Below are 576716 nucleotides of genomic sequence, written 5' to 3'. Positions count from 1 at the left end.
GACGGCTGCCTAGGGAAAAGAGAGTGGATGCCACCAGCATTAGGAACTTGAATCGCATAATTTCTTAAATTCGCCTCCTCATTCAGCGCAAACTCTTCCGCCTCCAGAATATTCTTTGGACCTCGAACCAAGACGAAACGTCCTAACTCTTCTCTTAATCCCGAAAGAAATTGAGATAAAAGTCTGTGGTCAAAGATAGCTTTCGTGGATGCTGAATTTGGGTCTGGAAAAGTTTCCCTTAATTGGCGAATGATTTTCCGAAGTCTGGTGGAGAACTCACTGACGGGTTCAAGCGGGCGCTGCACGCAAGTTGTAAACATACGCTCGAGCGAGATGGGAGAAATTCGAACTGAAAATCTGCGCTTAAGACAAGAGGAAAAATTTTCAAAGTTGTCCACTATATGTGGGTTAGTGGTAACGTATTCCGCTGCAGAGCCACTGAGACGCAATCGCGCCACGCACAAGGTTTGGGCCTCCGTCCAAGCATTAAGATGACTTGTGATTTTCAAACATTCCAAGAAATTACTTACGGACGATTCGTCGTCCCCGCTAAAATTTGGAATAAGATATGCTTGACTCCCGATTGTCGTGGCGTATTGTGTGGGTGCACCGGAGGTCGAAGTACTGTCGGTGATGGTATTAACGGTCGGCGTAAACTCCACAAAAGGATTTAGGTGCAATGGGTAAGTTGGGAAAAGATGGAGGTCTGAAGGACACGAGTGAAAAGGATTGTAAGACGCCATGACAGCAATTGCTTAACCCACAATGACACGAACGTTATAACTTATTATAAGGTGATAAACCTAAGGTAGTCTGAATCTGGTGCCCGAAAGGCATGGTAGCGTGCTGGTAAGAAGGATAGCATTCTTACAGCAAAAATCAGTTAATTGAAAGTTTAACTGTTAAAATTCCGTTCGGGTGCGATCCATCCGTATTGAATGCAAAATTCCCTGAAATGTTCGTTCCTCAAACACACCTGACACCAATTAATGTCGTCGGGGACATTAAGGGAGGAAGAACCACCACTCTTTGGTTGGACGTATTTATTGGTACTTACAACAATGCAACACAGATGCTCGGAGCCCAAGGGTAGTCACGGGGAATCAGGCAGGGAGTCGCGGGTCTCGCGAGGGTACCGACCGGCGTAGGGAAGGTAGGAGCGGTCTTGCGATGGCGCGGACCGGCGACGGAACTGACTAGCCCACCCCGTTGGGTCCCCCTTGTATTTATCCGAAATACCAGGGACCAACGGGCGCACGAGGAGGGCTGAGAGTGCGGTCGACGGCTAGTCCCAAGGAGTCCCGTTACTGTTCTCCCCTCACGCACGAGGAGGGTTGAGAGCGCTGGTCGACGGCTAGTCCCAAGGAGTCCCGTTACTGTTCTCGCTCCACCCCCCCACGACACCAGCAAGGGCCGGCCGGGACTTCCTGCGTGGATGGACGGGGATTTTTCTCGTCGGGGGTTCTGTTTCTGTTAGGAAGGATATTTCGGCGCTCAGTGGAGGTGCTGGTGAAGCCTTGTTTGGGGGGGCGGTAACCGAGTGAATTGGGCAATGGAAGGGGTGGCAGGGGGTAACCACCCCCCTGAGGATACGAATCAGATCCCAAGAATGGAGGCGCTGAATGTGCTCATCTGTTGGTTGGAATCATGGTTCTTTCTTCCGCGGATTCTGGCAGAGAGAAGCAAAATCGCGATCCCTAATCCCCTGTCACGTAATGCACTCTGGAGCTAACAATTTAGTCTCTATCAAGTAAAGAAATACTGTTTCAGGGGGAAATGTTTGGGAAAATACTTTTTCAGTGGAATGTGAATGATACGTTTTATGATTGCCATGCGATAGATTTATGATTATCGCTTCAGTTGACATTTTCGGGCGCGTGGAATCTGCGATAGGCATCGAGAAGAGTCATTGCAATCTCATGGTTACTTGACTTTATCGATTATCTCCTCTGTCTTTCGTGCGGCTCTATATTTATGCGTCTTTTTCTGGGTCCATCCCCAATGTGCGTGGCGATACGGGCCTTGTTTATCGCCAATGGTGAAGAGGCTTCGTGAAGTTTGCAATATGTAAATTAACGACATGATTCATTATTGTACATTAAAATTCTAATTCCTTATTTTCTTATTTTTGTATTTCAGCAGTAATTAAGCAAAGCGTTTTTGAATATAAACCCATATATCAAATGGCAAGGAAAGCCACTGCTGGGTTCATAAAACAAAGTGTGAAAGAGCTAATTTGGGGAGCATTTTGTTCCATCAACTTCGAATTCCAAGGCTGTGGTTAATTTAGTTTAATTTCCTCCTGAATTGATTTTTTCCATAATTAATGGTAAATGGAGTTACGTATAAGGCTCTTAAGCAAAAAGTAATATTGTTGCAATATATTTTTCGGTTGAGGTGAGCTTTCCGAATAATCTTTTTCAATTCTTGTGTTTGAACTCTTCCCGTTCGTCGCGAGCCGATCTATGCCCGTCCATTGACCGGCCGACTAGCGGCGCGATGTCGACCTTGAGCATCGGTAGATTTCCTTACTGCCTCGCCCTCAATCAACATCTCCGTGAGTATCGTTTTTTAAATGTATTCCGCCAGCACACACATGATCATGAAGTGGTGGACGACCTGGCTTGGTTATACAAGGGTAGCCTCAAAAGTAATGCGCACATGCTAGTAGGCCAAACACAAAATGACCTGCAGAAGCACTCCTGATGGCATGTGGAAGTAACATCCCCCCTCAAAATGCGGAGGTTTGAGGTCGTTTTATTCATCCGGGGTATTTTGAGAAGTGGAAGTATGGAGACGTGTTCCAGTGCTATGTCAACGCGAGTTAAACTGCGTACTTTTGTCGAATTTTTAACTGCTGACAAAGTGACGCCTACTGAGATTCATCGTCGTTTAAAGCTCTTTATGGTAATGATGCTGTTGTTGATAGGTCTACTGTTAACCCATGGGCAGTAAAATTCCGTTGCTGCGAGCCTGGAAAACCCCATAATTGTTGATGAAATACGCAACGGACGTCCGATCATTCATTAGACACATGGGATTTATGAGACGCATTGTCGGCAAAAGTGACTCGAAGGTCAAGGAACGTTGTTACCACGCTTTTGTAAGGTCTCATTTAGAATACGCATGTAGCGTGTGGAATCCGAGTGAAAAAGGCCTCATTCGGGAAATTGAGATGGTTCAACGCCGGGCAGCCCGTTTTGTAAAAAATTGTTACGATAAAACGCAAAGCGTCACCGAAATGCTCATGGAGTTGGGGTGGGAATCTTTAGATGAGAGACGATTCAATACAAGATAGAAATTATTAAATAAATTCAGATCCGCATGTTTCAGCACCGAGGTCTCGCAAATTATTCGTACTCCTACATACATTGGTCGCTTGGATCATGCATATAAAATTCGGGAAATATAGTAGATGCCAGAACTAGCCGACTCAAGGACTCCTTCCCACGGACAATACGGGATAGCAACTGCAGGGTTATAGATAGCAAAAATTCCACTTGCCACCCTCAGCGTCTAGGGAATAATTAGTTCTACTTAAATGCAAGCTCTTCCACTAACCTTATGTGTTTTGTTATAATAACCCATTCTTTCCGAATGACCTCATTCGTGTTCTGTTCATGTGTTTTTAAGTTTCCCTTTCAATCCCTCGTCCCTCTCCGCGGGGGGAAATTCCTGCTACCTGCAACGATGGGTCGCATTCCATGCCTTTTACAGACTCTTTGGGGGATAGAGTGTTTCGTGGTGCATTTTCATGTGGTAGTGATGTTTCAATTTCTTGCTTGTTGTGTCCTGGCTTGCGTGTTGTAGGATGGCTTTCGTGCTGCAACATGGGGTGCAGTTTTTTAGTAGTTTTGCGGTATATGTGTTTGCATGAGTATTGGATGAAGGGATTTTTGCATGAGTGTGTGCGCTGCTGTGGATGTAATTTTCCGTGTTGTTTTTTTGCATGTGTTATTTTTTCTTTTTTACGGTTGGTGACCTAACACCCCCCGCAACACGCCCTTGCGGCGGCTTGCGGGATATTGTGTATATGTAGATGATCACTGCCACAGATAATAAACATCGCAAACTCTTCGAAGATTAGATTAAAACTGACCGGCAAATCACTCAAAAGCGTATCGCAAACCATAATGGAGTATCCAAGGAAGAAGTTTGTCGTGTTAAATGGAGCCTGGCGCCAATAATCTTGCAACATGACAACGCTCGTCCATACACCTCGCGCGCAAATGGACAGGCTCTGCGAAACCTGAAATTTGAACCGATTCCACGCCCTCCTTATTCCCCCGATTTTTTTCCTCCATTCAAGAGACACCTCTAGGGTAATCATTACACCTCGGACGATAAGGTGAAGGCAGCTGTCAAGTCCTGGATTCGAGAAAATTTGGAAGATTTTTTCAGGGATGGAATGAAAAAACTTGTTAAAATTTGGGAGAAATTTGTTAGCTAAACGGTGACTATGCTGAAACAAATATATGATTTTGAAACTTAGCTATTGTAATTTAATGCACTTTTTGGCCGATTTTGCTATTTGGTTTAGTTCGTCCTCTACATGCATATGTGCTTTACTTTTACAAATGCCTCATATGTTCCCTGGAGTTCCGCCGGAAAGATAACCTTAACCGCAATATGGGTCATCCGCGTCGGGAAGGGAGAAAGACGGAAGTTAGTCCGCGCAGGTTGGCGAAGAGGCGACGGTGGGAAAGCTCAATCGTTTGCCCCCTGGAAGTACGAATGACGAAAGGAGACATGTTGCTAGCGAATTGTGGGTGCGTGGGTGTCCGGCAGCAGGCCGCGGAAGTGGGGTCGTGCCGTGCGGAAGGTGATGGGAAGCGATGCGGGGCGATGGGAGGGAGGGAGTTGGACTTTTGGACGGCTCGAAGGACGGGAGAGAGTACAAGAGCATCGAAATCACTCGTATGTGTAGGGTGAACAAGGTTTGGGAGAAATCACTTAGAAGTGCACGATATAGTAATGTGCTGGTATTGTTCTTAAAGGGACATCACGAAATGCACTTCAACCGCCGGATGACGATCATAACCATCTCGATCCTGAAGATCTGGTATTTCTCACAACTTGTTTGTGAGAAACCATTGATGTTTATTTCCTGAAAACCGTTGTTTATAAATAACAAAGTGTGACGTGTTTTCATTGTTTCGTGCCTTAATAATACCTACTATTATTTGGAGAATACATATTCATTCTTGTGTCATGTGTGCCACGGAAAATCAGAGTGCATATTGTGACTGAGATGAAAATCCTCGCATAAATATTATGAGTTAAGTTTTCAGCGAAATTATTAGGCGGCTTCAATGTTGAGTGATTTCCAGTCACTATGGATTCCGCTCGGGAGCATGAATGACGGTTGCCTTCCTCCAAGCAATGGCCTTCATCTACTGGTCAGGTCACATGTCAACAAAAAGACATTGCATCGCCGATATGGTATAAACATTGTGAATGTTCAGTGTAGAATGCCCGAAAGATAATCGCCTTTATTCGTCAATTCAACCGTGAAACTTGCATGTTTGCCGAGGCTATATTGGCATTGGCGAAGTCGTATTATGCTTACAGGTCGTTTCTTTGTTAAATGGCAAGCGTTTAGGAAATGGTGGAGAGTAACAAAATGGCCAATCATCCACAGTGCACTTTCTTTTCTAAGGCTACTTACGCGGGTAGCCCCTCGTTTATATGGGCTGCATCCCGGAGTGTACTTGCTCCTCCAACCGCCATCCTTATGATCGCTCGCACAAGTGACCGTTGTTCCATCCCACAAATTGTCATGCCCGGTTATTTAGTGCAGAATTTTTATATTATACTCTAGGTGATGTGAAATAGTTTGCAAATTGGCTGAGAGAAAAAGATCCCGGGTCGCGTACGTACTGTTCATCGGGGAAAATTAATGAATGAAATAAATATACGAGGGCAAGTCAATGAATAACTCGCAAAACTAGATAAGAGTCAATAATAATCGAAGTAACTTCCTGAAATTTATTTAACTTATTTACATATTCACGCTCAGAGACACTCGCCTCATCCCTTCGAAAGTCCTTGATAGCCGGCAGTCGCAGCCAACCTGTTCCACCCGCGGCATTATCATTTTCAACACATCAGCCACACGAATGATTTTCAGGGACCCCCGAACAGATGAGAAACCACCGAGGGGCGGGTCACCAAGGGCGGTGGATGGCCCAGGGATTCTCAATGAAATATCCGCAACAGCTACGGCGATTGCCTTGCTGACGCGTGTGACTTACCCCCGTCTTTCGATTTCCGGTCAAAAATGAGGTTGATACCATTTTATGTTAAAGAAATAAAATAATCTAGCGCTCAAGTTTGAGAGTTGGGCCCTTTAATGAAGTTGAGTGGCCGTACAACCATTGCTCTAGAGTTTCAGTCCTTCACTCTAGCGAGGAACGCTCAGTGGGGATGCCGAAAATTTAAACTCTATAACTTAATGTGAAATAATGTTTTTTTTAGGTATTTTACACATATTGTGCCTTAAACTAAATTAAATTGAGCGAAATGTCGGCCAGACTCAAACTTTTGCCGCAATTAGAGTAACGCAGTTCCTATTCTGAGAACTGCATTAGCTGTTAAATCTTCGACTACTTACGCGTACCGTGCGAGGCAAAGGGGCGCGAGTCTGGTCACCTGGTCCCTCGGGCCAGTGCTGAGGTCACGCGCCCATGATTGATAGAAATATTGGACGACGCGGGGCACTCGGATCGCCTCCACCTCATTGGCTCCCAATCTTCTACTTTGCTGGCAAGAATTTCGCACACAACTAGTCAAGAGAGCGAGGCGCTTGTTAAAAGCCAATATGAATATGTAGGCTCTAGGCGCTGCAGAAACCGTAACAGACTTATCGCAAAGAGGAAGCACTATTTTTTTCCATTCATGCAGAAACCTCCCTTAAACCTTTGACAGCGGAGACTTTGGGCCGCGAGTGGGATTGGTACAATCTTCGCTCGGGGCGCCCTTTCGCTTCGGTTGTTCCGACCGCCCTGCCTCAGATGTGCAATAGGAATCCACTGTGAAAGAACGTGGCAAACAATGCTTACAGCATTCTTCCCAAGCAGTAGAATTAAATTATTTTTCGTTGGAAAATATTCGGCAGTTCTTTTCCGTATCTCAATTTTGTAGTCTTTGCTTTGGCTTGGGCGCCTCAGGATATATTGTGATGCAATTCTCTATGTCACACGTGGAATGTGAGCGTATATAGGTCTGTGCAATAAATGCGCGAACTGCTGCAATCCGGCGGCCATGACGTCCACTAGCGGCGGTAGTCGCCTGAGGCCCAATGAGCCGTCTGTGCTTGGCGGATCGTCGATCTGTGCGTATGGTGCCAGTTATGTTCGTTTATGTTGTCCTTGTTTTTACTGTTTGTCGAAAATGTAAATTGACAAAATCACGGAGCAACGAATCAACATCAAGTTTATTGGTGGGGTGCAGTTAAAGTTGTCAGGAAATTACTGAAACGTTGACAGCTGTTTACGGTGATAATGCTCTGAATAAAACATCCGTTTTAAAATTTATTTAGCGTTTTAAAGATGGCCAACAAGACGCCACGGAGGATGCAGGGCCGGGACGACCTTCGACCTACGATGTTGACGGCAACATTGATCGTGTGAGGTCCCTTGTCCTTACCGACAATTGAAAAACTTTCCGAATGATAGCTGATGAACTGAATTTAGGAAAATCAACAGTGCACACTATTTTAACAGAACGTGATGGATGGATCCTTCACCATGACAATGCACCCGGACATTCAGCATTGATTGTTCGCCAGTTTCTGGCAAAAAATTCAATCGCCGTCCTTGGTCATCCTCCTCATTCGCCAGATCTCGCCCCATGTGACTTTTTCCTGTTCTCAAAATGCAAAACTGTGATGAGGGGACATCACTGGGAAGATGTGGACACAATAAAGCAAGGAACGAGTGGAAAACTAAAAAGCCCAACTGCCGAGGACTTCCGAGGGTGCTTTTACAGTGGAAAAGAAGAAAGAATAAGTGCATAGCTAAGAATGGAGAGTACTTCAAATGGAAAAAAAATATTTACACTAAACTTTGCAAAATGAAGTTTCCATGGCCTCAGTTCGCGTATTTATTGGACATACCTCGTATGTCGTTGATCTGTGGACCATTTGTTCTAAAAAGAGACCTTGGGCTGTCGTTCCTTGGTCGCCACGCATCACTAATGCTCTTTAGCCAGTGTCCAGGTCTAAGCGGAAGTTAAGTCTGTGAAGTCTCTACATCAGAGGACCTTTGAAACCCAGAATTATCAGTTATGAAAATCACATTCGGAATTAGTTGAAATATAATTAGCGAAATAAAGACCGCACAATTTACCGTGTGATTGAGAAATATTGAGGGGCATTCAGGAAACACCATTGGTCTAAGAAGGCGACAGAATATTACTTTTTTGCCGAATTTAAGAAGAGCTCTCATGAAATAACCGCAATGTTTGATGAATTATTTCCTACTATTCTATTCGGTACTGCATTACCCGCGTCTATATTTTTCATTTCTTATCCTGTGATAATTTTTATTTATGAAATTAATTGTGGAATATTTTCGATACGGGTGTGGAGATTATGTGCGTTGCTGTCGTATTCCGCCTTTTGCTTTCACTGTGGACGTGTGACAGCATATCGCACACCATTAAGTTATAACCAATACCAATTGAGTTTTCAGATCTTCACTTCATGCTGTTCTATTGCATTTTGCCTAATACTGTCGATTTAGCTGACTTTCACGTTGAAAATTACATTCCTTACGAAGAAAAGTTAATGATAGTATCTAAAATGCTGTAATCGAGGAATTTCAAGCGGTAATTTCTGTATGCAGCTAACATTTAGTTCATCAGTTTTCACGGACGATGTTTATTAGATTTTAAAAATTGATGAGATCTTCAAGGAGCCTTATTTATCACGTGATTCATACGATTTCTGTAGAAATCTTCCTTTAGTAATATTAATGCTCCGACCATTTGTTCCTCGCATTCTCAGGATAATGAACTTTAGGGTAATTTTTCGTAGGGAAGCAACATTTTCATTTGTGGGGCGTTTGGGTTGGTGAGTCTGGAAGGACAGAAAGAGAAATTAACAAATTGTGGCCATTGGATAGAGAGGTCAAAGACGGAGGGGAGAGAGAGAGAGAGGGGATGAGGGGGAGAGAGAGAGGGAGGGATAGAGAGGGGGATAGAGAGGGGGGGATAGAGAGAGGGGGGAGAGAGATGGGGGGATAGAGAGGGGGGGATAGAGAGGGGGGGATAGAGAGGGGGGGATAGAGAGGGGCGGATATAGAGGGGGGATATAGAGGGGGGGAGAGAGATGGGGGAGAGAGAGGGGGGGGGGGAGAGGGGGGGAGGGGGAAGAAGGAGGAGGGAGGGAGAGAGAGCGGAAGAATGGGAGAGAGAGAGAGGGAGGGATAGAGAGGGGGATAGAGAGAGGGGGAGAGAGAGGGGAGAGAGGGTGGGAGGGGGAGGGAGGGAGGGACACAGGGTGAGAGGGGGTAGAGGGAGAGAGAGAGGGGGAGAGAGGGTTATGGAGAGGGGGAGAGGTGGGGTGAGATGGAGAGGGAGAGAGGGGAGAGAGGGGGAGGAGATATTAGGGGCGAGAGGGGGGGGAGAGGGGGTGAGAGGGAGGTGAGAGGGAGGTGAGAGAGGGTGGAGAGGGGGTGAGAGGGAGGTGAGAGGGAGGTGAGAGTGGGAGAGGGGAGGAGAGGGGCTGGGGTTGAGAGGAGGGGGAGATGGGGGAAAGAGGGGGAGAGGGAAAGGGGGGCAAGAGGGGAGGGGGAGTGGGAGAGGGGGATGGAGAGGCAGGGAGAGGAATGGAAGAGCACAAAGAAGGAAAATATATCGCTATTGATCGCCGAAATGGATTAATTGCTCCGCTTTTAAGCCCTGATTTATCGCAAATGAAAGCGTCAAAGTCGACAAATATCAGTGATGGCTTTTCCTCCGTGTTATTTCTGTCTGTCATAGAATGGATTATTCTCACTTCCGGCAATGTTGCCGCGTGAAATGAAATAAATGAGTCCGGCTAGGTGGTGATGCGAATTGTAATCACGGCGAATTCGAAACGCGAATATGGTTGGTTAGAAATTAATACGAGAATTGAGCTCCTATCTCGCGTGAAACAGTTACTCTGGGTTACCGAAGGATGTGATGCCGAATGAAGTGATGAGGCCGCCCGAAGATACATGAGTACTTGTTGCATCAGATTCTCGGGGTCGCAGTGCGCTATCTATCTTGTGGCGAATGACTTTTAAGCAAAGAGTGTTTTCAGCTACCACGGAAGTCGACTCGAAATTTGGCCGTTTGATGAAGCGAGGGAAGAACTCAAATCTACGGCTTTGCACGGTGCGACGCAATATTTAGGGCGCTTGGTGATTCCTTTTGCCTACAATTTTGATTTTGGTGTATGGTAATGCATGTCTGCAGTGCCACATCAGACGACTGAAGTCAAACTGAGCTAACTTGGAGCCACGTGGCCACGCAACAATCCTCTCTGAAGTCGAAAGACGGGGACCCGCAGTGGTTACAACCGAAGTTAGCTTTGAAACCGGAAGTAGCTCTCTCCGCGGTCTATGCCTTTAGGACATGTGAAACTCACCCATTCGGGGTATAGGTAATCGCGCATTTCCTCTCTCTGTGTCACCATTCGTTTTCGCAGAAACTTCTAACATTTATGAAATCACCACTGCAAGCCCACGGGAAGGTATCACCCGGATGCCGGAGTCGGTAGTCTCCCGCCGGTGACCGTCTGTCAGACACGTCGCCTTGAAAGTAGGGAATGAAGATGAAATCGTCACCCAGACGAACGGTCGCCCAATATTCAGAGAGTATTTCAAAATAAAGGATGAAAGAGCAATTTTTTTTCACCGCTGAGATTCGTTTTGAGTCCACTGGGCTGTTGATTTTGGGTCCACGAATGCCATATTAGTTTATTTCATACATTTTAAGGACTGCAGTGAAAAATATTTGCTTTTTACCAAAAGATATCAACTATTTTTTAGAATTCAGCGACATTTGAGAGATTGCATTTATTTTAAGTTATAATTCATTTTTAGATCCAGAATTGGACTGAAGTTGGCTGCGACTGAACCTGAATTGGGTGAAAGTTCTTAAGGGTCGGGATTCTTTATTATAGGAATATATTTCCCTCCTCGCGCAAACGAGGCTCATGAAATGAATTCTGGGAATCCGTCGGCTTTCCGTGAGCCGGATTTTATTTTAACGCTTCATTCAATGAGATCCAACACGCAATCGCACGATTCGCCAAATGAGGGAGCCGGAATGTGAAGATGGGAAAGAAGTCACCGTGCCATTTAACCCCAGTGTGTCTCATCCTCCGAGGCCTCCGGCTGACAACGATGAATGCGGCAATATATATGATGTTGGGTCGAATGTTTTAACGATCTCGCCTAATGAAATAACGCACGTCTTCGTGAGGGCAGGTCACCAAATGGAAATTATGAAGCGGGAAACCTTATTCTCGCGTTTGGCAGTTTCTGTTTCATGAATTTCGATTTGCGTTTTAAAATTCAAAAATGAGCAAATGTGGATGAAAGAATGCGGACCGGAAAGGAAGACAAGATGTCATTGGATGTACGTGCATGACAACTGATGAGAAATATCGCCTGGGAAGGAAGTTGCGGATTTACCTCGTCTTCGCAGATTAATATTGATTGCTTCGTGTCTGTGTATGACAATGTCGGTCAGTCATTTTTTGATATTATTGCTAATAGAAAATAGTCTTCAAGTCTACAAAAATATCATGGGATTGCGAACGCCCTATGACCCTCTTCGGAGTCACAGTTGTCGTGTGCACGGGGAGTTTTTTATTCATAGTGTACTGGTCTCCGCCCAGAAACGATGGACGGGACCCAGAGACATTCTGACAGAGGACAGATGACCAGCGATAAGTTGGGAGTGGTAAACCGTTTTCGCCTCTCGATAGATATCGAAGTGACGACAGATATACCCAAGAGTCTGGACCAAAGATAAGAAGCGAGATGGTGGGAGATGTGAACCATACTCCCTTATCACCAGACGCGAGGAGGGGTCAGCAGGCCAAAGGCCACCCTGGAGCGAGAGACCATGCACTCCCCTCCCCCGTTTTCCTTTCACCCCCACCCCATCTCTCCCCACGGTGGATGAGTGTATTTAAACGCCCCAAAAAGGGAAAGAAGGGGCGTTCTCTGATTATTAGACTTGTAGCTCTTGGACGGGTCACGTCAGACCCAGAGGGCAGCCATTGTACTCTACTGTAACTCTAATAAACTCCTTGTTGATTCTAATTTACTTTGGGTAATAACTCTTAAGTGTCCAAAGACCCTACCGGAGATTCTTCGCAGCCACTCGAGATGAATCTCCTCTTCCATGTCTGATCAAGAGATCACTACATAGGGAAAAATTTGGTGTCAGGTGTGGGGTATTGGCACAGTAAATTAGGATTGAGTACCGGCGGACCGGACCAAGGAAGAGAGAAAGAGAGAGACAAGGCGGAGTCCCGGAGAGTCGACGGCAGAAAGACGCAGAGCCCCGGCAGGTGACCGCTGCACAGCCGATCGACAGACCGAGAGCAAGTAGAGACCACGGGACGCAGAAGGGAACGGAGAAAGGAGCTTGGGAACGCAGAAGACTGCGAAGATAGAGGGTAAGTCACACCCTAACTTTCCTTTCCTTTTGCTCCATCTCAGATTTCATTACTGATTAGTGATGGCTCCTCCGGAAGCCCACGTTAGCGCAAGCCGTGAGTCGTATTGTGGCATAATGGACGCCATAAAACTAATTGCTTCTCCATTTGAGGGAGATAAAAAGAAATTGAAGGAATTTATAGAGAACGCGGACGTTGCCTTTGAATTAGTCAATCCTGAGGAACACGGAAAATTATTGAAGTTTGTTAAAGCTAAAATAACCGGTGAAGCTCGAGCCAAACTTATGGTGAGAGACGAGTCCAATTCTTGGGAGCAAGTTAGGGCCATTTTGGAAGAGAACTATGCGACCAGGCGGACACTTGACTACTATGCATGCACTATGTTCAATTCGTGCCAACATGCAAAGGAGAGCATTGCTAATTGGGCAAGTAGAATTGATACGATGCAAACAGATTTGCGAGATGCTGCGGCAAAAGTAGTCGGAAGTAGAAATGTTGCGGGAGCCATATCCCTTATAAATCATTTAGCTAAAGCATGTTTTGTGCAAGGGCTTGAAAATGAAAGAATTCAGACGATTGTAAGAAGTAGAGGGGATGGAATTTTCCTTCCCGAGGCCACTGAAGTAGCCTTAGAAGAGGAGAGTGCAATACTCTCAGCAAAAGAGCGGATTAAAGTTAATCCGAGAAGTAATTCCAAATGTGAGAATTGTAATAAAATGGGACACGTAGTTTCGGACTGCTACTTAAGGAAGAGCAAGGTTGAAAATAAAGCAGTTAGGGCATTAAGTAGGATTAAATGTTTTAATTGTAATAAAATGGGACACTTAATGAAAGACTGTAGGGCGCCGAGGAAAAATGGTGATAGGAAAAGATGGGAGAATCAGGGTGAAAGAGCGCGCCAATCGTATGGCGAAGTGCGCCAAGTGAGGTCCGTTAATATTGAAAGAGGGTGCACTGTCACTTTCGAAGCTAAGGACAGTAAAAATGGAAGGCTCAAATTATTAGTTGATACGGGCGCTGAGGTAAGCTTAGTAAAGGAAACCTCATTGAAGAAGGGCACAAATTACCTCTATGGGGGAAGGGTAACCTTAAAGGGGGTTACAGATAAAAAATTTGAGACGTTGGGCATTATTAAATTAGGGCTGATGACCGGAGCAAAAGTAAGAAGCCACAGTTTCCAATTAGTGGATGAACAAGTCGCCATTGGAAACGATGGAATAATTGGTAGCGATTTCTTTAAGGAGACAAGAGCTCAAATAAACTTTGCGCAAAGAATGATCAAAATGGGGAATATTGTGATACCGTTTGATACGGAAATAAACAAAGAGATACGGGTAAAAGCGGTCAGACGGTTAAAGCTGCCTGCGCGAAGTGAAGTAATAGTGAAGTGTCCGACTGAGAGTGTTGGGGAAGGACTTATCGAAAAACAATCAGTTGCTCCTGGAATATATTTGGCTGAGTCGCTCACCATAGGAAAGGACGGCGAGTGCATCACAAGTATGGTCAATACAAATGAGGAAGACGAGGAGATAGTGCTCCCCGAAATAGAGCTGAAAGCGGTAGAAACGGAGAAGGAGATTTTGCGGTTAGAAAAGATTGACCCAGTGTCCGAGCGGAGGGCTTTAATGATCTCCCTTCTTAGACTGACTCATTTGAACGCGGAAGGAAATTCACCATTGTGACCGATCACAAACCCCTAGTGTGGATTTTCAGTGTGAAGGATCCGAGTTCGAGACTTATGAGATGGAGATTGAAGTTGGAAGAGTACGATTACCATATAGTATACCGAAAGGGAACTCAAAATGTAATCGCGGACACACTCAGTAGGGTTCATCATGTTTCCACCCCGAATAAGCCTGGAAGGGAAGAGAAGGAAAATGATAAAAATGAAGAAGGAAGGCACGAGAAGGAAGATGATGAAAATGAAGAAGGAAGGGAAGAGAAGGAAGGTGATGAAAATGAAGAAGGAAGAGAAGAGACGAAGATCTCGGAAGAAAGAAGAAAGAAAATTCTCCACGAGTTCCATGACTCACCAGTAGGAGGTCATCAAGGCGTAGCGAGAACGTACGAAAGAATAAAAATGTATTACGATTGGCCAGGTATGAAGACAGAGGTAAAGGAATACATTAGAAAATGCGAGAAATGCCAGAAAAACAAAGGTAGCGACAAGAAGACAAGAATGCCTTTAGAAATCACCAGCACGCCGGAGATGGTAATGGAAAAATGTGCAATGGACATATGCGGACCATATCCAGTGACAGAAGGGGGAAATAAGTATTTACTTACTTTTCAAGACGAATTGTCAAAATTCACCCTAACCATCCCCATCGAGCAGCAAGATGCTCAGACAGTAGCAAAGGCATTTGTGAAAGAAGTAATTTTGAAGTTTGGCATTCCTCAAGTGTTACTGACGGATCAAGGAACAAACTTCCTAAGTGCAATATTTAAGGAAGTTTGCCGGATGATGAAAATCAAGAAGATTCAGACAACGGCATTTCGACCGCAGAGCAACGGATCTTTGGAGCGCACGCATAAAACCTTGACAGAATATTTAAGACACTTCATAGCAGAAGACCAAAGGAACTGGGACGAATGGATTGCTTATGCAATCTTCGTTTATAACACAACTCCTCATACGGCTACGAGATTCACGCCGCATGAACTAATGTTTGGCAGAGCAGCCAACATACCTGGATATCTTCAAAAGGAGACTCCTGCGACGCAATATTGCCATGATGACTACTTGAAAGAATTGAAGTCCCGATTGCAAACGTGCTATCATAAAGCAAGAGAAAACCTGCTGGCAGCAAAGGAGAAGAATAAGCGATATTACGACAGATCAACGAAGGTTGAAATATTCAAACCCGGTGACAAGGTGTTACTGTTCGATGAGTCGGTCAGAAGAGGTAGGTCCAAAAAGTTATCCGCGCAATGGATAGGGCCGTATCTAGTCACTAAAGTGGAAGGGGTGAATGTAGTAATATCTAGAAAGGGCAAATGTGTGAAGGTACACGCGAACAGATTGAAACTGTTTTTCTAATGTTTGGCAGGAACAATGAAAGGGATCGCCGCCGTGCTGATAACGACAGCGTGGATCTTTTACCTGGTGGCGGGATTCGATGATACGGTTACCAACATCCGAGTTTCCCCTGGGTTATATTATGAGCACGAGGGAGAAGCTCAGTTATATCATTCTGAGTGGAAGTTAGTTTGTTACGTTGATTTAAAAAACCTAAATGAACAGTTTAATCAAGTAAAACAGTATGTCAGCGCGACGGAGGGATTTTGCAATAGATATCAAAATACTTCCTGGGCAAGTCTAACAGACTGCGCGACCTTAATACAATATGCTGCGCACAAATTAGAGGAAATCAAACAAATTAAGGGACTGATTGCGCAGATAGCTAAACCGAATGAAGAACCGTTAAGGATCAAAAGAGGAATTCTCAATTTTGTAGGAGAATTGGGAAAGGTATTGTTTGGGACTATGGATGACGAAGACGCTAGCTATTACAGCGAAAAAATAGGGAAATTAGAGGAAGAACAGAAAGACGTTTTGCAATTGGCAAAAGAACAAATGACGGTAGTTAAGTCCACCCTGAAAACAGTGAACACGACCATTAGAGGGTTGGAGCGGAATGAGGAATCCCTGATGGAAAATTTAAAATCAGTAGAGGAACACATTAGTCAAGACGAGGAAGAAATACGAAGGAAATTCGGGATAGTTTCTGTTATGATCACTGTTAACAAACACATGATCCAGCTGAATAGGCTAATGGAGGAAATAAGGAGAAGGTATGAGGTACTGCTGACCTATATTATAAATGCACAAAAGGGTATAATGCAACCTCACATAATAAGTCCGGCCGAAATAGTAAGGATAATGAAATCTGAGGATACCCATATACCTAAAGACCTATCCTTACCCTATCCTTCGGGTGTGACTATAGGCAGTGTCTTACAAAAAATTGTGGAATTTGATGTGTTTGTAAACCATAATGTGCTGGCCTATATCCTGAAGATCCCGCTGACGGATCGAGTACAGTTCAATGTGTATCGTGTGATTCCCTTTCCCATAGCCCTAGGATCTAAATTTATTTTTATTCAACCGGAGAAACCGTATATTTTTATGGATGTTAATAAGCAGTATTACTGCAAAGTTTCCCATAGTGTGTTTGCCAAGTGTAAGGTAGTGAGTGAGCATTGGAGGATGTGCAAGCAAGAATTCCCCGTGCATTCTACCCACTTCAGGGAAGAATGCGAAGCTCAACTACTACAACCCATCAGAAAAATACCTTCTGATTGTTCTAAAAGAATTGTAGAGCTAAATGAGACCCTATGGACCAAATTAGATGGTAATGAGTGGTTATTTGTAGCACCAAAAACTGAAAGATTAACCATACTTTGTGAAAATGAGGAGGCCACTGATGTATTGTTAAAAGGTTCGGGTAAATTGAAATTCTTGAACAGGTGTAGAGGATATAGTAACAATGTAATGTTTCAAACTCAAATACGTGTAGCCTCAAATACCACCAACAAGGATGTGATACCTGATATAAACATTATATATGACTGTTGTGAGGACGATGGGGTCAAACTAAAGTTTGAACAAGTGGAATTGTATGCACCACTTAAACCTGTCACTAATAATTTAGAAGACTTACAATATGCTAGCCATAAGGTGGATGAAGTAGAGAAATTAATATTGGAACAAGAATGGAAACTACACCATTCTGACAGAGTGATGCATCTGTCCTATTTAACTATTTTAGGATTAGTGGTGATTGGATTGATGATTTTATGTTATTGCTGTAAATGTTGTCACAGATGTTTTCCAAACCATTTCAAATCCTGTAAAGAATGTGAATCTTTTAAGGCCATAGTGTTTAAGCCAAAGTTTGTGAATAAGGTAAACCTGTCGGATGAAAGATTTCCTCAAATAGAAGAGGAAATTGAGCTAACTTCCAGTGTTGTGCTACCATCCCCTGGGAGAGAGAGACGATCGGTTTCCGAACCTGCCCGAGGGAAACGCTAATGAAACAGAGGAAAACACCTGGAAATAGGAGTTTCCTCTTCTCTGAGGAGGGAGGTGTACTGGTCTCCGCCCAGAAACGATGGACGGGACCCAGAGACATTCTGACAGAGGACAGATGACCAGCGATAAGTTGGGAGTGGTAAACCGTTTTCGCCTCTCGATAGATATCGAAGTGACGACAGATATACCCAAGAGTCTGGACCAAAGATAAGAAGCGAGATGGTGGGAGATGTGAACCATACTCCCTTATCACCAGACGCGAGGAGGGGTCAGCAGGCCAAAGGCCACCCTGGAGCGAGAGACCATGCACTCCCCTCCCCCGTTTTCCTTTCACCCCCACCCCATCTCTCCCCACGGTGGATGAGTGTATTTAAACGCCCCAAAAAGGGAAAGAAGGGGCGTTCTCTGATTATTAGACTTGTAGCTCTTGGACGGGTCACGTCAGACCCAGAGGGCAGCCATTGTACTCTACTGTAACTCTAATAAACTCCTTGTTGATTCTAATTTACTTTGGGTAATAACTCTTAAGTGTCCAAAGACCCTACCGGAGATTCTTCGCAGCCACTCGAGATGAATCTCCTCTTCCATGTCTGATCAAGAGATCACTACAATAGTGTTGGAAGGCTGTGCTGTGGCCCTGAGCACAGCTCCAAAGGTCATGGCCGAGGTACTTTTGAAGCGCACTCAGGCAACAAGGTCATTTGCCCTCGTCTTTCATCTTTACCGCAGCACTTTCCTCCCGGAAGGGCGTCGCATATTTACCGGAATACTATTTTAATAACGTTTCCATATGCTCCACACTCATTGCTAGAGCACTCTAAATGCTCCCCGAAGGTGATCCTCTGTTCCGTATCAAACGAGTTGTTTTTACTTCACATGATGCGCTGGAATACCGTGCGTGTATCTCCTGTGAACCATAGGGCTGCTCAAGTGCGGATTGATCGATCATGATGGCGACTGCACGGAACGCCCCCCGGAGGAAGACTCATTGTGTGGAGGGACGTGCTGAACCGGGTGCAGGAATAACATCCGGGCCTTTCCTTGCGTTTGGCATCTGCGTCGAGGAGATAAGGAAGAGGAAGCCCCGGGAAACTGATTGAAAGATAATGTGGAGAGGAGAATCCGACAAAAGTACTCATAAGTGTTAGCGTTTATGGAAAACTGCGGAAAGAACCAGATTATTCGGCGGCCAAAGCAAAAAGCCCGTTGGAAAACATGGGGGGCGGTTGGGCGGGGACATCATCAGTGTCGAAAAGGCACTTGCGAAAATTATGAGAAAATTCACATTTTACATTTGATTTTTAAGTACAACAAAAATATATTGCGTATGCTGTGCCTTTAAAATAAGCGAATTAATGAGCTACAAGATTATATTATTTAAGCAAAGCATTTCGTGGAGTGTAAATTTAAAAATGAACGATTAAACTAAGTATGCACGTGAGTCAATGATAGGTGTGGAAATAAGTGGGAAAGAGGGCTTTCAACTTTCACGACTCAGCGATTAATGACAACGAATTTAAGCGGCATATTTCGGAATCTCCTTACGACAAAACAATCGCAAAAAATAGTCATTGTACAATATAATAATGATATGACAAATTAAATATACAAATAATGATATAATATGTATAATGATCGTCCAACCTGGCATTTAATTTTGCACGGGGAAGAGCATCTGTTGAAAGAAATAAGTTGGGAGAGCACCAGGTCGGAGGCTTTCCGGCCGGCGGGGCAGAGAGTGAGTGGGGGCGGGCGAGGGTCCGGCCATTCCGGGAGAGGCGCATTCCAGGAATGCGAGGAGGGAGAGGAATGCGGGAAGATGGAGGAGGGCGGGAAAGGAAAACGAATGGGGGCAGGGTTTTCCTTTCCCGCTCCCCCATTATCTTCCCCTCATCCTGGCAGCGACGGTGCCGGTGGCGCCTCCTTCACGCACACACGCGAGCACCCCCCCCCCCCCCCCAGCACCCCCCGCCACCCTAACGGCCAGCCCACGTGCCCTCCGGCCCCCGACCTCCCCCTTCCTTCGCCCCCTCTGCCCAGGAACCCTTTTGCAGCATCTTTATATCCCACCCACGCCTCCGCCCCCTCTCCACGCCCCCCTAGTGAAGAGGAGGGGCGGCACAGCCCGCGAGCACCATTGGCCACTCTCATGGTGCGCGTTTGCAGCGACTGACCCTAAACCGTTTGCTGTTCGTCCGTTGAGCCTCCGACGCGAGGCACCCATCAATTTAAATGTGGTGACCCCTGGTGTGCGCCACGGCCCCTTCTGCTTTCCACGCTGCGCCCTCGCCCGCCGACCTGTGCGCCACGCGGGAATCACCCGGAGACCGAGGGAAACGATGAAATAATTCTCGTGGTGAGGGCGATCTAAATATCGAGGCCTTTAGCAATTGCCTGCAATAAATATTGTGTGGAAAGACACAGAAGAACAGCTGTGCATGTGATCGGGCATTAGCGTTTTAGGACATCGGGTTCCGTTAGTGATGCGTGATTAACAGGAGCAATGCGATCAGTGCGACCTTAAGTATTGCTTCAAGAAAACCAAAGATATGACCTACTCGAAGGAAAACTAATTGAAACATACAAGCATGAAGGAATAAACTATATTAGGTATCGCATCTCACATATTAAGGCATTGTTTTGGAGAAAAATGTCAAAATTTGGGGATGAAAAGAATAGCGTTTGGACAAGGCGAATTTGTGAGAAAGAATTGTTGGAGGATACACAAAGGACTAATGTTTAAAAAAGATTTGTTGAGGCTTTAATTCGGGGCGTAAAGTGTTTTGGATGTGAGGGCCGGTTATTGGAGGAATGGGAGAAAGGAGTTTACAGTCTCAATACGGTGGAAACATTGTGAAGTGATAATGATGGAAGACGTTAAAAAAGAATTTCATTTGTTACACTGGTTTTAAAACTTACTCAAGAGAATACCCATGTATAAAATCTTTGCTTTCATTACTAAATTTTTTCTCCAGTTCTTTTCCTTATTGGGATTAAAATCTTGTGGAAGAGGTGGTTATCTGCAATTTCGATGCTTTTGAAATGGTCACTTCGGAAACTTGATTGTGTAATCCCAATTTAGTAGTGGTTATTACGGGAGGTGACAGACAGCTGAGATGAGTTGCAAGGCATTAGGGGTGGATGGGAAAGGATGTAGGGTGGAGAGAAACCCAGTGCCGGTATTAGCGTACTCTTAATTCTAAAGGCGTCAAGAGTTCCGCAGTTTATCGTTCCGTCCGACGGACGGCGTACTCACCCAAAGTGCTCTCGCCAGAGTACTTCAAGTAGGGATCGCGATACTACCGGAAAAAATTAAGCCGTCTCCAGGATTCGAACCCGGTCTCTAGGTTGAAATATTATATATTTATAATATTATATAATAATTAGATAAACAACTTCTCCTATTGTTTGCTTTCCTTTAAAAGCGGCATAGCACGTCAAAAGAGTACGCGTCCCATATTAGTGGCAGTATCCGGGGTCGACCCGCCCCATGGCGTCGTAGGGCGGACCTCGAATAGAAGGGCATCGGGTGGGCAGAGGGCTCGCGACGCTTACGTAACCAACCCGACTGGAGCTCTCTTAGCCGAATGAAAGGCCTGGAGGTTGGAATGGCGCGATGCAGGGGAAACTATTTCAAATGAAACCGACTGAGCAGGCCTGATTGGAGTCTAGGTAAACTGCACCCCAGTGCGAGTTTTTATAAGACGAATTATATCTTGCCATGATCAATTTCACAAGATACCGTTTAAAGTGCCACGGCCAAAATGGACAAGTTTGCGAGTTTCACGCCGTTTCAATGGTATGAAGTCACAGTTCTACTGCACAAAGCATTTCCAATGCAAAACGAAATTGTGGGGAAATGGCATATTTCAAAAATGTTTAGTATTTTCCACATGGTACGCCAAAGTGTGCTAAGTTTATTTCCAAAATATATAAATAAATATTCATATTAATAAGACGGGAGATAGATAGAGGAAATTTAAATATTTAGGACTGTGTTATATGAGATTGGAGAAAAGTGAGAAATGCTGGAGTGGTAGTTATAGGGCAGTAATAGGAGGTCTCTTAAAAAAGTATCGCGAATTTTGAAATTCCGCATATTACGCATTTGATTTTCGATTTTGTTGGTACTTTTGTCTCTCACATATGCCGAAAACTTCGGCCATCCTGAATGTTCAGTTAATTGCTGGCTGCTGCTTTGCTTGGACGTTTTTTGGCTTGTCTTCTATTTTTGCCGGTTCCAAAAAATTGATCAAAGAATCTGTATCGAATTTTTATGAGGAAAACGAAATTAAGGGCTCGGACGCATTCCGCATGTTGACTGTGGCACTTGGAAAAGCTACCTTGGACTGAAGCAACGTTTATCGGTGGTACAAAATGTTCTCAAAGGGCCGAGAAGATGTGAACGACGAAGAGCGTGCCGGACGGCCGAGCACGTCAACAACAGACGAAAACATTGATGAAGTGAAGAAAATACGTGAATTGGCCAATCATCAAATCACCGATAGAGAAGTTGCTTAGAACCTAAACATATCGATTGCCTCGTGCCTTTGATTTTTACCAATGATTTGGGCATGGCACGGGTCGCCGCGAAATTCGTAACAAAATTGCTCAATTGCCAGGGGGTCATGACTGGTGAAGAATCATGTATTTATGGTTATGGTGTGGAAACTAAAGCTCAATCATCCCAATGGAATCTGCAGCACGAGCCAAGACCGAAAAAAGTGCGCCAAGTTCGGTCGAATGTGAAAGTTTTGCTCACAGTTTCCTTCGATTGCAGTAGGGGCGTGGTGAATCATGAGTTCTTGCCTCGGGGTAGAACGGTAAATAAGGAATATTACTTGCAATCCGCCGAAAACGCCCCTGTGGATTTGTGGAAGAAAAAAAATTGGCTTTTGCACCATGGCAACGGCCCTGCTCACACATCGTTACTTGTGCGCGAAGTTTTGGCCAAAAACAACACAATAAAGATGTCGCACCAACCGCATTCCGCAGATCTGGTGGCCCCCAGTGACATTTTCTTGTTTCCGAAACTGATGAGGCCCATGAAAGGACGACGCTATGCTACGATTGACGAGATATAGACTGAATCGAAGGAGGAGCTGAACAAGATCACAAGAAATCATTTTTGAAGTGCTTCGAGGATTGAAAAAAACTTTGGCGCGAGTATATAATATCTAATGGGGAATACTTTGAAGGGGACAAAATAGATATTCATGAATAAATAAATAATTAAAAAACACAATGGTTGTTTTTTTTAACAGACCTCGTACAAAGTGGCACGGGAGATCCAGCGAGGGGTGGCGGTAGTATTGAAGGAAAAGGTAGTGTAGTGGGTAGTGAACATGGAGCGAAAGACTGTTATTAGTAGAAAAAAAAGCTGAATTGACGAACTGCTTGGGTGCATGTCGTAGGTCACCAAGAAATCCTAGGGATGAAGAAGCCGATAGGCTATACGATTAATTAGAGTAAGTAATTGTAGATTTTTCTGGGGTAAAATATTTTATAGTACCAGGAGAAAGATTTGAAAGTGATAGAGGATGGAGAGAGAGATAGTGCGAGTTCAGACGGGGGTTGTGGTTTAGAAACGAGAAGTGACCGCGAGGGGTAAGCAATAGTTTTGCAGGAGACAGAGCTTAATAATAGGGAAGACGGTCGAAGATATGAAGTCGGGAAATGGAACAAGGTCGGTTTGGTAGGTGATGATAAAGTTCACCCAGTACTAAGCCCTATGCGGTGTGGGAAATTGACACATTAGGGGCCATTAGATAAGGGGGCCAGTTCCTTTCCTTCTACCGGTAATGGATTCCCAGGAAGATCTGGTACCCGAAAACTCTCAAAAGTTTGGGTGGAGCAGAGGGTGCCCAGAGAGACTTGCGCGGGAATCAAACCCGGGCCCTCCGATCAGTAGTCCAATGCCCTAGCCCTGGAGTACCGCGACATACATAAGCATATAAATAAATAAATATATATTATATATATATATATATATATATATGTGTGTATATACAAATATATAAAAACACAGATGTAGATTTTTAGAATATAGAGACACAAAGAAAGGACACTCACAATTTGTTATTTTACGTTTCGACAGCACGGCTGTCGTCTTCAGAAGCCGTGCTGTCGAAACGTAAAATAACAAATTGTGAGTGTCCTTTCTTTGTGTCTCTATACTATATTCTAAAAATCTACATCTGTGTTTTTATATATTTGTGTGTCGCCGATGAGCGTTCCATTTCGAAGATATTTTATATGTGTATATATATATATTTGTGTGTGTGTGTGTGTGTGGGGGGGTCGCGGTAGTCCAAGGGGTAGAGCGTGGGTCTACTGACTGGAGGGGCCCGGGTTTGATTCCCGGGCTAGGCACTCTGGGAACCTGAAGCTCAACCCAAGCTATGTGATTTTTCGGGTACCATCACCTATCAAACCGACCTTCGTGTTGATTGTTATACACATTGTTCTGTGTTTATGGTTTATATATGTATATATGTATATGTATATATAATAAATTGGACAGCAACAAACAATATAGAAACACATAAAAAGATCCCTCTCACGTTATTTCTTGATCATTTCGACGGAATTCTGCTCCGTCTTCATCGGAAGATAAAGAAGTAATGATTACACAGGGTGCGGCGCTTAAACATGGACAAAAATACGTTTCCTCGAATGAGATTTCCTTGCAGGGTTAGCGAAACCTTCCCCAGACGTCTTCAAATCATTATACTCAGCCACAATAACGTAAACAGTTTATCTGAGCTACCAGAAGAATCGAACTATTTCGAAATATAACGCCCAACGCGAACACTTTCGATAACAGCGGCTCTTAGATTGCACTCCACACTCGTACGTAACATCTCGGCCTTTCGAGGTTATGACTGTGCCTTTGGTATCTAAAGCTTCCATGAATCTGCATCGCGACCACCAGTGGAACTATGACATGGCGGAAAATTCCAATTGAAATACATCCGGATTTATGTGCCGCACCCTGTATGTATTTATGTGTTTTTTTGTGTTAGTGTGTGTCTGTGTGTGAGGTCTTCGCTTTTGGAACATATCTTCGGCTAATTGTATCCGGAATCGTCACGGACTTTGGACTCACGGTATCGCTGCCACTGTCTTGTTACCTGCAGTTTCTTATCTTTAATCCAAATATTCCGTATTTTACCCTGGAATTTAGGCTATTAAAAATAACATTTTATACGTCTACAATCTAGTTATGAAACGTCGCCTCAGCTTCTTTGCTAGTATCTGGATTGGCAACGCTGCTCCCGTGCACCTGGGTTGCCTTGGAGTCGCCCTCCCCCACCCCGCCCCCCCGCTGCACACGCACAGGGCGATTAATGAGTGCGTGGTGTTTGGGCGCCCTTTCTTTGCGGGAATGCCATCATCGCCCCTCCCCCTCGCGCCTCCGGGTGCCTTCCTCCGTATTCCTTCTGCGTCCTCTCCGCCCTCCCTCGACCCCCCCTTCGCTTTCCACCCCATGCCTCCCGGAACCGAGATTGGGTCGATACGGGTGACTCGGGGGTTCAAATGAAGGGCAAAGGAGAATGAATCCAAGGAGGGGCCTTTTCTCTCCTGCGCCTTTCCGGCAGGGGCGGCGAAAGTACTCTCTCTCTCAGTGGGCGCGGGGGAGCTCTCTCTTGGGAGCACCACGCGTCCGCGTGCGAGCGTACCGTTGCGTGTAGCGGGGGAGGATGGAATAAAAGAAACAGGAGGGGATTGGGTGCGGACGACCGGAGACAAAGTGTCCTCCGATGGCAGGTTAAGTTCACGGCTCCGATTTTCAGCGATCAACTCACTTACTACTCCTCCCCCCCCCAACTTTCCCTCCACTCCCCAAACTCCCCTCCTCCTTTTGTTAAATGTCCCGCGTGAATTAATTGCGCGAATTAATGCGAGGCTGGGGATGATGAAGTTGGAATCGGAGAAGGGGAGTGTCTTTACAAGTACCTTCGAACGACCCGGCTCACACGTGAAATTACGTGGTGGACTCTTACATGTCTCGCCATTCTCAAGATTATTTTTCGCATTCAGATTTTGCTCATATTACATAATTTTTTATCTGTACTATACCCTTCTATAGTTATTTGAATAGTTCATACTAAGCCAACGTTTTTGTTTCCTAATTATGGGCTTCTAAGATTTACGAATAATTTTCAGGAAACAATTTTAAGAGAGGGGCAAGTTCAATTGAAAAGATAATGTTTCTTCTAAACATAGAAGGCAGAGGGGAGTTGAGTTACCGGGTTGAGAATAGTGAAGGTTATGTCTAAGAACGGGACAATGTAATGGAAATTATTGTCAATGGATCAAATTTTTATTTTTATTCATTCTAAAACTCTCCCCATCGACCTTGACGTGGTGAAAATCAGCTGTGCTGAGGGAGTAATGTCGACTGCTCCTGATAGGATCACCCAGAAAGGTCGAAGGTTAAGAGTCAGACAAAAGGTAGTCCGCTCAGCGTCTGTTCCTCAGTGAGACGGCTGCAAAGGCGTCAGACCCCAGTGGGGAAATCATTGAGTGATGGCCATGGAAGCGGCTGTTAGAATATTACTGGTAGAAATCAATGCAAAACGGACGAATTTGGTAAATGTTCAGGTGTACAGGCCATCAGGCAATCATATGGAAGGAGAAATCGATAGGATATACGATCAGTTAGATGACATAATCGCGTGTGTTCCTATAGGAAAAATTTGATAGTGATGGGGGAACGGAATGCGACGGTAGGCGAAGGAAGAGATGGTGATGAGGTGGGGGACTACGGTTTAGGTGCTAGCAATGACAAGAAAGAGCAGAAACGACAAATTCATATCAAAGTGTTATGTGAACAGTGGTGAAAGTATTAGGGGTGTAAGACGAAGAGTTGGGGTGGGAAATGATGCTTTTACCAGGAGGAAGGAATGTATGGTATGGGCGTTGAGCAAGGATGAGTCTCAAGAAAAGACTCGTCAAAACTTAGATTTGGAGTGTGGTTTCGTACGGTGCAGAAACATCGTCTTTGAAGCAAGATGATAGCCGTGGATTTGGAGGGTGTAGAAATGTGGGTGCGGTGAAGGATGAAATAGGTATAATTGGCGGAAAGAAAAACTAACGAGGAAGTATCAATTGAAGGAGATGGATTTTCTGGAGAGAGCAGAAATGTGGACGTTCAGTACTTTAAATGGGAATGGAAAGATGCAAAATGTGAAAGAGGGGAGGATGGTAGGCCGGAGAGAAAGGGGCAGCAATAAGATAGGGGCGTCGGAAGGAATAGAGGGAGAAAAAACATGTATTGAGCTGTAGAAGGGTAAATGTCACTCTTGGGTCAGGTTGAACGACACTGTGAAATGTTGCGACGATAAAGTCTTGTGTCTATCCGATGCCTGCGAATCAACGGTACATTACTGATTATATGTATATATATATATATATATATATATATATATATATATATATATATATATATATATATATAATTTATAATAATTATTATTATTATAAGGTAATCTAGCGGTAAATATAGGTTTTTGGATGGGCACAACTATCAAACAAATATTTTATTACTCCTAACAAAACACAAAATCCATCATCCTACTCTATTTCAGGTCCCTCTTCATCTCTGAGTACTTTCTTCCTCCCTTCATCCCGTCCAACAACCCTATCCTGTTCCTTCCCTTTCCTCTTTTGCCCAACATTCTCCCCTCTATCACAGTCTTCAACATCCCACTGCCGGTCAACACCCCCTTCATCCACTTTTCCTGCCTCCATAGGATTGCTCCCAACAAACCCCTCTCTTCGCCCACCATACCAAGTACTTCCTCATTTGTTTTCTTCTCTGTCCATTTCACCTTCTCCATTCTTCTCCACACCCACATTTCAAAAGCCTCCAATCTACGTCTATCCTCCTCCTTCAATGACCACGTTTCCGCACCGTACATAGCTACGCTCCATATCAAAGTTTTTACGAGTCTTTTCTTAACGTCCTTACTCAAAGTCCCCGTCATCAACTCCCTCCTCCTTGTGAAAGCCTCTTTGCCTAGCGCAATTCTTCTCCTTACGTCCCTACTACTTTGACCGTGTTGGTCCAAAACACTTCCGAGATACGTACACTGTTCTAGCCTCTCTAGTTTTCGCCCTCCTATTTTGATGTTTATCTTAGCCTTTTTCTTTCTAGAAAGTCGCATAACCTTTGTTTTATTAATATTGATTCTCATCCCATATCTATCGCACTGAGTTTCCCATTCACTCAGCAATGCTTTCAATCCCTTGGCCGACTGACAAACTAAAGATTGGTCATCAGCAAACCTAACTGATTTTACGAATCCTCCACCCACTTTCATTCCTACTTCCAGTTCTTCCCATGCCTCTTTCATCATTTCCTCTGCATTCCGGTTGAACAGCAACGGTGATAATGGGTAACCCTGCCTTACACCTCTTCCGAACACTGCCCATCCGGACTTCCCGTTCCCCGCCCGCACCTGAGCAGTCTGAGACATGTACAGGTTGCGGATTAGCCTCCTTTCCCTGCAATCTATTCCTATTTTCTGCAATATACTCATTAGTTTTTCCCAATTCACTCTATCAAACGCTTTTTCGAAATCTACGAAACAGGCAAATACCTCCTGGTTGTGTTCTAAATTCCTCTCGATTAATAATCTCATTACTGCAATTGCATCACGCGCACATCTCCCCTTCCTAAACTCAAACTGATAATCCCCTGAGTAATCATTTGCCCTACTCTCTATCCTTTTGTTTATGATCCTAAGAACAACTTTAGCTGCGTGGGATATCAAACTAATTGTCCTATAGTCCTCACATGACGTGGCCTTTACCTTTACCGGAATACGAACTAAAACTGTCTCACGAAGCTTTCCGGCCAGATTCCTACAGTGATAAATTCGCACAGCTTCCCGGGGCGGATGCGGACGAACAATAAATTGATGCGGGCAACAAATAAAGCAAAAGAAGCATGGTGGAAGACGCAGTGCGAGGATATGGAAAGTCTGCAGAGGAAGGGTGAAATCGGTGCGCTGTACAGCAAAGTTAAATCGTTATCGGGAAGGAAGAAAGGAAGAGCTATGCTAACAGTTAGAGATAAGGCGGGTAAGGTAATAGTTGACACAGGAAAGATCCAAGAGAGATGGAAGGAGCATATAGAAGAACTGTATAGTAAAGAACTTCGACCAACAAAGTTAGACATTGAAAAGGAAAATGACGTAGAGGAAGACAGCTTAGGTCCAGGCATACTAGACAATGAGATAGAAAGGGCATTAAGGGAGATGAAACTAAATAAGGCCGTGGGGGTAGATAACATTCCCGTGAAACTTTTAAAATGCTTAGGAAAATGTGGGAGGAAGAGGCTAAATGGGCTGGTCCGTAGTACTTATGAGGAGGGAATCTGGCCGGAAAACTTCGTGAGATCAGTTTTAGCTCCTATTCCGAAAAAGGTAAAGGCCACGTCATGTGAGGACTATAGGACAATTAGTTTGATATCCCACTCAGTTAAAGTTGTTCTCAGGATCATAAACAAAAGGGTAGAGAGTAGGGCAAATTATTACTTAGGGGATGATCAGTTTGGGTTTAGGAAGGGGAGAGGTACGCGTGATACCATTGCAGTAATGAGATTATTAATCGAGAGGAATATAGAACACAACCAGGAGGTATTAGCCTTTTACGTAGATTTCGAAAAAGCATTTGATAGAGTGAACTGGGAAACACTAATTAGTATATTGCATCAAAAAGGATTAGATTAAAGGGAAAAGAGGCTAGTCCGCAACCTGTACATGTCTCAGACTGCTCAGGTGCGGGTGGGGAACGGGGAGTCCGGATGGGCAGTGTTAGGAAGAGGTGTAAGGCAGGGTTGCCCATTAACACCGTTGCTTTTCAACCTGTATATAGAGGAAATAATTAAAGAGGCATGGGAAGAACTGGAGGAAGGAATGAAAGTGGGCGGGGAATTCGTAAATTCAGTTTTGTTTCTACATCTACATAATACCCCGCAAGCCGCCGCAAGGGCGTGTGGCGGGGGGTGTTAGGTCACCAACCGTAAAAAGGAAAAATACCACATGCAAAAAAACAACACGGAAGATTACAGATGTTTGCTGATGACCAAGCATTAGTTTGTCAGTCAGCCAGGGGGTTGCAAGCATTACTGAGTGAATTGGAAATTCAGTGCGACAGGTATGGGATGAAAATCATCCCATCCCAAATGAAATTAATAAAACAAAGGTTATGCGATTTTCTAGAACGAAAAAGGCTAAGCTAAACATTAAAATAGGAGGACAAAACTAGAGCAGGTAGATCAGTTTACGTACCTCGGTAGTGTTTTGGGCCAACACGGTCAAAGTAGTAGGGACGTAAGGAGAAGAATTGCGCTAGGCAAAGAGGCTTTCACAAGGAGGAGGGAGTTGATGACGGGGACTTTGAGTAAGGATGTTAAGAAAAGACTCGTAAAAACTTTGATATGGAGCGTAGCTATGTACGGTGCGGAAACGTGGTCATTGAAGGAGGAGGATAGACGTAGATTGGAGGCTTTTGAAATGTGGGTGTGGAGAAGAATGGAGAAGGTGAAATGGACAGGGAAGAAAACAAATGAGGAAGTACCTGGCATGGTGGGCGAAGAGAGGGGTTTGTTGGGAGAAATCCTATGGAGGCAGGAAAAGTGGATGAAGGGGATGTTGACCGGCAGTGGGATGTTGAAGACTGTGATACAGGGGAGAATGTTGGGCAAACGAGGAAAGGGAAGGAACAGGATAGGGATGTTGGACGGGATGAAGGGAGGAAGAAAGTACGCAGAGATGAAGAGGGACTTGATGTAGAGTGGGACAATGTGTTTTGCTGGGGGTCACAAATGTTTGAATGGGTAATTTTTGTCCATCCAAAAACCTACCTTAATTGGTAGATTACCTAATAATAATAATAATGATATATATATATATATATATACATTCAAACACGAAATCCCGCCAAACGGCGAATAAATGTGTAAAGGTGTTCGAGTCCCGGTTGAGGAGATATTTTTACTCTTGTGATCCGTTCGATTCCGCCTTCCCCACCTCCATATTGTTCGTCCTTTATACGTGTTCCTATCCCTTTTCCTTATATATTTTTCTGTGTATATATGAGTATTTATTCGCCGTTTGGCGGGATTTCGTGTTTGAATGTGTATTTGGCCAATGTGGCTCATCTCTTTCTTCTGGCTATGCGTGCCACGAAACGCACTGTTCTTTTCCTGTATGATATTGTATGAATTCTAACCACTCTCCTTTCCTCTTGTGTATTGTCTATTTCTCCTTTGGTGGGTGAAACAGCCCCCTGACGCCATCTCTTGGCTAAAGAATCGGGGCGCTTGGCGACATATAAGACCCACGGATCTCAGGGTAAATTACATGTCCTCGATAGCTCAAGTGGTTAAGAGCATCCGCCCGGCAAGTGGAAAGATCCGGTGTTCGAGTCCCGGTTGAGGAGATATTTTTACTCTTGTGATCCGTTCGATTCCGCCTTCCCCACCTCTATTGTGTTCGTCCTTTATACGTGTTCCTATCCCTTTTCCTTATATATGTTTCTGTGTATATATGAGTATATATATATATATATATAAGAGGCATGGTGTCTTTGATATCCACCAGTGGATACCTGAATTTATTCCCTTCATAAAATACCAATCGTTTTATCTTTTTGAGCATCTTTTGAATGATACTTGTGTGTAACGGCTGAAGGGTTGATTCCTCCCACGTGTCCGAAAATATAAAAGCCCTCGATTTTTTTTTAAAAGTATCATTGTATTGTCATAATTTCTATTATTATTATTCACCACAATCCAAGCATTAAAATTGTATTTTTTTGCGTTGGGACGAAAGGAAATATTAATACGCCAACGAATTCGTCAATTTCAATATCCTCAAAGCAGTGTGTTCATATTATTTATTATATTCTCCATCGTTACAGCTGAACCTCAGAAGATGAAACCGTAACCAAAAGTTAGCGTCCTCTCTGATTTGGGTATTTATATTATTTCGGACATTCTCTGGGACTCCGCTTTTATTGCTTTGAGGTAAATAATTGTGGTTTTGCGTTAAAATTGTCCAATTAGGTATGATTACCTCACGGGATATTTCCTTAGTTGACTTGTGTGAGTGTAATGACTGGGAGGTGGGGGACGCACTATAGCGAGGGCCCCCTCTCCCCCCCTCCCCCCGGGGACACTGGGGGACCGTGGGTCGGGCGGAATTCGGCACCATGCCGAACTAAGAAGTCTCGCGCCTCCTGGTGGACTTGGCCCCGAATCACGAAGTCTCGAGGAGATCGCGAGTTTCACAGTGCTGTCGTGTCTCTCCCTCGCTCTTCTCATGCAACGCAAATATTTTCCGAGGGTCGTAATTATTATCATAGCTGCCGCACGGTCTTGGATTGGTAGACGCGATTTATTCATCGGCGTGGGCGAGGCGTAAATTAAATGATTGCCCACGGGGGAGGAGAAAGGAAAATTCATTTAGCGTTCGGCGAGGAGGTGGTAGGTCATCCGGCGGAATGGGATCCTTTCCCATTTCGCCTCCCGACTCCCTTCGCAATCTTTTTTTAAGGACGTTTCTGGGGGGGCGCTGGCGGGAGGGGATATCGGCCGCCGTGGAATGGGAGTGCGGTGGGAACGGTTGGTTTTAGGTGGGGTAGGGATGTTGAGGAGGGGCGGCTGCGGTTAAGGGGAGGGAGGGCGAGATTTTTCGCGGGAGATAAACAATGAGGAGGACTTTTATTATTCCAGCGCGTTCGTTCGTTCCCACTGTGAACACGATGCGCAGTAATGAGATTGCAAGGATTACAGGAATAATAGCACACTTGTGTAATTCATTTCCGACATAAGGAAGAGGGAAGCCCTTTTCCTCGGGTGACCTACCACTAATGTTATTAATAGTATTATTTCTGGGGGCCGTTGACCTGCGGGAAATTATGGGAAGGGGTGAGGGGGATAGGGGTGAGGAAGTGCCCTCTGTGGAGAGTAGGCGCTGCAGTCCGCCAAGGTGCGAATCCCTTCGAGTGACCCTTCATGTACCAACCCCCCCCCCAGACTCCCCCGACCGCTCTCAGTAACAATCTTGTTGCTAGGACTGTCGATTGGAAGCGTATCTAGTCCCTCATAACTGTACTTTGCATTCTTGCGACAAAATATTTTGCTAGAGTTGAAATGCTGTCATATATTTATTAATTTTTTCTTCTTAAATATTAAAACTTAGTGTTGATTTTTATAGCGAAGGTGCGTTAAAAGTTAATGCCACGTCATCTCCCGCAGTTTCTTGGAATGTATCATTTAGTCATGCGTTGTTATGGTTCAAGAAAGAGTTAATTTTAAGCAGGCGCAGACAGGGAATATGTGGGCAAGCTAGTAAAAAATTAGGATTTATTAGAAGAATACTGGGCAAATGTGATGAAAAGGTCAAAAAGAAATGCCATCTGTCGTATGTTAGCCCTCATTTAGAATGATGCAAGTGCATGGGATCCTCACGAAGTTGGGTAAGTTGCCGAATGGGATAGCGTGCAGCGGAAAGGTCCTAGATTTGCTAAAACGTTATTATGATGAACTTAGCAGCATATCCAATATACTGGAGGAGTTAGGCTGGAAATCACTCACGGAGCGAAGGTTAAATTATCAATTGAAGCCCTTGCAAGAATTGGAAGGAGGTCTCTTTAACAATGATGTGAAAAATGTATTATTACCCCCATCGTAATACGGTAGGAGAGATCATGTCAATAAAATAGGAGAGAATATTTGTAGAACAGATACATTTAAGATGTCATTTTTTCCACGAACGACAGGGGATCATAATAAAATTGTCTGACCGCGGTAGGGGTAAACATATTCGGGCAAAATTAGTCTGGTGTGTATTCAACCCCCGCCACACACCCTAGCGATGGCTCGCAGGGCACTAAAATATCAAATATCAATGTTTCTAAATCTAAAGATCCTGAGCAGAAAAGTGATTCGTGCTGTGATTTGATGGAAAGTGGCGAATATCAAAATGAAAAAACCAAACGACCGAGGACCGATGGAACAACCGTTTTGGACTCTGTATATGATCAAACCTGGATGAGGGCACTCTCCATCCGCTATCCAGAGACCTTGTCCTCGCTGGGTAATGGGCGAACGGAACAATGGCATGACTCAGTGGGGAACACCGAACTCAATGGATCCGAGCAGAAGGACATCATGGTATTCACTGTCTCGCAATGCTTCTCTCGAGTCAAACGAAAATGCTACGTGTATTTTCTGTTTGTCCTTTGCAAGTCATATATCGTCGGTGATTTTTAATAGTGCGGACTGGGTGCCTTGATCCTTACGGAACCCCGAGTGCAAATAACAAATAAGTTATTGTTACATGGCAAGGACTCTAGTCAAAGCATTATGCCCAATGGCCCAAGAGGTTTTGTTGGCGTGCATAAAATGGCCATAGGCCGGTACATATACATCTACATAATACCCCGCAAGCCGCCGCAAGGGCGTGTGGCGGCGGGTGTTAGGTCACCAACCGTAAAAAGGAACAATACCACATGCAAAATCAACAACATGGAAAACTACACCCACAGCAGCGCACACACTCATGCAAAAATCCCTTCATCCAACACTCATGCAAACACAAACCATTAGCCAAAAAACAACTGCACCCCTGGATGCAGCACGAAAGCCATCCAACTACACGCAAGCCAAGACACAAAGAAGCAACAATGTGAAACAGCACCACCACATGAACATGCAACAAAAAACACTCTACCCCCCTGTGAAAGGCAGGGAATGTGAGCCAACGTCGCAGGTAGCAGGAATTTTCCCCGGGGGATTGAAAGAGGGACGAGGGATTGAAAGGGTGACTTAAAAACAGATGAACCGAACACTAATGAGGTAATTCGGAAAGAATGGGTTATGATAACAAAACATACGAAGTTATTGGAAGAGCATGCATTTAAGTAGAACTAATTATTCCCTAGGCGCTTAGGGTGGCAAGTGGAATTTTTGCTAGCTGTCGGAACTAGCGCCATCAAGGAATACCGTCTGTTCCCGCTCTTAAAGAAAATCTTCAACCCAATTTATTACGCATCTGGTTTATACCCGCGACCTTTAATTTATGAATGGGTTGATCATGGGGAACCTTATCAAATGCCTTTTGATAATCTAAAAAAGATCGTATCCATTTGCCTACCTCTCTCACCCGATCAAAGTATGTCATACGTAAATAATCCAAATTGGGTTTCGCATGAGCGGGTTTTCCTGATTCCATGTTGATTTTCACCTAAAAAGTTAATGTTATCAAGGGATCACATTATTGAAAGGTGAATTGTGCTCAAGTGAATTATGTGCTCTAAAATTTTGCAACAGATACAAGTTAGAGAGATATAGGTCTGTAATTACTGGGATCCTCCCTGTCACCACTTCTAAAAATAGGCGTTATTTGCGCGGTTTTCCAATTCCTAGGGACTTTGCACTCGGTGAGGGGTTTGTTAAATATAAATTCAAGGTACAGGGCAATAATAGGAGCTAAACGTTTTATCACCCTAGCTGGAATATTTTCGGGTCCCGGGGATTTGTTGGATTTAATCTCGTCAAGCAATTTTAAAATTCCTTGTTGGTCCACTGTTATTTTTTCCATGGGTGGAGTATGTATTGTGTCTTGGAGATATGCGGTGGCAACATCGTTCGTGAAAACGCTTTTGAAGAATGAATTTAGGATGTTAGCTTTACCCTCACTGTCTGTATGAATTATATTGCTACAATCCCTTAAGCAAGCCACGGTTTGTTTACTCCCATTTACTTTCCTAACATATGACCAGAAAGCTTTAGGGTCAGTGTCCAAGTGCTCGCAAAGTACTTTGCGTTTAAAGTCTAGTAAGGCGCCACGTAATGTTGTTTTGGTTTCAATTTTAGAGGATCTATATGTGTCCCATAATTGTTTATTCTCAGGGGATGATGTGTTCACGCCTGCCCTCTTTACCCTAGAGTGTAGCATTCTCTGCTTTCGAAGGGCTTTTCTAACGTCTTTATGGTACCACCTGGGGTCGCGATTTGCTTTAACGCATTTTATAGGGATGAAATCTATGATACCTTTTTGCATAACACTGACAAATTCTGTCAAAGTTTCTTCCACGTTGACATGACTTAAGCGGGTTTTGAACTCGGGTAGTGAAGAGTTTAATTGATTGGCAAAAGTTTCAAAGTCTGCTGTATGGTAATTATAAATTTTTCTTTTTGGTTTAACAATCTTTTTTATTTCTATTTCCAAGTGGATATTAACTGCTTTATGGTCACGCTAGCTCTGGTCAGTAGATACACCAATAATACGTACAGGCGTGTTTGTAAGAAATAGATCCAATATGTTCTTTCCACGGGTGGGCATGCGTACTGCTTGATGGATGGAGTTTGTTTGAACCAATTCAATGAAGGAATTGTAAGATTTGCGATCGCGGGTCCCAGATTTAACACTATTGCTGTCCCAATCGATACCAGGGAGGTTAAAGTCGCCACCAATTATGTTGATGCTGTTGTGGGACATTTCCGTGGGATTTGGTTTCCATTTCACCGCTCTCAATTGGACAGATTTCTAAAGAGATGGTATGACGTAATAATGAAGTAGGACATTAGATATGCCTAGGCTAATTCCTGGTAGTAATTGCACATTGGCACGTGAGGTGTTGTATAAATTGCAGTAACATATGATCACATTGCCGAAAGGTCTGATCGAGCCGCGCAATCTCCACACACCTACTCTCATATTTTCCATTGTATTTAGGACTGTTTATTTTTACGCTGTAGCAGTGAGTGTGTTCGTTTGAAATGGAAGCGTGAGCGGACGCTGGCGCAGAATGAACGGGGTTCCGAGAGCGAACTCCGGATGTGAAGGAACCTTGGAGTAACCCCGTCGATAATCCAAGCGGTGCGGGCGGCGGACGAAGTGGTTGGGAGCCGAGCGGAGGATTCCCCAGGAAAGGAACCCCTTGTGCCCAAGTTCCATCCATGAATGCCTTTCAAGCGCCTGCCCCTGGCCTACGAACCTACCCCTGCCTATATATAACAACACACTTTGAGAAATGAATTTGGTAGTAGTTTTGAGGGGAGGCGACCGATAACTGAGGTCATTTGCGCTATAGGGGATGGACAGGAAAGGATGAAGGGTGGAGAGAAACCCGGCGTCGGCATTACCCTTCTCTTTACATGAATTTGCCTTAGAGTTAGAAAACTAGTAGTACTTCTGGTAAAATATTAAGGTGTTAAATAATGTTAAAATGATGCGGGATACGTTGTTATGGGTCTTGTTGATTTCAATTTTCTGTTGGCAAAGGGCATTTGTAACGGGGAAATTGGGACAATAACTGAGAGAATATTTGACCGGGACACTGAATAAAGACAAGGTTACTAAATTTAAAAAGTACTTAAAAATTATTTAAATATGGAGCGTAGTACTTCGTGAATGTGAGAAGTGATCGTTGAGGTCAAGGGATGGACGGGAAGCAGAGGCTTTCGTGATGTTGGTGTTGCGGGGAGTAGGGAGCACGAGTTGGGCGGAGAGGAAGACGACGGCTGTGTGGCGCGGGCGAGGGAAGGGTGGGAGTTAGGGGTAGAAGTTACTCTCCGAAAGAAAGGCAGAGAAAGTTGATGGAGGAAATATGCAATTGAAAGGTAGTGCTTTCTGGAAGGATGTGATGGGAGGGACGACTTGTTACAAGTATGCCGGTTTTTGAAGCATTGATAGAGGAAGAAGTGCTTCGAAGTGCTGGGGCCGAACCACCCTTCCTCAATGAGTTTATGTCACTATTGAATTGTGTGTTCAACAAAACTATTTCCAGTTCAACAAGGAATGCCACAAAGAAATGGAAGGATTAGTAATGGGGTCTCCTTTAAACACCACTCCTTGCTCACCTTTACATGGTCAACTTTGAAGAAAAAAATATTCAGCAGTCCCTCATTTTTTACAAAGAATATTCTCAGTTATCTTTGCAGAATGGACATGCACTGGGAGACACATAGACAATTATCTGAAGAACTAAAATTCTCAGTGGAGAGAAATCAATTTAACATGTGAGATAGAACAGAATGAGAAACCAAATTTTCTAGATATCACCGTGTCGAAAAAAGGACGGGTTTTTGAATTTAATATTTTTCGTAAAAGTGCCACAACAGACAACTGACGAATATCCTCTTCGACTCCCGCCAACATATATCTCAAAAATTATTCACCATTCATTTTTTGCTAAATAGACTGCTAGACATACCTCTCTCTAAAAGCAATTTCGTTCAAGAACAAAAGACGATGAAAGATATTGCCGTGAAAATGGGTGCATAAAGATTTAATAGAAAAAATACCCCACAGAAAACTTTCCTCTGGAACACACAATCTTTTGTTTAAACCAGTTAATATGGATATAAAAGATTGCAAATATGTATACTCCCTTATAATCTACATCTACATAAGACCCCCCAAGCCGCCGCAAGGGCGTGTGGCGGGGGGTGTTAGGTCACCAACCGTAAAAAGGAACAATACCACATGCAAAAAAAACGTGGAAAATTACACCCACAGCAGCGCACACACTCATACAAAAATCCCTTCTTCCAACACTAATGCTAACACAAAGCATAAGCCAAAATACAACTGCACCCCAGGATGCAGCACGAAAGCCATCGTACAACACGCAAGCCAGGACACAACAAGCAAGAATATGAAATACCACTACCACATGAACATGCACCACATAACACTCTACCCCCGAAGAGACTGTACAAGGCAGGGAATGCGACCCAACGTTGCAGGTAGCAGGAATTTCCCCCGCGGAGAGGGACGAGGGATTGAAGAGAACTCTTAAAAACAGATGAACAGAACACGAATGAGGTCATTCAAGAAAGAATGGGCTATTATAATAAAAAACATAAGGTTAGTGGAAATGCATGCATTTAAGTAGAACTAATTATTCCCTAGGCGCTTAGGGTGGCAAGTGGAATTTTTGCTTTCTTTAACCCTGCAGTTGCTATCCCGTACTGTCCGTGGAAAGAAGGAGTCCTTGAGTCGGCTAGTTCTGGCATCTATTTCCGGAATTTTATATGCATGATCCAAGCGACCAATGTATGTAGGAGTACGAATAATTTGCGAGATCTCGGTGCTGAAACATGCGGGTCTAAATTTATTTAATATTTCAATCTTGCATTGAATCGTCTCTCTGCCAATGATTCCCACCCCAAATCCATGAGCATTTCGGTGACGCTTTGCGTTTTATCGTAGGAATTTTTTACAAAACGGGCTGCCCGGCGTTGAACCTTCTCAATTTCCGAATGAGACCTTTTTCACTCGGATCCCACACGCTGCATGCGTATTCTAAATGAGGCCTTACTAGAGCGTGGTAACAACGTTCCTTGACCTTCGAGTCACTTTTGCCGACAATGCGTCTAATTAATCCCAATTTTTTATATGCTTGACCGCAGACTTTACGTATGTGAGTGCCCCAAGTTAAGTCTTTTGTGAATGTGACACCTAGGTATTTTACCGTATCAACTACTGCTATGTCACCTCCAGCTAATTTGTAAGCAAATCCCGTTGCTCTTTTAAAGAAGTTCACCACCAAACATTTATTATAATTTAGTGTCCATCCCGAGTTAGAACACCATTTAGTAATGCAATCTAAATCCTGCCCCAGAATAAAACGATCCTCATCCCCAGATATCTCCCGATGGATCACCGCGTCATCCGCGAACATCCTAATTTTACTTTTCACTTCGTGGTTCAAATCGTTAACAAAAATCAAGAAAAGCAACGGCTCGATTACACTTCCCTGAGGTACCCCCGACGTGACTCGAACGCTGCCGGAACTAGCACCATCAAGGACTACCCTCTGTTCCCGCTATGAAAGGAAATCTTCAACACAATTTATGGCGCCCTTGTTTTACCCGTGACCTTTAATTTATGAATGAGTTTACCATGTGGAACCTTATCAAATGCCTTTTGAAAATCTAAGAAGATCACATCCACTTGCCTACCTCTCTCACCAGATAAAAGTAAATCATGTGTAAATAATTCTAATTGGGTTTCGCAGGAGCGGGTTTTCCTGAATCCGTGTTGATTGTCACTTAAAAAATGAATGTCAACAAGGTGTCTCATTATTGAACTGACAATTATGTGCTCTAAGATTTTGCAACAGATAAAAGTGAGGGATATAGGTTTGTAATTACTGGGATTCTCCCTGTCACCACTTTTAAAAATAGGCGTAATTTGCGCGGTTTTCCAAATCTAAGGTACTTTGCACTCTGTGAGGGATTTGTTAAATATAAATTCAAGGTACGGGGCGTTTAAAGCCCAGTAAGGCGCTACGTAATTGTGTTTTGGTTTCAATTTTAGAGGGTCTATATGTGTTCCATAATTGTTTATTCTCAGGGGATGATGTGTTCACGCCTGCCCTCTTTACCCTAGAGTGTAGCATTCTCTGCTTTCGAAGGGCTTTTCTAACGTCTTTATTGTACCACCTGGGGTCGCGATTTGCTTTAACGTATTTTATAGGGATGAAATCTATGATACCTTTTTTCATAACATTGACAAATTCTGTCAAAGTTTCTTCCACGTTGACATGACTTAAGCGGGTTTTGAACTCTGGTAGTGAAGAGTTTAATTGATTGGCAAAAGTTTCAAAGTCTGCTGTATGGTAATTATAAATTTTTCTTTTTGGTTTAACAATCTTTTTTATTTCTATGTCCAAGTGGACATTAACTGCTTTATGGTCACGCTAGCTCTGGTCAGTAGATACACCAATAATACGCTCAGGGGTGTTTGTAAGAAATAGATCCAATATGTTCTTTCCACGGGTGGGCATGCGTACTGCTTGATGGAGGGAGTTTCTTTGGACCAATTTTATCATGGAATTGCAAGATTCGCGATCGCGGGTCCCAGATTTAACGATATTGCTGTATACCAGGGAGGTTAAAGTCGCCACCAATTATGTTGATTCTGTTATTATAATTACGTGTAAAATTTTAAATATGATCGTTGAGGGTATGCAGTGTTTTCAAATCTGAGTCATCGCACAGCCAACTCTCTGTGCCTAATACTCTATCAGCGGAATGAGTTTGGATTATGTGTTCTATATCCGCTGATTTGTTCTTGAGGCTTCTGCAATTTATAACAAGTATAGTTAAATTATTTTTATTTTGAATAACGTCCTTATTTGTGACTGATTAATTTAGGACGCTTTTGTGGGGAAGTGCGTGTCACATGTCTTTCTGGGTTGATGTCACAAAAGATATCCAACCTCTTCCTAGGGAACAATTTCAGATATATTTTTACAATGTGAGCAACCTAAAATCATTCATGTATGCTACGAAATACAAAGTGGAAATACAAATGAAAGTATATACCCTTCAATTCGCCGCTAGGGTATGTGGCAGGGGGTGTATACACACCAGAATAATTTTACCCGAACACGACCCTAACGATCCTCTATCGTTCGTGGAAAAAGTAACATCTAAAATCTATCTGTTCCACCCTTAATCTCTCTAATTTTATCAATATGATATGTCCTACCGTAGAAAGATGGGGGTGATAATGCATTTTTCATATGACCGCTAAATATACATGCTTACAATATAAATAAAATAAAACACCAGAGAATGTTTTGGTTGTGGCCTCACGCCGGCCCATGGGGGGACACACATCCTAAAATCATCGACCCGACTCCAAAGGCATTGGTTATGACAAAAATAGAGACATATTGTGTATATACAGTCTAGCGGATGAATTCATGGAAGACATTTTCCCTCGCGCTTGATTCTAAACAAATTCAAAGATTTCAATCTCTCTTTCACTGGATTTCAGTAGACTCGCATAAGTATGTCGTAGCATCATGAATGCCCCAGTTGTGCTCTATTACTGGGGCCGGAGATATGGTAAAACGTGCAAACTATCGACCGCCCTCCAGGGGACAATCCTGTGAGAGAAGTCACGTGAAAAAATCTTTTGTTGAAATCAGGTATAAACCATTTTTTTCCTTTTCTTTCGAACAGACTGTAATTTGAGAAATTTGAACGATGTTGTTGCACGACCCGTCGCTACCGTGTATTTGTAAAGTTCAAAACTTGATTGAAGTTTAGAATATAACTCAAATCATCCGAATACATTCAACAGATTGAGGCGAGAGGTAGTGGAAGCTCGTCATAATGATGAAAACAAATCTGCACCTTCCCAAAAGTTTATTGGTAACATAATACGCGTTTCGGTTCATACAACCATAATCTAGTCTTGTAACTGAGGATGGATCTATGGACCGAAACGCGTAGCAAGTTTCCAATAAACTTGTGGAAACGTGTACATTTGTTTTTCCCATAAATGCACTCGACACTATTAGCATTACTAACGTCCTCGTCGGGTCATCGTTATCGATTCAAAAGAAGTCACAAGAAATAGCCGTAGATTGGGATTCTTATAAAAAGAAAGGAAACAAAGTTGGGAAGTCGGGATCAGTTCAGAGAAGCTTCATCATGAGCCAGTGTCTCGTGTGTGTGTTTGCGTAAGAGAGAGGGAGGGAGGGGGGGAAGGGGGTGGGTTGTGTGGAGTTGCGTCGTGGGCGAAGGGGCGCTCAGGAAAGACATCGAGAAGAGAAGAAGTTTCGGCCGGATCGGATGGATGCCCCCCCTGTCCCCCCGCGACCCCCTCCTCCTCTGCGGAGGGGAGAGTGGCATTGCACCCCGGGGCACAATATGGCGCGCTCCGCAGTGGCTCCACCGGCGCATTGCGAGGAGGACACCTTGCGGACGCTCGGCGAAAAAGAAAACAATGCGAAGCACGGAATGCGAGTCGGAGGAAAGTTGACTGCGGGCGCATTTCGAGTTGGGGGGGGTGGAGGGGGGGGATGGTGGAGGGGGGGGTGGAGGGGGGTGGCGGGGGAGGGCCGTTGGGGCGAATTAAACCCGAAGCCAAGACGACGGCGGGGGAATATGGGAGTGGGGAGAGATGTCGGAGGGAGATTAATAAATAACGGCAGCACATTGCAGGAGGAAGGAAGAGCGTTACCGTTTCCCGGGTAATGGGCGGAAGGCAGGGGGGAGGGGGGTGGCGGGGTGTAGGGTGGGGGGTGTGAAAAATGGAATTGCCGGAAGCGGCGGGAGAGGTCGGCCGGAATGGGCGGATGGCGCCTGCCTCCCTCGCCGTCGGGAGCGCCGCGGGGGGGTCGTCCTTCGAGCAACAAAGGGCCCCGGCGCCCCTCCTCGCAGGAATGGGCGGCCGGGGCTGGATTGCAAGCCCGCCACCCCCCCCCCCCCCCTGGGTCTTGGTGGGAAAGAGGGCCCAATGGCGGGAACGCGAGTGCCATCATCGACTTTTAAAGTGGGATTTGAGGCGTCGTGATGCGGGGAACATCGATTTCGGCGAGAACCCGCCGTGAGTGGAAGGATGGCATGGCGACTTATTTCGCACACATTTCACATTGAAAAGTGTGCCAAACCCGGTGTATTATAATCTTGACGCGAGACGCCGCCCACCGTCTTCACCGCCTGGAAGGTGACTTCTGTCAATGAAATGCGCTCTGCAGTCGGGGTTCACGACGAGATCCGATTTTGTGAAGGTTGTGCAGGTCTTGTGGCTGGCCGAGTCCGGTGACGAGATCAAGGCCGGATTCTTTCACTGAAACGCTTGTTGCGGGATTTTGGCGAAGTTCCGTGAAGTGGATCAATTGGTTTGGGAAATGGCGTCGCCGACGCCGTCGGCCTTGGGCTCCCCCCACCCCCCCGCTCGGAAGTGGAATCTCCCATCCATGCGGGCGATGCCTCTCTGCGGTCTATGAGAAGCACTTAGGACTACGTTTCATGGGGAGTGCCCATTCGGGTGATGCCAAAGGTGAAGAGGACAGCGCACTGCAAGCAAAAGGAGTGCACGAGTGGGTCAAGGGAAAGAGAGAAAAGGCGGAGTGAGGATCCAACCGGTGCATTACGTGAGAGAAAAGGGTAAATCGCGAAGGAAATTCCTTGGAGCCGAATTGAACGAGATAACTTGCATGAGAAGCCCTGTCGGATTGGCAGGAACACAATTGATAATTGCACATCGAGCGTGATAATGTGAATGGTGATAAAACACCCAAACTGATGACGATTCCTACCCCCGCCTCACTCTCTAGCGGCAGTTTACGAGATATTATGTGGACCAGACTATGCTTGGCTGGCAGAACAGAGAGAGAAGCAAACCAGCAGATGCAATGGCAAGGAATCATACGCAATTGAGATTTGAATTCCGTATATGTGCGAGCTCAGTGAGGAGGGGAATTGTCTGAATCAAATTAGGCAATGGAAATCACGTATTAAGTTTGGAGCAGGAGTTAGAAATATTGATGATTTTAAATCTCCAAATGAATCGAAATTGCGGATAAATATTTGGTCTTGGCATTTGAAACGGTTTAATTTCAGACACAACATTTTCGTCAAATATCACGACCTTCGGCACTGATTGAGCAAGTATGTAATTCTGGTTTTGACGAGTTCAATTTCAACTACCTAGCCTTTCTATGAAAAGGAAATCTATTTCCAAGTTTTCCACAAGTGTAGTTATATACATATTCAAGTCTTAGTAATAAAGTCATGACTGCTACTTATTTTTCAATTAAATATCAAGGCTTGACTGAGCAATACACGGACCTCTTCCGAACTGCGTTCGACGATTAAACTTCCTTCAGGTAAAGTGCCTTAGTTGTCCTGCAGATTTCGGAAATGGATCCAAAATGGATATAGTATGGATCCAAAATGGGTCTATTATTGCCTAGATGGTACAACGCGGATGTTAGAAAGGCATTATGACGTCAAAAGCCATGTCACGCCAAGATGAAAAATATTAGGGATGAATTCCCTAGTGACAAAAAGAATGAGATCACTTATGATAAAGAGATATCCATGGCGAATGCCAAGAACGAATTTCGAAAAGCGTTAAGTGAATTCAAAAGGAAAAGCTGGGCGAAAAATTTAAAGGAGAATCCAAAATCATTTTTGTCGTACGTCAGAGAAGTTCAGGGAAATAAGTCAATTGTCAATTCATTTGAAAATGATAGAGGCGAAATAGTAACCTGAATTTAGGAAAAAACTAGCTCATCAAATTCATTCTTTCAAAGCGTCTTCACCAATGTCTCACAGAATGCCTTCGATAGCTAACAAAAGCGTGCCGGTCCGAAATTGAAATCTCATATAATGGAAAAGAACTTTTGCTGACAAATATCAATCCTAATAAATCCTCCGGGCCTGATTGTATATTAAAGGAACTGGCCTCGAAAATTGCTCCGTGTATAGAAATAATATTTAAGAAGTTGCTGATAGATCACAAGGTTCCCAGAGATCGGAAAACGGCTAAAGTAACACCAAAGTTTAATAACGAAGACAAAAAGGAACCGAGTAATAACAGACCTTTCCCTCACATCCATTTCGTGCAAGGTTAGTTGATTTTGGAAAAATTTCACCGTCGACATTATTTGTGGAAAACCAGCTTTCTGTCCCAATAATTATATCTGTGCCTGTTCTTTGAAAAAGGTGATGATATTTTTTGACTTTGTTTATTAAAATTCGGCAATTAACTGCCAATACAGATGATGTTCCCTTGACATTATAGTTTCTGGAATTTTGAACGAGGATCATCTTCTTATTGATATTAACTCCTTTGTAAAATTTTCCGTCCGATGTCATCTGATTGGTGTTAAATGAACTATTGCTAGCTCTGAGCCTCACTATATTTAAAGCTACATAATTTGGCAGAGAAGACTTCGGAGACCCACCAATTGACCTCCCCGCTGACCCACACTTTGATCTAAAAAAGCCCTGCAGTGGTGGAATATCCTACCCGCTACACACCTGTCGGCTTCAGCCGTGCAGTGAGCACCAGTAGGGTTAAGGGGGTGTCTACACGATTGGATCGCCGGCTGAAGATCAGCGAAGGACGCCATGCGATATCCCTGCATTAAGGAGGGGGGGGGGTGCTCTCCTTTACCCTTTGGACAATTTCCAATTGTTCCATTGCGCCTAATATCCTACTTTTGTTACGGACATGTAGCACTTGTAATTGGAAGTCACAGGCATGGCTGGTCTCAAGTAAGTGTTCGGCGATCACTGATTCAGTGTTCTCTAGGATCTTGCACTTCTTGTGTTCTTTGATTCGGGTGGCAATATTCCTCCCCGCTAGGCCCACATCTTTGCACTTTCAATGAATCAAGAATGACTGACACCGCGAATGAATCACTGACGCAGTTCCTACAGCCTACATATTTGAGATTGGTGAATCACCCATATGGGCCTCTGAGAATTTGGGCGCTTAATCTTCAACGTGCTTCAAACTATGTATTTCGCATTCTTTTGGTTGGTTGTCACACCTCCCCCTCATCTCCGTTCCTTCCCAGAATGCAAAAATGTATACAAGACGGCAATTGGATTCATTTTCTTGATAGAAGATGACGTAATACATCAAAATCCGGTCGTACTATTAAATTTATATAGTGGAAAACGGTCGCTTTTTTTCTTTATTATGTTTGAATTCCACCACCTCACGTTTGAAATTACTCAATTACAATAACGGTCCGATTAACTGACTTTTAATTAATTTATCACAGCTGTTAAAAGAATTATATTTGAATAATGTTTCAAATATTTTCTATGTGTTCAAATATTACATATATAATAATAAGCAAATGAAATTTAATTCGTCGATTGGTATTTTTAAAGCTAAAGTATTGTATTTGAATGCAAATATTTGGTCCCCCTTCAAGAATATTTCTATTTTTTAAGCCATCCTATTTACAATAGGAAATCATGAGGAGTTTATGCGCCATTCCTCCAGAATTAATTGTAATTTCCTGTAAACAAAAGAGGGACTCGTTTGGTAACATGCCTGCCACCCCACGGACAAACTCAAAGCGGTCTCTTGATTTGGGATCGCGTCAATGAGCGACTCGTTCAACGAATCGACGCTCTCGAGGTCTCGATCCCGAAGAGCTTTGGATTATTTTGTGCCGAGGAATGTCGAGCGAGGGGTGAAGTGAAAAATCTCATTCTCCAGCCGGAGAATTAACTGAATCCATTTTTCCCTAACTTGTGTTTGGAGAAGGAACGACTCCGCGCCTGCTACTTCAGTTTGTGTGCAGCACTCGTTCCACTAGCAACTTAGTGTCACTAATGATAACAACTTTTTCCAGACTTGGGTTCAGATATTTTATTTGTGCTTTTTGTGCAAAATTCAATAAAATTTTGGCCAAAGTTTGTAAAGTATCCCGGGTGAGCAAGAAGAGCGCCATGAAATATGAAAAAAACCGTAGAAATGAAAAACCAGTCCCATGGATTACTACAGACTTGACGTGGTGGAAGGGCTTGTGCTATCCGATGACACCTAGAGCTGTGCCGGCGGGAGCAATGTTGATTGCTCCTGGTAGGGACACCCGTGCCAGATAGGTCGAAGGTTAGGAGCCAGACGAAAGGTAGTCCACGCAGCGTCTGTTCCTCGGCGAGGCGGCTGCAAAGGCATGTGACCCCCGTGGGGCGGCCATTGAGTGATGGTGTCACGTTAAAAACACTATTGAGGAAGGCAACGGGAAACCACCTCAATTATCATTCCCAAGATTACGAGGTTACTCATAATGCAAGGGTAGGCTGAAACGTTGCTGCACAGATGCTTGTAGAGAGCGAACAAACACAAATAGCAAGATCTGGCGAAAAGTAAATCAAAGTACAACCCTAAAATGTTTCAAAATGATGTATTTATTTTTCAAAATTGTCACCATTAATGCTAACACATTACTACCAACATGTAACACGTTCTCGAATTCAGGACATGAACGCTGCCTTCACCTCATCGTCCGAGGTGTAAGGATTACCCTTGAGGTGTCTCCTGAGTGGAGGAAAAATATCGGGGGAATAAGGAGGGTGTGGAATCGGTTCAAATTTCAGATTTAGTAGAGCCTCTCCAGTTGCGCGCGAGGTGTGTGGACGAGCGTTGTCCTCTTGCAAGATTATTGGCGCCAGGCTGCTTTTAACACGACAAACTCGAAGTCGGAAATGTTTTAGAGTCTGTTTATGCCGAGAAGAATTACCGCTGCCCACATAAACCCGGTTAGCATCCCAAAACACAGTCAAAAGAAGATACATCTACACTTTCGGGTTTTCCAGGCTCGCTACCCATCGATTAAGAGTACACCTATCAACAGTATCGTTGCCATGAACAGCCTTTAAAAAATGATAGATCTCAGTAGTAGTCAATTTTTTAGCATCTAAAATTTCGATAACATCATGCTGTTAACGCGGCATATTTCCGCTTCTCGAAATACCCTGGATGAATTAAATGACCTCAAACCTGCGCAAGCGTGTTGAGAGATATAGTTACTTCAACATGCTACCAGGAGTGCTTCTGGAGGTTATTTTGTTTGTGGACTATAAACATGTGCGCATGTATCAGTCTACCATGGTATATATATAAATATATATATATATATATATACACACACACACATTCAAACACAAAATACCGAATAAATACTCATTTATATGGAAACAAATATAAGGAAAAGGAATAGGAACACACATAAAGGACGAACACAATAAAGAGTAAAAATATTTCCTTGACCGGGAGTCGAACACCGGATCTTTCCACTTGCCGGGTGGATGCTCTAAACCACTTAAGCTATGGTTCAATTTAGTTTTATTCGGTCTAGTATGTTACCCTGCTTGTGTTTACATTTTACACATTGTCAGCTTACAGATTATGGTTACAGCATATTTTCTTTCCTTATTATGGTTACACACTTATATAGACATACATTTATATATATTGCATAAAACATTTGTGACCATGAACAATACTATGCAAGGAAATAATGATGGCAGGGTTCACAAAACATAGAAGGGAATATTTGGATTAGCAGCGGAACATTACATTTGGTTGGAATTATTGATAGCTTTGAAGTACAGTTATTCAGAAAAAACACTTTTTAACCACGGACGAAGTGTGTCCGGTACCGGGGGAACCCACATCCGTTCCACCAATGCTTGCATGACTTTAGCAGAATGTTTGGTCGCGGTTATCATCTGTGTGAATTCCACGATAAAGGTGGTCATTATGAAGGATTTGAAGCTCGAAAAGAGCCGAAAGTTCAAGGTGATCAAATTCATGTCGGTAATGGCACCACCACCGAACACTTCCCAGGTTTTGTAGATCTTTTTCAGAGCTTCCCATTCTCTGATTTTATCGTTCCATCCAAGGATCAGATCGCGACGTTGTCTATTCGACCGCATGACGGACAAAGGGCGCATTGGCTAGCTGAAGGTGGTGCCTCACTTCCCTCGTCATGACTGTGTTCGCGATTAGGTTAAATATTCCACTACGTGCCTCATCGTTCGCCCTGCTGGTCACCTAGGTTTTCCAAAAAATCGTTCTTTTGGTGTATTTTGTTGCTGCTTGGTAAACGCTCTGACATACAGGCTCTTGACCCGAATTGCTTCTCCATCTCGCAAGAGAGAAGCGACCTTTTTCGTTTCATCAAATGCCCTTCGGTGGCATACGTCGCGCGCGAGTTCCTGCCACGCGTCCTTGAGGAGGGTCTTGCGCCACGCGTCGTCACCGCTGAGGATGCGCAGGCTAAGCTTCGCGTAGACCACCTTCGCCTCTAGAGCTGTATCGGTTAAATTGTGACCACCCTGCTCAAACGGGCCATAGAGCTGGTTTCGGGACACTTTCTTTACGTAGCCATTCCAGATCATTTGGCTGGACACTCTAATTAAGTATGCATCGTATTTAGTGGGTAAGGGCCACAGATGAGCCACATACCATATCTTTGGGAAGACAATCTGGTTGAGGAGGCGGACGCGTGTCACGATCGGGAGGGTAGGGAGTGAAAGCTTTCCAACACTCCATTTTATATGATGGTCAAGAATTCCCCAGTTTCGCTCAATCGAGGGAGCCAACTCCTTCTCCCACCAGAACCCCAAGATTTTTAGCGAGGGCGCTTCTGACCAACCGAAGTAGGTCGAGGGCCGGTCGCTCCTGAGCAGCAAAAACCCGAATTTCTGGTTGTTGAGGAAGATACCACCCTGCTCATATGACGTTAATATGTCGTGGGCTATAGCCATGTGGGACAGGTCGTCTACGAAGAGGGTTATGTCGTCAGCGTATGCGACACACAGGCAGACGGCGCCGTGACGACGTAACCCGATTCCACTGCTCTGCAGTCGTCTGAGTATGGGGTCTAAGGCAAGGGCGAACAGCAGCATTGACAGTGGGTAGCACTGCCGAACGGAGCTCCTGACGGGAATGGGCGGGGAGGTGGCATTGTTTATCCTATTTATAGAGTATGTTCCGTTGTACATCGTTGAGACGGCACGAATGAAGTACTCGGGGAAGGCCATCGTCTTGAGCAGAGTGAGGATCCATTCGACCCGGACCAGGTCAAATGCTTTCTCAAGATCGATAGCCAGCAGTGATAAAAAGCGATCGCCATACAAGAGCGCGGAAAAAATAATGTCGCGACTTAAAAGTGCTGCATCGAAGATGCTTCGCGTTTTAGACACGGCGTACTGGGATGGAGAGAGGACGATGTCGGCAGCAGCCGTCATTCTACATCGTAGGACGTGCGCCAATATTATATAGTCTGCGACATATCATTTCTCCCGCGGTGATACTTTCTTGAGTTTCCGTGATAACGGAATCGAGGGGCCCGCCGTTGAGGAATGGGGACAGTCGCAATCGGATACATCCTCCCCCGCTGTCACTCGTGATTCTCGGGGAGTTGGAAGCCCGTGATGCAAGTATTGCGGTTAGAGAGCGTCGGTGGCGTGGCCAGAGAAAGGAAGGACGCAGGATGATCCGTCCTCTTTTGACGGGGTCACGGAGAGAGGGGCCGGTGGTCGTGAGAGTATATCCGAGCTGGTAGGGACCGCAGCTTGATCGATGTTCGTAATGCAGTGCAGTGTCGTCCGTCCTCTTCTTCTTTGGATCCCTTTCTTCCGCTGACGACTTTCGAACCCTCTGAAATTTCCCTCCAAGTGGAGGGGTCCGCGGGGGTTCGGCGGGAAGAGCTGGGGGCGCACCCTCGATAAGTATCAGGGACCGCGCCCTCTCCTCCACAGTCATCTCGGGCTCATCTATCTCCTCGGCGGTGTTCGGATTGGAGGCAAAAAAAAATGCCTCCGTATAGCTCTTCCCTCCCTGGTTCCGAGGGCAGGTCTTGCGCTCGTGGCCTTCTTGGTTGCAACGGGCGCAGGTTCGGCGCTGACCCTCGTAGGTGATGATGGCCCGGTTGCCCCCGATATGGAGGTACGAGGGGATATTTCTTTCGACCGTCATCCGCACCACTCTCGTACCTGTCAACACGGGCGTAGAAAGGGACAACCAACTACCTTTCCTGGACGTCTTAGTCAAAAAGAAGAGTTGTGGGAAGCTGGATTATGCTGTTTACAGAAAGAAGACGCACACCGACCGTTATCTAAACGCAACCTCTCACCACCATCCGCTCCAGAAGACATCTTTGGTGGACACACTAGTTCACAGAGCGTATGAAATCTCTGACGCCGATTCTTTGCTGACTGAAAAGAAACATCTCCTGAGAGCACTAAAACAAAACGGCTATCGGAACGATATGGTCCTAAAAAGGACCGCCAGGGAAGAAAGGCGAAGACCAGATTCTGACAAGTCAATCAAGCAGACGGAACCGGACCCAAAGGCATACGGGACTATCCCCTTCGTATCGGGAACATCCGAAGATAGCCAGAATCCTTAAAAAGCACGACGTGGTGACAAGATTCAACTGCACCAAGAAAATAGCGGACGCGCTCCCCGGACCGAAGGACAAAATCTCGAAAGACCTATACGAAGGGGTCTATCAAGTACCGTGTTCATGTGGGAAAGCCTACATCGGGGAAACATGCCGAGCTATGAAAGTTCGGATGAAAGAACACCTCCTCTTCGACCGGAAGACGCCGGATGAAACTTCGGCGAAACTGTTGTCGGCTTCAAACAACAACGCGGTGAAAACCCGGACATGCAGAATTCTTCAAGCCACCGCCGCGAAAATCTACGCAGCCATATACCTAGACAATCTACATCTTGCACTCATCAAACACGGTTACCCAGAAAAGCTACTACAAAATAAAATCCACCGCTCCACCCGACCATACACACCACATAAAAACAAGCCCACATCTGACACAGGAGTCAACCTTTGCACCACCTATTTCCCCGAATCACACAGACTGAAAACCTTCCTTAAAGAACTGTTTCCAATTTTACATGACAATGACGCGACCTCATCCTTACTACCCCAATGCCCATCTATCGCATACAGACGACCCGCCAATCTCAAAAATCTTCTGAGATCCACCAACCCTTTGGCTCCCCCCCCGTGACAAATTTTCTAATATTTCCCCTACTTGCAACCGCCCCCGATGTAAAACCTGTCTTCTTATTAGTTCTACTCCCCTCTCCCTACAACCCCTCATTGCCCCCTCACCTCGTAGTAGTAGTCGTATTTTTGTTTATGGGGTGCATCGACGGCTGAGGTCATTTTGCACCACGTCGAAACTTTTAAAAACCACAGTTAGGGTTTAATAAATAAATAGTTAAATATTAAAAACAAATGACATCGATAAGAATAAAAATACCATGGCTAAAGTACCTCATTAGGCCAGTTTCCTTTAAAAATAATAAAACCTTGCTTAATGAGTTGGGATCATCTCCTAATATTTGTATCAAATCTCCCCTTACATGGAACTTTTTTCTGGCCCTTCGATATTTTTGGCACTGCGTAAGAATATGAATCATTGTAAGGGGCAGGTCGCCCTCATTGCAGCGCGGTTGCACTTTTCCCTCCGTGAAGAGGTACGAGTGCGTGAGGGCAGAGTGCCCTATCCTCAAACGCGTAATCGTGACCTCTTCCCTTCGATTCTTTCGGATGGAAGAGGGCCATGCCGAAACAACCGGTTTTATCTCCTTAACATATTGAAATGTAATGAAATAATTGACTTTGTAATTCCACACACTTTACAAAGTCAATTATTTCATTACATTTCAATATGTTATGCAAATTCCACAAAGTTACGCCTGAGACAACAAATATTATCTCCTTAAGTTTATTATTTATTAGGGACCGCCAAGCTTCTTTCCACTGGTGTAGGGCATTATGTCGCAAAGCGGCCTTTATGTCCGGACTCTGATCCGGATAATGATCGGACTCATTTTGGTCCAGGGCTTCCTTCGCTGCTATGTCGGCTTTTTCGTTGCCAGGTATTTCCACATGACCAGGAATCCGCATAAAGGATACCCTGGTCCCCTTTCTCTGAAGGGATAAGAGGCTATGGTGGATATCTTGAACTATCGGGTGCCTTGATGAGAACGCCGATATGGATTTTAAGGCGCTCAACGAGTCCGAACGGATGAGAAAAGAGCCGTTATTATCATTTAGTTGTTTTAGGGCGGTTCTTATGGCTGACAGTTCGGCTGTGAATATACCGCAAAGCGTGTTCAATTTTTCCCTCACGACTCCATGGTAGCGGGAGACGACCGCATAGGCACATGCGGACTCCGACTTCGACCCATCGGTGTAGACCGGGACGAAGTCCGGGTGCGATCCGAGGAAGGCGTTAAAGAGTCCTTGGTATTCTGACTCGGTCGTGAACGCTTTACAGTGCGTATGAGGCAACGACTTCATATCCAGCTTTGGTGTTAGCCAAGGAGGATGTTTAGCATAGGCGACAGGGCACACTTTAGGTAAGGTAAAATTGAGTTCCTGGATAAAATCAGTAAAACGAACGGCCAAGGGCCTAGTTGCCCTTCTTCGCCAGTTAAATATATCTAAAAATCTTGGTTTAAAAAGAATGTTAAAACATGGGTGCTTGGTCAAGGATAAAACTTTACAGGCAATATTTCCCATCAAAATAGACCTTCGGGTTGCTAACGAGGGTTCACCTGCGTCAGCAAGTAGGCTTGGGACTGGGCTAGTTCTAAATGCCCCAGTGGCCAAACGTATCCCGGCATTGTGGGCACATGTCAGGGGTCTCAAATAGGACTCTCATCCTGACGAGTATATTATAGAACCGTAGTCCAGCTTCGAGCGGACCAAGCCTCGATATAATAAAAGCATGGTAGAGCGATCTGCTCCCCATTTGGAGTGGGTTAAAAACCTTAGGACGTTTAGGGTCTGGCGACACCTCTCCCGTAATACCCGTATATGCTCCCGCCAATTTAGTTTTTCGTCCAGGATCATGCCGAGAAAGCGGACGGACTCAACAAATGGGAGATTTCTGCCCAGAAGGACTAAGGTCGGTGGTATGTGCTGTCCGCGAAGACGGTGGAAATGAACACATTTCGTTTTCTCCGTGGAGAAGCGAAACCCGTTCCTTCGCGACCACTCTCCCAGTTTGTTCAAGGTGACCTGGGCTTGCCTGGAGGCGTATGCCAGTCTTGTAGACCGGCAGAAAATAGCCAGGTCGTCAACAAATAGCGATGCCATCACCGGAGCATTGATGCATTCCGTTACGTCGTTGATTGCGATGGCGAACAACGTCACGCTCAGTACTGATCCCTGAGGTACGCCGTTCTCCTGAGTGTAGGATCGGGAAAAATGATTGCCCGTCCTTACTCTAAAAAGGCGGTTTGTTAAAAAATTTTCAATAAATATGGCCATAGTGCCCTTAAAACGCCACTTGTGCAACGTGTTTAAAATCTTTCGTCGCCACACACTGTCGTAGGCCTTCTCGAGGTCGAAGAAGACTGCTACGAAGTGTTGGCGTAACAGAAAGGCTTCCTGGATGAAATTGTCAGTGCGCACCAGATGATCTGTCGTGGACCTCTCACGCCGGAAGCCGCACTGAGCGTCGGAGAGGAGGTGTCGTCTCTCCAAGCACCAAACGAGACGTCGGTTAACCATTCTTTCCATCACCTTGCACAGGCAACTGGTGAGAGAGATGGGTCGATAGCTGTTCGGGTCGCTCTTGTGCTTACCCTGTTTCGGAACGGGTATAACCAGGGACTCCCGCCAGGAATTCGGGAAACTACACTCAATCCACAATTGGTTGAGGGTATTGAGGACCTCCCCCAACGCTGACTTCGGAATATTCCGAAGAAAGGCGTTGTGGATCTGATCCATTCCCGGTGAAGTGTTATGGGATTCCGTGATAGCGGACTCGAGTTCCCAAGGCGAGAATGGCTCATTGTATGCTGCAGGATTTCCAGCTTCGCGAAAATTGAGAGGGACTCTCTCACATTGCCTCTTGAAGTTTGCGAAGTTGGCGTCATATGATTCGTCACTGCTTCTGGCCGCGAACTGCTTGGCGAAAGTTTCGCTTATTTCTGTGGGTGAAGTCACCACCCGTCCAGCAACAAGCAGTTGCGAGATGACGGAGGAGCCCTTGGACCCAGAGATTTTTTTGACTTTGTCCCATACCTGCGCAAGTGGGGTTCTCTGGTTAATGGTAGAGACATACTCTATCCAGGAAGCCCTCTTGGCCTGCTTCACCGCCTTCCGGGCTCGCGCTCGTAGGTGGCGGTAGGCTGCCAGGTTTGTTGCCGTGGGGTATTTCTTAAAAATATTCAACGCTTTTTTCCTCGTCCGGATCGCCCTGTCGCATTCCTCGTTCCACCAAGGGACGGGTGCTCGATGAAGGGTGCCGGACGTGCGAGGAACACTCTCGGTAGCTGCGACTACGAGCGTTGAAGTCAGTGTCTCGACATTTTGCAACGCGTCGAGACTTGCGTTATGTTTAAAATGAAAATTATTCTTAAAAAGCGACCAGTTGGCACGGCTGATACGCCAGTTTTCCGGAGGTCTGAAGGTGTTTGGCGAACGGTCTACTTTCTCCAGTAGAAGAGGAAAGTGGTCACTCCCACAGAGATCGTTGTGGACGATCATCTTCAGCTTCGGGGCTACGCTTCTCGAGCATATACCAAGTTCTATTGCTGAAAATTCCCCATTGAAGCTGTTGAAGCGAGTTTTTTCCCCGCTATTTAATAAAAACAAATTAAAATCCTCAATAAAATTCGATAAAATTCGGCCTCTCCTATTGCTCGGGGTGGATGGGCCTCCCCATAGTGGATCATGGGCATTAAAATCGCCCATCAAAATAAATGGCCGAGGTAGCTGACGGACAAGGGCTTCCAAGTTAAAACGAGTTACCGGTGCACCCTCCGGCAGATAGACGTTGCATAACCTCATCGTCTCTGGGGTGTGCACTGTGACAGCCACTGCCTGGAATGGGGTGTTCAGTTGGACTCGGGAGGTGTAAAGGGCCTCGCGAATCGCAACTGCCACTCCTCCTTGGGCGCGTTGACCACTCGTGTCGTCCAGTCTAAAAACAGTGCACCCCTTTAAAACACCCTTGTCTGTCGCCTTAAAACGCGTCTCTTGCAGACAGATGCAAGAGGGATCAAAAGCGTCCATTAAGACGGCCGGCTCCTCCTTGTGCCGATAAAAACCGTTGCAGCTCCACTGCAGTAAAAAGGCCATTAAAAATAAATTATAATTAAAATAAATAAATATATAAATAAATGTGTTTTAAAATTTGGGAGATGACCGGTTGTTAAGAAATCATCAAGCGATGTTTCCTCCTCCACTCGGTTGCCAGGACCTCCGTATCCGAGATACTCTGGTCCTCCAGAACCTACGGCCTCCCTGGTTTTGCGGGAGGTGTAGGGGAAGGTGTCTTCTCACGCCGTATCGTCTTTGGTGCTTTTTTGTTTTTTGCTTCGCGTGTCCAAAGCGGTAACTTTGGGGCGTCTGTTTGCGTGGCGATGGTGCACTTTGGCAATGGGGTAGACGCGACTGAAGCGAAGGACCGGGAGAAAGTTGGGGCGACGAGTGCCCTGTACTTTCTCCTCGCTTCCAAATACGTTGTCTTTTCCAGCGTCTTTATCTCCATGATCTTTCTTTCCTCTTTCATCTTTGGACAATCACGGGAGTACACTGGATGTGTACCCTCGCAATTGACGCAAAGAGCTTCCGAGGAGCACTCTCTATCCTCGTGCGCGTCCTTGCCACAGCGCGGGCAGGTTGCCTTGCCCTCGCAGCGCGACGCGACGTGGCCGAAACGTTGGCACTGAAAACAACGCACGGGATTTGGAATGAACGGCCTCACTGGGACCGATTCATATCCAATGAATACCTTGTCGGGCAGCCTATCACGCGCGAACGTCAAAATCACGGACGTGGTGTTAATGTTCTCGCCGTTGCGCCTTGTCGTTAGTCGACGACAATCCGTCACTCCCTGAGAGAACATTTCTCTCTTGATTTCGTCGACGTCGACATAGAGGAGGTTGTAATGGCTGATGACTCCCCGACAAGTGTTGAGAGTGCGGTGCACCTCCACTTTTACCGGAATGTCATGGATCATTCCCATTGCCAATAGTTTATCGCTTTGTTTGTCATTTAATGTCTCTATAAGCAGTGTACCGTCCCTGAGTTTCTTGACGCTCTTTGGGTCCCCAGGTACTATCTGCGACAAAACTCTCCGTATAAGGAAAGGAGAGACCTTTTTCAAGGTGTCACCTTCCTTAGCACATGACATAATAAGATACCGCTTGCAAGCGCCTATACATTGATCTCCCCCGCCCGAGTCCGGACGGGATCTCTTTGTTGGTGGAAAGGGTTTTTCCTCCATAATAGTTAATAATTCGTCCCTCGGCCTCCCCACCCACCACGGAGCCACACATTCGGGACGCCGCTCCGCTGAACCGAAGCGGTCGCCAGGGCTAACGCGAGGGATATAGCGCTTCAGGAGTGGTTGTCTGTTTCGGGGTGGATCTTCGATACAAGGGCCCACCAAAACCCTTACATCTCCGACCTCCCTACGCAGACCCCCACAACCTTGGCACTCGCCACCGGAGCGAAAACGCGACGGAAGCCGATTGACCGGGAGTGGCTAGCTCCCGGCCTCCCGTTTACACGAAATCCGGGGCCGAAGAGGGGTATCACTCCCCGGTCCATACAGGGCATCCGACACCCTGCTGGGAACCAGAAAGCTCACCCTCCAGGATCCCCTTCTCTCCCTTGCGGGTATCCAGGCACGGCAAACACCTGGGCGGATCGCAGGCCAGATGGTATGGCCGCTCACAGACAGTGGATCCACAGCACTGTCCGGACGCATCCCTTGCTGGCTTGGGGTTTGTTTTCGGGGTTTTCTCCCCGCCCTTTTAGTCGCCTCTTACGACAAGCAGGGATACTGCGGGAGTATTCTCTATCCCCCTACCCGCAGGGGGGCCCCTCACCTCGTTCCCACGCTAATTGCCTCTCAAAAAACATCATTTACCTTTTGTCGTGCAAACATTGCACTTCCTTTTAGATAGGCGAATGCATTACCCCCTTATCCATCCGAATGAATAATCACCGGTACTCCTGCAATTCTGCCTCACTCTCTTCTCTTCCTATCCCTTCACACGCCAAATCCCACAACCTTTCATTCGACCAGTGTTTTGCTCTCAGCATCCTAGAATCCCTACCTGATTCATCCACCAATATAGAGCTCGTGCTCGAGCTAGAGAACTCGTGAATCCGCCCGCATACTAGCTTTCCGTTCTTTCAAAATTCCCACCCTTAACCGCCATCTTTAATTTCCCTCCCAGCATTCCCTCAACACATCCCCTCCCCGCCCATACCTCTTTCCCCTCTCCATAGCAACAGCATATTTTCAGTCTCACTTGAAGAAGGCATCTGAGAGGGCCGAAAGCTCGAACAATTTACCGTGTGAGTGTTCTTTTAAATGTGTCTATTCTTTTCTATTTGTGCTATATTGTGTCAGCCCATTATTGTGCCGCTCGTGTGAGTTTTTCCTTAATATCATTAAATATATATATGTATGTTTATATATATATATATATATATATATATATATATATATATATATATATATATATATATATATATATGTCTGTTCCCTAGATCCTCCCTCTGCTATTTCGAGTATGTTAGGTAAATACTCATGAGTACACCATTGGCCGCATTTAAACCATTTTTTTTTAATTTAGCAAACCTATGCATTCATCCTCCTACTATGTTCAACGAAATATTACTCCGCTGTCACATAGATACGAAGATGAAGGTACTATAAATATTAAACCCCTAAATGCAAGGTATTAAAATCAATCACTACGACGAAGAACAAAATCATACAAATCGGGTTTGATAACGAAGAAAACGAAGATAAAATGAAGAATTGCAAAGGATTTGCCGATAATAACCTACTGATAAGAACGCATGTAAAGGATCTCCCTAGAATGACACTATTTTATGCAGTTAATTCAAGCGTAACACCAGAAGATCTTGAGAAAGGTTTGAGGAACCAAAATGACCAATCTGCAGATAGCCACGTGAAAGCATTGTTTAAATTTAGGAAAAGTGATAAACAAAAAATAAACGGGGTAATTGTGGTGTATCATAATAGCAGAACAAAGTTGATAGATAGAGAAAGAGCTTTTCTTGAGTTTAGCTCGTAGAGAGTGAAGGACTTCATTGTAGCGGCGAGGTGCTTCACGTGCCAAAAGTTCGGGCACAATGCCAAAAAGTGCCATGCAGACCAGGATGCATGCGACCATTGTTCCGAAATCCATGAGTCCAGGAAATGCGACTCTTTAGAAAGAACTGCCCCGCTGTATGAATTGCAAGAACACAAACATCACAGATTGCTGCCACAAAGCCAGTGACAAGAAATGCCCTTGCCTAAGGCACTAGAACGAATCGTAGACTAGATATAATCGATTATGGGGACCAAAAACCACTTCATAAAAATAGGGCAAATCAATCTTCAACGGAAAAAGATCAATACTAATGAATAGAGAAAAATAGCAACGGATCTTGGGGTAGATATTATATTAACGCAGAAACCATATATGTACAGCAACAGTTAAGGAAGCAAATGGAAAAATTAGGGATTCGGAGAACAAACGCGCAGTACACCAGCAAATGTCAAAAAAATTCTTTGTTTGCATCCGAAGTAGCAGAAACCGTGGGTGTGTCGACTGAAATGGCAATTAATATTTTACATGAAGAGTTGGCGATGAAAAAATTGTCGGTGCGATGGGTGCCGCGATTGCTCACGGTGGACAACAAGCTGATCCGGAGTTGTTGCCGCCAAACTGCATGAACTACGCTATGAATTGCTGCCGCACCCCCCATATTCACCCGATCTGGCTCCCTGCGACTTTTCCTTGTTCCTCAACATGAAGAAATGGCTCGCGGGAAAAAAATTTAGCCCAAACGAGGAAGTTATCGCTGAGACAGAGGCGTATTTTGGAGAGTTCGACAAATCCTATTTTTGGAGGGGTTAAAAAAATGGCCGGAACGTTGGAAGACATGTATCTTTCTAAAAGGGGACTATTAAGAAAAATAAAAAAATGTTTTTGAAAAAATGGTTTCTTCATTTCTAACACGGGTACGTATTGAACCGCCCTCGTACTTGAGGAGGCACTGTAAGGTTCCGCTCTAGCCTCGATCCCTCTGACCCGAGCACGACGAAACAAAACAGTGTGGTGGAATGAGGAACTTCAAAGGTTTAAGATAAATTGCAGAAATCTACGAAGATCCTACCAGGAAAGTATTTGTCACGAAGAACGTACTTTCAACGAAAGGAGATACTTTGAGGCAAATGAGAACTATCAACAAGTGCAAAAAAGCTGGGAGAAATTCTCGAGGTCAAATATTGAGGAATACCCTTGGGGGTTAATATATATAGTAAAATGGCCAGAGAAAAATTAAAAAAAAGACCCCTCTGATCCTAAGGCATACAGACCCATAACACATATACCCAAAATGGGGAAAATGTTCGAAAGAATAATCAAAATGAAAGCATATCTTAATATTTACCACAAAGTTAATGTCACTTAGGTAAGGGGGGAATTAAAAATGATATAAATCACTTTTCTGGGGAATATATTAAGTGACTCTTACGATACACATTAAAGCTAACACCATATATTGCAACGCTTTGTACCCGACTATTTAAAGAAAGTTTAATCCAATCCAGGATATTTTTATCTCTACCATAGGCTTCCAGCTTTATAAGTTTTATACAATGAAGTACTTTGTCGGAATTATTTTCAAATCCTAGAAAAGTCACGTCCACTGGAGGATTACTCTCTCTTATATGTCATGAGCCAAGGCACGAAGTTTTGTCTCTAAGGATTTACCATTTTCGAATCCGCACTGGTTTTTATTAGACAACTCTTAACTATCGAGGTGTCTTGTAGTCAAACTAACAATTTTATATTCCACAGTCCTGCAGGACATGGCGGTACTCTTTTATTCACTTATTTTATTCAGTATTTAACCAATCCTTTTTTCCTCATGTGTCAATCTTAATGTAAAAGTTTGCAAAATGCAAAGTACCAATGTACATCTGTAGTGTGCTCATAAACTTATTCCTTCTTAGTTATCGTTACGCTCAAATTATTTGTATTTATTCAGTTATTCCACGAGGAACTTTCGACCTTTAGCACCTACCAACCCAGGCAATGCAGTTACAACCTGTCTCTTTAAGTTTCTTTCATTCAACGATTCTGTATCCCGTCATCAGCATCCAGTTGATTCCGAAAGCGAATCCTCCTGTCTCGTAGACGCGTGGTCCGTCGACATCGGTGGGTGGGGGCGTTTAAATAAGAGAACGGTAATAACTCCATGGGGCAGCATTTGATTCCCTCATCATATTCGGGAAAATCTTAACAGTAGCTCGGGGGTTCAACCCGCCAACTCCCTTCAGTGATCACGGGCTAGAGCACCAATATGCGCGCTTACCCAAGCTGCTTTTACAGGACTCACTTTTTCGGAACCCATGTTATTTGCGAGTAAAGAAACTATAATTGCTTGGGAAAATCATGACGTTGCAATTATATGCTCAGGTAAGTTACTTGAGAGGAATAATAATGATTTAGTTTGGTAATTTAATCGGGATGCTATTTATGTTCGCTTTGAGGTTTTGAGTCGTCGCTATTTTACGCGCTTTCGAAAAATCCGTTCAAGACTTTTGCGGTACACAAGGGGGTGCATATAAAATGTTTGGTAATAATTTCTTCTTGACGTCTGCGTGAAGTTCTGAATTCAGACTACCGTCGGTTAAGTGTGCGCAATGATCGCAGATCGTATTGGAGTTGATCAGACAGTGACAGTGCGCACACCATTATATCACTGCAAATTCAGCGGTACGAAAGATCTGCCAGCCAGGCAGAAAGACCAGCAGACTATTTCCTATTCTTTGCAGTTAAATCCTCCCACCATGTGACCCTGAGTGCCATCAAAGAAGCTTGTACGCATACCCTTAAGGACCTCCCGGAATCCGCCAACCATGTCGACACTCAAGGGATGTACTCGCGTAGGGAATAATTAGAATTGGTAGTGTATATATCTGTCGATATTCTGCATGTTTATTCCAGTATGTTATTATTTTTATTCAATAGACCCATCTTCTTAACAGCTCTACTGCATTATTTGAATATGCGTACCCTGGCATTGAAATTTGTTGCATGCAAGCACTTTCTTTCTTGGGATTAAAATTTATCGAGTTCATTATGAAATTAATATTTGTGTAGAGGTAACATGATTTGGTTTTGCGTGTGGTTTTATTCTAATTTGCGGGTGGTTCCCTGACACCCCCCGCCACACGACCCCGCGCTGGCTGGCGGGATATTATCTAGATGTAACTCCAGAGTGTAAGAATGAACATTAATTTGAGTGTCGTTCAAATAATTATTTCAGTATTTCTTTATTGAAATGATGATAGCCGTAATATTTCGACTCGCTCTCTTCCTCGTCGTCATATTTTCCCTTGCTTACAAATCAAGTGAGTTCTCATGAGATCAAGTTGAATTTGTTAACGCGGTATGTTGTCATTCCCCTTTTGCCCCAAGGCCCTTTCACGGTGAGTTTGAGGAAATTTGTTTGGTGGGAACGTATCAATGCCATGGTTTACTCTTGTTTATGGGACTAAATTATGTTTCAATTAATCCATAGCGTTCGCGAGTTGCATAAAAATCTTCGTTTTTCATTTAAATCCCAATGCCATAAGGTTGCATGTTTCGATAGCGTGTTTTCTTTGGCCCTCTACTAATAGTTCAAAATCTTAGGGTGACTAATCGCCAGAAAATCTGTGACTGCTTCTCATTTCAGGGGTTAGTTCACCCTCGGTGCTTCCTCACTGCCGTGCAAGTGCCGGCAAATGTTTCGGTGGACATGCGTGCTCGGCATCCGGACACTTCCCGTGCCACGACGCCCTCGCCGTAACTCCACCCTCGCGTTCTTTCTTCCGCGTCACTCGGTGCCTGGGCATCCTTCTGGGACATCCGAAGGATGCCATCCAGGCACCGCTCGGGCAGCGATGATTCTTTTCCCGCGCCGCCCCTCCCCCGGCATCCCCCGGCATCCCCCCCAGCCCCCGTAAGTATGCGCGTGTGTGTGTGTGACGGGGACGAAAATCGAACATGGCGTGGCGAACGACTTGTAGGGTATAACGAAGGGGATGGGCCGTGGGAAGGGGGATGTGATGCTGGGAGGGGGATGAAATGTGGGAATGGGGATGAGACGTGGGGAGGGGTCCGGAATGGAGGCTGCGAATGTGTGGAGCATTTCGACGGAGGGACGTGCGGGTATTCTGGAATTGGGACGAGTGGGGGGCGGGGGTGGGGTCGGCCGTGTGGCGATATTTGCCGAAGGTGGGGTAGCGGGGTTGAAGGGGGCGGCTGGGGGTGTGTGTACTCACGTGTGCACTGGGATGATTTGGGCCGGGCGACGAGGAATGCGATGGGAGGATATGGGGCACGGGAGACGGAATATATATATATATATATATGTGTGTGTGTGTGTGTGTATGTGCCGAGGTGCGGAGGTGTGGGAAGATTCGCGGCGGGATACGCAGGGCAACGCTTCTGAGCCTAAATTATCGCGATCGATTATCGAAGGTGCCACTATCGACCGGATTACTGGAAACACTTGCGTCCGGTAATATTTCATGTGCCATGAGCCTCTATGGCATCTTCCAAGTCGGGCATGGCTGTTAGGTCGGTCCAGATTCACCGCGTACTCTTATGTGCCGGAGAGCAACTTACCATTGAAGCGGCCCTTCGGTCCAAAGACGCCTCCTGCAGAAACTGTTGTCGACACACGCATTGCAATGGATGTTATAACTTCGAAAGGCTTCGGAAGCCTTTCCACTCCATCATTCTAAATGCATGAACAGATTCCACTTGATACACTAATATAGTGACAAGATACTTAAGGTACTATATGATCACTATAGATACGTACGATTAATGTCAAATGTCCTGGCAACTACGGGATTGGCCCAATCGGTCCCAACAGCGGGAGAGGCAAGGCTTCCGCGGTCGCCATCACACGAAACCCTTGCGGAGTAAAACCAAGAGCAGGAGCACAAAAGACGAAGAAGAAGAATTTGTAAGAACAGAAAACTGGATTGTTAGGACAATGTTAAGGACAGGAAAATTAGAGAATATAATGCGAGAGGTAGAAAGAGCAAAGGAAAGCAACGGATAGAATATTTCTAGTGGAGACAAAAGTAGAACCGAAGAACTTGGCCGTTATCCAGTTATACATCCCACCAAGCAACCATAAGGAGGAATAGGTCGATAGGATATACGATCAGTTAGAGGACATTATCGCGTGTGTTGACCTGCAGGGAAATATTTGATAGTGATGGGGGATTGGAATGCGACGTTAGGCGAAGGAAGAGATGGTGATGAGGTGCGGGACTACGGTTTGGGCACGAGTAATGACCGCGGGGAGAAAGCAGTTGAGTTCTGCAGGAGACAGGGGTTAGTCATCACCAACACTTGGTTTAGACACCAAAGAAGGCGTAGGCATGCATAGAAAGTTCCAGGTGACTCAGAAGGGTATCAGTTAGATTAAATTCTGGTTAGACACAGGTTTAGGAACAGTATGATCAATTCGCACAGCTTCCCGGGAACGGATGCGGACTCTGACCACAATTTAGTTGTTATGAAATGTAGCGTCCGTTTCAAAAAGATAAGGCAGGGGGGGCGAGTTAGAAAATGGAATGTAGAAGCATTAAATGGATTGACAAGGAAGGGGTGTCAGCAGGCTGTAGAGAAAAAACCATGGATGGAGGAAAAGAGCTGAGTACTATCGTGGAGAGACATGGGAAAAGTATCAAGGAAGGGTTATCGAAAGCCGCAAAAGACACTATTGGGACCATTAACGCGAAAAGAACTAGGAAACTATGGATCACGGATTTGATGGTTAGAAAGAAACATGAGAGAAGAAAATGGAAGAATGTAAACACAGAGTTAGGCAGATTGAAGTACAAAGAGTTAAGCAATACATTGAGACGGATAACAAATAAAGCAAAAGAAGCATGATAGAAGACGAAGTGTGAGGATATGGAAAGTTTGTAGAGGAATTGATGGGAAGAGAAAGAAGGTTAAAACAATGTTAAAACACTATCGGGAAGTAAGAAGGCAAGATCTGAGCTAATAATTGGAGATAAGTCGGGTAAGATAATAGTTGACACAGAAATGATTCAAGAAAGACGGAGGGAATATGTAGTATAGGAGAACTGTATAGGAAAGAACTTAGGCCAACAAGGTTAGACATAGAAAAGGAACATGACGCAGAGGATGATAGTTTAGTTCTAGGCATACTCGACGATGAGACAGAAAGGGCATTAAGGGAGATGAACCTAAACAAGACCGTGGAGGTGGATAACATTCCTGTGGAACTGCTTAAAGGTTTGTGAAATGTGGAATGAAGAGTTTTTATGGGCTAATTCCCAGGTTTTATGCTTTCATGCCAATATCGTATTCACCGGCATTACATGGCGGACACATTTCAATGAAACTGAAAAATATCACCAATTTACCTGCGTTGTTGAGAAGTAATGGTGAGGACACCAAATTCTATTATAATTAGAACATAATAGACAACTACCGATGTTTGGATCGGTTTAAAATAGCGAACGTTGCACTTGCCTATTATGATAAAGTTTTGTGCGAGAAAAATAAACTGAGTCACGTCTTTATTCTTTCGAGGGGTCGAGTGGAAGGGAGGGAAATGAAAGGGAGTGGGAATAAGGGGTGGGGGGACCCAGGGGGTCGGCGGAGGAGGGGATGCTTGCCTGAGGAAGGGTGGGAATCGTAGTTGCATTCATTCACTGGATAGGGTTGACGTAATTGGGAGGATAGGAATGCATACATTCACAGTTGCGTCGCTTGTTTTAGCCATTCGCATCACTCGAACCTCCCAATTCCCGTTTTTGGAGGATATATGGCACTATAATTTAATTGTCATGGATAAAATGAGATATAATGCAATTCCTTTGTAAATTCAGCCCACCCATTAGCATTTATCACCAGAAGGGACAAGGGATCATTCAAGATTCATGGCCAAAATCGGGAGGGAAACGTTTGTCTTGGTTCCTTAAAACTCGATTAAATTTCTAAGAGTTTCTCTGATTGTTGAAATAAGGAGTATTATTTGCATGCATTTGAGCGAAATTTGAGTCTGCATGGTACTCTCACTCATGATGTTCACTTTTACGGCAAAATGAATCCCTCAGGTGTCCGTTATATTCTGTGCGTCAATGAGAAGATACGAGAATGCGTGGCTCGATAGCGATAAATATCATAAAAAAGGTATGACTGTCCTAAATCCTTGTTTATTGTCCCCCTTTGCAACGAAGTAAGTGTCTCAGAAAGAATATATATGGGCGGGGGACGAGGGGAGGAGATGGGTGGGTGGGGGAGGGGGTGAGCGGGGCGCGCAGAGGATAATATAATGATGGGGCAGTGGAGGTTGCAGCTCGAGGAAGGGTCGGAATGGGATGGGGGTGGGGGCTTTTGTTTTTTGTTCAAGGAGAGGGCGTGGGTGGATGTGGAAGGGGGGAGTACTATTAAATGCGACGTAATCCACTCTTGAGAACAGCGACCCCTTCGAGGGAGGGGTCCCACTACCCCCCCTGCCACCCTCCCACGGGCGCGTCCTTTGTCGGAAATTCGGAGTAATGGGATAACCACCCCGGAAGAGTTCAAATAAATTAAGTCGCGGGCTTATAAACAGCGTGGACGTATTCCTTGGCCAAGGGGGAAACAAGGCGAGGACGCCCTTAAATCATCTCAAGCGCAAAGTGAAGAGAAGGAAAGAGAGAGATAAATGAATAAAAGGAATGAAAAAAAAATTTTTATGGAGTTTTTGGACTGTGAAGTCTTCTCTCGCCCTAGGCCATCTTGAAAAGTCAAAATTGGTGATGAAGCGTGACAAGCATAACATTAAAGTAGGGCACACATTTTGCGTAAAGGGTTTTAGGAAAATATGAATCACATCAATGTGTGTTTGTTTGTATTATTTAAGTTAAGTAGCGCATATACCATGTGTGTGTGTACATATATATGAATATTTTTTTAGGTGCGCGTGACTTATTTTTCACAGCCTTTGGGTAACCTTATTATTTCATCAGTAATAGAATAGCGAGGAGTTTCGCTATGTAGTCGTAAGAAATATTTTTTTCCTTTCTCTCATTTACTATTCTTCATATGGACACAGTTGTCAACACACTCATTCCTTGGATAGCTGTGGCACGAATTCAAGGAAATTTGTGCTCAATCATTGGAATGAACACTCCGTGGAGGCAGGGGGAATCTACGTGGAGGAAGCCACGGCGAAAGAGGAGCTATTAGTGAAAGGGCTGGGCGCGCCGGGTGGCGCCCCTCATCTAAATCTTGGTCTGACAGATTAGCGTAAGGGACGGCGGTGACGTTCAGCACGCGGTGGGAATCAGGGGACGGAAGTGCCTCCTCGCGAGAACTTCAAGAGGGGTGATCGGAGGGGGGTAGGTGGCGGTAGGAAAGAGGAGTTAGGGTGGGGGAGGGTTGACTTTTTAAACAAAAGGGTTTCCGCTTAAGCGAGGGAAATTGATTTAGTTCCGCAGAATTGGAGGAAGGGACCAAGGGAATTGGCCCTTTTAAACGAATTCAGTCTTCCGCTTGAAGGGAGACGAAAGCCGTGGTCACCCATTGTGGCTGCGGCCGCCTAGGCTGAACATGCCCTGGGACCTTTAATACACTTTCACCTTTTGGATAATTCAAAAGGGAAAGTTCCCTGCTACGGCAGTCAAAGTCGATAAAACTACTGGGAAACAGAATCGTTAGTGCTCGGGCTGATTCCAATCTTCTTTTGTGCAAAGTTTACTCCGAGGGATGAAAAATATCTCTCAATAACCCGGAATGGACTGGAATATAAATTAAGCTTCAAGAAAATGATTTTTCCTCACTAATGGACGTGCGAAGGAATGCACCACTACACAACTCGATAAGAAATCTCTAGCACAACACTAAAAAATGTGAACTTCCGCTATTCTCAAACGACCAGAAAATAGAGTTAAACGATTTGCTTTACAAAGAATTACCAAATTTGATCAAACTCAGATCTTTTGAATTCGTAATATGAATTATTTGTCAATCGTACATTTTGATTCAGATTTGTAGGATATTTTTCTCGACATGATTTCAGAACAAATATCACAGGAGTGTGTGCATGTGAAAAGTTAAACCACACGCATAAAGGATGCCAACTAGGGCCGAGAGTATTGCGGTTCAATGTGATAGGAGAGACACTCGACGGCGGAGAATATTAAAAGTCTAAATGGGGAAGGTTAAGATAGTTTTTAATGTGACGTAGGTGAATGAAAAATGCCAAGATGGGACAACTTTGAATAAATTGCCAATATTAGTGATTCAGTGTAGTTTCCACTCAGTGCCAACTGAGGGTGGCTTTGTGGATTTCGCGGAAGTGGGTTTCGCTGCATCACAGCACACTTCCGCGCATTCTTCTGCTCCGCGCACTTGCCCCATGTCACTGCCATCGGCCCCTGCTGCCCGCCACTCTCCCCTGCGCACGTGTGCCACCCCCCTTTCCGCATCCCAAAACCCTCTCAACTGCCTCTCTACCGCCTCAACTTTTTCATTAGCCAAGCAATTTTAATGGGCCGAAACTTATCAGCGTCTGCAATTTCATTTTCCGGTACAAAGAATTAACCCTAAAAAATATAATTTTAGCCAGGTGCTCCGTACGAAACACCCTCGCGGAGGTCTTCGGGGATTTCTTTACGTGTGGGTGCCATCTGCGCATTCGAATGTGGGGCTTGTATCACCAGATTCAATGCATAAACTTGTGACAAAAACAAATTTGCACTTCTCCGCAGATTTTTAAATCTGTAAAAAAGTGCAAATTTGTTTTTCTTAAAATGACGAACTTCCACTACATCTCGCCTGAATCTGTTGAATGTATGAACTTGTATTTAATTTTAGGTACGCTGCATTGCGACTCTTTAAGACTGAATTGCTAAAATTTCACTCCCTTATTTATTGTAAATTAGTATTTTAAGCATTTTCAGACGTAGTGATAGCATAATTGTAATAACTTTAAAAGAAAAGCATAACTCTTTTCATATCCTATATAAAATTAATCATCTTTCAAATCATTTGACTTTGATAGTTCATTTTCTTTGATCCAGTTTATCAGGGAAGATTGTTGTAGTCTCATCCCTGAGCTGAAAAGATACTTGATTCACCAAAGATTAATGGCGCGGAAGAAAACTTGCCTTCAATGCTGTCATGACAAATATATTCCTATCCATCGAGCGTCGCCCTAAAAATAAGTCCTCTGATATTCAATTTGTGAAATCGAAAGAAAGAAGATCATATACGTTTCGAGGATCATGACATTTTTTCGTGGCTCGGGAAGGCGCCGTTTTAGAGTCTGCATAGCCATTGTGCATAATTGACCATTCTTCTAGAACTACACGGTCATGTATTGCCTGTTGAACCGTTGACGTATTAATGCTTTTCCTTATCAAACTTGGGCGGCCTTACCTGGAATAGGTGAGTACCCTTAAATACGTGTAGTAAGCTCTTCCGAGTATTTGCATGTCCAATGCTGATTATGTGAAAGCTAATAAACACATTGATTTTTGGCGAGGTCCTAAAAAACGAGCAATTTTACCTCCAAATACGGCCACGGCGCCACTGTTGGCTCACTCATGTGACTGGTCGCAATCATTATGAGCGTTATGCGTTATGCATAACGCTCATAATGCGTCGCAATCATTATGCGTTATGAATCCAGGGATTGGTTTCTAGCGGTTACTCTCCAAACTGCCTCTCTCTCTCCATCTCTCGTTACAATTGGTCAGTCTCTGCCACGCTCTCGTATCTTCTGGTGTTTATATGTAAGGGTTAATATTTTTCCGCAAACGTTCTCTTCGATTGTAAGAAATGTCAATTTTGGGCGTCGGTGGGCGGGAACGATTTGGTAAGCTATCGGAGACATTTGCTGGGACATTAGTGAAGACGATTTGAAGGAAGGAATTTGATAAGTTATTGTACAAAGGTTAACTGTAACTGCTGGTTACTCTTTCGCCTTTATCATTTTAAGTGAATTAATAGTAGAATTATTACCCTGAGCCTCTCTTTCATACGAAAAAAATGCTTTCGCACGCTCTTTTTAATTTTTTGCTTATTTTTTCCTTTTGACTTCGCAGTTCGTCTCGGCGTGACATACGTAGTCTTTGACGTCATAATGATTTTCTAGCACCCATGTTTTACCATCAAGGTTCCATTTTATCTTTTATTACTTTATTTGGAAAGAACTTCCTGACTGCTCAGGGCGTGGAGTCAAGAAACTCTCGACCATCGATGTTCCTCATTATCAAACTGACAGTATGTTCCTTAGACTTGCATGATATGGATGTGAGGGAAATAGGTTTGTAATTATTCGGCTCCTCCCTATCTCCGCTTTGGAATATAAGTGTTCCATGCGCCGTTTTCCAGTCACTGAGGATCATGTGATCTACTTAACAATTTTAAAATACGATTTCTAGATACAACATATCTTCCGAAGTTAGTTCACTAAATATACGATCTGATATTTGATCGGGACCGGAGGATTTATCAGGGATAATACGTTTCCGCAGGCGTTATTTTCCATTACAGTTGGTAGCAAATCTCATATTATTTACTGGCAACACAGTGGTATAGAGGGGAATGAGGACCCCAGCAGATTTCGAGCTACTCTCTAGAAACTCAGGCACAAGATCGCATTCGTGCAAGGGATGGGCATTACTGCTAAACATAGGCAAATGCGCAGTTTTTAAATTTTGGAAAAAAGGAAGTGGCAAACAGGACTTGGTGAGTGAGTGCGATTCACAAAGGTCTAACACAGCCGAGTGATTACAAACGTCAACTTGGGCCTTTTTCTTTTTGATTTTTATTTCAATTTGTATTTCATTCCTGTGTGAGTACAATTTGTCCCTGGCGTAGGAGATATCCTTGCAAACCCTGAATGTGAATGCGATTCACGAGAGTGACTGTTATTTGTAAGTTTGCCTCCTTATTTACTATTTTTGCATACGTTTGTGTGTGATTGAGGTCCACGTGGGTCACTGTTTCCCAGACACACCCGAGTGACCTGTGAGTGCGTGTTTCCCATCTTCCCCTCACTTGTCGCTTTGTTTTTACCTCCCCCCCTTTAAACAACCCTGGTGCCAATCAAGTCCACGGTCTCGCTATTTCGTTTTTCATTGCTTCACGTCCGTAGGTACGTTCATTTTATATTTACATTATAAATATATTGTACATTTGGATCGTAGTCTTCCGTGGCGTTCAGGATTCGTGGATGTCTCCATTTTTCGGGTTCCCGCCGCGTTGGTAGTCATGCTTGACGACAGTTTCGCCTGGATTCCACCAGGCGTCTTCAGGTCGAAGTGCCGATATCATTTTGGCTGCGCTTATATAGCCCTCGCTCTCTCGCTGCTGCGTTATGATTGGCTGGTTTCTGGAACACTCTCTTCCAGGCGTTCGTCAGGTGGTAACCGTCTTCCCGGTTGAAATTTCTCGGCGTTTTGGTGATCTCAATTGATTCTCTAATCAGCCGAGGATAGTATCTTCTTTCCTTGGCAAATCTCGGCTTCGTCAAATTTGATGTCGTGTCCGGGTTCGCTCCAGGCATGCTCGGCGACTGCTGATAGACTGAATTTCTTATTCTTTGTTGCCCTCTTGTGTTCTCGCAGGCGGGTCTTCATGGACCTGCATGTCTCGCCGATATACGATTTGCCGCAAGAGCAGGGCACGCGGTACACACCTTCGAGAAGACCTTTCGGGATCTTGTCCTTGGGCCTTGGAATTATCTGGCTTATTTTTGCCACGCAGTTAAATCTTGTGACAATGTCTTTCTTCTTCAGGACCCTCGAGATCTTTTCGCTTGTGCCGGCGACGTAGGGGATGATGGCATAGGTTCCTGGCTTTTCAGTTTGGTGTTTCTCCTTGTCGAGTGTCTGGTGGCGTTTTTCCACTTTAGCGGTCCTTTTCCGAACCAATTCTTCTTTGCATCCATTCATCTTCAGTGCCGTCATCAATGTCCCTTTTCCTTGGCCAATGATTTTGCATCCGAAAGTTTGTATGCGCGATGCAGGAGTGTTGCCACCAGTGATGCCTTCTGGGACGGGTGATGATGTGAGTGGGCGTTCAGGGAGCGGTCAGTATGGGTGGCCTTCCTGTATACTGAGTGGCCGATACTCCCGTTGGTCCTCCTCTTCACCATTATGTCCAAAAACGGGATTTCGTTGTCTTTTTCGGTCTCCATAGTGAATTGTATTGCCGGATGCTGAGAGTCGAGGTGCTCCAGGAATCTCTGCAGTTCTTCAGGCCCATGTGGCCAAATTACGAACGTGTCCTCCACGTATCTCAGCCATAACTTGGGTTTCTTATCGTGGGATTCGATCGCCATTTGTTAGAATCTTTCCATATAGATGTCTGCTATCACCGGGGATAGGGGTGAGCCCATTGCCGCTCCTTCGCGTTGTTCGAAGAAACTCCCGTTCCAAAGGAAGTAGGAGTTCCGTAGGCAGTACTCTATCAGCTGCGGATAATTCTCTGGAATACCGGATGTTGTGAGTTCTTTGATAATGTCCACCAAACTGTCGTCAAGTATGACTACCAACGCGGCGGGAACCCGAAAAATGGAGACATCCACGAATCCTGAACCCCACGGAGGACTACGATCCAACATTATACGCCTCTACGGGGAGGAAACGTACAGGAAGATACGAAGATTTGAGAAGCTGCGCAAGAAGAAGGGGAGGCTTCTCTCCTCCTTAGCCTTTCTCCAACGCTTTTCTCCTGGCTCTTAAAAGCTTTCTTTATGAAAATATTGTCGTATGCATTTTTAATTTTGAAATTAATAATGTAATGCTGTGTTCGACAGACCTGTCCACTCTTACCAGTTGCAATCGCACTCAAAGTATTGATCATAACTATGCCCATGCGTGAGTTTAAAACTCTTGCCAGTTAGTCGCACTGCGGATAAACACTTCATGCTATATTGCGTTGATATTAGGTACTGCGTTAATAAACCCAAGCCGTCCGACTGCTTAAAACAGGCCACATGCCTCGAAAGTCGGGAAAACTCCTTGAGTTTACCAGTTGCGACATCGGGAAGCCTTCTTGATTTGGATATATTATTTCCCATTTTCGACACGGAACAGCAACGTCGATTCGCCGCCGCGGAAATCACGAAGTTACTTCTAGTTTTGCCGAGGCTTTATGCTTACTCATCTAAGCACTGAACATTTAGGACTCAGCCAGTGGTTACGGAGCCCACGGACCTTTGGCCCTTCCTTTAGCGATTGAAGTTCCACTGTTTGGAGGATATGACTTGTCTTCTTCTTCCTCCCTCCAGCAGCCAGTGACGTCACTCTACTCCTGCTGCGCCGATTCCCCATTCTCGTTCTCTTGTCATTCGCACCTCCACCACCGCCTTCTTCAGCCTCTTCACCTCCTGCCTCTTTATACAAAATTATTTGCACAAGCCTTTTTTTCAAGTGCGTTGCTCAAAGGGGATAAAAGTAGGTGTGTACTTAAAAATATATTTATTTGGTGCAATTCGAGAAGCAAAGACAGCGGAGGATGCAATTGATTGCACATTAGAAAAGCCCTTCGAAAGCAGAGAATGATACACTCTAGGGTAAAGAGGGCAGGCGTGAACACATCATCCCCTGAGAATAAACAGTTATGGGACACATATAGATCCTCTAAAATTGAAACCAAAACACAATTACGTGGCGCCTTACTGGACTTTAAACGCAAAGTACTTTGCGAGCACTTGGACACTGACCCTAAAGCTTTCTGGTCATATGTTAGGGAAGTAAATGGGAGTAAACAAACCGTGGCTTGCTGAAGGGATTGTAGCAATATAATTCATACAGACAGCGAGGGTAAAGCCAACATCCTAAATTCATTCTTCCAAAGCGTTTTCTCGAATGATGTTGCCACCGCATATCTCCAAGAAGCAATACATACTCCACCCATGGAAAAAATAGCAGTGGACCAACAAGGAATTCTAAAATTGCTTGACGAGATTAAACCCAACAAATCCCCAGGTCCCGAAAATATGCCAGCTAGGGTGATAAAACATTTAGCTCCAAACATTGCCCCGTACCTTAAATTTATATTTAACAAATCCCTCACAGAGTGCAAAGTACCTAACATTTGCAAAACCGCGAAAATAACGCCTATTTTTAAAAGTGGTGACAGGGAGGATCCCAGTAATTACAGACCTATATCTCTCACTTCTATCTGTTGAAAAATCTTAGAGCACATAATTGTTAGTTCAATAATGAGACACCTTGACAATATTAACTTTTTAAGTGACAATCAACACGGATTTAGGAAAACCCGCTCCTGCGAAACCCAGTTAGTATTATTTACACATGATTTACTTTTATCTGGTGAGAGAGGTAGGCAAGTGGATGCGATCTTCTTAGATTTTCAAAAGGCATTTGATAAGGTTCCACATGGTAAACTCATTCATAAATTAAAGGTCGTGGGTATAAACAAGGGCGCCATAAGTTGGGTTAAAGATTTTCTTTCGGAGCGGGAATAGAGGGTAGCCCTTGATGGCGCTAGTTCCGACAGCGTCCGAGTCACGTCGGGGGTACCTCAGGGAAGTGTTCGTTAAGGCCTCATTTAGAATACGCATGCAGCGTGTGGGATCCGAGTGAAAAAGGTCTCATTCGGAAATTGAGAAGGTTCAACGCCGGGCAGCCCGTTTTGTAAAAAATTCCTACGATAAAACGCAAAGCGTCACCGAGATGCTCATGGATTTGGGGTGGGAATCATTGGCAGAGAGACGATTCAATGCAAGATTGAAATATTAAATAAATTTAGACCCGCATGTTTCAGCACCGAGATCTCGCAAATTATTCGTACTCCTACATACATTGGTCGCTTGGATCATGCATATAAAATTCGGGAAATAGATGCCAGAACTAGCCGACTCAAGGACTCCTTCTTCCCACGGACAATACGGGATAGCAACTGCAGGGTTATAGATAGCAAAAATTCCACTTGCCACCCTCAGTGTCTAAAAAATAATTAGTTGTATTTAAATGCATGCTCTTCCACTAACCTTGTATGTTTTGTAATAATAACCCATTCTTTCCGAATGACCTCATTCGTGTTCTGTTCATCTGTTTTTAAGTCTCCCTTTTAATCCCTCGTCCCTCTCCGCGGTGGGAAATTCCTGCTACCTGCCAAATTGGGTCGCATTCCCAGGCTTTTAGACTCTCCTCGGGGGGTAGAGTGTTTTTTGGTGCATGTTCATGTGGTAGTGGTGTTTCGCATTTTTGCTTGTTGTGTCCTGGCTTGCGTGTTGTAGGATGGCTTACGTGCTGCATCCTGGGGTGCAGTTTTTAGTTGTTTTGCGCATATATGTGTTTGCATGAGTGTTGGATGAAGTTGTTTTTGCACGAGTGTGTGCGCTGCTGTGGGAGTAATTTTCCGTGTTTTTTTTTTGCACGTGGTATTGTTCCTTTTTACGGTTGGTGACCTAATACCCCCCGCCACACACCCTTGCGTCGGCTTGCGGGGTATTATGTAGATGTAGATGTAGATGAAAAGGGAACTGGCAGCACGAAAGAATCGAACATAGGCTCCCGATAGAAATGTACGTGACAAACAGGAATTGACAAAGGTAGAGAAAAACCGGTTTTAGTAGCAGAAGTAGAAGCACATTCGTCAACCACCAGCGAAACATTTCCCGGCATCCCCGATGGCGGATGACCAGAGGGAAACGGACGGCGGGAAACGAGAAATCAAGGCATCTCAATATAGTCGAGTTATGGTACACTTGGTAAACTGTGCCCATATAATATGGCATTCACAAATGCAGCCAATGAAAAATATAGGACATACCTAACGATAAAGATATGAAGATGTTAATAAGCTCTGCCACCATTATTTTAGGCAGATAAATAATTAGACCTATTCTCAATACGCATCGAAAACGCATTCTTGATTCGACCCGTACCCCTTGAGAAATAACCATCATTGTGAACGCAGATTGTGAGTTACAGCCGAGGAAATCGGAGCCATAGGCATTAAGTAATTGAAGTAAAAATCAAATTGCATCGATTTAAAGGCTAGAATACATGCCTTCAATTTGAGCCACTCAGAGTAGTTGGAAGGGGCGATGAAATAAAATATTATTACTTCAGGTCACCTCCAACCCAGCGAAACAGTATTGACATTTCAAAAGCATTCGTGAAGCCCTCGAAATTACGATGTACGAGAAAATAGTGATGGGGAAAACCACCTGCATCTAAATTAGTGGACAGTCGGCGAGATAAGGCCCATAGCTATTTTTACGTGGAGGCTGTTCGGGTAAATCCAAAAAAAAACTTGCAACCTTTTTATTGACGTCCCCTAACAGCAAAAATATTACGCATCTTTCATGGGATTATGGAAAACTCTCTGTTGACTGACTGAATTACATGATTAGCGAAATGTTATAGTAACATATTAACATAACTGTTAACCAATCGCATGATATCCACACGAAAGAATGTTCAAACAAATTTCCAAAGTGAATTGGGTACCATATGTTTTCAGATGTTTCTTTGAAACAAATAGTAAAAAAACGATCTTTGGTTTTTAAATATAATTAAAAAAATGGACTTTGGAAATTTAAAGATATATCTATTCCATGCATTAATTACTTAAAACTAATTGCATTGTACGAAGTGTAGGGGGAGTCCATAGCAATCGGACAAGGCTATGCTCTACTATCGTTGATCCTAATAGTGCTTGGAGTCGACAGTTAAACCTCTTCTCGCTTATCTGGCATCGGGGTGTACTCATTTTAAACCCGCTAGGGTCCCTCGACGGCAGTTTGAGCGTGTTATCTCCGTGATATGTTGCTCATGAAAAGCATGATTTCAATTGTCATCTTCAACACTTACTTGCGATGACCGCTTCCATTTTTGATGAGTTACATTGCATGTCAAACATTGTTAACACTGATTCATGTAACAATACTCTATGGACGCTTAATAATAGCGAGTGATATCACAAAATTCCACAAAATTTAATCAGGTGAAAACGCTTATTATTTGAGCAAGATTCTATTATTGTATTCTTATCAGTAAACTCAATAATTTCTTTAATAATGAGTCTTGTCGCACTGTAGCTACAAGCATTTATTGCGATATGTATGAATTGAATTTCTGAAAGTTATAAAGAATGAATTTTATGTCGTAAAACTTTTATTGCGGAGCAAAAGTAGAATGGTGAAAGTAGCTCCGTAAAATATATTTTTTGATAGGATATCGCCGTACAGCAATAATCGGTCGTAATAGATATCGGTGTGATTATTACAGTAAAATTTATTGCCGAATAACCAGAGCATTAAGAGGCGGAACTGATAATAGTGTTCTCTATACCCGCTTTTGAAATCTTAACATAGACTCCTTGATACTTAAACTGTCACACCAAATTATCAGCAGCGAATATTAGCGAGGCGCTACGCATGAAAACGTCACTCGCGGTCTTATCACGCCGCCGAAAAAGTGCAACAGATCGTCAGTGAGACGCAATATTCCATCGTCGAATTGATACAAGTTGCGCCGGGAGGGATTTCATATTTTATGCTGGGAATCGAAACACCAGTGAGGGTTTTTCTACATCGAAGTCGAGGAACATCCAAAAATTGTAGCAATTGCGCTGCGTTGTAAATTATAAATGTAAATAAAAAGCGCAGAATAACTGTCGTCCATGAAATGTAAATAAAAACGTCCTCTTTGACGAAGGCTTTTATGGGAGACGAGGCGAGATTGCGCACCAGTCGGTGGTGTTTCCCATTTGGAGCCCCGCACCGCTAGTGGTGCGTGCTTTAGAGAATCGGGACACACAGCGACTGCTTCAATGCCCCAGTGTCCCCTCAAAAAACTCGATGCAATAGTAGTTCTTCCGGACTCCTCGGAGAAAACGACGGACAGCCGCCACCAAGGGTGAACGGCGAGCCGTCAAGAGGGCCTAGATGTCACGCACGGAGTCACGTCAGGGCAAGTGGGGGGAGAAGTCCTCAAAAGGGGAAACTTGATGATATTAATTTGCTAATACATCTCTGCATCCGCTGCTGTGGTGAATTGCCCTCGGTCGGCGAATGAATCCCTCCTTATTCGGACATCGATCTACTTACAAGCAGATCATGGGCTCATTCCTAAGGGTTATGACTTCCATGGGTAGCGATTGATTGACTTGGCTCCGTTTTGTTTTCTAAGGAGTCGTGAGTCAACCTCTTGCTTGCGAATGATCTTCTCCCGGGCGACGCAATATCGTGGAACGGCTTTTGCTCTCGCTCTCATGACCGGTTTCCTCCGGTGGCTCTTTCCGGTTTTCGCCAATTTCGAATCGACATCGACACCCCGCGATCCATCAAAAAGGTGTACGGCAGGGGCTGCAAGCATTAGGTGGGAAGGGTAGGTCATAAGGGGGGAAATATGGTAAAGGAAGGAAAAACGGAAAAACATTCAGTAAAAAACTGTCAAATGACTTGCATATTTCTATACATTTTGTGCTAGATTCGATTCAAAATAAGGGTTTTGTTCTATTTTATTAATTATTTACCGACTAAGGTAGGTTATGGAAAGGTTACTTCAACCAAAAGTTATTTATTTGTTATAATTAAACAAGGGAATAAAAATGAACTAAAATAATTGGTACAACAGGTCTCCACCAAACAAGACAGGCCATGCACAACAGAAAAGTGGGAAGGGGATATATCGCCATTCCATGAACATGTAGCTCATGGTCTCCGCTTCCAAAGACACCGATTTTTACAATCTATAAGACTGCAGTTTCTATTCTGAATGTTCCGCGGGAAGAAGGAGTCCTTGAGTCTGCCACTTTTGGCATCTGTTTCCCGAATTTCATATACATGATCCAAGCGACCAATGCACAGTTGCATGTTGGAAAGCGAATAATTTGCGGGACTCCGGCACCGAAACATGCGAATCTGAATTTATTCAACAAGTCACACCTGTCATTGAATCCTTATTCTTCCAATGGCTCCCAACCATTCGACGTCATCGGCTGATCCCTGATGATCGTAGCGCTTGGGAATTGAGCTCGGACTTGTGGAGAATAGCACGTTTCCTCTACTTGTTCATCACTACAGTCTCCTGCTTCTTTGGTGTTTCACAATCCATGTTTTCTCAAAGGTGGCTCTTCATGCCATGAGTGTGTTTTCCCTCAAATAATGCCACGACGACAAACCCAAAAATTTAACTTTTCAGCAACTCTTAGACTAATTCTTCCGAGGTTTTTAGCCAGCATGCATTTGTTTATCTGTTCTCCTTTCGAGGGGTTCTTTCCCGCGATGCATTTGATGTTAAAATCGAGGCTTTCTTCAGTGCGCCATTTGAGAATGATTTTTAAACTACTCTAAAGGCGGTCGTTTGTGGTATTTGATGGTTGTAAAAATGTGTAGAAATGGCGTTATTATCGACGAGACAAGCTTGATGCTGCACTTTGTTTAATGTGTGTTACCATTTTTTGAGATTTATCGCTCTCTCCCTTAAAGTCGTGAGCCGCTTAAACTTTAAAGACCTTCTATTACTTGGGAAATCCAAGGCAAGGCATGCCTTGTTCACGTCTGCAGTACGGGCGCTTTTGATCAAATTGTTTAAATCATTGTCTTTATTGGTCCTGTGTATGACTCTCCTCGATTGAGATTCCCCAAGTGAACATTCCTCTGATAATCTCATTGTATTAGTTGTATCTAAAGGTGTTCTGATTCCTCTAAATAGAGATGAACCAGCAACAAAATCGAAACACGAAACTTTGTACCAAGCTACAGGTTATGTTTTGCTGCATCCGTATTCTCTCGTTATAATTGTAAGATTTTACTTCAATAAACCATTTCAGTTCACCGCGTGGATGACCTTGCAGCATTAATGGTGAGGCTAAAAGGCTATGCAGCACAGTCCATGGCAGTAGGTCATTTTTAGGTCTAGCTGTTCTTAATTGGGATTTTAGAAAGTATTACAGGAAAATTGTGTTTGACTCTTCGAAGTTTTGTATCAAAACCATAATATTTTGTGGCAGTATCTCAAATCATTCAAGTCATTGGGGAACCGGGTTGGTGCGGTGGCTAGTGTATTGGCTCTCCCCTCTAGAAGGTAAGGGTTCCAACTCCGGCAGTGGCTCGATTTTTCAATGGCACTGGCTTCACTGGCATCGTCCGACCAATCGGAATAGGATAAGTGGACTGCTGGTTTACGTAAGAAAAATATGACCGTATTCCGAGCGAGTGAAGAGGTACGAAGAAGTGATTGGATTTTCAAATACAGGGTCGCACCCAAAAGTGGTAGGACTGATTCTCTCTGGCGCGAACGGAGCGGTGGAGGGGGGTCTGCTTGGCAGGGTAAGGTGTCAGGGGCTCTTAGCAACAGTAGGGCTGTAGGGCGGTAGCGGCAGCGTTGCCACGCCGTGCTTGGCCAAGAAGACCGACACCAACCTCAGTCGCCTGCGGGCTGTCGTTGAGTGAGGACACCGTTTTTAGTGAAGCAAGTTTTTTGTCCGCGTCGAAAAACAAAATGAATCTGAATTTAGAGCAACGTTAATCCGTGAAGTTTTGTGCGAAACTCGGGAAGACGGCAACTGAGACCCTCGATATGATCAAGCAGGCTTATGGGGACACTGCCTTAAGCCGTTCCACAGTATTTGAGTGGCACAAGTTGTTTAAAGAGGGTAGGGAGCTCGTTGAAGACGACCATCGCTCCGGACGGCCGTCGACGGCAAGAACCGACACGTACAGGGTTCGTCCGGAAAATAAGTGTACTGAGCTCAGGAAAAAAAATGTATTACACTTTTACATATCTTAAGCTAATATTCCTCAAGATAGGACCCTTGTGAGTCGATACACTTGTTCCAGCGGCGTTCCCATTCCTGGAACGCTCCCGCGAAGGCATCATCGGGAACCTCTCGAAGACACGTCGTCACGGCCTCTTTGACGGCGTCCAAAGTCCCGTATCGCGTTCCTTTCAAACTCCTCTTTATCTTCGGGAACAGAAAGAAGTCCGGTGGTGCCAAGTCCGGGCTGTAGGGCGAGTGCGGCAGCGTTCCCACGCCGTGCTTGGCCAAGAAGTCCGACACGACAAGCGCGGTGTGAGACGGCGCATTGTCGTGATGCAGCCGCCAGATGTTTTTGATCGCTGGCCGGACGCGGGCGACTCGTTTTCGAAGCCTGTCGAGCACTTGGACGTAAAATGCAGCATTTACAGTTTGTCGTTCAGGTACAAATTTGTAGTGGACGACTCCCCTTTTGTCAAAAAAGACAATGAGCATCGCCTTGATCCGAGATTTGCTCATGCAAGCTTTCTTTTGACGGGGTGATGATGGGGTGTGCCACTCCGCACTTTGTCTCTTCGACTCCGGGTCGTACTCAAAGATCCACGTCTCGTCACCCAAAACAACGTTCTCTAAAAAATGTGGATCATTTTTGCAGTGATCCGCAAGTTGTGTCGCGATTTCCAAACGATTGAGTCTTTGATCATCACTGAGCACTTTCGGCACCAACTTTGAACAAATTTTTCGGATCTGTAATTGCTCCCTAATAATCTCGTGCACTATTGTTTTTGGCACATTACACTGCTCTGCTATCATCCGAACACTAAGACGACGATCAGAGTTCAGTACATCGCGAACGTTTCGCACATTTTCGTCGGTGAGTGTCGTTGATGGGCGTCCAGGCCGTGGTTCGTCGTCGACCTCTTCTCTGCCCTCCACGAACATCTTGTGCCACCGAAAGATCATGTTTCTGGACATGGCTGACTCCCCGTAAGCCTGGTTAATCATACCGACAGTTTCGGTAGACGATTTCCCAAGCTTTACCGCAAATTTGATGGAATAACGCTGCTCCAAAAACTTCGGCATCGCGTTCCGTGACGTGGGTCAAGCGTGGAGGTTCGCGTTAACAGAGCTCCTCACTACACCACAGCTCAGAGCCGACTGCCTTTTTCAGCGTCGCTTTCCAACATACCGCCCTCCAATCGCAGCCCATCAGAGCGGTGCTGGGCGCGCCTGGAGCGGCGGGAAAAAATCAGTACACTTATTTTCCGGACGAACCCTGTATGTGGACAGAGTGAGGACACTGCTGAACACAGACCGACGCTCAACCAGTGAAGAAATTGCAGACCAGTTGGGTCTGTCTGCATCCAACGTCCAACGCATTATTTCACAGGATTTGGCCATGCGCAAGGTGTGCGCCAAGATGGTGCCGAAAATTCTGAGTGTCGACCAACAGGCAACGCGTGTGCGCATTTCCGAAGAAGTGTTAGCCAATTTGCACCGAGATGAAAATTGTTTGGACAATGTGATAACTGGTTATGAAACATGGGTTTTTCAATATGACCCCGAAACGAAAAGACAATCCGCGGAATGGCACACTTCCGCGTCCTCACGTCCAAAAAAGGCTCGCATGAGCAAATCAAAAATCAAAACGATGTTGATTGTGTTTTTCGACCGTCATGGAGTGGTTCACAAGGAGTTTGTCCCACCAGGGGAGACTGTGAATGCGAACTTTTACGTGCAGGTGCTCACCCGCCTCCGAGAACGCGTGAAAAGAGTCCGACCGGCCATCGCAAACTGCTGGGTGCTTCATCATGACAACGCGCCGTGCCATGGCGCGATCGTCGGCAGACAGCTCCTGGCCAAATACAGCGTTGCCACGTTGCCACACCCGCCCTATTCTCCCGATCTGGCACCGCCGGACCTCTTCTTCTTCCCCCTGATGAAAAGACAACTCAAGGGACGACGTTTTGACTCGATAAAGGCCGTTCAAGAGGCTTCGACGAGGGTCATCAACGGCATCCCCAAAGAAAATTTCCAGTGGGCGTACGGGGAATGGGAGCAACGTTATACTAAGTGTGTAGCAGCTCAAGGAGCATACTTTGAAGATTATTAAGTCGATGTAAGTATATCGTCAATAAAATTCTTGTAAAGAAATCAGTCCTACCACTTTTGGGTGCGACCCTGTAATATGCATCATGGATATCTAATATCTGTCTATCTAGCTTTAATCCAAGCTGGGCGAAAGGCCTCAGCTTTGATAAGTTATAAGTTCCAGCTTTAATAGAGTATATGCGCAATTCTCGGTGATGAAATACATGAATATTTTATTTATTTATTTATTTTATTTATTTAGTAAAAATTGTGCACATACAGCAGGATTGCCAATTTACAGTGACACATATAACAGGAACATATAAGGACACAAACATACAAACATCAACAAGACTATACTATTGAGGGAGGTGTGAGAGATGTGTCAGAGAAAGGTTTATAAATGTGTTGGCTGGGAGTGAGAGGGGGTCAACACTTTCGGGAAGGGAATTCAGTAAAGCGGGGAGACGGAAGAAAAGGGACCGTTTGGTGAGGGACAATCTGGGAACGGGTTGGTGGAATAAAGAGTGATCGCGGGTAACTCGTACTCGTAATGCTACTATTTAACTGGATGAAATATTCAAAACATAAATATAAGCTTGGAATAAGCTTGGAGTAAGCTTGAAATAAAAATAAATGCGTATCCATACATATGAAAACGTAATGAAATGAAATGAAATTAGTGATTTTGTAATTCCACACACTTTATTTAAAAAAACATGACCGACGTTGGATATCATCAGGTGGACGGACACCTGATGATGTCGTTCAACGTCGAAACCTGGGTCTTGTTTTTTTTAAAATAAAGTGTGTGTAATTATAAAATCACTAATTTCATTTAATTTCCATATACTCTGCAAACTCCATAAAGTTACGCCGTAGACATCAAACGTGAAAACGTATGGAAACATTAAAAAGGAATAGTTTAATAATGGTAATAAGGATAAATGGCATTAATGGTAAAACGGTTAGCAGAGATCATTTGAACGGTAATTTTATAAATTAGGCGTGTTTGCCTCGCCTATGAGAGCATGATAAAAGTCTGGAACGGCCTCGCGGTTGTCCGGTGGCTACACTCTTCTGTCCGTAGCTCGTGCGGGGGTGGGATCGCGATTTACATCCCCCGACTGCAACCCTCTCCGAGTTCATCACGAGTGATTTCCGGAACGCCCCATTTTAGTGTAAATATATTAGGGTGCATCACTTCATCGAAAGGTGTGAGGGGAGAGGAGCGAGGCTGAAATTACTCGAATAAATTGATATAATTACGGCGAATCTCATTAAACATTATGCTTACTCTTTTGAATGCATTTAGTTTCCTCAGCCCACGTTTATCGATTTCAAGGTGTCGCCGCTCTTGGTCATGCTGTCCAGGAAATAAAATTTCCCTGTAATCCATAAACCAGCGAATTTCAGAACACATCAGCCAACAATTTCTCTGTCTAAACTATGCATATAAAGAGAACATATTCTTTACTTATCTAATTAACTCATCCTGCCCAGTCTTTGTGGTCCTGTGGTAAAATTATTCCCCCTAAAAACCCCGTTGTAGATCCTTAGGATGCGTGAGGGTAGATCTCATGAAGAGGGCACCCCTCCTTGGCTTTAATGTTCCGTTGAGGAAATCGCGAGAGTTTTATCAGAAATCTAAAAAAATATTAAACTTCTCTTTCCAATGTTTCCTTTGAAGGTAATGCACTCTAAAAACATCTAAAAGGTAAAATTGGATTTCTAACGCACTGTGTTTTGTAAGCGGAAGTCATGATAATGCCGGCCCGTTGTCTTAGCATAAGATGAAGTTATTGCCGCCGTAATGAATACCTGAGTCTGAGTAATGGTACTTTCCCGAGGTAATTAAGGCCATATTTTACGTCTTTACTGGGGATGAACTTTCCATGCAGACATTTCATAAAGAAGAAAATACGTAATAATGTCTGTTATGCATCTTTCTTCATTAACTGAGATAATTGTAATAGCACAGAAAATGTTGCATAAGATGGATTTTCATGGGGAATTCTGGAAGCATATTTCACCAAGTTGTAGCTCTTAGGCCGTGTTCTTCTCCGGTAATATTGCATGGAGGGAAAATTTTTTATTGAGTTTTCGTTTTGGAAAGGCCGCATCTAATATTTCTCTTAGACGGGACTCCCTTTCCCAAGAAACTCTTTTCATTCGGTCTCCGCTGGCAATTGTTTCCTAGATTTCAGCAAATTCAGGGGGTTTGGTGTGAAGTTTTCGACCCAGATATGGCGCCTACAGATCATATTTTTAGCTTGCATTCTAAAGCAATATATTTTTTATTATATTGTATACACATTTTGAGGTCGATTGCTTTGTTAGTGTACATTTGAGAGCCGACTGAACAAGACATCTCGAATGCTTGCGTGAAAGTGGAAAAATCAGAGAAGCTTTGGCTCATCAAATACTTTTATTTCAAAGGCCTAACACCGCTTTAAATGAAAGAGCCACTGGATTCAACGCTTAAGTAATCTTCTCAATCATATTCAATAAATAAAAAGTGGGTTTCTGAATTAAAAAAAGGGTCGCAGGAGCACTTCTGACGAACCGCGTTCAGGACGCTCCGTTGAGGTCAAAACTCCCAAAATGATTGAAAGAATGCAATGCATGGTGATGGAGAATGACAGATTAAAAGTGACTGAGATGGCTGAACTGTCAGGGTGTCAGCTGACTGTGTACGCAATTTGTTACGTAAACTTTTGGCCATGGAGAAGCTCTGTGCTCGGTGGGTGCCGCGCTTGCTAACGAACGATCGAACATCGGCGCTTCAAAAACTGTTTCACTCGAAAATTCGGCGCCTTACAAGCGAAACCCGAGAAATATTTGCGTCAATTCATAACTGCGGATGAAACTTGGATCAGTATAAACACTCCTGAAGGTAAAATACAGTCAAAACAACGGATTGGACCCGGCGAACCAACCGCAAAGAAGGCAATAACAATTGTATGGGCGAACAAGTTGATGGCAACTGTTTTTTAAGATACGAAAGGCATTATTTTCGTTGATTACCTGGGAAAGGTTAAGGCCATCGGAGGTCAAACCTAAGCAGAGTTGTTGCATTTTATTAAGGACGAAATGAAAAAAAACGACCTCACGTCGTTACGTTGCCTAAAATCTTCGAATCGTTCCCCAATCCACCATATTCACGAGATTTGGCCCTCAGTGGCTATCATCTGTTTTAAGCCTAAAGAACTGGCTCGGAGGTTCAGATTTGAAGAGCGACGAGGAAGTTATAGATGCTGTGAATGAGGGTTTTGAGGGACTTGAGAAATCGGCTTATGAAAATGGTATCACTCTTTTAGAGCACCGTTGCGAAAAATGTATTCATCTTGATGAGTTTATGTTGAAAAATAAATCGAAAAACGTTTTCTCCTATAAGGCCGGAAAATTTTCACCCCCCCACTCCCGCATGTAGACGACATACGCAACAGTACGTGGACGACAATCAGACCCTACGGCTCTGATTTTGAGTTTTCCCTATTCGTGTTTCTAACGATAAGATTTAGTTTTCGTATCCTTCACTCTAGCCTGCCGACTAGACTCTTGGTTAATTTTTACACCTGCGTCGTTCTGTCGGCCAACGAGCAGGCAAATAGGTGGTTGCTATATACTCGCGAATGGATGCGGGCACACTAGAATAATTTAAATAGGGATGTATTCTAATGCTGATTTGACCCAAAAGTGGAAGAACACCGCGAGTGTTCTGAAAATTTAATCCTAGCATTTTTCGGAAAGGTTTCATCCATTGTATGTTGCGCTGTTTTTATATAATATACACGTAAATGCATGGAAAGAAAGTAAAACCCAAAGCCGTACACTTAAGGGCACTTATAGGTGGAATATAGAAGGGGGTGGGAAAGTTATTGTTTGGCGGGAAGCCAGAGGCCAGTGACCCGTCACTCAAACAAATGAAATTTAAAATAAATAGTTCTACCAATTACTCCCTTGATCAGGTATTTGCACACCAAATTGACCTTCACAAGTCGCAACCACACACACACGCAGGGTTTACGGGGCGGGAAGCCCGACGCCAGTGACCCGTCACTCAGACAAATGAAAAAATAAAATAAATAGTTCAGACAATTACTCCCTTGATCAGGTATTTGCACCACAAATTGACCTTCACAAGTCGCAACCACACACACACGCAGGGTTTACGGGGCGGGAAGCCCGACGCCAGTGACCCGTCACTCAGACAAATGAAAAAATAAATTAAAATTATATAACACTTACTCCCTCGCTCAGGTATTTGCAAACAAATTGACCTTCGCAAGTCACAAACACTCACACACACAGGGTTTACGGGGTTGGAAACCCGGCGCCAGTGACCCGTCACTCAAACTCGGACGACACAAAAGTACAGTGCTGGAGGGGAAAGTGCCGAAAAACCTGACACCAGGTGTTTCGCCTGCTAAGCAGGCCTCTTCAGAGAAGAATGATTAGTCGGAGCCAAAATATGTAAGTAACAGTTAAGTAGGGGAGGGGGGGCCTGGTAACGGACGGGGGAAGGTTATGGGGGGGGGAAGGAGGGGAAGCACGGGTGGGTGGGCGAGGGGCCAACAGGAGAAGGTACAATTCTTGGGAAATTTGAAGGTCGAAGGGGGGGGGGGTGGTCGTTTGACCGTTGGGGAAGGGACGGTCATGATTCCGGAAGGGAGATTGAAAACAAGGATGACGATATTGGGCCTTTGTCACTGTTCATGAGTTTTTCTTTTGTTTTGTTAATGTACAGACTTTCGTAATGGTCGAGTAGGTGATTAGGCACATGTTTCAATAGCTGTAGGTCTTCAATTGTGATGTTGTGTGAGTTTTCGTGTATGTGTTGGGCGACGGATGATTTGTTGAAATTTCCCAGTCTGTAACATGCAGCGTGTTCTTTAAAGCGTGTGCGAATATTTCTGCGAGTTTGCCCGATGTAAGAAAGGTCACAATGTGGGCAGGAGATTTTGTAAATTCCAGATTTGTCTAGGGTATCAATAGGATCTTTTGGATTAACAAATAGGTGTTTCAGTTTAGTTTGACTAACAAATGTGGGTGTGTAATTGATTTTTTTGAAGATAGAAGGAAGACCTTTTGTTAGTTGTGGGTGGTGAGGTAGTTTGACAAATTTCTTGTCACCTGGTGTATACAGTGTGGTGTTATTTTGGAGATGTCTTTTGTTCCTGTGTTTTTTTAAGATGTTATCAATGAGCTTTTCTGAGTAGCCGTTCACCACAGCCGTGTGTTTTATGTGTTTTAATTCTGTTATGAAATCCGCTTTGGACAAAGGTACATTGAGGAGCCTATGTACTAGGGAGTGGTAGGCAGCGAATTTGTGTGTTTTGTGATCGAAAGAAGATTCGTGTATGCAATTGTTGGTGTGGGTTGGTTTCCTGTAGATGTTGAATGAGAGGTGGTTGGAGGGGGTTCTGGATATCTTAAGATCAAGAAAGGGGAGGGACCGATCTATTTCAGATTCGACCGTGAACTTGATTGAGGGGTATTGGCTGTTAAGTTGGTTTTTGAAATGCTTCTAAAGAGCATGAGTTGGTATCAAAGACTGCAAATATGTCATCCACATATCTAAACCAAACTTTTGGGAAGTAGGTAAATGTAAACGTAAATGCATGGTTTTCTCGTAATTCTTTCCGAAGAAGAGTGTATTTTACGCGTAGGTTAAATAAAATGATGTAATAATCAAAATAATGTCAGCGACCTCTGCGTTGCCCACCCCCATTCTCATGGGGAGGCGGCGGCTAGTTGGAAACCCAAAAGTGCGCTATCGCGCGTGCTTTTGCATTCTATATATATTGTCAACAAAATGGGAAACTTTAGGTCGTTTCATATGACTGAATGCCATCACCAACACTTGGTTTAGACACCACAACAGACGCAGGTATACATGAAAAGAGAAAATGGAAGAATGTAAATACAGAGTTAGGCAAAATGAAGTACAAGGAATTAAACAATAAATTGAGGCGGGCAACAAATAAAGCAAAAGAAGCATGGTGGAAGACGCAGTGCGAGGATATGGAAAGTTTTCAGAGGAAGGGTGAAATTGGTGCGCTATACAGAAAAGTTAAATCTTTATCGGGAAGTAAAAAAGGGAGATCTATGCTAACAGTAAGAGATTAGGCGGGTAAGATAATAGTAGACACAGGAAAGATCCAGGAGAGGTGGAAGGAATATATAGAAGAACTGTATAGTAAAGAACTTAGACCAACAAAGTTAGACATAGAAAAAGAAAATGACGTAGAGGAAGATAGCTTAGGTCCAGGCATACTCGACGATGAGATAGAAAGGGCATTAAGGGAGATGAAACTAAATAAGGCCCTATCCTTTGTTTTATGGTCCTGAGAACAACTTTAGCTGCGTGGGATATCAAACATTGTTCTGTAGTCCTCACATGACGTGGCCGTTACCTTTTTCGGAATAGGAACTAACACTGATTTCATAAAGTCTTCCGGCCAGATTCCTTCCTCATAGATACTACGAATCAGTAGTTCCGTAGGAATGTTATCCACCCCTACGGCCTTATTTAGCTTCATCTCCCTTAATGCCCTTTCCATCTCATCGTCGAGTATGCCTGGACCTAAGTAATCTTTCTCTACGTCATGTTCCTTTCCTATATGTAACTTTGTTGATGTTAGTTCTTTACTATACAGTTCTTCTATATATTCCTTCCATCTCTCATGGATATTTTCTGTGTTAACTATTATCTTTCCTTGCGTATCTCTAACTGTTAGCATAGATCTTCCCTTCTTACTTCCCGATAGTGATTTAACCTTGTTGTATAGCGTACCAGTTTACTGACACACGGTTTATGTGTAGACCCTTATTACAATATTTCAGAAAAAATAAAACGTTTTCCACGAATCAGGGTTCTTCAGAACAACACGTGGAATTTCTTGTATCGTCAGTTGATAATTATAAATGGTAATTTAGGAAAATTTTCTTTCAGATTACACTCGATATTAGGTATTGAGTGAAACATGTACGAAAATTAATTTCTTTTGTTGTCATGAGGAAATATTTTTCTCCATGTATAGAATACCTTGCAACGCAGAATTGGCATCAGAAGAGGAGAAGAATACAACAAGGAACCACATCATGCCTAAAACTACTCAATTTGAACAAGATAGGACTTTGAGGAGGCATTGAAAGAGTAATTATGGACATTTAGGAGAATAGGAAATTTAGTGCTTTGCGAGGTTAGACGGAGGGAGATATGTGATTACTGGAGCGAGGGTTATGAGAGTAATACGCAATGGAAGGAAAGAGAGCCATGGCCATATGGTGGAGTGGCTACTGTGTAAAGGCAGGAAGGTGCGCTTTACGTAGAGAGCAGGTGAGTGATGGAGCATGGTATTATTAGTAAAATCAAAAGCTTTACCAACGGAACTGGTCATTGATTACATCGACAACGCAACAGACGTAGGTAAACATTGAAAATACTCGGTGAGAGAGGAATCAGGTTGGTTATGTAATGGTTTAGAATTTACAGGGTGCATTCCGAAAGTAAGTATTATTTTTTTAAGTAATTTATTGAACAGATTTGCACAAACACTAAAAATGCTTCAAAGCACTGTCCTTGGACCTCTACACATTTTTTCAGCGACTCTGCCATGACCGGTACGCGCCCTAGAAGGCGTCTTCGGGGGCCTCTCGCAAGATCTTTGTCACGGATGATTGGATCGCTTCTATGGACGAAAAACGGGTTCCTTTCAGGACTTTCTTCATCCGAGGGAGCAAAACGAAGTGTGATAGGTTGAGGTCAGGACTCCAGGGGAGGTCGGGTAGCGTTGACACCTGGAGTTTGGCCAGGAACTCGTGGACTCATAGCACGTTGTGGCAAGATGCGTTGTCGTGATGGAGTTGCTAGGTAGCGGAGATATTTTCCTCCTCCTCATGACCCTTTTAACCAGTGACAATGCAAAACGCAACAGTAGACGACAAGTTCAGTTCATTGGCAACCATTTTGATACTCAATCGACGGTTAGAGTCCAACAATTGTCGAACACGAGCCATATTGTTGTAGGTTTTGCTAGTTGACAGCCGCCCAGGGCGTTGTTCGTCGTAAACCTTTTCCCGGCCCTCCTTAAAGGCCTTTAACCACCTTGAAACTTGTACGTAGGAAAGAGGAGCAGAGTCCCCGTAAGCCTCAAGAATAATTTTTTTAATGTCAAGAGAATAAATAATTGAGGATAAATGTGGAAAGAGGGTTGTGGAAACGTATTGCATGAAAGGTTGAGAAGGAAGGAATACCTGGAGGCAATCGGAGTATTTATGAGCGTGGGAAGGAAAACGGGAATGGTTGAAGTATATTGGGAGCGTATAAAAAGGGGCATTAGAAGCCACTAATTAATCTTTATCTGGTATGATGAGGATAATTAAACCAAATGAGATCAGACAATATGTTTTATCGAGGATAGAGACGGCAAAAGGAAATGGAGGAATATAAAAACCGAAATAAGGTGAAGAAAGAATAGTGGGAAAATAAAATTTATAAACTCTAGTGCAGGAGGGTAAAATGGTGGAAGAAACGCGGTGTCGGGCAAGTAGCGAGGGTTTTCAAAGGAAGGGCGAAATGAGTGAAGAGGAAGGTGAAACGTCCATAGGACATACGAGATCTGTTCAAAACGAACAGCGAATTTTGAATTTTTGCGGGTTGCGTATATTTGAATTGCGATTTTTTATGGCGTTATGTTGGTACTTGTGTCTCTCACTTATGCCGAAAGGTTTGGCCATTTTGAATGTTCAATTATTTGCTACCAGCTGTTTTGCTTGGACGTGTTTTGGCTTCTCTTCGATATTTGTCTTCCAAAAAATTGATCCAAGAATCTGTATCAAACATTGTGTGAAAAAAGAAAATAAAGTGGGCGGACGCATTCCGAATGTTGAGTGTGGCATATAGAGAAGCTACCTTAGACCGAAGCAACGTTCATCGGTGGTACAAAATGTTCTCAGAGGGTTGAGAAGATGTGAACGACGAAGAGCGTGCCGGACGTCAACAACAGACGAAAACATCAATTAACTGAAAAAAATAGTATTGGCCTATCGTCAAATCACCGTTAGAGAAGTTGTTGAGGACCTAAACATATCGATTGGCTCGTGTCAGTCGATATTACCAATGATTTGGGCATGACACGAGTGGGCGCGAAATTCGTACAAAAATTGCTTAATATCGACCAAAAACTGCAACGCTATGAAAAAATTGCTAATGAGGTGTTGGACTCTGTCCGCGACGACCCAAATTCACTCCAGAGGGCCATAACTGGTGACGAATCGTGCATTTATGGTTATGACGTGGAATCTAAAACTCAATCATTCCAATGGAACCTGCAGCACGAGCCAAGACCGAAAAAAGCGCGCCAATTTTGGTCGAATGTGAACGTTTTGCTTACAGTTTTCTTCAGTTTACAGTTTACATGATGAGTTCTTGCCACGGGGTAGAACAGTAAATAAGGAATATTACCTGCAAGTTATGCGCAATTTGCGCGAAGCAATCCGCCACAAACGCCCAGAGTTGTGGAAGAACAAACATTGGCTTTTGCACCGTGACAACGCTTCTGCTCACACATCGTTACTTGTGCGCGAATATTTGGCCAAAAACAACACACTAATGATGCCGCAGCCACCGTATTCCCCACATCTGGCTCCCAGTGACTTTTTCTTGTTCCCGAAACTGAGGAGGTCCATGAAAGGCCTCTCGATCATCCCAAATTAGGAATTAGGATACGACCGAAAAATCCTGTCATCATCCGGGAACGTAGGGTGAGAAGCCTGCTTGCCAGCCAACTCACCAACCCGAGAACTCGTATTAAAGTTATCTTGATACTGGATTATCAGTATCGTGAAATTAGCCACTTTATTTAAGCCTTGTGTTCCCAATAGAATTTACCAGTCGTCTTGGAAGGGAATGTAATTTGTATTAAAAATGTTCGGATGCTTAGTAATCTACTAAAATAGATGAAATTATTTCAATTGATTTCCTCTCTTAAAAAATTCAATTCAACATAATGGAAGATTTTCAGTCTCCCTAATATAGGATAAATGAACATAAATGCATTTAGCTGAATGGACATTTTGGCGGTGGAGAAATCATCTCCTGAAATGCTTCTCGCGGACATTTGGCGTTGCTTTTTAATGGATGGTGTACGAGAAAAATAAATTGCATGGGTAATTGCAAATGAAATGAACTGGTTGAAATTCAGGCTTGATTCTATCTTGGAACCATTGGCGGTATCAGTCCTCGAAAAAATACCGCGATGATGGATCGAATTGCGGAACAGACACCATAGCGATTAATTGAGGCCGCAGCGATAAAGCCGCCGCAACGGAGGGCAACCGGCACGAGTCCGGATGACATCGCTGTGACGTGTCGGACGCCTGCTTGAAGGGTGGGCGAGACGCGTGATTTGGCTGGACCCTCGCATCTTTTCAATTCTTTTCACGACGCCCGGTAATATATTAAAACTTCTGTCCGCTCCAATCATCTGTGAGGTGTTACGTCTCCCAGCTTGAACGTGTGGGCGAGTGGATTCCATGTTGCGATGCTTGGTATCGTCTCTTTGGTTTGAAAATTTCGGGATTGTGACGGAGCATTGAAGACTTTGAAGTCTGCATTTTACCTTGAAGTCTGCCACTAGGGCGCACGACGCGACCTGTTCGCTCACGCTGTGCTCATTAAATGTCGCCTCGTTTAATTTCTGCATTGACTAGACACTCCCTGAATTTGCATGGTTCGCGATGTTTTTCGAGGTGGGAAATTATTCCTAGCACTCGTATGTTAGTCACTCATAGTCCTTGGACTCCTCCTTCCGACACTCGCCAATTCAATGCAGGGCTGGAGTTACCCATTACTCCTCTCTGCCTGCGTATACTCGTCTGATATATATGCGATACTTATCCAATCAATTTTCTGCCTGAATCATCGGGCTCCCGTTGGCTCCCACCCTAGTAAATCCTCTCTGGTCACTCATAACGCTTTTAAGATGCTTCTTATAATGTGCAATTCTGAATCAAGGTCCTTCAGCGCAGGGTCCCGAATCCTACGTGGGTTTTATAATCAAGGTGCATTCTAAAAGTGGCACGAACGTCCAGGACCTCAAAACGCGATCGAAACCTAGCAAGGCTGAAGGCTTTGTTGGACAGGGATCGCAGATTAAGAGTTCACGTGTTGTCTTGTGAACTTGGCATCCCTAAAAGTGATTTGCATCCACTTGTGACCAAAGGTGTGTGTGCGAAGTTGATACCGCCAGTGCTCTCGGACGAACAAAAGGAAACTCGCACGTAGACCTGCCGGGAGCTTCTCAGCCGTGCCTCAGCCACCCTACAGCCCTACCTTTAGCCCACCAGACTTCTACCTCTTCTGCCGTCTCAAATGCGTGCTGAAAGGACGTCACCACGGTTCGGTGGAAGCGTTATAACAGGCCGTGACGAGGGAGCTTAACAGCATTCCGGGCGCTGCCTTCCAGAATGCGTGGTAAGCCCGCAGTGAGCGGTGTGTGGACGCGCATGGATGTTACTTCAAACACCTTTGAGTGAATGCATCAATTCTGGCAATACATCTTTTTAAATGGATTTAGTCAAACTACTTCTGGGACAGGCCTTGTATCAACAGTGATGAAAAGTAAGGTATACCGGCAGGCTGAAAAAAAATATTAATTAGTAGTGTCAATCGGGTCCAATAAAATAAATTAGGAACGGTCAAAAAATGGAGTATCAGGAAATACAAACACAGCCTACATAAGAACAGTGTTAAATAGGCAGAGGAAAAGAAGATGATGGGAGGAGATGAGTCGGAAGAGGAGGAAAATGTAAGAATCTAGACAAAGAATCAGGACACGTACATTACATGTGCATATCACATACACATCATACTTTTTGAGCAATACAACTACTGTAATCTGTGTAATAAATGAAACCCCAAGGGGTGAAGATAGTTGTGTTGCATTTATTAATTACTCTCCCCTCCACATCACAGTCTTTAGCACTTCATTCCCACTAATGGAAAGAGATACAAAAACCAAACTTTCAGGGAAAAAACGACCATAATTTTAAAATAAAAAAAAGAGCACAAAAAATGAGAAAAAATACGCTTCTTTAAATAGAACCATTATTGATTGGAACCAGTGCCTGGAGGTTTGTTTGAGCCCTTTCCATCCAATTTTTGGAGTTTTAAGAATAAGTGTAAAGAAGCCACTGGGTGATAAACTTCATTGGTCAGTGATTATTATACTATTGTACTTATTGAAATATTGTTTTTATGTGGTGTGGACGGAGTGCAAGTTATATGGTATGATATTTAAACGGTACGTGATTTTGAACGGTATTTGGAATTGAAGAGTGCGTGATTATGGACTGAGTACGGCGATGGACGAAGCGTTGTACGTGCGGTGTGAACCTAGCCCATGTGTGATGGTAAAGGTGCGGTTGGTAATTTTTATGCGTCATTGTATGTAAGAATGTTAAGCGAGAGATGGAAAGGGGAAAAATAGATATTTTAGGTCTATGCGAGGTGAGATGGAAGGATAGCGGGGATTACTGGAGTGATAACTATAGAATAATATACAGCGGCGGGGACGACAGCCAACGAGGGGTTGCCATAGTATTAAATAAAAAGGTAGGAAGAAGCGTAGTCAACATAGAGCAGGTAACGGATAGAATACTGCTAGTAGAGATAAAAGCAGAACCGACGAACTTAGTTATTATCCAGGTATACATGCCACCGAGCAACCATAAGGAAGAAGAGGTCGATAGTATATACGATCAGTAAGAGGACATAATCGCGTGTGTTCCTGCAGGGAAACATTTGATAGTGATGGGGGATTGGAATTCGACGGTAGGCGAAGGAAGAGATGGTGATGAGGTGGGGGACTACGGTTTAGGCACGAGGAATGACCGCGGGGAGAAAGCAGTTGAGTTCTGCAGGAGACAGGGGTTAGTCATCACCAACACTTGGTTTAGACACCACAAAAGACGCAGGTATACATGGAAAATGCCAGGTGACTCAGGAAGATATCAGCTAGATTATATCCTGGTTAGACACAGGTTTAGGAACAGTGTGATAAATTCGCACAGCTTCCCGGGAGTGGATGCGGACTCTGACCACAATGTAATTGTTATGAAATGTAGCGTCCGTTTCAGAAAGATAAGGAAGGGGCGGCGAGTTAGAAAATGGAATTTAGAAGCATTAAATGGTTTGAAAAGGAAGGAATACAAACAGGCGGTAGAGGAAATCATGGAGGATGGTAAAGAGCCAAGTACTATCGAAGAAAAATGGGAAAATTTCAAGAAAGGGTTGTCTAAAGCCGCAAAAGACACTATTGGAACCGTTAACGCGAAAATGACTAGGAAATGGAAAAGGAAAAACCATGGATCACGGATGAGATGATTACAAAGATGGATGAGCGGCAAAAATGGAAGAATGTTAACACAGAATTAGGCAAAATGAAGTACAAAGTTAAATCTTTATCGGGATGTAAGAAAGGGAGATCTATGCTAACAGTAAGAGATAAGGCGGGTAACGTAATAGTTGACACAGGAAAGATTCAAGAGAAATGGAAGGAATATATAGAAGGACTGTATAGTAAAGAAATTCGACCAACAAAGTTAGACATTGAAAAGGAAAATGACGTAGAAGAAGGTAGTTTATCTCCAGGCATACTACACAATAAGATAGAAAGGGCATTAAGGGAGATGAAAATAAATAAGACCGTGGGGGTGAATAACATTCCCGCGGAACTTTTAAAATCCTTAGGGAAATGTGGGAGGAAGAGGCTATATGGGCTGATCCGTATTATTTCTGAGGAAGGAATCTGGCCGGAAGACTTTCTGAGATCAGTTTTAGTTCCTATTCCGAAAAAGGTAAAGGCTACGTCATGTGAGGACTACAGGACAATTAGTTTGATATCCCACGCAGCTAAAGTTGTTCTCAGGATCATAGGGAAAAGGATTAGAGTAGGAAAAATAATTACTTAGGGGATGATCAGTTTGGGTTTCGGAAGGGGAGAGGTACGCGTGATGCCATTGCAGTAATGAGATTATTAATTGAGAGGAATATAGAATACAACCAGGAGGTACTTGCCTTTTACGTAGATTTCGACAAAGCTTTTGATAGAGTGAAATGGGAAAAACTAATGAGTGTATTGCAGAAAATAAGAATAGATTGGAGGGAAAGGAGGCTAATCCGCAACCTGTACATGTCTCAGACTACTCAGGTCAGTTTGGGGAACGGGGATTCCGGATGGGCAGTGTTAGAAAGAGGTGTAAGGCAGGGTTGCCCATTATCACCATTGCTGTTTACCCTGTATGCAGAGGAAATGATTAAAGAGGCATGGGAAGAACTGGAGGTTGGAATGAAAGTGGGCGGGGAATTCGTAAAATCATTTATGTTCGCTGATGACCAAGCTTTAGTTTGTCAGTCAGCCAATGGGTCGCAAACATTGCTGAGTGAATTAGAAATTCAGTGCGACAGGTATGGGATGAAAATCAATATTAATAGAACAAAGGTTATGCGATTTTCTGGAAATAAAAAGGCTAAGCTAAGCATTAAAATAGGAGGCCAAAAACTAGAGCAGGTAGAACAGTTTACGTACCTCGGTAGTTTTTTGGGCCAACACGATCAAAGTAGTAGGGACGTAAGGAGAAGAATTGCGCTAGGCAAAGAGGCTTTCAAAAGGAGGGAGTTGATGACAGGGACGTTGAGTAAGGATATTAAGAAGAGACTCGTAAAAACTTTCATATGGAGCGTAGCTATGTACGGTGCGGAAACGTGGTCATTGAAGCAGGAGGATAGACGTAGATTGGAGGCTTTTGAAAAGTGGGTGTGGAGAAAAATGGAGAAGGTGAAATGGACAGAGAAGAAAACAAATGAGGAAGTACTAGGTATGGTGGTCGCAGAGAGGGGTTTGTTGGGAGAAATCCTATGGAGGCAGGAAAAGTGGATGAAGGGGGTGTTGACCGGCAGTGGGATGTTGAAGACTGTGATAGAGGGGAGAATGTTTGGCAAAAGAGGAAAGGGAAGGAAGAGGATAGGGATGTTGGACGGGATGAAGGGAGGAAGAAAGTACTCAGATATTAAGAGAGACCTGATTTAGAGTAGGATGAGGGATTTTGTGTTTTGTTAGGAGTAATAAAATGTTATTTTGGTAGTTGTGTCCATCGAAAAACCTACCTTAAACGGTAGATTACCTTAAAAAAATTATATATACATATATATTTATATATATATGCTAGCATATATGATCTGTTGACCTAATTATGGTTAAATAGGGTTATATTGTTGCTTTTGCAAAACCTAGCCGGGGAATTTTTCATTTCCTTTGTTAAATCCATTTAGCTAAGTTAATGTGTACTTTTCTAAAATTCAGAGCTCCTCATCCGCCAATATAATGGACACCGGCCATATTTCCCTGATTATTAATGCACACTGCAATAATTATCGAATCTTTTGATATGCTTCCTCTGTGTGAATCATTGGTCCATTGATTTTAACGTGAGACGAACTTATGGTTCACAAGTGGAGAGATAGAGGGAGATAGAATGATATGGTATTCGAATTGCATAAAAAACTCATATATGTTAATCACGAACGCTTCTCAAATAGTCGAGTGTTGACGAGGAGGCGGGGCTTGTCGGTCGGAATAGGAAATTCGAACTTCCATGGAGAGAGGACGCCGAGATAAAAAGGATATTGTGGATTCCCCCCTTCCCATCGGTAATGATTGAATTACGGCGTGTGCCCCGTGCGAATTTCGATTTCGGGCGGGCGTCGTCGGATTGGAGGGTGGGGTTACCGAGGCTGCGTCCATCTCGTCCCCAATGCCTCGACGCTCGTGTGCGTTCGTCACGGCTAATTTTTTTTCATCTTTCGCATATCGAGAAATTTCACAACCCGAGTGAAATTTACGAGTGGTTATCGGAAGCGGCCAGTGCATCGCCCGTCCTCTGTTCGCAGCAATTTCAACTGCGGCGGAATACTGTCATACCCGAGTCTGATGAACTGGTTGTTGCCCCGTCGATAACCTCGGATTTATGGTCCCGGAGAGAGGAGCCGTGAGCAATTTGCTTTGATTACATCTCGACAATAATTTTTGAAAGTGTAAACTGAATTTTCTCGGCACGATTTTGGTCGTTTTATTCTTGTTTTTTTTGCATCTGAAGGAATAATTTGAAAATTACGAGATTCATAGCCGCCGAACAATACTAAAAAGCAATATCGCCGAAAGTAGTCCCGCCATGCATATAAATGTTGATGTGATCGGGTACTCACTCCATGTTTCGTTTCCCGAAGTTCGGGGAACTTTAAAACCTGAGTGATAAATTATTCGGCGAAATTCGAGAGCAATTGAGAGAAAGTATCCTTCTCCTTATTCATTTCAAGCAATGCACCTTTCTTTTCTAACGGGACTGAAAGATCTTGCACTGCCCGGGGCTAGAGACATCCATGGAGTCAAGGTCCCGAGACAGTTGGTCCATAGATAGCCAAGCAAATGGTCAAAGCCATGGTAGATAATCAACCGACTAGGGATAGTTACGAGCTGAAATTTCCGTGGGAACTATTCCACAAAGACGTGGACTGCTCATTCTCTTGTTTCCGCCTCTATACCACGTACGCCTCCTGGAAGGCGGCGCTCCGAATTCAGCCAAGTCCCCTCGTCACGACCCGTTGTAACGCTCCCACCGAGCCGTGGTGACGTCCTTTCAGCATGGATTTGAGGCGGAGGAAGAGGAAAAAGTCTGATGGGGCATTGTCAGGGCCGTAGGATGGCTGAGGCATGGTCGGGAAGCTCTCGGCAGATCCGCGTGCGAGTTTCCTTTCGTTCAACCGAGGGCACTCGCGGCACCAACTTCAAACGCACCTTTCCAATGCCCATGTTTTTGGTCACAAGTCCATGCACATCACTTTTAGGGACGTCAAGTTCACCAAAAACACAGTGAACACTTAATCTGCGATCCCTGTCCAACAAAGCCTTTGCTCCTGCAAGATTTCCGTCACTTTCTGAGGTCGAAGGGGGTCCTGAACGTTCGGTGTCTTTGCCACCTTCTCTACCCTACCGAAAACATTTGTCACTGAAGATTACCCCATCTACTCTTGGCATTATCACAAAAAGTTGCCTTGGGCAGGTCATGAATCTCTTTCCCGGTTTTGTCCATTTTCACGCAGAATTTGATGCCGTAGCGCTGTTCCAATGACCGGTTCATGAGGAAGCGTAACGAAGTCACGTTATAGAGGCTTCGCAAACGAACAAGTCGCACACCGCAAAGGCTGGGGGCCAACTGCCACCGGCCTTCAGCCTTTTCATAAGACTCCTCTTCCTCGAATCCAGTCAGAGAGACTGCCCCCCGTCCGTCCGTCTACGTATAAGGGAAAAAATCTTATTAAGTAAATACAAGACTTGTAAGTCCTACTACATTTGGAGCAGACCATATTTGGATGCAGGAATCGCTTCATCGACAGTGATAAAAGAAGGTGGTGAATAGGCTGCAGGGATTTAGAATACATTGAACCAAGTAAAGCGGAATAGAATGCTAATTTGAGCTACCCCGGGCGCGCTAAGTGGGCGAATTGAATAATTACGGAAGGGGGGAGTCGGGGGTATGATCGCCGGCCCAGGGAGAGTCCATCCTGGACGCCGTGAGATGGCGGTGTGGCCACTTGCCCACCGAAAGACTGCAGTTGGAATGAGAGATAGCCAATGGCCACTCGAAAAGTCCTCTACTTGGTGCGAAGGTCCACCCGCCTTCCTTTCAATGCAGCCGCTCGAACAGCCTTACCTCCGCGATCTGGCGGGAAGCGAGCGCTTACCGTCCAGGGGAGGGAGTTTAGCTTTTGCCACTTTTTGCTCTCACGAAAGGCGAGAAGGGGCTCGAGGAGAATATTTAGGAGATGAACCAGTCTCCTACTTGGTTACTCAACAGCGGAGGCCGACCATCCGTGGGGAGCGTACCTCATTCAAGTTGTCCGAAGAAGAGATTTGGAACATGGATCGATGGATGAGTTTGGAGGACCGAAGAATCAGGACTCAAAATGCGGAACAAAGATATTCAAGAAACTTTCCCTGGGAGTTTCATTTGAAGGCTGCAGGATTGTTCGCCGAGCGGACGAATATACGCGGTGCGTGGATATGTAGAGATGAGCGCAGTCGGCGGGAGCGTCTCGCGAGCGAATTCTGAAATTATCTAATGGATTCGGGCGCACTCAGAGGCCAACCGCCTATCCAAGAGTCCTCTAAGAGACTCCCGCTTAGCGTGATTTTAGCCGGTTTAATTGTGGTGATGTCTTGGAATCCCTTCAGCCTGTTTGGACTCTGGTGAAGTAACATTGAATAAAGTCGACGGAAAGTTATGTCTCTTTACATGGTACTACCATCACCTCTACGTACATGGCACCCTTATGACCACCAGTAAGGTTTGTGAATGGCACATCGCGGATTTACTATCTACGTGAAATGTTGTCTTAAAGGAAGGAGCTCACGGAGGACTTTGTTCTTGATCAAAAAATGGTAAAGGTAATGGTGGCAACAAATAATTTTCATGCGCTAAGGCTGGGAGCCAACTGCTCCCGGCCTCCTGCCTTTCTTGGGACACCCCTCCCTCGAACCCAGTCAGAGAAACCGCCACCCGTCCGTTCGTCTTTCCGATAAACTAGATTTGTATAAAAAGTATTGGTAAAAATGTTTTCCTGACGTGAGCGTGAAGTATTGAATTCAGACCGTCTGGTAATCGTCCGCATAACTGCAGATCGTTCTGGATAACAGTGCACACACCATCATCACTGAAAATTTGGCAATGCGCAAGGTCTGCGCTAAACCCATTCTTACGAAGGTATTTGGACGGATGACCAAGAGTAAAGTCGAGTGTGTCTGCTTGCAAAAAGACATTCTGCTACGCCGATTCCCCAACCACTTTACAGTCCCGACTTGGCACCAGCAGACCATTTCCTATTCCCAAAAGTGAAATCCTCCCTTAAAGGACAACACCATGGCACCCCCTAAGCGCCGTCAAAGAAGCTTGCACGCGTACTCTTAAGGACCTTCCGGAATTCACGCGCCAGGGACCCTTCGAGTCGCTCTAGCAAAAGTGTATCGACGCCGTAAAGATTTACTTTGAAGAATTTTGAGGCAATATCTGAGATCAATCTTTTTTTTTCGAAAAATTTCCCGATACTTTTCATACATGCATACATATGTGTGTACATGTACACACACACATGTGTATGGGAGGGGCATGGGTGGGCATGCAGGGGTAAACCGGTTCGGGCTCGCCTCTCTGGGCGCCCTCAGTATCGCCCGAGCTGTCTGATTTTCCGGTCACTGCGCTAATAACTTTCTCTGGAAAGCAATTTCCTTTCATTACCATGCACACGGAATAAAGAACGGGCGCCGCACCCTGATTTCTGAATATCACACCCCCTTGCTGTTGCCTATTGCTGGGCGAACCCTGCCGACGCCTAGTAGACCGACCTTCGAATTCATTACTGTCCTCTTGGTTTTTTTATAAAGATATATGAAATTCACGTATTAAGTTAGGGACTTGTTCTTTATTGTACTTCGTAGAAGCGATAGTGATTTCTTCAACAGCAGGTCATTGAGGATTCGTCCAATTCAATCCATTCACATCCGAGATGCCCACTCGAATGCTATCAATGACCTACTTGACTAACACAATTAATGTAAGAAGTAATAAAAATGACCTGGTGAAAAAGGAACGGAGAAGACAAATAGGGTCGAATCAGCATCGGGAACGAGGGCAACCGGGAGTCTAAAAAAGTGTGAACTGCGATAATTTAAAAGGAAACTTTGAATTGAGGATTGTGCCAATCAAAGGAGAAAGTAAAATAAGCTTTAATTTAAAAAAAATATAAACAGTTGATGTTAATATTTTCAAAGTGTTGGTTCAATGGAAGCCCTTAAATGAAGCCGGTTTGAGTTCGGCGGGAGATTGCTTAGGGCGGCTCACCCGGAAATTAGAGCAAGCTCTGTGTCGCCTTTCTTACCATATCTCAACCAGCCACGCATATTCTCAACACATATGCATTTTTGGCGATAACAGCAGGTCGCAATTTTATTAGTATGAATAATTCGTAATCAAACTTATTTATCGGCTCTCTTTATGGGAAACTCCGAATGCTTTCTGATCATGTCAAGGCGAAGAAGACCTTGTGATCCGATAGCAATGCCACTCGGTGTTTGCAATGCTTTCCTCACCAGCCCGTTTCTCTGAATGCCAATGTATTTCCGCCGGTCTAGGCAATTCATGGTGCAATTAATTTTACCTTTTATATTTTCAGAATAAGTATATTAAGCCTCCTTTAATTTTCGTAATCTTTGAATAGTGACTAAGTTCGTTACTGCATTACTGTTTTATTTTTTACGTTATTTATAATAAATTAAAAATAATGTGAATGGCATGCAGTTAAATTATTGCGAAATGAAATTTTTCGTCATTTATGACATTTGTTATAATTCTAAAGTGATCATGTTTTTATGAAGCAGGTATGGGTACATATGCGCGAGGCCTTCTTCTAGGAGCCCCTGATTCTGGCATCAACAATCGTGGGAGTGGATATTTCATGTTTCAGAACCCTGAGTGATGGGATGGACTGGTCATTTACAGGTGGCATTCGCGCGCCGGAGGGCGGAGTGACCTCGCCCAGCGACATCCGCGTTGCTGACTGTGGAGGAATGGAACAATCTTCAGTATTTGCTATTCGCTCCAAGTCCATCGAATATTTTTTCAAATACTTGATCATTCGGGGATGTCAGAGGCACTATTTTCTGTATTCAGTATGTTTTATTATAATTCTAAGTGTTCTCATTACAATTTGTGGTAAATTACAAATTCGTGTGAAAAGTGCATGCGCTTAGGTAACTCTAATAAGAAGGACGGAAGGACTCTTCTGGGTTTCTCTGTCTGTCAGAGGACGCCTGCACCGTGTCCTCTTGGTTCCGCAATCCCCGGCCTTGCCAATGCGCGTGCCCTCTCGGAAGCAGTGCACCCTTGCGCAATCATTCCCGTAACCACCCTTGGTGCGTCTCTATCGTTTCTTTCGCAGCACTGATTGGAGGGTCGATTGCCGTATCGTCAAAAGTGGACGTCCGTCGTCGGAGGGCCGCCAGGGACCCCCAGGGGGTTTGCTGCGGTCGGGTGTGGGGGTAGGGGTTCTCCGGCGAGAAGGCCCCTCGTGGGCAACGCCACCCCCACAAGGCCGGGTGGAGAGCGCGATTTTAATTGGCTGCCGCTCGCAGTGCTAATCAGATTACTGGTGGGGATGCGGAGATCATCAAAATTCAGGGGTTTAGTTGGACACCAACTCGCTGGCGGCGCTCTCTCCCTCACCCGAGGGACGAGGTCGGCCGGGAGTGAAGCAGAATGTGAATTCTCCGCCCCCTCTTGCCCCCCCCCCCCGCCCCTGGCGATGGTCAAGAGCGGTTGGGGGAGAGGGAAGGGGACACGGTGGTCGTGTGACCGGAATCCGTCGATGAAAGCAGCGAAAATTGGAAATAAGTCGTGGGGAAAATTCTGCCAAATAATGAACGTAAGTAATTTCATTTCAGTCTTGATTGTTTCGACCTCGCGACGCCGAGAGTGCTAATCAGTGAGCATTATGTGTCGGACGCGTCCGATATTGGCGGAGGGCAATTCGTGGAGGTGGAACGAACGGAGGATTAGGGGAAGTAAAGGCCCGGGCGGCAAATGAAGGAATTCGTAATGTTCAGCTTCAGGGAAAAATTAAAGTAAGATGCTGGTTCAGATTGGGGAATCCCTCAAATTCACAGTAAGGTTTATTCACTTCCGTACTTTTAATCCGTTTCAAACAAAATGGATCGCCATCGCCCGCTGTTTTAAGAATTAACAACTTCGCACCTCGTCTGCCGAAGGATTGGTCAAATCCTGAAGCGCATGATTCGGATATTCGTAATATTTCAATATTATATGAATAAATTCTTCCGTTCCCCTTTACCGGGTCTCGTTCTATTTCTTACCTTTCTTATCTGTCTTCTCACTGCACCAAAAGGCTCTATAGGGGCTAGATCACTCCATGCAATCCCTCTCCTACCCTAGCGAAAGTGGAAGCTCCGAGAGGGACTGAATTCAGGTTACGAAAAAGCCTTAGCGTGGAGTTCTCGGGTCCCCTGCCTGGTGGCGCTGTTAATAACCGATATCACAATGGGTAACTCAGCCCTTGAGACGTCTGTGCGGAACAACGCCACCCAGCGTGGTTCCCGAGAACTCTGCGTATATTTGATTCGCCTGGGAGGAAAGGAAATTCACTCTTGCCATTAAACTGCCCTACCCTTCTCCACTTCGTTCGCCTCCGTCTTTCATTTCACGCATCCGTTCCTAATTTGTTTCCTCCGTCAAGAAGTCATTAAGCCGCATTCGCAGGTGACCGAGGCAACCCTGCCGCTCAAATTCGTATTTCATTTTGTGACAAACAATGGCACCTACAAGGGTCCCGGGAGTCCAGGGGTAGAGCGTCGGATTTATTTATGCGATACATTTTCGGTGAGCTAGAAAGTGCATTCTGGCGTAAGGGAAATTGCAGACATGATATATATGGGGGACGTAGTAGTCCAGGGGATAGAGCGTTGGGCTATCGAGGGCCCAGGTTCGATTACGGGGCAAGTCCTCCTGGGCACCCTGAGCACCATTCAAGCTTTGAGATTTTTTGCGTACGAGTCAGTTTAGGCAAACGAGGAAAAGGCAGGAACAGGGTAGGGACGTTGGACGGGATGAAGGAAGGATGGAAGTACACGTAGTTGAAGAGGCACTTATTGCAGAGTATGATGTTCGATTTTGTTTTGTCAGGAGAGAAAAAATACATGCACATTTGTTCGTCCGCTTTTAAAATCACGGCTAACCATTGTCTAACCTTTCCTTCACTCATAACGGTAGGTCCATAAACTAGGCATAACTCCCGATGAATTTCAGCAGCCGACAATCCTTTTGCATACAAGAATCGTATGGCAGAACAACGCACTTCACAGCTGGCGAGATGAACGGTTGTCGCGGACATTGTTGTATGAATGCACGGACAAGCAAACGACTTCTGAAACCAAACAAATGCTGCTACAGCTTCTCAATGAATCAGTAGATGGTGCGGCAGGAGTAAAACTGTGGCCTGGAGCGCCGATATTTAAATATAAGCAAACGGCCCGTACTTTATGAACTTGCCTCGTAAATTAGCGGGGAATGTTTCCACACCAGTTATGCAACATCACAGTTGTTCACTTAGTGAATGTTAATTCCTGCCGAAGTAGTTATTTAGTTCCGTTAACTGTTCCGTTAACAGTAGGAAAAGATTAGATTGGGAAAATTACACTTCTGCCAATTTTGCTCCATTGCTAACTTTCAGTTTCAATAAAACTCTCGGCATCAAATAGACTTGAAATAATGTTTCTTGAAATTTTGCAACGGAATTATTTTTTGAAAACGAGTCCCCAGTTAATCACATTAGTGGTTTCAAAATGTGGAAATGATAAAATGCGTGCGACGGTGTCTCTCGCCTACTCCCCGGCGGCGGACGGGGGGCTTCTCTCCCCGCCGAACAAAGCACTCCTTTTGCCATTCCCTCCCGGCACCGGTGGCAACTGGGCCAATATATAGTACATACGAGCGCGCACATTAATGTATCGCATACGATACAGCTATCTCCACCCGGTACGAGAGCAGGCCCTCGCCCCGGGCGGCTCCCCACTCTGCCGTGACACGTCCGTCTTCCCGCCCAGCTGCCGTGGCCGGGCTTGATCCATCTCTTCCCTGGCCACGAGAGGATTCGGGGGCGGGGGGGGGTGAAGAAGGGTGGTCCGCCAATGGCTCCATTCCGTCCAAGTCTCACCATCGCCCCCGCACCCCGTCCCCTTCCCCCGCCCCCAAGGCCTCGTCCCCTCTTCGACATGTGACGCTCCCTCCCTCGCGAGGTCCCTGGGTGGTGGCTTCCCTCTGGGTGTGGGAGGCGGCCACCATCCAGGTGCGTGAATCACCCTGAAATGTTTTTACTCGCCGACATCCCTCCCTCCTTCCAAGGGAGTCCTATGATGGAGCCAGCACCTCTGCAGCATGACGCCGAGTGCCATGACTACAAATGAACAATCTTCAACTCTCTTCCTCTGCTTGCCATTCCGTGCCTGCTCTAACTGACCTCCCTCCCACACCCCGAATCCCACCTTTTTTATCATTTCTCGACATTCCGATGCCACGCAGCATAATCCCAGTTCCTCTTCGCTCGCCTCTCTTTCCCTCCGTTTCAGTATTCCATCCTACCGCGTCTCGTAATCCTTCAACCTACGCTTATCCTTTTTACCGAATGCCCTTTCCTACGCCCACATCAAAGATTTATCCCGTGTTTGCTTCACATCCTTAATCAAAGTCCCTCTCATGAACTCCCTTCTTTTTGCGAACGTTTCTTCAGCTGACGCTTTCACGCTGTCCATTTCTACATCTACATCTACTTAATACCCCGCAAGCCGCCGCTAGGACGTGTGGCGAAGGGTGTTAGGACACCACCCGTAATTTAGAAGGGAAAAAAACCGCATTCATGAACCACAAATTCATACATTCACAAAAAAACATGGCATACATTCATGCAAGAACATTTACACCCCACAATCATGCAAACACTTAAACTACCAACTAACATACACATGCACCTGAAAGTATACCTAACAGCTTTGCAGTGTTTAACTTTGCTCCGACTTGTAAATTCAATGTTTTTAATATTTCTAAAGTGACTTCGGTTTCTTACTATTATGATTTCTGATTGTTCGGGGAAAGAATGAGTATTTGTACCTATCTGTCCTGGAATCTATCTCCCTTATTTTATCTTTGTGGTCTGATCTACCTAAGTAGTGTGGGGCCATTATAATTCCTTCAGTGTCATAGTTAAACTCGTTTGTTCTGAACCTTTCTAAAAGTCTAAGCCTCGCTTGTTCTCTCCGCACTTCAAGTGGATCCCAGCCTAAATCCCCTAGGAGACCTGTCACACTTGTGTTCCTATCATAACAATTTTTAACGAATCTAGCGGATTTTCTCTGGACTTTATCTAATTCTTTTTGCCAAATTTTCTCCCACGGATCCCAAATACTTGCGGCATATTCCAAATGAGGTCTAACTAGAGCAAAATAACACCTCTCTTTAACTTTTTCATTACATTTCCCCACCACCCGTTTTATGAAGCCAAGTTTCTTTAAAGCTGATTCGCATATTGTCCTGATATGTGCTCCCCATGAAAGGCGTGGTGTTAGAACAACCCCCAAATATTTAACTTGATTGGGCGTAGTCAATACTGAACCCTCTATTTTGTAGTTTATATCCTGTTCCTCGCTTCCTTTATTCCAAAATTTCAAAACTGCGCATTTATCTATATTAAGTGTTAATCCCCATTTATTGCACCATTCCGAGATAGTGTCTAAGTCTCTAGAGAGTAGCTCGCGATCTAGTTGACTCCTTATTTCCCTGTATATCACCGTGTCGTCAGCAAATAACCTCAGATTGCTACCTACGTGTGTGCTTACAGCAAGTCATTAATGTATATTAAGAACAGAAGAGGCCCTATTACACTTCCCTGGGGGACGCCCGAAGTTACATCTCTATCGGATGAGTACAACCCATCTATGACTACTATTTGTTTGCGGTTTGACAAGAAGTCTCTAATCCAATTAATTATTTTCTCATTGATTCCATATTATTTAAGTTTATGTAACAATTTATTGCGTGGGACTTTGTCGAAGGCTTTTTTGAAATCCAGGAATACTGCATCGACTTGTGTTGTTTTCTCCCGATCTAAGTATATCGTGAATGAAGAGACCAAGTTGTGTTTCGCAAGATCTGCTTTTCCTAAATCCGTGCTGGGTGTGGATTAGTATTTTCCTACCATCAAGAAATCTCATAATGTAAGTGACAATAATGTGTTCCAATATTTTAAAAGAGATCGATGTTGAAGACATGGGTCGGTAATTGGTTGGTTTATCCCTATCGCCACCTTTATAGATGGGAGTTATATGGGCTAGCTTCCAGTCGCGAGGCACTGAGCCTTCTTCTATCGATTTTAGAAAAACAATATGTAAAAATGGAGCAATGTCTTCAGCTAATATTCTAGCAGGTATTTCTTCCGGACCAGGTGCCTTGTGTGCTTTGATACTATGGAGCATATGTACTATTCCCTGCTTGGTCAGTGTAAGATCCCTCATGTGTCCCCCGGGTGGGTGTGGAGGATCGTTTGGTGCGTTTGTGTTTTTATTGTAGACGCTCTGGAAAAAAATGGTTTAATATATTTGCCTTTTTCACGCTATCTGTAATGATTTCTCCATTTTCCGTCTTCAAAGAATGAACAGTTGGACGTTTACTATATACTTATAGGGCCAGAATGACTTTGGATTTTCCTCAAGATATTCGCTTAGCATTTTAGATTTAAAAGAGTGTAGTGCTGTGCGCATAATACTTTTCGTCCGACTACGACATTCTTTTAGTTGCTGTTTAGATGTATTCACATGAACTATATCGTTACTTTTTAAACTCTCCTTGAAATTTGACTGTAGCTTTCTTTGCCTTCTTAATGCCGATCTGACTTCCCCGTTGTACCAACAAGGTTCCTTACTGTCGCATTTGAGTTTGGACGGGATGTACGCCTTCATTCCTTCGCGTAAAATATTTAAGAAATAATTCCAAGTGTTCTCTGTATTTGTTATCAGTGTTTTTGTCTTGTATTCTGGTATTTTTATGTTTAAATATTCTCTTACTCCGTTAAAATTTGCCTTGTTGTATAGGTATATTTGACGCTTTTCTTTGTTTATTTTGACGAACTTAGTTTTTAACTCTACAAGAATAGCCTTATGGTCACTGATTCCGTCTATTACTATATTTCAATGTTAGTAATGATTTCGGGCATAGAAGTCGCAAAGATGTCTAGTATGATTTGGCCCCGTGTTGGTGATTTAACAATTTGATCTAAGGAGTGTTTTGTGAATATATGAAGGAGTTCTTGGCATGAATCTCTGTTTTTGGCAGATTTTCCTACGCAGTAGTTGTCCCAGTCAATTGACGGTAGATTTGTGTCACCAGCGATTATAGTAATACTGTTGCTTTGTCAGCTGCTGATAGTGGATATTTGTTCGTCGAGCTTGTGTACATCTACATCTACATCTACATAATACCCCGCAAGCCGCCGCAAGGGCGTGTGGCGGGGGGTGTTAGGTCACCAACCGTAAAAAGGAAAAATACCACGTGCAAAAAAAAACACGGAAAATTACACCCACAGCAGCGCGCACACTCATGCAAAAATCCTTTCATCCAATACTTATGCAAACACATATACCGCAAAACAACTTAAAAAACTGCACCCCGTGATGCAGCACGAAAGCCATCCTACAACACGCAAGCCAAGACACAAAGAAGCAACAATGTGAAACACCACCACCACATGAACATGCACCACATAACACTCTACCCCCGAAGAGACTGTACAAGGCAGGGAATGCGACCCAACGTTGCAGGTAGCAGGAATTTCCCCCCGCGGAGAGGGACGAGGGATTGAAGAGAACACTTAAAAACAGATGAACAGAACACGAATTAGGTCATTCAAGAAAGAATGGGCTATTATAATAAAAAACATAAGGTTAGTGGAAATGCATGCATTTAAGTAGAACTAATTATTTTTTAGACGCTGAGGGTGGCAAGTGGAATTTTTGCTATCTATAACCCTGAAGTTGCTATCCCGTATTGTCCGTGGGAAGAAGGAGTCCTTGAGTCGGCTAGTTCTGGCATCTATTTCCCGAATTTTATATGCATGATCCAAGCGACCAATGTATGTAGGAGTACGAATAATTTGCGAGACCTCGGTGTTGAAACATGCGGATCTAAATTTATTTAATAATTTCAATCTTGCATTGAATCGTCTCTCAACCAATGATTCCCACCCCAAATCCATGAGCATTTCGGTGACGCTTTGCGTTTTATCGTAGGAATTTTTTACAAAACGGGCTGCCCGGCGTTGAACCTTCTCAATTTCCCGAAAGAGACCTATTTCACTCGGATCCCACACGCTGCATGCGTATTCTAAATGAGACCTTACAAGAGCGTGGTAACAACGCTCCTTGACCTTCGAATCACTTTTGCCAACAATGCGTCTAATGAATCCCAATTTTTTATATGCTTGACCACAGACTTTACTAATGTGAGTCCCCCAAGTTAAGTCTTTTGTGAATGTGACACCTAGGTATTTTACCGTATCAACTACTGCTAGGTCACATCCAGCTAATTTGTAAGCAAATCCCGTTGATCTTTTAAAGAAATTTACCACTGAACATTTATTATAATTTAGAGTCAATCTCCAGTTAGAACACCATTTAGTAATGCAATCTAAATCCTGCTCTAGAATAAAACGATCCTCATCCCCAGATATCTCCCGATAGATCACCGTGTCATCCGCGAACATCCTAATTTTACTTTTCACTTCGCGGTTTAAATCGTTAACAAAAATCAAGAAAAGCAACGGCCCGATCACACTTCCCTGACCATGGTAGGACATCTGTGTTAGAATCTGGGGGTCTATAAAATGAACACACGAATAGGCTTCTGCCGTTGTAGTCCTTAATGTTGCACCAAACGCTTTCTATGTCAATTACGTGGCATTCATATCGTTGGCTACTAAGATGTGACTTTACTGCAATGAATACTCCCCCACCCAACCTATTTGGTCTGTCCCTTCTGTAAATTGTGAAACCGTTTGGAAAAACCACATTGTTTGCTATATCTCCCGTGAGCCAACTTTCCGTTCCAACTACTATGTCTGCGTTTGTACTGACATAAAATATGTTCAATATCCGATATTTTGTTTCTAATGCTACGGCAGTTTAATGTTATAATTTTAATATGGCTAATAACTTCTTGTTTTTTGGTTTTATGTACGCTAACAAAACTGTTTTGAGACGATTTGTGGTGAACAGAGACAAAAGTATTACATTCACTTGCATTGCTATCTGTTATGTATGTAGAGGCAGCAATTTTATTAAATTTACGTGGGTTATATGTTGTTTTAACGCAAGTGTTTGTTTGTTCAATTTTTTTGGGGATTTGAGAGGCATTACCTGAACTGAATTGACAAAAAGCGCTGGATTCTACTTTATTTTTCCCTATATTTGACCTACGCTCTTGCCTACCAGCTACGCTAAACCCTCGACACGTGTTCGTGTAACCTACGCGCTACCAACTGCGATGCCTCGGCAGTATAATGGACCCCGAGCGATTAAGGGTTACCCGACACGATGAGAGGACGGGCCTCATATCAACGAAGTCCGCTCCGATTTCCCGGCAAAATCCCAGCAATCTCTGATTTAAACCCTCAATGCGGCTCCAAACGAGCCTTCCGCGGTCTACTCGCGGCACAATACTACATATACTTAATTTAATTTGGACATTAAACTCTGCCTCGACTCGTTTCACCTCCGAGTGCATCTCCTTAAAGGAGCGCAGGATCTCTTCAGATCCACGTTCCGAGGCGTCGTTTGTCCCGACATGAGCCACAATGCGTAGCTTGGAGCAGCCCGTATTACTGACGGCCGCCTTCACCGCCAGCGTCGCCTGGGGTACGCCGCCGCCTGGTATACACCAGGACGACAAGAATCCAACACCTCCCTCCTGTTGGACACTGCGGCGCAGCGGATTCATTATACGCCGGACATTTGAACTACCTAATATAACGGTTCCCTCCCTCCCCGACCGCTGATGCCTTACCCTAGGCAGTGCCCGCGGAGTAGGGGTAGGGGCTGCAGGTACGGTGGTGCTGTCATCCGACAGCACCTGCTACCTGTTGGAGACGGGGATGGTATCTGCCTCCGCAGAGTCCAATCCTCGCCGCAGCGTTACCTTCCCCTTACCCCAAGAGACGACCCTCCAATCGTCCGACCTACGGACGTGAGACACTCCCTCGTTGAGAGATGGGACACGGGGTAAGTCTCTAATCGCCCAGCCACGTGTTGCATTCGGACGAATCCGTGCATCCCTATGGGCGTGGCGGGTTTTCGTATTCCCACCCTGAGCACCATCTCTCCTGAGGGGAGCCCTCCGGCCGGCGATCTCCGATCGAAGCTCCCGCACCATTCTCTCCAGCATGACGATACGGGCCCTTAAAGCCGCGCATTCGCCAGTGCCTTCGAGCATGGCAACAGGGGACCTGGATGAAGCCACCCTAATTTAACTACCGAGTTCCCAACAAAAGCTAACCTGTATACACTATGGTAAAATTTCTAAAAGGGGTTAGCTAAATTTAGCTCAAACAATAAGTTACGATTTGGAATTGAATATGAAGCCTAAGTGGAAAAAACGATGCTTGAGTAAGGTCTGGTTTTCAGAGGACCAAAAAAAGATAGTAAGGAAAAGGAAAGCACTCACCGGTCACCAATCAGAGTCGAAGGACAAAAACGAACACAATCCACTAAATAAATTACTACTACCACACAGTACGGTTAAGAAACCACACACAAAACGAAAACTATATAAACGAAGCAACGTATACGTTGACACTACACTACACTTCACTAAAACCAAAAGCCCCAAGAATCAAGCTGGCAGGCAGGTAGTCTCTGGTGGGTCAAACCGGTTACCAGGAGCGCTCAGTAGGCAGGTCCGCTCAGGTTGAGGGCCAGAGAGAGAATGATGATAGTTCAAAGCAAGTACAAAAAAATGTTTTACACGTTGTGACCTAACACTCACCGCCACACGACTTTGTGGAGGCTTGCGGGGCTCGTTTAGGTGCAGAATTGTGATTCTTGAATTACACGTATTAATTAAAGTCTCAGGCTCTAGTTTTGTTGAGGACACTTCAACAGTTCACCTAGAGGAGCCTAATTAAGCCTTTACCTTCAATTTTACCGCTTTTACCGTGTACACCCTCGGGTTTGCTTGAAGAGCCACTGGGCACTCACTACATATCCCATCGTTCCTCGCCATTCCCCGTCTTCCTGCTGGTCTACATCTACATCTGCGTAATACCCCGCAAGCCGCCGCAAGGGCGTGTGTTGGGGGTGTTAGGTCACCAACCGTACAAAGGAACAATACCACATGCAAAACAACAACGTGGAAAATTACACCCACAACAGCGCATACACATATGCAAAAATCTCTTCTTCCAACACTAATGCAAACACAAAGCATAAGCCAAAATACAACTGCACCCCTGGATGCAGCGCGAAAGCCATCCAACTACACGCAAGCCAAGACACAAAGAAGCAACAATGTGAAACACCACCACCACATGAACATGCACCACATAACACTCTACCCCCGAAGAGACTGTACAAGGCAGGGAATGCGACCCAACGTTGCAGGTAGCAGGAATTTCCCCCCGCGGAGAGGGACGAGGGATTGAAGAGAACACTTAAAAACAGATGAACAGAACACGAATGAGGTCATTCAAGAAAGAATGGGCTATTATAATAAAAAGCATAAGGTTAGTGGAAATGCATGCATTTAAGTAGAACTAATTATTTTTTAGACGCTGAGGGTGGCAAGTGGAATTTTTGCTATCTATAACCCTGAAGTTGCTATCCCGTATTGTCCGTGGGAAGAAGGAGTCCTTGAGTCGGCTATTTCTGGCATCTATTTCCCGAATTTTATATGCATGATCCAAGCGACCAATGTATGTAGGAGTACGAATAATTTGCGAGACCTCGGTGCTGAAACATGCGGATCTGAATTTATTTTATAATTTCAATCTTGCATTGAATCGTCTCTCAACCAATGATTCCCACCCCAAATCCATGAGCATTTCGGTGACGCTTTGCGTTTTATCGTAGGATTTTTTTACAAAACGGGCTGCCCGGCTTGAACCTTCTCAATTTCCCGAATGAGGCCTTTTCCTCTCGGATCCCAAACGCTACATGCGTATTCTAAATGAGACCTTACAAGAGCGTGGTAACAACGATCCTTGACCTTCGAGTCACTTTTGCCGACAATGCGTCTAATAAATCCCAATTTTTTATATGCTTGACCGCAGACTTTACGTATGTGAGTGCCCCAAGTTAAGTCTTTTGTGAATGTGACACCTAGGTATTTTACCGTATCAACTACTGCTAGGTCACCTCCAGCTAATTTGTAAGCAAATCCCGATGATCTTTTAAAGAAATTTACCACCGAACATTTAATATGTGACCGCCTGGTGTATACCAGGCGGAGGAGTCCCTCAGGTGACGAAGGCGATCGAGGCGGCGGTCAAAGGCACGAAGTGCTCTAGGCTGCAGGTCGTGGCCCATGTGGGCACCAACGACGTCACGGACCGTGGATCCGAGGAGGTCCTCCGTTCCCTTACGGAATTGAGCTCCGAGGTCAAGCGCGTCCAGGGCGTCGAGGGGGTTCGGCTGGGACTAACGGTCTGCAGCATCGTTCCGAGGGAGGATCGCGGGTCTCTGGTTTGGAGCCGAGTGGAAGGCATAAACCAGAGACTATCGAGATTCTGCTCGGACATAGGAGCCTCCTTCGTCGACCTCAGACCAACCCTTCGATCTTGCAGGACTCCCCTTAACCGATCTGGGGTCCATTACACGGCGGAAGCGGCGAGTAAGGTAGCGGATAGGATACTCGACCACTGTAGGCCTTTCTTAGGATAGAGGGCAGGGCACTTAGTGGGTCAATAACATCCGGGGATAGGGCGTATAATATTATTAATAAAAATATAAAAGTCACCGACAACACTGGCATTGATTTAGAAAGACATGTGACACGCACTTCCCCACAAAGGCGTCCTAAATTACAGTCAGGCACAAATAAGGACGTTATTCAACATCAAAATAATTTAACTATACTTGTTATAAATTGGAGAAGCCTCAAGAACAAATCAGCGGATCTAGAACACATAATCCAAACTCATTCCGCTGATATAGTATTAGGCACAGAGAGTTGGCTGTGCAATGACATAAACGACCAAGAAATTTTCCCAATAGATTTCAAAGTTTACCGACACGATAGAGATACAAGACCCGGAGGAGGGGTTTTCGTGGCAGTTAAAAGTCTTTTGAAAGCAGGCCAGTTTCATTTGAAAATAATAAAATAGAAAGTGTTTGGTTCACCTTAATACGGACCAATCAACCCAACATAAATTTATGCTCTTTCTACAGACCTCCTGACTCAGATTTGAAAACACTTCACACCCTCAACGATCAAATTTAGAATTTTACACGTTACTATAACAACAGCATAAACATAATTGGTGGCGACTTTAACCTCCCTGGTATAGATTGGGACAACAATATCGTTAAATCTGGGACCCGCGATCGCGAATCTTGCAATTCCATGATAAAATTGGTTCAAAGAAACTCCCTCCATCAAGCAGTACGCATGCCCACCCGTGGAAAGAACATATTGGATCTATTTCTTACAAACACGCCTGAACGTATTATTAGTGTATCAACTGATGAGGGCTTGAGTAACCATAAAGCATTTAATGTCCACTTGGACATAGAAATAAAAAAGATTATTAAGCCAAAAAGAAAAATTTATAATTACCATAAATTAGACTTTGAATCTTTTGCCAATCAATTAAACTCTTCACTACCCGAGTTCAAAACCCGCTTAAGTCATGTCAACGTGGAAGAAACTTGGACAGAATTTGTCAATATCGTGCAAAAAGGAATCGTAGATTTCATACCTATAAAATACGTTAAAGATAATCCCGACCCCAGGTGTTACAAGAAAGACGCTAGAAAAGCCCTTCGAAAGCAGAGAATGATACACTCTAGGGTAAAGAGGGCAGGCGTGAACACATCATCCCCTGAGAATAAACAATTATGGGACACATATAGATCCTCCAAAATTGAAACCAAAACACAATTACATAGCGCTTTACTGGACTTTAAACGCAAAGTACTTTGCGAGCACTTGGACACTGACCCCAAAGCTTTCTGGTCATATGTTAGGGAAGTAAATGGGAGTAAACAAACCGTGGCTTGCTTAAGGGATTGTAGCAATATAATTCATACAGACAGTGAGGATAAAGCTAACATCTTAAATTCATTCTTCCAAAGCGTTTTCTCGAATGATGTTGCCACCGCATATCTCCAAGAAAAAATACATACTCCACCCATGGAAAAAATAACAGTGGACCAACAAGGAATTCTAAAATTGCTTAATGAGATTAAACCCAACAATTCCCCACGTCCCGAAAATATACCAGCTAGGGTGATAAAACATTTAGCTCCAAACATTGCCCCGTACCTTGAATTTATATTTAACAAATCCCTCACAGTGTGCAAAGTACCTAAGATTTGGAAAACCGCGCAAATAACGCCTATTTTTAAAAGTGGTGACAGGGAGGATCCCAGTAATTACAGACCTATATCTCTCACTTCTAACTGTTGCAAAATCTTAGAGCACATAATTGTCAGTTCCATAATGAGACAACTTGACAATATTAACTTTTTAAGTGACAATCAACACGGATTCAGGAAAACCCGCTCCTGCGAAACCAAATTAGTATTATTTACACATGATTTACTTTTATCTGGTGAGAGAGGTAGGCAAGTGGATGCGATCTTCTTAGATTTTCAAAAGGCATTTGATAAGGTCCCACATGGTAAACTAATTCATAAATTAAAGATCGCGGGTATAAACAAGGGCGCCATAAGCTGGGTTAAATATTTTCTTTCAGAGCGGGAACAGAGGGTAGTCCTTGATGGCGCTAGTTCCGACAGCGTTCGAGTCACGTCGGGGGTTCCTCAGGGAAGTGTGATCGGGCCGTTGCTTTTCTTGATTTTTGTTACCGATTTGAACCGCGAAGTGAAAAGTAAAATTAGGATGTTCGCGGATGACACGGTGATCTATCGGGAGATATCTGGGGATGAGGATCGTTTTATTCTAGAGCAGGATTTAGATTGCATTACTAAATGGTGTTCTAACTGGGGATTGACTCTAAATTATAATAAATGTTCGGTGGTGAACTTCTTTAAAAGATCAACGGGATTTGCTTACAAATTAGCTGGAGGTGACCTAGCAGTAGTTGATACGGTAAAATACCTAGGTGTCACATTCACAAAAGACTTAACTTGGGGCACTCACATACGTAAAGTCCGCGGTCAAGCATATAAAAAATTGGGATTTATTAGACGCATTGTCGGCAAAAGTGACTCGAAGGTCAAGGAACGTTGTTACCACGCTCTTGTAAGGCCTCATTTAGAATACGCATGCAGCGTGTGGGATCCGAGTGAAAAAGGCCTCATTCAGGAAATTGAGAAGGTTCAACGCCGGGCAGCCCGTTTTTTAAAAAATTCCTACGATAAAACGCAAAACGTCACCGAAATGCTCATGGATTTGGGGTGGGAATCATTGGCTTAAAGACGATTCAACGCAAGATTGAAATTATTAAATAAATTTAGATCCGCATGTTTCAGCACCGAGGTCTCGCAAATTATTCGTACTCCTGCATACATTCGTCGCTTGGATCATGCATATGAAATTCGGGAAATAGATGCCAGAACTAGCCGACTCAAGGACTCCTTCTTCCCACGGACAATACGGGATAGCAACTGCAGGGTTATAGATAGCAAAAATTCCACTTGCCACCCTCAGCGTCTAAAAAATAATTAGTGGTATTTAAATGCATGCTCTTCCACTAACCTTATGTGTTTTGTTATAATAGCCCATTCTTTCCGAATGACCTCATTCGTGTTCTGATCATCTGTTTTTAAGTTTCCCTTTCAATCACTCGTCCCTCTCCGCGGGGGGAAATTCCTGCTACCTGCAACGTTGGGTCGCATTCCCTGCCTTTTACAGTCTCTTCGGGGGTAGAGTGTTATGTGGTGCATGTTCATGTGGTGGTGGTGTTTCACATTGTTGCTTCTTTGTGTCTTGGCTTGCGTGTAGTTGGATGACTTTCTTGCTGCATCTTGGGGTGTGATTTTATTTTGGCTTATTGTTTTTGTTAGCATAAATGTTGGAAGAAGGGATTTTTGCATGAGTGTTTGCGCTGCTGTGGGTGTAATTTTCCACGTTGTTGTTTTGCATGTGGTATTGTTCCTTTTTACGGTTGGTGACCTAACACCCCCCGACACACGCCCTTGCGGCGGCTTGCGGGGTATTATGTAGATGTAGATGTTTATTCTGAACCTTTCTAAAAGTCTAAGCCTCGCTTGTTATCTCCGCACTTCAAGTGGTTCCCAGCCTAAATCCCCTTAGAGATCTGTCACACTTGAGATCTTATCATAACAATTTTTAACGAATCTAGCGGATTTTCTCTGGACTTTATCTAATTATTTTTGCCAAATTTTCTCCCAATTTTGCTTGCTGCGTGGATATTTTATATCTCTCCTTGAGTGATTGATGCGAAAAAATAGTCGAAATATCTTCGCTCTATCCCACTTTTCAAATATCCCACTATTCCTTCTTCCCGCGCTTCGCGGTTATAACGGTTATTTGAATTTTTAAGAGGATTTTCTTCTTATTAATATTGAATTATTAATAAAATGTTCCTTCCGATGCTATCTGATTCGCGATGAAGTTCTCTCGGGTCTTCCACCCGGTCAGAGGGGCTCCAGATACCGCTAGGCTATCCCCTGATAGTACCTGATACCTGCCCATCACCGTGTCCTTTCCGCGGGTGTACGAGGAGAAGTGAGAGAGCGCGCACTTTTTGTCCGGGAACCCTGGCGACCGAACCAGCGCACCATTAGGCGACCTCAGGATTCCGACCTTTAGGGTCGAAGGCAGCGGGCCCTTTAGTTCACTCTCGGCCCTGCGCTCATTCTTCTTCCTTCCTTCCTTCCTCCCTTCACCCAATAGAGTTCCGATTCCACCCCGATCCCTTTCCTCGATGTAGTATCTCGCTGAGAAGGCGTGCACAAGTGGGTGCCCTTCCTCGCACGGTTGCATTCGATCCCGGGAATGCATTCCCCGTACGTGGCTCGCACGATTCAAGAGAGCATGCACAAAGAGTGCGCATCCCCGGCGAGGGAATCCGCTCCGTCCCACCTGCATTCTACTCCGGACGCACGCACGCACGCGGTCGGACGACGATCTCACTCTCGCCTGATATTTCACTTCTATTCGCGATTTCGTCAAACGGGAGAAAATTTGATAAATTGAGGAAAACTTCATTCAACTCTTATTTAAGTCTACATATAAATCAGGTATCCGTATGTAAATTTGGAGAGAGAAATTTAAGAAGAATTTAAACATAAATTACTTAAGCACATGCCCGAACATGAGTATAACAATCAGCGGTCAAGGTTTTGCCCCAAGAGCTATAATATATTACAGAATGAATAAATTACTGAATGAAGGAAAGATCCAGATTTCGATCATTACACCATTTCATTACTCATTAATTATAAATATAACTCTTCAAAAGATTCAGGTTAGACACAGTGGAAGTTCGTCATTATGAGAAAAACAAAATTTGAACTTTTCAACAGATTTCCCACAAATCTTGGGAAAATTGCAAATTTTGTTTTCCTCATATAACTGTATCCTAAAATCACATTTCTAATAATGAAATCACATTTACTAAAATATTTAAGGGCTAAAACCTTGACGTGGGGGAAGGGCTTGTATGTTCCGATGACCACTAGAGCTGTGCTGGCGGGAGTAATAATAATTGCTCCAGATAGGGTCACCCGTGCCAGATAGGTTAGGAACCAGACGAAAGGTAGTCCACGCAGCGTCTGTTCCTCAGCGAGGCGGCTGCAATGTTGTCTGACCCCAGTGGGGCGGCCAGTAAGTGATGGTGTCACGTTAAAAACACTATTGAGGAAGGCAACGGGAAACCACCTCAATTATCATTCCCAAGATTACCAAGATAGACTATAAAGAGATTTTGAGTCCTGGCAACTACGGGGCTCGGCCCAATCGGCCGTGTGTCGTGCCCGGCAGCGGGGGAAGCAAGGCTTCAAAGGTCGTCATCTCACGAAACACTTGCAAGGGAAAACCAGCAGCAGCAGGACAGAAGACGCAGGAGAAGAAGACCATATTAGTTAGTAAAGGAACGTGGAATGTTAGGACAATGATGAGGACAGGGAAACTGGAGAATATTAAGCGAGAGATGGAAAGGGGAAATATAGATATTTTAGGTCTATGCGAGGTGAAATGGAAGGATAGCGGGGATTACTGGAGTGATAATTTTAGAATAATATACAACGGCGGGGATGAGAGCCAACGAGGGGTTGCCATCATATTAAATGAAGTGGAAGGAAGAAGCGTAGTCAACATAGAGTAGGTAACGGATAGATTATTACTAGGAGAGATAAAAGCATAACTGACGAACTTGGTTATTATTCAGGTATACATTCCACCGAGCAACCGTAAGAAAGAAGAGGTCGATAGGATATACGATCAATTAGGAGACATAATCGCGTGTGTTCCTGCAGGGAAACATTTGATATTGATGGGTGATTGGAAATCGACAGTAGGCGAAGGAAGAGAAGAACGCGGGGAGAAAGCAGTTGAATTCTGCAGGAGACAGGGGTTAGTCATCACCAACACTTGGTTTAAACACCACAAAAGACGCAGTTATACATGGAAAATTCCAGGTGACTCAGAGAGATATCAGCTAGATTATATTCTGCTTAGACTCACGTTGAGGAACAGTGTAATAATTTCCCACAGCTTCCCGGGAGTGGATGCGGAATCTGACCACAATTTAGTTGTTATGAAATGTAGCGTCCATTTCAAAAGGATAAGGCAGGGGCGGCGAGTTAGAAAATGTAATGTAGAAGCATTAAATGGTTTGAAAAGGAAGGAATACAGACAGGCTGTATAGGAAATCATGGAGGATAGTAAAGAGCTAAGTACTATCGAAGAAAAATGGGAGTTTCAAGAAAGGGTCTAAAGCCGCTAAAGACACTATTGGAAACGTTAACGCCAAAAGGACTAGGAAACCATGGATCACGGACGAGATTATTACAAAGATGGATGAGTGGAGGAAATGAAAGAATGTAAATACAGAGTTAGGCAAAATGAAGTACAAAGAATTAAAAATTAATTCAGGCGGACAACAAATAAAGCAAAAGAAGCATGGTGGAAGACGCAGTGCGAGGATATGGAAAGTCTACAGAGGAAGGATGAAATTGGTGCGTTGCACAGCAAAGTTAAATCTTTATCGGGAACTAAGGGAGATCTATGCTAACAGTTACAGATAAGGCGGGGAAGATAGTAGTTGACAGAGGAAAGATCCAAGAATGATGGAAGGAATATATAGAAGAGCTGTATAGTAAAGAACTTCGACCAACAAAGTTAGACATTGAAAAATTATATGACGTAGAAGAATCGGTAGTATTTCGGATCAACCCGGTCAAAGTAGTAGGGACATAAGGAGAAGAATTGCGCTAGGCAAAAAGGCTTTCACCAGGAGGAGGGAGTTAATGACAGGGACATTGAGTAAGGATGTTAAGAAAAGACTCGTAAAAACTTTGATATGGAGCGTCCCTATGTACGGCGCGGAAGCGTGGTCATTGAAGCAGGATAGACGTACACTGGAGGCTTTTGAAAAGTGGGTGTGGAGAAAAATGGAGAAGGTGAAATGGACAGAGAAGAAAACAAATGAGGAAGTTTAGGTATGGTGGTCGCAGAGAGGGGTTTGTTGGGAGAAATCCTATGGAGGCAGGAAAAGTGGATGAAGGGGGTGTTGACCGGCAGTGGGATGTTGAAGACTGTAATTGAGGGGAGAATGTTGGGCAAACGAGGAAAGGGAAGGAACAGGCTAGGGATGTTGGACGGGATGAAGGGAGGAAGAAGGTACTGAGAGATGAAGTGGGACCTGATGTAGAGTAGGATGTTGTGTTTTGCTAGGAGTCAAAAAATATTTAATTAGTAACTCTGTCCATCAAAAACCTACCTTAACCGGTAGATGACCTAATAATAATTTATGTTTGAAGATTCTTTGTTTTTACGCAAATTATAATGTTATCACTGAGCAATTGTTTCAAAGTTCATGATCTAATCTTTTATAAAACTTTAAGTATTTACTTATAAAAAACTAAAATTCTATTAAAAAAAATGAAAGGTCTAATGTTGTCCATTAGCCTAACTGAAACATTATATGTATGATTAATCAGGCACCGGCGATAAGTCGATGATAATATTCGGGACGCCATTACGCTGCTTCAATTAGAGGACGATGCTAAAGCTATCTTCTTGAGCTTAGGGAATTTATGAATAACCTTATTCGAAATGCAAAGTGCACTTTTTAATTTCAATAATAAACTCATAGCTCACCTTTCTTGCAAGGTATCTCAAACTCCGTGGAATATATTTGATAAAATAGCGTTACGGTGATAAGGATACCACTAAGATACTCCAAGATACCACTAAGCCCTATGCAATGTGTGAATTTCACACATTGCATAGGGCTTAGTACGTATTGACGAGAAAGAGGCCGCCCTTCGAAGATATGGCAACGCGGAAGTATTGCAGCCCTTGGTAACGCGGAGTGTTCAAATCCTATGCTAAAGAAACGTATCTATGAATTAATCATTTTCCAAACAAAAATAACGATGTTTTACAAATTCAAAAAACGTAAATGTTTTTGTATAATTCCACTAGATCAATGATTCAAAGTTGCCTAACAGTGATCCACGTCCGCAAGGCGATAATTCTATATTCGTAAGGCGAAGTTGGGAGTTCGTGGATCTAGGACCTAAGCTTTACAACTTATTATCCATGGACATTATGTTTGATAAGAAAAACTAAAATCAACGCCTAAAAACATTTAACGAGTAGCTTTTAACGAAACAAAAATTGTTTACATTTATATTAATAGATTTTGCATTGCAGGCCCATTTGACGCTTCCATTGAATTGTTGAATTGGCTAATTTTAATTTCAGTCGCATTACGTTGTACATTTACAATTGCTGCGTGTGATTTTTCATTTTTACTCACATCATTATACGAGGGTGGTCTGAAAGGTTTCCGACCCAGCAAAGGCACAAGACATTTTTTCTGAAGTTTTATGAAATTTTCTGAGTCGGAAACTTTTCAGACCACCCATGCATTGTTGTTGTTGTCTGCTAATGATAGCTGTGCGTACTTGTATGGGTGTACCGGACTAATTTATCTCTTTACTTAATTTTGTAAACTATAATATTCGGAGGCAGTAAAACTTTGTCTCTTCTAAATGTTAGCCTCGGTCGAGGGCGAGAGTACCCTTCAAGAGAATCACCAACCGAATTCCCTGGGACCCTGGCCCGATATCCCCATCTCCCGTCCGTCGAAGCGATCCTACCGCCAACAGACTCTCCAGAGGCACTTCTCCTTGCGAAATACCCGAGAAAAGTTCTCCGGAGACTTTCTTGGGGTCAAGAAACACTAATTTGTGGTGGGGTTGCGAAACACTAACGGGTGGTGTCCTAACACCCCCCGCCACACGCCCTTGCGGCGGCTTGCGGGGTATTAAGTAGATGTAGATGTAATTTTCTTTCAAAGAGCTGAGGGTTTGAAAGAAAAACAAATCCAGCCTAAAAGTAATGTCCAATTTGTTTCTTTCTTTTTAATTCAAATTTTGGTTATGACGCCAAAAAATAACTGATCTCCTGCTTCGAGGATATAAGTTTTCGCGACAATTTTCATTTTGTGGGCAAATATTTCCGACCATTCGGTCGCTGTGACTAATTAAAGCGCCCAAGCGCGATCTGCTCCATAATTGCTGTAAGGGTGGACAAGTTGCTCACTCTCTCATTCGATCTACGAATGGATTTAAGTAACAATTATCTGACAAATGTCTCCATAAAGGAAGACGTATTCACGTAATCGAGGAATAATTGAACGGACATCCATTATCGCTAAAGTGGCGAGGGGACTGGAGAGAAGGCGGTTCTTCAACAGGCGAATTCGCGACCGGACAAGTCAAAATTTTTCGGATGCATTTATTTTATCGCGAACGTAGAACTTATTGCCCAAAAGTAATGTCACATACGTAATGAACGCAGAGAAAGCCTAAAATCTTGTTTTCGAAACGGGTTACCTGCCCCGATGGCGACGGGGAAACGATCTCGTCTGTCAACCTAATGGTCACGGGTTCGGTTCCCTCAACGGTTTGGGTGTTTATAATTGGGTCCATTGTTATCACTGTTGATAGTCCAATGTAAAGGCCAAAAAGTGCTGTTTTTCGGAATAATGCTAAATAGAGAAATAAATAGAAATAATTTCACGTGAAGTGACCTCGGTTTCATGCTTCATTCGATCGACTCCATTGCTGCGAGTGAAGTTGAATCACACTGTCACATCGGAGGATTCCCAATCATTGAAAGCTTTCGAAAGATGAGCACATTTAGTTCGGGCATTCCGGCTGGAAAAATCAAGTGACAAACAACGTGTACACGAACAAGCAAGGCAGGGAGATTTAATGGTTAGAGATTGGTTTTCTTTCGCATGCAGTATTCATTAGATATTACCGAAATTCTGGAATTATTACTATAGAACGGACGTGGCCGACGGATTATGCACGTATCTGCATTTGCTGGCAACATGCGGGCCTTACAGAACAGCACCGCGGGAGAGAATTTCCAGAGGCGAAAGAATTTCTTCGGGGCGTCTGAAATAAACAAATAATTTGTGTCAATATTGCAATTAATAAGAAGCACGCACGCATAAGCCCGGAATCGCGAAAGGCGCCTGCTCTAACCACGCGAGGTGAAGACTTCAGCCCCTCACCCCTCCGCCCAACCCCTCGCCCTCCCAGATCAATATTTCCAAATCCGCCGCCAGAAGTCATGTCATCGCGCGGGCATCCGCGCTGACGGATGTGCTTCTTCCAGCCAACCCTCTCCCCCCTCCCCCTCTTCCTGCCCCCTCCCCCTTCCTATTCTCCCCCCTCCACCTTCGGCACGATGACGCATGGAGGGGAGCCAAGCGCGCTATATTTAACCCTTCGCAATTGCATTTCACGCAGCCAGACGTTTCGAATGGCGCCGAGCTCTTTTCATCGGAGTCAACATCTCACCCCTCGGCGCATCCCGGTCAGGTCACTCCGTCGAGGGCTCTCTCTTCCGCCGGGCGACGGATGCAATTTCATCAAAATGCTCTTGAAACGGCACGAACGAGGTTTCACCGTCTATTTCATTAATCTACAGTTAACAAACACTCAAAGACAATGTAATTAGGCACATTTTTCTCTCTCCAAAAAACATTTAACTAAAATTGTGGACCAAATTGCTTTGCCTCCGTCGCTGATCCGCCCATTGGCTCAATCATGGGGGACTGGAGCAACGTGTTAAATCCGGAGCTTCCGAGGTGAAGGGGCATAAATCCAGGTCTGATTCTCGCGCGAAATATTTTCAGCATTTTGTCGTGCAATGCGGGTCAAGGGGGAAACCCTTTCACAGTTATTTTTATTATTCATGTATCAAATAGATTTAACAAAATATAACAAACTTCTTTTCCGTGAGAGAACATGCCAGCTATCAATCATATTCTTTCGTACCTGGTCACCGAGAGTGGACATGTTTTCTCATCGCTTCGAGGGAGGGTGAGTTTGCGGCCGAAATGCCTGGAGAGGTCATTCCGGAGGGTGAGATGGTGATAAAATGCAAGGTATGCATGATTTTTTTTAAAACGGTGCCCAATTCATGGATGTTGGTTTCACTTCGAGTGCAGTAAGAAGACCATTAAAAATGTATTCAAGAAGGGTGGAAGAGCGAAGAATGTGAAAAGAGTGTTTCAAACGAATTAGGCAAGAAAAACTCTACTATAGAAAATCTAAGGAGTGAATTTCAAACGGCAAAGGAAGTGATAGCAGCCCTAAGGGATGAAAACGAGAGTTTAATATGTCAACTAGAAAACAATTGTAAAAATTTCGAGGCCTTTAGAGAGAGGATAAGTAAAAGACGCACGGAAACGAGATTACCATGGAAACGAAGCAATGCAGATTTTTGTCGAGGAGGCAGCACAGGTGAAGGAAATTCATATAGGGAAGGTCCTAAACAACCACAAATAACGCGTGAACTAATGCAGAATAAAACAAAGGTAAGAATCATGGGAGAATCTGTGATAAAAAGGAGGAGATGGAGGGTGAGCGGGAAGAGGAATTAGTGATCCTACACGTTGGCACAAATGATGTCCGAGGGGTCAAAACAGGTGATCACGTCGTTGGATTTGGCCACGGCAGCAAAGAAGAAATTTAAAAAGGCAAACATAGTGATAAGCAGAATCATGAGAAGAAAATACATTTGTGACCGCAGAATCGACTTTATTAACGATGGAATAGACTAGGTTTATTCTTTGATGATACGAACTGTTGGATTAACGATGGTGATCTAGGGATAGATGGCGAGCATCGTAACAGAAGGGGTTCCAATAAGAACGGAAAACTACTAGGCGACTTAATAAACACAAACAGGAAGCAAAGGAACTTGTAGGTGTCAACCGAGGTGATTTGTAAGAGGAAATCAAACACCACCGCTGAGGTCAAATTATTAACTGTACGACAGCCTCATTCTATTGGAGAGAGTTCTCAAAAGAGTCTGCCGGAAGAAGAAGAATAACTGAAGTAGGTACTAAAAGTGGAGAGTGGATGGCACTCGAGCAAAAAATACAAATAATATATAATCCAAACTCATTCCGCTGATATAGTTTTAGGCACAGAGAGTTGGCTGTGCAATTACATAAACGACCCAGAAATTTTCCAAGGATTTGCTTACAAATTAGCTGGAGGTGACTTAGCAGTAGTTGATACGGTAATATACCTAGGTGTCACATTCACAAAAGACTTAACTTGGGGCACTCACATACGTAAAGTCTGCGGTCAAGCATATAAAAAATTGGGATTTATTAGACGCATTGTCGGCAAAAGTGACTCGAAGGTCAAGGAACGTTGTTACCACGCTCTTGTAAGGCCTCATTTAGAATACGCATGCAGCGTGTGGGATCCGAGTGAAAAAGGCCTCATTCGGGAAATTGAGAAGGTTGAACGCCGGGCAGCCCGTGATGTAAAAAATTCCTACGATAAAACGCAAAGCGTCACCGACATGCTCATGGATTTGGGGTGGGAATCATTGGCTTAGAGACGATTCAATGCAAGATTGAAATTATAAAATAAATTCAGATCCGCATGTTTCAGCACCGAGGTCTCGCCAATTATTCGTACTCCTGCATACATTGGTCGCTTCGATCATGGATATAAAATTCGGGAAATAGATGCCAGAACTAGCCGACTCAAGGACTCCTTCTTCCCACGGACAATACGGGATAGCAACTGCAGGGTTATAGATAGCAAAAATTCCACTTGCCACCCTCAGCGTCTAAAAAATAATTAGTTCTACTTAAATGCATGCATTTCCACTAACCTTATGTTTTTTATTATAATAGCCCATTCTTTCTTGAATGACCTCATTCGTGTTCTGTTCATCTGTTTTTAAGAGTTCTCTTCAATCCCTCGTCCCTCTCCGCGGGGGAAATTCCTGCTACCTGCAACGTTGGGTCGCATTCCCTGCCTTGTACAGTCTCTTCGGGGGTAGAGTGTTATGTGGTGCATGTTCATGTGGTGGTGGTGTTTCACATTGTTGCTTCTTTGTGTCTTGGCTTGCGTGTAGTTGGATGGCTTTCGTGCTGCATCCAGGGGTGCAGTTGTATTTTGGCTTATGGTTTGTGTTTGCATGAGTGTTGGATGTAGGGATTTTTGCATGAGTGTGTGCGCTGCTGTGGGTGTAATTTTCCACGTTGTTGTTTTGCATGTGGTATTGTTCCTTTGTACGGTTGGTGACCTAACACCCCCCAACACACGCCCTTGCGGCGGCTTGCGGGGTATTATGCAGATGTAGATGTAGACCAGCAGGAAGACGGGGAATGGCGAGGAACGATGGGATATGTAGTGAGTGCCCAGTGGCTCTTCAAGCAAACCCGAGGGTGTACACGGTAAAGGCGGTAAAATTGAAGGTAAAGGCTTAAATAGGCTCCTCCAGGTGAACTGTTGAAGTGTCCTCAACAAAACTAGAGTCTGAGACTTTAATTAATACGTGTAATTCAAGAATCACAATTCTGCATCGAAACGAGCCCCGCAAGCCTCCACAAGGTCGTGTGGCGGTGAGTGTTAGGTCACAACGTGTAAAACATTTTTTTGTACTCGCTTTGAACTATTATCAAAAAAATTCCAAGCCCATGCTTGCCAAAGTATCTTTACGCGTATTCATAGACAGTATCTCTAGCGTAGACTTCTAGGCCAAATACAGCTAATTTGTAAACGAATTCCGTTGACCTTTTAAGGAAATTTACAGCCGAACATTTATTAGGGTTAAATGAAAATCCCCATTTTGAAAACCATCTATGAATGCAATCTAGATCCTGTGCTAGAATTATGCGATATCTCCCGATAAATCACCGTGTCATCCGCGCTTACGCTTGCATTTCACTTCGCTGTTCAAATCGTTCATAGAATTCAAGAAAGCAACGGTATATTTGGCGGACCACAAAGATAAACTAAGGGAGATAGATTCCAGGACAGATAGGTACAAATACTCATTCTTTCCCCGAACAATCAGAAATCATAATAGTAAGAAACCGAAGTCACCTTAGAAATATTAAAAACATTGAATTTACAAGTCGGAGCAAAGTTAAACACTGCAAAACTGTTAGGTATACTTTCAGGTGCATGGGTATGTTTATTTGGTAGTTTGAGTGTTTGCATGTGTGTGGGGTGTAAATGTTCTTGCATGAATGAATGGCATGTTTTCTTGTGGATGAATGAATTTGTGGTTCTTGCATGCGGTTCTTTTCTCTTCTAAATTGCGGGTGGTGTCCTAACACCCCCCGCCACACGCCCTTGCGGCGGCTTGCGGGGTATTAAATAGATGTAGATGTGTTTGCATGAGTGTTGGATGAAGGGATTTTTGCATGAGTGTGTGCGCCGCTGTGGGTAGAATTTTCCACGTTGTGGTTTTGCATGTGGTATTGTTCCTTTTTATGGTTGGTGACCTAACACCCCCCGCCACACGCCCTTGCTGCGGCTTGCGGGGAATTATGTAGATGTAGATGGGAGCGGAATTCCTCAGAAGGCGATAGAATGTGTTCATTGCTTTTTCTTTGGGCTGATTCCGAGATAAAACTGAAAAGGATAAAAAGAGTGGCGAAGGTGAAAAAGTGGGATTTGGATAAACAAAATGATCGCTCTACTACAGAATATACTGCAGTGGAGATTGTAGATGCTGAAGGGAAAGGTAGAAAGGGGGCAGGCAAGAGGGGTCAAGGTGACGGGCGACATGGTGGGTGAAACGGAAATGAAGTAAATGGCGCAGGGAAAAGAAAACATGGCGGAGGAGAGGTCTCCATGGATATGCCAACTACGGCAGATGACCTAGGATGACGGCCTCATTTGCATTATCAATCCAACGGTACTGCTTCGATTACTTTAATCGGAACTAACAATTCACTAGCACCAAATTATGATCTGAATTGGCAGTCATTCCTGGAAAACTACAATTTATTTTTTGGCCATTGATGGCTTCCTAACCGACTAATGTAATGTGATCATAATGGTGATGTCTCCTTGAAATCAGTGTGGTTGATATGGGGCTGGGATCTATTTAAGCAAAATAATGGTAATGAGGTGTTCGAGAAAGGTAATAGCTAAGGTAAATATTATAATAGGAGGGCAAAGACAAAGCAATGATAGAGCAAGTGGGATAGATGGCTTGTCTCCTAAAAGTGCCTTGGGTCGTAGTAGTAGGGATATTAGAGAAAAAAATGCTCCAGGGAAAGAAGCTGTCAAAATTTGGTGAGGAGCGTAGTTTTTTATGGCTCAGAAACTCGGTCGTTGAAGCATTCTGATTAGCACAGGTGGAGACTTTAAGATGTGGCCGAAGAGAAAAATGGCAAAGGTAAATGGAAGGGTAAGAAACCAAACGGAAAAGTGCAATGGGAGAGAAGAGAGCCTGGAAGAGTGTTGGAAGGAATGCAAAGGAGGCGTGAAAATGGATGTACCATAGAGCGTTGGAAGTGGAATACTGGAGACTGTTATAGAGCTTGGAGCAAGCGATAAACAACAGGGGGTTAAACGTGTTGTGCGGAATTCTAAGTATTAATTAGGATGCAAGTGCAGACAGTTTCAGGCGGAACATAAATCCCTGGCATCACAATCAAACCTGAAACAATGACTTAAACAACTGTAGGAAATCAAAACCAAGCTGTGACATACTACCAGCTCTTTTTCATTTTTGGGGACAAAAAGAAGTCTAGGGGTACCACACCTGGTCTTTGGGGCGGATGGGGCGAGATCCAAGAGATTTAACGCGAGATTGTCACACGAGCAGCCTTCCTATCTTCCGACCCACACCTTAGGGGCCATCTTGGCACACACACACACACACACACAACTCACTCTCATGGCTCTAAATCTTCTTTATGCATGCGATACAATGTGTTTTTACGAATACTGTTCTCTTCTGCTAGCATTGTGACACTCCTGCGTCGATAGGAATCGTGGATAGCTCTCGCTTTCTCACTGCACTGTGCGCTGATGGACGTCCAAGGCGCTCCTCGTCCACCGTCCACCTCCGCCCGGCCCTCCCGGGACATCTCGCGCCACCAGAACACCCTTCCTCCGGACATTGCTTTTCCCCCGAACCCGATTTTTCCAACTTAACACAAAGTTTAATCACATATCGCTGCGCCATGGAACGTGGCATCGCCAAGTCATGAAGCGTTCCCGACAGGGGTCCAATCTAGCAGCGATCCGAATATTGCAACGGCCCGCAGAAAACTGACGCGAGTCACGTTGCTTTCCCATGACCTCCCACCACTTTTCCTGCTCCACTGCAGCCGTCCGCGTCGGCGGGAATACTCATTCTGCGAATTTTTGGGCTGCTATATTCGGTCTGCTTATAATCAACAATGAAACTTTTTTATCTTTTTTTTTGGGTTCTTATTTTAGTTTAAAAATTGTGGTCCCTATTCCTCCTTGAAACTTGCTATTTCTAGTTCCTTCTTTAACCTTTCTACTCTTCGCCATTTCAACTATTCCGTACATCGCATCTAACCTACTCCTCTTTCTCCCATTTCGCAAACTCTCCCATTTCAGAATACCCAACATGCCCGTTACGCTCTTTGAGCCACCGTGCCTGCCGAGTGCCTACACTATACCTAGCTGCCGCACTTTTTGCATCTTTTTGACTATGATCTCCTCATGTGGGTCCAATACTTGGGAAGAGGATTCCGGGATGGGGCGACCCAGGAGTACATAAGGAGTTATAGGGTAGGGGTTTAGGGAGATGAGGAGTTTTTTTGGGTTACGCTGCTTCCTTAAAATGTTTTATCTACCAATGAAATACTTTAAATGCCTTCCGATTTGCACCATTCAGTTGTTCTCCCCACCCAACAAGTTCTCTAGTTAGGTAAACGCCGAAGTATTTGCAATTACTGCTGATTGTGATTATATCTCCAAAAGGAGTGTAAATATTCCGAAGTACGTTCTTTTTATTTGAAAAAGTCATTTCCATTCTCTTACTTTGGCTGATGCCAATAGTATTTTTAATGTTTAATTGCCCACAGGATAGCAGTCGGCAAGTGTCATTTTGGATTATCCGACGGTGTTTTACTTGCTCTGTCCGTCTGTAGATAATGTGATAATTTGCAAAGTATATTAAAGTCGAAGAGGAATGATGGGAGATAAAATCTATGCGCCATTAAATATAACAGTTTATTGTCGTGTGAAATGCCTGGTTTTGTCTTCTTAGGGGAGGTCACTAAATGTAGAAGCGAACCGTCCGTGTCTATAGGAAAAATACCCACTGAAACGGTGGACTACTTCTATACATACTACCTTGATCAAAAAGTTCCCGGAATAACCACCGTGTGGCGCTCCCATCGTTCCGATTTGAGTTCTGTTTTTTTTGTTAAATTGGTACATCTGTTGTTGATATTCCCTTTAAATCTTAGTGTCATAACTTGACATTTGCAAAAGTTACGGTCGGTTTTCGGTATGCCCATCAGTGCTTCCTGCGATTTTTCCATTACTTCCTCTCGGCTGCTAAAACGCGTTCTCCGTAATGGTTTTTTAACTCGATTGAACAGAAAGAAGTCACAGGGAGCCAAATCAGGTGAATTCGGTGGTTGTTGGATGGTATTTGTTGCATTTTTCGTCAAAAAATTACGAATAATGATAGCACTGTGCGACGGTGCGTTATCATGGTGCAAAATCCACGAGTTTTCTGCCCACATTTCTGGTCTCTTTCGGCGAATTGCTTCACGCAAACGTCTCATAACGCCCAAATAATACTCTTTGTTTACTGTCTGGCCTTCTGGCAAAAATTCATGATGCACTACACCGTTGTAATCCATGAAAACCGTCAGCATTGCCTTCTTTTTTGACTGAAAACGACGTGGTTTTTTTGGTCTCGGCTCATTTGGTGAACGCCATTCACTTGCCTGATGTCTGGATTGCGTGTCGTACTCATAAACCCACGTCTCGTCTCCAGTAATGATCCTTTTGATGAATGTGGGATCGGATTCAGCCTCGCAAATCATGTCTTTTGCGACGTCAACACGGTCTCTTTTTTGCATGAAATTGAGGTCTTTCGGCACCAACTTTGCTGCTACACGACGGAAACCCAAATCATTAACCACAATGTCTTGGGCGGATCCATAGGCAATGTTCAAGTCCTCCGCTATTTCTCTGATGGTTAATTTGCGGTTATTGACCAACATTTCTTTTACTTTATCAATTTTTTCACCGACTTTCGATGTCGATGGTCTGCCACTGCGTTCATCATCTTCGATTGACTCACGACCACTTCTGAACCGCTCGTGCCACTGGTAAACGACCGTTTTTTTTTAGAGAATCTTTGCCGAAACACTTTTCCAACATTTCCAACGTCCGTGCGCCACTAAATCCGTTTTTTACGCAAAATTTAATGCAAGTTCGTTGTTGCAAATTTAAATCCATTTCTGAAATTGTAAAAAATCGCCAACACACACAGAGATAGATGTACTCTTGGCTACGTAACTTTTGCAAATGTCAAGTTATGACACTAAGATTTAAAGGGAATATCAACAACAGATGTACCAATTTAACAAAAAAAACAGAACTCAAATCGGAACGATGGGAGCGCCACACGGTGGTTATTCCGGGAACTTTTTGATCAAGGTATATTCTCTCTTTGGGGCCCCTGACATTCGCCCCACATGAGTATTTCGAATCTGGCTTGTTTAAACTCAGCGCTCGTTATGATGGAACGATCTATCTTGGAGGAACTTTTTGCGTTTTTTATTCGTATTGATTTCTTGTTCCTAAATCATGGCCTGCCTGCCTCTCTTATGCACCACTTCCCCCTTCGCCTCCCGTCGCTCTCCTTATCCCCCAACGCAGTCTATTGTTGCCACCCTCGGACACGTGCAATTATTGCCTCCAATTGATCGCATGCCTCGTTTGTTCCTTCATCCCTTCGTATGCTCGTTGGAATGTAAAACTGAATAATGTTCTTTGATTTATCCTTAGGGTCCAATCATTACATCTCTCAGCAGCTATATGTTTACTACGCTTCTTCCTGACGTTTCCCAATGCAATCCACTCCAATCGCTGGCACTATTCCCCACCGATGTATATCGATTCAATAGCTATCCTTCCGAGCTCTTCGCCATCCTTCCATCTCACCTCGTTTGGCCCTAAAATAACGACATTTCCTCTCCCCATTTCCCACTAAATACTTCCTATTTATCCTCAGGCCCCCAGCGTCGTCCTAACACTAAATCTCTGAACCAACTATGATCTGATTATGAATGCGCGTGTCAAGGCTTAAATAATGCCATGCAATGATTTCATAGAGTATAACATATTACATCAGGTTAGGTGTTTCGCCTTAAGCAATATTTCATCCACGGGGCCGAAATGTACTCGTACTGGAAGTATGTCATCATGAGAATGCTCGGAAAAGTCCTTCAGTTTTTTAGTTTTACATTGCGCTTCCAAGATATACTATATTGTCAAATATCTCTAGATTAATTCGATTAAAGCCTACAGCCGAATGTTCAAAGACTTTTTGCGAATTGTCTCTTTTAGGTAATTATTTTGAAGTGAATAGGCCTTTTAGAAGATATTTTCGCCGTTATGAGTAAAATACCTTTTCCTCAATGTTTCGACCGAATGAATGTTATATTCTCTCAGCTTTTGCAACCATATCTAGAGAACGCACAGTTTCTGAGTAAATGATCTTTGGTTCAACGGCTCTCTCTCGGTATCTTTGACGTAATATTCTTGGGTCAACTGCACGTAATATTCTTGGGTCAACCGCGCGCTTCGGCACTGTTTTCCAGTCTCGCCCCGAGAAAGTGTAAGCGTCTTTCCTTTCCTCTGTATCCGGCGCCCCCCCCCCCAGGGCCCTAGGCGACGGAGGAGGCATGTGCGGAAGGAAGCGCGCCGCGAAGAATCCGGTTGCGAAGGTGTTGACTATATTCTGCGGACGAGGCGGCCTCCGGTGCTTCGGGAGAGGGGGCAGCCCACCGATTCTCCTCTGCGGCCCCTGCAAAAGATTTCAGCCCCCCTTCCTCTCCGCACGCTCGCTCCAGGAGCATCGGGAGGGTGGTCCCCTTGCCGTGTCCCCTTGACAGTCCGCGTACCCTTCGTCCCCCGCCCACTCCCCGGAAATGGGCCCAATCGTCCCCACCCACCGCTCTCTCCTCACCTCACCGCGTCATGGACAGGGGGTGTCCCCACCCCCTTGGCACCACCCTCTCAAACTGGCCCTACCACCCCAGGGTCCCTTCTTCCTAACTCTTCCTTTTCCTCCGGGCGCGCGAGAGATGTATTCGGCCGTAGTGTACCGCCCCTACCCTCGCGCCTCTTTCCGGGAGTCGATGCCGGAGTGGCCGGGCGCGGTCCATCAACACCGACGAACACCGCAACAACCATATCGCCCACTCCGCCCCCCCCCCGGCGACCGACTTCCCCCTCCCCTCCTGCATTTATCGCCTTGGCAATCGACCGATACACACACACACACATTCGAATTAATTCATCCGTTTACGCGGACCCATGCGGCATCTTTCAGGCGCACCTCTCTTCGTTCTCCTCCCCTCGCCAACAGTCCCTGCAACCCCTAGAACCCTGGCCACGTATCATCTCCTCGCCACCTCCCTCTCTTCAACCCCTCTCCCCCCTCACCCAACGTGAATGACCCACACCCCCCTTCGAGCACCACCATCCCCCCCCTAGAGCCTCGGAATGGAAACGGCGGAGAGATGGCTAAGACACGGGACATCTCCTTAATATGTAATTCGCCGGACATTCCTCCTGGCCTCCGCCGCTCCTCGTGAGTGGCGGGCGCGGGATCGTCCAGCGCCTCGCTCGGTCGGGGAAGGGGTCCCGGGCGCTATTCAGATCCCAGCGTGGGAGGAGACGGGCCCAAGGGAGGCGGGGAAGAGTGTTTGGGGCCCCTTCGTGTTTGTGGCCAACATGCGAGGGGCCGATTCGCCTGGCGCGCCCCCTACTCGCCCCCAATCCTACGCCCCTCCGCCCCCTCTCCGGGAGGCCATGGCGCCTTGGCGATCGATTCGTCGTCCTCGCAACCCCCTTCCTCCCGCCCACTCACCCCACCGCCGACACTCGCGCAAATACTTCACAAGCACACACACAAGCGCGCCAACTTCCGGGCCGCTTCACCCCACTAGCGGGTGCGTAGTGCAGGTGGCGGCCCCTGGCGTCGCTCAATTGCGGCTCGCGCCCCCCCTTCCGAGAAGAAAGTTAGCCGGACGGGAGACTCGCCCCGAAGAAAGTAGGGATCTCATCCGCGAATGCAAACCGATTCGATCCGCCGTCTTTCGACTGCTTCCTTTCATCGCACCCCCTCGACGCCCAAAACACTTCCCCTGCGCCCCCCTTCCGCTGCGACCCCCTTTTCTCCTCCCCATGCGGGACACGGCGAGGAGAGGACGCCCCAGTAGGAGAAGCGTCGCGGGGGATCATTAGGAGCGGGGGGTGGGCGATAGGGAAAGGAGGGGGACGCGCGCACCTCCTTCCCCCGGAGGGAGCAGGGCACCTTTCTCCCCCGAATCCCATCCCTCGCGCCTTGAATCCGCGACCTCCGCAGACCGACCGCTTCGACTCCCGCCGCCCCGACTCGCGCGCCATTAACTCGCCGCGGGGCCCGATTTGATGAGCAAGCCAGCGGCGGAGTTTCGCCGCCCCTTCGGAGAGAGAGGGAGGGGAAGGGTGGGGAGAGTGCTGCGCGCGTCTCGGGCGCCTCGTGGGGAGGGGGACCGCCGCCGCGCCGCCTCGCTCTGTCCGTGCCGTCCGCCGCCGAACGAGGACACCGCGCGCGCGGGGCGCTATTCCGAGGGAGACGCAATCCAGTCGCGGTTGTGGCGCTTCCCCCGAGGGCAACGAGGAGGCACGCGTGAGGGGGCGGAGAGGGAAAGAGAGAGAGTGGGGGCGGAGGCCGCGTGCTTCCCGAGGGACACGGTCCGAGGCAAGGGCGCACCCGGGAAGAGGGTCCCCCCACCCACCCCCGCGAATTCTCGCCAACCTGACCCCCCGCACTCTTTGAGTTCGCCCGTGTGCGTCGCTTCCGTTTCCGAAGGCCCAGAGTGTGGAGCGCGCTTCCCGCGGGAGTGTGTTCCGCGTGGATGATGTGTTTCTATGTGTGTGTGAGTGCGTGTGAGTGTGGGCGCCCTTCCTGTCAATAGTCCGATGCGCGATGAGTCGATAGGAGTTCGAACTCTCTCTGACGGGGCAGAAGTGCGAAGACTGAAATACAATTGATTTAGGGGGAATGCAGACAGAACGAATAACACTAGCCCCCATCCGAGTGACCAACTGCCCGATGTAATCTCTGCATTTCGGAATCTCAGTTTTCTCTCCTCTTCCACACACACACACCCCAATCGCAAATACCCCAAGGCCGACAGCCACTGGATACTCTATCGGATTTGAGAGTGAAGAAGAAGGCGCCAGGCGTTCCTTCGACCCGCCTTGAAGGAAGGACGGTCCGCACCGTTCTATTGCCCCCATTATCTCTGTCCGGCCTCCCCGGGTTCGCATCCCGACGTGACAAATCGACACGCGACCCCGCCGCCGCAGAGGAGGCCACCCCAGGGTCGCCGACGGATAGTATCGGTGAGTGCCCTGCGCTTTCGGTAATTCCTTCCGCCGACGTCTTTGTGCCCTTCCTTAGGGGCCTCGCTCTCCCGGCCTCTGACAAGAGGGGCCGCAGCCCTTATTTGCGCCCCCTCCACCCCCGTGCATTTCTCTCCGCTCCCTCCGTGGCCTTCCGGAGCGGCCCCCGCTTGCTCCAAAAGGCGGCGCTGCGTTCCGGAGGGTTTCTTCCCACGTGAAATTCGTCCATCTCCGTCCGTGACGCGTGGTCCTTCCGTTCGTGACGCGCCGTCACTCTTGTTTTTCATTCGGCCGAAGCCTTATACGGGGAGCGAGAGAGAGGAACGCGTTCGCTCTGGTGCTCGCGCGCGGATGCGAATGCCCACTTTTCATTCACGATCGCCGTATTTTTGTCATGGTTTCTGAAAGAAGCTGGGTGGCATTTTGAAGACGAAGGAAAGATTTACGCTCCAGTGGCCATCTTCACTGTTTCTGTCAGCTTTGAAAACATAGGCCCGTAAACACGGTGACGCTCAAAGTCATCGAGGAAAGATTTTCAGCGTGTGATCGCCTCGCTCAAGAGTCTATTTCTAGCGCCCAAACAGTGTGATTTCTGGGATTTAGAGACGGAGGGCACGACATTTGATAATTCGTCGTTAATAAGGGTGAAATTTCGAAGTCGGGAGCCCGAAGCAATGTCTCCTCGTGGTCTCAATATATTAGCCTAAGCATATAGTAACATTTTCTGCATGCGACGCTTTCTGCATGCGACGCTTAGAAGCATTTTCCGCAACTGCATGCGACGCTTCAATCTGGGAGGGTGGATGAAATAGATGCAGGTTGCGGGAGCCACGGAGGAACAGCCGATAAAATTCCCGTGATCGTTTGGAACTCCAAAGCTATGAAACGACACCTTACCTCCCGCCATTATCTTTTCGCATCCTGAAATTAGAAAAATGAACACGCTCAAACCACGATGGTGATTGATGATGATCACTGCTGTGCGATGAAAACGGCCGTTTTGAATAGATTTCAGTGGAACATACTAAGTTTTACATTTTTTAAATTTCCTCATGAAGTTCCTCCCATAAAGTGAAACCGAGTACCATGGAATTTTCCGCATCTCCTCAATCCTCTTTCGAGGCACGACGGGGCTGCCTTCTTCCGCCCAATGCCCCTCGTCGCGATGGCTCTTCCGGCGGTCGAGGAAGTGTCGTCCGATAACATCCACCCCCTCTATCCACCACCACCACCTGAGAGCCCCCTCCCACCGAGGGTTCCCTCGCAAGGGCGCCCTCCGCCCGAGAGATGACCTTCCGCAGCCACCGTGTCGCCCCCTCGGGTGACTCCACACTCGGACGGGGTTGCCCTCTCTGCTCTTCCGGCCAGTTCGTAACCTTGAGGAGGAGGCGACGCCCGTCTGTGTGGCGTTTGTTTGATGCTGAGAAGTTCGTTCGGAATCCCTCTGCCTTCTTCGGGATCTCTGTCCCTGAAGGGACCGTGGCTTCTTAAAGCACCCTTGCCCTAAAATCAATGGCTCCGTCCTATCGATGAGAGAGAGGACCTAAACGCGAATCGCCCTGGCCTATCAGAGGAATGAGACCAAACCGACCGCTCGAGGGCCGAGTGCGGATTTTAAAAACGTGACGTTTGGTGGTATGTGCCTGTGCTTAGAGTCACACGCACTAAAATCCTCCATAGCCAAATCATTTTGTCGTCGCATTCTATGGAATGAAAATCAGGGAAGTGGAAGTACCTTTCCCTTATTTCCGTTTTAGATTCCTACTCATAATCATTTCCACTTCCGTGATCTCCATGCGTGTTCCTTTCGTTAAAATCTCAATTCATTCATTCGCAATTATCATAAGAATCACTAATCATCGCATCTAAGATCACTAATGATCGCAGTGAAGGGTCCGAAGAGCTCTTCCATCGAACGGAACCCATCCGATAGAACCAGCATGTGCACACTCGACTTTGACAACGCTGTCTCAGCCTAAAATCTAAACTCTGCAATTAATATCGGCATCAGAATTAATTATTAATAAAAGTATTTGAAATGAATTCCAATGAATAATTTCCATGAGTACATTGTAGCGCATTCTCGAAGGTGCGTCGCAACGCTCCGTCGCCCCCCCCTCCTTTTCCTCGTGCTCTTGAATCTTGCCATTTATTCCAGAGACATGTTCTGATGCTGGCAAAATGCCCCGGTGCTGGTGATGCACGCCTCTTTGCTGGCTTTGCACTCTCCCCTTTTAGTGTGCACGGGGTTATTTGAAGAATATCCGAACTTATGATTCCATCCCCAATTCTTGAATACTATTTATTTCACTTGCATCCTCGGAAGACGCACTCCGGTATTCTTAATTAGCGCAATCATTTTGCTGACTGCGAATACATTCTGTAATTGGTGCTGTTTTTATTGAGTTATAAACTGGTGACTATGTAGTTTATTTCTCCAGGAAAGGGACAAAAGGGCGGAAAAAGTAGCTTTTTTAATTCTTAATTGATTGAATTACGATTAAAATTACAGCATTACAAAAAATTGTCAGAATTAAGTTGCCGAAATGTTCTATTATAGAAAACCGAAAAATAGCTATGATCAAAAATATAGGACGAATAAAAGTTTTTCCCAAGAACTATCTCTATCTAAAAGTAAAAAAGGCAAGTGGTTTGATAGGCATAATATATATAATTTTTTATATCAAATTATTGGAAAGCGTTTTATTTGATATCAGTAACGAAAAATTGTAATTATTTGTTCCTTTCTGATCTCAAACTTTGGCCGAAGTCTTCTCCAATTTTTTCCTATTCTAACACAAATTGCGTGTATAGAGTTCCAAATTTCTCAGATTGATAGTTTATGAATCATTTCTTGTTCACATTCCCAGTCATGTGGATATAATTACGGCCAAGGAGTGCCGGTAAGGTACCCTCGATGGCAGGCGTGTTTCCTCATCAAAAATACTATGATATTTAGGAATATTCTTCTAAATAGTGCAAACGTTTATGATTTTATAACCGCCACTTTTCGGCATTAGTTTGTTTAAGATTCGCCTTTTATTTATTGCAATATGGAGAGTGTATGATCGAGGGAGTGATGGGGCAAGCATGTGGTCCAAACGGAAGCAGAATATCGCGACATCATTAGCCTCCATACCCATCCATCGCAATCAAATAAAATTATTTGTTATTTATGCATAAGACTGCGGGCAGGGAACGAGGTTTCAGTCATTTTCCGCGCCCCCTCCGCTGAATCGATATTGCGACCAATGAATGCTGCAGCAAATCGCGCGAAAATATTGATAAATCACTGTAATTTTGGCGAGGGATCGAAGGTGAGAGGAATAAAGTCCCTCGTCCCGTCTCACTCTGAACTCACCCATGGAATGAGGAAAAGTACAAGAGAGCAAAATAATTGAATGATGCGTTTGTGAAACCGATACGAGCATACATTGGCGCCAAAATTTCGAAGGCTAATCAGAGAAACAGAATGAGGGGAGAAAGTGAGCGAGCTAGAAGTCCACTGAGACAGAGGTTCGCATATGTCAACATTAGTGAATTATTTTGCCAGATATAGAAAGAAATGTCAAAAATGAACAGGAAAAATGAATAAAATATTAACAAGTTAGCCAACAGGGATAGATGGCGTAATTGTAGTGAGCACAAAGAGGTTATACGCCGTAGCATTCTCTTTCCCTCGCTCTCGTGGGATCGGACATTGGTTTGGGTTCTGTGAAGTTTGGAAGAACCGGGAGGCTATGGGCGAGAGCACTGGCAGCTGTGATGAAGTCTTTCAGAGGCACGACCACGGAGGCCGGGAGTGCATGCTTCTACTGAGGCCCGTCCCTCCCGCGGGCGTTCGGATGCAATTCCCCGATGGGAAACACTCCCCCGACTGCAGTTGCCCCGCTCTCCTCCCAGAGACCTACACCACTTTCACTGCCAGTTCAATCCTTTTTCGATGAACGACGCATTTCGACGTGAGATCCCCGACAGGTTTTTCTGAAGAATCGTGGTTAGGAAAGTTAGCCTCCCGTGGCCGTCCTTTCGTGATGCACGTCATAAGGATTACCCGATTGAAGGCCCATCATGAGGAAGAAGGGGGCGGGGTGGGGGCGGGCATCTACGGTCGAGTCTTAATTCGGCGATGGAAAAGAAGGCCAAATCTTCATCGTCGACAAGAAATCTAGCACGTTACGTGTACAGGTGAATCGGATCAGTCTGTCAGCGTATATCATGGGAAATATTTACTAAATGAGATGTCACCGTGATGGATTTTTGTTAAATGTTGCTATTGAATTATGTACGTTTATCATCACCAGATTTCTATGAGGCAGTTTTCGAAAATTAAAAGAAGTATTATTTATGACAGGGGAATACTCAGTAGCAATAGCTATTGTGATGAATGTGAACTTATTAACGCGCGTTCGTCTGTCTAGCCAACTTTAACGTCGAAACCTGGGTCGTGTTTTTTTTTAAATAAAGTGCGTGGAATTACAAAGTAAATTGTTTCATTTCATTTCAATATGTTATGCATATTCCATAAAGTTACGCCTGAGACAACAAATTCGCCTGTCTTTTTAAATGCGTGTCTGTGTGTAAGTAGTAATTATATCATGGAATACAGAAAGAGAATTGGCATTTAATAATTAAGATGACTGCCAATCTTGCGATATTTAATACAAAATGCTAAATTTTGCCATATATTTTGTTGATTTCGTATTTTGTAAGGATTGAAATGAATAAGGAGGGAGCATAGTGTAGTTAAGGAATATTTGCCTCTATCGACCCATGACAGCTCCTTAGGTGAGTATTAAAAGATCTTTTTAAGGTCTGTATTCTATTAAGAAGTATTTTCAAGATTATTTAGAAATAATGTTTTCGAATGATATTAATTCTGTAGTTCAGACACACATACATACACACACACTATAAGAGAGTGTAAAATAATATGATCGCAAAAGACAGCGTGTTCCTGAAAGGTTTGACCAAAGTTGAGGAGAGTACTCTGGAACATCTGGAAACACTTACTGGCAACGAAGGTGGTGTGTATCTCCACCAGCGGCACTTCGGATGGCGAGCGTTCGACCGACTGTGGAGTGCGGGCGCATCCGTGGGCCTCCGAGAATCGTAGTAGTAGTAGTAGTTTTGAGGGGAGGCGACCAACAGCTGAGGTCATTTGCGCCATAGAGGATGGACAGGAAAGGATGAAGGGTGGAGAGAAACCCGGCGTCGGCATTAGCCTACTCTTTACGAAAGGCGCCAAGGGGTCCGCAGTTTAACATCCCATCCGACAGACGGCGTACTCCCTCAAAGTGCCCTCCACAAAGCACCTCAAGTAGGGATCGAGATACCTCTGAAAAATATTCAACACCGCCGGGATTTGAACCCGCGCCCTCAGGGTGGGAAGCCAGTACGTTAGCCCCCACACCATCTCGATCCCCCTCCGAGAATCGCTGTCCGGTGTGGAATGCTACGAAGACAATTGCCGTGCTGCAACGGTTGAAACGGTACGTTCCAGGACTAATTTTTTGAACAGTCGGTGACGAAATCTCAGGGAGCACGAGATTGCGCTGAAAAATCTCTAATGAATCACTCTGGAGACTGCTGCGCTTTCTGGGAGAAAAGCACGCGTTTTCCATGGTGTCCTGAGGTAAACCAGAAATATTAGAATATCTGGAAATAGGAGAGCGTGTACAAACAATCCTGGCCTTATGCCCGGAATTATGCAGAGAAATATCTATGGAAATAGGGAAAGGGAGTTTCCTGAAATTTTTAACAATTTAGGTCAACCAGAAAAGAGATTAGTGAGGATGTCTTTAAGTATATTTGCGCTGAAGTTACCATGCTACCGGTTGCCTCTTGAGAGAGAAGTATACTACGAGGCAAATTCATAAAGTAAGGGCCGTTTTGTCACAAGAAAAAATATACTCATATGAAACACATTTTATTGGCACTTTTAGTTAGCTACAAGCCTACTTCACTTCTCTACATAATCGCCGTTCACTTCTAAGCATTTTTCGTACCGCTGCACCAGCTTCTTTAACCGCTCAGCGTAGAAGCCGCCGGTGAGCATTTTCGGTACCCATCTTGAACACAATTTGTAGTATCCGAGGTTTTCCGTGACAATATTGTAGATAGTAGTGCGTCCAAGTTGAGGAAATTGTTCAGCCAGGCCATTAATCGTCAATGGAATATCACATCGCAGTTTTTGTTCCACTTGCGAAACAATTTCATCGGTCAGAATACTGGGCCTGCCACTTTGATATTCGTAAATGGACATTTGTTCGCCCATTTTTAAAATCACGGCTAACCATTGTCTAACCTTTCCTTCACTCATTACGGTAGGTCCATAAACTAGGCATAACTCCCGATGAATTTCAGCAGCCGACAATCCTTTTGCATACAAGAATCGTATGGCAGAACAATGCACTTCACAGCTGGCGGAATGAACGATTGTCGCGGACATTGTTGTTTGTATGCACGGACAAGCAAACGACTTCTGAAACCAAACAAATGCTGCTACAGCTTCTCAATGAATCAGTAGATGGTGCGGCAGGAGTAAAACTGTGTTCCGAAGCGCCAATATTTAAATATAATCAAACGGCCCTTACTTTATGAATATGCCTCGTATTTCCCGACAAGCACATAGGAAACCCATTTATATACCCTCTATATTATTTATAGATCACCCTCTCAAAGTTCACCAGGGATTTCTGCCACACGCCTCCCGCTGTTGGGTTCGCTTTGTTTTTGGATTTTGACGACAGGGGTACTCGGTGCATGGGTCTCCGTCGCCCGGCAGCGTCATCGGCTTCCCGTTCCTTGCTGCTGCTCGGGAGTTGCGCGATCGCCTGCATCGGGCCAAAACGCCGTCGGGAATGGTTTCTCGGATTCCCTGGTGGCGCAGAATGAGTAATGGGAGTCGTAGAGGGGGGTTTCCGCTAGCGTAGCGGCTGAGTGTGAGGATGAACTAAATTGTGAACTCGGCTGCATTGAGGCGAGTGAACACTGCCAATTGATTCCGTGAAAATTTCGGTGTGAAGGGGAGTTCATAATGGAATCTCATCTCCCGACGAAGGCCCTCCAGGAGAACTATCTGACGCCAAGACTTGATGGATTAAAGTTCTCCCTAATGCGGCGAAGATTTCTTCCAAGATGATTCTGATTCCAGTTTTTGTCACTTTGATTGACGGTCACGGGCGAAGGAGAATTACTGAAGATAGTTTTTTAAGTTTTTGGATCCATTTGTAAATTAACAATAAACACTTCCCATTAAGCAATTATTTGGGGCATAAAATTCAATGGGCTAGCTTTTTTGTTGCTCGAGATGATTGCCAATCTTAATAAGAGGATAATCTCAAGTGCATTTCGCAGTCCATGGAAAAAATATGCCATCAGCATGCATATTGTGTTCACAAATCCTCGGATATTTATAAGAATTTTTTTTCGGGAAATTGGCTTGAATTAGTCTTATCCGTGATTTCAAATAATACGTGCGAACTTATTTTCAAGGTTTTACGCGGGTCGTTCAATAGGTTCTTAGGAAAAAAATTTTGAATACATTTTTTTTATTTTTCAACATCATCTCCTTTTAGCCCAGTTCACCTTTCCCAGAATTAGTTCAAATTTTTTAAGTCATCCTAGAAGTAGAACCTTGAAAGGCTATCAAAATAGGCATCTCTGTTGCACAATGTACAAAGCGAACGGTAACTAGGGCCGTATGAATATAATGGGGAGAGTCAACCCCAGCCGTATTCTTATAAATGGGCAAAGGATGGGTGAGGGAAATTAGAGAAGATACAAACAGTAAATCAATAAAAATTATAAAAATAAATGAATAACTGAAAATAAAACCAATAATAAATATAATAAAAAACTAAAAATAATAGAAATAATTAGATACCTCATACGGTTGGAACAATGAAATGGAAGACTGCGAATAAATCACGCACTCTCTAGCTTGGATGTACTATGCAGCATTGATCCTTGCTAGTCTCAAGCACTCACACTCAATCAGGGCTTAGGAGAGGTTTCCCTCTGCGCCAGTGGCCCGCCAATCACTCACTTGCTTGGGTATGCGAAGACGCCTTAACCCTTGCAAAACTCACTCACAGGTCTACCGTGGAATTTCTTCCGACGTTAGTTCTGTGACTCGCACTTTTTGGAAGGGTAAGGGGAGTGCCCAGAAGCTGACACAAGTGTTTCGACTGCAAAGCAGTCCTCTTCAGAGAAGGAATGATGCCGTCTCATGTGTGGTGACTTACGAGTACATATGCATCAACACTCTCACAAAATTGATTTGAAAAATTTAAAACTCATTGGCACAGCACCGAACCACTTATTAGACTATCACGAAAGCATCCACATCCACTGCTCAAGAAAGAAACTCATAAACCAGGGCCCCATCTCATCATCCTTAATCTCCTTAACAAAACAGGAGCAAACTCAACAGAACCTCTCAACTCGAAAAATCACCTCTAATGACTAGGCCCCCATTGTCACCCGCGCACGGCTTATCGCCCCCTCCCACCCACCCTTCCCTGGTCACCAAAACAACTCATATCCCTAACATAACCATTCCCCACACCCCCCCCCATCCTAGCCGTCTTTTCATCACAACTCTCCCCCCTCACCCCCCCCCTTTTTGACCGTTACACTACACACAGTATATATATACGAGGGTCATCCGGAAAGTAGTACCCGTTCGTGCCGCATGAAGTGCTGACGACGCGAGTAGCCGCTGGACGAGGTCAGATAGCTTCAGTGGCTTGTCTGCCTTCTCTAAGCCAAGTTGCGTGACGCTAGCATTGCCTGTGTTGTTTCTGTGATTGTTTACAATGTTTAAAAAAATTGAGAACGCCGCCAGTTGTGAAGTGAGGGCAGTGATTAAATTCCTCAATGCAAGAAACGTTCGCCCATGTGATATTCATCGCCAATTAAAGGAGGTGTATGGAGACAATGTAATGGACGAGTCGTCTGTTCGGCGGTGGTGTCGCAACTTCAACATGGGGAGGGGGAACACACACGACGATGAGCGTTCGGGGAGACCGTCTGTCATTACAGACCAACTGGTGAGCTCAGTTGACGAATTCGTGAGGAACGATCGGCGCGTCACAATTGATGACATCTGTGAGCATTTTCCCAATGTTTCTCGAACAATTGTTCATGAAATTGTTAAACACCATCTGTATTATGCAAAAATTTGTGCAAGATGGGTCCCTCGCGTATCTCAATGAGCTGGCGGCGAAGGACTATGCAGCAGGAATACAGAAACTTGTCACACGTTATGACAAATGCCTTAATTTGCTTGGAGATTATGTTGAGAAGTAGTTTAATGTATCCTCTTTCAAATAAAATTTTTTATGTTTGTTAATATTTACTTTTGTGTCTTTATTTCACGAACGGGTACTACTTTCCGGATGACCCTCGTAGATGTAGATGAAGTCAAACCTTAATAAAATCCATCCCAACTGAAATAAAGATTCCCCCTACATCACCCTCAACGCTCACTCCGAAACCACGACTGCTTCTACCCAAAGGCGGATAAAGGAAATAGTTGTGTCATTTTAGACAAGGACACCCACTCTCAAAAAATGAACAATCTCATTGACAATGGACCATACACCAATGTCCCTAGAAATCCGCTCAACAAAATGGTCCAAGACACAAAATCCGCAATCGCCAATTGCAAACTGCGAACTCCTTATTGACAAAACACTCAAATTTAAACTGTCCATATCAAATCCTATCCTGCCACGCCTCTACGGCCTTCCCAAGGTACACAAAAAGATTGCCCCATGCGTCCCATCGTTTCCGCGATCAACTCTCCCGTACACAATATATCACAATGGCTCACTCAACAGTTCACCAACATCGGTTTCCAGAGTACGTCAAATGTTAAAAACAGCCTCGATTTTATTAAAGCTATTAAAGACATCACACTAAATAGATGTAGATGTAAATAACCACCACACACTAACTAAAGGACTCGCTCCCATTTTCAAAAAACTCGGTAGAAAACCTATTTTCGTCACCAACAACAAACTCAAAACACTTTTAGGAAACCCAAAAGATGCCATTGGTCCACTTCAAAAACCAGGCATATACGAGATAAACTGTCCCGAACGTGACCAATCTTACATTGGACAAACACGTAGAAATATCCTCACATGATTTAAAGTGGCTTGACTGGCTTGCTACAGACTAGGACACACCGAAAGATCGGCGGTTGCGGAACATACATACGAGGGTCATCCGGAAAGTAGTACCCGTTCGTGAAATAAAGACACAAAAGTAAATATTAACAAACATAAAAAATTTTATTTGAAAGAGGATACTTTAAACTACTTCTCAACATAATCTCCAAGCAAATTAAGGCATTTGTCATAACGTGTGACAAGTTTCTGTATTCCTGCTGCATAGTCCTTCGCCGCCAGCTCATTGAGATACGCGAGGGACCCATCTTGCACAAATTTTTGCATAATGCAGATGGTGTTTAACAATTTCATGAACAATTGTTCGAGAAACATTGGGAAAATGCTCACAGATGTCATCAATTGTGACGCGCCGATCGTTCCTCACGAATTCGTCAACTGAGCTCACCAGTTGGTCTGTAATGACAGACGGTCTCCCCGAACGCTCATCGTCGTGTGTGTTCCCCCTCCCCATGTTGAAGTTGCGACACCACCGCCGAACAGACGACTCGTCCATTACATTGTCTCCATACACCTCCTTTAATTGGCGATGAATATCACATGGGCGAACGTTTCTTGCATTGAGGAATTTAATCACTGCCCTCACTTCACAACTGGCGGCGTTCTCAATTTTTTTAAACATTGTAAACAATCACAGAAACAACACAGGCAATGCTAGCGTCACGCAACTTGGCTCAGAGAAGGCAGACAAGCCACTGAAGCTATCTGACCTCGTCCAGCGGCTACTCGCGTCGTCAGCACTTCATGCGGCACGAACGGGTACTACTTTCCAGATGACCCTCGTACATAATACCCCGCAAGCCGCCGCAAGGGCGTGTGGCGGGGGGTGTTAGGTCACCAACCGTAAAAAGGAAAACTTACTGAGAAAGACTTAATGACACTTTCGCAGATCTTTCGGACTTGGGTTCTCGAATTGATGTCTAGGAATTTAATCGAATCCGTCTTCGCCTTCTTCGGAACCGGATCGCTTTTAGATACCCGCTGTTCCCTTGTCTCTGGAGTGTAGCGTGTACTTCGTCCAAGTATCGATGCAGAAACTCGTCGGGATTGTGACGAAAAAGCGCCAAATCAGCCTCCGAGTCAAGGACACAATCACGCTTATTCTCCACTCAGAGCAAACGCGGCACCTGTCACACAGAGATTTTTTCTAACCCCATATTTCGCGCAAAACTGAAAACACTTAACCGTATTGTGATATTCCTGTGGCTTCAAATATTTGGTCCTTCGATCACTCTAAACCATATCGTGGATTTTGTCAATAATTTCGGAGGAAGTCAATTCCAGCGGACGCCCCGGGCGGTGTTTAATATTTGTGGATGTACGGACGCGTGTAAACTCATTTAACCAAGTGTAAACAGTCACAAACAAAGGAGAATATGTTCCATGAATTCCATTTAAATTGGCTTTCGTCTCGCTCGGTGTTAAGTCATTTTTTAATGTTATGCAAAGTCTTTAATCACCGCACGAAACTCATTTTTACCATTTTTATAATCACAAAACAGTTAGTTGTTTCAATGGACTATGAAATCGATACCACTTTTTTAATATAGCTGAAAATTTAACTGCAATCTAGTTAGAGATGCCAAAAGAATAATTTGGACAATCAAGTCCACAGGTTTAATATTTGGTGGTGCAATGATTTGTAACCGTTTTGATTGGTTTTCGGCTATCATGCCTTGTCACGATAGTGAAGGGGACATTCTGAGTATACATGAGGTAAACACATTATTCAGCCCAAATATTGGGAATAAACTCTTTTTTTCACTTACAACATCCAGAATTCTAATTTATTTGACAAAATCTAAGTTTTTTTGATTTATTAGGCTGATGTTTGGCTTTTAAGTGAATCTGGTTAATTATTTTCACCTTCCCGCGATCCTAAACCAAATTATTATCAGCAATCCAATCTGATCTTTAGTATTTAATAGTCCTCGCTGAAGTGAAATATTTTACGTACAGATAGATACCTTGTGTGCCTTCCGTATTCGCAAACCGAAACTCGGCCAAAGGAAAATGATTTAAAGAAAAAAATTATTCTTATCTTTTGGCATTATTGGTAAGGTAAAATTTGCCGAAGGGATATATGTTTGGTGTGTCCGCGACCCAACTCCAGATACGCCCGTGAATATCGAAGTAAGGAGCATATTCGCTGTCACTGTTGCGATAAAATATGATTGCCATTGTATTTTTCGTAAAACACTGAAGAAAGATAAATGGAAACTTAATAGTAATATTTTGAAAAATCTCCGCTTTTAGAACTGATATGCAACCTGTAAACGCGAGTTTCCTTTCGTTGCTTTTGTCGCATCGTTGATTCGAGATTCACACGGGGCGAAAGGTGAATGCCGGCGTCACTAAATAATGACGAGTGTGCCATATAAGAAAACGACATTACAGAAATGTTCACTCTTCATTCGCAATTTGTTTAGGGCCGACAGAAGTTTTTTTAGGGCTCACAAAGCCCAAACGGAAACTTGGCATGGAATTAATCAGCGGGGTTGATAAGTGATTGATCAGCCGTTTTGTTTTCTATTTTCTCCCCATACCTCTTCCATTCTCCAAAGCAGTGTGAATAACAAAGTCAAGTTCCGAAATCAACGCCTTGTTTTGAAAGTGCCTGCCGTTTGAATGTATCTAATTGCAGAGAAACGTAAGGGCTCGATGATAAAATGCAGAACGCTAATGCATTGGAAGTGACCGTTGTGATTGCTTGAAAGGCATGCATTCACTCCATTATGATTTCGTGAAACACAGAGGTGAATCCGTTTTCTTTTTTGCCTAACACAGCCGTAAATAGTCGCCGTTCATGCATTAGTCAATGTTCTCATTGATCGAGTCCCTAACTGAGTCTTCTGGGGAAGGTCCCCGCTGGAAGTGCGCCTGGGGGATGGATTCGATGGCGGAACCCCTTTGCCTCGCCATTCATTTCGTTTTCGGGCGTTACCGCGGTCACTGAATGTAATTCGGGGCGAGATGATTTCAACCCCACGGCGTGCACCTCGCGCACCAGGCACCACTGCGGCCACGCCCGCATTTTGGATGCCCAAGCAATGAAGACGTTGCGAGTGGCTCATTCATGACACCGATTTAATGTCCCGATGGCACCCTGGGGGAAGTAGAGGGAGTGCCGGTGGTCCATCTCCTCCTCGCCCGCCCGGGAACCCCCGCGCAATCCCCCTGGGACGTCCCTTCTCGCTCGGCATTCAATTGCGCCCGGAGGCGGACGCATCTTCCTACGGCATTTCGAGGAAAGGATAATGCGTCTCGCTCCCCCCGATCGCCTCCGCTGATGCGGCCAAGCTCCCTCGTCCCCCTCGAAGTCGTCTCATTGGTCGGTACTGCCATCCGCGGCGCTCTGCTCTTGTCTCGGGGGACAAGCGCTGCCCCCAGCCCAGCACCATCGGCCGCCCCCGCCGGGCTCGAATCATGGCACCGAAAAATATCGACCTCGAGACATCTCTGAGAACAAGGAGTGAATATAGGAACAGTCTGGGAATCACTCGTGACAAAGTGCGCGGCAATGAAAATGTGACCGAGGCAGAAGGAGAGATGATCTCGGTGATCGAGAGATCAACGGTAAGGAAGAAGTAAATAAAAGTTGGCCTTTGCTGTGTCTTAAAATGTCACAACCTGATCGAGAAAGAATTATTCGATGAATGGGTGGGAACGATGGGACATAAGAATTTCGTCTGCATTGTCTAATATTTGGCAGGAAATGGTTTGAAATGAATGAACGTTTTGTTATTTTTGTGTGAATACATTTTCAGGCAAAATTTGAAAGATCCGTGTCAAACTAGATTTCGTGTATAAATTTCGGGACGTACATTCCGATTTCCTTGATGATTGGTGTACCACGACCTCCACAAATATTTTGATAGGTGACTGGCACTAAACCGTGGCAGTTTGTCAATTAGCATCGCCAGTTTGAAAGTCGCACACTCAGAATGAGGCCAATTCCCTGTACCACCGGCGGTTTCCCTGGAAGAACCTGTCCCCGGAGAATTTCCTCTTGCATCTCCGCAGTGGGGCGAGGGGGCGGATGAGAGGGCTAGGCATACCCTTCTTTCACAATGGATTTCCACGCTGTCAAGGCCGATGCCATGGAGGGAACACTTCTCTTCCCACTGAACCCCTTCAACACGTAATCACTTCACGATATTTTGTCCTGCCTGTAAGATGTAATGAATAGTCAGTTAATTAAGAGATGACCAAAGGAAATTTCCGCGGAAAAGAAACAAACATCGTGATGCCATGCGTTCGTAGCTGCTCATACTCCACGAACCGTTTAGCTCTCGTGCGGCCCTTCTCTCTCCGCCTCCTCTCCCTCTTATCACCTCTCCTCTGTCGGTGGGCGCCTTCTCTAAATCCGTCCCTCCCCTCAAGTAACCGCTGCACCCTCTCCCCCCACACTTCTTTGCTCTTAGAAACATGTTTAGGGGTGGTGAAAAATGCGAGCGAGCCAGCGTTAGAAAGTTTCAGCATATTGTTTGCATTAAATATTAAGGACATCAAATAAATTTAAATTAGCGTCGAATAATCCAGAATTCTACTTTTTCGGGTCTTTCTAGTAATTGAAGTGCTTAGTCAGGTCATAGTGGACGATTTTAAAGTGAATAGAACGGAGCAAAAACAAATATTTAACAGTGCCTTTGGATCATTTCACACAACTTTCGCTAGCTCTTTCATTGGAGTCTTCCGTCCGTCTCAACTTTCGCCACTCTCATAACAAGGTATTATCTTTATAATATAGCGGTTAATTTTAATGCTTGATAATTGAGACGCGTATCTTTATTTTGTGCCTTGATTATTATCGGGCCCTCTGCAGTTGGCCAAGAGTCCGTAGATGCGATTAATTTACAATAGTACGCCTCTCCCCATTACGAAGTAAAGATATCTTCTTTCAAGTTTCTCATTTTCCGACCTTGATTTCGGTGAGATTTCAATTTTGTTTGTTCATGGACCAAGTCGTTAAGGTAGTCCCAAAAATTAATTTGTGTCTTCCAGTGAAAATGAAATTCACGAACACTGAATATCGCTCATCCAGTGATCGAAATCTGTGCCTCATAAATTGAAATTTGCTTGGTACAATTTACTCTTTGAGTTTTTAATTCCGCCACTATGGCACCTTTCGGCACATTCCATAATCGAGGCGCCTCTCCGAGTGCGTGTTCGGCTGAAGTCACGAGGACGCTGCAAGCAGCCAAGGTGATTTCATCGACGTGAATTTCGTTAACTGCGGGAAACTAATGATATAGAGTTAAAAGTTTTACCCAAATTCTCCTTCGCTGGCGAAATCTCTGTGATTGTGTTTCGCAGGTTATTTTCCCCCCTGGCCAGAGGGGAAAGCAATTCAAATCGCGAAATGAGATAAGGAGCGGCTCAATACACTCACCACTGTAACAAAACGTTGCCTTGAGGTCTTTTAATGCTTTAAATTAATTTCGATGTCTTTACTCCGTGGGGAAGAAGTTTACTCTCGCCGCGTCGTGAATCGAAATGGAGACTGAGGACAAATCAAATCGGATTAAAAGTCGAGTGTGGGAAGGAGAGCCCAGAAAACGTCGCCCCCGAAAGGACGGATTACGTATTTCCCCCATTCACGGTTATTTAAGTGCTCGCCTGTGAAGAGATTCGTGCGAGGGGGGATTCGGCTTGCATATTTCCTCCCTAGACTGACCGGTGGCGAGCCTTTGCTGGACTCACGCCCGTGTTCGCGCCGCTGTTCTGCAGCTCCAGCTATGCAAAAGTATGTGTTGTTCCCACTTCGCCGCGCGTTTTCATCTGCCGCGAGTGTGTGTGTGGAAGAGGGGGAGGGAAGAGGGTGTCATTGATTTCGCGCTCCCAGGAATGAGGCCATCGAACCGGGCTGCACTGGAGCGGGAGGGGATGGCTGGAGCCGGACGTGGTCCGGAGGAGGCGAGGGGACGGGCCAACCGCGAGTTATTCCTGGCAATCTTGGAGACGAATCCGAGAGGGCACCGCTCTGGGGAGTTAGGGCGCTCGTCACGAGCGCGATTACCGCCCGTTCCTTATTCCGCCATCCTCTCGGGCAGTTGAGGTGACCTCCTTCTCGCCGTGGCGTTAAGGTCAACAGTTCTGTTCCCGCACACAAATCAATTACACGGTAAATGTCCCTGGTTGGGGAGTGGCGCGACCCCATGGGGGGCACCCTCTACGTGATCACGCCGTGAATCGCCATCTACGGACTGAGGACGGCCGCCCGCCTTCCCTCCTTGGCACTTCCAATCATTCGCGGGTTCGGAAAGGGAGTGTAGCCTTGAGCCGACCGAATTCCGCCCGTCTACGAAATTCGTCGCTATGTCGGGGGCGCCCCACGGCTTAACTGAGAGCGCACGACGGCCTGCGACCCGCGGAAAAATATCGCATCGTGTAAATCTCGATTGAAATTAATTTATGCAAACTGTATGAAGATTATGTCCATCTTTGCTATCGCAACATATTGGTACATTCCAAAGTGAAGTATCTCCTCTATCCTAAGGTCAATTTTCTAATGGCGCATTGCTGTGACCTTGGCCAGCGCTGGTGGAAGGCGTCGCCCGACAGCCACTGATCTCTTGGAAGGTGCCTTTAGCGGCGCAAAAATTTCGGAAAATGTGCTTTGGCCAATTCGTCCTTTTTCATATTTTCCAAATTTAACAACCCTCGCCCCTGGCGGTTTCCAGGCGCTCTGATGTGTAAAAGATGCCGGCCGCATTGCAGCTCCGGAACACATCCGGAGGTTTTATCGAATCGCCGGAATATAGGCCATAAATGTAGTGGGTGCACATTTTGAGCATTTGAATCCAAGTCAGCAGTAGTATTTTTATGTTTTCCAAACTCTTTTAAGGATGGAGGTTCGCGGATGACACGGTGATCTATCGGGAGATATCTGGGGATGAAGATCGTTTTATTCTGGGGCAGGATTTAGATTGCATTACTAAATGGTGTTCTAACTGGGGATTGACTCTAAATTATAATAAATGTTCAGTGGTAAATTTCTTTAAAAGATCAACGGGATTTGCTTACAAATTAGCTGGAGGTGACCTGGCAGTAGTTGATACGGTAAAATACCTAGGTGTCACATTCACAAAAGACTTAACTTGGGGGACTCACATACGTAAAGTCTGCGGTCAAGCATATAAAAAATTGGGATTCATTAGACGCATTGTCGGCATAAGTGACTCGAAGGTCAAGGAACGTTGTTACCACGCTCTTGTAAGATCTCATTTAGAATACGCATGCAGCGTGTGGGATCCGAGTGAAAAAGGTCTAATTCGGGAAATTGAGAAGGTTGAACGCCGGGCAGCCCGTGATGTAAAACATTCTTACGATAAAACGCAAAGCGTCACCGAAATGCTCATGGATTTGGGGTGGGAATCATTGGTTGAGAGACGATTCAATGCAAGATTGAAATTATTAAATAAATTCAGATCCGCATGTTTCAGCACCGAGGTCTCGCCAATTATTCGCACTCCTGCATACATTGGTTGCTTCGATCATGGATATAAAATTCGGGAAATAGATGCCAGAACTAGCCGACTCGAGGACTCCTTCTTCCCACGGACAATACGGGATAGCAACTGCAGGGTTATAGATAGCAACAATTCCACTTGCCACCCTCAGCGTCTAAAAAATAATTAGTTGTATTTAAATGCATGCTCTTCCACTAACCTAATGCATTTTGTTATAATAACCCATTCTTTCCGAATGACCTCATTCGTGTTCTGTTCATCTGTTTTTAAGTTTCCCTTTTAATCCCTCGTCCCTCTCCGCGGGGGGAAATTCCTGCTACCTGCAACGTTGGGTCACATTCCCTGCCTTTTAGAGTCTCCTCGGGGGGTAGAGTGTTTCGTGGTGCATTTTCATGTGGTAGTGATGTTTCAATTTCTTGCTTGTTGTGTCCTGGCTTCCGTGTTGTTGAATGGCTTTCGTGCTTCATCATGGGGTGCAGTTTTTAGTTGTTTTGAGGTATATGTGTTTGCATGAGTATTGGATGAAGGGATTTTTGCATGAGTGTGCGCGCTGCTGTGGGTGTGATTTTCCGTGTTGTTTTTTTGCATGTGGTATTTTTCCTTTTTACGGTTGGTGACCTAACACCCCCTGCCACACGCCCTTGCGGCGGCTTGCAGGGTATTATGTAGATGTAGATGTTAAGAATGTTTCCTTTTCGAGTGAATATTACGCAATGAGAGTGATCCGAGGGACGTAATTTCGTGTTTTAGGAATGTAATTAATGTTTCCACTTCTTAAATGGTGCCTTTTGTCATTACATTTTAATTTCCATAACTACCTTAAACCCGACTAGCTTCAGAAGCAGACGGCATGTGCACCCTTGACCTACATGCCAATCTGTAGCGGATATGCGTTCGCGTGTTCTTGTTTTCGTAAATACTTTTCATCGTCCCATTCATCTTATTAGTACCATCCTCTAGCTATCTTCACTCTTCGGGTTCATTTTAAGAAATTTATTTCGTAATTCGTGCGTATCTTTGTTTTATATCGTAATAAACCCCATCCAGCGTACCTCCTTCATCCCTTAATTACAACCAACACACCTATCCTATTCCTGCCCCTTCCTCACTTACCTAACGTAAAACCCTATCGCAATCTCCAACACCCTATGTCTTCCACGTGCGATATACGTTGAACGCCACCGGTGATAATGGCAACCCTGCCTTACACCTCTTCCTAACACTGCCCATCCGGTCTCTCAGTTCCCCACTCGCACCCGAGCAATCTGAGACATGTACAGGTTGCGGATTAGCCTCCTATCCCTCCAATCTATTCCTATTTTCTGCAATATACTCATTAGTTTTCCCCAATTAACTCTATCAAACGCTTTTTCGAAATCTACGAAACAGGCAAATACCTTCTGGTTGTGTTCTATATTCCTCTCGATTAATAATCTCATTACTGCAATGGCATCACGCGTACCTCTCCCCTTCCTAAACTCAAACTAATCATCTCCTAAGCAATCATTTGCCCCGCTCTCAATCCTTTTATTGATGATCCTGAGAATCACTTTAGCTGCAGCAGATCTCAAACTTATTGCTTCATGCTCTTCCGATATTGCTGCCTTTATCTTCTTTGGGTTGTGCGCTAAAGCTGAGCTGAAGAAAATTCCCGGTTAAATTCCTCCTGCTTTCGTGCTACGAATTATTCCATAAAATATATTTCTCCCATGTTCCCCCTCTAAATCCAAAAGTAGTTTTGTGTATGCTGAAGGCCTAACCCGGGAAGACGCTTGCGAGTTGTGCAAGCCATTCATAAATATGCTGGGCCCGCCTCCGGTACGCCTTGTTTATAGCTGACTGTTATAATGTATATCGATAGTTAGATCTGTTCTTCTTTATTTATTGTTTGAGATTTTTCGACCGATTCTGGAGATAACGAGTGCAGAATGACAAAATGCCGAAATTAATGCATAGTTTGTCGCAGTGGACCTCGGCGCTGCTTAACCTAGGATGGGAGCCAACATACGGTTAAATGCTCGCCTTAGACGCTGTTGCAAGTTGAGCGAAGGTTTTTGAGGTCTCACGACTTAAATCTAACTCAAACAAAACCTTCAACACAAAGGTGACTATAGTGAGGGGCCAAGCTGCTGCAAACCGATTTCTTGAACAGCTTGATTTATAAACGCTCTGCAAAATGTTAGAACACATCGTTCTTAGCAAGAAAGACCTTTCTCGACAGTAGAAACATACTCTGCCGGAACCATCAAAGGTCTAGGAAAAGCAAATCATTCGAAAAATAACTGGTTATTTTTAATTCATGATATTCAGAAGTCGGAGTGATGGAATACCAAAGTTAATGAAATTTCAGTGAAAAATTTGACAATTCCTCTGACGAGAAATTGATAAACAAGCCTAGGTATCAGGGTATTAGTTAATAACTTAATAAGGGACTTCTTATCTAACTGTAGAGAATACTTAGTCGTCGACAGGTTGAGTTCATAGGAGGCAAGTTAAAGCTCACGAGTACCGCAGGGAAGTGGTATAGGGCATTCACTCTTCTGGACATAAAATAACGTATTAAGTTTTTATGCTGGCAGCAATATTTTATTATCAATAAATGCCAATAGATTATATGCTCCCATCTAACGGCTTCAGCATGATATCAGAATGGTGTTAAGAATTGGGGTTTGAAATAAGTTTCAGGAACTGTGTATCACTGGAGTTTTGGAATAAAAGAAATATCAAACAACACGTAAATTATAAAATAGATGGGACCCAATTAAGTATTTAAGAACAGATCAAATACTTACAAGTCTTACTGTCAAAAACATGTTGAGCACACATCCGAAGAAATTGTCAGTCAGCCTGAAAGAAGCTAGGTTTGTAGCAGAGTAACTGCCTCGGTATCTTCTCGCAGTTCTTTGAATTTATCAAGGGCAATGGCTAGGTGTCATAAGACGCGTGGTAGGAAAATAAAATGGGCAAGTAAGGTGGAGGCGTCACCGCAATTGGAGTTGAACACTTTTGGAATGTGCGGCAACTATTTTGGATTCGTTGGCAAAACCTTTAAGTAGAAATTGGAAGAAGTTCGAAAAAAGTCTTCTTAATTAGTAATAGTTGCAGTGTGAGAAGAGAGTAAGCATGATGCGCACGTTGGAGTGGGTGGGCTTTTTGATTCACGATGAGAGCAGCAAAACTTGGAATGTACAGAGCGCCTGAGTTCCTTGCCTGAGACGCTCGGGGGACGACAGCGGCACCCGGCTGCATTCAGACGAGGCGCGAGGTGAGAGAGGAGAATTGGGCGGCGGCAGCGACTGATGACTTAAGTGCAAGTCTTCTTCGCTGGCGCCACAAGCAACCATAAAAACGTCGAACCCAAGCATCCGAATGCACTTACTTCAAGACAAGACATTTAAGAACTTACAAGCCATTGCAAGGTGTACTTAGGAAGCATATGTGCAGACGTACCGCAACCGCGCGTATCGCAGCGCCCTTGCAAGCGGCTTCCTGTCCACCACTCTTGACGGAGCCCCTCTCCCATTCACTCACCCCCGCACCATACTCTGGTTGCCCTGTGTGTTCAACCTTTCGCCCTCCCGAGGTTTATGAGACTCGTACACCGCGATAGTTTTATTGACTCTCACATTTGTGGCCCTCCTCCCGGGAGGGGGCGCATTTTTCCCCCCAACTCGCTTCCCACCCCCTTCCCCTCCCTCCCGTCCACGTCGCCTTCCATCGCACTCCTTCTCTCCCCAATGTCTCCCCTCCCCGTCCCATCTCTCCCTCCCGTCTCCCTTTTTTATGACCTCGTCAAATTCCCTCTCCCCCTTGGCTGCCGCCCGCACCCGCCGCCCTCCCACGTACCCTCTCGCCCGCGCTTTTAATAACCTCCAGCCACGTTTTGCTGCGGCGCCTGTTTACCCACTAGTCTCTGGAATACCACCCGGCCTCTTGTGCTTCCGAACGATTTATTTGAGGACTATTTGCTTATCTTCGTGGTCAGAGCAACCGTCTCAACTCTACGGATAATTTTTAGAATGATTTAAATGTTATGAACTTAATGCTGCTTTTTCCCACTCCGTGGAATGCAGCCTTGGCCCGTTTTGGGAAGGATGCTGCTTTTTGAGGGAGCTTGGAGAGCAAGAGCAAAGTTGATTTGCTACTTTGACGGTCGCTCATGCCTCGAAGGGCGGGGCGAAAGGTCGTCCCCGCGGCGACTGTGCGCTTGATGAGGCGGATGCCAAGTTGTGTTTGCCCGGGGTGCGGCGATTATTTCGGTGATAATGTAATTAATTGGTTGTTTGAGACGTGACCATAAACTCGCTATCCGAAGTTTGCGAAATCGACGCGCTAGGGATTATCAATAAAATAGGCAAAGGCTTTCCGTGCGTCGCCTTAACTTTCCCAGACACCTTTAGTAGACAAAAAACACCAAGGCTAAGAGCCGGACTAAAGGTTGTCCACGCAGCGTCTGTTCCTCAGTGAGGCGGCTGCAAAAGCGTTTGACCGCAGTGGGGCGTCCAATGACTGATGATGTCACGCTAAAAACACTATTGAGGAAGTCAACGGGAAACCACTTCATTTATTATTCCCAAGAATTATGTCATGGCCACAACGGAGAATATGGGTCTTGGCAACTACGGAGCTGGCCCACCAATCGGCCGTGTGTCGTGCCCGGTGCGAGGGAGGCAAGGCTTCCGCGGTCTCATCCCACGAAACCCTTACAAGGGAAACCGACGGCAGCAGAACAGAAGACGCAGAAAAAGAAGACCAAATTATAGGAACTGGAAATGTGAGGAAAAGGAACTGGAAATGTTAAGAAAATGTTGAAGACAGAAAAATTAGAAAATGTAAAGGGAGAGATGGAAAGGGGAAAAATAGATATTTTAGGTCTATGCGAGGTGAGATGGAAGGATAGCGGGGATTACTGGAGTGATTGTTATAGAATAATATACAGGGGTGGGGACGAGAGCCAACGAGGGGTTGCCATAGTATAGGGGACCCAAAAGTAACGGGACTTTGGCTGCGGTTGGGAGCGAGAGTGGGGGAAGCCTTTGTTCGGCCGGTCGTACGTCAGGCTCACGCCACCTGCGTCAGTATACGCAGCGCCGTCGCTGTGATAGAATCGGTCCGTATGTGAGAGCGGTTTCAGTGAAACAATTTTTTTCATTTTAGTGAAAAACGTGATGGCGGATTATCAAGAGCAACGCGCTGCAGTAAAATTTTATTTCCTGTTGGGGAAATCGGCCGCGTAAACTATTGTAATGCTCAAGACTGCTTATGGGGAAGCTGCCCTAAGCAAAACCAGAGTCTACCAGAGTGGTTTACACGTTTTAAAAATGATTGTCAATTGAAGACCAACCCCGTTCAGGCCGCCCTTCATCATCAAGAACTGACGAAAGTGTCAACAAAATCAATGACCTCATTCGTGAAGACCGTCGCAGAACCATTGATCAACTCTGTGAGATGTCTGGAGTTTTTGACAAAAAAACGGCATGACATCGATTGTCCATCCCCCCTCCTTACCGGATTTAGCTCCCTGTGACTTCTTTATGTTCCCCAGACTCAAAAGGGACATAAAAGCAAAGCGTTTTGACACTGTGGGGGAGGTAAAACAAAATCGTTGGAAGGCCTAAAGGATATCCCGATTAATGCATTTCACAAATGTTTCGAACAATGAAATCACCGTTTGGAGAAGTGCATTGTGGTCAATGGGGAATACTTTGAAGGTGAACAAAATTCAATGTAAATATATTGAAAACTACAGAATCTATAACAACATTCCTGTTATTTTTCGGTCCTCCCTCGTAGAACAGGCAACGGATAGAATATTACCAGTAGAGATAAAAGCAGAACTGACGAACTTGGTCATTGCTCAGGTATACATGCCACCTAGGATATGCGATAAGTTTGAGGACATAATCGCGTGTGTTCCTGCAGGAAAACATTTGATAGTGATGGGGGATTGGAATGTGACGGTAGGCGAAGGAAGAGATGGTGATGAGGTGGCTTCGTTTAGATACGAGAAATGACCGTGGGGAGAAGGCAATTAAGTTCTATATTAAGACAGGGTGGGGCATCACCAACATTTGGTTGAAACACCACAAAAGGCGTTGGCATATATGGAAAATGCCAGGTGACTAAGAAATGTGTCAGTTAGATAATGTTATGGTTAGGCAAAGGTTTGGGAACAGTGAGATCATTTCGCACAGCTTCCCGTGAGGGGATGTGGACTCTGCCCACAATTTAGTTGTTTAGTGTTTGTAAAGTTTAGCGTCCGTTTCAAAATGATAAGACAGGGGCGACTGGTTAGGAAATTAAATATAGGAGCATTAAATCGATTGAAAAGGGAGAAGTATCCGCTTACTGTAGAGAAAATCATTGATAAGGGTAAAGAGCCGAAAACTATCGAGAAAAAATGGGAGTACATAAAAAAAGAGATATCGAAAACCGCAAATGAAACTATAGGAAGCGTTAATGGGGAAAGGACAAGGAAACCATCGATTACGGATGAGATGATAAGAAAATGGAAAAGTGTAAACAATAAGCTAGGTAGAAGAAAGTATAAAGAGTTGAATAATAATTTGAGACGGGTAACAAATAAAGCCAAAGAAGCATGGTGGAAGACGAAGTGCGAGGATATGGAAAGTTTGCAGAAGGTGAGGGAAATTAGGGCGGTATACAGCAAGGTTAAATCACTATTGGGAAGTAAGAAGGGAATATCTGTGCTTACAGCTAGAGTTACGTCGCGTAAGACAATATTTGACGCAGAAAAGATCCCAAAGAGATGGAAGGAATACATAGAAGAACTGTACGGTAAATAACTTAGGCCAACAAAGTTAGATATGAAGAGACAACATGACGTAGATGAAGTTAGCTTACATACTGCCATAATCGACGATGAGATGGAAAGGGATATGAAATCAAATAAGGTCGTGGGGGTGGATAACATTCTGGCGGAACTACTACAAGGCTTTGTGAAGACTCCGGAAGACTATGTGAGATCAGTGTTAGTGCCTATTTTGAAAAAGATAAGGGCTACATCATATGAGGCCATAAGAACAATAAGTTTTATTTCCCATGCAGCTTAAGGGGTTCTCAGAATCATTAACAAAAGGATAGAGTTGGGCAAATGGTTACTTAGGGGATGATCAGTTTGGCTTTAGGAAGGGGAAAGACAAACGCGATGCCTTTGCAGCAATGAGACCACTAAACGAGAGGAACATAGAATACACTAAGGACGTATTAGCCTGTTTCGTAGATTCCAGAAAGGCGTTTAATAGAGTGAATTAGGAACATCTGATGAGTATATTGCAGAAAATAGGAATGAATTGGATAGACAGGAGGCTAAAATTCAACCTGTACAGGTCTCAGATTCGTGAAAACGTTTACATGGAAGGGAGTCATGTGAAACACGGAAATGTTGTCACTGAAGCATTATGATAGATTGGAGGCTTTTAAAATGTGGTGGTGGAGAAGGATGGAAAAGGCGATATGGACCAAAAGGAAAACAAATGAGGTAGTACTCGGTACTGTGGGTGAGTGGGCGAGAGGGGTTTATTGGGATAAATACTATGCAGGCAGGAAAAATGGATGAAGGACATTTTGATCGGCAGTGAAAAGTTGAAGACTGCAATAGTGGGGAGAATGTTAGGCAAGCGAGGTAAGGGAAGGAACAGGATAGGGATGTTGGACGGGTTGAAGGGAGGTAGAAAGTACTCAGAGCTGAAGAGGGACCTGATGTAAAGTAGGATTTTGTGTTATGCTAGGGGTCACCAATTATTTAATTAGTAATTATGTCCATCCAAAAACCTACCTTAACCGGTAGATTACCTAATATATATATATATATAAATATATATATATATATATATATATATATATATATATATATATATATATATATATATATATATATATATATATATATATATATATATATATATACACTCATTTATACAGAAACAGATATAAGGAAAAGGGATAGGAACACACATAAAGGACGAACACAATAAAGGTCACTTGCCGGGCGGATGCTCTTAACCACTTGAGTTATCGAGGAAACGTAATTTACCCTGAGATCCGTGGGTCTAATATGTTGCCAAGCGCCCCGATTCTTTAGCCAAGAGATGGCGTCAGGGGGCTTTTTCACCCACCAAAGGAGAAATACACACGGCACAAGAGGAAACGAATGTGGTTTGGTTAGAATTCATACAACATCATACAGGAAAGGAACAGTGCGTTTCGTGGCACGCATAGCCAGAAGAAAGAGATGAGCCACATTGGCCAAATACACATTCAAACACGAAATCCCGCCAAACGGCGAATAAATACTCATTTATACAGAAACAGATATAAGGAAAAGGGATAGGAACACACATAAAGGACGAACACAATAAAGGTGGGAAAGGCGGAATCGAACGGATCACAAGAGTAAAAATATTTCCTTGACCGGGACTCGAACACCGGAACTTTCCACTTGCCGGGCGGCTAGCTGTATTTGATGCCTCACTTCCCTCGTTATGACTATGTTCGCGATCCGGTTAAACATTCCACCACGTGCCTCATCGTTCGCCCTGCTGGTCGCCCAGTTTTTCCAAGAAATCGTCCTTTTTGATGTATTTTGTCACTAATCGGTAAGCGCTCTGACATACAGGCTCTTAATCCGAATTTCTTCTCCATTCTGTAGGAGAGAAGCGACCTTTTTCGTTTCTTCAAATACCCTCCAGTAGCATTCGTCGCGCGCGAGTTCCTGCCACGCGTCCTTGAGGAGTGCCTTGCGCCACGCGTCGTCACCGCCGAGGATGCGCAGGCTAAGCTTCGCGTAGACCACCTTCGCCTCTAGAGCTGTATCGGTTAAATTGAGACCACCCTGCTCAAACGGGCCATAGAGCTGGTTTCGGGACACTTTCTTTACGTAGCCATTCCAGATCATTTGGTTGGACACTCTAATAAACTATGCATTGTATTTAGTGGGTAAGGACCACAGATGGGCCACATACCATATCCTTGGGAAGACAATCTGGTTGAGGAGGCGGACGCGGGTCACGATCGGGAGGGAAGGGAGTGAAAGCTTTCCAACACTCCATTTTATATGATGGTCAAGAATTCCCCAGTTTCGCTCAATCGAGGGAGCCAACTCCTTCTCCCACCAGAACCCCATGATTTTTAGCGAGGGCGCTTCTGACCAACCGATGGAGGTCGAGGGCCGGTTGCCCCTGAGAAGCAAAAACCCGGATTTCCGGTTGTCGTGGAAGATACCACCCTGCTCATATGACGTTAATATGCCGTGGGCTAGAGCCATGTGGGACGGGTCGTCTACGAAGAGTGTTATGTCGTCAGCGTATGCGACGCCCAGGCAGACGGCGCCGTGACGGCGTACCCTGATTCCACTGCTCCACAGTTGTCTGAGTAGGGGGTCTAAGGCAAGGGCAAACAGCAGCATTTACAGTGGGCTCCCTGCCGAACGGAGTTTCTGACGGGGATAGGCGGGGAGGTGGCATTGTTTATCCTAATTATAGAGTATGTTCCGTTGTACATCGTTGAGACGGCACGAATGAAGTACTCGGGGAAGGCCATCGTCTTGAGCACGGTGAGAATCCATTCGATCCGGACCAGGTCAAATGCTTTCTCAAGATCGATAGCCAGCTGTGACAAAAAACGATCGCCATACCAGGGTGCGGAAAACATAATGTCGCGAATTAAAAGTGCTCCATCGAAAATGTTTCGCGTTTTTGACCCTGCGTACTGCGATCGAGATAGGACGATGTTGGCAGCAGCCGTCTTTCTACATCGTAGGAAGTGCGCCAATATATTATATTCTGCGTTTAAAAAGGCGATTGGCCGGAAGTCGTTGAACGACTTTGGCCGCGTCTTCTTTGGTATAAGCGTTATCACGGCAGTCCTCTGACTTGCAGTCAGAGAGCCGCTAGCTAAAATGCAGTTAAAAAGGTGGGTTAAAATAGGTTTTAAAACATCCTAGTATGATAAATAAAATTCAAAGGGTAGACCGTCCAAGCCGGGTGCTTTGCCCTTCGGGAACATGGAGGAGACGCAGTCCAGTTCGTCTGAACTTATGTCTCGACAAAAATCGTCTTTTTGATCCGTGGGAAGCGAAGGGAGAGGGGGTGTGTCTCCCTCCTTCCATGGAGGATACCTGTTAAAGGTGTTTTGAAAGTGCCGGCCCCCATCCCTAAGAAGGTCGGTGTCACCCGCGGCAGATTCTCTGATAGGGATTCATCTACATCTATATAATACCACGCAAACCGCCGCAAGGGCGTGTGGCGGGGGGTGTTAGGTCACCAGCCGTAAAAAGGAACAATACCACATGCAAAACAACAACGTGCAAAATTACACTCACAGCAGCGCACCCACTTATGCGAAAATCCCTTCATCCAACATTCATGCAAACACATATACCGCTAAACAACTGAAAAACTGCACCCCATGATGCAGCACGAAAGCCATCCTACAACACGGAAGCCAGGACACAACAAGCAAGAAATTGAAACATCACTACCACATGAAAATGCACCACGAAACACTCTACCCCCAAAGAGTCTCTAAAAGGCAGGGAATGCGACCCAACGTTGCAGGTAGCAGGAATTTCCCCCCGCGGAGAGGGACGAGGGATTGAAAGGGAGACTTAAAAACAGATGAACAGAACACGTACGAGGTCATTCGGAAAGAATGGGTTATTATAACAAAATACATACGGTTAGTGGAAGAGCATGCATTTAAATTTTTCTTTTCTGTTCCCGCCGACATTTTCTTTCTAGAAAATCGCATAACCTCTGTTTTATTAATATTGATTCTCATCCCATACCTGTCGCACTGAATTTCCGATTCACTCAGCAATGCTTGCAACCCCTTGGCTGACTGACAAACTAAAGCTTGGACATCAGCGAACATAACTGATTTTTGTGAATTCCCCGCCCACTTTCATTCCTACCTCCAGTTCTTCCCATGCCTCTTTATCCATTTCCTCTACATACAGGTTGAACAGCAACCGGCAACCATACCTTACACTTCTTCCAAGTATATCCCATCCGGACTAACCGTTCCCCACTCGCACCTGAGCAGTCTGACACATTTAGAGATTTCGGATTAGCCTCATATCTGCTTCCCCTCGTAATGCTCCCCGTCCTAAACCCAATGTGGTCATCCCGTAAGTAATCACTTGCCCTACTCTTTATCCTTTTTTTATGATCTTGAGGACAACTTTAGCTGCGTTATATATCAAACTTATTGTCCTGTAGTCCTCACAAGATGTAGCCTTTACCTTTTTTGGAAAAGGAGATAAACCTTATCTCATACAGTCATATATATTTGTATATGTATATATATATATATATATATATATATATATATATATATATATATATATATATATATACATATTATCAGGTAATATTACCGGTTAAGGTAAGTTTTTGGCTGGACGTAGCAACTAATTAAATGCTTTGTGACCCGCAGCAAAAGGCAGCATCCTACTTTACATCAGGTCCCTCTTCAGCTCTGAGTACTTTCTACCTACCTTCATTCCGTCCAACATCCTTATCGTATTCCATCCCTTTCCTCGCTTGCCTAACATTCTCCCCTCAATTACAGGTTTCAGCATCCCACTGCTAGTCAATAGGCCCTTAATCTATTTTTCCTGCCTCCATAGGATTCGCCCACCATACCAAGTACTTCCTCATTTGTTTTCTTCTCTGTCCATTTCACCTTCTCCATTCTTCTCCACACCCACATTTCAAAAGCATCCAGTCTACGGCTATCCTCTTGCTTCAACGACCACGTTTCCGCACCGTATATAGCTACGCTCCATATCAAAGATTATACGAGTCTTTTCTTAACATCCTTACTCAACGTCCCCGTCATCAACTCCCTCCTCCTTGTAAAAGCCTCTTTGCCTAGCGCAATTCTTCTTTTTACGTCCCTACTGCTTTGACCGTGTTGGTCCAAAACACTACCGAGATACGTAAAGTGATCTACCGGCTCTACTTTTGGTCCTCCTATTTTAGTGTTTAGCTTAGCCTTCTTCTCTCTAGAATCTCGCTTAACCTTCGTTTTATTAATATTGATTCTCATCCCATACCTGTCGCACTTAATTTCCAATTCATTCAGCAATGCTTCCAACCCGTTGGCTGACTGACAAACGAAAGCTTGGTCATCGGCGAACATAACTGATTTTACGAATTCCCCGCCCACTTTCATTCCTACCTCCAGTTCCTCCCATGCCTCTTTAATCATTTACCTCTGCATACAGGTTGAACAGCAAGGTGATAATGGGCAACCCTGCCTTACACCTCTTCCTAAAACTGCCCAACCGGACTCCCCGTCCCCACTCGCACCTGAGCAGTATGAGGCATATACAGGTTGCGGATTAGCCTCCTTTCCCTCCAATCTATTCCTATTTTCTGCAATACACTCATTAGTTTTTCCTAATTCACTCTATCAAACGCTTTTTCGAAATCTACGAAACAGGCAAATACTTCCTAGTTATGATCTATATTCCTCTCAATTAATTATCTCATTACTGCAATGGCATCACGCGTACCTCTCCCTTTCCTAAACCCAAACTATCATCCCCTAAGTAATCATTAGGTCTTCTTCCTTTTTTTTATGATCCTGAGTACAATTTAGATGCGTGGGATATCAAACTAATTTTCCTGTAGTTCTCACATGACGTAGCCTTTACCTTTTTCGGAATAGGAACTAAAACTGATCTCACGAAGTCTTCCGGCCAGATTCCTTCCTCATAAATACTACGGAACAGCCCATATAGCCTCTTCCTCCCACATTTTCCTAAACATTTCAATAGTTCCGCGGGAATGTTATCCACCCCCACGGCCCTCGTTAGTTTCATCTCCCTTAATGCCCTTTCTATCTCATCGTCTAGTTTGCCTGGACCTACGCTATCTTCCTCTACGTCATGTTCCTTTTATATGTCTAACTTTGTTGGTCTAAGTTCTTTACCATACAGTTTTTCTATGTACACCTTCCGCCTCTCTTGGATCTTTCCTGCGTCAACTATTACCTTATCTGCCTTATCTCTAGCTGTTAGTATATATCTCCCTTTCTTACATCCCGATAACGATTCGACTTTACTGGACAGCGCACCAATTTCACCATTCCTCTGCAGACTTTCCATATCCTCGCACTGCGTCTTCCACCGGGCTTCTTTTGCTTTATTTGTTGCCCGTATCAATGTATTGTTTAATTCGTTGTACTTCATTTTGCCTAATTCTGAATTTGGCTCATCCATCTTAGTAATCATCTTATCCGTGATCCATGGTTTCCTAGTTCTTTTAGCGTTAACGTTTCCAATAGTGTCTTTTTCGGTTTTAGAGAACCCTTTCTTGATACTTTCTCATTTTTTTTCGATAGTACTTAGCTGTTTACCATCCTCCATGATTTCCTCTACCGCCTGTTTGTCCTCCTTCCTTCCTTTTCAAACCATTTAATGCTTCTAAATTCCTTTTCTAACTCGCCGCCCCTGCCCTATCTTTTTTAAACGGACGCTACATATCATAACAACTAAATTATGGTCAGAGTCCACAGCCACTCTCGGAAAGGTGTGCCAATTTATCACACTGTTCCTAAACCTGTGTTTAACCAGGATATAATCTAGCTGATACCTTTCTGAGTCACCTGGCATTCTCCATGTACTATATACCTGCATCTTTTGTGGTGTCTAAACAAAGTCTTGGTGATGACTAACCCCTGTCTCCTGCAGAACTCAACTGCTTTCTCCCCACGGTCATTCCTCATGCCTAAACCGTAGTCCCCAACCTCATCACCACCTCTTCCTTCGCCTTCCGTCGCATTCTAATCCCCATGACTATCAAATTTTCCCTTTGGAAACACACGCGATTATGTCCTCTAACTGGTCGTATACCCTATGGACATCTTCTTCCTTGAGGTGTCCTGGTGGCATGTATACCTGAATAATAACCAAGTTCGCCGGTTCTGCTTTTGTCTCTTCTAGTAATAATCTATCCGTTACCTGCTCTATGTTGAGTACGCTTCTTCCTACCTCTTCATTTAATACTATGGCAACCCCTCGTTGGCTCTCGTCCCCGCCGCTGTATATTATTCTATACTTATCACTCCAGTAATCCAAGTTATCCTTCCATCTCACCTCGCAAAGACCTAAAATCTCTATATTTCCCGTTTCTTTCCCTTGCTTAACATTCTCCAATTTCCCTGTCCTCATCCTTGTCCTAACATTCCACGTTTCTATTCTTACCAATGTGGTCTTCTTCTCCTTCGGCTGCTGTCCTGCTGCTGCTGGTTTTCCTTTGCAAGGGTTTCGTGGGATGACGACCTTTGAAGCCTTGCTTCCCCCGCTGCCGGGCACGACACACGGCCGATTGGGCCGAGCCCCGTAGTTGCCAGGACTCAAAATCTCTTTATAGTCTATCTTAGTAATCTTGGGAATGATAATTGAGGTGGTTTTTCGTTGCCTTTCTCAATAGTGTTTTTAACGTGACACCATCACTTACTGGGCGCCCCACTGGGTTCAGACACCATTGCAGCCGCCTAGTTGAGGAATAGACGCTGCGTGGACTACCTTTCGTCTGGCTCCTATACTTCGACCTATCTGGCATGGGTGACCCTACCAGGAGCAATTATTATTACTCCTGCCAGCACAGCACACACACACACACACATATATATATATATATTAAAGATTGTTATATATATATATATATATATATATATATATATATATATATACATTCAAACACGAAATCCCGCCAAACGGCGAATAAATACTCATATATACAGAAACAGATATAAGGAAAAGGGATAGGGACACATATAAAGGACGAACACAATAAAGGTGGGGAAGGCGGAATCGAACGGATCACAAGAGTAAAATATTTCCTTGACCGGGACTCGAACCATATATATATATATATATATATATATATATATATATATATATATATATATATATACATTCACCCCATAATCACAGTAACCCGAAGTTCGGCTTGGTAGGTGTTGGTAGAGTTCACCCAGTTTTAAGCCTGAAGGAGTGTTAAAGTCACACATCATGGTAAGGGGGCCAGTTCCATTCCCTCAGCCGGTTATGGCCACCCCGGAAGATCTGGTACCCGAAAAATTACATAGCTTGGGTGGAGCTCCAGTTGGCCAGAATGCCTTGCTCGGGATCCCCCGGTCAGTATTCCAACGCTCTACCCCCTGGGCTACCGCGACCCTCAGATATATGTATTAAGAATATTATATTGATAATAATATTTAAAAAAGTTCTTGTATCTTTGTTAGGTCAGTCCACCGTCGTTTATGTGTTTGTATATATATATTTATTTATTTATGTAGATATATACCAATATATATATATATATATTTATATATATTTATTTTTATGTATATATGCATGTTAAACAAGTACATAATTACAAACACGCAAGTCGTAAGTTGAGGAAAGGACCCCCCATACATGTGTGTGTACGTATGTGTAAATTTATACCAAGGTATAGGCAGAGACATACATTCATTGCTAACAATCCGTTGCTAAAGCGAAAAAAGTGCTATTTTTGGATAAAAGCGAAATAAATGAATATTTATCATGGCCGAAAGCAAGGCCCTATTTAGCCGCCTTTTAAATTAATCGAATCGGGATGAGGAGACAGCGTTTGTCAGTCCCTAGTTAATTCTTTTGAGGCGATGTCTCGATTTACAAATGAGGAAGCCCCTCTCTGTGATCGCTCGCATGTGACGTGCAACGGCCACCCATAGTCACACTGGTAACCAGTGCACGCATCAGCAGCAGGGTGGATGTCTATGCCCACAAAATCCCTGAGGGTTGATCCCCCCTGGAGGCGCCCCATGCATGGCGTCGCCTTTAAGCGCCATACATATCAAATAGGTTTAAGTTGGAGGCGTCGCCGTTACTCAGCGGCTGGACCGGAGGAGGGTCGGCTCCAAGCACGCTTGCCGAAATAACGCCATGGGGCGAATACTCGAGAGCACCACATATACTGCGAGGAAGTCATCTCTTTCATCACCCCCCTCGGTATTCGATGCCGTGCGCTGCAGTCGCCCTCGCCGATTCTGCGCTCGCCATTCGGCTTACCTTGAGAGGGCTTGGATTTGAGTGTTCCTCTATGCTTCGACGCGGGGTATAGGGTCTGGTCTGAAGCTAATGGTCTTCATATTTTCAGCGCTGATCGACATTTTCTCCTCGCCGGTCGCCCACCCCCACCTTCCCGGGACTCCCCTTCCCGAGACCCCGCTACCCCCTTCCCGGATCCCCTTTCCCCGCATTCGAATGGTGACGACGGAGGCACCCCTCCTTGGTTCGATTGGTCCGCTCACTCACTCCGTTCCTCTCTCCCTCGTTGCGATTCAGGCCGCGACCTGCGTCCCCGACCGCGGTGTCCTCCGGGCCATTGCGACCCTCCCCGATATCAGGCTGGTCGCCGCGACTCCCCTCCCTTCTCCATCTCCTCCTCCCTCGCCTGCTTGATAATATGACGTAAGCGCCTCTTTTGGCAGAATTTATTCCTTCTGGTTTGTGGGAATATTTATCGGGTAATAGTAATAGCTGTTTATCCGCAATGCCTGGGGTGTTTGCATTTTTGGATGATTTTTCAAACGTTTGTTAAATATGAGAGGCTTCATTTCAGGAGTATGATTTTTTTGGAAAATTTACAGCTTTAATCCGCTGTTAAAATAATATAATTATTAATTATATAATTATGCTTTAAAATTTGAATTTTTGCATAAATGTTTTATGGATTGAACTCAAAAAAGAAGCGCCTTGAGTCAAGCACATTCATCTGAGTCTTCTGATACTCGAGATGTTGCCCCCCGAATTCGACCATTTTTGAGCATCTCCTCGTGAATCAAAAGCCATGATCGCCAGTTGCCCGGCTCTCTCTCTCCTCCGACGATTGTTTCTCCGAGGTCTCCAATCCCGCCTGTATGATACGCATTCCTCCGGTCGCGATTGCCTCATTTCTCCCTTCAGTAGTTTCTCTTGGTTACGTCCCTCAAGGATCATTTAAACCCCGATTACGGTTTCTGTAGGGATTCTAGATTTCGCGCCTGGATTGACTTTTCCGTTTCCTTAATCCAAGTGACCTCATCCATATTATTTCACCACAGAACGCGATTCAATCTCCCACCTTAATCAAACTGACGAGCAGAACTGCCGGTTTGGATTTCCTTGGGGTGATATAGGCTATTGGCTTGACCGTAAAAGCCCGACGCGACCGATTGTGCGTGGTTTATTGCCCGCGAAGGAACCTTCCGCGCGTGGATCTTCGTTCTGAGTCGATTTCGGTGCATTTCTACGATTCTCTCCTGCCATTGCGATTAAATGGGTTCCTCGGATTGCTTTGAGTGTCTATTTCCCCATCTGAAATTCACGCTTTCTAATTTTGTAACACCCTGGGCGTACTATAATCACGTTTTCTCATTCCGCTTCCCCCTCACGGATGCAGTTCCTCCGGTGGCGACTGCGACATATATTCATAATTGCGAACGCAAAATATTCCATGTGAGACTTAATGGCTTTTTCCCAAGTGTCACTTTCAGGACTCCGCATTTTCCCAAATGCGAGGGTGGGCACCGCATCCCACTCTCGGTAGAATTTTTTAAATGTTTTCAGTCGCAGGTCGAATCAAAAGAGTTATTACTTTTTTGCATTCAGATTTTGTTTTTACCGAAATAAATTTTTATTAAATTGAAAAATATGTTCAGGTTATATATATATATAATAATGGGCTGACACAATATAACACAAATAGAATAGAATAGCAACATTTAAAAGGACACTCACACGGTAAATTGTTCGAGCTTTCGGCCCTCTCAGGGGCCTTCTTCAAGTGAGACTGAAAATATGCTGTTGCTGTGGAGAGGGGAAAGGGGTATGGGCGGGGAGAGGAGATGTGGAGGGAATGCTGGGAGGAAAATTAAAGGTGGCGGTTAAGGGGGGGAATTTTGAAAGAACCGAAAGCTAATATGTACGCGGATTCACGAGTTCTCACCTCTATATTGGTGGCTGAATCAAGTAGGGATTCTAGGATGCTAAGAGCAAAACACTGGTCGAATGAAAGGTTGTGGGAATTGGCGTGTGATAGTCCCCGCCCCGCCCGTGATGTCTCCGCCCATACCCCTTTCCCCTCTCCGCAGCAACAGCATATTTTCAGTCTCTCTTGAAGAAGGCCTCGGAGAGGGCCGAAATCTCGAACAATTTACCGTGTGAGTGTCCTTTTAAATGTTGCTATACTATTCTATTTGTGTTATATTGTGTCAGCCCATTATTGTGCCGCTCGTGTGAGTTTTTCCGTACAATCGTTATGTATATATATATATATATATATATATATATATATATATATATATATATATATATATATATATATATATATATATATTTTTTAAGTAATCTACCGGTTAAGGTAGGTTTTTGGACTGACACAACTACCAAACAAATATTTTATTACTCCTAACAAAACACAAAATCAATCATCCTACTCTATATCAGGTCCCTCTTCATCTCTGAGTACTTCCTTCCTCCCTTCATCCCGTCCAACAACCCTATCCTGTTCCTTCCCTTTCCTCTTTTGCCCAACATTCTACCCTATATCACAGTCTTCAACATCCCACTGCCGGTCAACACCCCCTTCATCCACTTTTCCTGCCTCCATAGGATTGCTCCCAACAAACCCCTCTCTTCGCCCACCATACCAAGTACTTCCTCATTTGTTTTCTTCTCTGTCCATTTCACCTTCTCCATTCTTCTCCACACCCACATTTCAAAAGCCTCCAATCTACGTCTATCCTCCTCCTTCAATGACCACGTTTCCGCTCCGTACATAGCTACGCTCCATATCAAAGTTTTTACGAGTCTTTTCTTAACATCCTTACTCAAAGTCCCTGTCATCAACTCCCTCCTCCTTGTGAAAGCCTCTTTGCCTAGCGCAATTCTTCTCCTTACGTCCCTACTACTTTGACCGTGTTGGTCCAAAACACTACCGAGATACGTAAACTGTTCTACCTGCTCTAGCTTTTGCCCTCCTATTTTAATGTTAAGCTTGGCCTTTTTCTTTCTAGAAAATCGCATAACCTTTGTTTTATTAATATTGATTCTCATCCCATACCTGTCGCACTGAATTTCCAATTCACTAAGCAATGCTTGCAGCCCCTTGGCTGACTGACAAACTAAAGCTTGGTCATCAGCAAACCTAACTGATTTTACGACTTCCCCGCCCACTTTCATTCCTACCTCGAGTTCTTCCCATGCCTCTTTGATCATTTCTTCTGCGTACAGGTTGAACAGCAACGGTGATAATGGGCAACCCTGCCTTACACCCCTTCCTAACACTGCCCATCCTGACTCCCCGTTTCCCACCCTCACCTGGGCAGTCTGAGACATGTACAGATTGCGGATTAGCCTCCTTTCCCTCCAATCTATTCCTATTTTCTGCAATATACTCATTAGTTTTTCCCAATTTACTCTATCAAACGCTTTTTCGAAATCTACGAAACAGGCAAATACCTCCTGGTTGTGTTCTATATTCCTCTCGATTAATAATCTCATTACTGCAATGGCATCACGCGTACCTCTCCCCTTCCTAAACCCAAACTGATCATCCCCTAAGTAATCATTTGCCCTACTCTCTATCCTTTTGTTTATGATCCTGAGAACAACCTTAGCTGCGTGGGATATCAAACTAATTGTCCTATAGTCCTCACATGACGTGGCCTTTACCTTTTTCGGAATAGGAACTAAAACTGATCTCACAAAGTCTTCCGGCCAGATTCCCGCCTCATAAATACTACGGATCAGCCCATATAGCCTCTTCCTCCCACATTTTCCCAAGCATTTCAAAAGTTCCACGGGAATGTTATCTACCCCCACGGCCTTATTTAGTTTCATCTCCCTTAATGCCCTTTCTATCTCATTGTCTAGTATGCCTGGACCTAAGCTATCTTCCTCTACGTCATGTTCCTTTTCAATGTCTAACTTTGTTGGTCTAAGCTCTTTACTATACAGGTCTTCTATATACTCCTTCCATCTCTCTTGGATCTTTCCTGTGTCAGCTTTTACCTTACCCGCTTTATCTCTAACTGTTATTATAAATCTCCCATTCTTACTTCCCGATAAAGATTTAACTATGCTGTAAAGCGCACCGATTTCCCCCTTCCTCTGAAGACTTTCCATATTCTCGCACTGCGTCTTCCACCATGCTTCCTTTGCTTTATTTGTTGCCCGCCTCAATTTATTGTTCAATTCTTTGTACTTCATTTTGCCTAATTCTGTATTTATATTCTTCCATTTTCGCCGCTCATCCATTTTTGTAATCATCTCATCCGTGATCCATGGTTTACGAGTCCTTTTAGCGTTAACGGTTCCAATAGTGTCTTTTGCCGCTTTAGACAACCCTTTTTTGATACATTCCCATTTTTCTTCAATAGTACTTAGCTCTTTACCGTCCTCCATGATTTTCTCTACCGCCTGTTTGTATTCCTTTCTTTTCAACCCATTTAATGCTTCTACATTCCATTTTCTAACTCGCCACCCCTGCCTTATCTTTTTAAAACGTACGCTACATTTCATAACAACTAAATTGTGGTCTGAGTCCGCATCCGCTCCCGGGAAGCTGTGGGAATTTATCACACTGTTCCTAAACCTGTGTCTAACCAGGATATAATCTAGCTGATATCTTCCCGAGTCACCTGGCATTTTCCATGTATACCTGCGTCTTTTGTGGTGTCTGAACCAAGTGTTGGTGATAACTAACCCCTGTCTCCTGCAGAACTCAACTGCTTTCTCCCCGCGGTCATTCCTCGTGCCTAAACCGTAGTCCCCCACCTCATCACCATCTCTTCCTTCGCCTACTGTCGCATTCCAATCCCCCATCACTATTAAATGTTTCCCTGCAGGAACACATGCAATCATGTCCTCTAACTGATCGTATATCCTATCGACCTCTTCTTCCTTATGGTTGCTCGGTGGCATGTATACCTGGATAATAACTAAGTTCGTCAGTTCTGCTTTTATCTCCACTAGTAGTATTCTATCCGTTACCTGCTCTATGTTGACTACGCTTCTTCCTACCTCTTCATTTAATACTATGGCGACCCCTCGTTGGCTCTCGTCCCCACCGCTGTATATTATTCTATACTTATCACTCCAGTAATCCCCGCTATCTTTCCATCTCACCTCGCATAGACCTAAAATATCTATATTTCCCCTTTCCATCTCTCGCTTAACATTCTCCAATTTCCCCGTCCTCATCATTGTCCTAACATTCCACGTTCCTATTCTAACTAATTAGGTCTTCTTCTCCTGCGTCTTCTGTCCTGCTGCTGCTGGTTTTCCCTTGCAAGGGTTTCGTGGGATGACGACCGCGGAAGCCTTGCCTCCCCCGCTGCCGGGCACGGACCCGGCCGATTGGGCCGAGCCCCGTGGTTGCCAGGACTCAAAATATCTCTATTGTCCATCACATTGTTCTTGGGAATGATAATTGAGGTGGTTTCCCGTTGCCTTCCTCAATAGTGTTTTGAACGTGACACCATCACTTACTGGCCGCCCCACTGGGGTCAGACGCCATTGCAGCCGCCTCACTGAGGAACAGACGCTGCGTGGACTACCTTTCGTCTGGCTCCTAACCTTCGACCTATCTGGCATGGGTGACCCTACCAGGAGCAATTTTTATTACTCCCGCCAGTACAGTTCTAGGGGTCATCGGAACGCACAAGCCCTTCCACCACGTCAAGGTTGTAGTCCGGGGAGGGATATATATATATATATATATATATATATATATATATATATATATATATATATATATATATATATATATTTTATACTCATATATACAGAAACAGATATAAGGAAAAGGGATAGGAATACATATAAAGGACGAACACAATAAAGGTGGGGAAGGCGGAATCATACGGATCACAAGAGTAAAAATATTTCCTTGACCGGGACTCGAACCTCGGATCTTTCCACTTGCCGGGCGGATGCTCTTAACCACTTGAGCTATCGAGGAAACGTAATTTACTCTGAGATCCGTGGGTCTAATATGTCGCCAAGCGCCCCGATTCTTTAGCCAAGAGATGGCGTCAGGGGACTGTTTCACCCACCAAAGGAGAAATAGACAATACACAAGAGGAAAGGACAGTGGTTTAGAATTCATACAACATCATACAGGAAAGGAACAGTGCGTTTCGTGGCACGCATAGCCAGAAGAAAGAGATGAGCCACATTGGCCAAATACACATTCAAACACGAAATCCCGCCAAACGGCGAATAAATACTCATATATACAGAAACAGATATAAGGAAAAGGGATAGGAACACATATAAAGAACGAACACAATAAAGGTGGGGTGGTTAAGAGCATCCGCCCGGCAAGTGGAAAGATCCGAGGTTCGAGTCCCGGTCAAGGAAATATTTTTACTCTTGTGATCCGTTCGATTCCGCCTTCCCCACCTTTATTGTGTTCGTCCTTTATATGTGTTCCTATCCCGTTTCCTTATATCTGTTTCTGTATATATGAGTATTTATTCGCCGTTTGGCGGGATTTCGTGTTTGAATGTATATATATATATATATATATATATATATATATATATATATATATATATATATATATATATAGAAACATATATAAGGAAAAGGGATAGGAACACGTATAAAGGACGAACACAATAGAGGTGGGGAAGGCGGAATCGAACGGATCACAAGAGTAAAAATATTTCCTCAACCGGGACTCGAACACCGGATCTTTCCACTTGCCGGGCGGATGCTCTTAACCACTTGAGCTATCGAGGATATGTAATTTACCCTGAGATCCGTGGGTCTTATATGTCGCCAAGCGCCCCGATTCTTTAGCCAAGAGATGGCGTCAGGGGGCTGTTTCACCCACCAAAGGAGAAATAGACAATACACAAGAGGAAAGGCAGGGGTTAGAATTCATACAACATCATACAGGAAAAGAACAGTGCGTTTCGTGGCACGCATAGCCAGAAGAAAGAGATGAGCCACATTGGCCAAATACACATTCAAACACGAAATCCCGCCAAACGGCGAATAAATACTCATATATACAGAAACATATATAAGGAAAAGGGATAGGAACACGTATAAAGGACGAACACAATAGAGGTGGGGAAGGCGGAATCGAACGGATCACAAGAGTAAAAATATTTCCTCAACCGGGACTCGAACACCGGATCTTTCCACTTGCCGGGCGGATGCTCTTAACCACTTGAGCTATCGAGGATATGTAATTTACCCTGAGATCCGTGGGTCTTATATGTCGCCAAGCGCCCCGATTCTTTAGCCAAGAGATGGCGTCAGGGGGCTGTTTCACCCACCAAAGGAGAAATAGACAATACACAAGAGGAAAGGCAGGGGTTAGAATTCATACAACATCATACAGGAAAAGAACAGTGCGTTTCGTGGCACGCATAGCCAGAAGAAAGAGATGAGCCACATTGGCCAAATACACATTCAAACACGAAATCCCGCCAAACGGCGAATAAATACTCATATATACAGAAACATATATAAGGAAAAGGGATAGGAACACGTATAAAGGACGAACACAATAGAGGTGGGGAAGGCGGAATCGAACGGATCACAAGAGTAAAAATATTTCCTCAACCGGGACTCGAACACCGGATCTTTCCACTTGCCGGGCGGATGCTCTTAACCACTTGAGCTATCGAGGATATGTAATTTACCCTGAGAACCGTGGGTCTTATATGTCGCCAAGCGCCCCGATTCTTTAGCCAAGAGATGGCGTCAGGGGGCTGTTTCACCCACCAAAGGAGAAATAGACAATACACAAGAGGAAAGGCAGGGGTTAGAATTCATACAACATCATACAGGAAAAGAACAGTGCGTTTCGTGGCACGCATAGCCAGAAGAAAGAGATGAGCCACATTGGCCAAATACACATTCAAACACGAAATCCCGCCAAACGGCGAATAAATACTCATATTTATTCGCCGTTTGGCGGGATTTCGTGTTTGAATGTGTATATATATATATATATATATATATATATATATATATATATACTATTTTGTAAGCTTTAATTACCTTTTTCAGTGTCCTATCCTTCCCTTCACCACTGTTTCTCTATTTTTCCTCTTCCACTTAATCACCGTCCGAACACCCTTCCTATTTATTTTTCACCCTTCTTATGATGAACGACTTTGATCCCACATCATCTTGGTTACGCCAGGTTAAGAAATATTCTCTCTCTTAATACACCTGCCATTCTGAATTCCTTTCGGCATGCATTGCATTGGGTATCATTCCCAATGGTTTATGCATTAAGTTCCCTGTATCAGGCCTACTTTCCGTCCTACATCCCAGTCTACATGCACTCAAGTTTCAACAGTCATTTCTTTTTTGCACGTTCATCCGAGATCAATACAATAGCCTCATTCACAACTATCACAATTCCACACATTCCCTCATCAACATTCTTTCTCTCACTTCCCCACATCTCCTCCTGAATGTAAACCGAATCCTTAAATCGGCTCTCCGCTCCCTTGAGTTCCGACGCAGAAAAGCCTTAAATAAATTGTCCAATCTGTGCACTTCTTACTTCCGCTTACTTCCGCCTTGCCTTATCTCTCAAACTTGTCAAACCTAACCCTCCTCCCCCACCCCTTTACCTACACAAATCGGATTTAGCGACTATTTTCCACCTTCCCCACCAACACCCCGAATTCCACCGAGCCGTTTCCACTCACAAAACCCTTCTCAATCTGCCCCTTTCCTACCGGTCGACCAAACAATAGATCTACATCTACTTAATACCCCGCAAGCCGCCGCAAGGGCATGTGGCGGGGGGTGTTAGGACACCACCCGTAATTTAGAAAAGAAAAAAAACCGCGTGCAATAACCACAAAATCATATATCCACAAAAAAAACATGGCATACATTCATGCATGAACACTTACACCCCACACACATGCAAACACTCAATCTACATCTTACATACACATGCACCTGAAAGTATACCTAACAGCTTTGCAGAGTTTAACATTGCTCCGACTTGTAAATTCAATGTTTTCAATATTTCTAAAGTGGCTTCGGTTTCTTAATATTATGATTTATGATTGTTCGGGGAAAGAACGAGTATTTGTACCTATCTGTACTGGAATCTATCTCCCTTAGTTTATCTTTGTGGTCTGATCTACCTAAGTAGTGTGGGATACCTAAGTAGATACTGCCGAACGCGTGCTGAACCTCTCTAGCAGCACGTTGAACGAGCACCAAACCTCACTTCTGGGAAAAGGCCTCTCATGCTCCCCCACCCCCAAGGTTAATCACGTGACCATCCTCGCAGACGTCATAAATTTTGCCAGAAATCTTAGATGGCGACATTTCTGGGCGATGCCACTCTTCAATTCCCCGCCCACATACACAGTGCCCTCCCTATGTTCCGGCCGCCTTCCCACCTTGAACCTCAACTGCTCCCTCCAAATCACCCGGTCGAAATCTTTATCAATCTTCTCCTGTCCAAAACCTCTAGTCCTTCTTTCCTTACATCTCCAAACCCGAAACCTAATCTTTCCCCGGCCGAAGTAGCTGAGTTAAAAAAACTCACACGCAACCCCAACCTAGTCATCACTTCTGCCGACAAAGGTTCGACAGTTGTAGTCCTTAACACGGCAGACTACCTACAAGAATGTAACAGATTACTCTCCGACACTTCTTCCTATCAACATATTCCTGCTGACCCTAACCCCGCATTCCAAAAAGAAATAATCGCTTTCCTCCGAGACAACGGCCTTAAGGAGAATCTATCCCCCAGGGACACCTCCCTCCTTTCCCCTTCCCAACCTCACACCCCTCACTTCTACATCCTTCCTAAGATCCACAAACCCAACAACCCAGGCCGCCCCATAGTCTCCTCTCGTAGCTCTCCGACTGAGAGAATTTCCGCCTTCGTGGACCACTACCTCCAACCTTTAGTTAACTTCCTACCCTCCTTTATAAAAGATACCTACCACTTCCTCAGATTGCTCCACTCAACTTCCCTCCCTCCTGATACCCAAATTACTATGGCTACAATCGATGTCACCTACTTGTACACATCCATTCCTCACCAAGAAGGCCTTTCTTCCCTACGTCACTTCCTCTTCAAACGCCGTACCCCTCACATCCCCAGGACTGAAGCTCTCATTCTTCTTTCTAATTTCATTCTCACCCGCAACTCCTTACAACAATAACTATTAGCTCCAAATAAAGGGCTTTGCCATGGGTAGCAGATTCAGCCCTTCATATGCAAACCTCCACCTCGGTGTCCTGGAAGAGAATTTCCTTTCCAACTATCCTCTACAATCCCTCCTTGGCTCCGATACATTGATGACATCTTTCTCCTCTGGCCACATAGCATATATTCCCTCAATTCCTTCATCTCCCAACTCAATGATTCCTCATCTCTGTCTTTCACCTCGACCATTTCATCCTCTCAGATCACCTTCCTCGATGTCAATATTTCCCTTCGTAATAACAAATTCCTGACCTCTGTTCACACTAAACCTACTAATAAGTAGCAATACCTTCATTACAGCAGTTGCCACCCCTCCCATACCAAGCGCTCCCTCCCCTACTCTCTCTCTATCCGCGGTCACCGTATTTGCAAGCATCCCGAATCCCTTAACAAATACCTCAACAACCTTCACCACTCCCTTCTCCAACGAGGATACCCTGATTCTCTCTTAGAGAAGGAAGTCCTCCCTGGTAGAGTTCACCCAGTACTAAGCCCGACGGCGTGTGAAATTCACACATCAGGGTAGGGGGGCCAGTTCTTTCCCTGTGCCATTTATGGTTTCCCAGGAAGATTTGGTACACGAAAAATCACATAGTTTGGGTATAGCTGCAGGTCCCCAGAGTGCCTTGACCAGGAATCGAACCCGGGACCCTTAGGGCAGTAGTCCAACGCTCTACCCCTTGGACTACCACGACTTATATATATATATATATATATATTATTAGGTAATATACCGATTAAGGTAGGTTTTTGGATGGACATAATTACTAATCAGATAACTTGTGTCCCCTTGAAAAACATCTACATCAGGTCCCTCTTCATCTCTGAGTACTTTCTTCCTACCTTCATCTTGTCCAACATCCATATCCTGCTCCTTCCCTTCCTCGGTTGCCTAACATTCTCCCCTCTATTACAGTCTTCAACATCCTACTGCCGGTCAATGTCCCCTTCATCCACTTTTCCTGGCTCCATTGAATTTCTCCCAACAAACCCTTCTTTTCACCGACCATACTAAGTATTTCCTCAATTGTTTTCTTCTCTGTCCATTTCACCTTCTCCATTCTTCTCCACACCCACATTTCAAAAGCCTCCAGTGTACGTCTATCCTCCTGCTTAAATGACCACGTTTCCGCGTCGTACATAGCTACGCACTACTATATATCAAAGCTTTTACGAGTCCTTCCTTAATATCCATGCTCAACGCCCATGTCATAAACTCCCGACTCCTTGCAAAAGCCTCTTTGCTTAGCGCAATTCTTCTCCTTACGTCCCTACTACTTTGATTGTGTTGGTCCAAAACACTTGCGAGATACGTAAGGTGTTCTACCTGCTCTAGTTTTTGCCCTCCTATTTTAATGTTTTGCTTAGCCTTTTTCTTTCTAGAAAATCGTATAACATTTGTTTTATTAATATTGATTTTCATCCCATACCTGTCGCACTGAATTTCCAATTCACTCAAAAATCCTTGCAACCCCTTGGCTGACTGACAAACTAAAGCTTGGTCATCAGCAAACCTAACTGATTTAACGATTTCCCCCCCACTTTCATTCCTACCTCGAGTTATTCCCATGCCTCTTTGATCATTTCCTCTGCATACAGGTTGAATAGCAATGGTGCTAATGGGCAACCCTTCATAACACCTCTTTCTAACACTGCCCAACCGGACTCCCCGTTCCCCACTCGCACCTGAGCAGTCTGAGACATGTACAGGTTGCGGATTAGCCTCCTTTCCCTGCAATCTATTCCTATTTTCTGCAATATACTCATTAGTTTTTCCCAATTCACTCTATCAAACGCTTTTTCGAAATCTACGAAACAGGCAAATACCTCCTGGTTGTGTTCTAAATTCCTCTCGATTAATAATCTCATTACTGCAATTGCATCACGCGCACATCTCCCCTTCCTAAACCCAAACTGATAATCCCCTGAGTAATCATTTGCCCTACTCTCTATCCTTTTGTTTATGATCCTAAGAACAACTTTAGCTGCGTGGGATATCAGACTAATTGCCCTGTAGTCCTCACATGACGTGGCCTTTACCTTTTTCGGAATAGGAACTAAAACTGATCTCACGAAGTCTTCCGGCCAGATTCCCTTCTCATAAATACTACGGATCAGCCGATATAGCCTCTTCCTCCCACATTTTCCTAAGCATTTTAAAAGTTCCGCGGGAATATTATCCATCTCCACGGCCTTATTTAGTTTCATCTCCCTTAATGACCTTTCTATGTCATCGTCTAGCATGCCTGGACCTAAGCTATCTTCCTCTACGTCAGGTTCCTTTTCTATGTCTAACTTTGTTGGTCTAGGCTCTTTAGTATAGAGTTCTTCTATATATTCCTTCCATCTCTGCTTGATCTTTCCTGTATCTACTATTGCCTTACCCGCCTTATCTCTTACTGTTAGCATAGATCTCCCTTTCTTACTTCCCGATAAAGATTTAACTTTGCTGTACAGCGCACCGATTTCACCCTTCCCCGGCCAACTTTCCATATCTTCGCACTGCGTATTGCACCATGCTTCTTTTGCTTTATTTGTTTCCCGCCTCAATTTAATGTTTAATTATTTGTACTTCGTGTTGCCTAATTCTGAATTTGGATTTTTCCATTTTCGCCGCTCATCCATCTTTGTAATCATCTCATCCGTGATCCTTGGTTTCCTAGTCATTTTCGCGTTAACGGTTCCAATAGTGTCTTTGGCGGTTTTAGACAACCCCTTCTTGATACTTTCCCATATTTCTTCGATAATACTTGGCTCTTTACCATTCTCCATGAATTCCTCTACCGCCTGTTTGTATCACTTCCTTTTCAAACCATTTAATGCTTCTAAATTCCTTTTGTAACTCGCCGCCCCTGCCCTATCTTTTTTAAACGGACGCTACATTTCATAACAACTAAATTGTGTTAAGAGTCCACATCCGCTCCCGGAAAGGTGTGCCAATTTATCACACTGTTCCTAAACCTGCGTCTAACCAGTATATAATCTAGCTGATACCTTTCTGAGTCACCTGGCATTCTCCATGTATACCTGCGTCTTTTGTGGTGTCTAAACCAAGTGTTGGTGGCGACTAGATCCTGTCTCCTGTAGAACTCAACTGCTTTCTCCCCGCGGTCATTCCTCATGCCTAAACCGTAGTCCCCAACCTCATCACCACCTCTTCCTTCGCCTTCCGTCGCATTCTAATCCCCATGACTATCAAATTTTCCCTTTGGAAACACACGCGATTATGTCCTCTAACTGGTCGTATACCCTATGGACCTCTTCTTCCTTGAGGTGTCCTGGTGGCATGTACAACTGAATAATAACCAAGTTCGTCGGTTCTGCTTTTATCTCTACTAGTAGTATTCTATCCGTTGCCTGCTCTGTTTACTACGCTTCATCTACATCTACATCTACATAATACCCCGCAAGCCGCCGCTAGGGCGTGTGGCGGGGGGTGTTAGGTCACCAACCGTAAAAGGAAAAATAACACATGCAAAAAAAACAATACGTAAAATTACACCCACAGCAGCGCACACACTCATGCAAAACTCCCTTCATCCAATACTCATGCAAACACATATACCGCAAAACAACTAAAAAACTGCACCCCATGATGCAGCACGAAAGCCATCCCACAACACGGAAGCCAGGACACAACAAGCAAGAAATTGAAACATCACTACCACATGAAAATTCACCACGAAACACTCTACCCCCAAAGAGTCTCTAATTGGCAGGGAATGCGACCCAACGTTGCAGGTAGCAGGAATTTCCCCCCGCGGAGAGGGACGAGGGATTAAAAGGGAAACTTGAGAACAGATGAACAGAACAAAAATGATGTCATTCGGAAAGAATGGGTTAGTATAACAAAACACACAAGGTTAGTGGAAGAGCATGCATTTAAATACAACTAATTATTTTTTAGACGCTGAAGGTGGCAAGTGGAATTTTTTCTATGTAAAACACTGCAGTTGCTATCCCGTATTGTCCGTGGGAAGAAGGAGTCCTTGAGTCGGCTAGTTCTGGCATATATTTCCCGAATCTTATATGCATGATCCAAGCGACCAATGTATGTAGGAGTACGAATAATTTGCGAGACCTCGGTGCTGAAACATGCGGATCTGAATTTATTTAATAATTTCAATCTTGCATTGAATCGTCTCTCGGCCAATGATTCCCACCCCAAATCCATGAGCATTTCGGTGACGCTTTGCGTTTTATCGTAGGAATTTTTTACAAAACGGGCTGCCCGGCGTTGAACCTTCTCAATTTCCCGAATGAGACCTTTTTCACTCGGATCCCACACGCTGCATGCGTATTCTAAATGAGGCCTTACAAGAGCGTGGTAACAACGTTCCTTGATCTTCGAGTCACTTTTGCCGACAACGCGTCTAATGAATCCCAATTTTTTATATGCTTGACCGCAGACTTTACGTATGTGAGTGCCCCAAATAAAGTCTTTTGTGAATGTGACACCTAGGTATTTTACCGTATCAACTACTGCCAGGTCACCTCCAGCTAATTTGTAAGCAAATCCCGTTGATCTTTTAAAGAAATTTACCACTGAACATTTATTATAATTTAGAGTCAATCCCCAGTTAGAACACCATTTAGTAATGCAATCTAAATCCTGCGCTAGAATAAAACGATCGTCATCCCCAGATATCTCCCGACAGATCACCGTGTCATCCGCGAACATCCTAATTTTACTTTTCACCTCGCGGTTCAAATCGTTAACAAAAATCAAGAAAAGCAACGGCCCGATTACACTTCGCTGAGGTACCCCCGACGTGACTCGAACGCTGTCGGAACTAGCGCCATCAAGGACTACCCTCTGTTCCCTCTTTGAAAGAAAATCTTTAACCCAACTTATGGCGCCCTTCTTTATACCCGCGACCTTTAATTTATGAATGAGTTTACCATGTGGGATCTTATCAAATGCCTTTTGAAAATTTAAGAAAATGGCATCCACTTGCTTACCTCTCTCACCAGATACAAGTAAATCATGTGTAAATAATCCTAATTGGGTTTCGCAGGAGCGGGTTTTCCTGTATCCGTGTTGATTGTCACTTAAAAAGTTAATATTGTCAAGGTGTCTCATTATTGAACTGACAATTATGTGCTCTAAGATGTTGCAACAGATGGAAGTGAGAGATATACTAGAGGTGAGAGTAGGTCTGTAATTACTGGGATCCTCCCTGTCACCCTTTTTAAAAATATGCGTTATTTGCGCGGTTTTCCAAATCTTAGGTACTTTGCACTCTATGAGGGATTTGTTAAATATAAATTCAAGGTACGGGGCTATGTTTGGAGCTAAATGTTTTATCACCCTAGCCGGTATATTTTCGGGACCCGGGGATTTGTTGGGTTTAATCTCATTAAGCAATTTTAGAATTCCTTGTTGGTCCACTGTTATTTTTTCCATGGATGGAGTATGTATTGTTTCTTGGAGATATGCGATGGCAACATCATTCGAGAAAACGCTTTGGAAGAATGAATTTAGGATGTTTACTGTTAGCTTTACCCTCGCTGTCTGTATGAATTATATTGCTACAATCCCTTAAGCAAGCCACGGTTTGTTTACTCCCATTTACTTCCCTAACATATGACCAGAAAGCTTTGGGGTCAGTGTCCAAGTGCTCGCAAAGTACTTTGCGTTTAAAGTCCAGTAAGGCGCTACGTAATTGTGTTTTGGTTTCAATTTTGGAGGATCTATATGTGTCCCATAATTGTTTATTCTCAGGGAATGATGTGTTCATGCCTGCCCTCTTTACCCTAGAGTGTAGCATTCTCTGCTTTCGGAGGGCTTTTCTAACGTCTTTATTGTACCACCTGGGGTCGAGATTTGCTTTAACGTATTTTATAGGTATGAAATCTACGATTCCTTTTTGCATGATATTGACAAATTCTGTCCAAGTTTCTTCCACGTTGACATGACTTAAGCGGGTTTTGAACTCGGGTAGTGAAGAGTTTAATTGATTGGCAAAAGATTCAAAGTCTGCTTTATGGTAATTATAAATTTTTCTTTTTGGTTTAACAATCTTTTTTATTTCTATGTCCAAGTGGACATTAATTGCTCTATGGTCACTCAAGCCCTCATCAGTTGATACACTAATAATACGTTCAGGCGTGTTTGTAAGAAATAGATCCAATATGTTCTTTCCACGGGTGGGCATGTGTACTGCTTGATGGAGGGAGTTTCTTTGCACCAATTTTATCATCATCGCTTCTCCCTACCTCTTCATTTACTACGATGGCAACCCCTCGTTTGCTCTCGTCCCCGTCGCTGTATATTATTCTGTACTTATCACTCCAGTAATCCCCGCTATCTTTCCATCTCCCCTCGCATAGACCTAAAATATCTATATTTCCCTTTTCCATCTCTCGCTTAACATTCTCCAATTTACCTGTTCTCTTCATTGTCCTTAACATTCCACGTTCCTAGTCTCACTAATTTAGTCTTCTTCTCCTGCGTCTTCTGTCCTGTTGCTGCTGGTTTTCCTTTGCAAGGGTTTCGTGGGATGAAGACCGCTGAAGCCTTGCCTCCCCCTCTGCCGGGCACGACACACGGCCGATTGGGCCGAGCCCCGTAGTTGCCAGGACTCAAAATCTCTATAGCCCACCATGGTAATCTTGGGAATGATAATTGAGGTGGTTTTTTGTTGCCTTTTTTAACGTGACACCATCACTTACTGGGCGCCCCGCTGGGGTCAGACGCCATTGCAGCCGCCTAACTGAGGAACAGACGCTGCGTGGACTACCCCTTGTCCGGCTCCTACACTTCGACTTATATGGCATGGGTGACCCTATCAGGAGCAATTATTATTACTCCCGCCACCACAGCTCTAGGGGTCATCAGAACGGAGAAGCCCTTCCACCACGTCAAGGTTGTAGTCCGGGGAGGAATATATATATATATATATATATATATATATATATATATATATATATATATATATATATATATATATATATATATATATATATATATTTATTTATTTATTTACAGTATTTCTTCTTCCCTTTTACGTTTAAAACCTTGAACAATTAGGTGCGATGTATTTTAGTATCCTATGACGAGCGCGTCCAATACTCGCCAGCCCATGAATACGTCAGGGTGCACTTCTTCGCCATGGGGTCGTTTTTTTTGCGGCCCTCCTTTCGGTAGACTCTCATCCACCACTTTTGAATCGCTTCTTATTTTAACGTCCTTGCATTACGGTCGTATTTCTTTTGGCGTCAATGCGACGGAGGAAGTGCGCGCGCGATGCATGGGGATCGCCGGGCAACATCTTCCCGAGGGTCCTCGCCGGACCCGACGCTAGCCTCACCCCCCGACGTGTTGCTCTCATTAGTCCCTGCGAGGTCGGTGGCCCCCGGCGGGGAACGGAGAACCGGACCGGTTTCGATGGATTGCCCTTTAAACCAGTACACCTTCGTTGATAATCTTACTTTTAAAATTCTTAGATGGATTGCGGTCCACTGGTTTGAACTTCATGCAACACTATCGGGCCGTATTGAATCAGTCGTTTGTCAACTGTTAAGTGATTCTTCTAACTTCACAATTTCCGCCTTCGGTCCTTAGACAGAAATGCATCGACTAACATCATAAAATCTTAGGTTAAAATTTAATTGAAATCTGATGAACTACATTCAGCTTTCTCGCCATCTACAAAAGAAATCGTTTCCACGATTGCCTTCTATTAACTGTACATATTTGCTTTTAATTTATTGCGAAATATTTCGACATCCTTAGGAACAACTGTGCAATGCAGGAGCACATTTACATACAAAGAACCCAAATTGCGATATTAAAATAGAAAATATAATATTAAAATATCTGGCGGGCATTAGTGTTCTTCAAGGAATTACTTTAATCTTTTGTCAATAGCCATGAACCAAAGGAAATGACGGCTGCGGAGCTCTCTTTCACTCCTGACCTCAAATCCGATGCACACAAATGCAAAATCACGTTCGGCTGCAGCCGTTGCGTGTCTTCGGTTAATCTATGTTTTAAGCCTACGCCCAACTTACTCCTCTCATCCGACCAAAACTGCCTCGGCCGTTTCCATTTAGCTGTGTAACCCTCCGGCCTCCGGTGCTCACGCCGGAGTAGTAGGGTTTAATCCCACAAGAGTCGTCCGCTTGCGAGAATGGCCCCCGCAATGCGTCGCGCCCCCCCCCCTTAGCACGATTCACGTGGGCTGGTATTGAAGGCTACTGCCCGTCGGCGCCCCCATCCCCCACGAACACCCCTCCCCTCCCAGGGAATGGGCAGGGGGGGGGCCGAATGGGTTACTTTTGGAAAATTGAGGACCAAACGCGACTTCGGCATTAGTTAACTCCTTGACGTAAATCGCCACTACGACAAAAAATGTTCCCGTCCCGCCGAGTGAAGGGGGCTTGGGGGAACACGTCTTTCCAACCGATGGAATCAACTATGGTTGATTCCAGCGATAAGGGAAGCCCGAATACGCAGGTTAAATGATTCCCCTCAGGGCACCCAAATGAATATGACCTTTTGAACAGTTTGAACTTCAAAGCAATCGTCTAGGTAAAAAAGTTTCATTTTCAATGTTACTAATTCAGTAGACCCGTTCATATGACACACTGAAGTATTTTCCGGTCCCGGTGGCAGCGGGGCAACGCCCTCTCCTGTCAACCCAGAGATCGCGGGTTCCATTCCCGCCCAGGTGGGGTTTTTCTCCATCTAGAGTATGGGCGTTTGTAATTGTCTTTGTAATATAATTGTTAAAAGTCCGATGTAATGCCGAAGTTCTGTTTTTGGAATAATATTAAATAAATAAAAATATTTTCCTTTACAGTCGTTGGGAATTTTTATGATAGGGATTTTAATTGAGCTGAATATCGCCATGATTCTTTGAAAGTTAGCAAAACAATTTTGTCACTACTATTCAAGACTTTTAAGGAGGACCGGGTTTTTCCTTAGGAAGTCATGGTTAACTTGCTTAATCTGATTTCGAGCTTGGCACTCTCACTGGGATATATAGTAATATTTACTATATTTTTCTGCGTTCAAAATGATTCTCCATTTATTATTGGTTCAAAATTCCGTGATGCCGGACTGGGAGCGAAGTTTGGATCGAGATTGCAATTCTGTATATCATCTTGCTGCTTTCCGTTGAGGAAGTTGTTCTTGGGTATTTCTCCACGAGTTACTTATTTTTAATGGACAAGGCTAACCATCATGTCGTGTCAGCTAATTTTAGAGCACCGCAATCCCTCTCTCGATTGACTTCCTTCGACGCCACAGAGTTAAAAAAATGATACTTCTGCGCTGGCCAGGGAGGATTCCCAGTGCCCCAGCTTCGATGGAAGCATTGCACTCCAGGGGGATGGGGTTGGGTTCCGGAGAAGGGAGGCCTCTGCTCAGAGGGGGCCGTGCCGGAGTCGTCCTCACTAGTCGTGGCTGGCATCCCTCCGCAATAATTGGAGTCTCTCATTCGACTCCCTCTCGGGAGCGATTCGGGTAAGAGAGTCACCCACCCCCTCCCTCCTCCTCCCCTCACCTCTCAACCCCCTCACCCCTAAACCCCCTCACCTCTCAACCCCCTCACCTCTCAACCCCCTCACCCATCAACCGCCTCACCCCTCAACCCCCTCACCCCGTCAAACCTTCACCCCCTCTTAGCATTATTCCCCACGTGAACCTTGGGCTCTCCTGTCGTCGTGTGCTCCATTGGATTCACAACAACGAGAGTGTTCCTTTAAAAAGTGAACACTTGAACACTGGGGATCAGTAAGGACGAAACTGACTCGAATAGTATCGTTTCGCCCCGCATGTGTGCCACGGTGCGACTTCTCCTCGATGACCCTTTGAACATAGATTTGCCGCTTCGTGAGCCTGCTATTCCAGGGAATGAATCATGTTTACCCTCCTGTATGTATTTCAACGTTGTGTGTTTGAAGACGGCTTCCGCTTCGCGACTAAGCTGATAGTATATGTGTGTGCTTAAACTACGTATATCCTCCTGATTCAATGACAATGTTTCCGCGCCGTACCCAACCACGCTCCATACCAAAGTTTTGGCGAACTTTTTCTTAATCTCCTTATCCCTGACGTCCTTTCTCTTCTCCTCGTGAAAAATTCTTTGTATGACGCTATTATTCTTCTTATGACTCTACTACTTTGATCGCGTTGGTCCAAAACACTGCCGAGATACGTCCACTGTTCTACATGCTCTAAAGTATTAATTACTGTTTAATAATTAACATAGCTTTTTTCTGGAAAATCGCATACCCTTTGTTTTATTAATATTGATTCTCATCCCATACCTGTCGCACTGAATTTCATATTCACTCAGCAATGCTTGCAACCCCTTGGCTCACTGACAAACTAAAGCCTGGTCATCAGCAAACCTAACTGATTTTTACGAATTCCCCGCCCACTTTCATTCCTACCTCCAGTTCTTCCCACGCCTCTTTGATCATTTCCTCTGCATACAGGTTGAACAGCAACGGTGATAATGGGCAACCCTGCCTTACACCTCTTCCTAACACTGCCCATCCGGACTTCCCGTTTCCCACCCGCACCTGTCTGAGACATGTACAGGCGTCGGATTAGCCGCCTTTCCCTCCAATCTATTCCTATTTTCTGCAAAATACTCATTAGTTTTTCCCAGTTCACTCTATCTAAAGCTTTTTCGAAATCTACGAAACAGGCAAATACCTCCTGGTTGTGTTCTATATTCCTCTCGAGTAATAACCTCATTACTGCAATGGCATCACGCGTACCTCTCCCCTTCCTAAACCCAAACTGGTCACCCCCTAAGCAATCATTCGCCCTACTATCTATCCTTTTGTTGATGATCCTGAGGTGCACTTGAGTCTCGTGTGAAATTGAACTAACTTTTTGGCAGTGTTTACATCATGTAGTATTTCCCCTTTTCGGTCTGGGGAATACGAACACTCCTTTTGCTACCACTCTTCGCGACATTGGTCCATGCTTTCCGTTGGGTCTTCGAAAGTCTTTAAACCTTAAACGAATCAGCCGCAGAATTTCTTAATATCCCACTTCAACTTGATGGTTAATCTGACCAAGTGAAAGTTCCAAGCAAAAGGAAAGTGACCAGATTACATGCCCTCACCGTTTCATTTCATACGCTCTCCTCTGGGGACTTGAAGAAACCATTCCTAGATATGGATGGCAATTGGGCCATCAATTATAGTAGTCTTTCGCACTCCTTAGCCATGTCGACCTGTCTATCATATCATTTATGCCCCTTGTCCCCCCGCTTTGACCCCTTCACTTCCTTACTTCCTCATTTTACTCGAAACGTTTCGATGTATTCCCTCTTGACTCCATTACCTTCCTTATATCCATTTCCTCAACCATAATTCCCCCCCGCCACACGCCCTTGCGGCGGCTTGCGGGGTATTATGTAGATTTAGATGTAATTCGCTTAGCCATCATTGCATTATCCTACTCAAGTAGCATGGAATATCCACATGCGAATTGAACGTCCCAAACTTTTCGTCACATCTAACTTGTTGCCTGCTTCGTTCGCCAGCTATTTCTCTTCACCCAGCGTTGGCACCAGTAAGACGGCAACTGCCTCTTTCGCGTTGCCCTTTGGCCTTTCTGCTCTGCGCGCATCACCGCCGCCTCCTCTCTTTGCCTCCGTCAACGGAAGCGTCTACAGACTGCGTCTTCTGGGGTTCCTTCCTCCCTGATCCATTCTGTCATGGGCCTATTTCGGAAGCATACCAGAAGTTCCGATGGGCTCGTATTTCTCCGCGTAGGCTTAGGAGCACACACTTTTGGAGGGGGATAATTTCTTATTAGACGCGCGAATTTGCATGGAGATCTGGAGAAACCTCTCATTATTCCCTGTCACCGGGCGTTCTCTGAAGGAGACGCGAGTCTTGATGCTTGAATTTGCACCAAGCGGCTCTCTTGAATTTAAGGAGCCGAGTGGAACGCATTAGAAACTCTGACCTAAGAAACAAGCCACGAGGAAGGAAAGATATCCGAAATCGTTTCCACACTCCACGGGGAAGATCCTTGCCACCTCATACATTTTTGGCCACGCGTAAAGCACCCTAGTAGAATGTGACCGGATGGTGGCAAGGCACTGTACCCCTAAGGGTAGTTAATGATTTTATCATGCATGGGTTGGTGGCGATTATTTTTCGAGTATTTAGAGTTACTTTTCGTTTCCTTACTTACATGATCATGGATTGTACCAAGGGAAAGTGATTCTCTATGCCGCCTGTATTATTTTCATACATTTTCTCGCATTGCCTTCCAGAAGAAAACAACTTTTGGTTTGCTTTCTGTGTGATCCTGCACTTCAAGAAGGTTCAATTAAAATCTCGATGCCTGCCGAAATCTTCAAAAAAACAAGGGTAACGCGACCAATGTCACCATCGGAATTACTGCTCCGGATTACTATGGTACGAAAACAGCATACTACGACCTACCGGAACGTTTATGCAGTTGATCGGGGTGCAAATGTGGAATAGCATTCCCCACGAGGTCAAGGACTCACCCCCTGCCTCTTCATTTACTGAGAACACTTATCCTTCCACATTTGTGTCGCGGTGTGTTCAAAATATTCATCCATGGCGTTTTCTTTTCAGCATTGGTATTCCGTGACCGACTGATGCTCCCACCTTTCGCTCCCTACCTCCACGTTCGACGCGTTCGGCGTTGCCGCAGTGGGCGCAGCGACCTTTCACCCCGCGATGTAGCAGCGGGCACTGTAACCCCTCGAGCGCCCCCCAGCCCCCACGGGGCCACCGCGAACCGGCTAATGGCGTTTCGCAGCCATTGCGGGTCACCTCGGCGAAACTGGTGGCGCCTCTTTCACCTCACTGATATCGAGGGCTGCGAGGGGTAGGAGCCGAAATAACGTTTCTAGAGTGTCCTCTATGACCCGGTTTCATTCTCCCGCTGCACATATCCTTTGCCATAGCTCTTTCGGGTCGTCTTCGGGAGACCACATTTTGTATAATTTTATGCCATAGGAAATTGTATGTACCCGCGGGAGTAGATTCTGATTAGAACGTGCCTCATGGATATTTATGGTGTACTAAGTTTCTGTTGATGAATACAAGGAAGCTGCGGGAGAAGCCGCGACGATGGCTTGTAACGGAGTCATCTAACAATGCGCATTACGATGGAGTATTTTGATTGCCAAATGTACTCTTACGTTGTTACGTTACTTGAAATGTTATCTTACGTATGGGATTGCCTTAACTGCATAAAAGGCTGATCGCTTTAAAAGTATTGTTTCGGAAAACGACGCCTCTTCAATTACTCCCCGGCCACATCTAGTTAGATAGGATAACGCTCATTTCCTCTCCCATTTTCAGTAACTAGAAACGATTTTACCCAAAACCAACTTCGTGGGTCAGGAAACTCGTTCTCGACCCGATTTCATTTTTCCGCGCGGGTTAGATTGCACGGCCCCAATCTTTCCGCTGGCCGCTGCCGCTCATTGATGCATCATAGACACCCCCCGCCCCCTCCCTTTCCCCCTCGCCTCACCCATCGTCTTCCTCCCCCGCCCGAATGGACGGGTAATCGCCAGTAATATCCCCGCCCCTCCCACGATTTGAAATCTCGCCAAACACGAGAGTGGCGCGCGCGAATGGCCGGGTGGGTCCCAACCCTCCTCCCTTTCCTTCCATCCTCCCCCCCTTTGCCTCTCCCCCTCCATTAAGGGGGGTCAGGGATGCTTCGAGTCTTCTCTCCGCTTCTATTTCCATGTCTTCGAGTGGTCAGTTCTAGACGGCTCAAGCACAATAACAACGAACCTCAGTCCTAAGCTTTGAAAACCCTCTTCCGTCCAAGAGTGCACACCACGTTCGCAGATCCCGCAATGAGCTAGCAGGGAGAGAGCCCGCGGGGGGGGGGTCAGGGGGAACGAGGCCACGAGGGGATTACTGGGACTCGGGGGTGTGTGCCCTTTGTCGAATTTCCCCCCCCCCCTCCCTCGACCCTCCACACCCTCCCACTTCTCATCATGTGGTGATTGCCGACCTGGCAGTGGTCCAGGGGACAGAATCAAGAATGCATATCGCGTCCGCAGGACTCCATCCAATATCCACCCGAGGTCATATCGCGGAGGCGGATCTCCGTTCGCGCGGTCAATGTGCACGCTGGAAGCAGTTGTGGGTTTCAATAAAACTCGAACTCGTAAAAGGCCAGAAACGTCCACCCAAAAGGACAGACTTCCTGGACCCGCAAATTAGAAATATTAACGCGATCAATGGCATAGGTAAAGCATCGTTGGGCTGAATTTTTACCATTACCCCAATCTCAACTTTGCGTTGTCTAGCGAGTCCCGAGAGTTCTTGTCCTTCTCGGGTCAGAACAACCTCCCCCACGCGACACCCCCGCCCCCGGGAAACGCACCCCCCTTCTCGACAACACGCAATAATCGCCCTCCATGCCTGGTTTATATAAATCGTGGGTAACTCTAATCCAAGATCGTCACGCCTACCTCCAATGCAAAAATGCCCAGCCTGTCTTCCCCTGCCTCGCGCCCCCAACCACCTTGCCCCCAACCCCCCTACCCACTCGCGCCCCTCGCCTAATGGCCCTCCCGTCTTGAGCCCCCCCGTGTCGGCGGTCGTCCGTGTAATCCCCCCGTTAAGCGACCCCTCCTCTCCAGCCCCTCGACACCGCTGACCCCGCCACGCGGGAGGTCCACGAGAGGTAATCTCGAGGGTTCGTCGCAATGATCGAAGGGCCGCCGGCTCCAACTCTTTGGCGCCCCCCCCCCTCTCCTCCCCCCCCAGGACATGCACCGCGGACAGAGACGCGTTTTTTTGCGGCCGGGATATTTTTGGGTGACAGGATGCCCCGAATGATACAAATTTCTGGCGTGGAAGAGAAGAGGAGGGGGGGAAGAAATCTCCGTAATCCTCTTGTAAGTTACCCCGGACACTAATGCCTGCTCGGAACACTCCCGCCCACGAGTTAGTCCGAGTGGTCGCCCATGGATGAGGCGGCCCTTCGAGGGGAGGGGAGGCGCCCATGGTTGAGGCTTTGGTGCGGCCCCTCCTCATCGCCGCCTCTTTCATCGCTTTCATTGCTTTCATTTTTCCCGGCTATTGATTGCCTGATATTTGCGCAGTTCCCCCGAGAGGAGACCGTCCCAGGGTTAAGTCTTCGATGGTGTCGTGCCTCCCCTCCCCCGTTTGGTGTTCTCCGTTTCCGTTAAAAAAAAGGCTCACATCTTTAAGGGAAGATATCAACGATGGAAGGAATATGTGAGGAATCACCAATCCATAGATCGAGCGGTTGCCTCACCTCCTCCTTCCGGGATGCCAGGTCGCGGCGCACGCCGGCTGAAGGGAAGGGGGTGCTGACAATTTCGCATGCTACGCCGCAGCATGACGGAAATGAAATCCATTCCTCTAATATTACCCACATCAACTGGGATTTAAAATATCAGTTGATAACAGATATTACTGCCATTGCCTCAGTGTATCTTTTTACTATGTCTAATACGATTTATTTTGTAATAATGTTTGTGGAAGTCACTGCTCCCCTGACGGAAGTTTGAAATTTCTAGGGCATATGAGAGGTAAAAATAGACAACATGATGTCTCAATCTGAATCGTGACACTTTTGTGTGAGAGGTAGGCTGCGTCCATTACAGTTCGCCATGCAAATCTTATCTACCTCTATTCTTCCATAATACCCACGGAAAAACTGAAAAACAAAACAAATTGTGGCAGATTTTTTAAAATTTAAATTAAATTTAATCCTTTTAATTAATTGTTCTATTTTTTATCTTAAAAAAATAATCTCCCTTTAGTTCTATGCATTTTTCCCAGCGTTTTTCTTTTCTTTTCTATGCTTTCCAAGAGGTAGGAATTCGGAAGGCCCCCAAAATAGGCAACTCTGTTGGTGATCACCGCATAGTTAGACGTGAATCGATACCCACCAAGCCCTTTTTTTCTAGTTTGGAAATCACTGGTGGAGAACTCTCGCCAACGAAATGGCGCAGGTGCATTGCCATGATGGAAGAGGATTTTATTCTTTACCAAATGAGAAAACTCTCCATTTACTCTTTGTCCTTTTTGCAATTGATCATTATACTTAGATGATTCCGCATGAATCCCAAAAGAACCTAGGGTATCACCTTGTCGTCTCATTTCGCCGTCTCCGACTTTTTCAGAGTCGGATCGCCTTTAGAAACCCACCGCTTGCTTCGTTCCTTCGTCTCTGGAGAGTAGTTACTTATACATGGTACGCCCACGTTGCGCCGGAAAGCTTCTTGAAATTTTCTACGTTGTCGCACAGACTGCTCCCTGTGTTCGCGTGGCGTCGGTGAATACCTCCAGGGTTGCTTCGGGTTGTTGTAACTGGACCCCCTTGTCGATAATGTCCAGTTCCAGAATCCGTTTCCAATCAGAGTCTTCCCGCCTGTAAACTTGGGAAATTATGAGTAGCAAAAATAGTATTTGAACAAGGGAAGGAGGAAGAAATGAGGGCAGAATCTGAATGGGAAACTGCTTTAGATCAATGTTAATTCCTTTTTCCAAAAAAAGGAAAGGCAGCCATATGTGAGGACTGCAGAGGAGTAAGTGTGACTTCGCGCGCAGCTTAAGTGGTTCTCAGGATCATCATTGAGAGGGCGGAGGGCAGGATGTGTGATTGCTTAGACCCCCGAGGAAGACAGGGCTGAACAAATTGAGAGTCGTCCCGCTCGCGAGGAGCGACTCGTGGGTTGTAGTGACCTCATGGACGCATGGTGTGCCCGCGGCAGGCAAGGTCATACCTACGTGATGCCTCGATCCTCCTCCCAGCTAAACAGTTCCCGCGTACCGACGAAAGTCGTACGCAATGCAAAATATTGTTCTACTACCGGATTCCTCCTCGGATCATAGAAGTATTTTTATTCGAGGGGAAATGTTTCCGCTACAACAGTCACGTCTGTCAAATCACTGATGACTGGAAATGGAGATTCACGGGGCTTTGGAGATCTAAAGAGGAAGATGTTGCTGATGTAACGTTGTGCCTTGATAAATACTGAAAGATATCTAGTGCCATTTTTAATTCCGTAAAAAATAGCGGTTCGGAGGGGTGGCCAGAACCATGGGTGAGTGGAATGGCAAGTGGTTGCACAGAACTGACAAACCTCTAGGGCTCCGCTGGACGGATAAGATTCCTCGGTCTGTGGCTTGTTGACATGAAAACGACTGAGGCACACATATCACTCAAGACTACAAAATGAAATACTAATTTAGTTTATGTGGACCAACACACGCACCTACGGGGTCTGTTCAAAAAGTATCGCGAATTTTAAATTTTCGCGGGTTATGTATATTTGATTTTCGATTTTTTTTGTGGCGTTATGTTGGTATTTGGGAAAAAGAATTAGATTAAGTCCAGAGAAAATCCGCTAGATTCGTTAAAAATTGTTATGATAAGAACACAAGTGTGACAGGTCTCTAAGGGGATTTAGGCTGGGAACCACTTGATGTGCGGAGAGAACAAGCGAGACTTAGACTTTTAGAAAGGTTCAGAACAAACGAGTTTAACTATGACATCGAAGGAGTTAAAATGGCCCCACACTACTTAGGTAGATCAGACCACAAAGATAAACTAAGGGAGATAGATTCCAGGACAGATAGGTACAAATACTCATTCTTTTCTTTTGCACCAGGACAACGCCCCTACTCACACATTGTTACTAAGTAACGATGTGTGAGCAGGGGAGTTGTCGCGCACAAGTCTTGTGCGCGAAGTTTTGGCCAAATACAACACGCTAATGATGCCGCAGCCACCGTATTCCTTATATCTGGCTGGATCAGTGACTTTTCTTGTTCCCGAAACAGAAGAGGCCCATGAAAGTACGACGGGACGCTACGATTGAGGAGATAGAGACAGCATAGAAGGAGGAGCTGAACAAGATCACAAAAAATTATTTTGTGAAGTGCTTCAAGGATTGGTAAAAACGTTGGCACAATTGTAGGATATCTAATGGGGATCTCTTTAAAGGGGACAAAATAGATATTCATGAATAAAATCACAAAAGTCGCGATACTTTTTGAACAGACCTCGTATACTCTTTCGAGGCCAGGTATCAGGTTATTAACTAAATTATAGTTCCTAGGCTGTGACATATTTTGATGATTTTCGTTACGCTGGATAATTGGGATAATTACTTATTTGCAGTGCTTGAAAAGCTTTAAATTCAACCAAAATAGTGTAACCAGTAATGCACAAATTGCAGAGGTAAGAATCATTCGCTCTGACCGGGTTGCGAACCCAGATCACTCAATATCCGGACGATTGCTTAAGAAAGTTAAGCTATGGTTCAATTTAATTTTATTCGGTCTAATATGTTACACCGCTAGTGTTTACATTGTACACATTGTCAGCTTACAGATTATGGTTACAGCATATTTTCTTTCCTTATTATGGTTACAGACTTACATAGCCATACATTCATATACATTGCATAAAACAATTGTGACCCTGAACAATACTGTGGAATGAAATAATGAAGGCAGGGTTCACAAAATATAGAAGGAAATATTTGGATTAGCAGCGGAACATTACATTTGGTTGGAATTATTGATAGCTTTGAAGCACAGTTATTCAGAAAAACAACTCCTTAACCACGGACGAAGTCTGTCCGGTACCGGGGGCAGCCACAGCCGTTCCACCACTGCTTGCATACATTTAGCCGAATGTTTATTCGCAGTTCTCAACTGTGTGAAATTCCACGATTAGGGTGGTCATTATGAAGGATTTGAAGCTCGGAAAGAGCCGAAAGTTCAAGGTGATCAGATTTATATCGGTAATGGCATCACCACCGAACACGTCCCAGGTTTTATAGATCTTTTTCAGAGCTTCCCATTCTCTGATTTTATCGTTGCATCCAAGGATGAGATGCGCGACGTTGTCTATTCGACGACCGCATGACGGACAAAGGGGCGAATCGGCCAGCTGTAGGTGATGCCTCCCTTCCCTCGTCATGGCTGTGTTCGCGATTAGCTTAAATGTTCCACTACGTGCCTCATCGTTCGCCCTGCTGGTCGTCCAGTTTTTACAAGAAATCGTCCTTTTTGATGTATTTTGTCACTAATCGGTAAGCGCTCTGACATACAGGCTCTTGATCCGAATTTCTTCTCCATTCTGTAGGAGAGAAGCGACCTTTTTCGTTTCTTCAAATACCATCCAGTAGCATTCGTCGCGCGCGAGTTCCTGCCACGCGTCCTTGAGGAGTGCCTTGCGCCACGCGTCGTCACCGCCGAGGATGCGCAGGCTAAGCTTCGCGTAGACCACCTTCGCCTCTAGAGCTGTATCGGTTAAATTGAGACCACCCTGCTCAAACGGGCCATAGAGCTGGTTTCGGGACACTTTCTTTACGTAGCCATTCCAGATCATTTGGTTGGACACTCTAATAAACTATGCATTGTATTTAGTGGGTAAGGACCACAGATGGGCCACATACCATATCCTTGGGAAGACAATCTGGTTGAGGAGGCGGACGCGGGTCACGATCGATAGGGAAGGGAGTGAAAGCTTCCCAACACTCTATTTTACGTAATGGTCAATAATTCCCCAGTTTCGCTCAATCGCGGGAGTCAACTCCTTCTCCCACCAGAATCCCAAGATTTTGAGCGAGGGCATTTCTGACCAACCGATGGAGGTCGAGGGCTGGTTGCCCTTCAGCAGCAAAAACCTGGATTTTCTGTTTGTTGAGGAAGATACCACCCTGCTCATATGACGCATATATGTCGTGGGCCACAGCCATGTGGGACGGGTCGTCTACGAAGAGGGTTATGTCGTCAGCATATGCGACGCCCAGGCAGACAGCGCCGTGACGGCGTTCCCCGATTCCACTGCTCTGCAGTCGTCTGAATAGGGGGTCTAAGGCAAAGGCGGCGAACAGCAGCCTTGACAGCGGGCAGCCCTGCCGAACGGAGTTACTGGCAGGATTGGGCGGCGAGGTGGCATTCTTTATCCTAATTATAGAGTATGTTCCATTGTACTTCGTTGAGACGGCACAATTTAAGTGCTGGGGGGAAGGCCATCGTCTTTAGCACGGTAAGTATCCATTCAATCCGGACCAGATCAAATGCTTTCTCAAGATCAATGGAAAGAAGTGATAAAAAAATGATCGCCATACAAAGGTGCGGAAAAATAAATGTCGCCAATTATAAGTGCTTCATCGAAGATGTTTCGCGTTTTCGATATGGCGTACTGGGATGGAAAGAGGACGATGTCGGCAGCAGCCGTCGTTCTATATTGTGGGACGTGCCAATATTTTATAATCTGCGTTTAAAAGGGCGATTGGCCGGAAGTCGTTGAACGACTTTGGCCGCGTCTTCTTTGATATAAGGGTTATCAAGTTGGTTCACTGACTCGCACCCAGAGAGCCGCTAGTTAAAATGCTGTCAAAAAGGTGGGTTAAAATAGGCTTTAAAAATCCAAGTAGAAGAAATAAAATTCAAATGGTAGGCCGTCCAAGCCAGGTGCTGTGCCCTTTGGGTACATGGAGGAGACGCAGTCTACATCTGCATCTACATCAATACCCTGCAAGCCACCAAAAAGGTGTATGGCAGGGAATGCAGCACCAGGAGGAAAGGGTAAGGGATGAGGCGGTTAGGGTTTTTCAAATGGATAACAGTCCAGTTCGTCTGAACTTATAATCCTATAAATACCTATTAATCGTCTTTTTGATCTGAGAACAGCGAAGAGAGAGGGGGTGTCTCCCTCCGTCCACGGAGAATACCTGTTAAAGGTATTTTCAAAGTACCGGGCCGCTTCCCTAAGGAAGTCGGTGTCACCGGCGGCAGATTCTTAGACAGGTATTCTGTCTACATCGGAGCCGGAGTGCGATTTCATCCAGCGCCGAAGCTCAGATAGCGTTAGGGGGCCCCGTGTAACCGTGCCCAGTTCTTTTTGCAACTTTTGGGGAGCGTATTTTTGGAGCTCGTGGCACAGCATAATTTTTTTAGGGACGACACTTGGGCGTGGAAACCCTCCGACGCAACATCCTTACGCAGGGGCTCTTCCAGCTCCCGGTGGTAGAAGGAGATGATGTAATTTTTTTCCTTACGTCACTCAAAAGTTTGCCTTTTGATGTGGGTGACAATGCGTGTTATGAAAACCTCGTCCCACCATGGAGCGTGGTCTGCACCAGGACGGAGTGCCGCGATCAGTTCGCACACCCGGGTGCGGATTGAGTAGTGGCGAGTCGCGTCCTCCAGCACGCGGAGGTCCATGCGCCACACGGAGCCTTGTGTTGTGTCCGGGCCCGTAACTCTCATGATCAGTGCGCAGTGATCAGAGAAGGACACCGGGAGGGTGTCCACTGTCTGGACATCATTCTTTAGGGATGCCGAGACGAAGAGGTAGTCAATCCGCGTCCGAGAGTTAAGCCCTTATCGCGTGAAGGGGGCGGGACCGGCGCAATAAGAACGCACTGCGTCAATCGCTCCAATGGAGTCGAGCATCAGTGAGAGCGCCCGGCTTGGATAGTATGTCACCCTATCCCTGTTCGAGGCACTATCCTCTCGGCGGTAGATAGTGTTAAAATGTCCCCCAATATGGCCTTCCCCGAGAAGGAATACAGGTAGGGGAGGAGAAGTTCATTGAAATATGTTTCGCGCTCTGCCCTCACACTCTCACCGGAGGGAGCGTAAAGGTTTGTGATAGGGATACCATTCACGATAACGGACGTTATTCGGCCCGAGGGGTGGCGGCGAATATGAGAGAAAGGAATACCATTTCGGACTAGGGTGGTGGCTCCAGAATGACTTTCGGCGAAATTGCCGATAGCCTGAAATATGTTTGCATCCTAGACTATGTCCTCCTTTACCTCTTGAAGGAGGATTACATCAGCCCTAAGATCGCGGAGAAAACGTTGGAGGACTGCAATTTTTAAAGCCCTATAAACGCCGGCAATACTGAGCGAAATAATATTCATTGGTGGAATGAGAGAACAGCTATGGGCACCGGACATCACGTACCAGAGTCCTGGTCATGGCTTACGTCGCTTCGGTCGCGGATCGAACCCGGGCGACGAGTGCTTCCCCGCTTCCCGGGACGCTTTGTCCGACTGGTCGACGATCGAGGTCTCGAGTTGTCGCCGCATCCCTCCCCCCGACCTCATCCGAAGAGGAAGACCCAGCCGTGGTCTCTACGAAGAGCGGGTTATTTGGCAGCGTTCCACGGGGGGCCCTCATCGAGCGAGCAGAGCTGTGGGCCGTCCTAGCCCAGGAGGTGGCCTCAGGGGGGGGCGGGGTCGCAGACTGGTGGTCATCCGCCGAAGGGGTCCCGTCGGGAGAAATTAGAGGAGATCGGTCGAATTGGTCCGCCTCTAGAGGAGCCCTGGGAAGATCGTTGACACCTTGGCTGTCCTCAAAGGAGAAGGGCGATGGAATGTCTGGGATTGTTGACGTCGACAAGGTTTTACTCGTACATGCGTCAACTTCCGCGGCCGGTGATACTTTCTTGAGTTTCCGTGATACCGTAATCGAGGGGCCCGCCGTTGGGAAGGGGGACAGTCGCAATCGGATGCATCCTCCTTCGCTGTCACCCGTGATTCTCGGGGAGTTGGAAGCCCGTGATGCAAGTATTGCGGGGAAAGGGCGTCGGTGGCGTGGCCAGGGAAAGGAAGGGTGAAGGATTATCCGTCCTCTTTCGACGGGGTCACGGAGATAGGGGCCGGTGGCCGTGAGAGTGTATCCGAGCTGGTAGGGACCGCAGCTTGATCGATGTTCGAAATCAGGAGTGCAGTGTCGTCCGTCCTCTTCTTCTCGGATCCCTTTCTTCCGTTTAGAACTTTCGCTCCCTACGAAATTTCCCTCCAAGTGGAGGGGGACGCGGGGGCTCGGCGGGAGCAGCTGGGGGCGCACCCTCGATAAGTATCAGGGACCGCGCCCTCTCCTCCACAGTCATCTTGGGATCATCCACCTCCTCAGCGGTGTTCGGGTTGGAGGCTGGTTCCGAGGGCAGGTCTTACGATCATATTGTTCTTGGTTGCAGCGGGCGCAGGTGCGGCGCGGACCCTCGTACATGATGCTGCCGCTGTTGCCGCCGATGTGGAGCAACGAGGGGATATTACTCTCAAACGTCATCCGCAACACTCTCGTACCTGTCAGCACGCGGGACATCTTGTCGCCCTCTCACCTGTTCTCCCACGAGCGAAGGATTTTCAAAAAAACGTTGGAGCTCGCCTGTTATGTCTTCCAACGGGGTCTCCAAGGGGAGACAAAGAACCCTTACATTACAAGGGCTACCGGAGGTCTCGTCAATTGTAATCGTCATTATCTGATCACGTAGGGATGGAAACGGTAGTTTTCGTGGGATATTATGTAGAATCCACTTCATAGTAGCTTCAGTTGCCAACTTCAGGAATACCAAATGGCGATTATATCCAAATTCGATCGTCACAATCTCTTCGGGTGTGAGGCCCAGAGACTCTAGTGTAAAGAGGTGGACCTCCAACGGAGTAGGGGGCATCGCCTTCTCATCAACTTGCAAGGCGAGCGTGTTCACGCGACGCACGAACATTTCGAAACAAATGAAATTTTCCACCGAACGCACTCCAAGAAGGAAAAAACACTCGGGTGCACTCCCTCCCCGTTAAACGCACCCGGCGGTAGCAGATAAAAAGGAGCCTAAGCTCTACACCAGGAGTCAAGGTCAGTCTAGATCCAGTAAACAAAACGAAAGCACGGCCTTCCCGGCGGAAGAAGATGAGAGTCAAACTGCACGCTTCTTGATGAACTAGGCGGTCAACCGCCGCTCGACACAAAACACGATCGGAACCTCGATTTCCGAGAGAGTTCGACAGTGCCGCTCTCCAAATCCCGGCAGCCGAAGCCTCGGACGCCGGCGAATTTTAGACTCTCGGTGAACACAGGTACGTCCTGCTATCGAGTCGTTCTCTTAAACTCCGAAATTTTTGGGGATTTTTTAAAAGAACAAGATGTTGCATTGTAATACATAATAGGGGATGACTGTTTCAAAAGTTACTGCTGCGGCTTCTCCCGTTGTGTATTGCAATCGGTTCATTTGTATTTGGAAAGCGGGAAAGAAGGTGGCTTTTGAATCACATTTTTTTTCAGATCGTCGTGCATTCTGCGTTCCAGAAGGCGGGCACGAAAAATGAAACACTGAAGACGATATTGATACTTGGTAAATTTCGGACAGCAGTAATTTCAAAGGTTGCGCGATAGTCAGGGATCACCCAAACCCTCCTTTTAAAGGGAGACTTCCAAGCCTAACCAGCGAGTGGACATTGAAGTAAACCTTATATCGGCTTCTTATAGTTTCCTGGTGCTTACATATTTATTTGCATCGCTTATATTTATTTTATCTCTCCATGTCTTTAAATCAGATGTTGATCCCATCTTACCAGTAACAGGCTGGGATTGTCATTATTAATGCCAAGGGGAATTTTTTGTAGAATGGAAATCAAATGAATATCGGCGCAAACCGCAGAAGTGGGAATGCATCAACTGAGGAGGTATCTTCTCGTATCTCGGTAACTGTTATTTAAAGAAACAGCATTTTCAGCCTTTGGTTGGGCCTCCGTTGTTTCGGGCCATGCGATAAACCTTAAATGTGCGGTGCGTACACGATCTCTCCAATGAAACCTTCCGCGGTGCAGGCGATAGATTCGACCCTTTTGATTGGACTGCGTGATGGAGAGGAGAGATGCAGTCTAGCCTCGCTCGGGTCGCCACCCTCGGAGTGTCTTAAGCTGGAAAATTGGAATGATTCCACACGGAAATGCACCTGCCTGATCATTCTTTTAATAATAATAATAATAATAATAATAATAATAATAATTGGGCCCGTTCGAGCAGGATCGGGCAATTTATTGTTTCAATTTCAGTTTTTTTTGGGGTGCCTTATGTTTAAACTCCCAATACAATTTCGTTAATTTTACAAAATACAAAATATGAGTTACATGCCATTCCTTTCCGTTACTCTCCCCGTTCTTACTTTATCTTTTGTTGATAAATCTTTCCAATATTTTCCTAATCGGTTCCTCATGTAGGTATTGCCCAATTTGTTGGACGTTATGCAAATATCCAAGGATAGCCTCCAGTTCGCGTCTTTCCTCGGCATAAATTGGGCAATAAAGGACTCTGTGTATTGCCGTGTCTTCCTCCATCATGCATTCACACGTCCCCTCCTTTTTTTCCTATTTTCTTGAGGTATGATGTAAACTCCCCGTGGCCCGTTAAAATTTGTGTAATACCGTTGTAAGTTTTAAAGTTGATCTTCATTCTTTCCTTCACGCTAGGTAAAAATTGTCTGGTTGTTTTACCCTTTTCTAATGTTTCCCGTTCCCACATATCCAGGAAATACGCTCTTATAAAATTCCTGTTCCTGCTCCATTTCTCAGTTGGAGATAAAGCTACATCTCCCAGAGTAGCCTCTTCCATCTGCTTCATCCGTACCTTGATTCTTCTTTCCTCTATTGAGAACCTTATCGGCTGTATCCCAGTTATTATTTGTAGAGCTTCATTACAGACCGTATTGTAGCTCCCGGATATTGCAATTAGGCAAGATCTTGGGGCCTCTTCCAGTTTTCTCCGGATTCTGCTGTAATTGAGTCTCTCTCCCCACACCTCACAGCCGTATGCCAATATTGGGATGGTGACTCCGTTGTATATAGTTCTGAAGCTATTAGTGGTGATGCCAAATGGGTTTCTGCACAGCCTTCTTAAGCAGTTAAATATTTTCTTGACCTTGCCTGCTGCGTAATTTGCGTGCTCTTGGAATGTTAGTCTCTCGTCGAATTCAATGCCCAGGTATCTGAATGTGGAGGATCTTTTGATGTTTTGACCATAGATTTTTATAGTTGGGTTTCGTGACAATTTTTTCCCGAATACGACGTACTTAGTCTTATTCACAGAAATTTTTAATTTCACTTTCGTACTCCATGACTCCACTATATGGCAACATTCTTTTGCGAGTTTTTCTATTTCTCTCCTGGAATTTGCAGGCATTGTGATCACAACGTCATCAGCATAGGCTGTCCATCTGCAGTTTCCAGGAAGGGGCTGATTCAGTAAATCGTTCATGGAGATGTTCCAAAGAAAAGGACCGAGTATGGATCCCTGTGGTGCCCCTTTTTCAATGTTCTTTTCAACTTCCAGATTATTTAGTTGTATTTTGGTGGTTCTATTCAAGAAATAGTTTTTAATAAGTTCTACTATTGGTCCCGGGACTTTATACCTTTTGAGCTGGTTTATGCAATGGGGCCACCATAATGAATCGAATGCTGCTTCGTAATCTATGAATTAGGCCACCTTATACTTAAATTTACGATTTTTGATTTCTTGCAGAAGTTTTATTGCAGCGGCTGCGGTGGATTCGCCTCTTCGAAATCCAAATTGGCTTTTGTGAAGTAGATCCTCCTCACCAACTGCTTCTTCAATTTTCATTTTAATGATTCTTTCGAACATTTTCCCCATTTCGGGTAGTATTGTTATGGGTCTGTATGCCTTAGCATCAGAGGGATCTTTTTCCTTAGATTTCAAGATGGTGCATAGGACACCCTTTTTCCATACCGCAGGGAAGTACTTGTTTCTGCAACAGTCCTGTAGCAATCAAGTTAAATAGTTGAGGATTAACGGCTCTGCTGCTTTGATCAATTCAGCGTTTATGCCATCAAAGCCTGGGGCCTTTTTCATTTTCATCTCTTTAATCGCGGTTCTAAATTCCTCATCGGTGATATCTATCTCCGTACTTTGCAGACAAGGGAGGTTAGCCTCACGCCTAATTACTTTTTGCTCTTCAGTTTCATTTTCTGCTGTGTCATCCGGTACTAGCGTGTTGATGATGCTGGAAATGGTTTCGTCCAGGAATAGAAGCTCCCCTCTGGCGTTGGTCTTAGCTGAGTATGCTGGTAGGGTTTTAAATTTTTCCCTCGCGATTTTATATATTAACCCCCAGGGGTTTTCCTCAATATTTGACCTCGAGAATTTCTTCCAGCTTTTTTCCTTGCTTTTTTGCAATTGTTGTTCATAGTTCTCCTTTGCCTCATAGTATCTTCTTTTGTTGATGGTACGTTCTTCGTGACTAATGCTTTTCTGGTAAGTTCTCCGTAGGTTTCTGCAATTTATCTTAAGCCTATGAAGTTTCTTATTCCACCACACTGTTTCGTTTCGTCGTGTTCTGGTCAGAGGGATCGAGGCCAGAGCGGAACCTTGCAGCGCCTCCGTAAGAGATCTAACTCGAGCATCGATGTTGTTATTGCTTGGATCCCATGGCAACAATTCACATTTGTACCAGGTGTTCTTTGATAATATCTCCATAAATTTTCTCCAGTTTGCTGCACCGATATTAAATCTTCTTCGATGACAGCGTTCATTTTCTGTAGTCGTGCCAATCTGGTATGTGACTAATCTGTGATCGCTGATTGATAGTTCGGCATGAACCTCCCATCTGTACACGTCTCGTATTAATGCCGAGTTACTGATGGTTAGGTCTATATTTGAGCAGCCTATTGTCGAACTAAACGTGTACGGTTGCCCCGGTTCGTTCATTATATACAGGTCCTCGGAAGCTATTAAGTCCTCCAATGCCCTGCCTCGGTCATTGGTTTCCTTACTAAGCCATATTTCGTTCTTTGCGTTCGAGTCAATTGCGACTAGTATCCTTTTATTTTTGAATTTATGTATCAGGCTCTTTAGCTCTGTGATGTATTCTTGGATGTCCTCCGATGGTGGCATATATCCGGAAATCAATATCATTGGTTTCCTATCAGCCCGAATTTCTGCAGCGATCATTCTTTTGCGATAAGTGTAAAATAGTAAATTAAATCGGATCGATGCGATGGAAGCGGTTTTGGTAGCGACGAGAACGAAGAGATTAGAGCGGGCCAGTGGGGAACAAATGGAGCACATTACAGAACGGTTGCGGAAGCGTGAAAACATGGAGATCTTACGTGGGAAATGAGAATAATCACGTCACTTAAGTGCGTTTAGTAATCAGCGCGAATGCTGGGCATTGAACAACGAGGACGCAATGCGAACGAAGCCTGTGCTGAATTCACTGAGACAGGTTCTCATTCGTGGATTTCAGAATGCGCAAACGTACGTTTTTAGTATGAAACGAAGAGTTCCATCAGAAATTGTAAATGACTCAAGGTTGATATTTAATAATATTTTAGTAATTGGCGTCTGGCAGGATATTTTGTTTCCTTTCCGCATAAAAATGTGTGTCGACGCGAGTTTGTTGTCATTCAAAATAATTAATAACTTTTTCCGCCGCCTCAGAGTGTTTGGGCTTGGTGGTGAACCCAAGGACCTGATTTCCTCCGTTGCAGTGTTATTTGAACTCCTCTCGCGTGGGCGTCATTTGCGGATATTATTTATTCCCGCGGGGGGGGGGGGGGGGGAGAGGGGGGAGCGAAAGTAAATTGCCTTCCACAGGTCCGAATAAATGAAATCGAGTTTTTCAAAGTTTCAGCGCGTGGGTTGCATTGCCTCGATTCCGCGGGGGTTCCACTCGCCCCCCCTTTCATCGCGCCCCCGCGAATCGGTCATCGTTCCACACCCCCCTACCCCCTGCAACCCCCCCCCCCCCGCCCTCCCCCTCCTTTAGCGGCGTCGCGGGGCAAACAAGCTAACTCCCTCGCCCGCCATGCATTATTTGTGGAACTCGGCCGGTTTCTACCCTCGCCTCCCCCTCCCCGCCCCCGCTCCCCCTCGCTCTCCAACCACCGCCTTCGTCCTATTTATACACACCCCCTCCTGCCTCCTCCTTTCTTCGTTCCCCCCCAACTCTCCCTCCGCCCCCCCCTTCCCGCCCCTTTCGCCACTCCCCACCGAGGGCCGTTGCGTGCGGCGGCGTTGCTCTAAACCTTATCGACCATTTAAAGATACGCACTCAAAAAGAGTTCGTGCTCACGGGTAATAAATAATAAATACGCTAATTAATTATATTAAGATCAGCAGTTATTATATATTTGTACGAGACTCTGTTTGGAGTTAAAATTAACCTTTCGTTGAAATACTCAAGGGAAATGAAAATGTCGTGTTCCTGATCACATATTTTCTTTGGGTCTGCTTACGTAAATTCATGCATTTTAGCTGCCTTCGGTTTCTCAATGAAAGCCTGAAATTTTCAGAAGCCATTAGCAATAAATTTTGTCGGATATGCATCGGCATTGTGTGCTAAGTAAATGATAAGAACTGTTATGGCTATAAATTAAGTTATCATAAAACTCCCTGCGAATTGTTAATATTAATATACATTTTAGCTTTGCAACGGCTGGGAAATCAAGTGTATGAGACTACAATTTGGATAATTTTACAAGTATTATGGATTTCTCCGACTTAAAAACCATTTAAGGTTTCTCGACATTAATTTTAGTTGTCCAGTTGTATTGTGAACTCTTTGTAAATTATCGCAAATGACGGATGACACGAAAAATGCAATTAAAACCTTTTTTGCCATTTTATGCGTTGATTATTTCAGGTCACGTGGTTTGATGCCAGTTGAAACAATAGTAGTTTGCTTAGGATAATTTATTTTTAAAGGGGAAAGGTAAAGCGTCTCCTAGGGCGTAAAGCTGTGGACAGTGTGTGAAATTCACTCATTCAAGAGGACTTTCCTTCACTACTTGTAGTCATGCACTAGTTCTTATTCCTGAGGGGAGAAGACACTTGGATTTCCCACAAAAAGGAAATATTTTTATTACAAACTAGGTTCCGGTACAGGGTAATATCTTCAGATGGGACACCTGAAGATATTACGCTGTTACGAAACCTAGATCGTAATATTTTTTTGTGCGGAAAACCAAAAGTCTTTTCTGTTCTAGAAGGATTTCCACCATGTTACTCCTGAATCTGAGTGCATTGCTTATTCCGAAGCCGATTTATATATCACTTCAGTGTCCAGATTATTCATCAGTAGGTACGCACATTCTGAGTGGTTCTCGGACTAAACACATCCTAGTCTCATTGAATTGCATTTTAAATCCAAATATACCACATCAATATTTCTTTTATCCGATACTTCCCTTCGAAAGCAGTAACCGTCCGTTTCTTACCAATATTTACTAGCCTGACGGGTTTATTGTAGCAAGTGTGAGCCTTTTGAGGTAATTGGTTTTGTTTTAATGGCTCATTTAAATGGAGTATGAAATATGAGAATGTGCAGTATCGCGCGCTGAACGTTTAACTTAACCTCCGTTCCGGATTTCAAAATCACTTGCGGGTGGGGTTTTTCTCGTCCGTTCGCCTCCCGCTGCTTTTGCCTCTTCAGATCACGGGCGAAATGGAATGCGAATGAAGGGTAAAAGGTTTTCGGGTGTACGTCGCCAATGAAATATTCATAGATTGCATCGTACGTGCACTAACATTTCCATTCAGTAAATTCGAAACCTATGCATTCAATACACTTCAGGCAATCCCTTAAGAGGGTTATTGGCCCTTCAGAGGGTTAATCACTGTCGGACAAAGCCTACTTAAGTGTACAGGGTAATATCTTCAGATGCATGGAACCAACCAGCTGGCACGCTCTCTTGCACCTCCACGCTTCCTTTCCCGCAGCCACGCGTTCATTCTTCTGCTTCTAAGACTCAAAAAGTCCTTGATCCAAGATTCCCTTCGCATTCAATAGTGATATCCTACGGCCGCATGTGCCCTCGATCTCAAACCATTCTCTCATCTGTTCGTGGGATTCGGGCTGAAACCCAGGCTCTCATTGCCGCCACACATCCGCGGCAATTTCATTCGATCATGTCAATCACCTGTGCATAAATTCCAAATTCCGTCATGGCCCTCACACTCCTCCCGGTAAATTTTATGATTAACCCTCGTAAGATATCCTACTCCTACTCGTAAAATATCCTGACGTAAATCTTGATTGATGTAAATAGATAAGATCATTCAAAGCATCAAGTTAGCTCAAATGAAATGCACATGAACATCTGAGGGTCTTAGGACTAGATTTTTGGAGAGTTTCGTTTCACTCCAGAGTGATTCACTTCAAGAAATATTCACGAAAATGAGCCGCACACAGTAATTTCTCATGCACCACCAACGTGGTGTTTTAAGGAGAATTAACCCTCAACGGGGTCATACGGGTATCCACACACAATCTTGCGCGACCTTGATTGCCTGCAGGAGCATGAACTCCTTGCCGGGGACAAGTACATGCCACAGAAGCCGTTTGGTGTTTCCATCTCAAGTAACCTGCCTCAAATTGACGAAGTGAATGTACCTGTTTTTAAGCATACGGTCAACTAGTGGCTCCCATCTTAATTCTTCCAATAGTGTCGTGACAGTGCTACCTTGTCCATAAGAACTTTTCACAAACTTAGCTGCCCTTTTTTGCACTCGATCTAGTTCCAAAAGTAAGCCTACATCATGAAGATCCCATACGCCCGCAGCATATTCTAAATGGGGCCTAACATACGTGAAATAACATAGTCCTTGACTCTCTCATTAGAATTTCCAAGTATCCTTTTCACGAATCCTAACTTTTTTATTTGCTATTACGCAAATTCCACGAATTTGTTTTCCCCAGGACATATCCTCAGTTATCGTTGCACCCAAGTATTTGACATAGTCTACATTTGTTATGTTGTTCCTCTGTGTGGTTTAGGTGTTTTTGAATGAAATAATCTTCCTCCAAAAATTAATCGAAACTCATTTATTCAAATTTAATTCTATCTCCCATGTCTCGCACCACTTTTGAATTGCATTTAGATCATTGGCTAATGATATCCTATCTTCATGAGTAGATATTTCCCTGATACATCGCTGCATCGTCAGCAGATAGACAAAGTTTACTGGAAATCTGAGACCCGATGTCATTAATGCATAAAAGGAACAGTTGAGGATCGATAGCACTTACTTGTGGGAAACCCAATGCTACGCTTACTGTGTCGGACGATTCTCCGTCTATTACGACTCTTTGCCCGCGGCCTGTTCACAATGAATCTATCCAGTCCATTGCACATTTATCTATTCCGTAGCTTTCCTACTTGTGGAGCAACTTTTCATGAGGGAATTTGTCGATTACCTTTTTAAAATCTAGAAACATTTCATCAACCTGAACATTATTTTCACCCGAGGCCAAAATATCATGAACGAAAAGTGCCAGTTGGGTCTCGCAAGATCTGCCCTTCCGGAAACCGCGCTAGTTTTATGCTGGTAAATCATGAGAATTTAATTTAAAGAGAATATTTCATGATTGAATATATAATTTTGTACTCTAAGATTTCGCATGAAATGGGTGTGAGAGAGATTGGTCGGTAATTACACGGATCTTCTGTGTTGCTTTTTTTTAAATATGGGAGTGACTTTGGCTATTTTCCAATCTTAAGATACTGCACGATCATTCAGGGATTTAATGAATATCGTATTATTTCCAAGAAAGGAGCTCTTTCTGAGGCCATCGTTTTGCATACGCTAGTAGAGCTTTGATTAGGGCCTGGCGTTATATTTGGACTGATGTCTTTAATTTGGTCATTCATTTACAAAAGAAAATATTACAATTTCAGACATAGGATCATGGGAGCGATCGGGTGACGAGTCGCATTGCTCCTTAAAAATGCTATGAAAGTAGAGGTTTAATGTACTAGCTTTCTGTAAATTTATGGTAAGTTTTTGGCCGTTGCCATTTAGCACTGTAGACTTCTATCCCTGAGCCCCCGTTTATACGACTGAACGCTTTTGGGTTATTATCCTAATGTTCACCCAATCTTTTATTTTTAAATCCTGTTAACGCCTGATTACGTGTTCTTCTTGCTATTGCTTTAGCCGTTTGACTGTTATGTATAATTTCATTTTTTAATTGCTAAACACGTCTTTGAGTGATCTCCTCATTTTTACGAGTAAATACCATGGTATTTGGTGTTGTACTTCTACATTGAACCATCTTGGTTTCGTCCAGTAAATTTTAAAATTACTAGGTATTACCTTTTTGAATATTGCAGCTCGTGTAACGTCGAGGAAAGCACTCCCCAAACTCTCACTGTCTCCGTTCCTACTACTTTCATTGAATGAAAAATAAGACTACTGCAGGTCACGTCTTAATTCTTCGTATTCGACCCGGTCAAAAAAGTAAATCTTTCTTTTATGTTTCTGATTTTTCATAGTCATCAAATTGATTCTAACTAGCTCTCAGTCCTTTGAGTGCTGCTGCAGTGCTCAGGACGTCTTCGGATGAATGTCTGGCTACCAGATCAGGTATATTGTTTCCTCTGGTGGGCGTTGGAACTAACTGGTTTAACCAATGTGATGTAAAAACACGAAGCAGTGGCTCGCATGACTCCTTGTCCGTTCCTCCTGCTATGAAAGTATAGTTTTTGCCGTCTGTGGATGTAAGATTGAAATCCCCTCCGATCTTAAGGCTCCTATTGTGGAAATGGGGATTCAAATTGGCGACCTGTCTTTCTAATTCTAAAATTGATGTTTCTCCGGAATCGGGAGGTCTGAAGTAGGCACAAATGTGGACTCTTCTCGACCCTGGGCTTCTTATGGAGCTCCGAACGCTTTCTGTATCGCTATTAGAGAAATACTCATTTCCGCTTTCGTGAATATCTTTAACAGCTATGAACACATCTCTTCCAATCTTATTTTCTCTCTTCCTTGTGTGATTTCTAAAACCCTAAGGAAAAATCGTCTCGTTTGCGATGCCTTGCGTTAACCAGGTCCCGGCTCCTATAATGATATCGGCTTCCGCACTTCTCTTGGTATGATTAAATTCGGCTGTTTTGTTTTTGAAACTTTGGCAGTTGATTACCACTTAGGATATAGCTCTACTCTTGAAAAATCATTGCAATTACCCATTCTGACGCTACTTACTGTAGGAATTATTATTACCTGCTCATTTTTATGATCTAATTCTAATCTTTCACTTAATATACCGGGATTCTTGCCGCAAATCTTTTGTGAATAGCCCGTGTAAAGCGTATTTAGTAAATTCCTTTTCGTTGACCTACTCTCTATTCTAACAAATATGCTAAACTCTCTTCATAAGCTCCTCAATCCTAGTCGCTACCTTCTGCGATGTCTCAACCGTATAATGTACTCCCGGACGATCAAGAGACACCGGATACGATGCAAGGACAGACCGAAAGTCTATGAATTCTAATTAAATTCTCCGACAAAAATGTCACGATGTATTATTCACCCCTTCAATCCGACTCCAAACCATACTACCAAGGTTAAATCCCAGGACAATTGAGCAAATACGTAACCTTACTGGGAATTTAAACTCTGCCCCGACCCGCATCACCACCGAATTCAGTTTCTCAAAAGAACGCGGAATATCCTCGGTGCGTGGCGTCGTTTGCCCCCCGACAAGTGCTGCAATTCGCAGCTAGGAGCAACCCACGTCACGTGCAGCCGTCTTCGCCGCCTGCGTCACCTGAGGAACCCCACCCCTTAGTATCCACCTAGAGGACAACGATCCACCGCCTCCCTCCAGTTGGACCCTGCGTCGTTAAGGAAACGCTCCAAGGCTGACATTGGAACTGCCCGTCATAACACGAGTCCCTTCCTTCCCGTCCGCTTCCCTGTGGCAGCGGCCGAGGGACAAATCGAAGAATGCACGCGTCCCCTCGAAGTGGTCAATGGGGATATTATTCCCGATTGCTCCACGGGCTGTCTTATAGGAATGCATATATACACAAACTGACCCTCGACACTCTTCCAAACACGCTTTCTTGGCATCAAATTTGGAAAGGAAGGATAACATTACTGGCGGCCGTCGAGTGTCAAATAATGCGGAGGTATTTTAAACGAATTCGCACGCGTATTTCAGCGAAGGCTTCAGCGTGCCGAGAGAAATCTTCACTCCGAGTGGAGTCAAAGTGAGACTAGTTCTACGCAAAACCTATGAAGATTTAATTTAAAGAATGTTGTCATTTTAAATTCCATGGTTATTGGATATTCATCTTCTGTGGCGCATTTGGTGAACTGAAATTTACGATTATTAAGGCATACCCACCCTAGTTTCAATTTCGTACTAGTTTTTTGTTTTTTTAAATGTGGTGTTTTTGAATCTCACTTTTTTGTTTCTCTGTATTTACCTTATATAGTGGAAACCGCAGCAGCGTTGAGAATTCCATCATCTGCCGTTGCAGAGGATCATTTTCCATACGCCTGCGGACATTTGTTCTTTATACTCTTCGCAGAGAGGATCGTGGATTCCGCGTGATTTGAGGTGGAGTTCCATCGCCATACGACCAAGGTATGTGCTCCCAAGTCGGATCTTTGTATTTCTTAATGGCGCTCTCGAGAGCCAGGCGCATGGCATAATTTAGTTCTCTCTCTCTCTCTCTCTCTGCCCCTTATGTGGAATACATTCCTGAAACAAGAATATCAATGTTGGAAATCGCTTTTCAATGCCATCATCAATGGAATTCTTGAGCCTTGACAAACGCCAGAGAGCCCTAATGTTTATCTGTCTTTTTGAACCGTCAACTCTGTGTGCAATCAGTGAAAACGAGACTGCCATTGCGTAAGACAACTTCATAACCTTATTGAAGCCTTATCTGAGTGAATGTGATGTCGAAGAAGTGCTTGGAATGAGAATGCGCATCTCCATTTAGTACATTTCATGCCTCCTCCCTTTATTGTCATCAAATTGCCTTTTTCAGTGTTATGAGGCTGCAATATTTTATGCACATGAGATGAAACGTAAAGATTTGATGTACTACCTTTCGTATCTCTTTGCAGCCTCCGTTGGCACGCACAAATTTCAATTCATCGATGTTTACACCAAACTTTGTTATCGGTAAATCTTGAATCTCGTTCATAACTAATTGAATTTAAATGGATCAACGTTTATTCGAATATTACCAATTTTTGTATTTCCATTGGTAAATAAAATCTAGGAGTTCTCGCACGCATGCGCTTACAAAGAATTGCCAAGCCGAGCAGAAGTATTAGCAATAACACAATAGCATGCTGGCATGCCAACGTGGCAAGCGATGCTACTTTGACGCGGGAAGGGGAGGAAATGAGGCGAAGGACACCCAGAGAGGCGTGGGAGAGCGACTCCATTTTCAAGAATTGGAGCCTTTTGCTTGATTCTCATTAGTTGAAACTCTTCGTCTTCTTTTTGCCAAAACGTTCCCTCTTGACGCTTGGCTTTCAGCTGCCCGATGATTTAATCATTCAGCTGCCGTGTTTGCGGCTTCTTAGCCCGTCGATGAAGGAGGGTCCAATCAACTTCTTTTCCTTTTCAATGGTGGTTGGTCGTCGTCCCGTCCCGTTGTTGCACTTGGGCGTTTGTGCCTTTCCCAGGAGACAGGTTCTACGCCGCCGATCGACCCCAAGTGCTCTTCTTTTTTGCCTTCAAGCTCCTCATAAAAGGCCGTCGCGCGAGTCTTGATGACATCTCCGATGGGCGCAGTTTCAGTTAAGGCGTGGAGAATTTCTGCGGCATAGTTCCATCCGAGCCCAAGTACACTGTTGAGTGCCCCTCTTTCCGTCACCTCCAAGTGGTGGAAGGCCGTCTGAGTCATTCTGCCACTCCATGCCAGTGAAGCGTACATCAAGATTGGGCGAATTGCCGCCACGTACAGATACGTCTTTGTCTTGATAGAGAGGGACGGTGAACGCAGCAGCGGCGAAAGTTGCAGTCGTCTTCCTCTTACCTTCCTGGTGGCAGCGAGGGCGTGACTTTTGAATGTCAGTCTTTTATCCAGTATGACGCCTGGATAGGCCACCTCTTCCTTCCATGTCGCCTCCTCGGTGCCCACGAGGATTTGTCCTGGTTCTCGCAGTCCTCCAGGTGAAAAAAGAATCGTCTGCGTCTTTGCGATGTTGACACTGATTCGCCACAGGGCGTACCACTCTAGCAGTTTGTCTACTGCTCGCTGCAGGTATGTTGCCACCATGTGTGCTCTCCGCGAAGTGGTCACTATTGCTGCGTCATCAGCATACAGGGCAACCATGGTATGTGGCCCATAGTCCACCGGGAGGTCCGCCGTGTATAGATTAAAAAGTATCGGTCCGATCACCGATCCTTGCGGCACGCCGGCGTGAACCTGTTTCGGCTGTGACAGCGCGCGTCCCCAGGCGACACGGAAAGCCCTTCCTGTCAGGTATGATGTTAGCAAGCGGCGCTGCCAATTTGGAAACCACTGTTTTGCAAGTTTTCGCCTGAGGCCAGCGTGCCATACCCGGTCGAAGGCTTTCCTGATGTCAAAGAACGCGCCGTTGAGCAGCATCGCCAATTGAATCCGGCCGTAACCTATTCCACGAGACGGACGAGCTAGTGTGTGGTGGAGTGTTCCTCTATAAAACTGTACTGTAATGCCGGCAAGATGGAGTAGACCGCGATATGCCTCAGGAGATGTGGCAGCAAAACCCATCAAGTAGCTTTCCCAGGGTCGCTAGCATGGCGATCGGGTGGTAGTTCTCTACGTTCCGAGCGGACTTCGGCGGCATCGGCAATAGAATGACTTTTGCCGATTTCCAGTTAGCCGGAAAATGTCCCATGGAGAAGCAGGCCGTAAAGAGCGTAATAAGGTGAGTTGCGAGCGAGACAGGCATCTGTCGAAGGGCCTCGTTCGGGATGTTGTCCTCTCCTGGTGCTTTCTTGGGGCTTAGTCGTCCAAGGGCTGCTCTCAGGTCATTTTCGGTAACCTTCGTTACCGTCATGGTGTCCTCCTTCGTTGTTTCATCCTCATCAGGAAAGTCACTAGGTTCATCTGGTACCAGTGGATCCGGTGTCGACTTGAAAGTGGTCTCCAGCATATTTGCTGCAAATTCAGCCTTTTCCTCTTCCGTGATAAGAGGGCCGCTAGGTGAGTCGATCGGTGGGTCGATCCGAATGTTGTGGCGAAGAGAAGCTGCCATTTTCCAGGTGCTCCCATCTTCGGTTCGGATGGAAGCAACCTTCCTCTCCCAAGTCGTCTGGCTGTGGTTCTCGATAAGCTGCCTCACTTCGGCTCGTTTTCTTCTAAACCGTGCCTCATCCGCGGGACATTTGGTTCTTTGAAATCACCGTCGAAGCCGATTTCTTTCGCGGATGCGGCGAAGGATGGAATGCAGCAGCGACAGATGCCCAGAAGGGCGGCTAACTTTTATTGGCACGCTGTTCTGTAATGCTTGGTCCACGCCAGATGTTATGACAGAAGCATATTCGTCCAGCATAGCTTGTGACGTCAGTGATGGCGGCTGTTCCGGTAAAATGTCGGACAGGATCTGCCTGTACCCTGTCCAGTCTGTTGTATACAGGCATCGCACCTGCCGTGGGGGAAGTAACGTTGGGCAGCATCCCAGATAGGCGCAGACTGGGTAGTGGTCGCTGTCCAACGTCGGTGTCGCCACGAGAGAAAGCGAACTCGTGAGCCTACGGTGCAGCGCAATATCTAAGACGTCTTCGCTCCTGCCGTGGCGCTGATGCCTTGGCCCATGTGGACCCGCGACGCGTACTCCGTTGTTCTGAGTCCATGTGAGCAGCGCTTCACCCCGAGGGTTCGGTGCAATTAAATGCCATGCAACAATCTTTGCATTTAGATCCCCGAGAAAAAGCGACGGCCGTGACCCGGAGAAGATGACTACGAAGTCCCGTGTGGCTAGAGGTCGTTTTGGGGGGAGATAGAGTGACACCACTGTGAGAGAGCCGAGCGAAGTATCTACTTCAATTGCAGTCGCCTCTAGATGCAGTCGAGCTGGTAGGTCAATTTTTCTCGCAATCAGGTCAACGAGGACCAGCGAAACGAGGACCGCCGTGCCCCCTCCTCTTGTTTGCCGGTCATCTCGGTAAACTGCATAGCCTGGAACGGCGTATGAAGTTCCAGGATGGGGATGAGTCTCTTGCAGACAGGCGATTGAGATTCTTGCCTTCCGTAGAAAGGCAAGCAATTCAGGGGACTTTCGCTTCAAAGCGCCGCTGACATTCCATGTGGCTAGGATAATAGATTTATTTGATTCCCGCCTATGGTCCATTTTGGTTTGGAAAAATAGCGGTAAAGGCGACAGTTAAAGCTTGCAGCTGTTGTTGAAATAGTGCAGCAGAGGACGTCAATGCTTCCAGGATGGATGAGAGGGATGTAACCAAAGTTGGCGCCGGCATCTGCGAGTCTGCAGCCCGTCTCTTCTGGAGAAGAGGAATTTTTTATTCCTTCCGCCGTCTCCCTGGCGACCGAAGCCGGCGTCGAGAGTGGAGGAAAGTCAAGGCGCTTGCACATGATTGGACGTTAGGTTGCGTTGATCGGGTGTCCCGGCTTCCACGCGTTGAAGGTACCAAGCGTCTTCTGTTGATGAGAAGGCAGCTCTGTTTCAGCGGCGGTGTTCTTCGCCCCCTGGGTTGGTGCGCCTTTCCTCCGGAGGCTGGCCATCCTCATCTCCTTCTGTTTGGCGTAGACAGGGCAGGTCCTGATAAATGCAGGATGGTTTCCTCCGCAGTTACGGCAACAGGTCTTCATTCTTTCCTTGTGCGGGCATTGGGTGCTTTCATGTGCACCAGCACACTTGTAGCATCGCGGGGCTGCCGTGCATTTGGAAAATGTGTGTTCGAATCGGGTGCACCGGTGACACATTTGTGGCTCCGTGTGCTCATATTTTGCCACCCTGACACGGGAATTACCGATGTATCTTATGGCAAGCATATCTTTTGTTTGTCATTCAGGGTTTACCTTGACTACGACAAGGAATAAGATTCCCTGCCGCACCAGATGCACCCGTTCCCCTGGAATCTCCATGGCATCGATATCCTCTTTCAGTAGCTCAGCTGGGTAGGTGCACGGAAGCCCAAGAACCGCGTAGAAATTGACTCGTTGCGTTTTCGGGCCCCAGGTCGAGAATTGTGCATTTGACTGCACCAGGAGCTGCTTTACGGCCGCATAATCAGGCGCAGTCTTTCGTTGAAGTCTCGTAGAGTCGGCTGTGTGGATTGCAGTAAAGGATTTGGCCGTTGCCTTGGATCGGAAAAGTTTCAGCAAGGCCGCGTGGTCTACTACATCGTATATGATGAGTGCCGGGGGGCGTGGTTCCTTGTTTCGGCTTGCCGGGGATACAGATGGTGCAGATGAATCGTCAGCCTCCATCGCCACGGGAGCAGAAGAGATGTCCGTGTCCTGGTCCGTAAGGAGCGGTGAGTATTCGGCATACCGGGCGCTTATTAGTTGCTCCTTCAATGGAGAGGAATTGTGCGCTACGCTTCCCGGATCCTCTGGGATCCTTGACGTGTCGCCAGTCGTCGTTTAATTTCGCTGCAGGGGCAGACGGCCCGTTCTGATGCATGGGAACGTCCATATTTAGAGCGCCGACACTATGAATAGGGTTTGAAGAAGTGTTTCCCGGCTGCTGGTCGAGAAGAGTCCTAATGTCCGCTGGCGGCGGCACGATTTCCATATTGGGAGCCACGGGCATCTTGCTGCGCTGTCCCTCGATTATTCAATGATGTCAGCAACCAGGGTTAGAAGTATCCAGGAGAATAGTCCAAGGGAGGCGTACGTCGAAATCTCAGTAGGTTGTCCAGTGGGTTTTCCTCAGTAGGTAGGTTGTTCTCCAGGTATCCTTCCTAGCTCCTTCACCGTAGGTCGGATTCAGGTGAGGTGGTGGTCTTCCAGGTCAGGTGGTCTTGTTGAAGCTTGATCATGTCATCTGCTGCTGGTGAGGTTCCCCCGCATGGACGTTCGTGCCTAGGCATGCTATGGAAGTTGCAAAAAAGTCTCTTATTTCCTTATGGATTCGTGGATTCTTCCGTCAAGGTGGAAATAATGCCGATACTCAAAATGCTGAGATTAGGATGAATACTTTCTTCAGACATCGCCATTATTCGAGTAGTCTCGAGTGATGACAATTGCCGAAAGCCAACGCCATCTTCCGGCACCGCCAATATCGAAAGACCCTTTTGCCTTTCCTTCCCTCCACCTTGTTCTCAAAAGCCCTCTCTCTCTCTCTCTCTCATTTCCTTCTCTCATCTTCTCCGCCGCCCCTGACCAATCACACACTCTCGCATTCATAACATTCCCTCAGATTCATTCCCCGGGCCACGTGCTTCGTTTATAGTATAAAGTAGTCATTCCATTGAAAATATTATTGATTTTTACTGATATACGTTTATTCGTCGCGATTACAGTAAAAGTTGGGAATCTAATGTATATTTTTGATTGAAAATTGTTCTTACATTTGCTCCAAACCAATTTTAACTCAAATCCGCAGAGAGTCAACGCGAAAGAGTCATAGCAAACTGTTACTTCCAAGGAAACATTATCTGTATTTGCAGTTAATAGCCGAAGTTTAGAAAACAAAGTCGTAGAATATAATCACTTTATTCAAAACAAGGCGCAGGTATAATTATTTGGACAGAAAGCTGGTTACCCGTTAGTATTTCTGGCGGTGAAAGTTTTCCAAAATCCTTTTCCTTATACAGAAATGACCGTGGAAATTGAATTGGACTAGTGACTTTATTGTAGTTTAAAATCCTTGCGCCATCAGAGCTTCGAAGCTTCGAGAAGGAAATTCCAGCTAATGATTTGGAAAGCGTTTGGTGCTCAATTAAAAGTCGTCAATCCAAAAGAAATTTATTCATGCGAATTTTCCAGGCCGCTGGATAACAAAGATACTCGTAATACAACACTAGAATTAGATCAGAAAATCAAAGGTTTCTTATCCCAATACAACGATCATGGCGTTATAATCGGTAAAGATGTCAATGTCCCTGCTATTGACTGGAGCACATATATTTTTAAAACTGAGGGTAGAGACAAATATATCTGCGAATCGCTATTAAACTCTTTTACGTTTAACTCATTGCATCAAATTGTCACTTCACAAAATAGGGGTGATAATATTCTTGATTTGTTAGCAACGAATACTCCCGAACAGTCTTAACGATAGAAACTATAAAAGGAATTAGTGACCACACGGCAGTAAATGCTAAGTTTTCGTTTCATGGAGTCCGAAATAAGAAGCCTAAAGGGAAAATTTACTTGTTTAAAGTAGGGGACTACAGTGGCATAAAGTACGTAATACAGAGTCAATTTGCCAGTTTTTAAGAAGATATTAATCTCCAAAATACTGAGGATAGGTGGACTCACTTCCTTGAGATCACGCGCTCAGAAGTCAACAAGTTCATTCCCAGTGAATTTATAAATGATACCACGGAACCTAGATGGTACAACGCGGTTGATAGAAAAACATTGCAACGTCAAAGGCCATGTCATGCCAAGATGAAAAATATTAGGGATGATATCTTGAGTGACACAATAATTGAGAAATTAAATAATAGCGACACATAATGATCCCTTATGATTAAAAAATATTTAGGGTGAATGACAAGAAGGAATTTTGGAAAGTGTCAACGAATTCAAAACCGATTCAACCGATGCCCAAAATTGAAATGTCGTATAATTGAATAGAACATTTGCTGAAAAACAATAAGCCTAATAAATCTTCCGGGCCTGATGGAATACTCGCTCGTATATTTAAGGATATAGCTTTGGAAATTCTCATTCTATTTAGATCTCATATTTAGGATATCACTGGGTAAATGTGGTGAAAAGGTCAAAGAAAAATGTTATCTTTCGCAGGTTAGGCCTCATTTATAATATGTTTCTAGCATTTGGGATCCTGGATTAATTGCCGAATTGGAATGCGAGCAGCGTAGGGGAGCTGGATTTGTAAAACGGGTTTACGATAAACTTCATCCACATCTACATTTACATCCATACCCTGCAAGCCACCAAAAAGATGTGTAGCAGGGGGTGCAGCACCAGGAGGAAAGGGTAAGAGATGAGGGGGTTAGGGTTTTACAAATGGATGGGGAAAGGTGAGGGGAACCTGCAAAAAAATATATAAATATAATCGTATAACCACGCGCATTTGCTACCTTGTAGGTTAATACTTATCATGTCGAGCCGGCTCCTGGGGGATTTCGATTATAAGCATTCTGGTCTCTTACTGTTCTTGGAAAAAATGACCATTTAAATCTGTCTGTCTTGCAGTCAATCTCTCTAATCTTATATTCGTGATCCCTCCGCCCGTAATATGTTGAGGTTCGTATTATGTTCTTGATGTCATCGGAAAAGGACCTATTTTTAAATGTTTTTAATAAGTTTAATCTATATTGTAAACGCCGCTGTGTAAGGGAATCCCAGCCTAAATTTTCTAGCAAAGTAATTACGCTACTGCGTTGGTCATAACAATTTTTGACAAATCTAGCCCCCCTCCGCTGAACTCGTTCCAATTCCGAAATTAAATTTATTTCTTGAGGATCCCATATACTGGCGGCATACTCTAGGTGGGGCATGACTAGGGCAAGGAAACATCGTTCCTTCACTTTTTCGTCACATTTACCCATCACTCATTTTACAAATCCCAATTTTTTATTAGCACGAACGCATATATCCCGTATGTCCTTTCCCCAGGACTGATCGTGAGTAATTGTTACACCCAAGTATTTGAAGGAATCTGCCCTCGCAATTTCTTTTTGTTTCAATTTGTAACGAAATGGGAGGGAATTACTCCTTTCCCAAAAATGTATTACTACGCATTTTTTCAAATTTAATTCCAATTGCCATGTTTCGCACCAAGTCTGGATTGCATTTAGGTCGTTAGCTAACGTGACTCTGTCATCGCGACTTCGAATGTCCCCGTAAAACACCGCATCGTCAGCAAAAAGACGGAGCTTGCGGGCTTGTTGCAGTGACCATGTTCTGCGTGGTATCCTGGCAGGCAGCTCGGAGTGCTGCAGTAGTCTCCTTCCCACCCGGGAAGGCACACTTGGTGTCCAGCCGCGGAGCAGGTGTAGTGACCGAAATTGTCGTGGCGTGGACGACACAAATTGGCACACCCCGGGCCGCAGTAATGAGCGTTGCATGCCACACGGGCTCCGAAGCGAAGACTAGCTTTACCCCCCGGAAGGATATCGCCAGAAGGAAGCGTTCCCTCGCCGTTGGATCTGGCGTCGACACGAGACCACGCCGCTCCCACTTCAAGGTGGCCCTGGGTCGTCAGTCTCGCCAGGGGCGTGTGGTTGGTATCATTGTCAGACACCGACCCATTGAGAGCCTCCACGGAGTGCGAGTATGTTCCCTGTTAAGAGAGAGAGAGAGAGAGAGGAAAAAAGGATTAGTACAGGGGTACACGCGTGAACTTAGTAGCGTAGCCAAAATATAAGAGCAGCTAGGTTGGAAAATCACTAAATAGAGCGTAGGTTAAATTACAGATTGAAGCTCTTGCATGAATTGGAAGGGGGTATCTTTTGCAGTGATGATGAACATTTATTATAGCCGCCATCGTCCGAACGCGGAAGGATCATATTCGGGTCAAAATTATCCTGGTGAGTAATCACCCCCTGCCACACACCTTAGTGGTGGCTCTCAGGTGTCGCTTTGGAGAGGCTGTTATTTTCGAAATAGTGGTAAGAGTAGAATATTGCGTAGAATAGATTATAGCAACTAAAGCACTGCATACGAGGGTTACAATGTACACATACATATATACTGGGATATGGTTTCACGAATTGAACGAAATATCGAGAAGGGCCTCGTTCTACTTAAATCATTCGAAGCAGAAGGTAAGTATTACGTGTGGTGCACGTTTGGAAATGACTTATGCACCATTTCTGACCCTACCGTGAAAAATTGACGAGAGGCTAATCGTGGAAAAGATGGAGCCAGGGGTTCGTTCCTCTCTCGCAGCACCATTCATTCCAAAGGGGTATTGTAACAAATCAGCGCATCACAAATGCGTTGTTGTAATATTATATTGTAATAGCATGTCTCTCCTGTACAGATAAAGAATGCGGACAGACGGTGTTAGGTTTGTGAGAAACGGGAAGTGCTTGGAAGGCTAGGCCTCAATCTATGAGATAGATTGAGGTCTTTATTTTGGCGAAATTGAGACCTAATGGTCCTTCCTTCCTCTAATCTTGGCTCTAATCTTATCTCTTCTTTGTGACCAAGGGACGCGAGGGGAGAGGTTAACCCTTGCCTGTAAATCATACACCAGAGACTATAACGCACCGGCGTCAATTTAGGAGCACGTGTCGCGGTCCATCTAAACTCGGCGCCTCTCTCAGATACCTGAACCCAGCCGTCAATGAAGAGTGTGACGCGCTCAGGAAGAATCAAATCCGAGATAAAACCCGGAGGAGATTCGTCCACGAGGACGCTATCGTTTCTTGAGCGTGCTGTTCCTTGCTGAGTGTTGATTAACCTCGGGACAGTTTCAGCTAAGAAGGAAGTAATCCTTGAAGGTGGAGCCCCGAAGGCAGCGGGCTTGAATTTGAAAACCGGAGGTGGCACGGCTCCGAGGCTAATTGCTGGACCTGGATCCGATTGGCGCCATGGAAGCTTCCTGGCACTTCTGGAGACCCCCCCTCCCTCCCCCACGCACACACCAACAAGGATGCCCCCGATCACCCTCGCCCTCCTTCCCTCCAATCAGCCACCTCTGCCCAACACCCCAGAGAAAACCTCGCCTGCATCATTTGAAAACTCTTCCTCCCCCCCACGCCCTTCTCCCCGACTCAATTAGCCACGCCATTTGAACGCTTTCCAAGAAGAGACGGAGGAGATATGACGCCCAATCCTGGAGTGAATGCTCCCCCTTCCACCGCCCCCCACTCCCGCCTCGCCTCCTCTTCCCACCCCTTCACCCAAACTATCCCCCGCCCCCTCCGCCACGCCCTCCACGTCTCCCCCGTCGACCATCGCGCTCTTTCCAATAAATTTCCGAGTCTTTTGCGTGGGTGGGCGCAAAAAAAGCCCATTAGATAATTAAGTGAAATTCGAGGCAGGGCAGGGAAAATAATTTGAAATCTTTAATAAAATATGTGTGCTCTCCGATTGGTCCGCCGAAGACATTTCTCCAAATGAGAATCGAAGTTCCTTCTCATTATCTCCATTCCGTCGACGAGAGAAGGTCCCTAGCCATGATTATCAACTCTTACCACGTAAAATAATCCCATATTAATAGGCGGAGGGTGGGGATCCGACGGTGTCCCTTGTGGCTCTCATTGCCCCCTATAGCGATTTCCCAGCAGAGGAATGATTCGGAGGGATATTTTGGTTTTTGGTTCAATGTGATGGAGGTGCCTGTCATCACGGGATACGCTCTTCGCTTGATTTCCTCGGAATCTGAATCAGTGACGCCCAACCTCTTAGGTGCAAAGGAGTTCGTTGACGTTCCTGCCTGACGCGACGGGTCCCCCCCCCGTGGATTCGTTGCTTCCCCTGATTACCGATGATGTTTTATCTCAAGATGCTGATGGTGCCAAGTTGTGCCAACCTCCAGGTAAATAACTTCAGCCCCTCTAATATTGGAAAAAGAAAGGATTTCAGGTCACTCCTCAGTGCATTAGACGCAAAAGCTACTAATAGTCAACTATAGAAACCAAAGTTTGATTTCACATGCTACTATGTCTGGAAAATGTTGCGTGCATGAAATTTGGATAAAATAAAGCGAGAGATTGAAAAGGGAAATATAGTTCATTTAGGTCTATGCGAGGTAAGATGGAAGGATAGCGGAGATTACCGGAATGATCGTTATAGAGTAGTATACAGCGGAGGGGACGAGAGCCAACCAGGGGTTGCCATAATTTTGAATATTACGGTAGGAAGAACACTCATTTTCTTCAAAATCGGTCCAAAATTCTCAACTAAAAAATAAAGTAGATCAGGTCCAACTGTCGAGATACATTTTAACAGTCAGCTATTAACAAGGCGTACCGAAGACGGGCCCAGCATATTCATAAATGGTTTGTACACATCGTATGCGTCTTCCCGGGTTAGGCCTTCAGCATACACGGAACTACTTTTGGATTTATTTATTAATTTATCGTCTTTATTTGGCGAGGCTGAGACTCATACATAGTCCTTTCTGCCACCTAGCCCTAAGGCATTATTAACAATTAAGCCCTAGATGGAGGAAAATCCATCTAGGCAGGAATCGAACCCACGAACTCTGCGTTTGAAGTTCAGGACGTTACCCCGCAGCCACCGGGACCGGTATTGTAGGGAGGAAACCTGGAAGAAATAGATTTTATAGACTAATTCGCAGCATTAAATCAAGAGAGATTGAACCAAGAATTTTCTTCGGATCAGTTTTAGTTCCTATTGCGAAAAAGGTAGAGGCTACATCATATGAAAACTACAGAAAAATAAGTTTGATTTCCCATGCAGGTAAAGTGATTCTCAGGATCATCAACAAAAGGATAGAGAGTAGGGCAAATGGTTACTTATGGGATGATCAGTTTGGGTTTAGGAAAGGGAGAGGTACGCGTGATGCCATTGCAGTAATGAGATTATTAATCGAGAGGAATATAGAAAACAATCAGGACGTAATTGCCTGTTTCGTAGATTACGAAATAGAGTTTGATAGAGTGAATTGGGAAAAACTAATGAGTATTTTAAAGAAAATAGGAATATACTGGAGGGGCAGGAGGCTAATCCGCAACATGTACATGTCTCAGACTGCTCGTGCGAGTGGGGAACGGGGAATCCGGATTGGCAGTGTTAGGAAGAGGTGTGAGGCAGGGTTGTGTTGGTTATCTCCGGTGCTTTTCGCAGAAAGAATCGATCGCTGGGGCGTAGATATAAAGGACCTCATGTAGCCATTTGGACGCGGGGGTTCCTGACTAAATCCAGGGGAGGACGAGTGATTGAATGAATCGTAGCCTGTTAGCGGAGGTCTCAGGACAGTTCGCTGATAAGACACTCGGCTGAAAGATCGAACTGGCGTCACCGCAGACCTACAGGAAGAAGGTCAACTTCCTAAAGTCTGTGCCAGGAAGTTAGATAATCAATCCCAGTGGCAAACTCATCCTTGTAGGTATACTTCCTCAAGATTTTTTTTAAATTGCCAGACATGTTTTAAAGGGTTGACCTGTTAGCCTAGTTCACCCACTCTGCTATTGGTCAGAAGGGCCTGGTTTGAATCCTGGAGGCAGCAAGCTTGTCCTTGATGGTAGATAGCGAATTCATAGGAAAATGATGGGAGAGAAAGCTTGGGAAAGAAAACTATCAGAGGGAAGAAGAAAGGTGAGCAGTGTGAGAGCAATCTGAAGACATGCGACTCACCGCACTGGATGAACCAGAACGGAAGAAGTAATCAGTGAGCAGATTGTTTATTGCACAGTATGATTAATGCATTTTGCTCACTGAAGGATCGCACAGAAAAACAGAAGCACTACATAATCGGCGAAATCTCAGAAATAACCGACACCCCCTCTCTCTCTCTCTCTCTCTTCGTTTTCACGACGGCTGGCGTGCGAAAATGAAAATGTACCAAATACGTTTTGTTTCGTTTTCTCCAATTTCCTGTATAATTTATCCACTATCCATTTTACCATTGTATTCTTTAGTTTTATGGAAACTATTCAAATAAATAGGCATGTAGTTTGTTTAAATAATATTAACATTTTCAAGAGAGCAATTCAGAATATTAATGAACCTTGGAGTTGGTCAAAGTTTTTTAAGCAATTATTATTTTTAGACCGTAAGGTGGGAAATATGAGTCGATTCATACAATGTGTTGTAATATTTTAAAAATATACAGTGTGTCTCCTTAAATAATATACGGCCGTCTCCTTAAAGGCCACCTCGAAACTTGTAATTAGGACAGAGGAGCAGAGTCCCCGTAAGCCTCACCAATCATTTTGTTAGTGAAGAGATTTTTTCCAGTTAAGCACAAAGCTTAGTAATCGCGTGAAGTTGCCCGATCGTCGATTCCATGATTTCGTGACACAGTCGGCGTGCAGAGGTCTAAAATAACTGACCTCCTGCCGATCGTACGGCTTGGAGGGCACTGAGACCGGTGGCAAAGCTTAGAGCCCCCCCCAACCTACTCCAAGTAATTTGATCCCACTCCGATTAATAGGAGCGGCGCGAAAATTCGATTGCATTAATTTTGGAACGCACCCTGTATGTCGATGCATCATTTCATTAGAGTAAACTGCCCGGTACACCAGTAAAGCGGTTTTATTGATAACGTTTAATTTACCCAAGTTTGATCGTTGATTTAAGGTCGAATTCACCTTAAAAATGAACTGCTATTGATATTTTTGAAATCAGATCAAACTCAGTGATTGCAACGAATTCGACAGCAAACATTACCAAGTGTGTGTGTGTGTGTGTTAAGTTGCTATGTCAATCAAGAGTAAGGCTTTTTTTTAAATTTATGTGCGGTTAACGTTTATCCTTTTCGGTGACAACAGTCCAACCTCTCTTGCCTCTCTGAAGTATTCTATTTTCCTCCTTCGTGGGTCCAAATACGAGAGGACTCGCACTCCACCGGGAACCGCTTTCCAGAAAAGGACATCGTCTCACGTCCTCGCCAAAATCGATATTTACTGAGCAAATATTGATATTCGACGGCAGCCTTTTCGGGGAGCGAGCGCCGGCATGGAAGCATCCCCGCACGCCCTTCGCAACCCCCGGAGAAGGGAGGGTGGGGGTGAGAAGAGGCCATCCCGAATGGCACATTTTGCACGTGAGCGCCATCTCTCCTTGAATTACGGCGCCCCGCGAAATTTCATCGAACCCCCTTCCCCCCCCCCACCCCCCTCTCTTTTACGTCTTCTCATTTCACTCCTGTGGGCCTTTTTCACGAGGCGCTCTTCAGTTGTTGCTCGCCGGTCCAATCAGGTTAAAAGCATTGGCCCACGGCGAGGGAAGGAAGGCCTCTTCAATCGTCATTTGTGCGTTAGTTTTTTTTGTTTCGGGGTGCGTGCTTTGGCGGAGAGAATAGCGGTGGCGCTTCATTCACTCGGTTGATCGGTGCACAGCTGGCGGCAGCACCGCGCCGCCGAAATATTCGACACCGCATTGGAGAAGGAGCGACTCCGGGAAGGGAAATCGTTTTTTAGTTCATCGGAGGAGAAGAGTTGGGATCCGAAAGAAGTCTCTCGGGTCTGTTTCATGAGCTCACCCACTGGAGTGGCTCACTGCCCTCGACAAACGGTATAGTCGTGGAGGACTCGTATTTTGTAAAAAACTAAGGAGGGTGAGGAGAAATACGTTAGTGGGACCGGATAATATCTCAATTGACATTCTAAAACTGGGTGATATCGCAATAGCTTTATACCTGAGTCATCTATTCAAAGTAACTTTAAATAATGATGCCTTCCCCAATGATTGGAAAAAAGCAAATATTATACCAATTTTGAAGAAAGGGGATAAAAAAATAGCCAACAATTATAGACCGGTAAGCATAACCTCAGTTGTTTGCAAAATAATGGAAAAAAGAATCGCTGACCACATTCGGGAATGGTGGACAAGACATAGATGGCTATTCAAACACCAACATGGGTATAGAACGGGATACTCGTGTGAAACGCAGCTTTTGGGATTAAGTCAGTACATCGGCGACGCAATAGACGAAGGAAAGGAAGTGGATGCAGTAATTGTTGAATTTTCGGCAGCTTTTTACCGAGTGCCTCACGATAAATTATTGTTAAAGTTGGATTCGTTACCATTGGACTTGAGGGTAAAACAATGGATAAAAAATTTTCTCTGAGGCAGAACTCAAAAAGTAAAATTAGGGATGTATTTTCAAAGGAGATGAACCTTATAGCCGGAGTTACACAAGGCAGTTTTCTAGGGCCAATACTCTTCATAATTTACGTAAACGATCTACCAAACAATTTACATTCCCAAATAAGACTCTTTGCTGATGACTGCATTATATACAGACGGATAGAGCATGTAAATGACCACGTAATATTACAAAATGACATGGATCGCCTTGGTGACTGGGTTACAAATAATAATATGGGCATTAATATAAGTAAAAGTAAGCATATACATTTTTCAAATAAAAAGAATGCACAAAAGGAAATTTACACCCTCTTTGGAGAAAGAATCCCATGCACCAGTCAATGCAAATATTTAGGCATTTATTTAACTAGGGATCTTGGGTGGGGAGTCCAAGTAGATAATTTGACACGGAAGGCATTTAAAGTATTGCATTGGGTGATGAGAAATTTAAAAGAAAGTAGCGTAGCCACAAAAGAAAAAGCATATAAGGCACTGGTTATCCCTATCCTAAAATACTCCTCCATAGTATGGGATCCATATGAGGTGGGGCATATTAAAAAGATAGAGAAAGTTCAAAGAACGGCAGCAAGACATGTACTCGGAAGGTACAAAAGAACAGATAGTGTCACAGACATGTTAGATGTACTGAAATGGGAGAGTTTGAAAAATAGAAGAAAAAGGAATAGGCTAGGTGTGATGTATAGAATTGTTAAAAAGGACGAAGCGTGGGAAGATTTATGGCAAGGGATCGAAAAGGCTAAGTTTAAGGGAAAAAACGACCATAGTTTAAAAATAAAAATAAGAACGCAAAAAACAAATAAGAAAAAACACTCTTTTTTAAATAGAACTATTATTGATTGGAGCCAGCTGCCTGGAGGTTTGTTTGAGCCCTTTCCATCCAATTTTAGAAGTTTTAAGTGTAAATGTAAAGCAGCCACTGGGTAATAAACCGCTTGCTCCGTCGTCGTTTGAATCGGAGTCATATCCACTTATGCTCAATTTACTTCTTGAATAGTACTGTAAATATCATTTTAGTTGAAATCATTAGATGCGTTTGCATGGAAACGGACATGTCAGTTTTTTTTTAAGCCAGGGAATACAAATAATTCTCAACCGTAATTATTTACACTCCAACCCATTTGTCATTCTCGAACGTATTTTATCATTTAAGTTCTATGGCTGTAAATAATTCAGTACCTGGATTTTAGGTTGTCAACACTCGAAATTATTTGGATATAGTATAGTATGTCGTCTGTTTCCACAATTTATTCAAACATACTACGCGTTCCAAATCAGAAAGAAAGGTTCCCGAACTTTTCAAATAATGTACCTACATTTGGTTATTAGCTAATTTGCTTGGGGGCGCTGTATTTTTCGGAAACTTCCCAAATAACCGCCTCTAACCACATTGTTGATTAGTTACAGCCGTTTATTGTTAATGGGTGTTCATAGTATCGCTCCGGGCACACGAATAAGTAATACGTAATTTGAGAAATAAAGTTTAGTTCAAATGAAGTGGAACGCCAGATTATGGAGAATGATGCAGGGAAGGTGGATGAGGAAATGGAATGTAGAAACTTCAATCCTAAGGAAAAGGAAGGAGCACAGCAGTAGAAAAAATCACGAGTGAAGACCAAGAGACATGCGTAGATGGAAAATGAGGAGGTACTATCAAAGAAGGGATGTCGGGAGCCGCAAACATATATATATTGACTCAGGAAACGGTCAAGGAGACATGGAATGCGAAAATGATGATTAGAGAGTTACACGACAGAAGTAAATGGTCGAATGCGAACGCGGCATTGGGGAGAAAGAAGGAGAGATGTGATTAACTGAGGCAAAAGACAAATGTGGCGAATGAAGCCTGATTGAAAACGCAGTCCGAGGGCATGGAAAATTCAAAATGAAATTGAGAATGTTTGAGTTGTAGACGAGGGCAAACAAAACTGTGAGGAAGAGGAAACCCGTGCTCGCTACTATGGCAGGGAAATTATTAATAGATCCGTAAAAGATTCAAGAGAGATGGGAAGATAACATAACTCATCTCTATGGTAAGGGGAAGAGCAGGAAGTTTAGTAAGAGAGTATTGCGGCAATGGTAATGTCTTACGTCCAGACTTACATACTTGATTGCGAAATAGAAATATCGAGAAAGGTTTTGATATGAAAGTCTGTGGGGATGAATAACCTCCCTATGGAACGGTTCGGGAAAAGGTGGGCGGAAGACTTATTATAGGATGACTGAAAGGGAGATCGAGGGAGGACATGTGTGGGTGGATCATATTCGATCACATTTGAAGTAAAAGAATACATTCCGATCGTATTCTATTAGTGGTCTCATCACCGTAATGGCATCACGCCTAGTTATCCTCTTCCTGAACCGCAAATTGACCATTCCCTAAGTAATCATTTACCTTCCTTTCCATCCTACGAATTGCTGATGAAGTGTCTTCTTCAAAAATGACGTTCCTGTTTCCGGGTTGGTGTTAAAGTATTTTCTCTTCCTACTTCGTGAAAGTGCTCCCAACTTCATGTATAACGCACAAATTTCACATTGCAGTCGTGGATTTTCCATATACTCGCTCTGCGTCTTCCAACGCGACTCTTTCGCCCTTATAGTTCCCGCCTCAGTTCATAATCCAACTCTTTCCAACGCTTCCTTCAACCTAACTCTAAGGGCCTCCAATGACCTGCCTCCCTACTTACTCCTCTTGGATCTGATGGTACACCTCATTAGTAATAAATCATTATCCAAGTCCCCATCCACTCGCGGGAATCTGTGCGCATCAATGAAACAATTCCTTAATTCGTGCCTTACCGTTATATAGGGCTGGAAACGGGTTCCATGCAGGGCTGCCTTAATCCGAGGGAACAAAAAGAAGTCTGCTGGGCCGACGTCAGGACTAAAGGTTGGTCGGGCAGCTTGAGCACCTGGTGTTTGGCCAGGAACTCGCGGACCAATAGCGGGTTGTGGCAAACACATTGGGCACCAGCTCGGCGTACAGTTTCCTCATCACTAAAACTTCAGTAACAATGCGAAACAACTTTAGACGACAAGTTTAGTTTATTGGCAACCATCTTGATGCTCAATCGAAGGTCAGAGTCCATCAATTGTTGAACGCGAGCCACATTGTTGTCGGTTTTGCTGGTTAACGGCCGCCCAGAGCGTAGTTCGTCGTGAACCTCTTCCCGCCTCTCCTTAAAGGCCTTTAACCACTTCGGAACTTGTGGGAAGGGCAGAGTCCCCGTAAGCCTCACGAATCATTTTCTTAGTCTTCTAAAGAGATTTTTTTAGTTTAGTATAAAACTTAGAGATCGCGTGACGTTGCTCGACCGTCGATTCCATTTTTTTCGTCACACGGTCGCAGAGGTTTACAATAACTGGTGTCCTGCCGCTGCCACAGCTTGGAGAGCACTGAGACTTCCGGTTTCGCCGCAAAGCTTAGAGGCCTCCCTCACCTACTCAAAGTGTTTCGATCTCACTCCGACCAATAGGAGCGGCGCGGGAAATTTAATATCATTACTTTTGGAGCACACCTCATATACCCTAATTGATATCTTTCTGAATCCGCGACTATTTTTTGTTCATCTGTTGCGTTGTTTAAACCATGTGCTTGTTATCATTAAATCTCCCCTACCGTAGCATTTCCTGCTCTTTCCCTGCAGTCAATCCTTGTTCATTTACAGCTGTTCCATACCTCACTATCGTTTCTCCCTTTGCATTCTGTTCCGTTCCAATCTTCCCACGCATTCATTTATTTCCTACAATGTGATCGGATCATCCGGATATTATTCCTCCCTATTATTGCTTGGTGGCATTCAAACCCGATTAATGACCCATGTTCGTTGGCTCAACTTTTATGTCTACTTATATATACTATTCAATGACTTTCATTTGCTCTCTTTGCTACTTTTCTTCTTCCTATTTTTCCCTCAATCGTGCATTGCCTCCTACTTCTTTCCCTCCGCTGCTTATTAAAACTCCAGGAATCCCCGATATCCCATCTCACCTCGTGCTGCCCACAAAGATCTACATTTCCCCTCTCGATCTCCCGCTTTATATTTTGTAATTTCCCAGGTATCATTTCTCCATTTATTTCTTTACTGAGTGTAACTGCATTTGGCAGAATACTGTTAAGTTGAAGAAACGTGACTCATATGTTCTTCAAATGCCACCTTGAATTTGCAATTGAAAGTCCTCTAGTGGCTGCTATGGTGCGACCGCTGCGCTCCCTGGCGGAAGGAAGTCACGGATTCGCCAACAGTGCCAGTGACTCATCGCTAAGCCTAAGGATCGGATCCTCGATCTCATGTACGAAGGAGTACATGAGATCACATTTGGAGAATCTATATTAGGCAAACAGGAAGAAAGGTCCATTAGATTCAGAATTAAGGAGCACCAAAGGGTAAGGGAAAAGGGATCCTGACACGCTCAGATTTACCATCGCTTCTGAACTCGTTACTGAGTTTTCAGTCGCTCTCACACTCTCCCTTCCCCAACATATCGAACAAAAAAGTCACTCCAAATTCAGTTTCCAAAGTAGCAGTCGCCTGAGGTCATTGGAAATGAGCGTGTCCAAATACTCCAGATAATGATTGAGTCTGTCGGTGTTTTCTAGAAGGAGATGATGCGATGTTCGCCGTCGTTATTCCGCATGGAGTGCGTATTTTTATTTATTATTTAATAATTTATCGTTGAAATTAGGTAATTGTCCGGGTGGCAACGGCCGAGTCTTATCAATGATCACTCTTACAATGAACATACATACACGTACAAGAAGAACAGATAAGAGACAAAATATTCTTACATACAATGACACTTCCAAATCACATACCAACAAACTTCCACACCACATGCAAAATTCCGTCTGCATCACAAACAAGCAATATTTTAATAAGTATAGTAGTATCAATGATAGGAGTATGAATGGAGGCTTCCCACAGGACGTTAGCCCCGATATTTGAAATCGATGGTAAGGTTGCCTCAGTTAACTGCTGCCAGGTCCGACTTTTAAGACGACAAGTAGGCGAATAATACTAGTCTGGTCACCATTCTCAAACCGTAGTCTGCTCTGTAATCACGTGCAAGGCCTCAGCCAAGATCAACGTCGAGTCCCGTCGGATCATCGAAGTCGGGGTCGGTCGGGTGTTTGATGGGTCTCCTCCATGCTTCTACCGTGGTGCACTTGCCCCCTGTCTGCAGGTCGGCACAGGGGACCAAGGAGCCATAAGTTCTCGGGGATCCTTTTGATATCTCATCTGCCACCAATTAAGCATTGCCAACAGTCTTATGCCCGAAAGGTGGTCAGATACGTGTAATTCTGTACAGCTGACCTCAACGATTTATTCTGGAATTGTTTTTGTACTTGACCAGCATATGTGGAACCAAGGATTTGGAATTTGAAGTGAGGGATCCCATCCATTCAAATGATCTATTTTCGTCATCTCTGAATGAAAGTTTAGACCTGGATCGGTGGGTTTATGTCTGCTACTACTCTATTTGATTTTACCTCGAAGACTAACACCATTTTGAAATGGAGTTCGTTCCAGTGCTATTTACGTTGCCAACTAAAGCGAAATCAATGAAAGCACCGAAATCAGTGCTTTGCAGTCTTTGAATGTCATGCGGCTAAAGTGTCTCTTTTTTCAAGCGCCTCAATGAAAATCGCTCAATAGTATAACACTCCGTTGTCACGTATTGGGGTCATCCACAATGTTTTAGAATGTTTGCATGTGGCCAAAGAAAGGAAGTTGGAACGTGGGAAGTAGTTGCTGAAAGGAAGGCCAAAGACGAAAAACATGGGAAGAGAACTGATGTATGCATGGGGAAATATTTATTTTAACAAGGAAAGTATATTATCGTCACATGATGTTTGTGAGAGAACGTGCAAGATAGGTACAGCGGTGCTCCAAATTAATTAATATGAAGCGATAGATGTGGACGAGAGCAGGCAAAGGGAAATGAAGGGGCGCGGGACATGCCGCGCCAGTAAGAGTGACGGAGATGTAATCGCGGAAGGTTTCGTGTCTTCGTATGGCGCCGGGAGAGTGACGTGGGCGCAGTGCTGGGCACGGTGGGGGGAGGGCGTGCAGTCAGGGGCGTGGCGCATTGCTTTGCAGATTCAGGGGTGATAAGTTCGTTCGCGGAATGTTTCGAAGGCCAAATGCGTCGCCGTTTGCCTTGAAATTTGTAATCTTACTCCGCGTGCGTTTTCTTAGAGAATCAAGTGATTAGGCGACGTCATTACTGAAGGGAGTTTCTCCGAATTCTTAAATAGACGCCATTTTGGTAATAATATCTAAATTGGTGAAATTGAGCTCTCATTTTGCCACCTCGCCCATTGCAATTCTGTCAAATCAAATGTTTCGAACTTTCCTTGGTGACAAGATTCGATGTCAAGGGGATGAGTGTGATGATGTATTCCCTGATTTGCTCGGTTTCACTGACTTCAAGAGACCATAAAATACTTTTATCCGTTTCATATCGTGAATTTTTTTGTAAAACGTGCATCCCAAAGAGTCAACGTAATGCAAACGTTATAATGACGCCAAAGATCGGAAAAAAGTATTTCTTACTGAATTCTGAGTCTTTGACATTGAAATACATCATATGCGATGTATTGATATTTTATTTATATCTGTGATAGTTTTGGCTGAGTAGTTACTTGCATTGCATTGGAGGTGATTCATGCTATATTTAATATTCAATGCATTTGCATAAGAATGCAGATGCATTTCAAAATGTGAAAATCTGTCGTCGTCATCAAAGTGGCATTTTTTTATTTGAGTTTTTCCCGGGGAACTGATTAAGTAGCACGGAGCTGTTTGTCAGGGGTGAATGGAATCGCGCCACCACTCGAGTGCGGTGGTGAGATGTGCGAACCGCAGTCGAGGGGGACCCACCTGGTGGGGAATTCGCAGCGCCGCCGTGTCAATGTGTCACGAATCAGTCGTGCGTGCCGTGCTGCAACTTTCAACGTTCTCCGCTCTCGCGGGCGAGTGCGCGCGGCCTTCGGGCGCGCCGAGAGATCCGAGGATGAGGGAGACATTCAGACTCTCCCTCCCTCCCTCTCCCCGGGGGGATTAATTAGTGACGCCGCTCATTTCCCTCGGACCACCTCGACTCGAAATAAATGTGCGAAATGAATTCCGTCGCCGATATTTTCAGCACCGTCGAATGAAGGATTAGCAATTGCAGTTGGCTCTGGCTCCATTTCAAATCCCAATACGTGACCCTTGCGGGTATCCTGAAAATAATGTGACGTTTTGTCACTCGAGTCGCCACGACTCCGTCGCCATCCCTATCGTAACTGTGAGGAGCGGTGCATGGCCTTTCTCTGTTAGGGGCAATGCAGATAGCACCATTTTGCTTTTGACCCATGTACCTCAGTATTCCAGTTTCCCATATTTATCACGCCAAGTAATAATTTGTATCCCACAATATTTTGCGTATTCGTATTGTTAATACATGCAGGCTGTGGAAGGATATCATGTTGATAAGGATAAGTACTGATATGATGTTACTTAATATCGAATGCTGGAAAACGACTTGTTATAGCGTTAGAGGACCCTTGAGACTTCGTCTAAAAGCAAGCATTCGTCGTAACATTAAATTATTATTCCATAAACTTAAGGATTCCATCACTTAAGGGTTTTTGAATGGAGGAACCTCAGTCAATGGCACAGGAGCATTGCTACGGACTCAATTTGTTTTCGCGGTCAGGCATGTTTGAGAAGGCGTGGCTTCCTGGAGTCCAAGGTGAATCCAACGCTCTCTCGTGGCAAGGAGGGACCTGGCAACCGTTGCTTTTATCGGGAGAGAGGGGGGGCTGGGATTCCCGTTCGCTCCAATGGTCAATTCCAACGGTTTCATTTTTCACGTTATGATAATCCTAACTTAATCCATCGACGTGCGAGCGTTGAACGCGAATCCGTAATTACGGAATTCATCCCGCTTCTTCCCGCCTCGTGCGCCCTTAATTATCCCGACACGCAGGGATTAACTCGCTCGCTGCGGTGGCGATTGGCCAGCGCGTTCGGCGATGGGCGGCGCCTGCCCCCCTCCCCCACCTCCCGCTGATATTGGCGCGAGGGATTACGAAGCAGCCAGGCTAATCCCCCAAGACGCCCCGAATACGTATGCATAGGGGTACACCACGCGCGTAGCCTTGACACTGCTCCCTCCACGGACGGCAAAAAGCCTGATTTAAGGTTATTTCAAGCGATACCCTTTTTATTTTTAAATTTATTTCATTCAAATATTATGCCTCATGCATTGATGATGTGACGCTAGGCATAGCCTGGCAACGGGACATTTGGAAAGTTTGTTGAAGACCTGGTTGAATTGGTCAATAGCAGAGCATGCAGCTCAGTATCATTGGTCTACATCCATGATATGCATAAAAGATATAGGTAATATGGTATTATGGCTCCTCTCTCATTCTTCACTCTTATCTGTCCATTCAATCTTCAGCATTCTCCTCCCGCGCCACGTTTCAGAGGCTTCCATTCCTCCCTGTTCCACTTTTACAGTGTCCCATGTCTCTGATGGCAATGCGTAAGAAGAACGTCCACACAAATTACTTCCGTGTTTGCAACCTCAGATTAATTTAGCGTAGTAGTTGCCCCCCCCCCCCTGATATGCACGCCTTCTTGGCTTGAGATGTTCCTTGCTTGATGTTGGTGTAGCTTCCTCCATCCCAAGCTATACAGCTGCGGCCCTGTCACAGGTAGATGAAGGATTCCACTCGCTCTAATTTCACTTCTCAAATTGTGATATCTGCCTTCAGCTTCTCTCTTTCACTCAAAAGGATTTTATTTTTTTTTGCCGAGTTGGATCGCATGCAGCGTAGAGCAGCTAGATTTGTAACACGTTGTTATGAATAACTTAATAGCGTATCCAAAATATTATAGCAGCTATGCTGGGAATCACTCACGAAGCGAAGGTTATATTAAAGATTTAATCTCTTCCACACATTGGGACGTCTCTTTGGCAGTGATGTTGAAAATACATTATTACCCCCATCGTTCTACGGTAGGAGGGATCATGTCAGTAAAATTAAAGAGATTGAGTTTAAGAGAGAGGTATTTAAGATTACACGAGTTTTTAAACAGTTTTTCCATGCACAATAAGGGATCAGAGTAACGTCCGAACGCACTAGGGGGCAAAATATTCGGGTCCAAATTTGTCTGATTTCACCCCCTGCCATGCACCATGAAGTGGTTTACAGGGTAGTTATAAGTAATAAAAATACTATTTTTCTTGTTATTGATACTCATGCATATTATATTCCCCAAAAACTAGAACTATATCAACCAGACTTGCTTGCGGGCCCCCTTGCGTTTCCGCAGCTACTGCAATGCCATCTGTGAGCTTTCTCTCGCTATTCTCCGCCATTCACCTCGACTCCTTTGATGCTCAATTCTCGTGTTTATTTTATTGGCTTTTCTAGGTGAAACTTGAATGGCGATGACGAGATATTGCATCCTCGTCCATTATCACCTTAATTTATTTTAGCTTCTGTTTTCCTTCTCTCTTTTTCATTTGCCTGGTTGGTATATGATCTTCGTAGAGGTGAGGAATTATTCTCGTCTTTGCTTCCAGTCCCTTGAACATCTTGTCCCATTCGACCGAGGCCACGAATGCCCCATTTGAAGGCTCGCGTAGTATGCGTACATGTTTTTGGCCAATACCCAGTCATGTTGCCTCCCCCTCCTCCTGCTCGTCTGTTTCCCTGAATCCCAATTGGTTTTTCCATGAGGCTTTCTTCTCTACTTACTTCGCATGATATTAATCAGAGTATTTACAATGCGCGGGACACCTTGCTCAATCTTTTGTGTTCTTCGCAGAAATGCAATCTGATCTCGGATACTTCGGCATTGCAATCGTCACGCTCTCTCCTCGAAGCCCTCTGCTAGTTTTTCGCTGTCGCAGCTTTCTTTGATTATTCCAAAGAGGGCGTATCGTTCGCTTCGACCCCGAGGGCCTTGATTCTCTCTCCGTTTATTTTTTTTTTAATTCCGCGTGCCATGCTGTTATCTGGGTCTATCACAACTCTCTCGAATTCGCTTCCAAGTATTTCCGGGTCGCGTTCGTCTTCTTCCATCAAGGACTCTTCTTTAATGAAGTCGCCTTCAAGTGGTTTGGGTCCTTGGGAGAATACTTCAACGCATTCTCTCCATCTCTTCCCGGCGTCTTCATTGGGGAGAGATGTGCTCGGATTTGGAGGAGAGAGAACATTGTTCGCGTCACCAGTTCATAAGCCCTTTCGCGCGGTCCCTCTTTTTTTTGTTCTAATTCATTTCTTCGCACCAGGTGTCTCTCCATTCGCTCTTCCTTGCTCTGCTCTCGGATGACTTGGTTCCGCAGCTTTATATCTCGGGCTTATTACTTCGGTGTTGCATCGCTTTCATTTCTTGGATTTCCTTCTTGCCTCCGCTCAATTCCCAATTTCTCAATCGACAGGTTGGTTCCGTGCCATTTCTCATACCACACTGTGTTGAATAGATTATGGAATTTTTCACGAAATATTTAAAGGTTCATATCTTTCTACTAGCCTATTTCACGAAATTAGGATGGATCTATGCCTGTAATTATGTGTATTGGTTGGAGAACCACCTCCATGAATATTTCTGAATATAAAAGTTTTAGAATATTAGAAACCACAGTTTGGTTAATGCTTGAATAAATAATTTGAGCAATCATGGGGCACAATGCGCTTTTTGGCAGTGCCATTTCTTTCATTCTGATAATGTCCATACCTGGAGATTTATGAATATTCATATTGCCTATAATTCGACCGGGCGGCACAGCGCGTATGTTTGGAACGTGAAAATAGACAATACTTATTGCCTTGGAAGTCCTGGCTGGGAAAATTATGAGGACACATATGATTGATATCATTACTGTTTTTAACGGAATGGTTTTTAAAGCTGTTTGGCAGAAATTATGCACACATTATCAAGGAATTCTCTTCTCGCATATTTTTTCCGACAGGTAAATTATTCAAAGTCTGAAGATTGAAGCAACATTGAGTGGATACGGAACATCAGTAAGAAATGGGAGGAATGGGAAATTTCCGTTTGCTAATTTGTGGAGTTTTCCAGTTTTGTTATCTCTCGGAGGTTAATTGCTTTTGGCTGGTTTTTATATCACCGGCGCTAGGATTTTTTACTTGTTCATTCATGCTCTTGCATTGACGACTTCGATTGCTAGCCCTTATTTCTATCGGCAAAAGAGATTGCATTTGCGGGAGAAATTTGCCATTTCTTAAAATGCCCTTTCTTTCAAAGAAATATATAATTCTGCGTTCAATCATTATTTTGCAAAATTCGCAATACCTGGTATCCCATCCAGAGAAAGTATTTTGGCTTTTACCAATGCTTTGACATGATGAACTGTACATCTTGTCTAATAATACATTATTGTGTGCACAAATAAATACGACCCAGGCCGGAAAACTCTACTTGTGTCCGAGCTCTGTGACTCATATCTTATTTTAGTTTCATTCCATTGGATATTGTTAATTTGAGAAATATTAATCTTTCTAGTAGACGAAGGAAGTAGGAAGAGGATATCACGGCCAGTCAATAGTGGAATTTGACATCTATTTTGGGTGGATTCCTTCTTCAACATGATCTTCATTTAGCTCGATAAACTTTCCCCAGCATATCTTTAACTTTTTTAAACAACCCAAAAAAGTAGGATTTCGGATGATCCCAAAAATAGGCATCTTGTGTTGGTGATGACCTCGTTCGACGTGAATGATTTCCACCAAACATTTTTTTCAAATTTGGAGATTAAAAAAGTCTCAGGGAGCAAAATCTGGTGAATACGCTAACCGTTGAAATAATTCGAATTTTAATTACATAATCTTCTTCATCGAATCTGCGGAAGTATGAACCTGTGAAAGGTCTTGATGGAAGAGAATTTTACCTTTGCCAACGAGGACGTTGTTTTCTTGATTTGTTCGCTCAACCTATGCCATAAGGTGCATACTACTCCCCAATTACCACGTGGGCGTTTGAAAATACGCGGTTACGTATAATAACGCGTGAGAGGGAACGGGGGGGGGGGAGGATCCTTCCTTCCCTATGCCACGATGGATCTGGTTAACGAAAACTGCAGATGAAGACTGGAGTGTGAAGTTAATTACTCCGGCACGAACCGAGGCCTTCCGGTCAATATATTTGCCCTCAGGAACCTTATGCCCTTATGTGTGTGCGTGGGTGGTGCTTAGTACGGGGCGTCTGCTATCGGTGGGCAGCTGATGCGAGCGGTGGGCGAGGTGGGGCAAAGCTTTTTTGTCTCGAGCAAGTGTTCGTATTCGGCCATTTTGTTCATGTTTGATGCCCTTCATAGAGCCCACAACGCCACGCGGACACTGTTTATTAGGCTGCCGGTTTTTTCACTCCTGTGAATAAACCCCTTTCTCCACTCAATCCTCCTCGCTCTCCCTTCTCCCCAGATTCAATGTAATTCTCTCCGGGACGTGCAGGCAAACGTGCGTAATGAATGTAATTTGACGAACACATTGAACGATAAAATAATAAACGCACGGGATGCACCAGCAGGGGTATACTAATGGCTTTTAAATGCCACTAATCGCTTTCCCCGTAAGCCTTGTCGACATTATCCGAATTAACTTATTTTTTATACGGAATGCACGGGTCTCTAGCCCATCACTTGCCCCTCTGAATGGCGGGTGAAGGGTTTGAGGAATCGACGGGCTCAAAAAAACAATTGATGGCGTTTATTTGCCGACAGAAACTTAAATCTCTAGGAAGAAAATTATTATGTTGGTGGCATGTTGCAGTTTTAGAAACGTACATCATAAAAAATGTAAGATTGGGGAAATTATGCACCTTGTTGCGCTGAGGAAGTGCATTTGAAATGATGTAATTCGTTCCGTTATGGATTCAGTGGTGATGGCTCAACCCAGGAAGTTCAACGAAGAGAATACTAGAATGTTTGTTGGGCTGCGAGTTCTCAGATCTGTAATGGCGGCTGATTTGAGGCGATATTCGACCTTGGTTTGGATGAAATACTGATATGAGCAATGTTGGTATGATGGGCGGCGTATAAATTTTACCTACAAACATAAATTGTGGAATGCAATGGGTTACCTGTGCAGTGAACATTGTCTTTATTCATTTACGAAGATGATTAATTTTAATTCTTTTTAAGATACGTAATGGTCTTAAATGTAGTTAAATTTCAGCCTAGTTTAGAGAAAACACGACTTCCTTCAAAATAATATCCATGAATCAAGCTATCTTTTCTGATTTTGAATATTGGAGGTATTACATGAAGCCCATGGCCTTCTTATTTTTACCGATTCTCTGACATGCTCTGGTCATAATTTTTTCATTTGTTTTGTTAAGATGGGTTGGGTTAGACGATGACGTTCCCTCCTCCCCCGACCTATGGCTCCACGCTGCATAATGGGGCATCTGGGGCCCAAAATTCATTGATTACGCAATTTAAATTTCAATAAATTGGTAATACTACGTGTTAGTTCTAATAACTGTTGTAGTTAGGCTTTGATCCAAATAATATTGCAGCATTTTGATAATACAGAGAAAGGCGATTATGTAAAATCCAATAATATTTTCGATCTTAAAATGAAGGAAGTAGCTTTGTAATCCCGCGCACAATTTAATTAAAACACGACCTAGGTTTCGACGATGTTTAAATAAAGTGTGTGTAGGGAATTACGAAGCTCCTTCCTTCGTTTTAATGAATTGTCGCCTGAAACAACAAATTTCATTAAGTACGATTTATTCAATACATTTTACAGAAGAGTCAATAGTTGCTAGTTTCTGAATCTTAGAGCGCTCATTTTGAAAGATTAGCTTCGCTCAGCAGTCAGCAGCGCGCCTGAATGCGCCAAGCACTGACTATTTCTCGTTTCATAGTATGATTTGTCATTTGGCATTGCATCGATCATCTGGTACCAAATTGTCGCCTGGCTCCTTCCCTTCGACCCATCTGACTTGGGTGACCCCACCAGGGGTCATCATCTCATCGCTCCCACCATTACATCTCAATGGATCACGCAAAACCTTCCGCCACGCCAAGGAAGATTTTTTCCCGCGTAAAACTCCTACGGATCTACAATATTTTTCATATGGTGGAGCTCATGCGTTATGTTTTCGAAGGGAAAGGTCAGATAAACCTTGTTCAATGTCACAGAATCCATTTAAGCCAACCGGGAATATACATAAATCTAGGATAGAGCTGGTCCATTGGGCACACACCCGCCCATCCGTGCGTGCGTGCAAGTCGTCGCCGAATTGCGTGGTGTCGTCCTTTCTCCGCTCGACTATAATGGATGCGTCCAAAGAAATTCCACACTCTCGATTTTGCAGAAATAAGACGATTTTCGCCTTGTAAATGTCTGCCTTTTCTCCTCTACGTCTTCGGAGGGAGTGAAAGTGATGAAAAGACGCCGGAAAGGAGAAGGGACGGGAGAAAGGGAGAGAGAGAGAGAAAAGGGGGGGCGCAATCACCCCACGGAATCAAATTGCCTTCTTCGCTTTTGCGGTTGAAGAGGGGGGGATTAAAGTGCGGTCCCCGACAGCACTTGGTGCGGGGGGGGGGGACCGGGGGGGTGCGTCCCCTGCCACTCCGACCGTGCAAGGGGGTGGAGGTGGTCGTCGGGAGTGCTTTGCCAATCTTCGATTCTGGGGATGATCACTCTAGGGGGCGCGAGTGGGGAATCACGGGAGGACATTCCAGGGGTATGTCGGACAAGTTAGTGGAAACTCTAGTTATAGCAACACGTCAAGGATGGATGTGGGAGGGGGAATGGAGGGACGATGGACCAATGAGACGGCGTGTAACTTGCATGACGAACTGCAGGAGGTATAAGGAAACATTCCGGGCTAAACGAAGTGCTCTCGGTGGACGCATGAGCGGTGGCGGAAGAAAAATATGATTCAGGAACAGGAAAAGTCAAGAGTGATAAGTTATGAATTTACCTGATTGAATAATGTAATGTCAAGCATCAATTCCAGGCGTACTTGGGCATGAAAAGTACCAAGGCGCACAGGGATCAAATATTCTAATTTTGCGGTTGCATTGCACGGTGCATGTATTCGGGAGGGGCGTTGTGAATTGCCACCCCGCGTGGAGGTGGATGATTAAATGTTATGACGAGAAACTCAAAGCATAGGTCATATCAAAAGAATAAGAGTTCCACTGCATAATGCAGAATATTTAGCTATATTTGGAGAGAAGGTATATGTGTATATGAAGGGTGCGCCGCTGGAGGAAAAATTAAAGTGGGAAAAGAATGGAGGAAGCCGAAAGTTTGGAAAAATTATGTGCAAAGAAATGAGTGATATCTCGGTCGAGGGTGGCGACGACGTGAGGGCTGCGAGTGACTGCGATGGGGAAGCAAAGGCGGCAGAAATATCAAAGGTTAACGGGAAAATATGCGATTCCAACGAGATTAAACAGGAAATGCATTGGGTGGACCAAAAAATATTCAAGGGAAACGGAGGCTGTAGGTGTAAGAGGACATTAATGGTACGAATAAACGCATGTTGGAGAGATGACCAGGAAGAAGGGAATGCGCGATGACGAGTTTGGGTTCAGGAATACTGCCTTGTATTGGGAACGAACGTTGGTGAGGCAAGCAAAATACTGCCTGCAGTGACATCCTCGGAATCCCTCAAGGGGTTTGCGGAGAATGGAAGCCGGGAGTTTCTTTGCTGAAGTACGAGGCCGGAAGTGGAGATATCCTGTTTCGAATTCCGTGCCAGGCGAATGATATCTCCAGGAAGAAACTTCTTGAAGTTACCCGAATTACTTCATGGAACTGAAAAGGAACGAGTTTTGTAAGAAGAAGACTTGTAAAGGTAAGGTTGAATCTCCATTCCGGAACGTAAGAACGCGAAGTGGAGACTTGACTGCAGAACGCGTGAGAGACGAAAACAAAAGGTGAAGTACAGATGGTCCAGGTGTCATCGTGGGAAGTAAAGAGAAGGTGTAAAGTATTTGCAAACAGCAATATAAAGGCATGTGGGAAGTGACGCGAATGTATTTGTCGGCCGATTTTAGAGATAATGGAATGGGAAGCGTAAACGGAAGCATGCGGAATGTTGAAATGAATTGGAGGGATAGCTGGTCCATGCACACATTCAACGTGGATCGGGTTGTGAGGGTTGCGATCGCAATGTACAAGATCAGACGCGGATGGAAGGCTGGCTGCTTGGCGTTGTATCGCATGCGGGGAGGGACATCCAAAGAGAGAGTGGAGGTGTGGGTCGGTTGGATTCCAGGGCTCTGTGGCTTTAGTTGTGCTGTCCGACGAGGGATCACTCATCATTGTTATCCGTATTATGGCCAGGGAAAAAATGAAAGGAATTATGTTTTCTTCGGAGGATGAAGGCTAATCAATCAGCATTTTAAATTAGTAAATTTGAAACTCCAATAGCCGTAAACAGTTTACCTTTCTAAACAAAGTGAAAATGAAATTAAATGGCTAGCGCCACAAGTCAAAAAGGGGTAAAGGTAAAAAAGGATAATGAGGTAGGTAAAAGGGGTAAAAGGTAAAAAGGAGAGGATAAGAAAGGTGAATACGAATACGCGTATTTCGGCCACAAAGTAGCCCTCTTCAGCGTACTGAAGGGTAATCGTCACTACAACACAAGTCGAAGTGAGAAAGGGTAAGGGCAATCCGAAGAATATATAGTGTTACATGTGTGGGGGGGAGGAGGGGGGGTGGTGAAAAAGACAAGAGCCAATGGACGAGGCTGATAGTGGAGGAGTTTGAAACGATAGGATATGTAGTGAGGGGGAGGGGGAATTACACGGTCAAAGAAATGACCGTTGCAAAGAGGGGGAAAAAGTGAAAGGGAAGCTTTACACAACCGTTAAGCGAACGTAGAAGGGAGCGTAAATACGCGTATTCGTATTCACCTTTCTTATCCTCTCCTTTTTACCTTTTACCCCTTTTACCTACCTCATTATCCTTTTTTACCTTTACCCCTTTTTGACTTGTGGCGCTAGCCATTTAATTTCATTTTCACTTTGTTTAGAAAGGTAAACTGTTTACGGCTATTGGAGTTTCAAATTTATTATATATTACTAGCCGTAAGAGCTCATTTCTATCAATATTTTAAATTAGGATTACGTATGCGTAAAGAAATGGAACTCTTCACGCATATTGGGCTCCATAGTACCCGCATTCGTAATCCGAACCCTCTTCGATATACTTACCCTCTTGACCTCTCCCCCTGATCGGCCGACTGCCCCTGAGATTGGCTCACCTCCGAAGTTGGCAAAAAATTCAGTTACTTTGCTCTGCAATTCATGTTGAGTTAACGAATCCTAGAACCAAGATCCTATTTTTTTATTATGAATGAAATTTGCTGTCTCCGGCGTAACTCTATGGGATTTGTATAAAATATTGAAATGAAATGAAATAATTGACTTTGTAATTCTTCACACCTTATTTAAAATACATGACCCAGGTTTTAACATTGAACGTCATCATCAGGTGGTCTGATGATGATGTTCAACGTCGAAACCTGGGTCGTGTTTTTTAAATGAGGTGTGTGGAATTACAAAGTCAATCATTTCATATATTCTATTGTTTCAGGCTTCACTTCGTGGAAGTAATTGATATCCATTATTAAAATAGCAAGAAATACTCGTACTTTTCCACAGATTTTATTATACGGTGAAACGCGTTGTACCGTATAATAAAATCTGTGGAAAAGTACGAGTCTTTCTTGCTATTTTAATAATGGATATCAATTATTTCATTTCATTTCTACATCTACATCTACTTAATACCCCGAAAGCAGCCGCAAGGGCGTGTGGCGGGGGGTGCTAGGATACCACCCGTAATTTAGAAAAGAAAAAGAAAAAAAAGAAAAAAAAACCGCATGCAATAACGACAAAATCATATATATAAAAAAAAACATGGCATACATTCATGCATGAACACTTACACCCCACACACATGCAAACACTCAATCTACACCTTACATACACATGCACCTGAAAGTATACCTAACATCTCTATAGTGTTTAATTTTGTTCCGACTTGTAAATTCAATGTTTTTAATATTTCTAAAGTGACTTCGGTTTCTTACTATTATGATTTCTGATTGTTCGGGGAAAGAATGAGTATTTGTACCTATCTGTCCTGGAATCTATCTCCCTTATTTTATCTTTGTGGTCTGATCTACCTAAGTAGTGTGGGGCCATTATAATTCCTTCAGTGTCATAGTTAAACTCGTTTGTTCTGTACCTTTCTAAAAGTCTAAGCCTCGCTTGTTCTCTCCGCACTTCAAGTGGTTCCCAGCCTAAATCCCCTAAGAGACCTGTCACACTTTTGTTTTTATCATAACAATTTTTAACGAATCTAGCGGATTTTCTCTGGACTTTATCTAATTCTTTTTGCCAAATTTTCTCCCACGGATCCCAAATACTTGCGGCATATTCCAAATGAGGTCTAACTACAGAAAATAACACCTCTCTTTAACTTTTTCATTACATTTCCCCACCACCCGTTTAATGAAGCCAAGTTTCTTTAAAGCTGATCCGCATATTATCCTGATGTGTGCTCCCCATGAAAGGCGTGGTGTTAGAACAACCCCCAAATATTTAACTTGATTTGCCGTAGTCAATACTGAACCCTCTATTTTGTAGTTTATATCCTGTTCCTCGCTTCCTTTATTCCAAAATTTCAAAACTGCACATTTATCTATATTAAGTGTTAATCCCCATTTATTGCACCATCCCGAGATATTGTCTAAGTCTCTAGAGAGTAGCTCGCGATCTAGTTGGCTCCTTATTTCCCTGTATATCACCGTGTCGTCAGCAAATAACCTTAGGTTGCTACTAACGTGTATGCTTAAGTCATTTATGTATATTAAGAACAGAAGAGGCCCTATTACACTTCCCTGTGGGACTCCCGAAGTTACATCTCTCTCCGTTGAGCACAACCCATCTATGACTACTATTTGTTTGCGGTTTGACAAGAAGTCTCTAATCCAATTAATTATTTTCTCATTGATCCCATAGTATTTAAGTTTATGTAACAATTTATTGTGTGGGACTTTGTCGAAGGCTTTTTTGAAATCCAGGAATACTGCATTGACTTGTGTGTTGTTTTCTCCCGATCTAAGTATATCGTGAATGAAGAGACCAAGTTGTGTTTCGCAAGATCTGCTTTTCCTAAATCCGTGCTGGTTGTGGATTAGTATTTTCCTACTATCAAGAAATCTCATAATGTTAGTGACAATAATGTGTTCCAATATTTTACAAGAGATCGATGTTGAAGACATGGGTCGGTAATTGGTTGGTTTATTCCCACCGCCGCCTTTATAGATGGGAGTTATATGGGCTAGCTTCCAGTCGCGAGGTACTGAGCCTTCTTCTATCGATTTTAGATAAACAATATGTAAAAATGGAGCAATGTCTTCAGCTAATTCCTTTAATATTCTAGCAGGTATTTCTTCCGGACCAGGTGCCTTATGTGCTTTGATACTACGGAGCAGATGTACTATTCCCTGCTTGGTCAGTGTAAGATCGCTCATGTGTTCCCCGGGTGGGTGTGGAGGATCGTTTGGTGCGTTTGTGTTTTTGTTGTAGACGCTCTGGAAAATATGGTTTAAAATATTTGCCTTTTTCACGCTATCTGTAATGATTTCTTTATTTTCCGTCTTCAAAGAATGAACAGTTGGACGTTTACTCTGTACTTATAGGACCACAATGACTTTGGATTTTCCTCAAGATATTCGCTTAGCATTTTAGATTTAAAAGAGTGTAGTGCTGTGCGCATAATACTTTTCGTCTTACTACGACATTCTTTTAGTTGCTGTTTGGTTGTATTCATATAAATTATATCGTCAATTTTTAAACTCTTTTTAAAATTTGACTGTAGCTTTCTTTGCCTTCTTAATGCCGATCTGACTTCCCCGTTGTACCATCTAGGTTCCTTACTGTCGCATTTGAGTTTGGACGGGATGTACGTCTTCATTCCTTCGCGTAAAAATTTAAATGACAATGAATGATTAAAGCGATCTATTTATTATAGGGGACGTGTCTAGAGAGGGACTGTTTCTTGCATCATAAATCCCTTATTTTTTAGCTCCTTAAAGTCGCTGCGTGGGTCGCGGTAGTCCAGGGGTAGAGCGTTGAGGGCGCGGTCTCGATTCCCGGGCATACCTTTCTAGGCACCCTCAAATCCACTCAAGCTATGTGATTTTTCGGGTACCAGATCTTCCTGAGAAACCATAACCGGCACAGGGAAAGGCACTGGCCCCCTTATTACCCTGGCTTACGAGTAGTACTGAATAGTACATGTAGTACTGGGTTAACTATACCATCACCTTCCAAATCGACCTTCGGGTTGATTTCTGTTCTTGTGGTTAAATATCGCTGTATACCACTGAAATTAATGTTTTCCGCTCTTGCGCTTCTTCATTTAAATTCATATCTATCTACGTATTGTTCACAAAGACGACCGTGCGGATTTGTCAATTGTTGTAATGCATCTATATCCAAAAGAACGGGTCATTACGATTCTTAGGTGACCAGTTTCAACGGAAATTTCAAATACATTGTTAATTGAAGCATAAAACATTGACGGAGATATATTTTAACGTAGTTTGTATGAGTAATTTGTGTATTTATCGCCTGCCATTTGAAATGTCTTCGAGGTGCTAGTAAAAGGTTGGCGATTGCTCATGCCTCGCCCTCGGGCATTCCGTTTAAGGGCATTGCCTTCAAAACGTGCATGAGGAACGTCCCTCCCCGTTGTCACGCCGCCGATGGTCTTCGTACCTTTTCCTTGTGTCCTTCCATAACCAGCGGATGAGACTCCTTCGAGCAAATGCAAGCGAGTCGACTCCGATGAATCCGAGAGCAAGGCGTTGGTCATTCTCAGTCTCTCTCTGCAGACTAAGTTCTGGGAAAATCCATCTACATCTACTTAATACCCCGAAAGCAGCCGCAAGGGCGTGTGGCGGGGGGTGTTAGGACACCACCCGTAACTTAGAAAAGAAAAAGAAAAAAAACCGCATGCAATAACCACAAAATCATATATCCACCAAAAAAAAGAACATGGCATACATTCATGCATGAACACTTACACCCCACAAACACTCAATCTACATCTTACATACACATGCACCTGAAAGTATACCTAACAGCTTTGCAGTGTTTCACTTTGCTCCGACTTGTAAATCCAATGTTTTTAATATTTCTAAAGGGACGTCGGTTACTTACTATTATGACTTCTGATTGTTCGGGGAAAGAATGAGTATTTGAACCTATCTGTCTTGGAATCTATCTCCCTTATTTTATCTTTGTGGTCTGATCTACCTAAGTAGTGTGGGGCCATAACTCCTTCGATGTCATAGTTAAACTCGTTTGTTCTGAACCTTTCTAAAAGTCTAAGCCTCGCTTGTTCTCTCCGCACTTCAAGTGGTTCCCAGCCTAAATCCCCTAAGAGACCTGTCACACTTGTGTTCTTATCATAACAATTTTTAACGAATCTAGCGGATTTTCTCTGGACTTAATCTAATTCTTTTTGCCAAACAACAACATAACGCCTCAAAAAAAATCGAAAATCAAATAAACATAACCCGCGAAAATTTAAAATTCGCGATACCTTTTGAACAGACCCCGTAGGTGCGTGCTTTGGCGCATCTGGCGCATTTTCTCTGGACTTTGACTAATTCTTTTTGCCAAATTTTCTCCCAAGGATCCCAAATACTTGCGGCATATTCCAAATGAGGTCTAACTAAAGCAAAATAAAACCTCTATTTAACTTTTTCATTGCATTTCCCCACCACCCGTTTTATGAAGCCAAGTTTCTTTTAAGCTGATCCGCATATTGTCCTGATATGTGCTCCCCATGAAAGGCGTGGTGTTAGAACAACCCCCAAATATTTAACTTGATTGGCCGTAGTCAGTACTGAACCCTCTATTTTGTAGTGTATATCCTGTTCGCCGTTTCCTTTGTTCCCAAATTTCAAAATTGCGCATTTATCTATATTAAGTGTTAATCCCCATTTATTGCACCATTCCGAGATATTGTCTAAGTCTCTAGAGAGTAGCTCGCGATCTAGTTGGCTCCTTATTTCCCTGTATACCACCGTATCGTCAGCAAATAACCTCAGATTGCTACCTACGTGTGTGCTTACAGTAAGTCATTAATGTATATTAAGAACAGAAGAGGCCCTATTACAATTCCCTGGGGGACACCCGGAGTTACATCTCTCTCCGTTGAGCACAACCCACCTATGATTACTATTTGTTTACGATTTGACAGATTGGATCCACTCGCGATAATTGCCGCCAACCCCCATCATTATCGGCCTCAACAAATATTCAAGGAAGTGAAAATTTCATTGTTATTCTTTTCCAAGAATTCGCCGATTAGTATTGCGGGACAGCAATGCCTATTAATTTATGACGTGTTACTTCTCACGTAATCCAAAGACCTCTGGCAATCTGTTCATTTGCCTCCCTCAGCGTCTCCAGTAATGTTCCCTCGGTCTCCCTCATCGGCATCTACATTGAGGAGAGCTTTCACTTCCTCTCAATGAAATATCCAAAGGGAACAAAATCTCGTTCATTAATGCCGCCATGCTCGGGTTTTTTTATGCCATGGACGTGTGCCACCTTTACATATGCCCTTCCATGGGCCGCGATGGATCGCTGCTTTTGGGCTGCAACTGGGAATGCATTCATTGCCGCCCTCCGCGTCAGGTGAGACGGAGCGCTGCACCATCGGCGGTAATTGCTGTGATCCCCGCCAGCGAAAAGCAAGGAAATGGACCAAACAGCTGGGATCTATCTCTTCTCAGGTGATCCTTGGCTGATACTTAAGGGTTCCGCATCCCAGAATAAATCCTCATTCATCCTCTCATTTCCACCCTCATTCCCCCTAAACTTCCCTCCCCGTCGTCTTTTGTGGGGTTTTAATGAGCGGCAATGGTTGATGGAGCCCCGGGAAGAAAGGGGGTACCCCTTCAAGGGGGACGCCCGACGCACACCAGCAGCAGCGCCGCCACTCCGCTCCAACGGCGGACGAGCGAGGAAATATAAACGCCGTGGTTTTATCCCTCCTCCAACCCGGAAAACAATTATGTTTGCCCGTCGAGAAGATTCCGTGGCGCTCTTTGAAGCAATTAAACCTGAAACGGAATTTTCTTTTTCTTTTTGTCCTTTCGTCGAACGCTCGCCTTTTTGCCACGTTCGAATGCAATCGCGAAAAATAATAATAAATATAATGGACGTAGAAAGAAAAACGGCGAAGAGTGAAACTTTGAGACTGTTTTTTGACAAATCAATTGAGAAAACTGATGTTGGAAGATGGTGGACGCATCCGCAGCTTCTTTTCTTCTTTTCTTTTACGTGCTTCATTAAGAAAGGTTTCGTGATTAGAATCACTCTCCCTTAACATTGCCCTCATTGCAATCGCTTTAAAAAATATAGTGATTCATTTTGAAATGCGTGCGTGACATATATCAAGTTATTTCGATTCACTGGAAGCGAGGATATTGTGTTCGAGGTTCACGGGTCCCGAGTTTCGCCCGGAAATGACGTCACGCTGTTGTTCCGCTCTCAGCCCTCACTCACTACCGTGTCGTAATTCAGCACGGGACATCCCCCCCTCCTAAAGTTATTTCTAGTTATTCACGTGTAAATTCTCTTAATAACTGGTTTACTGTCGAGGAAGCGGACCCGCACGGTGACGTAAAGGGCAGGGAACTCTCAGCGTCTAGGGAATAATTAGTTCTACTCAATTGTATGCTCTTTCACTAACCACGTGTGTTTCGTTATCATAACCCATTCTTTCAGAATTACCTCATTAGTGTTCTGTCCATCTGTTTTTTAAGTCTCCCCTTCAATCCCTCGTCCCTCTCCGCGGGGGGAACTGCCCGCTACCTGCAACGTTGGGTCGTATTCCCTACCTTTCACAGTCTCCTCGGGGGGGAGAGCGTGTTGTGTTGCATGTTCATGTGGTGGTGGAGTTTCGCCTTCTTTCTTGTTGTGTCCTGGCTTCCGTGTTGTAGGATGGCTTTCGTGCTGCATCCTGGGGTACAGTTCTGTGTTGGTTTAAGGCTTATGTGTTTGCATGAGTGTTGGATGAAGGGATTTTTACATGAGTGCGTGCGCTGCTGTGGGTGTAGTTTTCCATGTTGTTGTTTTTGCATGTGGCATTGTTATCTTTACGGGTAGTGACCTAACACCCCCCGCCACACTCCCCTGCGGCGGCTTGCGGGGTATTATGTAGATGTAGATGAAACCAGCCAGAAAACGATGATCCGAAACGTGATCTGAAAGTCACAGACCAGGAGGACTCTGCGATCACTTGCGATCCCTTGTCTTTCGAGTTGCGTGACGTCACTCATTGACGGTCCCCGCTTGGCCGTCTTCCCTCGATCGCCCCGAGAGTCACCCTCCCCTCTTCGCTCCTTGGCGGTCACCGCTCTTTGCTCTCCCTAATGACCTCTGACACCGTCTTCAGCCCCGGTCTTTTATCTCGTAATTACTGCCTAATGATACTATTTTTGAGCTAACTTCCGACTTTTTTTACCCATTATTATTTTCCCCACTCTTGGAAGGCATGAATGATTGCTTCTTCAGGTTTGGAGAGGTTTATGAAAATAATCCTTGGCGAGAATTATAACTAGCCCTCTTCAAGAATGCGAGCCAATCCGAGGGCTATGAAAGGTAGCCTACCGAATTCCGGATGCAGATACCATATGGCTCAGTTTTCCTTCATTTAATGATGAAATCACGTTCGTAGCTTTCCACTGGCATAAAATCATTCTATTTTATATTCAACAAATTCAGGCGAGATGTTTGTAGTGGAAGTTCGTCATTATGAGAAAAACAAAATTTGAACTTTTCCACAGATTTATTTCTAACGCATAACGCGTTTCAGTTCATTGAACCATTTTCAGGTACGGTTAGGTGGGGGGGGGGAAGAAAGTGAGGAGTAAGTTAGGGGGGGACCCTTCCTCAAACTGGTATGAACGTTGTACGTCGCAAATTTTGTTTTCCCCATCATTATATTTTCATCATATTTGCCTCGTTCATCCAGGATGATTGCTGGCGTGTTTTCATAATCGAACGAACGATTCCACCTCATAACAACGGGGGAGGGGGCGAGTTATATTCTGGAGTTGAACGGAGCTGAGAAAACCGATACGGCACCGAGTCAATGCTTCAGCTAACCAAATCGACTGAGTTTCGATAGCCGGAGAGTCCCTCCGGTTGGTCATTCAACCGTATAAATCTTCAAGGACGTATCTAATCGAAATATCTAACGACCGATTTCATTGGTAATTAACATCTACTAACGGGAGGTGGGGTTGCGGATGAAGCACCGAATAGTTCCTTGTAAGCGGACGGAAACCAAATTGTTTTCTCGGGAATGAGAGACTCTTGCCCAAAGAGGCAAAGCAGATGAAGCCTGCAGTCGTACAACTCGCAGGATATGTTTACAAGTAACATGGATTTTTCTTTGAGAATCGCTCACAAAATATGTGACGAGAATAGTGAAATATTAATGGTAAAGTAATAATCACGATGGTGCTAAGAGTGTACACCAGACCTTTTACTGAACTGCTCCTGGGTTAAGGAATACATTTCTGTTAAAATGCCTACGATGTTACATATGATAACGTATTAAAATTATACTATTTTTCCAAGCTAAACAGAAGAACGCTTATTCAGCATTCACGCGCTTTGTATGCCAACAAGGTGCGTTTCATAAATATTGCATATATGCATGATTCATTTGAATGAGAGAATTAAAGTTCAACATGCGCGACAGGATTGATTCCGAACGGCCAATAATAACAAATAGTCAGTGTAATTGTCAGAGCAGCCCTAACGTGTTAAAGTGGTGGCAAGGGTACATACATGCGAGTTCAGTACGGAACATAACATGTTTTGTTCGGAGAGCCAAAGGTATTCTCGCTGTACTGTTTGGAAACTTGTATCCATCCAAGAGATACCTTAACTGGTAGATTAACTTTAATAATAATAATAACAGTATTAGAAATAACAATGGTAATAATAAAAACAACCAAAAAGAGTAAATAAACAATTACATCAACAGTAATAATAGCAGCGCTAATATCAATAGCAACAGCATTAATAATGACATCTACAAAAACAACGATAATACTAAGAATAATTATGTTATTTAGATTGAGGCTAACACTTCCGAATGTTTGCGAATTAGATTGTAAGAGTATATGGTTAGTGTTTTATTTATTCAAAATTCATTCCGAAAGCAATTACCGTGGGTGTCTGTGCAATGCTTGTCTAACCTTTTCCGCTGTTTTACTTCGAGACTGTAAACGTGTCTGTCTGACTGTGAACATTGTGCGAAGGAAATATATTGTCTCTCTGCTGCTGTAGCTATTCAATGTATACTTTGACTACAATGGCCCTTGGGAGACTGCAGTTCACCGCGTCAGTCAAATCGAGTCAATCGCAGCCGAATAATAAATCACTACCGAATCTGTTGCTGTAGTCTCGTAAGATTCCCTAGTAGCAAGTTCGCGGGTCATCCGTTCAACAGAGGATCGATGGATTCGGACCAGTGACCACGATAACGCCCCGTTATGACTTCAATTGTATTCCCGTAGTTCCCAATTATATGGAGGGTTTTAAATTATCGTGAAATTCAAATGTTCTCCATTGTTTCCATTGCTAAAGTTTTCACCGTTTTTCTGTTGACCCTTAGGATGCATCGTCAAATCATGATGGTAATCAAGTCGCTTGTTGTTTTTTAATGGATGCACTACATTTCTAGAAGTTTGATATTTTGCACCCCCCCCCGGGACTACGAAAAAAGCAGTGTGAAAGTCGCCCATTAAAAGACTAAATGATACCAGTGCCATTTCCCACGAAACTGTGTTAACCAGAACACCCCGTGGTAAGTTTTCTAGATTGGCTTGTGCCCGAATGTATGGCCAATGATCAGACCGCTGGTCCCTTTCCAACAGTAGCCCTGCACCCTGCCCACAATGCCGCCTGTCGAAATGCAGTAACTGGAATAAGCAGAGGTGGAGGATCACCTGGGACTCAGCTCATGAAAGCCATGCCTGGGCTGCGGTTGCGCCCTGAGCCCCCGAAGACCCTCATCGGGGGTTCGCGCCCTATGCGCCCTCATTTTCATTTCATTTCCGTGTTTCCTGCAAAGATGTCTTAGAGTCGAATTAATTAGTTTTTTACGCTCTCAATGCAGTTTGGATTCGGCTCGGAAGACGAGTGGTCGCCTTTCTCGGCAGCGAACGGTTTGTTCGGCGCCATCCGGCGAAGGGTTTACTGGAGGAGCTGGCGCGGATGTCGGGTGCGGGTCCTTCGGGTCGGGCTCGGATGGATGCGGGGGAAGGCTGCCCAAAAATCAATCCATTGCAGAGGCGGGGTTGTTATTTTTGTAGATTAAAGGGACTTCACCTATCTGGTTGCGTTTATCTCTAGGTCATTGGTACTCCGAGTACACGTACGCTAATTATTTTCGTTCGGAGAGCTGAGCATGAGATAATTTTAAGGCATACATTTCTTCAGGTAAGTTAGGATTAATATCAAGGGCATTCATCCTCGAGAGACCTACTTGACAATCTCATTCTCTTATCATTTCTTCCCCTCCTTCTGTTTTTCATCCTTCATCTAATTGGAAAATGTTAGGATGTTCTGAGCTTAAGTCGAAGGGGGGGGGGAAGAGGTTTTGCCTTTCCCGCATCCAAGAACCTTTGTCCCGTTTTCCTATGAAACGAGGATATTTGAATGCATATCTGGGTAGTTTTTTGAATTGTTTTATATTTTAAGATGCAATAAAAGATCTCCAAAAATACGTCGAGTGAAATCGCTGCCATTGCAATCTCGCACCGCTGCTCCCCCCGACGGAAGCGCGGCAAAGCATAGAGCCGAGGCGATTGGAATCGATCCTTTGAATGGAGCGCGATAAAAATCGAACCCGGCGATGTTATTTGCACTGGAATGACCATTCGCTAAGACACGGACACCTCCCAAATGAAACCCATGAACTGCCGGAAGTGTCCCCGAGTCCACTACTAAGCTGCATGGCGTGTCCTTCGGTTCCTTCCCCTGAGGCGCCTCTTGCGCCGCTGAAAGTTCTCCTGTGCAGAAAACCGCACAGATCACCCGGACAGGAATCCGACCGCCCCCACCCCCTCCCCCGTCAGCTTATGGAAATTCGGTCACTTAAGAATTTGCCTGCCTAATCCATCTGTTCCCATCTCCTGCCTCCTTTATGACGCTTATCTCAATCGTCATTTTTATGTTTAGTTTAGTCGTGCGCTTTCATCGCCCTCTTTTATTTTGATTCGTCGGTAATTAGAGATCCTCTCACCAATTGCTGCATTTAATGAAAGTGAGGCATTAAATGGTTGAGGAATACGCAGGCTTCCTTGCTAGTGCTTGAAGCGACATTGCCGTCCATGCTAAGCCTGGCAGGTACCAGAATGTTTACAATAGGCCTGGCTCCAGGCCTGCCGACTTGAAGGAGCTAGCATCCCTTCTGAATAGTTCGTGGGCTGCATACGGCTCACTCGGACTTACTCCCTCGGTATTTCCGATTTTATTTTTATTCGCGGTCGTTTCGCGCACGCCACCCTGGGAGAGCAAGATTTTTCCGCGATTCGCGCAACTCCATGATTGCATTATGTTTCCGCATCTTCCTTGAGCGCAAGTTATTCGGATTTTTCGAAATTAATGCAAGCGTTGGCTCACTTACGCATTTCGTCCTAAATTACAGTCAGTCACAAATAAGGACGTTATTCAACATAAAAATAATTTAATAATATTCACATAATCCAAACTCATTCCGCTGATATAGTATTAGGCACAGAGAGTTAGCTGTGTAATGACATAAACGACAAAGAAATTTATTATTTTCCCAATAGATTTCAAAGTTCACCGACACGATAGAGATACAAGACCCGGAGGAGGGGTTTTCCTGGCAGTTAAAAGTCATTTTGAAAGCAGGCAAGTTTCATTTGAAAATAATAACATAGAAAGTGTTTGGTGCACCTTAATACGGACCAAACAACCCAACATAAATTTATGCTCTTTCTACAGACCTCCAGACCCAGATTTGAAAACACTTCACACCCTCAACGATCAAATTTACAATTTAACGTAAATATAATAACATCATGAACATAATTGGTGGCGACATTAACCTCCCTGGTATAGATTGGGACAGCAATATCGTTAAATCTGGGACCCACGATCGCGAATCTTGCAATTCCATGATAAAATTGATTCAAAGAAACTCCCTCCATCAAGCAGTACGCATGCCCACCCGTGGAAAGAACATATTGGATCTATTTCCTACAAACACCTCTGAGCGTATTATTGGTGTATCTACTGACCAGAGCTAGCGTGACGATAAAGCAGTTAATATCCACTTGGACATAGAAATATAAAAGATTTTTAAACCAAAAAGAAAAAATTATAATTACCATACAGCAGACTTTGAAACTTAAGCCAATCAATTAAACTCTTCACTACCCGAGTTCAAAACCCGCTTAAGTCATGCCAACGTGGAAGAAACTTGGAAAGAATTTGCCAATATAATGCAAAAAGGCGTCATAGATTTCATCCCTATGAAATGCGTTAAAGCGAATCGCGACCCCAGGTGGTACAATAAAGACGCTAGAAAAGCCCTTCGAAAGCAGAGAATGCTACACTCTAGGGTAAAGAGGGCGTGAACACATCATCCCCTGAGAATAAACAGTTATGGGACACATATAGATCCTCCAAAATTGAAACCAAAACACAATTACGTAGCGCTTTACTGGACTTTAAACGCCAAGTACTTTGCGAGCACTTGGAAACTGACCCCAAAGCTTCCTGGTCATGTGTTAGGGAAATAAATGGCAGTAAACAAACTGTGGCTTGCCTAAGGGATTGTAGCAATATAATTCATACAGTGAGGGTAAAGCTAACATCCTAAATTCATTCTTCCAAAGCGTGTTCACGAACAATGTTGCCACCGCATATCTCCAAGATATAATACATACTCAACCCATGGAAAAAATAAAGGCTGACCAATAAGGAATTCTAAAATTGCTTAATATGATTAAGCCCAACAAATCCCCGGGTCCTGAAAATATACCAGCTAAGGTGATGAAACATTTAGCTCCAAACATTGCCCCGTACCTTGAATTTATATTTAACAAATCCCTCACAGAATGCAAAGTACCTAAGATTTGGGAAACCGCGCAAATAACGCCTATTTCTCAAAGTGGTGACAGGGAGGACCCCAGTAATTAGAGACCTATATCTCTCACTTCCATCTGCTGCAAATACTTAGAGCTCATAATTGTCAGTTCAATAATCGGACACCTTGTTAACATTAACTTTTTAAGTGACAATCAACACGGATTCAGGAAAACCAGCTCCTTCGAAACCCAATTAGGATTATTTACAAATGATTTACTTTTATCGGGTGAGAGAGGTAGGCAAGTGGATGCCATCTTCTTAGATTTTCAAAAGGCATTTAATAAGGTTCCCCATGGTAAACTAATTCATAAATTAAAGGTCGCGGGTATAAACAAGGGCGCAATAAGTTGGGTTAAAGATTTTCTTTCAGAGCGGGAACAGAGGGTAGTCCTTGATGGCGCTAGTTCTGACAGCGTTCGAGTCACGTCGGGGGTACCTCAGAGAAGTGTAATCGGGCCGTTCCTTTTCTTGATTTTTGTTAACGATTTGAACCGCGAAGTGAAAAGTAAAATTAGGATGTTCGCGGATGACACGGTGATCTATCGGAAGACATCTGAGGATGAGGATGGTTTTTTCTAGCGCAGGATTTAGATTGCATTACTAAATGGTGTTTTAACTGGGGATTGACAGTAAAATATTATAAATGATCGGTGGTAAATTTCTTTTAAAGATCAACGGGATTTGCTTACAAATTAGCTGGAGGTGACCTAGCATTAGTTGATACGGTAAAATACCTAGGTGTTACATTCACAAAATACTTAACTTGGAGAACTCACATACGTAAAGTCTGCGGTCAAGCATATAAAAAATTGGGATTCATTGGACGCATTGTCGGCTCGTGAGTGACTCGAAGGTCAAGGAACGTTGTTACCACGCTCTTGTAAGGCCTCATTCAGAATACGCATGTAGCGTGTGGGATATGAGTGAATAAAGCCTCATTCGGGAATTGAGAAGGTTCAACGCCGGGCAGCCCGTTTTGTAAAAAATTCCTACGATAAAGCGGAAAGTGTCACCGAAATGCTCATGGAGTTGGGGTGGGAATCATTAGAAGAGAGACGTTTCAATGCAAGATTGAAATTATTATATAAATTCAGATCCGCATGTTTCAGCACCGAGGTCTCGCATATTACATCTACATCTACATAATACCCCGCAAGCCGCCGCAAGGGCGTGTGGCGGGGGGTGTAAGTTCACCAACCATATTATTCGTACTCCTACATACATTGATCGCTTGGATCTTGCATATAAAATTCGGGAAATAGATGCCAGAACTGGACGCCTGAAGGAGTCCTCCTTCCCACGGATAATGCGGGATAGCAACTGTAGGGTTAAAGAAAGCCAAAATTCCATTTGCCCCCTCAGCGTCAAAAAATAAGTAGTTGTATTTAAATGCATGCTCTTCCACTAACCTTATGTGTTTTGTTATAGTAACCCATTCTTTCCGAATGACCTCATTCGTGTTCTTTTCATCTGTTTTTAAGTCTCCCTTTCAATCCCTCGTCCCTCTCCGCGGGGGGAAAATCCTGCTACGTGCAACGTTGGGTGGCATTCCCTGTCTTTTACAGTCTCTTCGGGTGTAGAGTATTTTGTGGTGCATGTTCATGTGGTGGTGGTGTTTCACATTCTTGCTTGTTGTGTCCTGACTTGCGTGTTGTAGGATGGCTTTCGTGCTGCATCACGGGGTGCAGTTTTTAGTTGTTTTGCGGTATATGTATTTGTATGAGTGTTGGATGAAGGGATTGTTGCATGAGTGTGTGCGCTGCTGTGGGTGTAATTTTCCATGTTGTGATTTTGCGTGTGGTATTGTTCCTTTTTACGGTTGGTGACCTAACACCCCCCGCCACACGCCCTTGCGGGGGCTAGCGGGGTATTATGTAGATGTAGATGTACAAACCTGAAACAGCGAACCGCCTACGACGAGACTCGTAAATAACTTTATTTAAATGTTGGCAATCTCAAAAGAAGTTAACTTCACATCGGAGAGTGTCGATAAATGGTTTTTAATAAAAAGCGCAATGGAATAAATTTAATTGACTAGTATAAACAATTCCTCCTCCATCTTTAGGAAATTACATTATGTGAATATTTTTTAGACCTCATTGAATAAATACATTCGGCGATCGAACCAATTAATGGTTTACGAGCAGATTACATTATCAATAAGTACTCAAGTGATTAAATATGTGCACGAATGAAAGAATAAGCACATTACTGAATTAATTAATAAGAAGTTTGATTTTTGTGCGGGCACCTCATTAAATGCGAGTATATTGTTGAAAGAAGTTTAGGGCGTTTGCCGCCGCAGCGATACGCGGTGCGCTCGAGATGGAGAAAGGGTGTGGGAGAAGGGGGTGGGGGAAGGGGAGGGGGGGTGCTTACTCTCTTCCTCTTACTTTCTCCGCAAGGCGTTACATTCAATCGAATAGGTTGAAGAGCGGACTAATTAATTGTCGTTAATGCATTGCATGTCTCAAGTCAATCAAAAGGTTTTGTTGTAATCTTGAGGCGCACCGATGGAGCAGTCTCGGCATTGTCTCCTCCTCCACTTTATTCTTAAATACATAGTTTTTTACAAACCTTTTCTCCTCCGCCGAGCAATGAATTTCGCAGTCGCCCTTCATCAGGACAATGGGCCAAATATGATGATAGGATTTCAATAGGTACTATGTTCGCGAAGGCCATTGAAACTGTGAAAATCCACTCTTACCCGATGTTTTGTACAATTTACGTGCACGAAATTCTATCAATTCTTATCAATGTAACGTTTGAAGTCCTACGTATTACGGCGATGACTTGAATCTCCCATTATTTCGCGAGAGATACGAAATTGCACTTGAAGGATGCCTATGCATGTTTGAATGAGAAATTGAAATGGTGTTTTGCGTCACTGTCTCGCGTTGCAATAGATCTCGCATCTTCCGCTCGTTTGAAACGCTCGCGCTTAGCGTTTTAAGAGTTATCGTGCCCACGAAATACCCATCGAAGTCACATGTCATCCGAAAATTGGTCGAAAGGTGTCCCGAGGACCTTGAGAAAATACTCCACCTGTCGAATATCCCATGAAAAGAAGGAGCCGCGTGCAATGGAGGAGATGGGAAGAAGCGTCGGCAATAGTTATTCAGATCCGGGAAGGGGTCGCGGGGGGGGGGGGTGGATCCAACCCGTCCCCTCTACATTTAACATGACCGTTGACCTCGCTCGCGCCCCCTCGCTCCCACCTTCTCGGTGCCGCCGGTCGCTTGGAGACCACCTTGGAGGGAAGACCCCTTGGAGACCCCCAACACATAACTGCCTCGGGGAGAGGAGAAGCGACACCCGGTGCTCTTCGGCCCCGCCCCTTTAATTAAGGGGGCCCATGGGATTCCTTGGGGGGCCGCTGGTGAAGAGGGACTCGGTTACGCAGTCCTTCCCTCTTCTCCCTCGTGGTGCACAGCCCTCCCTGAGAGAGCCACCAATCCATGCGTGGCCACCCATTGTCAAATCTTGTATTTGATATTTGACATAAAATAAGTGCCCAAAAACGGTGAAAAATGTTGATGGAAACATTGCGTGATTATAAACACTCTATCTCCCAGGGTATATTTATTTTCTACCAAATTTAATTTGAGAATTTAATTTTTTCTCCCAAAGGAAAAATGTTTGCTTTTATTTGAAATTGCAAGGCACGCTTGGTTTTAATTCTTGGCCTTGAACTTCTTTTCTAGATAGCCCAAGCCCAGTGGTATTATTACTTGGTTGATGTGTTCAATGAATGGATTCACAGTGTGATAGATTTCGGTTTCGGATATCTAATTTTTGAAGTAACTCCATGTAAGTTATAAATGAACATTGGTCCTAAGGCCTATGTGAATCACAATAAATGAAAACTATGATTTGATGTGACAAACAAATAAACGGTTTACCACGATTTAAACCACCTCTGGATGCATAACGAGTCGTTAAAAATAAAAGAGACATGATTCAAGGCAGTAACTTGTAATTACTTGCGTCTATGTTATGTCCTGTACTCAAACTAATCATTGTCGGATAGAGAACCGAAGGGCAACTTCGGCCAACCTATTATATTTTCTGAGTAAAAGACAACTTCCAAACTAAGTATCATTCAACAAGTTTAGCAGCTAGATATAAAATTGTAAAATGATGCGAATAATCCAGAAGTGGGATGGAATTACGAAAGCTAATTACGAGTGGCAAAAAGTCGCAATATTCGACTGAAACGATAATGCGTTCCAATTAATGATCTATAAGTATTTTTTTAGATTTAAACCAATAGGGTCATTATGCACGAGTCAAATAAGCGATCTAATCAAGAATACGAGACATTTTACTCCATTCCAGCTGAAATATGCATAAATATCTGTAGTTGGTATCCCTGAAATCGAATACTCTGTTTTTACGTCGATTCTTATCTTCAGCATTTTATTCGCAATTTTGAACATCTCCTGTCACTCGCCCATATTCACTGTTTAATAAATAATTGTTGCGCCGCCATCACAGCGTGCGAGTTGTGGAGAACGACTCGGGAGATTAGAGTGAGTGATATTTCCAATTCAAAACATCGGTTAGGAATTTGGTGTGGTTCAGTCTACTCAAACAGTGCTTGGCAGACTTCATAAATACTTGGATATTTTTCTTAACATTTAGTATGCTTAACTCTTTCTTTGAGTCGCGGGTATTGTTAGGGCCGACCGACTTCCTTCGCTCGGGGAGGGGGGTGCTAGTGGAGGAATGGTCGTCCTTGTGGCGGGCGTTAGCAGCAGGGCATCCCCTGCCACCTATCCCCCCTTTCCCCCGCCCCCTTAACTTCCTCAATCCCCCCCCCCTGCCTCCCTGTCTGTGCGTCCTTGTCCACGCCCCAAGACAGTCTTTGTGTGCCAACCAATAAGCGGGGAGACTAGGAATGGCCAAAATAATTCCCATATCGATTATTATTATTATGTAACACTGGTTAAGGTAGGTTTTTGGATGGGACACAGCTACTAAAGAAATATTTTGTGACTCCTAACAAAACAAAATCCAGTATCCTACTCTACTCCTTCATCTCTGAGTACTTTCTTCCTCCATTCATCCCGTCCAACATCCCTATCCTGCTCCTGCCCTTTCCTCGTTTGCCCAACATTCTCCCCTCTATCACAGTCTTCAACATCCCACTGCCCGTCAATACCCCCTTCATCCACTTTTCCTGCCTCCATAGGATTCCTCCCAACAAATACCTCTCTTCGCCCACCATACCAAGTACTTCCTCATTTGTTTTCTTCTCTGTCCATTTCACTTTCTCCATTCTTCTCCACACCCACATTTCAAAAGCCTCCAGTCTACGTCTATCCTCCTGCTTCAATGACCACGTTTCCGCGCCGTACATAGCTAAGCTCCATATCAACGTTTTAACGAGTCTTTTCTTAATATCCTTACTCAACGTCCCTGTCATCAACTCCCTCCTCCTTGTGAAAGCCTCTTTGCCTAGCGCAATTCTCCTCCTTACGACCCTACTACTTTGACCGTGTTGGTCCAAAACACTTCCGAGATATGTAAACTGTTCGCACTGAATTTTCAATTCATTCAGCAATGCTTGCAACCCCTTGGCTGACTGACAAACTAAAGCTTGGTCATCAGTGAACCTAACTGATTTTATGAATTCCCCGTCCACTTCATTCCTACTTCCAGTTCTTGCCTCCCATGAGTCTTTAATCATAAACTCAATTCTATATCGGAGAAAGAGCGTGGAATTTATTGCTCCCAATCTATGGCAAGTGCCACATTGAAATACTAAGCGATACTTGTTCAATAAACACATAATAATAAAGTATTAGCAGTCAAAGGAATGAGAGTGCCGTGGTGAAAAGCGCCTCCTTCTCTTTTCCGTGGCTTGCTTTTCACGATACATCGCAACGAATGGCGGCGTCGTCAAGTGTTTTTAAGCGCCACTAGCTTGAGTTTATCTGCTACGCGTAGGGCCCACTCGGGTATGAATTCATCTTCAGTTTCTTCAGCATTCCATGGAATGGAGACGTGGGCTTGCCAAGAGCTTCAGTTTAATAAATTAGGCTGTAAATACTTAACGCTACCGACTTATAATCCCTTATTGACGCCAAATTTGAGTTCTCAATCGTCCATGTCAATGGTGTTGACGCATTATTAGTTTCCACATCTCTCCCGCCGCAGCACCAAAGAAAGACGGCGACCGCCTCTCGGGGGGCACGGATCTCACGCACCAGACGGGAGGTGCTGCCGCCACCATCCCCCGCAGCAGCACCTCCCGCCCCCGACGCCCTCGCCTCATCCTCCCGCCAGCCAGCCGGCACTCGCCCCGACGACGGGCGGCGTGGACCCGCAGGGGGAGGGAGGCCTCCTCTCCGCCCGAACTATTTAAAGCGACGGCGGGGGGGGAGGGGATTTAATGTGCCGTGACCTCCCTCCGACGCAGCCCCCCTCCTACCCCCACCCTCGAGTCTTTCTCCCACCCCGTACCTCCTACGGCACTGCCCCTAATTTCACCGAACGGAGACGTAATAATTTCCCCCATTTCTCTCTCTCCATATATTTCATCTTTATGCTCACGGAGGGGGCTGTGAGGGGACGGGGCGTAGCTTGTGAGGGAACGTGCGTGTCGCGGGTCGAACCCCGGCCCGGTTTCATATTTTTTTTAGTGTACATTTAATTGCATTCACTGTCCATGTACTTTCTAGTTTGGCGACGGGAAGAGTTTATCGAGGGAATACATAACGTTGCGAATTTCCATCTTGTCGCCTGTTCAACGTCGCCCTACATTCACGTGGGCATTCCACCGCTCTCTCATATTCCGCTCCGATACGGTCCGCAACCTCTGTGAAGGTATAAAGGCGCACTGAACACCCACTGAACACCATAGCATTCCCTTAAGACAGTATTGGCTCTAAGCGAGTAACCCTACTCTTCTCGTCAACGTTGAAGACACTCCTAAACGGACACTTTGTTCCATCAGTGAAATTTTACATCATTAGTGGCATTCCTTAGAAAGTATATCTTTTTGTGCGTCTATATGTGTCTATATATGTATTATTAATAATATTATCATTGGTATTATTATTATTATATTGACATTATTATTAGAGTAACGGTTTTCTTTAATATTCAATAGGTTTGAATTTGTTTTAAGTTAACGTGCATTCGCCATGGAGGTGGCCAACCTGTTTTCGCTAGCTAGCACGCCAACCCAAATTATTTTTCATTGGTATCGACTAGTTCGGATGATTCTTGTCGTAAATCAAGGAAAATGTCGTCGACACACGCAAATGGAAGTTAGATGAGGCAGCGAAGTTTTCACTTCCCTCCCCCGTCACGAGGAGGAGAGAGCCGAGTGTATTCCCGGGAAGCGGATTTGTAGGAGAAGCGACTCCAGGTGTTTCCACTTCATGCTGGCTCGTTTCTGAGTATGGGCCTAAAACCTAAGTTTTTCTGTTTTGGATTAGCGCTGCAAAGCATTTTGCATACCGCGTTGCCGTGCGGAAAACCGTAGGCATTATTGGCAGGATACGTCCCGTGTTCCCACTCTTTATCGAATGCATCGCGAATTTCCGTCTTCGAGCGTACCTCCCTGACTCGCCCCCCACACAGATCTACAGGGAGGGGCGCGGGAGTGATTATCATCCTGCACCCTGGGGGCCCAGCCCTTAGGGGGGGAACTCAAAATGCTTTCACCTGAATTCATAAATATCTCTCCACTGATTGACTATGCTAAATGTCTGTTCCTTAAGCAACTCAGGATTTTTTTACAACGCTGTAAAGGGGAAAAGGGGAGTGGAATTTGGAGAGATTGGTGTGGCGCTTAACGGGGAAAGTTAATCCCTCGCCATTGGCCAGATACACGTTCAGAACACTAGGTTTACACAGGGGGGGGGAAGGGTTTCTCCCGAATATTTTAACAATAAATACATCCTATTGCCAGGGACCGTGTTCGGGAACTTACAAATACACCTGCACAGTCACACTGATTAGCCTAAAGCAGTTTACGGGGAAGATTTTTCCAACGCCAGGGACCGGCTCTAGGCTGCCTTAACCACTTACGCGTTAACTAGAAAGAGACCGAATAGGTTTGCGAAGAAATCAATCCCGACGCTCGGGGACGCACTTCGGGGGAATGATGCAAACACTCGGACCCACTCACTCGGGCTCATTACAGAATAGCGATACCAATACGCGGGAATATATGCAGTGGACAAAACACTCGATGACCAGGTGGCGTTGATAAAATCGAAAATGATTGGGGATTGAGCCCTGCAGTCGAAAGAAAGAAATAAATGAGAAATAAAGGAGAAAGACAAAAAATAATCACGAAATAAGAAGGGAAACGCAATGGCGTGAAAAGCGTGTGTGCGCGGTGAGCAGAGAGGGAGGACATGGTGGAGCAAGGCGCCCGGGGATCCTGTCGAGGCGCCCCGTTCTCGTGTCGCCCGCGGCGCCTACGATTGCACTCCATGCGGGTGAAGGACCGCAGAAAATAAAACTGAACAATAATGATGTAAACGAAGGATTGGATGGTACGGACCGGGTCGGGCGTATATTATGGGATTAGTTTCTGTGCAATACTGACTGAAGCAATTCTATTTTCATATTGAAAATAATTTTAATTTTACGATTTCGCAGTATATAGTTATACCAACCCCTTATACTAAGTATTTTTCAAATAGCTGAAATGCGCATCCGTTGGGCCTAGGTTTTGACGTGAGCCGATCACTCATGAATGAGCGCCGCGCGAAACGGAGTCGAGGCTCGAAAGAGACAACGTCCACGGCTCATCGGTTACTGCGCGATTGAGGGAGTCCTTGCAAGGAAAAGGCTATTTTGCAATCCGCGTCGAGGCGTACCTCGATTGCTTCTCAAACTTTCATTCAAGGAACGCAGTTGCATTCCATTGGGAAGTGAGCGATTCCCTTAAACATTTACCCGATACTCTCTCTTCATTATTCGGATATCCTAATCGACTTTTCATTGTTTTCTTTGTTTCTCCCGCCGCGTGTTCATTTAATCGTTGCCATAGTAGCGAATCCTAGCTGCTCTTGGAACTGTCATTAATCAGCATCGCATTCTGGACGTAACGTGAAATTTTTGAGGCGCTAAGTATCTCCTGACAAAGCAATGAACATTATTTCCATTTTGTTCAAAATGCTTATAAGCATGTCTCGTTGTAACAAATCTTCTTCTCCCACCATTTGAAATAATAATTTTTGCGAATTTCAGCCCTTGGTAATGATCCGCAGGAAAATTGCATCGTGTAATTAATGATTTATCTCTCACTTTAAAAATTAGTTGGAGACTATTTCATGCTCAAGTTCTCTGAGGAAATCGCGTTGTAAGCTTACCGCTTTCTGCCGACGCCATCCCACTCCAGTCGCTCTCTCCCCTCCTCCCCCCCATTCCATTCCAACCCCCCCCCCACTCCCTCCCACTCTCCCTTCCTCTCTCCGACGAAGGATCTGGGTTCCTTTATTCCCCAACCGCGGGATGTGTAGAACCGGGGGTGAGGCAAATCAGATTTTGAGGCATGTGCTTATGCATGCATATGGTTGCCCCCTCTCTCAACGGGGTTGGGACTGGAGTCGCTGGGCCCTTTGGGTTCCGAACAGCAGCCTGTGCTCCGGATATGGAGGAATGAGGATCACACACACGGCATTATGTAAAGGGAGAGAGTTCTTTACACCCATTCATTTCCAAATACAACATGAGAGTGAATAGTTGGAATTTAAGAACATCCATGAGAAGAAGAAGTTCTCAGTCATCATTGTCATTGCTATTATATATATATATATATATATATATATATATATATATATAATAACTATAAAATTACTACAACAGTTAAATGTGCATGGTTTAATTTAAATGAAAAAGCTGAAAATTATATATTAGGCTCATTAGGAATACCCACATCAAATTAAAGAAAATCTATTCACCAATAAATTAGTGATTAAATGTATGGATACGAGTAATACGTGCATGTGTGTGAGTGCAGTTAAAATGCTTATACAATGATTAAGTTACAATACTACGTGTTAATTATTTTATACTTCAATGGCTTAAAAATGTAGCAATGAAAGCATTGTTGGATTATGTATTATCTTTGAACAATGTGGGGATAATGATAAAATGTTCGACAGTCGTTTAACTGTTTTATATTTCAGCTAATTTTTTTTGTGAAAACATCGAACTCTATACATAGATGCTATCAAGTTTCCGTATCTCCTTGAGTTGATTAGTTTACGGGGAGTGGTAGTAGTAATTTAGTCCTTGGGGTACCTCGAAGAGAGTGGTCACCTGCACCAAACAAAGTCAATATTAAGAAAACTAAAGGGAATAGAAGAGTTTGGGATGTGATTATTCTTTTAATGTACGTTAGTAGCCCACGCCTAGGATAAAAGGTATTACTCAAGCCGGAGTAGGTGGGCCTCTTTGAAAACATAATAAATCTGTATATCCTACAGGGTTATCACCAAGGGTAACGCTAGGGTCTCCCCTTATATTTAGAGATTAACGTCCCGCTTCGATGTTTGTTGCGTGTCATCAGAAGGCTAAGAATAGTCCGGAGGGCATCGCAGACATCGCACTCCGGTTCGACTTTCTCTTCTGCGAAGAAATGTGCGTGGTAAGTGAAAGGGGGCGTTGCCCTCGCCTTACGCACGTGTTGATGACCTCCTGCCGCCGGCGTCTCCTGACGGAAGGCACCCGAGGAGAGACTTGGGGTTTCACAGCCCATAGCGCGCTATTCTTCGTTGCATGCAATGTTGTGCTCATCTCAGCACACCGATACACTCTCAAACTTAATTTTTAATGTTTTACCGGTACGGATTACGGCAGAAAATGGCACTCATTTAGGGCTTCGCTGTATCGGCCCTCTCATTTCCCGCAATTCCCAAGGGAATGCTATTTTAACTTTCCGACCTTCGAGGTCTTAGAATATAAGTAGAGGGTAAAAAGGTATTCTCTTAGGTATTCTCTCCCGATAACCAGTGACGTTTTGAAATGAACATTTTCTATAGACATTAACCCGTATTTATGAAGCCGTGTCCATACCAAATGTATCTTACCTCCGTGTGAGGAGGGCAATAGACGTTAAATAGAAACCGATAGAAAAAACTCCAATTGGGCTCGCGATAGTGATATTTTCATATTTATGCAATAGAAAAACATATCACGTTTAGCCATTCATTTGATAAGGATATTGTATAATACCTAGTCTATAAATGACAGTTATTGAAAGTTATCAAATAAGCTGTTGAAGACATGAGGTGAACAGTTGATGGCAGGGGTCGATTCCATCCTCGCTATTTCGCACGCTTTTAAGAAAGGCCCTTCGAGGGACGGATCGAATGTTTTGCGAAGGTGAAGGGCCCTTTTGGTTTCCGTTGAAGTCAAGTATTTACGCAGTGGATTCGATTGCCGCCATTTAAACCTAAAAAGATTAAAAATGTTTGCAAGGTGAGAGCTATAAAAATATGCTTCGATTCCTTTGGAGCCGGAGAGTAGGAGCGGGGAGTGTTACGGGCGCTGACGGTGGTTTGGGGTGAGGAAGGGGAACGTGTGTGACGCCATTTGAGGGCATGGATTAAAACCATTAATTGAACGTCGGTGAGGTTATTCTTTGACGTTTCTTGCTACGAGAATTTTGAAAATGTTACTGTCGGAGTAGACGGAAAGCGTTACTTACTCGTAACGATACTCGAATATGCGTGATAATGCGAATGAAATATGGTTAGTCAAAAAAAAGTATGGATGAAATTATTACGGGCTAAAGAATAAAATGGAAAGAATAAGCGTTTAATTGAAGGAAACGTCTTCCCGAGGAAAACTCCTTTAAAAAGAAGGAGGATAGAGTGAAACATATCAGTTCCATAATCTTCCATGCATTTGAACAATTGCGCAGAGGAATTGGAAGAGAGGGAGGCAAGGTAAGGGCGGAAGTCGAAATAGTTTCAATTGAATTTGGACGATTGGCGGAAAACGAAGCGTGAGTTGTGGAGCACGGCATTGATTGGTGAAGTTTAACTTGAGTTGTATGTCTGGCTGGGAGGAAAAAGGAACGCGTGTAATGCATTCCCTGGAAAATGAAATCAATGAGACGAAGGAGAAGTGAAAATAGTCTTTTAAATACTTAATTTATGGCACATAAGGTGTGACTGGTGAAAACTTTGATCGTATTTTCGTTATGTTCGTGGAAAAATATCTCTTAGCAGCAGCCGGGAGACTCAGAGGCCTGCGAAGGGAGGGGGTTAGGGCGGATTGAGGAAGAGGTGGAATGATGGGGGTGGAGCTGGAGGTGGAGGTCGAGAGTTTCATTTGCTTGGATGTCCTCGAGTTCTTTGAGAACTTGGTAATTGCGAGAGTAGGAGAGTGGGGAGGAGGCCTTTTTAAGGGTGGGGTGGAGAGAATGGCAGAGGGTGGGAGCGGGGGATGAATAGGGGTGCAGGTTGGGGGGGGGCAGGGGTGTTGTTTTCGGGGTGCGAGCGTCTGCCACAGTATGAGGGGCGTGGCGCCGAGTGGGGAAAGGAAGCGAACCTGACTTTTGAATCCCTATCGAGAATTTTGTGACGCAGGTAATTAGAAAGATAGATTTTATTTCAGAGGCAGTTTAAACTGTACTTCTCGCTGCAAATCACCTTAATAGTAATGTAAAATCATATAATAAATGGAGTATAATTGAAATATTGTACGCAGCATTAAGTAAAACTTATTGGTGACAGGGGTGCCCATAAGCACCTCTAGATGTACTGTAGGTCACCTAAGATGGTTGATGAGGTGACAAAGTATTTGGAATTGTGACTCCATTTACGAGTATATAAAACGAATGCACTCCCATGCATCTTATTTATTACTATCAGTGTGACCTCTTACTCACACTCTTTAGCCTGCAATCAATTGCTATCGGGTAGTAGTAGTAGTTTTGAGGGGAGGCGACCGACAGCTAAGATCATTTGCGCCATAGGGGATGGACAGGAAAGGATGAAGGGTGGAGAGAAACCCGGCGTCGGCATTAGCCTACTCTTTACGAAAGGCGCCAAGGGGTCCGCAGTTTAACGTCCCATCCGACGGACGGCGTACTCCCTCAAAGTGCCCTCCACAAAGCACCTCAAGTAGGGATCGAGATACCTCTGAAAAATATTCAACACCGCCGGGATTTGAACCCGCGCCCTCAGGGTGGGAAGCTAGTACGTTAGCCCCTGCACCATCTCGATCCCCTGCTATCGGGATATGCCCTCTGGAACATCGAGGTCACCATAGAAGTGCTCACACGTTCCGAACCCCTAGGATATCTCTGCTGCCGCTCAGAACACTGGCACGGCGGGAACCCTGGCAGGGTCTGAAGTAGCAATTGCGTTTCTTTTCGCATTCCGGAAGATAGAATCTTTATCAATGTTGACTCCATCCTTGTAGCACTTTTTTCGATGCCACTTCTTGGAAGTTTCACGCCTTCTCCAATCCTAAGGGAAAAATAAATCCTCTCCGTGGAAACTTCTTCGCCCCTTGCCGCAAATCAGGTTTCGTCGGCCCAGAAGAAGAGGGAGAGGGCCCGCCGATTATTTTTCATTTGCGCAGTAACTCCCTCATCTCCTTCCCCCCCCTCCCTTCCCCCTACTTCTCCACCCCTCTCCCCTCCCTCCCCCCTCCCCCTTCGCGCGTTCCCTCCTCTTCCAAAATTGAGTGGGGCGTGGCAACAAAGCCGTCGGTGGCGCTTTGTTGGTACCTCCCGACCCCAACAGAAAGATTGCAAAAGTTGTCGGCACATTTCCAGTGAGTTTCCTGGGAACCCGTTTGTACAATACGTAAGTCTCGCCTGTCACGAGAAAGATCCATTCCTCTTCAATCATTTCGCCAATTCCTACGAGTTAACTTTGAATGAACAGAGACAGCGCCCCTCTCCCTGTTATGCCTACTGCGGCCCTTGGTCAAACATGTTGATTGTCGTCAGCTGTCAACTTGTTGGTCTCCGCTGGCGTCGCACTTAACTCTCTCACCAGAAGGCAACACTTCATTCGTGTGCATGTTGGTGTTGTAGAATTGGGTGCTTCATGATCCAAACGATTTCGTTTATGAAGTCATGAAACCTACGCGGGATCAGAGGTAAATTTGAATTTACGGGAAAAGTGCGAACTGCAACCTGGAGCTGACAAGGGCGTGCGAAGGGGGCGGGGAGCGCCTTCGCCGTCGGTGCGAGCGTGCCTTTCACTCATAGTGGGGGCGAGCTGGGCCGGTGAAACGCCCACGTGTTTACTCGCATTCAACGGCTGAAGATTTCACCGCGACGTCAACCCAACTGGATGACTGGGATTCAAACACGACAACCTACTTGTGCAGACGGGGTTGAACTAATTTCAGCTTTGTAATAATACGCCAATTTGCCCACTGACATGTAGGTCTTTGAAAATCCATATCCAAATCGATCTTTTGCCATATTCTTTCCGTATCTACCTAGTGAGGTGTACGACCTCAAGAGGAATATTAGAAGGTACCATACTGGATCCTAGCCAGAAAAAATAATAAATACAGTCTTCCAATTGCAAAGATGAAACGGGGGTCCTCGATTTAAGCTCGCCTCGAAGCTTCGTTCGACGATATCGCCGTATTTTAGCTGTATTTAGGAAGAGGGAATATGAATGGGTCCTTTATAGAATTCCGCCGTCAATTTGATCGGCGGAGGACTTGCACAGTGAAATTACATAAATCTGCTATATTTCTAATACATGTGTTTGCAGGAATTTAATGAGACAAGAAAAACAAGTTTAATAAGTTAACTCTAGATCGAAATTAATAATGCCAATGCCTGTGTCAATAAGATTTTTTCAGAAATAGGTATTTTCTCCTGTTAGAAAGGGAGACATACAGGGTCGCACCCAAAAGTGTTGGACTGATTTTTTTACAAGAATTTTATTGGCGATATACTTACATCGACTTAATAATCTTCAAAGTATGCTCCTTGAGCTGCTACACACTAAGCATAACGTTGCTCCCATTCCCCGTACGCCCGCTGGAAATTTTCTTTGGGGATGCCGTTGATGACCCTCGTCGAAGCCTCTTGAACGGCCTTTATCGAGTCAAAACGTCGTCCCTTGAGCTGTCTTTTCATCAGGGAGAAGAAGAAGAAGTCCGGTGGTGCCAGATCGGGAGAATAGGGCGGGTGCGGCAAAGTGGCAACGCCGTATTTGGCCAGGAGCTGTCTGACGACGAGCGCGCCGTGGCAGAATTTTCGGCATCATCTTGGCGCACACCTTGCGCATGGCCAAATCCTGTGAAATAATGCGTTGGACGTTGGATGCAGACAGACCCAACTGGTCTGCAATTTTTTCACTGGTTAAGCGTCGGTCTGTTTTCAGCAGTGTCCTCACTCTGTCCACATTCGTGTCGGTTCTTGCCGTCGACGGCCGTCCGGAGCGATTGTCGTCTTCAACGAGCTCCCTACCCTCTTTAAACAACTTGTGCCACTCAAATACTGTGGAACGGCTTAAGGCAGTGTCCCCATAAGCCTGCTTGATCATATCGAGGGTCTCAGTTCCGTCTTCCCGAGTTTCGCACAAAACTTCACGGAATAACGTTGCTCTAAATTCAGATTCATTTTATTTTTCGACGCGGACAAAAAACTTGCTTAACTAAAAACGGTGTCCTCACTCAACGACAGCCCGCAGGCAACTGAGGTTGGTGTCGGTCTGTTGCTAAGAGTCCCCTCCACCTTACCCAGCCAGGCAAACCCCCCTCCACCGCTCCGTTCGCGCCAGAGAAAATCAGTCCTACCACTTTTGGGTGCATCCCTGTATATGAATCGGTCGGTCGGTCAGTGGAAAGTTTTGGAATCAAATTCTTCGAATGTTCAAGAAAAGTGTTTGTCGGTCCATCTGTTTAATTCGGCAAGGTCATCCCCTCAGTTCAGAAATCAGTCGGACTCTTACTGTCTCAGGAATCATTATGAAATATGTTGACCAAGCATAACAATCCAACTCTCTATTTACCAATTAGGTAAAGCAAGTCATATATTTATTTTTATTCACTTGCTACTGTGAAATAGTTATTCATCCTAATGAGAATGCGGTTATCATATTTATGATACACGCCTTCTCTGCAAATTATTACTCTTTATTCATGCTTCTTCATCCATTTAGAATGATATTGCAAATAACAGTTAATTAAGAGAAAGTACAATAAGAGAGTGCAAAACCTTCTCTGATTAGTAATATCATTTCCTTTCTTTCTGATATGTCTAAACAGAAGTTTGCCTTTAATATCATCACGCTGTCATACTTCTGGAACGCTACGGATTCAATATATTATTTGGAGACAAACTGCTGCTCTTTTCCGATATCGGTTAGAAAATGAATACGTCACCTGTTACATATCAAAGCGTTCGTTTCTAAAAGCCGAAAAGTTTGGTCCGTGCACAAGTCCACTGAAAGGTTGTCAGTGTTATGTGTACCATAATAATAACATATCCGGTGATATGCAAGCTTGACGAGTTTTGGAACAAACGTATTACAGGTCGATCCTTAAGACGGTTCTGCATTAATGCATGGGTAATAGAACCAAATGGAGGCGCGCTATTCGAAAATCTCTGGGGCTTTTGAAGAGAAGTCTTACCCTCAGAATATTGCTTGGCGATTTCCTTTTGAGGGGCTACAGTGGCGTGGTCAGGGCCAGTGGCTCGTCTTTCCCCGAGTCGCTCACGAATGACGGCTCCGGTCGCTCCGGGCGGAGAGAAGGCCCTTCGCGAGGGCCCCATCACGTTGCGTGAGCCGCCATACACTGGTCGCATCCCCTCCCCCCCTCATTCATGGTCATCGACTCCCCCGTTCCCCCCCTGCCACCCACTCCTCTCTCCCCCCCGCCCTACCTCCGCTTTGATGAGTCAGTCGTGTCCCTCCCCGCGACTCCTTGTTTCGCGTTCGGCTCTGGCAGACGAAAAACAAATGTAAGACAAATGCACTTCGGCCGACTCCTGTGGAAAATACAACGGATTAAATGAACTCGCCCTGCTTAAGAATCTCGATCGACTATTTTCGTCCGAAATGTATGTCGTGCTTCTCGACAAATGACGAGCATATTTCACTGCCCTCCCATCTCTTGGAATGATCAAAAGATGACTTGATAGTCTCAGGCTTGACCTTGTGGAACTTATCAAGTACGGGGAGAAAAAAGCAGCAATTGAAGGACACATGTTCATTCCTTCGCTTCATTCATTCATTCACATTCTTTAAGTTCATCGTCCCTGAGCGTGCTTTGACATCTCTAACCTGCAAATTTGACGAGAATGCTATCAAGTTAAGATTAAAGTTTCGTGCTTATCGACGATCAGAAATAAATCACGGTAGTCAATGTTTTATTTTGCCTTCGGATGAAGAAACGGGACGTCGGGTAGTCCGAATTCAATTTCCTTCGGGTGATCCGTATCCAAGGCGGAGGACCCGTGTGCATCACTATGGCTTATGGATGGCATTCCGTGAAGGTCGTGTTCTCAGTATCGTGCAGGGTTACTTAATGGCGAGGCCGTGCGTGTGTTGCCTGGCTTACAAGAATGCTATAGAACTGGCTTTGGTCGTTTCTTAATATTCGTGGTGTATTTGGTTTTGGCTCGGTGTCAGTGTGACGGAACCATCGTTTGATAAACTTACTTATGTCCATAATTCATTCGTTGATATCGAGTAATAGTCGGCAGAGATAGTTTAGTGGATAAATATTTATTAGAAAAGTTATGGTGAGCATAGTTTCGTATAGGGGCAAAATTTATTTCGAGTTTCTTAAACATGTCATTTTTGACTAATAAATGTTGTCTATTATATACGCGGTATATGCGATTTTTTATCGATATGTTTGTAAGAAATATTAGAGAGAAGTTGTGGATTGTGTAGGTCGCGGAAGGAAATACATGAATGAGTAGAAGGATGAATGAGGTGTGCGAAGGCGGTTTTATTAAGTGAAGCGAAGAGAAGGGACGAGAGTGGAATCGACCGAAAAGAGAGCGAAGGCTCGGAGAGAGGCGAGTGGAGTGCGGGCGGTCGAAGAGCATCTCCAGGCGAGGGCTCTGGCAAGTCTCAATTGAACGGGAGGGCATGGACCAGGCACAGAGTGGAGAGACGAAAGGGGGAGGGAGAGGGTGTTGCGGGATGGGATATCAGTGCAAGAAGGTTGCCTGCTATGACTAAGTCGGGCTTTTTGACTTGATGTGTGTACGTGTACATTGCATATTTCAATTACAAGTCACTCTGTGGAAAACTAACTACACAATTGCATGTCCTTTGCGTAAATGGGCTTTGGGTTTCAACGGGATTGCTTACAAATTAGCTGGAGTTGACCTAGAAGTAGTTGATACGGTAAAATACCTAGGTGTTACAATCGCTAAAGACAACTTGGGGGACTCACATACGTCAAGTCTGCGGTCAAGCATATAAAAAATTGGGATTTATGAGACGCATTGTCGGCAAAAGTGACTCTAAGGTCAAGGAACGTTGTAACCACGCTCTTGTAAGGCCTCATTTAGAATACGCATGTAGCGTGTTGGATCCGAGTGAAAAAGGTCTCATTCGGGAAATTGAGAAGGTTCAACGCCGGGCAGCCCGTTTTGTAAAAAATTCTTACGATAAAACGCAAAGCGTCACCGAAATGCTCATGGATTTGGGGTGGGAATCATTGGAAGAGAGACGATTCAATGCAAGATTGAAATTATTAAATAAATTTAGATCCGCATGTTTCAGCACCGAGGTCTCGCAAATTACTCGTGCTCCTACATACATTGGTCGCTTGGATCATGGATATAAAATTCGGGAAATAGATGCCAGAACTAGCCGACTCAAGGACTCCTTCTTCCCACGGACAATACGGGATAGCAATTGCAGGGTTACAGATTGTAAAAATTCCACTTGCCACCCTTAGCTCTTTCACTAACCTCGTGTGTTTTGTTATGATAACCCATTCTTTCCGAATGACCTCATTAGTGTTCTGTTCATCTGTTTTTAAGTCTCTCTTTCAATCTCTCGTCCTTCTCCGCGGGGGGAAATTCCTGCTACCTGCAACGTTGGGTCGCATTCCCTGCCTTTTAGAGTCTCCTCGGGGGGTAGTGTTTTGTGTTGCATGTTCATGTGGTGGTGGAGTTTCGCATTTTTGCTAGTTGTGACCTGGCTTGCGTGCTGCATCCTGGGGTGCAGTTGTTTGTTGTTTTATGGTATATGTGTTTGCATGAGTGTTGGATGAATGGATGTTTGCATGAGTGTGTGCGCTGCTGTGGGTGTTATTGTCCATGTTGTTGTTTTGCATGTGGTATTGCTCCTTTTTCGGTTGGTGACCAAACACCCCCCACCACACACCCTTGTGGCGGCTTGCGGGGTATTATGTAGACGTAAATACCGCCCGGAGTCACCTTGGCAATCACGGGCCAGAAGTGAGGGTGGAAAGACGAGAGGCATGCCGCTCGCAGGAAAAGGGCGAATCGTGAGCCTTGGCCCGGTGATGCATTCCAGGCCGATTCGTCGCCCGCCAGACAACCCCCCCATCCCCCCAAAACACCCCCTTTTCATTCACACGCGACGCCTCTTTCCCACACCCTTTACAACTCCCCGGGTGGACTGACGCCCAGTATTATTTTCCTCTAGGGTTGGTTCCCTCCCCGAGGCGGGGCGGGCGTGTCTGCCGGGGGGGAGAGGGAGGCGGGCAGTTTGAAAGAGACTGGGATAGCTCGCACCCCGTCCTCCCCAACCCCGTCCCTTCCTGATGTTTCCGTCGCCTCTCTCCGCCCGTCTCGCGCTAAACATAGAGAGGAGGGCACGAATCCTCCGCCCCCCGCCGTCCCACCCTCCCCCGGTCTCCTCTCTCCCACCCCAAATCCGAAATGAAGTCCTCGAAGGCGAAGCTGTCAGTGTCCCGTAATTGCCTTTTTATGAGAGCCGCTGATGAGATGGAATGCGGAGCGCAATCTATGCAATCTGAGGAGAGCGGGAGTGGGGAGAGTCTGGAACCCCCCTCCCCCTGAAAAAATGTGTCCTCGCCTCCTCCCGCTGCGGCTCGCGCTCGTAGCTTATGTGTTCTCTGAAAGAAGGGGCGCTGCTGCTAATTATTGCCGTCGACTGCGTATTAAACGTTCAGTTTTCCCTTCACCCGCCAGCGGAGAGTGTTGGATAAAACCTGTCATCGACTGGTTTTATTCAACGAGTCAGTCATCGACTCCTCCCGCCATTTATTACATCATGCCATCACTCTTTTGCCACCTTCTTTATTCCATTATTGGCATTTCCGTGCCGCAGCCACGGAGCCATCAGCCCGGCCTGTCTCAGAAATGCCCTTGCCAAGTGCGAGTGGAAACAAGATAAGAGTTTGCACAATTAATATTCACGAGTTAAATTTTTTCTGGCTCCCATATTTCACCGTTTAGAGCCAATATACGTAGTTGGCACAAATTGTGACCGTCGAGTTAATTGATGCAGGTGATTAATGCGACCCTTGACATAATAGAACCTGAAATATTGCCGCTACGGCCGATGTGAGGAATGGGCTTGACTCTGAAGAGGAACAATTTGAGTTCTCTTCCCGTTGCATTAAATGCTTCAAGAGTGGCGTGCATTTAGATCCAGTTCCATGGGGATGGGGGCTGATTTCTTCGATCCTTATTTCCCCTCCATTGTGTTCACGAATGGCGAGTGGGGCTGGATTTCTATGAGCTGACTTCATTAAGAAAAATGCACTGCTGACCACGAGCAAAAACGCATCACCATGGCAAATTGTGTCTGTGCTGGTCTGATGCGTTGATTTCAGCTGAATGTATTTGTGTTGTGTGTGCCGAGACGTGATGTGCTTGCGGTGGTTGTGATATAAACATTGGGGAAACTTGAGTGCAATACTCAGCGTGTTTTGTTTTGGTCTATCAACGTGCTCGTCCATTAGTTTGGTTTCGCGGCGGTTGTCAGTCAGCTTCAGAAGCAGAATGTTCGTGGAAATGCACTTGGAAGAAAAGTACATTTGGATTTAATATTTTTGTATTCAGATTTAAGTATATAAAGTTAGATCTTGACTGCTGCACAAAATACTCGCGAAGATATTCCTTGTTTAAAATTGCATGCCATACAGTGACATTCCCTTCCATTTCCCAGACCTATTATAGGTTCGGCTTGACTTCTTGCCATGCCTAGCCACCGAAAATTTTATGATAAATGCGTATAACTTTCAAAGAGTAAAAATAGTTCGCCTCGAACCCGGGTAGCCCTCGATGTCCGGCCGAAATTTTCTCCCAAGGATCCCAAATATTTGCGGCATATTCCAAATTAAGTCTAACTAGAGCAAAATAACACCTCTCTTTAATTTTTTTTTTTACATTTCCCCACCACCCGTTTTATGAAGCCGAGTTTCTTCAAAGCTGATGGTTTTACCTTTGGATAATCCCGGACGAGGCAAATGATTTTCACACTTTGAGGCAATTGTAGCATTGTAATGCAATTTAACGGATGACTCCGTTGAAAGCTACTGCTGCGGCATCTCCCGCAATTTCTTTGAATATATTTAAAATGTTTGACCATCAATATGCCACATGCAGTTTTTGAATGGGAATTTCATGGCATAAAATAAACATCTCGCTGGGAAAAGATTTCTCTGATTAAACATTTGCTTCACAATTTGATTTGCGAAACATTTATAAAAGATTCGCCATCGTGGAACCAAAGGGGGTGCGTGGTTAAGAGGGACGCACGCACACTTGGTGCGTACATCTTCACCACGCTCTATTAGTCAGTGGCTTAATAATAATAACGAACAATTTTTATTGCTCTGGGAGCAAAGTCCCTTGAAGCAGAATACATGTTACATGAGGTTTTGAAACCTATGGAGTGAAACAGGTTTACATAATGCATAGAATAAGGTAATTAAACCAGCCACAAAACATAATTTAACATCATTTGAACGAAACATATAGTACAATACATACATACAAATACAAAGAACAATAGTTAAACATTTAGCTTGATAGATAGTAATAAGGTCATTTTGGTAGTGTGGTAGACAGATATTCCAACAAGTTCATGTTGAATTGGGATGTGTTCCTTGATAATTTTACTTTATTAGGCAAGCAGTTCCATAGTTTACAGGATGATATACTGAATGACTTTTCATATATAGCCGTGAGGTATTTGGGAAGATGGAATGTTTTTGTAATGCGGGTTGATCTCTTTGTCGTAAGTGAATTGAATATCAAATTTTCATATAAATATGAAGGGGTTTTAGAATTCAGAGCTTTAAATAATTGTGAGGCCTTTTGAAGCATTCTCCTCTGTTCGAGTTTTAGCCAATTCAACATTTTATAGTAAGGAGTTACACGTTCATTAAAGATGAATCGTAGACAAGAATTTTGGAGCCTTTGTAATTTTGTACTTAGCTCCTTGTTCACATCAGCGTATACAACCGAGCAATAGTCGAGATGTGGTGATACTAACGTTTGAACAAGCTTCTGGCGTAATTTTATAGGGATTAGGTGTCTGAAATGCTTCATTGAGTAAAGAGTTAGGTGAACTTTTTTAGAAATGGCATTTACTTGCTCGCGCCAGGTTACGGTGCTGCTTAAATAAACTCCTAGGCTTTTCACTGTCCTTGAGTAGTCAATTTGAATATTTAAAACACAAATTTTAGGGAGATCACTTGCGAGCAGCATATGTACATTGGCGGTGCTTCCAAAGATTATCGACTTGGTCTTTTGGGGATTTTTAATTTAGCCGATTTTCAGTCAGCCATTCACAGATGAGTTGGATATCCTTGTTGACCAAGTCGATGGCATGGTTAAATTCAGAGGGGTAGGACTCAAGATATATCTGTAGATCGTCAGCATAAAAGTGATGCTTACAATGAGTTATAATGGTAGCTAGTTCCTTTATAAAAATAGTAAATAATAAAGGTCCGATAATTGAGAAAAGGCTTGGGAGGAGATGCGATATGTAGCCGAAACCTGATATTGGTGTAACTCTTTTTTCAGCTAGTTGAACTGAAACATAAGTCTTACGTTTTTAGGAAGGTGAGAAAGAGAGTTTGCAAGTATGTACCAAATGTGTAGAAAGTAAGTGAATACAAAACAGGATGTCGCATTTTGTTCCTTTTTAAAATGAAATAATGTAACGAAGGGAATTGTAAATGCTTTATTGATGTATTCATGAAATTGTGGAGATTTCAACCTAGTTATCCCTAATTGGCTCATAAAAACTACATTTATTTTATGAGCTGACATCAAACAACGCGATTTGCATCTTACTGTGGATAACTAGTTCTTTTTTTATCCTTGAAATATTCAGAAAGCGATATCCTCCTCCTGGGATGACACCTGTTAATTTGACTTGAATACACATTTCTCGTAATTAGCGAAATTTGTTGTCAATTTTAACAAGAAATTGTAATATATTTATCTACATCTACATCAATACCCTGCAAGCCACCAAAAAGGTGTGTGGCAGGGGGTGCAGCACCAGGAGTAAAGGGTAAGGGATAAGGGGGTTAAGGTTTTTCAAATGGATGGGGAAAGGTAAGGGGAACCTGCAAAAAAGAAAATGTAAATATAATCGTATAACCATGCGCGGTCGCTACCTTGTAGGTTAATACTTATCATGTCGAGCCGGCTCCTGGGGGATTTCGATTACAAGAATTCTGGTCTCTTACTGTTCTTGGAAAAAATGACCATTTAAACCTGTCAGTCTTGCAGTCAATCTCTCTAATCTTATATTCGTGGTCCCTCCGCCCGTAATACGTTGGGGTTCGTATTATGTTCTTGATGTCATCGGAAAAGGACCCATTTTTAAATGTTTTTAATAAGTTTAATCTATATTGTAAACGCCGCTGTGTAAGGGAATCCCAACCTAAATTTTCTAGCAAAGTAGTTCAGCTACTGCGTTGGTCATAACAATTTTTGACAAATCTAGCCCCCCTCCGCTGAACTCGTTCCAATTCCGAAATTAAATTTATCTCTTGAGGATCCCATATACTGGCAGCATACTCTAGGTGGGGCCTGACTAGGGCAAGAAAGCATCGTTCCTTTACTTTTTCGTCACATTTACCCAGCACTCTTTTTACAAATCCCAATTTTTTATTAGCACGACCGCATATTTCCCGCATGTGCTTTCCCCAGGACAGATCGTGAGTAATTGTTACACCCAAGTATTTAAAGGAATCTACCCTCGAATTTCTGTTTGCTTCACTTTGTAACTAAATGGGGGGGTGTTACTCCTTTCCCAAAAATGTATTACTAGGCATTTTTTTAAATTTAATTCCAATTGCCATGTATCGCACCAAGTCTGGATTGCATTTAGGTCGTTAGCTAACGTGACTCTGTCATCGCGACTTCGAATGTCCCCATAAATCACCACATCGTCAGCAAAAAGACGGAGCCTTTAACATTAACCACGGCGCTGAGGTCATTTATGGAAATAAGAAACATGAGAGGGCCTATGACACTTCCCTGTGGTACACCCGACGTGACCTTAACAGCATTGGATGATACACCATCCAGGACTACTGTTTGAATACGATTTTTTTAAAAATTTCTAATCCAGCATATAACACTCCCGTGTATTCCACAAGTTTCCAACTTCGCGAGTAAGTTGTAATGAGGGACTTTATCAAAAGCTTTTTTAAAATCTAGAAATATCGCATCAACTGGAATGTTACTTTCACCGGAATGCAATAAATGTTAAACAAAGAGTGCGAGTTGAGTTTCGCAGGATCTACCTTTACGGAACCCGTGTTGGTTATTAATCAATAAATCTTGGCTATCGAGGTATCTCATTATTGAACTAACAATGATGTGCTCAAAAATCTTACAGGAGATGGAGGTGAGCGATATTGGCCTATAATTACTGGGGTCCTCCCGGTCTCCATTTTTAAATATGGGTGTCACAGAAGCTATCTTCCAGCCGCTTGGCACGCTTTCTTGTGCTAATGATTTCTTAAATATTATATTAAGATAAGGAGCAATTTCAGATGACAGTTCTTTATACACGCGAGCCGGTATCTCATCAGGACCCGGAGATTTGTTGGGGTCGATGTTTTTCAGGAGTAACTCTATTCCACGGGTGGAAAAGTCGATTGCATGAATTGGCTGTGGAAATGTTTTCGGAAGGTTCTCTGGTATATTTTGGGAGCATTTGTTGAAAACACTGTGGAAGAATGAGTTTAATGTGTTGGCTTTATCTAAACTACCTGTTACTTTATCCCCTTTTTCGTTGTTCAATGAGTTTACGGTGGACTTTTTCCCCTGCACTTCCCTGACGTAGGACCAAAACATCTTGGGGTTATCGTTTAACTGTTCACCTAATTTTTTCCTTTACAATTCCGCTAGCGCCTTCTGGAAGGCCTTCTTGGCAGTGGACCTAGATGCTTTGTAATTCTGTAAGGTTTATCATTGTTTTTAAACTCTCACATCTTTAGCTGTGTGCTGATACTGTTAATGGAGCCATTTCCGCCGCTGGCTGCAGCATCGTAAATTTACGGCTAAGCATAGCCAAGGAGTAGCCTCACTCACGATGTTTTTCATCGTGAGCATCGCTCCCGCTGCTCATGAAAGGAATTCGTCACTCTCATTATAAATTACTACTCCTAATCATTAGAGCCAACAAGTCTTGAAATTACAGGCTTTCTTCGGAACGTTGTGGTTTTCGACTTTAAATATTATCGATTAGTATTAGTTATACTCAATAACCGTTCCGATCAGACTTTGAAATTCCCGTTGCAGTTTCCAGGTTAAAGCAATATAAAACCTGCTTAAGTATCCTGAGGTCAATGAAATCTACCCTCCAATTGTAATAATAATGTGTCCGACATGGCTATCTTGTGGACAACTCATTTTTCCGTCTGGCCTCGACCGCGGGTTTATAACCCCACATTGTATGTCCGTGGACGTGCAAGTCAGTGAAACTACGGGTGGTGTTTTATCGGGGGGGAGCTACATATCCCCACTAGCGATAATCGGGTCATTTGTGGTGGGGGAGCATGGGGAGCCGGGAAGTGAGGGGGGGAGCAGGGGGCGTCGGGGAAGGGTGGGGGGGAACTGACATCGATTCTAAGCTCACACCGAGCCGAGCTCTTCATTCACGTTGGGAATCCGCATTCAGCGAGAGAGGCGAATCCCGTGCCTGCATTCGCTCCATGCTCTTCTGCCATGAAATCCGCGGCGAATCAAGGGGTTTTAGAGAAGCATGCATCTGTGTATGACCTTGTAAGCCGCCATGATGTGGCGCTAAACGAACTGTTAGGTCTTTAGCCATCCATCCACTGTCCGAAGGCCATTGAGACGCCTGTCACTACTTTTGATGGTGCTCCGCTGGTGTTCATTCATTAAATCAAAGTTTTTATGAAATTTTTCTCTATTTCTTTATTTTCAGATCACTAAAGTTTTTTTTTAAGTTTTATTGAAAATTTCTTTCGTAGATATTTAATGTAACTACAAATGTTTTAGGATAATTCAAATTCTCTAAATAATATAAATATTTACAATATATGCGTCCCGAAGGATCGAATTGTGTCTCTGTTTGGCGATCCATTGACGGAAAAGCAATCTTACGCCATTCGGGAATATCGTATCACGTATTACCTTATCACGTCTTACTACTTAGATAACAATTATTTTCTGTCCGTTTGGCATTCGGTGTCCTTCGTGACTGCTAGTAGTGGTATCACCCAGCAATGCAATGATGTTGCAAACATATTATTACGTATGTTTAGCAGTGATTTTGAAAATGTATTATAACCCTCATCTTATTATGGTAGGAGAGAGTGCGTCAATAAAATTAAAGAGATTAAGTGTAGAACAGATTGGAATTAAGAAGTCATTTTTCCCAAGAACGATAAGGGATGAGAATAACATTGTCCGTCCTCGGCAGGGGGAAAAATTATTTCGGGTCAAAATTAATATGGTTTGTATTCACCCCCTGCCACACACCCTAGTGGTGGCTTGCAGGGTAACAATAAATACATGAGAATGCACCGCGGTATACTCTTCGGCGTCACTTCGTTGGGTTTCTTCCACTTCACATGCGGTGAAAATGAGGATTTCACCCAACATTTTCAACTAAACGACGCAGGCACTAAAGGCTCACTCGTTTTCTCACCAAAGTGCCTCGAACGTGACTACACGAACACACCATGACTATTTGGCACAAAATCTACATTTTAGGTGTCTTAAAAATGGCTGCGGAAGCGTACAATTCTTTGGGCGGTTAATTCTCCAGTGCTTCTTCTGTGTAGGAGTCCGATGCCGTGGTGAAATTATTTCCTCGGCGTCGGTGTTGAAATTGAAATCTTTCCCATCATCTGATCGTTTAAGTCGCGAATGTAAAGAATGGCATGGGCTGAGAGACATTCCCTCTCAACACACGCGATTGTGTGAGGTCCTTCTACGAAGAGTTCGACGCTTACGTTAACGATGCGATCTCTCCTCTAAGTCGACGGATGTCACTCGGATTCAAAGCCGGGCCCCTCACATTAATATACAGATGCTCTCCGCTCACGGTGGACCACATCGCCCTATTGCGTTCCGCGCAGCATCCGAAACGACACACCGACTCCAGGCGCGTGTTACGCACCCAACGGCGTGCCTCGTGCCGGTTCAAGGGTGACCCCCCTCCCCCTCGCTCCCGTGGAAGGAGGAAACCATCCAAAAATCCACGGCCCCGGAAATATCCGGCAAACATCACGGTCGTCTCCAGATGCGCCCCCCAACCCCCCAATCCCCTCCCTCTTCCTCCAAGTGAAAGATGATTTACGGCGGTACTGATGCCAGCACTAACAACCCCTCCGCCCCCCTGCCCCCTTGCCGCTCCCTCCCTCCTGCCCCTCCCGAGCGGGTAGGAGCAAATGGGGGGAGGGCGGACTGCGAGTGGTGCGGTTCATCTATTTCTGTCGCACCGCGACGGAAAGGAGCCACCGGCGCATGGAAATTCCGAGATTCGTGACCGGGACGGCGAGGGGCGGGAGGGGTTCTCTTCGCCCCTCTGTACGCCGTCCCTCTCGGGTGCACCCCTGGCAGCACGGCCTCGTCCGGATGCACAATTAAACAGCAGCCTCCCTCCACACTCCTCTTCACACTCCATGTAATTCGTCGGCAGAAGCAGGGCTGAAACCCGTTTAACTTCCAGAAATGGAATTAAAAAATACAAATTTTTACTGGCGCGTCAAAATACTCGTGATTTAACATAAAACTAGCAATCATGTTTCTTTTGGGAATTCACCTTACTATCAATTGTGAACTGGTGGAATTGGATGGACATGATAGACATTTGTAGACAGGGAGTATTCTTTTTGGACGGAAAATTCAGTTTTTTGTTATGATCTAGACTTCACGGATAACGTGATGGATGTATCTCAATGCAACAACTTCAGAGTTTAAAAATCATTCGCCTTGACTGAATTTGTGATGGGTGTATTTCAAGCTTCATACTCAGAGTGTGATTTTAAATATTTTTGAAATCTCTACCTACTCCGAAGACATTTAAACTTGATGTGATGGCTTGAGGAGATCCTCAAGGACGGCTGTCAAAAGGCCACCTCACTTTGCTCAAGTAGTAGTAGTTTTGAGGGGAGGCGACCGACAGCTAAGGTCATTTGCGCCATAGGGGATGGACAGGAAAGGATGAAGGGTGGAGAGAAACCCGGCGTCGGCATTAGCCTACTCTTTACGAAAGGCGCCAAGGGGTCCGCAGGTTAACGTCCCATCCGACGGACGGCGAACTCACTCAAAGTGCCCTCCACAAAGCACCTCAAGTAGGGATCTAGATACCTCTGAAAAATATTCCACACCGCCGAGATTTGAACCCGCGCCCTCACGGTGGGAAACCAGTACGTTAGCCCCCGCATCATCTCGATCCCCACTTTGCTCAAGGAAGACCTCATAGCAACAGGGAATATGCGCATGCGTATTTCATTTTTCCGAGTGATAAAAAAAAACTAAAAGCAGTTTTTGATGCGAATTTGTTTAATAATGCACACGACCTACTTTTGTTGTGGTGCTGTTTTAACCCTCTCCCCATGGACTTCAACCTTGGCGTGGAGGATGCGTTATGGATGGCCCCTTGAACTTTGCTGGCGGAAGCGTTGATATTACCACATGTTGGAGTCACCCACACCAGATATGACGTCGAAGGGTAGTAGCAAGACGAAAGGTAGTCCGCGCATCGTCTGTTCTTCATTGAGGCGACGGCGAAGGCCTTTTGACCCCGTTGAGGTGGCCAGTTTTGCGATGGTGCTACGTTAAATGACTGATCAGGAATGCAATTGAAATCCACTCCAGTCCTCCAAAACAAGGATGAGCATCGATTTGTGTACAAGTCCCGGTAGCGACGGGACTCGGGTGCGTCGTGCCCGGCTGCGGGAGAGGTAACGCTTCCACGGTCGACATTTCACGAAATGTTTGCGTAGCGAAGCGGAACGCAACAGCAGAGAAGACGCAGAGGTTGATCGGAAAACTTTGAAATAATGATGAATTTTCTGATATTGTTAAAAAAAGGTAAATTAGAAAATATAAAATTTGAGTTGGAGGAAGGAAATATAGATATCATAGGGGGGATGCGAGTGAAGATTGGATATTAGTGGGGATCCCTGGATCTATATATAGAGGGCAACATTGAGCAGAAGTGAAGAGAGTTAGTGAGAGGTGGCAAAGGAATAGAATTAAAAGATAGGAAGAAGTGTAGTCAACATAGAGCAGGTAACGGATAGAATAGTACCAGTTGAGATAAAAGCAGAACCGACGAACTTGATCATCGTTCAGGTATACATTCCACCGAGCAATCATAAGGAGGAAGAAATCGATAGGATATACAATCAGTTGGAGGACATGATCGCGTGTGTTCCTGCAGGAAAACATTTGATAGTGATGGGAGATTGGAATGCGACGGTAGGCGAAGGAAGAGATGGTGATGAGGTGGGGGACTAAGGTTCAGGTTAGAGGAATGACCGCGGGGAGAAAGCAGTTCAGTTCTGCAGGAGACAGGGCTTAGTCATCACCAACACTTGGTTTAGACACCACAAAAGACGCAGGCATACATTGAAAATGCCAGGCGACTCAGAAAGATATCAGTTAGATTATATTCTGGTTAGTCACAGGTTTAGGAACAGTGTGATCAATATGCCCTCGATTTCGTAAAATAAATAGGGGGGTAAAATTTATTCCAATTCAAACTATAAATGGCTTAAGCTATTTAAAATATCATCTTGATTCATTCACTAGCGTCGCCGGACTACAACCTTGACGTGGTGGAAGGGCTTGTGCGTTCCGATGACCCCTAGAGCTAATCTGACGGGAGAAATAATAATTGCTCCTGATAGGGTCACCCATGCCAGAAAGGTCGAAGGTTAGGAGCCAGACGAAAGGTAGTCCACGCAGCGTCTGTTCCTCAGTGAGGCGGCTGCAATGGCGGCTCACCCCATTGGGGCGGCCAGTAAGTGATGGTGTCACGTTAATAACATTATTGAGGAAGGCAACGGGAAACCACCTCAATTATCATTCCCAAGATTTAAATGATGGACAATATAGAGATTTTGAGTCCTGGCAACTACGGGGCTCGGCCAAATCGGCCGTGTGTCGTGCCCGGCAGCGGGGGCGGCAAGGCTTCCGCTCCCACGAAACACTTGCAGCGGAAAACCAGCAGGAGAAGCAGGACAAAAGACGCAGGAGAAGAAGACCAAATTAGTTATAATAGGAACGTAGAATGTTAGGGCAATGATGAGGACAGGGAAATTGGAGAATGTTAAGCGAGAGATGAAAAGGGGAAATATAGATATTTTAGGTCTATGCGAGGTGAGATGGAAGGATAGAGGGGATTACTGGAGTCATAATTATAGAATAATACACAGCGGCGGGGACGAGAGCCAACGAGGGGTTGCCATAGTATTAAATGAAGAGGTAGGAAGAAGCATAGTAAACATAAAGGAGGTAACGGATAGAATACTACCGTGAAGATAAAAGCAGAACCGACGAACTTAGTTATTATTCAGGTATACATGCCACCGAGCAACCATAAGGAAGAAGAGGTCGATAGGATATACGATCAGTTAGAGGACATAGTCGCGTGTGTTCCTGCAGGGAAAATTTTGTAGTGATGGGGGATTGGAATACGACGGTAGGCGAAGGAAGAGATGGTGATGAGGCCGGGGACTACGGTTTAGGCACGAGGAATGACCGCGGGGAGAAACAGCTAAGTTCTGCAGGAGACAGGGGTCAGTTATCACCGGCGCTTGGTTTAGACACAACAAAAGACGCAGGTATACATGGAAAATGCCAGGTGACTCAGAAAGGTATCAGCTAGATTATATTATTGTTAGGCATAGGTTAAGGACCAGTGTGATAAATTCCCACAGCTTCCTTGGAGCGGATGCGGACTTTGACCACAATTTAGTTGTTATGAAATGTAGCGTCCGTTTCAAAAAGATAAGGCAGTGGCGGCGAGTCAGAAAATGCAATGTAGAAGCATTAAATGGTTTCAAAAGGAAGGAATACAAACAGGCGGTAGAGGAAATCATGGAGAATGGTAAAGAGCTAAGTACTATCGAAGAAAAATGTGAAAGTATCAAGAAAGGGTTGTCTGAGCCCGAAAAAGACACTATTGGAACCGTTAACGCTAAAAGGACTAGGAAACCATGGATCACGGATGAGATGATTACAAAGATGGATGAGCGGCGAAAATGGAAGAATGTAAATAAAAAATTAGGCAAAATGAAGTACAAAGAATTAGACAATAAATTAAGGCGGGCAAAAAATAAAGCAAAAGAAGCATGGTGGAAGACGCAGTGTGAGGATATGGAAAGTCTGCAGAGGAAGGGTGAAATCGGCACGCTGGACAGCAAAGTGAAATTTTTATCGGGAAGTAAGCAAGGAAAATCTATGCTAACAGTTAGAGATAAAGGGGGTAAGGTAATAGTTGACGCGGGAAAGATCCAGGAGATATGGAAGGAACATGTAGAAGAACTGTATAGTAAAGAACTTCGACCAACAAAGTTAGGCATTGAAACAGAATATGACGCAGAGGAAGATAGCTTCGGTCCAGGTATACAAGACGAAGAGATAGAAAGGGCATTAAGGTAGTTGAAACTAAATAATGCCGTGGGGTGGATACTATTCCCGCGGAACTATTGAAATGTTTAGGAAAATGTGGGAGGAAGAGGCTATATGGGCTGATTCGTAGTATTTATGAGGAAGGAATCTGGCCGGAAGACTTTGTGAGATCAGTTTTAGTTTTTCTTCCGAAAAATGTAAAGCGTACATTATGTGAGAACTACAGGACAATAAGTTTGATATCCCACGCAGCTATAGTTATTCTCAGGATTATAAACAAAAGGATAGAGAGTAGGGCAAATGATTACTTAGGAGATGATCAGTTTGGGTTTAGGAAGGGGAGAGGTACGCGTGATGCCATTGCAGTAATGATATTATTGATCGAGAGGAATATAGAACACAACCAGGAGGTATTCGCCTGTTTCGTAGACTTCAAAAAAGCGTTTGATAGAGTGAATTGGGAAAAACTAATGAGTATATTGCAGAAAATAGGAATAGATAGGAGGGAAAGGAGGCTAATCCGCAACCTGTACATGTCGCAGACTGCTCAGGTACGAGTGGGGAACGGGGTGTCCGGTTGGGCAGTGTTAGGAAGAGGTGTAAGGCAGGGTTGCCCATTATCACCGTTGCTGTTCAACCTGTATGCAGAGGAAATGATTAAAGAGGCATGGGAAGAACTGGAGGTAGGAATGAAAGTGGGCGGGGAATTCGTAAATTCAGTTAGGTTTGCTGATGACCAAGCTTTAGTTTGTCAGTCAGCCAAGGAGCTGCAAGCATTGCTGAGCGAATTGGAAATTCAGTGCGACAGGTATGGGATGAGAATCAATATTAATAAAACAAAGGTTATGCGATTTTCTAGAAAGAAAAAGTCTAAGCTAATAATTAAAATAGGAGGGCAAAAACTAGAGTAGGTAGAACACCTTACGTATCTCGGTAGTGTTTTGGACCAACACGGTCAAAGTAGTAGGGATGTAAGGAGAAGAATTGCGCTAGGCAAAGAGGCTTTCACAAGGAGGAGGAATTTGGATGACAGAGACGTTGAGTAAGGATATTAAGAAAATACTCGTAAAAACTTTGATGTGGAGCGTAGCTATGCACGGCGCGGAAACGTGGTCATTGAAGCCGGACGATAGAAGTAGACTAGAGGCTTTTGAAATGTGGGTGTGGAGAAGAATGGAGAAGGTGAAATGGACAGAGAAGAAAACAAATGAGGAATTACTTTGTATGGTGGACGAAGAGAGGGGTTTGTTCGGAGCCGTCCTATGCAGGCAGGAAAAGTGGATGAAGGGGGTATTGACCAGCATTGGGATGTTGAAGACTGTAATAGAGGGGAGAATATTGGGCAAATGAGGAAAGGGAAGGATCAGGATAGGGATTTTGGACGGGATGAAGGGAGGGAGAAAGTACTCGGAGATGAAGAGGGACCTGATGTAGATTAGGTTGCTGGATTGTGTTTGTTAGGAGTCACAAAATATTTATTTAGTTGCTGTGTCCATCCAAAAACCTACCTTAACTGGTAGATTACCTAACAATCATATTATTTAGTCAGATCTGTACCTAGATTATAGAGAAAAAGTGCAATCTTTAATTATTTTCGCCACAGTTCCAATCTGGATTACTTTTCCATTGTTTTGAAGGTATGAAATTCGCTCGTAGCCGAAGAAAAGTTTGCCACCTCTGATTTTAAGCAATACATTTCCCTGGCCTTCTTCCTATTTGCTGCTCCCGCTCTCCAAGTTTCACATCCGTTTAAGAGTAGGCGCTATATATAACTTCGTGTCTTTCACGTGCCTCACTTGGAGATTTTCATCTCTTCTAAGAGATGCAGATCGTTACATTGGTTTTGGTGATGCTATAACTAAGGTAGACGGCATAGCTACCCTAGCGGAGAAGAAAGAAGATCTGATAAGGGCACTGCCCCTTGTGGCGAAGGGGACGACGAAGCATCGTCGTTCCCTCCGCCACAAGGGGCAGTACCCTTATCATGTCTTCTTCCATCTCCGCTAGGGTGGCTATGCCGTCCACAAGTCGCGGCATACTTATCTTTTCTCCTCGAATTTGTGCATTACTGTCATTGAACCTTCCCTTGAACATCAATGGCAATACTTACCAGCCCTGCCTTATTCCTTTCTTCATTTTATCATTATTCCTTCTGTCTTCGCTTCGATATTCACAGTTGCATCATCTATCTGCATAAATTGTGACTCAATCATTTGACGCTCCAGCAGATTCTAATGCCCTTTATGGCACACAGCGCCAGATTCCGGTCCACGTCGTCACTGGCCTCTTCAGATCTAGGAATGCATTGTGGGTCGGTTGATTTCTTTGCATTCTCTTCCCAACGATGATTTTGAGATCGCGAAAAGCCACTCTTGTTTTTCTGCTTCTTCTTAAGTTCAAATTTATCCCCACTTTAGTGGTACCTTTCTTCTTTATTCCTCGCAATACCATTGCTGCCAGAATTTTGAATACTTGGCTCGTCTGACTGAATACTCTCTACTGTTCACTCTATCCTCCCTCTTCATTTTTTGGCACGCTTACGATTACACCCATCTTAATGTCCATCGGTGCATCCCTACAATGGCACATCACGCGCTAGGTTATATGGCTGTGTCATGTTCTTATTTCCTGAATTTTTATAATGCTCGATGGCATTATCGTCCATCTCTGGTACAATTTTCACCCTTAAGTTCTCCACTGCTGGGGCCCAATTGGTGATGTCTTCTTTCTCATCAAAAACGACAATATACTCCACTTAAAATTTTCCAGCATGGATTTCTTTTTATTTTATTTTTTTATGTATAGATACCCTGCAAGCCACCGGAAGTGTGTGTGGCAAGGGGTGATTATACACACCAGACTAATTCTGACCGAATTTATTTGCCCCTACCGCGGTCGGACAATGATATTTTGATTTCTTTTTGCTTGCGGAAAAATGACATCTTAAACCTATCTGTTCTACACTTAATATTTCTAATATTATTGAAATGATATATCCTACCGTAGTACGATGGGGGAAATAATACATTTTCAATATCACAGCTAAATAGATTTCCTTCAAATTTATGCACGAGCTTCAATCTGCAATTTAACCTTCGCTCCATTAAATGATTCCCAGCCCAGCTCCTCGAATATTTTGGATACGCTACTAAGTTTATCATAACAACATTTATCAAATCTAGCTTCTCTGCGCAGCACGCGATCCAATTCGGCTATTCTTTTCCATCATAACGCTCTCCAAATCCTTTTTACACCTCCTTCCCTTGTCTTCAACTTCAGGGCGAATTTTTTCAATGTTATTCTGAACGGTATTGCTCATCAATGGCGCAGTGAAACTCAATATACCTTTGCGCCCGTTTAAATGGCGTCTCACGGCTAGGCATTCAACTTTTCAACTATTCCTTGTTCAAGGCCACGCTGCACTTCTGGGCACGACATCCTCATCTATTTTTCTCTGCCTCTTTGCGCTTATTGCTGATTTCATTTCTCAACATTCCATTGCAAATCTGTTCTTCCTCAGTCCTTAAGATTTGTACATCATCACTCTTCTACAAGTTCCAGCAATTCGTCAGTGGTCCAGTTTTCTCTTTCACCTCCAACTGCAATTTTATTCGCGGATACTAACAGTTTCCTGCAATTATGGCCATCGTTTTTCCGTCGCATATTTTTTGCTGCGTATTTACATTGAAGTTTACAACTGTTACTGAAAATTCCACCGCGGCTGAAGTTCCATCTATGCAATTCCAATTTCTTCTCCACTTCTTGAGTTTGAAATATCTTTTCTGTATTACTAAATTTTGGTTGCTGTCCTCGGCTAGATTCGCAGTCCTTTGGGGTCCCTTCCAAATCTCCGTCTCGCGAGTACTTTGAGGTCAAATTGGCCTCCAGACACCTTCCACGTGTTCCGTCTTTCATGGGCTCTTCTGAGAGATTGTGCGTGCCACCGCTAATTTGTCATCATAATTTCTAACGCCTGTCTGCTCTTTCGATACGCGACTCTAGACCATATATTTAAAACGTCTTTCCTGCTTGGTCCTCTCCAACGACTTCATTCCAGTCTCCAAGTATAGTCAGATTCTTTTCCCACGGTGCAACTTTTATTGGATCAGTGACATCTTAATACACTTTGGGTTTAGTTGCTATGTTCACCGTAACGATCCTTAGATTTATTATCAGAGGACTAGTTGAGCTACGAAATATTTTCGCCGAGTTCGAGGATTACGTCTGTCATGTAATTAAATCAAGTAAAAGAGGGCATTTGGTGACCTGCTTGTCTTCGGCATTGTAATGTGTTGTCTCCCGTTGTCTCCCGCGCAGCCAATTATCTTCCTGATAACCAGGACAATGTGATCCGTCGAGTCATCTTGCCGTTTCCAATGCTTACGCAGCCGATTTCCCAGTCTTCTGTTGCATATGTCGATGTTATTTTCGGCGTGCTTCAGTTTGCCCTTCAGTGTTGCTTATCTCTGTCGGAGAGTAAAATAAATCAATGCTAACCCAATAACTCTTTTCGAAACTTGTTACAATTATCTTTCTCCGAGTTCCAAGAAATAAAATAATAATGCTAATAATCTATGAACCGTTTTATGTATTTAAAATATTTTTAAATTCATAAAAAATAACGTACACGTATAGGGGCTATGATTTTATCCCGCTAGTATTCAGTAAATTCTAAAGAAAAAGTTAATTTTCTTTAGAAATTTCTCAGTAATGGAGGTGGATTCAGATCGAAATTTAGTAGCCATAAAGTGAAGCGTCCGATTGAAAAATTTAAAGCAGAGGCAACCTACAGGATTCGTCCGGAAAATAAGTGTACTGAGCTCAGGAAAAAAAAATTATTACACTTTTACATATCTTAAGCTAATATTCCTCAAAATAGGACCCTTGTGAGTCGATACACTTGTTCCAGCGGCGTTCCCATTCCTGGAACGTTCCCGCGAAGGCATCATCGGGAACCTCTCGAAGACACGTCGTCACGGCCTCTTTGACGGCGTCCAAAGTCCCGTATCGCGTTCCTTTCAAACTCCTCTTTATCTTCGGGAACAGAAAGAAGTCCGGTGGTGCCAAGTCCGGGCTGTAGGGCGGGTGCGGCAGCGTTGCCACGCCGTGCTTGGCCAAGAAGTCGGTCGGTGTGAGACGGCGCATTGTCGTGATGCAGCCACCAGATGTTTTTGATCGCTGGCCGGACGCGGGCGACTCGTTTTCGAAGCCTGTCGAGCACTTGGACGTAAAATGCAGCATTTACAGTTTGTCGTTCAGGTACAAATTTGTAGTGGACGACTCCCCTTTTGTCAAAAAAGACAATGAGCATCGCCTTGATCCGAGATTTGCTCATGCAAGCTTTCTTTTGACGGGGTGATGATGGGGTGTGCCACTCCGCACTTTGTCTCTTCGACTCCGGGTCGTACTCAAAGATCCACGTCTCGTCACCCGAAACAACGTTCTCTAAAAAATGTGGATCATTTTTGCAGTGATCCGCAAGTTGTGTCGCGATTTCCAAACGATTGAGTCTTTGATCATCACTGAGCACTTTCGGCACCAACTTTGCACAAATATTTCGCATCTGTAATTGCTCCCTAATAATCTCGTGCACTATTGTTTTTGGCACATTACACTGCTCTGCTATCATCCGAACACTAAGACGACGATCAGAGTTCAGTACATCACGAACTTTTAACACATTTTCGTCGGTGAGTGTCGTTGATGGGCGTCCAGGCCGTGGTTCGTCGTCGACCTCTTCTCTGCCCTTCACGAACATCTTGTGCCCCCGAAAGATCATGTTTCTGGACATGCTGACTCCCCGTAAGCCTGGTTAATTATACCGACAGTTTCGGTAGACGATTTCCCAAGCTTTACCGCAAATTTGATGGAATAACGCTGCTCCAAAAACTTCGGCATCGCGTTCCGTGACGTGGGTCGAGCGTGGAGGTTCGCGTTAACAGAGCTCCTCACTACACCACAGCTCAGAGCCGACTGCCTTTTTCAGCGTCGCTTGCCAACATACCCCCCTCCAATCGCAGCCCATCAGAGCGGTGCTGGGCGCGCCTGGAGCGGCGGGAAAATACCAGTACACTTATTTTCCGGACGAACCCTGTATGTATGTGGAGGAAATGATTAAAGAGGAATGGAGAGAACTGGTGATAGGTTTGAAATTCGGCTGGGAATCCATAAAATCAGTTAGGTTTGCTGATTACCAGGCTCCGGTTTGTCAGTCAGCCAAGGGAGTAAAGTCGTTGCTAAGTGATTTGGAAATTCAGTGCGATAGATTAAGGATGAGAATCAATTTTATATACAAGAAAGGGTATGTGGTTTTCCTGAAAGAGATAGGCCTAATTAAACATTAAAATAGTTATGCGCGGCACGGAAACGTGGTCATTGAAGCAGGAGGATAGAAATAGACTGGAGGCTTTTGAAATGTGGGTGTGGTTAAGGATGAAGAAGGGGAAATGGACTGAGAAGAAAACAAATGAGGAAGTACTTGGTATGGTGGGCGAGGAGAGCTATTTGTATGGAGGAATCCTATGGAGGTAGGAAAAGTGGCTGAAGGGGGTATTGACCGGCAGCGGAATGTTGAAGACTGTAATTGAGGGGAGAATGTTGGGCAAACGAGGAGAAAACAAATGAGGAAGTACTTGGTATGGTGGACGAAGAGAGGGATTCGTCGGTAGAAATCCTATGGAGGCAGGATGCAGGGCGTATCGACTGGAGGTGGGATATTGAAGACTGTAATAGAGGGGAGAATGTTAGGCCAACGAGGAAAGGGCAGGAACAGGATAGGCATGTTGGACGGGATGAATGGAGGAAAGAATTACTCAGAGATGGAGAGGGACCTGATGTAGAGTGGGATGCTGGCTTTTGTGTTTTGTTAGGATAAACAGGATATTTATTTGGTAGGTGTGCCCATCCAGAACCTGCCTTAATCTGTACTTATATATAATAATGACCTTAAAATATTAGTTATCATATATCAATTTGCAGTAAAAACTAAAGAAGAGGAAATTGCCAGGGAAGGCGCCAAAGAAATGCATTTTAAATGTTAAAAAGCCTATATGTGGTTATAAACTACCTCTCTTACTTTCTCGTTCCTCTTACTAGCTGTTCGTATTGCATGCGTCGGGGTATAGTTTATGTTTGTATACAACCGTTCATGTAAACGGATGCGATATATATTTTAAAATTAGAATAATTATCAGAAAATAAAATCAAAATTGGAGGCTGAGACCGGCCTCTAAGTACTCCTGAAAGCGTCCGAAGTACTCACAACCTAGAATATGGTCGATATTTTATTCAAAACATCATTCTACAGCTATTATATGATGTTTCTGGACATAATATAACACGTCAATGTGAATAAATAAAAATTCCAATCCGTAACTATAATTGAAGCAAAGCTTAGCTTTTGACGCTGCGTGGAACCCGTGGAATATGTGTCGCGAGCAGGGTGCCATGAGGTTGCAGGCTACTGCAGTAAAGTCCATGGCAATAAATATCATTAATGGTTGAGTATCAAGGAGCGCGGGCGTTTGACTCGTGTGGGTTACCCAGTGGCGTGGATGAGGCGTTGGAGGGCCTCGGCTGAAGTTGGGGAGGCGCTTCTTCCCAAACTCATTGCTCCCCTCTCATCAGCAAATGTCATCACCCGCTCCCCCCCCCTCCTCCTTCCCCCTTCCCCTCTGTTATGCTCCCGCATGGCCTCTCGTCCATTATCGCCGCCAATCTACGTGTGCCGCGATCAGTGCGACCAGCCTCCGAACGACACGCGCTGCCAAACCCTTTCTGTCCTTGAGGAACGCAACCTCCGCCCCTCCCCCCCTATGGTGGCGTAGACACCCATCTCCCATCCACGTGGTCCAGTCTCCATTAGAGCGACTCGGCAGTTTCCAAGCAGATGCCCTTTGTTTTGTAAAAAACTGCTCTTTATTTCAATGTGTTCATCTTCTCTCACCTTCCCTCAGTCACCTCCCCTCCCCAACCCTCCAAACCCTTTCTGAGGGTTCGGGCCAGCCCGAGGGTTCCTGTCGTCGCCAGCCTCGCAGTTAACGGCGCGGTTGCGACCGATGTTCGCCGAAAGGCGTTGAACCGTGGATCTCAAGAGTGACGGCCACCTTTGCCAAATCCTCCCCTGGAACGTGGCGGGGCTCTTCGGCGATGGAAGTGCGATTCGAGGCGGGGGATGGAGTGAGGGCCGGCCGCGGGTCACTCTCCCGCAAGTCGGGAACACGACCGCCCTGCTCTGTACCTCGCACCGCCCTCTTTGCCTCCATAGCCAAAGGGCAATTCGCTTGCCCTTGTGCCCTCTGGAAGATGCGGTGTGGCGATGCGGTGCATTTGATGCATTGTGCATCGATTTGCGATGGTACTGCAATCTGGTGAGAGTTATTTTCCTGCCACCCTGATGTCGGGGACTTCCATTTTTGGCACGCGCGACCCATTCCTCGCGAATCAGCAAACGGGAGCAGTGGACAGAGTAGGGCCGACTCCCTCTCTCCGTCTCAGAAGATGCTTCCGTGGTTTGAAAGAGAGAGCACGAATCGATTGGCGATCGGTGAAACTCCGCACCTTACCCGGCAGGAATGAACTGCGAGGTCTACAATCCACGAATGCACAGTGATGCAATTACGTACCGAGCAGATCTAACTTCGAGGCTTCTACTTTTCCATTTTCCTCTCGGCCGTCCCTTTGAATCTTTTAGGCAAATCTCCCGCATTCACATGTACGCTATACACCCCGCTGCATTGAGTCTCGGGCTCGCTTAACTGCGGATGGTGATCATGAAGATTTTTCCAGAGTATCAACTTTCCTTGGGAAGTAATAACACAAAACAAAGTAGTGCATACTACAATACGTGTGGTATGATCAACTTCATTCACTCCAATGGAGAGCTACATTTTGCTGATGTTGTTAATATTTCCCCTTTCTTTTGTGACTATTGCAAAAATTGTTGTTTTTGGTTAGAATGATTTCATAATCTCATGAAAGATTTGTCTTCAGATGGGGAAAAATGTCATATTTTAGTCAATATTAACGGAGGTGGAATTTGCAGTGACGAATCCATCCTATTACCTCGTCAACTTCCGTCACTAACTTTTGGCGTTAACAAGTCAAAGCAATAGACTTCCCCCGAGGCTTCTTTTGATGACATTTGCCCTGTCAATTCACTGATGACTCCTACTCTGATGGAACTTTAAATAACCCGAACGAACCTCGTCCTCATGCATCGCTCATTGCTTTTCAGTGATCTTTTGAATTGCAATTCATTTCAGTAGACTCCTCTTTAGTTCATCGTGGCACACACACCGAATCCCTTCAAATCTAATGACTTTGTGAAAATGTCACTAAAATGTAAATTTTTCTGTTTAAAAGCTATTTTAAGGATTTAATAATGTCAACATTGAAGGGTGTAATGAGTGATATCAATTCGGAGCGGTTGTTCATGCAACGAGGTTTTTAATTTGGGAATGCCCTTCTATTCATGCACTTATTAAATGCTCACACTACGGGGATCAATGCTTGAAGTGCGTTTTGGATCGCTTGAGAAGAGGTTGACGAATAACTACTGCTACCAACTCTATTTCGAAATAAGGAAAGCAAATAAAAATCGCGAAAAAGATACCTGCTATCCATTTATTCGAGAGATTAAGCGTTAACATCAACCTTTATTTAATGAGAAGTGAATGTCTAGTTACTATGGTAACCCATTGAAAGTTCCAAGCCGCGGAATCGCGATGTTAGCACGAGTTGAGGAAATAATCCAAAGGCATTTGTAATGAGTTGAGGAGAAGCGATCATCCAGGCATCTGTAGGTTACATCGACGTGACATTTCAAAATTGAGAATAGGGCAATAATAGCTTTTGGTATGATTTGGTCCAAACAATTTTACTAGCTGCATTAAAAAAAAAGCATTTGCTTAAACTATTGCAGTATGTGGCGTATTTCGTGGATAAAAAACGACTCGGAGTGTATTTAAAATGCCTATTGGAAAAGTTCATCCATTCAGCAAGTTGTAACTCCTCATCAGTTCCACTAAGAATTGAATTCTGCATTGAATATTCAAAGCAAACATTGTGTTACGCCTGATGTGACATGCTAATTCCGCAAACAGTTCCGGTAAATATATATAAATATTACTTTTTGCTTTAGTAAGATCGAGCGTTTTAATGACCTGCTTTCTTTCAGTTTTATAATTTTTAGTTGATGTAACTAACTATTAAAATTTTTACATGCCCTTTTCAAAAAGTATTTCAGGTGGGTTTTCCTCATTCCCTTGCAATTCATTCGTCCCGAACCGCGCCAACCCAGAGCTCGTCGAGGGTCGAGATCCATTTGGCCGCTGCGACTGTCTCCAGTTCCTCGTGCCGCCCCTCCACCCTTCGATGACCTCTTTAAAAGCCAGACGCGAAATGGACCCCCCCCCTGCGAGCGCGGATTGAGGAATGTCTGTGCATGATTGCTCCTTCTCCCAGCGTGCCCCCCCGCCGATACCACCGCTCCCTCCCGAAGGGTTTCCGGATGCCTCCTTCCAACCTTCCCCCCCTCCCAATAACAAACCGTCGGCACTTTTATGGCGACGGCCACTGGTGATGCGCGCGTTGCCCTGGCAACCGGGGCCATTTCTCCGAAAGGACTCCTTCTCGGACGACCGCCGTGTCTATTCGCATGCAACGTGGGGGGGGGGGCGGTTTCGAGCAAAGCATCCCCCGCAATCCTTCATGTTAAAGAGTCCTTTCGATGATATTTCTCCAGGCAATCTATTTCACATGCTCACATGTTTATAATTAAATGTTACGTGCTTCCAAGACGAGGAGGGGTCTCTCGACTGGATTTCGCCAAACTTGTTTCCAATCAGATCGGTCCCTTTCGACGCTCCTGCGTCACATTCACAAGTTGCGCCTTTAAAGTCATCCAACGATCCGTACTAAATTATTGCGTCTTCTAAGTTTTCGCACTCCCATGAAGAAGTGCGATTTTCCCATGAAACCTCGCTGGCAAACACTCCCGCCAAACGCGGCAATAACATGCTTCCAGATTCATTTTATCCTTGTTTTTCCTACGATGAGTTATATTTACGTGAAAAAGTAATGCGAATGAAACGACGTCATGACCTCAAGATATTTACTTTTCGGCATATTGCATTCCCTCTTTGAACTTGACTCAGTATTTTCGTATCGGCTCTCGTATGGCTATCGTATTTTTCCAACAAATGAAGATTGTTCGAACTGCGAACCGTATGTGTGGGATAACGTGAGGGGTTGGCACCTGCTCGAGTATTGCGAATGATTCGTGGCGAGAATCCACCACGTCGAATCGTAAAACGGCATTTGAATGTCGCGATATTTCGTCCTCATATCTTCCGTTCGTGCCTGGATATGCATTGTTGCTGTCCCTCGATCAGTCTCCCACAACACCGCATTGCAGCTCTGCTTGTGAACATTATTGAGAGCGCCAGCGGATGCCGTGGTAATCCACGCATCGCCGTGAGACACGCCGTGTGCATCGGGGCCTTCCTCGTGCCGGAAGATGATACTGGCAATGACGTAAGGGGAAGGATAGGGTTTCGTCTAAGGGAGGCGGATGTCTTCTGTTTCTCACTCAAAAGCCAAGTCTCCTCCCAGTTTCTTTGTTTATACAATTCACTTTATATTAGAACGTGGAAAGTGCAGATGGCGACTCTTGAGCTCTCCAAGAATAAAGGGAGCCGTTCATTTTATGGCCGGCGCACACCTTCGCTCAACCACCCTCCCCTTTACCTTTTCATTTCGCCTTCCTCCCTCTTCCCCTTTTACGAACCCCCTTAAATCTCCCCCTCCCTTCCCCCGGGTACCTCCTCGCCCGAGAACTATCGCTCTCTCCCCACCCATTCCCTTTAAATCGCCCTCAACTTAACCCCCACAACGCACAACCCTCCCTCACCTTCAACCCCTAATCCACTCTCGTGCCCTCCAAAACAATCCCTCCCTCCCCTCCTTCCCCTTTCCCCCACTCTCGGGAACTACAATCACTCCCCCCCTCCCCTCCCCACCTTCCTGCCCCTCCCGATAGATGGCTCTATCGCTCCTTCATTTCTCCTTCGATGGGCGCATCGAACCGTGGGCGTTCGTTCCTGTGGGCGTCCGGAATCGAAACGGGCCCGGCCCCCTTCCCCTTTATCCCCCCCCCCCGCGTCCGCGCCCGTGTCCGACGTGGTCAATAAATACTGATTGCATTGCACTTGCGAAAAAACCGAAGAGTATGGAATGTGCGTGCAAATAGGAAAATGCTTTTTTGAAGTTGTAGTAGTATATAGGGGAGGTGACCGACAGCTGAGGTCATTTGCGCCATAGGGGATGGACAGGAAAGGATGAAGGGTGGAGAGAAACCCGGCGTCGGCATTAGCCTACTCTTTACGAAAGGCGCCAAGGGGTTTGCAGCTTAACGGCCCATCCGACGGACGGTGTACTCACTCAAAGTGCCCTCCACAAAGCACCTCAAGTAGGGATCGAGAAGTCTCTGAAAAATATCCAACACCGCCGGGATTTGAACCCGGGCCCTCTGGGTGGGAATGCAACACGATAGCCACCGCACAAATCCCGATCCCCCGCTTTTTTTAAGGAATGACGATGTCATACTATATATGGCGATTGGACTGCTTGGTTGACTCCCGAACGGAGCGAAAGGGGTGTTCGACTTCGCGTATTCATCGCGCGAGAGAATTGTCCCTTCTGCGTGGTACGAAATCCAATTAATCATGACGCCTTACTGACGCTCACGCGGACGAATAGCAGAAGCGCACTCATTTTCTGCGAAGAAGGAATGAGCGTTGCCTCTGCTAGAATATTTGTCAGGCCATATATTCCTCGGAGCATGAATTATAATTAAGAGAGCACATTTCGCCAATTTATTGCATAACATTTAAAATCTTAAGTTTGTCTCTTCTCAATCTCTCTCTCTCTCTCTAAGCACTGTTTTCTAGAGTGGTAATTACGCTAAATTGTTCTCTAATTATAAATATTTTATTTGAATATTTTTCTCAAATTTTCCACTGAGTTTGACTTATCAGTTTCATAAATATGAATATATATTCGATTTGGAAGGGTCAAATATAATTCGTAAGGAAAATAAATATTGCATTCCCCTTTTTCAATCCCTTTGATTGTATAACCATTCAAATGTTCCATCGTCGGTATTATCAGGCAGTAAGCATCTGGCAATTTTATCAATTAATTAATGCACGATTGGTAATTCATGGCGAGGCATGCAGCCGCGATAATAGATAGTTAGCAAGACGAGGAAGTCGAAATGGAATATCATGTGTACAAATAGAGTGGTCGCATCCGCGGCATGTGCTGTTACATGCATAGGTGAGGAGTGTAGGATTGGAAACATCAGCGTTCGAATTATTGCTGCCATAGTAATTGCGTAATTTTCTTTCCTTATTTGGCCTCCTCATACTTGAATTTGCTTGCTCGTTATTATCCTTGCTGTAAGCGTAAACTGTCCTCAACCGAATGTGTATGAGACAGAACACTGTCTCTCCACTTTTACATTTGGTTCTGCATGTAGTTGACCAAGTTCTATTCCGGGTCAACGGGCGATTCTTTTTTTCCGCAAAAATATCTTGGACATAAAATCCAATTCATTTGAATGGGCGTGACACTTAAAATATTGTAATTTGTAATACCTGATTTGATACTTATGCATTGTGGGAAAAGGAATACGTATATACACTACGAAAAAATGGCCCACGGCCTATTAGAAGATATAAATCGTTCATGTCTCGTTAGAGGTCCCGTATTTTTGTTGATCTTTCTTCTCTGCTTGTATATTGAATTTTCGGCAGCCTCTTTAAATGAAGAACTTGGATGTTTCGTACTGAGCATCGGATTATTCGTTTCTTTTGCCCTCGCCCGACCCTTTTGCAGCGCGCACCGGGCTCATGGAATGCCGCTGGTGTATATTGCACGCCCACCCACCTCCCCTCTGGACCCCCCCCCCCCCGCCCCCACGCCTGCGCCCGTTACGCCCCCGCACCTCGCTGGATATGGACCATCTCATCGCCAGGGACGAGCCCCCTCCTCCGTAAATACAAGTATGCTCCCCCCCCGAAGGACTCCATCCCCTCTTCGCCTACCTCATTATTTTGCCAGATTAATGCGCAATGTGCATTGCGACATTTTCAGCACAAGGTTTCACCGCTTGGCGCTTAAAGTATTTCGTGGAATCGGGCTCACCCACGTACTCTTGAGGTCAATACATATCCGCTGATACGTAATTAGTTTCAAAGCGTTGGATGAGATGGCTTTATCGTAACTCCACCGTTGTGTTGCCACGTTCAGAAATGCATATTCAATTGCTATTTTGCAACAGAATGAAATGAAAATTGCCAGCTTGTATACTAATATTATCACAGGCAACATTATTTATACCATTAAGAACAACGCTTTATGTGAGGGTACGACAAAAAAATCACCTCGTAAGCGTAAAATCCAGCAACGTTAAATATCAAAAACAAAAACACTAAGCATCTAAAGATGTTCTAGGATAAATATGCAGGTGCAGTATTAAATTATGACAATATTTATTGAATGCAGAAAATAGTGAAAGTAATTATTTCGTAAATAGAGATGCTCATGCTACACGGGTAATCCCGATAGTAGTGCCCGAAGAGATATTATCGCGTATTTCCGAGTCTTGCGAATACGCAATTATGGGCAATCCGGAGACAGCGTAAGAAATAATGCCTTGTAATAATGCCTGGTGCAAAAAATAATGCCTTGGTAATCGTGAATAAATCGGTAACTACTTCACTCTTTTGCTCATCAAGCATATCGGGGAACATTACGATTGATAACGTCAGATATTTGAATGAGTTGAAAATGCACGATTTCTCTGACAAAAATGGAACATGCCAATAGTTTAGTGCTAATTTTTATCAATTACGCCGATTTCACTGTATCAAAATTCCTAGAACGGAGCCCAGGGAATCGTTGCGATGGTTGACCAACTTTCTTTTGAGTCCTTGAGTCCATCATGCCGAAACGGAATAATTTGACACCGTATCTGAGGCGTTGCCATAGAGTCCTAATTAATCTCCGATTTACACAAAATGCTTGCGGGCGTAGTTAAAAAGGAGAATTTTTTGTTTGTTTCCAATCCAGTCAACGCATCACCCACTTTTTACTATCCAATGCCTCGTCCATTCTATCCCTTTTGTAAATTCAGCCCATATAATGCCTCCAAGGAAAATTGGATTCGACGAATTACTTTATACTACCGCTCTTGTAGTAATGGTAATTCCTCCGCCAGCGCCGCCACCGGCCTCGATTCCCTCCCAGAAGCACTCCCCGCCGCCCCCTTCTCCCTCCCCTCCGACACACTTTCGCCCCCGCCCCTTTCCCGCGCCTCGTCTCGGCCTCCCCTATCGATCCCGCGGAACGAACGAGGTCAAGCGGTGGATCGCGAATTCGCACCGAAACACATGTAGATGCGAGGCGATGATTGGGGAAACAACGGAATGGGAGGGAAGAGTCCCAATGGAACATTTTGATCGCGGGGGACTCAGTCGGTGGGGGTGGGGGGGTGGAGTGGGGGCGGGGGCGGAGGGGGACGCCCACCGGAGGAAGCCCTGCCCCCCCCCCCGCGCACGCTCATGCGCCCGCGTTTATTTATTTATTTCCCCCACCTTCCGTTCCATTTCTTCCGCGAGGTGTCTTGCGACCGCGGCCCGGGGGGTGGGGAAAGGGGGAGGTGAAAGAGGAAGCAATGGCGTGAATGCCTCGACTCGGCCCCGGTCTTGACCAGGTCGGTTGACGATTTAGAATACTCTCTTTTACCCGACGCTGATCTACATTGCTGGTGGACTCCGATCGCCTCAAGCAAACCCAAGAATAAGAATATTTCCGAAACCTTTTTCGTAATTCCAAGGGTGAATTTATTTACGCTGAGGAGAGCGCCACGTAAACTTCGGCCCACCTAACGAACGCCAATCGAAAAGGAGGTCTGGTGGGAAATATTTCGGGAAGATCGCGTGTGAGGGAAGGGCGGAACCCCCAGGGGAACGACGCGTTCCCCGCCGCGACTCCAACCTGCCGTCGAACCATTCTCCCGACATCCAGTCTGGAGACGTGGAAGGATGCCGACTCTCATTCCATGCCTCGCCACGCAAGATACGCGAGCGAGTTTTGCTCGGCAGGAAGGCGGGAAGGAGAGCGCCCGCGCCCGGGGCGATTCGAAGATCAAGGGCGGGGGGTTCCGATGAGCTGATATCGGAACGCCTTCGTTGAGAAAACTCTTAGCTTTGAAATGACCGCAGTGTTGTGCCGCCCCTTCTGCTCCCTGGGCCCTTCTGCTCCCTGGGCCCTCCGCTTCCCGAGTCGACTCACACTTTTTTTCCCCATCGCAAACAAAACATCTCTCTTTTTCATCTCTCCATTGACGCATGCGCGACCGATCGTTGTTAATTCCATAACCCAGATGATCCTCCGCGCACGCGCCGCAACCCCCTCCCCCCGTTCCCCCCCTCTTGGGCGGGGGAGGGGGGTGCTCTTCCCCTTCTTCGTCCTCCCCCTCCCCCGAGGGCTCGTCAGTCGTTGGGAAGGCAGGTGACGTCACCCTAGGACGATGTTTAGCAGAGGGGAAAGCGAAGGGCCGAGAGGGGGTGGGGGTGGTGTCAGGGGCGTCTTGAGCCGGCCCTGGAGTGGATATTGTGTGTGTTCCCCTGCAGCACTTCCCCCTGCGAGCGAGGCACTCTTGGGGTGGGCTGGTGGCGCCAAGGGTCGAGGGGCCAGTGGATGGAGAAAGCCGTAGGGTGATGTAGTGTGGTGTAGGGTGGTGGAGTGGGCGTGATGCGCCCTCGAGAGGGTGCGGGGGTGGGCGAGGGACCGGGGCAGGTGTCCCGAGCACCTCGAGGGAGGCGTCGTGGGGGCCGAGGGTTTGGAGGGCGTTACCCCGATCCGTCCGCGAGATGTGGGGTTGAGGGTGTGAGCGGGACCCTCTCGAGGGGAGAAGGCGCACGAGAAGGAAGGAGTTAGTGTGTATTTGAGGGCCCTCCAGCCCCCTCTCGAGGCGTTTCGCGAAGGACGCCCTCGCCCTTCCATTGTTTTCGCGACACAAACTCAGAGGCGGTGGTGGCGCCGCTCTCGGCCGAGTAACGGCGATCGAGAAATAATTACTCCTGTAATTTTTTGGATCCGAGGGAGTAATGGGGAGTGGGGGGGAAGGGTACTTAGGGAGTGGGGCGTTAGGGTGCTAATGCGCGCGCCCCCGCTCGGTCGATGGGTCCGGCCAAAGGGGATCTCACGAGAGGCGCAGAAAATAAAACGGGAACTCCCCCTTACTCTCCGTGCCTAACCACTTTCATCAGGAATAGTTTCCCCTTTCCTCCCGACCATATCTTGGCCTGCGCAATCCACGCAGGAGGCGGCGAATTTCCGACTACGATTTTTTTCTGTATGCCACGAAAGTTACTGTTAGTATTGCGGCACTAATAGATAATTTCCTTCCCCTACAAGCCACCAGTATGGTGTGTGGCAGGGGGTGAATACACACCAGGCTAATTTTGAACCGAATATAACCGCGGTTATACCACGGTTGGACAATGTTTTCCTGATTCTTTATTGTTCGAGGGAAAAATGATATCTTTAATTTATCTGTTCTGAAAATAACAGTTTCAGCTTTGACTTTGTAGAATTCCTTCATTATGAGGATAAAAAAGTAATTTCACACTTCCATCATAAAGATTTCCCGTCCATGGTTTCCATGCTGCGCATCATCATCGGGTAACATACATCGACATTTTCCCAACTTGTATAGTCCGGTAAGGGAGAGGAGGGGAGGTAAATTAGGGGGAGTAAGGGAGCACCTGTTCTGCACTTAATCTCTCTAATTTGATTGGCATCATCTCCGTAGTATCCAGATCTCCGGGCCGTGGTCCGATGGGGGTAATGACACATTTTCAAAGTCACTGCTAAAGAGACCTCATTCCAATTTATGCAAGAGCTTCAATCTATAATTTAATCTTCGCCCCCTGAGTTATTCCCAGCCTAGCTTCTCCAATATTTTGGATACACCATTAATTTCATCATCGCATCGTTTTAAAAATAGTTCCGCTACGCTGCACGCGATCCAATTCGGCAAATTATCCAACTTCGTAAGGATCCCATTATGTGCCAGCAGCATATTTTAAATGAGGCCTAACCAGCGAAAGATAACATTTCCCTGTCTTCATTCAGAAGTTTTTCTTCGTAAAATTGTCGGTAAATCATAAGTGGTGCAGAAAAGAACGGCAGTTCACCAAGTGATAGGGTCCTCTTCGGCTCCCCCCCCCCCTTCCCCCCTGGTGGCCGCGACCCGAAGCATTCCTGACGCAGGCGCGCGATGCGCATCTGCTCTGCTCTCCAATCGCAGTGCGAGCATATTTTAGTGCACTTAATTTTAAGTCTTTCCGAATTTCATGAATTCGCATAATTTCGCGAGTGGGTGGGCGAGCAGGGGCGATGTCGGAAAAAAACACGATGGGACGGAAATTATTCATAAAATAAATCATAATTTAATGTTTAACTTCACACATTATAATGTGTCACTCGATTATCACAATATAATGGAATCAAAAACAAAAAGTAAAATTCCGAGGGACGGCAAAGCAGCAATACTCGGGTGGCCACTAGAGGGTGGGTGGGTTGGGGGGTCGCGACGAGGCAGGGGTCAGCCCCATCCCCAGCTGGAGCGAGCGCCTTGGAAGAGATACGCGAGTGAGCCTTTTCTTCTCGGTGGTCAGGGCCGGCGGGTGAGCGGCGATTGGGCGAGCACCTCCCGCGAGTAGAGACAGCATCTCGCAGCAGCCAAAAGAAACTGAAAGCGAAAGCAAATATGTAGCGCCTCTCCAAAGCATTAATATACAACGTGCGGTATTAAAACTTCATCGGGGAACATGGACAATTGCGCGTATTCGGGCATGCAATCCCCTTGTCCAAGCCCCCCTTGTTCAAGCCCCTCCCCCTGTTTTTGCCCCACCCTTTTTTATGCTCTCCCCTTGTGCATACCCTCCCCTTGTTCATGCCCTCCCCTTGTTCAAGCCCCCCTGTTCTTGCCCCACACTTATTTATGCTCACCCCTTGTCCAAGCCCCACCCTTGTTTTAGTCCTCCCCTTGTTTTTGTCCTCCCCTTGTTTTTGTCCTCCCCTTGTTCATGCCCTCTCCTTGTGCATGCCCTCCCCTTGTTCATACCCTCCCCTTGTTCATACCCCCCCCTTGTTCAAGCCCCCCTGTTCTTGCCCCACACTTGTTTATGCTCACCCCTTGTCCAAGCCCCCCTTGTACATGCCCCACCCTTGTTTTTGTCCTCCCCTTGTTCATGCCCTCTCCTTGTTCATGCCCTCCCCTAGTCCATGCCGGTCCGCGTTCTGGCCCTGTGCTTTCTTTCGCGCAATGTCCACTCAAAAACCTATTGCACAGATGACGTCCCGCTTAGAAATAGAGTCACGGCTAGCCGACACGACTTGCGATACCCTGGCAACTTCGACGCCTCTTGAATACTAGCTTTGGTTATATTGAATATATACATAAAATAAATATTTAAGGCGCATTTCCTATTTTCGAGTTTACATTTATTTCCCCTCCAAAACCATTTCCAGGCATATTTTACGATGAGCACTAACCTCATTCGGCGAAGAAATTATTTTCAAAAACCCACTTTTGTTAGGGGCAGAGTTATCAGATCTATCTCCTGATTCTTGTAGAAGCTATAAATAATTAGATTTCTCCTCGGCATGAGACATCCAGTTGTATGTAGCGTAATTAATCATACGATATTTACGAAGATTTGCTGATGGGAAAACGATGGTGCATGAATTTGCTGGACTCATATTGTCATAGTGTCAAGAAAGATTCTGAACCGAATGCTCCAATGTCCGATGCATTTCCTCCTGACCTTCTTGTGTTGAGAGCACATGCATAAATAACCTCCTCTCGGTCGGGTCTCAGCCGGGCAGGGCTGCGGAATGGGGCTGATTAAGGAGCCTCTTGTCTTCTGCTACAGGCGAATATGAGACCATTTGCTAGTATTTTATTGGATAGAAATATAAGATTGTGGGAAAAACTGTATGAAAAGTGATTTCCCAAAGCAGTCCGAAATTGTTCATTTGACACCGAAACATATTAGTGCATGCTGTGGACCAATGATCGTCAGTGAACCTGTTATCAGTGACTCCTACAACAGAAGGTATGATCATCGCTGCGTCCGAATCCTCAAAACAAGTTTATACTGGTTTATAATTTACGAAGAAGCTTATTTTCATGAACTCTTCTGCGTACCACTTGATATTGCATTCGATATAAACAGCTCTTCACAACCTTTCACCGGTGCTGTTCAACGTATACTCGAGGAGGAAATGCTAAAAGATACATGAGAAGAACTGGAGACCGAAACGGAAGTCGGAGGACATTAGACAAAATACGTTAGGTGCGCGGATGATCAAGTAATGTGTAACTGCCATTTAACCAAAGGGTTGCAAGCATTGTTGACTGCATTGGCATGCCAGGGCGTTGGGTAAACATTTAGGGTTAGAATCCATTCAAATAAAGCAATGGTATGAGGTTTTCGAGAATCACAAAAAACTAGGTGAAATGTTTAAAATAGAGTCGATAAAATATAGCATATGGAACAGTTTACGAATATCGGAAGTGTTTCGGACCAAAATGGCCAAAAGTAGTGGAAACATAAGGCGAAGAATTACCTTCGGCAAATAAGCTTTTACAGGTATGAGAGGGTTGATGACAGGGACGTTGGGTATTGATGTTGAGAAAAGGTTCGTTAAAACTTTGATATCGAGCGTAGTTATGTACGGCGCGGAAACATGGTCGAACGGACGTGGGGAAGGGATCGTCGGGAGAAATCAAAAAGAGACAAAGAAGACGAATGCAGAGCGATCGGTTGATTGGTACTGTGATGCTGAAGGCTGTGATAAAGAGGGAATGACGTTCGGCAAGCGAGGAATAGATGTGTTGGACGGAAGGAAGTGTACAGAGGGGCTTCCCGTAGAGTAGGATGTTGGGTTGGGTTTCAGTTTCTTGGAATCTGATTTTTTAAATGTCCTACATGTCATTCATTACTGCGTGGTGACTCTACCCCGCTCTCCGGCGATTTCGGCTTCTTGGAAGTGTGAATCCAATTTTTAAGATTAAAAACGAGGGGTAATTATCAGTGCTTGTGCTACCGTCATTACATTCGAAATTCATTAAAAGGGGCCTATAATGATTAACTTCCAGTTTTAAGAGAAAATAAAATACAGGAAACGGAAGACTATTAAAAATCCTCATCAAGTAGTAATATTTAAGCTTTGTCCAGTGGTTAATATCAACTCAGGCCTTCGGAGATGTAGACTTATGTGAAACTCTACTTTTGGAAGAATTTTTACCTTTAACTGCGGTGTCTTTTAGTGCCAAACGACGCGTTCCTCATTTAATGACATTTATTTCCCTGTGACTGAAAATTAGTCATCGGAACTTGTCTCTTGCAAGTATAGTCCTTGAGCCATGTTACAACTATTATACAGTGCAAAGAAGTTTATATTATAATCCTAATGTTAAACGTAAGGTAATCGCGATCTTCTCTTTGTGTTTTGTTTATTAAAGGCAATTGTTTATTTGCTTTTCTTACTGTTCAATGACTTCACTGCACCACATCCCAAAGCATAAATTAATACTTTGCATTTTTGCGACTTTTTTGTGTATATTCCTTGTGTGATCATTAGCTCCATGAGAAACAGATGAAAATCATGTTGCAAAAAAGAGAGGGCAAATTATAATTAGCGAGGGACTTATCCACTTAAGAGCGGTATGTAACGTTTTACATTTGTAATAGCGAAAGGGAAGCTGCGGAGCACAATTATTTATAAGTCAACATAAGAATTCTTACTAACTAGAAATGAAATGTTTGCAACTGCCATTCATCCCTCCTGTGAGCCATGGCTGTTAAATTCTCTCACCCCACACCGGAGAGGAAGTGGCGAGAGTGAGCAGAGCCAGGGGCAACAGTGCTGCACATGAGATCCAAGGCAGCAGTCCTAAATGAAGGAGAAGGAAGGCGTACACCATTTTTGACGAATTATCCGCCGTAGTGTTCTTTATGTTTGCTTCTTCAGGTCCTCTCCTTCTGTCCCGTTACCAAGCTTCCTCATTCTCCCGGCAACTCCCATGTGCGCCTGTGATAATGTTTGGACCCCGTGTTAGTTACGTATTAGTATTAAACCCTTTCTTCTGCAGACCTCGACTGCTTTCCCTCCGCGATCATTTCTAATCCCTAAACCGCTCCATTTTTCTCTTCGCCTGCCTTCCAAACCCCAATTACCATCAAGCGCTCCTTCCTTCCCGGCGAAGTCCCAAGTAGTGTTTGTTTCCTCTGAGTGATCGAGCACCCTGTCTGCCCGCTTCTTCCTCCCGATGACTCCATGTCTGCGTACACACCTGAATAACCACTTACGGCACTACCATTAGAATACTCCCTCATTTATTTCCGCTACCCTTTTTCCAGTTTCCTGTACAGTATTATAATACCTCCAATTTGGCCGTTCTCCTCAAATATAAATTACTCTGCTAGTATCCCATCAGTAATCCCCGCTTTCTCGTTATCCCACCCACACAAAAACCTATCATATATATGCCTCCATGCCCCGTTTCCCTCTTCCTGTAATCAAACATCCCTGACCTCGCCATCGTCCTTACGTCCCATGCACCAATCCGAACCCTATGCGGTCCTCCTCTGGGTCCTCCTTTCCTCCGCCCACAGCTCGGTGGTGCATCGTGTGACGATGACTGCGGGGGCCTTCCTTTCGATCGCTCTCTTTTCGCTAGATCCCGATGTTTCACGAATTCTGAATCTCTGTGTTCCCCTCCATATAATTTAATGCGGGGAAAGGTAATTGAGGCGGTTTTCCTATTGCGGTCCTCGCTAGTGTTTTCATAAAAGACCATCGCTGCATTCGTCTCTGAATCAGTGCATGTCGCCTTTCGCCACAGCCTCATTGAGGAGCAGTCGGTTCGCCTTTCCGGTATTGGCATTCCTGCGAAGAGAAATCATCGTTGCCCCCGTCCGTACAGCTGTAGGTGTCAGCGAAGCGAGCGAGCCCTTCCACCTAGCCAAAGCGTGGGTCATTTAACGGCATTTTAGAATGGTACTATCAGATCGTTTTTCCTTCAAACTGCAGGTATCTACCTGTAGTTTGAAGAATTTGGTGATCATATTCCATTTTATATATTTTTCTTAACAAAGATGCAGTTAACTCAAAAGAATTTAGCGTACACGTCTAAAAATGGTACGCAGTTACGGCAAGTCAAGTAAGAGGAATTGAGTGAAGGGAGAGAAGAATGGATTGAAGGTTTGCTGGTGTTATGATGTTGCTGTATAAAACGCAGGAAATCTATGGAAGATATGAAATCATCTAGAATAATGAAAAAAAATTAATTGAGAGAAAAAAAAATTAATCAAAGCAATGATTAGAGGGCACTTATGAAAATTTCTGTGAAGAGAGAACAATTAGAACGTATGAAAAGATACAGCTAAGGGAGCACGGAGGAGTCAGAGGGTTGGGGATGCTGAAATGAAAAGACGGCAAAAGTTGAAAGGGAATGGAGAGGGGAGCAGGATGTTGACCATTTGGCGTCATATTTGTAAAGGCGTCACTTATTAAATCTTTAACACTATAAAATGAGTTCGGTCTATGCTATTAAATATTATGATAAATTCGCATTGAATTGCATATAAGTATCATATTTTGCCCCGCACAAATATCTAAAGATAAAAATGGAACTTCCTTCCTTTCTTTTTCTATCCACCTGTCGGTGGGGCGCCCGTGCTTGGGTGGCGCCAAACGTGAGGAGGAACGAAAGAGGGCGGTTGCGAGGGGTCGCTTGGGCCATGGGCGATGCCGGGTAGCGCATTCGCGGATCGCGGCGGCCGGAGCGAAGGTCAATCGAGCGGCCGTCTCCGGCGGTGACGCTCGGATCGATTGGGAATCGAGGTGAAGGGGGGCGCGCCTCGAGTGCGATGCACCATCCGCCGCAATCGAACGCTCCGAATCCGATTCGATCCTCCCTCTGATTCGGGCCGCTCACCGAGACGGCCCGCCTCCACCCAGCCGGAACATCCCGCGTCCCTCGGAATGGGATTGACCAAACCATGGAACCACGGAACACTCGCATGCGATGTTTCTGTGCTCTGCTCTCCGCATCCCAATCTCTTGACTTGTGTCCGGATCATGGACCGCAATCGCCTCCCGAGGTACTCTTTACCTCTCAAGAACTTTCACAAGGAACGAACTTATCTACGGAACGATAGAAATGCTTTTGATGATGCCTTAATGATTCATCCTTTTCATATATCACCTGCATTCAAAATATCCTCTTCACTTTTATTATCCATGAACGCCGAATTACAGCCTAAAGTGTGTATCCGGGGGAATTGCTTTTTAATAAAATAATACCGAATAATCTTTCTGTTCTTCCAGTCAAGTTTATTTAACGCGACAAGGTTTTGTTTAACGTCGCCGGACGGGCGGGCAGGCGCGTGGGCGGGCGAAGCTCTTTTCGCTGTGCTCATTCGGGACGAGCGCACGAATAGTTCCGAGAAATGGTGAAGAGAGAACACGAAATGCGAATGCTTCTCCCCTTATTTGCCGTAAACAGCAAACGCGGATGTCATTCCCGCGATTTTAGATAATGGTACTCGAGGGATCCAGTTTTGCCAGCTGCCTTGGGCTGCTTCCATGGTTTCCAAATCTTGAATTGTTGGGTTTTAATGAACGCTTTGCACGGGTCCCACGCCCACACTCTATATTTTTAAATAAACAATGTATGGGAAAAAACAAAGCATTCGTCCCACATTCTATGAATCGCTTGAAATACGAGATATTTTATACTCAAATTATTTCCAAATATACACTGAATTGGAGTTGGAGAGGAAATTTGGATTCCTTCTTCGATTTTCTCTTCTCCCCGAGACCACTTTACTCTGTATTAACTGTTCAGTTCATCTCTTCCATTGTTTCAAACTTTTATTTTCTGAACACCTGCAGCTCCACCCAAGCTATGAGATTTTTCGGATACCAGATCTTCCTGGGAAACCATAACCGGCACAGGGAAAGAAACTGGCCCCCCTACCCTGATGCGTGAATTTCACACGCCATATAGGGCTTAGTACTGGGTGAACTCCACCATCGCCCATACCAAACCGACCTTCGGGTTGATTAATGTGTTAATGGCTATAAATATATTCACTATCTCACTTTCCGTTCATATTATTTATATGTATGTATGTTTGTGTGTATATATATATACATACACACGCACACACACATGCACACACACACACACATATATATATATATATATACATATGCATATATATATATATATATATATATATATATATATATATATACATACATATATATATACACACACACACATATATATATATATATATATATATATATATATATATATGCATATGCATATATATATACATACATATACTACCTTGATCAAAAATTTCCCGGAATTTATTCAGAAAATTAAAAATACAAGTTTATTCATCTAAATCTATATTGTCCCCTTCAAAGTAATCCCCATCGACTGCAACACACTTAAGCCAGCGCTTGATCCAATCCTCGAAACATTTTTTATATTCGGTTTTCGGTGTGTCCATCAGTGCTTCCTGCGATTTTTCCATTACTTCCTCTCGGCTGCTAAAACGCGTTCCCCGTAATGGTTTTTTAACTCGATTGAACAGAAAGAAGTCACAGGGAGCCAAATCAGGTGAATTCGGTGGCTGTTGGATGGTATTTGTTGCATTTTTCGTCAAAAAATTACGAATAATGATAGCACTGTGCGACGGTGCGTTATCATGGTGCAAAATCCACGAGTTTTCTGCCCACATTTCTGGTCTCTTTCGGCGAATTGCTTCACGCAAACGTCTCATAACGCCCAAATAATACTCTTTGTTTACTGTCTGGCCTTCTGGCAAAAATTCATGATGCACTACACCGTTGTAATCCATGAAAACCGTCAGCATTGCCTTCTTTTTTGACTGAAAACGACGTGGTTTTTTTGGTCTCGGCTCATTTGGTGAACGCCATTCACTTGCCTGATGTCTGGATTGCGTGTCGTACTCATAAACCCACGTCTCGTCTCCAGTAATGATCCTTTTGATGAATGTGGGATCGGATTCAGCCTCGCAAATCATGTCTTTTGCGACGTCAACACGGTCTCTTTTTTGCATGAAATTGAGGTCTTTTGGCACCAACTTTGCTGCTACACGACGGAAACCCAAATCATTAACCACAATGTCTTGGGCGGATCCATAGGCAATGTTCAAGTCCTCCGCTATTTCTCTGATGGTTAATTTGCGGTTATTGACCAACATTTCTTTTACTTTATCAATTTTTTCACCGACTTTCGATGTCGATGGTCTGCCACTGCGTTCATCATCTTCGATTGACTCACGACCACTTCTGAACCGCTCGTGCCACTGGTAAACGACCGTTTTTTTAGAGAATCGTTGCCGAAACACTTTTCCAACATTTCCAACGTCCGTGCGCCACTAAATCCGTTTTTTACGCAAAATTTAATACAAGTTCGTTGTTGCAAATTTAAATCCATTTCTGCAATTGTAAAAAATCGCCAACACACACAGAGATAGATGTACTCTTGGCTACGTAACTTTTGCAAATGTCAAGTTATGACACTAAGATTTAAAGGGAATATCAACAACAGATGTACCAATTTAACAAAAAAACAGAACTCAAATCGGAACGATGGGAGCGCCACACGGTGGTTATTCCGGGAACTTTTTGATCAAGGTAGTATATATATACACACACATATATATATATATATATATATATATATATATATATATATATATATATATATATATATATATGTGTATATATATATATATATATATATATATATATATATATATATATATATATATATACATATGCATATTTATATATATATATACATACATATATATATACACACACATATATATATATATATATATATATATATACATATATATATATATATATATATATATATATATATATATATATAATATGAACGGAAAGTGAGATGGCGTTATTGCTAGTGTGAATGCCGTTTTTATGTCTTTCTCTGTGTTTTTCTTCGCTAGCGCTGATTAACTTTTCTCTTAATTTTATGAAATTTATATGAAAAAGAAAGGATACTTTTCTGAAAGATATTTGGATCTCATTGGTGAACATTTTCACAAGCTGGTCTACAAAGATAATTTTTAGTGACGGAAACGTATACTATATCTTTATTGACTGATGCTTTCTTATACTCGGACTTCTTAGACTCTGCCGAAAATTTCGTAAAAGTTATACTGTAGAATTTAAGGAACCCGAAAGAACTCTTCGGAATGTTCAAAGCTTTCCATAAAACGAGATTCCTGGATACAGTGTTAAAACCAAACTATGCAGACTAGTCTTCAAAATTCTGTAGAATTCAGGTGGGTCTCCAGTTTTCTCTAGTAATCGTCCGAGAAACCCTATCTCTTTGAGGAAAATGTGGCCGACCGCCAAAATTCTCGCAAGAATCTCAAAGAAGTGAATAATTAATGGCTACTGTTTTTTCGAAGTAAATGACGGCACCGAAAAGTCTTCATTCGCACACGGAGGAACAGAGCTATTTCAAAATTAAATAGCCATCTATACTGGCATTCTATAGATCGGGCGACTAAATTTGTTTAACATTTTGCGTGTTTATTATATGAAATAGTGTTACAAGAACCACATTTTAAATTTTAATCACATTTAATTTAACTTAATTAATGTATTGATAATCAAGGAATCTCTGCAAAGTTCCTAAACTACCGAACACCTTTGCAATCTTCACAAATTATCCTAAGAAGTCCTTCAGAAAATTCTTTAAAAAAGTATTTAATTATTTTAAGTAATCTTTCTTTGTCAAAAACGTGTTCAGACGCCGCTGTTATCAATGATAAATTCCTCTCCTGGAACGGTGCGTGGCAGGGGGAGCAATGGTATATCAACAATATTCTCATCTCGCATCAAATTATGTGGCATTTCTGTCCCAGTGTCTCCATTGAGAAGTCACCCATTGTCATGGTAATTATTCCAATCACCGTAGTAAATAAAACATCCTCGGTAGAATTAACGTTCAATAGAGTAACACCAGATTTTCTCTCTTTGGTCATCCCCGAGTTCCAAGCTTCAGTTGTAGCAGGAATCGAAAGTACTCATTCCTTATGGTACACGAGCAGAGGAAGTCCGACAAGAGAGGTACGCCTTCCGGAAGCCCTCCTTTGCGAAGGAGGGAAAACTGGGAGACACACTGGGCGGCCCAAAAGAGAAAATCGGATTTCATGTTGGTATACCTTAAGAAGAGGTGTTGTGTACGATAAATAACTTAATTCGATAGCACTGTTAGCCATTATAGTTTACGCTTGACTTGGTGCAATATTTAATCTAGAATATAATCTAGGAAAGTTCCCGAACGCCTAGTTAGTGATACAGCTAGTTTATACATTCCTGCCAAACATTCCTCATTAACATCCGTCTCGCACTCAGGGCCCCGAGGACACACTTCCGTCGTGACGAGAACGCCCTGCGATGAATTAGCGTACTCTTCCAATGTTTTCGCAATCGTCTGCCGTTTACGCCAAATACTGTCTAGACCTTTCTGGCGTCGAAGCACAAGCCGTGGATAATGGAATCCGAGGGTTCCGCGGCGTTTATACAGATATAGTTAAGGCTTAGGTTCCTCCGCCGTTCCTCTGGAGTCGACTCTCTTGGCTACCACAGTTTCTCCAGCCATTATGCCGAGGGCGTCTTTTTATCAGAAGTGACGATATGTCGATATTGGCCGACTGATAGAGGAGAGTGGGTGCCCTAGGCTGTCTCTGATTAGCAGAGACCGGTGTCAGGCTTCAATTTTCAATGCTCTCTTCCAGATAGCTATTGGCCTGCGTATAACCGACCTCTCGGCTGTAGTTGTCTCGGTTTTTGGTTATTTCCATTGCCTCCCGGATTAGCCTTCGATCGGATAGTAGGGACTCTCGTCGCAAATACCTTTTGCTTCATCGAAGTCCACCGCCCGATTCAGGCAACACGTCCTCGCCTCGACTGTTCCCTCTCCCCTCTCCCTGTCCCCTCTCCGTGGGCTCTCGTGTCTGGGGATCGAGATGGTGAGATGGCTACCGTACTGGATTTCCACCTAGAGGGTCCGGGTTCAAATCCGGTGGAGGGCGGTGTTGAATATTTTTCATAGGTATCCCAATCCCTACTTGAGGTCCTTTGCGGAGGGCACTTTGATTGCGTACGCCGTCCGTCGGATGGAACCTTAAGCTGCGGACCCCTTGGCGCCCTTCGTTATTAAGAGTAGGCTAATGCCGACGCCGGGTTTCTCTCCACCCTTCATCCTTTCCTGTCCATCCCCTATGGCGCAAATGACCTCAGCAGTCGGTCGCCTCCCCTAAATACTACTACTTCCAGACCTGTTTCGAATGTTTTCACCCCCTCCCACATCCTCATAATGGATTCACCCCTGCCACAAACCCTAGCGGTGGCTCTCAGGGTTCATAAATGAATAAATATTCTACCGTAAGAAGTCAAATATCGTCCTTACGGCCCCAATGAGCACTTACGGTGCCTGAGGAATATGAGGAGGCCTCGAGCGGGCACACCCGGGGCCTGGATTCGTTTGAAACTTAACTCGACGCTGGTTCAACGTGCCCTCGTCCACCATTCATCATAAATAAATATCGCTCTCAGTCTTTTCTCGCTATCTTAGTAATTAGTCTAATTTACTTGATGTGCTAAACAAATGTTAACGGTACTGTATTTGTGAGTAGTTTATTTTTCTTTCTTCCTCCAGGTACGTTTTGGGGGTGTTGCTGGACATCTATTCTCATCACCCGGTAGTAGTCTCCCCCATCTGGCTACGGACTTCCTTCTTTCTCGGTAAATTCGATGATCACCTTTATTGCGCTTGAAAGGTGTATGATTGGAATAAGGTTTAATTTTTATTATCCAATGGAGGAAGGGCTTATTGTTTGAGCCTTTATCGTAAAATATTTTCATGGTTCTTGTTATGTTGGAAGAAGTTTGATGAAGATGAAATGGCTGATTATAATTTATTCCGTGCGAGGGAGCTGGCGAATATTTACGATGATGCATAGCATCAGTTTCAGCGGAAATCGAGGTGCAATATGTCCGCGATTGAATTATTTCAGGAGTGGGACAATTTTAACTCTTCTGTGTACATGAACGGCCTTAGTTTTAAGACCTACCCTCGAAAATTGGGCATTATTTTATTAATAGCTTGGCGTTACTTCAATTTTATCGTTTCATTTCTTCTTTTATTGTCGAATTAGTAGTAGTAGTAATGAGGAGGGATAGCGGAGGTACTTGGCCCCGTTAGGGATTGGTGGAGGTGGTTCGGTAGGGTTAGAATACTCGGAGAACGGAGGAATGGTAGAGAGAAACACGGCGTCAGCGTGCTCTTAACGATTGGCACCGAGGGGTCGGATGTACAGGTATGAACGTCTCATCAGACGGACGGTTAAACTCTCGTCAATTGCTCCGGACAAAGTACTCCAAAAAAGTAGGAATCAACCGAAAGCAATAGGAGGAGGGGGTGGGCTTGTCGGGACTCCGGCAAAGGGATCAATTCCGCGAATAAGGAAAGCCTATTATTCAATTAGTCAGAGTTTAATATTATGGTGAGATTTCATCATCTTCTACAGAAATTGAGCTTTGAGTGTTTTCCAGGACTTACCGATAAATATTAAGTATTAAGCATTAAAATGTAGGTACTTGTATAGAAATTCAAACACGCGCATCTGTGCCCCCATTCACCTCTTTCTTGCTTTCCCTGAACGGTCTCCGGCATCGATTACCTGAGTGGTTCGAAAATATGTCCTTTATTCCAGATATTGCTTAGTAGTGGAACCCAGATGATATAATGAGAGGAGGACATATACATATACATTTAGAATCACAGCATTTTCATTCCCTCCTACGGTTGAGACATTGCTCTTCAGAAAAGTATTACAGTTCTACTCTTCTCCCTAATCATCCCGCAAATATTTCTCCAGATCTTCCCCAAATGATAAACGATTATTTTTCTCTGCGCTTCCTTCGCCCTACGCCAAGATCTCCCCCTCTCTCTCACAGAATTCACTCTGCAGGCGTAAATAATTGCCCACCCCCGAGTAGGAATGAGGCGGGTCTTGTGGTGAAGTAGTGGCGAGGGGGAGGAGAGCATCCGTGCCGCCCAGAGCGCCAGCCGCCCTTTCACCCCGACCCCCCCCCCCTTCTCCCCCCCACGTCCACCTAGCTCCACCGCAGGTTCCGCCCCGCGGCCCCCTCCGCCTCCATCCTATGCGTCACGTTCGTAACCCCCTCCTCCCCCCTGGCCTTCCTGCTCACCCTCCGGACGGAGTCTCCTCCGCGCCTGCATTTGCCGATTCGGACTCTAAACCGGATGCCCCGCTCACCCATAGCGACGCCCGATCTTGGGATCCCCTCAGAGATTTTACCCAGAACCAAGTGCGGCCAACGAGGGTTGGAGTCGGGGGTGGGTTGCGGCTGAGGATGTTCTGCAGAGCCCAACGCCCGTCGCCAAGGCTGCGGGCGCCTTTCCTCGCTCTGAGGTCGAGGGGGGGGGAGAATGGTAGAGAGGGGGGAAGAGAAAGGTGCGGAAGGGGGAGGAGAAAGGCCCAGAGCGAAGCGGCTCGCCGAGGAATGCGGCGGAGAGTTTGGAGGGGCGGGGGCGAGATGTGCAGTGGGGGCAAGCCGGGTGCAGTTGGTGCGGGCAAGGGAAGTTTCTCCTTTTCGCGTGCACTCAACTTGGACGAGAGTGGGGTTCAAGGGAGGGTGCCGCGCCCGCGAGTGGGGCGCCGACGATGAAACTCCTAGCGGAGGGAGAATAAGCAAACACTTTGCCGAGGACGACGGGGTTCCATCGCTGCGAAACTTGGTGCGTACTTATACGAGGAGTATTTAGGTGTGGGTGAACGTTTTTTGAATCAAAAGTATCGGGAAAGGTTTCGAAAAAATTGATTTATTTCAGACTGCTACAATGCCTCAGTATTCTTCAAAGTACTTCTTCCCTTGAGCGTCGACATACTTTTGTCAGAGCGACTTTTCCTCGACTCTAGGGGTTCCCTGGTGGTTGGCGGATTCCGGGAGATCCTTCAGGGTACGCGGGCAAGCTTCATTGACGGCTTGACTTATGGCCCCATGGTGACGGTGTCCTTTGAGGGAGGGAGGATTTCACTTTTATAGGGAATAGGAAATAGTCTGCTGGTGCCAATTCGGGGTTGTAAGGGGGTTGGGGAATCGTCGCGATGGCGTTGCGGAAAGTCTTCCTGCAAGCAGACACTTGACTCTACTCTAAGTCGTCTGTCCAAATACCTTCGTGAGGACGAGTTTAGTTCTTTCGATCTTTCGCATCGCCAAATGTTCGGTGAAAATGGTGCGTGAACCGTCATCTTATGTCAACGCCAACAACACGATCTGCGATCACGCGCACTCTTAACAACCGACGGCCAACTGAATTCAGCACTTCACGCACACGTCAGTGATACTATTTTACCGATACTTTTTATACACGCGTTGTGTAACAAAAGAAGTAAGCAAATATGAGGGAATGGGTTGATGTGAAGCCGTCGGAAGAGATCGGAAGGAGGCAATTGAATTTGATGGATAGACTTTGAGAGGCAGAGAGGGACGCTTGCTTACTTCCTTGGATTTGCGGTCGATGGCAAACAGCAGTATCTCGAGATGGCATCGAGACTTAAGAAGAGGACTCTCGCGTAAATATGTCTAGTCCAGGACAGCGGATTTTTGAGCTCTAAGATATGGCGTAAATGCAAAAGTAATCGAGATAATTCAGGGTCGCGTGCCCCGTCGGATGAGAGGAGAGTGCAAAGTGGGGGCCAAACTAGCATGATACGGCACGGCAGATCTTCGACTCGCATCAGGCTTTGGAAATCCCAGTTTGTGAGCAGAATTCAGCGAATGTATTATTCCCGCACTTTTGATGGTAATGAGCAGTATTACGTTTTTGAATTCGCCGTCCCGGGCTCAATTATTTTTGTAGACTTTATCATTAATTTCGGCCAAATTTCCCGACGAAGATGGGCTGAATTTGGGAAATTAGTGATTGCTTTAGGCTTGGAGGTAAATACCCTATCTGCCTTAGGTTTCCATTTCCGCTGCTTTCGCGGATAAGTAACCGTCATTGCAGTGGTTCGTGCGTTGCTCTTCGATCAGTCTCATTCGTGCTACGGAGTGCGAAGACAATCATCGCACGTGCTTGCATCTGCCCATCCCTTCACGAGTGCTCTGTCTTCTGTTCACGAGATACTTTGGTCATTCTTTTCACGGTGTTGGCGCCGGTGTCATCGCATACTCTCCCCGTGGCCGCTCCTCCGCCCGAGTCCCGCGCGCTCATTTTGGTGAGGATAACATTCGCACCCTCTCCCACCGCACCCGCTGGTCGACACCCTATGCTTTGGCCGCCCCCTTGAGCTTCAGGGCGGTTCAACCTTCTCCCCCCAGAATGCCCTGCGCGCGCTCCCACCGTCCTCCCCTCCACGGTCGACCTTCAGCGTCACGCTCCCAATGCCCCTCCGGCAACTTCCCCTCCCGATCCCTCCCGACTCTCTCCCACCCGCCCCTTCCCACTCGCTTCCTTCTTTGCACACCCACTTCTGATACTCCTCATCTGCGGTCACACTGTCCCTCCAATGAGTACACACCACGTGTCGCAGCGATGTCGAACCCTGTCGTCCACGGCGAAATGTTTCTTTATCCCCTCCGCTTGCACTTTCATCATCTTCGCGAGTGGTCCTTTCGTCGGCGCGGAACTCCCCCCCACCCGATATTAATTTCGTCCTCCTGCATGCCATCGCGGAACAATTATTTCTTTCCTTCCCGTGCAAGGTCCATTTGACGCCCCCTGGGGTCCTGGAAATCAGGTGGCGTGCATGAGGAAAGGAGAAACTCTGGGCGCCCCCACTCGCCGCCTTCCCCAAGTGCGCCAAGCTTGCCCCCGTTGCACATCCAGCCCATCCCCACCGCCCCCTCTGACGCACGAACCTCCCTCCCTCCTCACCCTTCCGCCCGCACCCTCTAAAACCCTCCTGCCCTCACGGATCAATGTAACATCGTCGCCCTCGGATGCGCCCCGCGTTTCAACATGCTGCGCAGGGCGTCTTCGTACAATGCGGCAATTTACCGCCTTCGCCACATCGCCCCCCCCCTTCTTCTCTCCCACCCCCCATCCCCCCCTTCCGTTCATTCCGTGAGTGAGTGGAGGAGGGAGGGAGGAGAGAGCTGTGGGGGTGGAGGGAGTGGGGCACGCACCCCTTCCCATCGCCGCCCCCCGCCCCTCGGAGGCGCAGGAGAGGACGTCGGATCCCGTGACCGCCCACCCCCTCACGGGATCGGAATCATATTTACCTCGCTCCATTTTTGTGATGATTTGATTACACCGTTCCTCTTCTCTTGAATTCGTGCAGTCCGTACGGAGTTATTCCGGTTTTTGACTAAATGAAAGTACTTTAAGCTTTGGCGTTCATCGCTGGCTGCGACTGGATTCCCTTTCATTCCGGCCCTGTCCTTCCTTGGTTTGAGGAGGGTGAAATTGAAAAATGAATGCGCCGCGAATAAAATCCGGCCCGCGCCTCGTTTCTTCCCTCGGAGAATTCTGTTTATTTGTCGGACATTATTCGCGGGTGTTTCTTTATTTGTGTCAATAACCCACTTCCTTAAAATAACTTCTTTTATGCCCCTGGCTGCATAATTTCATTTCGGAAGACCACCCGTCCCTCCCTTGCTTTTCGGTTCAAAGTTCAAGCTCTCGGAGGGAAGACGTCGAGACGGGTTCAGCTGGACTCATGAGCTAAAGGCAGTTGACCACCCAAACAAGGCCTTCATTCATTGAATCTCCTCCTTGCGCTTCCGTATTGGTCGCGTCAATGCTCTTCCTCTGGAGGAAAATCCTTCGGCTGGAACTTGAGTGTGTCTCACGTTGTTGCCGTCGTCGAATACGAATTTCTACGCCGACGACACGGGTACGATCCCTTGGGAAACTAATTTTGCAACGGTGATTTTGATATCCTGTGGCACTGAACAGTTCAGTGCAGTATCCACCGAAAGGGTGGTCGAACTGCGTGCGATGTCTCCTGTCGTGCTGAGAGCATCCACGAAGAGTGCCGCCCGCCCGCCCCCTCCGCGCCAGCCCCCTTCCGATGCGCGTGTTTGCCGCACCACACGAGTGGCCGATCCCTCGCTTTCGGGTGCTGCGGTCACTTGTGAACCTGGTCACATTGTGCGCCGGCATCTCCGTCCATCTAACGTGAATGTCTCGGGGGCGTTTCTCTGACCCAGGACTTAGTTTGCCATTTATTGCAGTGCGCTTTTACAGAATCTTAAAATGGCTGCGCATCCGGTGGGACTCTTTCATCTTCTGAGCGGAGAATAGTTTTCTGGTCGTGGTTCAGAAAGAAGAAAGTTACGGTGAAATTATTTTTAGAAGATTTTAATAATGGCTTTAATTTTCGAGAAACGTGTCACTGGTGTTCATAAAATCTACAGAGCTATTTTTAATAATGCGTATTTTAAAGGCACAAAATGCATGAGTAACGAATCATTCCCTTAGGAAATGAAATTATTTCAAATTACCTACGATACTTGAACGAGCAGTGGGAGTTTGGAGAAAAGTGTGGAACATGAGTAATTTCAGTGCAACCTGTCTCTTCGATGAATAGTTATTCCTAAACGTTTGTGAAAATCCTCACTTTCGCCGTGCGGGCGAAATGTTACCAGATTGTCTTAATTATTTTTGTTGATTATTTGCTGCAGACCCTTATCCATGGCGAGAACTACTATTTATAAGATTTATTGCATCTATCTAAGTATGCGAGTACTCAGTTGTACTGGCATGTTTTGATCTTAATCTAAGAATGCAACCAAATTGCAGTGGATGCCTTGGGGTGGATGACTCATTCGCTGCTGCCGCTGAATTAGTCGGCTGCTCTGGCGATGGAGTGCCCGTGTGTGAGTGTGTGCGCCCGCGGTCGAACCCCGGCCACTCACGCCAAAGTCCTCGGCTCGGCGGGAACACTGGAATACGGAAGAATAAATGCTCGACATACATTACGAGACGCAGATAATTTCTCTGGCAAGTTGTTCGGAGCTCATGGCAAGTTGACAATGTGTTAGGCGAAAAGTGACATACTCTGATATACATCTACATCTACATCAATACCCTGCAAGCCACCAAAAAGGTGTGTGGCAGGGGGTGCAGCACCAGGAGGAAAGGGTAAGGGATGACGGGGTTAGGGTTTTTCAAATGGATGGGGAAAGGTAAGGGGAACCTGCAAAAAATACTAAATAAATATCATCGTATAACCACGCGCATTCGCTACCTTGTAGGTTAATACTTATTATGCCGAGCCGACTCTTGGGGGATTTCGATTATAAGCATTCTGGTCTCTTACTGTTCTTGGAAAAAATGACCATTTAAACCTGTCTGTCTTGCAGTCAATCTCTCTAATCTTATATTCGTGATCCCTCCGCCCGTAATACGTTGGGGTTCGTATTATGTTCTTGATGTCATCGGAAAAGGACCCATTTTTAAATGTTTTTAATAAGTTTAATCTATATTGTAAACGCCGCTGTGTAAGGGAATCCCAACCTAAATTTTCTAGCAAAGTAGTTCAGCTACTGCGTTGGTCATGACAATTTTTGACAAATCTAGCCCCACTCCACTGAACTCGATCCAATTCCGAAATTAAATTTATCTCTTAAGAATCCCATATACTGGCAGCATACTCTAGGTGGGGCCTGACGAGGGAAAGGAAACATCGTTCCTATACTTTTTCGTCACATTTACCCAGCACTCTATTTACAAATCCCAATTTTTTATTATATATTTATTTTTTATGGTTGGCGAAGAGAGGGGTTTGTTGCGAGAAATCCTATGGAGGCAGGAAAAGTGGCTGCATCCCGTGGGGAACTCCTTCCTTAAGAACTGGTTAGTAATAAGGTTCCATTAAATTAATACATAAGAATTGAATGAATTGAATACATAAGATTCAAAATGAACGGGCCCAAAACAGGTCCTTAGGGGCAGCCCCTGGTGAGGATTTTCTTTGCTAAAATCGTTTTCATATTGTATACGACCTGTCTATTTTCGAAATAATTTGAAAAGGGTCTAATTAGGTTCGACGGTATTTTTAGTGTTTTAAGTTCCTGGAAGTGAGAAGGCCACCAATCAGCGCCTTTCGTGTCAATAAAAACCACTTATGTATATTTACTTTGATTATTTAAGTTATTTAAGAGGGCTTTTATTGTGTCTGATGTACTTCGGTTTTTCCTGAAGCCATGTTGATTAGGATAATATAGCTTGTTCTCGCAAATTATTTGTATTCTCTCTTTAATGAATCGCAATGAATAAAATATTTTCCCTAGATCAGGGAGGATTGTGATAGTACAACGAGACCTGAGCTCTTCATGGTCTTTTTCTCTTGATTTTAAAATTGCATGTAGGGTACCTGATTTGCTAGTGTCGGGGATGTACGCGCCCTCGTATGGGGATGCGCCCGGGGATGTCATTTTATCTGTAATTACACCTTTCTTTGATGAACTATGTTTCTCGTTACCAACTATGCGGCGAACGGTGTCACTTGCACACTGAACTCGTCACCTATGCGTGAAAATTCCGCCTCCCCGGATGGGCAGAGTGGGTTCTCAATCATGACTGAAGGTATCGGCTACAATGTTCAGCGCCACATGAAGAAGGTCACACCGAATGTACGCAAAGAATCAAGCGACAGTCGGTGAAATGATGGACTAGAGCAGCAGCAGTGCAGCCGAGGAAAAAACGGGCACTTCCGGTTGGGACCTTCATTTCCGATTTTTGGAAGTATATATCACCAAAGGCACCAAATTCACACACATCCCACTCAATGCGTTGAGGAGCAATCACCAGCAATATGGTCATGGGGCCAGTCGGGGCCGAGTGAACAGGCACTTCCAGTTTTGATCTCCTGTTTCGGTTATAAATCACAGGACTGATTCGCACTAAAAACATACCAGAGACTCAATTTCTATCTTATCTCCCATCCTTAAGATATTTCCGAATTCAGGGGTGGCGCCACCGAGATATCGAGCATTACTGGTTTCCGCAAAATTCTGTTATCTTTAGAAGTTCTGCATTGATTTGGCTGAAAATCGCTGTGGATACAAATATTCACCACCAAAAACTATATTAAAATTTCAGTACAATATAAATTGGCGTATTTGAAAAAATTTCCGGAAAACCGGAATTTTAGCGCACTATTTTGTAACTCTGCCGAGCTTGCAAAAATAAAGGTAGACACTTTAATAGAAGACAGCAGTAGTAAATAGATAGGTGGAGGTCTTTATTTAGGTGAAATTGAGATAATGGCCCCTTCTTCCATTTAACCCATTGAAATAAAAACTACCGTAAACTATACCTGTACTATCCCACTTTCACAAATACTCACGGAACATTTCTAAAAATTCCGACGGATAACTTATCCGGAATGGAAGTTCTAGGTTCACAAATCGCTCGCACGGGACACACAGCCATCCGCCCACTGAACAATGGGTGAAGTATACCAGTAATCTGATTTGCGAGGACATTACTTCAATTTCGTCTCGCGTGCCTCTCCCATTCCTGAACCCAAACTGATCATCCCTTGAGTCATCACTTGCCCTGCTCTCCATCCTATTGTTGGTGATCGTGAGAACTTAGCTGCGAGCGAAATCAAACACGAAACTGATCCGACGAAATCTTCGAGCTAAATTGGTCCCTCATGAATTCTAAGAATTAGTCCATTAAACTCTTTCTTCCGCACTTCCTGTTCTGTACTTCTACGCATTCACGTAGTCCCGTGGTTATGTTATCCCTTCCCTCGGCCTTATTTCACTTAAAATTGCCTCGAATTTCACGACATCTCTTATATATTCATGGTATGAAGTCAATACAGCCTGACTTAGCACAAACGAATTTCTTAGCAATCAATCTGTGGGCTTTCAAAGAGTTTTCCGAATCCCATTTGATTTGGTCACTTGGCATGTGCATAATGCACGGGTCTACGGCCGGGGAAATGTTTGTTTCTTCTTTGTGATTGTTGTAGCAATATCGATCTATTTTCTTTCCCGATCGTTTCTCGACACCCTCTTCTGCAACACCGGGACGATATTCTCCTCGAGGTACACTTGAAATACTCTTCAGCAGGTTGGCAGATATACACACGCACGCATAGTCAGCACTCACGTTATCTCTCGACGAAATAAAAATCCGTTTGTTCGCTCATCATAAGGAATACCTTCGAGGAAGTCCATCGTCGCCATAAGTGACGGCGTTAAGAATGGTGCGCGGGCTCGGGGCGCGAACCGCTTCCACCTCCCGTGCATCATCCGGTGGCAGGAGAAAGGGGTCGTTCAGTCCACGCACCCGAGACAGTCGAACTAAGACCGCCTGGCGGAGAGCCGAGTCGGATGCCGAAGGAGCAAAAGCGCGGGGTCGGTGGTGCTCTGGCGGCTGGGGAAATGGTGCTCTCCGCAAGGGCTATTGGGCGTGGGATCCATGCACCCGGAGGAGGTCTTAAACGGCGTTGGTTGGAGTGAGATGTTCGAATTCCTGGGAACGGCTCAAGTGGATTCCAACGGAAGCGTAAACCCGAGACTCGACTACAAACAGGTCACCAAGCTGCGAATGAATATTGTGGAAGGAAAGCAGTTGGTACGGGATCCGTAGGTTAAACGGGAAAGGGAATAAGAGTGAAATATGCCCCTGTAATTGCTTCGTGCGCTTAAAAGAGGAAATGGAAACAAAGAGAAAGTACGAAAGATGAGCACAAAGTACGAGCGAGAATGAGCATCAAAGGTAAATGGGGGGAACATTGCTGTGTTCCGTTTGAGGAGCGGGTGACACGCGGATATGGAAGAAGAGGATGCAGAATCCCCCGCGGTCATCCTTGAAGGCGAATATGTTCTCGGAGGGGAAGAGGCGCAGAGATGAGCCGGAGGGTGAGTGGTGACTGACTGCAATATGGCCCCGGAGCAACTTCGGATGGAAACGAGAGGGTCTCCGTGGCGAAGAGGTGACAGTGCGGCGTGCGCAGAGAGGCGGCCGCGAACGAGCGTGCCGTGCGTGACGCGGGGCGGCTGGGGTGCAGCATGCGGATGAGGGATGCTGGCGGACCGAGGGGTGCGGGAATGATCAGAGGGTTTGAAACACCATACCGGATGCTGATGATAAGAGCGGACACCACAAAGACTGTATCTGTGCGCTCTAGGGAACAAATATATATATATATATGTGTATATATATATATATAATATATATATAATATATATATATATATATATATATATATATATATATATATATATATATAACCATAAACACAGTAATCAACCCGAAGGTCGGTTTAGTAGGTAATGGTGGAGTTCACCCAGTACTAAGCCTGACGGCGTGTGAAATTCACACATCAGGGTAGGGGGGCCAGATCCTTTCCCTGTGCCGGTTATGGTTTCCCAGGAAGATCTGGTACCCGAAAAATCACATAGCTTGGGTGGAGCTGCAGGTGCCCAGAGTGCCTTGCCCGGGAATCGAACCTGGGACCCTCCGGTCGGAAATCCAACGCTCTACCCACTGAACTACCGCGACCCATATATATATATATATATATATATATATATATATATATATATATATATATATATATATATATATATATATGTCGAACTCTGCTAGCCCCAGGGAGGCGTGTGGCAAAGGTTGTCTGGTCCTTAGCCTCCAGTAACGAACTGGATGTGTTCGGAGTCAGTGGTTCGCAGTTAGACTCATTGTTCGCAGTTCATTTGTTGTTTATCTTTTCTTTTTTTGTGATTGCAAAACCTATGACGAAATCATGGGACCATGAATAGTTTTCAAATATTGCTCAGAGAAATAGAATAGGGTAATAATACATTGTCAAAATCACTGCTAAAGATATGTTAAATCTATCTGTTCTACACTTAATCTCTCTAACTTTACACGCAGGATACCGTGGTACGATGGTGGTAATAATACATTTTCAACATCACTGCTGAAGAGATCTCCTTCCAATTTATGCAAGAGCTTGAATATTTAATTTAACCCTCGCTCTGTTAAGTGATTCCCAGTCTAGCTGCCCTATCATTTTGGACATGCTACAAAATATATCATAACACGTTTTACAAATCCAGCTCCTCCACGCTGCACGCGATCCAATTCGGCAATCAATCCAACTTCACGAGGATCCCATAGTACACCAGCAGCATCTCCTAAATGGGGCCTAACCAGCGACAGATAATATTTCTCTTTAACATTTCATCACATTTACCAAGTACTCTTCTAATAAACCCTAATTGTTTGTCGGCTTTTCCACGTATTCCCTGTATGTTTTTCATCCAGGAGGGAGAGAGTGAGTGAGGGTAACGCCTAGATCGTCGGTGTTGTTGATGCAGTGGGCGTTTGCGACGAAATTGCTTTTGTTTCCAAAAATGTATTTATGATATCTATTTTACCGAATTTATGATAATATAATATCCTCAATTTATTATAATTTCCAGAAAGGTTTGCTCCAGGGATAATCGTCCTGATGTGCCGCATCAATGCCTTGTTGAGAAACTGCACCCTTTCTGTTATTGGCCTCGGGCAGATTTTGGCGTTGGATCCACTCCTCTCGTTGCCTTGTTCCGGAAAAAATCAGGAATCCAATTTTTCCAAATCTTGAAACGACTTGTTGTATAGTCGGCCCTGGGACTTCCCGCCGGCTAGTATCTGTTTCGTAGGCGGAATCGCTGGTATTCTGATATTCCTGAACAGGAAAAACATTGTCCTCAGTTGCACTTTTCGGATGCCATTAGTTTTATATTTCAACCTTATATGTTTATAAATTAAAATATGGAAAATTGATGGTCTCTCTGGGGGTCATATCGCTCGTAATGCGATGACGACATCCTTCCCTGGACTCCCTAGGTCGATCCCCGGAGGCACCGAATGCGTTCGTTGGTCGGGCTTGCGCCGTCGTGTCCATCGCTTTCGGCGTGTGGCGGAATCTCTCCTCTCTCGCTGCGCCCCCTGTCTCTCTTTCCAGTTCCCCGTGCAATCGTGGTGTTCGCCCCTCTCCCCAGGGAGCAGCTCTCCCTCCGCACCACCCGCCAGCCCGTCCCTTTGCCTCCGGGGGCCGGTCGGCTTCTTTCCGTCGGCTATTCCCGCCCCGCCTTACTGCGCAACAGGGGCTGAAGATTTCCGCGTTGACCTCTCGCCCCCGGTCCCGCCCGACTTGGCCACGCTCGGGGATGAGACGCACCATTCCGTTGCATACCGAGGAAGGTGGACTCCCGGGCCGGCCATGGCTTCTTCATCCTCTGCCGCTCCAATTGCTTCCTCCGCCCCTTCTCCCATCCCGTCCTTAAGCCCCCCCCCCGACCCTCTTTCGAAAAACCCGCCCACATTTAGGTAGCCATTGAGTTTCTCTCGGCGATGCTTTCTTTACATATACCAGGTTTTAACATTCCAGAATCCATTTTGGCACTCTAGTTCCCTACTTTTGAATTTTAAATTGCATTTCGTGTTAACTGAATTATCGTCCGAGTGTAACTAATTCCTAAAACCGTTTTGAGTTGATGAGGCCGTTTATTAACTAACAGCAAACCTCGATACAATATAACTGGTACCTGCATGTTTCTCTCAGTGCATCCTTAGCGAGCCCACGCTTGCAATGATGTCCGAATTAGAATCTCGTTATCACCCTTCTTCCGCGAAATTCAACTCCTTTCTTTGCGCAAATATTTCAAATTCCTAAAAGGTAATCTCCTACCTCTATCCCTTCGCTTGCAACTGCATTAAAATCCCTAATTACAATCTGCAATTGACTTCTACCTCGCACCTATTCAATTATTCCTGCTGATTGATTTTACAAACTGTCTATTCTTACACCCGGTGACTACTTTTCGGAATTAATTGACTTATTAATTTTTCGACGCTTGTGTTACCATTACATTGGTCAGGCCAGTTCATATTTCTACCCATTCTCTTCTATTGCTGACCTGCTCAATATTCTTCACCCTTCGCCTAAGTTTCATTTTCAGGGCTACTGCCAACCCACGTTGACTCCCCCCTTCCAATATGCATCGTTCTGTGACTATTGCTCCTATACTCTCTGCTTTCTCTCCATCTTATCACTTACATTCTTGGCAGCACCTCTTCTCTACATATTTCTCTTGATATTATCTCGCTTCTCATCGTCATCCTTACATAAAATATTTTCCTCATAACCACCATTTAGTTTTGACATCGAGAGTATGATTTATTCGTCCGTCACTAAATAGGCATTGCGGGATATATTGTCCAATGGGTCGATGAAATGATTCATTTTTACCCCTTGCCATTTTAATTACCAGGGTCGAGAGACAGGAAAATTTTCCTGTTTTTCTAATTTCATCTGAAGTGATTTCACATCTTTACGGTGTATTTTAGTTTTTAAGAAGGCCCTCTTAAGAGAGCCCTCTCGGTAAAATGTCCCACAGACCAAGATATTGAGGTTTTAATGAGAGAAAGAGGCAACCCGGGTCAGGGACTTCTCATCCAACCTTGTGCAAGGAGGAGGAGCGATGGGTTTATGTAGTTCGTTTAGGGCAGGCGTACTTTCGGGAGTGCCATAGGGTCATACCCTCGCAGAGGTCACGTACGGCACTCATTCCGAGAGGAGCGGAGGCCGTCCCGACAGTCTCCCTCCATCGCATCCCGAAGTGAGTGCCTTGCTGCTTGGGCACAAGCACGCCGTCCGGCAAGGCGCCTGCGAATTGCCTCGTCACTCAATCTTTCGATGCTGTTCTTCTGTGCTTTAAGTGCATCATCTCCTTGCACGCACTCATTCATTCCAGCGGTGATCCTAACCCTCGATTTATACGGTGATGATTTGAAAAGTTCTCGGAGCGGAATAGAAATAAACTCACTGAAACCTTTTTATTCTTCAATTTAGTCTCCCCGTACACTAATGCACTTGGTCCAGCGATGTCCCTATGTCTCGATCCCATCTCGAAAATTAGATTCCTTCAGACGGGCCGTCAAAGTAGACCCGTCTACTTTGGCTACTGGTTCTTTGTTTGAAGAGACTCTCCATTCACTGAGGAACATTTTCAGATTGGGGTGGAGATGGAAATCTAAATGGAGCCAAATGAAGGGAATGAGGCGGGTGTGGCAACGATTGGTGTCTTAGTTCATGTATGTTTGCTATGGCATCGGCACTTGCGCGTGGGCGCGCATCACCTATATGAAGGATGTTTTCACTCACCATTTCTGGTTTTCGTGCATCCTTTGATGTGGTGGCTTCTGAAGGTTAGCGTAGTATTATTCAGTAATTGTTTGACCAGTGGGAAGATAATCTGTCAGCGGAATCCCTTTCGCATCCCAGAAAAACTGAAGCCATCACCTTTCCGGCCGACCGTATTGCCTTGGCTTTTCGCGGTACTGAGTTTCCCATTCCGCAAAATGTCATTAATGTACGTTTTTAAAGATTTGATACTACTTCCACTCCTCACTCCAATCGAAATATTAATTGCCTGTGGCCGACTGGCGATTTTATCACTCTGTAGATATTCAAGCCATCGACAAATGGCTCAGTGATATTATTTACACGGGCAGTTGTACCGTTGATGTAGATAAGAAAGAGTAGGAGGCCCACGATAATTACCTGCGGCACACCAGGTGTTCATCTTCATCTACTCAATACCCCGCAAGCCGCCGTAAGGGCGTGTGGCGGGGGTGTTAAAAGTACATTTTCCTAACTCATGCCATCAACTACTTCCTTTTGTTGGCAATGGGATGAGAATTCTATAATCCACTCAACGACTTCTCCGTTTATGCTGTTATGCATCAGTTAATATGCGAGTGGGTCGTGTGGGACTTAGTCGAAGGCTTTCTTCGCGTCCAGGAATATCGGTCACAAGTCGTGTTAGCCACTCAAACGCCCAGTGTCTAATCCTTTTCCGCGCGGCATTCATCTTCCGCAGTTCGTTTGAGGGCTTCGCACTGAATCTCAGTGTGAGTCATCAATAATAGCCCGCGATTCCCGGAAACGCCCTCAGTTGTTTCGAAGTCGTCGGCGGCGGGAACTCTCGCGCTCTGCTCAGCTTTTCCGGGGCGGGGCACACTTCTCCCTTGGGGAGGTGGCGCGAAGGCGGCTGTGAGCTCCGTACCGCGAGCGATTCGTAAAACTGAAACTTCAGTTGTGGACAAATTGTTCGTCGGAATTTAAAGAAATTTTCTTTGTGTATTTGTGAAAGTGTCCTGCCACTTCTATGTGCTGATGAAGTGCCTTCATTTATTTTTGCAAGCTCAGTAGAGTTGCGAAAAAGTGCGTTGATAATCCGGTTTTCCGGGAACCATTAAAAAACGCGCCGTTAGATCGGACTGAAATTTTGAAACATTATTTGTGTTGTAAATAACTGGGTCCACAGTGATTTTCACCCAAATCATTGGAGAACTTCCGAAGATAGCAAAATTTGGCGTAAATCGGAAGTGCTCGATATCTTGATGGCGCCACCCCTGAATTGGAAAATATCTCCAGGGTTGGTGCCAAGATAGAAGGTGAGTCTCTGGTACGATTTTGGTGCGAATCGTTTCTGTGATCCATAACCGGTACACGTGATCGAAACCGGGACTGCTTGTTTTCTCGGCCTCGTTTGGCCCAATTTCCATTGTTTTTGTGTGATTTTTCCTCCAAATAATTTGTCGGATCAGTGTGAATTTGGTGCCAATCAGAGATTTTCTTTCGATAATCGGAACACAAGGTTCCAGCTGGAAGTGCTTGTTTTCTCGGCTGCGCTGCCATTACTTAAGTCGGAAATTCCAACGATTATTCCTTGATTCTTTGTGTACATTGTGTGTGACTTTCTCTATGTGATGCCGAACATTGTAACCGATACATTCAGCCATGGCGTTGCCATTGCTTAAGTTGATAATTTTAACGAATGTTCCTTGATTTTTGTTGTGTACATTTTTTGCAACCTTCTCTCTATGCACAGAACATTGTAACCGATACCTTCAGCCATGATTGACAACCCCCTCTCCCCATCTGGGGAGGCGGAACTTTCGCGCGTAGGCGACGAATTTAGTACTGTAAGTGACACTGTTCGCCGCATAAAAATAACTGTGACTTAATTAGGGGAATTATTAAAGAGGAATTAGAATTATGCCTCCCTAAGCCAGTAGAAACGCTGCCTTTTGCCAGCATTGCAGCCACCCAGAAAAGAGAGAAAAACAATAAAGTAACACTACCAGGCGGGAAAAAAATCACCACACAGCACCGCAGAGAAGATATGATCTACCCACCCGAAGACAACACAGCCTTAGAAACCAGTGGGGACACTAAGAAGGAGGTCATGACATTAATAGACCCCAGCACTTCAGGGATAAGAATTACAGAAATCAGTAGGATTAAAGATGAAGGGATAAGACTTGAATCCGAAAATCCTGACCTGGAGAAAAAGTCACAAGAGAACCCTTGCATCAGGGAAAACAAGATAAAAATACAGGAGGAGGAGAAGAACAAACCGAGAATGTGTGTAACGGGCGTCAAAACAACTGGTACCGATGAAGAACTGGTCAACTGCATCATAAAACAACATGACCTCACCGAGACTGCCCATGTAAAAACACTTTTTAAGCTTGGGAAACGAGAAAGTGATAGAACAAACTGGGTCATAGAAGTTAGTAGTAGTAGTAGTTTTGAGGGGAGGCGACCGACAGCTAAGGTCATTTGCGCCATAGGGGATGGACAGGAAAGGATGAAGGGTGGAGAGAAACCCGGCGTCGGCATTAGCCTACTCTTAACGAAAGACGCCAAGGGGTCCGCAGTTTAACGTCCCATCCGACGGACGGCGTACTCACTCAAAGTCCCCTCACAAAGCACCTCAAGTAGGGATCGAGATACCTCTGAAAAATATTCAACACCGCCGGGATTTTAACCCGCGCCCTCAGGGTGGGAAGCCAGTACGTTAGCCCCCGCACCATCTCGATCCCCTCATAGAAGTTGATCATATTTCTAGGAACATTCTAAACAACCACAAACGAATATGTATCGGCTACAACTCACATACAGGATCCTGTAGGATCCAGGACCTGTAGGATCAGTCATTATATTAGGCTCACACAATGTTACAAATGCCAAAAGTTTGGTCATATTTCCAAAGCTTGTAATGCCTCTACCTCAGTATGTCAACACTGCTCTGGAGACCATACATCTAAGGAATGCACACATTTAGATAAAGCTCCAGCTTGTGCCAATTGCCAGTTAGCGAAACTAGAAGATACATCCCACAAAGCAAACGACCATGCATGCAGTGTCTACCAGAGGCGACTTCGGAATCTAATTGAGACCATTGACTATGGAACCGAATAAAAACTGCTTGAATATAGCTCAAATAAATCTTCAACGGGCTAAAACACCAACTGATGAAATCAGAATGATAAGGAAGCAACTAGCCGTTGAAGTATTCTTGGTCCAAGAACCGTACATGTGCAAACCGACCAAAAACCACTGGATCCTTCCGGGACAAGGGCTGAAGACGAGAATCATCCCTACAAGACCCGTATCAAGACCCTTGGCCGCAATAATTGTGTCCAACGAAGACCCGGATCTTTTGGAAATAAGTAGCTTCACTGACGAGTACATAGCGGTAGCAGAATTAAGATAAACCTCCGAATCCTTTATCTTAGTCAGTGCCTACATCCCACCAAGCCAAGATATCCTACCTTTCCTAATCCAACTCCAAGTATTAGTTGAAAATTTTAAGCACAAACAAATTATTGTATCCATGGACTCGAATGCGAAGAGCGAAACTTGGTTCAACCCAGGAACAGACTCCAGAGGAAACCAACTCGAAGACCTCATTTCATCATCCCACTTATTTATATTAAATGAACCCGGCGAACCGCAGATATTCCATAGCTTAAACGGATCCTCTAACATCGACTTAACTCTGATCAGCGCATCATTACTAGGAAAAGTCAGAACATGGAAGGTCATAGAAGACCAGATTGCTAGTCCACAAATTAGATTCAACTTTGGAAGCACAAATTGGGAAAAATTCAATGGAAAAATCCTAAATAAATTAATCATCATCGATAGAGAATTACTATGGACCCCAACAACTGAGCATATTAACCTCCGCATAGACAGGTTAACTACATCAATAAAAGAAACCTTGAAATAAAGCATACCAAAATACACTAAAACGGAAAACTAACACCCCTGGTGGACCGTGAATCTGGAACACTTGAAAGCGAAGGTCAATAAACTTCGTTCCGAATACCAGAAAGGTATTGCGGAAGACAAAAATATCCTAAGAAGTAGATACAAGGCCAAACTAAAGCAATATAAACTTAAAGTGAAAGAGTCTAAAAACAAATCATGGGAGAAGTTTAGCTCCCGAAACCTCGAAGAAAATGCCTGGGGATCATTTATAAATTGTTCTCGGAAAAAATGAAGCTACCAACCATCCTAGGGACTACCCTCAGGGACGACGGAAGCATCCCTTTGTTGGAGGAAAAAATCAAGCTCTCCCTTGACACTCTGCTTCCGGACGACACATTCGACAACAAGGAGCATGAGCAAATCAGGAAGGAATCTGAGATAATTCCAGAGTCTGAAAAACTAGATCCATTCACGGAAGAAGAAGTTCTCCATGCAATTGGTCAGATTAAACCGAAAAAAGCGCCTGGACATGACCAAATCCACGGCCTTGTTATCAAAAAACTTGCTAACGCCATAACAAGTTTTCTAGCAAATATTTACAACGACTGTCTGCTGCTATCATACTTCCCCGACACTTGGAAATCAGGGACCCTACATGCAATTTTAAAAACAAAAGAAAAAGACCATGCAGATTCCAGCTCTTTTCGTCCTATCACACTCCTCACTGACCTAGGGAAAACATTTGAAAGATTAATTAAAGAGAGAATACAAATAATTCGCGAGGACACGCTATATCATCCTAATCAATATGGCTTCAGGAAAAACCGAAGTACATCAGACGCAATCAAGGCCCTCTTGAATAACTTAAATAATCAAATTAAATGTACATTAGTGGTTTTCATTGACATAAAAGGTGCATTTGACTCTGTTTGGTGGCCTTCTGTCTTTAAGGAGCTGAAAACACTAAAAATTCCTTCGAACCTAACTAGACTCTTTTCAAATTAATTTACAAATAGACAGGTCGTATACAAATTGAAAACTATTTCAACAAAGAAAATCCTCACCAGGGGCTGCCCACAAGGATCTGTTTTGGGTCCGTTAATGTGGAACCTTATTACTAACCAGGTCTTAAGGAAAGAATTCCCCATAGGATGTAGATTAATAGCTTTTGCTGATGATATGGCTTTGTCTATTGAAGCTAACTCAAGAGCTAAAATGGAGCAGCTGACAAAAATTTGTATTGGACAAATAGAACAATGGGCAATAGTTAAGAAATTGGTAATTTCAACTACCAAGACAGAATACATGGTCTTCGGAAATAAAATGTCTAGGAACCCCACTGTTAAAATCTACAATAGCAATATCCGACGCACACCATCTTTTAAGTATTTGGGCATCGTTTTAGACGAAAAATTAACTTATCAGGCCCACATTAATTTCATAGCCAGCAAAACCAAAAAAGTTTTTCAAGCTGCCCGTAGGTATTGCAAAAGTAATTTTGGAACGGACTCCCTTCAATTGATATACAAAGCTGTAGCAATACCCATTGTTACCTACGGCTGCTCCATTTGGGGTCATAAGGTTAACTGCAGCAGAATCGAAAGAAAACTTAGAGAAACCCAAAGACCCTGCCTCTTAGCAATTAGCAAAGGTTACTCGACAATCAGCACGGACGCACTATGTTTAATTACCGGACAACCACCTCTAAAATACGAGGTTATGGAGAGAATAAGCATAATCGAAGTCAAATCGGGCCAAGGCATAAAATACTTCAACTCCGAAATCGAAAACAATCACGCCCTAAGCAAAAAACAATTAAAAGAAATACTCAGGGAACAAACAATATGTCAGTGGAATAAAGACTGGCTGAGTTCCGATAAGGGTATCCACACTAAAGAAATATTCCCAGACGTCGTTGAAAGGCTAAATATAAAATTCAAGCTAACTAAGAAAGCGACGCAATTCCTATCAGGCCATGGAAATTTTGGACACTACCTCAATAGAATAGGAAAATCAAGGGCTAATCTATGTAGTACCTGCCTAACAGAAGACACCGCTAAGCACAGAATAGAGGAGTGCCTACAGTATGAAAAACCCAGACATGAAATTTGGCACAGCATGACTTGTAAGAAAACCAAGATGCGTGAGATTGTGCTATTTTGCCTTAAGCATAACAACGACCAATTATTTAAAATGGTGCAATTAAATTTGATAATTGTAGTGACATTTGAAGTTGGTACAATGAAGTTTGATGAAACTAGTAATTGTAATGCTCGTTTATAGTGTAAATAAAATTGTATGTAATTGCTATTTTAAGTTAACGAGTACTATTTTGCCTAGTGTACGATCAGGAAAAAAAAATCTTGTAAGACTGTAAACTGAAGTGTTATCATAAAATAATATATTTATTTCTTATAATAATTATAATCTCTAATTGCACTAAATTTCGGTTGTACATTACTTCTGTAACTTAATGCTACTGTGTCATCTTGTTTGATATTTCTTTTTCTCATATTGTGTAATTGATGTTAATTATATCAGAACACTAAAGGGGGATTAAGCCAGAGCAGGAACCCCCTCAACATATCATGCTATTTTTCTGTATGCTATTTTTTTCTATTAGCTTCCGCAATAAAAAGAAAGGAAAGGTGTGATTGAGGAAACTCATTCACCACCTTTCCTTATTATTATTACTTCTCCCTTGGGAGTGACGTATCCTACTTTCGCCTCAGGCACGCACATCTCTCGCGGTGACGCCCCTTCTAGCCTTTCTTCATCGCTCCAAAATCTCCTCTACTTTCCTATTGTTATGTCCCAATGGATCAGCATGTATCATAGGATCGTCTAAAAACGAAGCATTTAATTCCTTGAAATCCAGTAAGCATTGCAGGCATCAAATGCTCAGAGTTGGCTAGCGCTCATTCCAATCCATTTGCTGCGCGCTGCGGCTTTCTCTTTATTTTTTTCCCACACTGGGATCTGGTTCTCATTCCATCCGAGTTGGAAAATTGCTGGGTCTTAGCAAGTTCGTCTAGAATTTTTGTCATGTCGTGCAAGGGAGAGGTATCTCCGGAGGTGACGTCATTTAACCTTGGTTAAACTGACCCAATAAGCGATTATCTTTCGCCCGATTCGCCTGACTTTTTAGAAGTCACGGGGAGTGGCGAGCCGTCGCTTGATGCTATTACCCTGTTATCCAACATTTTATTATTACTTGCATCTATACTTCCTCCATCTTGGTTACCGGCAGTGCGAAGGGTTCAGCATCCAGAGCATTGGCAGGATCCAAAGTAGGCGTTGCAATTACATGGTTGGCGGCAACAGCGAAAAGAAGCAATCCCCAGGAACACCAGCGAAAGCCTCGGAATATCACGGAATTCTGGGAAAACTTCTCTTATACCCTCTTTCGAATTAACTCCAGCTGTCGAAAAAGAGTCGAATTAAAGCCTCCGTAATCCCCTAATACGTTGGGATGTGTGGGACGACGATTTCGATTTCCGATACCTTAAGTGCAGCACCGAAATGAAGCAACGAAATCCGGGATGGGGTGTGAAAAGTGTCCTTTGCCTTTCGGTCGGAGATGCATCTCCTTCTTCCGGGGTGGGGCCGGGGCCCTGCGTCCGTCCGTCCACGACGCTCCCCTCCCCTCCATCCCGCGGCAGTGCGTCGTCCCGTGGTTCTCCCATTCCTCCGCCTCCCAGGGGCCGGTCTGCCGGCGAAGGCGTTCAAGGAAGGAGTGACCTCGATGGGAACACACCGCACGGACACTTGGCAACGATCTCTTTCTCACTCGTGCCCGAGGACACGATCTGTGGGGTGTCTAGCCTCCGCCACTGGGTCCTGGCAATATACGTGGAAGTGCATTTGAAACGAATGGCTCACGTTTGTTCCTATCCACAATAATTTTATTGTAACTCCTTCAGGTGCATGCCAAAACCATGCACCTGAACGAGTCGTACTTAATTGAAAATACGTTGTAAATTACAATAAAAGTATGGTGGATAAGTGCGTACGAAATTGAACAAAAAAAATATATATATATTAATTTTTTTTTGTTCAATTTCGTACGCACTTATCCACCATACTTTTATTGTAATAAAATAACAAATATATATATATATATATATATATATATATATATATATATATATATATATATATTGTTCAATTTCGTACGCACTTATCCACCATACTTTTATTGTAATTTACAACGTATTTTCAATTAAGTACGACTCCTTCCGGTGCATGGTTTTGGCATGCACCTGAAGGAGTTACAATAAAATTATTGTGGATAGGAACAAACCTGAGCCATTCGTTATTATATATATATTTTTTATCGCCTTCGCGATTCGTGTGAACTTGGGTGTATTACTTGTGAGAGTAAAAAGTCAGACGTTTTTATGTTTTTAGAATTATTCCGATACTAGAGCGTCAAGTTTCAGCGAAATATTGTCCACCCCGAGCCGTTGGAACGATTGTGTAGTCTTCAAAGGACATGGTTCTAGGAGGCAGTAACTCCAGGGAGGCATGATGCACTGCTTTCCAAAGTAATCCTCCGCTCTCGGCCAACGTGAGCCGACGCTCCTCATCTGCATCTACATCTACTTAATACTCCGCAAGCCGCCGCAAGGGTGTGTGGCGGGGGGTGTTAGGACACCACCCGTAATTTAGAAAAGAGGAAAAAACCGCATGCAAAAACCAATAATTAATGCATCCACAAAAAAACATGCCATGCATTGATGCAAGAACATTTACACCCCACACACATGCAAACACTCAAACTACCAACTAACATACACATGCACCTGAAAGTATACCTAGCTTCTTTGTAATGATTAATTTTGTTCCGACTGGTAAATTCAATGTTTTTAATATTTCTAAAGGGACTTCGGTTTCTTACTATTATGATTTCTGATTTTTCGCGGAAAGAATGAGTATTTGTACCTATCTGTCCTGGAATCTATCTCCCTTATTTTATCTTTGTGGTCTGATCTACCTAAGTAGTGTGGGGCCATTATAATTCCTTCGATGTCAAAGTTAAACTCGTTTGTTCTGAACCTTTCTAAAAGTCTAAGCATCGCTTGTTCTCTCCGCACTTTAAGTGGTTCCCAGCCTAAATCCCCTTAGAGATCTGTCACACTTGTGTTCTTATGATAACAATTTTTAGCAAATCTAGCGGATTTTCTCTGGACTTTATCCAATTCTTTTTGCCAAATTTGCTCCCAAGGATCCCAAATACTTGCGGCATATTCCAAATGAGGTCTAACTACAGCAAAATAACACCTATCTTTTACTTTTTCATTACATTTCCCCACCAACCGTTTTATGAAGCAAAGTTTCTTTAAAACTGCTCCGCATATTGTCCTGGTATATGCTCCCCATGAAAGGCGTGGTGTTAGAACAATCCCCAAATATTTAACTTGATTGGCCGTAGTCAGTAATTAACCCTCCGATCATGCAGGACTCCCCTTATCCGATCTGGGGTCCACTACACGGCGGAAGCGGTGAGTAGGGTAGCGAATAGGATACTCGACCACTGTATGCCTTTGATAGGATAGAGGGTAGGTCACTTAGTGGGTCGGTAACATCCGGGGCTAGCGCGTTCTATTATTAATAAAAATATAAAAGTCAGCGACAACACTAGCATTGATTTAGAAAGACATGTGACACGCACTTCCCCACAAAGGCGTCCTAAATTACAATCAGTCACAAATAAGGACGTTATTCAAAATAAAAATCATTTAACTATACTTTTTCTTAATTGCCGAAGCCTCAAGAACAAATCAGCGGATCTCGAACACATACTCCAAACTCATTCCGCTGATATAGTATTAGGCACAGAGAGTTGGCTGTGCAATGACATAAACGAAAAGAAATTTTCCCAATAGATTTCAAAGTTCACCGACACGATAGAGATACATGATCCGGAGGAGGGGTTTTCGTGGCAGTTAAAAGTCATTTTGAAAGCAGGCAAGTTTCATTTGAAAATAATAACATAGAAAGTATTTGGTGCACCTTACTACGGACAAATCAACCCAATATAAATTTAGGCTCTTTCTACACACCTCCAGACTCAGATTTGAAAACACTTCACACCCTCAATGATCAAATTTACAATTTACACGTAAATGTAATAACAGCATCCACAATATTGGTGGCGACTTTAACCTCCCTGGTATAGATTGTGGCAACAATATAGTTAAATCTGGGACCCGCGATCCTGCATCTTGCAATTCCTTGATAAAATTGGTCCATAGAAACCCCCTTCATTAAGCGGTACGCATGCCCACCCGTGGAAAGAACATATTAGACCTTTTTCATACCAACACGCCTGAACGTATTATTAGTGTGTCAATTGACGAGGGCTTGAGTGACCATAAAGCAGTTAATATCCACTCGGACATAGAAATAACAAAGATTGTTAAACCAAAAGAAAAATTTATAATTACCATAAAGCAGACTTTGAAACTTTTGCCAATCAATTAAACTCTTCACTACCCGAGTTAAAAACCTGCTTAAGTCATGCCAACGTGGATGAAATTTGGACAGAATTTGTCAATATTATGCAAAAAGGCATCATAAATTTCATCCCTATAAAATACGTTAAAGCAAATCGCGACCCCAGGTGGTACAAGAAAGACGCTAGAAAAGCCCTTCGAAAGCAGAGAATGCTACACTCTAGGGTAAAGAGGGCAGGCGTGAACACATCATCCCCTTAGAATAAACAATTATGGGACACATATAGATCCTCTAAAATTGAAACCAAAACACAATTACGTGGCGCCTTACTGGACTTTAAACGCAAATTACATTGCGAGTACTTGGACACTGACCCAAAAGCTTTCTGGTCATATGTTAGGGAAGTAAATGGGAGTAAACAAACCGTGGCTTGCTTAAGGGATTGTAGCAATATAATTCATACAGACAGCGAGGGTAAAGCTAACATCCTAAATTTATTCTTCCAAAGCGTTTTCTCGAATGATGTTGCCACCGCATATCTCCAAGAAACAATACACACTCAACCCATGGAAAAAATAACAGCTGACCAACAAGGAATTCTAAAATTACTTAATGAGATTAAACCCAAAAAATCCCCAGGTCCCGAAAATATACCGGCTAGGGCGATAAAGCATTTAGCTCCAAACATTGCCCCGTACCTTGAATTCTTATTTAACAAATTCCTCACAGAGTGCAAAGTACCTAAGATTTGGAAAACTGCGCAAATGACGCCTATTTCTCAAAGTGGTGACAGGGAGGACCCCAGTAATTAGAGACCTATATCTCTCACTTCTATCTGTTGCAAAATCTTAGAGCACATAATTGTCAGTACAATAATCGGACACTTTGTTAACATTAAATTTTTAAGTGACTATCAACACGGATTCAGGAAAACGCGCTCCTGCGAAACCCAATTAGGATTATTTACTTATGACTTACTTTTATCGGGTGATAGAGGTTGGCAAGTGGATGCGATCTTCTTGGATTTTCAAAAGGCTTTTGATATGGTTCCCCATGGTAAACTCATTCATAAATCAAAGGTCGCGGGTATAAACAAGGGCGCCATAAATTGGGTTAAAGGTTTTCTTTCGGAGCGGGAACAGAGGGTAGTTCTTGATGGCGCTAGTTCCAACAGCGTTCGAGTCACGTCGGGGGTACCTCAGGGAAGTGTAATCGAGCCGTCTCTTTCCTTGATTTTTGTTAACGATTTGCACTGCGAATTGAAAAGTAAAATTAGGATGTTCGCGGATGACACGGTAATCTATCGGAAGATATCTGGGGATGAGGATAGTTATATTCTAACGCAGGATTTAGATTGCATTACTAAATGGTGTTCTAACTGGGGGTTGACTCTAAATTATAATAAATGATCGGTGGTAAATTTCTTTAAAAGATCAACGGTAGTTGCTTACAAATTAGCTGGAGTTGACCTAGCAGTAGTTGATACGGTAAAATACCTAGGTGTTACAATCACTAAAGACTTAACTTGGGGGACTCACATACGTCAAGTCTGCGGTCAAACATATAAAAACACGGAATTTATGAGACGCATTGTCGGCAAAAGTGACTCTAAGGTCAAGGAACGTTGTAACCACGCTCTTGTAAGGCCTCATTTAGAATACTCATGTAGCGTGTGGGATCCGAGGGAAAAAGGCCTCATTCGGTATATTGAGAAGGTTCAACGCCGGGCAGCCCGTTTTGTAAAAAATTCCTACGATAAAACGCAAAGCGTCACCGAAATGCTCATGGATTTGGGGTGGGAATCATTAGAAGATAGACAATCCAATGCAAGATTGAAATTATTAAATACATTCAGATCCGCATGTTTCAGCACCGAGGTCTTGCAAATTATTCATACTCCTGCATATATTGGCCGCTTGGATCATGCATATAAAATTCGGGAAATAGATGCCAGAACTAGCCACCTCAAGGACTCCTTCTTCCCATGGACAATACGAGATAGCAATTGCAGGGTTATAGATGGTAAAAATTCAACTTGCCAACCTCAGCGTCTAAAGAATAATTACTTCTACTAAAATGCATGCTTTTTCACTTACCTCGTATGTTTTGTTAACATAACCCATAGAATCATCATTCTTTCCGAATGACCTCATTCGTGTTCTGTTAATAGCCCCCGCCCGGCAAGTGGAAAGATCCGCAGTTCAAATCCCGGTCTAGGAAATATTTTTACATTCGTTATCTGCTGGATTCCTCCTTCCCCACCTCTCCTGTGTTCGTCCTTTGTGTGTGTTCCGATCCCTTTTCCTTATATCTGTTTCTATATAAATGAGTATTTGTTCGCCGTATGTATATATACAGGGTTCGTCCGGAAAATAAGTGTACTGAGCTCAGGAAAAAAAAATTATTACACTTTTACATATCTTAAGCTAATATTCCTCAAAATAGGACCCTTGTGAGTCGATACACTTGTTCCAGCGGCGTTCCCATTCCTGGAACGCTCCCGCGAAGGCATCATCGGGAACCTCTCGTCACGGCCTCTTTGACGGCGTCCAAAGTCCCGTATTGCGTTCCTTTCAAACTCCTCTTTATCTTCGGGAACAGAAAGAAGTCCGGTGGTGCCAAGTCCGGGCTGTAGGGCGGGTGCGGCAGCGTTGCCACGCCGTGCTTGGCCAAGAAGTCCGACACGACAAGCGCGGTGTGAGACGGCGCATTGTCGTGATGCAGCCGCCAGATGTTTTTGGTGCCTATTAATCTCGTGCACTATTGTTTTTGGCACATTACACTGCTCTGCTATCATCCGAACACTAAGACGACGATCAGAGTTCAGTACATCGCGAACTTTTCGCACATTTTCGTCGGTGAGTGTCGTTGATGGGCGTCCAGGCCGCGGTTCGTCGTCGACCTCTTCTCTGCCCTCCACGAACATCTTGTGCCACCAAAAGATCATGTTTCTGGACATGGCTGTCTCCCCGTAAGCCTGGTTAATCATACCGACAGTTTCGGTAGACGATTTCCCAAGCTTTACCGCAAATTTGATGGAATAACGCTGCTCCAAAAACTTCGGCATCGCGTTCCATGACGTGGGTCGAGCGTGGAGGTTCGCGTTAACAGAGCTCCTCACTACACCACAGCTCAGAGCCTACTGCCTTTTTCAGCGTCGCTTGCCAACATACCCCCCTCCAATCGCAGCCCGTCAGAGCGGTGCTGGGCGCGCCTGGCGATGAGCTTAAGTCTCTTAGAAAGGTTTAGTAAACATTAATCATCTCATGTCTTTGTCCTTTCATTCATCCCACTTCATTTTTCTCATTTTCCATTCTAACTTTACACCCATTCCTTCCTCCTTATATCTCTCTTCCGCCAATGTCACTTCCTCCTTCCTTGGTGGGTCAAGTGACTGCTTCCGCCGTGCACATCACAGGAAATATAACGGAGGTGCTCGAGCTTTTTCCCTTTCTCTCATCATCTATTTTGTTCGTCAAATAACCGCCATCTCCAGCCAAGTCCTCTGCGTTTCCGCTTTAATCCCTTCTAATCCCACCCCTTTCGCCCTTTAGAGGGACAAACGGAGCACCATCCCGCCCGCACAACTTCCCCCTTCCTTCCCCGGCGCTGCCCCTGGACCAGTGGGGCGGCAACCGCTCGGTTATTCTGTTTCCCAGCCCAGTATCACCCTCACCCCGCTTCCCCTCCCTTCCCCTTCCCACCCACGCCTGCCCTCCCTTCCCTTTTCTCCCTCCAAGGGGGAGGCCGCTTTCCCCCTCCCAAACACCGCTCCCCCGAAATTTCCCCCTAATTAGTCCGGCTCTTCCCCTCAGCCTTTTACATATACATGCACTATACATAGCAGCATATTTTTTTACGCAAACCTTAATTCCACACCCTCACACTGACAAATTGGCGTCACAGAGAGGCAGAGTTTCCGCCGTGCTCCGCGGCGCGGCGCTCAGAACCCTCCTTTTGCCTCGCCATCTGTTCGTTAGCGTCTGCATTATTAACTCCTCCCTACTCCTCCGACCTTGGCATAGCGCTGCTGCTGTTATCTTAAATTTACGCGGGCGAGGAAAAATGGCTTATACAAGTAATTCTCTCTCGCGCGCGCCACCCTCCTCCACCCTCAACCCTTCTCACCCTCTCTCTGTCGGTCCGGTGAGGAATTGGGTGGGGGCGTGTGGAGGGTGAAAAGGGGAGGCCGGGGATCGCTTCTGGGGGCTGTCGGTCGGGATGGGCTCCCGAAAACTCACCTCTGCGCTTTTGGTGCTCAAGCAGGTCAAAGGCTTTCATTGGTGCTCATGGATTTTTAGTAATTGAATTCATTTCGAATTTCTTTGGTAATAAATACCATCTACCTCGAGTGTGTTCTCAGCCGTGTGTCTGTACAGTCAGTCGGCGGTCGTGGTCGGAAGAAGTGGATTCTTCCCTGACCTTTGGACCCTTTGTCCTTGGTGTCCCCGCTTGCCTCGCTGCCCTCTCCCTCGCTGGCCCTCTTCGCCAAGATCACATTCTACGTCGATATTCAAAAGCCTCGCTGTTTTGATTCCAAACGAACTGGCCGGAGATGGATATTTATGTTCTAGCCGTTCCGAAACAACTGCCACCCTTGGCATCGAGTTCTCTTCTCAACTTTTTGGCCTCTCCCAGAGTTTCTTCATTTCCTTCTTTTTAGCTTTCCTTCTCTTCATCATTCGCCATTAACATTAGTGTGATAGGTATCTTAGGGGATTTAGGCTGGGAACCACTTGAAGTGCGGAGAGAACAAGCGATGCTTAGACTTTTAGAAAGGTTCAGAACAAACGAGTTTAACTTTGACATCGAAGGAATTCTAATGGCCCCACTCTACTCAGGTAGATCAGACCACAAAGATAAAATAAGGGAGATAGATTTCAGGACAGATAGGTACAAATACTCATTCTTTCCCCGAACAATCAGAAATCATAATAGTAAGAAACCGAAGTCCCTTTAGAAATATTAAAAACATTGAATTTACCAGTCGGAACAAAATTAATCATTACAAAGAAGCTAGGTATACTTTCAGGTGCATTTGTATGTTAGTTGGTAGTTTGAGTGTTTGCATGTGTGTGGGGTGTAAATGTTCTTGCATCAATGTATGGCATGTTTTTTGGTGGATGAATGAATTTGTGGTTCTTGCACGCGGTTTTTTTTCTTTTCTAAATTACGGGTGGTGTCCTAACGCCCCCCGCCAAACGCCCTTGCGGCGGCTTGCGGGGTATTAGGTAGATGTAGAATACATAACCCCTATCCGTTTCGGGCGACGGAATCAGTAAATAGCTGCCTGCAACGCCCCCGGTACGCCATCATTTGAATCTCCCTTATGACTCTGCAATCGTCACGAAGAAATCTTGACCTTTCCCCCCTGTCCCCCCTCTCATTATTCTCCTTCCCCCCCCCCGAGTTGACTTATTCCCCTATCCGTTGGGCCCCTCCCCTAATTCTCCGTGTTGGCTGTGTGGCGTTGTTGCCAAATCGCCCCAGCATCGACCCGTGTGCGCCAGCCATCTCATTTTCGCGTTGCCTCCGGGATGTCTTATTTTCCCTCCAACTCTGACTCTTACCCCCCCTTTCCTCAACAAGCCCACCCTCCGCACCCCTCCCTTCCACTCTTGGCTTATCTCTTTGCCTCCCACACTCGCCTTTATTGTCTCTAGGCTTTCGATCTCCGCGCAACATCGAGACTCGCGAATTTTATGCTAACCGCATGCGAATGTTATGTGAAAGGGAATTTGTGATTCTCAGATTAAGGAAGTATTTTTAAAGTGCGTTATGATATTAAATTTATGAAATGTGTGTTTCGTGGTCTTTGAACATTAGGTACTTTCAATCCATTTGTCCTTTTTTTAATTCATCGGGGAGAAATTATATTATTCAAGTTTCATTTTTGTATCTTTCAAAATAATTTTGATTGCATTATCTTGCAACTCTGTAAATTAGCTGTAGTTATGCCTCATTTAGAAAATGCCACATCAATCTGGGATAATAAGGCGAAATTTTGATTAAAGCATTATACATCTAAATCTACATCAATACCCCGCAAGCCACCAAAAATGTGTGTGGCAGGGGGTGCAGCACCAGGAGGAAAGGGTAAGGGATGATGGGGTTAGGGTTTTTCAAATGGATGGGGAAAGGTAAGGGGAACCTGCAAAAAATAATAAATAAATATCATCGTATAACCACGCGCATTTGCTACCTTGTAGGTTAATACTTATCATGTCGAGCCGGCTCCTGGGGGATTTCGATTACAAGCATTCTGGTCTCTTACTGTTCTTGGAAAAAATGACCATTTAAACCTGTCAGTCTTGCAGTCAATCTCTTTAATCTTATATTCGTGATCCCTCCGCCCGTAATACGTTGGGGTTCGTATTATGTTCTTGATGTAATCGGAAAAGGACCCATCTTTAAATGTTTTTAATAATTTAATCTATATTGTAAACGCCGCTGTGTAAGGGAATCCCAGCCTAAATTTTCTAGCAAAGTAATTACGCTACTGCGTTGGTCATAACAATTTTTGACAAATCTAGCCCCCCTCCTCTGAACTCGTTCCAATTCCGAAATTTAATTTATCTCTTGAGGATCCCATGTACTAGCAGCATATACTAGGTGGTGCCTGACTTGGGCAAGAAAACATCGTTCCTTCACTTTTTCGTCACTTTTGCCCAGCACTCTTTTTACAAATCCCAATTTTTTATTAGCACGACCGCATATTTCCCGCATGTGCTTTCCCCAGGACAGATCGTGAGTAATTGTTACACCCAAGCATTTAAAGGAATCTACCCTCGAATTTCTTTTTGCTTCACTTTGTAACTAAATGGGGGGGTGTTACTCCTTTCCCAAAAATGTATTACTAGGCATTTTTTTAAATTTAATTCCAATTGCCATGTATCGCACCAAGTCTGGATTGCATTTAGGTCGTTAGCTAACGTGACTCTGTCATCGCGACTTCGAATGTCCCCATAAATCACCGCATTGTCAGCAAAAAGACGGAGCCTGCTATTAACCACGGCGCTGAGGTCATTTATGTAAATAAGAACCAAGACGGGGCTATGACACTTCCCTGTGGTACACCCGACGTGACCTTAACAGTATCGGATGATACACCGTCCAGGACGACTGTTTGAATACGATTTTTAAAAATTTGTCGTATAGCCGGGGGGTGTTAGGTAACCACCCGTAAAAGATAATAAAACCACATTCATGCCAATCTGCACCAACTCACTCATATTTGTTCAGAAAAAAACCTTTATAACTTACACACATGTTAATACATGCACTATCAACCAACATACACATACGTTTGCGAATATATCTTATTTCTGTCTATGTCAGCATTTAATCTTTTTATAGTGATTTCGATATCTTACATGTACTATTATGATTCCCGAATGTCCGTATAAAGAACCAATATTTGTTTATATCTGTACTGGAGTTAATCTCTCTTAAGTTGTCTTTGTGGTCTGATCTCCCTGAATTTTTTATGGGGCCAAAATAATCCCTTCGGGTTTATTGTGAAACTCGTTTGTTCTAAACCTTTCTAAAAGTCTTAGTCTCTATTGATCTCCCTTCGCATCTGAAGCGGCTCCAGGCCTAACTCATCTAAACAATTTTCAACGGAATTGGCGGATTACATCTGGACTTCATCTACATCTGCATAAAACCCGCAAGCAGCCACAAGGGCGTGTGGCGGGGGGTTATGGTAACCAACCGGAAAAAGGAACAATACCACATGCAAAACAACAACATGGAAAATTACACCCACAGCAGCGTACACACTCATACGAAAATCTTATCATCCAACACTCATGCAATCACATATCCCATTAATCAACAAACAACTGCACCCCAGGATGCAACAAGAAAGCCTTCCAACAGCACGTAAGCCAGGACAAAACGAGCAAGTTTGTGAAACACCAAAACCACATGAACATGCACCGCAAAACACTCTACCCCCCGAGGAGACTGTAAAAGTCAGGGAATGCGACCCAACGTTGCAGGTAGCAGGAATTTCCCCCCGCGGAGAGGGACGAGGGATAGAAAGGGAGACTTAAAAACATATGATCAGAACACGAATGAGGTCATTCGGAAAGAGTGGGTTATTACAACAAAACACACAAGGTTAGTGGAAGACCATGCATTTAAGTAGAACTAATTATTTTTTAGACGCTGAGGGTGGCAAGTGGAATTTTTGCTATCTATAACCCTGCAGTTGCTATCCCGTATTGTCCGTGGGAAGAAGGAGTCCTTGAGTCGGCTAGTTCTGGCATCTATTTCCCGAATTTTATATGCATGACCGAAGCGACCAATGTATGCAAGAATACGAATAATTTGCGAGACCTCGGTGCTGAAACATGCGGATCTGAATGTATTTACGAGTAAATTTCAATCTTGCATTGGATTGTCTATCTTCTAATGATTCCCACCCCAAATCCATGAGCATTTCGGTGACGCTTTGCGTTTTATCGTAGGATTTTTTTACAAAATGGGCTGCCCGGCGTTGAACCTTCTCAATTTCCCGCATTAGACGTTTTTCACTCAGATCCCACGCGCTGCATGCGTATTCTAAATGAGGCCTTACAAGAGCGTGGTAACAACGTTCCTTGACCTTCGAGTCACTTTTGCCGACAATGCGTCTAATGAATCCCAATTTTTTATATACTTGACAGCAGACTTTACGTATGTGAGTCCCCCAAGTTAAGTCTTTTGTGAATGAAACACCGAGGTAGTTTACCGTATCAACTACTGCTAGGTCAACTCCAGCTGATTCGTAAGCAAATCCCGTTGATTTTTTAAAGAAATTTACTACCTATCATTTATTATAATTTACTGTCAATCCCCAGTTACAACACCATTTAACACCATTACCCATCTTTTCCCGCTCTGAAAGGAAATATTCCACCCAATTTATTGCGCCCTTGTTTATACCCGCGACCATTAATTCTAACACTTAACCTTATTCTATAGCCAATGCATGCAATCGACTTTTCCACCCGCGGAATAGAGTTACTCCTTAAAAACATTGACCCAAACAAATCTCCGGGACCTGATGAGATACCGGCTCGCGTGTATAAAAAACTGTCGTCTGAAATTGCTCCTTATCTTAATATAATATTTAAGAAATCATTAGCAGAAGAAAGCGTGCCAAGCGGCTGGAAGATAGCTTCTTTGACACCAATATTTAAAAATGGAGACCGGGAGGACCCCAGTAATTATAGGCCAATATCGCTCACCTCCATCTCCTGTAAGATTCTTGAGCACATCATTGTTAGTTCCATAATGATGTACCTCGATAGCCAAGATTTATTGATTAATAACCAACACGGGTTCCGTAAAGGTAGATCCTGCGAAACTCAACTCGCACTCTTTGTTCAAGATTTAATAAATTCCGGTGAAAGTAATATTCCAGTTGATGCGATATTTCGAGATTTTAAAAAAGCTTTTGATAAAGCACCTCATTGCAAGTTACTCGCGAAGTTTTTGTCGGGAAGGCGGAATCGAACGGATCACAAGAGTAAAAATAAGAATCGGGGCGCTTGGCGACATATTAGACCCACGGATCTCAGGGTAAATTACGTTTCCTCGATAGCTCAAGTGGTTAAGAGCATCCGCCCGGCAAGTGGAAAGATCCGAGGTTCGAGTCCCGGTCAAGGAAATATTTTTACTCTTGTGATCCGTTCGATTCCGCCTTCCCCACCTCTATTGTGTTCGTCCTTTATGTGTGTATATACCTTTTCCTTATATCTGTTTCTGTATATATGAGTATATATATATATATATATATACTCATATATATATATATATATATATATATATATATATATATATATATATATATATATATATATATATATATATATATATAAATTGGCCGCGGTAGTCCAGTGGGTAGAGCGCTAGACAGCTGACTGTTGGAGGGACCCGGGGGCTGGATTTAGACTGTATACTGAATATAATTGAGGGGAGAATGTTTGGCAAAGGAGGAAAGGGAAGGAACAGGATAGGCATGTTGGACGGGATGAAGGGAGGAAGAAAGTACTGAGAGTTGAAGAGGGACCTGATGTAATGCAGGATGTTGTGTTTTGCTAGGGGTCACAAATTATTTAATTAGTAATTATATCCATCCAAAAACCTACCTTAAACGGTAGATTACCTAATAAATAATAAATAAATATATATGTATATAGTTATATGTACACACACACACACACACACACATATATATATATATATATATATATATATATATATATATATATATATATATATATATATATATATATATACGTCTATATCTTTTAAACTATTTTAGGGTGTTTTCTAATCTATATAATTTAGCATTCGTTCAACGATTTCCCGAAACGCATAAAATTAATAAATCCGTTCATCATTTTATTTTCAGCAACGGAGAGTTATTATATCTAATTATGAGTTTATCACCCTGTCCTAAAATATTAGTGTAAATATGCAAGAGTGTAACCAGAACTTCGGTCTGTTTATATTTTCATTACCACGACAACGAGGAATGTTTCTTGAGGCATGTGTACTTGCATTTACACGCTGTGAACAATGTAATGATATCACATTCTTTCTTTTAAAACATTTCTTCATAACAACACCGTGCAAAATGCCACTGCGCATAGTTTTGCTGAACAGTAATGAGACGCGTGCTATACTAAATGGGGAGGGGAAAATTGAGTACTAATAATCTACATCTACATCTACTTAATACCGCGCAAGCCGCCGCAAGGGCGTGTGGCGGGAGGTGTTAGGACACCACCCTTAATTTAGAAAACAAAAAAACCACCGTATGCAAAAACCACAAATTCATACATCCACAAAAAATCATGCCATACATTCATGCAAGAACATTTACACCCCACACACATGCAAACACTCAAACTACCAACTAACATACACATGCACCTGAAAGTATACCTAACATCTTTGCAATGCTTAATTTGGTTTTGACTTGTAAATTCAATGTTTTTAATATTTCTAAAGTGACTTCGGTTTCTTACTATTACGATTTCTGATTGTACGGGGAAAGAATGAGGATTTGTATCTATCTGTACTCTAATCTATCTCACTTATTTTATCTTTGTGGTCTGATCTACCTAAGTAGTGTGGGGCCATTATAATTCCTTCAGTGTCATAGTTACACTCGTTTGTTCTGAACCTTTCTAAAAGTCTAAGCCTCGTTTGTTCTCTTTGCCCTTCAAGTGTTTCCCAGCCTAAATCCCCTAAGAGACCTGTCACACTTGTGCTCTTATCATAATAATTTTTAACAAATGTAGCGGATTTTCTCTGGACTTTATCTAATATTAATTTACTGTGGATTCCCGTTCAGGAAATACTGATGTTTTAATTTGTTTGTAGTTTTATGTAGTTACATCGTCTTGGATTCAAAAATACAAGTGTGAAGGAATAAAAACGAAGGACCAGAGAAGAGGTGGAATTGGAAAGCCTCCGGTGGCTCTATTTTGTTTGCGTAGCTTGCTATCGTGACGTGACCCCGAGGGGCTGACGGATGAGGGGAGCGGTGGCGCTTTCTCTCGCGGTGGGGGCAGAAGACATGCCCCCCCCTTTCCACCCCCGCGACCACCCACACCCTCGCCTTCCCCTCCGGCCTCTTCCTTAATTCGCCTTCATTTTCAGACGAGGCGAGCGGACTCAGTGGGGAGTAGATAGGAGGACACAAAGGATCTGCCTCGGAGAGGAGAGGGAAGGATGGATGGAGCCGCGGACGGCTCGCCGAGGCAAAAAAAGGGAGTTCGCAAATTACTCCCTCGGCGGCTAATTGCTCGGTTCATGGCAATCCCTGGGAACGTCGTCTCACCGAGATTCGCATCGCAAAGAGACGAAGAGGGGCCACCCGCGACGGTGGTGCCCCCTGGAGGATGGCCTTGGGCTCGCCCCGAGTCTTGCGGCGTTCGTCCAATGAGATTCGGTACTAATTTGCCTCGAGGGCCGAGCCGTAAAACGTTGGATTAGGATGCATAACTCGGCACGACTGAAATTGCCGGAGCATTCTTATCGGTGAATTTCCATTCTTATCCCTCTTAAAACAGAGCCTTGTGTTTAATGGGAACTCTCTCTGAGACGTATTTTAAACAGCTTTTCCATTTTTAATTTTAAGAAATTTCCTCGCTGATATCATTCGAGTGAAGAAGGAAAACGAAAAAAAAATTGCAAAATGTGTTTCTTATTTCCCTTTAACTAAGAAATGATTTGCCTAGAAATTCATTCCTTTTTTCGGCTCTCGTATTCCAATTTGACGAGTAATGGTTCGGTTTATTAAGGCAAAGCAAGGCTTTAATAGTATAAATATGGTTTTGAAGAATTAGCGGCTACTAGCGACCATCAATTATGGATGTTTTATATATTTCCTATATTTTCTATGCGTATTTAGTTAATGAGGATTAAGTCGCTGGGTAAAATATTTTACAACCACTGACAAATCGGACGAAAAAAGTGATCCTGAAATATTGTAGTGCAAGCATCTTTCCTTGAGGCAGTTAAAATAGCAAGTCATATCACGAAGCCGGTCGTCTAAATATATCCATGGTGTTTTTCCTCCGGCGTTTTCGTCGGAATTCATGTCTTGGGAGAACCGAAAGCAGGGTGGAAGTTTTATTTACTCTCAGGGAAACTCTCTGCGCGGGGTCATTACTCTCGGCATCTGAATTACTAAACGCTTTTAAATTGGACCACTGGCTTTTCTCAAAGATAAAGCGCTCTACTCTGCGCAGTTCTGTTTTCAAGAGACTTGTTTCCGGCTCATTTAAGGTGCCACCCCTTGCCCCCCCTCTCCTCCGCCGCCACGTGATTTCCCCTCCTGCGAGCACCTGTCCTCTCCTCCTCCGGTCGCGTCACGCCCCTCCCCTACTTCCCCTCCTTCCCCCTCCCCTCCCCTCTACCCAACCCCTCCCCTCGTGCCATTACGTATCATGCTGAGGGCTCCGCAAACATGAGCGTCCTCTTGAAACAAATCATATCTCTCAAACTCTCTGCCAACTCAGCTTGTATTGTATTGCTGCAAGTCTCTCTCCTCCGCCAGATTATATTTATTACTTAAATTTTTGCTTTACTCTTGCAATTTTAAATAGAAATATAATTTAATTACTAAGGGGAGCGTGGTCTCTTGCGGTGTGGCAACTAGGTCATTCAGGCAAGATTTTCTACCTCGATGGGAGGTATTTGAAATGTGGGCGTGGGAATGATGGAGGAGGTGAAGGGGTCTGAAAGGAAAACAAATGAGAAAGTGCTGACGGCGTGGAAGAAATACCAGTGACGTCAACAAGTTTCGCAATGCATGAATGCAATTACATCATGATTTTACAACGAAGGGTCATCTATGTCTTTCTGGCCATTTTTTGACAGACTTATGGGAGTATTCTAAGAAACCGACCGCGATGGCGACGGGGCAACGTCCTCGTCCACCATTCCAAGGGTCGTTGGTTCAATTCCCGCCAGGGTGGGGTTTCCTCCATCTAGGGCTTGGTTGTTTGTAAACGTAATCATTGTTATCATTAATAGTCTGATATAATTGATTGAATCCGATGCAATGGCCAAAATGTGCCGTTTTCGGACTAATGCTACATAGCAAATGAATACTCGTATATACAGCACCCATGACTCTGATACCGCGCTTGCCGTTTTTCACCGATTCAACAAATTCAAGAGTGATTTTAAGTTATTATTATAATAAAAAGCTATTCGAAATTTCTCTCTAAGAAAAAGGTTGGCTAACTTCTGTGAAATCAATCCATAATATGGGAGTTTGCACCATTTGTAACCTATTTCCTCCACATTAATAGGTTTGAACAAAAGATTGTATGCTTTGGAGGAACATTTTCTTTGTAGCATTTTGTACACTAAATTTTCTTTGTAACCATTTTTCATTGCTAAACCTTTAATCGTTTTGAGTTCTTTAACAAAATTACTTTTGGAAAGAGGAATGGCCAACAGTCTGTTTAGAAGGAAATGAAAAGTGGAAAGCTTATGCGATATGCGATGGCGGGAGTTGGAGGGGATGATGTGGTCTGTGGTGGTACTTTTCCGAAAAATTGCAAAATCAAAGACCCGTCCCTTTCTCGACACTGTGATATCTAAAAAAAATTAATTGATTATTCTGTTCTTTCTCACAAGTGAAATTGATACTTTCGCATTGGGAATTCAGGTTGTTTGAAACTTATCTAACTGTCTATCAGTGCCTGTCCATATAGCAAAGAGAGCGTCTACATATCGAAACCAACAGTGAATATTCTTGGTACAAATTGAGGGGTTGCTGAATATTTTACTTTCAAAATCGTCCATGTACAAGTCAGCAAGTAGTGGTGATAACGGGGACCCCATGGCTAATCCTTCAACTTGTTTGAAGAAATCATTGTTAAATTGGAAATAATTTTGTTCCACACACAATCTCAAAAGTGACATGAATTCGCTGAGGAAGGGTGGTTCGGCCCCAACACTTTTCAGCACTCCTTCCGCCACTACCCATGTTTCCAAAACCGGGATATTTGTGAGAAGGTTTTTGACATCAAAAGACACTAGGATATGTTTGGAGGGCGGGGGACCTTTCTTGGAGAGCTGCGCACAGAAATCGCTGGAATTTATCACTCCTAACTTAGATTGGAAATTTGTAAACTCTCTTAAGAGGGAGTTCAAAAGGGAGGCTAGTTTTCTCGTGGGGGCGGATACACTGGAAATCACTGGCCTCATGGGAATATTTACTTTATGAATTTTAAGAAGGCCGAAAAATCTGGGAGCCCTTGGATTCATCACTATTGCTTTGTAAATTTCACCTTGTTTGAGGATATTGGGGGTGGTTTTTAAACACTTAATAACTATTCTTTGGAATTTCGTGGTGGGGTCATTTGGGAGTTTCACAATTTTTTCACTGCTGATGAAGTCATAACACTTTCCAATTTAGTCCCTTTTATTCATCACAACCACTGTGTTGCCTTTGTCCGCTTTTTCAACGATCAGATTGTTGTCTTTCAAAAATGTTTTGCACGAGATGATCGAAGATAGCTCTTGAGAATAGAACCCAATTTTAGGGACCACTTCCTAGCTATGATCGTCTTTATGCCGATGTCTTTCTTCCTAAGGGCAACTTCACAGTCCACAGCTAAATTCTCCAAGTCTTTCGCTCCAATTGGAATGTTCTGGACATATTTAAAACCCTGATCGATTAAGTTATTGTGCTCCATGTCAAGTACTACATTAGACATGTTTACCACTCTGTTCTGAAATACGGATGGAGTATCTTCCGCAGCGGGCTTTTTTGAGGAATGCTTTAACCTTTCAAGACGGTCAATTTTATCACAGATAACTAACCTCTTCTTGTGCGCAATATCACTGCTTTTTTGTCGAACGTAGTCATCCAATAACGTCCATTCGATCCAACTCAGCTCTTGGCACAGCTCCGTGTGCAATTGGAATCTGTAGTGGTCGATGCTGTTTTCTCCTTGCGTACCAGGCTTGCAGTTCTTTTTCCCCCATACTCTCTGTGCTGCTCGTGCCTCGCCGCTAATGAATCGCTGTTGGCGTTCAAGTTGACGTAGTTCGGGATGAGTCCAAGATTGATGCATCTGCTATTGAAGAAAATATTCAAAGATGCCACCCTGTACTTGATGGTCAGTGTCCGGTAGAGTTTGGCCTTTTTCGCTGTGCTTGCGTTTTTTAAATATTCAATAGTTCCTGGCTCAACCTTCTTAATTTCATTAAAATGAATTTCCACAAGGTTGAGCCATTTCCCGTCTGCATTAGCATTGGGAAGGATGTCTTGGGCGTAAGATAATGCCTCTTGTTTCGGGATGGATGGGAAAAGATTTTGGACATCAAATGAAACTAACTTGGCGTTCGGGGGTAGGGTAACGTTTTGGAGCTGTTCAACTAAGGAAAGCGAATTTTTTATCCTGAATTTTGGTTTGAAATCGGATAGTTGGCGAAAGACTAAATTTAGAGTGTAGGATAATTTATGCGCCGGTGCACTCATACTGGCTACCACAGGTCTGATTGGTACGTCTTGTCTGTGAAGTTTGGGTAAACCGTATAATCTTGGGGGTTCATATTAACCTGTTGGAATTTTTCCTTTTCACTAAAAACTTTGACGGATGAAGAAATGGCATTTTTAACCAGCTTTTGGTATGCTGCGGTGGGGTCTTTCTTCAAAATTTCGAAATTGTTGGAAGAAATGAAGGCTTGGCACTTACTTACGTAATTTTCTTTATCCAGAATAACTAAGCTGTTTATCTTATCTTTTTTATGATTGTGAGTTGGTCTTCTTCTATTTGCGTGAATAGGTTCTCGAGTGTGGCTGCGTCTGTCGATAGGCGTTGGAATGCGGGATCCGAGAGATCGCATTTGGACAAATTCACTACTCTCGGGGAGAATGTGTTCTCAATAATTGTTGGTTGGGACCTATTGCTAGTTGATGGGACACTGTGGTTACCTCTCCTTAAGAGATAGAAAAGTTTTTAAATTAAAAGTGCTACATTAATCGAATAAATGCAAAACATTAGACGCGTTGGAACAATTGGAAAATTTCCAACGAGTAAAGGAGAAAACCCCCCTCTTCAATGACATGCAGTTCACTTCCTCCTCCTTCCCCTTCCTTTCCATCAACTTTTGTTGGTAAACTTTGACCGCGCGTGACAAACAACACCCCAGCCCTTAAGTGCCTCCCCCCCTGTGTATGTTAAGTGGGGGTATTCCACCACCACCCCTCCAGAAGGGCCTAATCCTTGGTCTCCAAACCCAGTCCGCATACTGGTGTCGTCCCGGCAACCGATGGTTTATTGGAGACTGCTGCCATCCACCCAAGACGACCACTTCGCACCCTAAGACTAGTTGTATTGTTTATTGAACAAGGTCAAATGGGCGTTTCCGCTATTTCTTGTAAACGCCTCCCTTGTCTCCCCCCCCTCTTCCCCTTTCCCCCTCTCTCTCCTCTCCCCCCTCGTTTCCTACCACGTACTCTCCCCTCCTTCCGGAATCTTAAATGTATATGAGACGGCACACAACTTCAGTTTGTTACCTGATGATGATGTAATACATCGAAACCCGGTCGTAAATATTAAAATTGAATCAAGTGGAAAAGTGCTTCAATCAGTTATTCATTATGTTCGACTTCCACCACATCACGCCTGAAGCTACTCAATTTATTCTTAACGCTAGCAAGGCAACACAGGCAAAGTTATATCTGAAATTGTTCATCAAGTGCCGCAAAGCCTCTCTCAACATCTATTTCACCAGCGGGTGTTTGAAAGTAGGCGTTACCCCAAAGTTTGTGCACATCAAAACCTCTTGTTCTTCGGCAGCAGCCCAAATGGCAGTTTCCGCAAAAAGGTGTGGGTTTAAAAGGAGCTAAGAAAAGATCACTATTAGAAAGGAGTATAGAATGAAATCAGTGTGTAATTTGCCGTCTCCGGGGCAACTTTATGACATTTAAATAACACCAATAATCAGGGTGTATTCATGTATTTCGTTGATTTCGAGAAGCCGTCTGCCAGACTAAATTGGGTGGCATTGATTCCCGAAGATGGTAGTAGTTTGGAGGGGTAAAGGACTTAATCAGCAATTCATGCATACCACGGACTGCTCAGGTGTCGGATGGAAAGTCTGAGTGGGACGAGGGATGAGACGGCGATGCTCGAGTGTTCTTTGCAGCCCGGAATGGGGAGTTCACCGGTAGGTAGGTGTGGGAAGGGCTGTAGGCAGGGATGCGAGTCGGTTGGGAATCAGAAAAGTCACATCGGTCGGTAGTATTAGTTATGCAACCTCTAGTTATGCACTCAGCCAAAGAGATGCAATCATTACCGAGCGGATTTTGAAAGAAATGTAATTTGATATTATGAGAAATATTGTGAACAAAATAAAGATTTGAATTTTGAGAAAAAGATTAGATTAAATTAGAAGGGTATACACTAGGCAGGTGGAAGTTGGCTTATTTCGGAAGCGATTCGGACAAAAATGGTCACATTAGTAGGGAAATGAGAATATCAATGTTCATTTGCGTCATAATAACAATGTATATTATTAATGTTGCGTTCCTTGAATAAATACTTATTATGAATAAATAACTGTGAGATGATTTGCAGATTTAATGAATTAACGGTGTACTCATAATTAATATGAAACTAATAGAAAAAGAATGCATGAATTAAGTGTATTTTCAACATTACAAAAACATTTATCAATCAACTTCAGGTTACAATGGAGCAAAGATATTGAGGTTTAGTGTGGCATGCAAGGAGGAAGTGACCACAGCAATCGCCCTGAAACGTCGCAATGGTTTATATGTCATTGAATGGTAATGGCAGCGACCCCCGAACGCAAGGAAAGAGAATAGTTGAAGCGGTTCTTGAGGTACGATTGAACTGATTACAATTGCTCGTTTCCTGATGGAGCTCCAAGTACGGCCTGTGATTTCGATGGCAGTACTAACGGGAAGCGGGGGGCGTAAGAGATTTGATTTCGCGGTGAACACAAGTCGCGGGGAATCCACTCGTGTGTGTGTTCCGTGAAGTGCGGCTTAATTCGGGACATACTGGCGACACGGGCTGCCACCACCATAGTAGGCAAATATTTTGGAAGGCCTACGGAAAACTTCCGCGGGTTATTTACGATAAACATTGTGAAAACGCATTAGACGGGAGTGAATACTTCATTAATTTTCACAAATTACGTTGTATTATCTAATTGATTACCTGTACTTGTGTACATTAAAATGAATGAAGGAGCTGGACTTCTATATTCTCCTTGCTCTTGCTGCCTTAATACTATTTAAGTTTAGTGGAAGCGAGAGTAAATTTTTTGAGAGTTTCTTTATTTTAAACTTTTTCAAATACGTTTTGTTTTTTCAGGAGAATACCATTGTAATGTTCGGGTGTTCATAATTCATGACATTTCAGTGAGTTATTTATTGCAATAGTTTAAGTGTTTCATTAACAGGACTCTCCCATGTTGCAAGAGTTTCTTAAATGTGTCACAATAATTAGTCATTTTCCCGTTCAATTGAAAAATCGTCCTTTAGGAGGTGCTGGGCACTTTTTATCGCTTTAATACCTGTAACTCGATTGATAAAACCCCTGCCAACTTCCACGTCACTGTACGTAAGCCCTAATTGTTATTGGTATTGCACAAATGGGACAAAATGGAAATTTAGCGTAAATATATCATTAATCAAAGAATGGCTAATTTTTATGGGTAAAAGTAATTTAGGTGATTTTGAACTAAAATAAATGTTTTTTTTTTACAGGTACGTTCCAGAGGTTATCATAAAAAACTAAATTGGTAGTTTTTTCAACGCGCATTTGATTTACGCAGTGGAGGTTGCCTTCCTTCGTACAAGGTAACTGATTTAACTTCAATTGAACTTCTTGAGTGGGAGAAATTTGCGGTGAATGGAAGAAGGTTTATGTGTAGAATCATTGACTATTACTCTTCCTTAGTGCTCGGATTAATATCTATTAACCTACATAGTTATAACGCGTAACATAAGTGATGAATTGCATCTTTCTATCAAAAGTATTGCTCCTAAGTATTAAGGTTTAATAACGAAAATATTGACAGTGACATAAGGTATATTAAAACCGTTGTGACAAATGTTCTGAAAATTCGCTATCACGTTTGATGTTGGGAAAATTTTGGTTTTAAGTATTTGCTTTGAACGCAAATGAAATTCTCTAAGGCCCTGCATTTTTAATTTGCTTTCGCGAGATTTAACTTACGTTCACTCATTTCTTAGCATAATCCATGAACTTTCCATGTGAATCTTTCCGCCTACAAGAAGAAATTTCAACTATAAACGAGGAAGCCATCTCACAGTAACCTTGGTCGTTTCGAAAGGCATATTTGTATTAGGAACTCATTAAATTTCTCCAAACGGTTACGTAATTGTTGGTAATTAATCTCTGACATGCAGTGCTATGACTCGTGGAGTCCATCCGCTCGACTCGTCTCCACGCCTGTCGTCACTAGTTGCGTCTCTGAGTTGACGTCATCGTTTGCGCACCCCTCTCGTGCTTCTCCCAGTGACCCCAATACACCATCAACCGACTTCTAAAGGTTAGGGATTTGCATGCACGCTCAGCTTTCGTCGGAGACCTGGTGCATGCAGCACCAGGCTGCGCCGTGACACCACGCCACCTGCGCGACGAAATGCAATGCTGAGTTGCCGTATATCCGGGGGCTGCACGGAAATCATGACATCGACGAATGTGATCTGCTGCTATGGCATGAGACATTGAAACTGCGGATTCGTAGTAGTTTTTAGGGGAGGCGACCGACAGCTGAGGTCATTTGCGCCATAGGGGATGAACAGGAAAGGATGAAGGGTGGAGAGAAACCCGGCGTCGGCATTAGCCTACTCTTTACGATAGTCGCCAAGGGGTCCGGAGCTGAACGTCCCATCCGACGGACGGCGTACTCACTCAAAGTGCCCTCCACAAAGCACCTCAAGTAGGGATTGAAATACCTCCGAAAAATATTCAACACCGCCGGGATTTGAGCCCGGACCTTCTGGGTGGGAAGCCATTACTGTAGTCACCGCACCATCTCGTTCCCCCGCGGATTCGTTAACGTTATTTATATCTTATAGTCATTAAATGCATACCTAGTTGTATTGAATTCACGTTCAAGATCCAATTCATGTGGAATTTTCTTTTAATTTGACTCTTAAATGAGTCCAATTTGCAGATTATCAAAATAAGTCTGCAGCTGTGTTATCGATATTTTAATAAGGAAATAGGTATATGTGATTTTAGTTTATTTCTACGGGCATACATATTATAATATGTGAGCATATATTCATAATATATCATTATTGATAGGTTTTCGTCGGAAATCATAGTTTTCGATTTTTCCAGAAAATTTATCGGTGCATGAAATTATCGTTTCCTTGGGAGAATACGTGAATAAAGGCCGTTAAACTATTTTTACGTGGTGGGCGTGTTACGCATGCTGGAAGATAAACTGACTGCAGCAATTATGTTGTCGAAATAGTTACTTAAGGATAGGGAAGCAACTTTATAAATGATTTTCAATTCCCGAGAACTGTCATAGACTATTGATATTTCAGAAAATAGTTTTCATTTAGATGGCGAGATTTTTATAGAAAATCTTATATTATTTTGAGTTTTATTCTCTTATTATTGAGAAAAACATGCGATCATTCCATATATACTGAATTATAGATTGTACGAGTAATATTGGTGATGCATTTAAATTCGGAAAATGTTATGAAACTGTCCGGATGAGAGTGTATTGGCACGGGGAATTAGGATCTTTGTGTCTAATTAATAAAAATGTCACCGATAAATAGAGCGGAGCAGTGATATATCTTGAGTGAGTCCTACATTCTTCTTTCCTGCAATCCCTGCACTAATTAGCGAAACGATGCTATGCATTGGATCCGCACAGAACAGAGTAGAATGAGACACTGGCTGGCCGGCCGGCCGGTGTGCGCTCAGAGCGATCCACGTTTCATTTCGGAGAAGAAGAAGAAAAAGAGATCCATGAGCTCGCGAGAAGGAGGAGAGGATGGTGAGTCTTACGGTGGCGGACGAGAAAGGAATATGAAGTCGCAAGGCAGTTTTAACGCCTCTTCATCTTGAAAAATTAATTTACCCTGGGGGAAAATGTGACAGTCGAGAGGCGATGGTCGGCGTGCTCGACTCGGCGGCCGTAAACCGTTCATTCCGATGCGCACGAGTTCTCTCTCTTTACACATCAACCCCCTCCCTCCCTCCGTCCCCACTACTCCACCCCCTCCCCACTCTGACCAATGAAAGCGACGCTCAGAGGCTGAGGTGAAGGTGCATGCCCCAACGCGAGCGACGGATGACCCGCGAGCGGGGCGCCAGTGGACGCCTCTTGAATTACGGCGTGGCTCGGTTAATACGAGGGATGTCCAGAAAGTAACCTCGGTTTCCGTGTGGCGAGCCAATTAGTGGGGGGGGGAGCCTGCTGTTTCCTGTGTTGACTCACAAAACACACACACACACACAAGGGAGGCAGTACGCCTCGAGCTGCAGTGGTAGAGAAGACTGCGCCGCTTGTCGTTTGTTTATGGTAGCGTGTCAAAATGAGCTATACAATTGGAAGTTCCGCCAAATGTGAAATCCATTTAGTGTTTAGGTTTTTACTGGCAGTAAACTTCAAAGCTGCTGACATTCATCGTCGGGAAATTTGTGCTGTGCATCGACCTAGTCATGAGTGACAGTGTTGTGCGCCAGTGGTGTCGTTTGTTAAAGAGTAAACGGACAGAGGACCATGATGTCCAAAAACTGGCCATCCGTCAGTTCATTCGTCACAAGGCGAGGACAACCACTGCGGTCCTCGTCGTGAGCATTTGTGCTGTGGCCATTTTTGAACTGAATGCACCACTGCCTCACTCCACTGCCTTCACTCATTATCCCATCTCCACACACTACGCACAAAGCTGTCCATAAATTTCAGTTGTCTTGTGGATTTTTGCCAGTGAAAACTAATAGCGGATCGCACTTCAAAACTCCGGTGATTTTCAATTACAGCGCACATCTTAACAGTTGGCAGGGTGAGTCTAGTAGAACCGCAGGATGCGTAGATTGAGTGCAGGGACGTTTGGGCATACCAAGATGGTGGCTCTGGCCCCCCCACGCTGGGCCGAAACGTAAGTTACTTTCTTGAGAGTCATTATAATTGAACCCCGCTCAAGAGTGCGTGAGCACATCTACTACGCACATGCGGTGCTGTGATTGGCGAGGAGTTGATAGGCAAAAGTGGTCGGGAGTGTCTTCCCTCTCAAGGCTGGCGCTTGGCGCGCGGTGCGTGGCGGTGGTGGGAGTGTTGCCCACGCAAAGGGAAGGATTTCACCCTCCACGTCACTCATCCCACGTGGGGATTGCCCTCTCCCTGAAGTTTGAAAGCACTCCGTCCTCCAGTTCCCCGTCCCTCCAAATAAAGCCACTCCTTCGTGGCGTCAGAAGAAACAAGAAGTTCCTCGTGCCTCAGGCGGGATAAATTCACCTCGCATCTTTGAAGAGGATGCAGATTCTCATCAATGAATACATATGCCAAAAGAAGCGTATAACTCTGGAAATAGCCCCACCTGCGGGTGATAAGTGCGTTCTTGTTATCGATCCAGGGCATTTAAGATTTAGAAAACCGATTGACCGCGTGCCAAGTTTCCTTCTGGTTCCTTCATGTTGGGCGTGGAGAATTCGAGCGGATGGGTCACACGTGCCTAGAGTAGATGTTTTTCATAAAAACTACTTTTAAGTCAAAACATGTGTTATAAAGATGATTCCATGGTCGCGGTTTATAGAGGTCCGAACTCTTGCCCTGTTTTATATTTCCGTTTCAATCAAACTCATCTGGAGACGGTGCAAAATAGGTACAGATAGCCGAACCAGTTGATTTTATGAAATAACTTGCTTAGAATGGGTTAATACAACGGTTTAGGATAATTTATTATAATGAACAAATCATAATAAATTGAAGGCGCAATTGTTCTGGGCTCAACTTAGTGGAAGTTCATGTTCATTTAATGAAATTGAAGGCTCTTGCAAACTAACTACTTTACTCATTGAACTGAATTAATCATGGTTCTATGCTTAGCAGAACCTCAGTTGAAGTATAAGATTTGCTACAATTACAATTCATACAAATAAATAATACGCGTCTCTCTTTTTATTTAGAACCCTCTACATGACTGTTATATTTATAAATATGCCAATTACCCAATCTGCTTTCAATAGAATTTGCGAAGAAGTCTTGCCATGCATGAAGCAGCTTTTAATGTACTTGAACTGAATGAGATGATAAGATTGAAGAGTGCCAATGTTGATTCGAGTGATTGCACCCAGAATGTATATCGAGCCAAAACAGAGCTTCAATTTTCTGTTATTTCAATTTATTTGAACAATGTCATGCACGTAATTTTCCCAATTTTCAATGGACTATCGTTAGCAGGCGGCCGTCTCAGTTAGGGAGGCTGGTCCCAAGAATGTAAAGGAGAGTTTTTTACTGTCCATAAACGAGGACGATGTATCAGAGAATCGTATTCGCCACTATGTTAGTATTTTATCTTAGGAGATATTACTTTTGCCTCTTAGAATTCCAACTGCTAGTGTCTTAGGATAATGATTATTTGTTTGATTTCGATCGGATGATGAAGGGAGACGAAATGACTGACTGTTGATGTTGCTGTTAATCTGGTTGAATTCGTACTCTCTTTCCACTCTCCCGCACAGTGTCAGCCGGCTAATTATTCTGATTTGAAATCCAAGAATTTTGAGAACGCTGACAATAAAAATTCGCGTTCCTCTTCCAAGCAGTGGTCTTTTCATTTGTTTGAACGTAATTTGAGTCGGCTGGTGACAAAAGGTTTGCGTTCAGACAGTGAGGGGAAGAGAGGGAGAGAGAGTTGTCGGACGTGATCTCGCCAATTCCCGTGATTAAAGCGCTTTGAAGTGCCTCTCGAGTCCTTTTCTCTTTGGTCATCATCCCTCGCCACAACCCCTCCCCATGGTAACTCCCCCCTCCCACTCGGTCGCCCGCCTGCGTCTCCCTTTGCGCCCGAGGGCCCTCCCACTTCCACTCCCACTGAGAGAGAACAGGGCTCTCTCCCCACCACCTCACCTCGGAATACCCCCCAAACTCTTTCTCTCCGTTTCACACTTGTGCTTCCCTTATCGCTGCCTTTCGATTCGAAACCCTCGCGTCTTTCCCACAAATCTCGCTTCTCTCCCTCTCCTCCCATCCACTTTTTACTCTCTCCCTCTCCTTCCGTCCCTCCTCTCCATTGAGGACATACGCTCCTTTCAAACGTCGAAAGTTTTCCCGTTCGTGTGTTCACTCATTTCTGCGCTCTAGATTCCGGCCGCTACGGTGGCGAAGAGTGCGGGCCCTCGTTTTTCTCACCCCCCTTCCGTCCACGCTCCAGAGGAGTCGGTGCGTCCTTTGAATGATTCGTCGATGCCTCGTTATTTTCCCCCAAGTTGTGACGTTCGTCAAATCCAAAGGTTTTTCTGATTGAAAATGACGCCTCATCCTCAAAGGCGGTTAGCATTCCCAAAAATGCAATGGTAATACATCTCGACATTAAAAGAGATGATCTTCTTCGATTCCTTTTTAAAATAAAATTCTGATAAGTTCTAGATATTTATCTTCCATCATTCTGCATTATGATTTGTATTTGCACGTGATTTGATTAATGCAATGATTATTTTCTCCGACTCGTTCGTTTATTTATTTTAATATTCACAGTACAGTCTTGTGGAAAAACACTCCTATTCTTTTAATTATCATCTAAACAAAAAATCCTGATGGAATAAACTATGTGATCGCATAAGACCTGGCATTGGGAGAAATAACATTAAATATTATTTTTCTTTTCGGTTTCAATTTATACCATACTCGTATATTTTGCAGGAATCACTTTCCTTTGGAAGGAGTCGATATAGCTGCCACCGTGTGTTTGTTGTTATGTAATTTCAATTGCAAATCCCAATTGCAGGATAGAATGAAAGTAACCGGAGTGAAGGCATGCATTGAAGTGATGGCGGAATATGGAAAAAGAGGATTGTTTGGAAACTGTCGGAGAAAACATATGGTACAAAGTGTATCCATGCAACGGAAATATATCCCAATTTACGAGGGTCATCCGGAAAGTAGTACCCGTTCGTGAAATAAAGACACAAAAGTAAATATTAACAAACATAAAAAATTTTATTTGAAAGAGGATACTTTAAACTACTTCTCAACATAATCTCCAAGCAAATTAAGGCATTTGTCATAACGTGTGACAAGTTTCTGTATTCCTGCTGCATAGTCCTTCGCCGCCAGCTCATTGAGATACGCGAGGGACCCATCTTGCACAAATTTTTGCATAATGCAGATGGTGTTTAACAATTTCATGAACAATTGTTCGAGAAACATTGGGAAAATGCTCACAGATGTCATCAATTGTGACGCGCCGATCGTTCCTCACGAATTCGTCAACTGAGCTCACCAGTTGGTCTGTAATGACAGACGGTCTCCCCGAACGCTCATCGTCGTGTGTGTTCCCCCTCCCCATGTTGAAGTTGCGACACCACCGCCGAACAGACGACTCGTCCATTACATTGTCTCCATACACCTCCTTTAATTGGCGATGAATATCACATGGGCGAACGTTTCTTGCATTGAGGAATTTAATCACTGCCCTCACTTCACAACTGGCGGCGTTCTCAATTTTTTTAAACATTGTAAACAATCACAGAAACAACACAGGCAATGCTAGCGTCACGCAACTTGGCTCAGAGAAGGCAGACAAGCCACTGAAGCTATCTGACCTCGTCCAGCGGCTACTCGCGTCGTCAGCACTTCATGCGGCACGAACGGGTACTACTTTCCGGATGACCCTCGTATGTGGTTGCGATATTGCATATCACCACTTGTAATAAAGGTTGTTCAATTCCAGATTAAGGAAACTTTTTTACGATTTGTTTCAGCGAGTCGTTTCAGTCGCCATACTTTGGTGGTCACGTTAACTTATTTGTTTAATGGGAGCCATTTGCTTTCCTTCGCATTTCATTGGAGATATTTCACTTTTAATTCATATTAAGCCACGTCCGTTATTTCCTGAGCTCTCTGTGCAATAGTTATTATTTGGTTTTCAATTCTTCGACCGTTTTCAGCTTCTTTTTCCTATCCTTCATCACTCGTGCCTTTGTCTAATAATGTGTCTGCCTCGCATATTTTTGATAATTTAGGTGCCAAATCATGGTAATGGAACCGTTTCATTTAAAATTAGTTAATTGTCTTCTACCTCGTCGTAATCGTAACTATCATTTCATTTTGATTTCAAATATTGCATCGAAACTTCCGGCAAAACGGGAAAGTTGCGAGTATCACTTATTTTAAATTAATATTTTTGATTTATTTCGGCCCACATCCACTCATCAGGCGTCGTGCGTCTTCGAAGGACAATTAAAATCAAGATGACCCCTTTAAGGGGTTCTTAGTAAATGAGTGGCGTCTTCCAGAGAGATATATTTGTATTCGGGGAGGCTTTTTTAATAGCGCCCATTCGAGGACCGCCATTTGCTTTCACATTCGCTCTTAATCCTTCAGCTCTCACTTTTATTTATTTATCCTTTCCTCTTTTCTTTGGCCTCGTAGAATTCCTAAAATAAAGTCCTTCTAAAGAGAATCCCTTTCAGGACGGCGTGTTTATATTTATTTCTGAAAGTCAACCGTATCCCTTATCTGTCCAATCTCCCCGCGTCCTCCACTCCTCTCTCAAACGCTTTCCTCCCTCTCCCGACCCTTCCTTCCTTCTTCCACCCTCCCTCTCCTTCCCTCCACCCTCAACCCCTTCAAATGGAAAGTGCGTCGGATTCTTTGACGTCATGCAGTCTCCCGTGACACGCAGCCGCCAATTCGTATGAAAAAAGATTTAATTTTTGAGTAGAAATGATATCATGCCAAAAAACGGCACATTTCACGCCGTTTCGCTCGCGGCGTGGATTCGCGAAAGAGATTCTCTTTTGTGATTTCATTGCGCGAGGAATGGATTTGCGTCGTCGTCGGTTCGTGGAGTATCGCATCGGACGCCGCCCGTGCGCACTCCAACGATCGCTATGCACCGCGCTCCGCCTTTCGATCATGCCTAGGCACCGCTTTTTTCATTATTAACGCTTTAAACTTTTCTCGATTAAGTTTACCGCGGAGTGAGGGTGTTGTTATTTTGATCAGCGCAGAATCCCGTATTATTTTAGTACGTAAAAATAAACAGAAAGAAATACGGTGTCATTTCTGCAGCTCACTCCATTCGTTTCTTTGTTGGATTGCTCGATTCGGATCTCTGTCGCGTTTGCGCCTTAAACTCCCGACCTGCGGCTGGGATGAAGGTTTCCGAATGGCGCTTTCCCCGATCGCTCTTCCTCGTTCATCTGTCTTCTCCTTCCCGAGAGGGCGGCAGGGAAGCCGAGAGGGGACATGCTCCCTCGTCACCCGTTGCTGTCGCGAGGCTGATTGCTCCCCTGGGCTCCCCTGGGGAACGGGTGGAGGGGAGTGTGCATGTAAGGAAGTGTTTACGAGAGCAGCGAAAGAGAGCCGATTTATCGCTGTTGAAGCACTGCCAAGTTGGCCATCCCTGGGCGGAGTAGTAACCAAAGTATGCGATACTCCAGTGAAAATGAATGCCGGTGACAGGTTGCAATTAGTGGGAACACATTGGTCACTTTAAAATCGCATTGGTCTCACTATTGACGACGGATCTGCTGTGCATCTCCCAAATGAAACATTACATTTACATTCCCAGAGTTTTTTGGGTGATGACGAATAATGAGAGAAGAGAAGTCTGCGGAGTAACCGCTCGCCTTCTCCTCCCCTCAAGTGTCTTTTTGAGGCAATTTATCATTACCTCGTACGGCTTTCTCCCGTCTCTCTCTCTCCTTCCAGGTGAACAAGCGAGCGTCTCCTCCTCTCTTACTGAATCCACTTCTTCTCTCCAAATTCGTAATATCGCTGTCCGCACAACTACTCGGCGACAATCACTGGATGACCAGGTGATATAGTAATAAAAGATATGATTAAAATATTTTCTCTGCAATTTTTGACGAAATAAATGAATCGGTGAATACCTGGTGATTCATCAGATAGATATAATTAAACTAATGTTGAATTATGGAGAAAACTATATTTCTTACTTATAACACATGTTTTAATGATTTCATTACGATTTAAAACTAATTAAACTCATTTATCAATCCTAAACATCAAACTCCTCTTCCGTTTCCTTATCTCCTTCATCCTTCTAGTCAACCTTTATGTGATGCGTAGCTTCCATTTTTGTTTGCCATTTCTCTTGTTTTCTTTTGATGTCCCGTTTTAAGAGATACACGCGAGCGTATGCCTGTGTTGGCATGTGTCGAATCCTGGTCGAGTTGTCGCCCGCGCCGGGTAGTCCGTTCCTCAGTGAGGTGGCCGCAGAGGCGCATGACCCCGGTGTGTGCGGCCATGGAGCGATGATGTCACGTTAAAAACACTATTTTATTGTCAACTGTCGTCAGCTATTTTCCCCGTTAAATTACGTGACTTAATGAATTAATTTTAATTATGGTATTAGCTATTATCCCATTATTATATTACTTTCAGTTTTTTTATGTCTGTTTTTTAGAGTGGAACGTTTATGAAACTTTGATGTTGGATTGAATGAGCAAATGGAATTATTCTACCACGGAGGGGATACGTTTCCCAAAACTATTGATATTGCCAATCAAGAATATAACAAGGGACCGGGAGGGAGCGAGCAGATCGCTGCCCAGTCAAGAGCGCGCCCCTTAACCAATCAATCACGGCGGTGTGTCCGTCAATCCGCTTACAATCATTTCCCCTCCGGTCCCTCCTGACCCCCACCCTCCTTGCGTCAAAACAATCAGCGGAAACACTCTCCTTATCCTTCCCCCCCTCCACACCCGTCCCTCCTGGCCTGCCCGCCCGTCAAGGTCCCCCTCACCTCCTTTCGTTAGCCCAGGGGGCCTCTCCTACAACTACAAAAGTTCATTGACTGCCCAAGCGGGCAAGTATAAACCGTCCCGGTGGGTGAAGTCCCACCTTTACCGGTCATTGTACATAAGAAACGCATGGCATCGAAGAAAGAAACATTGCTGAGGTGGAAGTGCGGTTTGCGAGAAAGTGAAACTTAAAACTAGGAATAAAATATGAATTCTTAATCTAACAAGAAAGGAAATCCGACAGGGAACGGCTTTTTACAAAAAAGAAAAAAAAAGTACGTCACTAACAGCACTAACTGCCCACCGGCACACTCTGAGCATAGAGCGGTACAAAAAGGAAGCGGGGGCGAGGATCGCCCATTTCCCACAGCGGGAAATTACACTTGGGCAAGAGGAAGCGGGTGACAGCAAGACCGTGAAGCGGATAAAATAATACTAAAATAACTTAGAGGACAGAGGAAGAGATCCGTCCGACCGTGAAGCGGCATATTATTATGAAGAAAATTTAAAATTAAAAGACATAGTAAAGACTCATAGGTGAGTAATATCTTTAGGCAGTGTATAAGTGTGTTTCTCTCCGGGATCATAGTGCGAGATGGTTTTGTAGCAGCGGATTTCCAGACGGTGCGAGACGGGATTTGAAAAACGCGACTTGCGAGCGAATAAACTCCGCGACGGACGGGAGTTTATGCGCCGCTCGCACGTCGGCCACCCTAGTGAAACGACTCACTTGGAGTAACGACCGAACAGCCTTGTTTTGGATGGTTTCAAGGTGACGCCAGAGCGTTTTCCGGATGGCAAACACGGGGAAAGCGTACAGAAACTGCGGGCGAATGATCGACCTGTAAAGTCGCATCCTGTCGGCGTGACCTAGAGGAGAAATCTTGGAGGAAAGGCAGCCGAGACGGCTCCTTGCAACCATTGCCTTCTGACGGCAAAAGTCGAGGTGCGGCTGAAAAGTGAGCTGGTTGTCTAGAATGACACCAAGAAATCGGTGCGAAGAAGCCCTCGGTATAATGTGTTGGTGGAAGAAAAGAGGAACGTGGGGTGTGCGTTTTCGTCTGCGGGAAAAGTGAATATGTGTGCTTTTGTCAGGATTGATTCGCATTTTCCAGGTCCGTGTCCACCGGTGCAGTTTGTCAAGGTGTGCTGTAAGTCGTCTGATGTTCGCGGAGCGTGTTCAAGATGTGGCGGCGATGGCAGTGTCATCGGCGTACATGTAAAGGGAAGTGTGAGGCGTAGAAGGCAGATCGTTGACGTACAAGTTGAATAACAGAGGACTGATAAGAGAGCCCTGAGGCACGCCCGCCTCGGCTCTCTATACAAAAGAGAGGGAATCACCCAACGACACGCGGAACGTACGATCGGAGAGGTAATTTCGAACGAGGAGGAGAAGGGGAGGGGGAAAGTTGAGGATATGCATTTTGTAAATGAGGCCCTTGTGCCAAACGCGGTCGAAAGCACGGGCGACGTCCAGGAAGACGGCGTCCGTCGTACCGTTGGGGTGAAAAAGACAACCTTCTCGGACGACGGCTGAACGAAGAGTCCGGGGGCCTCTCCTACAGAGCATCCCCTTACGGCGAAATTATGCGGTCCCCCCCCCCCCCCCCCCCGTGAAACCCTCGGTGGCTGCAATGGAATGACCGCATTATTCATATTTCAATGACCGCGTCGGCGGGCGCAATGCCTATTGCATCCTTGTTTTTCTGTAAACTATCACTTCTCGATCGCAAAGCATGGAACCACGTCTCACATCTTGGTTTGCTATTTGTTTTTCATTGGTCACCGCTCTCAGGGCAGCGAGAGTTGCAGGAGGAGTGACCGTGGCCTTCTGGATGACGATCAGCTGTGGATTAGTGCGCCGTAGGCGGTGCCGATGACGCGTCCTGAGGGAACCTTCGCCTCCAGTCCTTGTCCCGCATCCTCGCTGGGCGGGGGTTCGAATCCTGTATCAATCACAGTCTCCAGTCTCCCGTTTAACAGAGCGAAGCCATGTTTCGCATATCCCATTGCAGCTCCCCGAAAGCATGTCATAGAATATCTTAAAGAAATTTATGTTCTGCTCTCCTCTTCATATTAGTCATTGGTCATTTTTGGCTAAGACCGCGAAGAATCTCTTGCTGTCTAGAAATGAAACTATTCGAGGGAAGAAGACCTCGTGTGACCTTAATATGGAGTCAGCTGCCTGACGACACTCCCTCACTGAGGCATAAAATACCAAAGACCAAACAAGTGATCCAATCTTAAAATTTTCTGCGATGACGAAATAGAAAGCGAAATATTACCCTGGAATGCGAATCCTGTAGTCTATGATCTCGAGGATTTATATTTCCTCTTTGAACATTGCGCAAGCAAATCAAAACTCTTTCATTGATACTCATTTGTCCTAATAGGGCTTCGGCCCGTCATTTTTCCGGCCACTCCCTCCCCCTGAGCCTGCTTTACTCTGGTCCTCTGCTCATGTGCGTGGTTAAATGGCTCTGAAGCGTGTCGTGAGGCGCAGTTGCCGGATTTATTATGAAAGAGTTCCAGTGGAAAACGTTTCCTCGCAGATGTTCCCGTGATTACTTCTTTCTTATATTTACTCTTAGAAATTTAGCAATACCGTAAGACGAGAATCGTTCTTCTGATGGTCAATACAAAAAGAAATGGAGAAAATATTTCGTGCTTTTCTTATGACTCGAGGCAGACTTAAAACAATTTGCGTCACTTGAATTTTTAGAATACTACACTATTTTTTCACACCGGAGAATCGATGGCAAATATATGTATAAGATCAAGGATGTCATAGTGTTTACCGTAGCCTTTGTGTGAAGCGCTTTCATTATTTCAGTGATATCGAACGTTTGACAGTTTTCGGTTTTAATCTCACGACCATTTCTTTTGTTGTATGTTTCTGTTTAGCGTTGTTTTATCTAAATCCAGACGGCAAAGATGTCTTAGGGGAAGACAGAAACAGTATTTTAAGCGGAGTGTAAAGGAAAGGTTTTGCACCGAAGAAACATTTAGGTCCTCAAAGCATGAGTGGGCCAGGAAGGATTGAGGCTTTAAGAGTTAAGGCATGGTGCAAAGACCCCAGCCTTCAAAGGACTGGAATTCCCTCGAAATACTAGACTTTGCATTTGTCGAAATGGCCGTCTTCGAAAAGAATCGTTATAATTGGCCAGAGAGCGTCAAATTATTTCCAAATAGATTGGTTTGGGAAACATTGTGGTGACGTATGCATCAGTTAAGAAAATTAGAAATCGTTAGGAATTAATGCTGACGTGGGAGAAATAGCTTGGCTCATCGCCGTAAGAATTTCCATCCAATTTTAGAAGTTTTAAGTATAAATGTAAAACAGCCACTGGGTAATAAACTTCATTGCAGTTATTAAAATATTGTTTGTATGTGATGTGGACGGCATTTTGTAGGTGATTTGGAAGTTTGCTTGTATGTGATGTGGAAGTGTCATTTGTACATTTTGTCTCTCATCTGTTTTTATTGTGCGTGTATGTGTGTAATTTTTGATGTAAGAGTTATCTTTGACCTAACTTGACCGTTGCCACCAGGAAATTCGCGTGATTGCAACGTAATTATGAAATAAATAAATAAATGAGAGTTAATGAGGACTGCAGTTGGCTACTGAACCGATCAATATATTATTACACTTTGAAATTCTACTGTTTTAGGTGAATTTTATAGGAACACCGACTTAACATCGCTTTATTTCTTAGCTTCGTCCAACAAGGCACGGTATGAGCCCTAGCACTACGAAAAACGCATACATTGGACGGTACATTATAATTGCTACGAATAATTCGATATACGAGATGTGTTCAAAAAGTAAGGTGACTTACATTTTTACGAAAATATATTTAGTTATTCTTCAATATTCAAGTTGTCCCCTTCAAAGTAATCCCCCCCTGATATAATAAACTTGTGCCAACGCTTTTTCCAATCCTCAAAGGAATTCTGATAAGCACGTTTTGGCATAGCCTTGATCTCTTCCACCGATGTAGTCTTTATCCCCTCAATCTTTGCCAATCTCCCTCCTATCATAGATCTCTACAATTTAGACATTTAACTAAGTTTTTTCTTTCTCGAGGAACGTTGTGTAAGGAATGGCTTCCCCTTATGCGCCTCGACAACAGAGAAGTTGAAAGCGTAACTATTTTCAAATTGAACTTCCCGAATGCCTTGATCTCCTTTAACCTAATGAACTGGTTACCCTGCCAACATTCGGTCAAATAGCCCTCACGCCATCATAGACGTACCAATCCTAAGATTGGTTTGCAACGGCCCTCCAAAATGCCGTTCTCCAATCCGCCCATCCCTTCATTTCTTCATCGCTTTTGGCAATCATTAATCCCATTACCTGCTCATTACCGCTAATTCCGTTCTTCTCGAATTATTTCCCTTGCTGCACTTCTTTAGATAACGATTTCCAGTAAACCATAATGCCTGAGGATATGTCCAATGAATTCCCCTCTCCCCGTTGTTAATTGCCCTCCTCTGGTCCTCACCCACTCCGTGAAGCACGTCTTCATTTGTTACTCTGACTATCCGTTTAGTTTACAGCATTCTTCCGAAGAGCCATTCTTTCATCACCTCCGTTCCTTTGTTTTCCGCCCTCGCCACCCTCCGCGTCCATGGTAAATTAGATCCCATACATACAATTTAATGCACCTCTCCCTTTTGTTTATAGCATGGAAATTTGTCATTAGTAGTTGATACTTTTGAAGGAAATTCATCTTAATTATTCCTATTCTGCATACTCTCCTTGCCTCTTGTTTCTGTTATCCCAATAGCAAATCTATTTCACTAGTTCTGGTGCTACTTTCACTAGTTTTACATGGAGATTAAATTGCCTATTGGTCTTCAGACTGTTCCCGTAATTTCAATCTTGAGATATACCTTAAAGAAAAAGATAGGTCTTTCATTTTTTACAATGGCACTGTATTCTCAACTTGAGAATAAAAACAGGTAAATGTAATTGTACTATATTCCCTCGTGGAATGCAGTATTGTGAACATTGAGGATATGACATTGGAAATGGATTACAAAGGATTCTTAATGCTCTAATAGTGCAAGGATTTTGGCATGCCTGAAGTCAATTGTACCAACAGCTCCTTAAAATTGTCTTAAATGGTTCAGCGGAATCCGTAATTTGAGCTTCTTATCGCCAATGCTATGTTGCAGGAAATTTGGGATGGCTCATATCGAAGGAAATGAATACCTTGCTACAAAACTCGGGCTTTCCCAAATGAACTTAGGATTTTACGGAAGTTGTTTTGTATTTTAATGGAATTTATACTTACCAATGCCCGAAGTATTTCATTCACATAGCTTTGTATTGGCCCATTTCTTAATATGTATTATTTACGAAGTAGGTGCATTACTCAAATTGATAAAGGAGGGCACACATTTTCAACGAGTGTAAAAAAACGTGTATTAAATATTTCGTCTATCATTAATCTTATATATGATGAAAAGTGCCTATAAACATAACGATTGAAAGTTTAGTACTATCATAATACTGCAATCACTATACAAAAGGTTGAACACACCTTGAATATTTACATGAAAATGATAGTTATATGCCACTGCCAGAAAATGCATTTCTACCGCGATCCAAGAAGTCTAGTATCGATAATATTTCGTGAGGCTTAGCAGCTCGTCGCTTAACGAAATGCTTCTGTAGTACTGTCGACGAAAGTGGCCACGAGAGCTATTGTCGATAGCCAACCCCTTCGGTGATTCGACAAAAATCTGGCAGCGATAAGATTCAGGGGCCATCGAGTTAAAGGAGCCCCTCCCTAACCCTCTCTCACCCCTAATCGTTCCCTCCCGCACATTTCCCTCCTATTTTGAATTTCGCGCCTCCTCGCTCCTGGTAGTGAGGGCATCGCCCCACGAGTGACGCCACCGGCGGCAGCGGGGGCGGTCCACCCTGGATGCAGTGCGGCGGTTTGCCGAGGGCGGCGCCGTCAATCCGTCCCCGCCCTATTGCGCCCTTGGTGCCCAGACTGATAATTATTCTGGCCGCATCCGCCATGGATCCTTCGCTGCCTGGATGACGCTTCTCTGCTCTCACTGCACCTCGGGGCTTAACGTTTACTCGTCGTGGGAAATGCATCAGTCACTGCATGCGAAATCGCGTGCGTGGTTTTTATGTGCCATGATGACGCGTGGGTGCGAGGCGGAGGGGTTTATGCGCGCGCGGCGCTCTCTATCGATTGGCGCGCGAAACCATTTGCTTCTCGTTAGGCTCCCATTATTCGCGGATCGTGGGTGGAGGGGGCCTGAATTTTGCATCGGTGCCAATCGGCATTGCACCACAGCGTTGGCCGTGATGGCGGGAGGAGTATCAAATTATGCATTCCTACGCAGATCTGCGGCGCTCCGAACGTTCAATGCCCACTATAACAATGCCCACCGCAGAATTTGGTCGGAAGATTTGGCTGATTCATGAGCAGCGCCTTTTTTGTGCTGCCCTCTGTTCTCTTCGTTCGCAGTGGGCTGCTTCTCCCAGGTGCGGTCATTCGGCGTGGTGGCGATTGGCTGCCCCACTCGAGGCGATATTGTGCAGCACCGCATATCCGCACCAAAGGGAAACTCCAACGAAGCGTGCTCTTCTCGCTCTTAAATTAAAGATTAATCTCACAGCTGTGACATCAGACCGTTCCGGCATAAAAACTCCTGTACATGTTGTTGATGACGTTTGGAAAGACAAAATGAACTGTTTTTGGCCTTCGCTGATTCTGAGCAGTTCTCAGCTGATTAGTGGCAGCACATGCATCTCGAGTGAAAATAGGGAATTTTTCTTTATAGGCGTCATTCTATAGCAATTCAGGTCACGAATGCCTTCTGTATTATATTGATCCGAGAACTGCATCATACCGATTAGAATAGAGTAATTTTGTGACAGATGGCTGTAATAAACTATAATTATCAGCAGTTTCTGCAATAAAGAGTTAATTATGAGCTAATCGAGAATACAACGCCAATTTTTATGTTCTGATTTACATTTAGTGTGGAAAAGATAACTCCATAATTGATAAATGTAGTCTGGTCAAAATCAAGACTGGCGAACCACATTGTGTTCAGTGTGGCATTCTTTGGCTACCACGTTTTTCCCACATTGCGATCTGAAAGCATCCTCCTATTTATTTCTGCTCTGAATTCCAAACTAAGTTGCGGTAATGCATTATTCGGTTGATAGAGGCTCTATAAACAAACGTCTTCGCAACGGTAATTATGTTTATTTATGACACGGATGAATGTAAAAAGTGAAGAGATGGCGAGGCGTCTTGAGTTTTTTGCCAGTTCGATCGCCAAATGCGTACTCCATACAACCAATAAACAACTCCGATTCAATCCGATGCGCAAATCGTTCAGTCTGCAAATGCATGATTGGAAAGACCAATTAATTCAATTTTGCGGCGGATTCACTTTCGGCGTGCGTGGTACGTGATGGAAGGGAAGCCATGTGATGAGAGAGAGAGGGAGACCATTGGGGAAATTGATCGGGGAATGCCACCTCGTCAGACTTATTTTCATTTTCCTCCCAATTCCGCGTCTGTGTTTTCATATTTCGATAATTTCTTTTGAATATGGAAAATATGCTACTTATAAAGTTGAAGATGTCTCCAATAAATGTTGGATAATGAAACACGGATCAAAATTTAATGAATGGATGTAAATAAAATCAGAGGACCTTCTAACGTGTGGGAATGCTTCACGAGATTAGAGGGATGGAGGCTAATTGGGGAGGGGGCGAGGAGGGTCGGGGAAGGAGAATCCCTCCCGCCCTCCTTCGAGCGCGCCCGCAGATGAGGAACCCGATGGTGAGCGAAGGTGGGGGCACGATGCTGATAGCGATGACGCCATCCTGCGTGCACCACGCCCCGGTCACTCCTCCTGGAGGGGTGCTTAGCTCCCGTTTCCCTTTGTCTTTGTGCCCCCGGGGGTCGTCTCAATCAGGGGCACTCTTCACACCCGATCGACCAGTGGAACGCAATTGACGCCCGCTGTGCAATCTGCTTTGGAGCAAGGCGCTCCATCGGGCTTGATTGGCGAGGCTAATTTCTACGGGGAAGGTGGAAAAGTCGGTCCTGCGTGTGGGCCGCTATCGCGAGCACGCTACCGCCGGCCGCCTCCCGTGCCCCCTCTCCTCCTCAGTGCCCCCCCCACTTTGCAACCAATTTGAGTTTGCCATGATAATAAAGAAGATTTGTAGTCGCCTCTCTGCTGTTCCTCCGCTAAGGAGCGGGGTAGGGGACGCCCCAGCGAGTCCTGCCACCGAGGAGGCATGACTCGCTGACGCAGGAATACGAGAGCACTCAGGCAAAGTCCCGCGTTGGTCCGCATTTTGCGAATACCAAGCTACGAGGGCAATACCAAAAGTACCCGACCTAACAAAGAAAACACAAAAAAGTTTGAAAAAAATGTATTTATTTTACAACATAATCTCCTTTCAGCTCTATACAATGTTCCCAGCGATGTTCATTAAGTTTGATATCCTTTCTATAGGAAGAACTGTCTTACTCCTCATAATAGCGATTAACTGCCGACATCACTTCTTTGCGGTTGGGAAATCTTTGGCCACAGAGCCATTTTTTCAAGCTTGCGAACAGAAAATAATTTGTGGATTTTCTTCACCGTTTTTTGAGTCGTCATCTCATTTGGTCGAACAATGCTATGCTCGTCTCGACAACTCTCACGTCCTCGTTTCAACTCTGTTGCCCAATATTTTAGTGTTTTAAACGAAGGACCAGACTCACCCAGAGTAAAATCCAATTTATCTGCTTATATATATTGGTTGGTCTGAGGCCTTTCAAATAAAAGTATTGTATCACCTAAGGAGGACCAATTTTCTCCATTTTCACAAATTCACTGAAAATGTTCACTATCGATGGCTGCCAAACAAATACTAAACAAGGTAGCGTCTTAAAAATAAAACATATGCTTTGTAGATTGCATAATTTCTAATAAAGTCATATTTTTCCAACAACTACCGCCATCTCTAGGTCAGGCCGGGTACTTGTGCCCCCCATTTGCTCCACGGTTCGCCGCTCTTCTCATATGAGGTCATCTCACATTGGCTGCCGTGATCTGACACAACATTTTCGGCAGGCATTTTCTTTGAGCGTCAGGCAAGAACGGTGAGTCGAGGCATTTCGAATGGTCGAGGGCGTGGAGCTCTCGGCCTTCCTTTGGCCTGTTTGTCCCGCCACCGGGTCATCCCCTTGTAATGTTAGTCAGTTACCTGGTCAGTGAGTGAAATTAATGTAAAATTGGCGTTGTAATAAATAAATGACTAGAAATGACGTGTCGCAGAAATCTTCAATGTGTGTTTTAGACTATTCATCATCATGCGCACGGAACAAATAGCTTGGTCTGCATATGGATAGCAATCAGGGCATTCTCCAAATAGTTTCCGTCTCAATGTAACCATTCGATCCTCCCCCATAATTCTGGACCCGTCGAGGGTGGTCGAATGGCCGGGGCACGATTTAAGAGCCACGTTGTGGTCATTTGCTCACCACGAAGAAGTGTCTACACACCCACCGCCAGCTGTGGCCTCGCCCGCACCACAGCAGATGGCGGGGTGGAGCCATCGTTTGAGTGGTGCCTAATGGACAGTCGCCTCTTAAATGGGTGTTGGCGCACATTGCTTTAGTTCAAATACCATGCATGGAACGGTACAAGTATTAACATTTGGAAACCCTGCACTACTTTTTAGCACTGACAACCGTTGATTTCTGGGATAATCAATTAGGGATTGTTGAATTTGCGGACGATGGGCAGGAAAGGAGCAAGGGGATCAATTGGACGTGCTGTTGCCTCGAACATCCCCGGAATTTCGGCGGCAGGGGATGTCTGGCTCGGGGAAACGATGAATGCGTGATAATTGGCATCGAATATAATGAGAACATTCGTCGGCAAGATCACCCCACAATCCATTAAAAACTGTCACATCTATCAAAATAACATTCCTGGTGCCCAAAACTATGAGCACCAGGATAGCCTCAAATGCCACAGTATTTCAAAACCTACTGGAAAACCGTAATTATAAACAACGTGAGGATATCGGATCAGTGTGATGATTGCGTAACTAATGGCTTCCCATCCTGAGAATACAAGTTCAATTCCCGATTGTGGCAGAATTATTCGCTGGTATCCCGGTCCATTCTGATACCTGATGCTAACACTACCAAAAACTTCCTGCAAAACAAAATGATCCGTTGAAATAATATAGTGCACTAGTCAGAGACATTCCTGGAGGTAGCAGCTTCATTCAAGGAAGATTTCAGGCAATTTTTAAGGGAAAAATGTTAATGAATGAATGATGAAACCTTATTGAAAGAAATTTAAGGAAGAAGTCATTTTAACATGCATGTCCTGCAAGCTATCGCGTGGGCGTGTGGCAGGGACTGTTAGACTGGTAGTCTTTAGGATATATGGTAACTGATTATCCGTGCATTATGTCTGCTGGCTTTCGTGACTCAGATAAGTCAAGAGGAAAAAAAATATCATAGAGTCAATGAGTTCTGTAGCCAAATTCCGTTTTATCTCCTCATCATTTGGTCTCGTCAAGCATTATAATCCAGCGCCAGGATTATTCCGCCTTTGAATTTACACTTAGATGATCTATATTTTGTCAAGTCGTGCATTCAATCCACATGATCCCAATGTCTTCCAAACGAGGCTTTTCGTTCGTTCATTCGACCCTTTCCCTCGAAGCTGATGGCTTTTCTTTGCATCAAGTGTAATTCAATTCAAATTAAGACCTCCAAACAATCGTTGCGCATTCAAGGTTGGATATGACGCATGCAAAATTCCCTCCTACCCTTTCCTTATCCTCTTGCTACATTTTTCATACCATTATTCCCACACTATTCGTTCAACTCTTCCTTTATGTATGAATACTCTCGCCGACAACCCTCTGAGGATCTTCGGAGATCATGAGCCCATCCACCACGTCAAAGGTGTGGTCCATAGGTAGGGATGTGCATGTGGCTATAATTACGCTCCCTCACTCGGACTTGGGTGGTTGGACACAGTAGCTGTGCTCCTTATTTCACATCCCCTCCACATTCCCCCTGCCACCCCACACCCCCCGCCCCTCCCCACCTGACGGCCCCCAAGCCAGCGAAAGAAGCCGGAAATTGAGAAATCTTTTGGTTCCGTGATGATTGATCGATTCGCAGCGGCGGAGTCCTCGCTCGGCTCGTTCGCAACGTTTCGCGCGGCCCATGCACTGCTTGGCGAAAATGTGTGTGTGCCCTCGAGCACTCGCAATTGCCTTTGAACAGCCGAATTGATTTGTGAATGTAGTCTCTCGTGCCGGCGTTTCTTAGCTCAATCGAAGGAACGGCTTTCTCTCAGCCTCTCCTCCCAAATACACTTCTCCCTCCTACCTTATATCGCGGGAACCTGGAATTGATGAAAAACGCAATAAATGTTTAGAAGAATGGATTTAAACGGTCGGAAAAATGTGGGCGGGGCCTGAGAACGGGGGGGGGAGAGAGTGGCAGTGAGGACGCAATAGGTGAGGGATAGAGATGGAGAGTACAGAATGAGAGGGAATCGCTCACGCGAGAGGTGATTGAGGGGATGAATAACGGAAGGAAAGGTAAGAGAAAGGGAAATCCGGAAATGAGAAGAAGAACGTACATAGAGAGTTAAAAATAAACTTAGTAGTAGTATTTAGGGGAGGCGACCGACAGCTGAGGTCATTTGCAGTAGTAGTAGTAGTAGTAGTTTTGAGGGGAGGCGACCGACAGCTAAGGTCATTTGCGCCATAGGGGAAGGACAGGAAAGGATGAAGGGTGGAGAGAAACCCGGCGTCGGCATTAGCCTACTCTTTACGAAAGGCGCCAAGGGGTCCGCGGCTTAACGTCCCATCCGACGGACGGCGTACTCACTCAAAGTGCCCTCCACAAAGCACCTCAAGTAGGGATCGAGATACCTCTGAAAAATATTCAACACCGCCGGGATTTGAACCCGTGCCCTCAGGGTGGGAAGCCAGTACGTTAGCCCCCGCACCATCTCGATCCCCCTAATAAACTCAGGCGAAAAACTAATGGAGGAAAGAAAATGCACAAGAAAAGTGCGACGATGTGTAGAAAATTCAAAAACGAGGAAAAGTGGAAGCGGGATAAGCATGGGAGAGAGTTCTTGGCCCGAATGCAGTAATGGAAAACTTCACCTGGCACAAGAGAAAAGGCAAGCCAGCACAATTATATGGAACTAGAAGAGATTGGGGGGGGCGGTAGAAAACATATGCGAGTAAAGGTTTTAGGTCGGCCAGTTGCAGTGCAGTAATATTGGATAATGAGATAGGAAATAGGCTAAACGAGGTGAAGTGGAACCAGGATTAAGGAATATATGATATCCGCGCAAAGTTCTTGAAGGATTTTGGGCAAAACGGAAGTTTATTTAAGCTTAACCCCGCATTTTTGAAGATAGAATAGTATGCCCAGGAGATTGCCTTCCGTCTTTTCTGAATATGTACCGAATAAGGATGAAGCAGCCGTACGCGAGGAGTATAGGACGATGCATTTAATGTATCTTGCAGCGGAGGGTGTGCAGGAGAATCGCCAACACGAGAAAGTCATTGGCAATGACTACTAAGGCGACGATCAACGAGGGTGAGGAAGGGAAGAGAGAAAGGCTATTGCAGAGGCAAGAGCATTGGTGGTAAGGGGCTCTGATTATGAGATTAATGCAATGGGCAGTATTAGGATGGAGGAAAGGGATTAGCCACTTGCTTTGCCATTTTTACTAAACCACCACTAAGGGGTAGAGCTGAGATAAGCTCAAGTAGACTGCGCGTGCGCTGTGATTGGCGGGAGGGAGGGTTGTCAGCGCCTTTCAACACTTATTGGGCCGAGGGAATGTTAAGGGGGACGTGGGAAGGGCTGGGGAAAAGAGTGGGTGGCGAGATGATTGAGTTAGCTTGGCTTGTTGGTGATCGAGATGTAGCGAGTCGCCGGACCAAGGGAATGCAGTTATCATTCAATGATTTTTTGCACGCTCTAATCCACCGCTAGGGTGATTGGCAGGGAGTGAATACACATCAGACTAATTTCGATCCGAATATTTTTAAGCCTAGACAATGTTATTCTAATCCTTTATCGTTCGTGGAAAAAATTGTGTCTTAAATATATCTGTTCTAAACTTGATCTCTCCAGTTTTATTAGCATGATCACTCCTACCGTAGTGCGGTGAGGGTAATAATACATTTCCGAATTAAAACCTCACTAGTTCCTCTCAGCAGAAATACCCAGGTGGCAACCGTAGTTCCTGCTCGTTCGCTCGTTCCATGCGGCGTGGCACTAGCCTCCGCTCACGACGGGAGATTTCTCTTCGTGGCTCTAATTGAGTCCCTCCGCGCTCGTAACTCACTTATCCCGAACATTTTTCCTCACTCGGTGTCGGGTGTTTGAACATCTGCGTCCCCGCATTAGCTGGCTCTGATGCCGAAATTATCGTCATGACGAGGCCAGTTGACACGGGCCTGGATTTGGTGCCTGGAATGAGTGGCGGACTTGATTTGGAGCTGTGAAAGGTGCGGTCATGGGCCGCAAATCGAACGCACGTGGGTCCTATGCATCCGCGCCCGTTTGCTGACCTCTGTCGGCGTCATGCACGCCGGGCACTCTTGGCTTAATTGAAAACAAAGCCCTTCATAAATGGATTACGCGAGCGATCACACGAGTAAGGAATTAATTTCCATTGTTACTTAATTTGGAAATTATATATTTATATATATATATATATATATATATATATATATATATATATATATATATATATATATATATATATATATATATAAAGCTGAGCCGAGCTGTCGAAAAAAAAAATATATATATATTTTTTCGACAGCTCGGCTGTCGACTTCAGAATGGCGTTCTCGGGGAAGAGCGGAGAGGACGTGTGCGGGGGAGAGGTGGGGGAAGTAGAGGTAAGGGACCAATAGGAAATGAACAAGGGGGTGGGGGGGATATGTAGGCAGCCAATTGATGCATTCAGTGGGCTTGGTTCAGCCCGGGCGGTTTGAATGATTGGGCCACCCAGATATGCGCCATCTCGCGGGTTCTCACCTCTATTATACTAGCAGATTTGGGAAGGATTTCAATCACCGAAACGGAGAAGCAGTCGTCAAAAGATTGATTGTGGGAAGCAGTAAGAGTAGGGATGGAATAATTAAGAAAGGTGGGAGATTTGGTGGAATGTCGGTGGTTATTCATGCGCGGGGAGAGTGCGGTCGTGCATTCGCCCACGTAGAAGGCAGGGCAGAAGTAACTTGTCTAGTCTAAGTCTCCTGTAACTTCTCGCTCTCTTTGATGCCCTTCAAGCGGGGAGGACAGAAAGGAAAGAGCGGGTCACCTTCATCTCGGTGAAGAAAAGGGGAAGAGGCAAGACTCAACTATTCATTAATAACGGTAAATTTAGAGGGAACAATTCTTTTTAAAAATGTTATTTACTCTAGAAAGTTGAGTTCACCTCGATTGATAATTGAGTGTCAAACATTCGCATTGAAATCAATGGTGTGATCACAGTTTGAATGTTGTTTTCTGAAATTGTTCTTGCACTCACCATTGTTTTTAATTACTAAATATTTCTATACTCTTTGCATCGAAATTTGGGGCGAATGGTGCGATGTACGTGAAGATTCACAACTAGTTTGGACACCACCTCTTATGCGCTCAGCCTCTGCCCCGTATTGGGTGCATTGATTCCACCTTTCCTCGTAGGATTGAATTTTTATATTCATACGGATGTACATAAGTGTAGGAAAACGGGATTGAAACTCAAAAAAAAAACACGATGCCTTTAGGGAAGGCAAAAGGGAACGAATTCAAAGCAGAGAAAAGGTCCAATGAGCACGGACCTTGGTCGGACCAATACTCGGCCATTTAAGCTATCGCGGAAATGAAATTGTCACTAAAACCGGTGGGGGAAATGCAATCAGATGCCTTCTAGTAACAATTTGAGGATTGCTAACATATGTCATTGAACGCTTTGACAATCGGTGGGGAATATTATAATCCCTGACTCTCCAACCGTGTGAGGTGTTTGCGCGAGATTCGGTGAAAATCGACGCATTTAGCATTTTTTCCGTGTTTAGTGGAATGTATAAAAAACACTACGAATAGTGCGTATGTGATGCATCAGTCTCCTATCCCTCTAATTGAATTCGATGGATTGGTGATTGTCTCTCTCGAGTGACTTCCACGATTTGGGTCAAAATTAGTCTGGTGTGTATTCTCCCCCTGCCACACACCCTAGCGGCGGCTTGCGAGGTGCATGCATAGATAAATAATAATTCAGGAGCACAAGGGAATCCGAACCCTGGCTGCTCATGTCATGGACAGTGTCATTATTACTTAAAGTTTACAAGTTTTTTTCAATTTCCAGTTTTAAAGGTCTTTATTTGCCAAAACATAATAGAAAGATGATATATACAGTTTTTGTTTTAACATAGCACGCCTGGCAAATCCCGTTGTAGGCCGTAGCCTCTTCGGGTAAGAGAAGGATAATTTTTTTAAGGGTGCGATCGCATACAAAAAAGTGAAAACCATATGTTGATGGCTTTTTGCATCATTCCAGGGGTGGCTTGTGACTTGGTATTCACCCGAGGGAGGGACGAAACCCGGAGAAACCTCACTCAGACCGCCTTAAATTACGAGGGTCATCCGGAAAGTAGTACCCGTTCGTGAAATAAAGACACAAAAGTAAATATTAACAAACATAAAAAATTTTATTTGAAAGAGGATACTTTAAACTACTTCTCAACATAATCTCCAAGCAAATTAAGGCATTTGTCATAACGTGTGACAAGTTTCTGTATTCCTGCTGCATAGTCCTTCGCCGCCAGCTCATTGAGATACGCGAGGGACCCATCTTGCACAAATTTTTGCATAATGCAGATGGTGTTTAACAATTTCATGAACAATTGTTCGAGAAACATTGGGAAAATGCTCACAGATGTCATCAATTGTGACGCGCCGATCGTTCCTCACGAATTCGTCAACTGAGCTCACCAGTTGGTCTGTAATGACAGACGGTCTCCCCGAACGCTCATCGTCGTGTGTGTTCCCCCTCCCCATGTTGAAGTTGCGACACCACCGCCGAACAGACGACTCGTCCATTACATTGTCTCCATACACCTCCTTTAATTGGCGATGAATATCACATGGGCGAACGTTTCTTGCATTGAGGAATTTAATCACTGCCCTCACTTCACAACTGGCGGCGTTCTCAATTTTTTTAAACATTGTAAACAATCACAGAAACAACACAGGCAATGCTAGCGTCACGCAACTTGGCTCAGAGAAGGCAGACAAGCCACTGAAGCTATCTGACCTCGTCCAGCGGCTACTCGCGTCGTCAGCACTTCATGCGGCACGAACGGGTACTACTTTCCGGATGACCCTCGTACATTGTGATAACATTATGTTTACCGTGGGGCGGTGAATAGGGGGAGCCAAAACGTGAGGCGACAGAAATATTTATTGGAAGTCGTCATCGCCCTGTTTTCCGTGAAGCGGCGGGAATCTCTTCTCCTAGTTTTAATACATTTTGTTTACGGGCGGTTTGACATAGAGATGAACAATATAAAAATATGTGATACATTGTATATAATATAGGAAACATTGTGTGAGATACAGTATATTTTAGTGAGGTACGTTGATCTGTAAAGTAGTATCATTCCGTGAGGTGGCAGGAAGATATTGTGGTGCAAAATGAGTACCCCGGCACTGAGTGGCCGTGAAGCGGCATGGTAGCGGTCCTCTTCTCTGCCCTGTATGTTTTCTTGGTTTCTAGATTATCTCCCACGTTGAATTTGGCTGAATTGGTGACTGCGATGGGCTTTGGTGAATCGGCGGCTGCAGGCTTTGAAGTCTGTACTGAGAGAAAGAGAAAAGAGCGGCAGATTTCAATGTCCAGGGATGCACCCAAAAGTGGTAGGACTGATTTTCTCTGGCGCGAACGGAGCGGTGGAGGGGGGTCTGCCTGGCTGGGTAAGGTGGAGGGGACTCTTAGCAACAGACCGACTCCAACCTTAGCCACCTGCGGGCTGTCGTTGAGTGAGGACACCGTTTTTAGTGAAGCTAGTTTTTTGTCCGCGTCGAAAAACAAAATGAATCTGAGTTTAGAGCAACCTTATTCCGTGAAGTTTTGTGCGAAACTCGGGAAGACGGCAACTGAGACCCTCGATATGATCAAGCAGGCTTATGGGGACACTGCCTTAAGCCGTTCCACGGTGTATGAGTGGCACAAGTTGTTTAAAGAGGATAGGGAGCTCGTTGAAGACGACCATCGCTCCGGACGGCCGTCGGCGGCAAGAACCGACACGAATGTGGACAGAGTGAGGACACTGCTGAACACAGACCGACGCTTAACCAGTGTAGAAATTGCGGACCAGTTGGGTCTGTCAGCATCCAACGTCCAACGCATTATTTCACAGGATTTGGCCATATGCAAGGTGTGCGCCAAGATGGTGCCGAAAATTCTGAGTGCCGAGCAACAGGCAACGTGTGTGCGCATTTCCGAAGAAGTGTTAGCCAATTTGCACCAATTCCAAAGAAACTGCGGGAGATGCCGTTGCAGTAACTTTTAACGGAGTCATCCGCTAATGTGCATTTCAATGCAACAATGAATGATTTTTACGCTCTGAAATTGTTGCATTGAATTTGCACCAAGATGAAAATTGTTTGGACAATGTGGTAACTGGTGATGAAAAATGAGGTTTTCAATATGACCCCGCGTCCAACCGTCCAAAAAAGGCTTGCATGAGCAAATCAAAAATCAAAACGATGTTGATTGTGTTTTTCGACCGTCATGGAGTGGTTCACAAGGAGTTTGTCCCACCAGGGGAGACTGTGAATGCGAACTTTTACGTGCAGGTCCTCACCCGCCTCCGAGAACGCGTGAAAAGAGTCCGACCGGCCATCGCAAACTGCTGGGTGCTTCATCATGACAACACGCCGTGCCATGGCGCGATCGTCGGCAGACAGCTCCTGGCCAAATACGGCGTTGCCACGTTGCCGCACCCGCCCTATTCTCCCGATCTGGCACCACCGGACTTCTTCTTCTTCCCCCTGATGAAAAAACAGCTCAAAGGACGAGGTTTTCACTCGATAGGCTATCACTAAGGCCGTTCAAGATGCTTCGAAAAGGGTCATCAACGGCATCACCAAAGAAAATTTCCAGCGGGCGTACGGGGTATGGGAGCAACGTTATGCTAAGTGTGTAGCAGCTCAAGGAGCATACTTTGAAGATTATTAAGTCGATGTAAGTATATCGTCAATAAAATTCTTGTAAAAAAATCAGTCCTACCACTTTTGGGTGAGACCCTGTATTATGCAATATCACGGGATAAGTTCAAGATTTATTATTACGATATAATTATTAGGTAATCTACCAGTTAAGGTAGGTTTTTGGATGGACATAATTACTAATTAAATAATTTGGAGCCCTAGCAAAACACAAAATCTTACTCTTCATCAGGTCCCTCTTCATCTCTGAGGACTTTCTTCCTCCCTTCATCCCGTCCAACATCCCTAGCCTGTTCCTTCCCTTTCCTCGTTCGCCCAAAATTCTCCCCTCAATCACAGTCTTCAGCATCCCACTGCCGGTCAACACCCCCTTCATCCACATTTCCTGCCTCAAAAGGATTTCTTCCAACAAACCCCGCTCTTCACCCACCATACCAAGTAATTCCTCATTTGTTTTCTTCTCTGTCCATTTCACCATCTCCATTCTTCTCCACACCCACATTTCAAAGCCTCCAATCTACGTCTATCCTCCTGCTTAAATGACCACGTTTCCGCACCGTACATAGCTATCTACATCTACATCAATACCCTGCAAGCCACCAAAAAGGTGTGTGGCAGGGGGTGCAGCACCAGGAGGAAATGGTAAGGGATGAGGGGGTTAGGGTTTTTCAAATGGATGGGGAAAGGTAAGGGGAACCTGCAAAATAAATATACATAAATATGATCGTATAACCCTGCGCAGTCGCTACCTTGTAGGTTCATACTTATTATGTCGAGCCGGCTCCTGGGGGATTTCGATTACAAGCATTCTGGTCTCTTATTGTTCTTGGAAAAAATGACCATTTAAACCTGTCAGTCTTGCAGTCAATCTCTCTAATCTTATATTCGTGATCCCTCCGCCCGTAATACGTTGGGGTTCGTATTATGTTCTTGATGTCATCGGAAAAGGACCCATCTTTAAATGTTTTTAATAATTTAATCTATATTGTAAACGCCGCTGTGTAAAGGAATCCCAGCCTAAATTTTCTAGCAAAGTAGTTACGCTACTGCGTTGGTCATAACAATTTTTGGCAAATTAAATTAGATTAAATTAAATTTGATTAAATTTATCTCTTAAGGATCCCATATACTGGCAGCATATTCTAGGTGGGGCCTGACTATGGCAAGAAAACATCGTTCCTTCACTTTTTCGTCACTTTTACCCAGCACTCATTTTACAAATCCCAATTTTTTATTAGCACGACCGCATATTTCTCGTGTGTGCTTTCCCCAGGACAGATCGTGAGTAATTGTTACACCCAAGTATTTGAAGGAATCTACCCTCGCGATTTCTGTTTGTTTCACTTTGTAACTAAATGGGAGGGAATTACTCCTTTCCCAAAAATGTATTACTAGGCATTTTTTCAAATTTAATTCCAATTGCCATGTATCGCACCAAGTCTGGATTGCATTTAGGTCGTTAGCTAACGTGACTCTGTCATCGCGACTTCGAATGTCTTCATAAATCACCGTATCGTCAGCAAAAAGATGGAGCCTGCTATTAACCACGGCGCTGAGGTCATTTATGTAAATAAGAAACAAGAGGGGGCCTATGAAACTTCCCTGTGGTACACCCGACGTGACCTCAACAGCATCGGATGATACACCGTCCAGGACGACTCTTTGAATACGATTTTTTTAAAAATTTCTAATCCAGCATATAACACTCCCGTGTATTCCACAAGTTTCCAACTTCGCGAGTAAGTTGCAATGAGGGACTTTATCAAAAGCTTTTTTAAAATCTAGGAATATCGTATTAACTGGAATATTACTTTCACCGGAATTCATTAAATCTTAAACAAAGAGTGCGAGTTGAGTTTCGCAGGATCTACCTTTACGGAACCCGTGTTGAATATTAATCAATAAATCTTAGCTAAACAGAGAAGTAGCTCTGTCCTTCACTCGGGCAATGCTATCCCATTACGGCTGCCGAATACTTGTGGGGATTCCAAGAAACTGCGGGAGATGCCGCGGCAGTAACTTTTAACGGAGTCATTCGCTTTTGGCGGATAACATGAGGAGATATTGGAAAATTAAACTTTCTCTCTCCAGTTCCAGCGGCGATGCGAGACGGACTGGGGGGCGGGAGCATTCCTTGGACACGTCACGACTGCTGACGGGGTTCAAACCTTTGCTCGTGAGGTCAGTCCAGGTGTGAGTGCACGAGCCAGGAGAGGCGTGCATAAATGGAATGCTCTTTTCATTTATTTCCGCCGCCGGCTGCAATTGGAATCTTTCTGTGATTTCGCCGAATCTTTTTTTCCTCGGAGGGGAGCGAATAATGAAAGTGGTGGCTGAGGACTCCCTGGTTATCGGGAGTGTAGCGGATTTCGGGTGCGTTCCGAGGCACTTATTGGAGAAGGAGCCGTCGAGGCTCTCGAAGTGAGAGTGGTATGGGCTGGCAGTGGGAGGGAGGGGTGTTCTATTTATCCCCCGCCACCCCTCGGAGTAAACACGGCACTCAAGTGTCACTCACTGACTTTCGCCGGATTTCACCCGGAGCCAGCCGCTTCCTCCCCAAACGCCATTCCCCCGGAGCCGTTCCCCCCATTCGCCTTCGAGAGAGGGCGCGGTCCTCTCCGCTGACCTCCTACGACGGCGAGACGCCCGGATTCCTCCTTCCCCCCCGCCCTTCCTATCCATACCCTTTCTATCAATACTCTTCCCTTCCCTATTGTGATAATCTGCGCCGCGATCATTTTCGACGATGGGCATGAGAATTAATATCCTAAAAGTTATGTTCCAACATGTTCCAACCCATCGCACGAGATGATATTTCATTTGGATGACCGGGTTCGGTTTCGCTGTTCCTCACACGGCCGTCCGCGCTACAAATCGCAATGGATATTCCAGTCAGACATGCATAACATGAGTTCCTCGTTCTACAGTTCGGTAATCCTCCGTACGAGAGACGCGGATACTTCGAGGTGCAATGCCAGTGGCAGCAGCGTCCGCCGAAGACCGAAGGGTTTCCTTCTCCGTGACTCCAAGTTAGTTCACTGCGGAACGCGAGTCGCGTGGGAGGACCAATCGGAGAAAATCACGAATACTATGCACTTACTGCGATTCGCTCGTCACTGCGGTCAACTGTCGGCAAATGTCGGAGCACAATCGAGTATGAGATAGACGATCTTAAGATATCGTTTGGTTCTGAAGACGCCGCAGCTTGACCTCCGTCACCCCGCGTCCATGAACGACGTGTCAAAGTGCGTGCCCCCCGCGAGTCTTGACGTGGGTGAGAGAGTGATTGAGGTCGCCTGGCCACGAGTTCACCGGAGGGACCTTCCCCTCGCCTCTTCGATGACCCAGACGTCGTCCGCGCAGAATCATCGTTTCTCGAATTCTCAATCGCAGGAATCTTTCCCCGACTGGATCGCCATGGTTTCCAACCTGGAGGACCAGACGCTTCATAGCGATTGCAACATTGCCATTGGAGGACCAAATGTGATGCAGCATATCGATTTCAGCTGGCATCCGCTTCCGCGGTGTGTGTTCAAGTCAAACAACGATTCCGAACCATCTTTTTGGGGCACCTTTCACTTTTAACAGTCTTTTTACGTCATGTAACAGCGTGTCGACAGAGGTACGCTTTCCACATTAATTTTACTGTCAGCGTCCTCAGTAGTAAGGGCCTGACTCTCTCCCTGACCCTGCCCCTACAAGGAGCGGCAATTAATCTTCATACCAATGACGGTGATGTAATAGTAAGAGCAAATACTATTATTAGCGATGTCGTCCTTTGGCGGTTGAATTGTCTTTGTGGGACTTGCTTTCACCCACGCTGTGGTCTACTCTTATCTAACTTGAGGCAGTATTAAAAACTCTTTACGTATTCGCGAGTGTGTTTATAATCGAGCATCATGGTGCTCGCCATCATAATGCATGCGAAGTCTCAGTTGGTGCGAGGGAAATCCGGATGCGGCGCTAGCAGCGTCTTCTGGGGCCGTGGCATTAGTCACGAGCGCTTCTCATTTGCGGACCACGCGTCCGCTGCGGTCGCCCATCTCACGCCTGCGTATTTGCCCCCTTCATTCGTTTAATCTCAAGAGCAGAGCCGTGCCTCGGTGACCTCCACGAAGCGCGACGGCACTCATGCATCGCGTGGTGTTCGCGGCCGAAGGAAGGAAGTAATGGAGCCGAGCAGATCGCATCAGCAGGACTACGGGATATTAAAAGGGCAACTCGCGAGCGTGTGTGTGTGTGTATGTGCGTGCTGGCTTCGGTGTGTACTCACGGCTGGAGACGTACCCTTCGCCATGCTTACCGTTTCCATACCCTTAAGCCCACGACCGTCGCGAGGCAACGACGACATTGTAGATGAACCACGGAGGTCGCTGTATACAACTTGGGAAGCGATGATTTTTACGGATGTGGTTGTTATAAATTCATTTTCAGAGCAGACGATTGAAAATGTGAGATCACGGTCGCCATAGTGCCGTTACGTAACTGCACTGCTCCAAGTAACCAATTAAATTGGGAGCGATATGATTTCTCTTCGAAATTTTCCTTTCAGCGATGAAAATTCCCGCACTACGAGAAGAAGGCAAACTCATCAACCTCATTTTAATTTGCCTTTCCTTTGCCCGATAAAACGCCCGAGCCCTGGACAAATATGAACTCTGGCCTGAGTCGTTAAGTTAAGGAGAGAAATGTGTTCTTTGCTCGGCTTTTTGTAATATTTACGGAGGAGGGGTGGGGAGTGGAATGCGTCGGGTGTGGAGAACCCCTATCCGCGCGCATCCATTCCCATCCCACGCCTTTATTTATTTTACTTTGCAAGGGGGGCGTCAGATTCCTCGAGGGGGGGGGGGGAAGAATGCCTAGGGGATTTCGCAGGAATTGCGAGGACGCATTGGAGCACGAGTGAAATCGGTTTCATCAATATTGTGCGTTTCTCGCGTTTATTTGTTGTTAGGTACGTATTATGCCCTAATAAGGACAATTCTGGTAATTGGTGCCAAACCTTTAGCTAAGCTTAATTAAGTCAAAGTATTCTGCTATTTTCGACATAAATATTTGCAGAATATTTCTATTCTTCAATTTTTATTTGGTGACTAATTTCATCTTGATATGATATTTTCCACAAATATCGTAGTTTTCCCGTCGAAATAAGTGTATCGGTACACAAAGGACGACACCTCGGAAGTGATCGACGATCGACTCGGCTGCTCGACTTTCGACTCCTTCGTGGCGAGAGTATAAATGAACATTATGTGCAGTGATCGACGCTCACCAATCCATTTCAACTCAACCAAAGTACAAAATGAAATTTACAAAAAGCGCCTGAATTTCGCGTGGGCGTTAGGGTGCGATTTCATAGGCATTTTATTGATTTCACCTACAGCCAACAAAAGAATGTAAAAAGCACTAAAGTATATACAATGAAAAAAACGATCAAATGTAGTTACTGCCTAAATTACAGTTCACTTCCAAAAGCAGAACACATTTTCATAAAATGCACACTCGTTTCTTTGATTGAGCTGTTTGTGCCGCTGCTGTAGCTCGTTCTCCTGCTTTCCGCCTGAGGCGATCGCAAATATTTACAAAACATTTCCCGGAGATAAAGTAAAAGAGGGCATTGTAATGTTCAAAACTAGATACGTGTATTGCGTGGTGATAGTCAAATGGTGCAGCTTCAAGTATACGTGGCCCCTAATTGTGGGCATGGGCCCACACGGGACCCTTCTCCCGTTCAGGCTTCCTTCAGTCTGCTCCCGCCCCCCTCCAATGAAACACTAGAGGGGGGCGGGAAGGCGGGCTCCATTACATTTCATGGATTTATTCTAAGGACAAATGTTTTTCATATAATCCAAGAACTGGGTGTACCCGTCTTCCAACCTCTTGGGTATTTTGCTAATATAAGTGGCATTAAGATATGCACTTGTACCCAATGAAAGAAATGCAGTTTTGCAGACAAATATTGGACGCCGTAGGACTGAGTGGCAGAAATATCAATCGGGCGTTGATTGGACATCCTGGCCAAGCAAAGTTGCGAAACTCAGTTATGACCGAGAGATGTTTGAAATTTCGACCCCTCCGCCGATGTGGCAAATCGAACACCTGGCCAATCAACCGATCCTATTATGTTGCTAATTTTGATTCCCATTTTCATGAGCTCACCACGTTTGCCGGGCAGTCGTGCATTCTCTCTCCTAGTATAGCGGGTCGCGACGTGTACGACGAATGCCTTTAAAGTGATCATTTACTTGGGTGACCTTTGCTCCCGTGAAGTTCTCATATATATATATATATTGGACGCACGCGGCGCCCCCTTTGGGATAGACGACCTATCGAATGCTACGGCGAGCATCGGGAAACGGCGCTGACGCCATATGGTGCGCTCACGCATCGATCAGACGAGGACACGGGTCGACTTTACTTCGGTGCTTCCCGAAGTAAAGTCGACCCGTGGCCGTGCACTCCCGGGGGGGGGGAGTGTGCCTAGTGCCAGGATGCCTCCCCTCCAACCTATCCACCACCCGGAAACAAACCCTTCCACCCGGCGGCACGCCGACCCAGGTCCCCTTGGCCACTCGCGGCGGGGATGTTGACGCAGGGAGCGGCTCCGACAGCGCGCACGCCACTCTTTGTTTCCTATCATCCCATTGATGACGGCAGCGGCAAAGATGGAAAGGGGTGAGGGGGGATCCAAGTCGGCCCGTCTCCTCTCGGGGGCGAGGGAGGAGTACTCGCCCCAGGCACTCGACTCGATGGCCGAGGGCGAAAATTGGGATTGGCGGTGGATCGCGCCCCCACCTCCCCGCTCTTATGAGACATTCCCTTTCTGGAAAATCTAAGAGGTTGGCCAAGGGATTGGAACTCTATGAGGAAGGTTTTCAAGAAGGCAGTTGAGGGTGTTGCATGCCTAAGGCTGGGGGCAAATATTCACGAAATGGCTCCAAAGAAAGAGGGAACGAACCGCAAAAGGGGTCAATACTCATCCGGTAATTAAGGGCCGTGGGGAGTAAGGGTTTTCTTCCTCAGGTACGGATGAGGTCCTTTGCATAGGAATGTATGCCATTTATTGTACTGCCATTGCTCGGGAGACAATCTGATGCAAACACACGCCTTCGGTGATAAAAGGGTGAGGAAGGTGTTGGCCAGCTCGACGGCCAGGGAGAGGGATGCGGGGACGGCAGATGGGGGCTGGGGGGGCGGGGGGGACGCCGATCAGTCAATCTCCTCTCGTGCTCGCGGCAAGGGGCTCCGGGGGGGGGGGGGGGGGGGCTCGCGTGATCTGTCCCCCCGGGCGTACGCTGAAGCCGTGAAGTCCCCTCAGAGGGAATGCGAGTGCTGGTTCAGCGGGCTTGACCGGTTGCCGGTAGGCCCGGGTTCAATTCTGGGTGACACCTCTTGGCGCACTGAGACTCAATGCAACTCTGTGTTTTTCGTAGCACGTCTATACAATTGGGTTACACTTCTGGCTAGAGGAGTAAGTGGTGGTGCGGAGCCTCCATCCTATTGCGAGTACTTCACACGCCATTGCAATGCCTAATATTGTGCTCTTAATTTACGTATCAAAATTAATCTTTGGGCTCATTGCTATGATTTATGGTTGTTCTGGTGGAAATTATAGACTGCAAAGGTGGCCTAACCAAATAAAATGGGTTGTGTTCAACCTTATTTTTGATGTATTTCTCCAAATATTACGGCTTAAAAGCAGTCCTCAAACCATCACTGTTTGCATTGTCCGCGACTTCAGGGTTGGATCTAAGCAGAATCTAATATTTCCCTATCCTTAGGCCCAGTAGTGCCTGCGACGGTCTCTGCACCATTGCTGGTCACTAAGTAACTTCAATGCAATTTCTTTCCGAAAAAATCAAGTTTTTCAAGTTTGCTGCAGCAAAATTATCATTATAAGCGTGTTTATAACGTCAATTGCGAGTTTGATTAATTTTTGACCGTACTTGATTGGTGTAGGGGGGGGGGGGGCTCGGCATTCAAGAGATGTCATTCGAGAGTTGTTGAAGCGCGGACTTGGTCTTCCTCTGTGAAGCTGGAGGCTCTGGGTCTCTTGCCTTTGTCATGCTCCTCGGCAAACATTTCTCCCCCTAACAATTTTCCCTTGCCAACATTCGGCTTTTTTATTGTTTTAATTGTCACTTTCCCCGATGAGTCCATAGAATCTACGTTGAATGGAATTAGTCTTAATTTTTAAATAGTCGTAGACATTGATATTTATCACTCATTCCCAAAACACTTCACTTACGTGCTTCTGAAAACGTTAAAACCGTCGGTAAGTAACTCTAAAGAGTTCAGCGGAGCGCCTACGCGCACTCGAAAGTGGTTGGCCGTCGGGGGGCGGGGGGGGAGGGGGGAGGTGGTTAGGCCCCTATGGTAGCCTCCCAGGTGAAATGTTATATTGGCAGTCGAAATTTTTCGTTGGTGCGAGGTGGTGATAGGGGGCTTCGTCTCCGCCCACGAGTGCAGACCACTTCTTCCTTTGTTTACGAAACCTTCAATACTATCACCGTTACAGCCTTCCTAAAATATCAGGTTATCTTTTTATTCTGATAAAACCCTGATTTAACGCTCTCTATCCACTCATCTTTGTATCCAGAAGCAAAACGAGAGACCCGCCGTTGGCATGTTAATTGAAGTTCTGACGTGCCTTGATTCCATTGCCACTGAATTTCGGCGGGCCCCGTTCGGAGTCCGAATGTGCACCGAGGGAAGCACTCGGTGATTGCGCAGTTGAAGGTGGGCCCGGAGGAGGAGGAGGCGGTCCCGTGGCAATCCGTGTCCCGAGTGCTTTCAACGCGTTATGCATGTTTCCCCGGACATGACCTCGCTGTTTGACGACACGAAGGCGTGGCGGCGCGCGAGGAATGGAATTCCGAGGGTTTCGCAACATCCCTCTGACGGATGATTATATCGTCGCTGGAGGTCGGGGAAGGGGTGGGGGGAAGGCGGGTGGGGAAAGGGGGGGGGAGGTGAACACCACGCCCAGATTGGGCCGAGAGAGAGGGCAGCAGCGTCGGCGGTGTGGGAGGGCTGACTGAGTGACAGGCGGATTAGTTGGGGAAATGAATCCATTGGCGCATTCAAAATTAAGCCCGTTAAAATTTTTTCGGGAAAAAAGCGTGTCCCGACTGAGAATTTCAATAACATTCATAATCATAGTTAATCCAGTTCCTTAGGAATATTGTTATTTTTTTCTGTGGTGGTGGACTAGATTGAGTCCGCTCGAAATGAAATTTATGGTGTACATATAGGGCGTCGAGGAAGGAGGGCGTATTTTTTCATGAATGCGAACCGCGTTGTTCATCGTCGACGGCTGCAGGACCGTGGCGACGAGAACTCTGGCTCGCTGCCAAGTGCTCCCTCCTCATCCAGCGTCACAGCTTCAAGCGCTGCAAGTATTCAACATCGAAATAGAACTATTATACCTCCGTGCACATTAAGTTCCTCTGTTTTTTTGCAATAAAAATAAACTCTGTGAGTGGAAAGGTAGGTCGTTAAATTAACTCATTTCGTGGAGAGTGCTTTAATTCTTTCTTTAATCAGTAACTTCAAACGTGTGACAAACTTGCGAGCAGTCGGTGAAATTTAAGTTTTTCAGGACTTCAAGCGAGGCAGCTGCTGACTGACTGATATTTTGTGAAGATTTACTGCTTAGAAAATATATTGATCCTTCTGGTCAATATTTCCAACGAAGTAATTAATGTGACGTTAATTTATTGTCACTGAGGCGTTCAAACTTGTCGTGGAGGGTCACTCATTTAGTATTTACTTTGTCCACCACAAGAATTACTGCTCCAGGCCGGAATCGGGCGGAATAAGGGGAGCATCGACAAATCTTTCTGGTCATAGGCTTTCGCGGTGGTTCGATGATTCCGAGAGGGATTTGCCGGATGTGAATCCTTTTGTGACTGAACGTTTGATCGCGTTGCCCGGGAGACGCAACCCCGCCAAGCGGGAGAAGAGTGGAACGACAAAATGCGCTGCAAAAATCAAAGCCCGATTCAAAATGTGGAAAAAATGAACTTTTTGCGGGTAGGCAAGATTTTTCGATTCGGACGAAAACAGTGCCCTGGACGTGGTTTGAAAATCCTCGCCCCGGCGCTGCGTCCCTCGGTTCAGACGGACGGCCAATGGGTATCGCAGTGCTTCGACGCCGTTCCGAGTGCGTCGGCTGCCGCGGAAGGCACCGAGGCACTCGGGATGGGGTGGGCGGGTGAGGGAGGAATGGATGGCTGATAAAAGGGGAAAATCCAAAACTCGAGGGCGTTCGGGGAGTTGCGCAGGGGGAGAGGGGGTGGGTATGATGAGGCGCCACCGACTGGGAAACACGGGCGGGGGGAGGAGGGGACGAGGAAAAGGGCGTGGGGTGAGCCCATGGCGGGGGGGAAGGGTGGGACGGGGGGGCAGGGCGAGGGGAGAGCGACCCCAAAGTATTTTGACGCCTCCGGCACAAGAAGCAAACTATTAAACCCCCTCCCGGCTTCCGGAAATTTCGAAATTCAAGAATGTTACCTGAGTACCCTGGGTAAATTTCTTTGTTATCCTAAAAGCAAGAAGAGAGAAAGAGAGAGAGAGAGAGAGATGTGCTCAGAATTTCCACGGTGGGTGAAGCGAAATTATTCCAGAGGTATGTTTATTCCCTTCATGAAGAATAGAAAATGTTAAAATTTGCTTCGAGGTCTAGGGGAGGGAGGGATGTTTGCTTCGAGGGGGGAAATCCTCGCAACTTGCCGTGCTCCCTTTATGCCTTGCCGGCCGCTCGTTGGCTTGTTTCGGGGGGCGGGGGGGGGGGGTTAAGAAAGACGGGGGTGAGTGGTTGTGGAAGAGATCTAAAGGGTAATGAGAAGAAATGGCAAAGGGAAGGAGGGTGGGCGTGGCGTGGGTTGCGTCTTGGGGCGCCCTCGCCAGGCGAGGCGACGTCAGAGAAACGTTTCTGAGGCCCGTCACGCCGCTTCCTCCCGACCCCTCGCGACGGGGGAGTGCTAGGGTGGAGGGGGGCCAGGGGCAGCCTAGAAGTAACGTTGTTCAAGCCGCTCCGTTCCACCTTCACGGCCCCGGTTGGCGCGCATTGTATTAATACAAAGAGACGCATTCTCACAATATCCTGGGTGGACGAGAGAAATACTTGAAGAGTGATTTTTTATTATTGTTCTAGGCTGGATTTAAGTAATATAGTTATGCAATGGTATATCCCAGGACCCTCCGGCCAGCAGTCCAATACTCTACCCCCTGGGCTACCGCGACCCAATTATAAATTATTATAATAAGGTAATCTACCGGTCAAGGTAGGTTTTTGGATGGACACAATTACTAAATAAAACCTTTTGTGACTCCTAAAAAAAATACAAAATCCAGCATCCTACTCTTATTAGGTCCCTCTTCAACTCTGAGTACTTTCTTCCTCCCTTCATCACGTCCAACATCCCCATCCTGCTCCTTCCCTTTCCTCGTTTGCCAAACATTCTCCCCTCAATTACATTCTTCAACATCCCACTGCCAGTCAATACCCCCTTCATCCACTTTTCCTGCCTCCATTTGATATCTCCCAACAAACCCCTCGCTTCGCCCACCATACCAAGTACTTCCTCGTTTGTTTTCTTCTCTGTCTATTTCACCTTCTCCATTCTTCTTCACACCCACACTTCAAAAGCCTCCAATCTACGTCTATCCTCCTGCTTCAATTACCACGTTTCCGCACCGTACATAGCTAAGATCCATATCAAAGTTCTTACTAGTCTTTTCTTAACACCCTTACTCATCGTCCCTGTCATCGAATCCCTCCTTGTGAAAGCCTCTTTGCCTAGCGCAATTCTTCTCCCTACGTCCCTACTACTTTGACCGTGTTGGTCCAAAACACTACCGAGATACGTAAACTGTTCCACCTGCTCTAGTTCTTGCCCTCCTATTTTAATGTTAAGCTTAGCCTTTTTCTTTCTAGAAAGTCACATAACCTTTGTTTTATTAATATTGATTCTCATCCCATACCTGTCGCACTAAATTTCCAATTCACTCAGCAATGCCTGCAACTCCTTCGCTGACTGACAAACTAAAGCTTGATAATCAGCGAATATAACTGATTTTACGAATTCCCCGCCCACTTTCATTCCTACTTCCAGTTTTTCCCATGCCTCTTTAATTTTTTCCTCTGTGTACAGGTTAAACAGCAACGGTGATAATGAGCCTGCATTACGCCTCTCCCTAACACTGCGATTCCTCTCGATTAATAATCCCATTACTGCATTGTCATCACGCGTACCTCTCCCCTTCCTAAACCCAAACTGATCATCCCCTGAGTAATCATTTGCCCTACTCTCTATCCTTTTGTTTATGATCCTGAGAACAGCTTTAGCTGCGTGGGATATCAAACTTATCGTCCCGTAGTCCTCACATAATGTACGCTTTACATTTTTTGGAATAGGAAGTAAGACTGATCTGACAAAGTCTTCCGGCCAGATTCCCTCCTCACAAATACTACTAATCAGCCCATATAGCCTCTTCCTCCAACATTTTCCTAAACATTTCAATAGTTCCGCGGGATTGTTATCAACCCCCACTGCCTTATTTAGTTTCATCTCCCTTAATGCCCTTTCTAACTCATTGTCTAGTATGCCTGGACCTAAGCTGTCTTTCTCTACGTCATATTCTTTTTCAACGTATAAGTTTGTTGGTCTAAGTTATTTACTATAGAGTTCTTTCACATGTTCCCTCCATATCTCTTGGATCTTTCCTGTGTCAACTATTACCCTACCCGCCTTATCTCTAACTGTTAACATAGATTTCCCTTGCTTACTTACCGATAAAAATTTCACTTTGCTGTACAGCGCACCGATTTCACCCTTCCTCTGCAAACTTTCCATATCCTCGCACAGGGTCTTCCACCATGCTTCTTTTGCTTTATTTGTTGCCCGCCTCAATTTATTTTTCAATTTTTGGTACTTCATTTTGCCTAATTCTGTATTTACATTCTTCCATTTTCGCCGCTCATCCATCTTTGTAATCATCTCATCCGTAATCCATGGTTTCCTAGTCCTTTTAGCGTTAACGGTTCCAATACTGTCTTTTGCGGCTTTAGACAACCCTTTCTTGAAACTTTCCCATTTTTCTTCGATAGTACTTAGCCCTTTTCCATCCTTTATGATTTACTCTACCTTTTGAAACCATTTAATGCCTTTACATTCCATTTTCTAAGTCGCCGCCCCTGCCTTATCTTTTGGAAACGGACGCTACATTTCATAACAACTAAATTGTGGTCGGAGTCCACATCCGCTCCCGGGAAGCTGTGCGAATTTATCACACTGTTCCTAAACATGTGTCTAACCAGGATAATCTAGCAGATACCTTTTTGAGTAACCTGGCAATTACCATGTATACCTGCGTCTTTTGTGTTGTCTAAACAAAGTGTTGGTGATGACTAACCCCTCTCTCCTGCAGAACTCAACTGCTGCCGCCCTGTATATATGGTTGTATATATATATATATATATATATATATATATATACGTATATATATTCTATATGTATATAGATGTATATGTGTATATGTATGCATATATTATATTTATATATATATATATATATATATATATATATATATTGGGCTGACACAATATAACACAAATAGAATAGAATAGCAACATTTAAAAGGACACTCACACGGTAAATTGTTCGAGCTTTCGGCCCTCTCAGAGGTCTTCTTCAAGAGAGACTACTGTCTCACTTGAAGAAGGCCTCTGAGAGGGCCGAAAGCTCGAACAATTTACCGTGTGTGTGTCCTTTTAAATGTTGCTATTCTATTCTATTTGTGTTGTATTGGGTCAGCCCATTATTGTGCCCCTTGTTTTAGTTTTTCCATACAATCGTTATATATAGTTCAAATCCCGGTCTAGGAAATATTTTTACTCTCGTGATCTGCTTGATTCCGCCTTCCTCACCTCTCCTGTGTTCGTCCTTTATGTGTGTTCCTATCCCTTTTCCTTATATTTGTTTCTATATAAATGGGTATATATATATATACATATATATTTATATTTATATATATATATAGATATATATATATATATATATATATATATATATATATATATATATATATATATATATATATATATATCAAGATTTCAATTCTTCAATGAATTGTAAAGAAGTTTCACACGAGAAATAATGAACACTAGTTTTGACAGAGATCTCAATGATATATATTTTTTTATTTAGTCAATTTACACAATGCTATCTATTCTTTCAAAAAGCTTTATGCTAAATAATTATATAATGCGATTGATTCGTGCTCCACCCTGTCATAATGTCACGTTGAATGAATGAAATCAATGAAAACTTTGCTGAATCACAGAATATTTTAAAAACTCGTAACCATCGGCTTTTTCATGATTTTGATCGTTTCAAAAAAAAGATTTCGTTAAAAACATATTAAAAAATCTCATTAATGTACGACTACAATATATAATCCACGATATTTTGTGGAGTAACCAATGCTCTTTTCTTCATTGGACAACATATTTTCATCTACTACATAGAAGCTAGTGCTCTGCGTAGAAACAGTCTCTCATTTCCATCGCATGTGAACACATATTTACTGTTCGGTTGTTGATTTATTTCAATATCGCTCGAACAAATATGTATTATGGATAAACATGACTTCTATGTAATTGGGGAATTGACGGAATATGTTTCCTGACTGAATTGCGCGAGTGATCTCTGTCGATGTCGGGATGTAATCAAATCTCCATCGAGGCTTCAAACCAAATTTCAATCCGAAGATGGTCTGTATACTGCTTGTTTTTGCTATTTTGAGCCCGACAGCTTACGATAGGTTTTTATGGACCATTGCACGACTCACGAAGAAATTTCTAAGCTAATTTAATTATTGTATTCTTTAGTGTATAATAGTTTTTCGTTTAAACTTATTTAGCATATAATCATTCATTAAAGTAAATATTTTATCGCCCGTCACCTGAAAGAATAAATATTGATCCTTGCATCAGGTGGTAGTTTTTAGCATTGAGGAAACGCGTACTATTTCGTGTTCTTATTTTATTAATGATCCGGAGTGATGATAAAAAATGCGTTAAAATTCTTGGATGCTTACCTATCATGCTATTATTATTATTAGTCAATTTTTATGAATGGCATACTCTTGTAAATTGTGTCACTCTTTTGAGGGCTCGTATTTTTTTAAATGTTATCTATGTGAGTAATGGTGATACGTGGACGTGGTAATACTAGTTTGGATTTAATTCACGGCCATATAATAATTTTCATTGGGCAATAATTTCAATAAATCACTCAATTACAGTCACATATTAATCTTATATATGAGGGTGTTGAAATGCTCGAATTATTTGTTCGAATTGAAATTTATTATATTTTATATTTCTGCGAATAAAAGCGATAAATATTACCGTTTTTTATATTTCAGTGGACAACTTCATAGAAGTGAATGCGATCGGGTATCCCTTTTTTCAAAGTGATCTATCCAGCATTTGTGATCTAGACTCGTGTCCAGAACTCTTGAACACCTTCTTCCTTCCGAGTTGTAAATTAATAGAAACTCTTTGCTTGCCGATATGAGCATATTAATTTCAATTAACGCGCTTTAAGAAATAAATGTAGTTTTGTGGACAATGGACTGGATACTGTAGGACTGAACCTCAGAAAATCGGGCGTTGATTGGACACCACGACCAATAGAAGTGTTTGAGAAACTCTTTTATTGTTTCGGAAACGAAAAAATGTCATATAATTAGTTTCTTGGACATATATTTTCCTTCTACAATTTGGATGCTTGGAAAATCTCAACGCTGAAGATCCCATAAAAACACGTGTGCATAATTTACATCCCCCGCCCGCGGCGACGGTCTAGTAAAGGGAGAATAACAACATATTTACGGTTTATGTAGAATGACATGAGTCTTTTATAATATTTATGGCCTATATTTTTTAAATACTCTATTTTTTACGATTCTAGAGTATTATATTATAATGAAAATATAGTAACAATAGTTGTTGGCACATTACTTGTTTATTATTCGTTAGTCATATCCAAGAATCCGGGGTTTCCTAGAATAAAATCTATTTTCCACTTTTGCTCGTGACAGTTCTGCATAAACACCCAAATTCTCTTTTCTTCCAAAACAAAAGAGTGCGCACGCAACCAAACAAAACACCTCGCCAACCCGCACTCTCCGCGCAATACTCGCACACGATAATTCGTTTGCCCGGCTCGAGTTCGCTCTGGCGGACGGCATTTTTTCTGACCTATCAAATGTGAATGCATAGCGCTGCGATTTGCGCATTTCGCCGGGTATGTATGACATAGCTGTGGAGGGATGGATGGACCATGGCACGTTTTGGTTTGAGGGGATCCTCAAGGGACATCAACGTTATTTGCAAGCTCGGTTCAGTCTCGCGTTCGATGGAAAGTCACACCTTCTGAAGGAGGACTTTAAGTCGTTTCCGTGCGAGTTAGCTTAGTAATTACTGATGGGAGCAATGGCATTACTGATAGCAATCGCATACCCTTTGTATTATTAATAAAGATTCTCATCCCATATTTATCGCAGTGAATTTACAGTTCACTCAGCAATGCTTGCCATCCCTTGGCTGACTGACAAACTAAAGCTTGGTCATCAGCAAACCTAACTAATTTTACGAATTCCCCGCCCACTTTAATCCCTACTTCCAGTTCTTCCCATGCCTCCTTAATCATTTCCTCTGCATACAGGTTGAAGAGCACCGGTGATAATTGGCAACCCTGCCTTACAACTCTTCCTAACACTGCCCATCCGGACTCCCCGTTTCCTACCCGCACCTGTGCAGTCTGAAACATATACAGGAGGCGGATTAGCCTCCTTTCTCTCCCATTTATTCCTATTTTCTGCAATATACTCATTAGTTTTTCTCAATTCACTCTATCAAACGCCCTTTCGAAATCTACGAAGCAGACATACATCCTGATTGTATTCTACAGGGTCGCACCCAAAAGTTGTAGGACTGATTTTTTTACAAGAATTTTATTGACGATATACTTACATCGACTAAATAATCTTCCAAGTATGCTCCTTGAGCTGCTACACACTTAGTATAACGTTGCTCCCATACCCCGTACGCCCGCTGGAAATTTTCTTTGGGGATACCGTTGATGACCCTCGTCGAAGCCTCTTGAACGGCCTTTATCGAGTGAAAACCTCGTCCTTTGAGCTGTTTTTTCATCAGGGGGAAGAAGAAGAAGTCCGGTGGTGCCAGATCGGGAGAATAGGGCGGGTGCGGCAACGTGGCAACGCCGTATTTGGCCAGGAGCTGTCTGACGACGAGCGCGACATGGCACGACGCGTTGTCATGATGAAGCACCCAGAAGTTTGCGATGGCCGGTCGGACTCTTTTCACGCATTCTCGGAGGCGGGTGAGCACCTGCACGTAAATGTTCCTCTTCAGCACAGCAGTGTCCTCACTCTGTTCACATTCGTTTCGGTTCTTGCCGTCGACGGCCGTCCGGAGCGATGGCCGTCTTCAACGAGCTCCCTACCCTCTTTAAACAACTTGTGCCACTCAAATACTGTGGAACGGCTTAAGGCAGTGTCCCCATAAGCCTGCTTGATCATATCGAGGGTCTCAGAGTCCGTCTTCCCGAGTTTCGCACAAAACTTCACGGAATAAGGTTGCTCTAAACTCAGATTCATTTTGTTTTTCGACGCGGACAAAAAACTAGCTTCACTAAAAACGGTGTCCTCACTCAACGACAGCCCGCAGGTGGCTAAGGTTGGAGTCGGTCTGTTGCTAAGAGTCCCCTCCACCTTACCCAGCCAGGCAGACCCCCCTCCACCGCTCCGTTCGCGCGAGAGAAAATCAGTCCTACCACTTTTGGGTCCGTCCCTGTATATTGCCCTCTCCATAATTGTCATTTTCACGATTGTCGCTCCCATCTCCTCTCCATCCATCGCTCGGGTGCGCACACGATTCCCTTGCGGATTTGGTTTTGATCTCGGTATTTGTCCCGCTCTATAATTCTGCGATAAACATTCCTAAGCCATGTGCTTGCTTCCCTTTCCGTAATCAGGCCATGGCTTTTGAATCCGGCGCCTCACCCAGACTCGTGGTCGGAGCGCTCACCTCCCACGCGTGCGTCCGTGCCTGCCCTCTTCCACCCTTACGTTCAAAGGTGTTTCCTTTGTTCCCGCCCCCGCCCGTGGTTCCCATAAGCACCAGATCTCGACAATGGTGCTCACTCCAAACCCTGCCCTGCACCCCTCCCGAGCATTCCGAAGAATCGAGTTAACCTTGTTTGTTCCAAATTCACACTCATTCCTTATCCACTCCGGTTTAATATTTTTCCTTTGCTTTGCGAGTCCCTTTCATTTTTTCCTTTCGCCGGACGCGTTGGGCGTCTCCGTTCTCAATCTCACCAAGGACGCTCATCCGTTTTATCTTTGTCTTTTGAACTCGGATGGCACCCGCCCCTTTGCCCTCCCGCCCCTCTTCCCTCCTCCCGGCGGGGACGACCGCCCCTCCCCAACCTCGTCTCCTCCCATGGGGCGCCGCGGCATATCCTTAATCTCGAACCAAATTTAGAAAACGATATTAACCAATAAATTCGCAACCCCCTGCTCGGGCGTGGCCTTATCGGGAGTGACACTGGCCTCCGTCTCTCTCTCTGCCCTCGCGAGATTCCCTCCCTCTCCTTCCCTCTCTCTCTTTCCAGTGTAATTTCCAGATGACACCTCCCTCCCTACGCCCGCTTCCCGACCGCGGGGGAACGCGAAAACCAATAAGCGATGAATATATTGCGGAGTGAGAAGGAGGTAGAGTGAATGATTTCCACCCTCCTCCCCCTCTCTCCCCCCCACTCTCTCCCCTCTCCCCTCCCCCCTCTGCCCCCTCCCCCTTACTCTTCCCCCCAACCTTTACCTTCTCCACTGTGCGCGCAAATGTGACCTCTCCGCTGCCCCTCTCTCTCATCTTTTGACAATCTCGGTGAAGACTCAATGGCAACATTTTTTTCTGTTTAAGCCTAGAAATGTTGGCAAATATGTTTGGCTTCATGAGCTTTGGTGTCCATTTTGCATGAAAAGATTGCCGCACATATAGAAGGCGCTGATCAAATTACGGGAAAACTCTTGAAAAAATGGCAGACCTGATGAACAAAAACTGCTTCGCGTGCCATCCACGCAAGATTTAGCCCTCTTTAAGCAGTCGTGATCTTTGAAATAATGTAATCGGAAAATTTCTGATGTATACAACCAAATGATGATTGAAGTATCCGTTTTGAACTATAAATAATTTTGCAAAATATTTCCTGTTCTGAATCATCTCCAACCCATTCATCGCCATTGTTTGGTTTAAATGATGGGAGTGAAAAGCCGTCACCATTATAATAAATTATTTTTCAAACCAGGGGAATATTTTATCAAATTAAAAGATTTGCTAATAATGTAAGATTTACAATTTCCTAATCATTTTCATGGATTTGATAATTGCTCCTAATGCGTACCCATGCGTCTAATTGGGCTCATTGGGGTATTTCATGGCACTAGTTTAGATTTCCCTGTTCTGTTTCCATTCTACAAAAGATTGAAAGAAGAGAGAAGTCGCTCCGTCGATAGAAAGCGCAGTTATGGCGATTCCAGATCTAAAATTGTTTTTGGAATAAATTTCCTTGATAAAAGGGGCATATGGAAGGCCAGTCCCATCACGGATTATTTTCGAATGTTGCGAAACCATGTTTCAAATCGCGGGCAAGGATTCATGATGTGGTGCTATTTTTTTAAAAAACTCGGTCCATCCTTGGTGACCGAGCGTCACTTAATCCGCTCGAGTCCGCGTCCTTCCCCTCTCCACCCCCTCATGCGGCGGCCCTCTCCGGGGAACGGCAATCTCCGGGACGCTTTTGAGTTTAACATCGAATCTCCATTCCGCCGAGCGAGGCACGAGCCGTGTTCGCAAAGTATCCGGCGGAGAGTTACGCTTTCCAACCCGGCTCGACGATAGAAATGAAAGTAATGCAATATGGCCAAGGGTGGACTCGCACGCCACGCTTCCAACTTTAGTTTCACCTAAAGCAGAAGTTCTTTCTATTAAAATACATTTCTTTCATGGAGGAATAGAAGGCTTTTTTAAAATAAGTATTTTAGAAATTGGGAGAGCACAAAAGAAATGTCTCGATTCCCTTTGCATTCCGTTCAAGAACCGCGCCACGAGTGGAGATTCCCTAAACAATTGCCTACTTATGTATGAATGCATATATACATCTATTATACATAAACATGTATTTATAAGCAGTCGTACCTATAGAAGTCCACTGAGGAGGCCGAAAGCTTAAACTTTCTCAATTAAGACTGTCCTTTTATGTGTTTTCTTCTGTCCTCTAAAAATTGCCAAAAAAGCACGTAGAAGGAATCAAATATTCGGTAAATAAGCTGATGCAATTTTCTAGGAAACGGTAAACCCTAAGCATGCAGCGTGATAAATATTTTAAATGATACACACGGAGGGGACTGGACGACTACAATCTTTCATCAAGCATTGGAATTCGTTGATTTCGACGCGACGTGGCTTTTCGGAATGGATTATGGACTAATGCAATCATGCACGGTGGATTCGCTGAAGCGCGACCTGGCTGTCGATGAGAAAAGTCCTCGTCCTGCGGACGTTTCCGTATTCACTTGCACTCGTGGTCGGTCTGGAGTGGGATGGGCGCGACTTGTCAGGCCGCGAGAGACGATTAGAGGGCCAGTCGCCGCAGAGAGTGGGAGAGCGCTTTCCTTACGGGGAGGTCACTATAGCACGCATAAAGAGACAGAGCGACCCAACACACTGGAGGTCACAACAGGACGCATATACCGGTGCAATTGCTGCATCTCACGAGCGTCCAGTCCCCGTCATTTACTTGTGTTACTTTTCGCTTTAGGACGAAAGTTACGTTTACGGTTAGGACTCTAGCATACTATATACTTAATAGAGTGTATATAAACGGTTTTCTTTTGTGATGTAGCGTCTTCTCTTTAATACGATCTTTAAATTTCCAGACCGAGTATTCAATTCGTTTGGCCTTTATTCCTGTTCTACGTCTCGCTTTATTTCCTGAGTAATGCATCAACTCCGATTTTTTCTATTTGGTTAAATCTGGCTCTTTTGCCCGAAGACAAGTTGTTAATGCTGTTTCTAATTGTTTCTCGCTTATTTACTGTTACTTGGCCTTTGAGGTGATAGGAGGGTGTACATGCATCTAGGGCTTTCGAGATGTAAGGACTGAGGAGATTTTAGCACGCAATCTGGAAATAGAATACGATCAAGGATGAAGAAGTCTGGAAGAATGATGATGCTGCCAGGCGAAATCCAAAGACAAGGTGGAATGAGGGTGAATGAAGGGCAGGAAGAATGAATGGCAGGGTTGGAAGCAGAAGACCTTAGGTAAGAGGAAAAAAATTATTGGGTAAGCTGGCCAGTGGAAAAAAGGAATAAACTCTTTGGACGGGATGTACCGCATTTAGAAGACGAGCAACCGAAGGCAATAAGAGAGCCTTGGACTGGTCATGTAGACTTGGACTATGCATGAGATAGTTATATATATATAATTATATATATACAGGGTTCGTCCGGAAAATAAGTGTACTGAGCTCAGGAAAAAAAATTATTACACTTTTACATATCTTAAGCTAATATTCCTCAAAATAGGACCCTTGTGAGTCGATACACTTGTTCCAGCGGCGTTCCCATTCCTGGAACGCTCCCGCGAAGGCATCATCGGGAACCTCTCGAAGACTCGTCGTCGACCTCTTCTCTGCCCTCCACGAACATCTTGTGCCACCGAAAGATCATGTTTCTGGACATGGCTGACTCCCCGTAAGCCTGGTTAATCATACCGACAGTTTCGGTAGACGATTTCCCAAGCTTTACCGCAAATTTGATGGAATAACGCTGCTTCGGCATCGCAGTAGTAGTTTTGAGGGGAGGCGACCGACAGCTAAGGTCATTTGCGCCATAGGGGATGGACAGGAAAGGATGAAGGGTGGAGAGAATCCCGGCGTCGGCATTAGCCTACTTTTTAAGAAAGGCGCCAAGGGGTCCGCAGTTTAACGTCCCATCCGACGGACGGCGTACTCACTCAAAGTGCCCTCCACAAAGCACCTCAAGTAGGGATCGATATACCTCTGAAAAATATTCAACACCGCCGGGATTTGAACCCGCGCCCTCACGGTGGGAAGCCAGTACGTTAGCCCCCGCACCATCTCGATCCCCTTCGGCATCGCGTTCCGTGACGTGGGTCGAGCGTGGAGGTTCGCGTTAATAGAGCTCCTCACTACACCACAGCTCAGAGCCGACTGCCTTTTTCAGCGTCGCTTGCCAACATACCCCCCTCCAATCGCAGCCCGTCAGAGAGGTGCTGGGCGCGCCTGGAGCGGCGCGCCCAGCCCAGGAGTCAGTACACTTATTTTCCGGACGAACCCTGTATATATATATATATATATATATTATTAGATAATCTACAGGTTAAGGTAGGTTTTTCGATGGCCGTAATTACTAATTAAATAATTTGGAGCCCTAGCAAAACACAAAATCTTACTCTTCATTAGGTCCCTCTTAAGCTCTGAGTACTTTCTTCCTCCCTTCATCCCGTCCAACATCCCTATCCTGTTCCTTCCCTTTCCTCTTTTGCCTAACATTCTCCCCTAAAGTACAGTCTTCAACATTGCTGCTGCCGGTTTTCTCCTGCAAGGGTTATATATATATATATATATATATATATATATGTATGTCTATATATATATATATATATATATATATATATATATATATGTATGTCTATATATATGTATGTCTATATATATATATATATATATATATATATATATATATATATATATATATATATATATATATATATATATATATGTATATGTCCCTCCCCGGACTACAAACTTAACGTGGTGGAAGGGCTTGTGCGTTCTGATGACCCCTAGACCTGTGCTGGCGGGAGAAATAATAATTGCTCCTGGTAGGGTCACCCATGCCAAATAGGTCGAAGGTTGGGAGCCAGACGAAAGGTAGTCCACGCAGCGTCTGTTCCTCAGCGAGGCGGCTGCAATGTTGTCTGACCCCAGTAGGGCGGCCAGTAAGTGATGGTGTCACGTTAAAAACACTATTGAGGAAGGCAACGGGAAACCACCTCAATAATCATTCCCAAGGTTTATATGTTGGACTATACAGAGGTTTTGAGTCCTGCCGACTACGGGGCTCGGCCCAATCGGCCGTGTGTCATGCCCGGCATCGGGGGAAGCAAGGCTTCCGCAGTCGTCATCCCACGAGACCCTTGCAAGGGAAAACAAGCAGCAGTAGGACAGAAGACGCAGGAGACGAAGACCAAATTAGTCAGAATAGGAACGTGGAATGTTAGGACAATGATGAGGATAAGGAAATTGGAGAATGTTAAGCTAGAGATGGAAAGAGGAAATATAGATATTTTAGGTCTATGCGAGGTGAAATAGAAGGATAGCGGGGATTACTGTAGTGATCAGTATAGAATAATATACAGCGGCGGGGACGAGAGCCAACGAGGGGTTGCCATAGTATTAAGTGAAGAGGTAGGAAGAATCATAGTCAACATAGAGCAGGTAACGGATAGAATACTACTACTAGAGATAAAAGCAGAACCGACGAACTTGGTTATTATTCAGGTATACATGCCACCGAGCAACCAGAAGGAAGAAGAGGTCGATAGGATATACGATCAGTTAGAGGACATAGTCGCGTGTGTTCCTGCAGGGAAACATTTGATAGTGATGGGGGATATGAATGCAACGGTAGGCGAAGGAAGAGATGGTGATGAGGTCGGGGACTACGGTTTAGGCACGAGGGATGACTGCAGGGAGAAAGCAGTTAAGTTCTGCAGGAGACAGGGGTTAGTCATCACTAATACTTTGTTTAGACACCACGAAAGACGCAAGTATAGCAAGTAGTGACTCAGAAAGGTATTAGCTAGATTATATCCTGGTTAGACACAGGTTTAAGAACAGTGTGATAAATTCGCGCAGCTTCCCGGGAGCGGTTGCGGACTCTGACCACAATTTAGTTTAGACAAAGAGGCTTCCTCAAGGAGGAGGGAGTTGATGACAGGGACATTGAGTAAGGGTGTTAAGAAAAGACTCGTAAGGAATTTGATATGGAGCGTAGCTATGTACGGCGCAGAAACGTGGTCATTGAAGCGGAAGGATAGACGTAGACTGGAGGCTTTTGAAATGCGGGTGTGGAAAAGAATGGAGAAGGTGGAATGGACAGAGAAGAAAAGAAACAAGGAAGGGCTTTGTATGGTGGACGAAGATAGGGGTTTTTTGGCATATATATCCTATGGAGGCAGGAAAAATGGATGAAGGGGTTATTGACCGGCCGTGGGATGTTGAAGACTGTAATTGAGGGGAGAATTTTGGGCAAACGAGGAAAGGGATGGAACAGGTTAGGGATGTTGGACGGGATGAAGGGAGGAAGAAAGTACTCAGAGATGAAGAGGGACCTGATGTAGGGTGGGATGTTGTGTATTGCTGGGGGTCACCAATTGTTAAATCAGTAATTTTGTCCATCCAAAAAACCTACCTTGACCGGTAGATTACCTAATAATATACATGTACACATGCATATATTAGTGTATATTTAAAAAAGTATATGTATATATATATATACATATATATGTATATATATAATATAGCATGTTAACAAGTTTTTACTATGAATTTTACTCTTTGGAACTCAGCATCTTTGCGCCATCTTGTGGAATAGGAATTATTATCAAATACAAAATGGTTAGCTCTATATTGTTAATTTGGGTTAAAATATGCCATCTATATCTTCGATTTGATTAGGGACAATTTCAGTCGTGTATTGATCTAAGAACGCACAAATGTAGAAAATGTATAAGGTTTCGCGGCGCAGAAGCGATTCAAGAAGTGTAATAGATTCGTTGTGATGGAAACAAAGCAGCGTTTTTTTAGTATAGAGGTGTTGCATTTAATGACAGGAAAAACTTAAGAAGTTGGAGATAAGCATATGAGTTTAACAATCAAAATGACTTTAAAACTTTTACCGTTTACAATTGAAATTATTGTAACGGAGATGGTAGATTTAGGTGGAAGGAGAAACTCCTGAAACTTGTAGGCCCCAAATGACACGACACCGTTTGCACTTTACGGCCCCAATTGAATGTAACAATGAATCAGCGCTGCTTATTTCCTGCTTCCTTTGGTTCATCACTCAGGAGCAGACGCCAAGCGGACTACCTCTCGTGAGGCTCATGTCCGCACCGAATGTCCCAGTACTTAGCCTGGACTGCATGACCATGCCAGGAGCAAGTTCATTAGACTTCATTTTCTCAAAATCATGAAAGTGAGAAAAAACGCCATGACAGAGAGAATCTGCGGAAAATTCAATTCAAATTGAGGCGCATGAAGAGGTCCTTCCTGATTTTCCCTTTTGGTGCCGAGGCCCCCATCACCTTTGCTGTTCCCCGCTTCGGGCGACATTGCATCCATCGTTGCGGTATTCGTCCCATCGCTGCTTTTGCTCGAGGAGTGGTTCCTCCGCCGCTTCGGAGAAATGCGCCCGCTAGGCCCAATCCTTTCGTCCGCGAATTGCAAATAGGCGAGGATCGACAGTGGAAAGTGTCTCTCGATGAAAGAGCGTCGAAGTTGCTTTAGATCAGTCGATCCATTGAATTTTTCAAATTCGCATTTCCTGTAACTGGGAAACTCTGCGACGAATCAAAGATCAGTCAAATCAGCATCTTGATAATTTGAAAATTCTATCATAGTGATTAATGACACAAAAGCTCGTACCGCACAGACTTCGCCCCTGAGCATGAGCCGTGGTCCCCCGGGTAAGCATCGGAACGACCCGAAATCCCACCCGTGGTACGACTCGGGTGCAGCCTCGATTGGCATTGCCCATTGAGGATCGCTCACTCGGCCGTTCGCTTGAGTCATCGTGGAGGACGCCGCGGCGATACACCCACGGCCAAGGCGTTCATCCCTCTTTGCCCTCCCGCCCCCTCTGCCCCCGTCCCCCCTCCCTCCCACCCACTCAGTGAGCGCTCTCTGTCTCTCGAGGGCGCCTGGTTTGATAACATTTGGAGCTCCACGGCCGAGAGACAGGGGCGTGGAGTCCGGGAAATCAATGGAAAAATGGGAGTCACCACTTGGGGGGGGGGGCGCCTGGAACTCAATTACGGGCGCCGCCGTGTGCTTCGCGTCCGGGGGCGGGTGAGGTCGGAGAGCGCTGAATTCGTAAAAGGGTCGTTGGACGAGCGAGTTTCGAGAGGAGGAGGGCGGAGGCAAATCAGTTTCTATTGAGAGGGGGCGTGCGATGGAATGCGCGGGAAAGCATAGCATCGGCAGAGAAGTATTTTCTAGCGCATCTCACTCGCTGGATGCTCGCCTAGCCATGTCACATTGATCCTCGCCTGTTAACCAGAAAGCACTTGGATGACGGATCCATTTATCACAGGGGAATCCGTTGATTTCCTTGGATGTTTTTAGTCCGTGTTTCTCTGGGAATATTCAAAATGCCATTAACCCTCGATCCTTCGCTCGGGAATTGCCGGAGAATGCATTGAACTGGAAATTCCTCGAAGATTGCATTGCTTCGGTTTTCGGTTCACTAGGAAACCTTATGTTTAAGGTGGTTTCCATTCTAAAGTGTATGCTCTGGATATTTTCGCGAGCCAGGTTGGATAGAAGACGCCATTGGATTGAGTAATCAAAGAAGAACTATAGCCTTAAAAAAATCACTAGGTTTGAAATTGCTTCTGGCGCAAAAATGAAACTATTGGCCGTGACCTCACTCTGGTGATCTTGCGACAAAATGAGAGAATTGAATTATGCCTATATTTTGGCTATTTTTAGGATTTTGCCTGAAAAGCGAATGCACGCAGATGTGTAGAGGCGAACAAAGTCGAACTCCGAAGGAAGGCTGCCTTAAACGTGGCGTCCTTTCGAGGTGAATGGTCCCTCGAGAGAGACGAGTTGCGTCCCTCTCCCTCCGGGTCCCTCCCCGGCGCGTCGCCTCCGGGGGACCCGGATGATCCCTCCCGATTATTAGGCATCTGCCGTCGCGTTATGACCTCCTCCCACTCTCCCTCCTTTCCTCGACATTTCCTCTGTTATTCCGAAGGGAGTAACAATATTTAAATGTGCCCATTCTAATTCGCTCCTCGTCTTCTATTCTTTTGTGAAAGAGTGGCGAATTAATAGTTTTGTTTATATTCACAATATAAGACTCTCCATGCAGGCCATCCCAGCAAGGGCCAGTCGCCTTCACGGGGGAGTAATGGCATTCGAAATAACTCATTTTCCGAGGGTTTGGGGCGCCCTTCAACGCTGGGCGTGATGGAAATGGGCCGACAAAGGAGTCGGGAACGGCCACGAAGTCATTTGAGAGAAGGCTCGAATTTACATAAAAACATGCTCTGAGAAAACAGCTGGGTAGTTCATTCGGCAAGCGAAAGATAAAAAAAATTACGAATAAAGACAAAGGTTGGCGAATTAAGTTTGAGTGGAAAAGAAGGATATGTGGGGAGAGGGTGGGAGGGGGAGAGGGGAGGGAATGAAAAAATATCCCAAAATGATAACGCAAGTGACGAGATACCATGATACGCCGAATGAGCTGACGCAGGGTGGCGTCGGGGGGGTGGGGAAGATTAAAGCAATGGAGGGAAAAGAGACTCGGAGGCTGTGGGGTGGGAAGGGTTTCTGCCCCCCGGGGCACAAGGGGGTTGCGGTGTTGGAGCCGGCTCTGGATGGGAAGGGGGGGGGGGTTTGCGTGCGAGAGCATCAGGTAGCGGGAAGGGGGCGGGGAGACAGTCCCCTTGCCCACTCCGGTGTCCCTCCCCTCACTGCACCCTCCTTCAGCCATTTACCTTCCTTCGCTTCGCATCGTATAGTGTTTGTAACAGGTCAAATATTGCGTCGAAATATTTTCCCTTTTTTCCACTTGTTTATTTTTCCTGTTTTGGTCGAGAGGGCTGCTGGTCCGGGAGGAGGAGTGCTTTCCCGGGAGGGGAAACCGTTTTCCTCGGCTTCGCTTTGGAGCAGTTTCCGTTGTGAACACGGAGCGGAGTTATTGGATTTACTGCCTCGCACACCACGTTATGTCTAACGTCGTTTCCCCGTTTTTTTCATCATCCTAACCTTCGGGCCCCTTCTCCTCCGCCCCCACCCGTCCCGCCACCATCCATCCGTCCCCCGGCGACGCGTGCACCCTGCACCGTCTTCATCGGTAGAGGCCGGCTCTCTTCTCGTGGCGCACCCAAATTATTTTCGGGTGCCTCTCGGGGGATGTTTCCAGTTAGCGATATCCCGTCGGAGACGCTCTCGAGTTTTCAGCAGCAAATACGCGTACGGATGGGTCGTATACTTCCTCGCTTAGCATTATTCGTCCTTATTTCTCCTCATGTGTTATCCCAGATTGTATTAGACTTGTTTATTATATTTATCAAGCTGAGCACAAATGTCGACCGAGGCTGACCAATGTTTTACATTTCGAATTCACGGAGTACACTGCAGATTGCCATTTTTCCTTTCTGGTGAACAGTTTTTCTCTAACTTATAATTAGTCTAAGGAAAATAGAAATGTCAGATTGTAAGAGTTTAGTCTGTGAGTATCAATAAAGATTTGTTAACTTCTTCATGAGAGTGACCCTATTTTAAGCAAAATATTTTGCTTTTGGTATTGGCAAATTCTTTCAGCAATTTTTACGTATGGTCGCGATTCCCGTTAAATGAGTGTGGAATCTGGAATTTAAACGTAATTACAGACGGCGTGTTTTCTTGGTAACATCAGTGGCTCTATTGGTAAAATAAGTTCAAAAATTAAAAGGTAAGCTAAAACATGGGGCAATTTTGGAGTCGATGGTCTTTTCATAACAAATTGTACGCGTATATATTGCGGACCCAACTGATCCTCAAATCCAAATATATTAGAAAATAAATTCCTGCTGCTTTCATTCTCTAAATAGGTTCTAGTTGTGTGCTTTAGCCATTTCAATATGTCCCAGCGATGAAGAGTTGCCTCCATTGGGTATGATGATTATATGGTTTCTCTGGCGATGCACATCACGATGTTTTTCTATAATCAACTTTTTACACGCCACTATATTCATAGAACCTTTTGGGGTCTTTCTCAACAATATATAGAATAAATGCGGGAAAAATTTATTGCTGTTCGAAATACAAATTACTGAAATTACTTCTCCAGGATTTTAAGGGCATGGAAAGGAGGAGATATTGCCGGTAAAATACTTGGACTAACCGTCGAATTCGGACCACAATTTTTATTTTGGCCAAAAGGATTCTTCTGGAGAGATATATGCAGTGACTGTGACAAAGAAAAGGGTGTTTTGTAAATAATGATATATTTTTCACTTTTTAATCAAAATTGTCTCAATCAGTGTCGACATTTGCAAACATTTTTTTTCTGTTAACGTGGATATTAGACATTTTTGGAGAGGATAACAGCAATCTGTAAACCGTATGCTCCATTTTAATAATTAATATAGAAAATTAATTCATCACATCTTCAATATGATGTGTGGCCTGTCTAAGTGTAGGTTTAGAGGAATGAGTTGTCGCCGCTAAATATGATGCGAATTGCTCCATGGATAAAAGGATATTTTATGTGGTTGGTGTCCCTGCATCTCAGGTCCTCCGACCCGTCTCCCTTTTCCTCCCGGCTGCGAGAGCGGGGGAGGGGTGGCAGCACTGCCGCCCTTTCGTCGTCTTAGCGCCGCCGGCTCACCTCCTCTCCGCATTCGTGTTGCCCCCCCCCCCATCGTCCCCATCTCCGTGGAGTGGCGGTGCACGGCCACTACCCTCTGCCTTCTCCATCGGCCCCCTTCCCGCACCCCACACACAGTTCCTCCTCCCTCCGGCACCCGCCTTCATGCGCCGCCCGCCATCTTCCGGGAGCCACTAGCGCTTAATCTTTATTATGCCCGCATCCCATGGAGTGCGAAATGCTTCCTCTCCTTCGCCAATCGAAGGTGCCGCGGTTTCGAGTCGTGGTCGCTCTCGCCCGTTGGGTCGAATAGCTGGGACGAATGAATCCGCGACCCTCCATCTCCTCCTATTTCTGTCCGATTGAGGGCTGACTGAACCTTTTCTAGACCCCAATGTGCCGCCTTTCAGCCTGAGGTCCTTTCCGTCGAAGTCCTTGAGGTCTCCCGCTTCAATAATTGGGCATCCCTCCTTCATCGATATCCCAATTGTCAGGCGGGCATTCCTACCGATTACCTACCAATTACTCCTCTCCTGCTCACTGCCATTTGTGCGTGCCCACGCGAGAATGGGCGACTCCATCTTCCACTTGGCGCCCGGGTCGAATGAGCGGACGCCTCCGAAGGAAGTCAGGGCGGACGACTGCCGCGATCCAATCTGCGACGGCGAATCACATTTCCGTCGGCCTTTCCTCCTTCCTGGCGCCTCCCCAATGGACCAACCCCTCCGCCAGCTTCCGCTTTAACTCCCTTCCTAGCGATCGCGGCGTTTGCCTCTCTCTCTGCCCCCCTCGCCCTCCTTTCCGACCATCTTCGTCCCCCTCCCTCTCAACCGACATCCACTCGATCTCCGATGCAACTGCTGGACTCCGTGTTGGATTTTTAGTCAATCTTTCCCTTTCATCTTGTCTCCGTTTTTTATTTGCTAATTTATTTGTCGAAAACATGCGCTATTCTTTGTTGAAACTTTTTATTTACCGAACGCTCTTCTCTCAGAATCACTATTCTACATTTTCATAAATTTCAAAAATGCTAAATTGTCAGGTGTCACATTTCACAAGAAATAATATTTCGGTTTGACCCACTTGACAAATTTTTTTACTGCTTTGTAAGGCAATCGCCGCAACTGGTCGCGGTCATTTTTAAACTTTATTTTTTATTTTAGTGCGATAAAGTAACCAAGTGTAACCAAGTCACGTCGATTTCAAGTTGATTTCTATGTAGGATGCATTCGGTGGGGGTGAGGTCACCTTGCGCTGTCCCCAAATGCATGCGCTATTCGCGTTAGTTAAAGAGGTTGTTCCTTTTCATCCACTTCGTATGCGTGCGTATGTCCAGGACGATGTTTGGGTGCCCGAGCGTCTTGTGGTTTTGGCTTTTCAGGGAGTGCACGGGGGCCTGTTGTCGGCTTTGCCTTGGATTCGAGGCTCTTTGCTTGGCGGTTCTCCAATAAGGCTTAGCATCCATCCACCAGGTGACGCTTCCTCGAATGAGAATGATGAATGGTGCTCGATTCGTGCCCGTGGGTCATCGCCGCCGTGCACCAAGGAGTGTGCGTCCTTCGTCGCACCCCAAAGGCCCGCGTCCCTTTTGCCGCCTTTTGGATTCCGCCCCTCGACTCCTTTTTTCACGGGCGCGTAGTTTCGGAACGCACATTTCGGCTGCCGCGAGTCCTCCGGGGGGGGGCGGGAATGGACCTGGAGGACCCACGAGAAACAACAGAATCCCGCATTGTTGGCCAGCCCTATTCGTTCTCTTCCACTGGGCGTCGAACCCCGCACCCGTTCCTGGAGGTCCATTTTTTTATTGCAAAACTCTCGACGTCCGTAGTAAAGCATGGAATATGGCGGCAATTAATTTTTGAAGAATAGGCTGGCAGTAATTGTACAAGTACAGGGTGGATTGTATAGTAAGTATGACTTATTGATGTACCTGAGCAGACGTAAGCATCAATCTTGACACTTACCCTGTACAGCTCATGCTATCGATTGTATTGCATAAATTACAAATCGTACTCGAACCTCTAATAGTTTTCTCTTCTGTAACTATTTCAAGCTGCTTTTATTTAATGTCCTCTGAAGTTTTGAAACCATTTAAATTTCCCCTGCCATTACGCCCCGTCGCCGTTTCGATTTAGTCGCTCGGTTCGCACGCCAAAAGAGTTGCCTTCCCCCAATAAGAGCAGGGCCAACCATAGAAAAATATGCTAAGGAGAGTAGGCAAAATCTAAATTCGGTTTGTTAATCTGCGAGCGACTGTCGGCGAGCTTTGCGAGCGGGAGAGTGTGATGTATAATAAGTGCCCGTTTTTGAAAGTAGTATGAATTTGGCTAAATAATGATAAACTAGAAGTTAGATCTCGGGCATAAAAACCTTGCTACCCGTGTGTGGCATTCGAAAGATTACGAATGCGCCGTTTGCTCGAGGAAAGAGGTCGCAGCAACGAAATGGAGGATTCAATGGCGAACGGCAAACGTCGACGGCATGGGCGGAGGTCGGCGCGTGAGCATGGCGCGTTCAAGGCATAGTTCGGCAGCATTTGATAAAATCGGGTGAAAAATATTTCAGAGAGTTCCGCGAATGAAATGCATTATTGCAGGTGTGATGTGCAAAAGGGGTTGGTTCATTGATGGGCGCATTATTACGAATATAATGTAAACAAAGATGTTTATGCTAATAGTTTGGACAACAATCAATAAGAAAATTTCAGAATGCCAAAAATAGCGGATATGAATATTTGAGAGCCCTGCAAAACCGATTGAAAGTTAACCGTTAGTATATGGATAGCTGGTATGGCATAATAAATGGAAAAACTGTATTAGAGAATTTCATTTAAATTCACCTTTATGAAAACTCGATTTAATTGATTATTGAAAAGTGTTATGACTCATAATTTTTGAAATTCGAAAGTTTTTACGTTCATTTATGTAATTTAAAATTTAATTTATCAATTAAAAATGTAAAATAAATGAAAATTATTGAGATTTCAGACCAGCGGCCAAATAGTTTGCCGTTGTCATTACGAAGTCTGGGTGCATTGATGTTTTCATCGTATCGCACTCCAATCATCACTCAGAGCGTCCACAATACTGCACACCCCGACAATCCTTAAGGCAAAAAGGGAAGGTTAATCCCTTAATGACACGCCAGGGTCGTCATCCCCTCTCACTTTCGAGATTTCCTGCTCCCGGGAGGACGGATGGAGAGAAATAAAGCAAAAGTAAGGACTCAATGGGAAACGGAAAGGCGCATTTATCAATGCGAATCATGTAAAAAGAAGAAGGAAGGGAAAGGAAAGGAGGGGAAGAATTCATGGCAAGGAAGAAGGCAAATTAAGCCATAATTCAGCTTCATCTCATATTATTTTAGGCTCGAGATTTTTACGGCAGCTATTCACGTTACTTGGCGAGCACTCGCGAATCGATTGGAATGAACGGGACGCCGGACGCGGGATGGACACCTTCGGCGCTGGCTGGTGGGCGCCCCCACCGGGCAGGGCTGAGCGGGGGTGGGAAAACAAAGGGGGGCGTGGAATTGACGGCGTCCTCCTTCGAGAATGGGGGGCCGCCACCCCCGTTGTCACTCTACCCCGAGTCTCTGCGACGGCCACTAGAGTCCTTGACTCCTTATCAGAATGCTTTGGATCCCTCTTCAAGTGTTTCATCTCTGATCTAATTTAAACGGCCTCTTTCTCGGGTAATGTCGGGCGTATTGATAAAAAATAAACAGTGAGACTATCCACGCAAATTCGCTGGGAAGAATAATATATTGTTTTTTTTTCGGCCTTTGGTAGAAGAAAAAAGTCTGCAAGCTATTTTCTTAGGAACGAGTGCATATTATTTATTCAATTTTAATGCACTAAGACAATCTCGTGGTTTTCATTAGAAATTAAGCAATCTGTAAAGCATATCTTTCAAGTTTGAAGACGCTACGTTGTTTAGTATTTGTTTGGCAGTCATCAATAGTGAACGTTTTCAGTGAATTTGTGAAAATGGGGAAAACTGGCCATCGTTATGTGATGCAATACTTTTGTTTTAAAGGCCAACCAACATGAAAGCTGAACTGGATTCTACTCTGGGTGAGTCTGCTCCGTTTACAACAGCAAAATATTGGGTGGCAGGGTTAAAACGAGGCTGTACGAGGTGTCAAGACGAGCATAGCATTGTTCGACCAAATGAGGTGACGACTGCAAAAACGGTGCAGAAAATCCACAAAGTGATACTGGATGATTATCGACTGAAAGTGCGCGAGCTAGTAGGTATTTCAAAAAGTGCGGTATATCGCATATTAACTGAAAATTTAGACATAAGAAAGCTGGGTGCAAGATAGTTGCCGCTTTTGCTCACACTCAAGCAAAACCAGTGTCGTGAAGATGTTTCAATTGAGTGTTTAGCAAAGTTTCACGGCAACAAAGCAGATTTTTGCACCGTTTCATAACCATCGATGAAATATGGTCCCATTACTTCACACTTTAGACAAAAGAACATCCAAAACAATGCATTCAAAAGGGAGAACCACCTTCAAAGAAGGAGAGACCGTTTTATTTGCAGGAAAGGTCATGGCGTTGCGTTGGATTTGGGATAATTTTTATTGATTATCTTGCAAAAGGTAAAAATATCAATGGCGAGTATTATGCGAACTTATTGCAACGTTTGAGCGAAGATATCAAGCAAAAGCGGCCGCATTTGGCCGCTTTTGCTTGAAGAAGAAGAAAGTGTTGTTCATCAAAACGATGCTCTGGTTCACAAATCCGTTATTGCTTGGCCAAAATTCATGAACTGAAGTTTGGATTGCTATCTTATGCTCCCTATTCTCCAAATTTAGCCCCCTCGGATTATTTTCTGTTCACAAATTGGAAAAAATGGCTCGTTGGTCCAAGATTTTCCAACCGTGAAGAAGTGTTGTCGGCAGTTAATGGCTATTTTGAGAAGAAAGACAGTTCTTATAATAAAGAGGGTGTAGAACAATTTAATATTGCTGAGAAAGGTTGATAGAGCTGAAAGGAGATTATGTTGTAAAAAACATTTTTTTACAAAGTTTTTGTGTTTTCTTTGTTGGGTCGGGTACTTCTGGGATTACCCTCAAATCATTGCACTTGCGGAAACCTGACTAAAGCCTTCGATTTCATCCGATTCACCCAATCATAAAATATTACGTGACAATTGGCCTGGAAAAGGTGGAGGAGGAGTTGGATTTTTTATCCGAGGTGATTTAAAATATGAGCCGATTATTTTGAAAGTGACCAAACTCCGTTTTTCAATTTTTTGCCGGTAAACATAGTTAAATGTACAGCTTCATGTTATTTATCAGTTAAGAATTTCAGGTTGCTTATATTCAGAGCAAATACGATAAATTTTTCACACAAAAGTTTTCAGAATTAATTAAATAACTGAGCCGTGTAGTTTGAAAGTGGCCCAACTCCATTTATACTTACATCAAGATATTTACCATTGATAATGTCGGAAAACAGTGATGAAGGTCATTTCAATTAATTAGTATTTACAATTTAACCTAATTTTTGGGACAGTTGTGTTAGTTGAATAACCTGTACGTTTAATTAATATAAAACTTAAAATTTTAAATTAAATTTTAGAAATTATTTCACCCATGAGGAAAAACAGAACAAGACCATTGATTAGTTCAGATAGTGAAGAAGAAAGAGCAACAATAATTTTAAAAACATTGAAAAAGAAACAGAATTATAGAACAATATTCGTCTTCAGAGGATGAAGACCCGAATAACAATGGAGAAAAGATTAATGCATCACACATCCAAAAATTGCGAAAGATTAAACGGAATTCAGGAAAAAGATATCGCACTCAAACCGGAAATATTGTTCCTGAGTGGCGCGAGTGTGCGATTTGCATTCGCGTGTTTTGACTTCGGGGGACTAAAGTAATGCGAGTGTGGAAGTGTCACTCTCGTAGTGGAGATGGCACAGTATGCACAGAGTCACGTATGACCATTAAAGAAAGGATACTTTAAGGTAGTCCAGCTGAGAACATATCTCCAAAAGAAGACAAGCATCTATGCGTACTTCAGACCTACTGGGGTTATGATTTCGGGCAGTGAATACCTGAATTGAAATGGGGAGAAATCTGGGATGCTTTGTTGAGATTTCATAAGACGTTGATTAGAGCATATAATATTGTACTGTGCATATAATATTACCAGTGCACACCCAAAATTGAAACACATCATATGAGTTTTTCATACTATTTAAATAATGGGTTTAAGCATACATTTTCTAAAAGTGAGAACAACACTTGACGTATAAGAAAGAGATCCCTAATTATGATTACCGGAATGGGAACTACGGCGGACGATATGAAAGAAATATAATCTTCAACTTTTCCATGCATAATGTTATTCTTAATTCCAACTCGTTAATAATAATTGCAATTAATTTTTCGTTTTTTTTTTCCCGATGTCTCGAAGCGTTTTCTGGAAGGTCGTATCGGTCCCGTGGTGGATGCGTCGAGACGACGGATTCAAAACCCTTCCTTGTGTTTCGCACAATTCGAGGTCACAGGGAAGACGGCGTTCATTTCACAAGCGACTATGATCCAAGAGCCTAGCTGTCTTTTGGCATTCCTATTTCGAACGCAGCGTAGGCATCTGAAATTACATGATGAGGAGTGGTGTCGCGTCGACCCACGCCAAACGGCTGGCAGCTCGCTTTGGTAATGCCTCGGAGTGGTGTCATTGCCGGCTGTCACCAAGCACACCAAGCGGGGTCAACCCTCGAGGTTAAACAAAAGCAGGCTGACATGCCTATATATATAAATGCGCTAAACGTGAAAGTGGATTTTCCATTTTAACATTAAGGTATTTGGTGGTATGCTTGAGAACTGGAACATAAAAGTTAACACAGGCTATGCGCATATCGTATATTATGTGGGTCGCGGTAGTCCATGGTTTGAGCGTTGGACCACTGACCAGAGGGCCCGGGTTCGATTCCCGGGCAATTCTCTCTGGGCACCTACAGCTCCACCCAAGTTATGTGATTTTTCGGGTACTATCTCTTCCTGGGGCACCGGTAGCCCCCTTAATACCCTACTAATGTGCAAATTTCACACGCCGTCGGGCTTAGAACTGGGCTAACTCTACCACCACCTACCAAATCGACCGTCGTGTTGATTACTGTGTTTATGTTTTTTTTAATGTACAAGGCAAGGTGAAGTTGATGGTCAGCAGTGGCGTGCAGGTGAAGAAGGATTGAGATGATCTATGTCTACATAGGAGAAGATATATAGAGAAGTGGTTTCGTCGGGTAGAATCATTCAATCGTCGGGTAGAGTGCATCTGTTTTTGGATGAAGTGAGTGACCGGAAATTTTTAATCTCCTTTGGCAAAGTGTTTCAGTGTCTACAGGCTGTTAACACGAAAGGAATTGCTGTGCCGTTAAGTAGATATCGTATATCCCCCGGTGTTGGCGCTGTGCTCACTGCTAATGAGCACAAGTTAATCAAATAATTACTTGGGTAGATAATAATGAAAGAGGAGGGCAAGCTGGGAGCGCAGGCGCCCCAGGAGGAAGTCCAAGGGGCGAGCGAGTGGGGTTGGGGGCGTGCGGAAGTGCGGCGACATCAGCAGATGCGGGGAGGAAGGGAAGACCAGAGCCGCAATCTTCGGGGGAGCTCACGCTGAGGCGCTGAATCCGAATATCGCGCGGAAATGTGGGCCTTCTTTTAAATATTCCATGTGAAACATTACTCAAACACATCCACATTTCATTTGCGCGGATTTCCTGGAAATGTACATGTATGTATAAAAAGTATAGGTAACATTGTTTTCCTGGACGTGTGCGTGAACCACTCGATTCAGAATGTCGGACGACGATTCCCCAACCCCCTTACAGTCCCAAATTGGCACCAGCAGACTATTTCCTATTCTCTAAAAAAGTAAAATCCTTTCTCAAATGACACCACCATGGACGACCCTAATTGCCGTCAAAGAAGCTGGAACGCGTACCCTTGAGGGCCTTTCGGAATTCACCTGACAGGGAGCCTTCGAGTCGTAGAAAAGCCGTTGGAAAAATTGTGTCGACGTTACATAAATGTGCTTTGAAGATATTTAAGGGATTGTAGCAATATATGAAATAAATCAAGTTTTACGAAACTTTTCCCGATACTTTTGATACAAGCCATGTAGTTTCTCAACGAATAAAACGAGGCTATAGGTTTATACTGCTGGTGACTTTCTATCTGCGGGGATACTTTTGCGAAATCTTGGGTTGTGGCGGCTTAATTTGCCGATTGCCAGACTGTCAAACTCTCTCCTTGCACTAAAGAGAAAGTAAAAAATTCATTCGACTTTTCCCCGGAAACACTCAACGACGAATGAATGAAGGAAGGAAGGAATGATCAATACTTCCCCATGGGGTGACGACGACGCCGGGGGATCGCCCTCCCGGGGAACTCCCATCCGATCCATCCATCCGTCACTCGCTCCCACCCGAGGGGGGAGAAGCCAATTAAAGCTGCGTTGCCAGGGCAGAGGGGGTACGCTCTCCGCAACCCCTGGCTTACAAATCCCTCCGCATGAGTAGGCCCAGCGTCTTGCCGCTAATCCGTTCCGGGTGCGACGCCATGGTAATTATCACCGTCGGGTGAGGAGCGGCGCCCTGTCTTCGGAGGAACCGCACGAGCAACAAGCACTCTCGGGGCTTTGGAAACCACGACTCAGAAATAGGATTGAACAGGCGACTCTCAAGGGGTACGGTTAATTGGTGATATCTGGAGTGAGCGTGAGGATTTTTTAACGGAAACTTTTTTCATCTAATTCAATTTTAGTCACTAGAATTGTTTATGCATTGGAAATGTTGAATTTAATATTTAGGAAATAGCAGCACGTCTTCACTCCAATCTGGTCGCAAATAATCCTCTCAGTGGCGCCCCCATTAGCGATGGCTCCTCCCCTGGCGCCCCTCCCGCCCTCTCTCCACTGCTGCCGTCACTAAGCCTCCCACTTCACAAGTCTCACTGATCAATGTTGCTTGCGAGCCAACCGCTCATTTCTTTGAGAAACGCTGCTTTAATCACCCGTGTTTGGGGTTGGCCTTCCATCTTCTCCAAAAGCACTTTGCCGTAGCTTATTAACGTGTTAAACAGATATACATACCTTGGGCAATGTTACGGCGTTAATGTTGACAAAATCGGCCTATTAGCCGCAACCTTTATCCGTTAGATGGAGCGCTTAATTTGATCACGCTCGATTTTGAGGAGGTGGGAGGAGCAACATCTTATTGCGAATCTGCTTCGGCATTAGCACCGACTCTTGTATCAGGCATTTCATTCATTTTTGGCGATTGATTGGACGTTCTTGGGCGCAAAATCTCCCGGTCATTAGACAAGGTCTGTCCCAAAAGTAGTAGGACTGAGACGACAAATATATATATTACCACAATTTAATGATTTCCTTCAAAAGTCTTCCAAGTAGCCCCTAATGCGTCCACTCGCCGCTGCCAGCGAGTTTCCCACGCCTTCCGGAAGGCGACGCCTGCAATGCTGCCAAGCTCCCTCGTCACGGTTTGTTCTAACGCTCCCAAAGAGCCGTAGTGACGCCCTTTCAACACAGATATGAAACGGGAGAAGAGGAAGAATTCCGGTGAGCCAAGGTCTAAAACATTTCAGTTCTCACTCACGAGAGGAATATAGAATTCAATGAGGACGTATTTGCCTGTTTCGTGCATTTCGAAAAGGCGTTTGATGGGGTAAATTGGGAAAAACTAATGAGTATATTGCAGAAAATAGGAATAGATTGGAGGGACAGGAGGCTAATCCGCAACTTGTACATGTCTCAGACTGCTCAGGTACGAATGGGGAACGAGGTGCCCGGTTGGGCAGTGTTAGGAAGAGGTGTAAGGCAGGGTTGCCCATTATCACTGTTGCTGTTCAACCTGTATGCAGAGGAAACGATTAAAGAGGCATGGGAAGAAATGGAGGTAGTAATGAAAGTCGGCGGGGAATCCGTAAAGTTAGTTAGGTTTGCTGGTTAGGTACGCGTGATGCCATTGCAGTACTGAGATTATTAATCGAGAGGAATATAGAACACAACCAGGAGGTATTAGCCTTTTACGTAGATTTCGAAAAAGCTTTTGATAGAGTGAACTGGGAAACACTAATTAGTATATTGCATCAAAAAGGAATAGATTTAAGGGAAAAGAGGCTAGTCCGCAACCTGTACATGTCTCAGACTGCTCAGGTGCGGGTGGGGAACGGGGAGTCCGGATGGGCAGTGTTAGGAAGAGGAGTAAGGCAGGGTTGCCCATTATCACCGGTGCTGTTCAACGTATATGCGGAGGAAATGATTAAAGAGGAATGGGAAGAACTGGAAGCTGGAATAAAAGTCGGCGGGGAATCCGTAAAGTTAGTTAGGTTTGCTGGTGGTCAAGCTCTAGTTGTCAGTCAGCCAAGGGGTTGCATGCATTGCTGAGTGAACTTTAAATTCACTGCGATAGATATAGGATGAAAATCTAGATAAATTAAACAAAGGTTATGCTGTTTCCCAAAAAGATAAATGTTTTTCTCAACGTTAAATATGAGGGCAAAAACTTGAGCTAATGGAATAGTTTAAATATCTCGGAAGTGTTTTGGACCAAAATTGACAAATTAATAGGAATTAAGGAGAAGAATTGCATAAGTCGAAAAAGTTTCACTAGGAGGATGGAATTCATGAGAGGGACGTTGAGTAAGAATGTGAAGAATAGGCTCGTTAACACTTTGATATGGAACGCAGTTATTTACGGCGTGGAAACAAGGAGTTATTAGCAAAATGATAGGCGTGGATTGAAATATTGTTTTTAAAAGGTGTGTGTGTGGAGAAGGATGGTGAAGGTGAAGGGAAGAGAAGGGAAAACAAACGAGGAAGTTCCTCGAACATAGTAAAGGAGGAGAGGGGGAGTGTTGGAGAAGTCATAAGGAGACGGAAAAAATGGATGCAATGCATACTGATTGGCAGTGGGGTGTTGAAGATAGTGATAGACCTTCGGCAATTGAGGAAGGTGCACGAATAGGATAGGGATGTTGGACGGAATGAAGGGAGGAAAGAATTACACGGATAGGAAGAGGGACCTGTTGTAGAGTAGAATGTCGGGCTTTACTTTGCTAGCGGAGATAAGGTATTGGCTTGGTAGTTGTCCAAACCTAACCTTGACTGGGAGATAACCTAAAGGTAAAATGATCAGTGTAGAAATGCAGCCTTTCTTGTACGGGACTCATCCTCGCGTTTCGTGCCAGGTTTCCCTGGAGGCAAGGCCTCCGCAGTCTCTTATCTCGAAAAACGCTTGAGAACGTGAATCGAGCAACGTGTAAAGGATTGTATCGTAGTTAATTGAGGACTGTGGGATGAAGTGGAAGGAAAAGCGGGGGGGCTACTGTGGCGATAGTGATAAAGGTAAACACCGGAGAGAGAGAGGGCAGGCGAGGAGTGGCAATAATGTATAATAAAAAGGTAGGAAGAAGCGTGGTAAACATAGAGCCAGCGACTGATGAATTTCACCTTGGCCTTAAATTAACTAACTTGGCCATTGTTCAGAAATGTATGCCACGCATGGGGACAGGTTTGACAAGGTTTTCAATTAGAGGACGTAATTGCGGGTGTTCCTGGCGGGAAATATTTCATGGCAATGGGGGACTGAAGCGTGATAGGAATCGTCGCCAAAACTCGGTTTAGACACCACAAAAGGCGTAGATATGCATAGAAAATGTCCGGGAATTCGGGAAGATAGCAGTTCCACTTTATTAAGATTAGGCACAGATTTAAAATCAGCGTGATTAATTGGTCAGTTTATAGGGAGCGGGAGCAGATTCAGATCATAATTCAGTGCTATTGAAGAGTAACAAAGGATTCAAATAGGTAAAACCGGAAAGTGAGCTTAGTAAATGGGATGTTGAAAAATGAACCGGAAGGACAAGAAGACGGTATCCACAGGTTGCAGGTGAGGGAGGTTAGAGAGCTGGGTACTCTATACGAAAAGTGAACATCGAGAGCCGCAAGCGAAACTATAGGAAAGGTAAATGGGAAAAGGACGAGGCAACTGTGGATTGCGTGCGAAATGATTGAAAGTTAGACGAGAGAAGGAAAACGGAAGAATGTCCGCACAGACTTAGATGGGGTGAGAGATGAATAGTGAACTGGGAAACTGGAAGCATGGGTGGCACAGGCAGGAGGGAGCTGGCCCTCCCAACCCAGAGACGTGCACGTCATACTGTTGGTGCTCGGCAGAACGTGAGCTCTAGTGATCACCCAAATATGAATGAAGAATGCGAAAAGAAATGAGTTGTCGGGCGTGAGCGGAGGTAAGCGATATGGGATATTGAGGAGGGTGGATATGGGGCCGGGGGCGCTTATTCGGAGAGGGCGGCGGGGGGGGGGGGGAGAAAGGGGGGGTGGAAACGGGAATCGGGGGAGGGGGCGTGCAGAAACCGAATGAATGCTTCTTATCATGGTTTTAGATGAAGGGATATTGCAACGCGGGAGGAGAAGTGTGGGGTGAAAACATTGCAACTGTAATCGACATTTATCCCTCAGACGTGAGGCGCGTTTAGGACCCAGGGAAGAGAGGTTACATGGTGCTCTGTGAATGTATATACGGACATGTAAAGAGAAAATAAAAGCCGTACTCGTCTACATTTAAGTAATATGTTTGAAGTCGCAGTATAAGGCGGGAACGGATGGAAAAACAATCGGCAAGGGTATTTATGGGGCGAAATTGGTGAGAATTAAACGGCGTTTGCACGTGCGGTGGTGCTCGAAGCCGGCAGGGCCGAGGATAAGGAGGCGTGCTTGGGTGAGGCGCCTGGCGGTATCAAGCGCACTCCCAAGATGTCTTAAGGTAACTGAAGGTACTCCACTTCGTGGGTGTATGCTCATAGGTACCCGCGTGCACTGCGTGTGTGCTATAGGCGGTCTCCTCCCCTTCCCCCCTCGTCACTCCCGTTCCTGGAGCCTCCCTCGCCCACCCTACCTCCACAGAGGCGCCCACCTCAGTAGCTGCCCTACCCTCTCCATGGCAACGCGCCCTTTTAATCCCTCCTTCCGGGGACGAGCGCCCGCCCACTTCCCTCCCGCCTTCCTCCCGGGCCCTTTGGGCTCCCCTTTCCCCGACGCCCTCTCGCCCCCACCAACGCGCATCATCTCTCCGTGCGCCTGCCGCCGAGTCCACAGGTAGATAGATATATTTATGCGCTGAATATGACTCATGCATTTAAGTATTTATGCGTGTGTATATATTTAATTATACACGTGTATATGCTCGCATTCGCGTATATAAAGCCGGCATATGAACCACATATCTTTAATGCGTGTATGTCCCTCGATGCGTGTCCCCTGCCCTACGCCGCCCCATTCTCCCCTTAATCCTATTCCACCTCCCTAATGCCGCCTCATTGGATATTCCCTCTCCATCTCGAAAACTCCCCCGTTGGCAACCTGTGTTGTGCGCGAGGGGAGGCGTCCTCCCTGGCCGGTGAAGGGGTCCCGGGGCCGGGTGGGGGGGCGCTCTGCAGTCTCTTGGGCGTGGGGGGTGGCGAGGGTACCTGTTGTGCGGCCGGGAAGGGCGCCGCTCGGCGTCTGGCGAGCGTGGAGCCGGGCGCGAGGCTCAGCTGAACATCGCACTCTTGCGCCATGTAAATCGTCAAAATGACCTCCGACCCCCAAACGATGAAGTTTACTCCAAAGGAAATCTTCCGGCAGTGATGATATAAAGGTTGGCGTCGGGCAAGCTCACGGGTTCGACTCCCTCCCCATCTGTTTGTCGATGCTGCGTCAACTCTGCCACTTTGGCTACTTTCGGACATTGGCCACGGAGGATGTAAATGTCAGGATGTCGCTGTCGTGATTCGTTTTAGAAATAACAACTGGATTCGTATATTATGAAAAAAGATCGGATACTTTGGTCACTAGCAATCATCAGTATTTCAGAGAGAAGATTGATATTCAGTCCTCCTATTTCCAAAACTTCCCCCGAGAGGTCCTTCTTGCACCTTCCTTCTCATTGCATTACACTTACTTCATTGGCATTCCTCCTTTTGGCACCTTCTCTTCAATTCCCCCTTCCCACCTCTCTCCATTGAGATATCCTTGGACATACGCATGCCACGGCGCACCCACCACACTCTCTCCTCTCTCTCTTCCTGCTCCACACTCTCCACTCCTCCCCCACACTCCTTCATCTACATTAGAACATGAAAAATAATCTTTTACCGTCACTTTAATTACATCTCTAGTAATAAGTCTTAGATGTGGTCCTTTTTTACTCCTTCCGTAACCACAACTTAATCTTAATATCTGTGAAAGAGAATTACGAGGTCGAAAATGTTGAAGAAAAAGTGAGTATTTGGAAAAGAAAATTTTTGAAGAAACCTTCATTTCACCTAATGGGTTTTTTATTACATTATCTATATTTTTTATGCTCCCAAATACCTGGAAGCACCCACGAGGAACGAGAGAATCGCGCGAAATAATGAGTATCGTAAGCAGCAAATTGGTGACATTCTGGGTGTTTATAAAGAAGAGAAAACGCACTTTATCGGTGTTCTAAGCTAGGAAATTCATTTCTCTTTTCTTCCGCTCAACGGAAAAAAAGAGAAAACTTCCCTGGAAATAGGTTTCCAAGTTAAAGATCAAATGAAATATTCAGAAGTATTATTAGTAGTTTTAGAATATCCATAGCTTATATTTGTTGGGTCGAACTAAATCTAAACGAAGTAGTAGGCTCGACACGAAAACCTAGAAAATATTAAATGCATCAACCTGTCCACGACTTGTAGGAATAAGGATGACTTGCTGAAGTTCTTATCAGCGATAGTTAGTGTTGCTTCTACGAGCAGCCACCACCACACGCCGTAAGGGCGCTTGGTGGGTTGTAGTGTAAATGTAAAAACGCCTCCGATGTGTTTCGCGAAAAAGCGGCGCTCTGCCAAACGGACGGAGATGTCCAGTCAGACGATAAATGGTGGCGGTACTTGAGAGTTTCCCTTGACGACATTCAACTATGCATTCAATCCGCATGCGGTCCTTATTTGTCTAATCCCAAGGATCCTGGTGCCGTGGATAATTGGATAAGTGGTGTTTTCAGGTAATTGCAGAAATGTGGAGTGAGGTTTCTGTTAGCTCTTGGAGGTCTCTTTCGAACTCTAAAAGGAAAAACCATGAGGAACCGAGCGGTTTTGCAATTTTATCATGATACAGAAAACTCAGGTTATGAGTAAAGTGGAACTATGAAGGGAGAGCTAATCTTAGAGTTCTTTCTGTGGGAGCAGCTCTGTTCCTTTGGATCCTTCATTGAACACTTCACCAAAATTCCTGATTATGTCTAAAGAATGACTCAGTCTTAATTTAGTCTTACAAAGACTTTGGTGTGAAACTATGCTTATGAGCATCGAGTTTTCTTGGTAAACGAGACATTGAATTTAAGTGCGTATCCACGCTCAAAATGACGCCTCTCATTTATCCGATTGCCTACTTTTAATAATATTCATTGCTTGAAACTTTGAAATATGAAAATGCCCAATTTAATATATTCCATGAAGATAAATCAAAGATGTATAATCTCCTGCACTCAGTACTCATTGGAACTGGGAAGAAAATTTCGGATTTTAATTTTTGTTGATTCCTTATTGTTTTGATCAAATTGGTTTAGGCGCCGTTGTTCTGGTGAGTATATTGTTCGTTTGCTTGCGTATTTGAGCTCAGGCGGTTTCTACGGACTGCTATGAATCCAAGTGGTGTGATTTTCTTCGGTCGCTCTCGGAGTAGTACCTCATACTCACCAGATGACGCGGGAAGGCCACGTGGCGGTGTTCTGTCCTCGTCTTCGTTTTTCCAAAACGTTCCTTCTTGACGCTTGGCTTGCAGCTGCCCGATGATTAAATAATTCAGCTGCTGTGTTTGCGGCTTCTTATCCCGTCAATGAAGGAGGGTCCAATCAACTCCTTTTCCTTTTCAATGGTGGTTGGTCGTCGTCCCGTCCCGCTGCTGCTCTTGGGCGTTTGTGCCTTTCCCAGGAGACAGGTTTTAAGCCGCCGATCGACCGCAAGTGCTCTTCTTCTTTGCCTTCAAGCTCCTCATAAAAGGCCGTCGCGCGAGTCTTGATGACATCTCCAATGGGCGCAGTTTCAGTTAAGGCGTGGAGAATTTCTGCGGCAGTTCCATCCAAGCCCAAGTATACTGTCGAGTGCCCCTCTTTCCGTCACCTCCAAGTGGTGGAAGGCCGTCTGAGTCATTCTGCCACTCCATGCCAGTGAAGCGTACATCAAGATTGGGCGAATTGCCGCCACGTACAGATACGTCTTCGTCTTGATAGAGAGGGACGGTGAACGCAGCAGCGGCGAGAGTTACAGTCGTCTTCGTCTTGCCTTCCTGGTGGAAGCGAGGGCGTGACTTTTGAATGTCAGTCTTTTATCCAGTATGACGCCTAGATAGGTCACCTCGTCCTTCCATGGCGCCTCCTCGGTGCCCACGAGGATTTCTCCTGGTTCTCGCAGTCCTCCAGGTGAAAAAATAATCGTCTGCGTCTTTGCGTTGTTGACGCCGATTCGCCACAGGGCGTACCACTCCATCAGTTTGTCTACTGCTCGCTGCAGGTATGTTGCCGCCATGTGTGCTCTCCGCGAAGTGGTCACTATTGCTGCATCATCCGCACACAGGGCAACCATGGTATGTGGCCCATGCTCCACCGGGAGGTCCGCCGTGTATAGATTAAAAGGTATCGGTCCGAGCACCGATCCTTGCGGCACGCCTGCGTGGACCTGTTTCGGCTGTGACAGCGCGCGTCCCCAGGCGACAAGGAAAGTCCTTCCTGTCAGGTATGATGTTAGCAAGCGGCGCTGCCAATTTGGAAACCGCTGTTTTGCAAGTTTTTGCCTGAGGCCAGCATGCCATACCCGGTCGAAGGCTTTAGAACGCCGCCGTTGAGCAGCATCGCCAATTGAATCCGGCCGTAATCTATTCCACGAGACGGACGAGCTAGTGTGTGGTGGAGTGTTCCTCTCGAAAACCGTACTGTAATGCCGGCAAGATTGAGTAGGCCGCGATGTGCTTCAGGAGATGTGGCAGCAGTGCCCTCTCAAGCAGCTTTCCCAGGGTCGCTAGCAGGGCGATCGGGTGGTAGTTCTCTACGTTCCGAGCGGACCTCGGCGGCTTCAGCAATAGAATGACTTTTGCCGATTTCCAGATGGCCGTAAAATGTCCCATGGAGAAGCAGGCCGTAAAGAGCGTAATAAGGTGAGTTGCGAGCGAGAAAGGCATCTGTCGAAGGGCCTCGTTCGGGATGTTGTCCTCTCCTGGTGCTTTCTTGGAGCGTAGTCGTCCAAGGGCTGCTCTCAGGTCGTTTTCGGACGGCAAAAAGAGGACGAGGAGGACCACCTGATGATGACGTTCAACGTCGAAACCTGGGTCGTGTTTTTAAAATAAAGTGTGTGGAATTGTAAAGTCAATTATTTCATTACATTTCAATATGTTATGCAAATTCCATAAAGTTACGTCTGAGACAACAAACTCAAAGATGTGTGTCTTTTGAGAGAACAACGCCATGTAAAAGAAATAAAACGCCCCTACTCGTTCGTTGGATCTGATCGGTTGGAGCGAAGGGTTTTCGCAGGGCTTGTGTTGCTTCTAATGATAATAGGTAAAACTTGTTTTTTGATTTTGTTGTCTCTTGCTAAACTCAATGGAATTTGCATAACAACGACGTTCAACGCCGAAACCTAAGTCGTGTTTTTAAATAGAATTTGTGAAATTGCAAATGCCAGATGTCAATGTAAGACCAAGAGTGCAATTTATACAGCAGATTATGAAAGGTAGTAATAGTAGTATTTAGGGGAGGCAACCGACAGCTGAGGTCATTTGCGCCATTAGCGATGGGCAGGAAAGGATGAAGAGAAACCCGGCGGCGGCATCAGCCTACTCTTAGCGAAAGTCACCATGGGGTCTGCCACTTAACGTCCAATCCGACGGACGACATACCCACTCAAAGTGCCCTCCACAGAGCACCTCAAGGAGGGATCGAGATACCACTGAAAAATATTCAACACCGCCGAGATTCAAACTCTGGGCCTCTGGGTGGAAAGCCAGTAGGATAGCCACCGCCACATCCCGATCCCCATATCTGAAAGGTGTGAAATGCAAGATATAAGAAAAATGGAGTTAAATCTGAAGAATGGAAAACATCAACTGGACAAGCAGCAGCTAACCAATATCCGGAAAAATAAAACTTTGACTCGATGAAGATAGTTTAGCTAGAGATGTGCTGTGTTCGTAAAATAAAAATGAAAGCAGAACCATGTTTCGTGTGGTTGGCGGACGCGACATCATTGGTGGGAGCGTAGCACAGAATGAGAGAGTCGTATTCGGTTTATGAGTTTTATATTCAACCCATTTCAAGCAATTGGGTTCAGGCACTTGGGAGTGGGGACGAGCGAGCGGGACAAGCTGTGCATCTCTGGTGTGGTCGTATGCCCGACCGACAGAAACAGAGGCAACACGTAGGGAGAGGTGCAGGGCAAGACTGGGCGCCTCTCGTGTGGTCGTAGGCTGGACCGACGGACACAAAGGCAGGGTATCGGGTGAGGAATGGGATCCCTGCTCCAGGATCGTCTCGCTTTTTAAGGCATCGCGCCTTCGGGGGGAGGGACTTCAAAGTAGCTACATTGTAGTAGCTACATGGTAGCAACAAGGGAATTGGGTAGCGGACATTGTCTTGTCTTGGTTTCCGAGAAACCCGCACTACATCACCATACATTGTGTGGTATGCTGAGGAGTATCCCTGGAGAGAGTTAACGGATAATGTGGGTTTCCGAGAAACCCACACTACACATGAGGAAAAACGGTGAAATGCTTTCTTTTTGAATTCAGGACTAAACCAAGTAGAAATGCAAAAGCATAAAATTTGGGAAAATATTTTGGACTTATCTTCTGCCTTGATGATCGTCAACAGCTACTTTGCTGCAGTTGCGTTATTTTAATTAATAGAAAGAAGGCATTGAGCTTTCAACGTCTTTTTTAAGACTGACTGCCTCATACAAAATTTCCTCTAGCCGCGAAAGGTTTTTTATACCACTGTAAAAGGAAGAAAAAAGGATGGGGAATTTGAGAGGCTGGTGTGGTGATTTACGGGGAATGTTAATCCCTCCCCAGTGATACCAGGCACATATTTAAAATACTTAGACGTTCACATTTACAAATACTGGGGGGGGGGGGTTACATCCCAAATAGATTTACAAGGAATTGAACCCTATTGCCAGGGACCGTGTTCGGGAACTCAAAAATATACACACAATGTCACCCAATAAGGCATTACCGCAAAGCAATTCCAACCCTGGGAATATGAAGTGAGCAAAACCCTGGATGACCTAAGGGTGAACCCCTTGTATAAAGGTGAGCGTCGTATTATTTTGAATGTGCGTCTTATATCCCTGGCGAAAGATCAACTTTCCCCGTAAAACACCACACCAGTCTCAATATTCCCCTCCTTTTTTCTTCCTCTTAAAGTGGCGTAAAAAAACCCTTCACGGCTTAAGAAAAAATATTATTAAATACGGTCAATCATATGCTAAGAAGCTTAATTGTGTCGCTACGGAGACGATTTTGTAAATAATATTCATTTTGAAGCCGATCATTTTAGTAGCATGCTTATCCTTCGCGATCAAATGCGCTGTATGATTTGCCAAAGCGTTGTTTCCTACTCGAGAGGGCCACTCATTTCCCTCCCTTCGTCCGCCGCGGGCAGTTCCACCACCACAGCGAGGGAATGAAAGGCTTCGGGTCCAAACGAGGCTGCTTCATTAAAGTGCACACCCGCTTTTTCCCTTCGCCGATGTTTTCCGAGGACGAGGAGTATAAATGGATGCTCACCGGTTGCATTCCCCGTGACTCCCGACACTCCAGCCTCACTCGAAAGGATTTTGTTGAGTGACGTGAGATCCACAGAAACCGCAGCCGGCATAGTGAAGGCAACGCTACGCTGATTTAGTACCAACTGCCAAGCTCTACTCTCGCCCGTGAAACCAACATTAGGTGCGCTACCGTGGAAAAGTGTTTCCACCATTAACGATTATTTTTAAATTTCGATGGTGAAATTGATGATTTCTATCGAGTAACTTTGATTACGGCACGGTGATGAGTCACTTGTGTTAATAAACCTCCCTAAAAGGAGTTTTGACTCTGGAATGTCTACTTTTGCTCGTGCATTATGGACGTAATCGCGGTAGAGGAATGAGGGCAGCGGAGTAGCCACTGCCTTAATTGCCTCGTCAAGTGAATTGACCCATCCGCTCGGAAAATGTCGTAGTATATATAGTACTTCATGTTAATTTTTATTTTTTGAAGTGATTGAGCGTAATCAATTTTTTATTTCTAATGGTTCGTTAAGTGATAAAAGATGACACGGGCTGGTTTCAACGTAGCCTCACTGATTTGAGGACGATTGCGTGGAATAACGTGCTCGTATGGTTTACATTCCGAGGTGCTTCGATCATTCGATCGATGGAGTGAAGATCGATCAATAACTCGTGACGGTGGCTGAAGGTGGGAATGCAAGCTGCAAGGGAGAGTGAGGGTTAATGGGAAGGGGGGTCGTGCGGGTGAGGGAATCGTTTGTCACCGATGGTGCTCAGGTGCACCACGGTGACGACTCAATGGCCAACCCCCGGGTTTGCGCTCTCCTTGCCTGCCGCAGTCTGCAGCATCCCATCGCCCATCCAAATGATCAGCATCCACTTCTCCTGCCTCCCCTGGATTTCTCTCATCAATCCTATTTCGTACATCACCATGTCCATTGCTTTCCTTACAGTACGTTCACCCTTTTCCATCCATCTCCGCACCCATCCAATCATAAGAGGTTGCTAGTTTTCTATTCCTATCCCTCCCCCTTATAAAAACAGACGCTTCAGGCGTGATTAATCAACCTCCCCCTTATGCCGCGGCCCAAATCTGCCCTTGCTCTTCCACATGAGAACTGAGCAATACGTTTGGAATGAGTTCGAGGCCTGTCAATTTCTTCTGCAGAAATGTTTTATAAAAATGCCTCATATGCACGCATTGGTATTGGAGGACGTTTGAGAACATCTCCGGAAGATTTATTTAATTTAAAAATAAAGATTCTGGAGAAATCTATCTAAAACTTTATTACCAAATATATGTGTATGGAGAAGAGTGTATATATTGATGAAAAGGTTTTTTAAATAACTGTTAGCAATCGCACATGATGCGATGCCACGAATGAGGGAGAGAGTGTTGGAGAGACAAGGCATTCGGCGAAAGAAAAACTTGAGGTGTTTCTAAGAATTTGTTACCTATGCATGGGTAGCAACTTATTTTGATATTCTGGTGCCCACTGTTTCATGACCCAATCTGACCGAGACACTTGCAATTGATATAATTTCCACAAGATCGGTGAGGCTTAAAGGTTTCCCCGAAGTTCTAAAAGGTTTGGTGAAGATTAATTCTGAAGTCGTAAAATCGCAATTATTCCAGACTATCTATCTCAATTAATGAACATCTCATTCCCAAAAAGACTAACCATCCGTTTCTTTAATTAAAGGAATCAAATCTATGGGTATATATGAACTGAAGCTCTGAATTTCTGTGCACAAATAATATGAACATATCGCAAATGCATGTCCATGCTTGGCCAAAGATGAGCAGATATCCGAAGGCCAGCATCTCTCTGAGAATATATTGCAGACTTTGATACATTTTTTCTAAATAAGACTTGAAATGACAATGGACAAGTGACAATTTTCCATGTTTTTGTGAGTAATAAATAAAGAGACGAGTACCGTGGCTACATTGAGCAAGGCAAGAAGAGAAGAACCGGTTGGTCCAAAATATTTTCATCTCCCTTTTAATGACACAGGTTTTGAAAAGATAACATTACTCTGTTTATCGGGGGAAATGAAAAGAGACTTTACACAATTTGAGTGCCTTTCATTCCGATGTAATAATAGGCACGGATTTGAAAAGAAAGTCGTATGATGACTTTATGTAACGGCACGAAACATGGAATGGCTTTCATCAACGAAATGGCTCGCTTATGCTCAGTGATGATACAAACTCGCAGATGGCTCTTATAAACTTTTATGTAATACTCTCGGCCTGATTGCCGTATATTCCTTGATGTTTTCCAGGCCAGTTACAAAGGAGAATATAAAATGCATGTAACCTACTGCTGACGGTATCCCAGGATCTAATTAATGAAAATATTCTAAGGCAAAATACGTCATCCGAATATGTCATTTCTCTTACGGATTTCAGTCCCAGGATATCAAGTTATAGTTTGATATTGATTAAATATTAGACGTTGTCGGGTTCAGGCAGAGGGCGGAGATTTATTCCATCGGAAGAGCACTTGAAATAACCTGCGATCGAGCTGTTCTTTTCGAGAGGGAAGGAGAGGTACGAATTCGAACGTATACGTATATTTCGGGACTAAAACTGAGCGACCATTTACGATTTGTCATGGCAGCTGGTAGGGCGGCCATTAGTGTTCATGATTAAAAGTATCACTTCGCCGGCAGCGACAATCTCAATTCAGATTGATCAGCGCTCGAAAATTAACTTCATGCTGGCGTATGTTCGCCCCGCACGCACACCTCGACATCATTTGCCCGGTCCAGTTTTTTCCCAGATTTCCTGACACTCCACTTCAATCACGACGGACTAATTAGCGAATTAGTTTTTTTATGAGCGCTACATCGTTCACTCACTTCCTTCTTCATTTATGCCGAGAAAAGCGCAAGCAAATTGAACACGCATTCATGGAGGCCTCGTCGGTTGAAGTACCATTTCTACTAGACAATTTATATAAAATCCCTGCGAGAGTGATTCATATTGGTCAGTTTCCAGGGTCGATTCAATCACGCGACTAATTCTCATGCAACTTCATCCCCTGCTTAATCCAGCCAATGCACCGTCGGGACGTCCAAACGAATAATCATCTTCACCCCAACCGAGCGCCGCCATTAGCCGTTACTACCCGCCTCGCCCGAAGTCGCGCCTCCGTTCTACTCCCAGCCCTCTCCTTGGGCCTCCGATTATCGTCACCGCGACGACATGACTTCGTTCGCTAATTACTTCGGCGAGAACGCCGTGGCGTATAAAAATATGAGTTTGTCGTTTAAACGTGTTATCTCTGCGTAATCAGCCTTGTCATAACTCTGTGCTATAAATGAGCGTATATATATATATATATATATATATATATATATATATATATATATATATATATATATATATATATATATATATACACACACACACACACACATTCAAACACAAAATCCCGCCAAACGGCGAATAAATACTCATTTATATAGAAACAGATATAAGGAAAAGGGATAGGAAGACACATAAAGGACGAACACAATAAAGGTGGGGAAGGCGGAATCGAACGGATCACAAGAGTAAAAATATTTCCTTGACCGGGAGTCGACCACCAGATCTTTCCACTTGCCGGGCGGATGCTCTTAACCACTTGAGCTAGACATATACATTATATGTATAAATAAATATAATATATATTAATATGCATATTTTATATATACGCACATATATAGCATATATGAGGGAAACCCGGCAAAAGCAGGGCAGAAGAGGCAGAATAAGAACACTAATTCAGTTAGGAACTTTGAATATTAGCACAATGCTGAGGGCAGGATAGTTAGAGAATGATAAGCGAGAGATGGAAAGGGGAAATGTAGATATTTTAGGTCTATGCGAGGTGAGATGGAAGGATGGCGGGGATTACTGGAGTGATAATTTTAGAATGATATACCGCGGCGGGGACGAGAACCAACGAGGGGTTGGCATTGTATCCAATGAAGAGGTAGGAAGAAGCATAGTCAACATAGATCAAATGACGGATAGTTAATTACTAGTAGAGATAAAAGCAGAACCGACGAACTTGGTTATTATTCAGGTATACATGCCACTGATTAACCATAAGGAAGAAGAGGTCGATAGGATATACGATCAGTTAGAGGACATAATCGCGTGTGTTCCTGCAGGGAAACATTTGATAGTGATGGGGGATTGGAATGCGACGGTAGGCGAAGGAAGAGATGGTGATGAGGTGGGGGACTACGGTTTAGGCACGAGGAACGACAGCGGGGAGAAAGCAGTTGAGTTCTGCAGGAGACAGGGGTTAGTCATCGCCAACACTTGGTTTAAACACCACAAAAGACGCAGGTATACATGGAAAATGCCAGGTGGCTCAGAAAGGTATCAGTTAGATTAAATTATGGTTAGGTGCACGACGATGAGGTAGATTTAGAAAGAGATTGATCAATTGGCACAGTTTCCCGGGATCGGATGCGGACTTTGACCACAATTTAGCTAATTTTGAAATGTAGTGTCCGTATAAAAAGATAAAGTAGGAGCGGTGCATTAGAAGATGGAATATGACGCATTAACTGGACTGAAAAGGAAGGAGTATCAGGAGGCTGTAAGAGAAAATTATGGTGGACAGTATAGATCTGATTACTATCAATGAAATATGGGAATGTATCAATAAAGGGATATCATAAACCGTAAAAGACACTAAAGGAACCGTTAGCGGAAAAAGGACCAGTAAACCATGGATCACGGATGACATGATTTCAAATAAGTATGATAGAAGAACATGGAGGAATGTAAACACAGAGTTAGGCAAAATGAAGTTCAAAGAGTTAAATAATAAATTGAGGTGGGTAACAAATAAAGCAAAAGAAGCATGGTGGAAAACGCAGTGTGAGGATATGCAAAGTTTGCTGAGGAAGGGTGAAATTGGCGCGCATTACAACAAGGTTAACCATCGGGTAGTATGAATGGAGGATCTATGCTTACAGTTAGAGATAAGGAATACGGAGAAGAACTGTTCAGTAAAGAACTTGGACCAACATAGTTAGACATAGGCAAAGAACATGACGTAGGGGAAGATAGCTTAGGTCCTGGCATACTCAACCATGAGGTAGAATGGGCATTAAGAGAGACGAAATTAAAAATAACCGTGGGGGTGGATAACATTCCCGCAGAACTACTGAAATGTTTAGGAAAATGTGGGAGGGAGAGGCTATATGGGCTGATTCGTAGTATTTATGAGGAGGGAAACTGGTCGGAAGACTTTGTGAGATCAGTTTTAGTTCCTATTCCGAAAAAGGTAAAGGCTACAAATGTGAGGACTACAGGACGATAAGTTTGATATCCCACGCAGCTAAAGTTTTTCTCAGGATCATAAACAAAAGGATAGACAGTAGGGCAAGTGATTACTTAGGAGATGATCAAATTGGGTTTAGGAAGGGGAGAGTTACGCGTGATGCCATTGCAGTAACGAGATCAGTAATCGAGAGGAATATAGAATGTAATCAGGAAGTATTTGCCTGTGTTCTATATTTCGAAAAAGCTTTAGATAGAGTGAACTGGGAAAAACGAATGAGTACATTACAGAAAATAGGAATAGATTGGAGGGAAAGGAGGCTAATCCACAACCTGCACGTCTCAGATTGCTCAGGTACGAGTGGGGAATGGATAGTCCGGATGGGTAGTATTAGAAAGTTGTGTAGGAAAAACAGGAGGGGAATCCGGATGGGCAGTGCTAGGATAAGGTGTAAGGCAGGGTGGCTCTTTATCACCGTTGCTGTTGAAACTGTATGTAGAGGAAATGATTTAAGTAGCATGGGAAGAACCGGAGGTAGGAGTGAAAGTCGGTGGGAATTTTTAAAATCATTTAGGTTTGCTGATGAACAAGCTTTAGTTTTTCAGTCAGCCAAGGGGTTGCAAGTATTGCTGAGTGTATTAGAAATTCAGTGCGACAGATGTGGGATGAAGATTTATTAAACAAAATATTATTTAAACAAAGGTTATGCTATTTTCTAGAAGGAAAAAGGCTAAGCTAAACGTAGGAGGGCAAAAATAGCAGGTTACGTATCTCGAAAATGTTTTGGACCAACGCGGTCAAAGTAGTAGGGAGTAAGTAGAAGAATTGCGCTAGTCAAAGAAGTTTTCACACGGAGGAGGAAGTTGATGACAGGGACTTTGAGTAAGGATATTAAGAAAAGACTCGTAAAAACTTTGATATGGAGCGTAGCTATGTACGGCGCGGAAACGTGGTCATTGAAGCAGGAGGATAGACGTAAATTGGAGGCTTTTAAAATGTGGGTGTGGGGAAGAATGAAGGTGAAATGGACCGAGAAGAAAGGAAATGAGGAAGTTCTTGGTATAGCGGGCAAAGGGAGGTGTTTAAACGGAAAAATCCTGAGTAGGCAGGAAAAAAATAGATGAAGGGGGTATTGACCGGCAGTGGGATGTTGAAGACTCTAATATAGGGGTGGATTTAAGGCAAACGAGGAAAGGGAAGGAACAGGATAGGGATGTTGGACGGGATGAAGGGAGGAAGGAAGTACTCAGAAATTAAGAGGGAACCGATGTAGAGTAGGTTGCTGGGTTGTGTTTTGTAAGGTGTCACAAAATAATTATTTGACTGTTGTGTCCATCCAGAAACATACCTAAACCGGCTCTCTAACACCATATCTTGGCCAAAGAATCGGGGCACTGGGTTGCAGAAAGCATCGCAGATCTCAGAGTTACACTCAATATTTTTACACTCTTCTTTGCCTGATTCCATCTGCCCCACCTCTCCTGTGTTCGTCCTTTATGTGTGTTTTTCCTTATATCTATTTCTATGTAAATGAGTAATTGTTCGCCGTTTGGCGGGATTTTGTGTTTGAACGTATATATATTTATATATATGTATATATATACATATATATATTTATACGAGTATATTAGTATATTATAAGTTTATAGTATATTATAAGTATATATATACTCGTATATATATACAAATATATATATATATATATATATATATATACTTATACTTATAACTTATGTGAAAGTCTCACGTTGTGAATAATAATATACGAGGGTCATCCGGAAAGTAGTACCCGTTCGTGAAATAAAGACACAAAAGTAAATATTAACAAACATAAAAAATTTTATTTGAAAGAGGATACTTTAAACTACTTCTCAACATAATCTCCAAGCAAATTAAGGCATTTGTCATAACGTGTGACAAGTTTCTGTATTCCTGCTGCATAGTCCTTCGCCGCCAGCTCATTGAGATACGCGAGGGACCCATCTTGCACAAATTTTTGCATAATGCAGATGGTGTTTAACAATTTCATGAACAATTGTTCGAGAAACATTGGGAAAATGCTCACAGATGTCATCAATTGTGACGCGCCGATCGTTCCTCACGAATTCGTCAACTGAGCTCACCAGTTGGTCTGTAATGACAGACGGTCTCCCCGAACGCTCATCGTCGTGTGTGTTCCCCCTCCCCATGTTGAAGTTGCGACACCACCGCCGAACAGACGACTCGTCCATTACATTGTCTCCATACACCTCCTTTAATTGGCGATGAATATCACATGGGCGAACGTTTCTTGCATTGAGGAATTTAATCACTGCCCTCACTTCACAACTGGCGGCGTTCTCAATTTTTTTAAACATTGTAAACAATCACAGAAACAACACAGGCAATGCTAGCGTCACGCAACTTGGCTCAGAGAAGGCAGACAAGCCACTGAAGCTATCTGACCTCGTCCAGCGGCTACTCGCGTCGTCAGCACTTCATGCGGCACGAACGGGTACTACTTTCCGGATGACCCTCGTATATAAAGATATTACTAGCAAACAAAATACAGTAACACACAAAAAATAAAAGTAACTCTCACACATTTCCGAATTTTTGGTGGCGATAACACCTTTCTCAAGGGTGAGAAGGCAGGACTGTCCTCTCCCTTGAGAAATTTGGTATCGCCACGGAAATTCCGAAAATGTGTGAGTTTGTTTTTCTTTTTGTGTGTTTCTGTATTTTGGTTTTCTAGTGCTATCTTGATATACATTTTACATATTTACTTATGTGCGTTTCTTTATATATTTACGTATTTAATTGAAACCAGTTAAAAGTAGTCGTTTGCTTTCTACACTGTTATTTTGCTACACTGTCTAAAGTATACGCCTGAATGTCGACATGCAGACTGCGGCAATACAACTTCCTTTTTTCAACGCAAACCTTCATTGAAAAGTGGAAGTTAAGGTACCTCACCCGGTATTCGTCAGAATCGTCATAGCTGAAAATGGTGACGTGTAAGCGCTCGAACAGGTTGTGGTACAACTGTTAAAATTGAGATTTCGAATTAAAGTCTTCAATTGAAAACGTCAAATTCAATTGAGATCATTTATATTATATGCTTCAATTTCCAAATTTTAATTTGCCTAGGACTAGTTTTACTCGATTATATTTGTGCGGACACACCTAAGCATAATAATTTTAATCCCAGCACCACATGCCTGATTGAATGCCTCGGATAACATAGCAGAAACATACTCCAGTTCTAATACAAGTGTATAATATTTAAATGCCTCTTCTTTCGCACAAAGTCAAAGCTTGAATGAAAGAAAGACTAAGATCTCACAAAACCGCCATCCAGAAGCATTTTAAAAATCCGCCACCGCTATTCCGGGCCCCTCATCTTAACCTGCACAATGAAGGCCCGGTACCCCCACCGGCCCGAGCGGCGCAGGCCCTCGCAACACCTCGCCCATGAGTGACGTGGGTCTTGACGCTCCGACCCTGCCGATGCGATGGCCTTCTCCGGTCCGGTCGTCTTGGGATCGGAGTTCAGGAAATCACGCACTCTTGCGAGATGCGCTCGCAACTCCATTGAAAAAGTATTACTCCGTGCGTAGAGTTGCCAAATCAGGCTCAGCAAACAATTTGCGGAGCATGCCTGAAACTCCCCACTCATTTTCAAGCACGTCTAAAAGGGCTTTGGGAACGTTTGCTCATTTCGCAGGCACTCTGGGAAATATTACGACGGCTCCTGAAGATCGCCATGTTCGTGCTTCACTGCCGGCCGCTCTTATCACTTGTAAGAGAACATTCATGTTGATCAACATTTCACAAGGACATTGTCTCAAGGATAGGAGTTACAGTGCGCGCGGCTTATAGATTACCCGGACAGAAATATAAGATTTATTTTAAAAGGTTGTGCGTGATTATTCAGACCGGGTGAACGACAACGGGGGATTCTCCTTCCCGAGAGAAATGAATTCCGCGTCTTTACCACGAGACAGTTTATACCGTCGGTCCTGAATTTTCAAACTCGCAGACCTAATCGCATTACTAATTGTAGCACTTTGGTCTTGATAGGAACGAACGAGTGCAACGATGCGCCCTCGCATTCGCCTCAGCGAGCCAAAGTGCACCTCGGGGCTGTATTTGAGTACTGGGGATATAATGTTATTGCTGCAGCAAGAGGAGGCATTCGTCGACTGATGGGGCTCGCTTGCCCTTCGAGCACCTCTGAAAACGTCCGCACTTCTGTTTCTGCTCTAAAAAGCGCCATCTGTGGCCACCAACGAAACCCTCGGCCTTCGTCCGAAATTTGAGGAGTGTGGAAACGTCCGCGTTTGAAAATATTTCATAGAGATCATTATGCCTTCACATCCGTGCGTCCGCTCTTCTCTTTTTGTGAGGGCGGGGAGGTCCCTTTTAAACGGGTGCGGAGCTCTCTGCCTCCACCCCCAGCCACCCAGCCACCCACCCCCTCGCACCCACCCCCCGCATCTAACGCAGCTATAATTGGCTATCGACGACCCCAGGGGCACCCTGGCCCGCTCTTGTGTGTTAGTGAGGGCGCTTACCCCCCACCCCCCTCCTCTCCCCCTCCGTCCCCACGGGTCTCCCCCCAACCCCCCCGCTCATATCAAACTCCGTCCCCGGGCTTCTCAGCGTCAACCTTTGGTTGCCCCTGACAACCACCCATGGCAGCCAATCCCCGCCCACTTCCAACTCCCCCCCGTCTCCCCCCCTCTCCACGCACCCTCTTCTTTCACCTAGGATACCGTTGCTAAGCACTTCCCGACCCACCCACCCCTTGACCCCTCCCCATCAACCTTCAATCCACTTCCCCCGTGCAGTTTCTTTCCAGTCTAATCTCCCCCTCTTTCTCTCCCTCTCTTCTCTGATTCTCACGTCTCCGCCTCTCCCCTCGTCCCACCTGCCCCCCTTCCCTCCCCCCGCGAGCACGTCTCCACTCTGTTTTTCGCTCCCCGCCGACCACCCACCTCCGGCCGAATGTGATGGTGCTGCTCATGGCACGCCTCGACTCAAAATTAGGCCTCATGTGCATTATGTACTGACTGCTAACCGTTGACTGCGTTCTTGCTCTTGTTAATTACCGAGACTTAGGAGAATGTTCGATGGATTCCATTTTCTAGTCCATACGATGCCTTTCCTCATCTTTTTTGTTTGATATTAAGATTTTCATAATTATAATGTTAGCACAACGACCATTTATGCTTCCCTTCATAGCAATCGATCCTCCTGCGTAATCTTAGGCACACGTCTCCCACCGGTTCTCCGGTTGCCTTTCTGTATCCCTCGCATTTATTTCCTTTGACCTTCAGCCTCGCTTCTTTCACGTGCATCCTGCATCCGGGGCTCCTATTATTCATATTCACTATTCCTTCGGGAGCGGCATTCATCCGGCCATCGTGGCTCTAAATGTGCATTATTTCATCTTCATATCCTTCTTTCAGTTCTTATGTTTACTTTTTGTATCAGTTATCCACTTTATTAGCGATTACGTTTTTCCCTAGCGGGTGCTTACGGATTGATATCAACATTTTGCAATTCTCTACGTTTTTATTAGCATTCTCATTCTATCTTAAGTGCACTCGGGAACAATGACGTGCTTACGTTCAATGTAAACTCACGTAACTTAAGCGTAACAAGAGGAAGATTTACATTCCTGGAGTTATGGGTAACCAAACTCAAGAGGGTCCCTGGCCATGTCTTCCTCGAAATCGGACGTATCGGCATAGAAATCGCCTCAGGGTTCTAGTCTGGCGTGGTGGAAGCCCGAGTCGCCAGCTTGGAAGAGGACATGCTTGCAATCCGTGGGGAATATGTTCCTGGTCGGTGGGTGCCGGATCTTCATGGCACTGCTGCGGTGATAGCATCATGTGTTTGCGCGGTGCGTGGTGTATTTTTCCGGCGATGCTCTGCTGCTATACTTTTTATCTAATACGGAGGGCTTAACCTATTGGGTCAACCGAATAGACTGACCTCTCGGATCTCCGCTCTCTGCACTCTCCTCTGCACGGAATCTGTTAGCATATCGCCTACATTTTCACGGTGACCTGAAAAGCGCCATTGATTTGAGATGCAGCCGGAGATGAGTCCTCTACGAGCATTCAACATTAAATGTAATTCTCGCTTGTTTTTAGATGCCAATAAATATGCTACAATTAATTTAACTCCTGGAAATAATGTTAACTACAGCTACCTGACTACAATATCCACATTCATTATGGCATCTGCATGTAAAAATACCTCTTCACGCGTACAAGACGCCGGTAACAATAATAATAAAGTAAGACGTAGATAGGATAATGGAAAAGACTTGGTACTTTTCCACGGATTTTTATTAAACGGTACATTTTATTATAATTTACCCTATGATAAAAATCTGTGGAAAAGTACCTAGTCTTTTAGTATGTATATGAAATACTTCCACGAAGTGAAGCCTGAAACAGTAGAATATATAAGAATAATGGAAATTTACTAGAGGGAGTTGCATTTTACTGGGCTGCTTGGAATGGAATATGTACGAGTCGATTCCACGTCCGCTGGGTGACGTTATCATGCGAGCGGAGCACCGCACCTATCAGTGCGCGGCCGAAAACTAATGAGCGTGACCGAGTTGAGCCGCCGCTTGCCGTTGGGGGTCGCCGGTGTGCACTTTGGGTGTGGCTCGCTGCTTCCAATCAACCGCATTCGCCCGGTGTGCCAACACGCCCCTTTCACTCGACGCTGAATTCATCAGGGGCCCCCACCGCACCCCTCTTCGTCGCCAAGGCGTCGGTCCCTCCCGCCCCCGCATCGCCCCCTTGTCCGCACACGTCCCCCTTTGTCGAGCAGGGGGCCATGATTACTCGCTCCGCCGCGAAATATAATACTTATTCCCTCTGCCCTGTGTGCGCGTAGCATCTCGATGTTCTGAGGGGGCGGATCCCCTCGGGCTTGGGGGGCGGATGGTGGTTGCGGGGCTTTTGCTTGGGAGGATGACTCCGGGACTGTATTCTGCGTCGACTCGGGTTTGCCACTGCCTCCTTCCCGCCCCCACCCCCTTCCTCTGCCTCCGGAGGCGGTGGGCTGAGATGGGTTGCGTCAGACGGGCGTGGAGGGAACCTGCTCAGAGCTCTAGTTCATAGAACTCTCGTTACCAATATATATGCAATTGAAAGGAGTCGCGTGGGGGGGGGGGTGGGGGGGTTGAGCGTATTCTCCAGAACACGGGAGAGGTGGGAGTTCCCCAGCCCTGGCATGCATTTCTTCCATTGGGGAATATATACTCGTCCTGATATATGAGGCGTGCTCACCTCGGGTGAGGCGAGATGCGATGACGAACGTGGCCATTTATATATTACCGTGCGTGGAACCTATTCTGAAATCACCGCCTCGAATTACTATTGTCTTTGTCAGGGGAGCCAGCAAAATCATGAATATATCTCAAAATTGTCACGTGTTTCCATTTGTGAAGTATTTGATCTCATATGATGGGCAACATGCCCATTACAATTTCTAATAAAATCTTGCTCTAAATTTAAATAATATTTTTCCTGGGCCTAGGGAGTGAATTTTGCAGTTCTAAAGCATGACAAGATGCAAAACAAAAAATATTTGAAATATTTTTGAGCAATTTTTGTTGATAATTTTTAGCGATGATGTTGTTATTTTATTATTCTCGGTGCGATGATAAATTCTGATAACGCCTGGAAATGAAATTGTATGTTTACAGTCTTTCATTTAAAATATTAACGTAAGTGTTTTCAAAAAATCGTTGGAAAAATTGTCTTTTGATCCAATTTTTTATATTTGTTGTTTACCAATGCAGGACAGAAAGCATCGTAGATACTTATTAAACCTTATCGTTATAACTTGTGAAATGACCATTTTTGGACCTTCCGTGGAATATTGCACTCTTGAAAAGTATAATCCGTAGTTGGGTGTGGTGGCGTGTCAACAGGAATCAGCAGGAGAGATCGTCAGCAACAAGGCCCCCTTCTCACTTGGCGAATGACCACGGAGTGCAGTCACCTTGTGGATCGAAGTTTCTTTGAGAAAGGGATTTGACGACGAAGGCCCATTTGGGCCGCGTTGATTGTATTCTCAAGCAGTAGCTGGCTGCGAAGTGGAATCTCCGGAGACGCCGCGAGGGGAAACTAGCGAGCGACGGAAACACGAAAGGAGCTTCAGCCTCCTTCATTCCGTGTTTCTCATTATGCATTGGATGGAGTGCTATTTTGGCCAATGAAAATCCATTGATTTGAGTCACGGTTGCGGTTCTAAATACACTTGAGCCCTACGTATAAGTCAAACGTTTTAGAACTTCAAGTGAGTGGAGTGCCGGGGGTCGAGCTTGCCGTTACAGTAACCAATTCGTACTCTGAAAGGAGATCCTGTAATATGTAGCAGTATTTCGGTGGAAGTGTTTCATACCAATCCCTCTCCAACCTATAAATCCTCTGGATCAAATGCTTCCGTGGGAAGCAATCTCTCAATTTCCTCCTCAAACTCCTTCACCCCGGGAGGTAAATAAACAATCCCGGACTTGGCAGTGGGTTCCCCAATGCGTGCCGGAGGGAGGTTGCGTCGCCGTGACGGGCCCTGGTCACGCCAGAAGCGGGCGCTCCGGTGACGGCGGCCGCGTGCGTGGCCGGGAAATTGGAAAGGCGAGGCCATCCGCTCTTTCTCGAGAATGAATTGCCCTGCGCTTCATTGTCAAGTTGAATCAATCAATAAACTATTCCACCGACTCTTTCATTTAGACCCCAAACTCTAAGATAGCTTGGTGTGAAAATTCGAGGACCCTCGTCTTAATAAGGTAGGAGAGATAATGTGTCTATAAAATTAGAGAGATCATGTGTAGAACAGAAAGATTTAAGATGTCATTTTTCCACGAGCAATAAGGGATCAGTATAACATTGTCTGACCGCGGTAGGGGTAAACATATTCGGGTCAAAATTAGTCTGGTGTGTAGTCATCCCCTACCACACACTCTAGCGTTGGCTTGCAGGGCATTAAAATATCTAGATTCTAAGATTCACTTTCCGTACATAATTTTAACTATGATGATGTGCAAGTGAGGGTTTAGGCTGCAACGAGTTTATCTTCGCAGTTAATGCAGTCAAAGACTCGGAAAGACAGCTTCTTGAGTGAATTCGATGGTTTGAGGCTCTACATTGGGAAGACTCATGATTACATGATGACACTGATTAAGGGACCTTTTTACTTTTTCGCAAAAACTTAAGTGCACTGCTAATGCTTTCGCTGCGACAAAGGCGACAAAGACGCACGGACGATAAGATATTTATGCCATACTTGATGATGTTGCTTCTGCGTTGAAACCACTTGCAGTGTACTTAAGTTTTTGTAAGAAGTACAAAATTTCCTCGTTCAGTGAGATGGCTTTTTTCTCATAAAAGAATGCATGCTATTCAGAGATCATCACTTTGCAATAAAAGTGTTGGTATTTGTGCCGTGTTATTTCAACGTGCTTTCGTCCGTCAGGGGTGTCCAGGTTCGGCTCGCGGGTCTGATTTCCCAGCAGCACTTGGAAAGGCAGGTTTTGTTGTCCATGTGAGGGTGTTCCATCCAGGGTCTACGATCGGATGGACCCTGTTGAGAACTTCTGAATATTTCTTTGAGAGGAAGCTGAACCCCCTTAAAAAATGGCATCTTAAATCTTTCTCTTCTTCAAATGATCACTCTAATTTAATTGACATTATCTCTCCTATCTTATTAAGAGGGGGGTCCTAGTCTTTTCATGCTAGGTCTTACGGAGGGCCCGCCGGTTGAAGCATTCTCGGGCGTCACCGAGCTAGAGCACCAATCCATACTCGTGCGCATCCCCCTTGGAAGCTGCAGGCAGTACTTGGGGGATCAGGAACTTATCATTGCACCAAATAGAGGGAGCCAACTCTGCATACCGCACGGGTTTACCCGGAAGTGAGTTCTAGCTTGCGTACGAAAGTCATGTTTTGTAGAAGGGCTTCGGTTATTTCTAATGTCGCCAGTGATTGTTAATTGGGAACGCGCGCGTCTGGTCGAGAGGATCAATCTACTCCACTCCAGTTTCAACTTTAAACCTGCCTTGAGCTCAACCATTTATTCTTATTCATTACTTAACCACAGAAATTAGCGAGTTTCCTTTTGATAAATTCCAATGAAGTTTCTTTGAAGAAGATGATGCTGGGATTCACGGAGAAATTTTTAAATGCGTTACCACAGGCTCTTCTTCGTTAGCTACAAACCACAAGTGAAGTGGCTTTCTTGAAGAAACACAAAAGGCGTTTTCCAGTAGGAACCAAACATTTTCTCTGTTCTTTCGAGGACTTTGAAAGTTATTATTTGTATTCAGTCAATAAAATACTTCGAACAGCCAGAAATTTGGCTGAATAGTGGTGTGTGGACATCCCGCTGATGGTTACGGTCTTTTAAGCACGAGGAATCCGCATGGTTTGTGAAAAGGGAACGCGTTCCTTTGCTGCCTCCGCCGTTGCTCTGCGTCATATATCGATACTATCTGCCTCGTAAAAAACATGCTCCTGTCCATATCGAGTAGGTTTCGCAGAGTTTGACTCGCTCGAGTGTCGAACGCATTTGACTCCGTCTTCTCTTCATGCGCTCGCGTCTGCTGTCGTCCGAGCTGTCTCGCGGTGGACCGCAAAGGAAATGAGCATTGCGCTGCAAACGAACCCGGAGCGAGTGCCTCTTCGATTCCATTTCGACTCCCTTCCGCTCGACTCGAAACGTACAACAGGCGGATCCGTCCCGCGTGGAGTACGGTGGCCCCCGGCGCGTATGCGTCATATTGCGAATGCGATGGGTAGCACTTGGAGTCTCCCGAGGAGCTAAATACAGGAAGAGTTCCAAAAGCAATGCTATTATTTTGAAAAAGTAATTCATTGAACAGATTTGCACAAAAATTCAAAATTCTTCAAAGTTCTGTCCTTGGGCCTCTATACATTTTTTCCAGGCGACTCTGCCATGACCTCTGACATGCGCCCTTGAAGGCGTCTTCGGGGACCTCTCGCAAGGTCTTCGTCACGACTGATTGGATCTCTTCTATGGATGCAAAACAGGTTCCTTCCAGGGATGCCTTACCCTGAGGGAACAAAACGCAGTCTGCTGGGGCGGTGGCATGACTATAGGGGGTGGGGCAGCGTCGGCACCTGGTGTGTGACCGGGAACTCTCAATCTAATGGCGCGTCGTGGCAAGGCGCTACGTTGGAGGTGGTGGAGTTTTCAGGTAGCGGAGATGTCTTTCCTCGGTCTGATGACCCTTTTTCGGAGTCTTTCCAGCGCATACACGCAGTAGGCAGCGTTAACTGTTTGTCCTTGAGGAACAAACTCCTTATGGACCACTCCTTTACTGTCAATGAAGACAATCAGTATTGTTTTCACTTTTGATTCGCTCACTCATGCCTCTTTGGGCTTGGGGCACTGGCCGGTGTGCCACTCAGAGCTCTGGCGTTTCGTTTCTGGGTCGTATTCAAAAACCTAGGTTTCATCACCAGTGATGATGTTATCCAAATAATAAGGATCATTTTCAGTGCGTTTCAAAAGTTCATTTGACATTTCCGCTCGGTTGGTCTTTCGTGACACGGTTGGCGCGCAGAAGTTTACAACAACTGAAGTTGTGCTGCTTTCATAGCTTGGAGAGCACTGAGACTGCCGGTTTCATGGCAAAGCTTAGCGCGTCCACTTCACCTGCTTCAAGTAGTTTGATGTCACTTTAACAAATAGGAGCGGCGTGGGAAATTCAAGTGCATTAATTTTGGAACGCACAATGCCCTAGTTTATACAACTACTCGGCCCTGTCGTCAACCAATTCTCTTTCGACTCTTGAATAAATAACCTTTTTCTCATTCCACCAGGATTTTAAAATATTTATTATTTTAGATTTTTAACCCGGAAACGAGTTGGCAGCCATTTGACTGAAATGACCGAATCACGCATCGGTTGAAGTTAATAGCGATTAAATTGGCAGTAAATAAATGCCTATATGCAAAATCGGAAGCCTTAAGCTCTGGGAGGTAGTACGCACCGGACCTCGTAATCAGCATGCGACAATAATTACTTTTCAAATGGCATTGCTGGCGGTGTAATTATTTTATACCCAGGATTAAGCCCGAAGACGGGGGAGACGGGGGCAGGGAGGCGGGGGTCTTTGGGGAGTAACATGACTCAGATGACTGTAGATTCGCGGTGAATAGTTAGCAGGATAAATAATTTTCATCGGCGAGGTAAGGAATTTGAATTTGATGTCTCCGAGCACAATTTACAGGAATGAAGCTCTGGCGTTTCGACAGGGCGTTATAAATGGCATGCGGAAGCATTGACAATGTGGTGTGTGAATGCCGTTGACTTCCCTTGCCAGTGGCAATGGAGGAGTGACTACCCCACAAAGATGATAATGGGGATGTCGATGCAATTGACTGAGAAAAGAAAAGTAATTGTTTAACGCTATTTGTACCGATTTAAACTTTGAAAGAAACTGATAAATGTTGTCTCCTCAAAATGGGCGATTAGCATATGCAACTGAACGGTTTTCAAATTTCCCTTGAGGTACAGTGTACTTAATTTTTCTCGGTCTGGATGCGCCAGTCGATCTACGTGAGCAGAAGCAGGCAGGTGCCGCTGGGCGCGAAGGCGGGCGAAGCCATGAAGGCCACCGGCTAAGAAGGCATCGCGTGTCGCTAAAAGAGAATAATTGCGAGAATATAAAGAGCCATTTGGCCGCTTTAATAATTTAACAGTTGGCATTTATCCTTGCATCAAATAGTTGATTTATGTCACTTCTAGGTTTTCATTATAGAAAATACATTCCAATATGACGATTGGAAGAAAACTACTACAATGTTTAGCATTGCATTAAAAAGAAATGTATTTTTTAATTTATAAGTAAGTTTCACGTTTTCAAATGCGTTTTTGCCAAAAAAAACATTGAAAATTTCACAGAAATATTTCCTGGAGGTGAGCCACCTATCGCTAATACTCCTTCCTTGCCTAATGCATGTTTCAGGTTTTTAAAGTTCGTGAACATTTTAATTATTAATCCACGCAAACAATATTTAACGCTTCACATTTGCAAAATCCAATAGTAATACTTCAAGAAATTATTTTTTAACTTCACCGTTCCCAGACTGATAAGGTGTATGTCACCCTTCGTGACCGTTTTAAAGAATTCATGTAGATTATTCCCATACATTTAGCAGCAGGTAATGTAAGTCCGTAAACTTATAATCCCATTCCAAATCAGAGAATATCATTCAGTGGTGGATGAGAGGATTCGAAGTATGCGGCTAAAATATTTGATATACCTCGCGGTACATACATTTCTTTGGAGTCCCTTATTTATTGCTCCAACATACATTAATGAGGCGATTAGCCAAGCGCAGAAAATTAATGTACTTGAGCCATGCGCAGTGTGGCTTCAATCAAAACAGCGGGACTCTGAGAAACCGAAAGCCATATCGGTTGGCGTCCAAGTTCACTGTTAACATTAAAATATTCAAGGCAATCGTTTCACGTGGAAAGCAGAATATTTTCCATGCTGGCACGAGTGTAATCAATCAGAACCTGAAATATAGGAATTTATTCTCATTTCAGAAGATATTTTCATGGCACAGAATTGATGAAAAACTACGAGTGCAGTGTGATGTTTTCTTTGCTGCTTCTCTTTGTTGTGACTCTACGGTAATAACATTTTAATAGCTGCCATGTTTGCCAAACTGTTTTTCACTTAAAAATCGAGCGTACATTGAAATAAATTCATGCACTCTAGCATTAAGATAAAATGTTCGGACTTTATTGATGCGCGCATACCAAACAGAAACCGCGGAATTTGCAAATCGTTTGCATAAATGCGTAATTTATGTGCAACTGTACTTCGCTTAATTAATGCTCGTGCATTCATTTTTTTAAGCATCCTGCAATACAGATTTAGAGTTGTGTTTACTGAGGTGGAATAATGAACGGGCGTTGGGCTGAGCTCCATTAAAAAAACTAATAGGAAACAAAAGACTTGTGTGCGATAACGGGCGTTTTTGATGAATCCACTCAATGTGCTCGTGTATTTCCAAATTTGCAGCGCCGCTTGTGTCAATATGCTGAATTGCGTGAATGCCATTTGTGGCTCAAAAATACTATTTTCAATGCGAACCGCCTCGCCAGAGCATGAGCCAAATAATCGGCTGAGTTCAAAATGTTTGAACTGCTCGTTAAAATCCAGCCATAAACATCAAGTGAGATAAGGCAAATCAAATTTGACCAACTAGCAATCAAACGACAATTGAGGGCATTTTGTACTTCGTAGGATGTGCTTAATGTAAATGGAATGCAAAAATGATTTCGTGGATTGCCTCCTGAGACCGGGCGGCTATGTTAAACTGAAGTGAAAAAGGGGAGGCACTTGGAGACCACGTGTCTGGTCGAACTGGGACGACTTAATGCTAAATTTGTGCTAAATATAATGCGAATTCAGTTCTAAAAATGGGCCATGAAGTCTTTTGATTGGAAATGAAAATCTGATATAATTTCGGTGTGGGAAATATTAAATATTTTGATTTTTCTGTGTTCAGGAAAAGGAGCCTTGGATTAAACTCCGTTGTAAAAAGAAACGTGCCTCCCAAAAGAACAGAAATTATCCTTAGGTTGTGAATTTCGAGATCTTTCGGCTGAGGTTAGAGATATTAATGAAAATAGGAATGGCCCTGATGTATATTGGGTGGGGCTCGGGCGTTTCTCGTAATTATTTTATCGTAAACTTAAAATGCGCAATATTTCTATGTTATATTGCTGGATTTCAAACCTAAGTGGCATTTTGCGTCAATGAGAGTGCGCGTCAATCCCCAACCAAAGGCGGATGGGCGGGCGAGGGCATCGCTTTCCTGTTTGTCGCTAAACAGCCGTCCTAAAGCATCTCGGAACATATTAATATACCTCCGAAATAGCGTAGCCATTATAGGTGCAAAATATGTGAATATTTATTGATTACTGACATTAATATTTATATATCACTATGCGTCCTTTTCAAAATGTCAATGGAAAACTGGAAATGGATTGAAAAACCATACATATGGTTCTTCAATGGAATATTTCATCCAACCTGTCCCCTTGTGTGCTAATGTCCGTCCTTCAGCGGAAACACTGAATAACTGCAGCCATTCGGCGTGAGTGAAGGGTATTTCTGTTGCTTAAAAGTTTTTCTGCGGAAGAGGACATCTATCTTAGTCCTAAGTCACCCTAATGTTGGAGGCGGGCTGTTCGCACAATTACGACATTTTAATAGCAACATAAAGTAATACATTTTTTCAGGTTATTATACATGTATTGAAAGTATTGAGAAAATTTTCGGATGGTTAGGTTTATTTCAGATATTGCTAAAATGCTTCTCAACATTCTTCAAACTACTTCTTCCTTTGAGCGTCGACACACTTTTGCCAGCGGCTTTTCAAACGACCCTGGTAGGCGGATTCCGGCAGATCCTTCAGGGTACCCGTGCAAGCTTCATTTACGGCAATTAGGGTCCCATGGTGGTGTCCTTTGAGGGAGGGAGGATTTCACTTTTGGATAGAGGAAATAGTCTGCTGTTGCCAAGTCGGGACGCTAAAGGGAATCGCCACGATGTCGTGCAGAAGGTCTTCGCAAGGAGACATACACTCGACACTGCTTCTGTCTCGAAGGACGGACGACCTTCAGGACGAGTTTAGCGCTTTCGATCTTTCGCATCGCCAAATTAGCAGTGATAATGGTGTGTGCACTGTCATCTTATCAACACCAATAATACGATCTGCGATCGTGCGCACGCTTAACAACCGACGGCCAACGGAATTCAGCACTTCACGCACACATCAGGAAATAATTGTTACCGATACTTTTTATACAAACCTTGTAGTGTTTTATGGAAGCCAAATTATCAGGAGAACCAGTGATGTGGTAGCTACGTAAGGACATATTCCAACTTATTTCGAAAATTGGCCGAATCACGTGCAGCCGAAGGAATGAACCCCAAACCAGCTCCAACGCGCCAAACAAGCACTTGGAATCAAGCTATCGTTTTGTCGACTGCGATTCGATGAACTCGAGGCAGAATAGACTATGGTGTATGCGGGTGGTATTTTATGAGAAAACAATCTTTCCCTACTGTTTGTGTCGATGAGGTGAGAGTATAGAAATAAATAAAAATTAAATTAAAAACGTAAAAAGGTGGACGGGGTTTATATTTTCCCTCACGTTTGAAAACTTTTGGATGCTTATGCGATTTAAGCTCGTTCGTGGATGAAAGGCGATTCCTCGGCGTGTGGAATGGGGAGTTTTAAAATATCACGTCACCGCATTTCTGAAGCTCAGCGTGCGATTTTGCACACGCGTGCCTGGCGAATGACTACACCCTTGCGAGTTCCCAGGGCCCGTCTCGCCCAGGGAACACGAGCTGCTTGGCGTTAAAGCATCCCTGAGCACGCTTCATTTCCCCGAGGCGTGAAAAAACCTCCCTCGCCTTTCCCTAAATTAGTTCGTGCCCTCCCCATCCTACGCACAAACACATTACGAGGGACCGGAGGAAGAAGAGAAGGTCGGCTAGCGAAATATTTTTACATGTTTGACGAGAGTTCAGCCGACCGGCGAAAAATCGGGATGTTGCCGCTCCGATTGCGAGGGCCGGCGGGGGATCGACCGGCCGGAGAAGGGAGGGCGGGGGGTGTGGATCGCTCGCCTCCCCCCCGCCCCATCCTCCCGTGACTCGCATTCAACGCCTCGATCCGCGGTCCGTGCCCCAACCCCCGCAACCCCCGACGGCCACTTGCTTCGCGTCGCCAAGGATTATCAAAGGTGGTATTATTGAGGTGGTCCTGCTGTTTATTGGCTGTCACCTGACACATATATGCGTGCGCTGCAAGACCGTCCAGCCAAAAATTTACCACCTATTCGCCTAGCCGCCTCCACCGCATACCAGCAATACCTCCTGAAGCTCCAAACTATCACCAGCTACCAACCCAAGATCTCCTACAATAAATCCTTCATCCTTATCCATCCTCAATGTCCGAATGATCACCGTAAAATACGTTCCTTCCTAGATACCAACAAACTTCCCTATTTTACCAATCCAACTCCCTCCGAGAAAATGAAATCCTTCGTCATCAAAGGAATCCCGCCCGTAACTCCCTTAGACCAAATAGCCGGAGACCTTGAATCGGATGGTTTTATAACTAAAGGTATAATACGAATGCAATCAGGCCCTGAACATCCCAAACCTTTCTTCTTTGTCAAAGTCACCTTGGAGGATAATTCGCAAGAAAGCGACTTCCTGGCTTTAAAAACGTACTGTGGCATTGATATTTCGATCTCTGAATTCATTCCCTCCTCTGATCCTGCGCAATGTGTGCAATGCCAAAGATTTGGACATACAAGGAATTATTGCCGCCTTCCCTTGAGATGCAGAAAATGTGGTGGTAATCATTCTAGAAACAATTGTCCGCTACCTCCCTCGAGTCCATTCTACTGCTGTAACTGCGGCGGTGCTCATACCGCAACTTACAGAGGCTGCCCCACATTCCTGAAGGCGAAAGCTAGCAAATTGGGTATCTCAGCTCCAACTCTGACCCAATCGTCTACAATTTACCCCGCTCCCCCCCCTGAAAATTACTGGGACAAAAGACAGGCTTCATGCTCAATCGATAACCTAATAGTACCGATACCTTCCTCTACAACCTCCGCTTTGTTAGCTACACCTCCCATCTGTCCACCACCTCCGCCTCTAGATGTTACCCTCCCCCCATATCCTGATCTAAACCCAAATGACACACTTCCTACAACCTTCATCATCCCCCCTCCCCCTGAATTCCAAGATACCGACCGGAATGACATCCCCGAACCATCCACCTCTTACCTTTCCTCCCCTTTTCAACCTACAACCTCTCTTAACAACCCACATACACCGCCTCTTTGCCTAGAAACTAGGAATATTCCCCATATCCAGATACCAACCTTAGAGTCCTCCCCCGACCTTGATTGGCCTCAGCTTGTTCAGCAAACCGTGTCGCTCTTAGCCGATATTACGAAAGCACCCCCGCACGAACGCAGTACAGTCTTCATGAAGGCTTTCACCTCCATAGCTCAGCAATTGTCACAATATGGCTGCAAATAAGGTTAATGTGGCCCAAATTGCCCATCTTAAGTTACTGGCCTGGAATTGCAATGGAATCCGCAATAAACTTGAGCAACTCCACCTTCTCATATCTAAACATAAACCGGACATCATAACGCTATCGGAGACGCAACTGGCTTCAAATCATCATCTCTTCACACCTGGTTACTCCATTTATCGCCTAGACCGAACATCAAATGCCAGCAAACACAAACTAGGTGGTGGAGTTGCCATTCTAATTAAGTCCTCTCTTAAACATACACACCTTCCTTCTCCCATGAGTAAACTTGAAATCATAGGCATTTCCCTACACACTTTACTTGGACAAATTAATATATACAGCTTATACATTCCACCCAAATCGACCGACATAGACTCAATCCATCACATTCTTGACTCTCCTCTTCCGACTATCATTTTTGGCGATCTCAACAGTAAACACACCTCCTGGGGCTGTAAAAAGTCTAATCCTAAAGGCTCGACCCTTCTTGAACTCGCTACTGATTCTGACTACACAATTCACGCGCCTTCAGAACCAACCCACATTTCAGAACATAACAACGTAGACACCTCAGACATCTTAGACATTGCTATATCAAACAATTACCCCTACATTATCTCCTCTAAAGTCATTCACCATTATTGTTCCGACCATCTTCCAATCATTTACTCCATTGAAACTGCACCGGTATTATCCCTTCCTATGCCTGCTAAAGGTCATAACTGGAAAAAATTTTCAACTATTATATCGGAAGCATTCCCCTCAGATCCTCCTGTTGTAAACTTGACTCACGCATCTATAGACTCCAGTATACAGTTTCTTACCTCCAACATAAACACGTCCCTTGTCCGCTCTCTAAAACAAACTCCTAGCCAGCCCCTACTCTCACATGCCCTACCCCAACACATTCTCTCCCTGATCAAAGACAAAAACAGACTCCGAAAGTTATATCAGAAGACCAGATCACCTCACCTAAAAACACAATTCAACGCAATATCCAACATTGTTAAACTAGAACTTCAAAACCACAGATCCCAGGAGTGGAATGAGAAAATAGCCAACCTTTCCAGAAACGACAACTCGTTATGGAAAATGGCCAGGACACTCAGAAATCCAACAAAAACCGTACCTCCTTTAAAAATCAATGGTTGTATATTAAACTCAGACAAGGAACGTGGAAAAGCCTTCCTCAATAGAATGACCAATACCTTTGCACCTCATACTATGCCAACCAAAAACACAGACATCATCACCTTTTCTTCCGCCATTCTCTATTCCCCTACACCAGAACCCATAACTTGCTCCTCTAGGGAGGTTTCCAATGCTATTGCATCATTTCCCAATAAATGCTCCTCTGGTCCTGACTGTATACCAACAAAAGCTGTTAAATTACTCCCATCACCATGCATTGACTTCCTCACGTACATTATAAACTCCTGTTTTGCAACCTCGTACTTCCCAAAAGCTTGGAAGGCCTCAGACATTATCCTTCTCCCCAAACCAGGCAAGGACCTATCCGACGTGGACAGCTACAGACCTATCTCTCTCACCTGCACCCTTGGTAAGCTCTTAGAGAAACTCATTCTGAACCGCCTCAAACAACTTTCTCATCCACTATACAGAAACGAACAATTTGGGTTCACAGCCAAAACATCCACTGTTCACCAAATTAACCGACTTACGGAATTGATTACCTCCGGTTTTAATACTAAACTTGTAACCTCTGCAGTATTCCTTGACATTAGCCAAGCATTTGACAAAGTGTGGCATGAAGGTTTGCTTTACAAGCTGAGCCAAAAGAACATCCCGTTATACCTCTTAAAATTGATTCAATCCTTCTTATCTAACCGCACCTTTTCCATTTCCCACCATTCCTACAAATCGAGATACCATAATATCTACACAGGCGTACCCCAAGGTGCCGTCCTAAGTCCATTACTGTTCAACATTTATATAGATGACATTCCCATCCACCCGGATACTCACCTATTCCTCTACGCCGATGACACAGCCATAGCAGCCCAGAGCTGGTGGCCTTACAAAACCACTGACGCTCTGCAAGCACACCTTGATCTAATCGAGTCCTGGCTTGCTGAGTGGAGATTATCTGTAAATCCCTCTAAATGCACCAAAGTATGCTTTACTCGACACCCGACAAAATATAACAATACCTATCTTACCTTAAATCAACAAATTCTCCCACAGAAACCAACCCACACATTTTTAGGTGTAGTAATGGACTCTAAATTATCCTTCGTTCCTCATATCAACCATAAAATTTCCAAAATCCGCTCCACCGCATTTGCCTTACATCCTCTTCTTACTCAAACCTCCAAAACCTCTCTATCTAATAAATTGAATATCCTAAACTCAGTATTGCTTCCACAAATTCTGTATGCATCTCCAATATGGGCCACAGCCCCTGCATTTGCGTTAAAGAAAGTACAGACTTGGCAGAACAAGATTGCTCGCCGGCTTGGAGGAGCACGCTGGTTTATTCCAACAGTGAATGTTTTCAGAGAACTTAACCTTCCAACAATAAATGAAGCCATTTATGCCGCCCTAATAAGTTACAGGAAGTCGCTTGAACAGTCAAAAAATCCTCTCATCGCAAACCTTTGGTCCTCGTCACTACCTTCTGGAATTTACCCCTACCCACACCAACTGGTAAAATCTAAAACGTGCATCCCTAAAAAGAAGAGACGCCTAAACCTGCCGGCAAATATAACCTTTCATCCTACCCTTAACCAACCTCATCGTAATTTCCCCCCACCGAAGGAAACTCCTCAGCAGAAAAAGACTAAAACGAGACAAGGGCCTGGCTCTCCTGATATCCCTAACCTACTCCCACCTGATCCTACCTGAGAAATGTATCCCTCACTTCACCCTTACTACCAAATAAATGAGCTTTCACCTAAGTAAAAAAAAATATATATATATATATATGAATTAATTAATAAAAAAAAATTATAACAATAAACTCTACGGAAAAAAAAGAAAAAAAAACATAAAAAACAATAATAATAAAAAAAATAATAAAAAAGGAAGGAAAAAAAAGAAAGTAATTGAAATACAACAAGACAACTGAACTATCCTGTCACCCTACCAACCTTATTAAAAATTACCACAACACAAATACCAACTCTGCCTCTAAAGGATGTGAATCCGAAGGAGTAGTTATAGGATTACTTCCAATGGTCTGGTCTGGTCTGGTAGGCGTGAATTCCGTCGCGACCTCTCCGAGCACTTCCCAAGAGTTCATTCGGCGTTGATCGCCATAGCCCTAGTATGCCCTCCCGTGATGCCTTGCCTTCAGAACCATGGAATTTTGGCATCCTCAACGCTCTTCTAGTAAGTGCAGAATGGTCCACGCCCGCTGCTTCGTTTCAAGAGACCAGGCTTTTCATTTTGAGGGCGGGACAGCTAGGTTTCTGCATGCCTCAAATGGTATGACATATCGGTGCTAAATTATTAACTTGAAAGCGACAATATATCCCTTTTAAATTGCATACATTATCGTATGTATAATGTTTTGATTTTTAGGAAAACAGAAGTAAAAATGGAACTCCCTGTTCCGGAAATTAGAACGGCATAAATGTATGTCTTAAGCCACCCGATAGACGTCGTGGAAGCCTTGAGATTCACTTCCTCTCTTCTTCATCCTGTTGTCGATGATCCAAAGTAATACCTTTAGCGCGAGTGATCACGTAGTCCCCTCATTCTGCCGTTAATTCCTTTTTGAGATGGTGCCAATGCGGATCTAACAAACTCTTTTTCTCCCAAAATAATTTAATAATCACTGCAAAAAATGTCACTCAATTATATTTTTGAGGTGTAATATTAATTCGTGTATCATCTCAATGAATCATTTCGGCGGATCCCGAGAGGATCGAGCGCCACGCCAAATCGATCTCGGGATAGATGGCGAAGTTTCCCGATTACAGTATATGTAAAATATGTGGCATATTCAATTGATCATGGACACTGTTGTTTAATTTAAATTTGTAACGACTAGATGATGATATTAAATAGAAAATGTTATCGCTTCGAAATCTAACGAGCATCTAACTCTCTATTTCAAAAGTTACGTGCCTGTTAAGCCAGTTACAGAGCCAACGAGATCGCCTCCGAAGCTGCTGTCGCAAGAGGATTAATGACCCGCGCATCGGCTTTGGGCCGGCCGGCCGATGCGGGCGAGGCAACCCCCCCCCTCCCCCCCTTCCTCTCGACGCTGCGGATGAAGAACTCCCGAAATATTATATAGGCGGAAATACGGGTGCGTTCTTGTCGAAAGTTACGGAAATTATCAACCAGTTTTTATCCTAAATAGTTGCGTGATAGTTTTTAGCCAAGTTAAGAACGTGATTGCTCGGAAGGGATGCTAGTTTGTTTTAAAGCGTCCGTTTGACCCTCGACTGTGGCGCCTCACACGCGCAGGCGGACATCGTTTTCTCAGTGCAACTGGAATCGCGGGATTTGGTGGGAAAAACGTTTTGCATCGAAACTGTTGGAAACTCGCGGTGGACTCGAAGCTTTGGTGGCTCTGCTGACTAAAGCTGTGTTATAGACATGTTGAGGAAAGGATTCGAAATACTCTCTAGGAAAACAATGTTTCCCCGTGCAGAGATTGTATGTTGTTAATTTGAAAGTATTAAATTTAGATTTTCTTCGGAGAATTTGATAATATTGACACTTTATTAGTAGTATTAACGTGGGAGTGAAATATTTCACACTGAAATCGTAAATGAATACATAAATTAGAGATCCGATAAATGTAACATTACCTCTAATAGGGCTAAACAGTTTGATAATATTGATAAAAAACTTTTTCGTTTTCATCAAATGAACATTTATTTAATAAAATATGTAATCTCTTGAATTTTTTTCGGAGTAAAAAGTTTTCCGCTCCAAAGAATGAAGATGATCGAGGACTAATTTAGGAGTGCGAGAGCAGAGAAGCGAGAGGAGGTGTTTCTACGCTCCCAGAATCAGAGCAGGGAAGAGATGATACTTAGAGTGAGAGCAACCAGCATATCCTCGATTTTTGATCTGGAGAAGAACTGACCGCGTGGGCCGGAATATGGTGCCATTTCTCTTAAAGGGAATGGGAGGGGAGAAGCTCAAATGAAGGACTAGTCCTTAGAACCTTAGTATTAGCTGATTATTCGCCGCCGTGACTAACTTGCCCTCGCCATTTCTGGTTACCATGCCTCCCAATTTGCATAACTCTGTTATTTGCACATACAATGGAAGCCAATTTTAGAATTGTGTCTTCTTCTACCTGATACCAATATTACGGTTTTCTTTTGAAGCCATTTGTTTGCCCCGGAGTCAGTGGGAGTCTTTTTTCCCTGGGGAATTCAAACGGCAGCATTGTCGAGGCTCTCTCGGGATATTTAGTTCGTTTCCTAATCAACGCAGACGTTGACCAAGATGCGCGAATCCGCCAATCTTCCCGGCTCGTTTCTCTGTCATCGTGTCTTCAGAGGAAGGCACAGTTGGGGAAGCAATTGCTCCGTCTCCCTGCGGGCCGCGCACAAATAAGTCGAGGCGCCAATGCATTCGAGAGCAATCGTAGATGAAGCGTAGGAATATTGTCGGACGCATCCGATGCCGAATGGGATGACAGAGGGTGGAAAAACGGCAAAAGCACAAAGTGAAAACCCGGAGCAAGAGGGAAACAAGGGCCAAGAGTGAAGGGGGATAAAATGGAAATATAAGAGCTTACTCCGAGTCCCATGTTTGTGTGTTCCCCGCCCCCATCCTCCGCCGCCGTCCCCCCCCCTCAATGTGTTTCCTGAGTGGTGCCACACCGGGGGCAGAGGAGGGACGCGTGTGCGTTCGGGGACGGGGCTGATGAAGGCGGTGCGTGCGTGCGGGGGTCGTTGATGGATCGATATCCGGAGACCGCGACGCCGACGGCCAGCCGGCAGGGACGAGGGGCCGCACCCCCCCCCTTGCGCCCCACGCCACAACACCACCACCCTCACCCTTCTGCTGCTGAAACCCTGTTTGTTTGGTCATTCAACAGGTCTTCATCCCCGGCCGCCGTCTCCGAGGGAGGGGAGGGCAGCGGGCGCCCGGGGTCCCTTTCGACGGCGACGGAGGGCACTGGTAGTATCCCTCCCCCGCACCAAACGACTCCCGTCGCGGGGGTAAGGTCCCCCTCGCCCCCCTCTTCACCCGGAGAAGAGGTGTGCCTCCTCCTGCCCACAAGGCGAAGCGTGAAAGGTGAGCCATCCATCGAGGGGGCGGGAATGACATCGAGGGCGCCACCCCCGTAGGAACCCACCCCCACCGGCGTGGCCTACACGTGTTGTTTCCCTGGCCCCGAACACGCACTCGCGGGGAGGGTGTTTCGGGTCCCGGGGGCGGGAGGGCGCGTTTGACGAGCCCCGTGGAGGAGATGACGGGGGCGGGCGGGGGCGGGCGGCGGGCGGCGTCGTCGTGGGCGGACCGCCGAGGCGGTCCGCGCGTGCGCACGGCGGTCGCGGTGCCGGCAACGCTGTCTGGCGGAGTGCGGAGAGGATGCTCTCCCCGCTCGTAACCCCCCGTTGCAACCAAGAGAGGAAGAGGGGGGCGCGGGGGGTATTGGGCCGGGGGAGGGCCGCGCCAGGAAGGAAGGAGACTCTGAGAGGAGATATACACACATATATATTAAATAGACGGTTGCACGTGCGTGCGATAGATGTGCGAGTCTCTCTTTCTCAATTAACGAATAAACAAATACCGCGCATAGGCGGGTGAGGAGGCCCTCGCACCGAGGGGCGGCGGAGTGCCAGTCGCACCGGTTCGGGGTTCCCGCCCCATGGATTCCTTGGGCCGGCGCTCCGGGGGCGGCGGGGGGGGACGGGCCGGGGGCGGGCCCCACTACGGCGGCGGCCCCCACTACGCCCACCACCACCACCACCCCCAGGCGGCGGGGGGCGGGGAGGGCGGGCGGCTGAGGCGCCAGCGGAGCCACGAGTGGAGGGAGAGGCAGTGCTCGACGTCGGAGGAGGAAGGCGGGGCGGCGGCGGCCGTGAGGAAGCGGAGCAGCCCCACGGTGCTGGGCGGAGGGGGCGGGCGGAGGGGGGAGGGGGGAGCCCCGAACGCCGCCAACGCCGCCCCGGCGCCAGGCGCCACAGTAGTGCACAGGTCGGCCCTCGAGCTGAGCGGCGGAGGCGCCAACTCCATCCACGGATACAGCGCCAGTGAGTAGAGACACCCTGTTGCTCCCTCCCCCCGCACCCTCCCCTGCCGATGAATCCTTTCGCCGCGCACTCCTTTCTTCTCCTTCGCCACACTGCATGTACCCGCATCCATCCACTTATCTGCTCATATACATGTACTATATATAAATATATATATATATATATATATATATATATAAATATATATATATATATATATATATATATATATATATATATATATATATATATATATATATATATATGTGTGTGTGTGTGTGTGTGTATGCATGTTACCATAGATAGTGTTGTTTGTTTGTGCATGTGAATGAGTGTGTGTTTATTCGCAGGAGGAGAGGGAATCGTTGGCATTGTGTTTGTATCCGACTCGACGCCGTCTTCTCTACTCGATCACCTTTCATATTCTCTTCCGGGATTCGCCCTTCGCCTTAACACATCCTCCTCCTCCCCCCCCTTTTAATCTTCCTATGTATGCTTTCGTAAATGTGCATACTTTCGGCAGGAAGGCCTTCGCATCCACAAGTTGTCTGACAACGTCGTGCTCGCGACTTGCGTGTTAATCTTTTCCCACGTGTGTACGGGTGAACCTGGCATGTTCTTTGCCTTACCCTTGTCTGCGCCTGTTTTTATTAATGGTGTCCTTGTCGTGGCCGTGTGTTCGCGTGTCCCTATTGAGACTCTGTTGTTGTCGGGCTGGCGGGCGATCAAAATCCTCGTGTGCTCTTGTAAAAGATGGCAATGTCGCGGAATGAAGGGAAATTCGTCTTGATCTTTACTTTTTGCAACACGGAAACAAGCGTGCGTGCTAGGGTACGCACTCTCACACACACTCCCTCTCTCTCTCTCTCTCTCTCTCTCTCTCTATATATATATATATATATATATATATATATATATATATATATATATATATATATATATATATATATATATATATATATATATATATATATATATATATATATATTCTGAAGACGACAGCCAAGCTGTCGAAGCGTCAAATAACAAATTGTGAGTGTCCTTTCTCTGTGTCTCTATAGTCTAAAAATCTACATCTGTGTTTTTATAAATTTGTGCGTCGCCGAAGAGCGTTCCATTTCGAAGATATTTTTATACATATATATATATATATATATAAATATATGTATATATATGTGTATATATATATATATATATATATATATATATATATAAATATATGTATATATATGTGTAGATATATATATATATATATATATATATATATTATTCAGCAGAAGTACTTCGAAAGTTTGACGATTTCATTTGACTTGATTCAGGAAGAGTATTGTTTTGGTTCGTATCTGTTCATTTTGTCATAAGATTGAGAAACGGAAAATACCAAGATTGTAGCAGGAGAACAGTAGTCATTGAGAAGAGTGAAGATAACTTGTTTTCGCGGAGACGGAGCCGAATGGCAGTTGGGGAATTTTCATAGCTTATTGCCGCCTTTCATGCTTTGGTCTGACTTACATTTCCGTTATTTCGTGCAACCTTCTAAATGAAATGGGCCTTCGGTAGTCTCTACTTTGTATTCATTTTTCAAATGCACGTTCCAAATCTTTTATAACGATGATCTGACCGTTTTGATACTGCTTGTTTGAGGTTTTTTCAATATGTCGGGTTTCGTATAATATTCTTAGTTCATTCTTAACGTTTCATTTTGTACATAAAACTTACGTTCTTACATGCATGAACACCGAGTGTATCCATGACTGTGGTTCCACTTCGTCTCTTTCATTATATTATATTTATTTAAGAACCATATCCCACTCGTTTTTAATTGAAATTCTTTCGCCATTTACACAGAAACATTGTCATCGCGAGTAAAATTTTCTCAGCCTTTGGTTTATCGCGTGAGGCGGAAAAGGTGTCTTCCATAGCACTGCGTGCGTATTCGCAGCAAAGAGAAATCGCCGAAATCGCAGCCCCTCTGATTGCCGGGATGTGTGGACATTACGATACTAAGCAACGCAACCCTATCTCTCGGACATTATTTCACAATTTAATGCCTTAGCCTGTGATTTATTTTCATCGCATGGGTCAGTTCTTCCCTCCAGAGAAATATAATATTAGTTACGATAACGCTGACAGTGAGAAAAGGCTTGTTTTTTATTTTCTGTAAATGTTTTCCATAGTACGTCCAATGTAACGGTCTCGATTGGTCCTCGTAATGGCAAGCTGTCTGCGGCTGGCGTTTTTGAAGAAAGCAGCCGTCTTTTATGCCCGATGACTGTTGCTGCTCCGGCAGTGTTGATAAATCCCAATAAAATCAAATACCTGAAAAATATATCCATATGGCAAACCTTCATCATCAGAAGTTACTCCATAAAGACAATGTAAATTAACTAGTCTAAAAGAAACTGTTTCTTTTTAATGAGCATCAGGTGGTAGCTAATCTTTTAATGCATTTCATGCATTTATTCTAATGGTTCTTATTTTTTAATGACTTCAAGCGTACCGATTCGGACCTTAAATGCCAGAAAGAATACAGTTTGAATTTGAACTATCTTCTGTCCGTTACTGACTCAACTGGTTCTCCCTTTAAACCAGAATGCAGCCCCTCGATAGAGACTAAAACTGATTCTTCCTCCGCCTGTTACATTGACAGAGCAGGTACATGCACTCTGTGTGAAGCCGACATATTGAGAGAAACCGCGTTAGGCTAGCAATTATTTTCCTATTGCGGACTAGGGAGTGGCGATGTCGGAATGGCAATGGCGGAAGGGTGATGTATCTGCCTCTGCCACTTAATCCCGATGGGTGGATTGACCGCCATAATTTGGGCCATCCCTTCGGTGTTGTGAACGGGAGCTCTGTTCTGAAAGGCTTGTTCCACCTGTTCACCCCTAAATCAAAATCCTCCAACAGTCATGTCAAGCTCAAGCATCTCTTCATTGATTCCGAATATTTTATCTTTTACGATTTTTCCTTGTTTATTTTACTCCAGGAACTTCACCGCTCCGTATATTCTCTTGCATGGAGGTCAAGGCGGAGAACATAAATGCCGCGGGTCTCTCGCCATTGGCGCACCACTGCTGCTCGGGAGCATCGCCGTTCTTGAGAAATTGAGCAGTCCTTCCATCCGCGTCGCACTTCGACGGCTTCTCTGTGAGTCGGCCTCCGGCTGCCGGGATTTCCAATCGCCTCCGGGGGCAGTCCGGGGGTAGGGGGTGTGTGGGGAGGGGAGCGGGGGCTAAGGCAAGGGAGGCCGCCTTGCATTACTTCATTTTTACTGCCGCCAATGTGCGCGATTTCTTGCTTCTATGTGAATGGAACCGAAGGGAAACTGGAGGAAACGGTGGTATTATTATATTTCGGCATTCTGTGCGAGATGCAGTTTTGCAGTTCCGGCAGTTCGACTTAGTCGGAGAAATATTTGCAAAAAATCTCATGGTGAAGAATTCAAATTAAAAAAAGGGTGACTGGTAACTTCATAACAATGAGATACGATTTTTATTGCAGAGTTTCATGATGATAATTTCTTAAAGGAGGAAATATTCCGAAACAGTTATTTAATTTCAATTATAGTTTTCTCCAATCGTAACTTTTAAGAGTTATTAATCAAACTCGAGCGGTTTAACATCGGTTTTGATGAGTTCAAATGGACTGCAATCCCACCATTACCATGACGAGCTCCCTCGACCATGTCGCTAAAAGGAAGGCCATCTGCGGCGGCATTCCCATCCGCCAAACCCCGCTCCCCACCCTCCCCACTGAAATGCCATTTCGTGAGAAAGTAGGGAGGCAAGCCCCACTTGTGGCTTGAGCGAAATTCGAAACTGGGGAATACGCGGGAAACAGAAGATGAATTGTATATTTCCATCGACGGGGCAGTTTAATTCCGTTAATCAAGGTACGACTCTAATAAAATGACTAATGCTGCATGTCGGCACCCAAATATCTTCCGTGATGGGTGGGTTTCCGGCGTGTGCCCACCCCGTTCGCCGCAGTCTCACTGTAATTAGTGTTTTGAATCCCCTCGCGTGTGCATGTATTTTCGCACGTCGTAATCTGCTCTCTCTCTCTCCCCCCACGCGCCTTCTCCTCTCCAGATGCGCGCCCCGCTTCCCTCTCGGTCCTCGATCCCTCTCATCCGTCTAGCCGTACGCATCCTCTGGGGGGTTGCAGTATACCCCCCCTCCTCGGGGAGGCGGGCGTTCGCAATTGCCTCGAAGACGCCCCCTAATTGAAATCCGCGGACGTGTCGCGCAAACAATGCCCCGCGTCGAAGCCTCGCTCCGTTCGCACTCGCTTTGATGGCGCCGGGGGATGCGATATAATTCCGGGCCGGCAGAGGGGCTAATTGCCCGAGGGCAGGGTGGGTTACTCTGATTGCAAGGGCACGCCTCACCCGGGAGAGCAGCATTCCTCGCCTCCCCCACTACTACAGACGTGCGCACCCCGGCGACCTGGAGAGCATATCGAGAAACGGAAGACTTGGTCCTCCCCGCACCGGCAACCGGAACCCTCACCGTCACCGAAACATTTCACAGAGATATCATCAGGAGAGGAAACAGGGTGTGAGTTGGTGTGAGTTGTGTTGACGCCGCGGCGTTGAATTTGGGGTGTGTGGCAGGTGAAGTTTGTTTAGTACACTATAGGAATTTGTTTTTTTTGGATTTAGTATCCATAACGAAGCATTAATACCGTTTAAAATTTGATAGAAGGAAGAGAGGGAAAGAAGAAAGCCACGCACCACTGGAGAGCAGTAGCGAAGGAAACGTATTTCTCTTCAACTTTGCATGAATCTTTTTGCCCCGCTATTTTCCGGGGCGCGCGACATTCACCTCTGAATACCCTCGCCCTTAGCCCGTCATTTGTTCAAAGCCAGCCTCGTGAAGCACTTAAGCGGTCATTTCGACAAAACCCTAGCCAGGGGGGGTGCTATCGCTGGCCACTATAGGGAGAGGTAGCAGCGGCGAGTGCGTGAGCCGAGCAGGGGTCGACACCCCCCCCCTCCCCCTCTTCTCTTCTCTGCGGATGGAGAGAGGGGGTGGGTGGTCGGACGCGATTGTTCGGAGAGCTCTCTTCCCGCCGCTGCGGGAAATAGTCCGTGGAGCGCGTCGCCTCACCCTGGACTCGGAATGAGCGAATTCGCTCGGTCCGCCGGGGGGATCGACCCGACTCCACGCCCTCATCAACTCCCTGCTCCGTCCATCCTTCGGAATAAAAGGGGAACTTCTCGGGACCACGTGCATTTGCTGCGTGCATTTTTTCACGAACGATAAGAGATCAAAATAACATTATCCGACCGCAGTATGGTCATATTCGGGTCAAAATTATTCTGGTGAGTATTCACCCCCTGCCACACACCCTGGCGGTGGCTTGCAGGGTACTAAATATTTATCAAATATCCATTATTTTATGCGTCACCATATTTTCGAGTTGTCTGAAATTGGTGGAAAAGTTTGTGGGTGCTCGTTCGTGTGCGCCGCTAGTCTTCGTCATCATCAATCTAATCGGCCGAGGTTTTGCATTTCTGTATGTGCCTATCGAAGCCCACTCCCTTTTATCCCCCCCCTCACCCTCCTCCTCTAGGTTCTTTCACAGTTCCTCCATTCCGCGCCTCCCTACTCCGCTCCGGAGGTATGTCGAAGTCCGCGGAGGGACGAAGGCGAAGGAGTCTGCGGGACACCAGACACTCGAGAGCGCATCCGATGGACCACGCTCCCTCTTTGGTCGCCACGCGTCTTCGCCCATTTTTCATGCCCTCCCCTTTGACGCGTGCTGCTATACGTATTCACATCCCTTGCTTGGCTCCACTTTAATCCAACACACCATTCAGCTCCCGTGCGGCCGTCGCGAGTTTCCCGCCGGTGTACCCTCAGGGATCCTTTTCCATTATGGACACCACTGGACAAACTCCGTTATTCACCGCTGTGTGAAAAATAACTGAGTGACCTCTGGCCTCTTAAAAGTGGATCGGGTGTAATTTGATTGAAGCGGGGACACGGACTCGAGGGCACAAATGCTGTCACCCGACCTGAAATCCACAATCGGCATATATTAATATGCGTTTCATTTTAGAAGATGGCAGACTAAATCAAATTCCACCGGTTGGTGCAATGCCTCTTTCGGGCACCCCTGTTAACGTCCATTGGGATGGCGGGACGCATTGTGTTCACGAGAAGTCAGATCGAATGTCTGCTTCCGATTGGCTTGCCACTTGTATTCTCAATCACTAGAGTTCAGTCGAAGAGAAGGTGCGCCTATCATTTATGTTGATCTGTCGATTGGAGAACAAAGGATGGGCATTTCGAAGCGACTCCGCAGATGCCAATCGAAGGAGCAGGCGGACAGAGCCTCGCGAATGTGGTCTTCAATCGTAACGGCACATTATTATTCCTTGGGAAACTTTAGCAAGCTCTGATTTTCGTTACTTTTCAATTTCACTAGTGATAATGCATTGCTAATATTGCAGACTTCCTCGTTTGAAGAAGCCATCTGGATATGGCGAGCGGAATAGGAATGACATAGGGATTCCTTCCCGTCACAAGAACAACTCTACGTCGCAAATTAATATGACTAAGGAATTTGTCCATCAAATCTTCTTCAGAAGTTCAGAAGGGACTATTATGCGGGCACAAAATGGTTTTCCAGCGCAGACCTCTCCTCTTCCTACGCCATTCTCTGAGCGTTCTTACCTTGGTCGACGTTTTCTGTGCGTGTCATTTTTTGTGACGATTGGGTATGGTTTGGAGTAAGTTCTTTGTTTAGAATCTTTCTCTTGTTTGTACACCAGTGTTTCAATATTTCAAGAAAAGCTGGGATTTTGGAGACGGGAAATGCTGCGTGGAAGTGAGTCAGTTTTCATGGTTGATAATGATTGGTGGCGCATAGTATATGTTTAACGATTGTTGGTGACTCCGCCGTTTATCTGGGGCAGCGGAGTGTTCCGAACGAGACTGGAATTAAGGACATGGTTTTTATGTAAAATATGTGGACCTTCTTGTGATATTTTTATTCATTTTTATCTAGAATTTTTTAAAAGAAAAAAATCAATGAAGTGTAAAACATTCGTCGTAGAATTTATATTGAGGAAGCTGAAAATTACGAAGCTGTTGCCCTGCACGCCTTTTGTATCATAACTCAAAACTGCATGAATTAAGCTGAATATTGTAATATTTCGTGCAAATAGAAGCTGAATACCATCTGCCCTCACTTCGGTGGGGAGGGGGATGGTTTTACACTCCCTCCCCGTCCCACTCACCTCTCTGGCACGCGCGCAGGTCGTCCCCTCCGAGCAAGCCTCCCCCCTCTCATGGCCCGACAATGGACTGGTCTCACCATCGCGGTGATTGCTGGGTGAATGGCGGCCTGGTTATCGCGCGGAGAAACTGAGGCCCGAAGAGATGAAACGGTGGGACATCTATGAGAGGCATAAGAAGATGATGGAATCTAATTCTAAGTCACATCCCGACGAACGAAAGTTTACCAAAGAGAGCATAATTGAGGAGGCGAAGGGGGAGGTTCTCTCGGGAAACCCCGAGGACGAGGCAAGAAGTAGGTAATGGATCAAGTCAGCGCAATGAGTAATTGGGAAATGATGAGAGCAGGGAGCAGGGGGAATAGGACTCCGAGAACTGCTTTCAAGTCATGTACGGATTGATAAAGCGACGCGGGTATTCATTTAATGATTCTGTTTGGGGCTTTTTTGGTTGGAGGATAGAGCAAATGTTATCCGCAGTGAAACATTACACTCTCCACTGTGGCATCCGCTACGAAAGCCATTGTGCATAGAATTATAATTTTTATGCTCTAATTATAGTGTCTGATAAAAAAACTATCACTCAAAAGCGTGAATAGTTAAGGGTATGTAATAGGGAACAATGATAACGTAAATTGTCAACTGTAAAAATATTTTACCAAATTGACAACCAGATTTGCGCAGTTCTCTGTTTTTTTTCAAATTTTGCTGTACGTTTCATCGCATAGCAAACGGCGAGAAATGACCCATGCTATCGAAAAGGTCGACGCCATTGTTTTACGCTCGAATTGATGTTATTCCGGTTTATAACCTTGTTGCATGATTACAAAAAAAGAAAATGCCGCTTTACTTCCCAGAGTGTCTGGATTCGCTTCTTATTCTTCTTCCTCGGGGTTTATTCGCATTAAAGACGTCGAATGAAGCATGGGAATGAAATGGCATCCAACTTTTTTTATGCCTCTCCGAGTATTGTGTGAAAAATATCCGTCACCGAGTGATACGATTTCGGACATAAATGCTTTCGAGAAAAAACCGTCGCCATCTTAATAGTGTATCGGCGTTTGTGCTTTTATTTATTTTTACGCGCTGCGCTCCAAGCGGGACTTCTCCGCACTTTTCGGCTGTAATTGGATCGGAATAATTGAAATGGCTACTGGCCATTAAATCCATAATGGCTTGCTCAAGTAATTTCTCCCTCGGCTTTATGCCTTCCGCCTTTATTGCCGGGGAATAAAAGATTAGCACGTGTTTTACGAGGGCCCCGGCGACTGAGAGGCAGGAGGCGGCAGTAACAAGTGGTTCCCCTCCAGACGCCCCTCCAACCACCTGATTTTCCACCCGCACCCACCCCTGAGTCCACCATCCCCCTGAACAACACCCCCCTCCCTCTCCGTGCGACTTTAATTCATATCACGACCCCAAAAGCAGCGAATATTATCCTGCAACCACTTTCGGGGGAGGGCGGAGGGGGGAGAGATGGTTCACTCTATCGCATTGCAAATTAACCCTTCGGCGACTTTGATTGCTCGTCCTCCGCACCATTCGACGAACACCAGCGACATGCCGCTCGACACCGGCGTTTTATGCAACTAATGGGCAAGCCGAACTCCCCCCCCCCAACGCCAGGGGTTGCTGGTTCAGTGCGTTCGGTGTTAAAATTTAAATGATATGTCCTGGTGAGTGAGTGAAAGCAAACTGCCACTTAATGCTGACGGTGCCGGCGAAGACGCCGTCGAATGGGTTTTTTCGCCGCAACAATGGCTTCAATTTTTGGTAATCGTAGCATGGCAGCGCGATTCACTTTGCTGCAAACTTGCCAAGGTCTCAATTCATCGCTGACGGAATGATTTTGCACATCCTCTCGTAAAATATAGTGCGTCCTTGAGGGCAAGATGCTAGCTTGCAAGGGTTGTATAAAAAGTATGGGGAAATATTTCCGATTTATTTTAGATATTGCTTACAATGCCTCAATATTATTCATTCGGTACATCCCTTGGACGTCGACACACTGTTACTGGAGCAGCTTCTCCACGACTCGAAGGCTCCCTGGTAGGCGGAAGGTCCTTAAGAGTACGCGCGCAAGCTTCTTTGACGGCACTTAGGGTTCGAAGGTGGAGCCCTTTGAGGAAAGAGTTCACTTTTGGATATAAGAAATAGTGTGCTGGCGCCAAGTCGGGACTGTAAGGGGATTAGGAAATCGTCGCAATGCCGTTACAGAAGGTCTACGCGAGCAGACAATCGGCTATGCTCTAGGTTGTCCGTCCAAAGACCTTCGTGAGGATGGGTTTTGCGCAGATCTTTCGCATCGCCAAATTTTCAGTGATGATGGTGTGCGCTGTTATCTAATGAATGGAGCACTCGTCAGAAAGAAAATTGTTACCGTTGCTTTTAATACCAATGGCTTTAATACCTGTTAACGGTGCATACAGGTCCCGATTCAAATTTAATATTTTTAACCCACAATCCTCGACACCCAATGGTATCTCGTGTCACTTGGCCTCTTTGTATCTAAACTAGTTTTCACCCAATCTTCAAAAAATCTTCAATTTTCTATTCTTCGAACTAATGGCCTTGTTAAAGCTTTTGTGAGATGACCGTTAAGCATATTTCTTGCTTTTAAAATCACTATCTCCTGAATAAGAAAACCAGCTGCGTCTCAAATGTGTTTTTCTAACATCATTTATACCTGTAATTTTACTAATAATGGTTAAAACTTATTACTGTCAACACAGGGATACTTATCCCTTTCTGGATTTTAAATAATAGTGTGGGCCGGGAAATGTTTCGCTGATTGATGGGTTTCATCAGTTGGAAATTGTGGTTGCCTCATTGACATCTACGCAGTGACTCGGAAAACGCCGGCGTGTGGCGTAGGGGTTGAATTATTTACTTTTATATTAACTAAACATCGAATTATCAAACTTTCCATTTTATCCACATAATAGTGTGGACTCGAACGTACAAATTCTCTGATATTATCTCTTGGCAAATATTTGCAAAATCCTAATGGAAAAACCTTTGCTCTGGGTGTATGAAAATAATGATTTATTTTTATATAGAATGTTTACCTTAGGAACATAAGAAAAGGCAATTTCATTTCAATTTTAAAAAATGGCATTTTCACTACACATCTTGAGTATAGCTTTTCCATTCTAAAAGTACTTAGAAAATGATTGGTTCGACATGATTGGGTTTCATGTTCAGCAAAATTTCCGCAATGCACTTGCATACGACAAGTTAGGCAACGTAGCCAATCATAGATCTCAATGCGGCCGCACGAATTTCCATTTCAAATTGGAACTACTTGCGGCCAGCACAGGTGACGTCAGTGGGGCTCTTTGGTCTTTTCAACTGCGGAGATATTGAGAGAGGGTGGTAAACTCCTCAGGGAAACGGAAATATCGAGCTCGCGCTCGGCAAATATTCCAATTTCGAAACATAGTTCGTCGACTTTTGCCAGCGTTCTTTTTTCGCCGCTCGGGGCGCAACTGCCAACAGGCCGAGGGTTTCCCATCCTGGGAATCGATACATGTCCTACGCTCCACGGGTGCTCTCTAAACGTTTCGAACCAAGTGAGCGATTTTGACCGATTGATTTGATAGATACGGAGGCGAAGCTGGCGACTGCATTGGGATGTTTCCACACCTGTTCGTTGGTTCCTGAGGAATTCAATATTATTCATTGTAAATATGGTTGGTCGTTGTCCTGCAGATCCAGAAGAACAGATCACGGTGCGTGCGATGGGGGGATCCGGTGCGTGTTCCCCTCTCTCGCGACGCGTGTTTAGTAGCCTTGACCAGAATTTGAACGGTAAATGAATACTGATGCCCTTCCGTTTCGCCGTCGTACTCCACGAGTGCACGGGCACCTGTTGTCCTCGACCTCACCATCGGCGTCTCCGATTCCGCGGTTGCATTCACGGCCGATCAAACCTGCGACCCGCCATCGCAGCGCATTTGTTTCCCCTAACGTCTTCAGCTATTTTTTCCATGTGCCCGCCATACGCAACATTTGCCATTCTCTAAGGGCCCTTCCTTGCCCCGCATCAGCGCCGCTTCCTTCACCCATTGGTGCTCTTAGATTGTTCCCGACGAGATTCGACACTCTTTTTCTTTCCATTTGAACTTTGACCGGGCCTGTTCTTTTCTTACGCACGAACTCTGTGTTGGTCTTTAGGATTTAGTTATTGTATGCATGCATTAAATTCATTTGATCTCATCTCTAATTATCATTTCGAATCATTAAATATGTTTTAATAAATTGCCATCGCTTCAATAAGACCATGAGAAAGACATTAAGGAGCCCTCCATCAAGAGGAGCCCTGTGGTGCTCCCGTGACTATTGGACGCGCACCCGATGTCACGGCTGGCCCGTCTCCCCGTCACGGCGCGCCGCCGCAGGCTGTCTATATCGTGTGGACTTATTTCCAAGCAAAACATGGAAAAATTAAGGTTTTTGACGGGGGGAAGAAAAGCATTAGAATTAATCAGAATAGAAAATCGATTATTTTATGTTTAAATTGTTACCTTGAAATTTGCAGCATTTTAGCACATATTAATATTTCTCTTCCCCATTAAGGGGGAATATTTAGAGGCGCGTACTCTGATAAATAAAAAACACCGTCAGAATTAAAGTCACAGTCATCTAAAAAAAACATTTTAAGACCGTAAAAAGAACTTCATAATACGAGGGTCATCCGGAAAGTAGTACCCGTTCGTGCCGCATGAAGTGCTGACGACGCGAGTAGCCGCTGGACGAGGTCAGATAGCTTCAGTGGCTTGTCTGCCTTCTCTGAGCCAAGTTGCGTGACGCTAGCATTGCCTGTGTTGTTTCTGTGATTGTTTACAATGTTTAAAAAAATTGAGAACGCCGCCAGTTGTGAAGTGAGGGCAGTGATTAAATTCCTCAATGCAAGAAACGTTCGCCCATGTGATATTCATCGCCAATTAAAGGAGGTGTATGGAGACAATGTAATGGACGAGTCGTCTGTTCGGCGGTGGTGTCGCAACTTCAACATGGGGAGGGGGAACACACACGACGATGAGCGTTCGGGGAGACCGTCTGTCATTACAGACCAACTGGTGAGCTCAGTTGACGAATTCGTGAGGAACGATCGGCGCGTCACAATTGATGACATCTGTGAGCATTTTCCCAATGTTTCTCGAACAATTGTTCATGAAATTGTTAAACACCATCTGCATTATGCAAAAATTTGTGCAAGATGGGTCCCTCGCGTATCTCAATGAGCTGGCGGCGAAGGACTATGCAGCAGGAATACAGAAACTTGTCACACGTTATGACAAATGCCTTAATTTGCTTGGAGATTATGTTGAGAAGTAGTTTAAAGTATCCTCTTTCAAATAAAATTTTTTATGTTTGTTAATATTTACTTTTGTGTCTTTATTTCACGAACGGGTACTACTTTCCGGATGACCCTCGTATCATCCTACTTCATGTTTCAAAGCTGGAGGATGGAAAACCTTCCAATCACCTGGGGCACGTGGAAGTAATGGAAATTGGCCCGATTCATGTCGCAAGGACCCCGATCCCGATAACGTTGGAATACGTGCATAGGATCTGTGACGGACGATTTGAAAGTGATTCAATTGTTATTTGTTTTAATTTCAGAGAGGGTCCTTGATTTCATCTTATTAAAAATCATTTTGAATAAATATTTTGCTAAAAGAGAATATTCTTTACGTCCCATCGTGATGTGCCTATCTGAAGTTTCCAAATTTATTACAATGAATCACACCCTGTTTTTCTCTTTATGTATTCAGTGGCTCTTCGTTAGTCCTCACTTTTACCGCTAGCCTGACATGGGCGCATCCGTAGAAAAGATTTTCGGTCTCTCGTTCGTGCCGAATAGCTGAGGGAAAATATGAGTCCATCCACAACGAGTTGTCATGTATGGAGACAGCTCAAATCCAGTAGAGGTGACTTCAGATGTTTCGATTATACCGTAGGGTGTTACCATTAGTTACGTACCTTCTAACATAAAACCCAAACGGGCAATATGGAGACAAGCTAACAAACAATTATGATTTATTAGAAGAGTACTCGGTAAATGTGATGAAAAGGTCAAAGAGAAATGTAATCTGTCGTTGGTTAGGCCTCACTTAGAATAAGCTGCTAGTACTATATGGGATCCTCACGAAGTCAGATTTAATGCTGAATTGGATGGCATGCAGCCTAGAGGAGCTAGATTTGTAAAACGTTGTCGTGATAAAATTAGTAGCGTATCTAAAATATTAGAGGGGCTAGGCTGGGAATCATTTAATGGAGCGAAGGTTAAATTACAGATAGAAGCTCTTTCATAAACTGGAAGAAGGTCTCTTTAGCAGCGATGTTGAAACTGTATTACTACCCCCATCTAACTACGGTAGGAGATATCATGTCAATAAAGTTAGAGAGATTAAGTCTAGAATAGATAGATTTAAGATGTAATTTTTTCCTCGATGGATATGGGATCATAGTAACATTGTCCGACCGCGGTAGAGGTTAAAACATTCGGGTCGAAATTAGTGTTGCGTGTACTCACCCCTTGCCACACATCCTAGCGGTGGCTTGCGCGGTGTTTAAATAGCACAACCTAAAATATCAAAACATCAATCCTTATTTTCCGTCGAGATCTCGGAATCCATTTCTCGCACGAGTGAACAGGTGGGCGCAAAACATTTCCCGCGCAGTGCTAATCGAGATGAGATTGAGTTTGTCGTTTGCCCAAGGCCAAGAGGCGGCGGGTCATCCATCCGGATGCGATCACCTCCACCTACATTCTCCCAAAGCGGACCCACGCCACACTCTCCCCGCCACACTCTGCCAGCCCTCGCCCTCCCTCTCGGCGTGCGCCCCGCCAAATGGAAGAGAGGCCGCGAAGCAACGGAGGGATCTAACCCTAACTCCTGCGCGCCAGCCGATACTAGACGCGTCCACCCCCGCCTCCCCCTTGCCGTAGTCGAGTGTAAGCAGCAATGGGGAGGGAGCGACCCCCCCTTGTCTCTCCTCCTACGCCACACCATCGCGGAAACCCTCTCGACGCACCCCCCCCCCTGCCCCGAGCGGACGTCACCTCCGACCTGAATGCGGTTCGCTGCCCCCCTATCGCGTTCGGCTCTCTTCATCGCATCGGCTTCATCTGGACTCGAGCTCCGTGCTGTGCAAAATCCACGACCTCACACTGCCATGCCCCCCTTCCAATGTCATACCGGAACACGTATGTCCCAGGAGCCATGGTGCTTTGGAGATATTATTATTATATTGGCATTCAGCACAATGGCAGATTCCAAAGAAACTGCAGGAAATACCGCGACAGTAACTTTTAATGGAGTCATCCGCATTGTGCGTGTATGCATTAATGTTAAATGTGCATTACGAGGCTTGCTATTTATATTTTAGGTCTTGACAACACTAAGTGCTTTCGGCGCCATCTTACTTTTCCACCTGAAAGTTTGACTCTTTTAATGTTAACTTTCTTCAGAAAATTTTGTTTGCAGTGACTTCAAAATACTGTCTCAGCGAAAAAGTGAGGTTAACTCGTAACACTTTCGTGCGATGATTTTTTACGACTTTTGACGTGGTTTATTACGAGGGCATCCATTAAATTACTTCCACTTTTGGGGATGAAGCTCCATCCATTGCCACCGCGAAACGCCAGTTTAACCAATCCCATCGTGGCCGCCGTTTGCTCAGCGACGAAAGTTGTGAAGGTCGTCCAAAATCAGTCGTTTTGCCGGGACACATTGATGCTGTGCAAGGACTAGTAAAGGAAGATCGCCATGTGACTTATCGTGAGATTGAGGCATCCTTGGGGATCCGTATGACGAGCATCTTTAAGATATTGCATGACTATTCAGCTTCGAAATAAACTTGTTCACGTTGGATCCCGGATAACTTGACAAAAGCTGAAAAATATGCTCGAGTCATTTGGTGCAAAGAAATGCCAAATAAATACAATTGCGGTGCATCAAAAGCTGTGTATAACATCTACACAGTTGAAGAATCTTGGATCTATGCGTATGAGCGCGGAACAAAACAGCATTTCACTGTATGGGTCTGCCAAGACGAGCTAAATCCGACGAAAGTGATTCGTGCACAAAGCACGTCGAAGCAAATGGTCGCCTGTTTCTTCGGAATTACTGGACATGTGGCAACCGTATCGTTAGAGCAACCTTCGTAGAACCGTGAATTCTGCAGTGCACACGAACATTTGTTTGCAGAAGTGCTTGATGACATACGGAAAAAGAAGCGGCAACGAAGGACCATTCTTCATCATGACAATTGGCGAGCTCACACAGATCGGCTGATTTAGGACCAAACCCTGACTTCTTTTTTTTCCATTTATCGAGAAAAAGTGCGTGGTCATCGTTTTTCGGCGCCCGAAGAAGCCGTTGATGCATTAAAAAAATATGTTTTGGAGGTACCTCAATCGAAGAGGAAAAAGTGTCACGAAAATTGGTTCGAGCGCATGCCAAAGTATATTGATTATCATGGAGAATACTTCGAAAAATAATAAATCCATTTTCAACAACAAATTACTGTCTTTTCAAAACTATGCTGAAAATATAAATAGCAACCCTCGTACAATGCAACAGTTTTCAAAGTGCAACAGTCATTCGCCTTCACCGATTGGCGATTCGGCGATTGCCGGCTGATTTTAGTGGTGGCACTCTTTAATGGTGCACTTTTAATATAATGTGGACTGATGAACAAATATTAGTGCACTTTTTAATAAAAATTAGGTGATGAAAAGATATAATAATGATATATGTAATAGTTAAGTTCGTGATTATTCAGTCGTTTAGCCTGAAGTTCGTTGGACCGATGTAATCAAATAATAGCAATGCCAGCAATGACAGATTCAAATGCCTGCTCATTATTCCCTCGCGCAGTGCACGGCACTAAGACATGTTTGAGATTTTAAATGTCTTATAGCTGTAGCTTTTGGTGGTGGAAATGACCATTCAAAGTTGTGATAATAGGTGGAAATAATGGTCATGCAATGCGTTTGGGTAATGAAATCTTGTGTAATAATATCAACATGAAGATTGGCAATCAGAATGGCTAAGCTGTCGTGGTTCTGCGCTGATAAACGTACCCAAAAGTCACTTATTAATTATTAATCGAAAAGTTAAACGTCGGGAATTTGAAATATGCCATTAGTGACGTGAAACGTAATCATTTGTTCGCTGAGTAATACGGAACTCGTACACAAAAATCAGACGGAATTTGAAAGAAAAAAGTCGTCATATTTCATTTGCATGGAGAGTGGTTATCGCGGGGGGAGTCCACTTTTTTCAAGCGTGCTGAATGTTCTAGTAAAAAAATAACTTTCATCGTCCACTGTAGTTTTCCTTCTCTCCTCGTGGAATCTCAAAAGTATTCGCTTTCGAAATTGATTTCGCTTTCGCATAAAATATCAATTCTTAATGAACAAGATGAAAAAAAGTATTTTAAGTTTTCACCAGGTAACAATTATTTTGAATAATGATCCTATTTCTATTGAAGTATCCAGGTGAAGGGACCGGTTATCCTTTGAAACTCTAGCAAATGAAAACATCACAACAACATTAAGAAAATGCTTTTAGAGTCATGTACTCTTAAAAGCATGCGCTGTTTGGGAGATAAATTTCGTGTGTCTTTTATCCGCGGTCATTTTCCCTACCACTTATCGTTAGGAATTTGTTTAAATGCCTACCGATTCCTATTGTCCCCCGGACGTTTCCTTTGTCCTTCTGGAGAGCACGTTTTGCTCCAGCCCTGGAGACGCTTCCATTGGCTGCTCCAAACCAATTTCGAGATATCAAAGAAGAACGGCCTGCCGAGACAACTTGCGCCGAGAGTGAAATGACACAATTAGGACTTGCTGACCTGGAGAGCCAGTGGAAGCTAATAGGGAGAGAACCAGGCGCATGCGCAACAACCCCGTATTTTTCTGGAGCAGCTGAAATGATCGGCAGGACACGCCGCAATCACGGCGCAGTAACACGTTCTTGACTGAATGAAAAATCGGAGATCTCATATCGCAGTGCTCATGCAATCAGTGGAGCGGGCCGTCCCGGAGATGGCCGGAGGCGAGGTGAATGAGAGAGCCGCGGAGAAGAAACAATTTCCCCTACCTTCCATCGTGAAACATGCGGGGTCACCACCTTGGCCCCACGCCAATTTCAAGGAGGCAAAGATTCAAGGAAAGAGAAATCTCTACTTTCCAGGAATAATCAGGAAAGGAATAGAAATAACAAAGAAGCCGCATAAGTAATCGGGGAGAAATTTAGAGCCTCTGCTTGGCCTGGAAGAGGACCTTCAAATCAAATACTATTGGTTGACCTCTAACTGAGCGCACCCGGGCAACTCCTGGTGTAGGCTGCAGTGGACTTTAATTTTCTTTCCGGACCGAAATCCTTCTCGGGGATGTTGAACTTAAGCCCCCTTCACCCTCTCGCCCCGCGGAAATAATGATCCTGTTGATTCCTACTCTCGCCTCCACCCCATGCCTCTGGCAAGGGCTCTTTGGCTAGGCCCATTCTGTTTTTCTAACATCAATAGCTCCTCTGCACGATCCATAAATCTGCCGTAATTAGGGTGGGATTTTGTTCGAAGTTTTGGGATTCAAATCGTGTTTTTTAAAAAATCCTTTAGAATTGATATGGCCACCCCCCTCGCCTCTTGGAGTACATCTGCATCGATTATCGTTGTGGCAACAACAACATGCGTTTGACGATCTAAGTGATTTTAGATTAACTAGAGATTGGTCATGAGTTTCATGATGTCGAAATGGCCATCCGATATCAAATTTTCAAATCTGGCACTCGAGACGGTTTGGTGGGTGCCAAATGTGCGAGTTTGGATTTTTTAAAGTCCTAGGTTTGAAAATATTTCTGCATACCGGCTGATACAATCTCGATACTATAAATTGGTAACGAAAAGTTATCGCTTTCATATTTTAGCATTCTCTGTTCAGTATTTTTTATCTTAATTATTCATTAACACAAGGGAAATTGATAAAACGAATTTTTAACCCTTTTAATGATGCTAATAAAAAGGATTGTCCCATTCACCTTTAAAAGGAACTCCCTCTCTCACCAATATTGTTTTTATTACTCCGATCGTTTTCGCTACAATTAATCTTCAAATTTATTAAAAAGATTGATTGGCCGGATTACTAAATTTCAATTTTGGGACGATGGCCTATTGATGACTCTTCAAAAGTGGTTTCATCAATTTTTATAAATCGATAGAAATCGCGACTGATGAAGACTTCTCTTTGCCATATGACTGAATTTTCCCGGTCATTGCAGTTTTGAGAGAACTTGCTTTGTATGATTGAATGCGTATCATGACTATCGCAATTAATAATTTCAGTTTTCAAAGGAGTCCTGCAAAATTATTGAAAATAGGAGTAACTAATAAAGATGTTAAAAAATAGACGAAATAATCTTTGATTCCCACACATGTTTTCTGCTTGTTAAAATGCTTTGAATTCCACACATTAAGTTTGCACAATTGTTATTTAATAAACTAAATGCAAGCATCAAACAGACATTTAGTTTCCCGCTATGCTCTTTTTGACGAAAAATGGTCCAAATATGCGGTCCAATATTTGACATTTACAAATTAATCTATTTAAGTACCCTGCAAGCGACCGCTAGGGTGTGTGGCAGGGGGTGAATATACGATCGATTCACCTGATTACAAAGTACCTCACAAAGTAAACCCTCCGCGCCGCCAACCAGCTAATGCATCTCATTAACGAATAATAAACGACTGTTGTACTCTTAAATCCGTGAAATAACAATTTAATAATGCAAAAAAATACGAAGCACTTGTCGCTACAGCTACAAAATAGCTAGTAGTCCCAGCAGCCAAGAGAAGGCGCTGGAGTGATTATTTTCGCCCATAATCGTCGGCCGAAGCCCAAAGTGCGAAGAAGAGAGGTCACCACTGCCTGCGATTGCGGGCGAGGAGGGTAAAGGGCGGGGGAGAATCGGCCCTCTCCTGCCATCTCCTCCTCTCGTGTGCGCGGAGATGCCCGAAAACCGCCCCGGCCCACCCCACCTTTGATCGAGAGGGTAAACATTCCTTTTCCCTCCTCCCTGTCGCACCCCTCCCTCCGCCACCCTCTCCCCGTCCCCTCCGTCCAGATTCCCTGATGCGGGAATTCCTTCCCCCCCGCATCGTATCAACACCACCTCTCTCTCTTTTCCTTCATTCCTACGCCCTTTCCTGCCCCGTTCCTCTTCTCCCCTGCCAAGCCAATCTCGATCCATCCAAAGCTTCTTCCTTTTACTTCTTGTGCTTTATGCGTATTTCTGTTGCCAGACCTGATGGGTGGGTTTGAGAAAGTAAGTGGTAAGCAGAGGAGTAGGAAGTGTTCTCTATGCGTGTCTCCTAATGCACACCTAATCCGTAAGTTGGAACGGTAGTTGTCAGCTCGATTAATATTACCCTTTTGACGTCTTACCTTCGCCTTGTAGTTAAACGCTGAGGAAAACGTTTGCCTGTGTCAAAAATTTAACGTTAATATTACCCACCTTATTGAATGAATTTTAAACCGGAACTTTTAAACAATGCACATTTGGTTCTATTCATCAGCTGCAATATTTCCAATAAATGAGTTTTTTTCGTTTGAAACTCAAATTGAAACGTTTACTCATTTAAATGTGCACAATTCTGCGTAAGCTACCGCATCGGTGTTAAAAAACTAGTCATTAATGTTAAAATATTCCCTTTCGCAAGTATACGCACGTAATCGCGCGCACATAAAATGTGCCTATATCGTATATGTATTATATCACGCATTCATATAAACACATGCACACTTGTATATTTCCATGGCTTTGTACATCATTCAATCATGGGTGTATCCGAGTGAAGTTTTAAATTTTCATATTGGAATAAACAAAACAAGAGTGGCTACACCTAATTCTATTATGATTACTTGTGTAGGAATGAATATTCTTCCGAAAAAAAACGCGCACTTCAATCTTACCGTGGTTGTTTATGGCACTCTCATCTTTTCCCTGTGGGCTCGCATCACTGCATTGACAGGTTTCAGACCTGTCACTGTATTGATGCGGGCCCTGAATAACTCCCTCCGGGCCCCTCATCTACTCGGTCGTGCACACTCCCTTCGATGCTCTTCCTCTGGCTCGCTTGCTCTCTTCTTAACTCTTGAGGTCCCCATTCAGATTCGCCCAGCCTGTCCGTCACTATCACCTCGTGATAATTTTTTATTTAAGCTAGCTAATTTTTCGGACATTTTCCGATTTCTAAAATAACTTTTTCTTCCATGGATTCGAAATACTTGCCGCGGACATATGGCCATATGAAGGTGGAGTAACGCCTCCTCTCATACATTTTCATCGCATTTTTCTATCGGAGCAGTTTTTCTATTCCTTCGCGATACCGTAATAGGCCACTAATGAGCTCGGCAGGTGTGTTAGGGATTTCAGTTTTAGATATAATACTTTTGATCTAAAGCAAGTGTAAAGGATTTTGTCTTTTTTTCGTCGTCTGTAATAATTGTGCCCTTTTGCGCCTGTAAAGAATGTGAAGTTGTAAATTTTCCTTGTTTTTCCCTGACGCAAGACCGCAATTATTTCATCACAATATGATGCTTCTATAATTTACTGAAACCAGCGGAATTATTAATGTTTTCCTGAGGATCATCAGGTCTATTGTTTAGTCACATCTATGTCATCACTTATGGAATTTCTCAAACCATTTCCCTTAAGCATCTTACAAATTAAAGTCTAGAATGATTTGAATTCTAACAATAACGATTATTTATTTTAGGATGAAATCAATACGATTCATTTTTGTATGTGACCGTAGATCTACCGGGAGAATCCTTCCAAAACGTCTGGAAACCTGGATCACTTGAATTAACATGAAACGCACTCCGAACACTTTTCTCGATCGGATCAAATTCGCGTTGTTTTTCCTTCTCTACCTCACCTGCCCAACGCTTGCCATGGTTTTTGCATTCTTCAACACCCTTTCGCCTCTTTTAATCACCACGTGCTAATCTCAAGTGTATGAAACGGTCAATGGACTCGAAAGCTGGATTTATATGAGGCAATGGGTCTCACCGTGATTTCAGCCTTTCCCAAGGTCAAAAATCGCATTCTCTGTGGCTGTTGTTACTCTTTGTGGGTTCTCCGACTGATCCGATGATCGAATAAATCGTGATTGACGAGTTAAGCGGACAGTGATCAGAGGGAATCGGCCCTTCTCCGAGAACCGAGAGTCGGCGTGTACTCTCCTGTGCCACGAGTGCGCCGCGACACCTTTATCTTTCTTCGATTGAAATGTGGAAATAATGATGAGCTATTCTATATTCTAATAGTACTAAGGGTTTTTTATCCTAAAGGGCTCGTATTTAATACAATGACAAATATAAATTAACCATTGAAGTGGAGAGTATCTCTGGCACCATTTGCGGTTATCGGCCATGTCAAAATCGTCCAATAGAGATTGCCAAAAGTACGCCACTGACAATCTATTTCTTCTTTTCTCGGGGGAGTATTTGGTTCTTGCTCATTTGCTATCATTATAATTGCTGTTAAATATGTACCCACTATACAAAATGTATTTCTATCAAAAAACAACGACTGAGCAAACATATCACTAATAATATTGCAGTAGATATTTAGATTTTAAAGACGTTTGTTAAAAAACACCTCCGAAATTAGTTGGTCGAAGTTATTACTGATGTGAATCGGAAGGAAGTGGATATTAATGGAATTATCATTTCCTCTTAGCCTACCGCACCACCTGACAGCCCGAACAACATTTAACTGTTCAACTCGGAATACCTTCTACGTCCTTTCATTTCGTACAACATGCCCACCCCTTTCTTTCTCTTACCCACTTCCCTATAGCTTTCTGCCCTCTTACGCAACCTTCAATCTTGTGTCAGAATGCCCTGACTTCATCTTTCGTGACTCCCCCTCCGAGCAATCCCCTCTCCTCTACCACCAAACACCTCACACTTCCTCATTTGTTTTCCCTCCTGTCCACTTCACCTCCTCCATTCTTCTCCACAACCACATTTTAAAAGCCTCCAGTATACGCCTATCCTCCTGCTTCAATTGCCATGTTTCTGCGCCGTACGTAATAACGCTCCATTTGAGAACGTTGACGAGCCTTTTCCTATCATCCTTGCTAACTCCCCTGTCATAAACTCCCACCTCGTGAAAATCTTTTTGACAAACGCAAATTTTCTCCTTACATCCCTACTAATTTCCCCATTTTGGTCTAAAACACTTCCGAGATACGAAAACTGGTCCACCTGCTCTAGTTTTTGCCATCCTATTTTAATGTTTAGCTTAGCCTTTTTCTTTCTAGAAAATCGCATAACCTTTGTTTTTATTAATATTGATTCTCATCCCATACCTGTCGCACTGAATTTCCAATTCACTCATAAATGCTTGCAACCCCTTGGCTGACTGACAAATTAGAGCTTGATCATCAGCAAACCTAACTGATTTCACGAATTCCCCTCCCACCTTCATTCCTACCTCCAGTTCCTCCTACACAACTTTCTAATACTGCCCATCCAGACTATCCATTCTCTTCTCTCGTCTGAGCAGTCTGAGACATGTACAGGTTGCGGATTAGCCTGCTGTCCCTCCAATCTATTCCGATTTTCTGAAATATCCTCATTAGTTTTTCCCAATTCAATCTATCAAACGCTTTTTCGAAATCTAGGAAACAGGCAAATACTTCCTGATTGTATTCTATATTTCTCTAGATTGGTGATCTCAATACTGCAATTGCATCACGCGTAACCTCTCCCCTTCCTAAATCCAAACTGATCATCCCCTAAGTAATCATTTGCCCTACTCTATATCCTTTTGTTTATGATCCAGAGAACAACTTTAGCTGCGTGGGATATCAAACGTATTGTTCTGTAGTCCTCACATGATGTAGCCTTAATCTTTTATGGAATAGGAACTAACACTGATCTCACATACTTTTCCGAATAGATTATAAATGTTAGAAATTTGTCCATAAAACTCTCCCTCGACTCTCTTGGATATTTTCTGGTTCGACCTGTGTTTTCCCCAATTTATCTTTAACTGATAACATAGATCTCGTTGCGGAATAGCCTCATGTCCCTTCAATTTATTCCTATTTTCTGCATTATTTATTCAATTATATGGCAACCTCTCGCTGGCTCATGTCCCCTCCTCTTCATTATTTTAAAACTATCACTCCAGTAAACCCCGCTATTCTTCCATCTCACCTCGCACAGAACTAAAATATTTATATTTATTCTTTCCATCTACTGCTTAATATTCTCTAATTGTCCTGTCCTCAACATTTTCCTAGCACTCCAAGTTTCTATTCTAACTAATTCGGTCTTCTTCTTTTGCGTCTTCTGTTTTGCTTCTGTCGGTTTTGCTTTTCTAGGGTTTCGTAAGATGACGATCGTGAAATCCTTGCCTCCCCCGCTGCCGGGCACGACACACGGCCGATTGGGCCGAGTCCCGTAGTTGCCGATACTCATATTCTGTGTAGTGTCCATCTTATTGATCTTGGGATTGATAATTGAGGTGGTTTCCCGTTGCCTTCCTCAATAGTGTTATTAACCTGGCACCATCACTCAATGGCCGCCCCACTGGGGCTAGCGCATCCACAGAACCGAGGAAGGAAGTGGCCTCCGTCAATGACCGAGGTAGTTTAATTCACATCCCGAGATGGGGGTCGTGGTGGAAAAGTAAGCAATGCAAACTAATTTTTTAAATGGTAAAATACATATAGGCCGTGGTTCAAACTATGTTTGTACTCATTTTCGGGATGGCGAGGATCTGTGAACATATTGAGATACCTCTGGTGCACACCAGTCCCCAACTGAAAAGGACAGGGGAAGGAGAAATAGGGAAGAAACAGGGAAGACTTGAGTGCATGCCACTCACCCGGCGTCATCGTATTCCCGGACGCCCATCCCACCACCAACAAGGGTGCACGGAAGATCCGGAGTAATTATTGGCGCTGTGCATCGATTGCTTCTGGGTGTCGTGGCGTTGAGGTGAATCCGGGAAAGGGCGTTCGGCGTGCGCCCGTGCTCACGAGGCTCGGGCTGCGATGGGTCGAGGCGGGTTTCCTTTCTTCGGATGCCATCCATTTCACCTTTTCATCCGACTCAATGGAGGATTCTTTCATTCATTTTGTATTGACTGTTTGAAAGCAGAGATTTTCACGGGGAGGTAAATGATTTAGCCAATTATACGTTCAGTAAAAGTAGCGAGTGAATGTGCTGTAATTATGTGTTTATTTCTCAGGTAAAGAGTTCGACTGGCCTTTTTATCACGTGTGCCCCCCTACGGATTTCGGGTCTCTATTTGATCACCCTAGTGTTTAGGCCGGGGTGAGTTCTTCTGCGAGGTCCGTAAGTTGAGCCCTGAGTTTCCGGGAAAAAGGCACGCGAATTGAATTAGTTAATGGTTTTGCAGGCTTGCGAATGCCAGCCATCTTCACCTCCGAATTACTGCCAATAATAGCCAATCTGACCGGAGAGGCATTACTTTCGCGATAATGGCGAGGAAAGCGAAATTTAAGCCCAAAAAATTCCGTTTCATGCTAAAATATTTGGATTCATCTCGCACGGGTGTATCCCAAAATAGTAAGTCCTTTGTTTACAAATAGATGTGTTTTATGATTTCTTTCATGCTCGCCGATTCCTTCGTTATTATCGTGCGTGTACTTGGCCCAAATGATATTACTCCGACAAAAGAATGAGAAATGAGTTAAATAGCTGTTTCATTAAAGGCCGGAGTTTTAACCGTTGAGGTGAATGGGACGAAAAATCCTTCAAAAATTCGGAATTACTCATACTTCATTTCATATTTAGAAAAATTATCACATGAAAAAGTTTTAAGTATCAACACATAATGAAAATATTTGCCAAAAAATTTATAGCATTTTCAAGGAATACGAGATGTATTTATTGTGGGAACGAGAGGAAAAAGGGCGCGGGTGGGTTGTTATATGTTCGTATAATCACGGCGAGAGAGGGAAGGCTAAGGGGGGGGGATCACTTTGGAGACTACGTCAATTGACCCGCGACGGCATATGCCCACGAAAGGTTAAAAATAGTCCTAGTCACGTGTAATTTGGTGATATCCAACTGCGAATTAAAGATAATCTTGAATAAATATCCCAATTTCCGCCATGAAAAATATCAGGAAATATATACGTATCGAAATAGATTTCAGTGCGAGGAATAAAGGTAAACGGAGCGAAGATTAAGATCCCTCGAGGGAAGGCGAGAGGGCAAGGGATTCATGCCCCCCCCCCCCTCATTCACCCAACCGCCCCGTGGGCACAAACTGCTGACCCGCCGGCATTCCTCGGGTCCCCCGACTCCCACCCTCCTGCAGTCCACGAGTAGCGCCCCCCACGCCCCCATTCCTTCCGGCAGTCCCCCGTCATCGCTATATCGCCAGCCATTACCCACCCACCCTCCGCGGGCCCTCCTCAAAGCAGCGAGGACGGGGGTGATGACAGAGGGGTACTGTATAAACTCCCACTTCCGCGCGCATATTTCCCCCGAATCGCCACTCTCCATCTCTCCCTATCTACAGGGTCGCACCCAAAAGTGGTAGGACTAATTTTTTGACAAGAATTTTATTGACGATATACTTACATCGACTTAATAATCTTTCAAGTATGCTCCTTGAGCTGCTACACACTTAGTATAACGTTGCTCCCATTTCCCGTACGCCCGCTGGAAATTTTCTTTGGGGATGCCGTTGATGACCCTCGTCGAAGCCTCTTGAACGGCCTTTATCGAGTCAAAACGTCGTCCCTTGAGCTGACTTTTCATCAGGGGGAAGAAGTCCGGTGGTGCCAGATCGGGAGACTAGGGCGGGTGCGGCAACGTGGCAACACCGTATTTTGCCTGGAGCTGTCTGACGACGAGCGCGCCATGGCGGAATTTTCGGCACCATCTTGGCGCACACCTCGTGCATGGCCAAATCCTGTGAAATAATGCGTTGGACGTTGGATGCAGACAAAACCAACTGGTCTGCAATTTCTTCACTGGTTAAGCGTAGGTCTGTGTTCAGCAGTGTCCTCACTCTGTCCACTTTCGTGTCGGTTCTTGCCGTCGACGGCCGTCCGGAGCGATGGTCGTCTTCAACGAGCTCCCTACCCTCTTTAAACAACTTGTGCCATTCAAATATTGTGGAACGGCTTAAGGCAGTGTCCCCATAAGCCTGCTTGATCATATCGAGGGTCTCAGAGTCCGTCTTCCCGAGTTTCGCACAAAACTTCACGGAATAAGGTTGCTCTAAATTCAGATTCATTTTGTTTTTCGACGCGGATAAAAAACTTGCTTCACTAAAAACGGTGTCCTCACTCAATGACATCCCGCAGGCGACTGAGGTTGGTGTCGGTCTGTTGCTAAGAGGCCCCTTCTCCTTACCCAGCCAGGCAGACCCCCCTCCACCGCTCCGTTCGCGCCAGAGAAAATCAGTCCTACCACTTTTGGCTGCGACCCTGTATTTCTATCTCTGGAGCGGGAGGGAAGCCGCAATGCGAGCGAGGGTGAAGGTATTTCTTGGAGACCGGGAGGCCCCCATTTTTGGTGGCCAGTGACGCTCCCTTGATCGAAGCGGGCGGGATATGAGCTAGGTATTGCATATCGAGTGATCAGCTGTTCGGCCGCGCCCTCCAGGTACCCCGCGCAGATGCAGAGCGGCGGTTTACTAGATCTAAAATCTCTTGGAAGTTATGATGAAAAATTGCTCCATACGGTGATTCGCGTCGAACCATTCATTAGAATAGGTCGAAGCATTCATCATTCTGCCGGTAAGTATGATTTGAAGGGCGGATAAGTGCTCAGCTCTTCCATTCACTGAGTCAAGTGCTGATCTGGTGTTTTATGTATGAAAACTTGGCTATCAAGTGCGGGAAATGTGAAATCCTGATTTGTGGAAGAAGAAAATGCCTACTTTTGCCATTTCGGTGGACGAGGTGAACTTTGTCGTAATCTGCATATTTCTCCCGATGAATATCTCCCCAGAGTCAATAATCAGGCCCTTCGTGGCCTGATTATTGACTCTGAAGTGTCATCTTTCCCCAATTCTTTGTAATAAAGCATTTATAGAACTCGTAAGTGTAATGGAGTGTTCATGCTGAGGATTGATACGCAATGTAAGTCGCGACTGGAATCATAAAGCCTTGATGGTTTTCGCTTCAAGGTGGATAATGGCTGGTTGTATTTTTCCGACAAGAACTTTTTCATTTGTCAATTTTTTAATTTACTGCATTACCAAAATTCCAATCGAATTGACCGTTTAAACATATCGCTATCGCGCACGTCGACAAAATGCTGTCTCTCTTCAATCTTGTTCAATAAAAGCGGGTTGCAGGCATAATCTGCTCATTTTCTGAAATTTGCATTTGAGCTTTTCTGTTACAATTCTCATTTTCAAATACTGGGGGCAGTCAAATGAAAACCCAACACCCGCCATAGCATAAAGCCCGTTGAATGCTGGGACCTAGCTTATTACGTATAGATACTGCCATCGCTGTGGAAGGAGAGCTTCTTAGCGAGAACTCACAGGTGTCCGCAATTTTCATATCCTCGTTGGTGCGCTGACTGGGTGTGATAGCGGGTGCTCGGTAATCATTTGACTGCCCCTCATACCTACTTTCTCCGAATACACGGAACACGAACTTTTTCCTATTTTTTAGTATTAATTTTAATTTCCTATTTCTTCTAAGGGTCATAATTTCTCTCAAACCACATTCCCAAAGTCAACTATTGTCTCTCCTCTTCTTTAGTATCCATGTACCAGCCATTGTTGTCAAGGTCTTCAAAGATTGAGAAACCAAGCCTAAGGCACCTATCTAGGCCTAAGGTTCACCTTATCGTCCCGTCTTCTGGCGAAGAGGAATCAATGCGCTTTGGTGAAGCCTCTGGCATTTTATTTTCCACTTGCGTATGCGATATTCACTGGCAAACCTTCACAAATAAATTATTCCCTTAAAAAGCTTAATGAACACTGGCTGAAGGAATGAGAAGTGACGGTCACCGCGGAGAATATTGTAAAATACCTGAGTGTGAAAAACGATCAAATATCGGCTAGTCTGAAAAACTCTAGTCACGTGGGCCGGAAAGAAAAAAGAGCACCTTTTATTTCATTACTGGGCAATATAAGGTTGGCCGCCTTCAGTCTTCAGGGCCGCAACAAATTGATCGGCGGATCTTTGTTTGCGATAGGAGGAGGGCCTTGAATGGTCGGACTCACAAGAAATAATAAAGAAATTCGATATCAAAATGTGCGTGGATCGACGACCGAGTCCGCTTTCCCGAGTTAGTCGTTGAAACGAAGCGCCTTCGAAGCGAAATATTGCGATCTTCGGATTATGGAAACTCGATTGGTGCGGAGAGAGGCTTATAGGCGCGCGCTAATTATACGGGTCGGATTAAATTGGATTCTAATGCATTTCACACACTCGAAGAGACGCATTTAAATGTCATTTAATACGATCTTCAAAGTACGTGCGCATGCGCGGTGGGCAGTGAATTCTATGAGTTCTCGTCGTTATTTGCGCTGAAGCGTCGCTGTGGTCAGCGTGACGCCAGTTACCGCAATTCTCGAGACCCAAACGAAATCGGGTGGATATTTTGGCCTGATTAAAATAAATTAAACGTTTTTTCATTGAAAACATACCTGTACGTCTTTATATTTTAAAATGATATTCTATTGTTTTACATTTGTGGCTCGCGTTTAAGTATGAATACAGTGTCTTATTTTGTTCGAAAAAAAGATTTCAGCTGGTTGAATCAAAAAAACCTCATTATAATACAGGTGATATTTATTTTATTCTCGCAATAATATTTTGTAAAACGTAGTAAAATTTATAAATTTAAATGAGACTGTTTAATGACGATGAAAATGTTCAACTATGGTCGAGAGATGGTTTCGGGTGACCGTTTGAGTTCGTTATGCCGACGGTGCGTGCGCCGTGTCCAACGAGTTCGGAGAGGAAGAAGCGGGGAGCGCGGAGGGTCCACTGGTCCTCTTCTCTCTTTCCCTGGCTGACCACCCGGAGAATAGCCAGGAGTCATGCCCCATGGCTCAGATGCAAAGAAGTGAGGAAAGAAGTGCAAAACGTGTTGAAATGTGGGTGTTAGCGGGGGGTGTCGGAGCACCGCAGACCCGACTGCTTGTTCGTGCATGAGGTGTTGCTTGCAATGCATGGGCGCTGCACGTGAGGGAGGTGCATGCACGAGAATGTCCAGGGTGCGGGCCGTGATGTACGGCTCGTAAGTGACCCATAGAAGCACCCCGTGTGGTCCGACACATAACTCATTCCAGGGGACACCACCAACCGCCTTGATTCGAGGTGCCGGCGGCACTCCAGCGTCCAGCGAAGCGCTACTGTAAAGATAATGCACTGTCTGACTGGATGGCTTGTTGCGCCCAAGCTTCAACCAATGGCATACCACTCAGAATGGTGCACACTGGCGTCTCTTGTTTCGTTTAATGACTGAAAGTAACCAGGGGTCTGAGGATCCACCTCCTCTGCTATCAGTAGTAATGATAACTCTTCATTTACTCTCGTTTAGTGGTTGAACACCAAAGTAGATATCGCCACAAAGTTAGCAACCCTGTTTATATCAAGCACATATATCACTTACCTTTCTCTCTCTATCAATTTATTCAAAACACGTTTACTGCAGAATTCCGAGCAATAAAATGGAACATTATTTTCCCAGCGCAAGCAGTAAAAATTTCACTTTGGGGAAATTTATGATTTAAAATTTTTATATATTTAAAATAAATATCTCGAGCCATTTGAAACTAGCAGGGAAATAACTCTCACTCTTATTTAAAGTCCTTCTTCTATGCTCTTTTGGAAAATCATAAAAAAATTTAGATTAAAACACTTGATGGTAATATACCGTCATGTCCTCTAAGAATGGCCCGAAACAAAGACATTCATATACGGCGAATTCTCACTTCAAGGGCCCTGCAGAGGCTACATGAGAACTTGAATCCGAATATCTACTCCCACTTTCACTCTCCTTTTTAAGGGGTGGCGCGTAGTATTTCAGGCGTTTCCAATCGCGAATCCGATTCGATCGTTCACCGCATTCGCAAAACCAGTGTCCTCCCATGAGTGCCAGTGTACTCCACCCCACCCACGGCCTCCGGGTTGGTGCAAATGCAATGCGACTTTGTTAGCGAAAACCTCAGCCGTCTGCGACTCATTAATGCCAATAAGATGTTTTGAAGACATTTTTCTTGTGCCATTCTCAACTATCGAACGTTTCGAGCATAATGGAGTCATCGAATAAACTTCCATTTCTAATCTAAATGAAGATGCAATGTTCATTAAATGTCTATGGTTATGTTTATCACCGTCAGCTTATAAAATGAATTAAGTCTTCCGTCATTTAAAGAACAACGCGTCTCAAAAACGATCGGGTTTACCCTCTGCTTTTCGTATTCCGAATAGAATGAGGAGAATGATGAAATGTGCCCTCGAGCCAAATGTGGCGTCGCTGCCTTCCCCCGTGGCCGGACGCCGGCCGCGGGCGAGCGAGGCGCCGGCCGCCACCACGAGCAGGAAGATTCACTCTCGCCAGAGGGCGGGGGCGATGGAAGGAAGGTTTAGTAGGGTGTTGGTTTGAAGGAGCGTCGGTCTCGGAGGTTGTTCCTCCCCTTGCGAGCATCTCGGTCCGGCAGAGGCCCTGATGACTGGCAGCAGCGCTCGCGCCCTCTGACCACCGCGACTGGACATGCGCGCCTCTCCCCCTCGCGCGAGGAAACCCTAGGGGTCGCGCTCCCGAATGCGCGGCTGTTGCAATCCTCCGACCAGCCTGCCTCCACAAATGCCCGTTGGAGCGGGGGCGAGGGACCCGGGGGCAGCTACGGCTTCGCCCGTGGGGGCCTCTCTCATTCTCCCTTGGCAATCGACAGGGAATGCTGCCGCTGGAACACGCGAAGGCGGAATGCATTTAATTCGCTCTTTTGGACGACCACTGGCGAAAGGCAATGATCTCGACCTCCTCTGTGGCGGCGAATCACTGTTGAAACTACAGTTTTCTGTTTTCCCTTCAATCTTAATCCTACGCGCTCCTTGACTCAGAGCATGCATGCATCGATTATTTAGCATCGTCCAACTCGGCCAGGTAACTAATATGAAGTCGTCCACGCTTGCTTATCTGCATACAAATTGATTTACTAGTGAACAATTTAATCTCTATGAATAATGATGCCTATCGAAAGTACATATTCCTTCAATGAATTTAAGGAAAGTGACTCGTGTGTTTGCACAATAGAAATAAATGCGATGGCAAATGCAGTTTCAAAGTAAAATACAAGAAATAATTATTACCTCCATAATTAATATGCCTATTTAAGCCAACAAGATCACGTGAAAAATGTCCAATTCACCGTAAAAGGTCCCAATTAGTCGGAACAATGTTTTAAAGTATTCCATTTAAATTTCAACTTTAAATCGATAGCCAGATTAGGTGACCATCGAAGCAAACGGGAGATCATATATTAATAAACAAAAATCGAACAAAAAAGCAAGAAATATTCACTCGACGCATAACTTATTCCCCGCATTAAAAATAGAAGAGTGACCACTCCTCCGTAAAGATATAAGTAGCGATCACAACCCGGAGGTCATGGAGCGCTGACTGCGTGCGTTGCAAGAGGGCGGGGGGAGTGGGAGAGACGAAACTCAAAAAGAATGGAGGGAAAACAGTGGAGAGAGGTGTCCAGTGACAGAAATATGGATGAAATGGTGCTTGGAGGAATAGTAGGGCGATGGAAGAAATCGTAGAATATAACAATCGAAGACGGAGAGGAGCAACTCAAAGATGAAATTTGGGAAAACTAAGCGGCCATTGATAACTGCTCAAATGAGAAAACTCATTGAGGGGGAATGGAAATTCAAAAATCCAAGGAATTATGTGAAGGTAAACAGAAAGTGAAAACCTAAATTTCGTCGCTTCTGATTAAAGAACAGGATATATTGAGGATAATCCTAAGGATTCCCTTGTGCAAACTAAACAGAACTTCTTTGATATTTTATTTTAATCATTCTTGGTAGACTATGTGGTTGAAGCCGTACAAATACTTTCTCTTGTAGCCTCCTATACAGTATATTGCACATCCTTTAAAATGTTTGCCATGGAATACGGTTTTTATGGATGGGCGTCTGGCGTTGGTCACTGCTTCGCCGCCCAGCACATCTTTCGAAATGCCTTGAATGACAATATACTATCGCGCGAATCTTAGATACACTCGAAGTTCACATTGAGCCCAGAATTCAAATTGAGGACTTAAAGAATAGAAGCAGGTGTTGTTCATTCATGACCCATTTTCAGGTCAACACTGAGTGCATTCATCTGGCAGTGTTTGGCACTGATTGGGACGGTGCTGCTTCAATAGATTCAAGTAGGCAATCAATAACATGCGTGACGAAGGGCAAGGGCGGTGTGTCCAAACTACATTGATGAGGAAAGACTTGTTTAGCTGACGGAAGCATCTGACGGTTGGGAGTGAAGGCTCACGCTTCCCTGCGTGCGGAGAAAGGCAATAACACTTCGCACCCACTGAGATTCTAAGCGATAATGTTTGGTCGAAAATTATGAAATTCTTTCCTTGGCGAGAAAAATCCGACGACAGCTGCAAAATCTAAATGCTTGCGATCCTCCGATCTGCATTTTGAGATCATCCGGTTGATCTCGCACGGGAACGACGTGATGGGCATGATGCGAATGCGACCGCCCCCAGGGCCGCGCGCTGCCCTGGGGGTGGAAGAAGACGCCCAACACACACGCCACCCCTCGGTCACGCGGACTTCCGCCCCAATCTTCACGTTATTCCTTCACACACCCCCCCCCATCCCATCGCCCGCCGACACGAAGCCCTCTCGAGTCATCCCTGCACTTGACGGCTGCCCCCCCCTCCTGTCATCCCCCCCCTGTCCTGCCCCCCTCTCCTCCCTCCCTGTCCTCCCCCCTGTCCTCCCCCCTGTCCTCCCCCCTGTCCTACCCCCCTGTCCTCCATATCCAGCAGGTTTTATGTTTTCCTCCCCCCCGTCGCTTCCGCGCAATTGGTTCTCCGCCGTGAGTGTCCACAATATGGAATTCCCGGCTCCCCCCCCACCCGGGTAATTTCTCCATTCCGAATTAATTAGTTGGGGGCGGCCCTCGATAGGGGGCGCACAGTGGCATCACCGTCATCCCCCGCCCCTCCTCTAATTCGGGATATTAGCGCATACAGGCGCCCGACATCCTCTTTTGTCGCCGGACGGACCCCTCCGCCACACGCCGCCCCCCACCGCCCTTAATGCGTCGCCCCCAACCGGATCCTCAGGTTGCCGCCTCCCCCCCACTCCCCCCTTCCCGTAGGGTCACGACCCCCTAAAACGGTCCAGTGCCCGAGATCAAGACGAGGAAGCATTCGGGAGAAAAAACCTCGTAAAGCATGAAAATATGACGTCGAACCTTCAATCCTTCGAAAAAATGACCTTCAATAAGAAACTAATGTCTGTTTTTGTTCAAAAGCTAAATGCAGCATTTTATTCTCTCTAGTCCTATTTGGTGAACAGTTTTTAGTTACTTACAGCATAAGTATTTATCGTGTTTTTGGTGTTCTTGACCGAGGATGGACCCTCAAATTGACGCATTCCCCTTCATATTTTCCCAATCCGTGAAAGCAGTTCGTGCGTGGGTATGACGCGATGGAAATCATTAAATGTATTAAATGCTCACAAAGCGCTAAATAGCGAAGGAGAACCACGGAGATCGCAGGGAGAAAAGCGTGACGGGGTCATGTCATTTCTCGACAATGCCACAGCGGCTGAGGCATCCATAACACATGAAGAGCGAAGCGCGATATGCGGAGTATGGTCACACCGCCGACCTCCGACCTTGATGAGTGCTCGATGAATTAACTCCCGACTTCCGGTCTTTTCCTGGACCGTAGAGGGAGATCGGAAGGATGCTTTTTCAAAATGCCTCCATCGTATGTTTCGAAGCAATTGCACTCCTACGAATTATTAATTATTTGTCCCAGATTTTGTGTTAAATTGGAGAGCGGATGTATTTTCCCTCGGAAGAGAGAGATCAAATTTTTGATATGAAAAATATTTAGGAAACTTAGCGGAATGCGTCGACAAATATATTTACCCAGTATGTTCTGGAAAAAATACAAACTTATACGCCTTAATTTTTATTCACCGAAAGTATATTTTGTAGCAGCATACGAAAAATTTTTGGATACTCCGTCGTACGAAAATTTCTTAAGTGTTATTGTGTATCAGTTCTTAACATAGCTTTTGTCTTAGCATAGCAAAAGCAAATCCTCCCCCCCCATTCCACCTGCTACTCATTTATAATAGCTCCGTAGTCCCAGCTTCAGCCTCCGTTTTATTACTTTAGGTACTGTCGCCAATTATTATTTTGCTTGCCGTGCCACAGACTATCAATGATTGCTCATTGATATAGCAGCCTCGCCTCTATGCCATGTTTGCTTTATATCGATATTATTCACTTCACGTGGGGAGAAACGGTTCATCGTAAAATCTCCCTGAAACATTGTCCCGACGATTTCAAAACAATCCCAAAATTGAGAATAATTGTACTTTCCGTATTTTACGGAAAATCGACTCCTCCTTCATTGCTATAACTGCTCTGCAGTCGTCGAACGTTTAACATGTTTACATGTCAAGTAATCAACAATGAATAACGAAAATTCGTTGAAATAGAATACATATGTCATGAATATCCAAATAAAAAAGACAAAGTGGAACATTTCATTGTGTATTCCAATGTAGTCAAAAAGGCTCACGAAATTGCAATGAAGGGCATTTTTGCCCTCTTACATCTCGCATAGTGATACCCGCGTCAAAGTCGCGAGTGAGGCAGTCAGGCCCGAAACCGCGAGGCGGGGCCCCTTGACTTCCTCGGGGAAAACCTTCGTGACGTGGGGCGAATTTCATTATGTCGTTCCGAAACCCCACGAGGGCTGGCGACACTTTGGTTGCGTCTTCTCCACCCGCCCCCCCTTCCAACTTATTTGCCACCCCCCCACCCGGTGGGGTGCTTCGCGGAAAGCCCTCCCTTCCTTCATTCGCACGGCGGTCCTGTCCTTCCCCCGCACCCCCAGAACGAACCCCATCACTCACCACCCATCAACAAATCAACACCCGCGACTCAAATATCAAACCCCTCCTCTCTGACCACCGCTTGAGTGAGAGGACCCGGGGGGAAAGATGGCGGCCATTCCCCGGCATCCCCCTCACACGCCCCTCTGACTAATCACACCCCCCTCCTTCCCACTCGCCAACACACACTCCAATTTCTTCGTCCGACGCCGCCCTCCTCCCCCTCATTGCCCATCTCGCCCTCCCCCGCACACCGGAACACCCCCTAACCCCCCCCTTCCCCCAGTCGGAGGCCCTCCCACATGAAACTATTTCGCGAGGCACGCGTGCCGTCCAACATGGTGGAGGGCGCAAGTGTTTACGGCCTCCTTTCTCGGCGGCCGCTGGCAATCCCAGAGGGCTCTCTGATCGCGGCCATCTTGCCGTATGATTTCTCGTGGGTGGTGTGTTGATGCGGACGACCGCGCCGGAGTCTTACTAATCAATCAGGAGACTTTCGCTCGGCGCTGGGCTCGGGACGATGCTGGACGATGTGGAGTAGTCCTCGAGAATTGGAACCGATGAGATATAAGCAGTGGAGGGGTAGGGGTCGTTGGGATTGATTCGCGAGGAAGGAAGGCACGAGGCGTGGGTGGCTGCGGGGTGAGGAAATGCAGGTAAGGGAAGAAGTGTTCAGGTGTGCCATAGAGTTCTACGGTGTTCGGTGCCGTGCTAGGCGGGGCTTTGGAAATCAGTGCTGCCTCTTCTCTCTGATCATCACAAAACTAACTGACGTCAGATGATAATCCGGTTCAGATATAACAAGTAGATATATGCAACAGATGCCGTGAGTGGCCACGAATAGACACTTCTAGCTGTTGTATTCAGGAGGCTAATCAAATTCCTCAATATGAATTGCACAGCGACGTTTAGATGTCAATGCCTTTTTATAGCATTGCCAATTCATCGTGAATAGCTTGCATTCGCGCATGCGAAATTAAAATTTTAATCGTAGATTCATTACTAGTCTGATTGGGGTTCTGATTTTTGAAAAACTGATAAATGTTTGAAAAATACAGTAATTGAAAAAACCCTCGGCATATTTTAACTGATTTATCTTGATCTTGTTCGTCGTGTGTACTGTGTTTGATACAGAATCATTTTAAATCCTGAATCTAGGCGAAGATGCTTTAAATTAAGGATTGTTTGATTTCAACCCCATCAAACAACACGGATGCGGGAAGCAGTTGGCTATTTTCATGTATGACATTCTGTTATCGGAAGAAAGGGACAAACAAGTAGATGTGATTTTCTTGGATTTTAAACAAGATGTCCAATAAAGTCCCACACGCCAAATTGATATTCGAATTGCGAAGGTGTGGAATGAAATAGAATGTACTAGATTGGGTTCAGGTCTCTTCCTTGCTATCCGCATTCGAAACGTAGAAAGATAGATGCCTCGAGCTCTGGCCAGTCGAGTCGAATTCACTACAACTCGCACACTCTGAGGTTTTTGGGTGAATGTTGTGGACAACGCAGATAGTTATCGCGTGCCGCCATCCCATCGCACGTGGGGAAAGTAATCTTTGCGAAGAAAGCCTAAAGAAGCTTGCATTCGCCAAACGTGTAGCTGTAAAATGTGGCGATTGAAAAGTGAGGGCTATAAGGACTGGAATGGATAGGCACTGGTGAACATAGTTGAGAACATCTCGGCTTGCGACGCTCCGTTTCGGAACGGAAAAATATGAGTGTTCAGCAAGAGCGTGTTGAGAGTCTGCAGTGTCGCCGCTTCCGGAAATGCCCAAGCGGAGCGATGGAGTACTCTGGGAAAGCCCCCCTCCCCCACGCCCTCAACCCACGTGGGCCGGTCACCGCCGCGCATTGCAGAAATAAAGGAACCAGAATTATTTTGGATTGATAATTACCCCCTCCATATCTATCGCACGGTAGGGGTTGATGGCGGAGGGGCTCTTCTGGCACAAGCCGGAATGGAAGTGGAGAAAAGTAAATCCCAGATCGAGGGATCAAGGAAGAAAATCGAACTGGATTGATTTGGACCCTAGCCCTTAATGCGTAAACAGGAGTATCCTGTGGCCACCTGAATCGTGATTGCAATAACTGCAGACATTTCTTTCTCATACGTTCGTGGAAATCGGTGCTTTCTTGTTTGATGAGTAGAGAGCTGAAATCGAGGGTCCATGACGAACTGGGGATTTTGAAAGGTCTACTATTTTCTTACGCGTGGAAGCAGGAATCGATCCATTGCTCTCAACTCGGTCAGAACGTGGTCATAGTTGACTGCATATTTTTCAGGGGAAATGTCTTGCTGAGTTTTGGCGAAGTCCGCCAGGATCTCCTACGCTAATTCCTAATTTAAAGAACGGGTATTATGTTCTCAGGGTTCTTCCGTAGCGTTAGATTTAAATAAAATATTTCGTAAATGAATAATAACATGTTTTAAAAGCAATTTTTTAAGTTAAAGAAAGTATGATTTGAACTGATGCGTGTATGACCCCGGCTGAGACTATGATTGCATTCTGCATTCCTTAGTGCACTATTGCTGCAGTGAAGACATTTGTAAAAACGCTTTAGCACACTTAGAGATGGACTGCTCTAGAGAATGATAGTGTTGCAGTTGCAGAATAGATGTGCTGGAAGTTGAAATGAAGCTCTCTAATAAGTGTTGGTGTTGGGAGGTTTTGATGTTTACAGTGTTGTGGATGTAGATAATGATTGGCATGTCAGTATTTTTTTAAAGGGGAGTTTAAAATGCACCATTGAGTGGCATCCTCCTTGTGAAGGATTTGAGATGCTAATCCCAACTAACCTACCATATTTATTAATGAGCACAAAACAGAGACTGGTAAATGAATTTGAGTAAAAAGAGAAAACGTTGTACTTCTTTGTTCCGTCTGTGCAGATTCACACTGCCCGCCACACGCCCTTGCGGCGGCTTGCGGGGCATTATGTAGATGTATGACAGAGGAGGTTGCACCGCAAACCTCGTGGTGCTGCTTAAAGATGCTGCGCATCATAAATATATCACGGTGGGTTCCGACACGTGATGGAATTCCCAATTTTACTGTCCAAATTCAGCAGTGTGTGGAGTTGGCCCTCGACCGCTGAGCGTGTCTCATTGATCGGCGGAGGTTTACTGGCGGTTTTTCCGAAAAGATCGAAGCGCTTGGTGATTGTTTGCCCCATTTTAATAATTAGGCGATGCAGCGATGGATTATACGATTTCATGAGCAGAAATCAGAGCTGCAGCGGCCTCTAAATATGCCGAAAGAGGCTGCGGTGTGATCATCGAGTGAATTAGGAGGCAGATTTAAATAAACAACTTCCGCGATGCGCTCACTCTCTAATCGGATGATTCAATGTTAAATGTCTTTGTTTGCATAAAGCTGGGACTATTTGTTTTCATGTCCGATTAACATTCACTGCATTAATTGTGTTAGCCAATTTTGTCTCACTTCACTGTTTTCGTGATCCATTCACGTTTCTTCTTTGTTTTCTTATAAATGTGGATCCACCCAATTTGGAGCAGTTAGCGTGAAATGCCCCACCAGCGAGTAAGCATTATATTTTGCATAGTTCCCACCGATTTACATTTATTATGTTTGCTTGATTACATCAATTAATGCCTATTTGGGATCTTTTAGTTTACGCGCCCCGTGGCATAAATTAACATAATTTAACTTTAATGAAATCGTCTCGTTTAGCAGCGATACCAACATGCGAATATCGATCCATGTGTTCGTAGGTCTGAATACCTCCGTGGACATACGGAACCATTCTTTTGCGAGCAAATCATATTCCGTTGACTATGGATCCATACAATTTGTACAACGCATTATGTATAACGTGGTATTTCAATTATATCGGAGTCTAGTAATAAATGGCGTCTCGTCAAGATTTTCTCAGTCAAAAAACAAATATCCTTGCATTTAAATATCGAAAAACAATTTCTATATATCGTGCAATTGGTTGTCTCGTGTTAATCCCTGTCGAATGGTTTTAAGTATTTAACCTTGATGACGGGATGTAAAGTGCCGTAAAATCACTTTTTTTACCTCCGTCGTCAAGATTACTTATTTTTTACTCTACAGTCGACGATTTTTCCGTAAATGCTGTCGCAAAATCTTATATGGTCCAAGAGGAAATAAATAAAATGCGGTTTAAGATCCGTGTATTCTCATTATTTTTGCTTTGGCGTTTCCCAAGAAAAATAGCTTCCATCGCCAATGTTACATGCAAGCAGATCTACCGACGCAAGGGGAAGTCAATTGGATGGATGAGGGTTGATGAAGAATTGTTCCTTATAGAGCCTGCACATTGTTTACAACCATTGATGATGGCAGCGATGACGGAATAGGATAATAGCATATATTATTGCTGCGGATTCATTTAAGAATTCCGTGAAACGTTAGTTTTGTGCATAGTTGTGTTTCATATTTGGGGAATGAACCCGTTAAAGTAAATATGTGAATACTTTTCACACCAAGGGACATCTTTATCAAGAAAAAGACGAGAGAATAGATTTATAGCGGGGTGTATAATTTCAAGTCAATTACCGAAGGATGATATACTTAAAATTTGTGGAATTAATGTTGATGGCATTGATATTTAGGGGAAGGAGGCGACCGACAGCTCGGGTTATTTGCGCCATTAGGGATGGATGAAAAATGATGAAGGATAGAGAGAAACCCGGCGTCGGCATTAGCATACTCTTAACGACAGGCGCCAAGGGGTTTGCAATTTAACGTCCCATCCGACGGGCGGTGTACTCACTTAAAGTGCCCTCCACCACCAAGCACCTTAAAGTAGGGATCGGGATACCTGCCGCCTCCTGGATTCGAACCCGGGCCCTATCGGTGGGACGGCAGTACGTTAGCCACCGCACTATCCCGATCCCCTTTAGCTGATACTTTGTGAACATTCATGATGATTGCTATTAACAAATTTGTGTCCATTTGCGCACAGAAGTGTGAATGTGACTAGGGCTGAACTTGCCGACGCCTAGCTATTAGTTGCGTTATTTCGAGTGAGAGAGAACCTTTTCGAGTTTTGTATGGGCTCATGTTCGCCGAATGAAATAGAGTGCGCGTTCGTGACCGTTAACGAGGCGATGGAGCAAGAGACCCTATTTGAGGGGAAGAACGAAGAGCAATCAGAGCAATGGATGGTTCTGACGATTGAGGGTAGAGGTCATTCCGAGCGAAGCCTTGAAGATGGTGTGATACTGGCCTCGCGAACGGCCGCGTGGGGAGTGCATTCCCCCCACGCCCCAATGCGGCGCACCACCAAGCTCTGCCGGTTTGGATTTTGATGGGTTTTCCATGGGCATCAGAAGAGAACGGAATCCTCAGGGCTCAAAGTGCCATGCCCAACTAATAGAGCGGAGGATAAAATGTGCGCTGGACAAATGGAAAAGAGTGTATGGACGGATTAATAGGACAAATAATCGCATTGAGACCATTAGATGACTGCAGCATCCAATATTAAGTGCGGATAATATCTTGTACTTTGAGAAATTGAATGCCATAATAGAATCTCACCAACTCCAAAGCTGTTCTATTATATTTTCAGTTTGAAAACGAAATAATGCACATTTATTTATCTTTCGGATTCTTGAATTCAACCCGCGCTCGTAAAGCAAGGCGATCAAATCGATTCGGACGATATTTGTGAAGGAAGGAAAAAAGTAGATGAACCTGAAATAGAACATTATAAGGTCTGTCCCAAAGGTTTTTGGACTAATTTTTCCCCGGATGGACGGACGGGCGGCGGTTCCTCTGGCTGGATTTGAGGGATGGGAGTCTCAGGAAAGATATAAGGCCGGTAGTAGTTTGCTCCCACTCTCTGCGAAGTGCGGATTGTTTGTTTGCGAAAACTCCATAACGCGATCTCGTTACACTCCGTCATGAACCAGCTCTTGAAACAGCGCTACACCCTCAAATTTTGCGTGTGACTGGGCAACATGGAGAGACTCATAATATGCTCAAGGCAGCTTATAATGATAACGCCATGGGTAGATCGGGGGTATTTGAGTGGCCCGAATTGTTTCGGGAGGGCAGAGAAGATGTCGAAGATGCCGAACGTTCAGGACGCCCTTCGACCTACAAAAAGTGGCGAAATTCTTGCGAGATGAAGATATTGTTGGACAGGGGTCGCAGATTAAGCGTCCGCGTGGTTACTGGTTAACTTGGAATCCCTTTAAGTCATTTGCATCGAATTGTGACCGAAAACATGGGCATGAGTAAGGTGTGTGCGAAGTTGGTGCCGCGAGTGCCCTCGGTTGAACAAAAGGAAACTCGCACGCGGATTTGCCAAGAGGTTCTCGACCAAGCCTCAGCCATCCTACGGCCCTGACGTTGCCTCACTAGACTTCATCCTCTTCCCCCGCCTCAAATTCATGCTGAAAAGACGTCACCACGGCTCGGTGGAAGCTTTAAAACAGGCCGTGAAGAGGGAGCTTAGCAGTATTCCGGACGCCGCCTTCCAGAAGGCGTCCGGAACCCGCTGGAAGCGGCATGTGGACGCACAAGGGGGCTACTTCGAAAAGTCTCTCTTCGAAAAACTTCTCGACACGCATTGTACTCCGGTTCTGCGAGCGTCGAGCAGATTGGAGACGAAGATCTCGCGTGGATACGGGTGATGGCCGTAGGGTGACTCCAAGGCCGATGGCGACTCAGCAGGACGATTGATGACGAGTGGTGTGGATGTGTGTGTGTGTGTGTGTGTCTACGCATGCAGAGGGTAGGGGGGCGTTGAAGTAGTAGTCCCTCCTTATCGCGGCCAGCCTCCCTCGCCCGTTCCGCCAAAATCCTCGTCCTGTCCGGTCCACTCCTGGCATCACCGCTTCCAAATGCGTCGCTATGGCTACCCCCCCCTCCCCTCTCCATCATCTCCCCGCCGTCGTCATCTCTCGAGGACGGAAGGGAGTCCTACACGCGAGAAGGGGGTGTCGTCCCGAGGGGCGGGGTGAGGGATGGCAGCTCCCGCCCGTCCAGGTCGCCCCCGGAGACTGAGGCAGGAGGAGGCTGTTTTGTTTGCTGATCCCGCGGGAAGGAGGCAAACCGTGCCGTCGGAGTTTGTGTGCGCTCCGTCGCCTGCGCGGTTAATTACGGGTCGCGCCACGGAGGGCCCTCGAGAGCCCATTCATTTGAGCTCTCCCGCCGGACGCCCGGAGATTAACGAAGGAAAAACGAGGCGGGAGGGAGCCCAGCTCAGAATCAAAACCTCTCTTCGCCTAGGATCAGCGCATTTCGTTCGTGCACAGTATTTTGCTCATTCCGGGAAACTTGGGGATCATGTGAATCCGCTCCTTGCTATTTCCGCTCGATCCAACTCCCCGCAAACATGTGAGAGATTCAGTGTGCCCGAGTCCACACTCGAAGATCTTCCGGGGGTGACTGTTGGCATTCTGCATCCGGATCACTCTACAGGGGGCGTTTCCATTGTTTTCACTTACTTACAATGTGTACGTACAGAAAATGGGCCATGGGATGCCCAAATAATCGAGAGAGTTTTCCTATTTAGAGCGAAGAGCGCCAGATTGATTTCGGAGCTTAAATAAGCAACGAGGACATCGGAAACTAGTCCGAACTAAGCAGATATTGTGCAAGATTTGAGGCTAGGAGAAAATAATTTACACTAATAAATGATGCAACAGAAAATTGTATCAGTCGTTACTCTGTGTTTTTCCAGGCCATATTATAATTACTATAAGGTCAACTACCGGTTTAGGTAGGTTTTGGATGGACACGACCACCAAATAAATATCTTGTCTCTCCTAACAAAATACAGTATCCTACTCTACATCAGGTCCCTCTTCATTTCTGAAAACTTCCTCCCCTCATCCCGTCCAACATCCCTATCCTATTCCTGCCCTTTCCTCGTTTGCCTAACATTCTCCCTTCTATTACAGTCTTCAACACCCCACTGCCGATCAATTCATCCTCCAACCGTTTTTCCTGCCTCCATAGGATTTCTCCAAACAAACCCGTTCTCGCCCACCATACCAAGTACTTCCTCATTTGTTTTCTTCTCTGTCTATTACACCTCCATTTTTCTCCACACCCACATTTCAAAAGCATCCAGTCTACGTCTATCCTCCTGCTTCAGTGATCACGTTTCCGCGCCGTACATAACTACGCTCCATATCAAATTATTAACGAGTCTATTCTTAATATCCTTACTCAACTTACCCGTCATCAACTCCCTTATCCTTGTGAAAGCCTCTTTGTCTAGCGCAATTCTTCTCCCTATGTCCCTACTACTTTGACCGTGTAGGACCAAAACACTACCGAGGTACGTAAACTGTTCTACCTGCTGTAGTTTTTGCCCTCCTAATTTAATGTTTAGCTTAGCCTTTTTCTTTCTAGAAAATCGCATAACCTTTGTTTTATTAATATTGATTCTCATCCCATACCTGTCGCACTGAATTTCCAATTCACTCAGCAATGCTTGCAATCCCTTGGCTGACTGACAAACTAAAGCTTGATCATCAGCAAACCTAACTGAATTTACGAATAATCCTCACACTTTCATTCCTACCTCCAGTTCTTCCCATGCCTCTTTGATCATTTCCTCTGCATACAGGTTGAACAGCAACTGTGATAATGGGCAACCCTGCCTTACATCCCTTCCTAATACTGCCCATCCGGAATCCCCGTTCCCCACTCGCACTTTAGCAGTCTGAGAAGAACAGGTTGCGGGATAGTCACCTGTCCCTCCAATCTATTCCTATTTTCTGCCACCTACGCATTAGCTTTTCGCACAGCACTTCTGCACTGCAAACCTTCCATATCCTTGCACTACGTCTTCCACCATGCTTCTTTTGCTATATTTGTTGCCTGTCTCAATTTATTAAATAACTCTTTGTTCTTCCTTCCGCCTAAATCCTGTGGTCACATGCTTTCAGTTTCTTTTCTCATCTATCTTCGTAATCATCTCATCCGTGATCCATGGTTTCCTAATTCTATCCGTTGCTTGTTGTATGTTGACCACGGAACACATTAAGGTGAACTAAAATTACTAAACTTCTAGGCTTATTTATTTAACTAAACACATTTTGATGATGGAACACGGTTCCGATGTAAATGAAGTCTGGAAATATACGCACATGATTATTTTAATGTGTCATGGAAGAACCAGAGTGAACCTTTTCTTTGTCATTTTATGGATGCTAAACGTTAATAGAAGTGCAAAAAGAGTGAGCCAGTGTTGTTCACCGTGAACCTCTTCCCCCCTCTCCTTAAATGCCTTTAACCACCTCGAAACTTGTGAGTAGGGCAGAGGAGAGTCCTTGTAAGCCTCACGAATCTTTCTGTTAGTCTCAAGAGATTTTTTCTAAACTCCAAAGAATCTGCGGGAGATGCCGCAACAGTAACGTTTAACGGAGTCATCCGCTAATGTGCATTTCAATGCAACATTTTCAGAGTGTAAAAGTCAAGGCGAATGATTTTTAAACTCTGAAAATGTTGCATTGAGATTTTTCCTAGTTCGGCACAAAATTCAGATACCGCGCAACGTTGCTGGATCGACGATTCTATTTTTTCGTGACACGGTCGGTGCGCAAAGGTTTACAATAACTGACGGCCTGCTGCATTCACAGTTTGAAGAGCATTTAAATCTATTTTTCGGCCAAGTTTAGAGTCCCCTTCACCTACTCCACATTGCATTAATCTGCCATTCAATTATTGGGAGCACCTGTTGCGGAGGGAAACCGGCAAAAAACCTCGAATCAAGTCAATACCTACTCCATATAATCACCGAGTGCTCGTTAAATCAAGTAATTAAGCCGATATTAGATACGTGGTTACTCGGAATACTCGACATATTTGCGAAAAATACGCCAGAGATCATGGCGAAGTCCAAGAACCAGTCAAAGTTTCACTTGGCTCATGCTCGGTCCACGAATGCTAACAACGTTCATGGAAGAATCAACGATTGCTAATAAGCAGCAAACGGCTGCTTTAAGGAAGCCGAATGGTGTTTGAGGGTAGCTCCGTGAGGGGAGAGTCTCCCGTGGAGTGCGGCCCTCTTTGTGGGCCGCACCTCCTCTTTGCCGCCCTCAAAATCCTAGGTCTTGTTCAACCCCCCCTTCCGTCTCCATTCTCGCGTGCAATGAGTCACTCGCGGCGGAAGAGGAGGGCCCTCACTCCCTCCCATCCGACCCGCGCTCGACAAAGCACGCCCCTCGAAAAGAAACGCCTCTCGCGCACGATTTTATGGCAATCGAACTGTAAAGGCTTCCATGGGTTTAAGGTTTGTAAGGTGGTTGTTTTACTCGGTTGAATGGGCCTCTATTGTCTCTGGGCGGGAGAGGTCCATTTTAAAGATACCGAAAGAGGTATTTTAATACGGTGTCAAGATTTCTAGATCCGACGGCTATCGAAGACAGCGAACCCAGGGTGGATTTTGTTTTGCCGTTCGGGAGACCGCTCCCACCTTCCAAGGGAATGTTTACTGTGAATTTCAAGCTCTGGCGCCCGTGTTCTTCAAAGGGTCGCACTTTCCACCGCGTGCCTACCGGTTTCTCGACACGACTAGGAAGCAGTCGTCCGCCATTCGCTCTAGCCCAACATCTCACGTGTACTTCGCCAACTTTGATTCGTCGATCACTCAAAACCACATCGTGTATTTTATCAATCATTTCACAAGAGAACACTTCCACTGGACGTCCCAGACGATGGCCATCATTTATGGATGCACGGACAGGTTTGAACGCATTTGCTCAATTGTACACAGTCGCAAAACGGGAAGAGATTTTGTGCCATGAACATAATCCAAATCGGCTTCGATCTCCTTTGTCGTTAAGCCTTTTAAAGTTTGAAAGTTAAGTTGAGGAACCGAGGACATATACAGGTATTTTGTGAAATTGTATATCTTGTATTTAAATCGTAGTCTACGAGTTTAATTAGGCTTTGAGTGTGTACAGGTAATAAAATTTACAACGAGGCATTCGCTTTTATCTCCTAACTGAAACAACACCTGATATCCAAAATTACAATTAATCCCTCTTAAATTCCGCATCCGTCCTTCCTTCCTTTCCCCATTCCATCAAACTCGCCTCTTTTCTCTCGACCGTCGTCAGCCCGTGGATTGGTTTGCAGTGGCTCTCAAAATTGCCCTCTTCCGTGCCAGTCTCTCCATCGACTCGCGTGTCTTTTCACCGGCATTGCCCATCACATCCTTCTTGTGGCCCATCCTCGGCCTTCCTCTTTAATTGTTATCTTCACCGGGGTCCTTTGATGGTGATCTTCAGTAAACTATTGCGCCTCAGGGTATTATAATTACCCATATTCTGCTCTTCAAGAAAATATTTGGTTGAACAAAGACTATACGTAGATCCAATGCCACATTTGCTTGCCTCTCTTAAAAGAACCCAACCCCACATCCGGCAATATTAAGAGCTCCTCTTCATTTCCCTCCGTACACTCCCTTCCTCCCTTCATCCCGTCCAGCATCCCTGCCCTATTCCTCCCCCTTCCCTCGTTTGACTAATATTCTTCCAACCATTGCATTCTTCAACATCCCACTGCCAATTAATACGCCCTTCATTCATTTTTTCTGCCTCCTTAGGATTTCTCCGAAAAAAAACTATTTTCCTTTCTGTCAACTTCACCTTCTCCATCCTTCACATCCACATTTCAAAAGCCTCCAATTTACTTCTATCGTCCTGCTTCAGTGACCACGTTTCAGCGCAGTAAATAGATAAGCTCCATATCAAAGTATTGACCAGTCTTTTCTTAACATTCTTACTCAACGTCCCTGTCATCAACTCACTCCTCCTTGTGAGAGCCTCTTTGCCTAATTCAATTTTCTTCTCCTTACGCCCGTACTAATTTAACCAATGGATGTTCTTACATCCACTTTTTTAGCGTGCGAAATCAGACTTATCGTTCTGCAGTCCTTACACATTGATGCCTTTCCCTTTTTTGGAATTGGAATTAACGCTGATCTAATGAAATTTTATTTCAGTGTTCTTCCTCATTACAACAACAAATTATTCCATCAAAAATCTTCCCCTAAGGTTCTTCTAAACCATTTAGTAGCTCGACTGGAATGTTGAATGAAAAACCACATTATTATTTCGCATACATTTCCACTTACATTCCGCTCTTGGTGCTCGGCGAAGGAGGCTTTTCAACTGCAAAGTTTTGCAGTTTCGTTGAGCTAAAGCCGTCGATTCATCTCTTTGCATGCTCTTAGGGATTCGAAATTTATGGAGAAGGGAAAGTTTACATTACTTGGAGAATAAACTCCAAAGGGAAATATAAAAAGGGAGAGGGGAGGTGGATTGGAGGAAGAATTCAAAGAGGATGTCCGTGACCCCAACATTGACCCCCAGGCTTTCTTTCCAATTAACCTTCGGAAGCCCCTTTTCCACCTTGAAAGCAACAAAACCTTAACCAATACATTCTCTCAACAAATCCGCAGATTTTAACTGCGGGCACAGTCATGCCGGGCAAAAAGGACGCAGGCTGCCGACACTTCAAGTTGGAATGGTATCTCGATACGAGGCCATTCCAATCAATACGCGAACTGTTGCCATACACACTTTATTTTGCAAAATTTACATCGATTTTGCCCCCTTCAAATTACTCTTCATTCGTTACTATGCAAATATTCTATCTTCGTTACTACAAATAGTATATATAAATACTACATATCAGCCCATATAGCTTCTTCCTCCCACATTTTCCTAAATCTTTTAGTAGTTCCGCAGGAACGTTATCTACGCCCACGGCCTTATTTAATTTCATCTCCTTTATTGTCCTTTGTATCCCATCGTCGAGTATGCCTGGACCTAAGCTATCTTCCTCGACGTCATGTTCCTTTTCTTTGGCTAGCCTTGTTGGCCTAAGTTCTTAACATACAGTGCTATATTTACCTTCCATCCTTCTTGGACCTTTCCTGTGTCAACTATGATCTTACCCACCTTATCTCTAACTGTTATCATCGATCTTCCCTTCTTACCTCCCGATAAAGATTTAACTTTGCTGTACAGCGCACCAATTTCCCCCTTAATCTACAAGCTTTCCATATCCTCGCACTGCCTTTTCCACAATGCTTCTTTTACTTTATTTGTTGCCCGCCTCAATTCATTGTTTAACTCTTTGTACTTCATTGTGCCTTGCTCTGTGTTCGCATTCTTCCATTTTCTCCTCTCATCCATCTTTGTGATCATGTAATCCATTATCCATGGGATCCTAGCCCTTTTCGCATTAACGGTTCCAATAGTGTCTTTTGCGGCTTTCGATAACCCTTTATTGATACTTTCCCATTTTTCTTCGATAGTACTTAGCTCTTTACCATTCTCCATAATTTCCTCTACCGCCGTTTAGTACTTTTTCCTTTTCAATCCATTTAATGCTTCTATATTCCATATTATAACCCGCCACCCCTGCCTTACATTTTTGAAACGGACGCTATATTTTATAACAACTAAATTGTAGATAGATCCGCCCCCGGGAAAATGTGCGAATTTATCACACTGTTTTTAAACCTGTATCTAACTAGGATATACTAAAGCCGATACTTTCTGAGTCACCTAGTATATTCCATGTATACCTACGCCTTTTGTGGCGTCCAAACCAAGTCTTGGTAATGACTAACCCCTGTGTCCTGCAGAACTCAATTGCTTTCTCCCCGCGGTCATTTCTCGTGCCTAAGCCGTAGTCCCCAACCTCATCACTATCTCTTCCTTCGCCTACCGTTGCATTCAAATCCCCCATCACTATCAAATGTTTCTCTGCAGGAGCACACGAGGAACGGGATAGGTAAGCGTGATACCATCGCAGTAATGAGATCACTAATCAATAGGAATATTGAATAGAATCAGGACGTTTGCATGCTTCGTATATTTCAAAAAAGCATTTGATTGAGTGAATTGGGAGAAAATAATCAGTATATTGCAGAGAATAGGAAAATATTGGTGAAATAGGAGGCTAATTCGCAACCTGTATATATCGCAGTCTGCGCAGGTGAGAGTTGGGAAATGGGAGTCCGGTAGGGTTGCCTTCACCGTCAGTATCACCGTTGCTGTTCAACCTATTGGAGGAGGAAATGATTAAAGAGGAATGGGAATATTGGAGGTAGGAATGAAAGTGGGCGAGGAATTCGTCAAATCAGTCAGGTTTGCTGATGACCAAGCTTTAGTTTGTCAGTCAGCCAAGGGGTTGCAAGCATTGCTGAATGAATTGGAAATTCAATGCGACAGATATGGGATGAGAATCAATATTAATAAAACAAAGGTTATGCGATTTTCTAGAAAGAAAAAGGCTAAGCTTAACATTAAATTAGGAGGGTAAAAACTAGAAAGGTAGAACAGTTTACGTACCTCGGTAGTGTTTTGGTCCTACACGGTCAAAGTAGTAGGGACATAAGGAGAAGAATTGCGCTGGACAAAGAGGCTTTCACAAGGAGGAGGGAGTTGATGTTGGGGACGTTGAGTAAGGATATTAAGAATAGACTCGTTAATAATTTCATATGGAGCATAGTTATGTACGGCGCGGAAACGTGATCACTGAAGCAGGAGGATAGACGTAGATTGGAGGCTTTTGAAATGTGGGTGTAGAGAAGAATGGAGAAGGTGAAATGGACAGGGAAGAAAACAAATGAGGAAGTACTTGGTATTGTGGGTGAAGAGAGGCGTATGTTGACAGAAATCCTATGTAGGCAGGAAAAGTGGATGAAGGGGGTATTGGCCGACAGTGGGATGTTGAATATTGGGATAGAGGGGAGAATGTTGGGCAAAAGAGGAGAGGGCAGGAATAGGATAGAGATGTTGGACGGTATGAAGGGACGAAGGAAGTACTCTTAGGGGACCTGATGCACAGTCCCTGGGTTGTAGTAAACTAGTCCCTAGGAACTAGTAAATTACCGCGTGAATGGAATTAAAGGGTATTTTTTCATATTGTAAGTAGCCTTGTATGTTGTCATTGTTTCACCCTACCTTTTCTTATTTATCTCGTAATTTGCGGCTAGTTTCTCAGCCTAAGAGAAGTACATTTTGCTTTTATACCAGAGTGCATGTAAGTGTATTTATCATTTTCATCAATGTAGGGCTTTTAAAAAAATATGTAATGAGTACTTGCAGCTAAGGAAAACATAATTCTTGATGTTGCATGGCTGGTGTTGTATCACCCCCTGCCACCCACCCAAGCGGCGGCTTGTAGCAAATCATGTAGATGTAGACGCATTGGCAAGTAAATGCACGGGGTACCAAAAAGATTAATGAAAGGTCAGGGCGATACACGCTCCGGTAAAGCTGCGAAGGCAGTCTATTGGTCATCGCCAGTTTCATTTGCCTATTTTGCTCACGCTTAGTCGGTGAATGGACTGAAGCGGGGTGCACGTGCACCGATTACATTCCTCCTTAAGTGGCAATGGAAGTATGAGAATGCTTTATATGATCAAATGTTAAATGCATATCACATATGTTTCTCTAACGTTTTGCGCAATTTAAAGCAGCATTACTACACGGAAGGGCCTCATTCATCCAACGTGCACGGGGAATGTGGGGCGGAGGGGGGCTGCCGGGGGCGATTCGCGGGGGGTTCCAATGTAACGCGCAATTTATTCGGTCGTTTGGGAGCGATGGAGGGGCGTGCTGGGAAGGGATGTGGACTCGATGTACGTATTTGTTATAGGGTCAAAGTCCCTCGGAACCTGATGGCCTTTCCACTGCGAGGGAAGGAGGTGGTGATGAGGTTCACCTAACAGGTCGACAGTGTGTTTTGATGGTGTGTCTGGCCGTGTGGGCGGAGATGGATTTGCTATTACTATTGATAAATTAGTCTGGGTGCTCAAATTTGCCCAAGGAATGGTCGAATCTGGGTGTGTGTGTCATTGCATCCATGGGGGGGGGGCTTTACTGCGTTCCCATGGGGTCGCCGCGAATGGAGAGGGCAATGCGGAAATGATGGAGCCGCGGTTCTTGGTCAACTGGTTTTTCACGGAATCCAATCTCTGAAGCATAAGGCCAATCACTCGATTCCTCCACCTGCAAATTCCTCCCTATGACACCAGTTTATATTTTAAAAAGAAATTACGAGTTCTCTGTAAGAATTTGGTCTAAATGACCCAAACATCTCAATGCCCCCGCATCAGAGGGCGCCATGTCGCGTCCATCCTACCGAATGCGTCTCCTCGTCCAACACCCAACGCTCTCTCCCTCCCAGACTGACATGCCTTCGTCTCTCGTTTCCCTTGGCAGGCTCGGAGCGCTCTCCCCCGCCGTACCACCACAGCGGCAGTTCCCGCCGGCACAACTCGCACCACCCCCGCGTCACCCCGCCCACGTCCGCGTCTGACACCGAGGCGACCGCGACGACCGACAACCCGACCACGCCCTTCCCGACGCCGCCGCCCGGCCCCACGCCCTCGCCCATCGGGAGGCTCGCCCGGGGCGAGGACGAGGATCGCCCCGGCGACGTCCCCCCCGCCGCCGCCGCCTACGCCGCCTCCGGCCTCCTCCTGCTCCACCGCCAGGCGTCGCCCTTTCCCTTGGAGTCGACCAACGCGGCGGTGGCTGCGGCGGCGGCCGGCGTCGGAGGCGGAGACGCCGGCACCATGGTGTACGGCGACCTGCACGGCGCCGCCCCCGGCTCCAGGATGACCCTGGGCTCGTCGAGGGCCAAGAAGGGCAACAGCAAGGGGTCGACGGGGGGCGGCGAGCACCACCGCGGGCACCACAGCTCGGTGAGTCGATGCGCCCTTATCACCCTCGGGAGAGAGGGTGCGGGGAATGCCTCTTTGTTTGTTCTGGCCACGAGAGAGTGTGGCCAGAGCACTCGGCTTCCATGCTGAGGCGGTGGCAAATCCAGCGGAAGCACCACACCAGTCAAATATTAAACTTGTGAAAATTTAATTTCTCTTCATACATCACGTAAGGTAGCCATAATTTAAGTTTGCACTATATCGCAGATCTCTCCATTTGTCTGCATCTAAAGAGGTAATCATATTAAAGAATTAAAGTTTGTAAAATTCTCAAAATCGTTGACGAAAACTAAGTTTCTGTGCACACAAGCCTGTTTAATATGTTTACGCGAGAGTAAGTGTCAAAGACTAATTCTCTTGTAAAAGAGGCGAAGAAGATCTTTAGTTAAGAATTAATGCATGCGTGCTGATCCGTTTTCAATGGGAGTGCTTTGGCAAAACAGTCCGGGGGGTTGTAGCTGGTGGGTTCAGACGTGATTGGCACCCATCGGAAGGGGTTTTTCTCACGGCCCCCCTCTTTGGTCCCGCAGCACGGGAGCGGAGGCAGCGGCGGCGGCGGGAGCAGCAGCGTCGGGGGCCGCAGCCGCGCCTCCCTGTCCGCCAGCCGCCGCACCAAGAAGGCGTCCAACTCCCCTTCTTCCTCACCCTCCTCCTCCTCCTCGTCCACTTCCTCGTCCAGCAGCGACCACTCGGACACCACGTACCCTGACTCGGAGATGGCGACCGGCGGAGCGGCGGACAGGGCCGGCCCCAAGGAGGCCCCGCCCAGGATGAGGGCCGGCGAGCGACCCAACGGCGCCGAGGGCGGCCTCGGTGAGTCTCCCCCTCCCTCGTTGACGATACCAACGTTCCAACCGAACTAGGGGCGTGGATTGATAGGGGTGAACTATTTGCATGCATACCTACAGGTATGCATGCATCCTACTGTATGACACATAACCATCGGTTTCTCAAAAATTGTCGTCTAGGCATTAAATTATGTCCGATAAACAAATTAAAACTTGAAAATACATCATAAATTACGTATTAATATCTTAATTTTACTATGCATCGATTTCAAAGTATAAAAATCATTTGCCTTTACCGGGATTCGAACCCGGATCCCTCGATGTCCGGCCGAGTAATTCAGGTTCGAATCCCTGTTATGGCGAATGATTTTTACACTCTGAAATTGATGCATTGTAATGCGCAATGAGCGGATGACTCCGTTAAAAGTTAATGTCACGGCATATTCCCCAGTTTTTTGCGATTTGTCCTTAATTTTAAGTTTTTATGTGTCAGTCCCCGGTGGCGGCGGGCTAACGTTCTCGCCTGCCAATCCTGAGATCGCTGGTTCGATTCCGCCTACAAGGGTTTTCCTAAACCTAGGGCTTGGTGTTTGTGATTGTCTTCATTGTAATGTTAGGGGTGGAAGTAGAGACTATAAAGCGGCAATCTAACCATAACTACGTATTTAAATAAAGTCAAAAAGTTAAAAGGAGGCAAACAATTCTTGAAATAACACAACTGAAGTAAAACTAAGCAATCTAATTGTATCTTTAAATGTTACCACTTCAACCAACATTTTAGCGTTTCTCTTAGAAAACACAAAGATAATCTCGGCCAGTAATCCTCGTGAAAACTCCCCAAGTCGTCGATTACCTGTAGAGAGAGGTGCCGTCGTTCTTGGAGTTAGCTCAGGACTTTCAGTCGATTTATCAATCGGCGTGGGTTGTCTTGAAGCACCCGCATCTTCGCTAAATAGTGTTCGGCCCTTATTGATTTATATGGTCCAATGAATGAATGAAACTAAGTGCAATAATTGTTTCATTCATATGCTGCACGTGCATGCCTCCGGTGACCTCCGGCCGCACCCGTCTCGCACTCCTCCTCGACTCGTTTGAATTCCTTTGCCCCCGGTGACGTCCGTTTGTTTGAGCACCTTTCCTCTTCATTTTTCACCGATTTCATTTCATAACAATTTTGGTCACTGAGTAAGAAAACAAACTAGAGTAGACATGAAACTGTGAATTTGAGTTTGAATGAAAGGTAATAAATCCACTCACCACGTATATGCACTGCTTAAATTTTATTCCTCACCTACCGCCAAGGCAATTTATTTTTCTTCAAAACATTTGTATACGTTTTCTGGCAATGACGTCAAACAACTTTATTTATTGCTTTTTGGAGTGATTAAGTTGCGCCCCGTGAGGCGTACCTGGGATGCCGTTTAAAAAATAAAGGAAAACATCTCTAGGAATACTTTCTGAAAAATATCGAACACAAGAAATATTAGCTCGTATATAAAAAGGAACCAACAGAAATGGAATTCTATGAGTGATTGAAAGCCATAACCCTGCTGCACTAGGAATCACAACATAAGTTTAGAATATAAAAACAAAATAACCACAACATCATTGAAAATTTTTGAAATCGGGAAACTAAAAATCCAATTTAAGTCTTCCAGTTTTATGAATTTGCTTTATTTTTCGGAAGATACATTTTCCTTGATAATAGTTTTGTCCCTGGCATTTGGTGACAGAAAATCCCTTTGAAGCGAGGCAAGGAAGGGATCCGAGGGGAGGGGTGTATATCGTTAAAATATATTATTATGTACAAAATCTTCTCTCCTGATCGTTTTTTATTGCGTCTCATCTACATTTACACAATACCTCTCCACCCACCGCAAGGGCGTGTGGTGGGGGGTGTTAGGCCACAACCCGTACAAAAGAATAAAACCAACATTCATGCAACTCTACACCATCAGAAGCGAATGCTACATTCATGCAAAAACCGTTTAAACTTACACGCATGCAAATACATATACTATCAACTAACATGCCCATGCACCTACAAACATACTTTGCCTACGCAACGTTTGATCTTATCCTGACGTGTAAATTAAATGTCTTGGTAAGTATTTGTATCTTTCTGTACAGGAGTCTACCTCCCTGATATTATATTTGTGATCTGATGTACCGAAACAGTGTGGGGGCATTAATCTGCGTCATCGTTAAACTCGTTTGCTGTGAACCTTTCTCAAAGCCTAAGTCTCGCTTGTTCCCTGCGAATCTCAAGCCGCTCCCAGCCTAATTCGTTTAAGAGGCCTCTCACACTCGTCCGCTTATTTTAATAATTTTTCACGAATCTGGCGGATTTTCTTTGTACTGTATTTAATTCTTTTGGCCACAATTTCTCTCAAGGATCCCAAATACTTGCAGCATATTCCAAATGAGGTCCAACTAGAGCAAAATAACACCTTTCTGAAACAAATTGAGTTGCCCCAGGCGTGATGTGGTGGAAGTCGAGCATGATGAATAACTGATCGTAGCACTTTTACACTGGATAAACTTTATTTTACGACCGGGTTTGATCGGTTTAATGCATCGAAACTCGGTTGTAAAATAAATTGCGTCAAGTGAAAAGTGCAACGATCACCTCTTTTTAACTTTCTCATTCCATCTCTCCACCACGCGTTTAATGAAGCCGAGTTTCTTCGAAGCGGATCCGCATATTGCCCTGATATGCGCTGCCCATGAAAGTAAATTATTAGTTCTTAATGGCTGTAAGATGTTAATTTAACGGCAGGTAGGAGGGGACTATTTATTCTGTATTCTTCATCATACTTACTGAAGTTAATTAGTTGACCTTAATTGATATTTTTAATTTGAAATTTAATGGGCGATCGAATATTGCATATCATGAGAAATTAAATACAATCATCTTGATTGCAGAAACCTAGCAATTTATAATTGTCAGTTAACTCCTATCAGGCAAATACCGTATTTAATACGCACTACCTTCGTATATTTTATTGGATCTTAGAATGATCGTATCAGTACTGCGAGCCAGGATTGTCATCAATGAAGATGTACATAGCGATTAATTTATTACAATTTGTTCGAATATTTATCAGTTTTATAAAATAGGAATTTTACAGTTGTCAGGACAATATTTTGTCACAAGTGATAAAACAATCGGCGTGATTTACGACTGGTAAAGATTCAAGTCTATCTGTCCAGAACTTTAAATTGGGTGTAGGGAAGAATTCGGTGGGTCTGTCTCAAAAGTAGTCGGACTGAATCCATAAAAAAAAATCGTCGGAATTGATTCCTTCATTCAAAGGTGTTCGAAGTAGCCGCCTTGTGCGTCCACATACCGCTGCCAACGGATTTCTTCACGCCTCGTACGCCTTCTGAAAGCGGCGCCCGGAATGCTTCTAAGTTCCCTCGTTACGGTCTAATTTTTAATTTTAATTTTTGGACCCATTTGACCAATGGTTTCCTGGGTCCACTTTTATTTTACTTCACAGTTAGTTGGGGATTCCTTTGGATCTTAGTTCCCCTTTTTACAAACAATAATGAGACATAAGGAAACAACACGCTGTTGTAACGCTTCCACCCATCCGTGGTAACGTCCTTTCAGAACGGATTTGAGGTGGAGGAAGAGAAAGAAGTCTTAAAATTCAGGGCCGTAGGATGGCTGAGGCTTGGTCGAGAAGATCTTAGCAAATACGCGTGCGAGTTTCCTTTGGTTCGCCCGAGAATATTCGCGGAACCAACTTCGCACACACCTTACTCATGCCCATGCTTTCGGTCACGAGTCCATGTACATCACTTTGCCAAGTTCACTAGAAACCACGCGAACACATAATATGCGGCCCCTGACCAACAAAACCTTCATCTTGCAAGAATTTCGTCACTTTTTTTAGGTTCGTGTTATGAGTCTTTCCCTGTTTTGCTCAGTTTCACGCAAAATATGATGGCGTAGCGCTGTTCCAACAACTGATTCGTGACGGAGCGTAGCGAGGTCACGTTATAGAGGCTTCGAAACGAACGATCCGCGCTCCATAAAGGCTGCGAGCCAACCGTCACCGGCCTTTCCAGAGACTCCCCTCCCTCGAGCTCAGCCGGAGAAACAGTCACCATTCCGTCCGTCCATCCAGGAAAAATTAAGAAGTATTACTTTTGGGCCAGGCCTTGTTCATGATATGTTGCGTTAGTATTGTCATAGCTAATAATATGTTGCTAATTAGCAGTCTTATATTTGCGTCGCATTACGCGATGGAGTAACTCAAATCTAAATATTTCGCGGCAAATGGAGCGTTTGAATTTGTATCGGGAGCCACTGGAATCGTCACTGCAATCGAGAGGGCGGGCGGACTTTGGAGCGAGCGCCTCTCTTCCGCCGCGCAAATAAGAAATGAATCATTTGCGGAAATAAAAGAGAGGAGTTCTGCGCTTGCCATCATCGCGAGCGCCGCGTCGATGCATTCGGAATTCTCGCAGTTATCTAAGCAGCTCATACTTTATTTTGTGAATCCGCCGCTTCGAGGGAGGGTGGCGCTCTTGCAGCTCCATTCCATTGTCACGACGCCGCTTTGGCCGCTCCCCCCCCCGTCTCCCCCGGAGGGCCACGGGGGTTTGATCGCCATCGGAGCTTTGCTTCCAAGTCACATGTTTAATTTGGCAAATTGGAAATCACTTTTAGGATTAAAGTTTAAACTCTTTCGTGTACCCAGAGACATAATTATGGCATGCATCATTGGAGAGGGGTATTTAGAGAAGGAAGTGTAATGGTGGAATTATTTCAGAGCGAGGACGTTCCGCCTTTTGATATCTTGTATTGCACGATCAAAAAAATATTCTCAATTGTTAGAGTATGGGAGCGTCCTCCTTTGAATCTTGGTCCGATTGCTAAACATAATTAGCCTGAGGATAACTGACTGAAATTTTCAAAAGTCATTCCAATAATCACTCTTGAAATTATATTCTTGATCAATTGACTCATTTGCTACTTTTATTCATTAATAATTTGAAAACAAAATCTTGGGGGTTCCCACTTGACGGAAGGTCAGAATGAGAGTTACTCCTTTTTATCATTTCAAATGCAAGTACATAATACGTACAAGCAACCATAATACATATTTGTACATATTCGCCCTGGGCTTTTTCTATGGGATCTCCATGTCAAATTATTGAACTAAAATAAATAATCCCGGACATACGCGTCGGAGGTTGAAAATATGTTTGCAGCGAAAAGGGTTTGGCATTTGACGCCGATTCGTTGTAGCGCATGTAAATACATGCACGTAATTTCGCTCCAGGAACATGCAAGTGCATCCGGAGGGTCGCTTGTGGGCATTGGAAAATATCCTGCGACCATTTCATGTTTACGTTCGAGATCAATAGGTTTAAGAGGCACTCGCGAATAGAAAAGAGTTTGTTTCCATTCACGAGAAATTTTCCAATTCAGCTCAAGAACAGCCGAATCAAGAGAAGCATATTTAGTCTTAGAAAATATTTTATAAGAAATGATGAAGAATTGAAGATACGCACTCTAATTTATAAATGTTAAGGAAAGATAATTGAGCGCTGAAAAACCTCTCATATTACTGAAGGCTGTTCTTTTTTGTGCGCGAAGGAGCGATGGAGACTTTAGAGGAGGTGGTTTTATGGGGTGTGGAGAGTATAAGGGAAACAGAGAGGAGGATTGGGGTTTGGGGGGGGGGGCGGTTGGGAATGGATGTGAAAAGGGGACGTTGTTCAACGAGATTACGTGATGAGAGAAAAAGTGGGGGAGGAGAAGATGCTATTGTGTAATGCCACTGACGGGCGGAAAAGCCTCGTGGAAGAGTGGATTCGAGGAAGGGGGGAAGGAAGAGTCTCATTGGAGCACGGCGTGGAGTCATGAAGGTGGGAGATCCGAGCGAAAAAGAAGAGGATCAGTTGCTCGGGACCATTTGGATCCTCCCTTGAAAGGAGATGATGCTGGTGGTGACATGGTCCATTAATCCTAATCGCCCTTAATCGGAGGTGAGGGTCATGGCGTGAATGTGCATATTGTGGGAAGTTAGAAGAACAGGAGAACACAAACACAATTCGGTTGGCGATTTATTTCGGCTTAAGTACTAATGTTTCGGTTATTTCTCATTCTTTTGCTTTCCTGCACCTTTCTCCTTGTAAAAGCTGCAAAATTCAGAGTTGGATAAATTATGTTCAATTATGGTGTACTTGAACCATCAAAATGGAAAAACTACAAGCGATGATTAAATTCGTAAACTCTAAGATGAGAAAGCCATTGATATATTTTCATTTTCTTATTTATATAAACCCTGCAGGCCGCCGCCAGGGTGTGTGGCAGGGGGTGAATACACACCAGAATAATTTTACCCGAACATGACCCTACCGCGGTCGAACAATGTCATTTTGATCTCCTATCGTTCGTGGAAAAAATAACATCATAAATCTATTCGTTTTACACGTAATCCCGAACAAATTAATTTTAATTTTACTAGCATGATGCCTCCTACCATAGGACGGTGGGGGTAACGATACATTTTCAACATCACTGCTAATGGGACATCCTCCGCATATGTAGACAAGAGATTTAACCCGTAATTTATCCTTCGCTCCGTGAATGATTCCAAGCCTAGCTGCTCTACTGTTTTGGGTAAGCTACTGAGTTTATCATAAAAGTGTTTCGCAAATCTGGCTCCTCTGCACTGCACGCAATCCAATTCGACAATTAATCCAACTTCGTGAGGATCCCATTTAGTACTTGCAGCATATTCTAAAGGAGGCCTAACCAACGCCAGATAACATTTCTCTTTGATATTTTCATCTTATTTACCAAGTACTCTTCTAATAAATCCTAATGTTTTGTGATCTTGTCCACATATCCCCCCACATGTTTCATCCAGGAGAGATCGTGAGTGAGGGTAACGCCTAGATACTTAACAGTCCTCTTCATATACCGTCTGCAGTCACCTGTACACGTTCGCAGCAAAGGAACCGTGACTGTAGACATGGCAACCACCACCCACTTGCGAATCCCGGGTCTCGGGACCCTCACTAAGATTATGATATGTAAGTCCAAAACGAAATCCTTTCCCTCTATCATTATCTTCAGCCAGAATCTTGAATCTCCCTCTGAATGTGAACCAACTCCACCCTTCACACTTGCCCCCCAGAGACATGCTGAGCTTTATTATCTGTTTCTAAACTGCGTGATCGCCTCCACAACAGCTTCGAAAAATTCCTCAAGTTCACACCATTGCCCTTTCCCAGTCCATCTCGTCAAACCGTTAATGCGATGACAACAGCTGCCCTGCCTCTCTAGAAGGGACACGCTTTAATTTTCTAAATAAAAAACAATGTCGTAAATCACCCTTCCAATTATCCACCCGCTTCCATTAGTTTCTGCTCTGAAGGTCATATTTAAAGACACTTCCAATAAAACACCTCTCCTTTTAATCAACCATTGCATTTTACAGCACATTTTTATCCTCTAAGGAATAATACACCCACTCTCTCTTCTGCCAGAATATTGCTTTCCCCTCTCATTCGAAAATTTAAGTTGTCTGCTCTCTTTTCCAAGCCCTCTAATCGTCACATTCAATTCCTTTCCTTTCTATCAGATATTGGAATGAATACCTCCCTGATTAATTTTTATGCTCACGACTACCCTGCATTTATTCCATTCCATTGACACTCCTTCGTAGGGCCTCTATTCTTCCTTTGCCATGTCTATCATTGTCCGTTTCGAAGGAGTCTTCTGCCTTATCTCCGTCAATGTGTATCTCTTTCTTCTAAGATTGCATCAAACTTCTGTCAAGTGAAAAACGTAAATATAATACAATGTAACTAAATAAATAAAACTTGGTATTTTTTTGCTAAAAATATTATATAATACTACCAATTTCGACGCATAGGTGACGTCATCTGGTATGGTAATACCTGATGATGTTGTCTGTGTGTCGAAAGAGGCAGTGACATAGTGATCGCGAATTTTCACGAAGTACACCCTCAAACCATCAACTTCATAACATAACGTAATTGATGTCATCCCTCTGAAACATTCTCCTTTTTGATTCTGTATCTGTGGTGATACTGTCACTAAAAAATCTTTATTTTTCTTACTGCCTTAATTATTGACCACCTCAAACCATAATTCTCTCTCTCCCTCACTCTATTTTTGCCAAAAAGTGCGTCCCCATCCTTAATTAATAACAAGAGATATTTTGTTGCGACGTTTCAATAACAACTAGTGATGCTATTTATACCATTATCTATTTCTTTCTTTCGATGATTCTTCTTCTGGGACGGTCTCCTAGCAGAAGTTTTGCCAATGAAGTGATCTTGTGCACGTCTAGCGCAGTCCGTATCAGTGTAGCCGCGCTCTGAATGCCGACCCACCTCCGAATGCGAGCTTTCCTGCCAGTGGAAATCTTCATCGCCTCCTAACTCCCTGATCCCTCCCTCAAATTTCTTAGTTTTTTGTTTTGGAAGAGCGCACTATTAATATACCACAATATTAATATAGGACTGCACATTATTCCCCATTTCGTAGTACCTCCTAGTTGATCGCACCTTCCGCTAACGGGAGGTTCAGTTTACTGTGATGCATGCACCAATCGAATACTTTCAAATGCAACATCGTGCTGCAGCTGAGGCGACTGACTCTTCGCAATGCACCGATGGGTTTCTGGAAAATGGTGGCACACGGGGAGCTGCTGCGCCTGGAACGTTCCCTTTGCAAAGCCGACTCCATTTCTGATTTTTCGCGTCTATATCTCGTCAACTAACATCTTTGGTGAATGAGTCACTCTTTCAATTACGTTGTCGATGTTGCGATCAAAGTGAATGAGGCATTGTCTAATCCCTGCTTGATGATAATCATGACTGCCTCGGTGAGCATTTCCTGTCCAATTTTCTGGCTCACGTGGTCTATCTCATTCCGAGTATCGTAATCTCTTCAGTAACGTATTTTTGTTCTTGATATGAACTGTTTGATTGCAATACAACTGTCTGATTATACCAACTTTCCTATCTATATCTGCATATATGCCCAATATTGCTAGTCAATACCTGGATTGATCTTGCCAGCTTGATACAGTAAGATTTGTTGGATCAGCTTCATCTCGGCTGATAACATCCTATCAATTACCCCTCCATTCGCTAGTTCGTTTCCATGGATCACATGTCAATCGACCCTCCTAGTTCTCCGCTACCGCCACTCCAAAATCTCGTTCATATAGTCGCCGCTCTCTTTTTGTCTCCAAATCGACTGATATTTCCCAACGACCCTGTTGCCTTCTTTGTCCCTTATTTTGAAATCACACTTCCCTTCTTCCATCTCTTTAGGGTCCATTCAACAGTGACTTGACGGCCGAGGGGGTCTTGCCTCCCCGGCTGCCCTCCATCACAACCGCGGCCCAACTCGTTGCGTATATGTGCGCGTTGGTCAACAGTTTGAGGGCTCATTATTCTCATCTTACCGTCTTTAATAGGTCCTGGGAACTTAAGAAAACTAATTGAGGTGTTTCCCCGTTGCCTACCGCAATTATTTTTTGAAACACAATTAAACCTCATTTTTCACGTGTTCGTGGCCTTTGCTTCGATAAAAATGTTACACACATCAGTTTAATGTTATTGATTTTATTATGCAAGGAAGATTTTGGTTTGGAAGTACGATGCTATTACTTTAAACGTGTGTTAATAATTCTTGTTAGCCACTCAAGGCGATTTATCTGCAAAGATTCTTTGAAATAAATGGCCTTAAAATTTCGGGAGCTTAGGTGAAGGGGCCCGAGTGGTGTGTGAGGGGGGGGAGGCGTGAAGTGGCGGTCCGCGATTACTCACGCTCCCCCCCCCCTCTCCCCAAGCAGGCGATTCCCCGCCGGAGCCGGCCCCGCCCGAGGTGCCCCCCCGCGGGCCCTCCCTGCACCACGGCGCCCACCACGGCCACCACCACCACCACCACCACCACGGCTACCAGCCCTCGCAGCAGGCCTACCAAGGAGGCACCCTGCGCCACAAGAGGGCCGGCGCCGGCATCGCCCCCTCCGCACCCTCCAGCGCCGCCATCGACGGCGACGGCACGGAGTCGGAGCTCTCCGCCGGCTACCACACGGCCAACACTCCCTCCGCCAACGCCTGCATCTTCCTCTCGCAAGGTAGGCGCATCGCGCGCAATTCATATGCATGCGTGAATACATGTCTATTTATTTATAATAAGTCACAACATAGCATCGCCCCTTAACGTTCTCTTCACATTGACTCAATGCTCTTCTAAAAAATCCTTAAATTTCTGCGAGCTCGTAATGAAAATGTTCCCCGCGTGTGTTTGACGAAGGAGAGGTCGCGAGTCAAAGGGACGCCGGGAGGATACTCCTCGCATTCCCATGATTCATCGCTGCGCATTGCTTTAAGTTGATTATGATCGCTTAGTGTGGCACCCTCGCTGTGTAGCGATTTGATCATCTGCTAAAGCTACGTTGTTCTCAGCACTACGAATATCTCCGAAAGTTTCTGTGTCGTCGACCAATGAGCGTATCTTGAAATTAACCTCGGAAGTAATGTCGCTAACGCGAGGAAATAAAAAGAAGAGGTGCGATTACAATGCCTTGGGGAGCACCTGAAGTTTTTTCTACTGCATCTGAGCCGAAACCATTGTGACCCTGCCCTACGCAACCATTCGAAAAGTCTTAAATACAGCCTGGAATATTTTAATCCAAATTTAAGTCAAAGTCCCCAATTTGTTTGAGTAATTTACCCTTGATTATATTGATCTATCGCATAGACTTCTAGCTTTGAAAGATACTCATTTTGGAAAGCTTTTCGAGAGTCTAGAAAAACCACGTCCACCAGAATTCCTCCGAACCCAAGACATCATGAGCAAAGAACGCAAGTTATATCTCCGAAGAAATGAGAAGCCGTCGCTAGGAAAGGCTAGGAGGTTTGGCCTGTTGGAACAGGGATTCCCCGTCACCTCCGTCATCCAGGGCGCCAATGGCCGCACTAGGGCCCTGGTGGTGCTCCCATTACGGCCCACTGAGTCTCTCTCCTTCTCCTCCCCTTGTCCACCGTTTGACACAAGGATGATTGCCGTCCGGTCATTCGCATAATGCGTGAAACACTATGGCGTTATTTTGAACTGTAAAATGAATGTATAGGGACCATTCCAGTGACCTTGATATTCATAATTATACTTTTAATCGATGTATCAACTTTTGCTTGGGAATACCAATATTTTAGAATGCGCGCATCGGGTATCAAAATGCACTCGAGTCATTGCAGCTATTTGGGTGATTTTGAGCTTGAAGGCTTAACTGCTATTCCAGGCGTCCGCAATGACTTGACCAATCAATAAGTAAACTTTATATTTCATTTAAGACGGGAAGAATAACTTCCAAATAACGAGGAGTTTCAATCTCACCTTCCCTGCTAATCAAGAGCACACTTTGCTTCTCAATTTTTACGTAATTATTCAGTGTCAATTGATGCGTTCCCCGCGTTAGTCAGTAATAATTAAGAGTTGAATACCTTTTTCCGAAGTTTAATTAAAATCGCGATAATTTGTGCCTTTGCAAGACCTGGCTATTGATGTATTTAAGTATTGATCCACACTTAGACATATCAATGGCCCTTAGGAGACTAACACCACCATAGACGATATTAATAACAAGTTGGGAATCAATTTTTTCCTCGCTTCGGCAGGGTCTAGTGCGATTGAAGTGACATTCGTATTTAGGCAAAGCCGAGGCGTCGGCGCTACATTACGTGGTGCACCCAAAGCGCTGAATAGATGCTGTTAATGGAAAAGCGAAGAAGAAAACCTACGGCGAGAGATCACCCGATGCATCACGGGATGAAAGAAGCCCAGCAATTTGGCGACCATTGAAGATATGGAAGGATTACCTCATCAGGTATCTAGGCCAACATAGGAGAGAGCCCAGAACCTTCAAAAGCATCCAGAATAATATATGCGCGGATATTTCTTTCAGGAAGGGTTCCAATACCATCGCTTGCGTGATCAATTTTTTCTCAATTGAAATTACCCAGCAGTGGGGACTCCGTTTGTGCACTAACTGATAAAATATTTGCCATTATACCCGGAGAGATCTTGGTTTTATCTCTTGGGACGCTCCAGCGGAGAGTTAAACGGGTGGCCGGCTCTTGAACGCGTCGGGCGGGTCCTCGCGGTCCCGGCAGGGGCCTCATCCGAGGAATGCCTCGCCGTCTCTCGCCCGACTCGCGACACGACATTTCCCCGGATGCAGCCTCGCCCCACGCCCCCGGGGGAACATCCCGCCGCAGCCAGCGCTCCCCTCTCTCCCCTCCCGAAGGGCTGGGTGATTCACATCATAAAGCCAACGCCATTCTGCTTCCTCCCCCTCAAAACCTCCCTCACCCTTCTTCATTAATGCTACTTTCGGGTTACCCCCCACCCCCTGTATTCACCAATCACCGCCATCATTGTCACTCGATCGTTCTCCCTCTTCCTTTGCGTGCTCATGCTAAGAGGTCATCATGTAAGACATCCCTCCTGGGCGAGTGCCGGATAGTGTCATATAAAAGGGGAGACGACCGACGGCTGAGATAATCGGCGCCCAAGGGGTGGGTGGTCAATATGGCAGGGGTAGGATGCTCAGGGGATGAAGGGAAGGCGGAGATTGCCTCAGCCTACCTTTGATGATTTTCACCAAGGGGTCAATAATATGACCACCCAGCCGACGGACGTCGTGCTCTCGTGTAGTGCCGTCTAAAACGCACCCCAAGCTATGCCGCTGAAAACCTGCCGCCTCCTGGATTGGAACCTGTAACTTCCTAGTAAAGCCAATGCGCTATGTATCGCACCATACCGATCGCCGCTTTGCTGGACCGAAATAGTTTCTCTTTAAATGCTTCGAATTTACTTTGTTTTGGAATATCGGTAAAATTCTCTTCTTAAAAAAATATATTGATCAGGTATGCCGAAGAAGTAGCGGAGACGAAATGCAGCTGAACTAATTCACGGAACACTCACTTAGAGAATGAGCCCTCTTCACTGGGGTCATTCTTCACTCTTTTATCTCTTCCCATCCCTACGTCTGATCGATGATGAAGGAAATATGCAAAATATTTTTCATTTGCTTTTAGGCAAAGTCATAACATCTGGTCCGCCATATGTACTTATAATAATATACGAGGGTCATCCGGAAAGTAGTACCCGTTCGTGCCGCATGAAGTGCTGACGACGCGAGTAGCCGCTGGACGAGGTCAGATAGCTTCAGTGGCTTGTCTGCCTTCTCTGAGCCAAGTTGCGTGACGCTAGCATTGCCTGTGTTGTTTCTGTGATTGTTTACAATGTTTAAAAAAATTGAGAACGCCGCCAGTTGTGAAGTGAGGGCAGTGATTAAATTCCTCAATGCAAGAAACGTTCGCCCATGTGATATTCATCGCCAATTAAAGGAGGTGTATGGAGACAATGTAATGGACGAGTCGTCTGTTCGGCGGTGGTGTCGCAACTTCAACATGGGGAGGGGGAACACACACGACGATGAGCGTTCGGAGAGACCGTCTGTCATTACAGACCAACTGGTGAGCTCAGTTGACGAATTCGTGAGGAACGATCGGCGCGTCACAATTGATGACATCTGTGAGCATTTTCCCAATGTTTCTCGAACAATTGTTCATGAAATTGTTAAACACCATCTGCATTATGCAAAAATTTGTGCAAGATGGGTCCCTCGCGTATCTCAATGAGCTGGCGGCGAAGGACTATGCAGCAGGAATACAGAAACTTGTCACACGTTATGACAAATGCCTTAATTTGCTTGGAGATTATGTTGAGAAGTAGTTTAAAGTATCCTCTTTCAAATAAAATTTTTTATGTTTGTTAATATTTACTTTTGTGTCTTTATTTCACGAACGGGTACTACTTTCCGGATGACCCTCGTATTTACTACTCCAGCATAGCATAAGTACCCTACTCGAACATTAATCTTTCCTCAACAGCCCTAGAGTAAATCTAGGGGATCTTGAAGGCATGCCTGTTTTAAGACCACCGCCTACAAATTTGGCCCTGCTATTCATATGAAAGCATTGACATTCTTCCTAAATTAAGTGTTAACTTGCGAATTAGCCCTAATTAAAGAGTAAACTACTTAATATAAATTCAGAAATGAAAAATCATTAATTCTAAAGTGATACAATAGTTCCTCCAGACCCTCCTTAGTGAAAAGCCAAATATGTTCATTTTGTATTTTTATTTTCATGGGTTCTCTATTGAAGCAGGAATTCGGTAGTGGATTGCACACCCAAGATCCTGTATACAGAAAAAATCATTTATATAACTTAATGCGTGGCTTGGGCAAAGGTGTAAGCGTCGTGCGTAGCGTAACATCAGTAGGCAATGAATAGGAATAAAACTATATCACTACTAGGTAATCTACCGGTCAAGGTAGGTTTTGGATGGCCATAATAACCAAATAAATATTTTGTTTCTCCTAAAAAAACACCACCCAACATCATACTCTACCAAAAGTCCCTCTTCATCGCTCTGTCCTTCCTTCGTACCATGCAACACCCCTATTCTATTCCAGCCCTTTCCTCGTTTGCCTAACATTCTCCCATCTATCTATCTATTTATTTATGTATAAACACTCCAGGCCATCAACCAGGGCGCGTGAAAGGTGTGAATACATCCTAGACTATTTTATACCCGAACATAACCCTATCGCTGTCGGACAACGTTATTCTGATCTCCTATCGTTCGTGGAAAAAATGACATCTTAAATCTATCTGTTCTACACTTAATCTCTCTAACTTTACACGCAGGATACCGTGGTACGATGGTGGTAATAATACATTTTCAACATCACTGCTGAAGAGACCTCCTTCCAATTTATACAAGAGCTTCAATCTGTAATTTAACCTTCGCTCCTTGAGTGATTCTTAGGCTAGCTGCTCTAATATTTTGGATACTCTACTAAGTTTATCATAACAACGTTTTACAAATCTAGCTCCTCTACGCTGCACGCGATCCAATTCGGCAATCAAGACGACTTCGTGAGGATACCATATACTCGCAGCATATTCTAAATGAGGCCTAACAAACAGATAGTATTTCTCTTTCACCTTTTTATCAGTACTCTTCTAATCCTAATGTTTTGCTAGCTGGTCCACATATTCCCCGTATGTGCTTCAACCAGGAGAGATCGTAAGTGAGGGAAACGCCTAGGTATTTTTTTATTGACTCTAATTTTCATAATTAACTTAACTGCGTCTACACATTCCATTTCAGTGTTCCCGATGCAGTAGGCGTTCGGTTGGGCATTGCTCTTTTTCCAAAAATTTATGACAACGCTTTTTTTAAGCTTAATTCTAATTGCCAAGTGTCGTATCAGAGTAGAATAGCATTAAGGTCATCTAACAAAGCGGATGTCACGGTAAACCACTGCATCATCGGCAAATAAACGCGTCTTACCAGTGACTACGGAGTCAATATCGTTGACGTAAAGTGGTAATAAAAAAGGTCCGATAATAATTCCGTGGGGAACACCTTACGTAACTTCTACTGCATTTAAACTAACCCCATGTATGACTATTCTTTGTACCCGCGACCATTCGAAAAGTATTTAATCCAGCCCAGGCTATTTCTATCTTTGTCATATTCTTCTAGCTTTACGAGTAATTAACTATTAGGTACTTTGTCGAAGGCTTTCTTAAATCTAAAAAATGGCGTCCATAGGATCTATAACTGAAACTATCACAGTCATCACCATCCCACTGCCGATCAATATACTTTTCATCCATTTCTTTCGTCTCCTTATGATTTCTCCCAAGAATAACATCTCCTCACCCACAGTACTTAGCACTTCCTCATTTGTTTTCCTTTCCGTCCAATTCACCCTCTCCACCACACCCACATCTCAATAGCCTTCAATCAACGCCTATCCTCCTACTTTGCGGCCATGTGTCCGCGCAATACATAACTACGCTCCGTATCAAAGTATTAACGAGTCATTTCTTTCCATCCTTACTCAATGTCCCTGTCATCAACTCCCTCCTCCTTGTGAAAGCCTCTTTGCCTAGCACAATTCTTCTCCTTACGTCCCTACTACTTTGACCATTTTGGTCCAAAACACTTCCTAAGTACGTAAACTGTTTTACGTGCTCTAGTTTTTGCCCTCCTATTCTAATGTTTAGCTCGGCCTATTTCTTTCTAGTAAATCGCATAACCTTCTTTATTGATATTGACTTTCATCCCCTACCTTTCGCCCTGAATTTCCAATTCACTCAGCAATGCTTGCAACCCCTTGGATGACTGACAAGCTAAGCTTGGTTATCGGCAAACCAAACTTAAATGTTACGAATTCCCCACCAACTTTTGGTTTTTCCTATGTCTCTTTAACCATTTCCTCCCCATATGCGTTGAACAGCAACGGTGATAATAGACAACCCTGCCTTCCAACTCTTCCTAACACTGCCCATCCGGACTCTCCGTCCCCCACTCACACCTGAGCAGACTGAAACATATATAGGTCGCGGATTAGCCTCTTAATACTGTACTGGTACCCCTCAAAGAGGAAAACACATTTAATAACAAATGTATTTAATGATTTTTATATTATATCTTTTTTTGCAAAAAGCGGCCGGTATTATCAGGCTAACGTGAGCTCCGCTCCCGAAGATTGCTTGGTCTGAAATGAACGAAGACACTTTTATGTCTAATAATCTGTATGGAACATTTGTTTCGATTGATGCAAAAAATGTCAGTTTGCCTTTTGAAAAAAGCCTTACTATACCTACAAGTTTTATAAAATTCAAGAGAATTCCCATATGCGTGCAAATTTAGGTCATCATATCTATACATAAATATGGCTAATCTCAATTAAAAATTCAACGCTTTCATGAGGTATATTAGAAAAGGTATGGCCGCTAGCTCCATGTAAATATAGGTCGGTCAACAAAAATTTCCACAGTTTCAGCTGATTTACAGGATTAATATTTTATTCAGAAAGGAGTCTCAAGAATTTTACTGCTGAGTTTCCACTACAAGTTGAAATGTCACTCCGGAAGATGCTGGTATTCTACTTCATTTTCCCGCAATCATCCAATTACTAATAAAACACCATCAATTTCGCATTCAAATGAATGGAAGCTATAACTTTAAACGTTCCTGCTCTGTGTCATAGTGCTGTACGCGGAAGGGAGCGTGCATCCGATCCGGACGGAAGCGAGTCCTCAACCAGGTCAAGTGGAATAGGATTTTAATGTCGCGCACAATTCTTTCACTCTTGTATGCTGCATCGTGCACTATTTGGGCGTGTTGGGGCGTTCTCCAGAGTATTGCGGCCCTCAGTGAGGTGGGGGACTACGGTTTAGGCAGGAGGAATGACCGCGGGGAGAAAGCAATTGAGTTCTGCAGGAGACAGGGGTTAGTCATCACCAACACTTGGTTCAGGCACGACACAAGACGCAGGTATACATGAAAAATGCCAGGTGACTTAAAAAGGTATCAGCTAGATTATATCCTGGTTAAACACATGTTTAGGAACAGCGTGATAAATTCGCACAGCTTCCCGGGAGCGGATGTGGACTCAGACAACAATTTAGTTGTTATGAAATGTAGCTTCCGTTTCAAAAAGATAAAGCAGGGGCGTCGGGTTAGAATATGGAATGTAGAAGCATTTAAGGGATTGAAAAGGAAGGATGACCAACAGCCTTTAGATGAAATCATGGAGGATGGTAAAGAGCTACGTCCTATCGAAGAAAAATGGGAGAGTATCAAGAAAGGGTTATCAAAAGCCGCAAAAGACACTATTGGAACCGTTAACGCAAAAAGGACTAGGAAACCATGGATCACGGATGAGATGATTACAAAGATGGATGAGCGGCGAAAATGGAAGAATGTTAACACAGAGTTAGGCACAATGAAGTACAAAGAGTTAAACAATGAATTGAGGCGGGCAACAAATAAAGCAAAAGAAGCATGGTGGAAAACGCAGCGCGAGGATATGGAAAGCTTGCAGAGGAAGGGTGAAATTGGTGCGCTGTACAGCAAAGTTAAATCTTTATCGGGAAGTAAGAAAGGGAGGTCTATGGTAGCAGTTAGAGATAAGGCGGGTAAGATAATAGTAGACAAAGGAAAGATCCAAGAGAGATGGAAGGAATATATAGAAGAACTGTATAGTAAAGAACTTAGACCAACAAAGTTAGGCATTGAAAAGGAACATGACGTAGAGAAAGACAGCTTAGGTCCAGGCATACTAGACAATGAGTTAGGAAGGGCATTAAGGGAGATGAAACTAAATAAGGCAGTGGGGGTTGATAACAATCCCGCGGAACTATTGAAATGTGTAGGAAATTGTTGGAGGAAGAGGCTATATGGGTTGATCCGTAGTATTTATGAGGAGAGAATCTGGCCGGAAGACTTTGCCAGATCAGTCTTACTTCCTATTCCAAAAAAGGTAAAGCGTACAAGGCGGGTAAGATAATAGTAGACAAAGGAAAGATCCAATAGAGATGGAAGGAATATATAGAAGAACTGTATAGTAAAGAACTTAGACCAACAAAGTTAGGCATTGAAAAGGAACATGACGTAGAGAAAGACAGCTTAGGTCTGGGCAAATTCGACGATGAGATAGAAAGGGCATTAAGGGGGATGAAATTAAATAAGGCCATGGGGGTGGATAACATTCCTGCGGAATTATTGAAATGTTTAGGAAAATGTGGGAGGAAGAGGCTATATGGGCTGGTTCGTGGTATCTATGAGGAAGGAATTTGGCTGGAAGACTTTGTGAGGTCATTTTTAGTTCCTATTCCGAAAAAGGTAAAGGCTACATCATGTGAAGACTACAGGACGATAAGTTTGATATCCTACGCAGCTAAAGTTGTTCTAGGATCATAAACAAAAGGATATATAGTAGGGCAAAAGATTACTTAGGGTATGATCAGTTTGGGTTTAGGAAGGGGGGAGGTAAGCGTGATGCCATTGCAGTAATGAGATGACTAATCGAGAGAAATATAAAATGCAATCAGGTCGTATTTGCCTGTTTCGTAGATTTCGAAAAAGTGTTTGATAGAGTAATTTGGAAAAAACTACGCGACATTCCACGGACCGCCTCGGCTTACTTCGCTGGGCGCAGGAGGCCTCGCGTCAAAGCTGCTGGACCGCATTAACGTGCGTTACTTGCCCCTGTCGGCCCTGCGTCCGCGGGGGAAGCTCTTTCTTTTACTGCCGTGATATTTTCTAGGCCGCTTCTGCATTACGGAGCATTCCCGGCGGGTGTACTTCAGATGCGTAAACTATTTGGGGGCGGACTCGAAAGAGGGTGGGTGGGGGTGGAGGGGTTGGAACCCTCATCCACTCCCCCCCCCCATCTCTCGGAGCTTTCTCCCAGCGATTATTCACCGCAACAGGCCTCCGCGAAGTGTGTGCGTGTGTCATGTCCACTGCTGAATGTGGAGTAAAGTGCACCTCGGGAACACTTTTAATGGCCAATCCCTCTGGCTGCATTTTCCACCCAATTCTGATGAATAACAGTATTATCGTCCGCGGCGTGGCATTGCACATAAACGCGCGTCATTTTTTTGAATTTCGAGGGTTCGATATGCGGAATATTGCCGAATTGGTTTTCAAGGACTGTGCACTCCCCGAATCAGTAAGAAGAGACGGAAAACTGCAGTGCCACGGTTTTTCTGTGTAAATTTAACCGTTTCCGGGGAAAATATTTTTTTTTCCTCGATGAAGGCCGGCTTGGTAACTGGCATTTTGAAATTGAAGTTCATTATACGTCAAACCCTCATACATTAACGACTAAAAAAATGTAGATCAAATAACTTTTTAAAAAAAGAAGCCCAAAAAATTTCATAAGCATTTCAATATACAATTCTAGCTTGATCGTATACTGAGAGTTATAATGCAGTGCATAATGCCATCAATAGGTCGCTAGGAAGTGTCTTTAAGTAACAGGTGAGCTTCCATTATTGATTGCACAACGAGTATCATCGCCAGAACGTCCACGGTTGCCTTTAAGTACATATTCAACTGTCTACGGAAAATTCTCCAAGGTCAGTGGTTTCAGGCGGCGTCGTTCACTCTCAAGCATAATTCAATTCACCGATAGAACGAGGTTTGAGGAATTCGGATGTCTGGAATGGTATTCGATGGCCCCACGCCCAGGGCAGTGGTTACGCGCGTGGCTACTGATAAGCTGATCGGCTCTCTAATTTTTTTTGGGCCCCATTGAGCCAGCCCTATTGTTTATTTCAATGACTCACTCCTTCGATTGCATCTTTTTACTTTACTTGCCATGGTGCAGGGAATAAACCCCCACTGACTTGTGCCAGTGACAGTAATGTCGTGTGCTTGTATTTTTATTCCAGTCTCATTGGTGGGATGTATCGTGCGCGACCGCCTTCCCGTTTCCCTCTCAGGCTGTTCCCTTCCCTTCTGGCGCCTCCCCCGGGGCGCCTCCCTTTTGGCGAGGCACCTCAGCCCGGCCACTGCGGGCGGCGTCCGAGCGGTTGATGGGAAAGAGAGAGAGAGAGAGGCATTGCTCGGAAACGTCCCATCGCCGCCTCCGACCTCCCTCGCGCAACTCCCTCAACCGCATTCATATTCATTCCTCGAGTCCCACGCGAGGGAACGAATGAATCCCCCGCTCTCCTCTCGCAAATGGCAAGAGAGGCCCTCCCACCTCTTTCGAGAGGGAGGCGAGGGGAAGGTGGGCTGGCTAGCAGGGGATGGAATCGCATTCCAAACGCTCCCGCTTGCTCGTCGTAATTAACTGGCGCCGCCGGTGCTCTCCCGCGGAAATTGGGAATTTGGAAACAGACCGGTGATAAAGCTGGGAATGCGAGTGAACTATTCCAGAAAATAGGCCCAACGCGCGGCATTGACTTTAATTTTTGAGGAGAAATCGAGGAGGTTATTTCAATATTTTTGGTACATTGATAGATAACTATAATAATATACTTGCCATATTGTAATATGCAGATACCAGGAACTAATATCGATATGTTATGCCTGAAATTTTTAAAGATATATTTAAAATGATATGTCCACCCGAAACCTACCTTAACCGGTAGATTACCTAATAAAATAAATTTATAAGCAGCTTCGGTAATAGTTTTCCGTGGTTACACCCTGGTGATAGCTGCATTTAATTTCCTTGCTGGATGCATAGACATGAGGATTTGGATGGAAGTGAATGGGAAACCATTGATAAATTTCATTTCAATACATTGTAACAATATGCACCTAGATTTTAATAACCGAATGCCGCATTAATCTTTTTATCGGAGCGTGATTAGTGGATTTAATTTCGGAACAGTAGATTCCTTTACTTAGTTTTCGTTGATGCTGTGTTGTTTAGAACTGATGGTAAGGCACGTTGAATCTAAGAAGGGTTTAGGAGGCTAAATCATCATTCCAAAGGGCAAAGAGATGGCAAAAGGGCGCCGATCGGAGGTCGCATTTGGTGCCGGAGTCTTGGCTTCGTCTCTTAGCAGGGGCGCCGGGACTCCCAATGGCAGAAGTCGATTGGAAGTATATTGATAGTAGTAAGGGGAGTAATCGTCTTATTTGAGGTGAATCGATTTGAGTTAACTCATCCAACTTTACTCAAATGTATTCCACGCAAGTTTGACAACGACACAAAACACAAGGCTCTCACACCAGAATTCTCCAAGGTTTTTCCTCAGGGAACGAATAAGGACCCTTCTGTTGCTGATAATTCAAAAGACAGGTATGCCTAATTCTCAACCGATATTTGATATAACTTTGAGGATGGTGGGAAAAAATAGCGGAATGTTCATTCCTTTTAATTCTGTCGTGAGAATCGCCAAAATAGTAATGATAAGAACGCCATGTGTTACTGACTTTATATCCAGTTGGGTGAACCTGTAAATAGAACGAAGTGCAAAGCAGCACTCTTTTAAGATAGCAGTTGCAACACCAGCCCACTCTATTATTACTATCGGTAATCTACCGGCTAATGTAGGTTTATAACGGGCAAGAGCTACCAAACAGTTATCGTAAATTCACTTGTCACTTCAAACGAAACACAGCCCGGCGTCCAACATAACAAATCACTCCTCCTCAATTCCGCATACTTTCATCCTCCCTTCATTCCTTCCAGCATCCCTATCCCCTATTTCTGCCCCCTCCTCGTTTGTCTAACACTCTCCACTCTATCACAGTCTTCAAAAATCCCACTGCCGATAAATACGCCTTTTATCCATCTTTCCTGCCGCCTTATGATTTCTCCCAGCAATCCCCTCTCCTTCCCCACCACACCTAGCACTTCCTCATTTGTTTTCCTCACGGTCCATTTCACTTTCTTCACATTTCAGAAGCCTCCAATCTACTTCTATCCTCCTGCTTCAGTGACCACGTTACCAAGCCGCACGCTCCATATCAAAGTTTTAACAAGTCTTTTCTTAATATCCTTGCTCAACGTCCCTATCATCAACTCCCTCTTCCTTGTGAAAGCCTCTTTGCCAACACAATTCTTCTCCTTACGTACCTATTACTTTGACCGTGTTGGTCCAAAACACTACCGAGATATGTAAACTGTTCTACCTGCTCGTCGCGTTTCTCGCCACCTGTATTCACGCCACGCATAACTGCGCTCAGTTTCAAAGGTTTCACAAGACTTTCCTTAGCAACCTTACTCACGGTCCACGTCATTGATTCCTTACTCCTTATGAGAACCTTTTTGCCTGAGGGGATCGAGATTTTGCTGTGGCTAACGTACTGGCTTCCCACCCAGAGGGCCTGGGTTCAAATCCCAGCGGTGTTGAATATTTTTCAGAGGTATCTCGATCCCTACTTGAGGTGCTTTGTGGAGGGCACTTTGAGTGAGTACGCCGTCCGTCGGATGGGATGTTAAGCTGTTGACCCTTAGGCGCCTTTCGTTAAGAGTAGGCTAACGCCGACGCCGGGTTTCTCTCCACCCTTCATCCTTTCCTGTCCATCCCCTATGGCGCAAATGACCTCAGCTGTCGGTCGCCTCCCCTATATACTACTACTACTACTTTTTGCCTGACAAATTTCTACGTTTTGTGTCCCTCGTGCGTAGTTTGGCCATTTTGGTCAAGAACACCTACGAAATAAGTAAACAGTTCCCTTTCCTATAATCACCCATTTTAATTATTAACTTAGCCCTTCACTTTCTAGAAAACCGTATAGCCTTTATTTTTCTAAAATTATTCTAATTCCATATTTATCGCAGTGAACTTCCCATATACTCGGCTATGCTTGCAGCCCTTTGACTAGCTGAAAAAAATAGGGCTCTGTCATCGGCAAACTTAACTAATTTAATGAGTTCCAAATTTAATGCATTCAAAATTTCTAAACCCTGCACCTTCAAGATTTAGAAAATTGGAGAACACGTTAAAAGATGGGTTAGAAAACCTTTAGGTGAATTGCTGCGCTAAATTGTTATGACGTCCCTTCCCATGAGCAGAGGACGGGTCGAATTTACTCTTATCTTCAGCGGGGAGATCAACGAGATATATTTTTTCAATATGATGATATTATCGCATTGAACCCGGGCTCTCCGATATGAGAAATTTTGGAACGTTTTATTCATCCCGTTCTGTTGAATTTGCATAATTGTTGATAGCGCCGTACTCTCCCCCCCTCTCTCTCTCCCGCGTAGAAAAAATATTGTTTGTGGTAAGATGTTATAAATATTTTTCCGTACAGAGCATTAGTACATGTACCGTCCGTCAGTGTCATGCAATATTCGGATGCTGAATTCTCGCCCCTCAATACCAGACCGAAACATGCCATCATCTCTTCATTGGCGCGTGTTCACGGAGTGGCGTCCGTAAATTGCAGCCCATCGTGTGCGCGACAACGGCGTCCGCGCGGCGCGACTCGAATAATTACACCAAATTCAGTGTCTTTTTATATCCAATCCCAAATTAGGAAATTACCCGCCATTTACTCTCGAGACTGAATGGTATGGGAAATATCACGCCGGTGATGAAAAGGTAGCGTTCAATTAATATTTTATTATTTATTTTTTATCGGATTACTCGGCGTTATCCGTGTGCGTTATTCCGCCTTTGGTTTCCGTAGAAAACGATTTCTCATACTATATCCGATCGATCTAACCAAGGTATCTCCGATCATGAGATTTGCTGAAAAATACCGGTCTGCATCCAGGGTCTTTCATGCTAAATTGAATTGCGTCATATTCGTAACTGGAAACTGAAATGGTTTTTGCAAAGTTTCTGCGGCCGAATAGTCTACATTTTCAACTAAACGCTAATCAAACGGTATTACTTTTAAATTTATTTTTCAAAGGAGAGATTTGTTAAATGTGTGAAGATTAAAATACGCCAAGAGCCTTCCGTCGAAAAATGACGGGATGAAGAGACTCTTAGGCGAATGAAATCAACATGTGGTTCACATACATTTCCACTCTTTTTGTCTTGTTCCCTCCAGGAAATTACGCTATGCTTTCATTCGAAAGTGTGCGCATTTCTCATTAAATGTGCCACCGACATTTGCAGAGTCTCTCCCTCAGCGTTGCTCTGAATAGCCGGAGAATATAATTTTTACGACACCTTATGAGATTCGCACGAATCTGAATCTGCGAAGTCCTGCTGATGATTCGTTTTGGGCTTCTGCGCCCTAAAGTGACGCCAAGGGCTTGTCGGAGGTTCTGAGTGCTGTTTTCATTCTAAGAATACGTATAACTCGTGGATTTCCCACACGCTCGTGTCAATACTGGATCCTCCTCCTCAATTTCCCCTTCCCCCCGATCCACTCTGGTTGCGTAGCGTCTGGGTGACCTTGGTGATCAAGTGACTTCTGCTCCAGCACCGAGTTCATAACACGGTGAATTGGCCGATATTCGAGTCGATTGACTGGTATCGATGCTTTCGGAGGTTCCACCCTTATTCCTTCCCGCGCCTTTTCGTGGACTGGCCTCGAGTGGCTGCGTGACGTCAGTTGGGTAGTTCGGCAATCCTGGACGATGATATGGCATCCGCCGTGCATTTCATGTTGTCTGGGACCGCGTCTTGCCATTCACTCTAGCGGTCAACTGGCTTTCTGGTTGTATGTCGTGATAGGCTGAGGAAGACGTTTCCCCGCGGAGGAGACGGCGAGAGGGGGGGGGGTCAGCGCCAGCGGTGATCCTATTGGTCAGGCGCACGGTTGGATTGAGCCGGCGGCCCTCAGAATGCGCAAGCGACGAAAACAATATAACTAAATCCATCGAATGAAAGGGAAGCGTACTTTTCGACAAACTACTTTCTCCCTATCATTTGAAATATGGCTACGCAAAACTTTCACGAAGTTACGCCCGACCCCAAAAGGTTAATAAACAACTAAATTTAAGCCTAACTAAAATTCTGTGGTGATACTTCACTCGAGAAAAAAAGTAAATCACTTCCTAATTGACGATGCGACTGTAGTAATGAAGAGCAATTACTTCGGTCGTTGCGCGGCAACTGCTCCCATCCGAGCCAACCATTAAAATGGTCAGTTCGAAGAGGAAAATCCGGCATCGGTCTCCTAATGTATTGAAAAAGCTGGGGTCCCGTTGGTCTCTGCCAGTGGGTGCTGAAGGAATGGCCGGTGGATCGTATGGTCTGGTGGCTAAAGTACTGGCTTTCCACCCAGAGCCCTGGGTTCAAATCCCGGCGGCGGCAGATATTTTTCAGTGGTTTCCTGATCCCTACTCGAGGTGCTTTGTCGAGAGCATTTTGAATTAGTACGCCGTCCGTCAGATGGGACGTTGACCTTTGGACAGGAGTAGGCTAATGCCGAGACACCAGGTTTCTCTCCACCCGTCCCATCCCTCCCTAATGGCGCAAAAGACCTCAGCTGTCGGTCGCCTCCCATTAAATCTATTGCCACTGGAAATGGAATGGCCGGTCTCTTGGATGAGAGCGATGCGCTTCGATCGGATGAGAGGCAAGGGCGTCGTCTCCGAAGAAACGCCCGAGAGCTCATGCGGATGTGATGGTTGTGGGGACAGTATCGTGACGCTAATATCCGTGATTATGAGTCCGCGCGTTCTTTGATCCTTGTTTCACATTTATACCTCTTTGCTATAAATCATTTCGGCAAAAAGGCAAATGTTGTTTCATGTCACTGAGGTAACATGAATTCGTGATCTAGCCTGTTGAATGGGTGATCCCGCGTGCATGCATTTAAACATGGCGGCGTGAAATGATTCCGGAGATATTCTGATGGGAAGCTGACTTCCGCTTTCACTGCGAGGCCATCTGCTGAGCGGAGCATCTGATTTCCCCCCCGATCGATTTGTTTCCTTTAATACCTCTCTCATGCCATTTTCTCTTCGAAATTCACTTTTAATGGGACTCGTGAGGAATTGCATCCTTGTCCAGGAAACCGTTCCTCTTCTCTCTCACTCTCGTCCCCTCTCTGATTCGTTAATTTGGAATATCTGCTAACATAGCCGACATGTTATTTTATTATAAATTTATTATTTCATTTATTCGCTTTGGCGTAAATAACTCTATAACCCAACGCGTGCAATCAGTAATGATCCTATAGTTAAAGCGCCATTTACAGCCGCGATGCGATCAATTAGCTTTGAGTCGAAACGTCATTTTAATTCAATTAATTTCACAAGCCCTCCCATGGACTACAACCTTGACGTGGTGGAAGGGCTTGTGCGTTCCGATGACCCCTAGAACTGTGCTGGCGGGAGTATTGTTGATTACTTCTGGTAGGGTCACCCATGCCAGATGAGTAGAAGGTTATGAGCCAGATGAAAGGTAGTCCACTCAGCGTCTGTTCCTCAGTGAGGCGGCTGCAATGGCATCTGACCCCACTGGGGCGGCCCGTAAGTGATGGTGTCACGTAAAAAACACTGTTGAGGAAGGCAACGGGAAACCACCTCAATTATCATTCCCAAGACTTGAATGATGGATGCTACAGACAATATGAATCCTGCAAACTACAGAGCTCGGCCCAATCGGCCTCTGTGTCATGCCTGGCAGCGGGAATAACAAGACTTCCGCATTTGTCATCCCACAAAACCCTTGCAAGGACCATCATTAAATAAATTGACATGGAAGGAGTACCAGCAGGCTATAAAGGAAATCATAAAGGATGGTTAAGGGCTAAGTACTATCGAAGAGAAATGGGGAAGTTTCAAGAAAGGGTTATCTAAAGCCGCAAAAGACACTATTGGAACCGTTAGCGGAAAAAAAGACAAGGAAACCTTGGATCACGGATGAGATGATTACAAAGATGGATGTGCGGGGAAAATGGAAGAATGCCAATACAGAGTTAGAAATAATCTCAAGGAAGAAGATCCTAAGGCCAATAAAAATAATTACGAAGAACTCCTATACCGGTATTTCGGTCACACAGGTGACCATCAACGGGGAGAAAATCAAATAGGGCACTTGAACTAAGAAGAGGAATGTGCACAGGCACAAGTCCAAAGTCAAGTGGGTGTTCAGGTCGGGGGGTGAGGTATATATACCTGGAGGGGCAAGGGGGGAGGGGTTAAGTGATGGTCCGTAGGTGGGGGGGAGTTTGTTGAGGTCACGTGGGAAGGAGTGGGGGAAGAGTGGTGGCTATTAGGAGGGGGCTGTCTGTTTCTGAAATGACTAACAAAATTAAAAAGTGAACTGTTGATGATGCCTGGTTCATTGTTCATAAGTTTATTCTTGTTTAAGTGTATGTGTAAGCTCTCACAGGCATCGAGTTTATAGTGTTGTATCGGTTTTAATAATGTTAAGTCGTTGGGAGTGATAGAGTGTTCCGTTTCAAAAATGTGTTTGGCGACCGCTGATCTATCGAAACGTCCGTTCTTAAAGTGTCCTATGTGTTCCTTGAATCTGATTTTGGGATTACGTTTGGTCTGTCCAATGTAGGAGAGTTGGCAGTGTGAGCAAGTAATTTCGTAAATACCTGATTTGTCTAACTGTGGTGTTATGTCTTTCGGGTTCCCTAAACACGTAAGAAGAGTGTTACGGTTCGCGTAAGTGACATTGGTACCAATTTGTTTAAAGACCTTATCAAGGCCTCAGGTTAATGTGGGGAAGAAAGGTAATGCGATAAATTTATTATTGTTGTCTTTCCGTTGTGGTAGAAGTGTAGTATGTTTATTGGCAAGTTTTCTTTTTGTGTTTCTAACTAATTTGTCTATAATTTGGGGTGTGTATCCGTTGTTAATGGCTATTTGTTTGATGTTTTCCAACTCTTTGAAATAGCGTTGTTTGTTGAGTGGTGTCGTCAGTAGTCTGTGTATGAGAAAATTAAAAGCTGCCATTTTTTGTTGAAAGGGGTGGTGTGAATCTGCTTTGATGTAGTTGTCGGTGTGGGTCTGTTTTCTAAAAATGTCAAACTCTAAGCCCTCATGGTTTTTAATTACTAGTATGTCCAAGAAGGGCAGTGAGTTATGTTGTTCGACTTCAAAGGTGAATTTTATGGAATTGTGTTTTTTGTTCAGCCGGTCCAAAAAGTCATTTATGTCACACTTGCTGGTGTCAAAAATGGCAAAAATGTCGTCTACGTATCTAAGCCAAGTGTTGGGGAAATAGTCAAACGTGTGTTTACAGTCTATTTCAAAGTAATGTAGGAAGATGTTAGCGACAAAGCAGGAAAGAGGATTTCCCATAGCTGTGCCCTGCGTTTGTTTGTAAAATTTTTGGTTGAATTGAAAGTATGTTATGTCCATGCAAGTTTTAGTAAGAGTAACGTATTCTTTAATTTCAATTGGTGTTATGTCTTTTGTGTGTAGCCAATCTGCGATGTTTTCAAGGGCAATATCAATGGGTACGCTCGGGAAGAGTTGTTCCACGTCAAAAGAGACAAGAATCTCATGGGGCTGGATGCGTAGGTGTTTTATGGTGTCGATGAAATTTTTGCTATTCTTGACTCCGAAGGTTTCTTCGGACCCTAATTGTTTGTACTGTTTGGTGAGCCATTTAGCCAATTTGTAGGTGGGGGAATTCAAAGCTGAAATGATAGGTCTCATTTTCTTACCGGCTTTGTGTATTTTGGGTAAAGTGTAGAGTTTAGGCACCATAGGGTTTTCCGTTTTTAAGGTGAAACGTAATTTTTTGTCAATGATTGTAGTACAGTGATTGAGTGCGGTTTTTGTGTCTGTAATCATTTTATTGAGTGGGTTCTTATGTATTTTAATGTATGGGCCTTCTGCGATTGTGTTTTCGGTGCGTTCAATGTAATCAGCTTTGTCGAGTATAACTGTGGTGTTACCTTTGTCGGCCTTAATGTAATAACAATCTTTATTTCTAAGTTCCTTTATGAGTGCGCGTTCTAACGGGTCGCTATGCGGTCTAGTGTTAAGTTTGGTGCTGTTGCGTTCCAACTGTAATTGGCAGGCATTTCTTACGAATTGTTTCTTGGATTCTTTAAGGTGTTTTAAGGTTTTAAGGTGGTAAGACGTTTCGATAGATCAGCGGTCGCCAAACACATTTTTGAAACGGAACACTCTATCACTCCCAACGACTTAACATTATTAAAACCGATACAACACTATAAACTCGATGCCTGTGAGAGCTTACACATACACTTAAACAAGAATAAACTTATGAACAATGAACCAGGCATCATCAACAGTTCACTTTTTAATTTTGTTAGTCATTTCAGAAACAGACAGCCCCCTCCTAATAGCCACCACTCTTCCCCCACTCCTTCCCACGTGACCTCAACAAACTCCCCCCCAACTACGGACCATCACTTAACCCCTCCCCCCTTGCCCCTCCAGGTATATATACCTCACCCCCCCGACCTGAACACCCACTTGACTTTGGACTTGTGCCTGTGCACATTCCTCTTCTTAGTTCAAGTGCCCTATTTGATTTTCTCCCCGTTGATGGTCACCTGTGTGACCGAAATACCGGTATAGGAGTTCTTCGTAATTATTTTTATTGGCCTTAGGATCTTCTTCCTTGAGATTATTTCTTTAACAGCCAATAGCTCCACATCTTCCATTTTGAATACAGAGTTAGGCAAGACGAAGTACAAAGAATTAAACAATAAATTGGGGCGGGCAACAAATAAAGCAAAAGAAGCAAGGTGGAAGACGCAGTGCGAGGATATGGAAAGATTGCAGAGGAAGGGTGAAATTGGTGCGCTGTACAGCAAAGTTAAATCTTTATCGGGAAGTAAGAAAGGAAGATCTATGCTAACAGTTAGAGATAAGGCGGGTAAGATAGTAGCTGACACAGGAAACATCCAAGAGGGATGGAAGGAATATATAGAAAAACTGTATAGTAAAGAATTTAGACCAACAATATTAGACATAAAAAAGGAACATGACGTAGAGGAAGATAGCTTAGGTCCAGACATACGCGACGATGAGATAGATAGGGCATTCAGCGAGATGAAATTAAACAAGGCTGTGGGGGTGGATAACATTCCTGCGTAATTCTAAAAAGCTATAGGACAAAGTGAGACAAAGACGCTATATGGGCTGGTTCGTGGTATCTATGAGGAAGGAATTTGCCCAGAAGGCTAGGTGAGATCAGTGTTAGTTCCTATTCCGAAAAAGGTAAAGGCTACATCATGTGAGGACTACAGGACAATAAGTTTGATACCCCACGAAGCTAAAGTTGTTCTCAGGATCATAAAAAAAGGATACAGAGTAGGGCAAATGATTACTTAGGAGATGATCAGGAAGGGGAGAGGTACTCGTGATGCCATTGCAGTAATGAGATGACTAATCGAGAGGAATGTAGAATGTATGGCAGGGTTGCCCATTGTCACCGTTGCTGTTCAACCTGTATGCAGAGGAAATGATTAAAGAGGCATGGGAAGAGCTGGAGGTAGGAATGAAAGTGGGCGGGGAATTAGTAAAATCAGTTAGGTGTGGTGATGACCAAGCTTTAGTTTGTCAGTCAGACAAGGGGTTGCAAGCATTGCCGAGTTAATTGGAAATTCAGTGCGACAGATATGGGCTGAAAATCAATATTAAGAAAGCAAAGGTTATGCGATTTTCTAGAAAGAAAAAGGCTAAGCTTAACATGAAAATAGGATGGCAAAAACTGGAGCACATAGAACAGTTTACGTATATCGGTAGTGTTTTGGACCAAAATGTTCAAAGTAGTAGGGACGTAAGGAGAAGAAATGCAAAGCAAAGGTAAAGAGGCTTTCGCAAGGAGGAGGGAGTTGATTTAGGGGACGTTGAGTTGCGATATTAAGAAAAGACTCATTAATAAATTGATTTTGAGCGTGGTTATGTACGGCGCGGAAACGTGATCACTGAAGCAGAATAATACAAGTAGGTTGGAGGCTTTTGAAATGTGGTAGTGGAGAAGGTTGAAGAAGGTGAAAGGATCAGAAAGGAAAACAAATTAGGAAGTACTTGGTATGATTGGCGAAGAGAGTGGTTTTTTGGGAGAAATTCTATGGATGCGGGAAAAATGGATGAGGGACGCATTGATCGGCTATAGTGGGATGTTGAAGACTGTAATAGAGGGGAAAATGTTCGGCAAACGAAGAAAGGAAAGGAACGGGATTGGGATTTTGGAAGGGATGAAGGGAGGAAGGAAGTATACAGAGAGGAAGAGGGACTTGATGTTAAGTACAATTTCTGGTTTTTTTTTAGGAGTCACAAAATATTTATTTGATAGTTGTGTCTACCCAAAAACCAACCTTTAACGGTAGATTACGTACTAATTAACTCTCACAAGATGCACGAGATTGGCATTTCTTTATATTACTTAAGATGTTTGCATTCGATGTTTCAAATATTCAAGTAAACGAATCAACATTTGACGAACGTCACTCTGTCAGTTAATTGCAATTGGTTGTATACCTTGAAATTCGTTTAAGAAGTCTCCCAATTGAATGTGATCGATTGTCGGCAGGCAGGTCGGTCCTTCGAAGCGCTCCCAGTGTCTAGAACCGGGCCCATCCACCGGCCCTGACACGGACGGCCGATGCAACCCCCGGGGGGCACGCGAAAAGTCTCAGCGGCAGGGCTAATGAGGATGACTAGAGCGAAGGCCTCGGGGGACGATTACCGTTCGGGTGCACCGGCCCCGAGTGTGGGATTGTGGAGGGACGAGGAGAGTATTGCGCGGAGCGGTTTATGAATAATGCCACAAGTGGATGAAAGAGGAGAGGATTGGAGTAAACGGTCGCTCTTGAATCCGTAATAACGGCGGAGTGCGATTGGTCGGTCTTCTTCTGGGGTGCTTATGCTGATTAACAATTCCGCTAAACTGCTTTTCTCCGGGTCCATGGCGCGAAGAGGAAAAGGATCCACGGGGCGAAGTGGCCGGAAGGGGGAAATATGCGACTTCTTTCGGATGAGGAATTAAAAGCAGTTTTTTGAAAGAAAAAAAAACCCTCGTGATCCACGGAAGCCATCCGAGTTGCGTCAGGGTGCCCAGGGACGCCGGCCTGGCTGCTCGTTTATTTTTAAAATGCTTTAGTTCTTGTTAATGACTCTTTAGGTTATATTCATGTCCATTGAGGGAATTTCCCAATTATAATTGACTTTAAGGAGTTACCCTGGCCGAGGTCTGAGGTGTTCCCATGAACGAATCAGTGGTTCTGAATGCATGGCTGGTGACCCACTGCCCTCGCCGCACGTCTTTGCGGCTCTTCGCCGGGAATGGTGTGGGTACGCACAAATGCATTGCAATTTAAAAGGGGACGCGGAAGATATAAAGAGAATTCGGAAAGTTTCGCCTTGAAGAATTAAATAACATAATGAATTCTTTTATCTTTGGCATGGGGGTACTTTGCCGGGATAATAGCAATGTTTCCTTCGTCCAAATCCTCTGAACAAATTCAATTTCAGCATTAAGTGCTCGTGTTAATCGCACTTCAATTAATTCCCATCGGTCCACTTGTATTTTTCTCGCTGTGCATATTTCCCAGCCTGCAACCTGTATTCCCCGCTATCGGATACAGGCGATCTTTTCTTTATTTGGCGACTTATATTTGCCCTTGTCATTAAGTAGATTGATGGGCGTGTTTATTCACTATAATCACTCGTAGCAGCCTGATTAAATACTCCATTTCGATGTGCCCACATCTTTTTGTAGACGCGGGTCCATTCCATCCGCAATCCCCGACAGACGCGGATGACTTGTCCCCCTTTCGCAGCAGCGCACCTCGTCGTAAGTGCTTCCCGTTATTTGGCGCCCGCGGCGTTGTCGAGGGTCCAGATCACTCTCCCTTCGATTGCAAGACCCGGGTTCATCTCCCGGGTGGACTCTGCTCAAAATATACACAAACTAATTTATTTTCATTTCCTGAGCATCAGATCTTCCGGAGAAACGGCAATTGGCTCATGGCTCATGGATATGAAATGGCCCTACGAAAATTCCTCTCTTGACCTGGGAGTGTGACATGTGACGTAGGTCTGAGGATGAGAAGAGCCCTTTCCCTTTCACGTTTTCTTTTTTATTTCGTCATCCATGAGTCCCCAGAGGGTCGTGATAGTTTCTATAATACGTAGTATTTGAACATCGGTGTAATTTACATTCATTCTTAGGCCGACTCTCCCTTCTATTCTCAACGAAGGCTACGACGAAAACCAACCAACACCTCGGTTATTTTGGAGCTGAGGATAAAAACTAAAAATTAATCCCAATTGACAGCATCAACCCGGTCTAGAACGGCAATACTACATTCCACGTTCACATGACTCGATGAAATGAAAGTCGTCCTCGTAAAAATGTACAGCATATGATTTAATAAGAGCTTTTAATTGATTCACGATTAGTTTGCAGGCATACAGATCCCCTTAAAATGCTTTTCAATATGAATCCATCTCAATTAGGCTTGTCTTGGTGAAATGGAGTGCTTTATTTAGTTGCATGTTCCCAGCGCCTCGACGAAGGGCGGCGCCGTTCACACACTCACTCACTATCTAATGAACCCCAACTGCGGGTTAGGATTACCGTGATTTATGAGACGCGATACTCGATCTCGGTCGCTCTCGGGTTTCACCTGAATTACATTCTCGGCGGAAAAGTTATTATTAAATAAATAACTGTTATTAACTCTAGCCCCTCCGGACAAGTTCGCCGCTCCATAATGGACACGGCACCGGCAAATCATTGCCGAATTTCTGAGCGCCACCAACGGCAACGGAGGGAACTCCGACGCCCTACACTGGAATAAAAATATGACTCGCGCACGCAATCTTTCCCCCTCGCTGAATTCCATCCAGCATTCACAATCCGGACTCTTTGGAGCCGGAAGTCCTGCGTTATTAAGACAGCTCATTGTCAAAACCATAGAATACAGATGACGAGGGAATTATAAAGGAAGAGGCTTTTATGAAGGAATTTTCTTTTGCTTTTGAAAGAAAATGGCTGCTGTCTAGCAGCGTTGAATAAAAAAAGATGGTAAGGACCGGAATGATAGAGGCCCGAGCCCATCGCAGCCTCCCCACGGCGGTCTTCGGGCACTTCGCCTGGCCGCCGAGTTCGCATTCAACGAAGCGAATGGCGTAGTGAGCCGCTTGATATTTTTAAAATTATGAATATGTGTGATGAGAGTCGGAGGCCGTCTCAGTGAGACACGCACAGGAGGGATGCAAAGAAAGCGAATCATTTTTCAAATTCTCGAGGCCGTTCTTAGAGGAGAGAACAAAACGACGAGTCTCTCCGACGCATGCTCAGTGCGTAGCAAGAAATGCCGGGCAAAGTAAGCGATGAAAATGCATGATCCCAGACACGTGGAACACTCTCCCGACGACATCGAGGTCTTCAATACTCCATTTCCTGCCGACTGTGTGCACAGCATTCATTTTTGCAGTCATCTTCAAATGTCTAGCCATGCCTAGCACAATGCGTCTTGTCCTTTTCATTTGACCCATTCCTCTTGGCGCTTGCGTCTTGAAGTCACAATATCCAAGCCAATCCCCTTCTCTCGACGACTTAAGACGAAAACGAGAAAAGTTCAAGTTAAGAAAACAATTTTTACACCAGAGCTTTCACGGAACAACTCCACAAATCCTTTCGCTTCTTAAGAGAAACGGTCCTCGTTTCTCCTTTTGATATCCTTACTATTTCCATCCACTGCCGCTTCAAGCACTTCCTGAACAAGTGCGCTTTTCTGTCTGCTGTATTTAATGCCCCCCAGAACCAATGTTGCTAGTCATTCGCCGCGGCAACCGTGGAAGGGGCGGCCACGGGGGCGGGCCCTGGCGGAGGCCTCCTCTCCGAGGAGGTGGGTGGGCGAGGAGACGGATGGCCCCTCGCACTCACCCCTCCCCCCGTGGTCTCCTCCGCGGGGGGAGGGGGACCACGGGGGGCAGCCGTCCGGGGAGCGGATGTCCCCTCTTGACTCTGCCGTGATTCATGCCGTGACTCGTGCAGCGGAGGCTTGGATTGCTGCGCGTCCAGCGAATGCCTCCTCGCGGGGCTAGCGATTTCGCAGCGCTTCCAACAAGGCATTTAATTCACGAAAAGCACCAACATTTTGCAAAAGGATCTCTTTTTGCCCAACTAGAGTAAAATTATTGAGAATTTTTCTTTGGTTCTTATGTTAGGTGGTGCTGGCGGGAGGAATAATAATTGCTCCTGGTAGGGTCGCCCATGCCAGATAGGTCGAAGGTTAGGAGCCAGACGAAAGGAAGTCCACGCAGCGTCTGTTCCTCAGTGAGGCGGCTGCAATGGCGTCTGACCCCAGTGGAGCGGCCAGTAAGTGATGGTGTCACGTCAAAAACACCATTGAGGAAGGCAACGGGAACTCACCTCCGTTATCATTTCCATGATTTACATGATGGAAAAAACAGAGATTTTGAGTCCTGGCAACAACGGGGCTCGGCCCAATCGGCCGTGTGTCGTGCCCGGCAGCGGGGGCGGCAAGGCTTCCGTGGTCGTCATCCTACAAAACCCTTGCAAAGGAACACCAGCAGCAGAATGACAGAAGACGCAATAGAAGAAGACCATATTAGTTGGAATAGGAACGTGGAATGTTAGGACAATGATGAGGGCAGGGAAACTGGAGAATGTTAACCGAAATATGGAAAGGGGAAAAATACATGTTTAAGGTCTATGCGAGGTGAGATGGAAAGATAGCGGGGATTACTGGAGTGATAATTATAGAATAATAAAAAGCGGCGGGGACGAGAGCCAACGAGGGGCTGCCATAGTATTAAAAAAGAGGTAGGAAGAATCGTAGAGCAGGAAACGGGTAGATTATTACTCATAGAGATAAAAGCAGAACCGACGATCATGGTTATTATTCGGGTATTAATGCCACCCAGCAACCATAAAGAAGTAGAGGTCGATAGGATATACGATCAGTTACAGGACATAATCGCGTGTGTTCCTGCAGGGAAACATTTGATAGTAATGGGGGATTAGAATGCGACAGCAGGCGAAGGAAGAGATGGTGATGAGGTGGGGGACTACGATTTAGGCACGAGGAATGACCGCGGTGAGAAGGCAGTTGAGTTCTGCAGGAGACAGGGGTTAGTCATCACCAAAACTTGGTTTAGACACCACGAAAGACGCAGGTATACATGGAAAATACCAGGCGACTCAGGAAGATATCAGCTAAATTATATCCTGGTTAGACGCAGGTTTAGGAACGGTGTGATGAATGCGCACTGTTTTCTGGGAGTGGATGCGGACTCTGACCACAATTTAGTTGTTATGAAATGTAGCGTCCGTTTCAAAAATATAAGATAGGAGCGGTGGGTTAGAAAATGGAATGTAGAAGCATTAAATGGTTTGAAAAGGAAGGAATACAAACAGGCGGTAGAGGAAATCATGGAGGGTGGTAAAGAGCTAAATACTATCGAAGAAAAATGGGAAAGTATCAAGAAAGGGTTGTCTAAACCGCAAAAAACACTATTGGAACCTTTAACGCTAAAAGTACTAGAAAGCCATGCGTCACGGATGAGATGATTACAAAGATGGATGTGCGGGGAAAATGGAAGAATGCCAATACAGAGTTAGGCAAGACGAAGTACAAAGAATTAAACAATAAATTGGGGCGGGCAACAAATAAAGCAAAAGAAGCATGGTGGAAGACGCAGTGCGAGGATATGGAAAGTATGCAGAGGAAGGGTGAAATCAGTGCACTGTACGGCATAGTTAAATCTTTATCGGGAAATAAGAAAGGAAGATCAATGCTAGCAGTTAGAGATAAGGCGGGAAATAGTTGACGCAGGAAAGATCCAAGAGAGATGGAAGGAGTATAAAGAAGAACTGTATGGTAAAGACGAAAAAAGTTAGACATTGAAAAAGAATATGACGTAGAGGAGGACAGCTTAGGTCCAGGCATACTAGACAATGAGGTAGAGAGGGCATTAAGGGAGATGAAACTAAATAAGGCCGAGGGGGTGGATAACATTCCCGCGGAACTATTGAAATGTTTAGGAAAATGTGGGAGGAAGAGGCTATATGGGCCGATTCGTAGTATTTATGAGGAAGGAATCTGGCCGGAAGACTTTGTGACATCAGTTTTAGTTCCTATTCCGAAAAGGTAAAGGCTACATCATGTGAGGGCTACAGGACGATAAGTTTAATATTCCACGCAACTAAAGTTGTTCTCAGGATCATAAACAAAAGGATAGAGAGTAGGGCAAATGATTACTTAGGGGATGATCAGTTAGTGTTTAGGAAGGGGAGAGGTACGCGTGATGCCATTGCAGTAATGAGGTTATTACTCGAGAGGAATATAGAACACAACCAGGAGGTATTTGCCTGTTTCGTAGATTTCGAAAAAGCTTTAGATAGAGTGAACTGGGAAAAACTAATGGGTATTTTGCAGAAAATAGGAATAGATTGGAGGGAAAGGAGGCTAATCCGACGCCTGTACATGTCTCAGACTGCTCAGGTGCGGGTGGGAAACGGGAAGTCCGGATAGGCAGTGTTAGGAAGAGGTGTAAGGCAGGGTTGCCCATTATCACCGTTGCTTTTCAACCTGTATGCAGAGGAAATGATCAAAGAGGCATGGGAAGAACTGGAGGTAGGAATGAAAGTGGGAGGGGAATTAGTAAAATCAGTTAGGTTTACTGATGACCAAGCTTTAGTTTGTCAGTCAGCCAAGGGGTTGCAAGCATTGCTCAGTGAATTGTAAATTGAGTGCGACAGGTATGGGATGAAAATCAATACTAATAAAACAAAGGTTATGCGATTTTCTAGAAAGAAAAAGGCTAAGCTTAATATTAATATAGTAGGGCAAAAAGCTAAATATTAAGTTAGGAGGGCAAAAACTAGAGCAGGTAGAACAGTTTACATACTATATTTCGGTAGTGTTTTGGTCCTACACGGTCAAAGTAGTAGGGACGCAAGGAGAAGAATTACGCTAGGCAAAGAGGCTTTCACAAGGAGGAGGGAGTTGATTTAGGGGACGTTGAGTAAGGATATTAAGAATAGACTCGTTAATAATTTGATATGGAGCGTAGCTATGTACGGTGCGGAAGCGTGGTCATTGAAGCAGGAGGATAGACGTAGATTGGAGGCTTTTGAAATGTGGGTGTGGAGAAGAATGGAGAAGGTGAAATGGGCAGAGAAGAAAGCGAATGAGGAAGTACTTAGTATGGTGGGCGAAGAGAGGGGTTTGTTGGGAGAAATCCTATGGAGGCAGGAAAAGTGGATGAATGGGGTGTTGACCGACAGTGGGATGTTGAAGACTGTGATAGAGGGGAGAATGTTGGGCAAAAGAGGAAAGGGAAGGAACAGGATAGGGATGTTGGACGGGATGAAGGGAGGAAGGAAGTACTCAGAGATGAAGAGGGACCTGATATAGAGTAGGATGATGGATTGTGTTTTGTTAGGAGTCACAAAATATTTATTTGGTAGTTGTGTCCATCCAAAAACCTACCTTAACTGGTAGATTACCTTATAATATTAATAATAATATTGTTAGGTAAACTAGAAAGATGGATTCACTGATCTTTCTGTTGGCGGGCACCTTGGCGATGGCTCACAGGGTACGATGTACGTGTAGATGTTCTGGATGAGATTACTCCTACCGTCACCCCTTGAAGTAAAAAAAAAATTATGAGTTAGCATAACGAAATACATGATTTTAGGTTGCTTCAGTATATACGCCTTCAAAGTACCGCATTTGTGCGTGCGTAGGACTTCACTAGGCGTTGCCATCAAAATTAAATGTAATTTCAATTTTAGTGGCTAACAAGTAGGATTTGCACGATTGAAATATTCTTTAAAAATATCTTTAGAAGCGCTAAAGTGCCGAAGTTTGATGTTTGACCCTACTCACGTGAGCTGTTGGTGGAAAGCTTTATCAGGAAATCAGAGTAATGGACAAGAATGGCCGTAAACCGCTGCTGTGTTTCAATTATAATAATTAAAGTTATTTACCCGAGCGGTGGGAGTTTCTCTGAGCCCTCCTGCTTGGCACGGAAGTTGCAATTTTTAACCAATGGCGGTTCCACAGTTTAGCGCTCTTAATTTTGCATCCATCACGCGGTAATATAGCTATTTAGCCGGCAGCACGCGTTTAGGACCATTAGAAAAGTGACACTATTATTTCATCCCCTTGCACCGTCTGTAGCAATCAATTGCTTCGGATCGAAGTAGTGGTAGTTTTGAGGGGAGGCGACCGACAGCTGAGGTCATTTGCGCCATAGGGGAATGACAGGAAAGGATGAAGGGTGGAGAGAAACCCGGCGTCAGCATTAGCCTACTCTTAACGAAAGGCGCCAAGGGGTCCGCAGGTTAACGTCCCATCCGACGGACGGCGTACTCACTCAAAGTGCATTCCGCAAAGCACCTCAAGTAGGGATCGAGATACCTCTGAAAAATATTCAACACCGCCGGGATTCCAGATCGAACCTGATTACCATATTAGGTTCAAGACGGAAAAATTACCGATCAAGAACAAATATGATTTCTTGTCTTGATTAATGCTATTTTAGAGATGTACTCTATGAATAAAGAACTGCCTCCAGTTGGCAGAAGACGCCTTTGCCGGTGTCAACCAAGGCATTGAACATGGCCGTCGCAATACCCCGCAAGGGTATTTGGGCATCATCAGTTGGAGTTTTATTAGTGTCAATCTACATCATACTCTGCAAGTCAACGGGAAGATGTATGGCAGGTGGTGCTTGCATGCACAGAACACGAGCAGACAAAGTCAAGCACCATGCATGAGCCTCAACACATAGGAAAAAATTAACATGCAATTAACTATTGCACTTTTATCAGACTGAAGAACAGCGCACACTGTACCACCACCATTTCTAGTACGATTAATATAGCCTCAGCTACTTTAAATATATGTACGCATGCGTGCATATACGTCGCCATTCACACACACACACGCGCAAACTTGCATATTATTACACTAAAATACGTATGCGCATACATACCTACATATACTTAAATAAGTTTTGATTATTCTATTTAATCCTTGGTTGATGTGAGTATTAGCTTTTACTGTCTCTGATTTTTTTCAGAAAAAAATGACGTTTTAAAGCTATTCGTTTTTGCTAGCTAATCTTGAAGAAATAATGTCTTCAATAGTAATTTGGGATTTATATCATGTGATGAACCTCTTCGGAGAACTGATCTATCTCGAATTCAAGCAAGAGATTCAGTCCAACAATTAATATTAATTTTTCTGAGGGGATCCCATCCCAAATCTTTCAACAATTTTGTCACATTTCTTTCTGCGTCATAAACTTCACCTCCTTCAACTCCGCCTTGACCCTTTTCACCTCCGAGTGCATCTCCTTAAAGGAGCGCAGGATCTCTTCAGATCCACGCTCCGAGGCATCGTTTGTCCCCACATTAGCTACCAATGTTATCTTAGAGCAACCTGTGTTACTGACTGTCGCCTGCGTCGCCTGGGATATCCCACCGCCTGGTGGTATACACGAGGACGACAAGAACCCAACGCCTCCCTCCCGTTGGACTCTGCGGCGCAGCGGAGACATTATGCGCCGGACATTAGATCTGTCAAATATAATAGTTCCCTCCCTTCCCTCGCGCTGACGGTAAACTTCGGCGGCGGTGCCCTTGGGGTGGGGGTGGGAGCTTCAAGAACCTATTGGAGACGTGGACGGCATTTGCCAATCCACGCCGCAGCGCAACCTTAGCCCCCATCCCCTGAGAGACAACCCTCTAGCCATCAGACCTACGGAGAGACACGACACCTCCCTTGGAAGAGGGTGGACCCTCGATCACTCAGATACCTTACGAAGTCGGGCGTATACGTGTAGCACACTTATTGCGGTTAGTTTTCGGATTCCCGCCCAAAGAACCGTCTCCCTTAGGGGTTATCACTTCGCCGTCAATCTACCAAGCACCATGAATAAAAGAGGAAAACAAAATTCAACCAATAATTCGCAGCCTATGTACAATATCCGTTGCACTATTTGATATAGTACAATGAACGCAAAAAAATGAGGAAAGAGCTACTCTACTTAGAGAAATTAAAAGAAAGAAGAAAAAGGAAAGAGCGCAATCGCCAAACCAAGTAGCGGGACACGATCTCTTCCGACCATAAAGTCTACCTGTTACTACCACTCAACGAACTAGTTAAAAGCGGCACACAAACAAACTGAAAACATAGCTAAAGAATAGCCAGGATGATTCCCAAAATTTGATTTAACACCACTTTTTACTTAACTAAGAAAAATGAAGCACAAAACGGCTGTAGCCAAAAGAAGCAGTCAAACCGATTTTCGGGAGTGAACTCGAAGCACGTCCGCTCTCGTCGAGATTCAGGAAGAGAAAAATGAAAAGTGTAGAAATAGAAAGCGCTAAATATCTTTATGAAAAAACTGTAACTTCCCGCGATTAATGATGATACCTATAGGCAAGTGGAAAATACAAATAACTTCAAATATGGTAATCACTGCTACACCTTTACCAGAAGCAGAAAGTACCCTTCCTCCAAAGAGATTCAGTAAAGCATCAATGGCGGGGCGTGCTGTGCGTTATCTCTGATTTATCGAAGAGAGAGGGGGCACCCCGGGAGCTTTCTTGATTACAGGCGTTACTGTGCGTTTATTTCATCGCAGCCACTTCAGTAAGAGGTGATTGAATTATTCACTCTAAGGAGGTCATCATTAAGTCATTGTCGTAGTGTACTTTAGCTTTGATCAATGAACGAGCTCTGCACTATCGTCAGCAACTTTTGACTTGAAGGTGAAAGCTGCAACCCCTCTGATATCATAAAAATGGCGGAATCACTTAGAAACTTCGTGGAAAACTGAATTATAATGTTTACGCAAATTTATTTTATCCGATTACGTGTTTTGGCCAGATATTTGTCTATTCCATTGGATATCGCATGCATTTAGCACGGACACGACACTTACGGCATACTTCAATCCCGATGCTCTGTTATCCAACTCGTATAAAATCCTAAACTGAAAAACCATCCTGGTATCAATGAATTGGCACTCCATTGGCCTCCAGAGGAACGCAACCGTGCCGCTTGTACTTTTCCTTCGCATCCTCGATGGCACTCAGTCATTCAAGGATATTTAGGAAACATGTTTAGCTTACGGTCAGACTCATGAATGACGTTGAGGAGAATGCGGATGAGCCTTGATATCTGTAAAATTTTGCGCTGGCGGTGAAATTAATGGCATCAATTCTACAATTTAGTAATTCCTTGTAATTCTGTTCTTCTGCTCTTCAGGCATATGTTTCAAAAAATAAAATGTCATTGTGTTCTTGAGAAGTAGCTTTATTTGCCCTGTTCTCAGGCCCGACCCTCTTGGAGTACTGCCTCGGAAAAATTGGCGGAGGAGGCATGCGTCTTTGGCGGAGGCTGACCTCGCGGGGGCGGTGATGACCGTTCGATGGTGGGCGCGCGAGCCTTCCCCTCTTCCCCCCCCCCGTATCTTCAACTTCCTTCGCCCCAGCCCCCATTCGCCTCGCACAACACCCCCATGCCCCCGCAGCGCTATAAACCCTTCTCCCCCCCGGCCCTCCCTCCCTTTCTCTCCATTGGCCCTCGCTGGGGGAGCCCACACTTGTAATTGAGTCTTCGGCTGAAGGACGCGCCGTACTCGATGATGGACTGGCCAGGCCTCACCAGACTCGCGTCCCCTTCGCCTCCTCCACCCCCCCCCCCCCTTCCGCCCCCGCACGTCGCCTTCCGCCACGCGGATTCTTCCGAGTACGGAATCGCGAAAGTGCACTCTATCGCAACGAACGAAAGCACGGGCAGTCGCGAGGAATTCTCCCGAGACCCCTTCCCCTGGCCGTGCGGGACGGCGTGTTGCCTTGCCGGGTCGTCTCCAGTGCTGCGCGCCACCCCCGTGAGTGAGTCTCTCCCGGGAAGGGTGATCCGGGAGTGCTTGCAGGGCCTTCTTCCAACTGGAGCGCGTTCGAATCTCGCGCGCCGGAAGGGCGCCGGTCCGTGGCGCATGTCATCGCAAAGGAGGGAATGGCAGCCTTGCATGTGAGGGCCATAGAGCAAAATGGTGATTTCGTTCGCTGCTTACGAAGTAACCGGAATCATTAATAAGAGGATTGATTGAGAGGGGAATGTGATTATTTAAGGGAGGATTAGTGTGGGTTTCGGGAAGGCCAGCAACGCGTGGTGCCATAGCAGTAATGAGGTCCCTAATAGAGTGGAAAATATAAGGCCATCAACATATATTTTCATCTTTAGTAGATATCGCGAAGGCGTTTGATAGAATGCATTGAGTAGAATGAAGCAATGAGTTACTGAAGATAGGAATACATACACTCGAGGGAGAGGCGACCTATTCGCAACCTATTCAAGTCGTAGACTGCTGAAGTGCGAGTAGGGAACGGTGATTCGCAATGAGCAACCCTTGCTTCACAACGCATCCCTGGAGAGAACATTAAGCGAGGTGTGGAAAGCAATACAGATTGGAGTGAAAGTGGGCAGTTTATTCAAAATAATCTCATCATTGAAAAGGCTTACCATCAATCTTTTGTTCGTCTTTCGGCCAAGGGCTTACAGAAGTTCCAATCAGTAGTAGAAAATCAGTGTAATAAGCTATGGTGCGAAAATCTCGGCAAACAAAGCAAGGGTTATGGCGTTTCTGAAAAGTAGAAAGACTAAGCTAAACGTTATAATTGGGGGAGGGGGAATAGAGCAGGTGGAATAGTTGAGATGTGTTTTGGATTGAAGTGGTCAAAGTAGTGGAGATGTAAGGAGGGGAAACTGCGCCGCGCAAAGAAGCTTTCGGCAGGAGAAGGGGTTTGATATTTCTTTGGTGAAGATGTGGTTAGGAATGACCAGTTATAAAACTGTGCTATAGCGCGTGGTTTTGAACGGGAGGCATTGCTATTTCAGCGTGATAAAAGGAGTGGTTGGGGGGATTTTCAGGCGTAATTGTGGGGAAGTGGTGAAACGGACGAAAAGGAAAACAAAACAAGGACAGGGCGTAGTGGAATGGGAGGATGGAGGGATATCGGGAGAAATCCTAAGGGGGCACGAAAAGTGGATGTAGATGCATTTTGGAAGGCGTTGGAATGTTGGAGATAGGACGTAGAGCGAGGGAGGAAGAGGGAAGAACAGGACAGGAGTGTTGGATGGAGTGAAGGGAAGTAGAATATACGCACGGAATTTCGAAAGGTTTTGCTTCAGTGCTGGGTGTCAAGGCCTCCTTGATTGGGGAACCCAGGGTTAATTTTTTGCTTTACATTTAATTTGACGGAGCTTAACGGACAACATAAAGCCAAGACACGCAGGCCACGCATTGTGCAGATAAAATCGGACTTATTTGGCGATTTTCCAAAAATTGATATTTAGTCGAATTGTTTTCCAAATACATCATGTTCTCAATTCCGCTGCCTCTTCATCGGTGGTGTCTTAAGCAGGCGTGTATTTTGCGGGGGCCGGTCTGGTACCTTTCGCTCAGGCCTTAAAGCTTTGATCCGTATCCATCCTTTCGACTGCCCTGGGACATTATGGCGTGGGGTATCGTGGGTACCAGGACACATTCGTTAAGAATGCAATTATCTTCTGGTGTGTTCACATAGGAATAATTGAATTAGTTCTTTCGCTTGTCTACTTGCTGCAGTTGCCGTCGCAAACTGCATAAGAAGGTAGAGGGAGTCTGTCAATGGTGGAGCCTGCCTGGTTTTTCATAGCCCGGGTGGTCTTATTGGAATGTAGGGGTCCCTGTAAATTGGAATGAAGGGGTCCCTGTAAATTGGAATGTAGGGGTCCCTGTAAATGGGAATGAAGGGGTCCCTGTAAATTGGAACGTAGGGATTCCTGAAAGGGTCCCTCTCAGGTGATGTTTTCGTATACCCGTCCTTTTTCTACAGGTCTGTCCCGAGTGACCTTTTCGTGTCTGAGTGACTTTCATCCCATTTCTTCTGGTCACCCCGTGCACTGACTTTTTCACAAAAATATAGAAGCGGAGTCCCAATATTGAGAAAATTGCGAGGAAAAAATTGTTAATTTTCGAATTTGTTATTTATTCGGTCATCTGCGTTTGTAAGCACCTAGGTGTTTCTGCCGCCAATCACAGCAACGTTCCCTCCGACACAGCCCTGCTCATCAAACACCTACTATATTACATTTCTCGCCCACTGATAGGGACAAAGGATGCGGGGAGGAATTGTCTCTCTCTCTCTTTCTCCCTCTCTCTCTTTCTCTCTCTCTCTTTCTCTCTCTCTATCTTTCTCTCTCTTTTTCACCCTTTCTCTCTTTCTCTCTCTATTTCACCCTCTCTCTCTTTCTCTCTCTTTTTCACCCTTTCTCTCTTTCTCTCTCTATTTCACCCTCTCTCTCTTTCTCTCTCTTTTTCACCCTCTCTCTCTCTTTATCTTTTCTCCCTCTCTCTTTCTTTCTCTCTCTCTCTCCGAACTTTCCCTTGTCTTCTTCCAACGGGGCTCTCCTTCTTACCATTACCTTCAAATGCCAGTGGCGATGAAGGTTAAACCCTTGGTGAATTTCATACCATAATTTCCCATATTTTTAAAATTATTACGTGATGTGAGTCGATACTATTCCACAACGTATTCCTGTAGTCCATTTGGTACTGTCAGATTTGCTCAGGTTCTCTTTCCACAGCATTATTATTTTCTTTTCAGTTACAATCCGGGAATGTAAATGAATGGCTGACGCTCATTTCCCTCACTCTACTCATGTGTAGTATTCGCGTCTCTCGCGTCTCATTTTTCACTCGTATCTCCTCCGATCAGAGAATGCATTTGCAATACATTGGTGGTTCGGAGGATTAGCTTCGGGTCGTACCAATTTAATACCATTTAAGGTCGCAATTACAAAGGGGGAATAGCATAGGATATAAATTATCAAACCACTATTTCCACTGATTCTCAAATCTGGATTTCGTTTCTTGGCACTTGATACTGATCAAGCGCAGTAGCATTTGCCTCGGCTATCGTTCCGACTCCATTATATTTCGTCTATGCTTCCAGGTTTCTTCCATCCTATTCCAGCATATGAGTTCCATCACAAAACGTGCCAATTGTTACCTTTGGGTGTCCAGCTACCTGGTAAATGATAAAAGATAATTTTTAAATGGAAATCATGGCCATTATTTCCACGAGAGAAGTGAAAATTGTTGAATGTGACATTGCCTTATAATGATGACGACGTAATTCGAGGCAAGGAAGCAAGCGTCCAGCGGAATGATTACTTTTAGCTGTCGTCGCAAATAAGCGCAATGGTTATTTGCGGTTAGGGTAACCCCCT

General features: G+C 44.7%; 2 protein-coding genes and 1 long non-coding RNA gene across 3 annotated transcripts in view; 2 read left to right on the top strand and 1 right to left on the bottom strand.

Annotated features, from left to right (window-relative positions):
* Positions 1–72044: 72044 nt before the first annotated feature.
* LOC139688563 (uncharacterized) lies at positions 72045–72419 on the bottom strand. The gene has a single exon (XM_071586115.1). It carries the CDS (start codon positions 72417–72419, stop codon positions 72045–72047), a length of 375 nt encoding a protein of 124 aa, XP_071442216.1.
* A 64882-nt stretch (positions 72420–137301) lies between these two features.
* Positions 137302–476461, top strand: LOC139688550 (uncharacterized). The gene is made up of 3 exons (XR_011700769.1): positions 137302–137925; positions 216879–217030; positions 476131–476461. It is a non-coding gene; the product is annotated as an uncharacterized lncRNA (long non-coding RNA).
* A 62681-nt stretch (positions 476462–539142) lies between these two features.
* LOC139688561 (teneurin-a-like) overlaps positions 539143–576716 on the top strand; it is a 697857-nt gene continuing 660283 nt past the window's right edge. Inside the window, exons 1-2 of the mRNA XM_071586114.1 lie at positions 539143–539149; positions 540031–540318. Of these exons, the coding sequence (XP_071442215.1) occupies positions 539143–539149; positions 540031–540318 (295 nt within the window). The remainder of the gene's footprint in view (positions 539150–540030; positions 540319–576716) is intronic.

The sequence above is a fragment of the Hetaerina americana genome, unplaced genomic scaffold (assembly GCF_022747635.1).
Source record: "Hetaerina americana unplaced genomic scaffold, ioHetAmer1.1.p SCAF_20, whole genome shotgun sequence".
NCBI classification, from domain to species: domain Eukaryota; kingdom Metazoa; phylum Arthropoda; class Insecta; order Odonata; family Calopterygidae; genus Hetaerina; species Hetaerina americana.
Note: the sequence above shows the minus strand (reverse complement) of the source record. Positions and strands in the feature narration are given on the sequence as shown.

Coding starts and splice junctions, on each gene's coding strand:
- LOC139688563 (XM_071586115.1), bottom strand. CDS start 72,419: ATGGCGATCGAATCCCACGATAAGAAACCCAAGTTATGGCTGAGATAC.